Here is a 576,716-nt window from a genome sequence, read left to right on the forward strand (position 1 = left end):
AGTGGAGCATAAGAGGAGAAAAAGTGGAGAAAAAAGTGGAGAAAAAGTGGAGAAAAAGTGGAGCATAAGAGGAGAAAAAGTGGAGAAAAAGTGGAGAAAAAGTGGAGCATAAGAGGAGAAAAAGTGGAGAAAAAGTGGAGAAAAAGTGGAGCATAAGAGGAGAAAAAGTGGAGAAAAAGTGGAGAAAAAAGTGGAGAAAAAGTGGAGAAAAAGTGGAGAAAAAGTGGAGAAAAAGTGGAGATTAAGAGGAGAAAAAGTGGAGAAAAAGTGGAGAAAAAGTGGAGCATAAGAGGAGAAAAAGTGGAGAAAAAAGTGGAGAAAACGTGGAGAAAACGTGGAGAAAAAGTGGAGAAAAAGTGGAGAAAAAGTGGAGAAAAAGTGGAGCATAAGAGGAGAAAAAGTGGAGAAAAAAGTGGAGAAAACGTGGAGAAAAAGTGGAGAAAAAGTGGAGAAAAAGTGGAGCATAAGAGGAGAAAAAGTGGAGATTAAGAGGAGAAAAAGTGGAGAAAAAGTGGAGAAAAAGTGGAGAAAAAGTGGAGAAAAAGTGGAGCATAAGAGGAGAAAAAGTGGAGAAAAAAGTGGAGAAAAAGTGGAGAAAAAGTGGAGAAAAAGTGGAGATTAAGAGGAGAAAAAGTGGAGCATAAGAGGAGAAAAAGTGGAGAAAAAAGTGGAGAAAAAGTGGAGAAAGTGGAGAAAAAAATGGAGAAAAAGTGGAGAAAAAGTGGAGAAAAAGTGGAGAATAAGAGGAGAAAAAGTGGAGAAAAAGTGGAGAAAAAGTGGAGAATAAGAGGAGAAAAAGTGGAGAATAAGTGGAGAAAAAAATGGAGAAAAAGTGGAGAAAAAGTGGAGAGAAAGTGGAGAAAAAGTGGAGAGAAAGTGGAGAAAAAAATGGAGAAAAAGTGGAGAAAAAGTGGAGAGAAAGTGGAGAAAAAAATGGAGAAAAAGTGGAACACCCTTTGGTACCTTTCATGTGGCACTAAGGGGTGCTTAGCTTTGTATTTAGCCAAAAAAATGAAAAAAAAATGACATAGGGTTCCCCCTAGTTTTGTAGCCAGCTAGGGTAAAGCAGACGGCTGCAGCCTGCAGACCACAGCTGGCAACCTCACCTTGGCTGGTAATCCAAAACTGAGGGCACCCCACGCTGTTATTTTAAATTAAATAAATAATTAAAAAAAAAAAACACGTAGGGGTCCCCCAAAATTGGATCACCAGCCAAGGTAAAGCAGACAGCTGGGGCCTGATATTCTCAGACTAGGGAGGTCCATGGTTATTGGAATCTCCCCAGCCTAAAAATAGCAGGCCGCAGCCGCCCCAGAAGTGGCGCATCCATTAGATGCGCCAATCCTGGTGCTTCGCCCCAGCTCATCCCGCGCCCTGGTGCGGTGGCAAACGGGGTAATATATGGGGTTAATACCAGATGTGTAATGTCACCTGGCATCAAGCCCTGGGGTTGGTGAGGTCAGGCGTCTATCAGATACCCGACATCACCAACCCAGTCAGTAATAAAAAAAAAATACACGACAAACACATTTTTATTTGAAAAAACACTCCCCAAAACATTCCCTCTTTAACCAATTTATTAGATTGAAAAACAAATCCAGGTCTGGTGTAATCCAAGGGGTTGCCATGACGATGCACACTGTCCCAGTCAATGAAGAGCAGGATGTTCCCCATTGGCTGGGAGAGCAGTGCAGTGACCTGAGCTAACATCAATGGGTCAGCCCAGGTCACTGCAGGGGGGTGACAAGTGCTGCTGTCAGTGAGGTACATTACCTGCGCTGATCTCCAGCACACTGACAGCCCCTGTCACTGAGGTCAATGACCGGCGCCTTCACATCAAGTATCGCGAGAGGTCCGTGACGTCACCGCCAGTGTCAGTCTCGGGTCGGAAGCGATAGGTGATGTGACAAGCGGCGGCCATGGAGGACAGTGACAGCGCTGAGGTCGGGATGGCGGGACTTCATCACCGCAGGTAAGCCGAGCGAGCGAGCGGGCGGGTGGGCGGGCGGGGGGGGGGGGGGGGTGTGTGGATGTGTGTGTGTGTGTGTGTTTGTGTATGTGTATGTATGTGTACATGCCGCGGGCAGGAGGGGGTGGAGCGAGCTGAGCGGGAAAGTGTGGGCTTCCTGCACGTAACTAAGATAAACATCGGGTTACTAACCAAAGCGCTTTGCTTGGATACCCGATGTTTATCTTGGTTACCAGCTTGTGGCAGGCTGCCAGCGATGGCTCCTGCTCACTGTAGCTGTAAAAAGCCCTGCTTTTTGCTGCTAGAACCGTTCTCGAACGTTTCTAGAACTATCGAGCTTTTAGCAAAAAGCTCGAGTTCTAGTTCGATCTCGAACAGCCCAAAAATCACTCGAGCCCCGAACTGGAGAACCACGAACCACGAACCGCGCTCAACTCTACACTCAACGTAATTATCAGGAAGTGACAGCTGCAATCATGAGAAGGGGTTGACCATTGGAATGAATAGAAGAAACTTTACAATTTGTTTTTTATTTATTTTGTTTTTAAATCATAATGAGAAAATGAGAAAATCGCTGATGAAATGGTGATAAAAACAGACAAACTGACCAAACACTGATAAAAATCTGATTAAAATTAGTACATCTAAATGAGGCCTATACTGATCACCAGAAATAGATACCTGCTTAGATGAATGGTGATATTCTTACATTTTCAGGGGAATAAATAAGTAAGATTCTTACCAAATCAGAAATAATTGAAGAACATGATCTGCTGATGATACGTAACTAGAATATTTTCAATAGCTCTCTCCGCAGTGTAGTATTGGCCAGGAAATGGCTGGGAAGCTCCCATTGGAGTGTGCTAGGGCTCCGACTTTTTTTTTTCTTCAGTCATTATGTTTGAAAGAGAGCCATCCTACTCCACATGGCTTATTCTGTGCTGAGCCGAGGATCCCACTAGACTGGATACAGCCCCAGGATAGCTAGCAGCTCGCGCACCTCCTCTCCAAACTTACAAGGTTTTTGACAGCAGAAAGCTGAATTGGACACATCCTCATAGCCATTTTTTTGGTGAGTATTATTTAATGTACTTCAGCCTTAAACAAATACATTTATTTTCTCCATGTGACATTTTAGTTTCATGACAGTTTCATCTAAACTTTTACCTTTTTGGCAGTTATTATAATGAGAAAATGAAACATTTCTTACCAATTTGTTCATTTTTCAAAGCTTTACTCTAATAAAGAGGCTTTAGGAGCTGATGACTGGCATTGAGTGTGATGGAGGAAATATTTTAATTTAGCCAATGTAATGCCAGAAGAATTGGTGTATCAGTAAAAAGTTCATGTTTTAAATGAATTATCAGATTGTGTAAAAAAAAATATATTATTATTATTATTATTCAGATATTCAAATTATGAATTTTTGTTGTGTGTTAAACAGTTTCATTATATAGTGCTTGTATAGGAAATTACTGTTAGGAGGATAGCTGATGGCTCATTGTAATATTTCTATATCTATCTATATACAGCACTGTTCTATCTATCCATCTATATCTATCTATCTATCTATCTATCTATCATTCTGTCTATCCATTATCTATCCATTATCTGTTTGTCTGTTTATCTGTCTATCATTTTATCTTTCTATCTAACTATCTATAAATATATCCATAATCTATCTATCTGTCTGTCTATTTATCTATCATTCTATAGCTATCCATCATTCTATAGCGATCTATCTATCTATCCATCCATTATCTATCTATCATGTATCTGTCTATCCATTATCTATCTATCTATCTATCTATCTATCTATCCATCCATTATTTATCTATCATGTATCTGTCTATCCATATATCTATCCATTATCTATCTATCTATCTATCTATCTATCTATCTATCGGTCTGTCTCTGTCTGTCTCTGTCTGTCTCTGTCTGTCTCTGTCTGTCTTTATCTATTTATCTATATATCTATCATTCTATATCTATCTATTATTCTATCTATGTATCTATGTTTCTATCTATCTATCTTTCTTTCTTCTATGTTTCCTATTCAATCTTCTCAATCCAGAAAACTATATATAATAGTATAATGAGATTTTTCATTCTTTTTTTTTCTCAGCACTTGCAGCACATACATAAAATGAGTCTCAAAAAAAGCTTCTCAAGACATGTCCATTATTGTGCCACATCTTCAATAGCTATTTTGCAATATTTTCCAAATATTATTTATACATATGTCACATTGCTGAAATTGCATTAGGAAACCATTTTCTTACTCTTGACCCCCCATATGTCTTTATTCCATACTGTATATTATACGTACCCCATATGGACTTTTGTTATAGTGGCGCTTACAATTTAATCACAAAGCATCAGTAATAGTAAGATCAGTTCTCTTTGTAAAAAATGATTACCAACATTTTTTTGAATTGGGTAAATGCATAATTTGGGTAAAACTGGTGCAGATGTGGTGAGAATGGGCACCGTCAGGGCACATTTTGTCTGAATTGGGGATTTGTGGCAGCAGATGTCTATGGTCATCATGTACTTTTGTACTTTTCCTGATTTTAGGCTTCCTATGGATAAATATCTCCCAGTTGTTTCTTTTTAGTCTATAACGTATTGTATCTTTAGTATTTCTGGTAGATTTATTATTTATTGTAAGATGCATCGGAAAATCTGTTTCAGAAAGTATTTTGGGGAATTTGATGATAATGGACGTACCACAGAAGGTGATGGACGATACGCGGTGAATCTTCTGTCCTCATAGGGAAAGAGTTAATTGATGAAATAAAGAGTTCAGTCATCTGTCAGATAAATCCGGCTCATCTCTCCCCGGGTGAGGGTCAAGTTTAGTTTGTTTAAGTGACTTCTTTTTTGTACACCCACTTTGCCTTCTTGATAACAGTGGTAAATTTTTAACCGGATTGACAGCTTTTCAGCTCTCGTGGTTCCATGTGACAGTAGTGACACAGGCGGTCGTCTCGTTTTATCTGGTTCTTGTTACAATAATATGTTAAGGACATCTCAGCTCGGTTGTAGAGGATTTCAGTATACAGTTAGGTCCAGAAATATTTGGACAGTGACACAATTTTCGCGAGTTGGGCTCTGCATGCCACCACATTGGATTTGAAATGAAACCTCTACAACAGAATTCAAGTGCAGATTGTAACGTTTAATTTGAAAGTTTGAACAAAAATATCTGATAGAAATTGTAGGAATTGTACACATTTCTTTACAAACACTCCACATTTTAGGAGGTCAAAAGTAATTGGACAAATAAACCAAACCCAAACAAAATATTTTTATTTTCAATATTTTGTTGCGAATCCTTTGGAGGCAATCACTGCCTTAAGTCTGGAACCCATGGACATCACCAAACGCTGGGTTTCCTCCTTCTTAATGCTTTGCCAGGCCTTTACAGCCGCAGCCTTCAGGTCTTGCTTGTTTGTGGGTCTTTCCGTCTTAAGTCTGGATTTGAGCAAGTGAAATGCATGCTCAATTGGGTTAAGATCTGGTGATTGACTTGGCCATTGCAGAATGTTCCACTTTTTTGCACTCATGAACTCCTGGGTAGCTTTGGCTGTATGCTTGGGGTCATTGTCCATCTGTACTATGAAGCGCCGTCCGATCAACTTTGCAGCATTTGGCTGAATCTGGGCTGAAAGTATATCCCGGTACACTTCAGAATTCATCCGGCTACTCTTGTCTGCTGTTATGTCATCAATAAACACAAGTGACCCAGTGCCATTGAAAGCCATGCATGCCAATGCCATCACGTTGCCTCCACCATGTTTTACAGAGGATGTGGTGTGCCTTGGATCATGTGCCATTCCCTTTCTTCTCCAAACTTTTTTCTTCCTATCATTCTGGTACAGGTTGATCTTTGTCTCATCTGTCCATAGAATACTTTTCCAGAACTGAGCTGGCTTCATGTGGTGTTTTTCAGCAAATTTAACTCTGGCCTGTCTATTTTTGGAATTGATGAATGGTTTGCATCTAGATGTGAACCCTTTGTATTTACTTTCATGGAGTCTTCTCTTTACGGTTGACTTAGAGACAGATACACCTACTTCACTGAGAGTGTTCTGGACTTCAGTTGATGTTGTGAACGGGTTCTTCTTCACCAAAGAAAGTATGCGGCGATCATCCACCACTGTTGTCATCCGTGGACGCCCAGGCCTTTTTGAGTTCCCAAGCTCACCAGTCAATTCCTTTTTTCTCAGAATGTACCCGACTGTTGATTTTGCTACTCCAAGCATGTCTGCTATCTCTCTGATGGATTTTTTCTTTTTTTTCAGCCTCAGGATGTTCTGCTTCACCTCAATTGAGAGTTCCTTAGACCGCATGTTGTCTGGTCACAGCAACAGCTTCCAAATGCAAACCACACACCTGTAATCAACCCCAGACCTTTTAACTACTTCATTGATTACAGGTTAACGAGGGAGACTCCTTCAGAGTTAATTGCAGCCCTTAGAGTCCCTTGTCCAATTACTTTTGGTCCCTTGAAAAAGAGGAGGCTATGCATTACAGAGCTATGATTCCTAAACCCTTTCTCCGATTTGGATGTGAAAACTCTCATATTGCAGCTGGGAGTGTGCACTTTCAGCCCATATTATATATATAATTGTATTTCTGAACATGTTTTTGTAAACAGCTAAAATAACAAAACTTGTGTCACTGTCCAAATATTTCTGGATCTAACTGTATGTTTCATTGAGATCTCCACGAGCTTTACACGTGTTCTGTAGTAATAAACAGCTAAAAGGCAAATTCATATTGGCTAATCATGGTAATGGCTGGGATTATCTGCTATGATTAGCCCCTGACTCTTCACATGTAGGATTTATAAACCTTTTGCTATATTGATGTATTATTACCTTTACCGTTGTCAAGCACCAACTTTATGGAGGCTTCATGCCTTTAATATGTGTTATATAACAAAGATTTTAGATTTAAAGGGGTATTCCCATCTCCAAGGTCCTATCCCAATATGTAGTAGGTGTAATAATAATAATAATAATAATATTATCAAATACCGACAATTAGAAATATAGTATAGTCCTCTTGATTCACTATGTCGCCTACCTCATATTCAGGGCATTGCAGGACCTTAGGTATCCATGGTTACGACCACTAGCAGCTAACTAACACACTAACTGTGACTATATGGTGGCTGTAACCATGGATATCTAAGGTCCCGCTATGCCCTAAAGATGAGGAAAGGAACATAATGAATCAGAAAAACTATACTACATTTATAATTGGAGGTATGTGTTGATGATATTATTATTATTATTATTATTACACCTACTACATATTGGGATATGATCTTGGAGATGGGAATACCCCTTTAATGCTGTTTTAACAACTCACTTATGATGCACTTAAAGGGAATCTGTCACCAGGTATTTACTACTCCATTTGAGAGCAGCATGATGCAGAGGCAGAGAACCTAATTCCAGTGATGTATCACTTACTTAGCTGCTTGCTGTAGATTTTAGCAAATCACAGTTTTATTTGCTGCAGATTTACCACTTCTTTGAATACTGAGTTCCGTATAACCCCACCCACACCAATGACAGGAATCTTTGTGTGTACACTGTGCATAGGCAGCAAAGCTCACAATCAGTGGTGTGAGCGGAGTTATACAGAGCTCATGAACATATAGGACTACCTGGGAGTAGGTTTATTAGTCCTCTAGTGAGAACCTCCTGCTGATAAAACAGTGATTTTATAAAATCTACAGCAGAAGCCCAGTAAGGGACACATGGCTAGAATCAGGGTCTCTGTCTCTACATTATGTTGCTTTCAGATTAGTTGGCAAAAACCTGGTAAAAGATTCCCTCTAAATGTACAATGAAGAGTAAAATGTTTTCCAAATGTAATTATTAGGGAACCAGACCTCTAAAAATAATTACTGAGCATACAGTTTTTGCAAAGAGTTTAGGAACCTGCCTAGCACCAGTCTTTTTGGCAGAGGTATCTGACTCGCCCACGGGGTCGGAGGGTTCCGTGACTCTGTCAGTGTTAATAAAGCCTGGGGATGGGGATGATGAGGGTAATTGTTTGTGACACCACCTGTGGTGTGTTGCCAATATGAGCCACCGCTGTGGGTGCTTCTCTCTTCTGGGGCGGATGGTGACGCAGGTTGGGTGTTTCAGATCTCCACAGGTAGAGCTAGAGCTCAGGGAGGATGATGGTGGTAGTAGTACTTGCCTATGGTGGAGGGGCGCGATGGTGAGGGCGCCAGCAATGATGGGACGACACAGAAGGTGCAGTTCAAGTTCTCTTTACTCACTGAAGTCACTCTGCCCTTGGTGTGCCGTGTTCTGTCGTAATGGGCTCTAGCCAATCCCGGATACTTCAAGGGTCGAGGCCAGTGTTTTCTTCTGCGTGTCTCCTTTCCATGGTTTCAGTCCACCCCAGCTCCTGGGCCGTGGAACGGGTCACGGGTGCCTTCTGCACTCCCCGAGAATCCTGGGATCCCCCTACCTTCCTAAGAACCCGGGTCGAGCTCACAGCTTCAGCCCACGGGCTTGTATGTGTGTGATGGCTCCTAACGTCCTCTGTTGGTGCCCCGCCTCCCGGATTCCTGAACTAGTGGGCAAGAGGTCCCATACCTCATGATGGCCACCCCAGCACCTAAACTAGCCCGGTCAGGTGCAATATGCACCCAGAACCAAGAGCATTTCTTCTTGTATATTGCTAATCCCTGCCTAACATAAAGAGATCTTTAGAAAAAGTATTTCTAAAGATCCTTTATTATATGATAATAAGGCCAGCGACTAGTCGCAATGGAGTTAGTTCCTGCTCTCATTCCGCCCACTTAGCATGGCAGCACGCCCACAGGGGTGTATTAACATGCTATTCAAAACCCATTACGAGCGTCATCACCAGTGGTGACATGCGTACTTGTCCGTTGCTGCATCCTCAGACGCCGGTCAAGGCGCATGATCAGAAGTCCCGGTGTAGTGCCCCACAGGACCTGCAGGGCTACTCGTCACTGGGCCAGTGGTATTTGGTGTTGCTGTGACTGGCCTGACCCGACTCAGTGGCCCTTTCAGCTACATAAAGAGAGGGTACAAGGGAGATGGGTGTTTGCTTTGCAGCACCACCCGTGGTTTGCAGCCAGGGATTAGCTGCCACTGCGAGGTGTCGCTCTCCTTTGGGGATGATGTTACCGCAGCTCAGATAGTCTAGATCCCCACAGGTGGAGCAAGTCCCAGGGAGGACAGTGGTGTCGAGGGAAGGGCCGTTGGTGCCGAAGCGTGGGGTGGCGGTGCCGGCAAATCAGTCTCACACAGAGGCTGCGGTTCCAGGTGTTTTACTCACAGTTCGTGTGCTGCACCCTCAGAGTGCCGATCGTCGCCGTGATGGGCCCCAGCCGATCCCGGATAAATCAGAGGTCACCACCAGTGTTGTGAAGCGTGTGAGACCTTCCTCCTTGCGTCTTGTAGTGTGGATCCCCGTGGCGTGAAGCTACTTGGGGACCCCAGTGTCTTTTGGCTTTAGTTGCCATCCCGTACGCAGGCAGCGCGACACTTGTTATGGACTGGACCGTGGCCATGGCTCCTGTCTCTATATGCTGCTGGGCCCCCGGACTTTTAGTGGTGAGCGATGGGACGTGAAATCCCCCTTCCCTGCATATTCTGGTAGTCCAACGTGTAGTATGTTCTACCCTAGGGCTTCTGCACCCTGTGTGGCGCCAATCACGAAGGGGCTGTTAGGGCTCACCCTCCAACTACCGTGTGCTCCTCTGTGTCACAGATCCTCTCGGTCGTCTCCTGCTTCTCTTTCAGTCTGGCCTGTACTCAGCTGGCCCCTCTAGCCGTTTGACATCCCCCCAGGGGCCATGCTCTTCTATGTCTAAAGCTGTTCTCTCTTCTGTGTCACAGACTGAATTCCAGTCTTCTGAAGTTCTGTAGTGTTCTGAAGTGAAACTGTGTGTGCTCGCTCACTTCCCCAGGCAGCCCCCACCTTCCTGATGACTCACCAGTGCTGGGGAAAACCCGTTGCTATGGTGCCCACCTGTGTTGTGTAACTGCTGTCTCATTGTGTTGTGTAAGCTAGAAAACACCAGTGGTTAACCTCTTCTTACCAAGATGAGCATTGCAACTTAAATCAGATGCAATACCCTGTGGCGACTGAGCCTCAGGGGTGCCACACTGGCACTTCCGGTTATGCGCACTAGAACTCTCTGAGGTCGGGACATGTACACCTGGCTTCATAGTGCGCATGACCGGAAGTGCGGTGACCTGATCATGGCCATTGAAAGGCATGTTAGCACACACCTGTGGGTGTACTACCATGCTAAGAGGGCTGAATGAGCGCAGGAACTAACGCCCTTGCGACTAGTCCCTGAACTCATTAGCATATCATAAAGGATCTTTAGAAATACTTTTTCTAAAAATCTCTTTATCTATGCTACTAGATACAGGGACGGTTAGGCAGGGATTAGCAATATGTACCAAGAACTGCTCTTGGTTCAGGGTGCATATTGCACCTGACAGGTTCCCTTTAAACAATTTGCATATACTATTGTTATTTCTAGGCCAGGTTCACACTTTTTTGTGCATGTGTTAGAAAGGTGCAGCAAATTACGCAATAGCAATATTCTATGATTTTTGTGTTTTTTGTTGCATATTTTTTATTTATCCTTGGTGCAAGTATAGTTTTTTTAATGCTTTTTTCAGTGCAAAATGACGGGTTTTCACACTTAAAAAGGCACATTTTTTTGTGCATTTACGCCAGATCCCTTTATAAGGAAAAAATGCTGCATTTACATTTAATGGAAACATAACCATATAATAATACTCAGTATATAACATGCATGAGCTGTCATAATATTCATATGGGTCTGGACATTGTCCTCCATGTATATTATAGCACGTGTTTACTTTGTTTTTAATCAAATGCTTTGGCCACATATAAATGATTGTGCTGAGTATCTGAAATGTGGCTTTCTCTTGGGAGTTGTCCAGGAGCTGCTATAGGTTTCATGTTGGCAGATTTCCTATTTCGCACTTGTCCTGGAGTCACCCATTGCGTTTCAGCAACGCGTTCAGGAATCAAACAGAACATAGCGCTCTCTTTTTTTCCTGGGCACATGTCTGCTCTTGTGTACATATTGTAAAGGTGACAGGGTCTAAAGAGAGGTAACGTGATGTTATGGAGGATAAAGTAAGGGCATATCTGTATGTCGGATACGGAAGGTCAGGATTGTGACATGGAATACACAGTTAGGCTATGTGCGCACGTTGCGTAAATACATGCAGTTACGCTGCGCTTTGTAGCGCAGCGTAACTGCATGCGTCCTGCGTCCCCTGCACAGTCTATGGAGATTGTGCAGGGGCCGTGCGCACGTGGCGTTTTAGAGCGCAGCGCTTCGGCTACTGCCGAAGCGCTGCGTTGTAAGAAGTGACATGTCACTTCTTCCGTGCGCTTTGCCGGCAGCTCCTGCTCTGTCTATGGCAGGAGCTGCAGGCAGAGCGCATGGAATCGGCGCTCACTAGGGACATTTCTGCAGCGATTTAAAGCGCACATGTGCTCTTCAGATTGCTGCAGAAATTTCTGCAGTGACTGTACGCAACGTGCGCACATAGCCTTATATTGACTTTAGTCCATGGCTGTGACGGAGAAACACATGGAATCTTCAGTTTTTCTTGGAAAATGCAGCAGTACAGTGTCTAAAGGGAACCTGTCATTAGGACCACGGGCAGCATGAATCAGAGCCTGGCTGCACGATTACAACTATGTTTTGTTTTCTGAAATGCTTCGTTTTAGAGAAGACATAGTTTGAAGACCCAGCCAGGTACTATAGGGAGTGGACTGATTAGTCTGGCGAGGCTCCGGATGGCTTTTCTCCTCTCAACGCCTGGTAGTTGTCTCTACCATGTGTACATACAGAGAGGCCTGGTAATAATCTGGAGCAGTACAAGTAGAAGTCAGCCGTTGGCCAGGCCGGACTAGACAGGTTGCTAGCTATAGTCCACATCCGGCTTTTCATGCTGTGTCTTCACTGAAAAATGTCAGCGTTTCAGAAACAGACAGTTAGTTGCAATTGTGAAGCCAGGTTCAGATTCAGGCTTTCCATGGTTTGGGCAGAATGAATGTAATTACAGGTTTGCTTTAGGCCGAAAACACACTTCTGCAAAAAAAACATACGTGTGACACGGTCCGTTTTTCAGGTCCGTGTTCCGTTTTTTTTGGGCGTTTCTCGTATGGCATCCATGTGATGGCGTATGCTATCCGTGTGTGTGTGTAAAATGTCCGTGTGTGCGTGTAAAATGTACGTGTATGTGTACGTGGAATGTCCGTGTGGAATGTCCATGTGTGTGATGTAAAATTTCATTGATACATGTCGGCAGACAGCAGACAGAGTTGCGCGATGAGAATGAACTCGGGTGAACTTCACCCGATTTCATTGTCATACCGCGGCTCTGTCCGGGTGTCGCATACTGATTAGCGGTCACCCGTGAAGGACTCACCGGTGACCGCTAATCCCCTGAGTGACTGAATTCAGCAGCGCGATTAGTGCTGCTGTCACTCAGGTTACCCGCGGCTAGCTGGATCCTCCACCCGAGACCGCATCTCACCTGTGACTTCATCGCTGTAACTCAGGCGACTTGCTGTCACAGGTGGAGGATCCAGCGGTGGCCGCGAGTAACCTCAGTGACAGCACGGCTGATCGCGCTACTCACCTTAGTTGCTGTGTGGAGCTGTCAGGAGCGGCGGTGTTCTTCTGCAGCTCCTGCCACCTTCATGTAGCTGAGCTGGAAGCTACGCAGGACCTCCATGGATTACGCCTGACATGGATGGGTATTTGGGACATAATTATTTGGTGAACGAGGGTATTTGTTATTGTTTATTATTTCAAATAAAGGATTTTTTCACTGTGTGTATTTATTAACTTTAACTTGCCGGTTAATCATTGGGGGTGTCTCATAGACGCCTGCAATGATTAATCTTGGACTTATTGGCAGCTATGGGCTGCCATTAACTCCTTATTACCCCGATTGCCAACGTACCAGGGCAAATCGGGAAGAGCCGGGTAGAGTCCCAGAACTGTCGCATCTATTGTATGCGGCAATTCTGGGCGGCTGCTGGCTGATAATGTTAGGCTGTGGAGCTCTCCATAACGTGGGGCTCCCCATCCTGAGAATACCAGCCTTCAGAAGTATGGCTTTATCTTAGCTGGAATAAAAATTAGGGGGGAGCGCACGCCGTTTTTTTTTAATTAATTAATTATTTTTTTCACTGCACAGTATAGACCCGCTCACCGGCTGCTGTGATTGGTTGCATTGAGACAGCTGTCACTCAGCGTGTGGGCGTGTCTCACTGCAACCAATCATAGACGCTGGTGGGCGGGGGAAGCAGGGAATAGTAGATTGATTAATGAGCGGCCGGCATTTTCAAATGAATTGAAGCCGCGTATTCTTTGCACAGCTGTTCCTCGCCGCGCTGGTGATCGGTGATTGGTAAGTATGAGCCGGGGGCAGAAAAAGACCGAGCGCCAATGTTAGTATAACTGAGAACAGCAGAAAAAAAGGCACGGTAAGTTGACTGACTTTATTAAAAAAGGAAAAAAACAAATAGATCGCTGGTTTAAAAACGCACATGGACGAAACGTGCTGAACACGGACATACTCCGTGTGCGGTCCATGCAGGTACGGCCCCATAGACTATAGTGGGTCCATGCCTGCGTGCTGCCGGCCAAAAACGGACATGTCGTCCGTGTAGAAAACCGCACACACGTACTTACGACACGGACACACGTTCCGTGTGATTTTACGTGTGTGTGCCATCACCGATTGAATAACATGGGTCTCCGTGTCTCCGGTACGTGCAAAAACGTACCAAGCACGTACCGGAAACACGGATGTGTGTTGCAGGCCTTAAAGAGTTTGTTCACTACTTTTTCCATTTATGGCCTATCCTTTGGATAGGTCATCAATGTTTGATTGGCCTGAGTCCAACACCTCGTATTCCCACCAATCAGCTGCTCTCAGCTCTGGCCGTAGGCTCAATTGTGGGGCTTCCCCATCTATTGATAGCAGCCATGGCCGGGTAATGCACATCTGTCTCCCATTCAAACCAATAGGAGGAGGATGTGCAGTGCCCAGCCACGGCCACTATTAGAAGATGGGACAGCTCCAGAACTAAGGATTTCTGGCCACCTACTGCCACTGCCAGCACCAGGTGTGCTCGGACGATCAGACATTCATGATATATCCTTAGGATAGGTTATCAATGTAAGGTAGTGGATAATTAAAGGGAGTGTGTCATCAGAATGTGATATATTGTTTAAATCAATTCTTAATGTTAAATGTATTTTTTTTAATTATGGATTTGTTTAAAATTTTCCTTGAATTTTCACACGTCACTAGGCCTTATACTAGACAAACACTTACTTCCTTTTCCGGACTAAGGGGTGCTTCACACACAGCGAGCTCGCTGCCGAGATCGCTGCTGAGTCACGCTTTTTGTGACGCAGCAGTGACCTCATTAGCGATCTCGCTGTGTGTGACAGCGAGAGAGCGACAAATGAAGCGAGCAGGGAGCAGGAGCCGGCGTCTGACAGCTGAGGTAAGCTTGTAACCAAGATAAACATCGGGTAACCAAGGTGGTTACCCGATATTTACCTTAGTTACCAGCCTCTGCAGATCTCACGCTGCCTGTGCTGCCGGCTCTGGCTCTCTGCACATGTAGCTGCTGTACACATCGGGTTAATTAACCCGATGTGTACAGCAGCTAGGAGAGCAAGGAGCCAGCGCTAAGCAGTGTGCGCGGCTCCCTGCTCTCTGCACATGTAGCTGCATTACACATCGGGTTAATTAACCCGATGTGTACTGTAGCTAGGAGAGCAAGGAGCCAGCGCTCAGTGTGCGCGGCTCCCTGCTCCCTGCACACACAGCTAAGCGGTGTGCGCTGGTAACTAATGTAAACATCGGGTAACCATACCCGATGTTTACCTTAGTTACCAGTCTCCGCAGCTTCCAGACGGCGGCTCCGTGCAAGCGCAGCGTCGCTTGCACGTCGCTGCTGGCTGGGGGCTGTTCACTGGTCGCTGGTGAGATCTGCCTGTTTGACAGCTCACCAGCGACCATGTAGCGATGCAGCAGCGATCCTGACCAGGTCAGATCGCTGGTCGGATCGCTGCTGCTTTGCTAAAGACTTTTGAGCAGTCTCATTATCGTCACAGACAGGATTACAATGAATAATAACACCTCTATATATTGGAGATATCACAGGATCCACCATTCAGATTAGATAATGTCACAGTGTACCTCCTCCCACTCCCTGCACAATGACCTTTCCCAGATAACATGTTCAAAAAATACTGTTACAGAAGGCAGTGGATCAGAGCCAGTATATTGCTGCCAAAGTGCATGTTGTTGAGAAGAACAGTAAATATGACTCTAAAATTAAAGTTTGTGAGCAGAGAATCGTTTTTCCAGAGATTGGTGACTCTTGCTTTTATGAAATTCTATGCTTGTTCATTAGTTGGTAATGGCGTTGGGGCATTAAGTGCGGGGATGGATTAACAGGCTTTGTCATGGAGCCCAATTTTGCTATTGTCATTTCTGAGTTCTATATATTTTCTGCCGGCTACATCTATGGCCAGTATACAATTATGGGAAAGTTAGGTCGACAACAAACCTGCTAGGCTCGGAGACTGCTCTGGACCGACATATTATATAATACAAATACTGTCTATAAGGGTATAAGTGGTTTCTTCCCAACCAATGTCCCTAACATTTGTTTAACAACCCCAAGAATAGAAATGCCTCAGACTCTATGTAATATATGCTGTGAGAATGGATGCAGATGTGTCTGTGCAGAAACATATTATCTAAGCTGTATATGGAATAATGACACAAAGGCTGACTGTATTCGCGTGACTAATGGACACATCCTTAGAGATTATATCCTTTTCCTAGGCCAAAAACTAATTACCCACAATTCTGGATAGATATTTTTGTACTTGAATAATAATAATAATAATAATAATAATAATAATAATAATAATGTTATAGTATCAAGATTTACAAATAGCATAATGAAAATAAAAAGAATAAATAAGGAAAAAAAATAAAATCATTGCTTTCTGATATACAGTACTTTATAACACTATTGAGTTGGATATTCCTCGTACCATTATACTGTATATACCAAATACTTTGTGTTAATCTTGTGAACTTTTTTATGAGGACTGATCATTGACGCTTAGGCGGGCTTTGCACGCTGCGACATCGGTAACAATGTGTTACCGATGCTGCAGCGATAGTCCCGCCCCGTCGCACATGCAATATCTAGTGAAAGCTGCCGTAGCGATTATTATCGCTACGGCAGTTTCACAAGCACATACCTGCCGTGCGACGTCCCTCTGGCCGGCGACCCGCCTCCTTCCTAAGGGGGCGGGTCGTGCGGCGTCACAGCGACGTCACACGGCAGGCGGCCAATTGAAGTGGAGGGGCGGAGATGAGCGGGATGTAAACATCCCGCCCACCTCCGTCCTTCTCATTGCAGCCGGCGACAGGTAAGGTGAAGTTCCTCGCTCCTGCGGCTTCACACACAGGGATGTGTGCTGCCGCAGGAGCGAGGAACAACATCGCACCTGTCGCTGCACCGGCATTATGGAAATGTCGGAGGCTGCAGCGATGATACGATAACGACGCTTTTGCGCTCGTTCATCGTATCATCTAGAATTTACACACTACGACATCGCAAGTGACGCCGGATGTGCGTCACTTTCGATTTGACCCCACCGACATCGCACCTGCGATGTCGTAGTGTGCAAAGCCGCCCTTAGTGTGAGGAATAGCTGTAAACTGGCTGCAGAATAGCACAACAGACATGAAGGTTAGAGGTTGAGTGACTATCGTAAGACGTTCCTCAAGGGTGTACAGAAATGCAGCCTATGAAAGTGGGGACCCAGCTATGGATGTTCTTACCATATCTATGCTCGGTGTGTACAAAGCTCTTCTTTCCTCAATGACAGCAACATTAGCAAACAAGTGGGGGTAAAGTTGCCAAAAGGTCATTCTGCCCTTCTCTTCCCAAGCAATGGGAATGGGTTGGGGTTAAAAGAAACTTGCCAGTCTCCAAATTTGTGGGGTATGAAACAACACCAAAATAATTTTCCAGGTTGAAGAACCCCTTTAAGACATGAAGCATCCTACTTTTTTAGTGCAGACATCTGAAAAAGGTTTTTAAAGAGTTAAATCAGAGGGAATAAAGTAATGTCCTCTTACTCCCACTCTTCTAAACAGCAAATATGTGGCTACACCCTGTTTCCAAAAACTCCAGCAGTCTGGCAGGGGGGTGATCCAGTGTGAAGGACAACCATTCCTATAACCCTATTTGTCACAGAGTTAACAATGTGAGGCGTGTTGTTATCTAATAGAGTGCTTTATAGAGTGCCCAAGGGTGAGGGTGCGCTTACACCTGCCAACCGTGAGCGTAAACGATCTTCTATCTGTTCTATACAAGAAATATCCGGATCCAATCACCTCAGAAATGAGGGCTTTACTTGTTCTTGGGGTGAATCAGCGAATGACCACTCTAACACTCATTCCCAATTATCAGCCGGTCTATATGGGTGTGTAGTAGATGTGCAGCTCTTCTCCCGCACTACGCCACATCTGAAGATGTGATATGAGGGGCGTATTTACCAATGTCTATCATACATCTATGATGGCATTCCAGATCTACTTTATATTACTGCCCCAAATATTTACCAGTCATGGACTAGTACAGTACACATGACCGAAATCCTATAAAAGAGATGTCCTACACCAACAACGGCTTACTCCAGCCCTACCCTGAGCCCTAAATGCAATATCACACAGGGGCCCCCTCAGGCACAGGCCTCATGTTCTTAGTAGAAAACCATTTTCATCCTAAGAAAAGCAGAAGTTTTTGTATATATCACGAGATGGCTGATATCTATATAGTACTGTACAGAGGTGTAACATGAAGCTATTGGATCCCAATACAAAACTGGTAACATCGCCCCTACCTACCATGTGCCATATAAAATACTGGTGTCTTTATGCCCTCTCAGATATCAGGGCTTAGACGCCTCTGTTACCTGTGTACTCCCTAGAACTCCACACCTGGTGATATAGGGGTTTTAAGCAGAATAATGATTGACATAGGTATGTACTGTTATGTCCTAAATTGGGTGCATGGAGGAAGCTCAGGAGCTGAGCCTGCACTATACACGACAGTGGCATTTAAGGGGTCCAGTCAAGGATGTGGGTGGGTTTCAATGCCCATCGGCACTCTGCAGATGGCAAATTCCTGAGGGGTTGCCATGGTAGCCATAGACCTACTTGAAGCCCCTCATTGAACCCATATTTCTACGCCTATGAAGTCTATGGATGGATTTTATAGGAGATTTTTAATTTCCATTACATAATGCAATACTGATGTATTACTGTATAAGACGAGTGACATTGATGGAAAAGCAAAATCTTTTTTTAAATAGTGTTCTGATTTTTTGTTTAACACTTAAAGAAGCGCTCCTACTAACTTTTTTTTATCGAATAAATGTATGTGTGTAAGTAATGCAGAGTGAGTGTATTAATATACTCACCTGCCGCCGCTCTCTGTGTCCAGCGCTGGTCTTCTGCTCTTCTCAGTGATGTCACCACAAATAAGACCTGCCGCCTCACTCTATGGTCTATGTGTGAGCAGGACGTCTCATTTTAGGTGAAATCCAACGGTGCCTTGTTCTGATACTCCATAAACTTGCATTGTAAAAGTAACTTCCAGGTCACTCAGAAAGCAGCGTGACCCAGATAGTCTGCAGAGGGGGTGACGTCACTGACAGTAGGAGCAGACCGGCGCTGGAAACCGGAGAGCAGAGCTAGGGGAGTATATTAAAGGGATGGTTCACAACTTATTTTTCCAAGCCACATTGATATAATGTTAAGAAACAAGGCTTCTCTCAAATATCTTGTGTTGCCAATAGTGCCGGTGAGCGGCGCTATTGTGGTCCGCTCATCCCTTTCATGTGACCCCTAGGCTCCGTGACATCTGGGATCCAGTGATGTCACATCAACCTCCAGTTGAGCTGACATCACAATGGCCGGCCCCAGCCTTCATGAGTGACTGGGCTGTGGGCGGAGTTTCACCGCTCATCACAGCCTAGCACCTTCCTGCTCTCCTTCACTGTAGACCACCACAAGCAGGAGCGATGTTGAGCTGTGATGAGCAGTGAAACTCCAACCACAGTCCAGTCACTCACGGAGACTGGGGCCGACAGTGGTGATGTCAGGTGAACTGGAAGTTGACATGACAATCACTGGATACCAGAGCTCACAGAGCCCGGGGATCACGAGAAGGGGATGAGCGGACCACAATAGCGTCACTCACAGGCTCTATTGGCAACACAAGGTATTTGAGAATAACCTTGTTTCTCAACATTATATCAATGTGACTTGGAAAAATAAGTAGTGAACCACCCCTTTAATTCGCTTACACTGCATTATTTGCACATACACACACATTTAATCAATAAAAAAAATTATTGGGAATGCTTCTTTAAATGAATAAATATCCAACCTTAATATTGCCATAATCATATTTTACTGTATGATGACAGGTCATTTTTACCATGCAATGAACACTGTAAATAAACCTCCTAAAAATAAGGATTTGTAGGATTTCACGCCACTTGGATTATTTCCCCCGTTTTTCTATTCATTTCATATTAAAAGAAAGTTGTCATGGAAAACCACAACTCAGCGTGCAAACAACATAAGTTCCCAAACAGGCCTTAAGGGGGCTTTACACGCAACAACATCGCTAACAAGATGTCGTTGGGGTCACGGAATTCGTGACGCACATCCGGCCTCGTTAGCGACGTCGTTGCGTGTGAAACGCAGGAACGACCGTTAATGATCAAAATTACTCACCATATCGTTGATCGTTGACACGTCGTTCTAATCTCAAATATCGTTGCTGCTGCAGGTACGATGTTGTTCGTCATTCCTGCGGCAGCACACATCGCTATGTGTAACACCGCAGGAACAAGGAACAACATCGTACCTACGGCCGCTGCCAATGAGGAAGGAAGGAGGTGGGCGGGATGTTACGGCCGCTCATCTCTGCCCCTCCGCTTCTATTGGGCAGCCGCTTAATGATGCCGCTGTGACGCCGCACGAACCGCCCCCTTAGAAAGGAGGCGGTTTGCCGGCCACAGCGACGTCGCTAGGCAGGTAAGTCCATGTGACGGGTCCGAGCTATGTTGTGCGCCACGTGCAGCGATTTGCCCATGACGCAGAACTGACGGGGGCGGGTGCTTTCACCAGCGACATCGCTAGCAATGTCGCTCCGTGTAAAGCAGCCTTTAGAAGAAAGGGAGTAAAGAACTGATGTGCAATCACAAAAGTGTGCCTGATCGTGAAAGCGTTAAAACCCTTCCTAAACGTAATTAATTTAGGAGAGAACTGTTCCTTTTTCATGGACACTGCAGAAGTTGATGTAGAATATTAGTGTGATTTTTTCAGTAAAATGTTCTCATATTTCAGAATAGTAACAGCACCAGGGATCTCCATATTTCTCTTTTCCATATTTCCGAGTGCGTTTGTCTTGATTCCCTCTACATACGTGATTTATAGATCCTGTAGTCACAGCTATTTACTCCACGTCAGTGACTACCCAATCACCGCTCGCTTTTTCCCTCCACCCCCATAAGTGAACAAGCAAACACATTCGTGAAAGAGCTTTTCTAACCCTTACAGTATACGGCTCTTGCAAACTGTGCACAGTCAGACGTCCGCTGAAGAACCAAATAGTGACTGATCTCAAAATAACTATTTATATAGGAAAACCTTGAACACAAACATTCCAAGTTTTTATCTTATTGTTTCAGTGTCCTTTTACATCTTGCAGTACACCTACTAGTACTCCACATATTGTACTGTTGTTTTTAGGTAGCTTTTATGTTTGATATGTATTGCTGTTTTCTCTATTCTTGAAATATATAATTTTCTGTATTCCCATCACTGCAATACTAATTATAGATCATTAAAGTAAAAAAAGACACATTTTATATGGCTTTCCACTGATCCAGGCCAGGATTAAGGTTGATGAATGCTCCTGATATCGCAGACACATATAGGAGAAGTGGACTTTCATGAATTTACAGTAGTTCTCCCCAATGGCATTATGAAGACTACTTAGCCAGGTCCTAACTTAGACTTCAGTGGAGAAAGCCACATGAATGCGAGGCCAACTTTCTACCTAGGATCACTGAACAGTTACCAGGTCAAGCATGTACTGTATGGAAAAAGTGTGCAAGGTAGGCTGCTGGCTAATATTAAAGAAGCACTCCCATCCAAGTTTTTACCCTCCTAATATATTGCAGTCATCATATTATATAGCACGGTGTACTTACAATTGCTCATTTTGCCCTTCTACCCAGTTAATTCTTCTGTTTTCCATTAGGTCTATGACATCCCATGATTAGTGATAAATGAGCATGCTCGGCACTGTTTGATACTCGATTGAGCTTCAGGATGCTCAAGAGCTTGCAGGTGCTTGACAAGCTCGACTTCCCGCTCAGGGAGGAGGAGGAGAGAGATAAATGTTCTGGAAGAATTCAGGAGTTTCCCATTGACTTCCATTATGCTCAGTACTCGAGTTAAGCCTCTCTGAGCGTTCAACCTGCTCGATTCTGGTATGAGCACTTGAGCATTTTAGTGCTCGTTCATGCCTCGACCTCAAACTATCTCCTTCCCTATCACCCTGTAGAATGTAAGCCCATAAGCGCGGGGTCCTCTTCCCTCTGTACCAGTCTGTCATTGTTAATGTGTTTACTATAAAATATTTGTGTTGTATGTAACTCCTTCTCTTGTACAGCACCATGGAATCAATGGTGGTATATAAATAAAAAATAATAAATAATAATAATAATCACTCCAAGTGATTAAATAGTGACTAACTAAATCCTGCTAAGCTCAATGTAAAAACAGGAACTCACTTTTTCTTGCATGAGTTATCATTAAAACTACAAAGTTTTTTTCAGTGACCTAGATTTGTAGTTCTGATGATGACTCATGCAAGGAAAATTATGTTTCTAAATAAAACTTAGCAGGATTCAGCTAATCAGTTTTTAATCATGTGATGTCATACACCTAATGAAAAACAATTAAAGAATTAACTGGGTAGAAGGACAAAATGAGCAATTGTAAATACACAGCGTGATATAATTTGATGATTGCAATATCTTAAGGGGATAAAAACTTTGATGGGAGTGCTTCTTTAAATTGCACGCACAATATAACTGGGGATGAAACATTTTAAAAATCAGAAGGAAACATGTGTATCCTGTGTATTCAGTCACCAACAGGTCCAAATTGGCAATTTGCCAAACTGGGCAATTGCCCGATGGGTGTCCTAATCAAAGTACAAAGTGGGCCTCCAGCCCTTTAAGCCTCCTCCGGGGATCCACAACATAAAACCAGTGGGCGTATGATGTTGCGGTCCGCAGAACTGTCCGGGAGATGCCACTCCCTTCTTCCTATATTCAAATGTATTTGCATCTTTCAGACGAGAATACATTTGAACACTTGAGTGCCGGGACTGGAGCAGCCCCGTTGCCAATGTGCTGGGATGTGATGACATCAGAATGTTGCTGACGTCATCATGCTGCTCCCAGCAATTCAGAGACAGCGGACAAGTCGGGCTCCATTGAGGAGCTGAAGATTAAATGTGTAATCATTTTAGATGAGGGGGGCCGTGGGGAAAGGAGGCTTGTATTACTATGAGGGTGCATAATGGGGTACTTTGGGACAGAATGGATGATTGTGAAAGGAGGCACAGTATAGCTATAGGCAATGGGGTGGGTTAGACTTTATGCAGATAGGCAGTGTAGAGGAAATATAGATAGAAGGGGGGCGGTTTGGGGGAATATTTTGGAGAGGTGTACAGTGTGAGTGAATGGGGGGAATATTATGGAGAGGAGCAGTATGGGGGTAATATTATTGAGAAGGGCAGTGTGGGGGTATATTTTGGAGAGGTGTAGTGTGTTTGTGTAATGGGGAAGAATATTGTGGAGAGGGGCAGTGTGTGGGGATATTTTGTGTAGGAAGCACTCTGAGGAGCAGTTATTTATTCAGGGACGCAAGGAAGATTTATGTACTTATGGGGCAGTATAACACTTTTATTGTTAGGGACAGAATGTCGGGATGTGCTGCTGAAGACGCAGGAGATGGAAGTTTGGTGCATGAAATCTCATGGTGTCTGTGCTACATGGAGACAAAATAGATGGAAATGACTCCAATCAGAGAAAATGTCATGTTTGTGTGATATTGCCTGTGTCTCATTAGTACTGTGATTCTTGTATGTGGTCTACAGTCTGATGATGGCTAATAACAACTCTTAGGGGCACTTTGCACACTACGACATCCCAATCCGATGCTGCGATGCCGAGCGCGATAGTCCCCGCCCCCGTCGCAACTGTGATATCCTTGTGATAACTGCCGTAGCGAACATTATCGCTACGGCAGCTTCACATGGACTCACCTGTCCTGCGACCGTCTCTCTGGCCGGCGACCCGCCTCCTTATTAAGGGGGCAGGTCGTACGGCGTCACTACGATGTCACACGGCAGGCAGCCAATAGGAGCGGAGGGGCGGAGATGAGCGGGACGTAAACATCCCGCCCACCTCCTTCCTTCTGCATATCCTACGGAAGCCGCAGTGACGCCGGTAGGAGATGTTCCTCACTCCTGCAGCTTCACACACAGCAATGTGTGCTGCCGCAGGAAAGAGGAACAACATCGGACCGTCGCGTCAGCGTAATCATGGATTACGCCGAAGCTGCACCGATGATACGATTACGACGCTTTTGCGCTCGTTAATCGTATCATCGAGCCTTTACACACTACGATGTCGCATGCGATGCCGGAAGTACGTCATTTTCAATTTGACCCCACCGACATCGCACCTGCGATGTCGTAGTGTGCAAAGCCCGCCTTAGTATCTCTTTACCATTGGTAATACTGGGATTTATGAGGTTATACAATAGAATTCTGTATGGGGCTGACCGGACATTATGATTGATTACTAAGCTTGGTGCTGAATACTAGCACAGATTGTCGTCCTGGTGCTACATTCATGTACCTACAGTGTTTCTGGCACTGCACTCATGTACCAACATTGTTTCTAGTGCAACACTCTTATGCCTGCTTTACACGAGTCGACCGATCGTACCTGACCCCGTCGTTTGTGCGTCACGGGTAAATCGCTGCCCGTGTCGCACAAAGTCGTGAAACCCCCATCACACGTACTTACCTGCTGGGTGACGTCGCTGTGGGCGGCGAACATCCACTTCCTGAAGGGGGAGGGACGTTCGGCGCCACAGCGACGTCAAACAGCTGCCGGCCAATAGAAGCGGAGGGGCGGAGATGAGCGGGACGTAAACATCCCGCCCACCTCCTTCCTTCTGCATAGCCGTCGGGAGCCGCGGGACGCAGGTAAGCTGTGTTCATCGTTCCCGGGGTGTTACACGGAGCAATGTGTGCTACCCCGGGTACGATGAACAACCGGCGCCATTTTAATGAAACAATTTTTTAAAACTGAGCGACGAGTACACGACTCACGATTTGTGAGCGATATTGCGTCGCTCGGAGGTGTCACACGAGACGACGTCGTGAACGATGCCGGATGTGCGTCACGAAAAACGTGACCCCGACTATGCATCGCACGATAGCTCGTCTTGTGTAAAGCCCGCATTACACCCACAGTTTTTCTAGCCCTGCACTCCTGTAGTCATGGTGTTTCTGGTTCTGCATTCATGTAGTAATGGTGGTTCTGGTGCTACACTTGTGCTAACAGTAGGTCTGATCTTGTACATATATAGCAATCAATAATGTGCTTAATGGCTATGTTAAAAGTTAAAAATCCTCAAAACAGAAAGAATTGAGATTGAGAAGGATTTGGCCAGTTTCTGCTACAAAATCAGTTTAAGTTAGCCTGCTTTTACACCATTTATTTTTTGTGGAGCAGAAACTGAGCAGAAACTCTGTAAATCCTTCAAATACTCAAAACTTGGTTCTGGTGATGTATTTATGTAAGTATCCCTTTAAAAAGTTTTGACCCCTTGGGATTGCGTCATTATGGCAATGTAGCCATTGGACTAAAATGTTGGGTGTAAATCTAATTTCAATGTATATACACTGCATAGTAGCACTTCTCCTGTTCTGCATATGTGTTGCCCAGGGCTATGGGGTACTCGGTCCCGGGCCGTATGTTTACGGGGATGCTGTGCCACGGGTGAATGCTGGCCGTTGCCCGGTTCCGTGACCTTGCGGACGCTTTTTAATGGGGAGTATTTACAGGGGAGATTAAAGTCTTTGGTATGATGCCACCTGCGGGTTGCGGTTAAGATGGTGGAACCTGCCCTGCTGAGTTTGTTATCCCTAGGGCTGGTGGTAATAGCAGCTGTGGTGGTAGGCCCTCCGAAGGTAGGGCTGAGCCCAGGGGGATGTATAGTGGATACTTTCGCCGAAAAAAGGAGGCCACACCGGGGTTTACAGTTTTTTACTCACAGTTGGGCCCTTGGACGGCTGGTTCAGTTCCCTGTATTTCCAGTGCCAGTTTGATGACTCGGTTGCTCTGTCCCTGGCACCCTCAGTGTGGTTGGGCCCCAAATCAGCTCCAAGCTATGGGGACCCAACTGTCCTTTTGGCAGTCTCCTTGTCCGTACAGCGAGCAGTGTGGTCCCTGAACGGTCGGTCCGTGTCCTGAACCCTGATCCTCTCTTTACTGCTGGTGCCCCTGGATCTGTGGGTCAGTGAGGTCCGTGAAGGTCCCCTCACTGGGTAGGTAATTGCCAGGCCGCGTGAAGCTGATGCCTGACCTAGGGCCCTGTGCCCCGTCGGTGCTCTGGTCCCAGTGGTACTCGGGTGTACCTGCCCTGGCGACCACTCTCCTGTGCCCCCGGGTCACCGTTACACTACCCAGCTCTAGGAACGTCTCTCTCCTTCACTCTCTACTCTAGACTGCTCCCAGTCCCCCTCCACCAGGCTGTCTAGTCCCCTAGACTGGCTCCGCCCTCTAGGTGGCCATCCCTTTGGTATCTGACTAGCCAATTACCCCTGGTGTGTAGTGGAAACTGGGATTTTGGTGTGTGCAGATGTCACTGGCACTGGTGTTCCAGGTACCGGGGGTAGGCCCTGCATCCTGGTGAGGATGCAGTACCTAGTAGTGCCCAGAGTGGTTCAGGGGTGCTACACATACAGGATATATTTCTCAGTGTCTGTATTATTTTGTATATATACACTGCATAGTACCACTCCTGCCCTGTATACTGGGTGTAATTTTTAGTATCTGTATTATTTTGTATATATACACTGAACAATACCACTTCTCTTGTCTTGTATACTGGGTGTATTCTCAGGACCTGTATTATTCTGTATATATACACTGCACAGTACTGCTTCCCCTATCCTGTATACAGAGTGTAATTTTCAATACCTGTGTTAAGGCCCCGTCACACTAAGCAACATCGCTAGCAACATCGCTGCTAACGAACAACTTTTGTGACGTTGCTAGCAATGTTGCTGTGTGTGACATCCAGCAACAACCTGGCCCCTGCTGTGAGGTCGTTGGTTGTTGCTGAATGTCCTGGGCCATTTTTTAGTTGTTGCTGTCCTGCTGTGAAGCACAGATCGCTGTGTGTGACAGCGAGACAGCAACAACTAAATGTGCAGGCAGCAGGAGCCAGCTTCTGCGGAGGCTGGTAACCAATGTAAACATCGGGTAACCAAGAAGCCCTGTCCTTGGTTACCCGATATTTACCTTTGATACCAGCCTCCGCCGCTCTCACTGTCAGTGCCGGCTCCTGCTCTGTGCACATGTAGCTGCAGCACACATCGGGTTAATTAACCCGATGTGTGCTGTAACTAGGAGAGCAAGGAGCCAGCGCTAAGCATTGTGCGCTGCTCCCTGCTCTGTGCACATTTAGCTGCAGCACACATCGGGTAATTAACCCGATGTGTGCTGTAACTAGGAGAGCAGGGAGCCAGCGCTCAGTGTGCGCTGCTCCCTGCTCTCTGCACGTGTAGCTCCGTGCGGTGGTAACCAAGGTAAATATCGGGTTGGTTACCCGATATTTACCTTAGTTACCAAGCGCAGAATCTTCCACGCGGCGCTGGGGGCTGGTCACTGGTTGCTGGTGAGCTCACCAGCAACTTGTGTAGCGACGCTCCAGCGATCCCTGCCAGGTCAGGTTGCTGGTGGGATCGCTGGAGCGTCGCAGTGTGACATCTCACCAGCAACCTCCTAGCAACTTACCAGCGATCCCTATCGTTGTTGGGATCGCTGATAAGTTGCTTAGGGGTGCTTCACACACAGCGAGCTCACTGCCGAGATCGCTGCTGAGTCACGCTTTTTGTGACGCAGCAGTGACCTCATTAGCGATCTCGCTGTGTGTGACAATGAGCAGCGATCTGGCCCCTGCTGTGAGATCGCTGCTCGTTACACACAGCCCTGGTTCGTTTTCTTCAAAGGCGCTCTCCCACTGTGACACACAGATCGCTGTGTGTGACAGCGAGAGAGCGACAAATGAAGCGAGCAGGGAGCAGGAGCCGGCGTCTGACAGCTGAGGTAAGCTTGTAACCAAGATAAACATCGGGTAACCAAGGTGGTTACCCGATATTTACCTTAGTTACCAGCCTCTGCAGCTCTCACGCTGCCTGTGCTGCCGGCTCCGGCTCTCTGCACATGTAGCTGCTGTACACATCGGATTAATTAACCCGATGTGTACAGCAGCTAGGAGAGCAAGGAGCCATCGCTAAGCAGTGTGCGCGGCTCCCTGCTCTCTGCACATGTAGCTGCATTACACATCGGGTTAATTAACCCGATGTGTACTGTAGCTAGGAGAGCAAGGAGCCAGCGCTCAGTGTGCGCGGCTCCCTGCTCCCTGCACACACAGCTAAGCGGTGTGCGCTGGTAACTAATGTAAATATCGGGTAACCATACCCGATGTTTACCTTAGTTACCAGTCTCCGCAGCTTCCAGACGGCGGCTCCGTGCAAGCGCAGCGTCGCTTGCACGTCGCTGCTGGCTGGGGGCTGTTCACTGGTCGCTGGTGAGATCTGCCTGTTTGACAGCTCACCAGCGACCATGTAGCGATGCAGCAGCGATCCTGACCAGGTCAGATCGCTGGTCGGATCGCTGCTGCATCGCTAAGTGTGAAGGTACCCTTAGTGTGACTGGACCTTTATTCTGTATATATACACTGCACAATTTCAATTGTTCTGTTGTCAGAGAGACAATATTGTACTTTGGGATTGTCAGTATTTAAATGTTGATTAAATTGTTTATCCCAAGTTTGGGGGTTTGTCTCGTATCTTCTGGATAGGGGATGACTTTGTGTTCACAGTGATTCTGACAGTTGCGACCACCACAATCCTGAGAGCCACAGCTCTGAAGAGCACCATGTAAATGTAGCTGTGGTTGATCATACGCACTGCTGCCCCATTCACATGTGGCTCTTCAAACATCTCCTTTAAAGAGTGGTGAGGGACATGAGAACATAAAAGAAAAAGATCGGTGCTGAGGGTTGGTATAGTATGTGGTCTGGTGGGGTTTGTGTGCCAGGGCTGCTTTTTGTCCCAGTCTGACCCTGGTCACCAAACACAGTGCAGTGAAGGCGGCTGTAAACTTAGAAGATTGATTACTAGCGTGCTCTACACACACACTGCCAAGCACAATGCCATTCAAAGTGCCAGGACGAGATTACTGCCATGCTTATTGTGTAGGAAGAGATCCTGATGACTGAAAGCAGTCGTCTGCTTTCTAGCTTAATTTTCTCTTTGTTGCCGCTGCTCCAGTCAGCTGGTAAAGCAGGATTTAAATGCTATTTACCTGTAGATTAACCACATATCTGGAAATAAATAGCGTTTCAGGATCCCGTTAATATATTGGGCCCTCCGTTGAAATAAACTTTAGGAGTTGACATCACTAACTTGGAAGGATCTGTAATTTCTCCCTGCATCACCCTGACGACTGGAAGAGAGCAGTTGCAGGGAGAATAAAAGTTCATTTTTTCCCTGAAGCTGCTGCTCCAAAAAGTCAGCTGCACAGTATTTATTAACCTATTCAATTCTAAGATCAGCTGATCTTCATGGTGCATTTATACTGCACAATTATTGTGAATAAGCATTCCTAGGGGAAAAAAATATCTTGTGCTTGAAAAAAATTATTTATTTTGGCAGCACATCGTACTGTGAAAATAGTACATGTGCTGCCAAGAACAATGTCAGCCTATGTGCGCAGAAAAATCTATTACTGATTGTAAAGTGCACAGTCTGCCGGTGTAACCCGACTACTAAGCAAAAGTAGAGCAAATGTAGAGAAAACAAGTGTAATGCAAATGTAGCAAACATACTGTAGAGAAACAAATAATACACTTTTCTCCTTGCAGGCGCACAACTTGTGACTTTATCCGGCTTAACTAAAAAAATAGCTTTATTTGCGATGACTGTTCAATGTTTAATATTGGTGAACACAGCCTTTTATTAACTGTTTCTTATTTTTCCCATGTTTAGACACAAGACGCCATCATGGTTCCCTGTGGACCAGCTTTATCAGTTGCTCGACGTCTACTAAGAAGGAAGATTGTAACGTTAGACAGTCTTGAAGATTCCAAACTATGTCGCTGCCTGTCGACCGTGGACCTCATCGCTCTGGGTGTTGGAAGCACTCTTGGAGCTGGAGTCTATGTTCTTGCCGGAGAAGTGGCAAAGTCAAACTCTGGACCCAGCATTGTCATTTCCTTCCTTATTGCAGCATTGGCATCTGTAATGGCAGGCCTATGCTACGCTGAATTTGGAGCCCGGGTGCCAAAAACTGGATCTGCTTACTTATACACATATGTCACGGTTGGAGAACTCTGGGCATTTATTACAGGCTGGAATCTTATCCTATCTTATGTCATAGGTAAGGTCAATGTTAAGTGTCTTTGTCTTATGGTCTTGCTTATATGGACGATTGCTTATCTATAGATACCTGAAGTTTACACCTCCGTTTTTTGCTATGCGGTACAATCTGGCACTTTGCAGGAAAAACGCAACCGTTTTTTTTTTGCTGCCGGTTGCGTTTTTCCTGCATAGAGTTTAATTAGTGCCGCATTGTGCCGCATGGCCTTGCGTTCGGTCCAGTTTTTGCCGCATGCGGCAGATTTAGCCGATGCGGCGGCTGGATGGAACGTTGCCTGGCACGTTTTTTTGTGCGGCAAAAAAAAACGCATCGCGCCGCATCCTACCGATGCGGCGCTTTTCCCAATGCATCACTATGGATGCCGCATGCGGTTTTTGCCACTGCGCATGCTCAGTAGCATGCCGCAAGTGGCAAAAAACATATGGGCTGCATGTAAAAAACGTATGCAAAGGATGCGGTGTTTTTACCGCATCTGTTGCATAGGTTTCACAGCCGGACTGAGACGCACGGCTCAAACCGGATGTGTGAAAGCAGCCTAAATCTGATGGAGCATGGTGAATGTTGATGTACTTTTTCAATATTTTGGATTCACTTTTACTTATTGAATTCTATTGCAATATGATAAACTTAGAGGGCTTAGCAGCGTAGACTATATAGAGTACATGTCGGTATTTTGCTGACATAATATCCAAGCTGGATCTGACGGGTGGTGTTTAAAAGCAGGAGAGGTAATGCTAAAATGCTGAACTAAACAATTCAATGGAAATAAATAGATGGAAAGATTCTGTATATTTTGCCCAAATTTACAACCATTTACCTATATATATCTCTGTAAACTACTGTTGTCCCACAGTTTAGAAATATTGACAGATAATCATTTTATTGACCATTGATATTAAGGCAACAAATTCTTGTTTTTGAAAAGGTATATACCGTAATCTGTTGAATTCTTGTGAGATCTGTAAATCAGACTTGGAAGAAAAGCTGTCCTGTGGGTTATGTTCTTTTCCTTCCCCATTATGGTAAGATTTTTGGCACTGAAGAAGATTAGCTGCGTAAGGCTTCCTTCACACGTCCGTGAAAAACCACGCACATTTTTCACGGACGTGTCAGAGGTGCGTTTTGCCCTCCCTGAGCCGTGTTTATGGCCTACATGTGTTCTACGTGTGTTATCCGTGATAACACATGGAGAACAGGAACTTTCTGCTCACCTGTCCTTGGCGTCGCTGTCTGTGGTGCTGATCTTCGGTCTCCGGTCCTGCCGACTCCCCGCTGCTGCTGCTTCCGGCCACAGTGAAGTGAATATTCAATGAGCATAATGAGCCGCGATCGGAAGCAAGTGACAGCAGCAGCAGAGACAGGAGGGCAGGAGATTGTGAGTAAAGATTTGGGTTTTTTTTCTCAAACATGTGTGTTTTCTCCAGCGCCTGTCACACGGAACACCTCCATGTGGACCGTTTGCGTTCCGTGTGACAGCAGTGATGCCGGAGAAAAACGGACATGTTGACGTGTGGAGCACACGGACACACGTATGCTCCACACATACACATGGTCCATGGCAGAACACGCACATGTGCGCAGACCCATTGATTTTAATGGGTCTACGTGTGCCCGTGTCTCCGGTACGTGAGGAAACGGACCTAACACGTACCGAAGGCACGTGCGTATGAAGGGGGCCTAAAGCAGTAAGCAAAATTTGATCAGATATGGTCAGAGACAGTGAGACAGAAGTTCACTTCAGACACAGATTCTCCTATTCTTTATTGTTGGTGTACAAAATAAATGTAAAGCCTTTACTTCCAGGCACACAATACAAATTTATACCTGCTTAGCCCAGCAATGACTGGATGTTAGCTACCCTGACCATACACTTGGTCTTCTACTAACCACCCGAAAAAGAAGCCAAAAGGTTATGTTCCCAAGTCACACCACTTGCTCCAAATGGAGACCAGCAGGCCTCAGTAACAGTTTCTAGAACAAAAACCTTCTTCTTCCCCCAACTAAAGTGCACACACTGCACTCATTTCTAATCCCAGTAATGAATTAGCCCAACATCTGTACTTTCTAAGGTCTACAGAGACAGTCAGACCTGGAAGAGAAGGACAAGCCCCACTACCAAACCTACCTATTATTCCAGAAAAATCCAGGCTCAAAAACAGGATTTACTAGAGCCCCTAGCAAACTATACTTGGCAAGTTATATCCAGTTTTCCTGGATTCCATATACCTCACCTTCTACAATCCAGTTTCCGCCCTTTACAATCGACTACCACTCCTTAAACTCTACTGAAACTGTCCTTACTAAAGTCTATGACAATCTACTAACAGATAAATCTATGATGGTCACTATTCGGACACCACTCTCTCTTGGTATTCCTGCTACCTCTCTGACCGCTCCTTCACTGTACACTGTATCTTTTGCCATCTACTTTTCCTCTCCTTTTTCCCTTACTGTTGATGTTCCTCAAGGTTCAGTTCAAGGCCCCCTCCTCTTCTCCGAATATAGTTCACCTATTAGACAAACTATCAGATTTGGTTTTCAGTACCATCTCTATGCTGATGACATCCAATTATACACATCGTCTCCTGACATCACCCCTGCATTATTACAAAATACCAGTGATTATCTGGATGCTGTCTCCATCATCATGTCCTCCATCTATCTGAAACTAAATCTGTCAAAAATTGAACTCATTGTGTTTCCGCCCTCTACTAACCTACATAAACCCAATATTGTCATTTCCATGTGTAGTTCTACCATTACTCCCCAGCAGAACGGTTGCTGTCTTGAGGTTATATTTGACTGAGATCTTTCCTTCTCTCCCTACATCTAATCACTTGCTCACTCATGTCTACAAATCAAAATCATTTCTAAAATTTGACATTTTCTTTCTTTTGACTCTACAGAAACTCTTACTATTGCGATTACTATTTTCACCTTGACAATTTCAACTCTCTACTGATTGGTCTCCCTCTTACTAAACCATCTTCCCTCCAAACCATCCTGAATATACGGTAGCACCCAGGATCATATTCCTCTCCAACCACTACACCGATGCTTCTACCCTGTGCCAATCATTGCATGGGTTGCCCGCAGCCACAGCTTTCCACACTTTTGCACCACCCTACATCTCTTTCATCATCTTTGTCTATCACCCTGCCTGTGCCCTTCGTTCATCTAATGAATTAAGACTAACATTATCAATAATCGGAACCTTCCACTACCATCTCCAAGACTTCTTGCGAATGGTGCCGTTTCTCTGGAATGCACTACCCAAGACAATTTGATTAATTCCCAATGCCCACAGTTTAAGACGTACACTAAAAAAAATACCCTTAGACTAAAGGCCCCTTTACACACTGAGACTTTCTAGCGATCCCACCAGCGATCCCAACCTGGCCGGGATCGCTACAAAGTCTCTGGTGAGTCGCTGGTGAGCTGTCAAACAGGCAGACCTGGCCAACGACGTAACAGCGATCCGGACCTGCAGAATGACCTAGCTAGTCATTGGGGACGTTGTAAAGCAGTTTTTTGAAAGGGAAGTCTCTAACGAAGTCGCTGTAAAGTCCCCTTTACACACTGAGACTTTCTAGCGATCATGCTGAACAGCGGGAAACAAAAGACCAAAGAATGGTCCTGAACGATTTGTAGCGATCAGCAACTTCACAGCAGGGGCCAGGTCGCTGATGTGTTTCACACACTGCAATATCGCTGGGGAGGTCGCTATTACGTCACAAAACTGGTGACGTTACAGCGATGTCGTTTGCGATGTTGCAGTGTGTAAAGCCACCTTAACCTATCGCCTCACCTCACTTATCTAACTATTTAAGTTTTGTCCTTACAAAATGTTCTTCTGGTTCTATGTAACATCTGATTACACACCCTCCATGCACTTAATAGCACTCTGTACCTGTACTTGTACACAGGGCTGCCACTAGGAATTTCAGGGCCCCATACTGGCAAAAGTTCGGGGCCCCCTTGAGGCTCCAGCCCAGCTCCGCTTCCAGCCCACGAAGCTTCCATAGTCTCACCGCCATGCTTGGAAAAACTTCACTTCTGCACTACAGCTGCACCAATCACACATTAACCCTTCACATTGAACACCGTATCACACACGCAGCCATGAGATTTAGTTTTGGCCAAAAGATTTTTATAAGCCTGTCACCACAACAAGGTGGACTCTTTTGGCAGGGCCTTACTCTAACTTTTTTTTTTTTTTAAATCTAACTTCTATATATTTATTTTTGGTATATCTATTTTTTTTCTTTAAGGGAATGTGTCACATAGAGTTTTTAAAGTGATTGAAAAACCAAATTGTGATAATGCTGACTTGTGGATTTAGACCTAACAACCCCTTCAAACGGAATCTGTCACCAGGTTTTTAACACCTAATCTGAGCGCAGCATAACATAGGGGAAGAGATCCTGATTCCAGCAATTGTCACTTATTGGGCTGCTTAGTATAGTTTTGATAACATCACTGGTTAATCAGCAGGAGATTATCATTACAGTGCTACTCGTCATGCTGCAGGTAGTCCAGCATATTTATGAGCTCTGTATAATTGCTAGATCTGCAGGAGAGAAAACATTGATTTTATCACAATGAAAGCAAACAGCCCAGTAAGTGACACATCGCTGGAATCAGGGTATCTGTCTCTACATTATGCTGCACTCGGATGGGGGAGCAAAAACCTGCTGACAGATTCACTTTAAGGCTCTTTCAGCAGATAGATAGATAGAATCATAGATAGATGGCTAGGTAGATAGATAGAATCATAGATAGATGGCTATAGATAGAATCATAGATAGATAGATGGATATGTGGCGCCCCTCAGGCTTCAGTCACCACAGGGTACTGCATCTCACTTAAGGTGCAGTACTCATCCTGGATCCAGAGGAGGTCGGTACCAGTTCCACAACACAAACTCATATACACAACCAGGTTGCCCTCCCAATTGGGGACCAGGCTAGGATCGGGTCTTAAGGTAGTCACCAAACATGGGGGGCAGCCACCCACTAGTGACAGGGAACCGGGGGAGGAGTAGCCACCATGGGGAGTTAGGAGCTTACACAACAGTTAGAGTGTTCTCCAGCGGGATTGAACAGGAGCGGGACCGGTGCGGTTCAGGGTGCAGGGCCCTAGGGTGGAACAGACTTCACGTTGTATCACCAGAATCTGTAGGATAGGGGGATTGAATGTCCCTCTGACCACCACGAGATCCCGGAGCACAGTTCCACATAGGGTCCGGAGTCCTGATTACAGTCAAGCCCCACAGCGGCCCCGCATCACCTACACACGGGACAGGAGCTAACACTACACAAACCAGCGTTCCTAAGCAGCTTCAGGCCACGGGGATCCATCTTTAAAGGCGCAAGAAGGAAGGGCCCATCGACCACCGTACCGGTTCTAACCTCCAACGGATCCGGGATTGGCTGGGGCCCATCACGGCTGGAACCACAGCAGCTGATTCAGCCTTTTGATTGCCGTCGCCCCGCGCTTCAGCGCCAACGGCCAATACACTCCTCATCATCCTCCCCGGGGACCCGCTCCACCTGTAGGGAGCAGAACCATCCTTGCTGCAACACCATCCGCCCCGAACGACAGCGACAGCAGCGGCGGCTAATCCCTGGCCACGTACCACAGGTGGCGTCACATCATCCTCATCATTCCACCACCATCATCCAAAACCCCTTTTATTGTACACCTCGGGGCAACGAAGTCGGGCAGGGCCACCTGTGACATCCCCAGACCCGACATCACCGGCCTGGCGACGAGTAACATTTATAGATGAGAGACGGATGGACAGAGGGACGGATGGACAGAGGGACGGATAGCCAGAGAGACGGATAGCCAGAGAGACGGATAGATAGTGGGGGGGGATCACAGCAGGTGGGGGGGTCACAGCAGGTGGGGGTGGGGGTCACAGCAGGTGGGGGGGGTCACAGCAGGTGGGAGGTCACAGCAGGTGAGGGGTCACAGCAGGTGGGGGGGTCACAGCAGGTGGGGGGGGTCACAGCAGATGGAGGAAGGTGAGAAGTGGGAGAGGGGGCAGCAGATGAGGAAGGCGGGCAGCGGCTGATGGGGGAGGCAGTGGCAGATGGAGGGGACGCACCAGATGGGTTCAGTGACGCTGGATCAGGGGCAGTGACTGCTGGGGCAATGGCGGCGGCTGAAAGGAGACAGTGTCTGTAACTTACTGATCGCTCTCCTCAGCTTCCACTGGAGTGAAGCTGAGGGGTCGGTCTCCGGCCCCAGATCCACAGTGATTGGACAGATCGGTCACAAGGCCGGTCTCTCCAATCAGAGCTGGGGGCGGGTGAAACTGAGGTCACCCAGCTCCAGCCAATGATCGGTGCTACAGCTGCACTGAACATGTCTGGATTTTAATGTTTTAGCCATTTTCAATGGCTGAACATTACAGTGGCTGTGATTGGCTGAGCGGCGTTCGTCAGCCAATCACAGCCTCCTTAGGTCCGGGGAGGAGACATCACCCCTCCTGAGGTCAGGCAGAGGGCCCCTCCTCCCCGAATCTAAGATATTTGCAAAGCGATTGTGTGGCGCCCCTGACCTGGTCAGGCACCACTGAGTACTGCACCCATGCTGGGGACAGTACAATACAGGTAATCCAGAAGGCTGACCGAGGTGTGACTACACAGGCGCATAGTGATCAGGTCTCACACATGTACCTTTGAGAGGACCCCTGGGGATCCCAGGAGGGGGAAAAGCCTTCACCTCCACTGGAATAGTGGAGGGGGCCAAAAGCCTCCATCTCCACTCAAGGGGTGTGGTAAGAGAGCTTGGTTGCTAGGTGGCGTAGGCAAGAACAGGAGAGGAGAAGCAGTGAGCCGGTTCAGTGCAGAGTCCAGGGAGCTCAGAGAGGAGCAGACCCCTAGGGCTGTTGCAGTCTGACAGCGTCCGCGCAGTGGCTACCGACGGGGGAGAACGGTCACCTAGGAGTGCTACCCGAAACCCATCTCCAGCTAGAGAGAGAGCACAGAGTGGGAAGTAAGGAGACTGCTAGGGAGAACCAGGCCCAAACGGGCGGCAGATCCCGGAGCGGGGATAGATCCACCTTTCCCTGCTAAACCTGCCGGTGTGGGGCCCTCAAAGCCCACACCACAACACCTAAAAGCCGCAGCCACGTAGCCACAGTTAGGGCCCATAGTTCACAGGAGGCAAGCAGCTGGAGTGATCTGGCCCAGGCAACAAGCAAACGGCAATCGAAGGGGAGAGAGGCTTCAGCAACTTCCCTGGGTGACCCCCATAGGGACTAAAAGTCGGGGTTACCCCAAACCACCAAGGGCTAAGGAAGGCGAGTTGGTAGTCACCATCAGAAGTCAGCCTGAAGGATACCTGGTTCCACCCTGGTTCATCCCAGCTACGCCCGGGTTACTCACCCTGCCATCTGAAGTGAGTAAAACCCCTGAAAGACAATCTGCTTGTGTGGAGTTATTCTGCGCCTTGTGGTTCTACACACCTACACCGGGCCCTGGGGCTTGCCTCACTCTCAGGAGGCTATCCCAACTGACTGCACACACCATCAGCCCCAGGCGACCCTCAACCTGCAGTGGCGGTCCCCACTGACCGCAATACTGAGAGTGGCGTCACGACAAATAGAAGATCTCCTACCTGTGACCAGATCCAGCTGAGTGGAGTCCCTGAAGGTAATGCACCGACGCTGCACTCGCGGGGCTCCACATCTGGCGTCACGAACAGGATAAGGACTAGACCTGTTCAGACAGGTGACCATGTGCCTGGGCGGTCCGCTTGGAAAATTGGAAGCGCCGCCATATTGCCACCATGAAAAGCGCGCTGAAAAACAACAGCAGCCCGCGCAGGGAGAAGTTACCGCCCACGAAGAGGCGTGGCTACCCAGAGATCCCCTGCAGAGTTCTGACCTCGCTTGTGAAGAGAGCGGAAGCGTCCAGAGACGGCGGAACGGAAAAGAAGCCAGCAGCTTGTTGTTAGAGAAAATGGCGTCTGAATGCAGAGACCCAGAGCCAGGCTCCGCTGCCTGGTGGTGTCGGGAGCTTGCCGAGTTCTGCGATCAACTGGAGGCCAGGGTCGGAAGGCTGATCAGAGAGGGACGTGCGGAGTTCCTGGGAATGACCGCGGCGGTTCAGGCCTATGAAGAGAGAGCCGCGCGCCGAGTGCCAGACCGGGCGGTGACGACTCAGACCCCGATGCTGCCACCGATGGGTGAGTCCAGTGATGCCCCTGCCAGCGCGAGTGCCCCGACCCCTGCTGCCACGTCCGCGGTCCCTGAAGAGGCGTCCGGCGCGGCGACGCTGAAGCCGGCCGCAGCCACGCCAGGTGCAGCCCGCCAAGCTCAGGCCGCCGCAGCGATGCCCTGCTCGGCCCACCAAGACCCGGTCCCTGCAGCGACGCCCAGTCCGGCCCGCAGAGAACCGGCTGCCACCGCGACCCTCATTCGCGCCGCAGGTGTGACGCTGACCCAGGCCGCCGCCATGCTAGGCCCGGCCCGCCGAGACCCTACCGCAGCCGCAACGCTCGTCCGCGCCGCAAGTGAGGTGCTGAACCAGGCCGCAGCCCCGCCAGGTGCGGCCCACCAAGCTCCGATCGCTGCAGCGACGCCCAGCCCAGCCTGCACCGATCCCATCGCGACAGCGACGCCGATCCAGGCCGCCGCCATGCAGGGCGCGGCCCGCCAAGACCAGGCCGCCGCCATGCCGGGCGCGGCCCGCCAAGATAAGATTGCATCACCATTTTCCCCGGCCTGCAAGGCCAGAGCAGACACCGCTCCCCAGCCCAAGGAGGTCCCTGCCAGGAAGTCCCTGGTAGGTGAGGACCCCGCATACTGGCAGCTGAAGGCTGACATGGAGGCCAAGTTCCCACAGGAGATGGTGGATCAGTACATGCTCCCTCCGCACACCCCCAAGAGGATTCCGGCGATCCCTGCAGCAACCACGCCAAAGAGTCCCCCGCCTGGGCCTGCTGATGAAAGTCCATCCCCAGCACTGCCACGACCGGAGTGCTCAGAAGAACTAAGGGGGAGGGGAGGCCAGGAAGCTGAGGAGCTGACTCAGGAGCCACCGGCAGTGGATCCATACCCCGAGCCAGAGATGCTGCCGTATTCCCGCTGGGATGAAGAAGACCTGACACCGTCTGCTGAAGAAGATTTGCCTAAAAGCCTTACCTGGGAGCTTGTAAGCTGTACCTCGCAGAATCCAGTCCGCAAGACACGGCGCCGTAGCAGAACCCAGTCTTTCCCTGCACCGCAGTCCCCAGAACAGAGAGATGAAATAACGGCCAGAGACCTACAGGAGAAACGGTTCCTGAGAAGAGCCAAAGCCCAGGTCAGAGGACCCCTTTGTAGAGGAATTGTGGAAGATTTCAGCCTAAAATCAGGATACGGCTTCATAGTAGCACCTGGTATGAAAGAAGGCATTTTTGTCAACAGAAGAGACGTTAGAGCCCATTTGCCCAGAGGACATCCTGGCAGAAACTTACGAACAGGAGATTCAGTGGAATTCACCATGCACCAAGGAGAAAGAGGATGGTATGCATTGGATGTTACGCCATGTCCCAGACATCCCTACAGTGAACCTGCTGTCTCAACAGAAAAAGAAACAGACACAGAAAAAGAAACAGATACAGAAGAAGAAGGAAAAGACAGAGATGGAGAAAGCAACAGGTGCCGCAGCCCTACAGGCCCAAGCCCTGGTGAGGAGGAATCTGCATAAAGTAAGAAGTACAACAAGTTACTGTTTTGACCAGTTTGAAAGTTTGCAACGTTACTGTTTAAGAGATGTGCCCACATAAACTAATGTGAGAAATGAACCTTAAGGCTATGAACTGGCTATAGCCACAAACTCTCGCAGTGTAAATAGTTACACCAGAGGGCACCACCGCCACCAGAGTCAGCCTGTTTAGGGGCTTGGCTCGTCTGCAACCAGGGAGCACGTCCGTATATAGGGCCTTGGCTCACCTGCAACCAGAGAGCATGCCTGTTTATGGGGCCTGGCTCTCCACCACAAAGAGGGTACCTGGTCAGCACCAACTGTGAAGGCCGCCTCTGGATCCTGCCAGAAGTGGCTGAAGGCGCGGCTTCACCAGGCCAGGTATACCCTGAAACCACCAGCCCATGTAAGCCGCCTCTACATCCTGCCAGAAGTGGCTGAAGGCGCGGCCAACGTGAAAGGGTTTTGGGTGGGTTAACGGACTTGTGGGTGGAGGGTGGTGATGTATGGTACCTGGTGGTTTTAAAAATGTTTTACTGTTTTATGCATTTTAAAATGTTGTCTTGCAGCCCGAGGACGTGCTGGTGATAACTAAGGGGGAATGTGGCGCCCCTGACCTGGTCAGGCACCACTGAGTACTGCACCCATGCTGGGGACAGTACAATACAGGTAATCCAGAAGGCTGACCGAGGTGTGACTACACAGGCGCATAGTGATCAGGTCTCACACATGTACCTTTGAGAGGACCCCTGGGGATCCCAGGAGGGGGAAAAGCCTTCACCTCCACTGGAATAGTGGAGGGGGCCAAAAGCCTCCATCTCCACTCAAGGGGTGTGGTAAGAGAGCTTGGTTGCTAGGTGGCGTAGGCAAGAACAGGAGAGGAGAAGCAGTGAGCCGGTTCAGTGCAGAGTCCAGGGAGCTCAGAGAGGAGCAGACCCCTAGGGCTGTTGCAGTCTGACAGCGTCCGCGCAGTGGCTACCGACGGGGGAGAACGGTCACCTAGGAGTGCTACCCGAAACCCATCTCCAGCTAGAGAGAGAGCACAGAGTGGGAAGTAAGGAGACTGCTAGGGAGAACCAGGCCCAAACGGGCGGCAGATCCCGGAGCGGGGATAGATCCACCTTTCCCTGCTAAACCTGCCGGTGTGGGGCCCTCAAAGCCCACACCACAACACCTAAAAGCCGCAGCCACGTAGCCACAGTTAGGGCCCATAGTTCACAGGAGGCAAGCAGCTGGAGTGATCTGGCCCAGGCAACAAGAAAACGGCAATCGAAGGGGAGAGAGGCTTCAGCAACTTCCCTGGGTGACCCCCATAGGGACTAAAAGTCGGGGTTACCCCAAACCACCAAGGGCTAAGGAAGGCGAGTTGGTAGTCACCATCAGAAGTCAGCCTGAAGGATACCTGGTTCCACCCTGGTTCATCCCAGCTACGCCCGGGTTACTCACCCTGCCATCTGAAGTGAGTAAAACCCCTGAAAGACAATCTGCTTGTGTGGAGTTATTCTGCGCCTTGTGGTTCTACACACCTACACCGGGCCCTGGGGCTTGCCTCACTCTCAGGAGGCTATCCCAACTGACTGCACACACCATCAGCCCCAGGCGACCCTCAACCTGCAGTGGCGGTCCCCACTGACCGCAATACTGAGAGTGGCGTCACGACAAATAGAAGATCTCCTACCTGTGACCAGATCCAGCTGAGTGGAGTCCCTGAAGGTAATGCACCGACGCTGCACTCGCGGGGCTCCACAATTGCAACTACCAGTGCCGCGATCTCGCCATGACATACTAGGTCCGTTATGGGTCCTTAAGTGCAAGGGAGCTATGTCGTACCCAGTACGTCATAGGTCGCTAAGGGGTTAACACGTTTTCTGGTTCTAGGGACCCGCTCCCGCTTGGGGCCCCTGTGCGACTGCAGGTGCTGTAAGTGCAATGTCCCTGCCCCCTGCCCCATGGGGCCCGGTGAGCAGAGAAATGAAAGGGGAGGGGCCCGGGCTGTCAGCGTGTCCGGGCCCCCCCTCCTGCCTCCTGCTAACTGCACAGCCAGCCCTGCGAAATGTACTGTCAACGCCCCCCGCCCCTGGGGCCCGGTGAGCAGAGGAATGAAAGGGGAGGGGCCCGGGCTGTCAGCGTGTCCGGGCCCCCCCTCCTGCCTGCTGCTCACCGGGCCCAGTACAGGAGTCCCAGTAGTAATGCCCTGATGGCGGCCCTGCTTGTACAGATACTGGCTGGTGACCGGCCTATTTGAATCTCGTATTTATTGTATTGATGACTGGACCATACACAACAAGCACTTTTTACCATTCACCTTTTGTGTATCCCCTATTTTTTAGAGATTGTGAGCTTTGTAGGAAACGATGAGACGGGAGTATTTTTTTTATTTTTTTATTATACTACATAGAAGACAATGTGGAGCACATTATTCTACCGTATATGAAGGACTATGTGGGGACCATAATACTATATGAAAGGCAATCTGGGGACAGTTATAGTATATTATATGGAAGGCAACATGGGGTCCATTATACTGTATGGAAGGCAATCTATATTATACCATATTGATGGCAATTTGGAGTCATTATATTACATGGAAGGCAATGTAGGGCTCAATATACTAGCATGGAATGCAATGTGCCCATTATACTATATGCAATGCAATGTGGGGACCATTATATTATATTGAAGGAAATGTGGTGCCCATTATACTATATGGAAGGCAATCTGGGGTCCATTATACTATATGGAAGGCAATGTGGGGCTCAGTATGCTAAATGGAAGGCAATGTGCCCATTATACTATATGAAAGGCAATATGGGGCAGATTATTCTACATGGAGAACTATGTGGGGTCCATTATACTATATGGAACACTATGTGGGGCACATTATACTGTTTGGAGGACTATATGGGCCCATTATGCTGTTTGAAGGACTGACTATGCAGGACATATTATACTATATGGAAGGCTATGGGAGTACATTATACTATATGGAGGGTAAGGCAATGTGGGGACTATTATACTTCTTGGTGGGCTTGAAGGGAAAAACCAAAAAGAAGAAAAAACTCCTAAAAAAATGACTTTATTAGAATTAAATGTTAAAATCTATAAGTATAAAAACAAAATTGCTTTTACATAGTCGTTATATAAACTAATTTTTAAGTGGGTGTAGAAGGGTGATAGATCCGATTTGTGAGGATAGTGCTAGTTGTTTACTATTCTCAAGGTAGGGACAACTATAATAGTTGCACTTCTTACTCCAGTAGTTTTTGTAAGGAGATTGGGGATGAAAATATCTATCCCTCCTTTACCTACCTACCAGCGGAGGTGCACCATATGTTGTTGGGTACCCCCCGCTCCACGTCGTCTCTCCCTATTTTCTCCCTGCAGCTCGTCAGCTTCTACACCCACTTAAAAATTAGTTTATATAACGACTATGTAAAAGCAATTTTGTTTTTATACTTATAGATTTTAACATTTAATTCTAATAAAGTCATTTTTTTAGGAGTTTTTTCTTCTTTTTGGTTTTTCACAATATTACTCCTACTATATATCAGTTTTGGTGTAAATAATTGATATGGTGGGCTAGAAGGGGTCATTATACAGTGTGGGGTATTGGGGCCATCATACTGTGTTAAAGTGTGGAGAGGTATGGGGGCCATTATACTGTATGGAGGACTGCGTGGGGGTCAAAATTTGAGGATTATATTGTGTTGGGGTTCACTATGTCTTGCTGGGGAAGTTGAGGGGGGTACAGTAGGGTCATCATACTGTGCGTGTGGAGTGTACTGTGTAGGAATTCACCGTGAGAGTATTATACTGTGTTTTGGAGAGAGGGGGCAAGTTTTTTCACATCATACCTTATGGGGGCATTGAAAGGGGACTGTAGGGACTTCAGTAGAAGGAAAATTACTCTGTAACTACCCATGCGCCGCCCACACTAATGATGGCGGCGTCGTGAAATGTCAAATTGAATATTCAGTGACCTGTCATAGAAAACAGGAGGCAAGCTGTGGTCGGAGGAGCAAAAGAAGACCTCACACCTAGTCCATCCCCAATGCACAGAAATTATTATCATTAGAAGAAAACTTCATATGCTGATTTAACAAAAATCACGGATCGGATTCCTTCAACAAAGGTGTCACTTTAATCAGTATACTGGAGCCATTATGGCCATACCTTTTATTTTTATTGCTAATTTTTACTGACAGGTTTTCTTTCACTTCTTTTTGTTTCATGAAATAAGACATGTGCATGCATGACCACAATGTCCAACACTTCCTTTTGCATTAAAGTGTCTAATAAGCGTGTGCAAACGACATTGCAAAGGGAGAACAGTGAACACAGGAGCTTTGAAATCTCCTATTGTGATTGGTGGATCCTGTGCTATCAGCTCTGTATAGGGGTATTACCTGTCATTATAATTCTACCTCTACTTATAGGAAAACTCAAAATGCTTCCTGAGAGGACAGGAAGTAAGAGTCTAAAACAGCCGTAGTGTACAAATTGCAAGATTAGTCATTTCATCTTATTAATAGCTCGTGATATGAAAAAAAAAAACATTGCCAACAATTTTTTTAACCCCCTTCAGCCCCAGGCGATTTTCCATATTCGTTTTATCCTCCCTTTCTTCCGAGAGCCATAACCTTTTTATTTTTTCATCAATTTTTCCCATATGAAGGATTATTGTTTGCGGGACGAGTTGTACTTTTGAATGAAATCATTAGTTTTACCAAATAGTGTACTGGAAAATGGGAAAAAATTCCAAGTGTGCTGAGATTGCAAAAAAAAGTGTAATTGCATGATTGTTTTGGGATATTTTATTCACCGTGTTCACTATATGGTAAAACTGATGTGTCGGTGTGATGGCTCACGTCGGTACAAGTTTGTAGGTACCGAACATGTATACTTTTAAGTTTATCTAACGGGTTTAAAAAAATAAATCAGATGTTTGTCCAAAAAAAAAAGTGGCTCTTGGCGCCATTTTCCGAGACCCTTAGCGTTCTCATTTTTTGGGATCTGGATTTCAGTGATGGCTTATATTTTGTTTCTGAGCTGACTTTTTAATGATACCATTTTTGTGCAGATGCTACTTTTTGATCACCTGTTATTACATTTTTAAAAAAAGTTGCTGCGACCAAAAAAATTTAATTTTGCTGTTTTGTATTTTTTCTCGTTATGCCGTTTACCGGTCACATTAATTGATTTGATATATTTTGATATATTATGAATTTCTGAATGCGGCGATGCCAAATATGTGTATATATTTTATTTTATTAACTGCTTTATTTTCAGTGAGGCGAATGGGGGTGATTTGAACTTTTTAATTTTTTTTTTATTTTTTCATATTCTTAAAAACATATTATTAATTTTTTTCTTTATTTTACTAATCCCCCTAGGAAACTTTATCACTGCACAATCTGACCGCCTGCGCATTTCTGTTGATCAGAGCTACAGAGCACTGATCAGCAGAAATGCTGCGTTTCTGTGAGAGCCAGTGCTCTGTTGGCTCTCACAGGAAATACATCATGATAGCAACACGGGTCATCACATGACCCATCGCTGTCATGGCAACCATTATCTCCTAACTGCGGCCATTTAAACAGCACGATCTGAAGGCTTAACAGGCACGGGTGGATTGCGGATCCACCTGCGCCTGTAAGCCACACATCTTTGTTGAACAGATCAGCCGATAGGAAGGAATTACAGTGGGCTTGCCGCCGGAGCCAACTGTGACTGGAGGGAGGAACCAAGGATGTACCGTTATGTCCTTGGTCATAATACAAGCAATACAAAACATAGGATACACTCCTTTTTAATGTTCATTCACAAATTACTATTTTTCAATAGCTATAATTGGTGGCTTCAAAAATTGTGGCCCAGAACCTAATGCACCATCTACACAATGTAGCAATCTTTTGTGTAAATGTGGGTGATGGGGCAATAACATATTGTGCCTCCATTAACAATCATTCACAATCAATAATCATATTTAATTTTCTTCATAGATTTTGGATCAATTATCTTAGAAATAGCTTGGAAGCAGCCGTGTTTATAAGTGGCCATAGTGAATTGACCATTATGTTTATAGTCAGTTGTCAAGTTTAAATATAAAGAATTCCTCAACCTTTCCAAGGTGTACAGAAAAATAACCATAAAAACTAAAAATACCCATAAAAACTAAATACACGTTTTAGGGGTTACTAGACTATTAATTGGGAAATACAATAAAGCTCTTCCATTGCCAGGATGGTATATCTTACTTAAGATTCACATGAAGGTATACAAATATATTGTGTTTTATACCATATGTCACAGTCAGATGTTTCAAAATGTCAGGTTATGTATTTGTTATACAATAAGTTACATGTTATAGGATAGAAAAAGACAAATATCAAAACTGTATCAAGGTCACGTGTGCTAGAAGATCGTGGACTTATGACATGGTGACAACTCCTTTACAACATTGGTACTTTGACAAGTCCAAAGGATTCCCAATAATTAATAAATATGAGAAATTCTAATTTGCCCCATAATTATTTCTTAAAAAATATTTAAAAGATTGGAATTTTTGAGGTTAGTGTCTACAAGAGAATGCAAAACTGGCTAATGTGGCTAATCTTCATGCTTTGCAGGTACCTCCAGTGTGGCACGGGCATGGAGCGGCACATTTGATGAACTTCTAGGAAAGCAGATTGGTCAATTTTTTAGAACATATTTCAGGATGAATTCGCCTGGCCTGGCTGAATACCCTGACTTTTTTGCAGTCTGTCTTATATTGCTTTTATCAGGTAAGACTCTAAAGTTATTGTGTGCTGTAACTGTATGGGGCGAGTGTACAGTATATTCTGAAAAGGCACATCCAGGGGAGGACATATCATTGGTGCAGCCTGTGTAGCTGCACGGGGGCCCAAGAGGTTTGGGGGCCCATTTGTACCTCCAAAGCAGTTGGAATTGGGCATTTTGATGACGTCTTGGGCTACAAAGGGCCTAAATATTGTTCTTGCACAGGGAACCTTTTCTGTCTGTGTCCGCCAGTGGGCACTACATTGTATACATTGCTGCTGCCAGTAATACTGGTATATATAGATATGTATATAGTTAAAAAAAACAAAACAATTTTTAGTTTTTGGATACTACATGGTTTTTACAAGGACCTGCAGATTAGTGGGTGACTGTGTCCTTAGACTCCTATGACTGAAGAAGAGCCAGGAGATAGAAGCAGTCAGTTCCGGTACGGGTGCGTGTGCAGAGCAGTTTGTGTCCGGACACTGTGCCTAGGCAGCAGCCCAGCACGTCTGCCTCTTGAGCTCAGTGCTTCTTCTACTGAGCAATATGGTCCTCGTTAAGCTTAGTGAAGGGTTTTCTAAAACGTGATAATTGGCTTGTGCTTTACACTGTCTGTGTTAAATGCATTTGAGAATACTACAGGAGAAGCTTTAGTGAATGGAAACTAATATTCAGAAAATTACTTATTGTTTTTTTTTTCTGTTAGATCTATTTCTTATTAATTTTTTGTATTTTGTTTTTTTTTTGTTTTTGCTTTTTTTTTAAATATCACAATCTATAATAAAAACAAAAAATAGAAACCTTTCAATTTTCACATTGGCAACTGGGCGTTTTTAGGCTTTAATTTCCTTTTGTTACAAGAAACAACACATGTATATAGCCACAGCGAACAAGCGCTGACCTTTTATTTTATATTGGAGCGTCTAGTTATCATGTGCACAGGTCATTATGGAGGGAAGGGGTCAGCTGTGACATCATCTGTTGTGATTTGTAGATCCTGTGTTACCACCTGTGAATGGAGGTGTTACCTATCATTGTAATTCGGCCTCTGATGATAAGGAGCCCACTGACAACTCTTCATGAAAGGACAATAAGTAAAAAAGGCTCAGTGGCCAGGGTGAAAACTGAAAGATTACTCATTTATTGTTTCTATAATAAAGATTATCATAAAAAAGACAGATTTTTCTTTTAATACATTTAATACAAAAAAACCTGACTTAAATGGTATATCCAGGACTTAAAAAAATATGCCCAAGCTGTACACTAACAGGCAGGTAGTTTCTGCCTACTGACTTGTTGTGCCCAGCGTTGTTCTTCGCAGGCACAGAGTGGTCACAGATTGCTGCTCCTGCCGGTTGATATAGCAGCTTCTATTGACGTGGCGCCACCAGAGCGGCTGCTCATCTGCTCTGCTCTGTAGTTGGGATGGGGCAGCCAACATCAAGGTGATTGACAGCCAGCTCCCTCGGTTAGGCAGCGAAGAGCCAGTTATCAATCAGCATGATGTCAGATGTCCCGCCTTGTGTACAGAGCAGAGTGGAAAAGAAGCCTCTGTTCTGTTGATGAAGCCATTGTTTCATCTGTGACCGCTGTTTGCTGGTGAAGAACACCAGGCACAACAGGCAGGCGGCAAATACCTGCCAGGTGGTGTTTGGGCACATTTTATTTGTTAATTTTTTTTTTTAAAGTCTAGGATATATCTTTTAAACAGTAAGTTATTTTCTGATGATAGCTTATGACAGCTTCCCTTTAAGGACAAGTTTATTTTAACAACCTATGTTGTAGCATGTAAAACCTACGACTAAAGTCCTTGTGGTAGAATATAGGTTGTTTTTATGTTGTACTTTGCTCTTATTTTTCGTGCCTTGATTCACAACTGATTGAATCTTAAGCAGGCTTTACACGCTACGATATCGTTAACGTATTATCGTCGGGGTCACGGTGTTTGTGACGCACATCCGGCGGCGTTAACGACATCGGAGCATGTGACACGCACGAGCGACCTTAGTCGATCGCAAAAGTGGCCAAAATCGTTCGCCACAGAGAGGTCGTCCTGAATCAAAAAATCGTTACTTGCATATTAGCGATGTTGTTCGTCGTTCCTGCGGCAGCCCACATCGCTGTGTGTGACACCTCGGAAGCGACGAACATCTGCTTACCTGCCTCCACCGGCAATGCGGAAGGAAGGAGGTGGGCAGGATGTTACGTCCCGCTCATCTCTGCTCCTCCGCTTCTATTGGCTGGCCGCTTAGTGACGTTGCAGTGACGTCGCTATGATGCTGAACACACCTCCCCCTTGAGGGAGGGATTGTTGGGCGGTCATAGCGACGTCGCTGCACAGGTATGTGCGTGTGACGCTGCCGTAGCGATAATGTTCGCTACGGCAGCGATCACACAATATCGCATGTACGACGGGGGCGGGTGCTATCGCGCTCGGCATCACTAGCTGATGCTAGCGATGTCGCAGCGTGTAAACCCCACTTTAGCCCACCCATGGATTAGCTATAGATGCAAATAGCGAAATAATATATATACATTAAAGGACATTGTCCAGGCTAATGATAAGTCATTAATATAAAATATAAGTGGGGGTCCAACACTTGGCACTCCCACCAATCACTTGAAAATAGAGAAGTTTGCTGTCCTCATCTGAAATAAAAATAAAAGATTTATTTGCGAGCCACTCTCCCCCTACATACATACTGCACTTCAGCTGTTTTCATTCCTGGTGTCTGTTTATTGAACACAACTCCATCCATTGTGAAGCGGCAGCTGCCGGGAGCTGGAGAACGGCTCTTATCCAAAAGAATAGCCACTTTACTGCAGTAACTGTCTATGGATTCTAATATGGGATCCAAAATTAAATTTTATTTTTTGATGAAGTCATCTTTTTCTAGTGCTGGATTATTTTTCTATGGTGTCTGAAGTAACTGGCAGCGGTCGCTATTATTGTTGAGCGAGCACTACCATGCTCTGGTGCTCGGTACTCATTAATAGCAGTTAGATTCTCGAATGGAAGCAACGTGAGCAACTGAGTATAATGGAAGTCAATGGAAAACTCAAGCAGTTTTCCGGCAAATCTTCTGTACCGCCCCGGTGTTGGTCAGGCTGCTCGATTCTGGGATCGTGGTGGCTCGAGGGGCCCGGACCCGGGTTGGCGGACACTTTGATCCATGAAAGGGGGTATTTACAGGGGATAAGTTTGTGACGCCACCTGTGGGTTGCGGTAATGGGAGTGCCGCCGCTGCTGTAAGGAGTACCAGGGCAGATGGAGTTAAGCAGCCTGATGTTAGTCCCTCCACAAGTAGGGATGGCCCCGGGCTCAGGGGTGTTGGTGATTATTTGGGAGAGCAAGGTGCAGGGGACCAGGGTACTCACTGTGGGTAGTCGTGGTGCTGGATGAGGATTATAAAGGAGACACACACGCTGCAAGTAAACCAAATTCACTGTGTGCTGCTGCGGGAAGCCCGTCAGAGTACCTGGTCCCACCGGTGTCACATAGTAATCCGGAGCCTGCCTCCGTGCACAGTTTCGTGTCTGTGGGGGTCCCTCTAGCCTGAAACTATGAGGTCCCGTTCTTCAGTTTTTAAGTGAAGATGTGCTCCCAAGGGCTGGTACTTGGGACTTTAATGGGTTGCTTTCTCTGGAAAACCCTGTCCCCCACGGTGTGCTGATGCCCTCATCTCTGAGCTCTCTGGGAATGTCCCTGATGGTCCCCTTCCTCTGCTGGTTAATTGCCAGGATGTTGAATCGGCTCCTGACCTAGGGTCCTGTACCCCGTCGTGCTCGGTACCAGTCAGTTCTTTTGGGCTTTCTGGTGCCGACAGTCCTACTAGACTATGTCTGTCACACCCTTTTCCAATGTCACTACCACCGGTCCCCGACTCCTCTGGTCCTGGACTACTGTCTGCGACCCAACCACGGTCGTTCTAGCTCCCCGGGAGCTCCCACTCCCCAGCTCTTCTCTCTTTGAGGGCTCTTACTCTACTCCTTTCTTCCCTCCCACCATTCTGCCTGACCCCTAGGTGGGTGGCCCTTTTCCAGCTAGACGAACCCACTGGTGTGTCTGACAGGTCATGATGTGAGGTGTTGATTGGGATTTGTGGTGCTGATGGAGGTGACACAGGTTTCTGGGAACTTGGAACCGGGGGTTAGGTCCTGCATCCTGAGGTAACAGGATGCAGTTCCCTGTAGCACCCTGATGTATTCAGGGGCGCTACACTTTCATAAAAATGCTTGAGTCCCCTATTGACTTCCACTATACTTGAGTATTTGAGTCGCACCCATCCGAGCTTTCCACTGCTCTTAAGGCTAGGGACCCACTTTGCGTTCACCTACTTGCAGTTTAGAACGCACGTTTTGGGCTTAATTGATTTGCCAAAGTTGCCTTTTTCAGAAATTTAGCGCTGAAAACGCATGCGTATTTGCCGCGTATTTGATGCGTTTTCAGTGCTTTTTACCTGCGTTTTCACCTGCGTTCTGACAGTTGCGTTTTGAACATAAAGACACTGCTTAATAAAGTTTAAATAGTCAAATTATTTGAAAAAATGGGAAGAAAAGAATCAAATCTATATTCATAGAAAAAAGCATTAAATTCAATTTCGTTCATTAAATTATTGCGTTAATATGATATTTTATGTAAAAATAGCAATAAAGTAATAATTTCCTTTATTTAAATTGTCGGACTATGTGTGTGTGTAAAGGGACATATGAAATCATGGAAGTTCAAAACGCATGTTTTCTGCGCTGAAAAAGCAGGTAAAACGCAGAAATTTGAATGATTCTTGGTTTTTGCCATTTCTCATTGACTCCAATGTGAGCAAAACGCACCAAAAATGGCAAAAACAACTGACATGTTGCTTCTTTGTACGCATGTTTTTTGCCACAAAATATGCAAATTAAACGCAGCGTTTAGAAACGCAAAGTGGGGTCGGAAAATCCACTTTTTCCATAGACTTTGCTGGGAAATCAAAACGCATGCCTTTTGCCATGAAAAAGGTGCTTCTCAAAACGGACCTAAAAAGCACCCAAAACACAGGTAAAAACACAAAGTGGGTCCCTACCCTAACAAGTACCAAGCACCCGAGTATATAGTGCTTACTCATCGCTACTCACTGCACATTGAATGGAGAAGCACTTTGCAACTCAGTTCCATGTATTTAAATCCAGAAGTCACCTGTAATGGCTGTCTCTCTGCATTATGAGACTAGTGACAGATTCAGGACTTGAGAAACATTTCCATGCAAGACTCTCAATATTAAACATCTTTTCCTTTCCTTTGCCAGTCATAGGGTTAATGTCCTATTCCTTTCCAGCAAGTAGTCTCATTACCATGTCAGGTGTTTCTGATTTGGAGCCACTCCCTGTCCCTTTATATACCATTTTCTACCAGCAGAGGGTGCTGGTTATTCTCTTTGCTATATGGATGCTGCGCCAGGAGGTGGAAGGAGCTGCTGAAACCCTCTGTTGAAGTTGCTGTGGTGGCTGCAGCCTTGGTGCTGACTGCAGCAGTCTGTTGTAGTGTTTTCCCCCTGTCTGTCTTCCTTTCTTGGTGTGTTGTTCTAATGCAGCGGTGGGGCTAGTATCCCTTACCTGCCCACTCCCTAGCCAGGGACTATTGTAGAGTCTCTCAGGGCTTCAGGTTCCTGCTTGGTGACAGGTGAGGAACCTGTATAGGGACTGGGTAGGAATGCAGGGTACAGTGGCAGGTAAGTGGAGGAGGTGTCCATCTTCCCTCTCACTAGTCCTAGGGCCCTCTGTTGTTAAAGTGTCCCTGGTGTATCTCTTGTTTGTCGTGGTGTAACCCCTGCTGTTGTGTGTTTTGGCTCATGCCGGACCTTCCATGTCCATGTCGTGATACCATCTGTGGAAATAACAACTGATCAGTGGGGTTGTCAGGGGTCAGATCCCAACAGATCCAATAATGATGGCCTATATTTTGGATAGGTCATCAATTTCTTTATGGCAGGACAATCCCTTTAACTTAATAGATGGTGGTCCTTCATTTCAAACCTCCATCATTGGAGAAAAGAGTGTCTACAAGAAGCATCTCTCACTGTTAAGTCTTCACCTTGTATTGACAGCAAATTGATTGAAAAAAAAAATAAATCCATATTGTAATACTCCATTTCCCTGTGTGGGCACTGCAGGCAAAGTAACCCTTGTTTTCATCTACAATAAACTAACAAAACATGCAAACAAAAAGTTATCATATGCATCTTCACATAAAAAATGAATCAGTCACATTCAATTTGTCAAGGGAAGATGGAGTTAAGCGGGCTTTACACGCTACGAGATCGCTACAGCGACCTCGTTGGGGTCACGGACGCACATCTGGCCGCTGTAGCGATCTCGTTGTGTGTGACTCCTAGGAGCGATTTTGGATCATTGCAAAAATGTCCAAAATGGCTCCTCGTTGACATGGGGGTCCTCTCCCAACTATCGCTGCTGTCGCTTGGGCGAAGTTAATCCTCGTCCCTGAGGCAGCACACATCGCTACGTGTGACGCTGCAGGAACGATGAATCTCTCCTTACCTGCCACACGCCAGCAATGAGGAAGGAAGAAGGTGGGTGGGATGTTCGTCCCGCTCATCCCGCTCATCTCCGCCCCTCCGTTTTGATTGGGCGGTCGCTTAGTGACGTCGCTGTGACGCCAAGCGAACCGCCCCCTTAGAAAGGAGGCAGTTTGCCAGTCACAGCGACATCGACAAGCAGGTAAGTAGTGTGACGCTGCCGTAGCGATAATGATCGCTACGGCAGCGATCTTCACATATCGGCATAACGATAGTGGCGGGTGCTATCATGCTCGCCATCACTAGCATCGGCTAGCGATCTCGTAGCGTGTAAAGCCACCCTTACTCAAAGTTGGATGCTGTTTTAAACTATTTGCTGTAATAATGTGTGTACTCTCAGCATTTAAGCTGTATATACAGAATATATGAAGTTACTGTATTTTGCTTTTGTAACCTATCTTTCTAAAGTGTAAGTGAACGCCTTATAACTCTTTCCCCATAATAATTTGTTTTGCATGATGTATAAATTCAAGAGATCTGCAGCACATGATCTTATGAAGTTCGTTCACATGGTCATAAAACGCTGACTCCTTAATCTCCTCGTAATGAGGAGTACATAGATTATGTTTAAGTTTTCATTTCACACAGATTGCGGTGTCATTGTCAGTATACTCAAGAAAGTGAGATAACTCAGCAGAGGTGATTTTCTGGGGAGATACAGAAGCTTGTAGGCTAAAAGAGCATTTCCCCAACAGCTATGTAATGTGCATACCTGGGATTACTCACCCGAGATCACACACAGCACTACATCTTCTAACTGTATGTTTGAGGATTTTGTAACTTTGTGAATACTAATTACACTGTCCACACATTCAAGAACACTATATAAAGCCCGCTTTACACGCTGCAATGTATCTTACAATGTGTCGGCGGGGTCACGTCGTAAGTGACGCACATCCGGCATCGTAAGGGTAGCACACATCACAGTGTGTGACACCCTGGGAACGATGAACAAGATCTTACCTGCGGCTCCCGGCCGGTGTTGCAGAGGGAAGGTGGTGGGCGGGATGTTTACGTCCCACTCAGCTCCGTCCCTCCGCTTCTACTGGCCGGCTGCCGCGTGATGTCGATGTGACGCCGAACGTCCCTCCCACTCCAGGAAGTGGACGTTCGCCGCCCACATCGAGGTCGTATGGAAGGTAAGTATGTATGACGGGGGGGTTACTCGTATGTGCGGCACATTCAACAAATTGAACGTGCCGCACATATGATGGGGGTGGTTACGATCGCATACGATATCGTATGCTGGATCGTAAGGTGTAAAGCAGGCTTAAGATACACAATCTTATCTCTATCCTACTGTAATTATTTAATGGTCACATAATCTTTCTTGACAGCAGTTATTATTAGTAAACGCTGTCCTAGCACTAGCTGTTAAAATCCTAAATGTAAATCTTCCCCAACATGTTTCACCTATACAGGCTTCATCAAGGGGACATTTTTTTTTGAGCCTCACATGTCCCCTTGATGAAGCCTTTATAGGTGAAACATATTGAGGAGGCTTTACCTGTAGAATTAAAACAGCTAGTGTTAGGACAGCATTTACTAATAATGACTGCTGACAAGAAAGACTATTCGACCATTAAATAATCACAGTAGGAAAGATAAGATTGTGTATCTCCATAAAGGGATTAGATGAGCTGTTCCTGCACTAAATGTTTTTTAAATGTGTGTACAGTGCAATTTATTTAATCATTTAACAATTGAATGAATAAGTTAAGTTTTATTTATAGGTCTTTAGGGGTGCTTCACACACAGCGAGCTCACTGCCGAGATCGCTGCTGAGTCGCGCTTTTTGTGACGCAGCAGTGACCTCATTAGCGATCTCGCTGTGTGTGACAATGAGCAGCGATCTGGCCCCTGCTGCGAGATCGCTGCTCGTTACACACAGCCCTGGTTCGTTTTCTTCAAAGGCGCTCTCCCGCTGTGACACACACATCGCTGTGTGTGACAGCGAGAGAGCGACAAATGAAGCGAGCAGGGAGCAGGAGCCGGCGTCTGACAGCTGAGGTAAGCTTGTAACCAAGATAAACATCGGGTAACCAAGGTGGTTACCCGATATTTACCTTAGTTACCAGCCTCTGCAGCTCTCACACAGCCTGTGCTGCCGGCTCCGGCTCTCTGCACATGTAGCTGCAGTACACATGGGGTTAATTAACCCGATGTGTACAGCAGCTAGGAGAGCAAGGAGCCAGCGCTAAGCAGTGTGCGCGGCTCCGGCTCTCTGCACATGTAGCTGCATTACACATCGGGTTAATTAACCCGATGTGTACTGTAGCCAGGAGAGCAAGGAGCCAGCGCTCAGTGTGCGCGGCTCCCTGCTCCCTGCACACACAGCTAAGCGGTGTGCGCTGGTAACTAATGTAAACATCTTGTAACCATACCCGATGTTTACCTTAGTTACCAGTGTCCGCAGCTACCAGACGGCGGCTCCGTGCAAGCGCAGCGTCGCTTGCACGTCGCTGCTGGCTGGGGGCTGTTCACTGGTCGCTGGTGAGATCTGCCTGTTTGACAGCTCACCAGCGACCATGTAGCGATGCAGCAGCGATCCTGACCAGGTCAGATCGCTGGTCGGATCGCTGCTGCATCGCTTAGTGTGAAGGTACCCTTAGTTTAGGGTTTAGTTGCATTTGGCAAATAGTAATCTAGATTACCCCTATGACTTATAAACTATTTAATAACTCTATATTGATTTACTCATTTCTGTCCATTCTTCTTTCATTAGGATTATTATCATTTGGAGTAAAAGAATCTGCCTGGGTGAATAAGGTGTTCACGGCAGTCAATGTTTTGGTCCTCTTGTTTGTCATGATTGCCGGATTTGTGAAAGGAGATGTACAAAATTGGAAAATATCAGAGTCCTTTCTACAGAATATCTCTGCTCCACCTGGGTAAGACATTTCAATATGGATGGGAAAACTGATTCATGGATCTGTGATGCTGACAACTACTCTTAGGCGGGCTTTACACGTTGCGACATCGCTACCGCTATATCGTCGGGGTCACGGTTGTTGTGACGCACATCCGGCACCGGTAGCGACATTGCAATGTGTAAATCCTAGGAGCGACGATAAACGAGCACAAAACAGTCAAAAATCGCTGATCTGTGTCACGTTGCTGCTTTCCATAATATCGCTCCTGCTGCAGGTATGATGTTATTTGTCGCTTCAGCGGCGTCACACATCGCTGTGTGTGAAGCCGCAGGAACGACAAAACATCTCCTTACCTGAGTCCACCGGCAATGCGGAAGGGAGAAGGTGGGTGGGATATTATGTCCCGCTCATCTCCGCGCCTCCGCTTCTATTGGCCGGCCACTTAGTGACAATGCGGTGACGCCAAACACACCTCCCCCTTGAAGGAGGGATTGTTAGGCGGTCACCGCGACGTCGCCAACAAGGTATGTGCGTGTGACGCTGTCGTAGCGATAATGTTCGCTACGGCAGCAATCACAACATATCGTGCCACCGACGGGGGCAGGTGCTATCGCGCTAGCGATGTCGCAACGTGTAAAGCCCGCCTAACTCTTTGTAAGGACGGATTTACACCATCATCCGAGAAAAACAGTCCAATTATACTAATCCAACTCTGATCACAATTTAATCAGCCCAAGATCCGTTTTTCTCGGATGTGAAGAAGAATAAAAAAATAAGTTTCTTCATCTTCTTTTTATCACTGACCCATAGGCTTCAATGGCTGAGCGGCATACTATTCTCACAAGCAAATCATACATGCTGTCACTGGTCAAAAGAAAAAATCAGACATGTACACTGCCTCTTTGAATAACCTTGGTCCTAGTGTGATGCGATTTTTTTCACTCACCCATAGACTTGTATGGGAGAGGCACATCCGATACGTGTAGACAAAGCATGCCTCCTGCCAATGGTCCGAGGAAACATTGAATAACATTGGTCCAAGTACGATACGATTTTTTCACACCTGGGCCACTGACTGTTTGCCTTCCACACAACTGCTCCGGGACCACCTCTACGACCACCACAGTCAGAGCGCTGGGCAGTAGTGGGGTCCTTAAGCATTTGTAGGAAAAGCAGACAGGTAGTCTGGGGCCCTGTTAATAAGCATGACTGTATTGCTTTCCCTTCTACACAAGGGTGTATGGAGGAACACACTGCAGTCACAGTGAGAGCGCTGTGCAGACCCGTCATTGTGGCTGTTATATACATAGGGGGGTTGCACATGAGGAGACTCCCCCGCCACTCATGGTCAGCCGTACATAAGATATAGTGCACCTATTTGGTACAGCACATTTCTGTATCTATTTTCTGCACAAAGGTAATTAATCCTACTACAATATTTTTCCTATTTACATTTCTTGTTTCGAAGTGAAAAAAAAAAAAATCTTACTCTTTAAAGACATAAATTGGCTGATAAATACTTTGTTATTCTGTCTTCTCTCAGCAACTATGTGTCATATGAAAATGTGACGAGTAAATATGGAGCTGGAGGCTTTATGCCATATGGCATGACTGGGATGTTGGCCGGCGCAGCGACTTGCTTCTATGCCTTCGTTGGATTTGACTGCATTGCAACAACCGGTAAGAACTAGTGAGCTACAACCTTTAAATAGACGTCAGAGCACTTGATAGCCCTACTGACCAAGGCTGGCTGTAATACCAACACAGGCTAGAAAGGACGGACAATGTATACAAGAGCCGCAGTGTATGTGCGGTATATACAGTGTCGCCACTGCTGGGCCCCTGTTATATTACCATTATGCACAGCACATGATTGCTTTTTATGATACTGCTTGTTCATGGTATCAGAATTTATATGTTATTATTTATGTTTTACATTTTATTATTATGTTAAAGATGTTTCTATTCTATTTTTAGATAAAATTGACACTAGAATGTGTTTAGCATTATGTCCTCCCTGTTTAGAAAGAACATGGTTGCGGTGTTATTTATTATACTGTCTGTACGAGGACCGTATATCTGTCAAACAGTGTTTCTAATATGATGGAAAATCTCTTTGTAACCAGCTAACTCCTACAGATGAAAGCAAAATCACATAATGATTAAAAATGGGTAAATTTCTGCTTTAGGGCAGCAAAGGGGTTAATATTTATATCCAAGGTCCAGTGGGTTACTCTTCTCTCCAGCATTGTCCTGGTTGTAATGTCTTACATCCACTAATTGTAGAGAAGGGTGCAGGCAGGGGGCAGTGTATAGAGCAGGGCTGGCGTCAGCACCCGGCACACTCGGGCAAGTGTTTGGGCCCTGGACCGCTGGGGAAGCCAATTCGCCGTCGGCAGGGGCGGTGATGTATCCTGCGACCCCCCGGGCCGAGTTCCGGGGACCGCAGTGCTCGGTCGGCAGCCACCCTTTCCTGCACACAGTGTGTCACTGCTGAGCAATGTGAGCAGGGGCATTGAGATTCCACTCCACATCTCTCCCTGGCCATAAGTAATAGTGACCGTGCCTTTATGATCAGCTCTGTAGCAGGAATGAAGGATCAGGCATCCCATTATAAGGATTAGAGCTGTCAGCTCTTTGTGGCATCAATCATCAATGTACTGGAAAGAAGACAAACAAAAAACATTTCAGTAGCCAATTGCCATGCTTCAAGTAAGGAAAGGTATGGAAAAAAAGAAATGAGGGTATGACGGTCACGTAGCTTTCACTCCACAATCTTTCTTCATCGGTTTGCACATTAATGTAAAATGTATAGATGCATCTCCTAACCGGAGGTCCAGTTACATAGTTACATAGTTACTTAGGTTGAAAAAAGACCTAGGTCCATCTAGTTCAACCTTCCTCCACCAGTTCTACATTTAGTCACTAAGTCATTTATAACCAACAATGTTTTGTGTACTGAGGAAATCATCCAGCCCTTTTTTAAAAGCTGTTATAGTATCTACCATTACTACCTCTTGTGGTAGTGTATTCCACAGTCTGACTGCTCTAACTGTAAAGAACCCTTTCCTATTTAGGTGTCGGAATCGCTTTTCTTCCACTCGCAGTGAGTGCCCCCTGGTCCTTAGTATTGTTTTTGGAAGAAATAAGTCATGTGCCAGTCCTTTATATTGACCACACATGTATTTATACATATAAATGAGATCTCCTCTGAGACGTCTTTTTTCTAAGCTAAACATATCTAACTTTTTCAACCTGTCATCATATAGGAGGCCTTCCATTCCTTGTAGTAGTCTAGTTGCCCGCCTTTGAACTGACTCTAACTTCTGAATGTCCTTTTTAAAATGTGGAGCCCAAAACTGGATCCCGTATTCCAGATGTGGTCGTACAAGTGATTTATAGAGGGGTAACAATACGTTGGGATCACGGGATCTAATCTCTCTTTTTATACACCCTAAAATCTTGTTTGCTTTAGCAGCTGCTGCTTGACATTGAGTGCTGCTGCTCAGCTTATTTGTAATGAGAATACCCAAGTCCTTCTCCTGTTCTGTAGTCCCGAGTTTACTTCCATTTAATGTATACGCAGCTATAGGATTACTCCGTCCTAGGTGCATTACTTTACATTTATCAACATTAAATCTCATTTGCCAAGTATCTGCCCATTCTGACATCTTATCCAGATCTTTTTGTAATTTTGTACTATCCAGGTCAGTTTTTAATATCCTACATAGTTTGGTGTCATCGGCAAAGACTGACACTGTACTATCAATCCCATCCACAAGGTCATTAATAAAGAGAGTAAAAAGAATCGGTCCAAGCACAGATCCCTGCGGCACCCCACTGCTGACTATAGCCCATTTAGAGAATGTACCATTTATGACTACTCTTTGTTTCCTATCTCTTAGCCAATTCCTTACCCAGTTGCATATTGTGTCCCCTAGTCCTTGCTTCTGGAGCTTTAGTATAAGGCTATTATGTGGTACAGTATCAAATGCCTTTGCAAAGTCCAAATAAATCACATCAGCTGCATTACCAATATCCAGGTTTGAACTTACCCCCTCATAGAACCCCAACAGGTTGGTTAGACACGACTTATCTTTCATGAATCCATGCTGTTTGTCAGTTATCATATTATTTTCTGCAATATATTTTTGCATGTCATCCCTTAAAATGCCCTCAAAAACTTTGCATACTACTGATGTCAGGCTTACTGGACGGTAGTTGCCTGGATCTACCCTCTTACCTTTCTTAAATATCGGTACCACATCAGCAATCCTCCAATCCTGAGGCACCAACCCCGTTACAAGTGAGTCTAAAAAGATGAGATACAGCGGTCTGTCGATTACGGAGCTCAATTCCCTCAATATTCGTGGATGAATGCCATCTGGCCCTGAGGATTTGTCAATGTTTAATTTACTCAGATGTAGGCGTACTTCATCTTGTGTTAAATTAATTATATCGGGTGGTGGACTTTGATTTTTCACTTGTTGAATGATCCCTGGTACAGTCAGTTCCTTGGTGAATACAGATGAGAAATGCCTATTTAATATCTCAGTCTTTTGTTTGTCCTCTATAACTAACTTGTTATTATATTTTAAGGGTCCGATACTATCCTTTGTTTTCCTTTTGGCATTAATGTATTTATAAAAGATTTTGGGATTTATTTTAATGTCATTGGAGATTTTTGTTTCAGTAGCTAGTTTTGCTTGTTTGATTTCTTTTTTGCATTGCCTATTGATATCTTTATACTCCTGCAATGCTATTTCTGTATTCTCAGCCTTTAAGATTTTAAACGCCCTTTGTTTTTGTTTTATTATACTTTGTACAGTCTTATTTATCCATAGTGGTTTCTTTTTATTCCTGGACATTTTATTACCAGAGGGTATACGTTTTTTACAGGACTCTAGTAGTATATCCTTAAACTTTCCCCATTTATGTTCAGTATCCCCAGTTACCATGACTTTGTCCCAATCTACACATTTAAGCTCTTCCCTTAATTTGTTGAAATCAGCTTTCCTAAAATTCCAGGTTTTAGCATTCCCCCTTTGAAATGTTCTATTGAATATTACGTTGAAGCTTACCATATTATGATCGCTGGTGCCCAAGTGCTCCCGGACCTGTAGATCTGAAATTGTATCCGGTCTATTTGACAGGACCAGATCTAGCAAATTATCTCCCCTGGTCGGTTCACCTACCATCTGAGAGAGGAAATGGTCTTGAATGGTAGATAAGAATTTACAGCTTTTAGCAGAACCAGAAGATTCTATGTCCCACTGTATGTCTGGATAGTTGAAATCCCCCATAATAAGAACCCGATTATTATTATTAGCTGCCTTTTCAATTTGTTCCAGCATTTCACCCTCTATTTGTTCAGGTATGTTAGGAGGCTTATAGCAAACGCCAATTAGCATTTTTCCATTATTCCCCTCCCCATATACATTTACCCATACTGACTCTACATTGTTGCTGTTCCCCTCAATGTCATCATACAACACAGGTTTTAGGTTAGATTTGATAAATATACACACCCCACCACCTTTTTGGCCTTTCCTGTCCTTCCTAAATGTACTATAACCCTGTATGTTTGTCACCCAGTCATGGCTTTCATTACAGGAAGCCAATATACAATATCTGAATAATATGTATACTGAGTCATGAAGATAACACATGTATAGATCATGTGGGGTCAGTGATCACGCCATCTTTCTCACCTGTACTTTGACCTGTTTGTTTGCAGGAGAGGAAGTTCGAAATCCACAAAGAGCAATACCCATTGGAATCGTGACCTCCTTGCTGGTGTGCTTTATGGCGTATTTTGGTGTGTCTGCGGCCCTTACCCTAATGATGCCCTACTATTTATTAGATGAGAAAAGTCCTCTTCCTGTTGCCTTTCACTATGTTGGCTGGGGCCCTGCTAAATACGTGGTGGCCATAGGGTCTCTCTGTGCGCTGTCAACCAGGTAAACACCTAATCAATAACTCCAAAGGGACTTGTACTACTAATCAGCCTCACCGGCAGATAAAGTATATGTTTCTTCCAATATGCATACAGTACGTAAAGTAATTATACTCTTACAGTTTTGATCCTCAAGATCATTGATTGAGGAACTTATGATATCAGAATCTTTACAGTTCTTTACTAAAAATATGAAATTTATTTTTAAAGCGAGGGTCCAGTAAACCCCGTTCACTGATTCACGGTTGCCTTGAAATGGCGCAGTGGAGACTGGACTGCGCTTGGACTCTGTTACAGAAGGTCTGCACGACCTGAATATCCATTTTACGTCCATGAACACTGCACCTGCAATGAATTGGTGAACAAGGATTGCGGGACCTCCATTCTTACATTTATGAACATTTATGCCATTAATGCTTAAGATGGAAAATATCAACTCCTATAACCTAATTATATGGCTGCATCTGTCTATTAAGACTGATTAGAGGTGGCCCTATAATGTGGGGAAAGTTTATAGCATACTGTATATAGTGATGCTCACCTTTTCAAAAAGGCATGCCCTACAGGCGGACCAGGTCTGCTCTACCAGTAGCATGCCCTCTGAATCATGATGGGGATCTATGATCCAACCTCACTCTCTGCTCCCCCTGTGACTGCTTGGGAACACTGCAACTTTGTGCATGCGCCATACTTCCTCAAGCCTCAGGCATGACCGAAGATGCAGTGTTCACAAGCTGATATAGTATTGATTATGGTTTTTACCCAACTTTATTAAAAACAGATCTTTAATCGTGTATTTCCACATTAAAAAGTGATGGCTTATAGCTAGGATGTGTCGTCACCTAATGATTGTTGACTTTTTAAATTATAGGACCTATTCTGAGAATGAAGGCTCTGCAGTGCGGCTACAGCGGGGCATCCTCTTCACAGTTTTCCCCTGCACTGCGCTGCTCATTGTGCAGGGATCTGTAGATGACCCATTCACTTAAAGGTAGCCCCTCTGTTGCAGGTGGTTGGCATGCTCCTGTGCAGATGGAAACCTGTAATGGAGGTACACCACTGGAGCGTCTTCATTTTTAGGATTGGTGCAGGTTTCACAGGTTGGGCCTTAGGGATTCTAGCTATGTTTCTGGAATGAGAATACTTTTTTAAAAATCCGTGTTGTAATTCTTATTTCTTTAGAACTAAGCAGAAGAGGCCAACATTATTATACTTTTGTTTCTTAATTAATGGTCAATGTTTTGGGTTTTTTTTACATGTCATTGATTTAAATCTCTGCTCTCTTGTGGGTTTTAGGAGTCTAGTGGGTGATCTTACTGAATGACTAAAAGGGGTTGTCCCTTTTAAAATATTATTGTACCATACGGATGTATAAGTCTATAATAAATGTAGCTGTTACTCACCCTCCCCATGTCCAGCGCTGCCTGTACGCTGCCCCTCTAGTCTTTGTTGATTGGCTGCAAAGGGAACATCACATCTACAGTGTTTGCAACTTCTGCTGCCAATCACGGAGCTCTGCCCCTTTGCCACTGTAGATGGCATGAGCTACTGTGATTGGCTGCACCAGTTACGAGCACTGATGATGTCATATCACTGCTTCTACGAGTCAACAAAGACCAGAGTAGTGGTGGAGAGACAGAGCTGGACATCTGCAAACATATTGAACAATATCATTTTAAAATGGACAAGCCCTTTAAATACTATCTCTGCATCTATGCTACCACAGGGAAGGCTGCTAATAACTCCACCCACTATATTCAATTAAAATTTATTGATTAATTAATTAATTAATTATGAAATAATTATTCTTTATCAAAACTTAATATCTATCTGGTCGGCTTCTTCTGCTCATGCAGCAGTATGTTCACTGTGACAGATTTACTTTAAAGGGGTTGTCCCACTAACAAAGTACATTTTAATCTTAGAATAATAAGTTCCACAATTGGATGTGTTGAAAAAAATGTTCCTGTGCTGAGATAATCATATATGTGTCCCTGCTGTGTACTGTGTAATGACCGTGTCTGACCGTACAGGGACATAGTCTGATCATACCACATCTCCTGGGTAGGGGAGAGAGCAAAAGAATATACAGGAAAGCACAAGATTACAACTTATTCTTTTGTGAGGTAAAACATTTCCCAGTCTGTTTTATCACAGGAATGAGTGTTTCTCCACTTCTCAAGTACTCTGAGCTTATCATAAATCAAGTCAGTGACTTATGGGCTCAGTGGTAGACAGAGCTCCTACCTCACTGACCTGATTTATGATGAACTCAGAGTGCTTAGGAAGTGGCAGAAACACTCACTCCTGTGATAAAACAGGCTGTGGAATGTTTTACCTCACAGAAAGCAGCAGCTGAAAGCCACTGCTATGTTGTATATATAATCACATATTCTCTGTCCCCTGTGAGGAGGTGTGTTATGATCAGACTATGTTCCTGCACAGTCAGACACAGCCATTACCCAGTACATAGCAGGGGTATATTTATAAGATTATTTCAGTAGAGGAGATAAGTGCACACTTCTCACTGAATGTTCTTCTGCCATAACAATAGCAATAAATGGTAAAATAATTTGCTTTCAGTGCAGTATATTAAAGAATGTCTATAATAAATATGCTTTGACCACATGGTAAAATGCTCTTACCATGTGTGCCCTAAAGCATGTATTTTACATTTTTTCCTCTGATTCCCAACTTTTCATATTTGAAGGACTTTTTAATCACAAACCTATTATTAGATTTTACAAAAAAAATCTTGGTCACTGTAAGACCAGTGTTACTGGTAGATACTTTAATTTAGTAGTATGCTACTGTGTGGCCTTGAAATAAGTGTCAGAGACAATCCCTAAAACCCCTGAATCACTTGAGACTTTAAATTGTGACCTGTTGGGGATACTGAGAGAGGTTCTCCACTTAATGCACTCTTACGGAAATATAACTGCAAAAGCAGGTTTAGGTTCCAGCCTGCTATGCTTCACCTATGCTATGCCTGGATTTAAAGAATATCTGTCAACAATTCTAACTCTGAATAGCTGCTATCAGTGCTACATAGGAGAGGCATAAATGTTTGAATGGAACATGTTAGCAGCATTTTAGAGGGACAACCAGGGATAATGATATATAGGTCAGTGTTTAACAATTAAAACAATATATATGTCATACCGATCCATTACAAATTAGACTGCAAGTACGCTGGGTGTTGCAAGTGCACTTATGGTCCACATCATCTCTTCAGTTCACCTTTCCCTGCTGTTAATTATTGGCAGCTGAGATAGAAGACACCGTGTGTGAAATTATCTAAAGATAAATGCCTCTTTCTCAATAAAACAGTTGGAGGTGGTGTCAGGTGGGTTAAAAATTAAGATCCATGGACTGAAGTGCACTTGCAATGTCCTGCACACTTGCAGTCTAATTAACATATGGTTAATAGTATGGATTTCTCTGCAATGAAGAAATTTGTCAGTATGTTATCAGCATTGTTTTAATGATACATTGATGACCTTTACTACATTGCCTCCGGTTGCACATCTAAAATGCTGCTGACAGGTTAACTTTACAGGAGTATTCTCATTTTTAGCATAAAATAAGCAAGTTTGCAGTGGACTTGCTTTATTATCTTCTTTCACTCTCCTGCTGTGTCTCCAAGGAGCTTTGCCATCAGAGCCTGGTTGAGTGTGTTCAGGAAAGATGTCAACCCCTAATATCCCAGTCATCTCTCTCCAGCCCATTGATCTATACAGCAGTTAGTTGCTCATCTCCTTCTGACTCCTGAAAGGGCTCTTATTAGTCCTGCACAATCACAATCCCCCAGCATCAGCAGAACAGTTTCCATTGCAGTTCTCCTAATCAGGTCTCTCACTTCCCTGAACCCTGTGCTTGTTCAACTGCCCTGTTATCTCTTTGTGTAAAAATAATGATAACAGTGAAGACTTCAGAACAAACACTGACCTGTGTTGTAGCAATAAGGAGCTTCTGACCAGAACTGTCACTCAAGATGTCCCTTCCCTAGCCATCAGGAAACAGCAGGCTGCAGAATATCCTGTGAATATCTGTTTAAGTATATATTTGAGGCTATAGTAATTATAGTGTTCTAAACTTTCTACAGTAAGCTCTCCGCACCTCTCCATTCTGCTCTTAAGTGATCGCTATAGCATCACTATATATACACTGTATAGACCAAAAGTTTGGACACACTCACACCAAAAACAACTATTAAGAGGAGACTTTGTGCAGCAGGTCTTCATGGTAAAATAGCTGCTAAGAAACCACTGCTAAGGACAGATAACAAGCAGAAGAGACTTGTTTGGGCTAAAGAACACAAGGAATAGACATTAGACCAGTGGAAATCTGTGTGCTTTGTTCTGATGAGTCCAAATTTGAGATCTTTGGATCCAACCACTGTGTCTTTGTAGAAAAGGTGAACGGATGGACTCTACATGCCTGGTTCCCACCGTGAAGTATGGAGGAGGAGGTGTGATGGTGTGGAGGTGCTTTGCTGGTGACACTGTTGGGGATTTATTCAAAATTGAAGGCATACTGAACCAGCATGGCTACCACAGCATCTTGCAGCAGCGTGCTATTCCATCCGGTTTGCGTTTAGTTGGACCATCATTTATTTTTCAACAGGATAATGACCCAAAACACACCTCCAGGCTGTGTAAGGGCTATTTGACTAAGAAGGAGAGTGATGGTGTGCTACGCCAGATGACCTGGCCTCCACAGTCACTAGACCTGAACCCCATCGAGATGGTTTGGGGTGAGCAGAGTGAAGGCAAAAGGGCCAACAAGTGCTAAGCATCTCTGGAAACTCCTTCAAGACTGTTAGAAGACCATTTCCGGTGACTACCTCTTGAAGCTCATCAAGAGAATGCCAAGAGTGTGCAAAGCAGTAATCAAAGCAAAAAGTGGCTACTTTGAAGAACCTAGAATATAAGACATATTTTCAGGTTTTTCACACTTTTTTAAGTATTTCATTCCACATGTGTTAATTCATAGTTTTGATGCCTTCAATGTGAAACTACAATTTTTAGAGTCATGAAAATAAAGAAAACTCTTTGAATGAGGGGGCATGTCCAAACTTTTGGTCTGTACTGTACATATATATATATATATATATATATATATAGCATTAGGATCGCCCAGAAAGCCCTTTTTGCTACTGGATATTTAAATTTATGTTTGTCCATTGACACACGGACAAAAGCCATACAGATAGATATGTGTACACACCTCTCCTATGTAGCACTGTCAGCATTTCTGCAGGGTGAACACTTTACCCTGTAAAGAGAATTAATTTGTGATGGCAAAAGTAACTTGTCAGCAGGCACCTCAAATCAATCCCCAATTCAACCTGCTGTATTAAGATTTTTCCTAAAAAAAAAAAATGTACGTGGAGAACATTTTTAAAGCAGATCTGTCACCAGATTTTATAAAACGAACTGCATACATTATTAAAAGTAAGTACAACAGTCTCATCAGGTATATGAGATCAATTTAAGGGAGATGGCCAATATATTAGTGCTGCTTTTCTCACAAACTGACTTTAAGAATACTTGAGAGTACTTTGCTTTATAACTTTAAGAATCATATAGTCATGTGTTTTTGAGAAGAATATAGAAAGTGTATATACTAACAATGCTTTTCTGTTTGCTAACCAGTTTAACTTGTAAAAATAGGATGACGTACAGATGACATCTGTGTGACCCCTAGGATTTTTCCAAGTTAGGTCTATATAAATGCGGGGATAATATCTCTAGACGTCTGTATTTGTTTTCACCTATAAATTCTGCGGTCTATACAATGCCAGACAACGCCTAAGGGCTCGTGCGCACGTTGCGTATTTGCATGCATTTATGCTGCGTATAGCACTGCAGCGTAAATGCATGCTTCCTGCGCCCCCTGCACAATCTATGAAGATTGCGCATTATACGTGTGTACATTGCTTTTATGAACGCAGTGATTTGGGTGCTAAAACTTTGACCCAAATCCGTGCGTTCATAAAATGAGCATCTCAATTATTCCGTGCGCTATGGATGCAGCTCCCACTCTGTCTATGGTGGGGGCAGCAGCCATAGCGCATGAAATCGACTTTTTTCTACAAAAACACTGCATCCATTATGCAGTGTTTCTGCAGCGATTTGAAGCGCACATGTGCTGTCAAATCGCTGCAGAATATTCAGCAGGTACGTGCGCATGAGTCCTTATTGTGTCCTTGGAAGTATTGAAAGAAGGCCTTCTCAGAGGGCACCGTATCACTAAGAGTTAATTCTTTTAACACTGACCAAGGCTTTTGTCCATAAAATGGCCGCTAATAAAGGGGCTTGAAAACCGGCCCAGTCCATCAACCACAATGGAAAACACCTGACATGGGAAATCGGATTTCCTATTAGAGGAGGATGAGGGTCTGGTCTTGTCCCATGATCCTCCATCAACGGCCATAGTACAGATGTGCTGGTCTGCTTGTCCGGAAACATGCACCACAAGAGAAAGGGGCCGACCCTATTAAGCAGGTCTCATATACCAGACTGTCATACTTAATTTTGAAAAACGATGTCAGAATGGATGTAGAATTGTAATAATAGTAAAATAAACATTTTTTGAGTCCAGCTAGAAAGTGAGAAAGCTCATTAGTCTAAGGGGCACTTTGCACACTACGACATCGCAAGCCGATGCTTGCGATGCCGAGCGCGATAGTCCCCGCCCCCGTCGCAGCTGCGATATCTTTGTGATAGTTGGCGTAGCGAACATTATCGCTACGGCAGCTTCACATGCACTCACCTGCCCTGCGACGTCGCTCTGGCCGGTGACCCGCCTCCTTATTAAGGGGGCGGGTCGTGCGGCGTCATAGCGACGTCACACGGCAGGCAGCCAATAGAAGCGGAGGGGCGAAGCTGAGTGGGATGTAAACATTCCGCCCACCTCCGTCCTTCCGCATAGCTGGCGTGAGCCGCAGGACGCAGATAGGAGATGTTCCTCGCTCCTGTGGCTTCACACACAGCGATGTGTGCTGCCTCAGGAACGAGGAACAACATCGTAACATCGGTCATTTCGAAATGATGGAAATGACCGACCCTACACCGATGATACAATTACGACGATTTTGCGCTCGTTAATCGTATCAAAAAGGCTTTAGACACTACGATATCGACTGCAACGCCGGATGTGCGTCACTTTCGATTTGACCCCACCGACATCGCACCTGCGATATTGTAGTGTGCAAAGTGCCCCTAAGTGTATTCAGCCTTTGCTCATCCAACCTAACAGCTGCAGCTTATACTGAGCAGGGTGAGATTTCAGAAGCAGCAGGGATGAGTGACACTGAGGATCAGTCAAGAAACCTAGGTGGATAGAAGTTTAGGCTTTAAAAAATGATTATATAGTCATTCTGGCATCAATATTCAAAGTAAGTACTGCAGCCTCATCAGTCCTTCATTATCTATTCAATAATGTATGCAGTTGGTATTGAAATATCTAATGGCAGGTTTCCTTTAGGAACCAAAAGTAACATTTTGGTCTAAAGGGTCATACGATTCAGAGTGCCCCTTGCATGCTTTAAAATGTATTTAACTTTTTGAATATGCAGAAAGCTCACAGCTTTAATGTTTTATTGCAAAATGTTACCATATAATATAATTTTGGGTGCAGGCCTAGGGCTAACACTCAAGACTACTAGCCCTAATAATTCTTTGCATAAGGCTTTATATACTATGGTGGTGGCTTTTTGACTGTAATTGCCAATTAATTTCTCTCTTATAATCTTGCATGACCGGTGTTTTGCTGTGTTGCATGTGTTTGATCTCTATTCAGTCTGCTCGGATCCATTTTCCCAATGCCTCGTGTAATCTATGCTATGGCGGAGGATGGGTTGCTTTTCAAATCTCTAGCTCAGATCAGTCCCAGGACGAAGACCCCTGTAATTGCCACCCTCTCGTCTGGTGCAGTGGCAGGTGAGATCGCTCAGGAATAAATGGTGCAAACCAATGGGAGCATGTTACAGCATTAATGGTGCCATCACAGTTTCGTTGTTATGTTTCTTGATATTCTTTAATCCATTTCATGTCCTAATTCCACTCTTGAAAGTTTACTTTATTCTTTTGTCATGAAGAGAAATGAACCTTGTACCACTGAAAACCACATGTTGATGGTGATCCTGATCATGTGGTAGTCAATGGTACATTTTTTCATAGTTTCATTAAACCATCTCACTTTGGGCTTGCTGACTTTACACCCGTGTAGATCTTTAGCGCTACAAGCAGCTTCTCAACATCCACCATTTTTCTATTCTAGCCTGCTGGGCTCTATGTTTCCTCTCCCCCGAATTCTGTTTGCCATGGCAAGAGACGGTTTACTATTTAGATTTCTTTCCAACGTGAGTGCACGGCAGTCGCCAGTTGCTGCCACACTGACAGCTGGTGTGATCTCTGGTAAGATGTGAAAAAGCAGATCTGTGGAAAATGGCTCATGGTGGTGTGCATGCAAATTTATCAGTGGGATCTTCTTTGTGTCTTTCTCTGCATGTAAGTCATTAGTGAGATACTGGCTTAACTGTAAAGGGAAAACTATAATTCTGAAAGACCTGAAATATTGAATCATTTCTTTATATTTCCTATGTATTATGTATGCATGTATTACATGGGCCTAGACCTACTCTAAAGAGGCAAGCATGATGTGGATTGAACCAATAACCATTAAATTTATCACATCGAACATGGCATCACACGTTTTTTGGTCCTTGGTTCTGCCCACATATTGATTGTCCTATTTGACCTCAGTCATAAAAGTCAAAAATACGCATCCACAGCACATACAGTATATGCGTTCTCATTATGGGAATCCTAGAAATGTTTTGTCTCATCAAAAGTATAAGGAGCCACAGTATATAATACTCATGTGATGATGTGACATTGAAGAATTTCTTCCATGCCGTCAACCCATCATTTTGTCTTTCATTACTGACGGTCCAGTGTGTGGAGAGGTCAGGCATATTTACTTTATTCACAAACTTGTAGAATGTAACACATTTGGTGTCATCATTTCGATCTCTCCTTGAGTCACTGTGTGGATTTTCATCTTTCTGCCAGCTGAAAAGTCCTATATAACTGAATTTTCCATGCAATAGTTTATGCTACCAACCCAACACATGTAGCTAGGATGGTACGTAGTGTTAAAGCTTCTCGTGCCATTCCATACTTCACATGGGGAATTTTCAGTTTTCTAATATTTGGCATAAGGGTTCAGTTCCACTTGCGTTTTGCATGGATGAGTACAATCCGATAAAACATCGGATTTCACTAGCACCAGTACAAAACTATGGGGCAGTGTCCATCTGCGATTGATTTCCCATGCCATAGCGGCATGCAGAATGAATCGCAGCATGCTGTGTTTGGCAGTGAGTCTCGGCTCACGCACCCCCACACAAGCCTATGGGAGCGTGTGAAACATCGTACTGCATTCGCATGTAATCTGAGTGCAGTGCGATATACGAGGAGACAGGTAGCGGAAGAAATGGGGAGAAACAGGGACAAAGTCCTACATCTGGGTAAAAGAAATATAAAAAGCATATATAGTATGGGAGGAATAGAACTAGGTGATAGCACCACGTAAAAGGACTTGGGCATAATAATAGATTGCAGATTCAACATGAGCCAACAATGTGGTGATTCAGCTAAAAAGGCCAACAAAATTCTGACATGTATCAAGACAAGCATTGAATCTAGATCAAGAGAAGTCATCATTCCCCTATACTCTGCCCTGGTGAGACCCCACCTGGAATACTGTGTACAGTTCTGGGTGCCCCAATTCAAGAAAGATATCAATATATTGGAGCAAGTCCAGAGAAAAGCAACCAAGATGGTAGAAGGTCTGCAAACTATGTCCTATGAAGTCCGGCTAAAAGAACTAGGAATGTTTACTTTGAAAAAGAGAAGGCTAAGAGGAGACTTAACAGCGGTCTACAAATATCTGAAAGGTAGTCACAATGCGGAGAGAACTACACTATTCTCATTAGCTCAAGGAAGTACAAGAAGCAATGGGATGAAACTAAAAGGAAAGAGATACAGATTAGACATTAGGAAAACTTTCTGACAGAGAGGGCAGTCAGAGAGTGGAACAGGCGACCATGGGAGGTAGTGAGCTCTTCATCAATGGAAATCTTCAAAAGGATTTGAATAAGTATTGCTACATTGATAAATTGGAATGGGGACTCGTTAATATTTCATCATTGCTCATTTTCCCTCTAGTGCAGTGTTTCTCCAATGGTATTGAGGTTTCCCTGTTGTAATGCCCCCAGCTGGTAATCAGGTGCAGCTAGGATGGTGGCAGCTTTGACAGAAGTGATCATGTGTTGCACAGATCTTTTCTATAGCTGCATCTTTAATTTAGGCATGGATCTCAACTAATAATGAGGTATTTAATAGATATCACTGTTATCCTTGATTAAAACCCAATGTAATAAACTTGAGAAGCCCTGTTCTTGATAAGCTTGACTTTTTCTTCCCATGTAAAGTCAGCTACACACATGCACTGCCATGTACTGTCTCTGGACAGTCGGTACAGTTGAGCAATCACAGTTTGCCATCAGTCGCTTTAAATGTTTCATTATATTATTTACACTGTATTTCACTGGTAATAAGTGAAAGCCCATGCATTTTTTGACATTTAGGAGAGTTCCATGAAATGGTGGATTCTGCAAGTTTGTATTTGTGATAATCATTGTCATATTCATATGCACATCATGCTATGTTTGCCTTTCTTATTTTTAACTTGAAGAACACAAAGATTAATCACAAAAGGTGCAAAAAAAAAAGGAACCTGATATAGATATACTGTATATACGCTGATCAGCTACAACAGTGAACTAGTTTACCAATAGCACCTGTCACAAGGCTACACCACTGGGTCCGTGGAGCATGCAGCAATGGAAGATGATGGCTACGTCTGATGAATTATATTTCAAGTGTACGGCCAGATTGGGTACATAGCTTACTAGCAAAGAGATGACAACAGTATGAACATGAGTGGACTCTTTCAGCAGGACAATGCTCCGATTGGTTTGAGGAACATGACTTAAGGCCGCAATATCGCTAGCGTGCGTACCCGCCCCCATCGTTTGTGCAAATCACTGCCCGTGGCACACAAAATCGCGCGGACCCGTCACACATACTTACCTGCATAGCGACGTCGCTGTGACCGGCGAACCGCCTCCTTTCTAAGGGGGTGGTTCGTTCAGCGTCACAGCGACGTCACTAAGCGGCCGCCCAATCAAAGCGGAGGGGCGGAGATGAGCGGGATATAACATCCCGCCCACCCTCTTCCTTCCTCATTGCCGACGGCCGCAGGTATGGTGAGGTTCCTCGTTAATGCAGTGTCACACATAGCGATGTGTGCTGCCGCAGGAGCGACGAACAACATCGGACCTGCAGCAGCAACGATAATTGAGAATAGGGGGGAATGTCACCGATGAGCGATTTTGAACATTTTTGCGACGATTCAAAATCGCTCATAGGTGTCACACACAACAACATCGCTAAAGCGACCGCATGTGCGTCACAAATTCCGTGACCCCAATGAGATCGCTTTAGCGATGTCGTAGTGTGTAAAGCGGCCTTAAGGCCTTAAAGCGGCCTTAAAGCGTCACACGAGACGATCTATCATGTGATCGCACGAGCGATCGTACCCGCCCCCGTCGTTTGTGCGTCACGGGCAATTAGTTGCCCGTGACGCACAAAGTTGTTAACCCCCGTCACACGTACTTACCTCCCGGACGACCTCGCTGTGGGCGGCGAACATCCTCTTCCTGAAGGGGTAGGGACGTTCGGCGTCACAGCAACGTCACACAGCGGCCGGCCAATAGAAGTGGAGGGGCGGAGATGAGTGGGATGTAACATCCCGCCCACCTCCTTCCTTACGCATTGCCGGCGGGACGCAGGTAAGCTGTGTTTGTCATTCCCGAAATGTCACACGGAGTGACGTGTGCTGCCTTGGGAACGATGAACAACCGGAGCACAGAAGGAGGACTGACTTTTTGAAAATGAACGACGTGTCAACGAGCAAAGATAAGGTGAGTATTTTTGCTCATTCACAGTCGTTCGGAGGTGTCACACGGTACGATATCTTTGACGATGCCGGATGTGCGTCACGGAATCCGTGACCTCGATGACATATCGCCCGATATATCGTACCGTGTGACGTCGGCATAAGGGTCCCGTCACACGTAGCGTTGTTCCAGCGATCCCACCTGGCAGGGATCGCTGGAGCGTCGCTACATGGTCGCTGGTGAGCTGTCAATCAGGCAGATCTCCACAGCGATCAGAGACCAGCCACCAGTCACCAGCGATCTGTGTAACGACACTGTGCTTGGTAGCCAGGGTACACATCGGGTAACTATGCAAAGCGCTTTGCATAGTTACCCGATGTGTACCCTGGCTACGTGTGCAGGGAGCCCGCATCTGGCAGCCTGTAACTAGCATACGCTGGTAACCATGGTACACATCGGGTAACTAAGCAAAACGCTTTGCATAGTTACCCGATGTGTACCATGGTTAACAGCGTACAGCCGCTTACAGGCTGCCAGACGCCGCCTCCCTGCACATTCAAATCGTTGGTCTCCCTCCGTCAAACAGGCCGATGCGTGATGTACAGCGGGAGACCAACAAGCAAAAAATGGTTCTGATCGTTTTGTCACGATCAGCGACCTCGCAGCAGGGGCCCACTCACTGCTGCTTGTCACACACAGTGATATCGCTGGCGAGGTCGCTGATACGTCACAAAACCTGTGACGTTTCAGCGATCTCGCTGTGTGTGACGGGGGCTTAAAAGTTGAAGCCGTTGACTTACTCTTCAATTCTCCAGATTTCAATGGAAACATCTTTGGAATGTGCTGGAAAGTAAAAATTGTGAATCTTGGAGACCCCATCTTGTTAATTACAGTTCTCTAAAGATTTGCTGCTAATGTCTTGGTGATATATGCCACACAAGATCTATTTAGAGGTGTTGTGTCGTCCATACCCCAATGGTCAGCAGTTGTTTTTTTGGCTGTGACTGTTGTGACTGGGACAAGAATATGCTGCTATCTCCCCAATAATATTCTTGCCAGAGGCATATGTGACCTGCAGTTGGTAGGACAGCTGCCGGTAGTGGTAGTGCTGCTGTTGCTGCCTTTGGCTCATAGCGTTCATTTGCATTGCCACTTTTTCTATTACAATACACAGTCTGACCAAAAAGGACTTATTAAGAAATGCTACAAGTAAAATATATCTTTGTACCGTGTTAGCCAGTAGAGATAAAAAAATTGTTTAAAAGAACTGAGAGCCCTCAGTGGTTGATACCTTTTAATGGCTAACTGAAAAGATGGTAATAATTGCAAGCTTTCGAGACTACTCAGGTCTCTTCATCAGGCATGGTATAACACAAAATCTGAAGAGTCACATATTTATACACAACAGGACTTAGAATAGTGCAGTAAAAAAAAACAAAAAAAAACTATTCTAAGTCCTGTTGTGTATAAGGCTATGTGCGCACGTTGCGTACAGTCACTGCAGAAATTTCTGCAGCGATCTGAAGAGCACACGTGCGCTTTAAATCGCTGCAGAAATGTCCGTAGTGAAAAAAAAAAAAGCCGATTCCATGCGCTCTGCCTGCAGCTCCTGCCATAGACAGAGCAGGGGCTGCCGGCAAAGCGCACGGAAGAAGTGACATGTCACTTCTTAGAACGCAGCGCTTCAGCAGTAGCCGAAGCGCTGCGCTCTAAAACGCCACGTGCGCACGGCCCCTGCACAATCTCCATAGACTGTGCAGGGGACGCAGGACGCATGCAGTTACGGTGCGCTACAAAGCGCAGCGTAACTGCATGAATTATGCACACGTGCGCACATAGCCTAAATATGTGACTCTTCAGATTTTGTGTTATACCATGCCTGATGAAGAGACCTGAGTAGTCTCGAAAGCTGCTATTATTACTATCTTTTCAGTTAGCCATTAAAAGGTATCAACCACTGAGGACTCTCAGTTCTTTTAAACAATTTTTTTAAGAAATGCTAGACAGTGAAATACACTTACAGAAAGCACAGGCAGGCAGCAGGCCGCAGTGTAGGTGTAGTGTGTATAGATGTCACATCCGGCGTCGTAGTCGATATCGTAGTGTGTAAATACTTTTTGATACGATTAACAAGCGCAAAAGTGTCGTTATCGTATCATCGGTGTAGGGTCCGACATTTCCATAATTTGGCCACAGCGACAGGTACGATGTAGTTCCTCGTTCCTGTGGCAGCACACATCGCTGTGTGAGAAGCCGCAGAAGCGAGGAACATCTCCTACCTGCGTCACCGTGTCTCACGCCGGCTCTGCGGAAGGACGGAGGTGGGCGGGATGTTTACGTCCTGCTCATCTTTGCCCCTTCGCTTCTAATGGCCGCCTGCAGTGTGACGTCGTTGTGACGCCGCACGACCCACCCCCTTAGTAAGGAGGCAGTTCGCCGGCCAGAGCGACGTCGCAAGGCAGTTGAGTGCATGTGAAGCTGCCGTAGCGATAATGTTCGCTACTGCAGCAATCACAAGATATCGCTGCTGCGACAGGGGCGGGGACTATCGCACTCGGCATCGCAGCATCGGCTTCCGATGTCGTAGTGTGCAAAGCCCACCTTAGGCCATAGTCACACTTGCAAGTGACTTGCACGTAATTTGCATGAGTCTCGCATCAAATCACCCGGCACAGCCTGCCACTCTCTTGACAGGAACGGGTCGGCTGCATAGAAATGCGTGCAGCTGACCCGCTACTGTCCGGAGAGCTGCATGCTGTGGCGGGTGATGCTATGCGACTCACTCACAATTGTGAATCTGGCCTTATCTTAACAACAGAATCTCTGTATTATTTTCACACTCTGACACTCATCTTCTTCAGTGCTGCATTTAGTCAACACATTGTGAATGGTCTTGGGCATTTATCCAATGTTTTAGGGTTCTTTTCCAAACATTATTGCTGAGCTGTGAGCTCTGTTGTCCTCTATTTGTTCTAAATCACCCTAAAATTGCTGCTGCTTTACCTGCCTCAGCTTTTAGACAGGCTAAGATAGTCCCTCCTGATTGGCTATGTTATAACATTTGATATGATAGCTGCAAGGCATTATGTGGAAGACTGTGCCTTGGAGCTTGATGTCATATCATCCTTTTATGGGTGATGCAATCTTCTGCAAAGTGTAAAATGCAGGTGGGCATTTTTTTTGCCGAATTTGCGCAGATTAAATTGCAAGTTTTGACGGGACCTGCAAGTTTCAGAAAATTTGCATCAAATCGATTCACTCATCTCTAGTTTTAATGCTAAAACGATCAGCGTATATGCAGTGTATAAACTATATAATGTAGATGTATATTTATATATCTGTTAATTAACAAGAAGCATTTTCTTGTTGTACATGTATCAGCATTGCATGATGATATCTGCATAAACGTTGCTTGACGTAATTGACTAATTTTTGGTTTGCAGACGAAGAGGAGTAATTTGCACATGTTTTGTTCTTTTGATATTTGTTAAGATAGGAATTTTTCAGTTATAGGACAGTATTGTCATGCAAAAAGAGTGAAAGGACAAAACGCAGGATTGGCATTGTCTTACCTATAACTAATTACATAATAGGAACATGGCACATCCAGGCACTACGTACATAGACATCTGGCTCTGTGGTCCTATAGTGAGTGGACTGAAGCTTATAGTAGCTTTCAAGACATTTTGGGATGAAAGCGCTGTCCATTCATGTTATATGCCAATCTTTGCATTGTTTTGTTTGCTTTTTCAGGGCAATATCAGAATTTGCCTTCTATCTATGCACACGATTATACTTGTCATGTAACTAGACCTAAAATACATCTTTATTGTTTCTTACAGCTATAATGGCATTTCTCTTTGACCTGAAAGCTCTGGTTGATATGATGTCCATTGGAACGCTCCTGGCCTATTCCCTTGTGGCAGCCTGTGTCCTCATCCTCCGGTATAGTTAATGCCATCTTTATCACTTACGTAATTTACAATAGAAAAAGGGCTATGTTTTGGCATAGATTGTATGAATCAATAGGTTTAAAAACAAAAACACATTCATAATAAATCATGTCTTATTTATCTAATAATGGATAAAAATAAATCATATTTTCAACAATCCTGCTGTAAAAATAGAAGTGTGAAGTAAGGGAGGGATGTGTTACCTTATACTCAGTGTCACGTAATATGCATACATTTAGTGACAGGAATAAATGCTTGGAAGCTGATAGGAACAGTTCAATAATAATCCCACAGCTACATTTAAAATATAACCTGTACTAGACATTGTGTCTTTTCTTATGTATAGGTACTGTTAGTGTTACGCCACGTGCACACATTGAGTATTTGGTGAGTTTTTACCTCAGTATTTGTAAGGCCACGTGCACACACTGAGTATTTACTGAGCTTTTACCTCAGTATTTGTAAGGCTGGATTCACATTTGTGAGAGACTCGCGCGAGTCTCACATCGTATCACCCGGCATGGCCACATACTCTCCTGACAGGAGCGGGTCAGCTGCATGTATTTCTATGCAGCTGAGATGCTCCTGTCCAGAGAGCTGCAGGCCATGTCGGGTGATGTGATGCAAGATTTGCACGAGTCTCTCACAAGTGTGACTCTGGCCTAAGAGAAAACCAGGCGTGGGTGATAAATACAGAAGTGGTGCCTGTTTTTCTATCAGGCCTCGTGCCACATTGAGTATTTAATGAACTTTTTACCTCAGTAGAGTGGAACAATCAGAGGGAAAGTATAATAGAGACACGGGCACCGCTGCTGTATTTATCACCCACTCCTGGTTTTGGCTACAAATACTGAGGTAAAAACTCACCAAGTACCGAATGTGAACGTAGCCTTAGAATTCCTGCTGAAATTTCAGACAGAATAGCAGGTAAATTTATCTTGTTCGATTTTATATTACTTTGTTACTAACCAAATCATTCTCACTGTTAGGGTATGCTCACACAAGCGTATGACGCATATGAGTGTAATGCGAGAAAATCTCGTATTGCACTCGCATCAATGAGGATCAATGAGGGAGAGCAGATGCTTAGCTTGTTTCGCATCCAGATTCTGGATGAGCAAAAAGTTGCAGCATGCTGCGATTGTCAGCGAGAGACGTGTCACTTGCACCCACACAAGTCTATGGGTGTGAGTGAACCATCGGACTGCACTCAGATAACATCCAAGTGCAGTGCGATATACGCACAGGCTGACAATGGAGGAAATGGGGATTTTACTCCCTCCCTCTCCTCAGAAGCTCCTCCCTCTCCTCCGCAGCTGTGACCTGAATACAGTTGCATGACACTCGGCTCACACTGGCAGCAGAGCGGGAGTCAAAGGTCATTAGCATATCGCATCCAATATGTCAGGCCACCACCAGGGGAAGCTGGAGCCCTGTAGGAAAAGACACTACACAGAGCTAAATCAGCATGGAGGTGGACATACAGTGTGTGCTGGAGCACTGCCCTGCATAGTCAGCCAGAATACGGAGGGGTGTACGGGGATGGTCAGGCAGGCCAGGTCATACACAGTACGGTGAGAAAGAAGACTAGAGGAATGAGAAAAAGCGGATTCGAGGTCAGGCTGAGGTCAGTACCAGAGGAAGCAACCGAGTGAGGAGGTAGGAGAAGGGGAAACGACTGGGGCTATTGTGGGAAGGAAGGAGGTGGGACAGAACACAGACAGAGCACAGGGGAAGGACGGATCAGGAAACACTTACAGGGACCAGCAATCACAGGCAAAGCAGTGCTTAGCTTATAGCCGACGCTGGTTCACCAGAGATGACAGAATGTAAAGCTCTGGAAGTGAGGCCCGAGAAAAGGCTCCACCCCGTAGCCATGTGGACGGGGAGGTGAAACCATGACATTATGCACTCGCATTGGATGCCATACAATCGTGTGAATCCAGCCTTAAAAGGTTATTCCTACAATATCAGTCATTGTTCAGTGTCTTTAAGAGGACCTGTTACAAGTGTAAAAGTGGTGAGTTTCCACTATTATTGTATTCTCCCCTGAGTATTATTTATTTTATTTTTTTGCTTTTTATTTCAACCACCATATGGTTCCAGATATAAACAGAGATATGAGCCTTTTTATTTAAGTCTAAAGCTGGTGTCACACTAAGCGACAGCGACAACGACGTCGCTGTTACGTCACCATTTTCGGTGACGTAACAGCGACCTTGTAAGTCGCTGTTATTATCGCTGCTTAGCTGTCAAACACAGCAGAAGCAGCGATCATAACATCGCTGTGCTACATGTGCAGAGAGCAGGGAGCCGCGCTTAGCGCTGGCTCCTTGCTCTCCTACAGTACACATCGGGTTAATTAACCCGATGTGTGCTGCAGCTACATGTCACAGTGCAGAGAGCAGGGAGCCGCGCGCACTGCTTAGCGCTGGCTCCTTGCTCTCCTTGCTACAGTATGCATCGGGTTAATTACCCGATGCATACTGCAGCCACATGTCACAGTGCAGGAGCCGGCGCTGGCAGCAAGAGCGGAGGCTGGTAACCAGCGTAAACATCGGGTAACTAGGGAAAGGTCTTCCCTTGGTTACCCGATGTTTACGCTGGTTACAGCTTACCGCAGCTGCCAGTGCCGGCTCCTGCTCGCTTCATTTCGTCGCTCTCTCGCTGTCACACACAGCGATGTGTGTGTCACAGCGGGAGAGTGACGACCAAAAAATGAAGCTGGACATTCAGCAACGACCGGCGACCTCACAGCAGGGGCCAGGTCGTTGCTGGATGTCACACACAGCGACAGCGACGGGACGTCGCTGCAACGTCACAGAAAATGGTGACGTAGCAGCGACGTCGTTGTCGTCGTCGTTATGTGTGACACCAGCTTTATTCTTCTTTACCAAGGGGGTGTAAAGATCATAAAAATCAGCATATGGCTAAATAAAAAAAAAACAAAACATGAGACAAAATACTCAGGGGAGACACAAGAATAAAATTAGAGCAAACACTGGCCAGTTTTGATCTCGTAACAAGTTCTGAGTAAGGAGCCACTTTTTTTCTTCGATATTTTACCCTTGGAGTGAAGCTTTTAAGCCCTTCACAGCCTCAGATTTTCTGTTTTTACACTTTAGTTTTTTCCTCATGTTCTTTCAAGAGCCACATCTGTTTAAGGCTATGTGCCCACGCTGCGGATTTTGCGCGGATTTTGCGCGGATTTTGCCGCGGATTTGCCGCGGATTTCCCGAAAATCTGCAGCAGCAGCACTTCCAAGCCATTTCAATGGCATTTTGGAAATGCTGTGTCCATGCTGCGGATTTTTCCGCTGCGGATTTGCCGCGGATTTTGATCCGGAAAAATCTGCAGCATGTCAATTGTTTGGTGCAGATTTGGTCCGGATTTTTGGTTTTGAATGGGGGAAAAAAAAAAAAATGAAATCCGCATCAAAATCCGCGGCAAATCCGCGGTAAATCCACGGTAAATTCGCGGTAAATCCGCGGGTGCGGATTTGCCGCGAAAGTCGCGGATTTTCAGGCAGAAAAATCCGCAGGGACATTCTAGCGTGGACACATAGCCTTATAGTTCCATTCCAATAGCCATATGAGGGCTTGCTTTTTCTGGGACGAGTTGTACTTTTGAAAGACATCATTTATTTTATCATGAGATACACTGGAAAACAAATCCAAGTGTGTGGAAATTGAAAAAAAAAATGCAATTCCACAATTGTTTTTTGGATTTTTTATTTACCATGTTCACTATATTGTAAAACTGACTGGGCACTATGATTATCCAGGTCAGTCCAGGTAGGCAGATACCAAACATATATAGTTATAATAAGCTATATAATTTAAGCATGCGTTTTTGGCATTATAGTGAGGTCAAGAGGTTTCCTTTTGCCCTCACATGCAGGCCGACTTTAAAAAAAGAGTCAAACAATAAGATAAATTTATTTTTAACATAAATATTAAATCTCAATAATCTTTTTATGAAAATTATCATTATAGTGTATGATTTAAAGCATGATTTTTTTTTTCCTTTTTTTCGTAGTGTTTGAATGTTCAAACTTTATTTAGAAGTGTCTTTGTATTGAAAACGCATCCCATTTTAAGCACTGAAAAAGCATGTAAAACGAGGTCAAACGCGGCAAAAACTCAAGAAAAACGCATGCATTTTTCCTGCGTTTTTGTGGTCACAACGAAATTTGACATTGACAAATTCTGCCAGAGGATGCGTTTTTTTCTGCAAGGTACAGGACGCAACGTGCACACATAACCTTACTGGGAGGTGGATAATGGGCGCTGTGCTGGCTGCTGGGGCTGTGCTGGCTGTAGGGGCTGTGCTGGCTGTGGGCGCTATACTGGCTGTGGGCGCTGTGCTTGCTGTGTGGAGTAGAGCATTGCGATGCGGTAAGTGTTCGAGATGCTCTGTCGGCGGTGCATGCTTCAATGGTGCCCAGACTCGGTACATGCGCCGATGGAGCTCTCTGCTCAAGATCTCATCTGCGCATGCATCGCATCCAGCCCATTGATCTTTTTGCCGAGGACTTATGGAAAATTGTGCCCGGAGATGGTGCGTGCGCAGATGAGATCTTGACTTGTCATTGAGCTCAATCTGTGCATGCGCCAACTCCAAGCTCCATTTCTTTGAAGCCGCACCACTGACAGAGCATCTGGGACACCCACCGCACTGCCTGCAGCATGGCCCTACTCCAGCATTGCCTCTGCCTCCTGTGACCCCACTTCACCACTGCTGCCGCCCTCCTCCCAGTAAGACACCACCAGATTGTAAGACTGACCCCCTTTTTTTTGCCTATTGTATTCTCTCTAAATTTGCGGTGCGTCTTATAATCCGGTGCGTCTTATAAAACAAAAAATATGGTACCTTACAAAGGAAAACAATACAATTCACATATCACAATCATTACAAAAGACGCAGGACATTATTCATATTACATTACACTGAACACTATGATGATGCGATTGGTGTCATCAAGGGCAGGAACACGTCAGCCATAGTCCACCACTCTTTGACTTGATTGACAGTTTTGGCTTTATAGCAGCAGAGGAGGGCAGAGATAGGTGGAAAACAAGTAGATGAGAATTTGCTCATAACTAGAGTTGAGCGGACTGCAAATAATCCGGGTCCGGCGGATCAGCGGCGGGTTGACAAAGAAGTCCGAATCCGGAATCTGGAATATGAGAGAGAGAGAGAGAGAGAAAAAAAAAAAATGCCGAATACGGATCGTGCACCCGCAATCCCGCATCCAGGTCGGACTCGGATCTGCCGCTCAAACCGCGCAGATCCGGATTTTGCCGGTCCGGGTCTGCGCCCCGACTCCCCGTGCTTGGTTTGAACTGACATTTTATGTTGAAAAACTCTCTTTTGCCTAATGTGTACAGTATAAGACAATTAAGCATATATTGTAGTCACATTCGCTATGTTATATTGTGGAAAGTTCAGCAAGTCTCATCACCATTGAGATGAATGGATCTGATTTTCAATTTAAATAATTTCTGCAACAAAATCTGCAGTATGAGAAAAACTTCAGGCTGAGCGTGATGGGGGTGAATATAATAAAATATATGACAATACAGCTGGGCATGTATGGAGTAAATGATTCAGTGATTCCAGTGCTCTATACAAGAAAATGAGACACATCAGTTATTTTAAGTTTTATAGATTCTGATACTTGTATTACATTAGGACAGACTTATTACAGCTGCATTAGACATCACTGGAAGAAGCCCAAAACCTCCATATGCTGTAGCTGGGATGTTCTTCCAAATTGGCCGCATTTTCCAAAGAAATTAACCACTTTAATATGCAAAGAAAATTTAGATTTTTCCCTTTTCTAATTGTATGTGTTTTGTCAATGTCCCAAAGTACATGAGAGACTCTGATAATGTATTTTATTTCATTAATGGGTTATTCCCCCCCAAAACACTACTATTATCCATAGGATAATACCCCAGTGATCCCATAGCAGTGGGGCTCTGCATCCCTATATTGAATTGAGTGGAGGTGCACTTGCTTGTCCTGCGTTCTATGCATTGTCTATGGAACTAGCAGTAATATCTGAGGATGCAGTCCTATAGACAATGAATGGAGTGGAGGTGCACATGCTCGGTCTACAGTATATGCATTACCTATGGAGCCACCAGTAATAGCTGAGGATGCAGTCCTATAGACAGTGATTGGTGAGGAGGTGCGCATTCTCGACCTACGTTCATTGTATTGCCTATGGCACTGCCAAGTAATAGCTAAGAATGCAGTCCTACAGACAATGAATGGAATGAAGGTCAAGCAAGCACACCTCAACTCCATTTAGAATTGAGGTTCCAGAGCCACAATTTTGGGATCACTGGTATCCCAGCAGTGAGACCCCCAGCATTCAACAAGTCATGTATTTTTAGGGAGTAACCCTTTAATGAAAGTGCAGGAAGGTTTTAAAAATCCTTCATTCATTAGCTGTCCCAGGAAAATACATAGAACCAGGTCAAGTGGTCTTTCGTTCAGTACAGTCTGATCCCATTATAATTCGCTGGAGATTACTGGAATTTATATTTTGCATTCATTTTTTTGCATTGGGTGGTCTAAATCTGCAAACTATCAGTGAGAATGTCAGCAGAAAAACTGAAATTGGCTTTTCCAGGGCAGTCATGTGTCAGATCTTAGCTATTATTTTTTTTATTATATCAAATCTCTCACTTTCTTCCCATGGGGAATTTGCCTGAACTGACCTTACAGCTGTCCAGAGCTCGAGGAGATACCAACTTTATAGTAGAACCATTAACCACTAAATTAGTATATTACAACTGAGAAAATAGAAAAAAATAAGGTTACATACCTATTAATTATATTTGTAGTAATACTGTAGTATTACACTTTTAATAAAATGTTGTTGTACCGTAGGGATGAAGAGGTCTAAAATAACAAACGGATATGTTACTCACCTCCCTGTGGTCTTTGTTGACTGACTGCAGAGAAGATGTCACATCTACAGTGGTCCCAACCACTGCAGCCAATCACTGGGCTCAGTGGCTCATGCTAACTAAAGTGATTGTCTGAAGCGGTTAAAAGTGCTGTAGATGCAACACTTTTTTCAGCCAATCAACATTGTGATTGCTGCCCTATTGAAACTTACTTGGTACACCAGAACACTGCTCCCCGGCAGCCAGTGCCAAAGTTTGGACACACCTTCTCATTCAAAGAGTTTTCTTTATTTTCATGACTGAAAATTGTAGATTCACATTGAAGGCATCAATACTATGAATTAACACATGTGGAATGAAATACTTAACAAAAAAGTGTGAAACAACTGAAAATTTGTCTTATATTCTAGGTTCTTCAAAGTAGCCACCTTTTGCTTTGATTACTGCTTTGCACACTCTTGGCATTCTCTTGATGAGCTTCAAGAGGTAGTCACCGGAAATGGTTTTCCAACAGTCTTGAAGGAGTTCCCAGAGATGCGTAGCACTCGTTGGCCCTTTTGCCTTCACTCTGTGGTCCAGCTCACCCCAAACCATCTCGATTGGGTTCAGGTCTTGTGACTGTGGAGGACAGGTCATCTGGCGTAGTTCCCCATCACTCTCCTTAGTCAAATAGCCCTTACACAGCCTGTAGGTGTGTTTGGGGTCATTGTCCAGTTCAAAAATAAATGATGGTCCAACTAAACGCAAACCGGATGGAATAGCATGCCGCTGCAAGATGCTGTGGTAGGCATGCTGGTTCAGTATGCCTTCAATTTTGAATAAATCCCCTAACAGTGTCACCAGCAAAGCACCCCCACACCATCACACCTCCTCCTCCATGCTTCACGGTGGGAACCAGGCATGTAGAGTCCATCCATTCACCTTTTCTGCGTCGCACAAAGACACGGTGGTTGGATCCAAAGATCTCAAATTTGGACTCATCAGACCAAAGCACAGATTTCCACTGGTCTAATGTTCATTCCTTGTGTTCTTTAGCCCAAACAAGTCTCTTCTGCTTGTTGCCTGTCCTTAGCAGGGGTTTCCTAGCAGCTGTTTTACCATGAAGACCTGCTGCACAAAGTCTTTATAGTTTTTATAGTTGTTCTAGAGATAAGAAGGTGTGTCCAAACTTTTGGTCTGTACTGTGTATATATATATATATATATATATATATATATATATATATATATATACCGCTCAAAAAAATGAAGGGAGCACTTAAACAACACGATAGAATATTAGTGTTCCCTTTATTTTTTTATATTTTTTAAGTCTCCTCTGCTTGTTTACTGTCCTTAGCAGTGGTTTACTAGCAGCTATTTTACCATGAAGGCCTGTTGCACAAAGTCTCCTCTTAACAGTTGTCTTAAAGAGGTGTCTGTTGCTAGAACTCTGTGTGGCATTGACCTGGTCTCTAATTTGAGCTGCTGTTAACCTGCGATTTCTGAGGCTGGTGACTCAGATAAACTAATCCTCCGCAGCAGAGGTGACTCTTGATCTTCCTTTCCTGGGGCGGTCCTCATGTGAGCCAGTTTCTTTGTAGCGTTTGATGGTTTTTAGCACTGCTCTTGGGGACACTTTCAAAGTTTTCCCAATTTTTCGGACTGACTGACCTTCATTACTTAAAGTAATGATGGCCACTCGTTTTGTTTTACTTGGCTGCTTTTTTTCTTGCCATAATACAATTTCTAACAGTCTATTCAGTAGGACTAAATCAATCAAGAAATAATGTCTGGAACTCCATTCAGAGTCTGAACTGGGTGCAAAAACCTAAAAAATCTACACTATATGGAGAGAAGGTATGCACACCATTGACTATGGAAGGGGAATATATGAAAAGCAGAAACTGCTGTGTGAATACTGACATGAAAAATCCAATAGCTATATGTAAGAGTGAAAGTATGAAAAATGGAACCTGCATTACTGCCATGAACATATGAATAAAGAGAAATTTAGCTACTGAATTGATCAATGCAACAGAGCCCCAACACTACGCCAAAGTATTTCTCTACGTTGGGGTCCCTAGCTAGTGTGTGTCCTCTCATGCAGTTAAAAAACTTACCGTGTATGGGAAGCTGAGACCCAGACTATATATGCGTATAATGTGGACTGGTAATAGGTGCGGGTGGGGCCGGGTTCACAACGCAGCTTCCCATACACGGTGACACACACTAGCTAGGGACCCCAACGTAGAGAAATACTTTGGCGTAGTGTTGGGGCTCTGTTGCATTCATCAATTCAATAGCTAAATTTCTCTTTATTCATATGTTCATGGCAGTAATGCAAATTCCATTTTTCATATTTTCATTCTTACATATAGCTATTGGATTTTTCATGTCAGTATTCACACAGCAGTTTGTGCTTTTCATATATTCCCCTTACTGGTGTGCATACCTTATCTCCATATATTCAGTAGGACTATCAGCTGTGTATCCACCAGACTTCTGCACAACACAACTGATGGTCTCAACCCCATTTATAAGGCAGAAATCCCACTTATTAAACCTGACAGGGGACACCTGTGAAGTGAGAACCATTTCCGGTGACTACCTCTTGAAGCTCATCAAGAGAATGCCAAGAGTGTGCAAAGCGGTAATCAAAGAAAAAGGTGGCTACTTTGAAGAACCTAGAATATAAGACATATTTTCAGTTGTTTCACACTTTTTTGTTAAGTATTTCATTCCACATGTGTGAATTTATAGTTTTGATGCCTTCAATGTGAATCTACAATTTTTAGAGTCATGAAAATAAAGAAAACTCTTTGAATGAGAAGCTGTGTCCAAACTGTTGGTCTGTACAGTATATAATGTGTTGTCTGATCCTCTACATTATCTTGACCCTTTCACAACATTGACTTCATATATATGGTGTATGTCGGAAGCGGGTATGTGGAGCGGCTTACGGTGTGAGCTCACCCCATACTTGGTGGATGATGTCTGTGTATAACAGCCAGGACCTGCCGCTAGCAATCACTCCACCCTCGATTGTTAGGAACCTGTCATCAGGTTTTTGCTACCTCATCTGAGAGCAGCATGGTGTAGGCAAAGAGACTCTGAATCCACTTAGATACTGGGTGCAGCCATTCTGACAAAATGAGAATTTTTAGATTTAGCAAAGCAGCATAGCTGAGAGCTGACCCACCCACACCAGGAGATTGTACATTGACAGTGAGGTGTCAATCTGAGGAGAGGGTATGCCAGACTGCCATGCCAGTGCCAGCAAGTCCTAGCAATGATAATCACCAAGTGATAAAGCCTTTAGTTTCAGTAAACAAGAGCACACAGCCTAATACGACAGGCATAGTTGTTTTTATTTGTTTTTAGGCTTTTTTAACCCCCTACAGCATGCTGTCCTCAGATTACATAGCAAAAAGCTGCTGACAGATTCCCTTTAACCTGTTAAATCCCGTTGTCAAACTCTGACAGCAGAATTTAACATGCAGTGGGTCTGCTGAAGACCACCGTATTTGTTATAGCAGCACTCCTTAGAAACCTACCATTGGTCGACCTTCAAAAGGAGACTGTGATTTTCACTATACAGTATATAGCAATGCTGTGGCATTGCTGTATAGCACAGGTGATCGGACGATCGCATGTTATAGTCCCTAAAGGTGACTATTAGGCTATGTGCGCACGCTGCGTATTTACTGCGGATTTGCCACAGATTTGCTGGAGAAAATGTGTCTAACATTTCTGCAGTCAATCCCCAGCAAAACCCTTGGGTATAAAAAAATTCTGTGCGCACGCTGCGTTTTTTTATACCTGCGGATTTACCCGCGGATTTTACGCTTCGGAATTAATGTGCATGTCACTTCTTTTCCGCAGGTACCTGCTTTTTTTTGCCATAGATAATGGTAAAAATCCGCAGGGACCAACCTGCGGAAAAATCGCAGCAAATCCGCACCAAACCGCGGAAAAACTGCATTTTGGTTCCGGATTTTCCTTGAGAAAAAGTCACTTTCTAGTGCGCACATGGCCTTAAAAACAGTGAAAAGTAAAAAAAAAATGTTTTTAAAAATATGAATATATATGCCCATTAAAAATAAAGATAATAAAAAAATACACATGTAGTATTGCAGCATTCAGAAACGTCCAATCTGTCAAAATATAAAAATATTTACCACAAGCGGTAAATACTGTAAACAAAAGAAATTCAAGAACGCCAAAATTAAATTTTTGGGGTCATTACAATACCACAAAAAAATGCTGTAACAAGCGATCAAAATATCAAATCTATCTCAAAATGGTATCAATGAAAATGTTGTCTCGCCCCTCAAAAAATAAGCCATTTCACTGCTCCATCGACCAAAAAATTAAAATGTTACGGTTCTTGGATCCTGGCGACACAACCCGCAAATTTTTTTTTACGAACTTCTGATTTTTTTTCTTCACTAAAATAATAAAAAAACTGGACACGTTTGGTATCTCCATAATCGTACTCCAAGTCCCCAAAAACATGTCAGAATTTAGGTGGTTTTTTTTCACAATTTCTCCAGATTTGGATGTTTTTCCGTTTCATAGTATGCTACGGTATGTGATAAAATTAATGATGTCATTAAAAAAGCCCATCTGATCCCGCAAAAAAACATATCAATGTGCACAGAGGGATGAAGAAAAGTTATGGCTCTCGGAAGAAGGGGAGGAAAAAAGGAAAAGGCATAAACGTAAATTGGCACCATCGTGAAGGGGCTAAAGAGGCTTGGGAACTCAAAGAGGTCACTTGGAAGTCAGAGAGGGGTAGCCTGGCATTTGGGACCCTTCTACTATCCAGAGTTGAGCGCCACTAACATGGAGTGGAACTCGCTCTTTTAGAGCCAGACAATCCATATAATTACATGAATACTACATCTTCCCTCGAGCAGCATTACATGTATCACTGATTGCTGCTGATTGGTTCGGATGTTGGCACTCTTGCAGCGATTACAGCATAAACGTCAGTCGAGACCGCTGCAGCTAATCATTGGCTTTAGCTGTGATAATTTAATGTACCACATATCACTGTTGAAGCCAGTTTTATGACTAATAATCAAGCAAACAATGGACATGATGGACATAAGCCTTGCAGGTTCACTGTGGATCAACATAGAGGCGACACTGGGCACTTTGGAAAAATTTATAGGGTTAGCCAGGATTTTTTACAATCACCAGAATACCCACTTTATACTATGTCATGGTGTTGTATTTATGCACTTAGCTTTCAGAGTAAAAAGTCTATATTTTATACTTGTAGCATATAGCATTGATCTTTTCTTGCACTTAAATAAGTAAATCTTAAAAAGATTTCCTGTATACATGACCTTGTGCTTACTATCACAATAATACTAGATGGAGAAGGTCGGAAAAAGCAATTCATTATATTGTTTAGAAGATGTCAATTAAAAAGTCTGTCTAGAGTCTTTATACAGCATATACAGTTAGGTCCAGAAATATTTGGACAGTGACACAATTTTCGCGAGTTGGGCTCTGCATGCCACCACATTGGATTTGAAATGAAACCTCTACAACAGAATTCAAGTGCAGATTGTAACGTTTAATTTGAAGGTTTGAACAAAAATATCTGATAGAAATTGTAGGAATTGTACACATTTCTTTACAAACACTCCACATTTTAGGAGGTCAAAAGTGATTGGATAAATAAACCAAACCCAAACAAAATAATTTTATTTTCAATATTTTGTTGCGAATCCTTTGGAGGCAATCACTGCCTTAAGTCTGGAACCCATGGACATCACCAAACGCTGGGTTTCCTCCTTCTTAATGCTTTGCCAGGCCTTTACAGCTGCAGCCTTCAGGTCTTGCTTGTTTGTGGGTCTTTCCGTCTTAAGTCTGGATTTGAGCAAGTGAAATGCATGCTCAATTGGGTTAAGATCTGGTGATTGACTTGGCCATTGCAGAATGTTCCACTTTTTTGCACTCATGAACTCCTGGGTAGCTTTGGCTGTATGCTTGGGGTCATTGTCCATCTGTACTATGAAGCGCCGTCCGATCAACTTTGCGGCATTTGGCTGAATCTGGGCTGAAAGTATATCCCTGTACACTTCAGAATTCATCCGGCTACTCTTGTCTGCTGTTATGTCATCAATAAACACAAGTGACCCAGTGCCATTGAAAGCCATGCATGCCCATGCCATCACGTTGCCTCCACCATGTTTTACAGAGGATGTGGTGTGCCTTGGATCATGTGCCGTTCCCTTTCTTCTCAAAACTTTTTTCTTCCCATCATTCTGGTACAGGTTGATCTTTGTCTCATCTGTCCATAGAATACTTTTCCAGAACTGAGCTGGCTTCATGAGGTGTTTTTCAGCAAATTTAACTTTGGCCTGTCTATTTTTGGAATTGATGAATGGTTTGCATCTAGATGTGAACCCTTTGTATTTACTTTCATGGAGTCTTCTCTTTACTGTTGACTTAGAGACAGATACACCTACTTCACTGAGAGTGTTCTGGACTTCAGTTGATGTTGTGAATGGGTTCTTCTTCACCAAAGAAAGTATGCGGCGATCATCCACCACTGTTGTCATCCGTGGACGCCCAGGCCTTTTTGAGTTCCCAAGCTCACCAGTCAATTCCTTTTTTCTCAGAATGTACCCGACTGTTGATTTTGCTACTGCAAGCATGTCTGCTATCTCTCTGATGGATTTTTTCTTTTTTTTCAGCCTCAGGATGTTCTGCTTCACCTCAATTGAGAGTTCCTTAGACCGCATGTTGTCTGGTCACAGCAACAGCTTCCAAATGCAAAACCACACACCTGTAATCAACCCCAGACCTTTTAACTACTTCATTGATCACAGGTTAACGAGGGAGACGCCTTCAGAGTTAATTGCAGCCCTTAGAGTCCCTTGTCCAATTACTTTTGGTCCCTTGAAAAGGAGGAGGCTCTGCATTACAGAGCTATGATTCCTAAACCCTTTCTCCGATTTGGATGTGAAAACTCTCATATTGCAGCTGGGAGTGTGCACTTTCAGCCCATATTATATATATATAATTGTATTTCTGAACATGTTTTTGTAAACAGCTAAAATAACAAAACTTGTGTCACTGTCCAAATATTTGTGGACCTAACTGTATATATATATATATATATATATATATATATATATATATGAAGGGAACCCTAATATTCTATCGTGTTGTTTAAGTGTTCCCTTCATTTTTTTGAGCAGTATATATATATATATATATATATATATACACAGTACAGACCAAAAGTTTGGACACACCTTCTTATCTCTAGAACAACTATAAAGGGGAGACTTTGTGCAGCAGGCCTTCATGGTAAAATAGCTGCTAGGAAACCACTGCTAAGGACAGGCAATAAGCAGAAAAGACTTGTTTGGGCTAAAGAACACAAGGAATGGACATTAGACCAGTGGAAATCTGTGCTTTGGTCTGATGAGTCCAAATTTGAGATCTTTGGATCCCAGCACTGTGTCTTTGTAGAAAAGGTGAACGGATGGACTCTACATGCCTGGTTCCCACCATGAAGCATGGAGGAGGAGGTGTGATGGTGTGGGGGTGCTTTGCTGGTGACACTGTTGGAGATTTATTCAAAATTGAGGGCATACAGAACCAGCATGGCTACCACAGCATCTTGTAGCGGCGTGCTATTCCATCCGGTTTGCGTTTCGTTGGACCATCATTTATTTTTCAACTGGACAATGACCCAAAACATACCTTCCAGGCTGTGTAAGGGCTATTTGACTAAGAATGAGAGTGATGGGATGCTACGCCGATGACCTGGTCTCTATGGTCACCGGACCTGAACCCAATCGAGATGGTTTGGGGTGAGCTGGACCGCAGAGTGAAGGCAAAAGGGCCAACAAGTGCTAAGCATCTCTGGGAACTCCTTCAAGACTGTTGGAAAACCATTTCCGGTGACTACCTCTTGAAGCTCATCAAGAGAATGGCAAGAGTGTGCAAAGCAGTAATCAAAGCAAAAGGTGGCTACTTTGAAGAACCTAGAATATAAGACATATTTTCAGTCGTTTCACACTTTTTTAAGTATTTCATTCCACATGTGTTAATTCATAGTATTGATGCCTTCAATGTGAATCTACAATTTTTAGAGTCATGAAAATAAAGAAAACTCTTTGAATGAGAAGGTGTGTCCAAACTTTTGGTCTGTACTGTACATTAGTTCATAAAAGAGGATAATTCAGAGGCGAATTAGGTTAATATTAGGGACACAGTAAATATGTATAATGCAGTAGATGCATATTCTTCTGAGTATTACTGTAGAGTAACTAAGTAATATAAGAAGTCTGACTGTAATTCTTATTAAGCACAATATTTTTGCATTGTTCTCTATACAGGTACCAGCCCGGCCTTGGTTACGAAAAGCCTAAATGTGTCCCAGATAAAGAAATGCTGTCGGCGTCAGAGAGAGAATCAATGATGAACGAATCCCAGATTATCATCCTGCAAGAACAAGGATTTAGTTTTCATTCCCTTCTCTATCCCCCGAGCCTACCCACAGAACAGTCCGCCTCAGTGGTCAGCTTACTTGTCGGACTTCTGGGTAAGACTGAGCCTATAGTATAACTATACCCCCCATTCATTAACACTGGCTTTGGTATGCAAGTCCTAATAAGGGGCGTGCAAGAATAAGATACGCTAAATTCATTAAGAGGTGTACACCACTTAATGAATTCGGCATTTTATTAGGGGCATGGCGTAAGATCTATGGTGTAAGAAACGCCGGACCTATTGATGAATTTGATAGGTGGACATAGCTGTGTGCCGTGCTGGCCTGCTTCCGACCCAGCTACCCTACACCAAAAGGCACAACATTTTTGCACAACTCCACATGGTGCAAACATTTTCAGTCTTTTACGACAATTTTCTGGTGAAATACTTTGATTAATTGCCCCTAAATGTGTTTCTAGGAAGCTTGTATCATGAAGTCGTTATCTAATTACTTTGGACTATTCAATGAATAGAGAATGCCATATTATAGTATTTTTTGGTCCCACTTTTTGGTAGGCCAGCATTCAAGCCCACATTTCCCTAATCATGATTACTGATTTCTGGGCCGCCGGTAGCAGGACCCCTAACTTCAGCGACTCGAGATTTTTATATCTTTCACCTTGTCCACCATGCACGTCAGATGTGAAGTTCTTAAATAGAATTTTCACCAGGTTTTTGCCACCTAATCAGAGAGCAGCATAATGTAAAGACAGAGATTCTGATTCCAACAATGTGATTAAATCCTTGTCTTATCAGCAGGAGATTATCATTAGAGGACTAGTGTTGTGATGTAGTCCTCCATATTCATGAGCTCTGTATAACCCTGCCCCATCACTGATTAGCAGCTTCCTGCCTAATTGTGCATAGTGAACACAGAAAGCTGCCAATCAGTGTTGTTGGTGGGAATATACAGAGCTCGGTATTCAGAGGACTGCTACATCTGCAAAAGATAAAACAGTGATTTTATCAAAACTGCAGCAAGCAGGTCAGTAAATGACACCGCTGGAATCAGGCTCTCTGCACCTACACTATGCGGCTCTCACATGGGGTATCAAAAACCTGGTGACAGATTTTCTTTATACCCTAATGTAAAATCCGGACAATGTCTAATTTTCATGTTTACCTATATGGTTAATGGTACAACTGGCCTATCAAAAACCAGAGTTGTTCCTCAGATCCCTCTTGATGATGCCAAAGTGTATGTTAACATCACAATGGACGTACATTGACATTAGTTGTATCTATTCATGCTTTGTGGAAAAATCTGAGCTTAAATAGTAGTACTTATATATAAACTATAATCACAGAGGCACTTGTAATGAGAAGCTTCGGTCGCAGGATCAACCGATCAGAAATGGGGTTCCCCAGGCCTGTAACAGGAGATTAGGAAAGAAAGGAATGGGCCCAGCACCAATTCAATAAAATATAAAAAAAATTTCTTTTATTGGTATCCAGTTAAAATAATGTCGGGGAACTCACTGTACAAAAATATGTATAGCAGGTGAAACTTTACGCGTTTCGGACGAAAAAATTATCTAAAATCAGAAGAGTCCTTAATCATAAGTTCTCTTCTGATTTTAGATAATTTTTTCGTCCGAAACGCGTAAAGTTTCACCTGCTATACATATTTTTGTACAGTGAGTTCCCCGACATTATTTTAACTGGATACCAATAAAAGAAAAAATTTTTTTTTATATTTTATTGAATTGGTGCTGGGCCCATTCCTTTCTTTCCTAATCTCCTGTTACACGCACCGGTATGGACTGACCGGCAGGCCTCGTGCACCTTGGAGGGGAATATGGACTCTAATAACAGGGGAGCTGGATACACTTTCTGCCTTCCCCAGGCTTGACAGCTCCTCTAATATGGAAAGTTAATACACAGTAATCTTATTTTTCCTCTCTAGCACAATACATTTGCCATAAACTGATGTAGAAGCTTCTCAAATTTTGCTTTTGTGATATATTTGTGTGAGAATAACAAATAAAATAAAGCCTGATTTAACTTTTTTTTTTCCATTTTGCAGCACTTGTAATTTGTGCACTGAGCGTCCTTACAACATATGCAGTGGAAGCCATAGGAAATTTGGAGATATGGAGCATTGCACTTCTTACTATATTCATCATAATTATCTCATTGATTGTCTTGATCATCTGGAGACAACCTCAGAACCGGCACAAAGTCGCCTTTATGGTAACCACTAAGCTAAGAAGTATATATGGGGATGAGTGTGCTATAGTCTGTTGTCGAATTGAAAAAATACAGCCTCAGTACTGCCTTTGTTGCTCAGGTTTTATTTTTATGGCATTCACTTTCAGGTACAAATGACCTGGTCACTTGATTCTGCTAGCTAGTAAGGTTCTGGAAATTTTATATAAAATATATTTGGGTAAGAAGTAGTGATCAGGGGACCCGAACTGTAAAGCGGGCTTTACACGCTACAATATATCTAACGCTGTGTCGGCGGGGTCACGTCGTAAGTGACGCACATCCGGCATCGTTAGTTACATTGTAGCGTGTGATACCTCCGTGCGATTGCGATTGAACGAATAAACGTTGATCGCACGCACATCGTTCAAAACCTAAAAATTGAACAACGGGTTGTTCAATGTTCCCGAGGCAGCACACATCGCAGTGTGACACCCCGGGAACGATGAACACAGCTTACCGGCGTCCCGCGACTCCCGCCGGCTATGCAGAAGGAAGGAGGTGGGCGGGATGTTTACGTCCCGCTCATCTCCGCCCCTCCGCTTCTATTGACCGGCTGCTGTGTGACGTCGATGTGCCGCCGAACGTCCCTCCCACTCCAGGAAGTGGATGTTCGCTGCCCACATCGAGGTCGTATGGTAGGTAAGTACGTGTGACGGCAATTAATCATTTGTGCGACACGGTCAACAAGTTGAACATGCCGCACATACGATGGGGCGGGTACGATCGCATACGATATCGTATGCTTAAGTGTAAGGTGTAAAGCAGGCTTTGAAGTCCTGATTTGTGCTGTTTCAAAAGTATCCGGGTGCCGGACCCGGGCCCAGAGTTCTCAGGGAACTCTGTGTAATGATCCGGGTCTGGCAACTCGGGAAATAAAAAAATAAAGGAAAAATAAAGAACATGAGAATAAAGCAAGTGCGTTATACTTATCAAGTCTCTTTCGTGGCTGTAACTGCTTCCAGGCCGCTCATTCTTCTTCCGGGGACCCTCATTATCACTCATCCTTATGCACTGCTTTCCCTGCCCACTGTCAGTTTCCGCATTTGTGATTGGCTGCAGTCAGGTGCACCCCCAGCCTGTGTGACAGCATGTCTGACTGCAACCAATCACAGACCCTGTCTGTGGGTCACTGTAGAATGGAGTAAAAATAAGTAAATAAAATAAATAAAAAACTTGGTGTGCCCCCCCCAATTTTGATACCCAACCATGACAAAGCCCAACAGTTGGGGGCAGGTATTCTGAGGCTGGGGACACCCATCCTTATTGGGACCCCCAGCCTAAAAATAGCAGCCAGCAGTCACCTAGGATTGTCACATCCATTAGATGTGACAGTCCCGGAACTTTACCTGGCTCTTCCCGATTGCCCTGGTACGGTGGCAATTGGCGTATTAAGGGGTTATACTAAGCTCTATATTAGTAATGATAGGGTCTTATTCCTTCTACTACCATTTTTAAGCGCCGGATTCTGGTCCCCATAGACTTATATTGGGACCACCGTCCGGCCAGATATCTGGGATCAAATCAAGTCCCGTCGATCCCAGTTATCTGTGAGTCCGCCCATCACTAGTAGGAAGCTACAGGATAAAAAAAACTGCAGATTTTTTTTACTTATTATTTTATGGCATTCAATGTATGTAATTAATTATTTAATATTTTGAAAGATCAGAATTTTACAGATGTGATGATGCCAAGGCTTCATGGGCCTAATTTTGGCTGCCATGATGAGAATACTATTAGCATCCTACGACTGTGTGGTGAGGGATAATATTATTGTCAATATCATCAATACTCACAAGATATAACCATTTAATTGCCACTATACAGCAACTAGGAGGTTAAACCGCAGCAAACAGAGCTAGCTCTGCTCATTGCTGCTAGAGGAAGCTGCTGGGTATATAACTCAGTTGGCACAGGATGGCGCAGGCTCAGTCCTGACAGGAAGGGTGCCCGCACCTAAAGCTAGCATTTGGTTTTAGCTCCATTTTATTATTACTCTAGGCTTCTATCCCTCTTTTTCTTATAGCAACCCCTTAGTGAAATAAGTCACATATGAACATTATGGTGACTCGGTGGTTAGCACTCTAGCTTTGCAGCACTGAGGCCCTGGGTTCAAATCCTACCAAGAACAACATCTGCAAGGAGTTTATATATTCTCCCTGTGTTCGTCTGCATTTCGTGTGGATTCCTTCTACATTCCAAAAATATACTGATAGGTCATACAGACTGTGAGCCCCAATAGGGACAGTGATGATGATGTCTGTAAAGCAATGGGGAATTAATGGTGCTATATAAGTTAGCAAAATAATTATACATTCACTTTATCCTTTGTTTTCCTACAGGTTCCACTACTACCATTACTACCTGTGTTTAGTGTCCTTGTAAATGTGTACTTGATGGTACAGCTGAGTGGTGACACTTGGATAAGATTTAGTGTTTGGATGGCTCTCGGTAAGTGATATCAAAATTTTACTGTCTGAAATCATTGGGAAAAAATGTTAACAATTCATATTTACATCAAAAATTGATCATTGTCAACTAAAACTCAAAACTTGAGTTTTCAGACATCACTAATATTAAAGGGTTTGTTCACTTAAAAAATATATCATTAGATGTATTTAAGATAGAAAAAATGCAACATCTAAGAATTACAAATGATGCCTTGATCTCAATATATTAACAAAGGAGAGAGCCTTCTGTTTTTCGCATGTTACCATTGACTTACCAGCTTTTCAATAGCTCAGCTAACTTTGTTCTCTGTCCCAGATGATGCATAGACAGAGAAGGGGGCTGACTTAGCTACAGTCATATGAAAAGGTTTGGGCACCCCTATTAATGATAACCTTTTTTCTTTATAACAATTTGGGTTTTTGCAACAGCTATTTCAGTTTCATATATCTAATAACTGATGGACTGAGTAATATTTCTGGATTGAAATGAGGTTTATTGTACTAACAGAAAATGTGCAATCCGTATTTAAACAAAATTTGACCGGTGCAAAAGTATGGGCACCTCAACATAAAAGTGACATTCATATTTTGTAGATCCTCCTTTAGCAAAAATCACAGCCTCTAGTCGCTTCCTGTAGCTTTTAATGAGTTCCTGGATCCTGGATGAAGGTATATTTGACCATTCCTGTTTACAAAACAATTCTAGTTCAGTTAAGTTCGATGGTCGCCGAGCATGGACAGCACGCTTCAAATCATCCCACAGATGTTCAATGATATTCAGGTCTGGGGACTGGGATGGCCATTCCAGAACATTGTAATTGTTCCTCTGCATGAATGCCTGAGTAGATAGATTTGGAGCGGTGCTTTGGATCATTGTCTTGCTGAAATATCCATCCCCTGCGTAACTTCAACTCCGTCACTGATTCTTGCACATTATTGTCAAGAATCTGCTGATACTGAGTTGAATCCATGCAACCCTCAACTTTAACAAGATTCCAGGTGCTGGCATTGGCCACACAGCCCCAAAGCATGATGGAACCTCCACCAAATTTTACTGTGGGTAGCAAGTGCTTTTCTTGGAATGTTGTGTTTTTTTGCCTACATGCATAACGCCTTTTTGTATGACCAAACAACTCAATCTTTGTTTCATCAGTCCACAGGACCTTCTTCCAAAATGTAACTGGCTTGTCCAAATGTGCTTTTGCATATCTCAGGCGACTCTGTTTGTGGCGTGCTTGCAGAAACGGCTTTTTTCGCATCACTCTCCCATACAGCTTCTCCTTGTGCAACGTGCGTTGTATTGTTGACCGATGCACATTGACACCATCTGCAGCAAGATGATACTGCAGGTCTTTGGAGGTGGTCTGTGGTTTGTCCTTGACTGTTCTCACCATTCTTTTCTGCCTTTCTGATATTTTTCTTGGCCTGCCACTTCTGGGCTTAACAAGAACTGTACCTGTGTTCTTCCATTTCCTTACTATGTTCCTCACAGTGGAAATTGACAGTTTAAATCTCTGAGACAACTTTTTGTATCCTTCCCCTGAACAACTATGTTGAATAATCTTTATTTTCAGATCATTTGAGAGTTGTTTTGAGGAGTCCATGATGTCACTCTTCATAGGAGATTCAAATAGGAGAACAACTTGCAAGTGGCCACCTTAAATACCTTTTCTCATGATTGGATACACCTGCCAATGAAGTTCAAAGCTCAATGAGGTTACAAAACCAATTTAGTGCTTCAGTAAGTCGGTAAAAAGTAGTTAGGAGGGTTCAAATCAAGAAATTGATAAGGGTGCCCATACTTTTGCACCAGTCAAATTTTGTTTAAATGCGGATCGCGCATTTTCTGTTAGTACAATAAACCTCATTTAAATCCAGAAATATTACTGAGTCCATCAGGTATTTAGATATATGAAACTGAAATAGCTGTTGCAAAAACCCAAATTGTTATAAAGAAAAAAGGTTAACATTAATAGGGGTGCCCAAACGTTTTCATATGACTGTATTACGTGAGTCATCACCAGCCACTTTTACACATAGCACTAATGACATACTGATACAGGCAGTCACATAACACAAATAAACACATATCCGGTGTTGATCCCAAGGCATGGAACTACCAGGAACTGGACCGTTACTGATATCTTAAGTTCTATACTTCTTTGTTAATAGAAACACATTAGCAAGTTGATGATATTTATATTTCACCCATATTGTACACATATCTGAGGAGATATTTTTCTCAGGTGGTCAACCCCTTTAACTTTGTTTCCTAGCTGTTTAGTGTCATCTTTCCTTTTGTCATTCTTCCTATGTCTGTCCTGTGAAGTGGCAATGGATGGCTTGGGTTAGTTATGAGACTTCAGCTCTGGCACCAATGTAGAGTTTGCCATAATTTAGCCACGTAGGGATGATTTTGAACAAAATAACTACAATTGTAATTTGCAATCCCACTTAGAAGGTCATAAAGTTACTGTAATAAGTAAATTCTAGAAGTACTACTGTTCAGACAAGCTCCGTGACTAATAAGGTTGTTATAAACCTATAGAGGTTTTCCAGTTTTGGAAAACCCTTGTCCCTTACCCTTCCCGGATCCAGTACGGTCTCTGCCGCCGCTACTGGTGTCTTTATCTGCATCACATTGCTAGCCAAGGAGCCAATAACTGAGCTCAGCTGCTCTCATGCGCTCATGCTGTCACCATGGACGGAGCCACTGAGCTCACTGATTGGCCTCAGTTATGTCGATGTGACATCAGCGCTGCAGAAAATAACAGAAACCATGAGCAGCGGTGGAGATTCAGGGCTGGCCCTGGGGACGGTGAACAGAGCCAGTAATTTTTTTGGGAAACAAACTGCAACTGTGGGACTGATGTTCTCTAAAACTGAAAAGCCCCTTTAATTAATCTCTAAATCCTAGGGAGCAAATGGTATAAAATGCTATCTACTCCCACTTCTGTCTGTCTCCATGTGCCAGAATTTACATCTATGACCTAGCACCAGTATAGCACTGACTTTACTTTATATATGAAAATCCTGCTGGTTGGCTCCCTTTAAGGTAGCTCTAAGCATGAGATAGTCATTGGCAAGAACATAGGATTTCAAGATTATTACCATCAATTAGTGACCTTCTCTTGAATAACTGTTGAGTTTTTAACAATGTCAGAAAAGTGATTTTGTGTTTTGATATTTTGGATCTGGTCATTTATCATTTAATGTTTGTGTAATAAAAAGGCTTATATCTAACGTATGGCTTTCTAATGATTTACATCCAATGATCTTGGTCTTTGTTCAATCATGTTTGTCAGTACGCTGTTATTACAATGGATAGATTCTCTGCTATGGTCAGTGGCCGCTCCTAGTGCTTTGTACTCTTACCCACCCATCTTTACCAGACAGGCTAAGCCTAAATTAGAGCCCAACTAGAGCTAAGCCAGAGCCTAAAGGTACCGTTACACTAAGCGACGATCCAGCGATCCCACCAGCAACCTGACCTGGCAGGGATCGCTGGAGCGTCGCTACACGGGCTGCTGGTGAGCTGTCACACAGGCAGATCTCACCAGCAACCAGTGACCAGCCCCCAGCCAGCAGCGACGCGTGGAAGCGATGCTGCGCTTGGTAACTAAGGTAAATATCTGGTAACCAACCCGATATTTACCTTGGTTACCAGTGCACACCGCTTAGCGCTGGCTCCCTGCACTCCTAGCCAGAGTACACATCGGGTTAATTGCCCGATGTGTACTCCGGCTATGTGTGCAGAGAGCAGGGAGTCGGCACTGACAGCGTGAGAGCGGCGGACGCTGGCAACGAAGGTAAATATCGGGTAACCAAGGAAAGGGCTTGTTGGTTACCCGATATTTACATTGGTTACCAGCGTCCGCAGAAGCCGGCTCCCTGCTCACTGCACATTCAAGGAGAACAAGGAGTTTTAAAGGTGCAAAAATTTAAAAGGTAATTTTTATTAAGACAAATATATTAAAAAATGGAATTTTGCATTTTCCATATGACACAGCAATAATACAATAGAAAATAGAGCCAGTACAAAAGAGGTGGTACAGTGGGTACACAGACAAGAGTGAACCTGGTAAGCGCCCTATAACAGGTGACCTAAAAATAAAGGCCGAAAAAACAGCTAACATTGGAGGTCAGGAGTAAACCCTTGGGCGCCCGGTGCACAAAGCCTGTGATTGGAAGCAAAGGACTGACCCATGAATAAGCGACCATAATCCATTGCGAAACGTACGTCGGGTCCTCCACGCGGAGTGCTTCCATCTGCAGGCTTTGTGCACCGGCGCCCCAGGTATTACCGCTGATTCTCTGCTAGCCGCTTACCCGGCGATTACTTCAGGCTTAGGTATATGGCGTACACCCGGTCATCATTGCTTGCTTGTCCTTCGCTTCCAATCACAGGCTTTGTGCACCGGGCGCCCAAGGGTTTACTCCTGACCTCCAATGTTAGCCGTTTTTTCGGCCTTTATTTTTAGGTCACCTGATATAGGGCGCTTACCAGGTTCACTCTTGTCTGTGTACCCACTGTACCACCTCTTTTGTACTGGCTCTATTTTCTATTGTATTATTGCTGTGTCATATGGAAAATGCAAAATTCCATTTTTTAATATATTTGTCTTAATAAAAATTACCTTTTAAATTTTTGCACCTTTAAAACTCCTTGTTCTCCTTGTCTTCATGATTATTGGAGTGGTATGGGTTCAACACCCTTCATTGTATTGTGGTTGACCCTGTTTTGCTATGTAATGTGCCGCAGGTTTTTTTGTTTATCACTGCACATTCAGTTGTTGCTCTGTCGCGGTCACACACAGCGATGTGCGCTTCACAGCGGGAGAGCAACAACTAAAAAATGGTCCAGGACATTCAGCAACAACCAGCGACCTCACAGCAGGGGCCAGGTTGTTGCTGGATGTCACACACAGCAACATCGCTAGCAACATCGCTGTTACGTCACAAAAGTCGTGCCTCAGCAGCGATGTTGCTTAGTGTGACGTGGCCTTAAATCTTCCCCAGTTTATTTAAGGCCTCCGACACACATCCGTGCCGCCGGTACGTGTTTGCCATTTTTTGCACGTACCAGCGGCACGGAGACACATTCAGCAATGCTACCCGATTGTAGCAGGCACACACACGTAAAACCACACGGAACGTGTGTCCGTGTGCGTTTGTGCGTTTTTCTACACGCTGACATGTCCACGTTTTCTCCTGCAGCATGGGTGTCACATGGCCCGCACCCATACCAAACGGATGTAGTGTGGATGCCGTCTCGTGTGACACGCACCGGAGAAAACACACGTGTCAGTGAAAAAAAAAAAAAACATTTACTCACCTTCTCCAGCCCTCCTGTCTCTGCCGCTGCTGCCACTTGCTGCCGATCGCCGCTCATTTAATATTCACTTCACTGCAGCCGGCAGCAGCAGCGGGGAGACGGCAAGACCGGAGACCGAAGATCAGCACCACGGACAGCAGCGCGGACCACGTGAGTATGCAAATTACCGGTTCTACGTGTGCTATCACGGATAGCACACGTAGAACACACGTGGACCGCACGTACCCGAGACACGTACTTACCACACGCAACACGCAGGGTAAATACGTGTCTCGCGGCACGTGCGTGTTTTTAACGGAAGTGTGTTTCAGGCCTAAAGCAAGGTTACTATATAGAGAGGTAGGTTAAAAGATGTAGAGTGCATCTACCTCACGTTTTTACAGTTAGGTCCAGAAATATTTGGACAGTGACACAATTTTTGCGAGTTGGGCTCTGCATGCCACCACATTGGATTTGAAATGAAACCTCTACAACAGAATTCAAGTGCAGATTGTAACATTTAATTTGAAGGTTTGAACAAAAATATCTGATAGAAATTGTAGGAATTGTACACATTTCTTTACAAACACTCCACATTTTAGGAGGTCAAAAGTAATTGGACAAATAAACCAAACCCAAACAAAATATTTTTATTTTCAATATTTTGTTGCGAATCCTTTGGAGGCAATCACTGCCTTAAGTCTGGAACCCATGGACATCACCAAACGCTGGGTTTCCTCCTTCTTAATGCTTTGCCAGGCCTTTACAGCCGCAGCCTTCAGGTCTTGCTTGTTTGTGGGTCTTTCAGTCTTAAGTCTGGATTTGAGCAAGTGAAATGCATGCTCAATTGGGTTAAGATCTCGTGATTGACTTGGCCATTGCAGAATGTTCCACTTTTTTGCACTCATGAACTCCTGGGTAGCTTTGGCTGTATGCTTGAGGTCATTGTCCATCTGTACTATGAAGCGCCGTCCGATCAACTTTGCGGCATTTGGCTGAATCTGGGCTGAAAGTATATCCCGGTACACTTCAGAATTCATCCGGCTACTCTTGTCTGCTGTTATGTCATCAATAAACACAAGTGACCCAGTGCCATTGAAAGCCATGCATGCCCATGCCATCACGTTGCCTCCACCATGTTTTACAGAGGATGTGGTGTTCCTTGGATCATGTGCCATTCCCTTTCTTCTCCAAACTTTTTTCTTCCCATCATTCTGGTACAGGTTGATCTTTGTCTCATCTGTCCATAGAATACTTTTCCAGAACTGAGCTGGCTTCATGAGGTGTTTTTCAGCAAATTTAACTCTGGCCTGTTTATTTTTGGAATTGATGAATGGTTTGCATCTAGATGTGAACCCTTTGTATTTACTTTCATGGAGTCTTCTCTTTACTGTTGACTTAGAGACAGATACACCTACTTCACTGAGAGTGTTCTGGACTTCAGTTGATGTTGTGAACGGGTTCTTCTTCACCAAAGAAAGTATGCGGCGATCATCCACCACTGTTGTCATCTGTGGACGCCCAGGCCTTTTTGAGTTCCCAAGCTCACCAGTCAATTCCTTTTTTCTCAGAATGTACCCGACTGTTGATTTTGCTACTCCAAGCATGTCTGCTATCTCTCTGATGGATTTTTTCTTTTTTTTCAGCCTCAGGATGTTCTGCTTCACCTCAATTGAGAGTTCCTTAGACCGCATGTTGTCTGGTCACAGCAACAGCTTCCAAATGCAAAACCACACACCTGTAATCAACCCCAGACCTTTTAACTACTTCATTGATTACAGGTTAACGAGGGAGACGCCTTCAGAGTTAATTGCAGCCCTTAGAGTCCCTTGTCCAATTACTTTTGGTCCCTTGAAAAAGAGGAGGCTATGCATTACAGAGCTATGATTCCTAAACCCTTTCTCCGATTTGGATGTGAAAACTCTCATATTGCAGCTGGGAGTGTGCACTTTCAGCCCATATTATATATATAATTGTATTTCTGAACATGTTTTTGTAAACAGCTAAAATAACAAAACTTGTGTCACTGTCCAAATATTTCTGGACCTAACTGTATGTGTGCAGCAATAGTGGAATTTATTTACTCATTAATTGCAGAGTGCTTTTGCATAGTGTACTGTATACACAGTATGTCAGTATAATGTCCATCTTGTGTATGCAGCAGTACATTAGTCTATAGAAGTGCCTTTTTCTATATTAATTTAATCAGAGACAGGATTACAATGAAAGATGACACCCCTAAATACAGTAAATAACCCAGGATCCAGCATACATGATAGGTGATATCACAGCTCACCTCCTCCCACTCCCTTCACAGTGACCTTTACCCTGATTACAGCCTGCTCACAAAGCTGTGCTGTAGAAGTCAATAAGTCAGATCCAGTCTATGGCTGCTAATGTTCATGTAACAAGTAGGAAGCAGAAGTCTACGGTAATATTAGACCTGGTAGCCAGTTTGAAAATTGTAAGTGTCGCGGGCGGGGAGGGGCCGCTGCTCTCACCATGCTCGAATCCGGTGCTGCTGCTGCTGCTCGGTGGCTCGAACGGTGGGCCGGATCTGGGGACTCGAGCGGCGCTCCTCGCCCGTGAGTGAAAGGGGAATAGTTTTTGGGGTTTGGGAAGTCGGTCCGTGACGCCACCCACGGTTGTGGTGAGGTTGGGACACCACCGCTGCTCTGGACGGGGATCCCGGGAGAGATGACAGGGAGCAGCCGAGATGTTTCTCTCCCCTCCGTGGGTAGGGGGTTTTGGTGGTCCCGGGGCCCAGTGAGGGTGACTGGATGGTGAATGGCGGGGTTTGGTGAGGTGCAGGGTCGCGGGGGCAGCGCAGTGACAGACGGCACGGTGGTACTCACTCAGCCAATAACGTAGACGGAGTCTCTGGTAAAACAAATGGCTGGATGGACGGGTCCCACAGCCGGCTGCGGTGGTCACTCCCGGTAGGTTGGCGGTGACTGCCTCTCCATGCACCTGTGATGTGTTTTCGGCTCCGATGGTTTCCCACCGGTAACCCGCTCCCCAGCGGTGTATTTGCCAGAGGAGCCCCTTTTGCCCGCAGGCTCTGGCCCTGGAAACTCTAGCTGTGGCGGTAGCTGTATTTCCCTTCACGGTTGAGCGGTTGCCTTCAGTCGGGTCTTTGCTGCTGGGAAACCCCGGAGGTTCCCGTCGCTGACGGATTTGACCGGTTTTACGGCGACTCCAAGCCTGGTCGGGGTCCGTAGGCCCTGCCGAATGGTGCTGGCTTCTCTTCGCTCCCCACCGCCCGTCCCCGGTCCTTACGGTTATGCGTCAATCGGCCTCTCCTGCAGACGGTCACCACCGTCTGCCAACCTTGCTCTCAGGTGCCCGGGCCACGTACCCGGACATGGTCAGACCGCTCTTACTCCTCAACCACCACTCCTCACTCTTGCTCCTCCAAACTCTATCTGACCTCCTTTTCCCGCCTCCAGGACTGTGAACTCCTCATTGGGTGGGGCCAACCGCCTGGCTGCACCCCACCTGGTGTGGACATCAGCCCCTGGAGGGAGGCAACAAGGATTTGTGTGTGTGACTGATGTGCCTAACCGGGGTGTGGGGTGTGTTGTTGCAGTACCTGTGACGTCCTGGCTTGTCCAGGGTGCCACATAAGCATTTTTAAAATATTAATAGCGAAATTAAAAAATAAAAACGTTATCAAAATAGTTAAAGGGAACCAATCACCAGGATTTTCATATATATAAGCTAAAGCCAGTGCTATACTGGCACTATCAGGCTGATTCTATACATACCTGTAGTGGTCAGCTCGGATGTATAGGTTTTGAAATCCACGAAAGTGAAGTTTGTAAAATGAGCAGCTTCTTGAGTGACAGCTGCACTGGAGCAGATAATATATTCATAGTTATCCCCTCCCCCTGTTAGAATTAGCATAAGTATTATATAAACGACTCACTTTATCTAGCAGGACCTGTGTGAGGTCATACCCATGTGACCAGAAGGGGCGAGGCCTCAGCCACCAAAGCTGGATACCAGGTCACATGGGTATGACCTCAACAAGCAGCTAATTTTACAAACTTCACTTTCTTGGATTTCAAAACCTATACATCCGAGCTGACCACTACAGGTATGTATAGAATCAGCCTGATAGCCCCAGTATAGCACTGGCTTTAGCTTATATACGAAAATAAATAATATATATATATATATGTATATATACGAAAATCCTGGTGATTGGTTCCCTTTAAATAAAACATATTTAATACGTAAATCTGATTTATACAATTGGTCATTTTCTGCAATGGAATATTCTAGAACTAGCATGGATCTTGGAATGTAAGAGATTACAATTTTTAGTCGACATACTGTAAGTCTGGTGTGTACTCTTAGAATTTGTTTTATTGCAATTTATTATTACACAGTTCTTCATTTACAGCCTGCAACACCTAGAAGGAAAAGTCATACAATTATTGAAATCACAGCTTTGATACATCTGTTAATGATATAAAAATGCTAAAAAAAAATGGAAACAAAGTTTTAAAAACATCTCAATTTATTCAGTATCAAGTATGAGTGTCACACAAAGAAATACGTGCATTCACACGTCTTGGACGCTTAATTTGCGTTCCTAACCAATGATGTTCCAGAGGTGCTCGATGGCAGACATGTCCAGTGATTTCCCAGGCCATAGTAGCATGTTTACGCCACACAGTCTGCTCACAGTAGCAGGAGCCAGATGTGGTCTCGTATTATTATGTTGAAAACTGTGGATACTTTGTAGAAATGATCATACTGTAACGTAACCAGGGGCGGTATTCGTGGGCGAGGGCTGCAGTACTCAACCTTCCTCCGGCACACTACAGACACAGGGAATTGAGTGGAAGATGGAGTGGGTGTGGAGGTGGTACTGGATTGCAGCTGGACGTCCCGGTCATCAGCTGTCCTTCCTGGATCTTGGCCACACTGTGCGCTGCAACATTCAGCGTTATTGGAGATGAATCCACATTAAAAACTTCAAATCCTTTACTGAACACTTGGTTAAAATATTGCTTCTTTTTGCTGAGAACCGGCTTCATACTGCATTTTCCAACAGGTATTAAATTTGCAATACAACCCGGTTCTTCCGTTATGGCTACCTATAAGGGTGCGGGTGTGCGCTTCATCTCTCCCCTAGCTTTCCAACCATCTGATTTCATGGCTAGACTAACTGCCAGTCCTGTAGAAACGAGAAGACTGATAAAGCCTTGGTGTCACCGTGCCAATGGCGCTGTCAGTTAACACCGAGTCCGCTATCTGTCCACACTATGAAAAGCAACCATCTTAGCAAGGGGGCACCATCGAGCACCTCAGGGACGTCATTGGTTAGCAATGCAAAGTAAGCTTCCAAGACGTGTGAATGCACGTATTTCTTTGTGTGACACATACTTGATACTGAAAAAATTGGGATGTTTCGAAAATTTAGTTTCCATTTTTTCAGCATTTTTTTTTATCATTAACAGATCTATCAAACCTCTGATTTCCATAATTGTATGACTTTTCCTTCTAGGTGTTGCAGGGTGTAAATGAAGAACTGTGTAATAATAAATTGCAGTAAAACAATTTCTAAGAGTTTGCACCAGGACCTATGTCGACTAAATATTGAAAACTCTTAAGCCTGCTTTACACGGTACGACCGATTGTGCGATTTCACAATCGATCGTACCCGCCCCCGTCCTTTTTGCGTCACGGGCAAATCGCTGCCCGTGTCGCACAAAGTTAGTAACCCCCGTCACACATACTTACCTCTCGTGCGACCTCGCTGTGGGCGGAGAACGTCCACTTCCTGGAGTGGGAGGGACGTTCGGCGTCACAGCGACGTCACACGGCCGCCGGCCAATAGAAGCGGAGGGGCGGAGATGAGCGAGACGTAAACATCCCGCCCACCTCCTTCCTTCCACATAGAGCCGGCGGCGGCCGCGGGAGGCAGGTGAGCTGCTCATCGTTCCCGTGGTGTCACACGGAGCGGCGTGTGCTACCACGGAAACGATGGTCAACTAAATTAAACGATATTATGGAACCTAGCGAGCAGTACCCGACTCACGATTTGTGAGCGATACTGCGTCGCTAGGAGGTGTCACACAGGCCGGCATCGCCAGCGATGCCGGATGTGAGTCACAAAAAACGTGACCCCGACGATCTATCGCACGATAGATTGTCTGGTGTAAAGCAGCCTTTACATTCCAGGATCCATGCTAGTTCTAGAATATTCCATCGCTCTCTGGTCGCTCTCTATTCACCTCACTGAAGCTGTGGAACTGTAGTCTGTTCTGGTCACCTTGACTTCCTCCTGCACACTCTTGCCCTGTTCTCCTCAACACCACACTTTCCCACTCTGCTAGATATATTCCTTGCACTTCTCTCTGTTACTCTTCTTTACTGACTAAACCAAGAACAACTTCTACCTATAGTCCTGTCACAGGGGGCTGCCTTCTTCATTAAACCTGTCAACTCTGCCCCTTCCTCAGACCTAAGCTTTTTCCCCTCCAGCTAAGGAGCTCAGGACTGGTGACCCTTAGTGGCAGCTGGCAGCATGGCACCCAATTATACACATATCTAAAATCTACATATCTTATCACTACTATACAGATAAATACATAACAACGTCTTCAGGGGGTGACGAGTCACGACCCACTCTCCTACAATACCACTGATTCCACCAACAAATCAATGAAACACTGAGCTGTTATTATACCTCTAATGAAGACAATAGGAGTCTGGCTACTGTATATTATGCCACCCCACACTTTAATCACAGGAATAGTACATGTGTGATGTTCCATCTAAAGGCCTCTTCATTCACCTCGCACCACCACTCTCAAAGGCTATCATGGTGCAGCACAAGATGGCAGGTCTATCCTTTTCAGTGTTGAGTCCCGCTTTTGTCTTAAAAACAATACTAGCTAGAGATTGGTCTGGAGAGCACATGGGCAATGCCATGAAAAGGACTTCAATAGGGAACATCTCACAGGTCTTACTCTGAGGTTTATGCTGGGGGAGTGGCATAATGTATGGTAGCTGGAAACTCTCTAGTATTAATTTCAGATCCCCACACGGTTCAGCATTACATTAATTTGGTTGTAGAACTGGTAGTATGGCCGTTTTTCCAAAGTGTCGCAGGAGTCATTTTTCAACACGACAATGCCAGGCTACATGTTACTCATGCACTGTGAGCAGTCTGTGTGATCTAAAGCTGCTACCATGGTCTGCAGCGAGCGTCTACTGACTTGTCTCTCATCCAGCACACCTGAAAAGACATCATTGGTTGGCAATCGCAAAAGGAGCTGCCAGCAGTGAATCTTGATAATTTGTGAAGTGCTTTCAAAATGTGGCAGATCATTACCCAGTACGCCAAAATGTGTAAGTGGGTGTGTCCCAGCACATGGCGCTTATACTTGATATTGACAAGTGTATCTTTATATACATATGTAATTACAGATTTTTGTTTTACAATGTATTTTACACAAACTGACATTTTCCCTTGCTTTGAAGGTTTCCTGATTTATTTTGCTTATGGCATAAGAAATAGTGTGGAAGGCCAAACCAAAAAACATAAAAAAGAAGAGGAAGATGAAGATGGTGACTCAGACAACAGTGGAATTGATGAGAAAATGCCTGGAAAGGAAAATGAAGAAGAAAATGCTAAAGAGAGCGATCATTTTATTTTGCATGAAAGGACAAGTGAATGCTAGTGTTACCCTCACTGGAGAGGCTGAAAGATGCGTCATTCATTCAAGCCGCACATTGTACCTGTATTAGGTTGTTATACAATATGTGATATTACAGCAAATGTGCTGTGCGCAATGAGATGCCAGAAGATCAGAGTAAGATAAGCTCTGCTGTATGGATCCATGTGTCCTCCTAAAAAGTGTCCATATTTTCCTTGTCTTTTAAAACAATGAGAGGTGTTTGAGGCCTTGCTGCTAAATTGCTGTACTTTGTATCTAAATGTCTTAATATGTATATACTTCTAAGTGGTCACACCTAGTGAAATATCCAACCAAAACCTCAACAAGAAACTCTGTTTTGTCACTTGGTCAATAGGCCACATTCCTGAATTACTTTTTAATTTCACTGAAACACAATATATAGTTAATTAATTTCATTTTCTGGATAACCATAGACAGTTGTAAGATCAGCAGATACTTAATGGCAGAGCTTCTTGAAGGATACAGTGTCTTAATATAACAGGGGTAAAGATGTATCACCATCATTGCATTGATTCTTGGAGCTCAATGTTAAGACATTGCCACCTGGATATAGCAAAGTTCTACTGTAAATTAAAATGATCAGCATCAGAATTATTAATACATCTAATATAATCCCTGTGGGAAGAGCCATAAATGATTGTCAGAATGTCCCGTGAGGATCAACCTCCGGAACGCAATGCTTAAGAATGTATATAGATGTTATTAGTCTTTTACACATGATGGGTAATGAGGCATCTGTAAAAGGATCAGAGATGGGTCAGAGATGAAAAAACTACTTTACGTGGAACTAAAAACTGGGCAAGAGATGATCTTCTGAAATATATGGTCTTCTGAAAAGGTTTCACTGTACATATCTGTGTATCTATGTCAGCCGCTGCTTAGCCTAGCCTCATTCCTCCACCTACTTGGCACCAATTTAATAAATATATTAGAATAGAAATTATAACAAAACCATAAAAGCTCAGGGCTATTCACTGTTGGGATAAGCATTGCGGCCATACAGTATATAAGTCTAGAAGATTTAATTGAACTCAGAAGAGTGCGAGACATACATGCTTGTATTTCAGTATTCCCTTACGTAAGGGATCCTAATGTATTATTGTGGGACATCATTAATATTGTATTTAGGATTGTTTTCTGTTTCCTTGCTTTGCAAAGTAATTGTTGATAAGGTAATACTTAAAATGTTATTCCCATCTTCAAGACCCTATCCTGATATATGTAATAGGTGTAATAATAGTATTATTAGGAAATACCTCCAATTAGAAATGCAGTATAGTTCTCTTGATATAGCCATCTCTTACCTAATGTGCAGGGCATTGCAGACCTCAGGTATCCATGGTTAAAACCAATCATATAGTGACAGTTCATTAGTTGCTTGCGGTCATAACCATGGCTATCTAAGCTGCAATGCCCTGCACATGAGGCAAGAGACATGGCTATATCAGAACTATACTACATTTCTAATTGGGGGTATTTACTAATATTATTATTATACCTACTACATATTGGGATAGGATCTTGGAGATGGGAATACTCCTTTAACAAAAAACTACATTTATTTTATGTGGTAAATATTTTTGTCTTCATTTCATAGGTTCTATCAAAAAAACACATGAAACTGCTGCAATTACTTGTACAGAAATCAGGCAGCCATATTGAACCTGGCCCTTACTGCACACCTAGAGTTTATAACTCACGCTATTGCTTGTTATGCTATTTGTTATGCTATTTCTTGTTCCTGCACATTTTCCATTTTGTCCTGATTGTTTTGCATCCAGAAACTGCATTACTTCACCTGAAAGTCCTGCAATCCTTCCGGTCGTCTGAAAGAGAGAAAGTTACAAGTTTTTGTAATGTGGGAGGGCAGTTTATTAATTTATAGAAAGAAGATCACTTCTTGCACTATGAATGTGCAAGCTGATCCTGCAGATGTAGAGATTAATATTTTTGTGTTTTCGGTTGCTGAGAAAGGGCTAGGCTTATATCGCTTTGTCAGTAATTTTTTCTTTTAGCAATGTAAGTTGTAGATACTGTTTAAAGGCCCCACACACATTAAACTAAAGTCCTCCGAACATGCAGATATCGCCAACTTCAGCTGAAAGTCTGTTGTATGGGGACATCCTGACTCTGCCCCAACTGATGAGGTCAGGGAAGGTCCGAAGGATCCGGCATGCCCGATTTCAGACTTACATACCTTTTTGTTTTTGGCTTGATGAACTACAACCCGTGGAGTCTGGCCTTCAGCTCTTTCATTGAGAAAACAGGAGAACTCAGCATATTGAGAACAAGATTGCAATAAGGAGTCAGAAGAGAAAGCCACCGGCCGAACGCACGATTGGCCAAACCATCAATCAGTTAACAGCTATCTGTTGTGTATGGGTCTTCAAAGAGTTACGATCCTATGCCCTTACTTATTCAGTGGTCAAAGGCTACCTAAAAATAGCAAGTGTTTCTTAAAGTTGTTCACCTTGTCCTAGTGTATTGTGTAATTTTAGATTTTTTTATTATCTTGTACAGTAGATAGTATTATTTACAAAGTATGTGCAGGCTACAAATAAAATAGTCCAGCATAAGCACCATAAAATCAACACTGTGTTGGTAAACACCAGTTTGCAGGTATGAAGAGTTTGCTGATAGTTAACTTGTGGTCTATATATCTAAATTTATATGTATGTCTATATGTTTTTTCATAGTTTAACACTGTTACACTAATGGCCCTAAGCACTAATGATCATATTTCAAAAATGTCCATAGCTCAATATATTTTTTATTTTATACAGTTTGCTGTAAGAGCTGTGCTTTTCTACAATAAAACCAGGGTTTATCTTTTTATATAAATTTGTACAGTTGTTCTATTTCTTACGTTGAAAGTATTACTTTTACTTTTTCCTTTTGTTGATACATATAGTATTGGAAATGAAAGTATAGAGAACAGTCTTAGTATTAATTCAGAAATAAATATATGAAATATACAAGTAGTTTTGTTATTGACCTTCATGCTTATCTTATACTGTAGAATGTAAATAATGATGAAAAAGCAAAAATTGTTAAAAGATTTCTAGCTACAATTTAAAATTAATATTCACCTTCAAGGTTGTCAAGGTTTAAAGGGAACCTGTCACCAGATTTGGCAACTATAAGCTGCGGCCACCACCAGTGGGCTCTTATATACAGCAGTCTAACATACTGTATATAAGAGCCCAGGCTGCTGTGTAGAATGTAAAAATCACTTTATAATACTCACCTAAGGGGCGGTGCGGTGCAGACTGGTCGGATGGGTGTCTCCATTCTCCGGTGTCGGCACCTCCTCTTTTGGCCATCTTTGTCCTCCTTCTTCTGAAGCCTGGGTGCAACGTCATCCACACTAGCCGGCATTGAGGTCCCACACAGGCGCACTACAATACTTTGATCTGCTCTGCCTAGGGCAGATCAAAGTGCGCCTGTGCAGGACCCCAGTGTCGGCTTGCAGCAGAGACTGAGCCGAGGGTCATTAGCATATCACATCCATGATTCTCGCATGAGAAGCGATACGCAATTGTGACCCCAGCCTAAGAGGTATTATAGGACTCAGCGATGTGTCCAAGATTAGGAACACCCTCAACAGTCCTCCTGAAATTTACCCCTGATCTAAGTCTGTTAATGTAATCTGAAGTGATCCAGCTTCACAAATTAAAATTCCTTTATTGCAGATAAATATAAAAGTCCAAGAAGGATGACAAAGATTAAAATCAATGTCTATAACACTCTTACTTTTGAGGGTGCCATGGACATTGATTTCAATCTTTGCTATCCTTCTTGGACTTTTACATTTATCAACAAAAAGGAATTTTTACTCGTGAAGCTGGATCACTTTTTCCTTTGATTTTTCACATATGAGCAAAGTCAACTCCGTGCTCCGAGTATCCTGGATAAAGATTTCAGTGAGCTGGATTTTCCTCTAAGAATGTAATCCAAAGGATAGATTTGTATCCAATATAGCAAAGGGGTTGTCAGCTCACCACTCTGGTACCACTACTCTCGTGTTGCAAGTTCAGAGACAGGGCATCAACATGTAGACACATAAAATTCCATTATTCAAGGAGTTGGTGATAATAATAATAAATCTTTATTACAAAATGATTAAAATCCACATAAAGAGCTGATCAATTGATGTGATGTCTATTGAACCTTTACGTCAGTCCCTAGTCTGGTATGTAAGGGGCACTGTGCACGCTGCGACATCACAAGCCGATGCTACGATGTCGAGCGCGATAGTCCCCGCCCCCGTCGCAGCAGTGATATCTTGTGATTGCTGGGGTAGCGAACATTATCGCTACGCCAGCTTCATATGCACTCACCTGTCCTGCGTCGTCGCTGTGGCCGGCGACCCGCCTCCTTCCTAAGGGGGCGGGTCGTGCGGCGTCACAGCGACGTCACATGGCAGGCGGCCAATAGCAGTGGAGGGGCGGAGATGAGCAGGACGTAAACATCCCGCCCACCTCCTTTCTTCCGCATTGCAGCCGGGACGCAGGTAGGAGATGTTCCTCGCTCCTGCGGCTTCACACACAGCGATGTGTGCTGCCGTAGGAACGAGGAACAACATCGTACCTGTCGCTGCAGCGGCATTATGGAAATGTCGGACCCTACACTGATGATACGATTAACAAGTGCAAAAGTGTCGTTATTGTATCAAAAAGGATTTGCACACTACAATATCGACTGCGACGCCGGATGTGCGTCACTTTCGATTTGACCTGCAATGTCGTAGTGTGCAAAGCCCGCCTAAGTCTCAAAAGAGTCAAACTGCTTATAAAACAACCACACATATTGTGCTCACTACAAAACAGAAAAAATAAATAAAACAATGAATAAGATTTATGACAACTCGTGATGAGCGAACCCGAACTGTAAAGTTCGGCGTCTGTACCGAACAGCAGGTGTTCAGGTACTGGACCCGGACACAGACCTCTCTGGGAAGTCCATGTTACAGTTCTGGTTCGGCCACCCGGATAATAAAAAAAACAAAGGGTTAAAGCAGGAGTAATATACTTACCGAGCTTCCCCGTGGCGGTAACGCTACTTCTGGGTCCACTCATCACTGCTAATACATATTCACTGCTTTTCCCGACCACCAGCAGGTCTGATTGGCTGCCGGTAGACTACACCCCCACTTTCTCTAACAGCGCATGTGATCTGATCTGATAGATGTACAGTTGAAACCAAAAGTTTACATACACTATCTAAAAAGACACATGTGCATGTTTTTCTCACTGACATGAAATCAGAATAAACCTTTAATGTTTTAGGCCAATTAGGCTTACCAAAAATTATTTATATTTGCCAAATGCCAGAATAATGAGAGAGAGAATGTTTTAAGGCCTACCTGACCCTAACTGATCTCCAGTGGGGGTAACATAGTTTTTAAAGATGTTAAGACAGCTGACAATTGTGCTAATGCAGGAGAGAGTTGAGTGTGTGGAAGGTTGTACTTACCACATCTGTAGACCGATCATCTTGGATGGACTCCTGCCTGAAGACCTGACCATCATCCGACCCTCTAGCTGTCATACGATCACCCCAGGCCCATCAATGGCATACTAAAGCTGGTGGCCGACCAAATCTGGTATGGTATGTGAAGTGGCAGGCTGTCCGTTGCGCTGTGCGTCCCCAGCCCCTTCCTGGAGTCCTGGATCCATGGACTGGCGAAAGGGAATAGGCAATGCTTCTTTTCTTTATCTGTGCTCCACTGTGCATGCTTGCACCTCCTGATGACGATCTCCCAACCCTTGGCTCACTTCTGATGACATCACTGCAAGTACAAGCGTAGTGCCATAGTTAGCTTTTGCTGTATAAACACCATCTGCCCCTGTAAATCTGTTACCTACTAAAGAGAGACTACAACTGTCAAGACAGACGCCTCCCAGTGAGTAAAATTGAGTTGGATTGTTGCTGGTGTCCATCTGCATTCCTATTGCCATTAGAAAGCAAGATGGAACACATGGAAGCCCCTTACACATGTTTGAATTACATACGGTTGCTCCCTGAAAGAGCAATATGAAAATCAGAGAAAAAAGGGAAAAGCAAGCAAGGTAATATGTTTGAAAAATAAATCTCAAACCAGATCATCTCGTGAAAAATTTACAAATCTTTGTCCTATACAGACAAACAGCCACCGCACCCCAATGCGTTTCGTGGTCTTCCTCAGGGGACTGTTTGTCTGTATAGGATTACCATGGGTAAGCATTAATATATTGTACCATGATGCATGTGCATATGTCACTATGATGCAATTGGCACATGTCTATGTAATTCTGTTATCTTCCCAATGGTGATCCACCAGACTTAATTTTTGCTCTGGATGTTTTATCTGACACCTGTATGTGACTTATTCTGAATTTTTAGATCACTCTGTGTATAATACATGATAATTATATCTTTTGTACTTAATAAAGATTTGTAAATTTTTCATGAGATGATCTGGTTTGAGATTTATTTTTCAAACATATTACCTTGCTTGCTTTGCCATTTATGGGGTACTTTGCATGCTGCGACATCGCTAGCCGATGCTAGCGATGCCGAGCGCGATAGTACCTGCCCCCCGTCGCACATGCGATATCTTGTGGCAGCTTCACACGCACTTACCTGCCCTGCGACGTCGCTCTGGCCGGCGACCCGCCTCCTTCCTAAGGGGGCGGGTCGTGCGGCGTCACAGCGACGTAACACGGCAGGCGGCCAATAGAAGCGGAGGGGCGGAGATGAGCGGGACGTAAACATCCCGCCCACCTCCTTCCTTCCGCATAGCCTGTGGAGGCAGGTAAGGAGATATTCCTCGCTCCTGCGGCTTCATACACAGCGATGTGTGCTGCCGCAGGAATGAGTAACAACATCGTATCTGCTATTGGTGCGACATTATGGAAATCTTCGACGCTTCACAGATCACCGATTTACGACGCTTTTGCGATCGTTTATCGGCGCATCTAGGCTTTACACGTTGCAACGTTGTTACCGGCGCCGGATGTGCGTCACTTTCGATTTGACCCCGACGATATTGCAGTAGCGATGTCGCAACGTGCAAAGTACCCCTATGAGTTGAGAAACTACTTTATGTAACAAGGCCAGTAAATCCATGTCAATAAACCATCCAGCATCTCCCCTTACATACTGACACACAGATTATTGTTTTTACAATTCTGATCCTTAAATTCCGTCTCGTATGATGACATTCTGTCCATATACATGTGACCACTGCAGCCAATCACTGATGCCGGCAAATTTGGTGTGTGACGGCTAAGGGCAGTATTTGGCTCCATTGGTCATATGTGAATGACTGGAATATTATCATTGCAGGAGGTAAGTAGAGACATTAGGGTACTACCAGAACGGCTATGCTGGAGCCAGCAGAGGATTACATGGATTAGTAGAGGTCACTTCTTTCATTTATACCATACCCCAAGGGAAAGTTTCTTAAAATTCATCTAGATCGCGGTTGTCATAATGCATATATGTCACTATGGCTCCATCTATTTTGACACAACTATTTTACCTCTGGGTACATATAACATTACATGTTCAGTTATCCAAGGACATGTTGTACTGACATAGATACCTGTGTGTGTACGCTACATCCATGCAAACATATTACTAAAAATACTCCCCCTTGCAGCTGCACTATACATATGTATACCACAAACTTGAAAGAGAATATAAAAGCACATCTGGCATCGAAGCTTTTCTGTAATCCTTGTTAACCCCTTTTAAAATTGGTTCCATGTTAGGCTGACATTCTTACAAGACCATGAAAAAAATATTTTTTCAAATGCAATGTCAAAGTAATATAACAAGGCCCACTCAGCGAGGAGAAAATGGAGACATCACATCCTCATGTCAATAAGGCCGTATTTTCTCTCTTTTAAAGGGAGAGCATCACCCCCAAAATGCATTTTATATGGGTTATACACTATTGTAGGGAACTTAGCCCCGATAACAACCATACTAGCACTTTTCCTGTAACTGGTACAGTGCCTTAGAAAATAACTTTAAAATCATATGCAAATTAGGAGTCTTCTGCGGACATATGGCTTGGCCAAGAGTTTGATGCACTGTTACACTTCATCATTTGCATATTGGGGTTCTTCCACCAATTTTGATTGATAGTACCGGCTCCCAGAGTGAGCACTGGCTGAATGTCTGAATGCTGCTGGCGCATGTGCAGTCATTCTCCTTTCTGCCTTCTTTCTTCAGACACTACTCTTTTCACTAATCACCGAGACGTACAGCGAGAGATGTCAGAAGAAAGGGGATAGAGAGGAGAACGACTGCACATGCGCCAGCAGCATTCACACAGTGCTCACTCTGGGAACTGTCAATCAGAAGCGCGGTGGTAAGACTCCAATATGCAAGGAAGTGGAAGAGGCATAGGGGTTATAGGGGATAAGTCCCATATAACACTGTATAGCCTATTTAAAATGCATTTTGATGGTGACGGACTCCCTTTAAAAGTAACCTGTCAGCAGGTTTTCCCCATGTAAAGTACGGCCAGCACCTGTAAGCCCTGTTACATCATTCTAGAATGCTGCACATGCAGTATGTCCCCAATCCGATCTGCAAGGCACAAAAAATAGCTTTTATTATACTTATATATGATACAGGTCCCATCTGATGGGGATCGCTGATCTTGATCCAGCGCCTCCTCTCTTCTTACAATTGTTGTCCTCCTTCCTGGCTTTATGTGGGTGACAAGTCCTACATCATCCACAGTGTCCACGATCACGCTCTTGCACAGCCGCACTTTTCTCTGCACTGTTGAGGGCAGCGCAAAGTATTGTAGGGCACATGCGCTGGTGCTCATTGGCCTTTTCCCACATGTGCATTACTGTACTTTGCTCTGCCTTCAGCAGGGCAGAGAGAAGCGCGTCTGTATAGGAGCACAATAGAGGACATTGTGTGGATGACGTAGGATCCGTCATCCACACACGAAGCAGGGAAGGAGTACGGCAATTGTAAGAAGAGAAGAGGCATGAGATCAAGACTAGAGATGCCCATCAGACCAGACCACACCATCAGTAAGTATAATAAAAGCCAATTGTTGCATTGAAGAGCGGATTGGGGACATATATACAGCATTTTAGTATGCCGTAACATAAGGCTTACAGGTGCTGGCTGTACTTTATTTGGGGAAAATCTGGTGACAGGTTCCCTTTAAGGCTAGGTTCCAATGCCATATCAAAACTTATCCCACCATAGATTCATTTGTACCTACAATCAGCCCATCTGAAAGGTTGCAGTTTCACAAGATTCAATTAGCTATGTCTTCTCCTAAAGGCCACTTTACACACAGCGACATCGCTAGCGATGTCGCTGGTGAAAGCACCCGCCCCTGTCGGTTGTGCGTTACGGGCAAATCGCTGCCCGTACCGCACAATATCGCTAGGACCCGTTACACGTACTTACCTGCCTAGCAATGTCGCTGTGGCCGGTGAACTGCCTCCTTTCTAAGGGGGAGGTTCGTTCGGCGTCACAGTGGCGTCACTAAGCGGCCGACCAATAGAAGTGGAGGGGCGGAGATGAGCGGCCGGACTATCCCACCCACCTTCTTCCTTCCTCATTGCCGGTGGCCGCAGGTACGATGTTGTTCCTTGTTCCTGCGGTGTCACACATAGCGATGTGTGCTGCCGCAGAAACGACGAACAACCTGCGTCCTGCAACAGCAACGATATTTGAGATTAGAACGACGTGTCAACGATCAACGATATGGTGAGTATTTTTGATCGTTAGCGGTCATTCGTACGTTTCACACGCAACAACGTCGCTAACGAGGCCGGATGTGCGACACGAATTCCATGACCCCAACGACATCTCGTTGGCGATGTCGTTGCATGTAAAGTGGCCCAATAAATTGCTGATTACAATATACATGGAATATATTCCTTGACTGCACATTTAGCTACATTCTGTCCAGTAACCAGCAGAGAGCAGGCAAGTTTAAGAAAGTTTGGATTTTTTTTTTCTTTTTCAGTATTTCTTGAAACTTGATCCTTCAGAAGGTTCTCTTCATGCTTTGGAAAATACAAATCAGCAGTCACATTCCTAGCAGACTTTTTTACATCATCTTTTTACTGACAGCAATCTGGGACTTTACTCTAATATACACCGTCTTGGGGGTAAGACTCCTTAGGAGGACCCCAAACTCCTTCAGAAAATGAAGTTCTGGGTCATTTTTACCCTGATTCTTGTCCATGAAGCTCTACAAAATGGTGAGTTACTTTACTGACTCTCCCTGGAGCACCTTGTAGCCAAGCTGTTCAGTCTTGAGGAGCTCCCAGCCCCTGGGACTCAGGGAACTGCAATACTGGCAGAATATAAAGAATTAGAAATATTAGAAATAATTACTAGGAATTTCTTATTTTCAGAAATTTCCTCTGCTGATTTGTCTGTGTGTTACTGGATACTGATCACTTATTGACAGAGTTTAACTTATGGCTGTGACACAATTATATGATGTATGTTTTGGCAGAATTTAAGCTTTTCTATTTTATCTATTGTATATAAATTAGATTTTTTTTCTGATCAGATAATTTAAATATATTGCTGTGTCCTTTTAGATAGAAGACAATCCATTTCAGTACACCTGCCACTCTCTGTATTTTATGTATGATCTTTTCTATTAGGCTATCTTTACCATTATAAGTAGTGATGCAGTTAGAACTATATACTACTACATCAGAAAACCTTAGCGGAAATGGTTTTAACTTTTTTTTCGAAAATTGTACAATAGGTGCGGGAAATCACCCTAGACAAGTGACTATTGTAATCTTCTTTAACAGTGATAGGACTCATTCACACATACGATTTTGTCATACATATTCTGTCTTTGCTTCTTTAATAGACAGAAGACAGACACAGTTATTTTGATGGGTATAGTCACGTTTTTTTTTGTTTTTTGTTTTTCACTGAAAAACTTTGCAAAAAAACAGACACGGAAGTATGTCATATTTTGATCTGATCTGAATATCAAAGTCATCCTTTCAAGGAAATGGGCTGATGAAAAAATTAAGATAGCACTTGGAGGCTGTCTGTGTGAGTGTTTGATAGGAGAAGCTTTGGAATTTTTACTTTTCATATCATATAAAGGGATGACAAACAGATTGTAAAACTGACAAACTAAAAATGGATCGAGAACACTCTCCATTTTCAAGTGAGAAAAAATGAAAGTGTGAATGAGGACTTATCCTCCATTAAAGGGAACCTGTCAGGTGCAATATGCACCCAAAACCATGAGCAGTTCTGGGGACATATTGCTAATCCCTGCCTAACCGTCCCTGTATCTAGTAGAATAAATAGAGATCTTTAGAAAAAGTATTTCTAAAAATTGTTTATGATATGCTAATTAGCAAAGGGATGAGTCGCAAGGGCGTTAGTTCCCCCGACTAGTCCGCCTTCTTAGCAGGTTAGCACACCCACAGGGGTGTGCTAATATGTCATTCAATAACCAGCGTCATCAGCATAGACGCACATATCTGATTCTGTTGTCACCGCCTCCGATGCCGGGTTTAGGCTCAGTGCACATGATCAGAAGTCCCGGCGTGTCTAGTCCTGGTCATGTGGACTAGATCTCTCTGAAGCCGGGATGCGTACATCCGGCTTCATGGTGTGCATGACCAGAAGTGAGGTGACTTCTGATCATGCACACTGACCCTAAACCCAGCGTCTTTAGTGGTGATTACAAACACAGGTATGCGTGTCACCATCGATGATGCTGGGCAATGGACATTGAATAGCATCTTAGCATGTCCCCATTCTAAGAGGTCAGACTAGTTGGGGGAACTAACGCCCTTGCAACCAGTCCCTGAGCTTATTATCATATCATAAACTATCTTTAGGAATACTTTTTCTAAAGATCTCTTTATGTATGTGTCGCGGGCGGGGAGGAGGGTGTCAGCACACCGCGCTCACCCCTTCTGCTCGGGTCCGGCAGCCGCTCCTGGTGGCTCGAGCTGTGGGCCGGATCCCGGGGTGTCTCGAGCGACACTCCTCACCCGTGAGTGAAAGGGGGTGTTTGTTGGGTGTGGGGATTGTTATAGTTCGTGACGCCACCCACGGTTGTGGTGATTGCACCACCGCTGCTCAGTATGGGGGTCCCGGGGATGGTGATGCGGAGCAGCCAGGTGTTGTGTTGCCCTTCCGTGGGTAGGGGTTGGTGATCCCGGGGCCCAGTGAAGAGATGTAAAGTGTAGGGCCCGGTGGGCGCAGGGACGCGGGGGCAGCGCTGTGCCTTGCGGCACTGTGGTACTCACTCAGCCTGAGACACGGACACAGTTTGTACGGTAAACCAACGGCTGGTAGGACGGTCCCACAGACGGCTGCACCTGCACTCCCGGTAGGTGACGTCTCTCTTCCTTGCACCTGTGTTGTCTGATGGTATCGGTGGATTCCCTCCGGTTACCCGCTCCCCGACTGCAATCTGGGCCGGAGGAGCTCTACACTTTGCCCGCAGGCGCTGGCCCTGGGGAAACTGGTGCCCTGGCGGTGGCGGTGTCTCCCCGGTAATGGTCGGGCTGTTGCCGTCAATCGGGACTTGGTTGCTGGGGGATCTACGTCCTCTTCACTGACGGATTTGGCAAATCTGGCGACTCCTAGCCTTGCCGGGGTCCGAGAGGCCCCTGCCCTGGTGCTGACTGTCCTTCGGAACACTGCTCCAGACCACCGGGCACACAGCCAACGGGGTCCTTCCAGGAACTTCCAAACTGTCCCCCTCCGGACAGTCACCGCCGTCGCTGACCTTGCTGTTCTGGCCCTACACAAAGCTGGGCTCTCAGGCTTTCTTTCCGTCTGTCACTTTACTTGCTTCTCCTTTACACTTCTCTGTTTACCTTTGCCCTGTCTAGACTACTCCTCCACTCCTTCCACTTCCTCCTCCCTGACTAGACTGCCTGGTTTCTTCCTGCCTCCAGAGCTGTGAGCTCCTCGATGGGCGGAGCCAACCGCCTGGCCCACCCCCTGGTGTGCATCAACAGACTCCTGGAGGAAGGCAACAAGGATTTCTGGTTAGCAGATGTGCCTACCTGGAGTGTGGGGTGTGGTGGTGTTGTGACCTGTGTCCCCTGGCTTGCCCAGGGCGACACATTCCCCCTTAGCAAAATGCAGACCGTCCGCGGGCTGCCGTCCTACACCGGTTTTATTTTTCTGTAAAAAGGGGATAACAGGGTTAAGCAAACATAAATACATTTTTAATCAAAACTCTTCCCAAGACGGGAGGCACATTTTCTTAAACGTTGCAACGGTTTACGGCTACGGTTTCCGCTCTCTCCCACCCAAGCAACCTGGCCCTGATGCTGCCCCTAAAGCCCAGGCAGCACCCCTTGACCCACAGTCCAGCACAAGTTACCCGAGCGGGATCTGTCCTTCCCCTCCAGAGGGTAGCCACCGGTTCCTTTGGTGGCTGGGCCCTAGCCTGCTCTGCTCAGGGCCCTCCCTCCAACCTGCCTCTCCGGAGGCGGCATTGCGGAAACGGTAACGGTAACCAACATATTTACAAGCCACTTAACGTTTGTGGTGCCCTGCAAGTTCACGGGCTTGTCCATGGATAGTTCCCATGCATTTTAAACGGTCCCCACGGGGACAACGGTGCCAGCTCCTGCCGGTTCAAATCACAAAAGCAAATCAGGTAACTTCTTCGGTATAATCATTTTCTTATCATTTTTCAAACTTTTCAAACAAACAACAACCAGTGGTGGTCCCAACGGGGACTGGACAACGGTGCTCCGCTGCCCTGGAAGCGGCTCAACAGTCCATTCTCACTCGTGGGGCTCTAGTGCCACCTTCACATGGTGCACCGCTCCGGACCCCAATGGTAGCTCGCTGCAGGCAATCTTCTTCCATATACATGCGGGCATGCACATCCGCTCTATACCCCTCTCGGGCTTCGATCTCTCTGCGCAGCTGCTGTTGCCGTCGCTCCCAGCCGGGAGCACTTTCTGTTTGCTCGGGTTCAGCGTGTGCGGGGGACGGGCCCAGCCAGAGTCCCTCCGTGTCGGCTACGACCGGCACCTTCAGTAATGAGGGACCCCGCTGTGACATGGCCTGCTCTGCCTCCTGGCAGCTGCATCCCCACCGTGCCTCCGGTGCATCTTTGCTGACGGCTTCAGCCTTCGGCTTCTTCCATAGAAGCAGTTCAGGGTGGTCATGAGCTTCTGCTGCAGGTCGGTCCGCCGGGGCGGATTGGCAGGGTACCGCTACCGGTGGTGGTGGTAGCGGGCCTAGTGGCGGGGCAGCAGCAGCTAACGCGGGTAGCGGGAGAGGCAGCAGGGTGAACGGGTGTAGGCCGGGCCCCTCAGCCGCAGCGGCCGATCCCTCGGGAATACAGGGACGTGGGTCTCTTACCCGTTCCTCCAAATCTTCCTCCACCTCGCATCTCCACATAGCAGCCACCACTTCCACCATGTCGGCCTCCCACTCCTCCAGGAGGAGCTGCATGCAGACCTGCAGACGGCTGCTTAGCTGGGCGGTCCGGACTTCCACCCACGCCGCCATGCCAGGCGCGGGGACCACGGTGTTGTTGGTCGGACTCAGCATCTTTAGCAGCGGCCTCTTCCAGGAACCAATGAATGGCCGCAGGGTCCTGGCGTCCCTGCTTCCACAGCCGCGCTCACATGCGGCCAGCCGCCATTTCATCCCCCTTAGCTCTTTCCGGCCCCTCCTCTCTCGGGGCGGGGTTTTGGCCTTCGCGCCTCTACTGCTCGAGAAGACGCTCGAGCGGGAACTTTTCGCGCCAAAGATGGCGGCTTCTGAAATTTTTCTGCCGGATACCTCCGGCGGTAACAAGGCGCACCTCTACCAGACGGCAGAGCGGTAAGATCCTGTTCGTGACGCCAAGTTGTCGCGGGCGGGGAGGAGGGTGTCAGCACACCGCGCTCACCCCTTCTGCTCGGGTCCGGCAGCCGCTCCTGGTGGCTCGAGCTGTGGGCCGGATCCCGGGGTGTCTCGAGCGACACTCCTCGCCCGTGAGTGAAAGGGGGTGTTTGTTGGGTGTGGGGATTGTCATAGTTCGTGACGCCACCCACGGTTGTGGTGATTGCACCACCGCTGCTCAGTATGGGGGTCCCGGGGATGGTGATGCGGAGCAGCCAGGTGTTGTGTTGCCCCTCCGTGGGTAGGGGTTGGTGATCCCGGGGCCCAGTGAAGAGATGTAAAGTGTAGGGCCCGGTGGGCGCAGGGACGCGGGGGCAGCGCTGTGCCTTGCGGCACTGTGGTACTCACTCAGCCTGAGACACGGACACAGTTTGTACGGTAAACCAACGGCTGGTAGGACGGTCCCACAGACGGCTGCACCTGCACTCCCGGTAGGTGACGGTGACGTCTCTCTTCCTTGCACCTGTGTTGTCTGATGGTATCGGTGGATTCCCTCCGGTTACCCGCTCCCCGACTGCAATCTGGGCCGGAGGAGCTCTACACTTTGCCCGCAGGCGCTGGCCCTGGGGAAACTGGTGCCCTGGCGGTGGCGGTGTCTCCCCGGTAATGGTCGGGCTGTTGCCGTCAATCGGGACTTGGTTGCTGGGGGATCTACGTCCCCTTCACTGACGGATTTGGCAAATCTGGCGACTCCTAGCCTTGCCGGGGTCCGAGAGGCCCCTGCCCTGGTGCTGACTGTCCTTCGGAACACTGCTCCAGACCACCGGGCACACAGCCAATGGGGTCCTTCCAGGAACTTCCAAACTGTCCCCCTCCGGACAGTCACCGCCGTCGCTGACCTTGCTGTTCTCGCCCTACACAAAGCTGGGCTCTCAGGCTTTCTTTCCGTCTGTCACTTTACTTGCTTCTCCTTTACACTTCTCTGTTTACCTTTGCCCTGTCTAGACTACTCCTCCACTCCTTCCACTTCCTCCTCCCTGACTAGACTGCCTGGTTTCTTCCTGCCTCCAGAGCTGTGAGCTCCTCGATGGGCGGAGCCAACCGCCTGGCCCACCCCCTGGTGTGCATCAACAGACTCCTGGAGGAAGGCAACAAGGATTTCTGGTTAGCAGATGTGCCTACCTGGAGTGTGGGGTGTGGTGGTGTTGTGACCTGTCTCCCCTGGCTTGCCCAGGGCGACACATATGCTTCTATATGCAGGGACAGTTAGGCAGGGATTAGACATATGCACCGAGAACTGCTCATGGTTCTGAGTGCATATTGCACCTGACAGGTTTCCTTTAAAGTCAGAAGTGAAAGACTAATATCAGTAATACCGTGTTTTTCCAAAAATAAGACACTGTCTTGTATTTTTTTTTTTTGCCCCCCAAAAGAGCACTAGGGCTCGTTTTTGGAGGAGGTCTTATTCTTGGAGAATCTTGGTTGGGGTAAGTTTACCCCCCCAAAAAAGCTGACTCCCCCCCCACTTCCCAGGAGACTCATACTTACCAGACTCCTGTGTTCTCCGGTGGGTGCTGGACGCCGTACTCCCCTGCTTCTGGCTGACACGCTAACACACACACACACACACACACCAGATCGCAGATCGCGCATGCACACACACACACGCGCACACACACACACACATCACATCACATCCAGCACTTCCGGCCTCAGGGAATAATGGGAGGATGTCACGTGTGTCTGCAGGTCCTGCTGCGGCAGGTCCTTGCACAGCCTCTCAGGATTCTGCCGGCGAGAAGAAATCTGTGTCACTGGATGTGGTGAGTATGTGTGCGATCCGATTTGTTTGTGATGCGATGTTTGTGTGTGTGATTTGATGTATGTGTGTGTGAACCGATGTTTGTGTGTGCGATCTGATTATGTGGGCGATCTGATTATGGGTGTGATCTGATTGTGTGCGCGATCTGATGTTTGTGTGTGAGATCGGATGTGTGTGTGTAAGAGATCTGATTGTGTGTGAGAGCTGATGTGTGCGGGGGTGCGATTACTGCAGGTCCTCTGCTCAGCGTCTGGTGAGTGTGATTGCGGAGTGCCTGCTGTGTATAATGAAGTGTCCTGCAGTATCTGTATTTTTTTAGCTGCATGGACACTTCATTATTGATCCGCGACTAGGGCTTATTTTCGGGGGAGGCCTTATATTTAAGCCTTGCTCCGAAAATGCTGAAAATCCCTGCTAGGTCTTATTTTGGGGAAGGGCTTATTTTTGGAAAAACACGATAGTTATCTTTAGAGCAGAGAAGGAGGAGACAAATTTGAAATTTGGACCTGCTACATCAACGACATTTTCTTTGTGTGACATGATCAACCCACTGAGCTGTCTGTCTTTGTTGCAGGTCTTGATAATAACTGGGTCTGAGATTTACCTATGTGTTTGATGAAAAAATGTTACCCTTACAATCGACAAAAATCTTAATGGGGAACTCCAGATTTCGACATATAGAAAATTGACAGCCACAAATTCCCTTTTCAGGTGGGAATTGAGTCATCCGGTTACCTGAAGAAGGGCATCCTAAAAGGACAGTTTTTAAGACTGAAAAAAAATTGTTCAGATAACAATATCTTTGAGAGCCAGGTAAAAGAGCTGTGTGACCGATTCCAACAAAGGGGGTACCCTAGAAGTATCCTGACAAAAGCATATCATGAGGCAAAACAGAGCTCTAGGTCTGACCTTTTTGCGCCAAAATCTAGACAAGGAGACAATGACGGTGTGACTAGATTCAGTACCACATATGATAATGGTGCACAAGAAGTACGAAGGATCTTTGGGAATCATTGGCTGATCCTCCTTATAGACATGGATGATAGCCCCAGTCTATAGAGGTATCCACAAATTACAGAGGGGGGAGATCAATAAATGATAGACTCGTCCACAGAATCTTTAAAAGACCTGTGAATCAGACCTGACTAACGAGGGATCTCAAAGGATGTTACAATTGCGGTAAATCCGTGGCTTGTCCATATTTTGACATAGGAGGTAGTTTTAATGGTAATGTGATTGTGCAAAATTACCCTATTCATTATTTCATTAATTGTCGTACCCAGCTCATTGTCTATAAAGCTACAAGTGTTTGTGGGTTAGAATAAGTTGGTAAAACAATTTGCGAGTTTAGATGCAGGATTGGCGATCATTTAGGGGATATAGAACATCAGAGAGACACACCTTTGGCGAGGCATGTCAATAAACATCGTGGGCATGGGCCCTGAAATTTATGGGGATAGACTGTAATCTCAGACCTCACAGATGAGGTAACTGGGATCAATTGGTTCTCCAGAGGGAGACTAAATGGATTTTGCATCTCAATACTGTATCGCTACTAGGTCTCAATGAACAACTGAACTATGCTAGCTTTATTTCGAGTTTCTTCCCTAAATTTTGGCAATGTTTTTAGTAGTTTTTCTTACTTAAAGTACTCCTGTCCAATTGCAAGCCTTTACTAATATTTTATCTTTATGCAAGATTTTTATGTTGTTTCCATCAGTTCCAACAACATCAGTATGGCTCCCCATTGGGAGTGCTAGACTGCCAAATAAATAGGTTATGTGTTGGGTCCTTAGTAACTTGTCCATCATAATTGGTTCCCTCTGTTCTATGCTTCTATATACTGTATATTGTGTTTTAATCTGACGAAGAGTTAATTTGAGAGGGCATGCACTATAGGATGTTGACCGCATGCTCCCTTCAGCTCCATTGAGGTTATTATTATCACTGTAGGAGGGTAATCCTGCCTGGTAGATGAATAACCTCACCTTTAACATAGGCTGCGAATGTGGAACGCATGCGTCCCAGTCTCTATGGTGACAATGATGCTACAAGGGGGCATATATCTGAATGCATAATGATAAGCTCTACATGGAGCCGGCTGGGCGCTCTCTGAGACGCACTCCACATGGTCTCCTTGGTGACGTCTACATCACCAGACATCATCACATAAGACTGGTAGTGTGATGCTGCGCATCAGCCGATTTGGGTTGGCCACCCTTTGAAATGCATGCTATTGATACATCCGTGTTGCTATAACTTCACCTTGTCATGTGATTACCTCACATGACTACAATAGGAAGTGGAGCGCACACCACTGATCCGTTTCCATCTCTAAGTCTACATTTAGTCATGTGATCACTCCATAAGACCGCAACAGGAAGTAGCACAAAGGGGCATCTCAGGGTATCACATGTAGACCCTCCCTGTATGATGGAGTATTACTTAATACATGTGGTGACTATCTGGAGGTTGCTATGGGATAGCCTTTATGCTGAAAACATGTGAATCATATATGGCTCCTATTAATTGCATTTTTACTAATTGACTGGATTATTTAATCCCGACCTACATATTCCTCTTGTTTTTGGCAGTTTCGTTAGACATCATCTAATCTTTAGGTAACCTGATTCCCCATGTATGTTGTCCCCTAAATCATTTATGAAGAAACGCATCGGGACGCGTTTTAGGGGCAGAGCAGGTTATCCTTTATGGTCAGTTGTGGACTGCCTTTGCAAGGGCGGGAGAAAATGGGGCAATAGGGATATTAACGTTGCAGATAGGTGACAGCATGGAGAAATAGAAGACTGCATCTTGCAATCACCAGGACTGGAGATATTTACATCCTGATCGATCAATCTTCAGTAGGGTGAGATTGTTCCTTGCTCCCTGTGTTTATTATCCACAACATGACTATGTGTGGGGATTGGTTTATCTACGTAGACACTTATGACCACTGTCATGCTGTACTAAAAACTTTTTCCTCTGCATTTAATTAAGGGTGATATGCACAGAGATATTTTTGTATGTTTGTCTGATGTCTGGAATATTTATGAGAACATCAGCTCCAGGACCACTGTCAGGAGACTTTATTTTGTAGAGATAGTCATCTCATCTGATTTGCACGCATTATTTTGCACCTTTTATGTTTCCCAGACTTCTTAAAGGGAACCTGTCAGGTGCTCAGAACGAGCAGTTCTGGGTGCATATTGCTAATCCCTACCTAACTGTCCCTGTATCTAGTAGCATACATAAAGTGATCTTTAGAAAGAGTATTTCTAAAGAACCTTCATTATATGCTGTAATGAGGCCAGGGACTTGTTGCAAGGGCATTACTTCCCTTGGCCAGTCGGCCCCCTTAGCATGCAAGTACGCCCCTGTGGGCGTGTTAACATGCTAATGAATGCGCAGCATCATAGGCATGGTCAATCTCACCGCTAACTGTTGCCACCGTGCCCGATGATGGATTTCAGGCTCAGTGCGCATGATACCCAGACTTTCGGTCATGCACACTACGAAGCCAGGTGTACACGTCCCGGCTTCAAACCGGTGTAGTGCCGGGGACTTCTTATCATGTGCACTGACCCCATGCTCAGCGTTCTGAGGCGGTGCAACGGACACAGGTACGTACGTCACTGCCGATGATGATGCTGGGCTGGAGGAATTGACTAGCATGTTAGCACGGCCCTGTGGACGTGCTAGCATGCTAAGAGGGCGTAATGAACGCAGGAACTAACTCCCTTGTGACTAGTACCTGTACTCATTAGCATATCATAAAGGATCTTTAGAAATACATTTTCTAAAGATCTCTTTACCTATACTAGTGTATACAGGAACGGTTAGGCAGGGATTAGAAATATGCACCCAGAACTGCTCGTGGATCTCGATGCATATTGTGTGTCGCCCAGGGATAGGGGGTACTCAGACCCGGGCCAATGCGGTCGCTTCTAGAGGTATCACAGTGGCGTGACCCGTTCTGTGATCCCAGGCTCCACAACAAAAGGGGAATATGTAAAGGGAGATTGTCTGTGACGCCACCCGTGGGTTGCGGTGATGAGATGGTGGCACCGCCGCTGCCTCTGGGGACCGAGCACGGGACTGTTGGTGTGGGGGCAGCAAGGTGGGATCCCCTCCACGGGTAGGGGAGTTGTAGTTCCGGGGCCCAATTGGGAGTTGTGGTGGTGGCAGGGCTCGCAGGGATCAGCACCCTTACAATTTGGTTGTCCTGGTGTTGGATGAGGCTGCTTTCATGTGTAGGGTCAGGAAATACAGAGTCTGTTTTTTCAACCAACTTGCCATATGGCCGGTCACTTTTGACGGGTGTCTTCGGGTCCCACACCCAGATGTACAGCCAGGGCCCTTCTTTCCACACTCTCTGTTTGTCTCTTTCTTGTCTGGACTAGTCCGTTTAAACGGCCTCCGGATCGGGTCTCTCTCCCAGCACCAGCGGGCTACAACCCTGTCCCGGTAGCCTCAGGATCCCCGCGACCGGATCTCCGTCGCCTGTGGCCCTCACAGCCACCTAGTCCGGTAGTCCAGGGCTCCAACCCCGGCTACCACCTTCTCCCATAGGAACTCCAAGCTTTCCCTGTCAGCGCTTCACTGACTACTGCACAACTGAAAACTCTCTCCACTTCCTTAGCTCCTCTCGCCCCCCTCCCTTTTTCCTGGGGAGGGGGTGAGTAGGGCCTGATTGGCTAGTGTACATCTGTGTGGGGATTGTGTAGCTGCCAAGGAGGATTAACTCTTTCTGTGACTACCTGGTTTTTCCAGGGCATCCCAACTGCACCTGACAGGGTCCCTTTAAATAGAGCAGGGGAATACTGTGTTGATTTTTGCTTTACTCTAGTGGTTAGATGTATCCATCTAATTGGCTGACTGGAGTTGAATATTGTTGTCTTTAAGTAAGACATGGTTCAAAATGACTCAAAAGCTTGAACAGATGCCCTTTTATTTTTAATTACCACTTGCACGTTTTTTTATAGTAGATTATTTAAAGTTACATTTTAATCTACTTTCTTCTGTTTTCACCATGCTGTGTATACTGAATTTATAACATGAATAATAAGGGATATATGGTATTTTTAAAAATACTTCCAACTGCTGCTTACTAATGTCAGCATACACAATATACCTATTTAAAGCCAATTAACTATCATATAACATCTGCCTACTGCATTAAATTCTGCATGGGTATGTATGTATAGGATGAACTTAATTATTTTAGCAGAAAGATCTTTGTGAATCTTGAGGCGCTCAAATGCATTTGACTAAAACTAATGAAAACCAACATTTTCAACCAGAACAAATATTCATCAGGTGAAATTTAAAGAAGCCTAAGCTTTTTATTCATTAAATGTGTGTATCTGCATGTAGTGTAGTGTGAATGTATTAATATACAGTACTCACCTACCTACCACTGCGCTCTCAGTGTGTAACACCGATCTTCTCTGCTTCTCAGTGACGCCACTGCAATTGCAACAATCCGGCTCACTTAATGCTCTATGCTTGAAATGGGAAGTCTCTTTGACAGTTTAAGTCTATGGAGCCTCGTTTTGACACTACATAGACTTACATTGGAAAAGCCACTTCTGGGGTGACCCTGACAGTCCGCAGAGCGATGATGTCAATGAGTAAAAGAGAAGACTTACGCTGGACACAGAGAGAGCAGCGATAGGTGAGTATATTAATACACTCACACTACATGACTAGGGTATTGCAAAGTCTCCTCGACCTTCACAAATAACGACATAGCGCTGAGTCACATGAAAATATATGGCCACTTTAGTCTTTATTGATTACAACATATTAATATCCAAAATGTCAAACACACTTTTCTCTGAGGAGATCCTGGATTGCCTACCAACATGGAACAGCATCCGAATATACACTCTCCAGTCACACCGCTCCGACTCGGGGTTGACAACTGTCACAACGCTGTTCCTTCTCCAATTTCTCCTGTTCCCCGAGAACCATCCAGAGGGAACTAAACCATAACTCAGTAACAAAGGGGCAACATACTCTAATGTTACCCTACCCAATTAACCAATGACATCCCTGACCTCCTCACCTCCAGCTGCTATGACATAGCTATAATTATTCCATAAGACTCCCCACCCTTGACAGATAAGTTTTGTTGAACCAACCAGATAAGTCATATACTCTGTGAGTTTGTCAGACAAAAGATCCTTAGTTTGAAGGAAAAATCTTGTCTTCAAAGCACATTTCAATAAACAGTGTTTGCTCGGTATACCATGTTATTGAACATACATGCCCATTTAGAACCACTAATATGGACTGAAATGTATGTGGCTGTGTTGGTGTAACTAGATATATTATTTGTTCATTGGCTGTTCAACCATCAGCTTGTTTCCTTCTCATAAGTATGACCACTTTTACAATGAGCGTCATAACTTCCATTTACAGTATGAAAATTGTATCTGTCCGCAGGAACAACCCTCCTAAGCCAACTATATGGGCATAGCATAAAATGATATCTTGATATCTTTAATCAGATCTCCTATTCCAGAGAAATTCACGTTTTTCTTATTGTAAATGAGCTCTTCCAGGCTATGGGGTGGATGCTGCCTGGGACATAACTCTGCCTCCAGAACTTATTTTAAATAGCAGGTGGGCATTATAATGTGAGGCAAGTAACTGACAGAACAGGAGAAATGACCTTGGTCTTGCACGTTTTGCAGCTCATTGTACTCTGCTTCATTGCAACAATATTGGATCCCTGTCTGCCTGTGAGATGGAAGATGAAGCTGAGAAGAACCTGCAGATGTGTCAGTTATAATCACACACAGCTCTGCAGTGAGATCAGGAGAGCAGAGAGCGGCCAAAACACATCACACTGGTGACGCCCCTTCTATTTAAAATAAGCTGTGGAGGCGGAGTTATCATCCGGGCAGCATCCACCCCATAGCCTGGAAGAGCTGATTTACATAAAGTGATAAATGATGATTTATCCACAAGGCATCTGATATGAGACAGACAGGTATGGCTTTTTTCAGCACTCTATAACCTGTATGTTCGTATTAATAGTTTACATAGGTAAAATGTGGTGACAGATTCCCTTTAAGTCTTCTTGCTCAAGCAGTAATTGTCATGTTAGTAAGGTAGACATGTACCGTATTTTTCGCTTTATAAGACGCACGGGATTATAAGACGCACCCCAAATTTAGAGATACAAAAAGGTAAAAAAAAAAAATAAAAATGGGGTCCGTCTTATACTCCGGTGTTGTCTGCAGGCCCTGTCACACATAGAGATAAATCTGTGGCAGATCTGTGGCAGATCTGTGGCAGATCTGTGGCAGATCTGTGGCAGATTTGTGGTTGATCTGTGGTTGCAGTGAAATTGTGGACAATCAGTGCCAGGTTTGTGGCTGTGTACAAATGGAACAATATGTCCATGATTTTACTGCAACCACAGATCTGCCAAAGAATTATCTCTCTGTGTGATGGGGCCTTTAGTGTTGTCTTACCGGAGAGGGGCAGCAGTGGTGGTGAAGCGGGTCACAGGAGGCAGAGGTTCTGCTAGCACACGCGGCGAGTCACTGGCTGCAGGTGCGGCGGCGTCCGTGGAGGCAGGTGCGGTGGTGTCCGTGGAAGCAGACATGGTGGGTCAGTGGCGGCAGGCACGGCGGGTCCGTGACGGCAGGTGCGGCGGGCCAGTAGTGGCAGCGGCGGCGGGTGAGTGGTGCAGCAGATCAGCGCGGTGAGTGTCCCAGTGTGTCCGCAGTCCCTGTTCGAATGATGGTGCTTGGAGCAGCGCATGTGCAGATGGAGCTCTCATCCAAGGGCTCTATCTGCGCTTGCACTGACTCCAGAAGCGGCGCGTACGCAGATGGAGCTCTCATCCAGGAGCTCCGTCTGCGCACGCGCTGTCTCCCGACGCCATCATTTGAAACTGGGACCGCAGACGCACTGGGAAACCTGCCACGCAGCCGCCCACCCACACAGAGAGGCAGCCGGCACCGACAGGCACCCGGCTGCCGCCCACACACAGGTACAGGCACCTGGCTGCCGCCCGCACGCAGGTACAGGCACCCAGCTGCCACCCGCACGAAGGTACAGGCACCCGGCTGCCGCCCACACGCAGGTACAGGTGTGGCGCCCTGGACTAGCCAGGTCGCCACAGGTAACACACGCACCCCCCCGCCCCCACTAGTCAGTTACATTAGCCAAACACAAAATCCTTGTTGCCTCCCTCCAGGGTCTGATGTCCACACCGGGTAGGGCGGAGCCAAGCGGTTGGCCCCACCCACCGAGGAGTTCACAGGCCTGGAGGCGGGAAAATCTGACAGTTTTAGTCCAGGAGGTGGAAGTGAGAGGAGTAAAGTGGAGAGTGTCTGGGTTTGTGGCCCAGGCACTGACAACAAGGTTGGCAGACGAAGGTGGCCATCTGCAGGAGTGGTGAATCAACGCGGAACCGTAGGAACGGGGACGAGCGGTGGACCGCTGGTACTGACCGGGGAGCGAAATGAAGCCAGCACACACAGGCAGGGCCATCGGACCCCGACTAGGCTTGGAGTCGCCGTCAACAGTCAAATCCGAGTGTGACAGGAACCCCAGGGGTTTCCTAACAGCCAAAGACCCGTTAGAAGGCAAATGTCCACACCGTGAGGGTATACAGCTACCGCCTAAGGCTAGAGACCCAAGGGCCAGCGCCTGCGGGCAAACGGGCTCCTCCGGCATTCATACACCGGGGAGCGGACTACCGTTGGGGACCCATCGTAGTCAAACAGTACACAAAGGTGCAGGGAAAGACAGCCGCCATCACCTGTCTGGGGAGAGACACTGCAGCCGGATGCGAGACCCTCCATCCAGCCGTTTGGATTACCGAGGACTTTGTGCATCTCTTACTGAGTGAGTACACCCGTGCCATCCGGCACCGCGCCGCGCTGTCCCTACAACCCTGCACCTCACCAACCCTGCCTCCCCGTCACACCACCGGGCTCCGGGACCACCGACCCCTACCCACGGAGGGGGAAAACAACATCCCAGCTGCTCCCTACCATCGCTCCCGGGATCCCCGTCACCAGCAGCAGTGGTGCCCATCTTCACCACAACCCGTGGGTGGCGTCACGGACTAAATCCCCCAGACCAACCACCCTTTTCACTCACGGGCGAGGAGCGCCGCTCGAGTCCCCGGATCCGGCCCACCGCTCGAGCCACCGAGCAGCAGCCGCAGCAGCGCCGGACCCGAGTGTTAGCGAGTAGAGTTGAGCGCGGTTCGCGGTTCGAGGTTCTCCAGTTCTAGGCTCGAGTGATTTTGGGGGCTGTTCGAGATCGAACTAGAACTCGAGCTTTTTGCAAAAGCTCGATAGTTCTAGATATGTTCGAGAACGGTTCTAGCAGCAAAAAGCAGGGCTTTTTACAGCTACAGTGTGCAGGAGCCATCGCTGGCAGCCTGCCAGAAGCTGGTAACCAAGATAAACATCGGGTATCCAAGCAAAGCGCTTTGGTTAGTAACCCGATGTTTATCCTAGTTACGTGCAGGAAGCCCACACTTCCCCGCTCAGCTCGCTCCGCCCCCTCCTGCCCGCGGCATGTACACATACATACACACACACACACACACAGACACACACACACACACACACGCACACACACACACACACACACACACACCCCCGCTCGGCTTACCTGCGGTGATGAAGTCCCACCATCCCGACCTCAGCGCTGTCACTGTCCTCCATGGCCGCCGCTTGTCACATCACCTTCTCTCGCTTCCGACCCGAGACTGACTAGCGGTGACGTCACGGGCCTCTCGCGATACTTGGTGTGAAGGCGCCGGTCATTGAACTCAGTGACAGGGGCTGTCAGTGTGCTGGAGATCAGCGCAGGTAATGTACCTCGCTGACAGCAGCACTTGTCATCCCCTGCAGTGACCTGGGCTGACCCATTGATGTTAGCTCAGGTCACTGCATTGCTCTCCCAGCCAATGGTGAACATTCTGCTCTTCATTGACTGGGACAGTGTGGATCGTCATGGCAACCCCTTGGATTACAGCAGACCTGGATTTGTTTTTCATTCTAATAAATTGGTTAAAGAGGGAATGTTTTGGGGAGTGTTTTTTCAAATAAAAATGTGTTTGTCGTCTATTTTTTTTTTATTACTGACTGGGTTGGTGATGTCGGGTATCTGATAGACGCCTGACCTCACCAACCCCAGGGCTTGATGCCAGGTGACATTACACATCTGGTATTAACCCCATATATTACCCCGTTTGCCACCGCACCAGGGCGCGGGATGAGCTAGGGCGAAGCACCAGGATTGGCGCATCTAATGTATGCGCCACTTCTGGGGCGGCTGCGTCCTGCTATTTTTAGGCTGGGGAGAGTCCAATAACCATGGACCTCCCTAGTCTGAGAATATCAGGCCCCAGCTGTCTGCTTTACCTTGGCTGGTGATCCAATTTTGGGGGACCCCTACGTGTTTTTTTTTTAATTATTTATTTAATTTAAAATAACAGCGTGGGGTGCCCTCAGTTTTGGATTACCAGCCAAGGTGAGGTTGCCAGCTGTGGTCTGCAGGCTGCAGCCGTCTGCTTTACCCTAGCTGGCTACAAAACTAGGGGGAACCCTACGTCATTTTTTTTTTCATTTTTTTGGCTAAATACAAAGCTAAGCACCCCTTAGTGCCACATGAAAGGCACCAAAGGGTGCTCCACTTTTTCTCCACTTTTTCTCCATTTTTTCTCCACTTTTTCTACATTTTTTCTCCACTTTTTCTACATTTTTTTCTCCATTTTTTCTCCACTTTTTCTCCACTTTTTCTCCACTTTTTCTCCACTTTTTCTCCATTTTTTTCTCCACTTTTTCTCCACTTTTTCTCCATTTTTTTCTCCACTTTTTCTCCACTTTTTCTCCATTTTTTCTCCACTTTTTCTCCACTTTTTCTCCATTTTTTCTCCACTTTTTCTCCACTTTTTCTCCACTTTTTCTCCGTTCTTTTTCTATGGTCAGTCTACCCATTAGCTCTGCCATGCATACTGTAGCTCTACACCTATTGCACATGTTACTTTATGATTGACATCTCTTTCGTACCAGAGCTGTCTAATCCTACTCTGACCCCATATTTGTCATTACTATATTGTCCTTGTACTGTATTATGACATTTGTATCATGTGTTTCATTTCTTGCTGTGTTGCAATTTTTTTGCTGCATCCTAATTGTACCTCTACATTGTTCGAGTTTATGTTATTGTTCTCTCACTCTTATGTGATACTGATTATTGTCATTTTTCATGATTACATGCAGATAAGTCCAATCTGACGAAGGCTGAGGCCGAAACGTCATTTGTAACTTGTTTTGGACAAAAACATATATGCTTATGAAAAAAAATTTTTCTTAATACGGACCAATAAAGAGTGATTTTGCATTACTATCCGTTGTGACTTACTGACTTAAGCCCACTTTACACGTTGCAATTAGTTGTACAATCGCATTTGCGATGTGACACGCCCAGGTTGCATACGGGATCTATGAGATTTCACGTTGGTCGTTCATTTGCTGTCACACGAGCGTTAGTAGTCTATGTTAAATTGGTCAATTTTGTGTGCGATCCTTTAGATCATGTGTTCTGTGACGTATGCATTGGGCACCTTTTTTTTTTTTTTTTTTTTATTTATTGACTTGCCAAGCGTGTGTAATGCGTGTGTAATGTGGGATGCGTTTTTACTATGTCATCTGCCATTCAGCTCTGCTACATGGCCGCTAACAGCAGACACAGACAGCCATGTAGCAGAGCTGAATGGCAGATGACAGCAGACACAGACAGAGCCGCACTGTCAGAATGAACTCGGGTGAACTTCACCCGACTTCATTGTCATGCTGCGGCTCTGTCTGTGTCGCGTCCTGATTAGCGGTCACCAGTGAAGACTCACCGGTGACCGCTAATCTCCTGAGTAACTGAAGTTAGCTGCCCTCTCTCATACTCACCAATCCCCGATCCCCGGCGCTGCACGGCTTTCTCACTGCTGAGGCGGCTTTTACTGTTTTGAAAAAGCCGGCCGCCCATTAAACAATTTCGTATTCCCTGCTTTCCCCGCTCACCAGCGCCTATGATTGGTTACAGTGAGACACGCCCCCACGCTGAGTGACAGGTGTCACACTGCACCCAATCACAGCAGCCGGTGGGCGTGTCTATACTGTGTAGTGAAATAAATAATTAAATAATTAAAAAAAACGGCGTGCGGTTCCCCCCATTTTTAAAACCAGCCAGATAAAGCCATACGGCTGAAGGCTGGTATTCTCAGGATGGGGAGCTCCACGTTATGGGGAGCCCCCCACCCTAACAATATCAGCCAACAGCCGCCCAGAATTGCCGCATACATTATATGCGACAGTTCTGGGACTGTACCCGGCTCTTCCCGATTTACCCTGGTGCGTTGGCAAATCGGGGTAATAAGGAGTTATTGGCAGCCCATAGCTGCCAATAAGTCCTAGATTAATCATGTCAGGCGTCTATGAGACACCCTCCATGATTAATCTGTAAGTTACAGTAAATAAACACACACACCCGAAAAAATCCTTTATTAGAAATAAAAACACACACATATACCCTGGTTCACCACTTTAATCATCCCCGAAAAAGCCCTCCTTGTCCGGCGTAATCCAGGATGATCCTGCGTCGCATCCACCGCAGCTGCATGGAGGTGACCGGAGCCGCAGCACACACAGCCGCTCCGGTCACCTCCACACAGCAAATGAACACAGCCGCGCGATCAGATGAGCTGTCACTGAGGTTACCCGCGGCCACCGCTGCATCCACCGCTGCATCCAGTGACAGCGGGTAACCTCAGTGACAGCTCATCTGATCGCGCGGCTGTGTTCATTTGCTGTGTGGAGGTGACCGGAGCGGCTGTGTGTGCTGCGGCTCCGGTCACCTCCATGCAGCTGCGGTGGATGCGACGCAGGATCATCCTGGATTACGCCGGACAAGGAGGGCTTTTTCGGGGATGATTAAAGTGGTGAACCAGGGTATATGTGTGTGTTTTTATTTCTAATAAAGGATTTTTTCGGGTGTGTGTGTTTATTTACTGTAACTTACAGATTAATCATGGAGGGTGTCTCATAGACGCCTGACATGATTAATCTAGGACTTATTGGCAGCTATGGGCTGCCAATAACTCCTTATTACCCCGATTTGCCAACGCACCAGGGTAAATCGGGAAGAGCCGGGTACAGCCCCAGAACTGTCGCATATAATGTATGCGGCAATTCTGGGCGGCTGTTGGCTGATATTGTTAGGGTGGGGGGCTCCCCATAACGTGGAGCTCCCCATCCTGAGAATACCAGCCTTCAGCCGTATGGCTTTATCTGGCTGGTTTTAAAAATGGGGGGAACCGCACGCCGTTTTTTTTAATTATTTAATTATTTATTTCACTACACAGTATAGACACGCCCACCGGCTGCTGTGATTGGGTGCAGTGTGACACCTGTCACTCAGAGTGGGGGCGTGTCTCACTGTAACCAATCATAGGCGCTGGTGGGCGGGGAAAGCAGGGAATACGAAATTGTTTAATGGGCGGCCGGCTTTTTCAAAACAGTAAAAGCCGCCGGAGCAGTGTGAATGCCGTGCAGCGCCGGGGATCGGGGATCGGTGAGTATATGAGAGAGGGGGATAGACTGACATGGACTGAGAGTGAGGGACAGAGATAGTGACGGACTGACAGAGATTAGTGCATGACAGACATTGTGAGGCGCTTCAGAACGCAGCTTTTCAGCTGCGCTCTGAAGCAGACCTTTTTTAAGCTGCGGTGCAGAGCGCACACCTGCGCACATAGCATCAGACAACAAAATCGTATGAGGGATGTCACACGTTACAATTGACTAGGTTCTTGCAACAAAACGCTCAATTCTAGAGAATGATACGATGTGTTTGCGATCAACGGTTTTGCGTTCAATCCTGATCGCATGTAGCTGTCACACGCAGATACGTCACAAACGATGCCGGATGTGCGTCACTTACAACTTGACCCCAACGACGGATTGTGAGATATATTGAAGCGTGTGTAGCGGGCTTTAGTCTGGGAGATTTAGAGTGCCGAGGTTACTCACTAATTTTATCTATTATTACCTCTGAGCACCTATATACCAGTGAGCAGAGCTTCCTCTACAGTAGTTCTCCTGATTAGGCATGCCCTTACCTCATGAGCAGGGCATTGCAGCTTTGGTAGCAACCATTACGACATGGACTCTGCTGCTGTGGACCCGGGGAGAGTGAGTGCAGATTCATTGCACCCACACTCCTCACATGAAGGGTCCGCACTCCTAGAAAATGGGGGATACGTTCCCTGAGTGTCTCCCCCCCATATTCTAGACGGTCCAGAGTCGCCGTGGGACCCCTTTATTTTTTTTCTTACAATAAATTGGTGAAAGAGGAAATGTTTTGGGGACTGTTTTTTCAAATAAATTTCTTTTGTCGATTTTTTTTTTTTTTGTTAGTACTGACAGTTTATGATGTTGGGTATCTAATAGACGCCATGACATCACAAACTGCTAGGCTTGATCTCAGGTGACTTTACAGCTAGTATCAACCCGATTTATTACCCCGTTTGCCACTGCACCAGGGCACGGGATGAGCTGGGGTGAAGCGCCAGGATTGGCGCATCTAGTGGATGCGCCACGTCTGGGGTGCCTGCGGCCTGCTATTTTTAGGCTGTGAAGGCCCAATAACTATGGACCTTCCCACCCTGAGAATACCAGACCACAGCTGTCCGCTTTACCTTGGCTGGTGATCCAATTTGGGGGGGACCCTACTTTTATTGTGTAATTATTAATATTTATAAAATAATTATAAAAAAGAGCCTGAGGGGACCTCCACATTGGATCCCCAACCACGGTAAAGCTGCCAGCTGTGGTTTTCAGGCTACAGCCGTCTGCTTTACCCTAGCTGGCTATCAAAAATGGGGGGACCCAACATCATTTTTTTTTTTAACTATTTTTTAAATAGAAAAAATTAATGGGCTTCCCTGTATTTTGATTGCCAACCAAGGTAACGGCAGGCAGATGGGGGTGGCAACCCATAGCTGTCTGCTTTATCTGCTGAGAATCAAAAATACCGCGGAGCGCTACGTCATTTTTTTAAAGATTTATTTTTACAGCACTGTGATGTCCAGCAATCAAAATACAGGGAAGCCCATTTTATTTTTAGTTATTTAAATAAATAATTAAAAAAAATATATATGGGCTCCCGCTGCATTTTTTGTATTGCTAGCTAAGGGTAATCCAAGCAGCTACTGGCTGCTAACCCCCACTGCTTGGTGTTACCTTTACTGACAATGGAAAATCCAGGGAAGCATTTTTTATTTTTTTTGCCAAAAAACTACAAAAAAAAGGACGTGAGCTTCGCCATATTTTTGTATGCTAGCCAGGTATAGCAGGCAAGTGCTGGAAGAGTTGGATACAGCGCCAGAAGATGGCGCTTCTATGAAAGTGCCATTTTCTGAGGCGGCTGCAGACTGCAATTCGCAGCAGTGGGGCCCAGAAAGCTCAGGCCAACCTGTGCTGCGGATTCCAATCCCCAGCTGCCTAGTTGTACCTGGCTGAACACAAAAATGGGGCGAAGCCTACGTCATTTGTTTTCTAATTATTTCATGAAATTCATGAAATAATAAAAATAGGGCTTCCCTTTATTTTTGGTTCCCAGCCGGGTACAAATAGGCAACTGGGGGTTGGGGGCAGCCGTACCTGCCTGCTGTACCTGGCTAGCATACAAAAATATGGCGAAGCCCACATAATTTTTTCAGGGGGCAAAAAACTTCTGCATACAGTCCTGGATGGAGTATGCTGAGCCTTGTAGTTCTGCAGATGCTGTCTGTCTGTATGGAGAAGAGCAGACAGCAGCTGCAGAACTACAAGGCTCAGCATACTCCATCCAGGACTGTATGCAGAAGTTTTTTGCCCACCAAAAAAATGACGTGGGCTTCGCCATATTTTTGTATGCTAGCCAGGTACAGCAGGCAGCCACGGGCTGCCTCCAACCCCCAGTTGCCTATTTGTACCCGGCTGGGAACCAAAAATATAGGGAAGCCCATTTTTTTTTTAATTATTTCACTTATTTCATGAAATAATTAAAAAACAAATGACGTGGGCTTCGCCCCATTTTTGTGTCCAGCCGGGTACAACTAGGCAGCTGGGGATTGGAATCCGCAGCACAGGTTAGCCCGAGGTTTCTGGGCGCCTCTGCTGCGGATTTCAGTCCGCAGCCGTCCCAGAAAATGGCGCTCTCATAGAAGCGCCATCATCTGGCGCTGTATCCAACTCTTCCAACAGCCCTGGAGCCGGGTGGCTTGTTGGGTAATCATGAGTTAATACTGGCTTTGTTTTACTAGCCAGTATTAAGCCAGAGATTCTTAATGTCAGGCACGTTTGACCCGGCGGTTAAGAATCTCCAATAAAGGGTTAAAAAAAAGACACCACACAGAGAAAAAATACTTTAATAGAAATAAATACACAGACACATTAGAGACTCCATCTTTATTACCCCCTGTCACCCCTCCACGATCCTGCTCTTCTGTCTTCTTTCTTTCTAGTGTAGTAGTAGTGACGATTGTAGTGAGGATAAGGTTCACCAGCTCATCACTTGGGGCTGGGGAACCTCATCCTCACTACAATCCTCACTAGTGTAGTAGTAGTGACGATTGTAGTGAGGATGAGGTTCACCAGCTCATCACTTGGGGCTGGGGAACCTCATCCTCAGTACAATCCTCACTACAATCGGGAAGCAGCGTGCAGCCTTCACTCCGTGAGTGATCAGTGATGGCTGTCAGCGGTAATAGCGGTAACGCTGACAGACGCGTTACCATAGCAACGGTGCTCTCGGAGCTGCGGTTAGCGGTGACGTCACCGCTAACTGCGTTGCTATGGCAACGGTGATCTCCGTTAATGACCGGCTGTGTCAGCCGGTCCCTAACGGAACGGGGAGTCGACCGTGTGCTAGAGCATGTCGCCGGTACACGGCGATACACATATGTGCACCGTGTACCGGAGAGATGCACTCGCAGGTCCTACATGACGCGTCATAGTCATGTGACCAGTCTGTAGCCAATGAGATAATAGCCACGTGACTGGTCACATGGCTATTTTGACATCACGATAGGTCCTGCTTCTCTGCTGGCAGTGCCGTCACCAGGAGGGTTCAGCGATCATCGGATGGAATAGCGGCAGGAGAGAGAGTGCAGAAGGGATCGCGAGGACCGGTAAGTGTTATGGGAATGTTTATTAACTGTTTGTGTACATTTATAATGCATTTTTATGTGTTTGTGATTGCCTCCCATTATAGCCTATTGGCTCGAGTTCGGTTCGTCGAACGTTCGACGAACCGAACTCGAACGGGACCCCCGTTCGGCGAACCGACCTCGAGCCGAACCGCGACCGGTTCGCTCATCTCTATTAGCGAGCGCAGCGGCGGCGGCCTCCCCGCCCGAACGCAGGTACAGGCACCTGGCTGCCACCCGCACGCAGGTACAGGCACTCGGCCGCCCAAATGCACCAGATCGCCGCACAGACAGGCCCCCCAGGTAAAGCTATATTCGGATTTTAAGACGCACCCCTCATTTTCCTCCCAAATTTTTGGGAGGAAAAGTGCGTCTTATAATCCGAAAAATAAGGTAATTTTTCTAGCCACAAATTTAATTCACTGAATAATATACATCAACATCATGAAAAAAAAAGTATTTACAGGTTGTGTACTTTTTTCGACAAGGGTTTGATCACAAATTTATTACAACTGCAGATTCACTATGACGTAATCAATAGCACCAAAAATGTCACATGTAAATCGTCTCATTGTAATTTATAAATCAATAAATTGTAAGCTATATTGTGAATAGCTTGTTAAAACCATCTCCATCTTCAGATTAATAATGCTATAAATTTCATCCGTAGCATGTCAATTTAAGCTGTGGATATCACTGCAGTTTTTAAGACATTGCAATGCAGAGATTGATATTTGTGACATATTTGCAGCAGGTCCACCAGAAAACAGTAACAAAATCAACACAATTGGTGTCAGTCCTATGCGGACGTACTCTAAGGCTATGTGCCCACGCTGCGGAAAATGCGCGGATTTTGCCGCGGATTTCTCGCGGAAAAGCCGCGGATTTCCCGAAAATCTGCAGCTCAGGCACTTCCCAGCTATTTCAATGGCATTTTGGAAATGCTGTGCCCACGCTGCGGATTTTTCCGCAGCGGATTTCGTGCGGATTTTGATCCGGAAAAATCTGCAACATGTCAATTATTATTGCGGATTTTCATCCGGATTTTGGCTTTAAAATTGGGAAAAAAAAAATCCGCACCAAAATCCGCATCAAATCCGCGGCAATTCCGCGGTAAATCCGCTGCAAATCCGCACCTTTGAAGGTGCGGATTTTGCGGGAAAGCTGCGGATTTTGATGCAGAAAAATCCGCAGCTACATTCTCCCGTGGACACATAGCCTAAATGTTCTAACAGGATGAAAACCAGTGGCCAAAGAAAACCAAAGGAATCCATATTCATAGTGAAATACTGTGCACTTTTATATATATATATATATATATATATATATATATATGTATATATATATATATATATATTTATTTATATTTATATATACAATGCAATAAAACCACCTATAGCGCCACCTGCTGGAAAACAACGGTGTTAGCATTTTTATCTCGAAAACGGACCGAGATAGAGAAAAAAAGTGAATTACAAAGTTGTAGGGCATCATCAATTCAATACGAATCGACACCTTGCATACAGAAATGCTATGATTAGAACGTGTAAAACTCACAAGGCTGCAGACGTGAAGCGATACCTCATGGAGACCTTCCCACAAGTCATTGGGTATGGTGGCTGCGTGGAGTGGCCTCCACGCTCACCTGACCTAACCCCATTGGACTTCTTTCTGTGAGGTCACATCAAACAGCAGGTGTATGCGACTCCTCCACCAACATTGCAGAACCTACAACGACGTATCACAGATGCTTGTGCAAACGTGTCACATACCATATTGCACAACGTGCAGCAAGATATACAGTATGCTGTCCAGAGTCCAGATGTACATTGCAGCTGATGGTGTCCACTTTGAGCATGAAAGTTAAATGAGCGCCATGCTCAATGCTATGCGTGACCAGCATTCAATGTTTTGTGGGGGTCATGGGTTTCATATCATAGCATTTCTGTATGCAAGGTGTCGATTCGTATTGAATTGATGATGCCCTGCAAGTTTGTAATTCACTTTTTTTCTCTATCTTGTTTCATTTTCGAGATAAAATTGCCAACGCCGTTTTTTTCCACCAGGTGGCGGTATAGGTGGTTTCATTGCGTAGCGCATGGCTACTTTGCTATACCTAGACTCCACTTCTATGCCTATAGCTGCCGTCGTTCTCAAGTTAATGGCGGTGGACACACTGTATTATACAGAGAGAGAAAGTTATATATTATACTCGAGAACACACATAGGAGAGAATCATCTACTGCTTTTTAAAGCACCACTCTAGTGGGTTTTTTTTAATTTGAGTGCTGGAGTGGTGCTGTAAATGTAAGTCCCCTGCCCCTTGGGCTCTACTCACCTCCCACCATCTTCATTTGTTTCCAGTGTCGTTCCAGTCGACCTCTGATAATTTGTAACCTGCCAGCTGCTCCAGTGTTTTATGAAGGCAGAGGTCACGACAACTCAATGTCAATGTATGAAAAAAGATGAAAAGGCAGGAGGGTAAGTATAAGATCTGGAAAAAAGGACTTAGATTTAAAGGGAACCTGTCTGGTGCAATATACACCCAGAACCACGAGCTGTTCTGGCTGCATATTTCTAATCCCTGCCTAACTGTCCCTGTATCTAGTAGCATAGATAGAGATCTTTAGAAAAAGTATTTCTAAAGATCTTTTATCTTATGCTAATGAGCAAGGGGACAAGTCCCAAGGGAGTTATATTCCCCGACTAGTCCATCCTCTTAGCATGTTAGCACATCCACAGGGGTGTACTAACCTGCTATTTAATGCAGCGTCACCAGCGGTGATGCGCGTACCTGTGTTCGCTGTGACCGATCTTCTGAATGCCCGGCACTTCGTCATGCGCAGTAGACCTCTTTAAAGCATGACTGGAAGTGCCCGGCATTCAGAAGATTGGTCACAGCAAAAGCACGTATGCACGGCATCGCTGGTGATGCTGAATTTTACAGCATGTTAGTACACCCCTGTGGGCGTGCTACTATGCTAAGAGGGTGGCTAGTCAGGGGATATAACACCCTTGGGACTAGTCCTCACGCTCATTAGCATAAGATAAAGGATCTTTAGAAATACTTTTTCTAAAGATCCCTTTATCTATGCTAATATATACAGGGACAGTTAGGCAAGGATTAGCAATATGCACCCAGAACTGCTCGTGGTTCTGGGTGCATATTGGACCTATTGGACCTGACAGGTTCCCTTTAAAGCACCATTCCAGCTCTGGAAAAAAAATAATGCTAGAGTGGTGCTTTAACAAAAAGTGAAAAGAAAAATTAAACTGAGTGTGAAGATCTGAGGTTGTGTGTTGTATCAATCAGCTAGGCTTGTGCACCACAAGTCCATCCAAGCTTTGAAAGCTTGTATTCTTTAAAAAAAAAAAAAAAAAAATCACTAAAACTTTTTACAACACTTAATTGAAATGGCAAGCAATTGGCAGCATTGGTTATGTACTTAAGTGAGAAGTGAGGATAAATATGATTTTTTTTGATATTTTATCTCACAACGGTTTCCTTGTTGCACTGAATCTTGGGCTTAAAGACAGAAGCGTACAAAAAAATTAATGGTATCCCTTTTAATTACCCCCTCAGCTTCTTGAAAAATAAAATTGAGTGGAGTAAGCGCGGTCATATCTACCAACTTTTATAAACAAGGGGAGAGACATGTATTGCAGCATATACAGAGTAATTATGCCCCTATTGAAACCCACTAGTGTGTTCACCAATTAAGCCACTTTCAAATCCATTATAGAGTATGAAGCTCGCAAAAATGCCCCACCCACTTACACCTGTCAGAATGATGTCCATACAGCCATCACTCAGTATAATGGCCCCCACTCAGTATGATGCCATCCATCACTAAGTATAATATTCCCATCCAGATTTTTCTACCATATGGAGGTCTCTGCTTAAGTTTTTTTTTTTGTGGCAAAATGCTTGTGAGAATACTGAAGAGTATGTCCGTAACTGCAGAATGTGTGATAGGGCTAAGACCTCACTTTGAGTCCCAGAGGGTTTACTCTTGCCTAGTGAGGTTTTGATGCTACAAGATATTCACTTGACCAGTGACCAGGCCAAAAGAGGTGCAAACTGCAGAAACAAGAAGTCCCCTGTCTTTAGGAGGGGAGTTTGTTTGGTTGTCCTCAAATTGTTTACTTCTTAAAGTGGCATCTAAGAAATTTGCTCCAAAATGTGAAGGTCCTTACAAGATTATTGAAGTTTTTAATCCTGTGACAGTTAAACTCCAACTCCCTTTAAATTGGGAAAATAAAAATATCCTTTCATTTTTTTCCTTTAAAAAAAATTGGAAGGGCCACGTGAACCTCAAGACTTAATTAAGGTGGATTTGAGGGAGAATTGGGAGTAGGAGTTTAAATGAGTTCTGGGTTTCAGCTGTGTCAGCCGGTTGCAGTATCTCATCAAATGAATGAATTAAGGTCCGGAAGATAACTCTTGGGTTAATGTGGAGGATCTTCATGTGCATCGCTTGGTGAGAGAGTTCTGTCAGAGGATGGGGTCTCTGAGGGTCCAGTAGCCCCTCGTAGAGGAGAGGTACTGTCAGGTCTCGGGGTCTGGACTTGATCTGGTGACCTTGTGCTGTATGGTCAGTTTCCATCCCTGATGAGCCACAGCCTGGTCAATCCCTGCCCAAATGCCAATTGTCTTTTACTTTTGCTTATTTCCTCTTGGTGTGCTGTTATCAGGTGTTCTCACTTGCTCATTTTCTCTTTCCTATCACATCCCAGGTGGAGCTATTATACTCTACTGATAATTAATGCCAAAAGGAAAACAAAGGATAGTATCGGACCCTTAAAATATAATAACAAGTTAGTTATAGAGGACAAACAAAAAACTGAGATATTAAATAGGCATTTCTCATCTGTATTCACCAAGGAACTGACTGTACCAGGGATCATTCAACAAGTGAAAAATCAAAGTCCACCACCCGATATAATTAATTTAACACAAGATGAAGCACGCCTACGTCTGAGTAAATTAAACATTGACAAATCCCCAGGGCCAGATGGCATTCATCCACGAATATTGAGGGAATTGAGCTCCGTAATCGACAGACCGCTGTATCTCATCTTTTTAGACTCACTTGTAACAGGGTTGGTGCCTCAGGATTGGAGGATTGCTGATGTGGTACCGATATTTAAGAAAGGTAAGAGGGTAGATCCAGGCAACTACCGTCCAGTAAGCCTGACATCAGTAGTATGCAAAGTTTTTGAGGGCATTTTAAGGGATGACATGCAAAAATATATTGCAGAAAATAATATGATAACTGACAAACAGCATGGATTCATGAAAGATAAGTCGTGTCTAACCAACCTGTTGGGGTTCTATGAGGGGGTAAGTGCAAACCTGGATATTGGTAATGCAGCTGATGTGATTTATTTGGACTTTGCAAAGGCATTTGATACTGTACCACATAATAGCCTTATACTAAAGCTCCAGAAGCAAGGACTAGGGGACACAATATGCAACTGGGTAAGGAATTGGCTAAAAGATAGGAAACAAAGAGTAGTCATAAATGCTACATTCTCTAAATGGGCTATAGTCAGCAGTGGGGTGCCGCAGGGATCTGTGCTAGGACCAATTCTTTTTACTCTCTATATTAATGACCTTGTGGATGGGATTGATAGTACAGTGTCAGTCTTTGCCGATGACACCAAACTATGTAGGATATTAAAAACTGACCTGGATAGTACAATATTACAAAAAGATCTGGATAAGATGTCAGAATGGGCAGATACTTGGCAAATGAGATTTAATGTTGATAAATGTAAAGTAATGCACCTAGGACGGAGTAATCCTATAGCTGCGTATACATTAAATGGAAGTAAACTCGGGACTACAGAACAGGAGAAGGACTTGGGTATTCTCATTACAAATAAGCTGAGCAGCAGCACTCAATGTCAGGCAGCAGCTGCTAAAGCAAACAAGATTCTAGGGTGTATAAAAAGAGAGATTAGATCCCGTGATCCCAACGTATTGTTACCCATCTATAAATCACTTGTAAGGCCACATCTGGAATACGGGATCCAGTTTTGGGCTCCACATTTTAAAAAGGACATTCAGAAGTTAGAGTCAGTTCAAAGGCGGGCAACTAGACTATTACAAGGAATGGAAGGCCTCCCATATGATGGCAGATTGAAAAAGTTAGATATGTTTAGCTTAGAAAAAAGACGTCTCAGAGGAGATCTCATTTATATGTATAAATACATGTGTGGTCAATATAAAGGACTGGCACATAACTTATTTCTTCCGAAAACAATACTGAGGACCAGGGGGCACTCACTGCGAGTGGAAGAAAAGCGATTCCGACAGCTAAATAGGAAAGGGTTCTTTACAGTTAGAGCGGTCAGACTGTGGAATGCCCTACCACAAGAGGTAGTAATGGCAGATACTATAACAGCTTTTAAAAAAGGGCTGGATGATTTCCTCAGTACACAAAACATTGTTGGTTATAAATGACTTAGTGACTAAATGTACAACTGGTGGAGGAAGGTTGAACTAGATGGACCTAGGTCTTTTTTCAACCTAAGTAAATATGTATAATATATAATAGCCTTCTCTGCTGGCTATATTTCTATGTGGATTATTGCTAAGGAGTTCCAGCCTTGTAGCCAATGAAGTTAAGCAGACACCAGTGTGGTTTCCTCTGTGTTTTTTCATTTGCCTTTCCTACACCTATCTTTTGTTTTCTGTTAGGTTGTTAGGAGTTTTCCCTTGCTTGCATTTATTATTTCCTCTTTATCCACTTGTCCAAGTGTTTTATGTTCCCACACACTGGGTCCTTGTCTATCTCTGCACGCTTACCCTATATTAATTTGTAGTGTTCGTAACCTTATCCTCTGGCTGGTTCCTCAGAAGGTTCGAGAAACAACTTGATTGCCTTTCAGGCAGATAGGTTCTAGTTGTAGGTTCCTAGTTGTGCGGCTAGGCATATACCAGTCTGTGCAAGAACCATCAGGGTGTTGTGTAGCAAGGTATACAAGTTTTTACAGGAACTAGTAGGGTACAGCAGTGAGATAGGCTATATTACCTTTTTACCTGTGTTGGAGTACTTATGTGGATAACAGCATCACTTAAAGAACACCAAATCCACAGTAAAGCATGATTATGACTGCAGGAAATACAGTAAGCGATTCATTGCTAGAATCTTGATCTCTGCCCATACATCATGTTGCTCTCAGATGGTATAGCAAAAACTTGGTGACAGATATGCAATATGAATAGGGGTAAAATTCTCATGGTCATCGGACTCTTTATTTCTGCTTGTTTCTGAACTGAGATTTGTTCATACCACAGGACTAGAACTTTTGAAAGGAGCATTTTAAGATTTTACATTATGGCTCCTAGATGTACAATGCCACTGCATTGGGTCTAGGCACAGATAATAAAATCTACTACATATAAGGTTTAGACTCCAAAGATGAGTGTCACTTCGAAAAATTGTCAGTAGAAGACTATACCCTGTCTAGATGTAGAAAGTAGGGGAAGATTACGGCATCCACACAAGATGTTTCATGGCACCCTTTTATGGTTTTTATTTGAATCATATTTTTCTTAGTGTATATTTTTGTGTTTTCCATTGTTTCCATAGTTAAATATTCCTGTGTGTTAATAACTTGCATATTATAATGCTAAGTTTCAGAATTTCAGGATTTGGCTTTGGATGGATTATGACAAAAAACAAATGTTAAAAATGATGCATTCACTTTTTTGGTGTTTGGAGTTGAACTAATAACACATGGTTTTCATGAACACAAAAGAGACGCATACTTGTGTTGGCATACAAGCGTACTTTTTCTTTGCATACTGTATATGTTATATCCTTATCTAGTGACAAAATAAGTTTCTGAATTTTTTTTATTCATTTTGGATAGAGAAAAAAATATTTTATAATTGATCTGATTATAATAACATTGTTTCTCATAGGTTAAACAATTTCATTTGCATGTAAATTTATCATTCTGTTATTATAGTGAAAGAGAAGGTTCAAAATATAAAATGTGATCAGACCTTAAAGAGGTTATTCCCTTTCAGGAAATCTTTGTCACCATGTGTGATTTAGTATAAATAAAACAAACCACGCTCTCACACTGTCCTCTCTACTTGGTCTACATATGTGTATCAGCATTGATGTTAACATCAATTGCACTGCAGCCGATCAGTGAGCTCAGCAGCTATGTTGGATGACAGCATATGGAATAGGCTTAGGAGTTCAGCCCTCACCATACCTACGGTAGCAGATGACAGCTGTGTTACACAGCCGGTATATGCCTGTAACAGCAGTCATCTGAGCTCAGCTCATAGAGCCTTATCCATGGAAAAAAATTCAAGGAAAGTTACGGCCATGGCTGCAGGGGAAAAAATTAGATGTTCTCTCAAGCCTATGCATTTTTTGGCCAAGAAAGTACACAGAAATTATAACTAGTATGCCACCACTGAGTTTACGCCTCTGATGAAAATATTACCATTATCCACCATCATTTTATAATAGGAATTCTACCATATACAGCAGGCCAGCACAATACACACACCACGGGCCGCATGCAGCCCACCGAATGTTGTGTGGCTTGCAGAGAACCAGAAGACACCGGCTACCAACTTTCTATATTCAACTGTATTTGTGTCTTTCAGACGCAAATACAATTAAAAATTTGAACAATGGGACTGGGGCAGAGCAGAACATCGCCTGTCTGCCCCGCGCCCAGAGGTGTAGCAGCATGATGAGGTCATCATGTCATGCTGGAACCTCATAACACTACTGCTGTCGCCACATTGTAGAGGAGGCAAGTATGCACCGGAAGAGTAAGCGTTCCAGGAGGAGATGAAGATTAAATATTCCATTGTAAAAAGGAGAAGGAGGAGCAGGAGGAGAAGGGCTGCTGTTACTGTGAGGCCACATTATGTAGCAATGGGGAGAGGATTGTGATGTAGGCACAGTATGCAGAGGGGCAGGGTGTGTGGGGATAATATAATGGAGAAGAGCTGTGTGTGTATGAGGGGGGATTATAGAAAGGAGCTGTGTGTCAGAGTAAATTAGAGAGAGGAGCTGTTATATGGGGGGATTATTATGAAGAGGAGTTTGTGGGAGGGATATTATGTAGGGGAGCTCTCTGGGTGAGAATTATGGAGAGGAGCTGTGTCTGGTGGGGGGAATATTGTAGAGAGGAGTTATGAGGGGGGATTATGGAGAGGAGCTGAGTGGGAGGGAATATTATGAAGAGGAGCTGTGTGTGGAGACATTATGGAGAGAAGCTGTGTGGAGGGATATTACGGAGAGTCACTGTGTGGAGGGACACTATCTAGAGGAGCTCTGGGGGGATATTATGAGAGGAGCTGTGTGGGGGGTAATATTACAGAGAGGAGCTGTGAGAGCAGGAATTATGGAGAGAAGGTGTGTAGGGGGATATTACGGAGAGGAGCTGTGTGGGAGGTAATATTAGAGAGGGATCCTGTGTGGGGTATTATGGAGAGGATCTGTGTGGGGCGATATTATCAAGAGGGCTGTGTGTGGAGACATTATGGGCAGGAGCTGTGTAAGGGGATATTATGGAGAGAAGCTGTTTGGGGAGGATATTACAGAGAGAAGCTGTGTGTGGGGACATTATAGAAAAGAGCTGTGGAGGGGGGATTTACAGAGAAGGGCTGTGTGAGTGATAATATTACTGAGAAGTCCTATGTAGGTGGAATATTGCAGTGGGGCTGCATGTGGGGACATTATGAAGAGGAGCTGTGTAGGAGAGATATTACGGATAGGAGATGTGTGGGGATAATATTATGGCGAGGCGTTGTGTGTGGGGGGGAATATTATGGAGAGGAACTGTGTTATGGGACATTATGGAGAGGAGCTGTCTGAAGGTGATATTATGGAGAGGAGCTGTCTGAGGGTGATATTATGGAGAGGAGCTGTGTGGTGGTTATTATTATGGAGAGGACTGGTGTGAGGGGAAAATATTATAGAGCGAAGCTGCTTGGGGGGATATTATGGAGAAAAGCTGTGTCGGGCAATGTTATGGAGAGGAACTGTGTGGAGGACATTATAGAGATGAGCTATGTGGGGGGGATATTACAGAGAGGAGTTGTGTGGGGTGGGCATTATGGAGACAGGCAGTGTGGGGGGGGACAATACGGAGAGGAACATAATGGAGAGGGACAGTGTCGGGAGAATATTATGGAAAGAGGGAGTGTGAGAGGATATATTGTGCAGGAATCACAGTAAGGGTCAATTATTTATTCAGGGTTGCGGCAAGGGATATCTTTTTTCATGGGGCAGAATAATGATATTTTTATTTTCAAGGGCATGGTGTTGGGATGTGCTGCTGAGGGTGGAGAAGAGGGAAATCTTCAGAGACGAGCTCTGGGCATGAAATTTCATGAAATTTCATCAAGGCATCTGTACTACGTGGCGACAAAAGGGTTGCTAATGATCAAAGAAGATGTCTCCTATAAGGTACCTGAATGTAAATGTTTATTTGCAATCCTTCCTGCATCTTATCAGTAATGTTGTTCCTGTATGGTCCACAGTCTGATGATGGCTGGTAACAACAAATCCTAGTATCTCTACCATTGTTAAGGACGTATTGGGAGTTGCAGGTTCATGTGATATAAGTTTATCATGGGGCTAACCTAGAACTGCAGTCGATCACTGTACAAAGCTTGGTGAAGTGTTCATGTACTGATGGTGGGTCTGATCATGTATCAATCCATAACCTGCATGTTAAAACTGAAATAAACTTAAAATTTAGTTTTGAGATTGTGAGGAGGATTTAATAGAGTTTCTGCTCCAAAAGCTCAGTTTAATTTTGGGTAGGTTCCCATTGATTTTTTTGGAGCAGAAACTCTCAAAATCCTTTTCAAATACTCAAAACTTGGTTCTGCAGATGTATTCATGTAAATACCCCTTAACATTTTTTACAGCCGTTCGGATTGGCTCCCCTGGACCAAAAAATGTTGTGTACCCCTGATATACTGTATGTAGAGTTATATATTAAAATTCTTTCTGCTTGTAGACACCACTAGACGGAGCTAGACGAGTGTAAGTGTATACTGATCCATACACCTGCTAATGAAAATATCAACTCAATGAGCGCCTCCTAGTGGCAATTGAACAGAATAGGCTCCCAAGCACATAGATGCATAGACCTTGTTTTTACACTCACTAGATGTATCTCCTAAAAGCACGGCATCCTTTGCATATCATGAAGTGTTTAGTCCTTTAGCATGAATCCAATCTCAAGCACTGAATCATACAGGTTATATTTTTCTATATAGGGCACATACTATATTATAACGTCAATATCTTTGTACAACTTGTGAGAGCAAATGGTTGATTAATCATACTCATGTCTGGGCAGATACTTTATATGTTATGTATCTAATATATAAAGCTCAGTGTATGTATGTATGTATGTGTGTGTGTGTATGTGTGTGTGTGTGTGTGTGTGTGTGTGTGTGTGTGTGTGTGTGTATGTCCGCTAAGGGAATTTGCACCGTCGCATTTACAATCATGAAATTTTGCACAGACGCCCCATGTGACCCAGGGAACGTCATAGACTATGTTTTGAGGGGAAAAATTAACCCATTACAGTTACTCTCAAAAATCCTGCCTCCATTAAACTGAATAGGTGGGAGCTGCAGGCTATTAATAGAACCTGTCAGTGGTTGCTATAGGAACAAAATAAACTGTTAGTATAAGAAGCTTATGTGTGAAGTCATGTCGGTGGTGAGACAGATACAGAGAGACAGAAAGAGACAGACAGAGACAGACGTGGAAAGAGACAGACAGAGACAGACCTGGAAAGAGACAGACAGAGACAGACCTGGAAAGAGACAGACCTGAAAAGAGACAGACGGGCAAAGAGACAGACCTGTAAAGAGACAGACCTGGAAAGAGACAGCCGGGCAAAGATACAGCAAGGCAAAGAGACAGCCGGGCAAAGAGACAGCAAGGCAAAGAGACAGACAGGCAAAGAGAGAGATCTGGAAAGAGACAGACCTGGAAAGAGACAGACCTGGAAAGAGACAGACGAGGAAAGAGACAGACGGAGAAAGAAACAGATGGGGAAAGAGACAGCCCTGGAAAGAAACAGACCAGGAAAGAGACAGCCCTGGAAAGAGACAGCCAGGTAAAAAGACAGCCAGACAAAGACAGACGGGTAAAGAGACAGACGAGCAAAGAGACAGACGGGCAAAGAGACAGACTGGCAAAGAGACAGACTGGCAAAGAGACAGACCTGGAAAGAGACAGCCGGGCAAAGAGACAGCCGGGCAAAGAGACAGACGGGCAAAGAGATAGACCTGGAAAGAGACAGACCTGGAAAGAGACAGACCTGGAAAGAGACAGATGGGGAAAGAGACAGACGGGGAAAGAGACAGCCCTGGAAAGAGACAGCCAGGTAAAAAGACAGCCAGACAAAGACAGACGGGTAAAGAGACAGACGGGCAAAGAGACAGACGGGCAGAGAGACAGACGGGCAAAGAAACAGACGCGCAAAGAGACAGACGGGCAAAGAGACAGACCTGGAAAGAGACAGACCTTGAAAGAGACAAACCTGGAAAGAGACAGAAGGGAAAAGAGACAGAAGGGGAAAGAGACAGACAAACACAGATGGGGAAAGAGACAGACGTGGAAAGAGAGAGACAGCCAGACACACACATAGAGACAGACAGACAGATAGAGAGAGACAGACACAGAGATGTCAACAGATAGACAGATACAAATAGAGACAGAGAGATAGAAACAGACAGACAGAGAAAAGACACAGACAGACAAAAAAAGGTACAGACAGAGAGACATTCAGACAGCGACATACAGACAGAGACTGGGAGAGAGACAGAGAGACAGTTACTATCACGGGCAACACCCAGGTACTACAGCTAGTATACCAATATAAATGAAAAGAAATGATGTATATTGTAGCTGTTCTGTATTTCTAAAACTGCGGGATACCATGCTTGAATGTAGACATAAGATGTGTTCCATATTTCTTGGCCGGTCAATAGTACTGGCTAAGACTTGTGGAAATAAGATTTCTGGGGAGTGAACAAAGTGTTTTCTATGTCTCAGTCTGCTAAAGGTCTAAAGGCTGCTGAAGGAATAAGAGGGCATAAACCATGTATGGGGTGAAGCTGATGCATAAACTGTGAGGAAATAGCAAGTACTCCTATAGCGCACAGCCTCTGGATTCTTGTACAACCAAATCTAATGTAACCCTTCTGGGACACAGTGTAACTGCACTATGAATGGGTGGATGCATACATACAGTATAAAGACTAGATCCTACAGCTGTCTTTGTAATTGACCTCAATTCTGTCAAGACATTTATATGGGCCTGTAAATGTCTGTTTCAATCTTAGTTGTTTTATTCTTTGGAACACGATGGTCATATGAAATTAAGTTTTGTGGGAACTTTGGTAAGGCTATGAATATCCTTTTATACATGCTATAAATATTCTCTAATGAAAAATACATGAACCAGATCCGTTTCACTTGTGTGGTTTGGTTAGGATTGTGGATAATTGAAGAATTTTGTACATATTATTACAGGAGACGTAGGAAGGTCAAATGGCCGACTGTGATAAAATCCAGGAGCCCAATGCAATACACCATTGCTTTATGTGAAGTGATTTTGTGACATACCGACAAGTGGTTCTGCTGGCGTGTGTCTGCTGCGATCATTTTCACCTGGATATTCTTGGTCCTCTCATAATCCTCTCCTAAATGTGGTTTTCTATTGTTTTCCATCAGCCATGGATCCTATATTATACCACCTCGGCCCCACACCATATATACTTCTTTTGGCTTCTGGAATGGGATCCATTCAGAGACTTGCAAGAGAAATAGTCATGCGTTTCTGTTAATGAGCCTCTGTACACATTGGATGATTGATCATGGCATGTGAGACACACACACAATAATAAGGCCCAACATAAAGTTAATACTGGACTGGCAGGATATGATGGGACTCATTCCTAAAAGGTCTTATATATATTAGACTAATGTCAGGTGATATTGACGGATTTGACTGATGGTCTAATGTGTTGCCCGAATGATGGTCAAGAGAGATGTCGATCGGACATGTCCAATTTTGGACTGCCAATTCCATTACTTTCAGTCAGTCAGTGGCTTTCTCATAGAGTACATGTCGCGGGCGGGGAGGAGGGTGTCAGCACACTACGCTCGCCCCCTTCTGCTCGGGTCCGGCGGCCGCTGCTCAGTGGTGGCTTGAGCCGTAGGCCGGATCCCGGGGGTTTTCTCGAGCGACACTCCTCGCCCGTGAGTGAAAGGGGTTTGTTGGGTGCGGGGATTGTTATAGTTCGTGACGCCACCCACGGTTGTGGTGATTTCACCACCGCTGCTCAATGCGGGGATCCCGGGGATGGTGATGCGGAGCAGCCAGGTGTTGTGTTGCCCCTCCGTGGGCAGGGGTTGGTGATCCCGGGGCCCGGTGATGGTTTGTGAGGTGCGGGGCCTGGTGGGCGCAGGGACGCGGGGGCAGCGCTGTGCCTTGCGGCACTGTGGTACTCACTCAGCCTGAGACACGGACACAGTTTGTACGGTAAACCAAACGGCTGGTAGGACGGTCCCACAGACGGCTGTGTGGCGCCCCTGAGGCTTCCGTCGCCACAGGTCATTGCACCCCATCCAGCGGTGTGATGCCCCATTCTGGGAGAGGAAGAGAGTGAACTCCGGTCCCCTGGTAAATCCACACTACACCCATTTTTAGGTACATACTGGGACCAGGGAAAGTGGCAGGCAACCCTCCCATGCTGCATGCTGAGAGGGGCTGTAAGACCCATCCCTGCTCCCATAGGGTGGTAGCTTAGCAACTGGGGAGGTGGGAGGAGCCACCAGAGAGCAGATAGAGAAAGGAAGGTCAAGTTAGTTTCAGTTTACCTCAGGGAGTGAGGGAGTGAGGAGCCAGCATGTAGTTGGAGAAGAAGAACGAGAGAAAGGAGGGAGGAGGGGGCCTGCTGGAGGCAGGCAAGGAGGAGAAAAGAAAGAAAGAAAGAAAGAAGGAAAGAAAGCTCCAAGTCAGACAGGAGCAGAGAACCAGAAGGAGACGCTTCCTGGTGAAGACCCTGGGACCCAGAGGTCCAGGTGACACCACGTAGGAGACAGAAGGAGTCGCAGGGCCACGGGCAGTCCTAGAGGTACCACGGAGAGGGCCTAGAGGCGCCACGGGTAGTTGTAGGCTACGGTGGCCTGTTCCACAGTAACATCGGTGGAGGGATCAAGCTGCGACAGGGGACGGTCCCTAGAGACTGGAGGAGTGCAAAGATCATCTCCAAACAGTAAAAACCGAGGCCCAGGGACGTTGTAAGCTCCCAGGGCCAGAACCCATAGCAGACTTCCAGAAAAGGGGTAATCAGCCGACAGGTGACCCCCCAGCCTGGAGGCTGTAGTGGAGGCCAAGCCAGGTTTATCCTAACAAAGGCAAGGCTAAGGAAGACAGCAGAAGAAAGAGACACTAAGAGAAGGGCACCGGCTTTTACTCTCTGAATCACCCAGAAACGGCGGAGGTCCCTGACAGTGGTCCCAGCAGTCCAAGGGGTCCTACAGAGCTCTGACAAGAACTGTGAGTAAAAGAACTTGAACTGCACCCTTGGAGTGGTCTCTGTTATTACAGCTGCATAGACATTCACAAGCACCAACTGTGCCCCGGGCATTGCTCCACCTGTGGGGAGCAGTACCACCATTGCTGCCATAACATCATCCCGGTGGCCTCACACAGCAGCGGCGGCTTAATAGCCGCATACCACAGGTGGCGTCACGAACACAAACTTCATTCACTTAGCCACATATTCTACTGACACCCACCAGGGCCACGGAGCCGGGCCCAGCCACCACTGACTACCACTGGACTAGTCCGGCCCGGCACCGGGTGTCCCATAGCCCTGGGGTGGGCGAGTCAGCTGCACCTGCTCTCCCGGTAGGTGACGGTGATGTCCCTCTTCCTTGCACCTATGGTTGACTTGTGGTAGCGGTGGATTCCCTCCGGTTACCCGCTCCCCGACTACAATCTGGGCCGGAGGAGCTCTACTCTTTGCCCGCAGGCGCTGGCCCTGAGAAACTGGTGCCTTGGCGGTGGCGGTGTCTCTCTGCTTCAGGTTGGACTGTTGCCTTCAATCGGGACTTGGTTGCTGGGGGATCTACGTCCCCTTCACTGACGGATTCGGCAAATTTGGCGACTCCTAGCCTTGCCGGGGTCCGAGAGGCCCCTGCCCTGGTGCTGACTGTCCTTCGGAACACTGCTCCAGACCACCGGGCACACAGCCAACGGGGTCCTTCCAGGAACTTCCAAACGGTCCCCCTCCAGACAGTCACCGCCGTCGCTGACCTTGCTGATCTGGCCCTACACAAAGCTGGACCCTTCAGGCTTTCCTTCCTTTACCACTTTTCTACTTTCACTACTGGTTTACTCCTTCACTTAGCTCCTCACTCCAGCTCCCCCTGAGCTAATCTGCCTGGTTTCTCCCGCCTCCAGAACTGTGACCTCCTCGGTGGGCGGAGCCAACCGCCTGGCCCACCCCCTGGTGTGGATCATCAGCTTCTGGAAGAAGGCAACAAGGATTTGTAGTTTAGCTGTGATGTGCCTACCTGGAGTGTGGGGTGTGGTGGTGTTGTGACCTGTGACCCCTGGCTTGCCCAGGGCGTCACATACACAGGAGCACTCGCTTGGCTGAATGTGTGCTCCTGTGTATAAAAGAGTCAGCTGAGATGGCTGTCGGCTGAACGACCTGCCGAACCATTGTTGGACTGATAGCCATTTAACATGTATGGCCAGCTTTACACTGCTCTGCAAAAATGAACGATGACCTCTGATTAGATGTTATGGGCAACTACAACAGTGTTATTGTAGAACATGTGTGATGAATGAGGACAGAAAATTATATTGTATAAATCACACAAGGGAAACAAGAGGCTGATTTTCTTGGTCCACGCTATAGAATAGAAATACCATTCTGTTACCATTATAGCTTCAACATGGGCTGTCACCTAGCTTTCTTAAATGTTTGGACAGTAACACATTTATATATGTGCAGAACTTAAGATGAAGGCATTGTGTCCTCTGTAGTGATGGGTTGATGCTCAGATAAACGAGGCCGGTAGGTCCCGGTTATCTGGTTTTTAAAATCCGGTTCTGATCTGGATTCTGGTCCCCTTATAAGTCCAGGGGGACCAGAATCCAGCGACTAAAAATGTTGGTAGAAGGGATAGGGGGATTGGAGTGCGCGCGCTTTACTTACCAAGCATCCGTCATGACGGTACACTGCATCCAGGCCGCTCATTCACTTCTGGGGCTGATAATTATCCCTCATTGAATATTCACTGCTTTCCCTGCCCACCAGCGCCTGTGATTGGTTGCAGTCAGATGTGCCCCTACCCTGAGTGGCGGCGTGTCAGGTGACTGCTTCCAATCACAGGTGCTGTGTGTGTCTATATCGTACAGTAAAAATAAATTAAAAAATTGGCATATGGTCCCCCCATATTATGATACCCAGTACAGATAAAGCCCATGGCTATAGGCTGCAGCCCCAAACTGTGTGCTCATCTTGGCTGTGTATCAAAATAAAAGGAACCGCATAAATAATTTAAAAAAATGATGTGTGGTCCCCCCCAATTTTGATACCCAGCCAAGATAAAGCCCGACAGCTGGGGGCTGGTATTCTCATACTGGGGAGGCCTATGGTTATTAGGCCACCCCCAGTCTAAAAATAGCAGCTTGCAGCTGTCTGGGATTGTTGCTTCTATTAGATGTGACAAACCTGGCACTTTACCAGGCTCTTCCCGATTGCCCTGGTGCAGTGGCAATTGGGGTAATAGCAGGGGTTAATAACAGCCCACAGCTGCCACTAAACCCTAGATTAGTAATATGGAGAGTCTATGAGACACCCCCATCACTAATCTGTAAGGCTGCTTTCACACATCCGTTTTTTCCTGTGCGGCACAATCCGGCGCTTTGCAGAAAAAATGCAACCGTTTCTTTTTGCCGTCGGTTGTGGGTTTTTTGCATAGACTTTCATTAGTGCCGGATTGTGCCGCATGGGCTTGCGTTCGGTCCGGTTTTTGCCGCATGCGGCAGATTTAGCCGATGCGGCGGCCGGATGGAACGTTGCGTGGCACTTTTTTTGTCCGGCAAAAAAAACCGCATTGCGCCGCATCGAGCCGATGCGACACGATTTGGAATGCATGCCTATGGACGCCGCATGCGGTTTTTTCCACTACACATGCTCAGTAGCGTGCCGCAAGCGTCATAAACCGGGCGGGCCGCATGTCAAAAACGTATGCAGAGGATGTGGTTTTGTCGCCGCATCCGTTGCATAGGTTTTAGAGCCACAAACACTGGAAAAAATCCTTAATTTGTAATAAATTTAAAAAAAACACGTTCTTTCACCACTCTATTAACCCCCAAAACACCTCTGCAGGTCCAACATAATCCACACGAGGTCCCATGATGATTCAGCTCTGGTACATCACAGCACGCGATCATGGAACATGACTAAACGCTTTGAGCTCCCAGCAGAGGATGAGCTGCAATCTGCGGTGACATCACTCAGGTTAGCCGTGGTCACAGCAGAAAGGTTCCCACGGTCCTCCTTCTGCTATGACCGTAACTAACCTGAATGATGTCACTGCTGATTACGGCTATTCTCTGCCTGCTGTTACAGTATGTGGCCATGTTCCATGATTGCGCTCTGTGACTCAAATGTAGCAGAGCTGAATCGTTGTGGGACCTCTTGTGGATTACGTCAGACATGCAGGGGTGTTTTGGGGGTTAATAAAGTGGTGAAAGAGGGTTTATTTGTATTTTATTTCAAATAAAGGTTTTTTTTCGGTGTTTGTGTTTATTTACTTTCACTTACAAAATAGTAATTGTGGTGTCTCATAGACCCCCCCATTACTAATCTAGGACTTAGTGGCAGCTTAGAGGCCATCTTTGTCCTCCTTCTTGTGAAGCCTGGGTGCATGATGCGTCCTACATCATTCACACAGGCTGGTATTGAGGTCCTGCGCAGGCGCACTTTGATCTGCCCTGAGCAGAGCAGATCAAAGTATTGTAGTGCGCCTGCGCAGGATCTCAATGCTGGCGTGTGTACATGACGTAGGATGCGTCATGAACCCAGGCTTCAGAAAAAGGAGGACAAAGATGGCCGAAAGAGGAGGCCCACACACAAAGAATGGAGACACCCATCTGACCATTCTACATCTAACTGACCGTTTAGGTGAGTATTATAAAGTCATTTTTATGTTCTACACAGCGGCCTGGGCTCTTATATACAGCATGTTAGACTGCTGTGTATATAAAAGCCCACTGGTGGTGGCCGCAGCTTATAGTCACCAAAACTGGTGACAGGATCCCTTTAAGAGATGTGCCATTGGGGTAACTCTTTACTAACATATTAATTTCAGATATAGCTGGTAGAAATCTGTAACCATGACTTATTGCAAATTACCTGGACAAGTACAAGGTGTTTTTATTCCAATGCATGAAGTAAAGTCTACTTTCTGTGTTGATATTAGACTGCGGCCAATGATCGGGAGGACATCCAGGCTAGAACTGACTGGTAATGTTATTAGAGGATCTTGTTCCTCGTTGTATATGTGATAACATAGGTGACTGTGCAGTAGAAGCAGACCACTTCAAAGCTAAATGTTTTTTTTTACCTCCTGAGCAAATAATGAATGAAAATCCCTTTTTTTCAGCAGAATTATAGAGGAGCTATACATATAATAGTTCAATATGTATTATTATTTTTTTATCTGGTGTAAATGCAGTAGTTCTGAGTTTGGAGTTGTTTTTTTTATTCCTGAATGAGTTTTCCCCTCTTCCCTGTATATAAATTTAGTATTGTTAGGTAAGTGGCTGTGGTCCTCACTTCTTGTATGTGGGAGTCTTCTTCATGATCAATAGTGATGGATGAGTGTAGCACCCCACGGGGCAGGTGTTTTAACCTACTCGTTGCTGGGCCGGGGGTGCAGATCCTCTGCGTCGTCACGGGGTGGCTTTGCCTGGTTCCGTTGCCCTGAGGCGTACACGAAGGGAAAGATGGCGGTGGACAATTAGGAAAGCCTATATGAATGATCGTTACGCCACCTGTGATATGTGGCCAGGTATGCGGCCGCCACTGCAGGGTCTCTCACTGGGGCAGATGTTGGGTGCAGCCAGGATGGTGTTGCTCCCCACAGGCGGAGCGGGATTACCATGGGGAGGATGATGGAGGACGTGGGTAAAGGTAGTTCCTGCTGGCGCTGCAAAGCTGGGCGATGACAATGGCAATGGAGAGGAAGATACATGGGCTGCGGTTCCAGGTCTTTTTACTCACAAGTCTTTCAGACGCTGCCATGGGTAATGTTCTCTGCCACGATGGGCTCCAGCCGATCCCGGATCCATGAAAGGTCAAGTCCAGTGTGTGTGTCAGCCTATGAGCCCTTTCCTCCTTTGATGCGCTAAGTATCGGACCCCCGTGGCATGAAGCACTTGGTGTCAGTAAAGTGTCCCGTTCTGTATGCTGATGTGCCGCCCCCGTGCCAGCAGCCAGTGCTGCTCGGATCCGGATCTACGGTACAGCTCGAGGGGTTCTCCGGACCCGGGGATCGCGCGGACACTCCGAATGAAAAGGAACGTATTTATACGGGATTGGTTGTAAAATGGCTGTGACGCCACCCATGGTGTGTGGTGAGATGCAGCACCACCGCAGTTGTCGCGGGCGGGGAGGAGGGTGTCGGCACACTACGCTCACCCCTTCTGCTCGGGTCCGGCAGCTGCTCAGTGGTGGCTCGAGCTGTGGGCCGGATCCTGGGATTCCTCGAGCGACACTCCTCGCCCGTGAGTGAAAGGGGGGTTTTGGGATGTTGGGATAATGTCCGTGACGCCACCCACGGTTGTGGTGATGTGTAGCACCACCGCTGCTCAATGCGGGGATCCCGGGGATGGTGATGGGGAGCAGCCAGGTGTTGTGTTGCCCCTCCGTGGGTAGGGGTTGGTGATCCCGGGGCCCGGTGATGGCTTGGGAGGTGCAGGGCTTGGTGGGCGCAGGGACGCGGGGGCAGCGCTGTGCCTTGCGGCACTGTGGTACTCACTCAGCCTGAGACTTGGACACAGTTTGTACGGTAAACCAAACGGCTGGTAGGACGGTCCCACAGACGGCTGCTTTGCTTTCCCGGTAGGTGACGGTGATGTCCCTCTTCCTTGCACCTGTATGTACGGATGGTTGCGATGGGTCCCCACCGGTAACCCGCTCCCCGGCTTCAAGCTGGGCCGGAGGAGCACTACACTTTGCCCGCAGGCGCTGGCCCTCAGAGACTGGTGCCCTGGCGGTGGCGGTGCCTCTGTTGTACGGGTTGGGCTGTTGCCTTCAATCGGGACTTGGTTGTTGGGGGAATCTACGTCCCCTTCACTGACGGATTCGGCAAATTTGGCGACTCCTAGCCTTGCCGGGGTCCGAGAGGCCCCTGCCCTGGTGCCGACTGTCTTTCGGAACACTGCTCCAGACCACCGGGCACACAGCCAACGGGGTCCTTCCAGGAACTTCCAAACGGTCCCCCTCCAGACAGTCACCGCCGTCGCTGACCTTGCTGTTCTGGCCCTACACAAAGCTGGGCTCTCAGGCTTGCACACTCTCTGCTCTGTCACCACTTCTTGCTTTCCTCCTTTTCCACTTTTCTTTCCTTCACTTTCACTTCTCTGCTGTTTACTCTAGCCCTACCCGGGCTACTCTGCTGTTGACACAGGCTCACCCTGGGCTCATCTGCCTGACACTTCCTGCCTCCAGAGCTGTGAGCTCCTTGGTGGGCGGAGCCAACCGCCTGGCCCACCCCCTGGTGTGCATCATCAGACTCCTGGAGGAAGGCAACAAGGATTTTTGGTTCAGCTTAGGTGTGCCTACCTGGGATGTGGGGTGTGGTGGTGTTGTGACCTGTGTCCCCTGGCTTGCCCAGGGCGACACATTCCCCCTTAGCAAAACGCAGACCGTCCGCGGGCTGCCGTCCTACACCGGTTTTATTTTTCTGTAAAAGGGATAACAGGGTTAAACAAACATGAATAACATTTTTAATAACTTCTTCCCAAGACGGGAGGCACATTTACTTTTAACGTTTCAACGGTATACGGTCACGGTTTCCGCTCTCTCCCACCCAAGTAACCTGGCCCTGATGCTGCCCCTAAAACCCAGGCAGCACCCCTTGACCCACAGTCCAGCACACGGTACCCGAGCGGGATCTGTCCTTCCCTCCAGAGGGTAGCCACCGGTTCCTTTGGTGGCTGGGCCCTGGCCTGCTCTGCTCAGGGCCCTCCCTCCAACCTGCCTCTCCGGAGGCGGCCTGCGGAAACGGTAACGGTACCCAACATATTTACAAGCCACTAACGTTTGTGGTTGCCCTGCAAAGTTCACGGGCTTGTCCATGGATATTTCCCATGCATAACTTTTTTTTTAAACGGTCCCCACGGGGACAACGGTGCCGGCTCCTGCCGGTTGCAAATCACAGCAGACAATCAGGTGAAAACTCGGATAATCATCTTTCTTATCATTGCAGAACTTTCAAAACTTTTCAACCAAACAAACAAGCAACTCACTCTACACATTTGCGGACCCCTTTTACTCATAGAAAGGTCTCCCTGTACCTAAGTGGGGGTCTACCTAGGTTGGAACGGGTGGACCTTCGGGGCCCGGTGTCAGTGTTGCTAGACAGTGGGGTAGAGGGAACAATCGGTTCCTCCTCCCTGCTATAGTGTGGAGCAGGCGGAGGTGTAGGGGGGTTGGGTACAGGTTCATCCCTGGGCACTGGCACTGGTTCTGGCTCACGGTTAACCGCTTCCACTACTTCTTCATCCACGGGTTGTGGGAACAGTATCACTGGAAGTATCACCGCGCCGTTCTGTGTAGGCCAGTTTGCTGGGAAGTCACCCATCACAGTGTGGATTACCTCTGCCGCCTTTTCCACTGGTGGAGGAACCGGTACTTCAGCCTCTGCCTTCAACGCTGGGGGGCATTTTTTTAGATGGTCCCGAGAAACGGTGGCCAGGGTACCCCCTTGGTCGCGACTGATCTGGTAGGTCTTCCCATCGTCCCACTCTGTGGGTTGTACGACGTAAGGGACTTGCTCCCACTGATCATCCAGTTTGTGGGCTTTTCTCTTCCGTTTCAGCACCACATCTCCTGGCTGGAAAGGACCTGCGGGCGCCTTCTGATTGAACCGGTGCTCTTGCTGTTCTCGACTTCGACTGAGATTTTTCTCCACATACTCCTGGATTTGCCGGTACTGGGCCCTCCTCCGACTTTCCCACTCTGCCGTTGAAGGGAGTGCTTCCGGGGCCTCCAACCCCATCTCCAGATCCACCGGCAGGCGACCAGGCCGAGCCCTCATCAGATACGCTGGGGTGCACTTCGTCGAGCTGGACGGGATATTATTGTACATGTCGACCAAGTCGGGCAACTTTTCCGGCCACATGTTCCGTTCTTCCAGCGGTAGCGTCTTGAGGAGCCCCAGGACCAAGTGGTTCATTTTCTCGCACATGCCGTTGGTTTGGGCGTGGTACGGAGTGGTCCGGATCTTCTTGCAGCCGTACAACTGACAGAATTCGTGAAACACTTCTGCTTCAAAAGCCGGGCCTTGGTCAGTCAGCACCTTCTCGGGGTACCCATGGGGTCGGCAAAAATAAGCCTGGAACGCTCGAGCAGCGGTTCGACCAGTCAGGTCCTTAACGGGGACTACCACCATAAATCTTGAGTAGTGGTCTACCATGGTCAATGCATAGGTGTACCCACTTCGGCTAGGGGTGAGCTTGACATGGTCTAGGGCAACCAGCTCCAGCGGCTGATGGGTGACTATGGGATGTAACGGTGCCCTCTGGCTAGTTTCGTCCTTTCTCCTCAGCGTACAAGGACCGCACTCTCGGCACCAGGCTTCCACCGACTCACGCATCCCACTCCAATAGAACCGCTCCCTCAACAGCATCTCCAGCTTCTTCCACCCGAAGTGGCAAGCACCATCATGGTATGCCTGTAGGACAGTGGCGACATCAGCTTGAGGAACGATTAACTGGCATATTTTCTCGTGGGTCTTCGGGTTGATCAGCTCACGGTACAGCCTCCCTTGGTGTAGGTAAAGCCGTTTCTGTTCTTTCCACAAGCGTTGGGCTTCGGCTGGAGCGGCAGGGTCTATTCCCATAGCACCTTGTTCCACCAGAGTCTTGACAAGGCGGACAGCCGGTGCTTGGTCCTGGGCGTCCTGCCACTCTTGACTGGGCCGCGGGTCCAGATCCACCCTTTGCTGACATACTTGTACCCTCTCAGTAAGCGGCTGGTGAAACGCAGGCAACTCGATCTCCTCGAGGTCGTCATCCTCGCACCCCTCTTCTGACAAATGGGGCATCCGGGAGAGTGCATCAGCATTTATGTTGACACGACCAGCTCGGTACTTTATGGTGAAATCATAGTTGGCTAGCCGGGCTACCCACCGCTGCTCCAGCGCGCCCAACTTGGCCGTGTTCAGGCGAGTCAGCGGATTGTTGTCCGTAAACGCGGTGAATTTTGCCGCCGCCAAGTAGTGGCGGAACCGCTCTGTGATAGCCCACACCAACGCCAATAGCTCGAGCTTGAAGGAGCTATAGTTCTCAGGGTTCCGTTCAGTCGGCCGGAGTTTTCGGCTGGCGTAGGCAATCACCTTCTCCTTTCCATCCTGGACCTGGGATAGGACCGCTCCTAACCCCACGTTACTGGCGTCCGTGTGGAGGATGAACGGGCGCCCATAGTCAGGGTACGCCAGGACCTCTTCTCCGGTCAAGGCCGCCTTCAACTGGCAAAAGGACTCCTCATGCTTGTCCTCCCACGACAGTGGGGCTCCGATGGATCTACCACCTTTGGTCTGTCCCACGAGGAGATCTTGCATGGGGGCAGCCATCTTTGTGTACCCCTTTATAAAGCGCCGATAGTACCCCACCAGACCCAGAAACTGCCTTACTTCCCTCACTGTAGCTGGTCTCGGCCAGCTCTGGATGGCAGTGATCTTCTCAGGGTCGGGGGCGACACCATCCGCACTCACCACATGCCCTAGATACTGCACCCTGGGTTTCAGCAGGTGGCATTTTGAGGGCTTCAACTTCATCCCGTACTTGGCAAGGGACGCGAACACCTCGGCCAGGTGCTCCAGATGGGCTTCATACGTCTGGGAATAAACAATCACATCATCCAAATACAGCAGGACGGTCTCGAAGTTTAAATGTCCCAGACAGCACTCCATCAACCGTTGAAAGGTCCCGGGGGCATTGCACAGCCCAAACGGCATGCTATTGAATTCGCAAAGCCCCATCGGGGTGGTGAAGTCGGTCTTCTCCCGGTCTTCTGGGGCCACGGCTACTTGCCAGTATCCGCTGGTGAGGTCAAGGGTCGAGAAGTAGTTTGCAGTTCTCAGTGCAGCCAAAGACTCTTCAATACGAGGTAATGGATAGGCATCTTTATGGGTTATCTGGTTGATCTTCCGGTAGTCCACACACATCCGCATGGTACCATCCTTCTTCTTAACCAGTACCAACGGAGCGGCCCAGGGACTACAGCTGTCCCGAATAACCCCTGCCTCCTTCATATTCCTCAACATATCTTTGGCACACTGGTAATGTGCAGGGGGGATAGGTCTATACCTCTCTTTGATAGGGGGATGTTCACCTGTGGGAATGTGGTGTTGGACCCCCTTGATCTGCCCAAAGTCTAGGGGGTGCTTACTGAAAACCTGTTCGTACTGCTGCACCACCCTGTGTACCCCTGCCCTGTGATGTGTAGGGGTATCATCAGTGCCTACATGTAGCTGTTGATGCCACTCCTTTGTCTCCCCCTGGGGTGGGGAAGTGCTGGTGGTAGGTGAAAGTGTGGATGGACTGGCTTCATGGATAGTGTGAGGGTCCAGGGTGAGCAGCTTGGCAATGGTGGCATACCGGGGAAGCCTGACTTCTTCCTCTCCACAGTTCAGCACGCTCACAGGCACTCTCCCTTTCTTCACATCCACCACCCCTCGGGTGGCCATCACAGTGGGCCAGTGCTCAGAAGGCATGGGCTCCATCATCGCAGGGTAGTCACGCCCCTGAGGCCCTACCGCTGCCCTACACCAGATCATCATCTCACTCCTAGGGGGCACAGTCAATGGAGCAACATCCATCACTCTCACTCCACCAATCTCCCCTCCTGTTGAGCTTACATGCTGGCGGTACATCAGGGCACGGATTTCACGCTGCACAGCCCTCTGCCGGCTCCCTGCCGCTGTGGCGGCCAGCTGTTGCAATAGGGTCAACACATCAGCCATGCAGTGTTCCATCACATTGGTTCCCAGCACTATCTTCGGGTTATGATCACTGGGTTCATTCATGATCACAATCATACCCTGGTGTTGCAGTTCAGCTTGCCCCACTGTCATAGCCACTTGTTTATACCCCACCTGGGTCAATGGAAGTCCATTAGCGGCTATCAACGTTATGCTATTGTCTGGGGGCGCCAGCTCGTCTACGGCCCAATACCGCTGGTACAACGTGTACGGTATGGTAGTTACCTGTGATCCAGTGTCCAAGAGAGCCATCACTGGTATGCCGTCCACAGCCACGGGGATGATAGGGCGGGCCCCGATATATCGGTCTCGCCAGTCCGGGGGGCCACGATGTTCTACTCCTGAGGATTGGCCCGGGGCCCCAGGGGTTGCTCGTTTAACGGGCACTGTCGGTAGTAATGGCCCGGCTTACGGCACTTGTAGCAAATTGGAGGTCTGCTCCACGGGTTGTTAGCACTTCTCCGCTGCATCCAGGGAACATCCTCGGGACTGTCAGCAAGCTGTATCTGCGCTGGAGGCTGAGATCTGGTCAAAGGTTGCAGTGCAGCAAGGATTTTGGCAAGGTCTCCGTCCATGCGACGGACCTGGGCTGCCAACTCTTCGACTGTGCTGCTTGGGGCTGCAGACATTACAGAGGTTGGTTTGGCTGAGGCCGCCACAACAGGAGCCGTCTCGACGGGCCACGGGACGGGTTCCAGAACTTCAGCAACTGGGGGCTGGAGTGCTTTGATAGCCCGCTCTTTTAACACAGCAAAGTCCACATCAGGGTGTTCCAGAGCCCACAGCCGGAGTTGTTTACGATCCTCAGGGGACCTCATCCCCTGCGCAAATTGCTCCACCAGCATCTTGTTGCTATCCGCCTCATTAATAGAGCTCACCCGCTTCAGCGTGCGGAGGGCGGTCTGCAGACGTAGAGCATAGTCCCGAATGCTATCCCCGGCTCGTTGCCGGCACTGGTAAAACTGCATCCTCAGCTCAGCTTCAGTCCGGGTCTCGAAGGCAGTCTGTAGCTTCTCAAAGATGGTGGCTACAGAGAGCCGGTCCCCCTCGGCCCAGGTCTCCGCTTCCTGCTCCGCCGCACCGGTTAGCTGGCCTAGCACTATCGCTGCACGTTGCTTATCAGTCAGAGGGTACAGCTCTAGCAACGGGTTAAGCTTTTTCCGGAAGGACTGTAGGGCATCCGGTTTCCCATCATACTGCGGTAGCCAGGCAGCTCCGGGCGCATAGGGCAAGGAAAACGGCATGACCTGAGCGAGTGCGGGGGCCGCGGCACCTCCCGCTGGTACAACCGGGGCTTGGGCAGGCCCATTCCCATCTGCGGGTGCCGCTGCGGCTGCGACCACCGCTCCTCCAGCGGCTCCGTCGGGCGCAGACATCTTGTTTTCGTCCCCCGTAGCTCTTTCCGGCCCCTCCTCTCTCGGGGCGGGGTTTTGGCCTTCGCGCCTCTACTGCTCGAGAAGACGCTCGAGCGGGAACTTTTCGCGCCAAAGATGGCGGCTTCTGAAATTTTCTTGCCGGATACCTCCGGCGGTAACAAGGCGCACCTCTACCAGACGGCAGAGCGGTAAGATCCTGTTCGTGACGCCAAGTTGTCGCGGGCGGGGAGGAGGGTGTCGGCACACTACGCTCACCCCTTCTGCTCGGGTCCGGCAGCTGCTCAGTGGTGGCTCGAGCTGTGGGCCGGATCCCGGGGTTTCTCGAGCGACACTCCTCGCCCGTGAGTGAAAAGGGGGGTTTTGTGGTTGGGTGTGGGGGTTGTTATAGTTCGTGACGCCACCCACGGTTGTGGTGATTTCACCACCGCTGCTCTGTACGGGGCTCCCGGGGATGGTGATGCGGAGCAGCCAGGTGTTGTGTTGCCCCTCCGTGGGTAGGGGTTGGTGATCCCGGGGCCCGGTGATGGTGAAGTAGGTGCGGGGCCTGGTGGGCGCAGGGACGCGGGGGCAGCGCTGTGCCTTGCGGCACTGTGGTACTCACTCAGCCTGAGACACGGACACAGTTCGTACGGTAAACCAAACGGCTGGTAGGACGGTCCCACAGACGGCTGCACCTGCACTCCCGGTAGGTGACGGTGATGTCCCTCTTCCTTGCACCTATGTTTGACTTGTGGTAGCGGTGGATTCCCTCCGGTTACCCGCTCCCCGACTGCAATCTGGGCCGGAGGAGCTCTACACTTTGCCCGCAGGCGCTGGCCCTGAGAAACTGGTGCCGTGGCGGTGTCTCTCTGCTTCGGGTTGGGCTGTTGCCTTCAATCGGGACTTGGTTGTTGGGGGATCTGCGTCCCCGTCACTGACGGATTCGGCAAATTTGGCGACTCCTAGCCTTGCCGGGGTCCGAAAGGCCCCTGCCCTGGTGCTGACTGTCCTTCGGAACACTGCTCCAGACCACCGGGCACACAGCCAACGGGGTCCTTCCAGGAACTTCCAAACGGTCCCCCTCCAGACAGTCACCGCCGTCGCTGACCTTGCTGATCTGGCCCTCCACAAAGCTGGACCCTTCAGGCTGTCTTTCTCTTCTGTCACTTCACTTGCTTTCCTCCTTTTCCACTTTTCTACTTTGACTTTCACTCTCACTTTTCTGTTTACTTTCGCCCTGTCTAGACTACTCCTCCACTCCTTCCTCTTCCTCCTCCCTGACTAGACTGCACTCAAGCCCTACCTGGGCTAATCTGCCTGTTTTTCCCGCCTCCAGAGTTGTGAGCTCCTTGGTGGGCGGAGCCAACCGCCTGGCCCACCCCCTGGTGTGCATCATCAAACTCCTGGAGGAAGGCAACAAGGATTTCTGGTTAGCTGTGATGTGCCTACCTGGAGTGTGGGGTGTGGTGGTGTTGTGACCCGTGTCCCCTGGCTTGCCCAGGGCGACACATTCCCCCTTAGCAAAATGCAGACCGTCCGCGGGCTGCCGTCCTACACCGGTTTTATTTTTCTGTAAAAGGGGGTAACAGGGTTAAGAAAACATGAATAACATTTTTAATCAAAACTCTTCCCAAGACGGGAGGCACATTTACTTAAACGTTGCAACGGTATACGGTCACGGTTTCCGCACTCTCCCACCCAAGCAACCTGGCCCTGATGCTGCCCCTAAAACCCAGGCAGCACCCCTTGACCCACAGTCCAGCACAAGTTACCCGAGCGGGATCTGTCCTTCCCCTCCAGAGAGTGGCCACCGGTTCCTTTGGTGGCTGGGCCCTGGCCTGCTCCGCTCAGGGCCCTCCCTCCAACCTGCCTCTCCGGAGACGGCATGGCGGAAACGGTAACGGTAACCAACATATTTACAAGCCACTTAACGTTTGTGGTGCCCTGCAAGTTCACGGGCTTGTCCATGGATAGTTCCCATGCATTTTAAACGGTCCCCACGGGGACAACGGTGCCGGCTCCGGCCGGTTCAATCACAAGCAAATCAGGTAAATCTTCGGTTATCATCATTTTCTTATCATTTTCAACTTTTCAAACAAACAACAACACTCTTTCACATTTGCGGACCCCTTTTACTCATAGAACGGTCTCCCTGTACCTAAGTGGGGGTCTACCTAGGTTGGAACGGGTGGACCTTCGGGGCCCGGTGTCAGTGGTGCTAGACAGTGGGGTAGAGGGAACAATCGGTTCCTCCTCCCTGCTACAGTGTGGGGCAGGCGGAGGTGTAGGGGGGCTGGGTACAGGTTCATCCCTGGGCACTGGCACTGGTTCTGGCTCACGGTTAACCGCTTCCACTACTTCTTCCTCCACGGGTTGTGGGAACAGTATCACTGGAAGAATCACCGCGCCGTTCTGTGTAGGCCAGTTTGCTGGGAAGTCACCCATCACAGTGTGGATTACCTCTGCCGCCTTTTCCACTGGTGGAGGAACCGGTACTTCAGCCTCTGTCTTTAACGCTGGGGGGCATTTTTTTAGATGGTCCCGAGAAACTGTGGCTAGGGTGCCCCCTTGGTCACGACTGATCTGGTAGGTCTTCCCATCTCCCCATTCTGTGGGTTGTATGACGTAAGGGACTTGCTCCCACTGATCATCCAGCTTGTGGGCTTTTCTCTTCCGTTTCAGCACCACATCTCCTGGCTGGAAAGGACCTGCGGGCGCCTTCTGATTGAACCGGTGCTCCTGCTGCTCTCGACTTCGATTGAGGTTTTTCTCCACATACTCCTGGATTTGCCGGTACTGTGCCCTCCTCCGACTTTCCCACTCCGCCGTTGAAGGAAGTGCTTCCGGGGCTTCCAACCCCATTTCCAGATCCACCGGCAGGCGGCCAGGCCGAGCCCTCATCAGATACGCTGGGGTGCACTTCGTCGAGCTAGACGGGATATTATTGTACATGTCGACCAAGTCAGGTAGCTTTTCCGGCCACATGTTCCGTTCTACCAGCGGTAGCGTCTTGAGGAGCCCCAGGACCAAGTGGTTCATTTTCTCGCACATGCCGTTGGTTTGGGCGTGGTACGGAGTGGTCCGGATCTTTTTGCAGCCGTACAACTGGCAGAATTCGTGAAACACCTCTGCCTCAAAAGCCGGGCCTTGGTCAGTCAGCACCTTCTCGGGGTACCCATGGGGTCGGCAGAAATAAGCCTGGAACGCTCGAGCAGCGGTTCGACCAGTTAGGTCCTTAACGGGGACTACCACCATAAATCTTGAGTAGTGGTCTACCATGGTCAATGCGTAGGTGTACCCACTTCGGCTAGGGGTGAGCTTGACATGGTCCAGGGCGACCAGCTCCAGCGGCTGATGGGTGACTATGGGATGTAATGGTGCCCTCTGGCTAGTCTCGTCCTTTCTCCTCAGTGTACAAGGACCACACTCTCGACACCAGGCTTCCACCGATTCACGCATCCCACTCCAATAGAACCGCTCCCTCAACAGCATCTCCAGCTTCTTCCACCCGAAGTGGCCAGCACCATCATGGTATGCCCGCAGGACAGTAGCGACCTCAGCTTGAGGAACGATCAACTGGCATATTTTCTCATGGGTCTTCGGGTTGATCAGCTCACGGTACAGCCTCCCTTGGTGTAGGTAAAGCCGTTTTCGTTCTTTCCACAAGCGTTGGGCTTCGGCTGGAGCGGCAGGGTCTATTCCCATAGCACCTTGTTCCACCAGAGTCTTGACAAGGCGGACAGCCGGCGCTTGGTCCTGGGCGTCCTGCCACTCTTGACTGGGCCGCGGGTCCAGATCTACCCTCTGCTGGCATACTTGTACCCTCTCAGTAGGTGGCTGGTGAAACGCAGGCAACTAGATCTCCTCGAGGTCGTCATCCTCGCACCCCTCTTCTGACAAATGGGGCATCCGGGAGTGTGCATCAGCATTTATGTTGACACGACCAGCTCGGTACTTTATGGTGAAATCATAGTTGGCTAGCCGGGCTACCCACCGCTGCTCCAGCGCGCCCAACTTGGCCGTGTTTAGATGGGTCAGCGGATTGTTGTCCGTAAACGCGGTGAAGGTTGCTGCCGCCAAGTAGTGGCGGAACCGCTCCGTGATAGCCCATACCAACGCCAATAGCTCGAGCTTGAAGGAGCTATAATTCTCGGGATTCCTTTCGGTCGGCCGGAGTTTTCGGCTAGCGTAGGCAATCACCTTCTCCTTTCCATCCTGGACCTGGGATAGGACCGCTCCTAGCCCCACGTTACTGGCGTCCGTGTGGAGGATGAACGGGCGCCCATAGTCAGGGTACGCCAGGACCTCTTCTCCGGTCAAGGCCGCCTTCAACTGGCAAAAGGACTCCTCATGCTTGTCCTCCCACGACAGTGGGGTTCCAATGGGTCTACCACCTTTGGTCTGTCCCACGAGGAGATCTTGCATGGGGGCAGCCATCTTCGTGTACCCCTTTATAAAGCGCCGATAGTACCCCACCAGACCCAAAAACTGCCCTACTTCCCTCACTGTAGTTGGTCTCGGCCAGCTCTGGATGGCAGTAATCTTCTCAGGGTCGGGGGCAACACCATCCGCACTCACCACATGCCCTAGATACTGCACTCTGGGTTTCAGCAGGTGGCATTTTGAGGGCTTCAACTTCATCCCGTACTTGGCAAGGGACGCGAACACCTCGGCCAGGTGCTCCAGATGGGCTTCATACGTCTGGGAATAAACAATCACATCATCCAAATACAGCAGGACGGTCTCGAAGTTTAAATGTCCCAGACCGCACTCCATCAACCGTTGGAAGGTCCCGGGGGCATTGCACAGCCCAAACGGCATGCTATTGAATTCGCAGAGCCCCATCGGGGTGGTGAAGGCGGTCTTCTCCCGGTCCTCTGGGGCCACGGCCACTTGCCAGTATCCGCTGGTGAGGTCAAGGGTCGAGAAGTAGTTTGCAGTTCTCAGTGCAGCCAAAGACTCTTCAATACGAGGTAAGGGATAGGCATCTTTATGGGTTATCTGGTTGATCTTCCGGTAGTCCACACACATCCACATGGTACCATCCTTCTTCTTGACCAGTACCAATGGAGTGGCCCAGGGACTACAGCTGTCCCGAATAACCCCTGCCTCCTTCATATTCCTCAACATATCCTTGGCACACTGGTAATGTGCAGGGGGAATAGGTCTATACCTCTCTTTGATAGGGGGATGTTCACCCGTGGGAATGTGGTGTTGGACCCCCTTGATCTGCCCAAAGTCTAGGGGGTGCTTACTGAAAACCTGTTCGTACTCCTGCACCACCCTGTGTACCCCGGCCCTGTGATGTGTAGGGGTATCATCAGTGCCTACATGTAGCTGTTGGTGCCACTCCTTTGTGTCCCCCTGGGGTGGGGAAGTGCTGGTGGTAGGTGAGAGTGTGGGTGGACTGGCTTCATGGATAGTGTGAGGGTCCAGGGTGAGCAGCTTGGCAATGGTGGCATACCGGGGGAGCCTGACTTCTTCCTCCCCACAGTTCAACACTCTCACAGGCACTCTCCCTTTCTTCACATCGACCACCCCTCGGGCGGCCACTACAGTGGGCCAGTGCTCGGAAGGCATGGGCTCCATCATCGCAGGGTAGTCACGCCCCTGAGGCCCTACTGCTGCTCTACACCAAATCATCATCTCACTCCTAGGGGGCACAGTCAATGGAGCAACATCCATCACTCTCACTCCACCAATCTCCCCTCCGGTTGAGCTTACATGCTGGCGGTACATCAGGGCGCGGATCTCACGCTGCACAGCCCTCTGCCGGCTCCCTGCCGCTGTGGCGGCTAGCTGTTGCAATAGGTTCAACACATCAGCCATGCAGTGTTCCATCACATTGGTTCCCAGCACTATTTTCGGGTTATGATCGCTGGGTTCATTCAGGATCACAATCATACCCTGGTGCTGCAGTTCAGCTTGCCCCACTGTCATAGCCACTTGTTTATACCCCACCTGGGTCAATGGAAGTCCATTAGCGGCAATCAAATTTATACTATTGTCTGGGGGCGCCAGCTCGTCTGTGGCCCAATACTGCTGATACAACGTGTACGGTATGGTAGTTACCTGTGATCCAGTGTCCAAGAGAGCCATCACTGGTATGCCGTCCACAGCCACGGGGATGATAGGGCGGGCCCCGATATATCGGTCTCGCCAGTCCGGGGGGCCACGGTGTTCTACTCCTGAGGATTGGCCCGGGGCCCCAGGGGTTGCTCGTTTAACGGGCACTGTCGGTAATAATGGCCTGGCTTACGGCACTTGTAGCAGATTGGGGGTCTGCTCCGCGGGTTGTTAGCGCTTCTCCGCTGCATCCAGGGAACATCTTCAGGACTGTCAGCAAGCTGTATCTGTGCTGGAGGCTGAGATCTGGTCAGAGGTTGTAGCGCAGCAAGGATCTTGGCAAGGTCTCCGTCCATGCGACGGACCTGGGCCGCCAGTTCTTCCACTGTGCTGCTCGGGGCTGCAGGTATTAAGGAGGTTGGTTTGGCTGGGGCCGCCACAACGGGAGCTGTCTCGACGGGCCACGGGACGGATTCCAGAACTTCAGCAGCTGGGGGCTGTAGTGCCTTGATAGCCCGCTCCTTTAACACAGCAAAGCCCACATCAGGGTGTTCCAGGGCCCACAGCCGGAGTTGTTTACGATCCTCAGGGGACCTCATCCCCTGCGCAAATTGCTCCACTAACATCTTGTTACTATCCGCCTCATTAATAGAGTTCACCCGCTTCAGCGTGCGGAGGGCGGTCTGCAGACGTAGAGCATAGTCCCGAATGCTATCCCCAGCTCGTTGCCGGCACTGGTAAAACTGCATCCTCAGCTCAGCTTCAGTCCGGGTCTCGAAGGCAGTCTGTAGCTTCTCGAAGATGGCGGCTACAGAGAGCCGGTCCCCCTCGGCCCAGGTCTCCGCTTCCTGCTCCGCCGCAGCGGTTAACTGGCCTAGCACTATCGCTGCACGTTGCTTATCAGTCAGAGGGTACAGCTCTAGCAACGGGTTAAGCTTTTTCCGGAAGGCCTGTAGGGCATCCGGTTTCCCGTCATACCGCGGTAGCCAGGCAGCTCCAGGCGCATAGGGCAAGGAAAACGGCATGACCTGAGCAAGCGCGGGGGCCGCGGCACCTCCCGCCGGTACGGCCGGGACCTGGGCAGGCCCATTCCCATCCGCGGGTGCCGCTGCGGCTGCGACCACCGCTCCTCCAGCGGCTCCGTCGGGCGCAGACATCTTGTTTCCGTCCCCCTTAGCTCTTTCCGGCCCCTCCTCTCTCGGGGCGGAGTTTTGGCCTTCGCGCCTCTACTGCTCGAGAAGACGCTCGAGCGGGAACTTTTCGCGCCAAAGATGGCGGCTTCTGAAATTTTTCTGCCGGATACCTCCGGCGGTAACAAGGCGCACCTCTACCAGACGGCAGAGCGGTAAGATCCTGTTCGTGACGCCAAGTTGTCGCGGGCGGGGAGGAGGGTGTCAGCACACCGCGCTCACCCCTTCTGCTCGGGTCCGGCAGCTGCTCAGTGGTGGCTCGAGCTGTGGGCCGGATCCCGGGGTTTCTCGAGCGACACTCCTCACCCGTGAGTGAAAAGGGGGGTTTTGTGGTTGGGTGTGGGGGTTGTTATAGTTCGTGACGCCACCCACGGTTGTGGTGATTTCACCACCGCTGCTCTGTACGGGGCTCCCGGGGATGGTGATGCGGAGCAGCCAGGTGTTGTGTTGCCCCTCCGTGGGTAGGGGTTGGTGATCCCGGGGCCCGGTGATGGTGAAGTAGGTGCGGGGCCTGGTGGGCGCAGGGACGCGGGGGCAGCGCTGTGCCTTGCGGCACTGTGGTACTCACTCAGCCTGAGACACGGACACAGTTCGTACGGTAAACCAAACGGCTGGTAGGACGGTCCCACAGACGGCTGCACCTGCACTCCCGGTAGGTGACGGTGATGTCCCTCTTCCTTGCACCTATGTTTGACTTGTGGTAGCAGTGGATTCCCTCCGGTTACCCGCTCCCCGACTGCAATCTGGGCCGGAGGAGCTCTACACTTTGCCCGCAGGCGCTGGCCCTGAGAAACTGGTGCCGTGGCGGTGGCGGTGTCTCTCTGCTTCGGGTTGGGCTGTTGCCTTCAATCGGGACTTGGTTGCTGGGGGATCTGCGTCCCCGTCACTGACGGATTCGGCAAATTTGGCGACTCCTAGCCTTGCCGGGGTCCGAGAGGCCCCTGCCCTGGTGCTGACTGTCCTTCGGAACACTGCTCCAGACCACCGGGCACACAGCCAACGGGGTCCTTCCAGGAACTTCCAAACGGTCCCCCTCCAGACAGTCACCGCCGTCGCTGACCTTGCTGATCTGGCCCTCCACAAAGCTGGACCCTTCAGGCTGTCTTTCTCTTCTGTCACTTCACTTGCTTTCCTCCTTTTCCACTTTTCTACTTTGACTTTCACTCTCACTTTTCTGTTTACTTTCGCCCTGTCTAGACTACTCCTCCACTCCTTCCTCTTCCTCCTCCCTGACTAGACTGCACTCAAGCCCTACCTGGGCTAATCTGCCTGTTTTTCCCGCCTCCAGAGTTGTGAGCTCCTTGGTGGGCGGAGCCAACCGCCTGGCCCACCCCCTGGTGTGCATCATCAAACTCCTGGAGGAAGGCAACAAGGATTTCTGGTTAGCTGTGATGTGCCTACCTGGAGTGTGGGGTGTGGTGGTGTTGTGACCCGTGTCCCCTGGCTTGCCCAGGGCGACACACTAATGTGTTGCCCGAATGATGGTCAAGAGAGATGTCGATCGGACATGTCCAATTTTGGACTGCCAATTGCATTATTCTCAGTCAGTCAGTGGCTTTCTCATAGAGTACACAGGAGCACTCGCTTGGCTGAATGTGTGCTCCTGTGTATGAAAGAGTCAGCTGAGATGGCTGTCGGCTGAACGACCTGCCGAACCATTATTGGACTGATAGCCATTTAACATGTATGGCCAGCTTTACACTGCTCTGCAAAAATGAACGATGACCTCTGATTAGATGTTATGGGCAACTACAACAGTGTTATTGTAGAACATGTGTGATGAATGAGGACAGAAAATTATATTGTATAAATCACACAAGGGAAATAAGAGGCTGATTTTCTTGGTCCACGCTATAGAATAGAAATACAATTCTGTTACCATTATAGCTTCAACATGGGCTGTCACCTAGCTTTCTTAAATGTTTGGACAGTAACACATTTATATATGCGCAGAACTGAAGATAAAAGCATTGTGTCCTCTGTAGTGATGGGTTGATGCTCAGATAAACGAGGCCGGTAGGTCCCGGTTATCTGGTTTTTAAAATCCGGTTCTGATCTGGATTCTGGTCCCCTTACAAGTCCAGGGGGACCAGAATCCAGTGACTAAAAATGTTAGTAGAAGGGATAGGGGGATTGGAGTGCGCGCGCTTTACTTACCAAGCATCCGTCATGACGGTACACTGCATCCAGGCCGTTCATTCACTTCTGGGGCTGATAATAAACCCTCATTGAATATTCACTTCTTTCCCTGCCCACCAGCCTCTGTGATTGGTTGCAGTCAGATGTGCCCCTACCCTGAGTGGCGGCGTGTCAGGTGACTGCTTCCAATCACAGGTGCTGTGTGTGTCTATATCGTACAGTAAAAATAAATTAAAAAATTGGCATATGGTCCCCCCATATTATGATACCCAGTACAGATAAAGCCCACGGCTATAGGCTGCAGCCCCAAACTGTGTGCTCATCTTGGCTGTGTATCAAAATAAAAGGAACCGCATAAATAATTTAAAAAAATGATGTGTGGTCGCCCCCCAATTTTGATATCCAGCCAAGATAAATCCCGACAGCTGGGGGCTGGTATTCTCATACTGGGGAGGCCTATGGTTATTAGGCCACCCCCAGCCTAAAAATAGCAGCTTGCAGCTGTCTGGGATTGTTGCTTCTATTAGATGTGACAAACCTGGCACTTTACCAGGCTCTTCCCGATTGCCCTGGTGCAGTGGCAATTGGGGTAATAGCAGGGGTTAATAACAGCCCACAGCTGCCACTAAACCCTAGATTAGTAATATGGAGAGTCTATGAGACACCCCCATCACTAATCTGTAAGGCTGCTTTCACACATCCGGTTTTTCCTGTGCGGCACAATCTGGCGCTTTGCAGAAAAAATGCAACCGTTTCTTTTTGCCGTCGGTTGTGGGTTTTTTGCATAGACTTTCATTAGTGCCGGATTGTGCCGCATGGGCTTGCGTTCGGTCCGGTTTTTGCCGCATGCGGCAGATTTAGCCGATGCGGCGGCCGGATGGAACGTTGCGTGGCACTTTTTTTTGTCCGGCAAAAAAAACCACATTGCGCCGCATCCGGCCGATGCGGCGCGATTTGGAATGCATACCTATGGACGCCACATGCGTTTTTTTCCACTACACATGCTCAGTAGCGTGCCGCAAGCGTCAAAAACCGGACAGGCCGCATGTCAAAAACGTATGCAGAGGATGCAGTTTTGTCGCCGCATCCGTTGCATAGGTTTTAGAGCCGGATTGGCCGGATCTGCTAAAACCGGAGGTGTGAAAGCAGCCTAAGTGAAGTAAATAAACACAAACACTGGAAAAAATCCTTTATTTGTAATAAATTTAAAAAAAACACGTTCTTTCACCACTCTATTAACCCCCAAAACACCTCTGCAGGTCCGACATAATCCACACAAGGTTCCATGATGATTCAGCTCTGCTACATCACAGCACGCGATCATGGAACATGACTAAACGCTTTGAGCTCCCAGCAGAGGATGAGCTGCAATCTGCGGTGACATCACTCAGGTTAGCCGTGGTCACAGCAGAAAGGTTCCCACGGTCCTCCTTCTGCTATGACCGTAACTAACCTGAATGATGTCACTGCTGATTACGGCTATTCTCTGCCTGCTGTTACAGTATGTGGCCATGTTCCATGATTGCGCTCTGTGACTCAAATGTAGCAGAGCTGAATCGTTGTGGGACCTCGTGTGGATTACGTCAGACATGCAGGGGTGTTTTGGCGGTTAATAAAGTGGTGAAAGAGGGTTTATTTGTATTTTATTTTCAAATAAAGGGTTTTTTCGGTGTTTGTGTTTATTTACTTTCACTTACAAAATAGTAATTGTGGTGTCTCATAGACCCTCCCATTACTAATCTAGGACTTAGTGGCAGCTTAGAGGCCATCTTTGTCCTCCTTCTTGTGAAGCCTGGGTGCATGATGCGTCCTACATCATTCACACAGGCTGGTATTGAGGTCCTGCGCAGGCGCACTTTGATCTGCCCTGAGCAGAGCAGATCAAAGTATTGTAGTGCGCCTGCGCAGGACCTCAATGCTGGCGTGTGTACATGACGTAGGATGCGTCATGAACCCAGGCTTCAGAAAAAGGAGGACAAAGATGGCCGAAAGAGGAGGCGCCACACACAAAGAACGGAGACACCCATCTGACCATTCTACATCTAACTGACCGTTTAGGTGAGTATTATAAAGTCATTTTTATGTTCTACACAGCGGCCTGGGCTCTTATATACAGCATGTTAGACTGCTGTGTATATAAAAGCCCACTGGTGGTGGCCGCAGCTTATAGTCACCAAAACTGGTGACAGGATCCCTTTAAGAGATGTGCCATTGGGGTAACTCTTTACTAACATATTAATTTCAGATATAGCTGGTAGAAATCTGTAACCATGACTTATTGCAAATTACCTGGACAAGTACAAGGTGTTTTTATTCCAATGCATGAAGTAAAGTCTACTTTCTGTGTTGATATTAGACTGCGGCCAATGATCGGGAGGACATCCAGGCTAGAACTGACTGGTAATGTTATTAGAGGATCTTGTTCCTCGTTGTATATGTGATAACATAGGTGACTGTGCAGTAGAAGCAGACCACTTCAAAGCTAAATGTTTTTTTTACCTCCTGAGCAAATAATGAATGAAAATCCCTTTTTTTCAGCTGAATTATAGAGGAGCTATACATATAATAGTTTAATATGTATTATTATTTTTTTATCTGGTGTAAATGCAGTAGTTCTCAGTAGTTCTGAGTTTGGAGTTTTTTTAATTCCTGAATGAGTTTTTCCCCTCTTCCCTGTATATAAATTTAGTATTGTTAGGTAAGTGGCTGTGGTCCTCACTTCTTGTATGTGGGAGTCTTCTTCATGATCAATAGTGATGGGTGAGTGTAGCACCCCACGGGGCAGGTGTTTTAACTTACTCGTTGCCAGGCCGGGGGTGCAGATCCTCTGCGTCGTCACGTGGTGGCTTGGCCTGGTTCCGTTGCCCTGAGGCGTACACGAAGGGAAAGATGGCGGTGGACAATTAGGAAAGCCTATATGAATGATCGTTATGCCACCTGTGATACGTGGCCAGGTATGCGGCCGCCACTGAAGGGTGTCTCACTGGGGCAGATGTTGGGTGCAGCCAGGATGGTGTCGCTCCCCACAGGCGGAGCGGGATTACCATGGGGAGGATGATGGAGGACGGGGGTAAAGGTAGTTCCTGCTGGCGCTGCAAAGCTGGGCGATGACAATGGCAATGGAGAGGAAGATACATGGGCTGCAGTTCCAGGTCTTTTTACTCACAAGTCTTTCAGACGCTGCCCAGGGTAATGTTCTCTGCCACGATGGGCTCCAGCCGATCCCGGATCCGTGAAAGGTCAAGTCCGGTGTGTGTGTCAGCCTATGAGCCCTTTCCTCCTTTGATGCGCTAAGTATCGGACCCCCGTGGCGTGAAGCACTTGAGGGTCCTGGTGTCAGTAAAGTGTCCCGTTCTGTATGCTGATGTGCCGCCCCCGTGCCAGCAGCCAGTGCTGCTCGGATCCGGATCTATGGTACAGCTCGAGGGGTTCTCCGGACCCGGGGATCGCACGGACACTCCGAATGAAAAGGGACGTATTTATACGGGATTGGTTGTAAAATGGCTGTGACGCCACCCATGGTGTGTGGTGAGATGCAGCACCACCGCTGCCATTGTGGGGCTCCCGGTGACGTTGGGCTGGTAGCTGGATGTTAACCCCTCCGTGGGTAGGGATGGATGTCCAGGGGCCTAGTGTCTCTATGCTGAGGATGGTGATTGCAGGGGCCGGTGCACCCGGTCAGGCCGGGGATGTTACTCACGGTCGAATAAAGCACACAAGTCCTGTGGTAAACCAAGGTGATGGTGGCCGGCTGCCACAGACGGGTGTATCAGGTCCCACACCCGGATTAGTAGTCAATGCCTTTCTCCTCTGCACTTCGTGTTGCTCTAAGATAGACATCCCGGTGTGTAACACGGGGAGTCCGCTCCCGGTCCTTTGGTTGGGAGCCGTGCCCATCTGCCGCTGACCCTTGGGATCTACGGGCCCTGGCAGTTGCCCTATCCCTCTCGGTGGGTGCTTGTCTACTTGTCGGGGACTTAGGTTGGGACAGGACCTAGAATCCTGCCCTCAATTAGTTAATTAGCTAGGCCGTTGGTGCCGGTCCTGGCTTCAGGGTCCAAGTACCCCCTCTGTGCATGGTTTCCGGGTCGGTTCTCCGGTGTCGGCACCGGCGGGCTACAACCCTCTCCCAGTCCACCTCGGATCTCCGCCAGCCATCTTCCCATCTCCTGCTGGCACTGGCTACTGTCTGCCACCTAGCCAAGGTGTCAGGGCTCCGACCCTGGCACCTGTCAGCTTGCAGTTCAGGCCTTGACTGCCTGAGCTCGCCTCCTCCACTCAACTCTGAACTTAACTCTAGACTTATCTAGACTTATCTGACTGTTTTCCCTCCCCGGGTTCTCCAGACCCCTAGGTGGGCGTTCCCTAACCGCCTGGTCCCGACCACTGGTGTGCCTGTCCTACCCTGAGGGGAGTGACTAGGGTTTCAGGTCGGCTGGTTTAACCCTTTGTGGGCTAGGTGTTGTGCGGGGGCCTATGTGTACATCTACCTGGTTTTCCAGGGAGTTACACTAATAGCGCGGTTCCGTTATAAGACCGGTCCTCAACCCCGGATCCTATGTGCTAATTGCTGTAGACTCGTGGGTCCGTTGACTGTTCTAGCCGTTCCCCGCTACCCTTGCAGAGTTGGTAGACATCATGAAGTATATCTACCCTAGGATTCTGTATCCTGACAGCGCCAGTCCTGTGGAAACAGCTGCCCTGTTCCTTCCCAACGACTGGGTTGAACACCCTGGCTCGCAGAGCCACTCGCGGCACGTTCTGAGCTGTTGCACCCAATCGCTGCCACCGGCTGGTTCACTGCTCTCACCAGGTCAACCTGTTCCTCCCACTGTGTGCTCCTGAACCCCCCTTGTGGTTGCTTCTCCCTGACCCTGAGTCCCCAGTCCAGAGGATCTGGGGAACCCCTGCTGCGGTTGCGTCCTGAAAACCCACTGCTGTAGTGACCCCCTGCTGTGATCCCACCCTAGCCTGGTCCCCATTGGGGAGGGCAACCCTGTGTTACTGTATGCTGTGTGAGTGGAAACCGGCACTGACCTTCCCAGAACCCGGGATAAGTACGACACCCTAATTAGAGTGGAGTCACCTCTGGCACCTGAAGCCTCAGGGGCACCACATAAACAGATCCTGCCTAGACTCCTACACCTCTTTCAGACCCTAACCATAAAAATACCCCAACATTTTTGGCAGAGTATAAACAGTTGTTTTTGTAGGTTTGTATGGTCATCCAATCGTCCACACATTCGTAGTGATGTCCTGATAAGACGAACGTGATTAGGGTGTTTGGGCCTTCCGGACTGCAGAAAAATACTATACACCGAGGGCACACGCCAGGTGTTGGATTTTTTCCATCATCAATAAAAAAAAGGGAAACTATGGGTAACTCTGGCACAGTCAATAAGTCCAAATTCTCTTACCACTCTTCCTTGGTGTTCACACCCTCCTGCCTCTTCCATTACCCACCTATCATTCAGCACATATTCAACAATCTTAACGCTGAACAGCAGTGTCAAGAAAAACTCTGATTGACTCTACAGGGCCAATGTCCCCAATCTCAGACAACCTAGCATTTTTACTGGGATCTTCCTCTAACTGATTTTTGGGAAGAACTAAATTCCATCCTCTTTATTTTATCTACGTCCTAACGAAAACATCCCTAAAACCATTAAGCGAATTGTTTCAAGATACCCGATTCCTCCAAGAGCCAATTACGATTATGTACAACTGCAACACTTTTATTCCATAATAAAGAAGAATTTCCAGCTCCACTGAGAGCTTACAGGATTCGAAAAATTGTGTCTGGCACCGTCGCTGATCATTCTGTCTCATTGGTCTATGGTTACTAAGTGGCTGGAGCATCTGAAGTTAAACCACCATTCTGCTCTGTGTTGGAAAAGAGTTTGGAAAAACATTTAATGACCAACAATGGACTAAATGGTTCCAACTGGCTCATAAGAGTCCTATAGTAGCCAAGGCTCAAGAAATCTCTTTTAAGATTATTTCCAGATGGTACCATGTTCCAGAGCTACTGCACAAGTGGTACACCATGGTGTCAGATAGATGTTGGAGCTTTGGGGTTGGAGAGGGGACGATGACACATATATGGTACATTAATAAAAACCTTCTGCTCTCGGGTGGTTCTACTCACTAAAAAGATAATAGGCTTAAGTATCCCAAATACTCCTGAAGCTCTTTTGCTCTTTATTCTGCCTGCAAGTGTCAACTATTATAAAGGATCGCTAATAAGCTATCTTATACAGACAGCTAAAAATGTCATTCTGTGACATTGGAAAAGTAAGTCCCCCCCACCTTGGAGGAATGGTTTTCCAAAATTTCCCTCTCGAATAGGATGGAATACTTAATCGCGATATCCCCCGCCAAAGTAGATAAATATTGCGCCACATGGAGAGACTGGATTGAGTTTCATTAAACAGATGTCTATTGCTCCACCACAAACTGATATACATTGCCCTCTTCTCTGGAATGAACCCTAGATTTATTAATTCTGTTCCATAGTGGTCCGTTCATCCTGTAGTGACAAAATATTCTAAAAATGGTTAAATGTTATATACCATCATAATATTGTCGATGGAACACGCTGTCTGACATTTCTCCTTATTCCCTAGTGTTTTGTTATCCCACAATATTCTCCAGTGGTTAACACTATATCCCATATCCCCTTACTCCCTTGCTCTGCATTGTTTTATTTGATGCATTGCAAAAATCCTTTAATAAGAATTGAATTGGAAAATATATATATATATATATATATATATATATATATATATATATATATATATATATATATACAGTGCCTACAAGTAGTATTCAACCCCCTGCAGATTTAGCAGGTTTACACATTCGGAATTAACGTGGAATTATGACATTTGGACTGTAGATCAGCCTGGAAGTGTGAAATGCACTGCAGCAAAAAATAATGTTATTTCTTTTTTTATTTTTTTTTTTTTAAATTGTGAAAAGTTTATTCAGAGGGTCATTTATTATTCAACCCCTCAAACCACCAGAATTCTGTTTGGTTCCCCTAAAGTTTTAAGAAGTATTTCAGGCACAAAGAACAATGAGCTTCACATGTTTGGATTAATTATCTCTTTTTCCAGCCTTTTCTGACTAATTAAGACCCTTCCCAAACTTGTGAACAGCACTCAAACTTGGTCAACATGGGAAAGACAAAGGAGCATTCCAAGGCCATCAGAGACAAGATCGTGGAGGGTCACAAGGCTGGCAAAGGGTACAAAACCCTTTCCAAGGAGTTGGGCCTACCTGTCTCCACTGTTGGGAGCATCATCCGGAAGTGGAAGGCTTATGGAACTACTGTTAGCCTTCCACGGCCTGGACAGCCTTTGAAAGTTTCCACCCGTGCCGAGGCCAGGCTTGTCCGAAGAGTCAAGGCTAACCCAAGGACAACAAGGAAGGAGCTCCGGGAAGATCTCATGGCAGTGGGGACATTGGTTTCAGTCAATACCATAAGTAACGTACTCCACCGCAATGGTCTCCGTTCCAGACGAGCCCATAAGGTACCTTTACTTTCAAAGCGTCATGTCAAGGCTCGTCTACAGTTTGCTCATGATCACTTGGAGGACTCTGAGACAGACTGGTTCAAGGTTCTCTGGTCTGATGAGACCAAGATCGAGATCTTTGGTGCCAACCACACACGTGACGTTTGGAGACTGGATGGCACTGCATACGACCCCAAGAATACCATCCCTACAGTCAAGCATGGTGGTGGCAGCATCATGCTGTGGGGCTGTTTCTCAGCCAAGGGGCCTGGCCATCTGGTCCGCATCCATGGGAAGATGGATAGCACGGCCTACCTGGAGATTTTGGCCAAGAACCTGCGCTCCTCCATCAAGGATCTTAAGATGGGTCGTCATTTCATCTTCCAACAAGACAACGACCCAAAGTACACAGCCAAGAAAACCAAGGCCTGGTTCAAGAGGGAAAAAATCAAGGTGTTGCAGTGGCCTAGTCAGTCTCCTGATCTTAACCCAATTGAAAACATGTGGAAGGAGCTCAAGATTAAAGTCCACATGAGACACCCAAAGAACCTAGATAACTTGGAGAAGATCTGCATGGAGGAGTGGGCCAAAATAACTCCAGAGACCTGTGCCAGCCTTATCATGTCTTATAAAAGACGATTATTAGCTGTAATTGCAAACAAGGGTTATTCCACAAAATATTAAACCTAGGGGTTGAATAATAATTGACCCACACTTTTATGTTGAAAATTTATTAAAATTTAACTGAGCAACATAACTTGTTGGTTTGTAAGATTTATGCATCTGTTAATAAATTCTGCTCTTGTTTGAAGTTTGCAGGCTCTAACTTATTTGCATCTTATCAAACCTGCTAAATCTGCAGGGGGTTGAATACTACTTGTAGGCACTGTATATATATATATATATATATATATATATATATATATATATATATATATAGTTTTTTATGTCGGGATGCAGACCAGAAGGATTTGGATTCCGGGAAGCACTGGGCTGACTTTTCATTGGGGATCTGTAGTCTGCATTGAAGGGGGTCTTCTATGCTGTGGGAGAGAATTCTAGCAGGGTTGGCGAAGTACGGTATGTAAACCTGTGACGAGGGGGTAGGAAAAGACAGAAAACAAAAAGTAGTTAGATTAGAATGGGACCAGATTTTATTAGAGGCTGGATAATTGGACAGTTGGGGGAACGATTAGTGCGAATAGTGAAGAAAATTGCTCACACAATGGAAGGAAACCTAAAATGTATTTTCACAAATGGCAGGGGTTTACTGGAGGAACACATTGATGTAGTTGGTGCTCCTGAGACTTGGTTGAACTCTTCACATGATTGTGCTGTAAATCTTGGTTTTATGCGCTTTCAGAAAGACAAAGCAAACAGGAAAGGAGTTGGAGTATGTCTTCATGTTAGGAGTGGTATGAAAGTGAGTGTGACAGAGGCAATCCGAGAGGAAGATTATGGGGGAAATTGAAACCTTGTGAGTGGAATTACATAGAAAGGAAAACAAACACTAAAAAATGTAGACATTGGTGTAATCTATACTGTAATCACCGAATAACTGGAAGGTCACTTGTATATTAGGATAGGACAGGCTGTGTAGACTGGTGCTGTAGTGAAGATTTTAACTACCCAGATATTGACTGGGTAAATGGTTATGCTTCAACTGCAATGGTTGAAAAAAATCCTTACCTTGTTGTAGGAGAATTTTATGAACTAGTTCGTGGAAGACAAGTGAAGAGGCAATGTGCAGTCAGATCTGATCATTTCTAGCAATGCAATCCTTGATGGAAATGTCACTGTTTACAAAAACCTTGACAGCAGTGTCCACAATATGATTTCATTTTGAATACATTGTAAAAAAATATACTCAAGCGTGGCGGGTAAACTCTTAGGGCCTGTTACTTCAAAGGTTGGTGAGGACAAGGCCATGCAATTATTCATTACTAGAAGGTGGCCCGATTCTACGCATCGGGTATTCTAGAATTTACGTATTGTGTAGTTCATGTATGATTTTTGTTATATATATATAGATGTTGTTGTGTGTAGTTACTAAGTGTTTGTGTAGGGCACTGTACATGTTCTGGGTGTTGTCTGGGTCTGACGGGGGGTGAGAGCGGTGTTGTATGTGTGTTGCGTGTGTTGCGTTGTTTGTGGAGCGCTGTGTGTCTGTCGCGTTGTGTGTGTGTGTGTTGCACGGTTTGTGTGTGTGTGGTGTGTTTTGGGGGGAGGTATGTTTTGTGCAATGTGTGTGTTGTGCGGTGTGTGCGTATATTTGTGTGTGCCGCGGTGTTTGTGTGTTGAGTGTTGTGTGTGTGCAGCGTTGTCTGTGTGTGTGGGTGTCTGTGTAGGGCAGTTGTTTGTGGTTCCCAGTGTGTGTGTGTGGTGTGTTGTGCAGTGCGCACGCGTGTGTGTGTGTGTGTGTGTTGGGGGAGGTGTGCACTTCCCATCGTGCCCCATCCCCCATGCAGCGCACTCCCCATCGTGCTCCATCCCCCATGCAGCGCACTCCCCATCGTGCTCCATCCCCTATGCTGCGCACCCCCATCGTGCTCCATCTCCCATGCTGCGCACTCCCAAACGTGCTCCATCCGCCATGCTGCGCACTCCCAACCGTGCTCCATCCACCATGCTGTGCACTCCCAAACGTGCTCTATCCGCCATGCTGCGCACTCCCAAACGTGCTCCATCTGCCATACTCCGCACTCCCCATCGTGCTCCATCCCCCATGCAGCGCACCCCCCCCAGCTCCATCTCCCATGCTGCGCAAACGTGGTCCATCCGCCATGCTGCGCACTCCCAAACGTGCTCCATCCGCCATACTCCGCACTCCCCATCGTGCTGCATCCCCCATGCTGCGGACTGCCAAACGTGCTCCATCCGCCATGCTGCGCACTCCCAAACGTGCTCCATCCGCCATGCTGCGCACTCCCAAACGTGATCCATCCGCCATGCTGCGCACTCCCAAACGTGGTCCATCCACCATGCTGCGCACTCCCAAACGTGCTCCATCCGCCATGCTGCGCACTCCCAAACGTGATTCATCCGCCATGCTGCGCACTCCCAAACGTGCTCCATCCGCCATGCTGCGCACTCCCAAACGTGCTCCATCCCCCATGCTGCGCACCCCCCATCGTGCTCCATCCCCCATGCTGCACCAGCATCAGCCTCTCTACCCGCAGCATCAGCCTCTCTGCCCGCAGCATCAGCCTCTCTCCTCCCAGCATCAGCCTCTCTACCCGCAGCATCAGCCTCTCTCCTCCCAGCATCAGCCTCTCTGTCCCCAGCATCAGCCTCTCTCATCCCAGCATCAGCCTCTCTCCTCCCAGCATCAGCCTTTTCTGTCCCCAGTATCAGCCTCTCTCCTCCCAGCATCAGCCTTTTCTGTCCCTAGCATCAGCCTCTCTCCTCCCAGCATCAGCCTCTCTCCTCCCAGCATCAGCCTCTCTCCTCCTAGCATCACCCTCTCTCCTCCCAGCCTACCCCAGCCTCAGCCTCCCCCAGCATCAGCCTCTCTCCTCCCAGCATCAGCCTCTCTCCTCCCAGCCTACCCCAGCCTCAGCCTCCCCCAGCATCAGCCTCTCTTCTCTCAGCCTCCCCATCCCAGCCTTCCCCAGCATCAGCCTCTCTCCTCCCAGCCTACCCCAGCCTCAGCCTCCCCCAGCATCAGCCTCTCTTCTCTCAGCCTCCCCATCCCAGCCTTCCCCAGGATCAGCCTCTCTCCTCCCAGCCTCCTCCAGCACGCCGTGCTCCTCTGCCGACACTCACAGATCCGATCGCATACACTCACACACACCCCCGATCGCATACACTCATACACACCCGATCGCATATACTCACGCACACACACATTGACGATATCGCACATACGCGCTCACACTCACAACATCCGGAGATACCACATGCTTCTGGCCATGTGATCCTCCGGCAGGTCCTGGAAGCTCACAGCACAGTATCGCCGCCGAGAAGCAAGCGATATCCCAGGATGTTGTGAGTGTGTGGATGCGATGTGATGTGTGTGTGAGGTGTGTGTGAGAGTGAGTGTGATCTGATGTGTGCGTGTGTGTATGTTCCGCCGCTGCAGGACCTTGATGCGCTGGTAACTATGCTACCATGGTTGCCAGCGTATCTCGTCCCCCGCCCACACCCGCATACGCCGGCCAGCCCCAGCAATGCGAGGGTATGTGTCGGCTGGTTTGGCGGCGTACGCTGATGTGGGCTCCCGGGGGTACAGTACTCACCTGGGAGTCGTGACCGTGTCGGTTCGGGGAATGCGTGGGGGGGGGGCGGGGCCAGAGCTAGCGTGCATTGCGTGAGGGGGCGGGGCGTGGACGAGTTGCCAATGCCTGCAGGGTGCCGGGGCGAGAGGCCAATCTGTGGGGGGGCGGAGCCTGGGCGAGCGGCCGGCCAATCCGTGTGGGGGCGCAGCCTGGGCGAGCGGCCAATCCGAGCGGGGAGGCGGGGCCATGGCGAGCCCAGCGGCCAATCAGCTTTGTGTCAACGTAAGGACACAATTTTGGAGCAAGACAGACAGACAGACAGACAGACAGACAGATAGACAGACAGACAGACAGACAGACAGAATAAGGCAATTATATATATAGACTAGAAGGGGGCCTGATTCTAACGCATCGGGTATTCTAGAATTTATGTATTGTGTGTGTAGTTAATGTATGATTTTTGTTATATATATATATATATATATATATAGATGTTGTTGTGTGTAGTTACCAAGTGTTTGTGTAGGGCGCTGTAAATGTTCTGGGTGTTGTCTGGGTGTGGGGGTGTGTGACAGCGGTGTTGTATGTGTGTTGTGTTGTGTGTGTTGCGTTGTTTGTGGAGCGCTGTGTGTCTGCAGCGTTCTGTGTGTGTGGTGCTGTGTGTGTTGTGCGGTTTGTGTGGGTGTGGAGTGCGTGTGTGTTTTGGGGGGAGGTATGTTTTGTGCAGTGTGTGTGTTGCGCGGTATGTGCGTATATTTATGTATGCAGCGGTGTTTGTGTGTTGGGTGTTGTGTATGTGTGCGGCGTTGTCTGTGTGTGTGGGTGTCTGTGTAGGGCGGTGTTTGTGGTTCCCAGTGTGTGTGTGGTGTGTTGTGCGGTGCGCGTGTGGCGGTGTGTGTGTGTTTTGGGGGGAGGTGTGCATCCCCATCGTGCTCCATCCCCCATGCTGCGCACCCCTCATCGTGCTTCTTCCCCCATGCTGCGCATCCCCATGTGCTCCATCCCCCATGCTGCGAACCCCCCATTGTGCTCCATCCCCCATGCTGCGCACCCCCCATTGTGCTCCATCCCTCATGCTGCTCACCCCCCATCGTGCTCCATCCCCCATGCTGCGCACCCCCCATCGTGCTTCATCCCCCATGCTGCGCATCCCTCATCGTGCTCCATCCCCCATGCTGCGCACCCCCCCATCGTGCTTCATCCCCCATGCTGCGCACCCCCCATCGTGCTCCATCCCCCATGCTGCGCACCCCCCCATCGTGCTTCATCCCCCATGCTGCGCACCCCCATCGTGCTCCATCCGACATGCTGCGCACCCCCATCGTGCTCCATCCCCCATGCTGCGCACCCCCCATCGTGCTCCATCCCCCATGCTGCACACCCCCCATCGTGCTCCATCCTCCATGCTGCACACCCCCCATTGTGCTCCATCCTCCATGCTGCGCACCCCCCATCATGCTCCATCCCCCATGCTGTGCACCCCTCATCGTGCTCCATCCCCCATGCTGCGTACCCCTCATCGTGCTCCATCCCCCATGCTGCGCACCTCCCATTGTGCTCCATCCCCCATGCTGCGCACCCCCCATCGTGCTCCATCCAACATGCTGCGCACCCCCCATCGTGCTCCAGCCCCCATGCTGCACACCCCCCATCGTGCTCCATCCTCCATGCTGCATACCCCCTATTGTGCTCCATCCTCCATGCTGCGCACCCCCCATCGTGCTCCATCCCCCATGCTGCGCACCCCCCATCGTGCTCCATCTCCCATGCTGCACACCCCCCATCGTGCTCCATCCTCCATGCTGCGCACCCCCCATCGTGCTACATCTCCCATGCTGTGCACCCCCCATCGTGCTCCATCCTCCATGCTGCACACCCCCCATCGTGCTCCATCCTCCATGCTGCACACCCCCCATCGTGCTCCATCCCCATGCTGGGGCCGCCGGGGGCGGTCCAAGCATGGCAACGTGTGCCGGGGGCGGGGCTGAGCGGGCGAGGCGTCAGCGTATGCCGGCTCCCTGCACATGTGTACCGGGAGCCGGTGTACGCTGGTAACCATGATACACATCGGGTAACTAAGGTAAGCGCTTCCTATAGTTACGCGATGTGTACCGTCACGATCCCAGCATCGCAAGGTTATGTCCACCGGGGGCGGGGCCGAGTGTGCCAACATGTGGTGGGGGCGAGCGGGCGAGGCGTCAGCGTATGCCGGCTCCCTGCATATGTGTACCGGGAGCCGGTGTACGCTGGAGCGGGCGATGCGTGCAGAGGGCCGGGGCGAGCGGCTAATCCATGCGGGGGGCGGGGCCAGGCCGAGGCGAGCGGCCAATCCGTGGGGGTGCGGGGCCAGGCCGAGCCCAGCGGCCAATCCGACAGTTGTCACTGTAACGACACTGTCACGGTGACACAATGTCACGGTGACACAATTTTGGAGCAAGACAGACAGACAGACAGAATAAGGCAATTATATATATAGATTTCTTAAAGGGGATTTCCCTGCTTGGACAACCACGGCTCATTCCCCTTATTCGCACCTGTAAAATTAAAAAAGTTTATACTCAACTCCACTGCGGCCGCGGATCCAGTGATGTCTGAAGTCGTATTCACAGGGCCCACATGACATTGTTATGAACCGCAAGCACCGCGACCAATTAGTGCCCGTCGTCTCCCCACCTTTGGACATTTGAGCTGGACATGAGCACTGTGCTGAATTCCTGTTCAAATTGCTGAAGGCAGGGTGAAGGAAGCTGGCACTGATTGGTCATGGGGCCTGCGTATGCCACGTGGTCCCTGGGAACGCGACTTCAGACATAGTTGGATTACGTTAGCCCAGCATGGGAACTTTGCTTAAAAATAAACTGGTGAATGAGGGACAGTCATTTCTGTGCATTTCTCTCATTTTATGTTTTTCAGGTTTCCGTTTGTGGACTATGTTGAATTTCCTGCACTACATCGGATCTGCCAGTTTTTTTTTTACAAATATATTGGTGAACTAGGGAAAGAGTCTGGGAGTGGTTTTTTAGAATAAAGTATTTGTGGGTTTTTATTTCTTTTTACTTACTAGGTTAGTAATGGGGGTTTCTGATTGACAAGTCTTCATTAAAAAACTCTATGGCTTCATGGCAGCTGTATTTTTGGACAATTTACAGTTGACATCATCTTCAAATACCATTAGACCAATTTCCAACGCACCAGGGTAATTGTGAAGAGCCAAGGTGAAGCGCCAGAATTGGAGCATCTAATGTGAATTGCCACTTCTGGGGTAGCTGGGGGCTGGTAATTTTGGGCTTGGTAGGGCCCAATAACAATGGACTTTCCCAGCCTGATAATATAAGCCTGCAGCTATCTGCTTTACCTTTGCTGATTTCATAAAATTGGGGACGACTCCATGTAGGTTTTTTATTTATTTATGCAAATAATCAAGCCTAAATAACTGTGGAATAAAGTAAACATGAAAGGCACTAAAGGGTGCAAGACTATAAAATGTAGGGGTTGTGACATTATAGGATACCTATCTTTTCTATCTTATATCCATATCTCTATATTAGCTTTATTATTCCTTTGTGATGTGTGCGTACAAATCGTACAACATACGGATGGTTCGTGTGTCGTCCATTTTTTTTCTCGCAGCCATTGATGACTTGCCTTGGCGAGTCTTGTCCGATATACAGCATGCTGTGATTTTTTTTCTTGGCCCGATTATAGCTAAGTAAAAATTTGCAGATAATCACTGCCTCATTGAATAACATTGGTGCGAGTACAATGCAATTTATACGCAGATGTGAGCGAACCCTTTTACAATGTAGGATTTCTCTATTACTATACATTGTCCAATCACATACTGTGTACTGCGTTGCCAACAGTCCAGAAATTACAGGACAGTCCGTAAAAATAGAGCACTTTTTTTTTTTACCTTGTCTGTGAAATAAAATGTAAGGGTATGTGCGCACGTTACTTTTTACCTGCTTTTTACCTGCTTTTTTGCTGCTTTTTCTTCTGCGCTGTTTAATGCCAAAATGGATGTGTTCTTCTATTCAAGCAAAGTCTATGGGAATTTGGGTTTCTTGTTCACACTATGTTGTTCAAAATGCTGCCTTTTTGTGGCAGAACTTTGGTCAAAAACTCAGCTTTTCAAAGAAGCAACATGTCAATTGTTTTTGCCATTTGGGTTTTGCACTGCAAAGCTGAGTTTTTGACCAAAGTTCTGCCACAAAAAGGCAGCATTTTGAACAACATAGTGTGAACAAGAAACCCAAATTCCCATAGACTTTGCTTGAATAGAAGAACACATCCATTTTGGCATTAAACAGCGCAGAAGAAAAAGCAGCAAAAAAGCAGGTAAAAAGCAGGTAAAAAGCAATGTGCGCACATACCCTAAGGCGTCCATGTTTTTTTTTAAAGCTGAAAACACATGGATTATTTTAACTGTAATTATCATCATTTTACAGTTTACAGTGAATGCAGCTGATGTCTTCATATTAAAATTATGGACTGTGGAGTGTGGACATGTATCAATTATCATAATGATTTATTATGGTTTTCCAAGATGTTCATAAAAAATATTGTCTGTCCCTGATTTTTTTGGATAAGCTGTCCAGAAAAAAATAAAACGTCAAGTTGAAATTTCTTACTGTATATGGTCGGGGCATTCAGCTACAGAAGTATTGCCCATAGCTCAGCTGTGAGATTATTGACACTACTCTACAGTAAATGTGTTTTCTATTTCCCCCCGTCTCTGGCATTTGAGTTGCCAAACATTACTTATAACTCGGGCCCGGAATAGTGAATTCATCATACACAGAGTACTGCATCCAGAAAGTAAATTGCACATTTCTTTCCTAAGGTTGAATTTTCAAGTGTTTTCTCACTTACTGTGTGTGTTCACTTTAAGTATAGTAAGCACCCACATGTTGCGTGAAAAATGCCTAAAATCTGCCCTAGCAATTGCCTTACATATTGTCACAAGGAGATTTTTGCAGGCATTGCCAACTGGCATGGCGGCATCAGGATCTGTGTAAACTACAGATTCTGACACTCTGACTGCTAAATTCTCTGATGTCTGTGATCAGTAAAGGGAGATTTGGGTGTCAGCTCATAGACTTGTGGTTCATAGGCAGGCTAGCAAGAGTTAATCTCTGTGGAGCTGCTTGTTAATCTGCTTTGATCACATGCTGTGAGGGAGTCACATTTGCTCCCCTCCTTTATATTCTGGCTGGACTATTCCATTAATGCCAGCTATAGTTTACCTATACTGGTCTGGTAAATTGTGATCCAGATCTACTGGTGGTTCTTAAGCATTATTGCTGTGTGCCTTCCTGCTCCTGTTTTTCTCCTTAGTATTTTACTGTTTGTTCATGTGATGTGTGTCTGAGTATCAGTTTTCCCCTGTCTGTATTATTCTGTGTTGCCATCACACTCCTGCCCCTTCCATTCAAACAGGGCATTTTAGAGCAGAGCAGCTATCAGCAAATTATCATTTGTCCTATGGATACTTAATTAATTTTAAACTTGATAAAAGCCCATTAATTACTTTTTTTTGGTCACAACTTACATGATCGGTGAAGGTCCAGTCCAAGACCAAAGACTCTTGCCTGATCTTTGCCTTAGGCGCCCTTCACACGTCTGTGAAAATCACTCATGTGTTTCACGAACGTGTCAAAGGTGCGTTTTCCCTTCCATGTGCCAAGTTTATGGCACTACGTGTGTTCTCGTGTACGTAATAACACACGGAAAACGCAAAACCCCGCCTTACCTGATTCTTCCGGAGCTGTCTGTGATGCTGAATGACAGTGTCCTGCACAGGCCACACTCCGCTGACGCTGCTTCCGGCCCCCAGTAAAGAAGATGCGTTGTTCAAATTCACTGGGTTTTGCATGCAGGTGACAGCCGCGGCAGAGACTGCAGGACTCGTGGAGGTATGTGTTTTTTTTATTTTTTAAATGACACGTGTGTTTCTCCGGCGCGTGTCACGTGGACCCGCATCCACACTATATCCGTGTGGTACGTGTGCGGGCCCGTGCTGCTGGAGAAACACAGACATGCATCCGTGTGGAGCACACGGGCTCACGTGTGCTCCACACGGAGGCACGGGCCAATGGTTGCACACGTGCGTGCACATAAACCCATTGATTTTAATGGGTTTACATGTGCCCGTGTCTCCGGTACATGCGGGCACGGACCTAGCACGTACTGGAGGCACGTGCGTGTGAAGGGGGCCTTAGAGACACCCTCAGCACTACTAAGGTATATAGTAGGGGGTTGTAAGTAGGGATGAGAGTACCAAGGATGTTCGAATTCGCTAGGTTAAGCTGGACTTTAGTTAAAAGTTCAGTTCAGTAACCGGACTTCCCACGGACTTGACTCCGAATCCCATATAAGTCAATGGGAACCCGAAGTTTGGTGCTGTAAAATTGTTGCAAAATTGTTGTAAAGTCTAGGGGGCTACAAAAGGTAGTAAAATGGAGGTAAGAGCAAGACAATTACCCTGCACATAAATTAAAAAAAAAATGAAGTGGGGTCCCCCTATTTTTGATAACCAGCCAAGGTAAAGCAGACAGCTGCGGGTCTGCTACCCTTAGCTGTCTGCTTCACCTTAACAGGTTGACAAAAATAGGGGGGACCCCAAGCTGTTTTTTTCCAAATTATTATTTATTCTGCAAGTTTGGTGTAATCCAATGGTGTAATGTCCCATGGCGTCCATTGAATCCTAAGGAGCCTCCTTCTGAGAATGCTCTTAGAACAAAGCTCCATAGGTCACTCGTGATTAGAGTCAGGTACAGAATTTTGTGCCAGTGACTAAAAGGACAGGATTCAAAGGACGTTGTGGGACATTACACCATTGAATTACATTGGAACTTCGACGATTTCTTGTAATTAATAAATTGGTGAGCAAGGTGAGCAAGGTAGGGTGGGGGAGACTTTATTCATTATTACTAACCCCTGGGCTTGATGCCAGCTGTCAATTCACAGCTGGCATCAACTCGAAAAATATTATCCTGATTTCCAACACACCCGAGCAATCCGGAATAATGAACAAAGTGCCAGAATTAGGCTATGTGCGCACGTTGCGTCGGAATACCTGCAGTTTATTCTGCACGTTTTCCTTCCCTTGGTTTTTGACCAAATGGCTTTTGACCATTTTTTAGCGCTAAAAACGCATGCGTTTTTACCGCGTTTTTAGTGCGTTTTTAGCGCCTTTTACCTGCGTTTTCACCTGCGTTTCTGCAGATGCGTTTTTGAGATCAAGACACTGAGAAATAAAGTTGAATTAGTCAAAAAGAATGAAAAAAGAGAAAAAAAGTATAAAATTAACTTTTAATAAAACTATATGGGAAATTATCATTTTTAATGAGAAAATAGTGGTTATGCACATTTTATCAGAAAAATAGGTGAATTTTCTAATTTTTTAACATTTAAATTTTCGGTTATTGTGTGTGTGTAAAGGAACATTAGAACCCATTAAATTTTGTCCAGAAAAGCATGCGTTTTTGGAGCCAAAAACGCAGTGGAAAAGCAGGTAAAAAGCATGAAAAACGCAGGAATTGTGATTTTGGTTGCGTTTTGCCATTTCTCATTGACTCCAATGTTAAGGAAACGCTGCAGAAATGGCAAAAACAACTGACATGCTGCTTCTTTTTAAGCATGGTTTTTGACCACAAATATGCAAATTAAACGCTGCAGAAAAAAAAGCAAAGTGCAGACAGGATTTCTGCTTTTCCCATAGACTTTGCTGGAAAACAAAAACGCATGCGTTTTAGCGCAAAAACGCTGCTGCTAAAAACGCTGCAGAAACGCGGAAAAAAACGCAATGTGCGAACATAGCCTTAGCGCATCTAATGGATGTGTCACTTCTGGGGTGGCTGTGCTCTGCTATTTTTAGGCTGGGAGGGGACAAATAACCATGGCCCTTCCCACCCTGATAATACCAGCCCACAGCTGTCTGCTTACCTTAACTAATTATTAAAAATAGGGGAAACCCCACCTATTTTTTTTATTATTATTTATTTTGTCCCCAGCATCTTCCCCATGCCGAAAGCTTGTTGTTTGGCTGTGCCTCAGCATTTCAACAAGCTTTAGGATATGTTCACACAGGCATTTTTGGTAAGTTTTTGCTGCGTTTTTTAGCTGCAGATTTGCCTTGGTTTTATGCAAATCCATACTAATAAAAAGCTGCTTTTACAGTACCAGCAAAGACAATGAGATTTCCGAAATCCCATGCAGCACACACACACACACACACACACAAACAAATGCAGATTTTTTTCCTGACTGTTTTGTCAAATACCTGAGTTTTTGCTGCAGATTTCACAGAATGAGCATGTCAATTTTTTGCAGCGTTTTTGCAACATTTTTTGATTGACACAACCCATTATGTAGAAAAAACGCACCAAAAACGCACATGACTCAAATGAGATTTCCTGCGACAAGATCAGGTTTTGGTCAGGAAAAAAACTTACCAAAAAAGCCTTGTGTGAACATAGCATTATTCAGCATCCAAACAGCATCTGAACTTGGACACAGACTTCCGGAAGATTTCTGTGTTCGAGTTTGAGCCCTGGACACCAGGTGTCCGGTACAAACTCTAACCATTCCGATCGGGTTTGCTCAGCCTAAGCGGTAAGTGTGAGACATTCCATTTAAAGACTTCCTTACCTAACTTATTTTCCACAAATTAAATTACTACGGTGGTAAAAGATGAAACAGCATTTAATAAATCATGGCAGCCTGTCTTTTCTTTGCCCCCCAGCCCATGGCTCATTTGACCTCAAAAAGACTGTCAAGTCTTATCATTTAACATCTCAACTTGCATAAAATATCAGTTTTTGAAGATAAGCTTAGGTGCAAAACCTAAGGTTTAATTTACATGTAGATCAGGGGTGGGGAACCTTTTTCTGTCGGGGCCATTTGGAAATTTCTACCATCATTCCGGGGCCGCACAAAATTATTAACTTGAAAATGACCCTGCTATGTTTGGTCAAACAATTAATTAACTCACTCCTACTGTGGTGGCTGCTGTGATATTAGGCAAAATTGATTATGTTGCTTCTCACAACTGCTTTTCCAAGTTTGTGTTGGCTGGGACTGCTGTATATACATCACATAGGAGATCCTGAGGGCATATACAGTGTGTTGCGAAAGTAATCGGCCCCCTTGAAATTTTTAACCTTTTCCCACATTTCAGGCTTCAAACATAAAGATAAAAATTTAAATTTTATGGTGAAGAATCAACAAGTGGGACACAATTGTGAAGTTGAACGAAATGTAGTGCTTATTTTAAACTTTTATAAAAAATAATAAACTGAACATTGGGTGTGCAATATTATTCAGCCCCTTTATGTTAATACTTTGTAGCACCACCTTTTGCTGTGATTACAGCTGCAAGTCGCTTGGGGTATGTCTCTATCAGTTTTGCACATCGAGAGACTGAAATTCTTGTCCATTCTTCCTTTGCAAATAGCTCGAGCTGAGTGAGGTTGGATGAAGAGCGTTTGTGAACAGCAGTTTTCAGCTCTTTCCACAGATTCTCGACTGGATTCAGATCTGGACTGTGACTTGGGAATTCTAACATTTGGATACGTTTATTTTGAACAATTCCATTGTAGATATTGCTTTATATTTGGGATCATTGTCTTGTTGAAAGACAAATCTCTGTCCCAGTCTCAGGTCTTTTGCAGACTCCAACAGGTTTTCTTCAAGAATGGTCCTGTATTTGGCTCCATCCATCTTCCCATCAATTTTAACCATCTTCCCTGTCCCTGCTGAAGAAAAGCAGGCCCAAACCATGATGCTGCCACCACCATGTTTATCAGTGGGGATGGTGTGCTCACGGTGATGAGCAGTGGCGTAACTAGAGTTTGATGGGCCCCGGTGCAAAGTTCAGACCTGGGCCCCCCCTCCACATACACCGACACTTGGGGATAGGATAATGATGCTGACACTTGGCTCTTACCCACAGCACCCAGATTTCCCATGATCCCTCTATCAGCACCCAGCTTTCCTATGTTCTGATATCCATCTTGTCCTCGGCACCCAGCTTCCCCATGCTCTGCTATACATCTTTCCCTCAGCACCCAGCTTTCCCATATCAGAGCATGGGAAAGCTGGGTGCTGAGAGAAGATGTAAAGCAAAGCATGGGAAAGCTGGTGCTGAGGGAAAGAGACTTTTTCCCTCAGCACAAAACGTTCCCATCCCCTGATTGTATCTTTGTCCCTCCTTGTACATAGTTCTCCAAATTCAATAATGGCCCCCACATAGCCTTCCAAATAGTATAAAGGGTCCCACATAACCCTTCATATATTAGAATACACTTCCATAGTCCTCCATGTATTATAATGCACCCCCATAATCCTCCATGTATAAAGTAGCCCTTCAATTATTATCATGATTTTCTCATAGTTCTCCATGTATTATAATTCACCCCATAGTTCTCCATATATTGTAATTCACCCCATAGTTCTCCATATATTATAATTCACCCCATAGTTCTCCATATATTATAATTCACCCCATAGTTCTCCATATATATAATTCACCCTATAGCTCTCCATGTATTATAATTCACCCCATAGTTCTCCATATATTATAATTCACCCCATAGTACTCCATATATTATAATTCACCCCATAGTTCTCCATATATTATAATTCACCCCATAGTTCTCCATATATTATAATTCACCCCATAGTTCTCCATATATTATAATGCAGCCCTATAGTCCTTCATGTATAAAGTAGCCCTCATAGCCCTCCAATTATTATAATGAATTGCTCATAGTTCTCCATATATTATAATTCACCCCATAGTTCTCCATATATATAATTCACCCTATAGTTCTCCATGTATTATAATTCACCCCATAGTTCTCATATATTATAATTCACCCCATAGTTCTCCATATATTATAATTCACCCCATAGTTCTCCATATATTATAATTCACCCCATAGTTCTCCATATATTATAATGCAGCCCTATAGTCCTCCATGTATAAAGTAGCCCTCATAGCCCTCCAATTATTATAATGAATTGCTCATAGTTCTCCATATATTATAATTCACCCCATAGTACTCCATATATTATACTGCACCATAGTCCCCAATGTTTTATAATGCACCCCCATAGTACATGTATAAGGTAGGCTCCATAGTCCTCCATATATTATAATGTAGCCCCCATAGTCCTATATGTATTATAACGCCACCCCATAAAACTTCATATTGTATTATGAAGCCCGATACTCCTCCATGCATAATGCACCCCTATATTCCATGTATAAGGTGTCCTTAATTTTGTATTATGCAGCCCCCCCAGACCTCCATATATAATAATGCAGCCAGCCTCCCAAGTCCTCCATCTATAATAATACAGCCAGCCTCCCCAGTCCTCCCTGTATAATAATGCAGCTAGCCTCTCCAGGCCTCCATGTATAATGTATCAGCCAGCCTCTCCAGGCCTCTATAGATAACAATGCACCCAGCCTCCCCAGGCCTCCATGAATTTATAATATAGCAGCCAGCCTCTCCAGACCTTCATCTATAATAATGCAGCCAGCCTCCCCAGTCCTCCATGTATAATAATGCAGCTAGCCTCCCCAGGCCTCCATGTATAATAATGCAGCTAGCCTCCCCAGGCCTCCATGTATAATAATGCAGCCAGTCCTCCATGTATAATAATGCAGCCAGCCTCCCCAGACCTCCATGTATAAAAATGTAGCCAGCCTCCCCAGACCTCCATCTATAGTAATGCAGCCAGCCTCGCCAGTTCTCCATGTATAATAATGCATCCAGCTTCCCCAGGCCTCCATGTATAGTAATACAGCCAGCCTCCCCAGGCCTCCATGTATAGTAATTCAGCCAGCCTCCCCAGGCCTCCATGTATGATATAGCAGCCAGCCTCTCCAGGCCCCCATGTATAATGTAGCAGCCAGCCTCTCCAGGCCGCCTCCAGGTATAATATAGCAGCCAGCCTCTCCAGGCCTCCATGTTTAATATAGCAGCCAGCCTCTCCAGGTCTTCATGTATAATGCAGCCTCCCCAGGCCTCCATGTATAATGCAGCCTCTCCAGGCCTCCATGTAAAATAATGCAGCCTCCCCAGACCTCCATGTATAATGCAGCCTCTCCAGGCCTCCATGTATAATAATGCAGCCTCCCCAGACCTCCATGTATAATGCAGCCTCTCCAGGCCTCCATGTATAATAATGCAGCCTCCCCAGACCTCCATGTATAATGCAGTCTCTCCAGGCCTCCATGTATAATAATGCAGCCTCCCCAGACCTCCATGTATAATGCAGCCTCTCCAGGCCTCCATGTATAATGCAGCCTCTCCAGGCCTCCATGTATAATGCAGCCTCTCCAGGCCTCCATGTATAATAATGCAGCCTCCCCAGACCTGCATGTACAATGCAACCTTCCCAAGCCTCTGGCCACCGTGTACTCACTAATTTATGATAAAAAAAAAACAAGTACTCACCCTCGCTCTTCCTTCCACTGCTGCTCAGTCTTCACGTCTCCTCGTTCCACTGCTGCTGCCCTCACCTCTCTCCTCGTTCCCCAGCCACTGCTCTGTCCTCACCGCTTTCCTCTTCCACCGCTGCTCGTCCTCCCCTCTTCTCGTTCTCCCGGTGCTGCGGTCGGCGTCCTCCTGTCCTGGGCTCTGTGCACTCAGCACAGCAGTCGCACGAAAGTGACGTCACCGCGCAGGCACAGGGGGAGAATGATGCATAGCGCGGCATCATTACTGTGCGCGGGGAGCCGCCGCAGCCACTGACACCAGGCAGGGGGCCCCGGTGCTGCCGCTGACACCAGGCAGGGGGGCCCGGTGTCGGTGGCGGCACCGGGTCATATAGCGGCCGCGTGGTGTGTGACAGATCAGCGCAGCTCCTCTCTCACTGACAGGAGCTGGCTGCTAATCTGCCTGGCGGCCGCCGGGCCACTGACCTCCTGGGCCCAGTCGCAATGGCGACCGCTGCGACCGCGGTAGTTACGCCCCTGGTGATGAGCTGTGTTGCTTTTACGCCAAACATATCGTTTGGCATTATGCCCAAAAGGTTTGATTTTGGTTTCATCTGACCAGAGCACCTTCTTCCACATGTTTGGTGTGTCTCCCAGGTGGCTTGTGGCAAACTTTAAGCAACACTTTTTATTGATATCTTTGAGAAATGGCTTTCTTCTTGCCACTCTTCCATAAAGGCCAGATTTGTGCAGTGTACGACTGATTGTTGTCCTATGGACACACTCTCCCACCTCAGCTGTAGATCTCTGTAGTTCATCCAGAGTGATCATGGGCCTCTTGGCTGCATTTCTGATCAGTCTTCTCCTTGTTTGAGATGAAATTTTTGAGGGTCGGCCGGGTCTTGGTAGATTTTAAGTGGTATGATACTCCTTCCATTTCAATATGATCGCTTGCACAGTGCTTCTTGGGATTTTTAAAGTTGTGGAAATCTTATATTAACCAAATCCGGCTTTAATCTTCTCCACAACAATATCATGGGCCTGCCTATTGTGTTCCTTGGTCTTTATGATGCTCTCTGTGCTTTAAACAGAACACTGAGACTATCACAGAGCAGGTGCATTTATACGGAGACTAGATTACACACAGGTGGATTATATTTATCTTCATAAATCATTTAGGACAACATTGGATCATTCAGAGATCCTCAATGAACTTCTGGAGTGAGCTTGCTGCACTGAAAGTAAAGGGGCTGAATAATATTGCACGCCCCAATTTTCAGTTTATTATTTTTTATAAAAGTTTAAAATAAGCAATAAATTTCATTCAACTTCACAATTGTGCCCCACTTGTTGTTGATTCATCACCATAACATTAAAATATTTATCTTTATGTTTGAAGCCTGAAATGTGGGAAAAGGTTGAAAAATTCAAGGGGGCCGAATACTTTTGCAAGGCACTCTACATAACAGGAGATGCTAGGGGCATATACATCATAGGAGAGGAAGGACTATATACATCACAGGAGGGGCTGGGGCATATAAATCATAGGAGAGGATGGGGGCATATAGATCATAGGAAAGGCTGGGGGCATATACATCACAGGAGAGGCTGGCAGCATATTCATCACAGGAGATGAATATGCATTTCACACTGTCCCACATAAAAGACTGCTAAGTAAAATGAGAAAGCTTGGGCTCGGGGAAAAAGTGTGTAGATGGATAGGTAGCTGGCTTAGTGGTAGAAAACAAAGAGTGGTTATTAATGGCGCATGCTCAGATTGGGCCAGGGTTACTAGTGGGGTGCCACAGGGGTCTGTATTGGGCCCCCTACTATTTAATATATTTATTAATGATCTGGTGGATGGTTTACAGAGTAAAATATCAGTATTTGGAGATGATACAAAACTATGTAAGGCCTCCGCCACACATCCATGAAAACCACGTCCGTGTAAAACGGGTTGTTTTTCGGGTCCGTTTTCCGTTTTTTAGGTCCGTTTTTATGGTATGTGTGGCCTGCGTGTGTATCCCGTATGCTAGCCGTATGTGCGTGTGGAATGTCCGTGTGTGCGTGAGTGAAATAACTGACGTGTGTGTGTTGTCCGTGTGAAATGTACGTGTGTGATGCAAAATGTCGTTACTACATGTCGGAAGACAGAGTAGCGGGATGAGAATGAACTCGGGTGAACTTCACCCGACTTCATTGTCATGCTGCGGCTCTGTCTTTGTGCCGTGTACTGATTAGCGGTCACCTGTGAAGGATTCACCGGTGACCGCTAATCCCCCGAGTGACTGAAGTGTCCCCCCCTCTCTCATACTCACCGTTCCCCGATCACCGGCGCTGCACGGCGTTCACACTGCTCCGGCGGCTTTTTCTAATTTGAAAAAGCCGGCCGCTCATTAAACAATCTCGTATTCCCTGCTTTCTCTCCCCACCGGCGCCTGTGATTGGTTGCAGTCACACACGCCCACCACGCTGAGTGACAGCTGTCTCACTGCACCCAATCACAGCAGCCGGTGGGCGTGTCTATACTGTGCAGTGAAATAAATAAATAAATAATTAAAAAAAAACGGCGTGCGGTCCCCCCATTTTAATACCAGCCAGATAAAGCCATACGGCTGAAGGCTGGTATTCTCAGGATGGGGAGCTCCACGTTATGGGGAGCCCCCCACCCTAACAATATCAGTCAGCAGCCGCCCAGAATTGCCGCATACATTATATGCGACAGTTCTGGGGCTGTACCCGGCTCTTCCCGATTTACCCTGGTGCGTTGGCAAATCGGGGTAATAAGGAGTTATTGGCAGCCCATAGCTGCCAATAAGTCCTAGATTAATCATGTCAGGCGTCTCCACGAGATACCTTCCATGATTAATCTGTAAGTGACAGTAAAAAAACACACACACACCCGAAAAATCCTTTATTATAAATAAAAAACACAAACAAATTCCCTCATTACCAATTTATTAACCCCGACAAACCCTCCATGTCCGACGTAATCCACGGACCTCCAGCGTCGCATCCAGCTCTGCTGCATGCAGGTGACAGGAGCAGCAGAAGACACCGCCGCTCCGGTTACCTCCACGCAGCTAATGAGATGAGTAGCGCGATCAGCTGCTGTCACTGAGGTTACCCGCGGCCACCGCTGGATCCAGCGGTGGCCGTGAGTTACCTGACTGACTCTAGAAAAGAGAAGACTTAGGGGAGACCTAATAAATATGTACAAATATATCAGAGGGCCATATAGAGATCTCTCCCATGATCTGTTTGTACCAAGGACTATGACAAGAACAAGGGGGCATTCTCTTCGATTGGAGGAAAGAAAATTCCTACATCAGCATAGAAGAGGGTTCTTCACGGTAAGAGCAGTGAGGCTCTGGAACTCTCTTCCTGAGGAAGTGGTGATGGCCAACTCACTGAATGAATTTAAGAGAGGAATGGATGCTTTTCTTGATAGCAAAAGTATAGAAGGTTATAAATAGCATAATCTTACAGGTAGATAGAAGAGCAACCAAGATTATTAGAGGAATGGGTGGGCTGCAATACCAAGACAGGTTATTAAACTTGGGGTTATTTAGTTTGGAAAAACAAAGGCTTAGGGGGGATCTAATCACAATGTATAAACATATGAGGGGACAGTACAGAGACCTTTCCAAAGATCTCTTTACACCTAGGCCTGCGACTGGAACACAGGAGCATCCGCTACGTCTCGAGGAAAGAAGGTTTAATCATAACCACAGACGAGGATTCTTTACTGTACGAGCAGTGAGACTATGGAACTCTCTGCCGCATGGTGTTGTAATGAGTGATTCACTACTAACATTTAAGCAGAGCCTGGACGCCTTTCTTGAAAAATGTAATATTAGCAGTTATGTATATTAGATTTTATGACAGGGTGTTGATCCAGGGAACTAGTCTGATTGCTGTATGTGGAGTCAGGAAGGAATTTTTTTCCGCATTGGAGCTTATTTGACACATTGGGGTTTTTTTGCCTTCCTCTGGATCAACATGTTAGGCTACGGGTTGAACTAGATGGACTAAGGGCGGCTTTGCACGTTGCGATATTGCACGTGCGATGTCGATGGGGTCAAATCGAAAGTGACGCACATCCGGCGTCGCAGTCGATATCGCAACGTGTAAAACCTTTTTGATACGATGAACGAGCGCAAAAGCGTCGTTATCGTATCATCGCTGCAGCCTCCGACATTTCCATAATGCCGGTGCAGCGACAGGTACAATGTTGTTCCTCGCTCCTGCGGCAGCACTCATCGCTGTGTGTGAAGCCGCAGGAGCGAGGAACTTCACCTTACCTGCTGCCGGCAGCAATGAGAAGGACGGAGGTGGGCGGGATGTTTACATCCTGCTCATCTCCGCCCCTCCGCTTCAATTGGCCGCCTGCCGTGTGACGTCACTGTGACGCCGCACGACCCGCCCCCTAAGGAAGGAGGCAGGTCGCCGGCCAGAGGGACGTCGCACGGCAGGTATGTGCGTGTAAAGCTGCCGTAGCGATAATAATCGATACGGCAGCTTTCACTAGATATCACACGTGCGACGGGGGCGGGACTATCGCTGCAGCATCGGTAACACATTGTTACCGATGTCGCAACGTGCAAAGCCCGCCTTAGAGTCTCCCTTCAACCTTAAAACTATGAAACTATGATATGCTGAGGCATGTACATCACAGGGAAGGGCTTGCCGGAAAATACATCAGTGAGGAGGCTGGAGGCATAGACATCACAGGAGAGGTTGAAAGCATATACATCACTGGGGAGGGCTGGGAGGAGTAGACATCACTAGGGAAATGGGGGCATAGACATGGCTGTAGGGCACATACATCAATAGGGTGCACAGACATAACTAGGGAGACAGGAATCACTGGGGAGGACATACATCACTGCTTTAATAATAAATAGGAGCTGGAAAGAGAAATTGCACAAAATAGGGTCTTATCCAATTAAAATTAAAGGAGAAACAACTCAGAGAGGCTCAGCTTGTGCAGTTGTGCAAGTCACAACCACCATAAAATGTCTGAAAGCTGCTGCAGAACCCATGTGGAGATACAAACAATGGATGGAAGAAAAGGGTTAATCTCCTGGGCTGCCAAATCAGTCCAGATGATGTAGATAAAATATGAGAATTATTAACAAATTTGTATTTTTTTTCTGCAACATGTTATTTGATCTTTGTTATCCCTTTTTTTCTCATTCAATTGTAAACACCCTCCCCCTCGTTTATTAGACTATATATATCTATCTATATATATATATATATATATATATATATATATATATATATATACACATATATACACACATATATACTTCCCATATGTACATTTGTACTATGTAGATAAAATTTGATTTAATGGTCAACACGTTTCAAAGCCCTCAGAGGCTTCCTCATCAGGACAATCATACAGGTAAGCAGTATAAAGGTATATATATATATATATATATATATACCTTTATACTGCTTATCTGTATGATTGTCCTGATGAGGAAGCCTCTGAGGGCTTTGAAACGCGTTGACCATTAAATCATATTTTATCTACATAATCTGCACTGGTTTGACGGCACAGGAGATTAACCCTTTTCTTCCTTCCATGGTTTGTACATCTCTGCTTGGCACAGACATCACTTGGGACACAGAAATCACTGGGGGGTATATGCATCACTGGAGGCAAAGACATCACTGGTGTATATGTATCACTGGGAGCACAGACATCACTGTGAAGCACATACATCACTGTGGAGAACATACATTACTGTGGGGCACATACATCACTGTGGGGTACATACATCACTGTGGGGCACATGCATCACTGTGGGGCTCATAGATCACTGTGGGGCTCATACATCACTGGAGGGAACATACATCACTGGGAGGCACATACATCACTGGGAGGCACATATCAATGGGGGCACAGACATAGCTGGGGAGTATATAAATTGCTGGAGGGCCTGGGTCGCATAATATGAGGGGACCCTACGTCAATTTTTTTGAATTTCTTTATTTTAGTGTACGATAAAGACCCGCCCACCAGATTCTGTGATTGGAAGCATCACACACGCTGTCACTCAGCGTGGGGGCGTGTCTGACTGCAACCAATCACAGACACCGGTGGGCAGGGGAAGCAGTGCATATGCAATGAAAGTAATCAGCAGCCCTAAAAGGGAATGAGCCACCATGGGAGCATACAGCCACGCCAGTGACTCGAGTATGAAACGCTTGCTCATACCCCTTTGCACCGGCTTTGCACCGGCTTCTGGTCCCTATAGACTTATATGGGGACTGGCGTCAGGCCATATACCAGGGATCAATTGCCCCGTTGACCCCGGGTATTTGTGAGTTTTCCCATCACTAGTGAAAAACGCAAAAAGAATTGACATACTGCAGTTTTGTGGTTACCACAAAACTGCAGCACAAAAAAAAAGCAATGTATGCAGCTCAACTAAAATCTCATAGACTTTGCTGGGGAAGAAATGCATGTAGTGTTGTATTAATTAACAGTTTCTGTGTTAATGAGAAACCTCTTTAATGTTTCTGGGTTTCTTTCCTAGTTTTTGGCCAACCAGCTGGTAAAGGGAAACGTCCAAAAGAGCCTGCAGAAAATAAAATTAAACCTGCAATAAAGAAGCTAAAACCAAAAATTACAAAGCTGAAGGAATCCACAGAGCCCATCTCAAAGGCGCAGTCTATTATGACACAAGTAATGGACAAGGGTCGGTATCAGAAGCCCCCGGCTATGCTCACCCTATCAGCAAGTCACAGCATGGAGCTGAGATGTAAAGGGGAGAAGATAACCTGGAACTACCCAAAATACTTGGACACCTTCAAGGACTCTAGACTCAGGTACATGCCCATAGTGGTATAAAAACATGTTTGTATTCTCTTAAATTTTTTTGGCAAATTGATCTTAAGACAAGAAAAATTCTTCTACGGAATTAATCCCTTATACACTCCTTGACAGAAGTTCTGTAGCTTATCGATGTTATGTAAATAAAAGCTTATAACCTGACTTTAAATTCATCCTTTGGTTTCATAAATTACTTTTTTGAAAGCTGAAACCCTCCCAAATTTGGTTTAGGTTATGAAAATAAAGTTGCTGCAAAGCTGAAATATTGATCATATAATGAACACAAAAAGGTCAGATTTTGGCAAGACAAAAGTTGTCGCCTTGTCATATAATGCAACCAAGCCTAGTTTACATCCTCACCTGTGCTCACTAAATGATTGGTAAATTAGTGGGTGTGTTTAAAAAGAAACCCAGCACCCCAGATCTTCAGTTGAACTGCAACTTGACCTCTGACAACATGCAAAAATTCACCCTGAGACCAAAACGTTGATTATCAAGAGGCTGAAGACCAGATCCACTGCAGAGGTGGCTGGCACCTTTAATGTGTCTCGGCGTCAAGTACAAAGAATTAAAAAAAGATTTGAAGAGACTGGAGATATTTTTGACAAGCCCAGGTCCAGCAGACCCCGCAAAGACAATTGCTCAGGAGGAATGTTTGTTGGTTAGAAAAGGCAAAGCCAGCCCCTCTTCCACTGCAGCAGAGCTCCAAAAGGCCTGGTCACCTCAAGTCCCTGTGTCAACTAGAACAGTTTGTAGGATTATGTCTCGAAATGGCCTCCATGGTCGAATCAGTGCCTAGAAGCCAGCACTAAACAAAAGGCAATTAAAAAAAGTGTGGCATTTGCCAAGTCCCACAGCCTGCTAAACAGATGGACGCTGGAAAAGTGGCAGAAGGTGGATTTCTCTGATGAATCTTCAGTTGAATTACACCACAGCCGCCACAAATACTTCAGGAGACCTACTGGAGCCCGTATGGATCCAGAACACAGTTAAGTTTGGTGGTGGAAAGATCATGATCTGGGGTTACATTCAGTATGGGGGTGTGCGAAACATTTGCAAGGTGGAAGGCAATAGCAATAGCCTAAAATATCAAGAAGTATTAGCTACCTTTTACATTCCCAATCATAAAAGGGGTCAAATTCTGCAGCAGGTTGGTGCTCCATCTCATATATCCTTCTCTACAACAAATACAACAAAGTTCCTCCTGGCAAAGAAGATCAAGGTGCTCAAGGACTGTCCAGTCCAGTCACCAGACATGAACATCATTGAGCATGTTTGGGGTAGGCTGAAAGAGGAAGCTTATGGAGAATAGATGAAGCCGGTCTTTTTAAGCGCTAGTAATAGATCTATTAACTCAGGTTATCTTTGTGAATAAATTATGCTTTATTTGTGACAGTCTAAGTCAGATAAAATAAAGCTCTTGTTAACACTATGCGTTTCAGCAGGATTATACTGCTGAGGAAAGCAGTATAATCCTGCTGAAACGCATAGTGTTAACAAGAGCTTTATTTTATCTGACTTAGACTGTCACAAATAAAGCATAATTTATTCACAAAGATAACCTGAGTTAATAGATCTATTACTAGCGCTTAAAAAGACCGGCTTCATCTATTCTCCATATACTTTCACTCCCTTATGGGATTCCGGTTCTAAAGCTGCTGATAGTAAAAGATCTAATCATTCCAAATACCTTGAGGGAAGACAAACGGCCGCAATCAGTTCCAGGATCTCATGAGTCTGTGAACCTAGGAACCAGGAGCAATCATCTCCCCAGGATACTCAGCCTAACATCGGATAACACCAGCCGAGACAACCCCTTATCCTCTAGAGGATTTACATGATCATCACCGAGGTTGTGCGAGGGCGCACAACCTAATCAGGTGAGAAGTTTTCATTATACTATAATTAAATTGTGCCACGGGTGCTTCTCATAGCGCTATCTTTATTTCTAGTGACTGAAAGAGGAAGCTTGGAAGACAAATCCAAAGAAACTAGATGAACTCTGGGAGGCATGTAAGACTGCATTATTTGCTATTCCTGATTAAATTCTATGAATCATTGTTGAACTGCATGGATGCAGTCCTTCAAGCTCATGGAAGTCGCACAAAATATTAAATATGGCTCTAACAGCACCACAACTTCATTCACCAATGTTATGCAACATATCTTTGTATTAGAAGTTAATTACTTGTTTGAATTTCACATTATTTTTTGTGGGCGACAAAACTTTTGTCTTGCCAAACTCTGACCTTTCTGTGTTCATTAAATCAATATTTCAGCTTTGCAACAACTTTATTTTCATAACCTAAACCAAATTTGGGAGGGTTTCAGCTTTCCAAAGAGTAATTTATGAAACCAATGGATGAATTTAAAGTCAGGTTATAAGCTTTTATTTACATAACATGGATAAGCGACAGAACTTCTGTCAGGGACTGTATGTGCCAAAAAATACAAAATACGGCAAGGTTTAAAATATGGCTTGCAATGGATAAATATACAGGTAAATATTGGTATTCTCATGAGCCCCTGTCCAGTCTTATTCTTCTAACCTTAGGTTTTTTGTTTACACTCTGTTTGCACCATGTGTTCAGTTTATGCCACTGTAAGCCATACAATCACGTAAATCACCAAAGATGGGGTAAACCATTAGGTGTTGCTTTAATACATACTGGCCTGATGTATGCCGGAATGTACACTATTTTTGGCAAATGCAATCATGAAACTCTTCAGCAACAGTATAAACATAAACTCAGCTTAAAGTGAACCTGTCAGGTGCAATATGCACCCAGTACCACGAGCAGTTCTGGGTGTATATTGCTAATCCCTGCCTAACCGTCCCTGTATACACTAATATAGATAAAGAGATCTTTAGAAAAAGTATTTCTAAAGATATTTTATCCTATGCTAATGAGCACGGGGACTAGTCACAAGGGCGTTATATCCCCCGACTAGCCATCCTCTTAGCATGTTAGCAAGCCTACAGGGGTGTACTAACATGCTATTTAATGCAGCCTCACTGGCGGCTATGATCCAACCTGTGTCTGCGGTGACCGCTGTTCTGAATTCCGGACACTTCCAGTCATGCGCAGTAGACCTGTCTGAAGCCGGGACGCGTACACCTGGCTTCATACTACGCATGACCGGAAGTGCCCGGCATTCAGAAGCGTGGTCACGGCGAACACAGGTGCGTCATCGCTGGTGATGCTGAATTGAATAGCATGATGGTACGCCCCTGTGGGTATGTTACCATGCTAAGAGGGTGGACTGGTCGGGGATATAACACTCTTGGAACTAGTCCCTGAGCTCATTAGCATAAGATAAAAGATCTTTATGCTAAATATACTTTTTCTAAAGATCCCTTTATGTATGCTACTAGATACAGGGACTGCTAGGCAGGGATTAGCAATATGCAGCCAGAACTGCTCGTGGTTCTGGGTGCATATTGCACCTGACAGGTTCCCTGTATTTCCAGTACCATATTTTTTGTTTTTTAAGATGCATCAGATTATTAGACGCACTCCAAATTTAGAGGAGGAAAATATAATTTTTAATGTTGAAATGAGGGTCCGTTTTATAATAATAGTGCGTCTTAATCCTAATGCTCAACAGGATGCAGGGTCAGCAGTACTGCAAGCTCAAAGGAGTGGGTGTTACGACTCAGGAGGGTTGTCGATACTGTGGGCTCGGGCGTATCGCGGCGGCAGACGCCTTTGATTTGCCGGCGGGCTGTGGGGATATAACTGCAGTGGAGTGTCTCAGGAGGGTTACAGGATGGGGTGTCTCGGCGGTGGGTGCCATTGATCTAACTGCGGGCTACATTGAATCATCCGCGGTTGACAAGATGGACTTCAAGATAATAGCCGCGGAAGCAGTGTGTGCACAAATAGGACTCTGTGGTAATTTTCTTGAAGTCCATCGCGTCAAGCGGGGGCGATTCAGTGGAGCCCGCAGTCAGATTAATTCACCCACTGCCGAGACACCCTATCCTGTGACCTTCCTGAGCCCCTCCATTGCTCCTCCGAGCCCTCAGTGTTGCTGAACCTGCCTCCTATGACCCCGCTCCACCACTGCCACTCTGGCAAGCCGTATCCAGATTATAAGATGGATTCCCATTTTATCCCCCAGTTTTTGGGGGAAAAAGTGTGTCTTATAATCTGGAAAATATGGTAAGGCACAACTAGGCCAATACGTCCTTTGGGTTCTTAAGGCATCGGCATTAGAAATTAAAGGACCTATCACTTTCGATAAATATGTAATGTCTTACCAGGTGTAAATGCCGCTGATCTCCCGAATATATGCTTCTTCTCTGTATGTAAATCTAGTCCAGTACACATGGTCCTCAGCTCTTGATTATGGGAGTTTTTGTGAAAACCACACCCAGTTGGCTAGAAAATACTAAAATGATATACAGGAAAGAGGGGGCCATATCTCAAGAATTGAGAGACACAGGGACAAATAATTAATAAACAATGCCTGATTCAGAAGAGCAACATTTAATTTAGATAAAGAAAACCCGTTATAATATGTAATTTATTTACGTGAATTAGTCGCCGCTGCGGTCGCTGTCCTCTGGGGCGGATGGTGTCGCAGCTAGGGTAGTTCAGTTTCCCACAGGTGAAGCTAGGCCCCTGGGAGGATGATGGAGGTGGTAGTGGCCGTTGTCGCCGGAGCACAGGGCGACGGCGCTGACAATGAAGGAGTGACACGGCAATTGCGGTTCCATGTCTTTTACTCACAGTTCGTGGGCTGCCCGGAGGCACCGGTCTCCACTGTTATTGGGCTCCATCCGATCCCGGGTAAGTCAAAGGTCAGAACCGGTGCACTTTTTAGTGTGGATCCCCGTGAACTGAAGGGCTTGGGGACCCCGGTGTAGTGTTAAAGTTCCTGTCCCATGTGCAGGTGGAGCAGATCCGCTGTGGGGCCTGACTGCAATCACAACTCCGGACCATATGTGCCACTGTGCTCCGGGACCTTGTGGTGGCCAGAGGGACGTGGAATCCCCCTGTCCGGCAGATTCTGGAAGTCCAACGTAGAGTATTTTCCACCCTAGACCTCTGCACCCTGAACAGCGCCGGTTCCAAGGGAGCAATGAAGCTCTTCCCTCGGCAACCGTGTTTGTCCTTCGTTCCAGAGGAGCTACCAGTCATCCAGCTCCTCCACTGTTGTCTCCTGCTCCTTCCAGTCTGCCCGGTCCTAACTATAGAAGCTCTTAAGCACTCTCTACAGCAACCATGTTGTTCTGAGTCTCAGACTATTTTGAGGTGAATGTGTGTGTGTTCTCTCACTTCCCCTTTGCTGCACCCACCTTCCTGATGGCTGGGAAAACCAGTGGTTAACCTCTTCCTTACCTGGGATGAGTATTGCACCTTAAGTCAAATGCAATACCCTGTAGCGACTGAGCCTCAGGGCCGCCACACCCTCCTAAAGAGATGTGTTTTTAGGGCATGCATAAAACTGTGAACACTGGGAAATAGCCGCATTGTCCATGGAAACGCATTCCAAAGAACTGGTGCAGCATGAGAAAAGTTTTGGAGATGCCAGTTAAGGATTAGATTACGTAGAATGTTAGTCTTAAATCAGTAGCAAAACGAACAGTACAAGTATTGTGGTAAACAGTTTCAGAGAAAATATATGTTTATACAGCATGTCAGAGAAAATGTACTTTGCAAAGCTGGCTAAGGACCATAATCAGAGATGAGACTAATTCAGCTCCATCCCTGGTCAGAACTTCTCAGCACTGCTGCTGGTGAAGGGCAGGTCTCTTCTTTGTGTGCAGTACATAGGGAGGAAACTTTAAATCACCTAACGTGGTGCTGGAAAGAGCTGGCCAGGTGCAGGATTGGACTAGTCTGGTTTTTGGCTACGTTCCCGGGCCGGATCTTCAAATTATGTTTTCTCTGAAACACTGAAGCGTTTCAGAGAATAGTATGTGTCACGATTCTCTGTGCAGAGCATCTCACAGACCTGGAGATGCTCTGCAGCACTTAGAGATCTGACAGTTTGCCCATTCCTTTGTGCAGAATCCCTTGCCCTTGATGATGCTCTGCGGTGCCATCCTTGATAATGAACTAGCAGGTTGGTCACTATACTGGAGTCCAGGTTCGTTCTGGGAGGTGCTGGTTACTCATCTTATTCCATTTTCCAGGAAATTGCTCAGGCTTCTTTACTGAGCATGCTCCCCCAGAACTCTGCCAGTTGTATTCTCTAGTTCTGCTGTGTTGCCATAGTTTGTGTATCTGCTAGTATTCTGATCTTGGTATTCTGACCCCGGACTGTTTTTGGAATTTTCTCTGCCCGCTCCCTATTCCTGTCGTGCATTCCTGTCTTGGACCCTGGACTGTTATCTGACTACGTCTTTGCTTGCTCCCTTTTACTACTATATGCTCTTCTGGTATTGTGACCCTCGGATTGTGTCCTGACTACGTCTCAGTTGACCCCTTATGATTATACGTGACCTCCTGTTACCAGACCCTGGCTCTCCTGATTACCCTTCCATTCAAGAGAGGACGGAGCATTGCCCCCCCCTCCCCCCCAGGGGCATTTGCGGAGGCCTGCATGACCCCTGATTGGTGGGGAGGTCAGGGTGTCATGGGTGGGGGGAGGGGGAGCGAGCCCGTTTTGAAAGGATTGGATGGGCAAAGGGGAGGAGCGGCACTTTCCCGCTCCCCTGGCTGAAGGAAGAGTCGCAGGCACCTTACCTGCGGCAATGGAGTCCGTGGAAAACATCCTGGAGCGGCTGCGAGCGGCGGCTGGCGTCCATCCTCCAGGCTGGCTGGAGGCGTCTGTGCAGGGACTCATCGGAGGGAGTCGGGAGGCGGTGGGGGCTCCCCCCCCACGTGAGCGGCGCCTCCGGAGATCCAGACCGCCGGAGCGGTTATCACCTGAGGTGACTCCCCGGGCCCAGCGACGCATTAGAAGCCCCTCCGGGGACCCTCCAGGCTGGGCGCCATGTGCTAAAAAGTCCAGCAGGCCCCGGTCTGGGAGGAATTCAAGAGTGCGGCCGGGTCCAGCGGTGGTGAGCAGGCCTTTCCTGGAGTTGGGGGCGGGGCCTGCTCCCACTGTGTCAACGGTGGATGTCGGAGCTGCGGCGGGGCGCTCTGGTGATGTGCCGGCCGAGCGCCCTGAGCCCTGTCTGCGGTGGAGGTCGGATGAGGGGGCGGGCCCTAGCGGAGGGGGCGGATCGCGACGGCTGGAATCTGTAGTGCACCGGGCCTGGCGTGCAGGGCCCTCATCAGCAGAGGCCCCGAATGCCGGGGGGGCCCCGTGGAGTGGGAGGTGGGAGCTGCGTCGGCAGGATCCAGAGGACCGCAGACAGCCCCCCGTGGCAGCCGGCTGGGGGGGCGGACATCAGCCACAGGATCAGCTCCTGGAGGGATCTTCCGGCCCTGCAGCAGCAGGGGCCAACGGCGGCGAAGCGGAGGTGCGGAGCCAGGAGTCTACTGAGCAGCCGGAGGGACGTCAGGAGTCTGGTAGTCCGGCTGACGGGGCCGCTACCCTCGTGCAGCCCGGTGAGTATGGTTCTATGTCTTGTTTGTCTGCCCAGTATTGTCAGGTACAGAACGCGAGGGGGGATGTAGGTCTCCCAGGGTTTAGGCAGGGGATACCCACGGGGGGTGGAGGATATGTGTCAGGAAGGGGGGAGGTGGTAGAGCTTATAGGTTGTGTGCGTACGTTGCTGGAGCGGATTGGGGGGGCACGGGAACACTCAGGGCCAGTGGGGGCTTGGATTAATCCGCCTCCCTTGGGCATTAGTGAAACGCCGGTGGCGGGTATTGCTTCCCCGGTGTCGGTGTCGGTTCAGACGGAAAAGAATAAGGAGGACAGGCTTCATTTGGATGATCGGGCGCGGGGTGAGGTTTTCGTCTGTTTTGAGGGTCCCTTGGGTTCCCATCTTAAGACAGAGGTGAAGGAGAAGATATGGAAGGATGAATACGTAGAGATCTTCTCCCTGCTGCCGTTGGCAAAATTTAATTTGGACAAAGGTAAAAAGGATGAGAGCAAGAAAGAGGAGGAGAAGAAGCGGCGATGGCGCTTGATCCCTCAGACGTTCACTAATTGGTTGCAGGCTTTTGCTATTTTGGCGAGTGTGATAGGCGAGAAGGCGCCGGAGAACTGTTCACATTTGTTTTGCTATATGGACTCTATTGGTGAGGCGTACAGGGTATATGGGGGACAGACATGGCTTAGGTATGACGAACAGTTTCGTCAGCGGAAGGCCGTTCGACCTTCTATTAGATGGGACCAAAAGGACATCGGGTTGTGGTTACGGGTTATGGCGCCGTCGAGATATGGCCAGCCCTTTCAGGGCGGGGCCGGGTCTGCCGGCCAGTCCGGAACGCAGGGTGCCGGTAGTCAGCAAGGTCAGGGGGGTTCGCAAAAGCCCGGCGTGTGTTGGCAATTCAATGAGGGGCAATGCAAGTTCGGGGCCACCTGCCGTTTTAAGCACCTCTGTACCCATTGTAATGGGACCTCACATGGAGCGGCAAAGTGCTTTAAGAAAGGCAAATCCAAGCCCGGCACCACTCATACCCAAGGGTCTGACGCCGGTGAGCTTAGCCGCGATGCTTCCGTACCTAAATAGGTACCCTGATAGGGAGAAAGCTGAAGTTTTGCGGTTGGGATTTGGGGAGGGTTTCAGAATTCCGGCTCCCACTTTTAATGTGCCGGCGGCGACGAAGAACCTTTTGTCAGCTTATCAGCATTCGGGGGTTGTGGCCGAAAAATTAGGCAAGGAAGTGGCTTTGGGGAGGATGGCGGGGCCGTTCCAGGCCCCTCCTTTTCCTGATCTAGTGGTCTCGCCGTTGGGGGTGGTGCCAAAAAAGGAGCCGGGAAAATTCCGGCTGATTCACCATCTGTCTTACCCAAGAGGTAGGTCGGTAAATGACGGGATACCGGCTGAACTGTGTTCGGTGGTTTATACGTCATTTGATGAGGCCACAAGCTGGGTAAAAAAATGTGGAAAGGGAGCACTTATGGCTAAGACGGATATTGAATCAGCTTTTCGGCTTTTGCCAGTGCATGCAGATTGTGTCCGCTTGTTGGGTTGCTTTTGGGAGGGGGGCGTATTTTGTAGATCGCTGTTTGCCCATGGGGTGCTCAATCTCATGCGCATTTTTCGAAACGTTTAGTTGCTTTTTGGAGTGGGTTGTTCGGGACGTTTCAGGCTTGTCAGCATTGGTACATTACCTCGATGATTTTTTGTGTGTAGGTCCTGCCGATTCGGCTCAGTGTGCCGGGATTTTGGCAACTATGGCGTGGGTTGCGGACCGATTTGGGGTCCCCCTGGCGCCTAAAAAAACGGTGGGACCAACTACTAGTTTAAGTTTTCTGGGCATTGTAATCGATTCAGTGGCCTGGGAAGTCCGGCTTCCTGAGGACAAGGTTGCGGCCATGAGGGACGAGGTGGCAAGGGCACGGCGGGTGAAGAAACTGCAATTAAGGGAAGTGCAGTCCCTACTGGGGAAACTTAACTTTGCTTGTAGGGTGATGCCAATGGGCCGGATTTTTTCGCGACAACTGGCCAGGGCAACGGCGGGGGTGCTTGCTCCGCACCATTACGTTCGGTTATCAGCAGACCACAAAGCGGACTTAGCAGTGTGGGGACAGTTTTTGGAACACTACAACGGTCGTTCCTTGATAATGGAGGATGCAGTGGACAATTTTGACTTGGAGTTGTTTACGGATGCGGCGGGCAGTTCAGGTTTCGGAGCTTTCTTCCAGGGTCAGTGGTGTGTGGGTCGGTGGCCGGACAACTGGACGGCTGAAGGCCTGACAAAGAATGTGGCGCTGTTGGAAATTTTTCCAATAATGGTGGCACTTCATCTTTGGAGAGGCCAGTTGGCAAACAAGAAGATTCGTTTTAACTGTGACAACATGGGGGTGGTGCTGGCGATTAATCAGTTTTCGGCGTCCTCTCCTCCGGTCGTTCGGGTGTTACGGGAATTGGTGTTGGTTTGTCTGCAAATTAACACATGTATTACGGCGACTCATGTGCCAGGTGTTCAGAACCTAATAGCTGATCCCCTCTCTCGTTTTCAGTGGGATCGGTTCCGGGTTTGCGCACCAGAGGCAGAGTCCAGCGGGTTGGAGTGCCCAGCACACCTTTGGAACGTGGTCTTCGGGCAGCGGGACCACTAATTCGGGCGTCCTTGTCGGGTAACACGTGGACAGCATATCAGGCAGCATGGGGGCTGTGGGAGCAATGGTTGCAGGGTGGGGATTTTTCTGAAGAGGATCAGTTGGGTATATTGTTGGAAAAGTTGGGGGAAGCGGCAGTAGCAGGGTGGTCGGTTGCGAAGGCAAATCGTTTCATGGCAGGGTTAGCATTTGGTTTTCGGTTACGAGGGTTACGAGATTTAACTAAGTGTTTTTTGGTTGTCCAGGCGTTGAAGGGTTTTCGAAGAGGACGAAAGCTATTGGATGGTAGACGACCAGTGTCATTCGGATTATTGGAACGGCTGGGTGGGGTGTTGGGGGAGGTCTGTACATCCCCGTTTGAGGAACATTTGTTTAGGTTAGCGTTTTCCTTGGCGTTTTTTGGAGCCCTGCGGGTTGGGGAATTGGTATCTCCCAGTAAGGTGTCCCCCGGGGGTTTGAGTCATGGTGACATTATGGCAGTGGACAGGGGAATTGAATTTTGGATAAGTAAATCTAAAACTGATCAACGGGGGGCAGGGAAGCGAGTGTGTTTGGGAGCGGTTAGGGGATCGGATATGTGCCCGTTGAGGTGTTTCAAGAATTTTGAACAGATTCGAAAAAAGGTGGACGGCCCGCTGTTATGTCATGACGACGGGTCTTTCTTATCACGATATCAGTTTGTGAGTGTTTTCAGGGCGTGTTTGAAGTCGTTGGGGTTAGATCCTAAGTCTTTCGGATCGCATTCTTTTCGCATAGGGGCGGCAACGGAAGCATCCAGGTGCGGTTTGTCTGAAGACGCGGTTAAACATTGGTAGGTGGAAGTCGGGGCGTTTTAAGTTATACGTCCGCCCCCAGGCGGTGGTCGGAAACTGAGTGGGGACTCTTACGGTGAATGGGGGGGGGGGGCGGCCGGGGTGTGGGTGTTTCGTTTGTGGGTATCAGGCACTAAAATGGTTGTTTGTTTGTGCTTTTGTATTGCAGAAACACCCCTTCCCTCCCCCCCGCTGGTCTGGATCTTGGGCCATTCTTACGTGTATTGGGGAGCCCGGCGAGCGGATGCGAGAAGGAACGGGAGACAGTTAGGCTTCGCCAGGGACGTGGCTCTCGTACGATGGCTCGGGGTTCGGGGGTTAGGGTGGAGCAGGGTGTTACAAGAGGTGAATAAATATGCCCGATTAGACAGGCCTCCTGACGTGTTGGTCTTACACGTTGGGGGAAACGATCTAGGGGAAAGGCCTTTCAGAATCCTAATAAAAGACATCAAGCACGACTTGTTGCGGCTATGGGTGTCTTTTCCAGGGATTACGGTAGTTTGGTCAGAGATGGTGGCGAGAAGGAGTTGGCGGAAAGCGCGGTCTGTTGAGAGGCTGAACAAGGCGCGGGCGAAGGTTAATAGGGCGATTTCAAAGTTTGTTAGTCGGAATGGGGGTGTTTGTATCCGGCATGTGGAGTTGGAAAGGACGGAAGAGGAATTTTGGTTGGCGGACGGGGTACACTTAAATGCGGTAGGGATCGATTTGTGGACCCTCGGCTTGCAGGGAGGTATTGAAAGGGCCCTGAGGTTGAGGGGGGTCTCAGGCACTTGAAGGTTATCAAGGTGCCTTCGTTGTGGCGTGTTATTGGTGGGTCCTTGAAGTTGGTTAAAATTGTTCGGGGAATCCATACGGGTGTGGATCCCCTCATTGGCATAATTGCTGGTCACCTGGTGATTTGGAGGGGAATCCCGACGGGGATGTCGGGGCCCCTGTGGGTGTGTTGGGGTTAATGAAGGATTAACCCTTACAGTTTGGTGCGCCTGAGCCAGTGTGGGTAACGGCTGGGAGCAAGTTGGTTTTATGGTTCGGTTTATGGGGATCACCAGGGTTGTAGCTTCAAGGACCTTACCATATTGCAATTTTATTGGTTATGTATTTATGTTAATAAAATGGCTGCTATGGCCAGAATTATCCAAAGATATTCGGTGTCTGCGTAGTCATTTTAGATAAGAATGGGAATGGTGGAAGGAGACGGGAGGAAGACCGGAGTCAGCAATTCCAGGGTCAAGAGAGGACGGAGCATTGCCCCCCCCTCCCCCCCCCGGGGCATTTGCGGAGGCCTGCATGACCCCTGATTGGTGGGGAGGTCAGGGTGGCATGGGTGGGGGGAGGGGGAGCGAGCCCGTTTTGAAAGGATTGGATGGGCAAAGGGGAGGAGCGGCACTTTCCCGCTCCCCTGGCTGAAGGAAGAGTCCCGCCCGCCCTCCCTGATATTTATGGTATGTCTGGGTGTGCATCATATGATAGACGGGGGGGGGGGGGGGTTTATCGGGTCGTAGTGGCTGATTGGCGTGTTATTGGTGGGTCCTTGAAGTTGGTTAAAATTGTTCGGGGAATCCATACGGGTGTGGATCCCCTCATTGGCATAATTGCTGGTCACCTGGTGATTTGGAGGGGAATCCCGACGGGGATGTCGGGGCCCCTGTGGGTGTGTTGGGGTTAATGAAGGATTAACCCTTACAGTTTGGTGCGCCTGAGCCAGTGTGGGTAACGGCTGGGAGCAAGTTGGTTTTATGGTTCGGTTTATGGGGATCACCAGGGTTGTAGCTTCAAGGACCTTACCATATTGCAATTTTATTGGTTATGTATTTATGTTAATAAAATGGCTGCTATGGCCAGAATTATCCAAAGATATTCGGTGTCTGCGTAGTCATTTTAGATAAGAATGGGAATGGTGGAAGGAGACGGGAGGAAGACCGGAGTCAGCAATTCCAGGGTCATGTGACCCCGTAAGGTAGTGACAAGCATTACAATAAGTGGCTGTAATCATACAGCCAGTCTGCGATTCATTCTGCCCACAGTTAGGGCACCATGATTCTCCTGACAGGTTCTCTTTGAAGCAGCAATATGACCCCCTTACAGAAAGTGATCTGCACCTGTGCTAGCAGAGCTTCAAATACTCCATAATAAAGTTTTGTGTGAAAGCTTTTCAGAGACTGCGTTTGTATGCCTCTATTTCTGATTTATGCCAGAGCGTGTATTTCTAACACATTTTCTAAGCTTTTCTTTATATGCTGAGTAGGCAGGTTCGCCACATGTCATTTTAAGATCTTTGCATAGCTGGAATTCCACATTTTCACCCTTTCCCTCTGGTTCATTTTTCTTCATCTAGCAGTAATTTAATTTGCAGGCTGTTTTGTTATCGTCCATTTTAACATTCGATTGGTATGTTAATTCAGAAAAAATATGATTATATGTTATTATAGTATAACTGACTGAATGCACAATATTTTTCTTTACATTCCTAAAGACATTTTTACAGAATGTTGAGAGATACTTAGTAGGGAATAATTACACGCTGAGCACAAATTGCTCTAGCAGTAAAACCTCTGACAGGTGACGTGAATGGCAGCAATTATTGTGACAATGGCACCTGTCAAGGGGTGGGATATACTAAGTAACAAGTGAATAATTAATTCTTGATATTGATGTGTCGGAATCAGAAGAAACAGAAAAATGTAAGTGTGCCGCCCGGGCTGCTCGGATCCGGATCCGCAGTGTGGCTCGAGGGATTCACCGGACCCGGGGGTCGCGCGGACACTTCAAATAAAAGGTATTTGTACGGGAATTGCCGTAGACACTCGGTGACGCCACCCACGGTGTGTGGTGAGGTGTGGCACCACCGCTGCTGTTGTGAGGCACCCGGGGGCGATGGGATGGCAGCTGGATGTTAACCCCTCCGTGGGTAGGGATGGATGCCCCGGGGCCTGGTGTCTCTGTGCTGAGGATGGTGATGGCAGGGGCCGGCGCGCCCGGTCAGACCGGGGAATCTTAATTTACTCACGATTAAATGAATCACACGAGTCCAATGGTAAACCAAGGTGCTGGTGGCCGGCTGCCATGGCCGGGTGTATTCTGGTCCCTCACCCAGGGTGATGGTCTGTGTCACTTTCCTCTGCACTGTGTTTTTGGTGTTGTGGGCTTTGCGGTGTGGAACACGGGAGTCTGCTCCCGGTACTTTTGTTGGAAGCCTTGCCCGCTGACGCTGACCCTTGGGATCTACCGGGCCCTGGCGGATGCCCTATCCCCCGCGGTGGGTGGTTATCTGCTTTTTGGGACTTTGGTTGGGACAGGACCTATAATCCTGCCCTCAATTGGTTAATTAGCGAAGCCGTTGGTTCCGGTCCTGGCTTCAGGGTCCAAGTACCCCCTCTGTGTACGCTTTCCGGGTCAGTTCTCCGGTGTCGGTACCGGCGGGCTCAAACCCTGTCCCGGACCACCATCTGCCACCTAGCCAACACGCCGAGACTCCAACCCCGACGCCTCTGCTCTCTGACTTTGCACTTGAGCTTCACTTTCTCCTCTCCTCCTGCTCCACTCCACTCCACACTCAAAACTCAACTAAGCCAAACTAAACTGACTCTTTTCCCGCCCCGGGTTCTCTAGACCCGTAGGTGGGCGTTCTCCATCCGCCTGGTCCTGCCCACTGGTGTGCCTTTCCTACCCTGGGGGGGGTGACTAGGATTTTGTTGGCCAGATGTAACCCTGTGAGGGATGGTGTTATGCGGGGGCCTATTCTGTGTGACCACCTGGCGGTGCCAGGACGTCACATAAGAATCCGTGCAACTTTGACAGGGTCAGAGCATCTCCAAAACAGTGGGTCTCGTGAGGGGTTCCTATTTTGCAGTTTTTAGTACCTACTAAAAGTGGTACAAGAGGCTAGAACCAGAGAATAGGGACATGGATGCCCATCACTTATTAACTCATGTTTGGAGCCAAGGCTAGCTTGTCTGGTGCAATCCTACTGAAAAACTAATGTAGCATAAGTTGTCGGATATGACAGAGCGGTGCGAAAACACACGCAATGCATCACAGCTAGTTGTAGTAGGAGCTTGAAATTGGGCAGTAAGTGGTCATCTGTGTGTACATCGCTTAGCTGGAAAAGAAGTGGCACCAGGATTCACGATGGGAATAAAGTAAGTGAGAGGTGGCAGCAGATGGTACTCACCCTCCCTGGGAGTTTCCACTTATAGACATCTGTCCTCTGTAGAGTCAAGTGCTTTAAGATAGATGATAGTGTACCTCCCTCACGCCAGCAGCCGGGACTGCTCGGATCCGGACCCGCGGTGGCTCGAGGGGTGTCCGGACCCGGGGGTTCGTGCGGCCACTCGAATTATAAGGGGGGGGAGTATTTACAGGGGACAGTGTGTTGAATAGTTCGTGACACCACCTGTGGTGTGTGGTAAGGTGGAGTACCACCGCTGCGGCTGGGAGTACCTGGTGGCGATAGAGTGGGCAGCCAGGTGTTTAACCCCTCCACGGGTAGGGGGAGGATGCCCCGTCACTCGGTGATGGTGACAGGGAGGTGTAATTGGGGAGGTAAGGGTCACTTGCGTACTCAGTCCAATAACGCTGACGACGACAACTTAGTAAACCAAAGTTCTGGGCACCGCTGCCACTGAGAGAGAGCACATTTGGGTATCGTTTCTATTGGTGTTGCCGGTTGATCTGTGACCTTTCCCTTGGCACTTTGTTTCCTTCTTGTTGGACCCTGTAGCTTGAAACTAGTCGGGTCCCGCTCCCCAGTATGGCTAACTGAGGGAGCTTGCTCTCAGGGTTGACGCTTGGGATTTTCTGGACCATATGTTTGGAAAGTCCTATCCCCCTCGTTGCGCTAGTACCCCGATATTGGAGCGGGTGGAGAACGGATCTTGAAGGCTCTGTTCTCGTGGGTAAATTGTCAGGTTGCCTAAAGCTACTCCCTGACCTAGGGTCCACGTACCACGTCGTGCCCTGGCCCCAGCCCGGTGATGGTACAAGGCCACTGGCTGTCCTCCACGACAATACTGTGCCCCTTGTCACGATCCCCTGTGACCGGGGGTCCAGCTCCTACCAGGCCCAGACCAACGTCTGCTACCTATTAGTTCCAAGGAGCCCAGCTCCTGACCTCCTCTCACTTTCACTTCCAACACTACACTGGCCTACTCCTGATACACCTGACCTCCCCTTAACCAACCCCCTATTCCACTCAGGCCGTCCACTGGTGTGTCTGTTGGATGTGGTGAAGAGTGTTCCTAGGATTTTGATTAGCTGGTTTTGGCAACACTAATGGTTAGGGACCCGTAACCAAGGAGGAGGTGGATATTGCACAGGAGGGCAAATTGCACAATACCCTGTGATGACCCAATAGGCCAGGGCGTCACATTCCCCCTTGGTTAAACGTAGCTCGTCCCCGAGCTACAGGATATGAGAGGTTTATTATTTTATTTTTTTTAAACTGTGCAAAATAGAAAAGAAAACATTTTTATTTACAAATACATCCCTCATAAGGGAGGTTGGTTACTTAAACATTACTTAAACTTTAAAGTTCATCTCTCCAACGGTGGGACGCTACCGATTTCAGTAGTAGCGAAGGCTCAACCTGCTCCGTTGCAGCCTCTTCCCACAACAGTCCAGTCCCAATGTCCCAGACCCCATTAACCCGCCACCCAAACAACCTGACCCCCTGCAAACCTATTGTGGGTCCGTAACCAGGTTAAGGTCCCGGGCGTTGTGATAGACGACTCTGTAGAAGTCCTGAGCAACCTGGTAGCAGTTGCCCCTTGCACCAACCCCCACCGGGGCCTCCTGTGCCGTCTAACGGCACTGCACCGTCCAAGGCCCTGATGGCCTTTTCCCTGTAACAAAAGGGTGGAAAAAGGTTCAACAAGGAGGGCACAGTGTAAAAATAGCAGAACATTTGTGTCGCTCAGGGATAATGGGTACTCAGATCCGGGCCAAGGGGTCACTTCTGAGGGTATCACGGTGGCGTGACCCGGTCTGTTATCCCAGGCACCACAACAAAAGGGTGATTATATACAGGGGAGATTTTGGTAGTCTATGTTCCGTGACGCCACCAACGGGATGTGGTGAAGATGGACACCACCGCTGCGGTTATGGGGGTACCCGGGGGCCGATGGTGATGCAGCGAGATGTTAACCCCTCCGTGGGTAGGGATGGTGGCCCCGAGACCCGTTGGGCTTTGTAGTGCAGGGAGATGGGCGGCCGTCTGAGAGCTGCGTGCCCGGTTGGACCGGGGGATGTTGTTACTCACAGTTCACTTTGCAAGAAAACTCACACAGAGTCAGGAATTAACCAGAAATTGCCGGTGTCCATAGCCTTTGGTACAGAGGGTGTTCGGATCCCACACCCGGTACAGCAGGGCCCTTTCTCTCTCTGTCCACTACTATATGAAGCCTCCTCAACTCCTCGGCTTGGAACGGGAAGTCCACTCCCCAGCGACAATCCGGAGCCTGATTACTATGCCGGCGGGCCACTACCCTGCCCCGGCCACCTTGGCTCCTTCCCACCACTCTACTCCTTCCAGCAAACCTGGAGCTCGCTTCACACTCCACAGCAGCCGGGAGCTTTCACACCCCGGTCTGCCCTGCTCCCTCTCCTCTCACACTCTGCACCAGACCCTCCCCTGCTGCTCAGTTTAGCTCTTACACTGGGGGGAGGGGGTGTGTCTGTAGAACTGTACCAGTGTGGGATCAAATTACCAAGGAGGATTAGATGTATCTGTGAGTCCCTGGTTTTGCCAGGGCGTCACACTTTCCCGGTCACCTTCCATCAGGAACCATTCAGCCGGTCACTGACAGCTCCTCCATTTGAACACTGGGGAACATTCAACAAAGGTGACCGTCCATATAAAACTGTAAAACATGCAGGTTCCAGTCCCTTTAGCGTTGGGCACCCCCTGGACAAACTCTTGCAAAGTGCCCTGGTAAACCACAACGACAGCAGATAGGCACCACTTTCATCGCATCATCTGGGATTTCCTCATCCGAAGTGGACTTTGCTTCCATCTCCATTATCTCCAATGCCATCTGTGCCCGTGACGACAGTATCATCCTACGGCCGTTTCTTCCATAACGTGGCACCCATGCAGCTTCCGGGGTACTGGAACCTGAATTGCCTTCTTCCATCTCCTTCGGTTCTGAGTCTACGGTAACTGGGTCAATCTGCTCAGACGACGCGGACGGGTCATCTCCATCAGGGTTTGAGGGACACACTGCCGGTGTTGCGGGCAATGTCTCGGGGTCAGCCTTAGCAGGGGGCGGAGGTGACAGCGGACGAGTACCTGCCGTGAGCGGGGGTGGCCAGATCCCACAGCCGCATCGACCGGATTAGTGGAATCAACTGGGACTGGGTTACCGCTTACCTGCTCCTCTTGTGGGACTCCAATCTCACGGGTTTACACCGCCGCGGCCATCCTCCGCGTCTCCATCCGTGAAGCCGCTCCAGGAGCTGCATCCTCCGCTGAGCAGCCACGCCTTTCTGCCATCTTGACTCTACGCTGTCCAGGAACGTTTTGGCAGAGTCCTGGAGTCCCTGCTTCTCTTCCGCTGTAGTCACAATCCAACACGCCCCCTCGGTTTTCACTCAGCACCTCTCTCGATGCTGTGGCCTTCTGGGAACTTCCGGTTCCAGCCTCACACTCAGGACGAAGGGCGGGGCTTCTCTTCGCGCGCTTTCACGGGAAAGATGCCATTTTGGCGTGAAAAGATGGCAGAAGATGGCGTAATTGGCGGGAAACGAGATTTTGGCTCGCGGTTTTAGTCTTCAAGGCGCACGTCACCCAGGTAAGTGGGTCCTGCTCGTGACGCCAGGTTTTTCAAGGGCGTACCGCCGCCACGCCAGCGGCCAGGGCTGCTCGGATCCGGACCCGCTGTGGCTCGAGGGGTGTCCAGACCTGGGGGTTCATGCGGCCTCTCGAATTATAAGGGGGGAGTATTTACAGGGGATGGTGTGTTGAATAGTTTGTGACGCTACCCATGGCATGTGGTAAGGTGGAGTACCACCACTGCGGCTGGGAGTACCCGGTAGCGATAGAGTGGGCAGCCAGGTGTTTAAACCCTCCATGGTTAGGGGCAGAATGTCCCGGGACTCGGTGATGGTGACAGGGAGGTGTCGTTGGGGATGTAAGGGTCACTTGCGTACTCACTGAGTCCAATAACGCTGACACCGACAACTTTAGTAAACCAAAGTTCTGGACACCGCTGCTGCTGAGAAGGAGCACGTTTGGGTCCCGTTTCTGTTGGTGTTGCCTGTTGATCTGTGACCTTTCTCTTGGCACCTTGTTTCCTTCTGGTTGGTCCCTGTAGCTTAAAACTAGTTGGGTCCCGCTCCTCAGTATGGCTAACTGAGGGAGCTTGCTCTCAGGGTTCACACTTGGGATTTTCTGGACCCTATGTTTGGAAAGTCCTATCCCCCTCGTTGCGCTAGTATCCCGATTTTGGAGCGGGTGGAGAGCGGATCTTGAAGGTTCCGTTCTCGTCAGTTAAATTGTCAGGTTGCCTGAAGCTACTCCCTGACCTAGGGTCCACGTACCTCGTCATGCCTTGGCCCCAGCCCACTGATGGTACAAGACCGCCGGCTGTCCTCCACGACAATACCGTGCCCCTTGTCACGATCCCCTGCAACCGGGAGTCCAGCTTCTACCAGGCCCAGACCAACGTCTGCTACCTAGTAGCAGCCCAGCTCCTAACCTCCTCTCACTTTCACCTCCAACACTACACTGGCCTACTCCTGACACTCCTGACCTCCCCTTAACCAACCCAAGTGGGCGACCCTATTCCACTCAAGCCGTCCACTGGTGTGTCTGGTGGGTGTGGTGCAGAGTGTTCCTAAGATTTTTATTAGCTGGTTTTGGCAACACCAATGGTTAGGAGCCCGTAACCAAGGAGGAGGTGGATATTGCACAGGAGGGCAGATTGCACAATACCCTGTGATGACCCGATAGGCCAGAGCGTCACAATTGGTCCAGCTCCTCACCACTGCTACAGTGTCTGTGTACTGGCTGCAGTGATGATGTCATGACTACAGCAAACAATCCCTGAGCTTAGCAGCTCTGCTGTCAACATTGACAGATAACTTCCCAATCGCTGGGGGTCTGAACGCTGGGACCCCAACAATCCCGAGTGTGAATGGATTGGATGTGCACATGATCGACCACTGCTCCAGTCACATGTCCAAGATCCTCATGATCGTTGGGTGTCCCAGTGATCATGAAGTTATTCACTATCTAAGATAACTTTCAAACTTGAGATAACCTATTTAAACAAATTGTCTACAATTAATATTTATTTGCCAATAGACTTGCAAACATAAATAATAATAAACACACCAATACTGAGATTTTTGTACAATACACTGAGCCATATTGCACATCATATAGGAGACACACAGACTGCTGTATATACATCACAGAGGAGATACCGAGACTGCTGTATTTACATCATATAGCACTGACTTTCAGGTTCCATATCTCACCATCCACTACATGTTTGAGTGTTAAATTACCTTAATTTTATAGATGATCATCTTGGTTATCTCCTACATACATTTGACTGCAACCATTTAGCATATGATTAGTTATGCAGCTTCTTATCATGTTACTGCACTGTTACTGTTTTGCTCTTGGTGTTTGAAAAAATAGTTCTTCCTGTTTACTGCAAACTACAACCTGTTTTCATAGCTAAGTGTTTTATTAGGTTGATTCCCAAGCGAAGGGTCACTGGTTCGAATTTAGGAGCAGCCATGAAAAAGATTTCCCAAGAAAAGAGAAAAAGCATCATCCAGCTCATTGATAGTGGTCTCTCGACCAAGAAAATTGCCAAACTGCATTATATGAGTGTAGCGCCCCTGAAGCCATCAGGGAGCTACAAGGTACTGCATCCCTCACCAGGATGCAGGGCCTACCCCCCTAGGGACCCAGAAGACCAGTGCCGGTAACACCCAAACACTCCAGAAAATCCCAGATTTCCCCAACATTCCTCCACAGAATGGTACCAGGCTAGGGTTGGACCAATGGATGGCCGCCTAGAGGTGGAGCCAGTCCACTAGTTGACCAGGTGGTAGGGGCAGACTGTGGACAGTCAGACAGTGGAGAGTGAGGAGTTGAGCAGTGACTGTGAAAGTGAGCAGACGTGCTGACAGGAGTGAATAGTGACCTGAGGGCCCAGGCGGTTAGTTGCTGGTGGAGTACTTCTGGAACTACGCACCAACAGGATCCTAGGTCAGGCAGAAGCTCCAGGCAGACCTGATAACACCTGCACAGTGAGGGGACCATCAAGGACCTCACTGACCTTGAAGTTCAGGACTCATTAGCTAAGGGACAACTGGGGACAGGACCAGAGACTCCAACCCCACAGGGTTCACGCTACAGTCACAAGTACTGCAGTGGAAAGCCACCAGGAGGGGACCTCCAGCTGCTCTACGCCATGGGGACCCACCAACCAAAAGATAGGTGCAGGGGAAGAAGCTGTTCTGTCCCCACTTAAAGGCGATTGAAGGCGCGTAGTTGTGAGATGTTGTGAGAATCTTACCTTCGTTTTTCCTATAGGTGAGGCAGACAGGACCAGAGCGCTCCAAAGTTAAACATGCACATGCTGAGATGAAACAATGGTGGTTTATTTTCTCCAAAGGTTAAGACATGCAGAGTACAGTAGTCCAAGTACCTGGCATTGTGGTTCTCTTGTGATGCTTGTTTCTGGAGTCTCTAAGGTCAGAAGACTTTGCTTCTAGCAGCTCCAATAAGGGATGTGATTCTCACAAAAACTCTGGCTGGAACTGAATATGTCAGGAAGTGAAGTAAGAGGATCAGCAGACACTCCCATGGGCTGGACAAAAGAAACAGAGGAGCCGAAAGGTCTGACCAGTAGATGGCAGCAGAGATAAGCATGAAAACATTAAATAACAGTTTTAATTAAAACAATTAGGAACAGCAAAGAAGCCACCAGGTTGCTAAACCGGCACTGGGACAAAGGGGACCTGAAGGTGAAACCAGCCGGCCTCTGGTGTCCAGTTACCACCAGAAAGTGAGTAAAGAACCAGTTGCACTGAAACCCTTCTGTGGCCTACCTTCTTCCGACACCCGTCACATCACCTACTCTCTGGGGCCTGGCCCTGCTTATGGAGGGCCTAATATCAAGGCTGCCATTAACACCAGCCCCAGTAGTGAACATTGTGCAACGGCGGCTCCATATACATAGCCGCAACACCGCAAGTGGCGTCACGTGTGAACATTATTCTAATCCCTTGTAAATATTCCCCTTTTCAAAAAGCACCGAGGGTACGGGACCAGGCAACAGCCACCATAGTGACATTCCCCGGTTATACACCGCCCGGGACCGAGTACCCCATAACCCTGGGCGACACATGAGGGCCTTGACAGTTGATACAATTGGAAATGAAGTTTGTCCATCCAAAATATCGGAGTCAACAACTTGGCTCATCACATGGTCTATCAGTTCAAACACGGCAGTGGAGGTGGCTCAGATACTTCGTAATAGTGAAATCATAGAAATCCATGCAAACACCACACAACACAGGTTACACATGTCGACTTCAAAATCATCATAAGAAGCATTGGCTCAAGTTTGAAAAGAAATACGAAAAGTGGAGAGTAGAAGATTAGACATGTGTGATTAATAGCGAAGAGACAAAAGTCAATAGACTAAGTTCTGATAGGTACAAATAAGTCTGGAAGAAACAAGGGTGAAAAGGAGCTAACAGATTGAAAAATTGAAGGAAGAAGCCTAAGAATATGGGGTTGTTTTTCAGCAATGTGTTGTTTACTTCACCAGGATGGATGGTGGTCTCAATGCTGAGCTATATAAGAGTATCCTAAAAGATAAGTTACATCGTACACTCGAGTACTGTGGAAATGAAAAGGACGACACAGTGTTCCAGCAGGACAGCGACCCAAAGCATATGTCGAGATTGGCAAAGAAATGGTTCAATGATATGAATTAGAGGTGCTGGATTGGCCCCCACAGTCCTCTGACCTCAACCCAATTGAACCCTTGTGGGTAGAATTGAGGAAAAAGCTGTATACACACCCAAGTAAGTTGACCAGTATTTACCAACATTGGGATCATATAAAAGAGACCTGGTATCAGCTAGAATCTTTCGTAATCCAAAGGTAGATTTACAAAATAGTAACAAAATATTAAATTTAGGCTTTTAGGAGCAAAACAGTAACATGCCAGTGTCATGACAAGAGTCTGCATAACTAATCTTATGCTAAATAGTTGTAAGTCAAATATGGAATTATAGAACCTGAAATTCAAAAGTTCAAAACTCTGTTACACTTTTGCTTGTCAGTGTACATCACATAGGAGACATCGAGACTACTAAATATATAACATAGATTTGAGAGTGCTGTATATACATCACATAGGAGACACTGAGACTGCTATGTACATCATAGGAAACACTGAGACTGTGTTATATGTGTATATATATATATATATATATATATATATATATATATATATATATATATATATATATATATATATATATATATATGTGTCCAGACTCTGGACATGAAATGCTTCAGATCTACGCAGCTGTGATGGTTGGAGTGGATAGGAGGACAGTGCATGCTAACTCGTGCCAAAAAGAAAATCCTGATGCTGGCACTGGTCAGTGTTGGACTTAACCCAGTCTTCTATGTATGACTGCATTCAGTACAGAATTCTGCGTGAGTGCGTTCAATTGTCACAAAAATTAAAGAGTCAGCGACCCATTGTGCCTGGAAATCTGTCTTTGGAGGCATTAACAGCCATCCTGGGCCGACTCCTGTTCTACTGTATACATAGTCCACTGTGTGCATTCCTGAGCTGCACACTTCCAAGAGGTCTTTTCAACAATTGGAAGGGGTCTAAAGACCTGGACCCCCACTAATCTGTGTAGAATTAAAGGACCTAAACCATAGATAAAAATCTCCAAAATGTTTAATACTTTTTAAGATGCTTTTACACTGCATCCAATAATCACATACCAATTATCCTAACAGGCTATCAATCACCCGTTGTACAAGTATTCAGTATATCTCGTGAAATGATTGCTGTACTACAACTGGCGGCAACTCACCAGCGTTCCCCTATTCTGTTATCCAACCTATGCAAATCCGCTGAAGAGTCATGTATGGTGACGAAACGCGTTGGGAGGCATAAGGGGAGTTTTAGGATGGCAGCTAGGTGATAGTTGTGGACCATCCTTGTAAGGGTGGGAGCTGTGGGGGGTTTTAGGGCGAGCTAGCCGGAAAATATAAAGAGCCCTCTGCTCCGCTCCGCCTATGTGACAGGAAGGCTGTGACAGACAGTGGATCATCTGACTGGGTGAGATCCTTCCTTTCTTTTGCTAATTATGCATTTGTTTATGGGGGTTACACATATGATGATATGAATTTTTATGCTGTCATTGTGATTAATTGAGGTCTTCCTTTTCCCCCGCTCTTTTATACATGTGCAATAGTTCAGGACCACAGTCCTTGATCTATGTATGTGGATCGGCACGGTGGCTCAGTGGTTAGCACAGTAGTCTTGCAGCGCTGGGGTCCTGGGTTCAAATGCCACCAAGGACACTATCTGCAAGGAGTTTGTATGTTCTCCCCGTGTTTGCGTGGATTTCCTCCAGGTACTCCGGTTTCCTCCCACACTCCAAAGGCATACAGATAGGGACTCTAGATTGTGAGCCCCAATGGGGACAGTGTTGCTAATGTATGTAAAGCGCTATGGAATTAATAGCGTTATATAAATGAATAAAATTATTATTATTATCATATATTTGATGATGAGCCTCATTATTTGAGGTTAGCAATTGCTTTATTGTCTGAGCGCCCTTGTCTATAGGGTCCAACCACTGTGTGTGTTTGTTAGGTCAAATTTGTTTTGGGCGACACTAGGTTTCCACTAGGTCAATCCGGTAGTAATCCTTTGTTTTTTGTTGAGGTACCTTTTCTAGGTTTTAATCAAGAGTATTTATTAAAAGTTATATTTTAACTATACTTTCACATTTTTGCTTTTGTCCTCCTACCCTGTGAATATTGTGTCCAGGAATTTGCTTCCCCTGCTTTTTCTCCACTATATACTGCCCCCCATACTTTATCTTCACAATATATACTGCCACCCATATTGTGCCCTCATAATGTCTCTCACTCTCTATACTGAAACCCCCCTGGTCTATAGTAAATGTTCCTTGAATCTTTGGCTCTACAGAGTGCATATTTTCTTCCAGGTGCCACCCTTGCATCCTCTCCACCTCTGCAGCACTGTAGCAACGTCTGGAGCATTTTGAGGTGACCTCATTAATCTGCAACACCGTCAACACCACATCACTGCACATTGAGGAGGAGAGCTGGATGGTGCTCTTCACCATAGAAGTGCCAGCGCTCACATTTTAATTTGTCATATAGACAAAAATGCTAATAAATATACCCCCTTACTTTTGCAAACATGAAAGTTTTGCTATTTGGTCTGCATAAGGAAAGGGGGATAAAAAAGATATACAGTTAGGTCAAGAAATATTTGGACAGTGACACAAGTTATGGCATTTTAGCCTTTTAACAAAAGATATTCAAGATATAGTTATATAATCGTTACGGGCTTAAAGTGCAGACTTTCAGCTTGGAGTAAAGCGGGCTTTACACGCTACGATATTTCTAGCAATTGCTAGCGATATCGTACGCAAAAGCACCCGCCCCCCGTCATGCATGCGATATCGTGTGATCGCTGCCGCAGCGTCACACGCACTTACCTGGTCGGCGGCGTCGCTGTGACTGCCGAACAATCCCTCACTCAAGGGGGAGGTGCGTTCGGCGTCACCGCGACGTCACTAAGCGGCCAGCCAATCAAAGCGGAGGGGCGGAGATGAGCGGGACGAACATCCCACCCACCTGCTTCCTTCCTCATTGCGGGCAGGACGCAGGTAAGGTGAGGCTCCTCGCTCCTGCGGTGTCAGACACAACGATGTGTGCTGCCGCAGGAACAAGGAACAACATCTATAAACAACCATTAACAATTTTTGGTTTTAGGACGACCTCTCCATGGTGAATGATTTTCACGACTTTGGATGACGTTTAACCCCTTCACGATCGCGGGCAGTAAAATTACGTCCTATTTTAACGTGACTTAACGACCAGGGACGTAATTTTACTGCCTAAAGTTCATTTGATTGCCGTGGCCATAGCAACGGCTTTCAAATGATGTCCCCTGCTGTTTCTTACAGCAGGGGACCTTTGCTTGACCCCAGGGGGGGTGGCATCGCCACCCCCTATCAACGATCGATGTGATTGGCTGTTCAAATCTGAACCGCCAACCACATCGTTCGCACTAATATCGGCAAAAATAATGCCAGAATTACTGCGATACTATGAGATCCGGCTATGATCTGCTCTAGCAGCTTCAACAAATCATAGCCGGAGCTCTAAAATGTCGCCCTTAGCCCCTGCAGCACTGATTGGAGCGATCGTGCTATGACGCGCAATCGCTCCAATCAGTGTGCAGTGGGGCGGTCTGATCTGCCGGTGGCCGCCCTCCCCAGGCCTGTGCTGGCCTGCGAGCCCTCCCCCAACATGTCTGCAGCGTGCAGTGGCTGGTACTTGTGGTACCACGCCACCGCTGCTGCTGCCGCCGCCGTAGCTGAGGTCACCGCTCCTGCTGCACGAGAGTACTGTGCTCACCTTGCAGCCCGTGCGCGCTCCCGTGGTGCCCCCTACTGTGCTCACCTTGCAGCCCGTGCGCGCTCCCGTGGTGCCCCCTGCGCGCTCCCGTGATGGCCCCTGCCCGTGCCCCCTGCGATCTGCCCCCCCACGCCCCGATCTGCCCCCCCGACAAATGTTAAATGTTCTGTATCTACAATGTTCCAGTGTTGTATCCACAGTAACTATGTGAAAGAAATACTGTGCATAACTATTAGTTACAATGCATCTGTGTCCATTAATCCGGGTTCAAAATAGAGACTGAACAGAGGTATGGCTTGCACACACAAAGCCCACACAGCCCACCAGGAACCCCGCCAACCATCCCTTCACCCTTACTTTGTGGAGGTGACCAAAGGAGAGAGAGTGGCCGAGTCGAAGCAGAGGGAGCTTCTTGCCTGCAGCTACATAGGGGTCCAACCTGCACCCCCAACCTCTCCTCTTCATTGTTACGCTCTTGCCCCCGTTTTTCCGCTCTGCTTTGGGGCTTCTGTGAACTCTGGAGTCCTGTCTACAACCTGCCCTGTAACTTGGACCTTCTCTTCTGAGGTTGTCTGACTTCTGTTGTACTCCTCTAAGTCTTCTGCCTGTTACCTGTCTGCGAGCGGTCTCCAGCCATCATGAGTTGACCTGTCAGTAACTCTGCTGCCTGTCAGCCTGGGGTCATCAGCCATCCTGTGTCCGCCTGTCAGTAACTCCGCTGCCCGTGAGCCTGTGGGTTCCATTCATCTTGCTACCTGACAAGCAGCAGAGTTATTGACAGGTGAAATAAGGATAGCTGGAGACAGCTGGCAGACAAGTAACATTCAGAAGACTCACTGGAGTCACATGGAAGTCAGACAACCTCGGAACAGAAGGTGCAAGACTCCAGGAAGGTTGCAGGCTGGACTCCAGAGTTCAAAGAAGCCACAAAAGAGAGCGGCAAAGTCCAGTTCAGTCCCAAAAGCAAGGTCAGTCTCTGTCAATCAATACCAAAGCCTAGGTGTGAGTCCTCCAAGCCCTTAAATAGGCCAAGGTAGTTCATGAAATAGGAGCATGCCAGGCTACTTGCAAAGCCTGATATGGAGCAGAGTACTAATAATGTAATACTGTAATAATGACCCTCATCCTGGCCCCTTTATTTAATAATGTTTCCCATCCTGACTCCTTTATTTAATAACGTCCTCATCCTGGGCCTCTTTATTTAATAATGTACCCATCCTTGGACCCTTCATTTAATAATATCCCCCATCCTAGCCTTTTTATTTAGTAATGTTCCCTATCCTGGACCCTTTATGTAATAATGTCCCCCATCTTGGGCCTCTTTGTTTAATAATGTCCTGCTTCCTCAGCCCCTTAATTTAATAAAGTCCCCCATTATGCCCCCTTTATTTATTAATGTCCTCTATCCTGGTCCCTTTATTTAACAATGTCCACTGTCCTTGGGCCCCTTTATTTAATAATGTCCCCCATCCTGGGTACCTTTATTTGATTATGTCATCCATCCTGGGCCCCTTTATTTAATAATGTCCTTTAACCTGGTCCCTTTATTTAATAATGTCCCACATCCTGGGTCACTTTATTTAATCACCCCCCCCCTGTCACCCATTTGGGCCCCCTATATCTCTTATTCTTGGCACTTATGTACCCCATCCGTTGCGGTGAATGGGAGCCCAGGCAGGTAAGAAGAATGCCGCACCACATTCGGTGCAGTTGTGTGGCACATGGCAGTGACATCATGCACCGTCCACGATAAGTGAGCTGATGTTAGCTGCAGGCCTCTGATAGGCCAGTGGCAATTTTAATTGTTGTGGTGCAGGAAGCTGGTGCCTCTCTGCACCACAATACATTTCAACTGAATTTGTGTCTGAGGATGCACATGTGACGCCCTGGGCAAGCCAGGGGTGACAGGTCATGACACCACCCCACCCTACACCCCGGATAGGTACATCAAAGCTACACAAAAATCCTTGTTGCCTTCCTCCAGGGGCTGATGTCCACACCAGGGGGTGGGCCAGGCGGTTGGCTCCGCCCACCGAGGAGTTCACAGCCCTGGAGGCAGGAAAACCAGGCAGTTAAGCTAGGGCAGTGAAGGAGTGAAGAGATCAGTTTAGTGAGAGCTGAAGTGAAGTGAAGTGGTAGAGGAGCAAAAGAGAGTGACAGTTGAGAAAGCCTGAAGTTGGTCCGGGTGTGTGCCCCGGACTGAGAACAGCAAGGTCAGCAGACGGCGGTGACTGTCTGCAGGAGAGGCTGCTTGGAGGTTGCCGAAAGGACCGTGGACGGGTGGTGGCCCGGCGGTACCGGAGCGGTATACGAAGAGCAGTCAGCACCATTGGCAGGGGCCTTTCGGATCCCGGCAAGGCTAGGAGTCGCCGTGAATTTGCCAAATCCGTCAGTGAAGGGGACCTCTGGGTCTCCCAACAACCAAGTCCCGATTGAAGGCAACAGTCCAACCGTTAGAGAGAGACACCGCCACCGCCAAGGCACCAGTTTCTCAGGGCCAGCGCCTGCGGGCAAAGAGGGGCTCCTCCGGCCCATATCCAAGCCGGGGAGCGGGTTACCGGTGGGAACCCATCGCTACCAACATCATCTTAGGTGCAGGAAAAGGGACCGTCACCGTCAACTACTGGGGAAAAGCAACAGCACCCGTCCGTGGGAGCCGTCTTTCCAGCCGTGTGTTTTACCGAGAACTGTGTCCCCGTCTCAGGCTGAGTGAGTACCACAGTGCCGTGAGGCACAGCGCTGCCCCCACGTCCCTGCACCCCACCAAGCCCTGCACCGGCCCCGCCATCCCTCATCACCCACCTCATCACTGGGCGCCGGGACAACTACCCCCTACCCACGGAGGGGAGAACCAACAACTTGGCTGCTCCCTGTCACCACTCCCGGGATCCCCATACAGAGCAGCGGTGGTGTCCACACAATCACCACAACCGTGGGTGGCGTCACGGACAATAAACAATCCCAAAAACCAATCCCTTTTCACTCACGGGTGAGGAGCGCCGCTCGAGTCCCCGGGATCCGGCCCATCGCTCGAGCCACCGAGCAGCAGCAGGCCGCAGCAGCAGCGGCAGCCGGACCCGAGCAGTGGGAGAGCGCGGCGTCCCCTCCTCCGCCCGCGACAACTTGGCGTCACGAACAGGATCTTACCGCTCTGCCGTCTGGTAGAGGTGCGCCTTGTTACCGCCGGAGGTGTCCGGCCGAAAAATTTCGGAAGTCGCCATCTTTGGCGCGAAAAGTTCCCGCTCGAGCGTCTTCTCGAGTAGCGGAGGCGCGAAGGCCAAAACCCCGCCCCGAAAGAGGAGGGGCCGGAAAGAGGCTAAGGGGGACGAAATGGCGACTGGTCGCATGTAGCCGCGGCTATAAAAGCAGGGACGCCAGGACTCTGCAGACATCTTGTTCCTGGGAGAAGCTGCCAGCAACATGTGGATGCCGTCCCGCAGCACCGTAGCCCCCGCGCCTGGAACCGCGGCGTGGGTGAAGATCCGGACCGCGCAGCTCTACCAGAGGCTGCAGATCAAAATGCAGCTCCTCATGGAGGAGTGGGAGACCGACATGGCGGATGTCATAGCGACCATGCGGAGACGCGAGGAGGAAGCGGAGGAAGGGAGGGTGAGTGACCCACGCCCCGATGCCCTTGAAGGGCCGGTCATCGCGGCTGCGGGACCCGGTCTAAACCCTCTCGCCCTGCTGCCTCCCTCGCCACCCGTCTCGGAAGCCGTGACCCCGCCACTAGGCCCGCTACCACCGCAACCGGTAGCGATACCCAGCATGCCCGCCCCGGCGAGCCGACCTGTAGCCGGAGCCCGTAGTCGACCGGAGGTGCTGCCATGGAAAGCCCTGAAAACCGAACCGGAGGCGTCCCCCGAGAAAGTCCCCGAGCCGGAGCCGACAGCCCGCTCCATGCCAAAGGCCCAGCCGCGGAAAGCCCCTGTGCCCGTCCCCCACACTTCGGCTGAGGTTGCGCCGGGTTGCCGATGCTAGGCAACGTCTAAGGCCAAGTCACCGCGGGACCTGTCGCCCAGAGTACCAGCAGTGGGCAATGTCCAACAGGTCTCGCGGGGCCCGACCCGTGCGCCGGAGCTCGCAGCAGCGCCATACTGGGACAGGGAGCCGATACCGCTGGGCCTGGAAATCGGTGAAAGAGAGAAAGAAGGCGGAGATGGTGGCCCGTACGATCCGGGAGAAGGAGAGCCTGAGACAAGCTACCTTCCGGGTCCGGGGCCCGCTGTATGAAGGGCAGGTGAGGCGGTTTGATGTCCGCCGAGGCTATGGATTTATTTATGAACCGGGCCTGGAGGCCGAAGTGTTTATAGCCCGGCGGGATGTGAATGCTCACCTACCAGAGGAGCACCCCGGTCGTAACCGGATGCCGGGCGACATAGTCCAATACACCCGGCACTGTGGGGAGAGGGAGTGGTTCGCGCTGGATGCTAAGTTGAGGGGCAGCCAGGAGTCCCGTGTGAGCGCTGCGCCCCCTCCCTCAGGTGATGTCGAGGACTCAGAGTGATGGCAGCGGAGCACCATTGCACCGTCCCGGTAGGGACCACCAGTGTGTTTAAAAGTTTGAAAAGTTGTGAAAATGAGAATAATAACCGAAGATTGACCTGATTAGCCATGTGATTGAAACCGGTCGTTGCCGGCACCGTTGTCCCCGTGGGGACCATCTAGCTGCATAGAAACTTCTATAGACAAGACCGAGAACTTGCAGGGCAACCACAAACGTTAGTGGCTTGTAAATAAAATATGTTTGTTGCAGCTACCGTTACCGCCTCCGGAGAGGCAGGTTGGAGGGAGGGCCCGCAGTGGAGCAGGCTGGGGCCCAGCCACCACAGGAACCAGTGGCTACCCTCTGGAGGGAAAGGACAGATCCCGCTCGGGTAACTGGTTCAGGACTGGGGTCAAGGGGTGCTGCCTGTTTCTTAGAGGCAGCATCAGGGCCAGGTTACTTGGGTGGGAGAGAGCGGCAGCCGCAACCGTTTAAACCCGTTTGTAACGTTTAAGCAAAGCACCTCCCGATGTGGGATGAAGTTATTTTACTTGTATGTCATGTTTTTATATCTTTTCAGAAAAATAAAACCGGTGTTGGACGGGCAGCCCGCGGACGGTCTGCATTTTGCTAAAGGGGAATGTGACGCCCTGGGCAAGCCAGGGGTCACAGGTCATGACACCACCACACCCTACACCCCGGATAGGTACATCAAAGCTACACAAAAATCCTTGTTGCCTTCCTCCAGGGGCTGATGTCCACACCAGGGGGTGGGCCATGCGGTTGGCTCCACCCACCGAGGAGTTCACAGCCCTGGAGGCGGGAAAACCAGGCAGTTAAGCTAGGGAAGTGAAGGAGTGAAGAGATCAGTTTAGTGAGAGCTGAAGTGAAGTGAAGTGGTAGAGGAGCAAAAGAGAGTGACAGTTGAGAAAGCCTGAAGTTGGTCCGGGTGTGTGCCCCGGACTGAGAACAGCAAGGTCAGCAGACGGCGGTGACTGTCTGCAGGAGAGGCTGCTTGGAGGTTGCCGAAAGGACCGTGGACGGGTGGTGGCCCGGCGGTACCGGAGCGGTATACGAAGAGCAGTCAGCACCATTGGCAGGGGCCTTTCAGATCCCGGCAGGGCTAGGAGTCGCCGTGAATTTGCCAAATCCGTTAGTGAAGGGGACCTCTGGGTCTCCCAACAACCAAGTCCCGATTGAAGGCAACAGTCCAACCGTTAGAGAGAGACACCGCCACCGCCAAGGCACCAGTTTCTCAGGGCCAGCGCCTGCAGGCAAAGAGGGGCTCCTCCGACCCATATCCAAGCCGGGGAGCGGGTTACCGGTGGGAACCCATCGCTACCAACATCATCTTAGGTGCAGGAAAAGGGACCGTCACCGTCAACTACTGGGGAAAAGCAACAGCAGCCATCCGTGGGAGCAGTCTTTCCAGCCGTGTGTTTTACCGAGAACTGTGTCCCAGTCTCAGGCTGAGTGAGTACCACAGTGCCGTGAGGCACAGCGCTGCCCCCGCGTCCCTGCACCCCACCAAGCCCTGCACCGGCCCCGCCATCCCTCATCACCCACCTCATCACTGGGCCCCGGGACAACTACCCCCTACCCACGGAGGGGAGAACCAACAACTTTGCTGCTCCCTGTCACCGCTCCCGGGATCCCCATACAGAGCAGCGGTGGTGTCCACACAATCACCACAACCGTGGGTGGCGTCACGGACAATAAACAATCCCAAAAACTAATCCCTTTTTACTCACGGGCGAGGAGCGCCACTCGAGTCCCCGGGATCCGGCCCATCGCTCGAGCCACCGAGCAGCAGCAGGCCGCAGCAGCGGCGGCAGCCGGACCCGAGCAGTGGGAGAGCGCGGCGTCCCCTCCTCCGCCCGCGACACACACTCAGTTGAAACTAGTGCTGTTACCGGCGGGCCTCCTCTATGTCCTGCTCATGAGCCCACCAAGGAACTAGAGCCTGCCGAAGGATTCTGATGGAAATATAGATGGTGGAGTGAAATCAGCAGCAGGAGGGCTGGAGTCTACAGTTATGCCTTGAAGGTAAGTTGTGATGATTGCTGTGCAGCCAGCCTGCTAATTGGATCCTTCCTTTATCAGAGAGAAAGAAGCTACTGTGCAGTAGCTACTGGCCTCAATGGGCCCTGTTCTCCTGTCCAGAATAGATTTCAAATAAGAAGGAATGGCGGCAACTCAATGGTGAAGATTATTGGCATGTTTATTGCATAATCTGCGGCAAGATTACAGCATACACGGGGAGGGGGGAGTGCAGGGGCGCCGGACGACGGCCGTTTCGCACTGTACCAGGTGCTTCTGTCGCGGGCGGAGGAGGGGACGCTGCGCTCTCCCACTGCTCAGGTTCGGCTGCCTCGGCTGCTGCGGCCTGCTGCTGCTCGGTGGCTCGAGCGATGGGCCGGATCCCGGGGACTCGAGCGGCGCTCCTCGCCCGTGAGTGAAAGGGGGTTGGTTTTTGGGATAGTTTATTGTCCGTGACGCCACCCACAGTTGTGGTGATTGTATGGACACCACCGCTGCTCTGTGTGGGGATCCCGGGAGCGGTGACAGGGAGCAGCAGAGTTGTTAGTTCTCCCCTCCGTGGGTAGGGGGTGGTTGTCCCGGGGCCCAGTGATGAGGTGGGGGATGCTGGATGGCGGGGCCGGTGCAGGGCTTGGTGGGGTACAGGGACGCGGGGGCAGCGCTGTGCCTTGCGGCACTGTGGTACTCACTCAGCCTGAGACAGGGACACAGTTCTCGGTAAAACACACGGCTGGAAAGACGGTTCCCACGGACGGCTGCAGTTGCTTTTCCCCAGTAGTTGACGGTGACAGTCCCTTTTCCTGCACCTAAGATGATGATAGTAGCGATGGGTTCCCACCGGTAACCCGCTCCCCGACTTGGATATGGGCCGGAGGAGCCCTACTTTGCCCGCAGGCGCTGGCCCTGAGAAACTGGTGCCTTGGCGGTGGCGGTATCTCTCTCTAACGGTTGGACTGTTGCCTTCAATCGGGACTTGGTTGTTGGGAGACCCAGAGGTCCCCTTCACTGACGGATTTGGCAAATTCACGGCGACTCCTAGCCTTGCCGGGATCCGAAAGGCCCCTGCCAATGGTGCTGACTGCTCTTTGTATACCGCTCCGGTACCGCCGGGCCACCACCCGTCCACGGTCCTTTCGGCAACCTCCAAGCAGCCTCTCCTGCAGACAGTCACCGCCGTCTGCTGACCTTGCTGTTCTCAGTCCGGGGCACACACCCGGACCAACTTCAGGCTTTCTTAACGGTTACTTTTTCTGTCACTACTCTCACTTAGTCTTCCACCTTAACTCCTCTCTCAAGCTCCTCTACCACTTCCTTCTCCAAACTCTCCCTAAACTCATCTGCCTGGTTCTCCCGCCTCCAGGGCTGTGAACTCCTCGGTGGGCGGAGCCAACCGCCTGGCCCACCCCCTGGTGTGGACATCAGCCCCTGGAGGGAGGCAACAAGGATTTTTGTGTAGCTTTGGTGTTCCTAGCTGGGGTGCAGGGTGTGGTGGTGTCGTGACCTGTGACCCCTGGCTTGCCCAGGGCGTCACACTTCCACAGGTCCGAGTACTGTCCAGAATGTGTATCACAGAGGCACTGAACTGGTGAAGGGCCCTAGCTTCTGCTTACTGTAGGAGACCTCTGGCACGGTCAAGATGCCCCCATTACCGTTACACTAGCTGTGGGTGTCTGTATGATGCTGTAGTCAAAGTTCTGCTAGGAAACCCTAGATCCTAGCACTTATGTGGATTACTGTGACACAAACAGTATCACCTACCTGCATACCAAGTACATCCCTTTATGGCAACAGTATTCCCTATTCAATGTGAACAGCTGTGAGATGTACTGAAAAACAAGTCTTACAGAACATACAGGAATTATAGGCTTCACTGCTAACGTCTGGGTGCCAGATACCACAGGACTACTTCAGAGGTTTTGTGGAGTCTATGCCTTAAGAACTATTTTAATAGCACAACGAGTGTCTATGCACTATTAAAGGGAATCTGTCACCTGGTTTTCTCACCTAGTCTAAAGGCTGCTTTACACGCTGCGACATCGCTAGCGATCGCACCCGCCCCCGTCGTTTGTGCGCCACGGGCAAATCGCTGCCCGTGGCGAACAATATCGCCGGTACGCGTCACACCAACTTACCTTCCAGTTGTGGGTATACAACCCCAACATTGAGCGGCTACCATGTCTATCACCTATTTACCTTCGTCTATCGCAGGGGTCGGGAACCTTTTTGGCTGGAGAGAGCCATGAACACCACATATTTTAAAATGTAATTCCGTGAGAGCCATGCTCACCAGGGGGAGCGGCGGTGGTGAAGCGGCTCAGAAGGTTCCAGGAGGCAGGGATGCTACGGGCACGGAGGAGGGGGTGTCACGGCTCAAGAGGGTCAGTGTGCTGAGGGTTGGCAAAACTGCTGCGGGCTCATGGGGTGTCACGACGGCAGGCATCATTGATCTGCCAGCGGACTGCTTTGAGTCTCCCGCAGTTGACGAGATCGACTTCAAGAAAATGGCCATGTCGCGTGCGCAGATCGATGCGATGAACTTCAAAAAAATGGTTGCGGAGTCCTATCTGCGCACACGCTACCTCTACAGCCATTTTCTTGAAGTCGATTTCATCAGCTGTGGGAGGTTCAAAGTAGCACACAGTCCGCTGGCTTCTGCGGGCTCGCCGCCGCGACACCCCATGAGCCCGCAGTATAGCCGACTCTGCACCACCAATGCCGCCCTGGTAGGTCATATGTGGTTTGTAAGACAAACCCCCATTTTTCCCCCAGTTTTGGGGGAAAAAAAGTGAATCTTACAAACAGAAAAATACGGTACTTTTTTTTATTAAAGATTTGTCTGCGAGCCAGATGCATAGGATCCCGACCCCTGGTCTATCAGATAACATCCTATTGACACCTTTGGTATCTCCCAGTGACTTTCTAGATTTTATATTTAAACGGGTTGTCGCACCCTGGAATATGGGGTACTCGGTCCCAGGCAGTGTATAACTGGGGAAAGTCATGGTGGTGGGCGTTGCCCGGTTCCGTGCCCTGGGCCCTTTTTGTAAGGGATTATTTTAATGTTCACATGTGACGCCACTTGCAGTGTTGCGGCTATATGGATGGAGCCGCACAATGTCACCACTGGGGCTGGTGTTAATTGCAGCCTTGATGGTAGGCCCTCCGGAAGCAGGGCCGAGCCCCAGAGGATAGGTGATGTGACGGGTGTCGGAAGAAGGTAGTCCACACAGGCGTTCAGTGCAACTGGTCTTTACTCACTTTTACTGGTGGTAACTGGCTAGCCGAGGCCGGCTGATTTCACCTCCAGGTCCCCTTTGTCCCAGTGCCAGTGTAGTAATCTGGTACCTTCGTCCCCTGCACCTGTCTCTGGTTAATGGGTCCCCGTGGCGTAGAGCAACTGGGGGTCCCCGTCCAGTGGTTTGTCCAGTTCTGTCCGCATGACGGTAGCGTGAACCCTGTGGGGTTGGAGTCTCTGGTCCTGTTCTCCCTTTGCTACGGAGTCTTCGGATTCTTAGGGTCAGCAAGGTCCTTGATGGTCCCCTCGCTGTGCAGGTGTTAACAGGTCGGCTTCGAGCTTCTGCTTGTCCTAGGGTCCTGTACCCCGTCGGTGCATAGTTTCGGGAGTACTCCACCGACAATTACCCTCCTGGGTACCAGGTTACTGTAAACCCCGCATCAGTGCGTATCCTCCTGTCCACCTTCACTCCTCGACTTTGTCCGACTAACTCTGACTTACTGTCCTCAGTCCGCCCCTCCCACCTGGTCAACTAGTGGATTAGACTGGCTCCACCTCTAGGCGGCCATCCATTGGCCCAACCCTAGCCTTGTACCATTGTATGGGGGATTGTTGGGGAAAACTGGGATTATCTGGAGTTTTTGTGTGTTACCGGCACTAGTCGTCCGAGGCCCTAGGGTAGGCCCTGCATCCTTGTAGGGATGGAGAACCTTGTAGCACCCTGATGGGTTCAGGGGCGCTACACAATCACACTAGAAAAAAAAGCGCAATAGGGTGTTACCCTGGTAAACCAGGAGAGAGAAATGCAATAAGGCTCACCTTATTAGGTTGTGAGAAGCCACAACCACTGAACCGCACATGTAAAAATGGCTGCCGCAGCTCTCGTGGAGAAGCAAACAAACTTCAGGGAAAGAAGGGGTTAATGCCGTGCTGTCAAAGATATTCCAGATGGCAATGTAGGAACGTGATGTTTTATTAAGTCAATGCGTTTCAGAGATCTATGTCTCCTTCATCAGGACAAGAAATCACATTACCAAATATGATGTGATTTCTTGTTCTGATGAAAGAGATACAGATCTCTGAAACGCGTTGACTTAATAAAACATCACGTCCCTACATTGTCACCTGGAATTTCTTCGGCAGGGCGGCATTAACCCCTTCTTTCCTTGAAGTTTGATAGATTTTATGTTTATAATGGCAACTTTCCCTTAACAAGCTCGTGGCTAGAAATCAGCATCTAATGACAGATACATGTAATATACTACTAGGGGTAAATCCTGCTGTCAGGATCCCTTTTAAAAAGGTTTCTGGATCCATAGTATCTAGATCTAGACCCATAGTTCCATGTCTACAACACTTTCTCATCATTCTGATAAACCTCTGTATTTTGTGAGGAAAGCGTAAGAACTGAACATTTAGGCCTCGTGCACATGTTGAGTTTTTGGTGAGTTTTTTACCTCAGTTATTTGTAGCTAAAACCAGGCATGGGTGATAAATGCAGCAGTGGAGCCCGTGTCTCTATTATACATTTCCTCTGATTGTTCCACTCCCGGTAAAAAGTTCCCCAAATACTTACTGTGTGCACGTGGCGTTAAAAGGTGGTTCACCCATATTTTTTATTGTCTAGTTCGATATTATATTGAGAAACAATGTTTCTCTCAAATACCTTGTGTTGGCAATAGTGCTATGAGAGGCGCTATTGCAGACCGCTGTTCCCGCTCCAGTGACGTCACATCAAGTGCCGCACACGTCACATCCGTGCGGTCGGCTGCAGTCTTCCTGAGTCACTGGGCTGTGGGCGGTGTTTCACTGCTGTCACAGCACAGCGCGTCTCCTGCGTGCAGCGTTCTGCTGTGAGGGAGGAGGGAGCAGGGAGCAGATGGGCTGTGACGAGCGGTGAAACACCGCTCACAGCTCAGTGAGTTAGTAAGATTGCAGCCGGCCGCAGGGATGTGACGTGTGCATCACTTGACGTGACATCACCAGAGCGGGGAACAGCGGTCTGCAATAGAGCCTCTCACAGGCACTATTGCCAACACAAGGTATTTGAGAGAAACATTGTTTATCAATATAGACTAGACCAGACCTGGGCAAGGGGCGGCCCGCGGGCCACATCCGGCCTGTCTACTCTCTGTGAGCGGCCCGCCTGGTTCAGGGCGTCCTTGCTGGCCGCTCAGTGATGAGGGCGATCTAACCTGTTGACGGAGCTCCAGGCTCCGGGACGCCCGTGTTCAGATTGCCCTCATCACACGCTGCGTGCCGGTGTGCAGGGAACAGAGGACAGATCCTGCAGTGCCGCACAGTGCAGGCAGCGTAACGCAGGAATCTCTCCTCTGTTCCCTGCCCAGCAGATGCTCTGTGTGACACACACGCGCCCTGATGTCATCAATACGGCGCGCGTGTGTCATTTGAAAAGTTCCCGCCCGGCAGAAGAAGCTGCAGCAGCCGGGGCCGCACAGAGAGAAGCAGCGGCGGGGGCTCCTAGGAAAACAGCATCGGCGCAGCCTGGGCATGCAAAAGAGAAGCAGCTCAGCGGGGGGCACATACGGAGGGGCCTGGGGAGGGACAGTAAGGTGAGTGGTTACTAGTAACCTGCGGGGACAATGGGGGGAGGGGGGCCGCCCGACTATCTGTCTCATTGGTGTGTGCGGCAGCTCCGGCCCTGAAGCTCCCTGTCTGCAGTGACAGGAGGCCGGCAGCTGCACACAGTGCTCTACGGAGGCTGCATTCAGCCTCTGACACGGAGCAGACCTGGGGGCGGGGCCGGAGCTTCTCTTCAAAGAAGCTGATTACTGACTTCTGGTTTCTGCTCTCCGCTGAGGCCGGTCCACTGCATGTACAGACACTTTTTTTTGAAGGTAAATATGCATATGTGTGTGTATGTGTGTGTGTGTGTATGTATAGGTATGCATGTGTATAGGAGCCTCTGGCTGTGTGTATGTATGTAGGAGGCCTGGCCCTGTGTGTGTGTGTGTGTGTGTGTGTGTGTGTGTGTGTGTATGTATGCATGTGTATAGGAGGCCTGTGTGTGTGTGTGTGTGTGTGTGTGTGTGTGCGCGCATGTAGGAGGCCTGGCTGTGTGTGTGTGTGTGCGCGTGTGTACGTGTATAGACACACACACACACACATATACACATACATACACACATATATATATACATACACACACACACACATATATATACATATATACACACACACACATACATACAGACACACAGCCAGGCCTCCTACATACACACATACACACACACACACACACACATATATATACATACATACAAACATACACACACACAGATACATACACACATATACATACACACATACACATACACACACACACACATACACACGTATACATATATATATATATATATATATATATATATATATATATATATATATATAATGCCGGACTACTCTATAACTAACTCGGTTCTACATCTTTTATATATATATATATATATATAATGATGTAGAACCGAGGTAATTATATTAGTCCGGCCCTCTAAAACCATCAATTTCTTATGCGGCCCCATGGAAGGAAAAATTTATTGCCCACCCCTGGACTAGACAATAAAAAATATGGGTGAACCACCCCTTTAAGGTCGATTCACACACGCTGTCTGTGTTCTGTATTTGGCTCCTAGCTTGTTCTTGCAGAGCATATACTGGTACAGGGACTTGATAATGTGCCATATAGCCTGTATTTTACATTTTTACAGAGTTACTAATAATTTTTATATACTTTCCATCTGTAGTGCTGAATTTTCTAGACTAATCCTGTCTTTAATGAGTATACGTTTCTTGTTCATTTCATTTGATATGTTCAACCATTACTGCTATTGTTATATTACACATCTAAAATCTGATGACTGCTATTTGATATTACACTGTCTCACAGTCAAAATACCTTATAATAAGGCCAGACATTGATTATTACCATACAGTGACGGAATACAATTGCCACACATTGACTAAATAATACCAATATGCAGCTGTAGAAACAAAATTGCAATATGCTGTATGGCTGAATAATACCACACCCCGTTACTGAATGACAATACCATTCTGAAAATTAATACCACCAAAAAGTGTCAGTCATAAATACAGTAATAACAGAATATAGCTAGGTAATAAAACCACACACAAAAACTAAAAGGGGTATTCCCATCTCCAAGATCCAATCCTAATATGTAGATTATAATAATAATATTAGAAATACCTTGAATTTGAAATGTAGTATAGTTCTCCTGATATAGCCATATCTCTTACCTCATGTGCAGGGCATTGCTGCTTAGGTATCCATGGTTACAAACACGAGCAACTAACTGACTCTCACTATATGAGTGGATGTAACTATGGATAACTAAGCTGCAATGCCCTGCTCATGAGGTAATGTAGCGCCCTTGAGACACTCGGGCACTACAAGGAACTGCATCCTCTTGGGGATGCAGGACCTACCCCCTGGGACCTGGAGTACCAGTGCCGATACCACCAAAGCACAACCAAAATCCTAGTTCTCCACTCCACACCGGGCATAGAGGGTTAACCATGTAAGGGAATGGTCGCCATGGAAAGAAATGAGTCCCTGGGACTAGCCAGGCTAGTGGGAGGGGTCAGCAGTCAGTAGAGAGAAGTATGGCATACAGGAGAGGTGTTCGGACGTGCCTGAGCTGGTTCTGTGTAGCGGTGCCCCGAGGGCACAGGAGAGATGTCACCAGGTCTGGTACCGGAGATACTGCTGGGACCGGAGCACGCACGGGGCACAGGGCCCTAGATCAGGTGCCAGTTCTACACGGCTTGATAAATACCTGCCGGTGAGGACATATTCACGGACTTCACCGAACCAAATAATCCGGGGGCATCAGCAGTAAACTAGGATCGGGGTTCGGACACGTACCTCCCCACAGGGTCCGCACTGCCCGCCGTACGGAGTCTGAGACTGTACCCCAAAAGGGACAGTCGGGCCCCAAACTCTCCACGCTACGGGGACCAAACCAACAGAGAGTGTCGGGGACAGAGCAACCTGGGTTACTACATTGGCACTGATACTCCAAGGGACCTGAACCAGCAACTGCTGGGTCCAAGTGAGTAGAGACCGTTAAAGACAACCTGGTGTGGTCTCCGTTATTATCCCTCATCATCTCCCAGGCACAGCCCTACCTGCGGAGGGTCTTACACCATTGCTACAATCACCACCAGCTCTGGGAGTACCCACATTTAGTAGCGGCAGTTCTCTATCCTTAACCACAACCCGCAGGTGGCATCACATGACATTAACTCTATTCACCCCTGTAAATACCCCCTTTACAAAAGAAGCCCCAGGGCACGGGACCGGGCAACGGCCACCAGAGTGACATCCCTGTTTGCAACCGCCCAGGACAGAGTACCCCCTACACATCAAAAACCCATGTAATTCGCAAATAAGAATGTCACTAAGGTTTTGTCAAGGCCAAATACTATGAAATTTCAAAGCAGCTTTATTTAAAGTATGACATCCCAAACAAAGACAAAAAAAACACATTAAAAATGCAATAAAAATGCAACTTAAAAAAATGCACACAAAGAAAGAACGCAAGTAACCTAATTTATATAATAGGTGCAGAAATTGTGCAACTTCAAAATTCACCAAAGGCCGGAGTCACACTTGTGAGTGACTCATGTGTGACTCGCACAAGTCTCGCATTGCATCACCCAACACGGCCTGAAGCTCTCCGGACAGGAGCGGATTGGCTGCATGTATTTCTATGCAGCTGACACGCTCGCATCCGGAGAGCATCAGGCCGTGTTGGGTGATGCGATGAAGACTCGCGCAAGTCTCTTGCAAATGTGACTCCAGCCAAAAACTCATTGTAGGAGCGTAGCCTAATAAGGACCAATAAAGAGACACAGCACTGGTCAGGCACAAGAGAAATTGACATGTTGGGGATCTGAAAAACGCTCCTCAAGGTACACAGTGTAAAAAGGAAGCACAGAGGACAGGAGATTTCTATAAATCCCATCCACATTGCTGGAACTGTAAGAGACTGCATTTTTGATGCTGTAAAAAAACGTAGCAACAAAAACTCACCAAAAGCTCATTGTAGGAAAGTAGCCTAACACATTACATCAAAAAGTAGAAAAAATAAGTGGCACTCACCACTGATGTATTGGATGATTTATTTATCCAAAGTTGTACAGGGATATATAGTAAATACCACATTACAATACCTAAATAAAACTTTCCATATGGTGGCTGAGAAATACAACCGATAATATAACCAGTATGCATACATACGTGATTTCCACTTTTCATAACACATGCTTAATGCTTGTAACAGTCACAAGTTTAAGAACCTTTAAAAGCAGGTATAGAATGTTTTATTTTCTATATACTAGACCCTGTGTCAGAGTCTGAAAGTCTTAGGTTGTGAGAAAGGGCCATTAAGGGTGCATTATGTTTATAGACCAATATATTATATAACAATAGTCCATAATTTTATATATATATATATATATATATATATATATATATATATACTGCTCAAAAAAATAAAGGGAACACTTAAACAACACAATAGGATTTTAGTGTTCCCCTTTTTTTGAGCAGTAGATATACACTGTGTGCAGAGTTATTAGGCAAATGAGTATTTTGATCACATGATAATTTTTATACATGTTGTCCTACTCCAAGCTGTATAGGCTTGAGAGCCAACTACCAATTAAGTAAATCAGGTGATATGCATCCCTGTAATGAGGAGGGGTGTGGTGTAATGACAACACCCTATATAAGGTGTGCTTAATTATTAGTCAACTTCCTTTCCTTTGACAAAATGGGTCAGAAGAGAGATTTGACGGGCTCTGAAAAGTGCAAAATTGTGAGATGTCTTGCAGAGTGATGCAGCAGTCTTGCAATTGCAAAACCTTTGAAGCGTGATCACTGAACAATCAAGCGTTTCATGGACAATAGCCAATAGGGTCACAAGAAGCGTGTTGAGCAGAAAAGGCGCAAAATAACTGCCCATGAATTGAGGAAAATCAAGCGTGAAGCTGCCAAGATGCCATTTGTCACCAGTTTGGCCATATTTCAGAGCGGCAACGTTACTGGAGTATAAAAAAGCACAAGGTGTGCTATACTCAGGGAAATGGCCAAGGTAATGAAGGCTGAAAAACTACCACCTTTGAACAAGAAACATTAGATAAAACGTCAAGACTGGCCCAAGAAATATCTTAAGACTGATTTTTCAAAGGTTTTTTGGACTGATGAAAAGAGAGTGACTCTTGATGGGCCAGATGGATGGGCCAGAGGCTGGATCAGTAAAGGGCAGAGAGCTCCACTCTGACTCAGACGCCAGCAAGGTTGAGGCGGGGTACTGGTATGGGCTGGTACCATCAAAGATGAACTTGTGGGACCTTTTCGGGTTGAGGATGGAGTGAAGCTCAACTTCCAGATCTATTGCCAGTTTCTGGAAGACAACTTTTTCAAGCAGTGGTACAGGAAGAAGTCAGCATCATTCAAGAAAAACATGATTTTTATGCAGGACAATGCTCCATCACATGCATCCAATTACTCCACAGTGTGACTGGCCAGTAAAGGTCTAAAAGATGATAAAATAATGACATGGCCCCCTTGTTCACCTGATCTGAACCCCATAGAGAACCTGTGGTCCTCATAAAATGTGAGATCTACAGGGAGGGAAAACAGTACACCTCTCGGAACAGTGTCTGGGAGGCTGTGGTGGCTGTTGCACACAATGTTGATCGTAAACAGATCAAGCAACTGACAGGATCTATGGATGGTAGGCTGTTGAGTGTCATCAGAAAGAATGGTGGCTATATTGGTCACAAATTTTTGGGGGTTTTTGTTTTTGCATGTCAGAAATGTTTATTTCTAAATTTTGTGCAGTTATATTGGTTTACCTGGGGAAAATAAAAAAGTGAGATGGGAATATATTTGTTTTTTATTAAGTTGCCTAATAATTCTGCACAGTAATAGTTACCTGCACAGATATCCTCCTAAGATAGCCAAATCTAAAAAAAAAAACACCCCAACTTCCAAAAATATTAAGCTTTGATATTTTTGAGTCTTTTGGGTTGATTGAGAACATAGTTGTTGATCAATAATAAAAAAAAATCCTCTAAAATACAACTTACCGTACCTAATAATTCTGCACACGGTGTATATTTGGACAATGGCTCAACAAACAAGTGTTTCAGACTAAAAATATAAGAGAAAAATGTATCAAAGATTTTTTTCAAACTCTGAAAATCATGAAATTATGTTCATTAAGCAATTAAGATTTAGGCTTCTTGGTTTAATACTCTATTTTACAACAAAAATCAGGTGCGTATAATGTTCCTTCCAAGAGCATTTCAGGTTATTACAAATATTCGTTATAAATCATTGAATAGAGGAGATACTGTAGGTTTTAGCGGAATGTGTTTTTATGCTGCCAAAAACTTTCTAAAACCCGTGAAGCTGGAGCAATAAATCTGGTAAGGATTTATTTGATTAAAATAATGTTCTCTTGGTATAATCTCCCCACTTATCCTGCTTTTCTGTGGTGTGAGCAGAAAGCTTGTGATGTTGTTTTAGCGCTGTAAGCCATCTGTATCACTTGAGGCTTTAGTGGTTCGGAGAGCAGCATAGAAACGTGCGGTCTCATGAATAATGGGGTTGGAAGTCATCTTTAACATGGAACATGTTCTTGGACACACACTTTAAAAATAAAGAATCTTGTATATTTTGCGTTGTATTTTATTTAGTTTATTAAGTTAAAGTATAAAAATGGTTAAAAGTCAGATGTATTTGTAATTAGCAAAGACATCAAAATCCAATCAAATCCTATGAAATATATTTGGCTTATACAGTATATCACAAAAGATACCTATATGATGTGAAAAAAATATATGTCACCCTACAAAGAACAATCCACAACTGGGAGACAGACCGAAGGTAATATATAACAAAGCATGTGCGTAAAAGCTTATGTGCCGCCCTCGTGCCAGCAGCCGAGCTGCTTGGATCCGGATCCGCAGTGGCTCGAGGGGTGTCCGGACCCGGGGGTCGTGCAGCCACTCAAATGAAGGGGGTATTTACAGGGGATTGTGTTTAGAGTTCATAACGCCACCCGTGGTGTGTGGTAATGTGGAGTACCACCGCTGCAGTTGGGAGTACCCAGGGGCGATGGAGTGGGCAGCCAGGTGTTAGAACCCTCCACGGGTAGGCGGAATGCCCCGGGACTCGGTGATGGTGTCTGGCGAGTGCCGTTGCGTCACATTCCCCCTTGGATAAACGTAGCTCGTCCTCGAGCTACAGGACATCAGAGGTTTATTTATTTATTTTTATTTTTTAACTGGAAAAAGTGGAAAATTAAAGGAACATTTTTATTTACAAGATACTTCCCTCATTAGGGAGGCTGGGTACTTAAACGTTTCATAACTTAGAGTTCATTGCTCCAACGATGGAACGCTACCGGTTTAGTTAGTAGTGGAGGCTCAACCTGCTCCATTGCAGCCTCTTCCTGCAATAGTCCAGTCCCAATGTCCCGGATCCCATTAACCCGCCACCCAAACAACCTGACCCGCTGCACACCTATTGTGGGTCCGTGACCAGGTTAAGGTCCCGGGTGTTGTAATAGACGACTCTGGTGACAGTTCTGAGCAACCTGGTAGCTGTTGCCCATTGCGCCGACTCCCACCGGGGCCTCCTGGTGCTGTCTACCAGCACTGCACCGTCCAAGGCCCTGATGGCCTTTTCCCTGTAACAAAGGGAGGAAAAAGGTTCAACAAGGAGGGCGCAGTCTATAGCAGAACTTTCCTGTCACCTTCCATCAGGAACCCTTCAGCCGGTCCCCGACAGCCTCCTCCATTTGAACACTGGAGAACATTCAACAAAGGTGACAGTCCACACAAAACTTTAAAACTTGCAGTTTCTGGTCCCTTTAACGTTGGGCACCTCCTGGACACACACTTGCAAAGTGCCCTGGCAAAGCCCAGCGATGGCAGATAGGCACTACTTCCATAGTATCAACTGAGATCTCTTCATCCGAAGTGGACTCCGCTTCCACCTCCATTATCTCCAACGCCACCAGTGCCTGTGATGATAGAGTCATCCGACAGCCGTTTCCTCCAAACCGTGGCACCCATGCAGCTTCTGGGGTACTGGAATCTGAATCGCCTTCCTCCATCTCCTCCGGTTCCGAGTCCACGGTAACCGGGTCAATCTGGTCAGAAGCCGCGGACTGGTCATCTCCATCAGGGGTCGAGGGATCCACTGCTGGTGTTGCGGGCAGCACCTCGGGGTCAGCGTGGTGGAGGGTGGAGGTGATGGCGGCTGAGTGCTTGCCATGAGCGGGGGCGGCTCGGATCCCACAGCCGCATCGGCCGGATTAGTGAAATCAACTGGGACTGGGTGACCGCTTATCCGCTCCTCTCGTAGGACTCCAATCTCATGGGTTTCAACCACCACTGCTGTCCTCCGCATCTCGATCCATGGAGCTGCTCCGGGAACTGTATCCTCTGCTGAACAGCCGCGCTTTTCTGCCATCTTGACTCTGCGATGTCAAGGAACATTACTGTAGAGTCCTGGAGTCCCTGCTTCTCTTCCGCTGCTGCTACATGCCGTCACGCCCCCTCGGTTTTCACTCAGCACTCTCCTTGCTGCTGTGGCCCTCCGGGAACTTCCGGTTCCGAGCTCACTCTCAGGACGAAGGGTGGGGCTTCTGCTTCACGTGCTTTTGTGGAGAAGACAGCGTTTTGACGCCAAAAGATGGCGGAAGATGGCGGAAATGGCGGGAAACGGGGATTTTGACTCGGGGTTTCGACTTCTAAGGCGCACGTCACCCAGGTAAGTGGGTCCTGCTCGTATCCTGTTTGTGACGCCAGGAATTTGAGATGTGCCTCCCCCGTACCAGCAGCCGGGCTGTTCGGATCCGGATCTGCGGTGGCTCGAGGGGTGTCCGGACCCGGGGGTCGTGCAGCCACTCAAATGAAGGGGGTATTTACAGGGGATTGTATTTAGAGGTTGTGACGCCACCCATGGTGTGTGGTAATGTGGAGTACCACCGCTGCAGTTGGGAGTACCTGGGGGCGATGGAGTGGGGCAGCCAGGTGTTAGAACCCTCCAAGGGTAGGGGGAATGTCTCGGGACTCAGTGATGGTGTCTGGGGAGTGCCGTTGGGTGCGAAGGGGGTCACTTTTGTACTCACTCAGTCCAGTAAACTGACACCGACAACTGGATAAACCAAAGTTCTGGATACCGCTGCCGCTGAGGGGAGCTAGTTCGGGTCCCGTCCCCAATGGTGTTGCCTGGTGATCTGTGACCTTCCTCCAGGCACTAAGTTTACTTCTCTGTTGGTCCTGGTAGTATGGAACTAGTCGGGTCCCACTCCCCAGTATGGCTAACTGTAGGAGCTTGCTCTCAGGGTTCACGCTTGGGATTTTCTGGACCGTTTTTGTGGAAAGTCCTATCCCCCTTGTTGCGCTAGTACTTCGATTTTGGAGCGGGTGGAGAGCGGATCTTGAAATCTCTGTTCTCACCGGGTAAATTGTCAGCCTAAAGCTACTCGCTGACCTAGGGCCACGTACCCAGTTGTGCCCTGGTCTCAGCCCGGTGATGGTACAAGGCCGCCGGCTGTCGTCCTCAACAGTTCCGTGCCCCTTATCACAATCCCCTGCGACCGGGGGTCCAGCTCCTACCAGTTCCAGACCACCGTCTGCTACCTAGGTGTCTCCAAGGAGCCCAGCTCCTGACCCTCCTCTCTTCTTCACTTCCCACACTCAACTCTCCACTCCTGACACTTCTGACCTCCCCTTAACCAACCCCCCAAGTGGGCGACCCTATTCCACTCAGGCCGTCCTCTGGTGTGTCTGGTGGTTGTGATGCAGAGTGTACCTTAGGATTTTAATCAGCTGATGTAGGCTACACCATTTAGTTGGGAATCCACAACCGAGGAGGCGGATATTGCACGGGAGGGCAGATTGTGCAATACCCTGTGACGACCCAATAGTCCAGGGTTGTCACACTTACAACCTGAATGTGCCCCAAACTGAATACCAGAAGAAGGGGATCAAACCATAGATATATATATAAACAATATGTTGGAACACAGAAAGTTCCTAAATGAGAACTGTGGAAATAGAAAAATAGGCCAGAAAAAACAGTAAGGTCTCCGGTGAACATAGAGAGAGTGAACCTGCCCCACACGTATCGCTGTATAAGTTAAAGCTTCATCAGGGGAATGCTGGACATGTTGCATTTGGTTTAAATTTTTGAGACATTGTGTGGTTTTAATGATGTGGTCTCATGTTCATTTCCGTGTCTTTAGGCATTTCCACTGAAGTTGGATCCGCCTGTAATTTGATTTTCCACTTTGATTTTAATTATCATTCCAAATTCAGACCTCCATGGGATATTAATTTTGATTTATATTAATCATTTTTATGTTTTATGGTTCTCAACACATTCCACTATGTAATGAATAAAGATCAGCAACTGGAATATTTCATTAATTGAGATCTAGGATGTGGTATTTTACTGTTCCTTTTATTTTTTTGAGCAGTACATTTACAAAAATGTGAGGGGTGTACTCTCATTTGTGGTATACTGTAGTTGTGTCCTTATACACCTAAACTCAAATTAACCATAAGTAACATGTGCAAACCAAATCTCAAAATAGTAACAAGTATATATTTAATTCATATACAATTAAAATAACATCTATTAAAACTCACAGAAGCACAACACAGAGAAGAGCCCAGATTAGTAAGAAATGTACATAACATAATCCCCCTCAATACATCTTATTCAGATGCAAATCATTAGCTTCCTAGAGGACACTTGTAATCAGAACTTGGACAAGAATCACAAGAGTAGAAGGACAGATAACCCTGCCCCCACCACTGACTGGCAGACTGCATGGACAGAAAGCTGCTAATCAGTGGTATGGGTGGGGTTATACAGAGTTCAACATTCAGAGAACTAATACATCTGCAGCAGATAAAACAGATATTTTATCAAAATGACAACAAGCCAAGTATTGACACATCGCGGGAGTCAGGGTCTCTGACTCTACAACATGCTGCTCTCAGATAATTTAGCAAAAATCTGGTGACAGATTCCCTTTGAAGAGGTTAGCCATTACTTGTATAATTTTTGCATATGAGGCTAAAAACTAACAGGTATGTATAGGTAAAAAAAATGCTGCAATTATGTGACGCAGTTACTGGCGTTAGAACAGGAATAATCTAGGGAGGACTGACTCCGCACCATAAACAATGGCAGTGTTATATCCTTCTTGCTCCAGTGATATCTGCCTGTGTCTCCAGGCGTTGCTGTACTCACCCTAAGGCTATGTGCACACGTTGCTTTTTTTTCAGCGCGGAAAAAAACGCACCCTCTGGCAGAGGGGAGAATTGTAAACAATGCTTTTTGAGAAAAAGGCATCGAAAACGCATGCGTTTTTCATGCGTTTTTCATGCTTTTTTTTAGGTGCGTTTTTTAAGACTTGTCAGTGTTAATAAAGTTGGTTGAACACAGACCTTTGGAAAAAAAAACCTGTGATGTCATTTCCTTCTCCACATTCTGTTTGGATAAATGGGAGGGCTTGGAATGGAAGGAGCACCATTTGAATTTTGGAAAAGTTGAAATAAACTTCGCGCACCATGTCACATTAGCAGAGCCCCTTGGGTACCTATACGTCAGAAAACCCCCACAAGTGACCCCATTTTGGAATCTGCACCCCTCAAGGATTTTCTTCAGGAGTATATTAAGCATTTTGAATCCACAGCTACTTCACCCAAAATGTTGCTGTAGCAACAATATTCTCACTTTTAGGCCCGTTTCGCACGTCAGTGAAAAACACTGACGTTTTTCACTGGCGTGTAAAACATGCACATGTCCCTCCGTGTGCCGTGAATCACGGCACACATGGGTTGTCTAAGTGCAATCCGGGCTCCGTTCTCCGTGGCCCGTGATTGCACTTAGAGATTAACTCACCTGTGCCCGCTCCCGCTCTCCATGGTGCTGATCGCTCCCGCGGTGCAGCATCCGGTTGGTGCTGACCCCCGCAGCAGCTGCTTCCGGGTCGGCTGTGTCGCACATCATGAATATGCGCGACAATAATGAGCCGGCTCAGAAGCAGCAGGGAGAACGGGCTGCAGAGGACATCGCTGGACGCCGGGTGAGTTAAAATGATTTTTATTTTAAAAGCACGTTTTTTTCTGGCACGTGTTTCACGGACCACACCACTGCGTGGTCCGTGGAACATCAGTGATGCCAGAAAAAAATGGACATGTCTCCGTGCGGCAATCACGCACACGCGGGTACGCCGCACGGAGACACGTGCAGTGAAAAATCACTGACGTGTGAGCAGACCCATTCATTATAATGGGTCTGCGTATGTCAGTGATTCTGGTATGTTTAAAAAAAAGCACAAACGTACCAGAATCACTGATGTGTGAAAGGGGCCTAAGGCTATGTGGCCATGATCCAGCGACACGGCGTCTAGTACACAGTGTCAGCCTTCCTGCAGAGATGTGAGTGTTGTCCACGGGAGAACGCAGCTGGCCATGCCCACGATTTGGGTTCAGGCTGCTGTGGACTTTAGCTCTATTCTACCTGCAGAGAACACTCTCGTCTCCGCAGCATAAATTGACATGCTGAGGCTCGGGAAGCCACGCCACCGGTCAGTTTATGCTGCGGAGAAAAGAAGCACAGTGGGCATGGGATCTCCAAAAATCCTTCCACTGTGCTTCTACTGCACAACGCAGCGTTATGGACGCAGGGAAAATACTCAGCGCCCATAACGCTGCAAACCCTGATTGTGGGCACACAACCTAAAAAGCGTCAATGGATGAATGGATGTCAAATATATATAACGTCCCACCCCCGCCTGCATATTCTAAGCTGGCACCTTTAGTACTTTTCATGTGGCACTAAAGGGTGCCTAGCTTAGTATTTAACCAATAAAAAAAAAAAAACAATGAAAAAAATGGCGTGGGGTCCCCCCTATTTTTGATAGCCAGTCAGGGTAAAGCAGACAGCTGTAGCCTGCAAACCACAGCTGGCAGCTTCATCTTGGCTGGTGATCAATTTGGAGGGCTCCCCAGGCTTTTTTTTTTTATTTATAAATAAAGAATTAAAAAAAAAAATAACGTGGGGTCCCCCCAAATTAGATCACCAGCCAAGGTGAAGCTGACAGCTGGGGTCTGGTATTCTCAGGGTGGGAAGAGCCATGGTTATTGGACTCTTCCCAGCCTAAAAATAGCAGGCCGCAGCCGCCCCAGAAGTGGCGCATCTATTAGATGCGCCAATCCTGGCGCTTCGCCCCAACTCATCCCGCGCCCTGGTGCGTTGGCAAACGGGGTAATAAATGGGGTTGATACCAGATGTGTAATGTCACCTGGCATCAAGCCCAGCAATTAGTGATGTCACGGCGTCTATTAGATACCCGACATAACTAATTGACAGTAAACAAAAGCAAAGAAAATGACAAAAAAAATTTTATTGGAAAAAACACTCCCCAAATCATTCCCTTGTTCTCCAATTTAATCAAAAAAATTTGAAAAAAATGGGTCCGCAGAAATCCATATGGACGTCCCACGTCGCCTCTGGACCTTCTAGAATATGGGGGCACGTTCAGGGAACGTATCCCCCATTTTCTAGGAGGGCAGACCCTCCATTTGAGGAGAGTGGGTGCCAAAAATCTGCACCCACTCTCCCCGGGTCACAGCTGCAGAGTGCCGAGCAGCCAGCACAGCTCACACTGAACACAGTGCTGGCTGTCAGCTGCTCTGCTCATGTGACCAGCCAGCGTGCACTGTGAAGGAGGAGGGGGCCGCGGGGGATCAGTGCTGCGACCGGGCAGGTAAGGGGGAATACCGGGGGAATAGGGGGTGACCGGGCAGGGCCTGGGGGGCAATAACACATGCGACAGAAATCATAGGAGCAGGGCGGCCGGTGCGCTACTGTGCGTGCGGCCATGTTGGATTTTCGGGAGGGGGGTCGGGGGTCGGGGCGGGCACTTTGACACCGGGGGCTTTCCTGAACTTTGCCAGGAAGTGAGGTCAACAGGAAACCTCTTGACCTCACTTCCAGGTAAATGCCTGCGTTCTGGCGTGCCGACAAAGGCCGCGGACCGCAACAAAAAAGCAGCTCACTGCGGTGTAGCTGCGTTCTGACCCCACATCATTGATTCAATGGGGGAGAGAACGCAGCCACACCGCACAAAAGAAGTGACATGCTGCTTTTCTTTCCGCACCGATTTTTGGCATCCAAAACGCTGCGTTTAGAAACGCAGCATGTGCACTGATTTTTCGGCTTTCTCATACACTTTGCTGGGAAAGCTGAAAGCATGCAATTTGCCACTGAAACGCTGCGGTTCTAAACGCAGTGTTTCCGCGGTAAAAAACGCAACGTGTGCACACAGCCTAAAAGGCAGCACTGATGGTGGAGATGTCATGGCCAACATCACTTGGCATCACAGGTACTGTTAGGCCAGGCATATTGATATGGATGGGACCTTTGTTGTCAAGTCAGACAGCATGGGTGTGTACAGTCTATCAACCCTTCAGAAGTAATCAGCTCCCTGCTGTGGCCTATGGGGCAGAGCACCACACCCTACTTAAAGGGAATCTGTCCACAAGTTTTTGCTACCTCATCTGAGAGCAGCATGATGTAGGCAAAGTGACCCTGAATTCAATTATATATAACTTAGATTATTGGGTGCAGCCACTCTGACACAATCCAAGATTTTAGATTTTGCACATAGCAGAGCCCATACAGCTGCCCACCCACCAGGCTTTCAGTGTACATTTGCAGAAGCTGCTAATCACAGAAGGGGTGGAGTCGGACTACAGCTCAAAGGCTCCTCAGACCCACTAATTATAGAGCTAAGAGGCTTAAACTAACATTGCAAGTAAACAAAAACAGACTTTGTGATAAGAGACACAGGGCTGAATTCTCTGTTTTAACTCTTACAGCATGCTGTCTTCAGATTACATAGCAGAAACCTGCTGACAGAGTCCCTTTAAACCATCCAGTTGTTGCTTGAATTTCTCCTGGTTCATCTGAGCTACTCTTAACCTGACCACATTTGTTCTGTGATCCCTCCTGCCTCAAACCAACTAGTTTGGCTTTGTTTTGAGTGACCACCAGACCTGGTATCTGACCCTGGCTGACAGTGGGCTCCATATAGTGTGTAAATTTTGAAAACAGGACCTTCTCTAGGATCTGATAAATGGACTGGCTAGCGCCAAGTCCCTCCAAGGTGGCTTTTTTCTCAACTCAAGGCCTCAGAAAGACTAATGCATGCTTTACACGAGTAGATCTATCGTGCGATAGCACGAGCGATCGTACCCGCCCCCGTCGGTTTTGCGTCATGGGCAAATCGCTGCCCGTGGTGCACAAACCCGTTTAACCCCGTCACACGCACTTAAGCGGGCTTTACACGCTATGATATTTCTAGCAATTGCTAGCGATATCGTACGCAAAAGCACCCGCCCCCGTTGTGCATGTGATATCGTGTGATCGCTGCCGCAGCGAACATTATCGCTACGGCAGCGTCACACGCACTTACCTGGTCGTCGTCGTCGCTGTGACTGCCAAACAATCCCTCCCTGAAGGGGGAGGTGCGTTCGGCGTCACGGCGACGTCACCGCAACGTCACTAAGCGGCCGGCCAATCAAAAGCGGAGGGGCGGAGATGAGTGGGATGAATATACCGCCCACCTTCCTCCTTCCTCATTGCGGGCGGGACGCAGGTAAGGTGAGGTTCCTCGCTCCTGCGGTGTCACACACAGTGATATGTGCTGCCGCAGGAATGAGGAACAACATCTATAAACAACCATTAACAATTTTTGGTTTCAGAACGACCTCTCCATGGTGAACGATTTTCACCACTTTGGAGGACGTTTAAGGTCGCTGGTAAGTGTTACACGCTGCGATATCGTTAATGACGCCGGATGTGCGTCACTAACAACGTGACCCCGACGATAAAACATTAGCGTGTAAAGCCCCCCTTAACTAGCTAGATAGAGTCAGATACCTACTAGAGCCAGTGCACAGGATACTGTGGAGTACAGAAGCTGCTAAAATGAGTCAGAAATTTTAATAGTGATTAATTGCAAATATTATTTTTTTTAAACAATTTCTAACACATTACAGCAATTGTATCCCCTGGAACACCTCATTTACAATAATTTGTAAAGGTAAAGTGCTACAAAGTTTCACAGCACAACTTTTTTTATTTTGTTCCTGGTTAGTAAGTTGCTATTAATAATTGCTTTGTAAACCATGAGACAGTAATATTTTGATTTTATATAACCATTTTTTTATGAAAATATGCAAGAAGTTGAGAGCTTTCACCAAAATAAACTCCGTTACCAAAAACTGTGTAATGGGAACATAATGGAAGGCGACATGTGGAATCTAATATGAGAACGTTTATTTACTTTATGTTCCTAGTACATCCTGAATATACAATTATTTAGATATTTTTTGTATACCTTTAGTATAAATAATTGCCATCATTGTTTTGGAAATACAGTAGTTTTTGGTTAATTGTATGTAAACAAACAGATGTAAATTCACTTGCTTTCTCATTTCTTATTTCAAAATGTCACTGTCCAAAAGCAAAGTTTGTAGGTGTCAGTGGGGTTATCCAGGCTTAAGGAGCAAGAGCGACTGTAGACATAGAGTAACTGCAGACCTGTGAATACCCACAGTGCGAAGTGTGTGCACTGTCAGGATTCTCCTGTGCTGGCGCTGGGAGTTAACAGGTATGTGACAGCAAATATGCCATTCGTACGCTTCCGATCACATTTTGCGTAGACGTGTCCAGCTTTGCTCAAATTACTTGTATTGAGTGAGGCTGCACACGTCTGGTGGCACATATGAAATGGCATACTTTTTGTCAGCTCCAGCACTTGAGAATCTTGACAGCATACACTGTGCACACTGTGATGATTCACTAGTCTACTGAGACATAGAGTGTCTGCAGTCTTGTGCTCCTGGGCAACCCATTTAAGGCATAAGCAACTAGAAAATATCACTTACTAGCCAGGAACAAAAATAATGTTACACTATTGTTTTATTGGTTGAAATACTTATATGTTCAATTATAAGCTTTGGATATTATAAGCAGAGCGCTACAGTAATTACTTGAACTGTTCCCTATTGAAAATCTCCCATGATACAGAAACATTGTCTCCTTCCTCTTGAACAGTAGCATGATTGAATTGACCATTTGAGCTTAAAGGGAACCTGTCAGGTCCAATATGCCCCGAAAACCACGAGCAGTTCTGGGTGCATATTTCTTGTCCCTTCCTAATTGTCCCTCTATACACTAGCATAGCTAAAGAGAAAAAGTATTTCTAAAGACCTTTTACCGTATGCTAATGAGCAAGGGGCCCAGTCCCCTGGGTGTTAGTTCCCCTGGCCAGTTGGCTCCATTAACATGTTAGTACACCCCTATGTGCGTGCTAACATGCTAATTAATGGGTAGCGTCAGAGGATGATCTCACTCACCTCTCCCCCGCCATCGCTTCTGACGCTAGATTTCGGCTCAGGTGTACACGCCCTGGCTTTAAACTGAAGTAGTGCGCATGACCCCTGAGGCTGAGCTGAAATCCAGCGTTGGACGCGATGGTGGCGGTGGAGAGGTGAGTGAGATCATCCTCTGACGCTGCACATTCATTAAATGTGGCGCCCCTGACCTGGTCAGGCACCACTGAGTACTGCACCCATGCTGGGGACAGTACAACACAGGTAATCCAGAAGGCTGACCGGGGTGTGGAACACAGGCGCATAGTGATCAGGTCTCACACATGTACCCATGAGAGGACCCCTGGGGATCCCAGGAGGGGGAAAAGCCTTCACCTTCACTGGAATAGTGGAGGGGGCCAAAAGCCTCCATCTCCTCTCAAGGGGTGTGGTAAGAGAATCTGGTTGCTAGGTGGCGTAGGCAGGCACAAAAAGGGAAAAGAGAAGGAGGAGTAAACAGTCTAGAGTCTGCAGCAGAGTGTGGAGGAGTGAGGAGCAGAAAAGTGAAGCTCTGACAGGAGCAGCAGTGAAGGTCCCAGATGTGAGCCGGTTCAGAGCAGAGTCCAGGGAGCTCCGAGGAGAGCTGACCCCTTCCCCTGGGCTGCTGGAGTCTGACAGCGTCCGCGCAGTGGCTACCGACGGGGGAGAACGGTCACCTAGGAGTGCTACCCGAAACCCATCTCCAGCTAGAGAGAGAGCACAGAGTGGGAAGTAAGGAGACTGCTAGGGAGAACCAGGCCCAAATGGGCGGCAGATCCCGGAGTGGGGATAGATCCACCTTTCCCTGCTAAACCTGCCGGTGTGGGGCCCTCAAAGCCCACACCACAACACCACAAAAGCCGCAGCCACGTAGCCACAGTTAGGGCCCATAGCTCACAGGAGGCAAGCAGCTGGAGTGAGCTGGTCCAGGCCACAAGCAAACGGCAACCGAAGGGGAGTGAGGCTTCAGCAACTTCCCTGGGTGACCCCCATAGGGACTAAAAGTCGGGGTTACCCCAAACCACCAAGGGCTAAGGAAGGCGAGTTGGTAGTCACCATCAGAAGTCAGCCTGAAGGACACCTGGTTCCCACTTGGTTCATCCCAGCTACGCCCGGGTCACTCACCCTGCCATCAATTGTGAGTAAAAACCCTGAAAGACATCCTGCCTGTGTTGAGTCATTCTGCGCCTTGTGGTACTACGCGACTACACCGGGCCCTGGGGCTTGCCTCACTCTCAGGAGGCTATTCCAACTAACTGCACACACCATCAGCCCCAGGCGACCCTCAACCTGCAGTGGCGGTCCCTACTGGCCGCAATACTAAGAGTGGCGTCACGACAAGAAGAAGATCTCCTACCTGTGACAAGATCCAGCTGAGTGGAGTCCCTGAAGGTAATGCACCGACACAACACCTGTGGGGCTTCACATCTGGCGTCACGAACAGGATAAGGACTAGACCTGTTCAGACAGGTGACCATGTGCCTGGGCGGTCCGCTTGGAAAATTGGAAGCGCCGCCATATTGCCACCATGAAAAGCGCGCTGAAAAACAACAGCAGCCCGCGCTGGGAGAAGTTACCGCCCACGAAGAGGTGTGGCTACCCAGAGATCCCCTGCAGAGTTCTGACCTCGCTTGTGAAGAGAGCGGAAGCGTCCAGAGACGTCGGGACAGAAAGGGAGCCAGAAGCCTGCTGCTGGGAGAGGAGCTGCTGAAAGAGGCAGAGCGGAAACTGAACAGCTTGCTACTAGAGGCAACGGCGAGTCCACTGCTGGGAAATCGTGCAGAAGAGGGCGCAGAAGAAATGGCGTCTGACCGCAGAAACCCAGAACCGGGCTCCGCTGCCTGGTGGTATCGGGAGCTGGCCCAGTTCTGCGACCGACTGGAGACCCGGGTCGTGGAGCAGATCAGAGAAGAACGCATGGAACTTCTGGAGATGGCTGCCGCGGTTCAGGCCTATGAGAGGGGAACCGCACGACGAGTGCCAGACCGGACGGCGACGACTCAGACCCCGATGCTGCCACCGATGGGTGAGTCCAGTATTACCCCTGCCGGCCCGGATGCCCCGACCCCTGCTGCCACGCCCGCGGTCCCTGAAGAGGCGCCCGGCGCGGCGACGCTGAGCCAGGCCGCAGCCACGCCAGGTGCGGCCCGCCAAGCCCAGGCCGCCGCAGCGATGCCCTGCTCGGCCCGCCAAGACCAGGCCGCCGCAGCGATGCCCTGCTCGGCCCGCCAAGCCCCGGCCGCCGCAGCGATGCCCTGCTCGGCCCACCAAGACCCGGTCCCTGCAGCGACGCCCAGCCCAGCCTGCACAGATCCCATCGCAGCTGCGACGCCGATCCAGGCCGCCGCCATACAGGGCGCGGCCCGCCAAGACCAGGCCGCCGCCATACAGGGCGCGGCCCGCCAAGACCAGGCCGCCGCCATACAGGGCGCGGCCCGCCAAGACCAGGCCGCCGCCATACAGGGCGCGGCCCGCCAAGACCAGGCCGCCACCATGCCAGGCGCGGCCCGCCAAGAGATTGCATCACCATTTACCCCGGCCTGCAAGGCCAGAGCAGACACCGCTCCCCAGTCCAAAGAGGTCCCTGCTGGAAAGCCCACGCTGGGGGAGGACCCCGCATACTGGCAGCTAAAGGCTGACATGGAGGCCAAGTTTCCACAATGGTTGGTGGACCAGTACATGCTCCCTCCGCATACCCCCAAGAGGATTCCAGCAACCCCTGCAGCAACCACGCCAAAGAGTCCCCCGCCTGGGCCTGCTGAAGAAAGCCCATCCCCAGCACTGCCACCAAAGGAGTGCCAAGAAGAACTAAGGGGGAGAGGAGGCCAGGAAACTGAGGAGCTGACTCAGGAGCCACCAGCAGTGGATCCATGCCCCGAGCCAGAGATGCTGCCGTATTCCCGCTGGGACGAGGAAGACCTGACACCTTCTGCTGAGGAAGATCTGCCCCAAAGCCTCACCTGGGAGCTTGTAAGCTGCACCTCGCAGAATCCAACCCGCAAGATACAGCGCCGCAGTAGAACCCAGTCTTTCCCTGCACCGCCATCCCCAGAGCAGAGAGAAGTCACGGCCAGAGACCTACAAGAAAAACGGTTCCTGAGAAGGTCCAAAGCCCAGGTCAGAGGACCCCTTTGTAAAGGAGTAGTGGAGGACTTCAGCCTAAAGTCAGGATACGGGTTCATTGTTGCACCTGGTATCAAAGAAGGTATCTTCGTCAATAGAAGAGATGTGAGAGCTCATCTGCCCAGAGGACACCCTGGCAGAAACTTAAAAATGGGAGACTCCGTACAGTTTACCCTGCATCGAGGCGAAAGAGGCTGGTATGCCCTAGATGTAGTACCATGTCCCAAAGAAGAAAGGAAAGACAGTAATAAAGAAAGAAAAGACCAAAGACCTAATGATGAGACCACTACGGATGAGGAAAAAGGTCAAGAAAGCAACAGGTGCCGCAGCCCTACAGGCCCAAGCCCTGGTGAAGAGGAGTCTGCATAAAGTTCATGTAAAGTAAAGCAAGTTACCAGTTTGGAAAAAGTTTGTTTTGCAACGTTTTACAAGTTTAAGAATGTGCCCACATAAACTTGTGTGAGAAAACCATAAACCTTAAGGCTATGAACTGGCTATAGCCACAAACTCTCGCAGTGTAAATAGTTACACCAGAGGGCACCACCACCACCAGAGTCAGCCTGTTTAGGGGCTTGGCTCGTCTGCAACCAGGGAGCCCGTCCGTATATAGGGCCTTGGCTTACCTGCAACCAGAGAGCATGCCTGTTTATGGGGCCTGGCTCTCCACCACAAAGAGGGTACCTGGTCAGCACCAACTGTGGAGGCCGCCTCTACATCCTGCCAGAAGAGGCTGAAGGCGCGGATCCACCAGGCCAGGTATACCCTGAAGACCACCAGACCATGAAAGCCGCCTCTACATCCTGCCAGAAGTGGCTGAAGTCGCGGCCAACGTGAAAGGGTTTTGGGTGGGTTAACGGACTTGTGGGTGGAGGGTGGTGATGTATGGTACCTGGTGCTTTTAAATGTTTTACATGTTTTAATGTTTTATGCATTTTAAAATGTTGTCTTGCAGCCCGAGGACGTGCTGGTGATAACTAAGGGGGAATGTGGCGCCCCTGACCTGGTCAGGCACCACTGAGTACTGCACCCATGCTGGGGACAGTACAACACAGGTAATCCAGAAGGCTGACCGGGGTGTGGAACACAGGCGCATAGTGATCAGGTCTCACACATGTACCCATGAGAGGACCCCTGGGGATCCCAGGAGGGGGAAAAGCCTTCACCTTCACTGGAATAGTGGAGGGGGCCAAAAGCCTCCATCTCCTCTCAAGGGGTGTGGTAAGAGAATCTGGTTGCTAGGTGGCGTAGGCAGGCACAAAAAGGGAAAAGAGAAGGAGGAGTAAACAGTCTAGAGTCTGCAGCAGAGTGTGGAGGAGTGAGGAGCAGAAAAGTGAAGCTCTGACAGGAGCAGCAGTGAAGGTCCCAGATGTGAGCCGGTTCAGAGCAGAGTCCAGGGAGCTCCGAGGAGAGCTGACCCCTTCCCCTGGGCTGCTGGAGTCTGACAGCGTCCGCGCAGTGGCTACCGACGGGGGAGAACGGTCACCTAGGAGTGCTACCCGAAACCCATCTCCAGCTAGAGAGAGAGCACAGAGTGGGAAGTAAGGAGACTGCTAGGGAGAACCAGGCCCAAACGGGCGGCAGATCCCGGAGTGGGGATAGATCCACCTTTCCCTGCTAAACCTGCCGGTGTGGGGCCCTCAAAGCCCACACCACAACACCACAAAAGCCGCAGCCACGTAGCCACAGTTAGGGCCCATAGCTCACAGGAGGCAAGCAGCTGGAGTGAGCTGGTCCAGGCCACAAGCAAACGGCAACCGAAGGGGAGTGAGGCTTCAGCAACTTCCCTGGGTGACCCCCATAGGGACTAAAAGTCGGGGTTACCCCAAACCACCAAGGGCTAAGGAAGGCGAGTTGGTAGTCACCATCAGAAGTCAGCCTGAAGGACACCTGGTTCCCACTTGGTTCATCCCAGCTACGCCCGGGTCACTCACCCTGCCATCAATTGTGAGTAAAAACCCTGAAAGACATCCTGCCTGTGTTGAGTCATTCTGCGCCTTGTGGTACTACGCGACTACACCGGGCCCTGGGGCTTGCCTCACTCTCAGGAGGCTATTCCAACTAACTGCACACACCATCAGCCCCAGGCGACCCTCAACCTGCAGTGGCGGTCCCTACTGACCGCAATTCTGAGAGTGGCGTCACGACAAGAAGAAGATCTCCTACCTGTGACAAGATCCAGCTGAGTGGAGTCCCTGAAGGTAATGCACCGACACAACACCTGTGGGGCTTCACATTAGCACACCCACAGGGGCATAGCAATATGCACCAGGAACTGCTTGTGGTTCTGGGTGCATATTGAACCTGACAGGTTCCCTTTAAGGATAGTGGCAAAAATATAAAGAGACTGGAAGCAGCTCACCTGCTCCATCCATGTGCTCCAAAGTAAACAGCCGAAAGTAAAGATCATCACTCCAAAGTCCAAAAAAAATTCAGAAAGCTTTATTTATCCATGAAAACAAGGTAGGCAGGCTAAAAAGGCCTTTTGCTCTCTTTGCCTCTGTACCTATTTAGCCTGCCTACTTTTTTTCATGGATAAATAAAGCTTTTTGAATTTTCTGTAGACTTTGGAGTGCTGATCTTTCCTTTTGGACATAGTTCCGAAAAACCAACAATCAAAAGAGTCACACAAAACCCGAGTCAGATGAATCCAAGTTTACACTAATGGCTGGAAAAAAATCCCTCTAAAAACATAACGCAAAAGATAATAAATAAATGCTGCTCAAACGCATCGTATTAACCATGTTCAGTGGTATTTTTTCTATGCTGGTTGCCCATTAGAAGTAATTTGCGCAACCTTTTATATAGAATTGCCACCGAAAAGGAAAATAATGTTTAGCCCAATTTATAGGTATCTCACGAGCCACTGGTTCTGGACACGCCAGCATGTGTCCATCTTTACACTGTAGGAATGTAGCAAATGTCTGTATTAACAGGTCAATTTTTAAAACGAAATATAAGAAACATGGTAAATTAACAGTTATGTCGGTCAATAAATCAGATGGTTCTGCGTTTAGGACATCCAGAGCTTGTTTCCTGAAAAATGAGATGTTCTCTCTACCCACAGATGACAAAATAGAGAAATACAAGACAACATTCATGAGTAATGTGAAATTGTTGGCGTCCAGTCAGGGCAGCCTAGTGTATGCCTTCTAAAAAGTAGACAGCAGCTATAAATCTGTACATAGGAGATCACACAGTTCTCAGTGAATGGGCAGAGTTTAAATGCAGACATAATTATAACAAACACAGAGTCCCATTAACAAGGTGGCTCATGGAGCTCGTAGAGCACAAACTCCAGGGTGCTACTTACTCTTTACTTGACCTCTGCATAGCAGTGTACAGTGAGCGAGAAGCCACATCCAGAGACATTATTCTGTACTTTATTGTCTCTTCCAAGCACGGCTAGAAGTGAAGAATCATTGGCTTAAGGTTAAAACACAAGTACACAAGACTTTTTCATTATATCATAGTAATGTATTTAGGTATTTAGTCACTGGTTATGTATAAGCATGTTAGGCTCGGGCCACACGAGCATATACCATCCGATGTGAGTGCCTCTAATGTCCCCCAGCTCCCGCTCTGCTGTGAGCGTGAGCCGAGTGTCATGCCACTTTGATCCGAACCTGCGATCGGATCATAGCTGCGGAGGAGAGGGCGGTCGCTGTGGAGAAGAGGGAGAGAATAATCTCCCTATCTCATCCATTTTCAGCTGATGCAATTATCGCCTTTCACTCCGATGTCATCCGAGTGCAGTGTATAGGTGCGAGTGGAAACGAATCGGATTCCACCTGCAGCATGCTGCAACTGTTTTCTCGGTCCGAATAAGGCCCCTTTCACACGTCAGTGATTCTGGGACATTTGTGCTTTTTTTAAAACGTACCAGAATCACTGATATACGCAGACCCATATAATGAATGGGTCTGCTCACACGTCAGTGATTTTTCACTGCACGTGTCTCCGTGCAGCGTACCCGCGTGTGCGTGATTGCCGCACGGAGACATGTCCATTTTTTTCTGGCATCACTGATGTCCCACGGACCACGCAGTGGTGTGGTCCATGAAACACGTGCCAGAAAAAAATGTGCTTTTAAAATAAAAATCATTTTTACTCACCCGGCGTCTAGCGATGTCCTCTGCAGCCCGTTCTCCCTGCTGCTTCTGAGCCGGCTCATTATTGTCGCGCATATTCATTATGCGCGACACAGCCGACCCGGAAGCAGCTGCTGCGGGGGTCACCGCCGGCCAGATGCTGCACCGCGGGAGCGATCAGCACCATGGACAGCGGGAGCGCGCACAGGTGAGTTGTTTTCTAAGTGCAATCACGGGCCACGGAGAACGGAGCCCGGATTGCACCTAGACAACCCACGTGTGCCGTGAATCACGGCACACGCAGGGACATGTGCGTGTTTTACACACCAGTGAAAAACGTCACTGTTTTTCACTGACATGTGAAACGGGCCTAAGGCCCGTTTCACACGTCAGTGAAAAACACAGACGTTTTTCACTGGCGTGTAAAACACGCACATGTCCCTGCGTGTGCCGAAAATCACGGCACACGTGGGTTGTCTAAGTGCAATCCGGGCTCCGTTCTCCGTGGCCCGTGATTGCACTTAGAGATTCACTCACCTGCGCCCGCTCCCGCTGTCCATGGTGCTGATCGCTCCCGCGACGCAGCATCCGGCCGGCGGTGACCCCTGCAGGAGCTACTTCCGGGTCGGCTGTGTCGCGCATCATGAATATGCGCGACAGTAATCAGCCGGCTTAGAAGGAGCAAGCTGCACGGGCTGCAGAGGACATCGCTGGAGCCGGGTGAGTTAAAATGTTTATTATTTTAAATGCACATTTTTTTCTGGCACGTGTTTCACGGACCACACCACTGCGTGGTCCGTGGAACATCAGTGATGCCAGAAAAAAATGGACATGTCTCCGTGCAGCAATCACGCACACGCGGGTACGCTGCACGGAGACACGTGCAGTGACAAATCACTGACGTGTGAGCAGACCCATTCATTATAATGGGTCTGCGTATGTCAGTGATTCTGGTACGTTAAAAAAAAAGCACAAACGTACCAGAATCACTGACGTGTGAAACGGGCCTTAGGCTGAGAAAATAATCGCAAATGGGAACGGGCCCATAGAGCAACATGGGCCAGAGTGGAATGCAATTATTTTTATTGCATTCCACTCTGGCCGTTTTACTCGCTGTGTGTCCTAGGTCTGAATGTCAGAAAAGATACATAGCAATAACATTGGTATGGAAACCTTATCACTTATCTAACACCGAGAGGTCACACTGTACAATTTATGTTATATATATATATATATATATATATCAGTTGAAAATAGAAGTTTACATACACTACCTACCAAGACATATATACTGTACATGTTTTTCTCACTGTCTGACATGGAATCAGAATAAACCTTTCTTTTTTTTAGGTCAATTAGGAACCAAAATTCTTTATATTTGCCAAATGCATGAATAATCAGAGAGCGAGAATGTTTTAAGGCATTTTTATTACTTTCTACAAAGTCAAAGGTTTACATACATGTTATTAGTATTTGGTACCATTGGCCTTAAACTGTATGACTTGGGTCAAACGATTTGCATCTCCTTCCACAAGCGTCTCACAATAAAATTTGGGCCCATTACTCCTGACAGAACTGGTGTCACTGAGCCATGTTTGTAGGTCATCTTGCTCGCACCTGCCTTTTCAGGTTTGCCCATAAATTTACAATAGGGTTGATATCAGGGTTTTGTGATGGCCATTTCAAAACATTTGCTTTGTTATCCTTAAGCCACTTTGTAACCAGTTTGGCAGTATGCTTCTGGTCATTGTTCATTTGGAAGACCCATTTCCGCCCAAGCTTTAAGTTTCTGGCTGATGTCTTGAGATGTTGCTTCAGTATTGCCACATAATCTTCTTTCCTCATGATGCCATCTATTTTGTGAAGTGCACCAGTCCCTCCTGCAGCAAAACAACCTCACATGATGCTGCCACCCCCATGTTTCACAGTTGGGATTGTGTTCTTAGGCTATGTGTGCACGCTGCGTTTTTTTGACGCTGCGTTTTTGTGTGTTTTTGGCAAAAACGCAGCGAAAAACGCACTGTGCGCACATAGCCTTAGGCTTCAAAGCTTCTGCCTTTTTCCTCCAAACATAACGATGGTCATTATGGTCAAACAGTTCAATTTTAGTTTCATCAGACCACAGGACATTTCTTAAAAAAATTAAGGTCTTTGTTCCTATGTGCATTTGCAAACATTAATCTGGCTTTGTTTCTTTTGGAGCAATGGCTTCTTCCTGGCAGAGTGGCCTTTCAGCCCATGTTTATACAGTAGTCATTTCAGTGTGGATAATAATACAATCTTACCGACTTCTGCTAGCATCTTCATAAGGCTTTTGCTTTTGTTCTTGGTTTGATATGCACATGTCGGACCAAAGCACATGCATCTCTGGTACACAGAACCGTCTCCCTCTTGAGTGGTATGATGGTTCCCATCTTGTTTGTACTTGTGTATAATTGTACAGATGAACGAGGCACCTTCAGGTATCTGGAAATTGCACCCAAGGATGAACTAGACTTGTGTAAATCCATAGTTCTCTTCCTGAGATCTTGGCTGATTTATTTTGACTTTCCCATGATGCTACACAAAGAAGCAGTGTGTTTCAGGTGTGCACTTGACCACTGAGGAAGGATTTTCCGGTCGTGATGGTTACTATCCCCCTAAAACTTAACCTAAAAATAACACACCGACTGCATGCGACTAGGTTAAACAAATTGGCCACAGCAGCCTTTATTACCTATTATTAACATACTACCACAAAGGGGGGCGCCGTCCAACGGGCAACCCCAAACACACAATAATAGGTAACACATAATAATAAACTGTACATGAAACCCTATGTAGGCCCGGTCCAGAAACCCTTTCCTACACCAATATCCCTGGCCGCAACACTCCGACCCAGAGATGAGGTATTAATCACCCCACGGATTAATACCCCCCAAACTTTGCAGAACCCCGTGCCTGCAATTTCCCGGAACCCAGAGACACCATACCAAGACAGTGCCTCTCGGTCCAGCTACCAATCCCTTCCAACCGCTTCTGGACCAGACCTACCCCCGCTGCTGCGACAAAACAGACATCCCTTTTATAATAATTCCTTGTTGTTTTTTTTTTTTTTTTTTTTACTTTCCCTTTTTTTTTTTTTTTCTTGAACATAGTTAAACAAACTCACAAACACAAAAAGGGAGGGTGGGCGGGAATCTGTCGCCGTCCGGAGTCCAAAAGGGGAGGTAAGACCCTCCCTCATCACTTTTATACTTCCCCCCCTCCCCTACAGGGATCCTTTTCTCCGCCAATCCCCTATACCTTCCCATAATGCCCCTCATTATAACTTTATTAACCCCTCACTCCCTCCCTTCCCTCTGGTCATGTCGCCCCTCCCCCCTATGGGGTCCATGGCTTTCTTGACCACTGAGGAAGGATTTTCCGGTCGTGATGGTTACTATCCCCCTAAAACTTAACCTAAAAATAACACACCGACTGCATGCGACTTGGTTAAACAAATTGGCCACAGCAGCCTTTATTACCTATTATTAACATACTACCACAAAGGGGGGCGCCGTCCAACGGGCGACCCCAAACACACAATAATAGGTAACACATAATAATAAACTGTACATGAAACCCTATGTAGGCCCGGTCCAGAAACCCTTTCCTACACCAATATCCCTGGTCGCAACACTCCGACCCAGAGATGAGGTATTAATCACCCCACTGATTAATACCCCCCAAACTTTGCAGAACCCCGTGCCTGCAATTTCCCGGAACCCAGAGACACCATACCAAGACAGTGCCTCTCGGTCCAGCTACCAATCCCTTCCAACCGCTTCTGGACCAGACCTACCCCCGCCACAGGACAGGACACGTGACACCTTACGTGGCCTGGACCCGCCACACGCCCAAGGCTTGCTCCACACCATCCCGCAAACCCAGGGCCCATAAATCAGACCCAATATCATTAAGATGAACCCCATCACCTCTCCGAAACTGCCACTTTGCCGATTCCAGGTCCACATGCCTCACCACCACGCCGCCGTTTCTCCGCACGAAACGCGCAACCACCCTGTTCACTTGCGCCCGGGCGCGATTAATCTTCTCAACTGACCGAACCCCCCTCCACCATAATCTGGCCACAATATCCGACCACACCACTATCAGGCCCGGATACCTTGCCCATAACCGCAGTAGGTCGATCTTAATGTCCCGAATCAGATCGCGGGATGCCCGCGAACCCAGGTCATTCCCCCCCACGTGCAAAACCAACACGTTCGGGGGTCTGTCCATCCTGCAATAGTATTCAAATTCCGGCACGACCCTGCTCCATTCCATGCCCCGCACTCCAATCCACTTGACCGATGCCAGCGATCTGTCCACACCCAACTGCCGACCATTCGGGCGAGCGTCGGCCCGACGGGCCCCCCAAAAAACGAACGAGTGCCCCAGGATCCAGATCAGACACACTCCTACAATAAAGGAAACAATTTTAACAACAACACCAGCATTCCAGATTGCCACAAAGAACAACAAAACCTAATGGCAGAACAAACAAACTCCCCACCAGAGCCCTCAACGAGATAATAACTGCGGGCGCACATAACCACGAAAACGAGAGGACTCCCACCGACCAATCCGTCTCACCATGTCATCTCTAAGACCCCAACGAGAAGCCTCGGTAGCCGCCCCAATCCTGAACGAATGGGACCCGTAATCCTCTGGGCGCTCAGGCAAGTCCTCAGCACTGCCACAAACTGATAACGAGACAACCAAGCCCCGTCCTCGTGACGTAGCAGCGGGCCCGGAAGACCGCCCCGCAGACCACAAAACTTACTCACCACCTGCACCGGGCACAAGCCATCCCCTGGCAACACATACAACACTACCAACCTGCCCCGACCCATCTGGTCCATCTTGGACCGCCGAAGCCGACACTCCACTCTCTGTCCCACTACCGACACATCCTCGAATAGCAAACCACCCCCACTCACCCTTGACGGGCTCACCAATTCTCCTATCCGAAAAACCCCGAAAAAAGCTAACACAAAAGCAGTTTTAAACAACACCGTCTCATACGCTGAGACACAAATGCCCTGCAAACCCTCCACCAAACGCCGTAACAAGTCCAACGAAATGGGCCGCCTAGTGTCCCGCACCTTCACCCCTTTACGAAAAACTTTCAATGCTTGCCGTACCCGGAAGTCTCGTGAAACATCCTGCTCACCCCTAACCTTTAACCAAAAGGCCACGGCCGCCACCCTAATCGCCACTGCCGACGCTGACCTCCCAGCCCTAAAATCCTCACTCACCAATGCCAAGAGCGCCAATAAATAATCCACTCGCCCGTTACCAAACATCTCACCCAGCACTGCCTGCCACTCAACCCACACCTTAGCATAACGGCACCAAGTCACCTCAGTCACCGAATTCCTAATCAAACCCACAATCACTGCCTCACCAGGCTCCACAATTCCTCTGGGCACACCGCTCCGACCTCGTCCGCCCCCGGCAGTAACTCCCGAAACCTGTGGAACTGAAAACGAGATAAAGCGTCAGCCACCCCGTTATCCACCCCCGGCACATGTTTTGCAACCACATGAATATTCCACAGCAAACACTTGAGCACCAAATGCCGCAAATATGCCACTACAGGTCCAGATTTCGCTGACAAGCTGTTTATTGCATGTACAACTGCCTGATTATCGCAATGGAAGCACACCTTACGTCCCGAAAATTGCGACCCCCACAACTCCACCGCCACCACGATTGGAAACAACTCGAGCAGGGCCAGATTTTTTACAAGGCCACCCTGTCGCCAATCCTCGGGCCACCTTCCCACACACCAATGACCCTGAAAAATGGCGCCGAAACCCGCCGACCCGGCCGCATCCGTATACAGTTCCAGAGCATCATTGGGCACCACCTTCTTCAACTACAAAGTGCGGCCGTTAAAATGTCGCAAGAAGACGTCCCAAACCAACAAGTCTGCCTTGATCTCCCGCGTGACCCGCACGAAATGCGCCGATGACCGTACGCCTGCCGTAGCTGTTGCCAACCTCCTGGCGAAAACACGCCCCATCGGCATAATCCTGCATGCAAAATTCAGCTTTCCAAGCAAAGACTGTACCACCTTAAGCCGCACTTTTTTTTTTCTGCCAGCATTGCAGCAACCGCACTCCGCAAATCCACAATCTTGTCCTCTGGCAACCTACATTCCATGGCCAGCGAGTCGATTTCAATCCCCAGGAACCGCATAACCGGCGCCGGCCCCTCCGTTTTTTCCTGCGCCAAAGGGATCCCGAAACGATCCGCCACTCTCTGCAAGGCGAATAACAAACCAGCACAAACCACGGAACCCCCAGACCAACACACAGAAAATCATCCAAATAATGAATAATGGATGACAAACCGGACACGTCCCGCACCACCCACTCCACAAAGGAGCTAAAAGCCTCAAAATATGAACAAGAAATCGAACAGCCCATAGGCAAACACCGATCAACATAAAACTTCCCGTTCCACCAGCAACCCAGAAGGTGCTGACTCTCCGGATGCACCGGCAACAAACGAAACGCCGATTCTACATCCGCCTTTGCCATCAATGCACCGCGTCCTGCCGCCCGTACCAAGTCCAGCGCTTTGTCGAAGGAGACGTAGTACACCGCCGACAATTCCGGAGCAATGCCGTCATTCACAGACGACCCCTCCGGAAATGAAAGATGATGAATGAGCCGGAATTTATTCGGCTCCTTCTTTGGCACCACCCCCAGCGGGGACACCACCAAATTACTGCACGGAGGGCTCTCAAATGGGCCCCCCATCCTGCCCAGCTCAACCTCTTTACCCAACGTCTCACCCACAACCATAGGGTGGTCCCTTGCCGACCGCAAGTTACGACAAACCGGAGGCAATGCCTCAACCGCCGACGGAATCCGAAAACCGTACAAAAAACCAAACCGCAAGAGCGACGCCGCTGCCCCGTCCGGATACCTACTTAAAAACGGCGCCATCGCATCTATTTTCACCGGCGTCCTCCCTTTTTCCAGACCCGTCCCCAGCCTTGCCTCTCCCTTTCTTAAAGCATTTGGACAAACTATGTCCCCCCCGCAGCCGGAGCACTCATGCTTGAACCTACACGCTGCGCCAAATTTGCACTGGCCCTCGTTAAATTGCCAGCACAATCCCTTTTTCTGAATCCCCGAGGGCCCGGATCCCGTTCCCCCGGCACCGCCACGAAAGGGCTGGCTCGGGGCCACCATTAAGCGCATCCATAAGGAAATGTCCTTATGATCCCACCGCATGCCGGGCCGCAACGCCTTCCGCTGCCTAAACTGCTCATCATACCGCAGCTATGCCAAACCCCCGTACGTGCGATATGCCTCCCCGATTGCATCCAGATAGCCGAATAGAGCCGAGCAGTGCTCCGGCTCCTTTTCCCCTACCACGCTAGCCAAAATTGCGAACGCCTGCAACCAATTGGAAAAGGAACGAGGAATGAGCCTATAACGGCGTTTTTCTTCCTCCTCTTTTTCCTTCTTGGAATCGCTCGGCTTCACCTTGTCTAGATTAAATTTTTCCAGGGGTAGTAAGGAAAATATCTCCACATTCTCCCCTTTCCAAATTTTTTCCCTCACCTCCTTTTTGAGGTGCGCCCCCAGCGGTCCCTCAAAGCACACATACACCTCGCTCTTAGCTCTGTCATCCAGCCGCACCACCTCATCCTCCTTTTCCTTCTCCTTTTCTCCCGCTTTATCGCCTGCAGGCTCCACTACTCCACTACCTACACCCGCCCCCACCGGCACCGTCTCGCCGCTAGCCGCCGCTGGCCATCCGCCGCCGACCCCGTCCAGGCCGTCGCCGCCGCCGGCGCTCGCGCTAAACCCTGCAAAAACCCCAGCAACTGGCTAAGCAAAGCTGACCCCTCTGGCGCTGCCGTGCCCGCAGCCACCTCCCCAGCACCAGCACCCCGCGCCGCAAGCAATGCCGAATCCCCGGCTAGCTCACCTGACCGCGACGCAGCGATGGAATTCGATTCAACGATGTCGTCCGCCATCGGCTCCTCAAATTCATCCCCCGACCTGAGGGCTCCTTCTTCCTCTTCACTGTAGCCGTCCTCCACCGTCCCAGCTCCAGAGGACGCAGCCGATGCATCCCCTCCACCACAGCCACCCTCCTGGGCAGCCGCGTGGGCGCTGGCGGTGGGCGTCCGTTGCTTTCTGTGCGGCGACAGCCCACCAAACCGTCCTGTCCCCTGGGCCGCCGCCGACCGAGTCCTCTTCCTGGAGGAGCCTCTCCCCGAGCTCAGGGGGCTCCCCACCGCCGGTTCCCGCCCTCCCGGGCCTCCAACCGAGACCTCCCGCTGGGTCTACCCCCCCCCCCGAGGGAGACCGCGGCCGCCGGGCGCAGAGCTGATGACCTGAGGGACCTGGCGCGCCCTGCGGTGGTCCCACCGTCCCTCCTCTCCTCCGCAGCCGTGCAGGTATCCGGGTGGCGCCTGCCCACACCGGTCCCCCTGCTGGCTGCCTGCGCCCGGCCCCCCCCCAACGTCCACGGGGGGTAGTGCTGGCCTCCATCACAAGCCGGGCCCGCTCCTGGTCAGAAGCAGCCGCCGGGACGTGCCCCTCCGCCGGGGGCCCGGCGTCCAGAGCAGGCCCCAGGCTGGACACGCCCCCTCTCCGTGCCTCCGGTTCATGATGGGCACGGCCCGGTCCCCGGGCTGCCGCCGGCCTGTTCAATCGAGCCCGAGGCCTGGGACCGGAAGTAGGCCCCAGGCCGGGCCCGCCTCCATCCAGGCCACCGCTGGCCTCATTCCATCGCCGGGCTCGCTCCCGGCCGGGAGACGCCGCTGGGCTCTGCACTCCAGCCCGAGGCCTGAGACCGGAAGAAGGCCCCGGGCTAGCCACGCCCCCTTCTCGGCCGTCGCGGCCGCGTCGGAGATTCCTCCCGGCGGCCGGAGCGGACGCAGGGAGCTGCCGCTGCCCGCCCCGCCGCGGAGGGTCCCGAGGGGGGCTCTCACTTGGCCTCCTTGCTCCCCCCGCGCCCGGAGAGTACCTGACAGGGGGCCTGGAACGCCGCCCACGGCGAGGGGGGGAACAAGGGGCAGGTGCTGACGGGGAAACCCAGGCAGCCCTGAAGTGAGACTGCACTGCCTGGGCCCCGTGCACCGCCATCGCCGCTCGGATCATCCGATCCAGTTCCTGGAGATCCGCCATCAGTCCTGGTCGTGGTCCAATCTGTCGCCGTCCGGAGTCCAAAAGGGGAGGTAAGACCCTCCCTCATCACTTTTATACTCCCCCCGCCCCTCCCCTACAGGGATCCTTTTCTCCGCCAATCCCCTATACCTTCCCATAATGCCCCTCATTATAACTTTATTAACCCCTCACTCCCTCCCTTCCCTCTGGTCATGTCGCCCCTCCCCCCTATGGGGTCCATGGCTTTCTAAAATACATCCACAGGTGTGTATCTAAGTAACTCAGATGTTGCCAATGAACTAGCAGAAGTTTTCAAAGACATGACAACATTATATGAGCTGTCCCATATTGTTTAAAGGCATAGTACTCTTAGGCGGGCTTTGCACGCTGCAACATCGGTAACAATGTGTTACCGATGCTGCAGCGATAGTCCCGCCCCCGTCGCACGTGCAATATCTAGTGAAAGCTGCCGTAGCGATTATTATCGCTACGGCAGTTTCACACGCACATACCTGCCGTGCGACGTCCCTCTGGCCGGCGACCCGCCTCCTTCCTAAGGGGGCGGGTCGTGCGGCGTCACAGCGACGTCACACGGCAGGCTGCCAATTGAAGTTGAGGGGCGGAGATGAGCAGGATGTAAACATCCCGCCCACCTCCGTCCTTCTCATTGCAGCCGGCGGCAAGTAAGGTGAAGTTCCTCGCTCCTGCGGCTTCATACACAGCGATGTGTGCTGCCGCAGGAGCGAGGAACAACATCGCACCTGTCGCTGCACCGGCATTATGGAAATGTCGGAGGCTGCAGCGATGATACGATAACGACGCTTTTGCGCTCGTTCATCGTATCATCTAGGATTTATACACTACGACATCGCAAGTGACGCCGGATGTGCGTCACTTTCGATTTGACCCCACCAACATCGCACCTGCGATGTCGTAGTGTGCAAAGCCGCCCTTAGTGAATGTCAACTTTTGACTTTGCAGAAAGTAATAAAAATGCCTTAAAACATTCTTTCTCATAAGCCCACTTTACACGTTGCAATTAGTTGTACAATCGCATTTGCGATGTGACACGCCCAGGTTGCATACGGGATCTATGAGATTTCACGTTGGTCGTTCATTTGCTGTCACACGTGCGTTAGTAGTCTATGTTAAATTGGTCAATTTTGTGTGCGATCCTTTAGATCATGTGTTCTGTGACGTATGCATTGAGCACCTTTTTTTTTTTTTTATTTATTGACTTGCCAAGCGTGTGTAATGTGTAGGGATGCGTTTTTACTATGTCATCTGCCATTCAGCTCTGCTACATGGCCGCTGACAGCAGACACAGACAGCCATGTAGCAGAGCTGAATGGCAGACGACAGCAGACACAGACAGAGCCGCACTGTCAGAATGAACTCGGGTGAACTTCACCCGACTTCATTGTCATGCTGCGGCTCTGTCTGTGTCGCGCCCTGATTAGCGGTCACCTGTGAAGGACTCACCGGTGACCGCTAATCTCCTGAGTAACTGAAGTTAGCAGCCCTCTCTCATACTCACCAATCCCCGATCCCCGGCGCTGCACGGCGTTCACACTGCTCCGGCGGCTTTTACTGTTTTGAAAAAGCCGGCCGCCCATTAAACAATTTCGTATTCCCTGCTTTCCCCGCCCACCAGCGCCTATGATTGGTTACAATGAGACACGCCCCCACTCTGAGTGACAGGTGTCACACTGCACCCAATCACAGCAGCCGGTGGGCGTGTCTATACTGTGTAGAGAAATAAATAATTAAATAATTAAAAAAAACGGCGTGCGGTTCCCCCCATTTTTAAAACCAGCCAGATAAAGCCATACGGCTGAAGGCTGGTATTCTCAGGATGGGGAGCTCCACGTTATGGGGAGCCCCCCACCCTAACAATATCAGCCAACAGCCGCCCAGAATTGCCGCATACATTATATGCGACAGTTCTGGGACTGTACCCGGCTCTTCCCGATTTGCCCTGGTGCGTTGGCAAATCGGGGTAATAAGGAGTTATTGGCAGCCCATAGCTGCCAATAAGTCCTAGATTAATCATGTCAGGCGTCTATGAGACACCCTCCATGATTAATCTGTAAATTACAGTAAATAAACACACACACCAGAAAAAATCCTTTATTAGAAATAAAAACACACACATATACCCTGGTTCACCACTTTAATCAGCCCCAAAAAGCCCTCCTTGTCCGGCGTAATCCAGGATGATCCAGCGTCGCTTCCACCGCAGCTGCATGGAGGTGACCGGAGCCGCAGCAGACACAGCCGCTCCGGTCACCTCCACACAGCAAATGAACACAGCCGCGCGATCAGCTGATCTGTCAGTGAGGTTACCCGCTGTCACTGGATCCACCGGTGGCCGCGGGTAACCTCAGTGACAGCAGCTGATCGCGCGGCTGTCTTCATTTGCTGTGTGGAGGTGACCGGAGCGGCTGTGTCTGCTGCGGCTCCGGTCACCTCCATGCAGCTGCGCTGGAAGCGACGCTGGATCATCCTGGATTACGCCGGACAAGGAGGGCTTTTTGGGGCTGATTAAAGTGGTGAACCAGGGTATATGTGTGTGTTTTTATTTCTAATAAAGGATTTTTTCTGGTGTGTGTGTTTATTTACTGTAATTTACAGATTACTCATGGAGGGTGTCTCATAGACGCCTGACATGATTAATCTAGGACTTATTGGCAGCTATGGGCTGCCAATAACTCCTTATTACCCCGATTTGCCAACGCACCAGGGCAAATCGGGAAGAGCCGGGTACAGTCCCAGAACTGTCGCATATAATGTATGCGGCAATTCTGGGCGGCTGTTGGCTGATATTGTTAGGGTGGGGGGCTCCCCATAACGTGGAGCTCCCCATCCTGAGAATACCAGCCTTCAGCCGTATGGCTTTATCTGGCTGGTTTTAAAAATGGGGGGAACCGCACGCCGTTTTTTTTAATTATTTAATTATTTATTTCTCTACACAGTATAGACACGCCCACCGGCTGCTGTGATTGGGTGCAGTGTGACACCTGTCACTCAGAGTGGGGGCGTGTCTCACTGTAACCAATCATAGGCGCTGGTGGGCGGGGAAAGCAGGGAATACGAAATTGTTTAATGGGCGGCCGGCTTTTTCAAAACAGTTAAAGCCGCCGGAGCAGTGTGAACGCCGTGCAGCGCCGGGGATCGGGGATCGGTGAGTATATGAGAGAGGGGGATAGACTGACATGGACAGAGAGTGAGGGACAGAGATAGTGACGGACTGACAGAGATTAGTGCATGACAGACATTGTGAGGCGCTTCAAAACGCAGCTTTTCAGCTGCGCTCTGAAGCAGACCTTTTTTAAGCTGCGGTGCAGAGCGCACACCTGCGCACATAGCATCAGACAACAAAATCGTATGAGGGATGTCACACGTTACAATTTACTAGGTTCGTGCAACAAAACGCTCAATTCTAGAGAATGATACGATGTGTTTGCGATCAACGGTTTTGCGTTCAATCCTGATCGCATGTAGCTGTCACACGCAGATACCTCACAAACGATGCCGGATGTGCGTCACTTACAACTTGACCCCAACGACGGATTGTGAGATATATTGAAGCGTGTGTAGCGAGCTTTAATCTTGGCATTTGGCAAATCTAAACAATTTTTGAAATCCTAATTGACCTAAAACGGGTTTATTCTGATTTCATGCCAGATAGTGAGAAACTGTCACGCTCCCCGGGTCCCCTGCTCTGCTCCCCGGCTCACCTGCCACGCTCCCCGGCTCCTCGGTCAGGCGTCCCCCGCTCCACGGCTAACCAGCCTCCATCATCTGCGGTCCCCGCTCCCGGCGCCCGTCGGCAGCCCTGCTCCAGGCCGGCTCCCCTGCTTCCTATACACCGCTCCCTGCCCTGGCTTCTGGCACCCGGGCCTCGCGCATGCGCATTAGGGCGCGCGCGCGGTCATTGACTCTCTCTTAAAGGGCCAGCGTCCACTGACAGGAAATTGAACACACAGGTACAGGGTATAAAGGGGTTTAATGTCCAAGTGGGCGGGGCCTGTTCTTCGTGTTTCCTAAGCTAGGAGTCAGGTCTCCTTGTGTCTCTGTGATATACTTACCTATCTGTCTTCTAGAGCCGATCCTGCCTCGCCATCCGGTCCTGCCGATTCCCGAACCCCGAACGCTGACTATCTGCCATCCCGTCAGTCCGTACCATCTCTGATCCCTGTGGTGACCCGTCCTCTCTCTCCATCGGTTCCGCACTCTGCCTGACAACATCTCGGCCTCCGAACCTGAGCTCCGTCACCCGGACTACCATCAGTGACTCCGTGGTCCCAGGGACTTCTCCATTCCACTCTTTTGCACGGACTGTCCTGCTACCCGTAGTGCTCCGGCTACCGGACCCCTTGCCTTCATTAAGGTGTCCGGCCCAGTGGATCCACCTCCTGGGTCTGCCCGTCCACCTGGCCCTAACAGTAAGAACAGGCCATGGATCCCGCCCAAGCACTAGCGGCCTTGCAGGAGGAACTCACACGCCAGTGTGAGACCCAGACCCGCATGCTGAACTTCATGTCTTCTGTGGACGCCCGCCTGAACACGCTGCAAGCGTCGGTCACATCTTCGGCATCTCGAGCTTCCACTGTACAATCCACGGCCACAGCTCCCGTGGCAGCCTCCTCTGATGCTTCCAGACTTCGTTTGGCCTCACCACCCCGGTACGCTGGAGATCCCAAGACCTGCAGGGGTTTCATCAATCAATGCTCTCTCCATTTCAAGCAGCTGCCGCACTTGTTTGCCTCCGACCAAGCCAAGGTCGCGTTCATGATGTCCCATCTAGAGGGTGAGGCGCTGGCCTGGATGAACCCCTTGTGGGAGAAGGAGGATCCGGTGACCACCAACATCCAGGAGTTCCTGCAGGCATTTCGTGGCACCTTTGACGAGCCCGGACGCGCCTCCGCGTCTGCCTCATCTCTCCTCCGGCTACGTCAGGGGACTCTGACGGTGGGTCAATATGCCATTCGTTTTCGCACCTTGGCTTCGGAACTCGGGTGGAACAATGAGGCTCTAACCGCCGCCTTCTGGGAAGGCCCCTCGGGTCATATCAAAGATGAGCTGGCTAATCGTGACGTGCCGTCCACCCTGGATGCCCTGATTGCCCTAGCGACTTGAGTGGATCTTCGTTTTCAGGAGCGATCCAAAGAGGTGTCCCGTGAGAGACGTCCGATACGGCATTCCTCTCCTCCGCAGAAGCCCGCCGCACTTCAGTCAACGTCATCTGGTGTCTCCATCCACGAGCCCATGCAGATCGACCGTTTGCGGCAGTCTGAACAACGCCGAGCAGAACGGCTCGCCAAGGGCCTCTGCTTCTACTGCGGAGAGGGCACACACCTTCTACGCTCCTGTCCAGAGAGGCCGGGAAACTCCAAAGCCTAGGGTTGGTAGGAGAGGCCACCCTAGGTGCTGGGATTCTCTCAGACCCGGTTACGTGGACTGTTCAAGTGACAACGGGAGAGACGCGGTTCACGGCAGAGGCGTACCTCGATTCCGGGGCAGCAGGCAATTTCATCCAGCAGGCCACGGTGGACAAGTACCAGGTGCCTGTTACTCCACTCGACAAACCCCTAGTAATTGCCTCTGTGGATGGGAGACCCCTCTCTGACACCATCTCGTGGATCACCAAGCCGGTGGAACTGCGTATCGGTGCCCTGCACACCGAGAACATCGCTCTCTATGTCCTCCCACACATGTCCCATCAAATCCTGCTGGGACTCCCCTGGTTACGGACACACGAACCCTCAGTCAGCTGGGGTACTGGTGAAATCACCCGATGGGGCTCCTCTTGCCACGAGAACTGTCTGAAGACTATTCAACCCATCCGACGACCTCCGGTTCCAGAGTCCCTACCGGGACTGCCCTCGGCCTATTGGTCCTTCGCGGACGTCTTTGATAAAAAGGAGTCAGAGGTACTGCCGCCACATCGTCCTTACGATTGTGCCATCGACCTGCTCCCGGGAACTACACCACCTCGAGGACGGATATATCCGCTGTCTCCTGCCGAAACAAGGGCCATGTCTATCTACATCACAGAGAACCTGGCAAGGGGATTCATTCGGAGATCCTCCTGTCCTGCTGGAGCAGGCTTCTTCTTCGTTAAGAAGAAAGAGGGCGACCTACGCCCATGCATAGACTACCGGGGATTGAACCAAATCACCGTGAAAAATAAATACCCCCTGCCGCTCATCCCCGAATTGTTTGATCGGCTTAGAGGAGCTCGTGTGTTTACCAAGTTGGATCTTCGGGGTGCCTACAACCTGGTCCGCATCCGCTCTGGGGACGAATGGAAGACCGCGTTCAATACTCGCGATGGGCACTATGAATACTGTGTGATGCCCTTCGGCCTGTGTAACGCACCAGCAGTCTTTCAGGAATTGGTGAACGACGTGTTCCGGGACCTTCTCTACATCTGTGTGGTGGTGTATCTTGATGACATCCTGGTCTTTTCTACGGACCTCCAGACCCACAGAGAGAACGTGCAGCTGGTATTACAAAGATTGAGGGAAAATCGTCTGTACGCCAAGTACGAGAAGTGTGTCTTCGAGCAGTCTTCTCTTCCCTTCCTGGGTTACGTAATCTCCGATACCGGACTGCAGATGGATCCGGAGAAGGTCTCTTCCATTCTCAACTGGCCCCCTCCTTCTGGACTGAAGGCAATCCAACGCTTTCTGGGTTTCGTAAATTATTACCGTCAGTTCATCCCTCACTTCTCGGCTCTGACTGTACCTCTCTCCGCCTTGACCAAGAAGGGGGCTAATCCAAAGGACTGGTCACCTGCGGCCGACGCCGCGTTTGGCTCTCTGAAGCGGGCATTTGCTTCCTCCCCTGTGCTCCACCGTCCGGAGTTAAACCGACAGTTCACCTTGGAGGTGGATGCCTCCTCCTCGGGAGCCGGAGCATTGCTCATGCAGAAGTCCTCCTCCGGGAAGATGGTGACTTGCGGTTTCTTCTCCAAGAGCTTCTCAGCGCCTGAACGCAACTACACCATTAGTGACCGAGAGCTATTGGCAGTCAAACTGGCTCTGGAGGAATGGCGCTACCTCCTGGAGGGAGCAGTGTACCCCGTGATCATTTACACGGACCACAAGAACCTGGAATACCTGCGGTCCGCTCAGCGACTGAACCCACGGCAAGCCAGGTGGTCCTTGTTCTTTGTCAGGTTCGATTTCCAGCTCCATTTCCGACCTGCGGACAAGAATGTAAGCGCAGATGCCTTGTCCAGGTCTTTCATGCCCATGGAGCAGGAGGAGGAGACATCCCAGCCCATCATCTGCCCTAGTAAAATCATTCCGGTGGCCCCTGTCACCCTGGCCCAGATACCGCCCGGGAAGACCTATGTCTCTGAGACTGACAGGCAAAAAGTGTTGCACTGGGGCCATGCCTCGAAAACAGCCGGCCATGCTGGTCAGAAGAGAACATGGAGTACGATTGTACGTCATTACTGGTGGCCATCCCTTCGTACGGACGTCACTTCTTTTGTCTCAGCCTGCTCCTCTTGTGCCAGGAACAAGACGCCCAAACATCTGCCATATGGCCGTCTTCTGCCTCTGCCTATACCCTCAGTTCCGTGGCAACACATTGCAATGGACTTCATTACGGACTTGCCCCTGTCCTCCGGACACACAGTCATATGGGTCGTGGTGGATCGGTTCTCCAAAATGGCTCATTTCGTCCCTATGGCTGGACTGCCCTCTGCCCAGGAACTCGCTGACGCTTACATACAGCACATCTTCCGGTTGCATGGCTTTCCATCACACATTGTGTCCGACAAAGGAACTCAGTTCACCTCCCGCTTCTGGAGGGCTCTCTGCAAACATCTGGGAGTGACTCTGGACTTTTCTTCAGCCTACCATCCTCAGTCGAATGGTCAAGTGGAACGAGTCAATCAGATCTTGACCTCCTTCTTACGTCACTACGTCAACGCCCATCATGACAACTGGTCCACGCTTCTTCCTTGGGCTGAATTCTCCCATAACCACCACGTCAGTGAGTCCTCCTCCAGCTCTCCCTTCCATGTCGACTTTGCAACAATTTGGGACTCTGTCAAGGCGTCCCTTAGACGTGCTTCCCTGCGGATGAAGAGACACGCAGACAAGAGGCGTTTGGATCCTCCGTGTTTCTCTCCAGGAGATCTCGTCTGGCTTGCTTCCAAGTACGTCCGATTGAAGCTACCATCATACAAGCTGGGTCCTCGCTACATCGGGCCGTTTAAAGTCCTCTGCAGAATAAATGAGGTCTCCTACAAGCTGCAGCTCCCGGCCACGATGAGGATACCCAACTCCTTCCACGTCTCCCTGCTCAAGCCGGTTGTCCTTGGTCCCTTCTCCGCTGCTGCCAGTTCGGCTCCTCCTCCTATTGCTGATGATGACATCTATGCGGTAAGGGATATTGTGGCCATGAAAACTGTACGGGGCCGACAGTTCTTCCTGGTGGACTGGGCAGGGTATGGTCCTGAGGATAGGTCCTGGGAACCCCGGGAGAATGTGGGTACTCCCCTGATACGTGCCTTCCTGTCCCGGTCGCGGGGAGGGGGGCGTGGGGGGGGGTACTGTCACGCTCCCCGGGTCCCCTGCTCTGCTCCCCGGCTCACCTGCCACGCTCCCCGGCTCCTCGGTCAGGCGTCCCCAGCTCCACGGCCTCCAGCCTCCATCATCTGCGGTCCCCAGGCGGCCCGGTCCCCGCTCCCGGCGCCCGTCGGCAGCCCTGCTCCAGGCCGGCTCCCCTGCTTCCTATACACCGCTCCCTGCCCTGGCTTCTGGCACCCGGGCCTCGCGCATGCGCATTAGGGCGCGCGCGCGGTCATTGACCCTCTCTTAAAGGGCCAGCGTCCACTGACAGGAAATTGAACACACAGGTACAGGGTATAAAGGGGTTTAATGTCCAAGTGGGCGGGGCCTGTTCTTCGTGTTTCCTAAGCTAGGAGTCAGGTCTCCTTGTGTCTCTGTGATATACTTACCTATCTCTCTTCTAGAGCCGCTCCTGCCTCGCCATCTGGTCCTGCCGATTCCCGAACCCCGAACGCTGACTATCTGCCATCCCGTCAGTCCGTACCATCTCTGATCCCTGTGGTGACCCGTCCTCTCGCTCCATCGGTTCCGGACTCTGCCTGACAACATCTCGGCCTCCGAACCTGAGCTCCGTCACCCGGACTACCATCAGTGACTCCGTGGTCCCAGGGACTTCTCCATTCCACTCTTTTGCACGGACTGTCCTGCTACCCATAGTGCTCCGGCTACCAGACCCCTTGCCTTCATTAAGGTGTCCGGCCCAGTGGATCCACCTCCTGGGTCTGCCCGTCCACCTGGCCCTAACAGAAACACATACATATGTGTCTTTTTAGATAGTGTATGTAAACATCTGCCTTCAACTTTATCTTGTTACACCGCTTTATGGTCTTAGCCAAGATGCTGCAGCTAACTTTCAGGGTATTGGCAATCTGTCCTTCACCTCTCCAAACAAGCTTACTTCAACACCCTCATCACCTCACTATCCAACAATCCTAAAGGACTCTTTGATACTTTCCACTCCCTCCTCGGACCAAGAGTTCCGGCCCCAACCACCTACCTCAGCGCAGACAACTTGGCTAATTATTTTAAAGCAAAAATTGACCATATATGCCAGGAAATTTTGCCATAGCCTCATAACACTTCATCTATCTCACTTTTACGCTTTGATACGGTCATAGAAGAAGAACTAGTTACCAGGTTCCTTGCATCTTCTCGCCCTACTACCTGCACCAGTGACCCTATTCCTTCACATCTCCTTAAATCTGTCACCCAGCTGTCACCACTCACCTAACTAAAATATTCAATTTCTCTCTCTCCTCTGGTCTCTTTCCCTCCTCCTTCAAACATGCCAGCATATACCCCTTACATAAAAAAACATCCCTGGACCAAAACTGCGCCGCTAACTACAGACCAGTCTCCAATCTCCCCTTCATCTCCAAACTTCTGGAACAGTTGATCCACTCCCGCCTTATCCGTAATCTGCCAGATAATTCTCCCCTTGACCCTCTACAATCTGATTTCTGCTCCTTGCACTCTACTGAAACTGTTCTTACTAAACTCTCTAATGATCTAACAACTAAACCTAATGGTCACTACTCCCTGCTGATTCTCCAGGATCTCTCTGCTGCATTTGATACTGTGGATCACCAGCTCCTCCTCACTATGCTCCGTTCTATCGGGCTCAAGGACACCGCTCTCTCTTGGTTCTCCTCTTACCTCTCTGACCACTTCTTCACTGTATCTTTTGCCTGCTCCTCCTCCTGTCTTCTTACTCTTATGGTCGGGGTTCCTCAGGGTTCAGTCCTAGGCCCCCTTCTCTTCTCCCTATGTACTGCCTCTATTAGACAAGCCATCAGCAGATTTTGTTTCTAGTACCATTTCTATGCTGATTACACCCAACTGTATACATCATCTCCTGACATCACCTCTGCATTGTTTCAAAATTCTACTGATTGTCTGTCCGCTGTCTCCAACATCATGTCCTCCCTCTATCTGAATCTGTCAAAAACTAAACTTCTCATGTTTCCTCCTTCTCCCAAGCTTCCCAAACCCAATATTACCATTTCTGTGTGTGGTTCTGCCATTACCCCCCAGCAGCACACCCACCATCTTGGGGTTATATTTGACTCCGATCGCTCCTTCACTCCCCACATTCATTTACTCGCTCATGTCACCTCCACCTCAAAAATATCTCTAGAATTCGTCCTTTTCTTACTGTTGACTTTGCAAAAACTCTTACTGTCTCTCTTAGGCTGGTTTCACACTACGTCTTTTTAACATCCGTTGAAAACGTTATTTTAGCGGAAGTACGGATCCAGTGCAAATGCGTTTTCATTTCAATGCATTTGCAATGGACTCGCGTTAACATGCGTTCACCTGCGTTTGCGTGCGTTATAGTGCGGATCCGGTGACTTGCAGTTTTTTAACATGTTTCAAAAACGCTACTTGTAGCGTTTTTGAGCTGCGTCAAAATACTGCAAGTCACCGGATCCTGACTAAACAGCACGCGAACGCAGGTGAACGCTGGCGTGCTGATAGACAGGATCCTGCTTTTGTACTGAGCATGCCCAGAAAGTACTGAGCATGCCCAGAACCAGTTTCGCGTGATCTGTCTCTCTCCTCCTCCCTCCCTCACCCTCTCTCTCTCTATCTATGTCTTTCCCCCTTCCTCTCTCTCCCACCTGAGAGCTGCGGACACTCGTAACCAAGGTAAATATCGCGTAACCACTTCTCTTAGTTACCCGATGTTTACGTTGGTTACGTGTGCAGGCAGCCCTGCTCCTAGCAGCTGCAGACACTCGTAACCAAGATAAATATCGGGTATCCAAGCCCGATGTTTACCTTGGTTACCAGTGTCTGCAGCTGTCAGAAGCCGGCTCCCAGTCTAGTTTCCCTCACTCCCGATCACATGACTCCAATGCCCGCCCCTAAACATCCAGTGCAGGATCCTGCAAAATAACAGATGCGTTTGCATACGTTATTTGCTGTAAAAGCAGGATCCGTATTTCCGCTAAAATAACGTTAAGGACGGATGTTAAATAAACGTAGTGTGAAACCAGCCTTATTCATTCTTGCCTGGACTACTGAAATACTGAAATACTCTACTAATTGGTCTCCCTGTTATAAGACCCTCCCCTCTCCAATCCATCCCACCAAAAAGGCATCACCAATTAACCAACTTCTAAACCAGGCCTATTCCCCCGCCGCTGTGAAAAAACATTTTTTTGTTATCACACATACAAACAAAAAACAGAGGGGTGGGTGTGTGGGCAGCTGTGTCCCAGGAAGCAAGAGGAGGGGACAGTATTCCTCTATGGCCATTTATCATCCTAATAACTCCTTCCATCAGATTCCCTGTATGTATACCCTACAGTCTTTCAAATTTTTCAATCCCATTAGCTCCCACCCTCTAAATTGTCATGAGGCCTGTATGCCCTATAGGGCCTTCTGGCCTTTCTTACCAGGCAGAAAATGAAAGAGAGGGCCATATCCCAGGACCGAAGGGGTACTATGACCAAAAAAAAACCTGCAGGTATAGAACAGCTGCATGTAGACCAGTCTACTTCTCATTTCTGCAAATAATTTCGCTTGGTTGGATAACCTCATTAATATCCACCACCTGACTACACATCCACAATACACTTCACTGCACAATTTTAATACCAGTACAAATTACATGTCTTAGCCTCTAAGTAACACAATGGAAGTGATAATTTGTGCAATAGGCATATTTTGGTCTCTTAGCAAATAAAAGTGTGGTCACTCAGCCAAAAATGCACTTTACGTATCACACTGACGTATGTAAAGTAAAAAAAAAATTAGATAACGGAATTAAAGTCAAGCTTTATCAATTCTCAAAAAGTGTCATCAAAGTACCTATCATCATTTTTGTGATAAATATATTAAAGGTAACATGTCATCATGATATAACATGTTTAAAGATATGGCCATAATGGGTCTCTTATACTGATATAATAGATACCTGTAGTGCAGAAATTGACAGACTGGTGCTTGTTTAATTCATTATAGAAGTTTTAGTGCAGGACTGTGCGGCGGGACTGTGGGTGGGAGCTTCGCATCTGCGATGGCCTCTTCCCGTTTGGACAAGCCACTTTTTTAAATTTCAAGTTAGGCAGAACAGTGTGGAGTGGCACTGGGCAGCAATGGTGGGCGAGGGATTGACCTCAGACGCTCCAACACACTACATAAAAGACATGGTCCTTGCTGGGTGTGTGGACTTGTGTCATGTGAACGGTACGCCTGACTAGGCCGCATGTTACTGTTTTCATAGGCTGGACAGGAACAAATGACAACTCGTTTCAACAAGGAGACCACCAGTTCAGTTCCAACAATAATTCTTTACTTAATGGTTGATCTTCATTAACTTTATATGTCGCACCCAGGGATATGGAGTACTTGGTTCCGGGCAATGTCTCTCTGGGGAATGTCATGTGTCATGTCCATGCCCTGGGCCTTTTTGTAATTGGGTGTATTTACAGGGGATTTAGGTTAGTGTTCATACATGACGCCACCTGTGGTGTGCGGCCAGGTAAAGGGGGGGCCTGCCACTGCAGGGTTCTTCTCACCGGGGGTGGATGTTGATTGCAGCCAAAATGGAGTCACTCCCCACAGGCGGAGTGGGTGCCCCGGGAGGGTGGCCATCTGGCTGACAGTGGGTCGTAGGCGCCGGAGCGCGAGACGGCGTCGCCGGTAAATAAGGGAGACGAGGCAAGAGCTCTGGTTCAGGTGTTTACTCATTGGTTAGGTGATTGCCCGAGAGTGTCCTGGTTCACTGGTGGTAAGTCTCTGGTTATCCGGTGCAAGTTCCAGTTGTTTACCGGTGTCAGTGTAAATGCCCTGTTTGTCCTCGCTATCAAGCGACTGGCAGAAGGAACCTGGGCTGAGCTCCTGCTCACAAGCCCCAGGCTCCGCAGCAGAAAGGTGAGCTTTGTCTCGTCCCTCCAGCACTGGTGCTTTCCTGCACCCCGTCTGGTCTCAGGGGACATCCCTATAGAAAAGTTTTCTATGTTTAATGGCTACCTAATGGCTACCTCCTCTTATACCCCAAGTGGCACCCACTCCCCTGTGGTTGTTCTGGTGACCAGTAAGTCCCATGCTACTGGATTGCTGACTCTCCCTGCCCACCCCAGTCCACTCCCCCCTGTGGGGAAGGCACCTAACTACATGTGAAATGTATGCAAATGAGAAAGCCGCGGAGACACCATCACGTGTTTCTCAACGCTGCCAGAAAACTAGCCAGGTCTTTCACCGGGAAGGAACAACCACGGGAAGGGCAGTCTCCAGTCAAGGAGGCCACCTATACCAAACATGGTATCCATCCACAGACAGCCGTTTCGGGGTATTTGCCCCTCATCAGTGTGGAGTAGGAATCTGGCTAGTGGGGGCAATGCCTAGTAAAAGACTACTTAAGCAAGCATTGTTGACCTTAGGGAAATCAACATATCCACTGCGGAGACACCATCATGTGTTTCTCAACACAGTGATTCTAGAACAACGCCCCCTGGGAAGTATGCAAATAAGAAAGCCGCGGAGACACCATCACGTGTTTCTCAACGCTGCCAGGAAACTAGCCAGGTCTTTCACCGGGAAGGAACAACCACGGGAAGGGCAATCTCCAGTCAAGGAGACCACCTATACCAAACATGGCATCCATCCACAGACAGCCGTTTCGGGGTGTTTGCCCCTCATCAGTGTGGAGTAGGAATCTGGCTAGTGGGGGCAATGCCTAGTAAAAGACTACTTAAGCAAGCATTGTTGACCTTAGGGAGATCAACATATCCACTGCGAAGACACCATCACATGTTTCTCAACGCAGTGATTCTAGAGCAACGCCCCCTGGGAAGTATGCAAATAAGAAATCCGCGGAGACACCATCACGTGTTTCTCAATGCTGCCAGGAAACTAGCCAGGTCTTTCACCGGGAAGGAACAACCACGGGCAAGTCAGTCTCCAGTCAAGGAGACCACCTATACTAAACATGGTATCCATCCACAGACAGCCGTTTCGGGGTATTTGCCCCTCATCAGTGTAGAGTAGGAATCTGGCTAATGGGGGCAATGCCTAGTAAAAGACTACTTAAGCAAGCATTGTTGACCTTAGGGAGATCAACATATCCACTGCGGAGACACCATCACGTGTTTCTCAACGCAGTGATTCTAGAGCAACGCTGCCTATGAAATGTATGTCTGTGGTGTAAGCACCAGCAAACCTCCTGTCACTTACCTAAGATAGATACTGCTCCTTAATTCAGTTGCAGTACCCTGTAGCAACAAGAGCTTCAGGGGCGATACATTCCCCGACAGCGAAAAGCAGCACTCCTGGGCTGGAAATACAAAAACTCAGCACAGCGGAAAATTTTTATATGCTTAATAACTGTGAAAACTCTTCCCTTTCGGGAGGCAATATCAACATTTCAACGTTTCAATATTCTGGTACAGTGGTACCTCGCTTAACGAGTAACCCACTTAACGAGAATTTTGCTTAACAAGCAAAGCTTTCTGTAAATTTGGATCCCGGTTTACGAGAAAGCTTTGCTGTACGAGCAAAATCCTCACCGCACACACTTCCGGTTCCGTACATCCACCGCGCTCTGACCCGCACTTGCAGTCCACACAAACACACACATGTACGCACAAACACACACGCACGCACACACATACAGTATTATGCTCACCTTACCTTCCGTTCCACCGCCGGTCTCATGGTTCTTGTAGTTCCCAGGTACATCGCGACGTACTCGCGGCGAACTAGAAGTACCATGAGGCCGGCGGTGGAACGGAAGGTAAGGTGAGCATATAATATGTGTACCTTCCGTTTCATCACCGGCCCCCTGGGTCCTGTAGTTCGCCGCTCCGCTCCACTCCAGGCTGTGCATCTGCATCCATAGCGACGAAGCAGGAACTTCCTGTCACCGCTACTCAAAGGCAGCGCTCTGGCCAATCAGAGGCAAGCGGCTCTGCCTTTGACGTCAGTGCACTGGGAGCGGAAGTTCCTCCCTCGTCGTTATGGTAACCTGATACACAGCCCGTACCAGAGAACAGCAAGTCCCAGCAGGCCGGCGATGGAACGGAAGGTAAGGTGAGCATATATGTGCGTGTGCATGCGTGCTTGTGTGTTTGTGTGAGTTTGTGTGAGTGTGTGTGTTTGTGTGTGTTTGTACGTGTTTGTGTGCGTTTGTGCATGTGTGGAATGATAGAATAGGGGACCAGGATGGGACATTTAACAATTTGTGGAACGAATCGTCTGCATTGCAATGATTTCCTATGGGAAATCTTGCTTTGCTGAACGAGTAACTTGGTTAACAAGCACAGTCCCAGAACGGATTGCTCTCGTTAAGCAAGGTTCCACTGTATTCAAGTCCAATTGCAACCTGCATAACAAAGACACTTATGCAGCATGCATGACTTTAATTTTTCTTGTCAACTGGAGGTGCTGAAGGTGATACAGCCTGGTCTTTCACCGCTGGGTCAGAAGGCGATGCAACTTGATCCCTCTCCACACGGGCCCCCAGGTGACAATCGCTTATTTCCCGCTACCTGGTTCAGGGTAGCTCGCTGCCGGGTCCCCGACAGTGACTGGGCACAGTACCTGGTGAAGACCGTCAACGCTGGTGGCGGCCTCCTCCGTGGCTTCTGATGACGTCATAGCCTGGGCAGTCATCACTGGATCGGGTGCTGAAGCTTGCTCCTTCTCCAGTGGAGAAGGTGATGCGACCACTTCTGCTCTGGTCAGGGAAACTGGTGCCACTTTGCCCTACTTCAGGGTAGAAGGTGATGCGATCGCTTCTGGTCTCTCTGGCTCTGGCGGTGACACAGCCCGGTCGAGGACGGATCCCGGTGTCTGGGTCGGTGCAGCCTGGTCAAGCGGCGCTCCACTTTCTTGAGCCCGCATGGCTGCCAGCATCTTTGCCTTCCACTCCCCAACTCGCTGCAGGTGTTCCACTGAGCTTTGTCTCGTCCCTCCAGCAATGGTGCTTTCCTGCACCCAGTCTGGTCTCAGGGGACGTCCCTCTAGAAAAGCTTTCTATGTGTAATGGATACCTCTTCTTATACCCCAAGTGGCACCCGCCCCCCTGTGGTTGTCCTGGTGACTGGGAAGTCCCATGCTACTAGATGGCTGACTCTCCCTGCCCACCCCAGTCCACTCCCCCCCTGTGGGGAAGGCACCTAACTGCATGTGAAATGTGTGTCTGTGGTGTGAGCACCAGCAAACCTCCTGTCACTTACCCCAGGTAGATACTGCTCCTTAATTCAGTTGCAGTACCCTATAGCGACCAGAGCTTCAGGGGCGCTACATATACACAAAATAGTAGGCAACTATCATCCAGCACATTTCAGTACAAAGCATATTCAGACGCATTTGCAGTTCCCACTGGGTTGTGTCTATTGTTACTTGTTTTGTGAGTCCCAACACAACCCAGGCTAATGCTATAGTCCTATTCATGACAGTCACTTTCCCTTTCTGCAGCTCCCCATCTCTTCTCCTCGTAGAGGAGAGGGTAAGGGGTTTTGCCATTATGGCCAGGGTAAAGCCTTATATTCCCAGATGCTTCATAATCCACATCTGTGCTCCTGGTAGAGGAGAGGGAAGAGGAGTGGCCAGCAGTGCCATAGTAGAGCCTTGTGCTCTCAGATGCTTGGGTAAATTCCGCCCAGTAAAGCAAACTTTGCTCACATACCAGTCCGTCCTGACCCTTTACCTTTTAGGCTTGGACCTTGTCTCTAAAGTACCATCCTCCAGACCCCCCCTCTCTGGGGCCACGCCGTTTGAAAGCCCAGTCTCTAGCCCCAGCATTGTCTCGCATTCTGTGTCTCAGTCTAAATTTTAGGATCGTGCTATCTCAACTCCGGTCTACTCTCTCCTTCTTCCGCCACACACCACCCACTGCATGTGACCTTGACGACCTACAGACTATCAATCTGTATCTCCCTCACAATGGGTCATTATTAACTTTCTAGAGAAGGAACCATTTCTTTTCCTAAAAAATAACCCCTCCCATTGTGGGCTAGTCACAATCCTTAACTATCTCTTACCCTATAGTCTGGCAACCATATATAAAAGGGCTAGACATTATACATGAGAAAATTACTACATATAGCCTTGTTGCACATTATACAGTACATGGCAATTACATTACATGGCAATACGCACACGATTGGTATCTTCAGGGAAAGGAACACAACAACAACCAGTCCACCTCGTGTGTGAATTAGGTGCTAGCCTAAAAATACATGACTATAATACAGATAATCAGCAGCACACTAACCACTATAAAAATATAAACATGAAAAATGGCAAACATTACTGCTATCGGGATACTATGAACAATGAAAAATACATTTAGCTATCTGGAAAAAAATTAATATATGAAAATGGTATTGCCAAAACTGCTATGAATATTTGAAAGTAGTAGAGATATTTAGCAAATGTATTGATCAATGCAAATGAGCCCGAAAACCAACGACAAGGTAATCTCTAATTTTTCGGGAACCTAACCTTAGTGCCTCCATGTGTATTAACACTAGAAGTCCCAGAGACGGGTCATTTAACACTTTTACCTTTGGAACCCAGAGATGGGTCGAATGACATTCTTTTGTTTACACTCTCTTACAAGACCTTTGTTGAGGTGGATCAACACAATTGCTCCCTGCAGATTCCTCAGCCAATGGCCATATTTACAAATGAAAGGATGCTAATTGGAGCCATCAGAGTTGTCAGTTTGGACTAAGGGTCATTTGACTCTCTTTCGGGACTTCAGGGGGGAGCTTGAAATTTCTGGGACTTCTAGTGTTTAAAAATATGTAGGTATGGGCAGACAGGTTCCTGGCTATATAGGATCATGAATAGAGTCTGGTAATAGGGCAGGGTTCTGGGTTCTCAGTCAGAAGAAACTACATGCTAATCAGAAAAAAGACTGACTGGAACATCTATGTCCTTTAAATAAATACAGCGAAATATGGTGAGAAATGGTTCAGCTATTAAGGCTATTAGAGCTATGTTCACATGTATTTTTGCTGTGGGTTTTTTGCAGTGTTTTTTCATGAGTTTTATGCAATTTAAAACCTGATTTTTACTGTACCAGGAAAAGATCGTTGATTCCATAAATCTAATTGTTTTTTTTTTCTTGACTGAAATAGAAAACTACTGAGTTTTTGAAAGAAGCAGCACGTCAATTCCTTCAGTGTTTTTTCAAAATGCATCAAAAATGAATCCAGTGAACATAGCCTAAAGGGTACTTTACATGCTGCGACATCGCTAGCGATCTCGTTAGCGATGTGAAATTCTAGATCGCACATAAGTCATTTAACGCATGTGCGACCTCAAAAGATCGCGCTTGTGATCTAGAATTTAACATCGCTAACGAGATCGTTAGCGATGTTGCAGCATGTAAAGTACCCTTTAGGGTTGGAGGAAGCTGGGTATTATTTCACTTTTTAATTTGCCTTATATTTGTGTCCTTATACAGGAAACAGTTTTTCCTAACATTTTTTCCAGTAAAATCCATTTTTTCTATCGTTTTACACGTTTTCTTGTCAGTCTGTAGAAGTGGTGTAAAGGCTACTTTACACGCTGCGACATCGCTAGCGATCTCGTTAGCGATGTGAAATTCTAGATCGCAAGTGCGATCTTTTGAGGGCGCACATAGGTCATTTTACTCATGTGCGATCTCAAAAGATCACACTTGCGATCTAGAATTTCACATCGCTAGCAATGTCGCAGCGTGTAAAGTACCCTTAATACTCTGACAACATTGCTCCCAGCTGCGACCAGGGAGTCAGAGACGTGTGCAGGCGTTTTCTCCATGCTGTTTCCATTCCATTTCAGCTGTTTCCCTCCATTTCAGTGATTTCCAGGCACCCTCAGATTTCCCAGGGTTGTGCCTGAAAAATGCTTCAGTTTCCCATTGACTACCATTATACTCGTAAACTCGAATTGAGCCCATCCAAGCGTCAGACCTACTCGAGTCGAGCACTGAGCACTCAAGCATTTTAGTGCTCGCTCATCACTAATCTGTAATTAAAGATTGTGTCCAATAAACAGGCAGCTGGACTGAAGCACCCTCTGCTGGCCAGGTGTCATCACAGCAATTATGATGCCTCAGGATCACCGACATTATGCTCTGATTACAGATTTCCTAAAGCTTAGGATTTTTTTTTAAATATTTTTTCTGTTGATGACCCATCTATAAAATCCATTTTTTTAGTATTGATTTTGGGTGTCCTGATACTGACAGTTTATTAACAAGCCCTTCAGATTTCTTCTTCGGTGCCCTGTAGAAGTGACGTCACTGCTGCATCCTGTACAAAATCATGGAAACAGCAGCAGAGAGATAGCGCTGTACATGAACAACAGCTCTTTTTATTATTTTAACCCAGTGCTGGCCAGTGGGTTGAAAAAATGCTATTGCATAAATACTCCTGTAAGCATATGAGGAATAGCAGTACCTGAGCACCCCAATGCTCAATCAAGTGGTTATTATAGGTACTGCACCCAAACTCCAAACTCTTTTTATTATTTTAACCAAGTGCTGGCCAATGGGTTAAAAAATACTATTTCATGAATAAGCCTTTAACTGGAAATCTGGGATCATGCGCACTGAGCTGAAGTCCAGGAGTCAGACGCGATGGCAGCGGAGAGGTGAGTGAGATCATCCTGTGACGCTGCACATTCATTAGCTTGTTAGCACACCCACAGGGGCGTACTATCATGCTAATGGAGCCGCCTAGCCAGGGGAACTAACGCCCAGGGAACTAGTCCCCGTGCTCATTAGCGTACGATAAAAGATTTTTAGAAATACTTTTTCTAAAGATCTCTTTATCTATGCTACTAGATACAGGGACAGTTAGGCAGGGATTAGCAATATGCACCCAGAACTGCTCATGGTTCTGGCTGCATATTGGACCTGACAGGTTCCCTTTAAGCATATGTGACGCCCTGACACCTCAGGTAGTGACACATAGGCCCCCGCATAACACCTTCCCTCACAGGGTTACATACAGCTGACCTGAAACCCTAGTCACCCCCCCCCCAGGGAAGGACAGGCACACCAGTGGGCGGGACCAGGCGGATGGAGAATGCCCACCTAGGGGTCTGGAGAACCCGGGGCGGGAAAAACAGGAGTTGAGCTTTGGAGGTCAAGTGGAGTAGTAGTGGAGGAGTAGTGTGAAGGTGAAGCTAAAGTACAGATAGCAGAGGCGCGGGGGTTGGAGCCCCGATGCATTGGATAGGTGGCAGACGGTGGTCCGTGTCTAACAGGAGACGGGAAGATGGCAGCCGGAGATCTGAGCTGGACCAGAGCAGGGTTGGAGCCCGCCGGTACCGACACCGGAGAACCGACCCGGAAACCGTGCACAGAGGGGGTACTTGGACCCTGAAGCCAGGACTGGAACCAACGGCCTAGCTAATTAACCAATTGAGGGCAGGATTATAGGTCCTGTCCCAACCAAAGTCCCAAAAGCAGACAACCACCCACAGAGAGGGATAGGGCATTCGCCAGGGCCCGGTAGATCCCACGGGTCAGCGTCAGCGGGCACGGCTCCCAACAGATGTACCGGGAGCAGACTCCCGCGTTCCACACCGGGAAGTCCAACACAACAAAACACAGTGCAGAGGAAAGTGACACAGACCATCAGCCCGGGTGGGGGACCAGAGTACACCCGGCCACGGCGGCCGGCCACCAGCACCTTGGTTAGCCACTGGACTTGTCTGATTTATTTAACCCTGAGTAAGCTGAGACTCCCTGGTCTGACCAGGCGCGCCGGCCCCTGCCAGCACCGTCCCCTGCATCGAGTCACCGGGTCCCGGGGCAAACATCCCAACCCATGGAGGGGTTAACAACCAACTGCCATCCCATCGCCCCCGGGTGCCCCACAGCAGCAGTGGTGGTGCCACACTTCACCACACACCGTGGGTGGCGTCACAGACTGATTACGGCAAATCCCGTACAAATACGTCCCCTTTCATTTGGAGTGTCCACGTGACCCCCGGGTCCGGAGAACCCCTCAAGCCACACTGCGGATCCGGATCCGAGCAGCCCGGCTGCTACTGACGTGGGGGCGGCATGCATATGAGGAATAGCAGTACTACTTACCGATTCTTGTCATATGCTTAAAGGGGTTTTCATCTCATTTTATTAAATAGAAATAGACAATAAATAAAATGATCGGCGCTTGTTTACTGGCCCAGTCACATGACAGACAAAAACTATATTGAAGACAACACTTGTTCACATAATCATTTTACGGGGGGTACAAGGGTAAGTTGGTGACAAAAATGCTTTCTGTGCTGGTGTTGTGGGGGGTGGCAGGGGGCCGTAGTTGGGGGCAGAGGCGACCCCCTGCTTCCAGGCAGTATCTCTCTTCGGTGCTGTACTCCTGCCACCTCCACATTGCAGCCAGGGACACCGCAGCTTCTTCTTCTCAGGACAAATTCAGACACGAAGTCCAGGATAACATTAAACACATCTTTACTGAATAACTCGCCTTTTCTGTGGAGCACATGCACTGCGGGCACATTGCTTGCATGTTACAGGCATGTTATGGTTTGGTTTCTTTACACTTTTTGCTGAAGACTGCTCCCTCCTGTACTACTTTCCAGCTACTATAAAACGGTCTGTTTCCCCCGGCAACACCACAGTGGCAACTGATAAATTCATGGAGTCAAACATGGCTATAGCCGCGTCCCCTCCCATAGGGATTTGTTTCACCACCGGAAGGAGTTCCTTCACCACTGTCTCTGTGCCGACCCATTCAGCCAGGTCTATGTTACCTCACACCTGCACCGGTCCTATGGGAGTCAGTTGCTACCCAGAAGGTCCACTAAATCAAGGCCCACAATTTCAGGGTTGGTCCGTGCCTATTTGTGCACCCGGCTCCAGAACAGTTTCCTTTGTCCACTTGATAGGGTTTCCTGGGGTGATTCTGAGGGTCTGGCGAAATTACTCTTGACTTCTCTTGCTATACCTCCTCAGGTACAGCTTCTTCTATCTACTCAATGGTGTCCCTATCTGACTAGAATCAGGAAGTGTTCTGCCTTAACCCCTACCATGGGCCGTTCTCCTTCCCCTTTAACTCTTTCAGCCCTTTTACACCATCCCAACCCTAAGTTTGCCCCTAAGCTAAAGGACCAGGGAGCAGTGACCCCTAGTGGTGGCTGAACAACAGTGTACCCGAAAAGTACACACATATAAACAACATTGCACACATATAAATATACACAAATCAATCATGACGTCTTCAGGGTGGTTGCAGGGCACGGGTCACCCTTCTACACTGGCATAAGTGATCCAATACCCCGACACAGTAATTTTTGTATACGTGAACGTTTGTGTAGACTTTTTCCAGTACCAGTAATGGCTGATGAGTTTACATTTGAGTCAGGATGGAGTTCTGCTTTATGGTTCTGTCATAGGGGCAAAAAGACAGAATTTAATGCTGTGGTGGATCTATCGCAGAGCAGAAAACAATGACCCCCTGAATGACCCCGTACAAATAACCTAGTTTTCCAGCTATTTATATATATTTTCGAAGAACTCTCATTTCCTCATCAGTTGTATCCTGAGGAAGAAGAGAGAGTACTTTGTAACGCGTTGATTAAAAACTTCAACTTCCATGTGCATTGGCTCAGCTCTTTAATCATCACAGCAGCGCCAAGATTCTGCTAAAAATCGATTTTATAGGCCAATCAAGGCTCCTTGGCAAATGTATGCAATAAACTATCCTGCAGGAGGAAAAAAGCCACCTAACTAGTGCTGCCAATTGTAGGTAGTTACCTTGTAAGTCACTCGGACATTAACTTGCATTGTAGCTATCTCCAATAGAAATGGTTGTTTGTTTTTTTTACCTTGTGGAACAGGGCTGATTTCCATATAATTCCATCTTAAGGGTACGCTCACACGAGCGTGAAAAACGGATGAATGCAATGTGAGAAAATCTCACATTGCACTCTGACCAATGTTAGTGAATGAGGGACAGCAGTTGGTCAGCTTTTCTCGCATCCAGATTCTGGATTCGACAAAAGTTGCAACATGCTGCGATTTTCTGCGAGAGTCGTATCACTCGCACCCATTCAAGTGAATGGGTGCGAGAGAAATATTGGACTGCACTCAGATGTTATCTCAGTGAAGTACGATATACGCAGTTGTCGCGGGCGGGGAGGGGATGCTGCGCTCACCACACTCGGGTCCGGCGCTGCTGCTGCTTCGCTTGCTGCTCGGTGGCTCGAGCGGTGGGCCGGATCCGGGGACTCGAGCGGCGCTCCTCGCCCGTGAGTGAAAAGGGGAATGGTTTTTTTTGGGGATGTTGTCCGTGACGCCACCCACGGTTGTGGTGAAGTTGTGACACCACCGCTGCTCTGGACGGGGATCCCGGGAGCGATGACAGGGAGCAGCTTGGATGTTGTTTTTCCCCTCCGTGGGCAGGGGGGTTTGGTTGTCCCGGGGCCCAGTGAGGGAGGGATAGCAGGCGGGTTACGGGGCCTGGTGAGGTGCAGGGTCGCGGGGGCAGCGCGGTGCCGCACGGCACAGTGGTACTCACTCAGCCAATGATGAATGCAAAGTCTCCGGTAAAACAAACGGCTGGATGGACGGGTCCCACAGACGGCTGCGGTTGTTCTTCTCCCGGTAGGTTGGTGGTGACTGCCTTTCCCTGCACCTGTGTTATGTTCTCGGTTCTGGTGGCTTCCCACCGGTAACCCGCTCCCCAGCTTGGATGGATGCTGAGGGAGCCCCTTTTGCCCGCAGCCTGTGGCCCTGGGAACTGTAGCCTTGGCGGTGACTGTATTTCCCCTCACGGTTTGAGCTGTTGCCTTCAATCGGGTCTTGACTGCTGGGAAACCCCGGAGGTTCCCTTCGCTAACGGATTTGACCGGTTTTACGGCGACTCCTAGCCTGGTCGGGGTCCGTAAGCCCTGCCGAATGGTGCTGGCCTCTCTTCGCTCCCTGATCCGGTACCAGCGGGCCACCACCCGTCCCCAGTCCTTACGGTTCACGTCAATCAGCCTCTCCTGCAGACGGTCACCGCCATCTGCCAACCTTGCTGTATGTGCCCGGGCCACGCACCCGGACACGGTCAGTCTCCTCTACTGCCACTTCACTCCTCCACTTCACTCCTCTCCAAAACTGATCTGCTTTCCTTTTCCCACCTCCAGGACTGTGAACTCCTCGGTGGGTGGGGCCAACCGCCTGGCTCCACCCCCTGGTGTGGACATCAGCCCCTGGAGGGAGGCAACAAGGATTTTTGTTTGACCTCGATGTGACTAGCCGGGGTGTGGGGTGTGTTGTTGCAGTACCTGTGACGTCCTGGCTTGTCCAGGGCGCCACATTCCCCCTTAGAAAAATGCAGACCGTCCGCGGGCTGCGCGTCCATCACCGGTTTTATTTTTGTTTCTAACGGCAAAGATAGAAAAACGGTAAAACATGTAAAAACATCACAAACATTTTATAACGGTACGGCTTCCGCTCTTTTCCCACCCAAACAACCTGGCCCTGATGCTGCCCCTAAGAAATGGGCAGCACCCCTTGACCCCAGTCCAGAACCAAGTTGCCCGAGCGGGTACGGTCTCTTTCAGGGGACCCGCGTCCATGGGGACCCCTGAACCCCCGGAGGATCGCCACCGGTTACGGTAGTGGCGGGCCTGGGCCATCCCTTTCCTCCAGGAACATCCTCCCAAATAAGCCTCTCCGGAGGCGGTAACGGTTTCAAGCCAATAATTATTTACATCCCACTAGTTTGTGGTTGTCCTGCCAGTTCTCGGGTTTGTCCGTAAGAAGTCCCTTACGCAACGGTTGCAGAAAGCCCCTACGGGGACTAGTTGCCGGCAATGGCCGGTTCAATCAAAGTTCTAATCAGGTGACATCTTCTGTTAATTCACTTATCATTCTTTTCTAACAACAACGGTGCTGATGGTCCCAACGGGGATAACTTTCGGGCGGAGGGCCGCCGGCTTCACTTTAGGTCCACCTCGCCGACCGGGGTAGGGGGCTGAGCGGGTGCTTGAGGCGCCTGGCCTCCTCTCAGCCGGACACCCGGGGCGTACCAGCCCCTCTCCCCACAATGTCGGGTGTAGTCGACGAGGTCACCAGGGAGCAGATTGCGGCTTGGATGGTCTTCTGGCAGGTGGTCATTCACATATCTTCGGGCCACGAAGACTTCGGCCTCCAGGCCCGGTTCGTAAATTAAGCCATACCCCCTTCGGGTATCAAATCTTCGCACCTGTCCTTCATATCTCGGGCCCCACACCCGGAAGGTGGCTCTTCGGAGACGCTCCTTCTCTTCAATAGTGCGGGCCACCAACTCCGCCTTTCTCCTCTCCCTTTCGTCAATCTCCCGGCCCAGCGGTGTCGGCTCCCTGTCCCAATACGGGGCTGCTGCAGGCCCCTGCGCACGGGTCGGGCCCCGCGAGACCTCCTTGACACTGCCCACCACTGGCAATCTGGGTGGAAGGTCCCGCGGTGACTTGGCCTGGGGTGCTGCCTCACAGCGGCGACCCGGCGCAACCTCAGCTGAGGTGTGGGGAACGGTCACAGGGATCCTCTTCCGCTGAGCCTCCGCCTCCTCCGGCATGAGACCGGCTGCCGGGGTCGGTACGGGGTCAGGCATGGTCACCGGTGCCCCCGGTGCAGCTTCACCGACGGGTTCGGCCTTTGGTGTCTTCCGGCTGGTCACGGACTTCTGCTGCAGACCGGTCCGCCGGGGCGGATGGGCAGGGTACCGCTACCGATCGTGGTGGTAGCGGACCTAGTGACGGGGCAGCAGCAGCCAATACGGGTAGCGGGGGAGGTAGCAGGGCAAGCAAGTGTAGACCGGGCCCCTCGGCCGCGATGACCGACCCACTAGGGGTACAGGGGCGTGGGTCACTTACCCGCTCCTCCAGAACTCTCTCCACCTCGCGTCTCCGTATAGCCGCCACCATATCCGCCATGTCGGCCTCCCACTCCTCCAAGAGGAGCTGCACCCGTATCTGCAGCCGTTGCTGTAGCTGGGCGGCCCGGACCTCCACCCACGCCGCAGTCCAGGGCGTGGGGGCTACGGTGCTGCGGGACGGTTGTTACATCGCTGCGGCGGCCTCTTCCAGGAACCGAAAGATGGCCGCAGGGTCCTGGCGTCCCTGCTTTTATAGCGGCGGGCTACATGCAGCAAAAAAACGCACAAAAGCGCAGCATTTTTGTGGTCACACAGAAACGCAGCGTGCGCACTTAGCCTTATAAGGATTTGATTTGTTTTATCTTTTTTGAACTAGATGGACCTAGGTCTTTTTTCAACCTATATAACCATGTAACATTTTTATGATATAAGCACCTTTTTAAATGGTAGCTGCTTTGGCAATCAACTGAATTGGGAACGGGTATATACTGTTTATGTACAGTGCCTACAAGTAGTATTCAACCCCCTGCAGATTTAGCAGGTTTGATAAGATGCAAATAAGTTAGAGCCTGCAAACTTCAAACAAGAGCAGGATTTATTAACAGATGCATAAATCTTACAAACCAACAAGTTATGTTGCTCAGTTAAATTTTAATAAATTTTCAACATAAAAGTGTGGGTCAATTATTATTCAACCCCTAGGTTTAATATTTTGTAGAATAACCCTTGTTTGCAATTACAGCTAATAATCGTCTTTTATAAGACCTGATCAGGCCGGCACAGGTCTCTGGAGTTATCTTGGCCCACTCCTCCATGCAGATCTTCTCCAAGTTATCTAGGTTCTTTGGGTGTCTCATGTGGACTTTAATCTTGAGCTCCTTCCACAAGTTTTCAATTGGGTTAAGGTCAGGAGACTGACTAGGCCACTGCAACACCTTGATTTTTTCCCTCTTGAACCAGGCCTTGGTTTTCTTGGCTGTGTGCTTTGGGTCGTTGTCTTGTTGGAAGATGAAATGATGACCCATCTTAAGATCCTTGATGGAGGAGCGGAGGTTCTTGGCCAAAATCTCCAGGTAGGCCGTGCTATCCATCTTCCCATGGATGCGGACCAGATGGCCAGGCCCCTTGGCTGAGAAACAGCCCCACAGCATGATGCTGCCACCACCATGCTTGACTGTAGGGATGGTATTCTTGGGGTCGTATGCAGTGCCATCCAGTCTCCAAACGTCACGTGTGTGGTTGGCACCAAAGATCTCGATCTTGGTCTCATCAGACCAGAGAACCTTGAACCAGTCTGTCTCAGAGTCCTCCAAGTGATCATGAGCAAACTGTAGATGAGCCTTGACATGACGCTTTGAAAGTAAAGGTACCTTACGGGCTCGTCTGGAACGGAGACCATTGCGGTGGAGTATGTTACTTATGGTATTGACTGAAACCAATGTCCCCACTGCCATGAGATCTTCCAGGAGCTCCTTCCTTGTTGTCCTTGGGTTAGCCTTGACTCTTCGGACAAGCCTGGGCTCGGCACGGGTGGAAACTTTCAAAGGCTGTCCAGGCCGTGGAAGGCTAACAGTAGTTCCATAAGCCTTCCACTTCCGGATGATGCTCCCAACAGTGGAGACAGGTAGGCCCAACTCCTTGGAAAGGGTTTTGTACCCCTTGCCAGCCTTGTGACCCTCCACGATCTTGTCTCTGATGGCCTTGGAATGCTCCTTTGTCTTTCCCATGTTGACCAAGTATGAGTGCTGTTCACAAGTTTGGTGAGGGTCTTAATTAGTCAGAAAAGGCTGGAAAAAGAGATAATTAATCCAAACATGTGAAGCTCATTGTTCTTTGTGCCTGAAATACTTCTTAATACTTTAGGGGAACCAAACAGCAAACAGAGTTCTTGTGGTTTGAGGGGTTGAATAATAAATGACCCTCTGAATAAACTTTTCACAATTTAAAAAAAAAAATAAAAAAAAGAAATAACATTCTTTTTTGCTGCAGTGCATTTCACACTTCCAGGCTGATCTACAGTCCAAATGTCACAATGCCAAGTTAATTCCGAATGTGTAAACCTGCTAAATCTGCAGGGGGTTGAATACTACTTGTAGGCACTGTATATATATATATATATATATATATATATATATATATATATATACAGAAACAGACCAAAAGTTTGGACACATCTTCTCATTCAAAGAGTTTTCTTTATTTTCATGACTCTGAAAATTGTAGATTCCCATTGACGGCATCAAAACTATGAATTAACACATGTGGAATGAAATACTTAACAAAGTGTGAAACAACTGAAAATATGTCTTATATTTTAGGTTCTTCAAAGTAGCCACCTTTTACTTTGATTACCGCTTTGCACACTCTTGGCAATCTCTTGATGAGCTTCAAGAGGTAGTCACCGAAAATGGTTTTCACTTCACAGGTGTGCCCTGTCAGGTTTAATAAGTGGGATTTCTTGCCTTATAAATGGGGTTGGGACCATCAGTTGTGTTGTGCAGAAGTCTGGTGGATACACAGCTGATAGTCATACTGAATTGACTGTTGTAATTTGCATTATGGCAAGAAAAAAGCAGCTAAGTAAAGAAAAATAAGTGGCCATCATTACTTTAAGAAATGAAAGTCAGTCAGTCCGAAATATTGGGAAAACTTTGAACGTGTCCCCAAGTGCAGTGGCAAAAACCATCAAATGCTACAAAGAAACTGGCTCACGTGGGGACCGCCCCAGAAGAGGAAGACCAAGAGTCACCTCTGCTACAGATGATAAGTTTATCCGAGTCACCAGCCTCAGAAGTCGCAGGTTAATAGCAGCTCAGATTAGAGAATGCCACACAGAGTTCTAGCAGCAGACACATCTCTAGAACAACTGTTAAGTGGATACTTTGTGCAGCAGGCCTTCATGGTAAAAATAGCTGCTAGGAAACCACTGCTAAGGACAGGCAACAAGCAGAAGAGACTTGTTTGGGCCAATGAACACAAGGAATGGACATTAGACCAGTGCAAATCTCTGCTTTGGTCTGATGAGTCCAAATTTGAGATCTTTGGATCCAACCACCGTGTTTTTGTGCGACTCAGAAAAGGTGAACGGATAGACTCTGATCCCTGGTTCCCACCGTGAAGCATGGAGGAGGAGCTGTGATGGTGTGGGGGTGCTTTGCTGGTCTGTTGGGGATTTATTCAAAATTGAAAGCATACTGAACCAGCATGGCTACCACAGCATCTTGCAGCGGCATGCTATTCCATCCGGTTTGCATTTAGTTGGACCACCATTTATTTTTCAACATGACAATGACCCCCAAACACACCTCCAGGCTGTGTAAGGGCTATTTGACTAAGAAGGAGAGTGATAGCATGCTACACCAGATGACCTGGCCTTCACAGACACCAGACCTGAACCCAATCGAGATGGTTTTAGTCTGTACTGTATATATATATATTGCTAAATCAAGTTTGGAAGCCAGAAGCGCAGAAGCCATGTGTTCATAACAGCTCTTAGGGCACAGTGACATTGTCGCATGACTAAAGGGGGCTTTACACACAGCGATATCGCTAGCGAGCGTACCCACCCCCGTCATTTGTGCGTCACGAGCAAAATCGCTGCCCGTGGCGCACAATATCGTCAGGAGCCGTGACACGGACTTACCTGCCTAGCGACGTCGCTGTTGTCGGCTAACCACCTCCTTTCTAAGGGGGCGGTTCGTGTGGCGTCACAGCGGCGTCACTAACAGCCGCCCAATAGAAGCGGAGGGACGGAGATGAGCGGCCATAACATCCCACTCACCTCCTTCCTTCCTCATTGCCGGCGGCCGCAGGTAAGCTGTAGTTTGTCGTTCCCGAGGTGTCACACATAGCGATGTGTGCTGCCTCGGGAACGATGAACAACCTGCGTCCTCAACAATCAACGATTTTTTGAAAATGAACGACGTGTCAATGATGGAAGATTTGGTGAGTATTTTCCATCGTTAACGGCTGCTCGTTGGTGTCACACGCAATGACGTCGCTAACCATGTCGGATGTGCATCACGGAATCCGTGACCCTGGCGATATATCGTTAGATACATCAATGCGTGTAACGGGGCCTTTACACGATTGGTATGCAAAAAACTCTCACATTGCACTCAGCCCCATTTAAGACAATGGTGCAGCTCAGATCTGCAAGTTTTTCCTCAGCCCTAATCGGACTATGAGTGTGAGTGAAATATCACACTGCACTCGGATGACATCCAACTGCAGTGTGACACATGCCCAGGCTGACAAAAAAAGGAGATGGGGAGATGAAGGGATTAATCTCTCTCTCTCCTCTGCAGCTGTCATCTGATCGCAGGATCAGATTACAGTTGCATGACACTAAGCTTACACTTTGGAAGCGTAGCACCCACTCCTACATAGGAAGTGCTAGTATATTGTGAATTTAATGTATATAAAAACTGTAACGTATATGTATATATAAATGCAGGATGTAGCATAGCTGTACAGGTGCAGCGTTCGGTTCCACCTAGCAGCCGCAGGTATTACATGGGTAAGAAAGGTATTTGATTGTAATGTATGTTGTAGAGAACTGTAAATACTGTGTAATGTAGAGTACTGGCCCCTCATGCTGTGTCAGGCAGGAGACGTAGTGTGAGGTGTCAGGATTGCTGTAGCTTAACGGTTAAGGATAGATATAGTAATAATATGATAGAACTGCAGTTAGTTATCATTATGGTAGATAGGCTGTTTATTGTAGGCATCTAGGGAAAAAAGCAGAGCAGGAGGTGGATGATGGGAGTAGTAGCAAGCTGCCTAGATTAGTGTAGGCCAGGTGCAGACAGTTCAGTGGTTGCCAGGGAGACGGAGCTAAGGTGGGTGGAGCAAGGAGTTTAGCAAGAAGAGACAGGAAGACGTGAGTCAGTGAAGCTACAGATGTCCTACTGAGAGGACGGGAGGTAACCTCCCTAGTGTGAAGACCTCTCCCTACAGGCGGCTAGAGGAACTCCGGAGGTCGGTGGGATGTCGGGGTATGGAGACTCCTGATGGTGCCTTGAACCGGCCTGGAGCTAGAAGTTCAAAGCAAGAAGGCCTGCGAGGACACCATCACATGTCTCAACGCTGGCAGGAAACTAGCCAGGTCTTTCACCGGGAAGGAACAACCACGGGAAGAGCAGTCTCCAGTCAAGGAGACCACCTATGCCAAACATGGTATCCATGTGGATGAATACCATGTTTGGCATAGGTGGTCTCCTTGACTGGAGACTGCTCTTCCCGTGAGTGTGGATGGATACCATGTTTGGCATAGGTGGTCTCCTTGACTGGAGACTGCTCTTCCCGTGAGTGTGGATGGATACCATGTTTGGCATAGGTGGTCTCCTTGACTGGAGACTGCTCTTCCCGTGATTGTGGATGGATACCATGTTTGGCATAGGTGGTCTCCTTGACTGGAGACTGCTCTTCCCGTGGTTGTTCCTTCCTGGTGAAAGACCTGGCTAGTTTCCTGCCAGCGTTGAGACATGTGATGGTGTCTCCGCAGGCCTTCTTGCTTTGAATATTACCCAGGGGGCATTGCTCTAGAATCACTGCGTTGAGAAACACGTGATGGTGTCTCCGCAGTGGTGGATGTTGATCTCCCTAAGGTCAACCATCCTTGCTCACATGGAGCTAAAAGATCATCCGAGGGTCTGAGTGAGGCATGGTAGCCGCCAGGAGAAGAAAACGGGGAGGAAGCCAGTATTAGGAACAAGCACCAGAAGCAGAAACCCAGAGCAAGGGTAGGAAGTCAGATACTCGAGAGAGAGCGGCGTAGCACAGGAAGGCCTGTCTGTCCGAAGTAAGAAAGACCTGGTGTACCACAATAAAGTCGGTTACTGAATTGTTCATATAAAGGACTTGTGTGTAATTGTGTCATCCTCCATGTTGGCAGCGAGGATCGGAATCCAAGATGAAGAACACTGTGGACATTGTTGTAAGTGTCGCACATCCCATCGGGTGCACAACACGGACATTGCAAGAGCAGGGGAGTCGGTGACCCTCAGCCGGGATAGGGCTTCCGGCTTTACACTTGCAGCACAGCGGGAGCCGAGGGTCATTAAAATATCGCATCTAATGCTCTCGCATCGGATGCCATACGCTAGAGTGACTCTGGCCTTACTGATAGAGAGTGGAGCCATTCCTATGATATCTGTGTCCCCCACCTGTAGCGGTTGCCTCAGGGACGTCACTCCACCTTCTGGGATGCCACAGGGGCTCCACTTGATTACCACTGGCAACAGGTATGTCAGTGTTATCTAAATAGGAGTTGTGACGCCACTCACGGTTTGCGGTCAGAGTATGGGTGACCGCCACTGCAGGTTTAACGAGCGTCTGGGGCTGATGGAGTCTGCAGTCGGGTGGTGTGGCCTCCCGTAAGTGAGGCTGGCCCCAGGGGCTCGGGTGTGTAGAATAACTCAGTCTCAGTTTAGAGGGTCTTTCAACTTGTTTACTCACTTTTGGATGTTTTGTTGTGAGGAGCTCGGGGCGATGCTGAGATTCAACCAGGTGGAACCAGGAATCCTTTAAGCCGGTCTAAGGGTAACCGTTAACTCACCTTCCTAGCACTTCTTGTTTCGGACAACCCCTGACTTGAAGTACCGTGGGGTTCATCCAGGGAAGTCGCTACTGCCTTTTCTCCCCTTTCTGCCCCGTTTGCCGGCAGCGTGGACCAAGGAAGATGGCTCCAGGCTCGATCCTCCTTATGGGCCCCCTCGTTGCTGCTGAGGCTCGGACTCTGTGTGGCTGGGAGGGAACCTCTAGTCCCCTCACCGTCAGGTTTAGCAGACCACTAAATTGATGGCTACTCTAGGGACCTGTGCCCCGTGCGTGTCTACTCACCAGGAGTCCCTGTACTCGACCAACTGACTCCCTCAGCGTCTTTCTGTCTGACTTGATGGTGACCGTACTCCCCCGCCAACGACTACTACATGAGCAGGGTCTGACTAGCGTGTCCGTGCGACTGTGTCTCTCAGCAACCACACACACTCCAACAGACTGGCTCTCTCCTCTTCTTCACCTGACTGCCACTGCCACTTTAGCTTCCAGCTCCTCCCCCTACACCCCTTGCTGAGATGTGGAGGCACGCCCCCTCTTGGGTCTGCCCAAGGGTCACCTCTAAAGGTGTCGGACACCTGGTTTCTATGTGTCTGTGCGTACACACCGTATTCCAGCCTTCAAGAATTACCTGAAAGTACTGCTCCAGCATGGGTGTAGTACTCAGTGGTGCCTGACCAGGTCAGGGGCGCCACATATCCATTTGCCCTCCGGGATCAGTTATACGTCTTTTTTTAATACGAGTGCTATCAGTGTTTTTCATGGATAGTACTTGTACCTGTAATAGTGAATGCAGCAATTTGCATGTTCATGAAAAATTGAGCAGACGGAGACATGTCTGATATTCAGTGTGTTTAAGGCACCCCTCACATGTCCATTGCAAAAATGCACATATTGCATAGTCCGTTTTGTCAATCCATGTGTACATGTGTGTAGCGCCCCTGAGCCACTCAGGGCACTACAGGGAACTGCATCCTCTCAGGGATGCAGGGCCTACCCCCAGGGACCTGGAACACCAGTGCCAGCAACACACACTAAAATCCTAGTTACCACTCCCCACCAGGGGGAACTGCCTAATCAGACAAGGGGCTGGCCACCTAGAGGGCGGAGCCAGACCAGGGATCTAGACAGCCTGGTGGGAGGGGACAGCAGTCAGTCTACAGTCAGTTGAGAAGTGGAGCGTGAAATGTAAAGACGTGCCTAGAATTGGGTCGTGTAACGGTGTCGGGGGCACAGGAGAGTGGTCGCCAGGGTGGGTACATCCGAATCCTGCTGGGACCAGAGCACGCACAGAGCCCTAGGTCAGGCGACAGTTTCAGACAGTCTGTCAAATACCTGCACAGTGAGGGGACCTTTACGGACCTCATTGACCCACAAATCCGGGGTCATCAGCAGTAAAGCAAGGATCAGGGTTCGGGACACAGACCAGCCCTACAGGGTCCACACTGCCCGCCGTATGGAGGAGACTGCCATCGCAAAGGGACAGTCGGGCTCCAAACGCTCCACGCTACGGGGACCCAAACACACTGAGAGTGCCGGGGACAGAACAACCGAGTCATCAACTGGCACTGGAAATACAGTGACCCGAATCAGCCGTCCAAGGGTCCAGAGTGAGTAGAGACTGTTCAATACAACTCATGGTGTGGCCTCCATTAATACTCCATCATACACCTCCCAAGCTCAGCCCTACCTGCGGAGGGTCTACCACCACAGCTGCCATTACCACCAGCCCTGGGAGTAACCACTTCAGCAGCGGCGGTTCCACAATCTTAACCGCAACCCGCAGGTGGCATCACACAAATGACTTTAATCTCCTTTGTAAATACTCCCCATTAAAAAGCACTCAGGGCACAGGACTGGGCAACGGCCACCAAAGTGACATTCCCCAGTTATACACTGCCTGGGACCGAGTACCCTATTCCCTGGACGACACATGTGTGTCATGCGTGTCTCATGCATGTGCCATCTGTGTGCCATCCATGTGATGTCTGTGTGACACGTACCGGAAAAAAACGCATGACACTGAAAGGAATGGCTTGGATGTGTAAAAGGTGTGCAAAGATAAATAAATGTATAGGTAGATAGATAGCGTGTACAGGTATTTAGATAAATAAATAAATAATTAAATTAAAAAAACTACATGGACGTCCTACCAATTTTGGTAAACAGCGCAGATAAAGCAGACAGCAGTGGGCTGCAATCCTCAGCTGTCAGCTTTATCTTGGCTTGTTATAAAAAATAGAGGGGTCCCCCTTTTTTTGATAACCGGACAAGGTAAAGCAGTCATCTAGGGGCTTGCATTATCAGGGTGGGAAGGCCCATAGTTTTTGGCCCTTCCCAGCTTAAAAATAGCAGCCCACAGTTAGGCGGGCTTTGCACACTACGACATCGCAGGTGCGATGTCGGTGGGGTCAAATTGAAAATGACGCACTTCCGGCATCGCATGCGACATCGTAGTGTGTAAAGGCTCGATGATACGATTAACGAGCGCAAAAGCATCGTAATCGTATCATCGGTGCAGCGTCGGCGTAATCCATAATTACGCTGACGCGACAGTCCGATGTTGTTCCTCGCTCCTGTGGCAGCACACATCGCTGTGTGTGAAGCCGCAGGAGCGAGGAACATCTCCTACCGGCGTCACTGCGGCTTCCGTAGGATATGCGGAAGGAAGGAGGTGGGCGGGATGTTTACATCCTGCTCATCTCCGCCCCTCCGCTCCTATTGGCCGCCTGCCGTGTGACGTCGCAGTGACGCCGCACGACCCGCCCCCTTAACAAGGAGGCGGGTCGCCGACCAGAGCGACGGTCGCAGGACAGGTGAGTCCATGTGAAGCTGCCGTAACGATAATGTTCGCTACGGCAGCTATTGTGGCGCCCTGGACAAGCCAGGGGCCACAGGTAACAACACACACACACCCCCACCCCCAGCAGTTTCACAGCAGACATCCCCAGTGAAACTTGATTCCTTTCCTCGGGCTCAGACTGACACACCAGGTGGGCGGAGTCAGGAGATGGAGACGCCCACCCAGGAGTTAGCTGGCCTGAGGCAGGAAACAAGCCCAGTCAAGTCCTAGGAGAGGAAGAGAGAGGAGGTCTGCAGAGAGGCAGACGCAGACTGGGGCCTAGGATTGGAGCCTAGGGCCCTCGTGCAGCAGAGAGTCAGGCAGACGGTAGTGGCCGTCTGCAGGGATCCGGGGAGACAGTTGGTGGAACCGTAGGTAGCCGGGGCTGGGCTGTGGCCCACCGGTACCGAACCAGGGAGCCAGCTGGAAGCCGGAGTGCAGGAGGAGCGTGCACGGAGGTGGAAGAAAGGACTTACACCACCAAACTGGGTCAGGGGAGAAACAACAACCGCAGCCGTCTGTGGGTACCCGTCCATCCAGCCGAGTGTTTTACTAAGAACTGTGTCCTGATTTCTGGCTGAGTGAGTACCACCGTGCCGTGCGGCACCGCACTGCCCCTGCGACCCTGCACCTCACCAGGCCCCGCAACCCGCCTGCCATCATCCCCAGCTTCCCCATCACCGGGCCCCGGGACAACCAACCCCCTACCCACGGAGGGGAGGACTAACATCTAGCTGCTCCCTGTCACCGCTCCCGGGATCCCCATACAGAGCAGCGGTGGTGTCCACACAATCACCACAATCGTGGGTGGCATCACGGACAATATAAATCTCCCTTACCAAATCCCCTTTTACTGTGGAGCCTGGGATCACAGACCGGGTCACGCCACCGTGATACCCACAGAAATGACCTCGTGGCCCGGATCTGAGTACCCCCTGGTCCCCGGGTGACACATTTGGCATCACGAACAGGATCCTACCGCTCTGCCGTTTGCAAGAGGTGCGCCTTGTTACCGCCGGAGGTGTCCGGCCGAAAGTTTTGAAAAGCCGCCATCTTGGGCGCGAAAATTTCCCGCTCGAGCGTCTTCCCCGAGCAGGAAAGGCGCGAAAGTGGAGCCCCGCACCCTGAAGAAGGAAGTGCTAAAAAGAGGCTAAGGGGGACGGGATGGCGTCCGGCCGCATGTGAACCGCGGCTGTGGAAGCAGGGACGCCAGGATTCTGCAAGTGTTTTGTTCCTGGAACACTGCTGCGTGAGATGTCCTGTCCGTCCAGCACCGCTGATGACAACGGCCCCGGCAGTCCGCCCGGCCGTGACGGAGATAACGACGGCTCCGGCAGTCCGCCCGGCCGCAACGGCAGCGAAGCACCCATCCCGTTAACTATCTGGGCAGCCTGGTTCTGGACTGGGGTCAAGGGGTGCTGCCCATTTGCTTAGGGGCAGCATCAGGGCCAGGTTGTTTGGGTGGGTGACTAAAAAGGACCCATTCCGTTGCCATTATTAAAAGTGTTTATTTTTGTTGCAACGTTGAAGTAATGTGCATCCCGTTGTGGGAAGATTGAAAATGCTTGTGTTTAATGTTTTAGCCTTTTGCAGTTTAAAAAAGAAAAATAAAACCGGTGATGGACGGGCAGCCCGAGGACGGTCTGCATTTTGCTAAGGGGGAATGTGGCGCCCTGGACAAGCCAGGGGCCACAGGTAACAACACACACACACCCCCACCCCCAGCAGTTTCACAGCAGACATCCCCAGTGAAACTTGATTCCTTTCCTCGGGCTCAGACTGACACACCAGGTGGGCGGAGTCAGGAGATGGAGACGCCCACCCAGGAGTTAGCTGGCCTGAGGCAGGAAACAAGCCCAGTCAAGTCCTAGGAGAGGAAGAGAGAGGAGGTCTGCAGAGAGGCAGACGCAGACTGGGGCCTAGGATTGGAGCCTAGGGCCCTCGTGCAGCAGAGAGTCAGGCAGACGGTAGTGGCCGTCTGCAGGGATCCGGGGAGACAGTTGGTGGAACCGTAGGTAGCCGGGGCTGGGCTGTGGCCCACCGGTACCGAACCGGGGAGCCAGCTGGAAGCCGGAGTGCAGGAGGAGCGTGCACGGAGGTGGAAGAAAGGACTTACACCACCAAACTGGGTCAGGGGAGAAACAACAACCGCAGCCGTCTGTGGGTACCCGTCCATCCAGCCGAGTGTTTTACTAAGAACTGTGTCCTGATTTCTGGCTGAGTGAGTACCACCGTGCCGTGCGGCACCGCGCTGCCCCTGCGACCCTGCACCTCACCAGGCCCCGCAACCCGCCTGCCATCATCCCCAGCTTCCCCATCACCGGGCCCCGGGACAACCAACCCCCTACCCACGGAGGGGAGGACTAACATCTAGCTGCTCCCTGTCACCGCTCCCGGGATCCCCATACAGAGCAGCGGTGGTGTCCACACAATCACCACAATCGTGGGTGGCATCACGGACAATATAAATCTCCCTTACCAAATCCCCTTTTACTGTGGAGCCTGGGATCACAGACCGGGTCACGCCACCGTGATACCCACAGAAATGACCTCGTGGCCCGGATCTGAGTACCCCCTGGTCCCCGGGTGACACACTATTACAAGGATATCGCTGCTGCGACGGGGGCGGGGACTATCGCGCTCGGCATCGCAGCATCGGCCTGCGATGTCGCAGCGTGCAAAGTACCCCTTACCCCAAAGATGGCGCATTGATTAGATGAGTTTCTGAAAAGTACAGAGATACAAAACCAAGTACAACGATAAAGATGAATTTTAAAGATAAAATATCATATTTATTGCAAAAGTTTAATTCATTGTTCTTATGGCAATATGACAAAGGTGAAAAATACAGTGATGGAAAAAAATCGATGCGTTTCTCCTACGCCTTAATCACGGTTCCAGAAAGTATTCATGTGAACATGTCTCAAGTACGTGACAAAATGGACATCACACATACTGAAAACATGGATGTGTGAAGGGGGCGCCTAACCAAAATTGTCAATGCAAGTCTATGAGTTAGCTATATGGGAAAAAATAGAGAAACCTTTTATTTGTTTGTTTCTAATCCGAAAAAAAACGGATGAAACTCAGACCAAACACTGATGGTGAAAACTGACACTGACAAAATTGTGATAAAAAAATGATGATGAAACTCAACCTCTTTTCTCATGCAAGAAAATCACTGATGTCTAAATGAGCCCCAACACTGATTATGGCCAGGAACTGTCTTGTTGAAAACTTCTTTAGGGACTTGTTCACACGAACATTACATCAGACGAGTGCTATCTGATGTGTTGTCGTATAGCACTTGGTCCAATTTTAGTCTATTGGGCAGGGCTGACCAGTGTTTTTTTTCTCATATCAATTCGGCATGAGAAAAAAGCACAGCATGCTAAGCAAATCAGATGGTGCACCCATTCAAGTCTATAGGCTGCTTTACACACTGCGATATCGGTACCGATATCGCCATCGTGCGTACCCGCCCCCATCGGTTGAGTGACACGGGAAAATCTCTGCCCGTGTCGCACAACATCGCCCGGACCTGTCACACTACTTACCTTCTCTGCGACGTCGCTGTGACCGGCGAACCGCCTCCTTTCTAACGGGGCGGTTCGTTCAGCGTCACAGTGACATCACAGCAGCGTCACTGAACCACCGCCCAATAGAAGCGGAGGGGTGGAGATGAGCGGGACGTAACATCCCGCACACCTCCTTCCTTCCGCATTGTGGCCGGGAGGCAGGTAAGGAGAGGTTCCTTGTTCCTGCGGTGTCACACGGAGCGATGTGTGCTGCCGCAGGAACGAGGAACAACTTCGTTACTGCTGCAGTAACGATATTTGAGAATGGACCCCCATGTCGCCGATGAGCGATTTTGCACGTTTTTGCGACGATGCAAAATCGCTCATCGGTGTCACACGCAACGGCATCGCTAATGCGGCCGGATGTGCGTCACAAAATTCGTGACCCAACGAGATCGCTGTAGCGATCTCGTAGCGTGTAAAGCCCGCTTTAGGGTGTATTAACATCATCGGATTGCACTCGAATAACATCCAATTTCTGCTGATTCACAGAATTAAAAGATGGAGAAATTTTGTTCTCCATCTTCTCCTAACCTGTGCTACTATTCTCTCATCCAAGAGAATCTGATCACACAAAGCTGACACGCTGATCAATCTCAGATCTGAGTTTGATCGGAGTGTCATTAACACAATCGGTCTGATTCTCTTGCAGAGAGAACGTACACTTGTGTTACACTGGCCTTAATGTGGTTCACTTACAGTAATAGTCACTAGGTGGCAGACGTTCTCTGATTTAGGTCTTTATTTGCTGCAGATATTTTATTTGATGTGAAAATCTAGTGATCAAGTATTTTTTCAGCAATAAAAAGAAAAAAGATTTAATGAGCACCTATAGAGATGAATTAAAAAGGCTGTAGAAACCATTGATCTCATGATGTGATGAATTTTATGTGTTTGTGCAAACATTTTTGGGGGGTGAAATTCAGTTTTTCTTTAGATGTAGTTTCTTCAGTGTTTTCAATCCCTATATAAAGGCCATATAAAAGAAAAAAAATGCCATAACTTAAACTATGATGTGATAAATAAAAATCCCAATGACTCAAAAAGATCTATCATTGTTAATATTTTACAATTAACTTATAATTATTATCATCTGGCATAGGAACGCTTGTTTCCAATTATTACACTGTCTAAACAGGCCGGCAAACAATTACAAACCAAAATATTTTTTTGTTGGATTAAATGATTTTTAAGCAAATTTAGAAAAAAAAATGTTCTCGGCAGAACATTGTTTTGTGTAAACCCAGTATATAGAAGAAATACTATAAAACTTGCTGACTGCTTGCCCTTTAAATCCTGTACAGAGTGTTCAATGCTGAACGCTGCGATGCATTTGTAAGGGGTAGTCGGACCCCTGGTTGTGAAGGAGCGGTTTTTCCCCCCCTGAAGACGCCACAGTAGTATGGTGGCAAATTGTAAATGTTGATGGTAAAATGTTACCTGCATAAACTGTTTCCCCACTAGGTGCCAGTGTAGAGCAGTGGTTGCCCTGGTAACAGTGGCAGGGAAGGAAGGGCCAGGGCAGCCTAGGTGGGGAAGGAAGGGTTCTGAATGCAGAGTCCAGTGTGCAGTGAGATGTGAGAGGCGAGCAAGCTCGGTCTGAGGTGACGGGGCAGAGTGTGGGAGTGAGACGAGGCAGTCTGCCTGAGTGTGTACTCTTGGCTAGAAAGCAGAGGAAACCCATGAGAAATGGTGGAAGATTTGGGACTAGTCCGGAGCCGGTGGTGTGTACTAGAGTGGAGTGCAGCTATCAGGGGATAACAAGTGGCCCCTGCAGGCGAAGGTTAGTGCCCTGACAAAGAAGTGGAGAGGTGAGAACTTATCCAGAGCCGGTAGTGTGTGCTGGATCTGCCCTACAGTAAATCCGGGTTAGAGCGCAGCTACTAGGGGGTTAACGTATGTCCCCTGCAGGCAAAGGAAAGTGCCCGTAGAGAAAAAGGAAACCGTTTTTGTAGAAAAGGACCTGTAACTTGTAACGTACTAAAGTAAACCTGCTGCAAAGAAAACGATGGAAGCTCTATACAATAAATTGGTGTTTAGTTTACCTGCTGTCTGTAACTGCCTCTTTCCTGTGTGTGAAAAGGGAGCTGAAGAGCACAGAAAGAACGCTGACATGTATGTGCCCCTGCCATCCACACTCTGCCCCAACAACACACCTGTCTTACTAGTGACGGCCGGGCCGGGGGTCAGCCTGCGGCCCACAAGGCGAGGGGACCCGACTACACCCCCTGAGGCGCCCCCTGCCCCCGTTACACAATGAGCCTAGAACAGGGGTGGGGAACCTCCGGCCCACGTGCCGTATGCGGCCCACGACGACTTTTTCAGCGGCCCCCGGGCTGATTCCTGGGGACTGCAGTGCTGGGGCAGAGGCAGCATCTTGCTGGCGGCTGGCCCTTTAAAACCCCACACAGCGCGTTCAATGCTGAACGCTGCATTTCCTATACCTGAAAGACTAAGTCCCCACGCTGGCACTGCCTACGTGAGGACGTACTTTGTAGGTGGAGTCGGCGTGAGGTGCCCTACAATCAAACAAGAGGATTGACTGCCAAATGCCAATCATCCCCCAGGTCTTACTGTGCCGGGCAGCGCTCTGTGCTCGGCGGCGGCTCTTACTGTGCCGGGCAGCGCTCTGTGCTCGGCGGCGGCTCTCCCTGTTCCCGGCAGCTCTCCCTGTGCCCGGTGGTGGATGCTCTCCCGGCTGCGGCGGCGGCGGCGGCTCCCTATACCCGGCGGCGGCTTTCTGTACCTGGCGGCGGCTTCCTGTACCCGGCGGCAGCTCCGTGTACCCGGCGGCTGCTCCTCTCTGTGCGCGCCGGCAGCGCTCTCCGTGCCCACGGCCATCTCCAGCGCTCAGTGATCCAAGCCTCACCCAGTTCTCTAACTGTCTCCAAGCTCCCCCGGGTCTGCCTGTGCCCCCCAACGCTCTGTGCCCCTCTTTCTCCCCAGTGTTCTGTGACCCCCCAGTCTCCCCAGTGATCTGTGCCCTCCCAGTGATCTGTGCCCCCCAGTCTCCCCAGTGATCTGTGACTCCCCAGTGATCTCTGTGCCCCCCCAGTCTCCCCAGTGATCTGTGCCCCCCCAGTCTCCCCAGTGATCTGTGCCCTCCCAGTCTCCCCAGTGATCTCTGTGTCCCCCCAGTCTCCCCAGTGATCTCTGTGCCCCCCCAGTCTCCCCAGTGATCTCTGTGCCCCCCAGTCTCCCCAGTGATCTCTGTGCCCTCCAGTCTCCCCAGTGATCTGTGCCCTCCCCATTGATCTCTGTGCCCCCCCAGTCTCCCCAGTGATCTCTGTGCCCCCCCAGTCTCCCCAGTGATCTCTGTGCCCCCCCAGTCTCCCCATGGATCTCTGTGCCCCCCCAGTCTCCCCAGTGATCTGTGCCCTCCACCATTGATCTCTGTGTCCCCCCAGTCTCCCCAGTGATCTCTGTGCCCCTCCCCAGTCTCCCCAGTGATCTGTGCCCCCCCCCAGTATCCCCAGTGATATCTGTGCCCCGAGCCTCTCCCAGGTCTGTCTGTGCCTTCAGCCTCTTCCATCCGTCTCTGTGCCATCTGTGCCCCCAGCGTCCCCCAGGTTTGTCTGAGCCTCCAGCCTCTCCCATCATTCTCTGTGCCCCCAGCGCTGTCTGTGTCCCTCCGGCATCCCCAAGGGCTGTCTGCCCTTGACTATGTATATAACCCCAGCAATGTTTGTGCCCCCCAGCTATATCTGTGCAACCCAGTGGTGTGTATATACCCCCAGTGAAGTCTGTGCCACCCAGAGATGTATGTACCCCCAGTGACGTCTATGCCCTGCTGCTTCCCTAGTGATGTATATTCCTCCCAGCCCTCCCCAGAAATGTTTATGCTCCCCAGCTATGTCTGTGCTCCCCATCAATGATGTAGATATCCCCCAGTGATGTATGTACCCCCCAGTGATGTATATGCCCTCAGCCTCCCCAGTGATCTATATTCCTCCCAACCCTCCCCTGTGATGTATATACAGCAGTCTCAGCCAACTCAAACCTGGAAATGCAGTTGTGAAAAGCAACAAGATCAACATCGCCTAATATTACAGCTGCACCAAAGAGTAGAAGCTCCAGCCACCACAGTGAGTAAATTGTTTGACCAAATATATTAGGGTAATTTTCAAGTTGATAGTTTTGTGCGGCCCCCGAAGGTTGGTAGAAATTTCAAAATGGCCCCCGGCAGAAAAAAGGTTCCCCACCCCTGGCCTAGAATGTGTGGGTTCCTTCCAGGATTACATCCTCACGCTGGCCAATGCCATTATGGGTGGGGCAAGCGCGCAATATGCTCTTGTCCCACAGAGAGAAGCAGCTGCCCTAGCATCATTAGGTTTGTTTGTACCCCTGGGTGCCCCTCCAGTGTCCCCAGCCCAGGGCTGTCTGTGCCCCTCCAGCCTCCCCAGGCCTGCCTGTGCTCCTCCAGCATCCCCAGGCCTGCCTGTGCCCCTCCAGCCTCCTCAGGCCTGCTTGTTCCCATGCAGACTCCCCAGGCCTGTCTCTGCGCCTCTATCCTCTCCAGGGCTCTCTGTGTCCCTCAAGCCTCCCCAGGCCAGGTTGAAAAAGTTAGATATGTTTAGCTTAGAAAAAAGACGTCTCAGAGGAGATCTCATTTATATGTATAAATTCTTTTGTGGTCAATATAAAGGACTGGCCCATGACTTATTTCTTCCAAAGACAATACTAAGGACCAGGGGGCATACACTGCAAGTGGAAGAAAAGCGATTCCGGCAGCTAAATAGGAAAGGGTTCTTTACAGTTAGAGCAGTCAGACTGTGGAATGCTGAATGCCCTACCATAAGAGGTAGTAATGGCAGATACTATAACAGCTTTTAAAAAAGGGCTGGATGATTTCCTCAGTACACACAACATTGTTGGTTATATGTGACTGAGGGACAAAATGTAGAATTGGTGGAGGAAGGTTGAACTAGATGGACCTAGGTCTTTTATCAACCTAAGTAACTATGTAACTATGTAAGGCCTGTCTGTGCCCCTCCAGTGTCACCAGGCCTGTCTGTGCCCCTCCAGCCTTCCCAGGGCTGCCTGTTTTCCTCCAGCCTTCTCAGGGCTCCCTGTTCTCTTCCAGCCTTCCCAGGCATTCCTGTGCCCCTCCAGCCTATCTAGGGCTGCTTGTGCCACTACAACTTTCCCAGGGCTGCCTGTGTCTCTCCAGTGTCCCCAGGGCTGCCTGTGCCCCTGCAGCATTCCCAGGGCTGCCTGTGATCTTCCAGCCTCCCCAGGCATGCCTGTGCCCCTTGAGCCTCCCCAGGGCTGCCAGTGCCCCTCCAGCCTTCCTAGGGCTGCCTGTGTCCCTCCAGCCTCCCTATGGCTGTCTGTTGCCCTCCAGCTTCCCCATGGTTGCCTGTGCCCCACTGAAATGTATACACCCCAGTGATGTATGTACCACTAGCGATGTGTGTGCCCCCCTACTATGTCTGTGACCTCCAGTGATGCATATACCCCAGTGATGTCTGTTCTCCCCGTGATTTTTATTCCCCCCAGTTTCCCTAGTGATGTATATGCCCTCAATGTCTCCTGTGCTGTCTATACCCCCAGCCTACCCAGTCATGTCTATGCTTCCCAGTCATGTCTATGCTCCCCAGCGATGTATATTCCTCCCAAACGTCCCCTATGATGTATGTCCCCAGCCTTTCCTGTGATATGGATGCCACTAGCATCTCCTGCAATGTGTATGCCCCCAGCATCTCCTGTGGTGTTTATGCCTCCAGCATCTCCTGTGATATATTTGCCCCAGCCCTTCCTGTGATATATATGCCCTTATCCCAGCCTATAATGTTTATGCCCCAGCCCCTCCTGTGATGTATATGCCCCCATACCTTCCTGTGATGTATATGCCCCAAGCGCCTCCTGTGATGTCTATCTCTCAAGCCCAGCCTGTGGCATATATATGCCCCCAGTGTCTCCTGGGATGTATATGTCCTCTGCATTTCCTTTGTGATGCATATACAGCAGTCCCAGCCAACAAACCTGGAAAAGCAGTTGTGAGAAGCAACAAGATCAATATTGCCTAATATCATGGTTGTACCAAAAACAAGAAGCTGCCACAGTGAGTTAATTGTTTGACCAAATATAGTAGGGTAATTTTCAAGTTGATAATTTTGTGTGGCCCCCGAATGATGGTTGAAAGTTCCAAATGGCCCCCGGCAGTAAAAAGGTTCCCCACCCCTGTTTTACCGTTATTCTATCCCTGCAAAACATATGATATTCTATGCACACAGAACTATTATATTAAAGTTCTCTCCAGTTGTCTCTTGAGCAGCTCAGAGCTATGCAATCTCCTTACAGTTTCTTTACTTCCTGGCCTGGTGGATTTTTGAGTGACCGCTCTTGTGAATAGCAGAACTGTAATATTAGTAGAACTATAAGAACTCAGCACAAGTTCTCCTGTAACACGTTCAGCCATCAATGTTCTGAGTCAACACTTTTATTACTGTATTTTAGTCATGAGCGAACACTACCATGTTCGGTATTCATAATGAGAAGTCAGAAGTTCGAATGGGGCTTGACTCATGAACCGAGTATAAAATAGAAAAATGCTTGAGTTCCCCATTGACTTCCATTATACCCGATACATGAGTTGAGTCCCATATGAGCGTCCATCTGCTCATTATGAGTACTGAGCATCCGAGCACGGTAGAGCTCACTCATCCCTAGTGTATTTACATCCAAAGATAACAGGGCATTTGAACAAGCACACTGATGGGACAACAGAGCAGAAGGCCATGATTAGACCTGCTGTGAAACCTGCCAGGCTGGTGATTTATAGTGGTATCTCTCTGCAGAAGATGAGAGAGTGGAAACGGGTGAGCAGCTATCTGCTGTATAGAAATCAATGGGCTGAAGAGAGCTCACTAAGATGTTGGCTGTTGATGTAAGGCTGGCCTGGGGCAGCAGTCACAGGTGGGGTATCCCTCCTGTAGTCAGAGCTTATCCCCACAGAGTAGGGGGGTTATTGTGTTTGCCGATTCTGGGGACCTGGCTGGGTGTGAGGGGTGGTTATAGATATGAAGCTGCTGTCTCAGGCGACTCAGGTCTCTCTGGCGGTGAAAGCAAACGCGCAGGCAAACAGTTCTTTTTCTGGTTAGCTGGTTCAACAGTTTCGACTTTACAGTTGAGACAGCAGGCATATTCTCTTAGTTCAATTTTAACACACTTTAGGCTCACAGCAACAAAACATCTTATGCTGGGCACATCATCTTCTACACTTGTTTTGTTACAAAGCACATCATTGACCTTAGGTTTAACTCTTATTGGACTACCTTCTCATACCTTGATTGTGGGGTCTCACCAAGAGATGCAGTGACTATGGCGGTGGACATCATCCACTCACTCCTATCGAAGCCCCGCAAACTCTTGCCAATACTGACAGGAGGGGTTGTGGGGGTTGCCAACAGTCATAGCGAAGGGCCTTAAACTAGCTCAAAGCTTTGAGGGTTCCGAGTAGGATGATGTACTACTGGGTTGGGCCATTATGTTAACATGACACACGCACTAGTCGTCTGTTCCCTCTGCCCACAGCCTTTCAGATAATATAGGTCCATACTCCTTCACCCAGACTGGTATCATGATGTTAAGGTGAACTCTTAACCAGAGATCACTTGTTGCCTACTACCTGGCCTAATTGGTGTGGACCAAGTGCATGCGTAAAGAATTCACGCCAGACACAGTCGGATGTGAAATCTCTTCTTGATCACAGTAAAAATGGCAGCCGAGAGAGAGAGCAGGGGAAATCATGCGGCCTCTTGATATAGGCTAGGGGCATACACAAGTTCAGATATGCCCATTTAGTGGGACAGTTCATGGACTAGCCAATGGGGAGATCTGTGTTGCTGTTTATGGGCGGGTCTTACTTCAGTGGATGAATCCATGGTGATGGTGATGGGAGGGACGTCATCTGGTGGATCCATGCTGATGGTAGGGTCTGTGATGTCATCAGGGGCCATCTTGGGTTCCTCTGAAGACTGACTGGCTTATGTATAGAGAATTGATTTAATTGAACTCACTTCTCACAGTGCTCTATGTCCAGAGGTTAATTAAGTATTTCATCTTATGGCTCTCCTCAACAATGGTCCTGAACATGAGAGTCATTAAATCCCCATCGGCTCAGGTCGGCATCCCATCCACGGAGTTTCGTGTACAACCTCCGATCGGATTTACCGTGGAGGCCTGTTCGCCCATGCCTATGCTAAGCCTCCTCCAGCAGACCTTTCTGTGATACGGATCACCCGTTCCTGCCATGAATCGGCTTCAGGCACTACCTGTACTTGTCTAGCTGCTCATCTAGGGTTCATGATGTCTCACTGACTGTAGAGTACTTCTTTGCGATCACTCCCACCCAATAACTGCAGTCCAAGGTATTGAGCAACTTGCACGTCCTATCTAATCTCTAATCAGTCCCTATCTAACTATCTAAGATGGAGTCAGCCTGCTCCCTGCGACTTGCTCAGTGGCTGATCCTACACTTAACTACTGCTTATCCTTAGGGGTACTTTGCACGTTGCGACATCGCTACTGCGATATCATCAGGGTCAAATCGAAAGTGACGCACATCCAGCGCCGGTAACGACGTCGCAACGTGTAAAGCCTAGGAGAGAAGATGAACGAGCATGAAACAGTCAGAAATCGCTGATCTGTGTCACGTCGTTCATTTTCATAATGTCGGTGCACCCACAGGTACGATGTTATTTGTCGTTCCTGCAGCTCCACACATTGCTGTGTGTGAAGCCGCAGGAGCGACAAACATCTCCTTACCTGCGCCCGCCGTCCACTGGCAATGCGGAAGGGAGAAGAGTGGGCGGGATGTTTACGTCCCGCTCATCTCCGCCCCTCCGCTTCTATTGGCCGCCTGCCGTGTGACGTCGCTGTGACACCTCACGACCCGCCCCCTTAGGAAGGAGGCGGGTCGTCGGCTAGAGCGACGTCGCAGGGCAGGTAAATGCGTGTGAAGCTGCCGTAGCGATAATGTTCTCTACGTCAGCTATCACAAGATATTGCATGTGCAATGGGGGCGAGTACTATCGCGCTCGGCATCGCTATCATCGGCTAGCGATGTCGCAGCATGCAAAGTACCTCTTAGTGTTGCTACAGACTCTAGCACTAGATGGTGAGATTTTCTGCAACATCCTACATAGCAATTATGCACTTTACATTTACATTTCTATACAGTGATATGTGTCTTCAGGGGTAGGAATCCAACGTCCTCCCTACATTAGCAGTTAACCGCTCTGCTTGAATGTTGCTATTGTGCACTCTCATCCAGGAAGTAGATGCCGGGCTCCATGAAAACCAACTATACACTATAAAAGATAAAATCTGTAATTGAAGGAGAATGGCTGCAGATAGAAAAAGCAAGTCAATTGCAAACTTGCTTATTTTAATGCTGTCTAACTAAAACAATTTAAGAATTTGAGAACACCCTTTTAACAATTATTCTGGGTGCATGGAAGTGCGGGTAGCTTTCCAAAGCAGACCGTTTAATAAGCACCGATCGGCTGTATGTAGCTGATCTACAGTTATTTAATGGCTGCAGTTGGCTAGTCTAAATGGGTTCTTGGGTTGCTTGTTTCCAGATACCAGTCCATGGGCGGACATATACAGTGGAGAAAAAAGTATTTAGTCAGCCACCAAGTGGGCAAGTTCTCCCACTTAAAAAGATGAGAGAGGCCTGTAATTGACATCATAGGTAGACCGCAACTATGAGAGACAAAATGAGAAAACAAATCCAGAAAATCACCATGTCTGATTTGGCAAGATTATTTTTTGCAAATTATGGTGGAAAATAAGTATTTGGTCAATATCAAAAATATCTGTAAGTCTTCATGAGGTTAGCACACACTGTTGGTGGTATGTTGGGCCATTCCTCCATGCAGATCTCCTCTAGTGCAGTGATGTTTTGGGCTTGTCGCTGGGCAACACAGGTTTTCAACTCCCTCCAAAGGTTGTCAATGGGGTTGAGATCTGGAGACTGGTTAGGCCACTCCAGGTCTTTCATATGCTTCTTACGAAGCCACTCCCTCATTGCCCTGGTGGTGTGCTTCAGATCATTATCATGCTGAAAGACCTAGCCACGTTTCATCTTCAATGACCTTACTGATGGAAGGAGGTTTGCACTCAAAATCTCACGATACATGACCCCATTCATTCTTTCATGTACACGGATCAGTCGTCCTGGTCCCTTTGCAGAGAAACAGGCCCAAAGCATGATGTTGCCACCCCCATGCTTCTTTCGATGTGCTCAGTATTCTATCTCCTCCAAACACGACGAGTTGTGTTTCTACCAAACAGTTCTAATTTGGTTTCATTAGACCATATGACATTCTTCCAATACTCTTCTGGATAATCCAAATGCTCCCTAGCAAACTTCAGACAGACCCGAACATGTACTAGCTTAAGCAGGGGAACACGTTTGGCACTGCAGGATCTGAGTCCCTGGCAGCGTAGTGTGTTACTGATGGTAGCCTTTGTTACGGTGGTCTCAACTCTATGCAGGTCATTCACTCGGTCCCCCTTGTGGTTCTGGGATTTTTGCTCACCGTTCTTGTGATCATTTTGACCCCACAGGGTGAGATCTTGTGTGGAGCCCAGATTGAGGGAGATTATCAGTCTGCTATGTCTTCCGTTTTCTTAGTATTGCTCCCACAGTTGATTTCATCACACCAAGCTGCTTCCTTATTGCAAATTCAGTCTTCCCAGCCTGGTGCAGGGCTACAATTTTGTTTCTGGTGTCCTTCGACAGCTCTTTGGTCTGCACCATAGTAGAGTTTGGAGTGTGACTGTTTGAGGTTGTGGATGGGTGTCTTTTATACTGATAACAAGTTCAAACAGGTGCCATTATTACAGGTAATGAGAGGAGGACAGAGGAGCCTCTTATAGAAGTTACAGGCCTGTGAGAGACAGAAATCTTGCATGTTTTTAGATGACTACTTTAAAATACTTCTTTTCCACCATAATTTGCAAAAAAAAATCTTGCCAAATCAGATAAGGTGATTTTCTGGATTTGTTTTCTCATTTTGTCTCTCATAGTTGTTGTCTCCTATGATGCCAATTACAGGTCTCTGAGTGGGAGAATTTACACAATTAGTGGCTGACTAAATACTTTTTTTTCCCCCCACTAATTGGTGCAGCTTGCGCAGCCGTACAGGGGCCCAAGAAGTTAGGGGTCCCATTGTTACCTCCAAAGCAGGTGGAATCGTGCATTTTGATGAGCTCTTGGGCTGCAGAGGGCCCATGTACTGTTCTTGCACAGGGGTCCTCTTCTGTCTGTGTTCACCATTGTACTAGCCGTACAGCAAATAGCTCAGGGAACATAGCTTCAAGTAGAACAATTAAAAAGAATAAAAAGTACCATACTCCCTAAAAACTATATTTTCCAAGACAATAGTGAAATAAATGCTTACTTGCATTTACCACAAATTACCGATAAAATGTTAAAACAAGTACCAGTATGTGAATTTCACAACACATTGTTCCAGTACAGAGACATAAAGATTATTGTTAACACTAATCTAAACTGGAGCTGGTAATGTATGAGGAGAAATACGACATAGTAGGAATAACTGAGACATGGTTAGATGATAGTTATGACTGGGCGGCTAACCTGCAAGGATATGAATTGTTTAGGAGGGATCGTAAAAAAAGGAAAGGGGGTGGAGTCTGTCTATATATAAAGTCCAGTTTAAAGCCCAGACTATATTCAAGAGGGAAATGAAGAGGTGGAGTCTCTATGGGTGGAGATACAAGGAGGGAAAACTAATAAAATCCTCATAGGGGTTTGTTATAAGCCACCAAATATAACAGAAACTACTGAAAATATATTATTGAAACAAATAGACAAAGCAGCAAATCACAATGAGGTGATTATTATGGGGGACTTCAATTACCCCGATATAGACTGGGAAACTGAAACCTGCGTATCTCAGAAAGGAAACCGGTTTCTGTCAGTAACTAAGGATAATTATCTGTCCCAACTTGTGCCGGGCCCAACTAGAGGGGCAGCCCTTCTGGACTTAATTTTAAGCAACAGGCCAGATAGAATAACAGACGTACGAGTGGATGGGCACCTAGGGAATAGTGACCACAATATAATACAATTCCACTTGTCCTTTAGTAAGGTGCAATGGAGGGGGGTTACAAAAACGCTGAATTTCAAGAAAGCAAAGTTTGATCAGCTTAGAGAAGACCTTCGCCAAATTGATTGGGACAATGTCCTCAAAAATGGGAGCACAGAAAATAAGTGGGACATTTTTAAATCGGTATTAAACACCCACTGCAAGCTAGCCATACCATACAGAAATAAAAGGGCTAGGAACAGGAGAAAACCAATGTGGCTAAATAAGGATGTAAAAGGGGCAATGAATAATAAGAAAAAGGCATTTAAAAAGCTAAAACAAGAAGGCAGCGAGGAAGCATTAAAAATATATAGAGAAAAAAATAAAATGTGTAAAAAACAAATATATTTAGCAAAAGTAGAAACTGAGAGACTCATTGCTAAGGAAAGCAAAGCAAATCCCAAACTATTCTTTAATTATATAAACAGAAAAAAGATTAAAATTGATGGTGTTGGCCCTTTAAAGAATAATGAGGGTAAAATCATAGAAAGCGATGTGGGAAAAGCAAATGTTTTAAATACTTTCTTCTCAACTGTGTTCACACAGGAAAAGCATATGCCAGGGGAAATGCAGAGTGATCATGTAAATGCCCCATTAAGTATGACCTGCCTAACCCAGGAAGAAGTGCAGAACCGACTTAGTAACATTAAAATTGACAAATCACCAGGCCCTGATGGCATTCACCCTCGGGTATTAAGGGAGTTAAGTAATGTGATAGACAGGCCTCTATTCCTTTTATTTAAAGACTCTATAGAAACTGGGTCTGTTCCACTGGATTGGCGGCTAGCAAATGTGGTACGAATATTCAAAAAAGGGTGCAAAAGGGAACCTGGAAACTATAGGCCGGTAAGCTTAACATCTGTTGTGGGTAAAATGTTTGAAGGGTTTTTAAGGGATACTATTATGGAATGTCTCAATGTTAATAACTGTTTAACTCCATATCAACATGGATTTATGAAGGATCGCTCCTGTCAAACTAACCTGATCAGCTTCTATGAGGATGTAAGCTCTCACATGGACCGAGGAGAATCATTGGATGTCATTTATCTCAACTTCGGTAAAGCATTTGACACTGTCCCACATAAAAGACTGCTAAGTAAAATGAGAAAGCTTGGGCTCGGGGAAAATGTGTGTAGATGGGTAGGTAGCTGGCTTAGTGGTAGAAAACAAAGAGTGGTTATTAATGGTGCATACTCAGATTGGGCCAGGGTTACTAGTGGGGTGCCACAGGGGTCTGTATTGGGCCTCCTACTATTTAATATATTTATTAATGATCTGGTGGATGGTTTACAGAGTAAAATATCAGTATTTGCAGATGATACAAAACTATGTAAGGTAGTTAACACAAAGGAGGACAGTTTGCAACTACAGATGGATTTGAGTAAATTGGAGAATTGGGCTGAAAAATGGCAAATGAGGTTTAACACAGATAAGTGTAAGGTTATGCACATGGGAAGGAGAAACAGATGCTACGATTACTTACTAAATGGGAAACTGCTGGGGAAATCAGACATGGAAAAAGACTTAGGCATCTTAGTGAATAAGAATCTAAATTGGAGTGCCCAGTGTCAGGCAGCAGCCACCAAAGCAAATAGGGTGATGGGATGCATTAGAAGAGGTCTGGGGGCACGAGATGAAAACATCATTCTCCCTCTGTACAAATCACTAGTCAGACCACACTTGGAGTATTGTGTGCAATTTTGGGCGCCGGTGCTGAAGAAAGACATTACTGAACTTGAAAGGGTTCAGAGGCGGGCTACTAAAATAATAAATGGAATGGGTGCATTACAATACACGGAAAGGTTATCAAAATTAGGTCTATTTACTCTAGAAAAGAGAAGACTTAGGGGAGACCTAATAAATATGTACAAATATATCAGAGGGCCATATAGAGATCTCTCCCATGATCTGTTTGTACCAAGGACTATGACAAGAACAAGGGGGCATTCTTTTCGATTGGAGGAAAGAAAATTCCTACATCAGCATAGAAGAGGGTTCTTCACGGTAAGAGCAGTGAGGCTCTGGAACTCTCTTCCTGAGGAAGTGGTGATGGCCAACTCACTGAATGAATTTAAGAGAGGAATGGATGCTTTTCTTGTTAGCAAAAGTATAGAAGGTTATAAATAGCATAATCTTACAGGTAGATAGAAGAGCGACCTAGATTATTAGAGGAATGGGGGGGGCTGCAATACCAAGACAGGTTATTAAACTTGGGGTTAGTTAGTTAGGAAAAACAAAGGCTTAGGGGGATCTAATCACAATGTATAAATATATGAGGGGACAGTACAGAGACCTTTCCAAAGATCTCTTTACACCTAGGCCTGCGACTGGAACAGGGGGCATCCGCTAAGTCTTGAGGAAAGAATGTTTAATCATAATCACAGATGAGGATTCTCTACTGTACGAGCAGTGAGACTATGGAACTCTCTGCCGCATGATGTTGTAATGAGGGATTCACTAGTAAAATTTAAGCAGAGCCTGAACGCATTTCTTGAAAAATATAATATTACCAGTTATGTATATTAGATTTTATGACAGGGTGTTGATCCAGGGAACTAGTCTGATTGCCGTATGTGGAGTCAGGAAGGAATTTTTTTCCGCATTGGAGCTTATTTGACACATTGGGGTTTTTTTGCCTTCCTCTGGATCAACATGTTAGGCTACAGGTTGAACTAGATAGACTTAGAGTCTCCCTTCAACCTTAAAAACTATGAAACTATAATCAAGTCAATCAGATTATCATAATCTTTATGTCTCTGGCTGGAATTATTGACTGTCAATATGTGTATAATCATGACGGCAGGTTATATCATAAAAGCTCATTTATATTCCTCCTAACCATATCATAGGTTAAGTCCCATAAAGCAAACATTGAAAATAATCTGGCAGAATAAATGATCTGCTTTGCCAGGTGACATAAGATTGTATAAATAAAGGACAATGTGTACTGTGTCTTACAGGTGTGGCTGCAATTACAATGTGACGGAAGCTTCTGTACTTCTCTGTTAGGGTACATATAGCTGAATGCTCGTTCTATGTGAGAACTAAATTACTAGGAAGAATTTGGTGCTTGTGATAGCCTGCACCCCTCCAAGGCTTTTAGGTGGACCCTGACAACTATATCACATAGCATTAAATTGCATAACAAGTATTCATCTTGTATTAAAGAATCCTGAGTGAAGAGTCACTAGCGTAATTTTGGGTAACTAGTAAATTGAATAAGACTGAATAGATGGAAAATCTTAGGCATATTTATCCTTTACGCAGATCAGCTGTCATTGAAACATTCTTTACAGACATTAAAAGTATTCAGCAATAATTCACATGACTTGGGGCTCATCCGGAGAAGTATATTATACAGATATGGTGTCCGAGTAAACATCGCATAGAATACTGATCAATGTGAATAGGGCTGTTCAGATGACATGTTTTTCACAGACTGAGGGGCTCTTTGCACACTACGACATCGCAAGCCGATGCTGCGATGCCGTGCGCGATAGTCCCCGCCCCCGTCGCAGCTGCGATATCATGGTGATAGCTGCCGTAGCGAACATTATCGCTACGGCAGCTTCACATGCACTCACCTGCCCTGCGACATCGCTCTGGCCGGTGAACCGCCTCCTTATTAAGGGGGCGGGTCATGCGGCATCATAGCGACGTCACACGGCAGGCAGCCAATAGAAGTGGAGGGGCGGAGATGAGCGGGACGTAAACATCCCGCCCACCTCCTTCCTTCCGCATAGCCGGCGTGAGTCGCAGGACGCAGGTAGGAGATGTTCCTCGCTCCTGCGGCTTCACACACAGCGATGTATGCTGCCGCAGGAACGAGGAACAACATCGTAACATCGGTATTTCCCAATTCTTGAAAATGTCGGACCCTACACCGATGATACAATAACGACGCTTTTGCGCTCATTAATCGTATCAAAAAGGATTTACACACTACGATATCGACTGCGACGCCGGATGTGCGTCACTTTCGATTTGACCCCACCGACATCGCAGCTGCGATGTCGTAGTGTGCAAAGTGCCCCTAAAAGTCCATGTGGAAAAAGTTGCAGCATGCACTATTCTCCTGCGTATTTCTGAGACTCACCTATACAAGTCGATGGATGCGCAAAAAAATTGGATCCCATACAGATCACCTATATAGCATCCAATAGATAGATAGATTTCAAATATTAGCCTAGGAAACTGTAGTTATCATGTACATTAAATACAGATGCAACAAGAATTCCACTCTGTCATAAGAAGTGGCACATAGATACATACATACAGGCATGCAGATGACAATACAGATGAAAATTGTCAGTTTTCTGAATGATTTTAAATTTCCTCATGATTTTAAGAGCGTGTAATAGGCTTTAGTTACGCAGACATAGGTGGATTATAATGAGGTTCATCTGGGCTACCGCCCAGGGCTCGAGGCTCTGGGGGGGCCCATGGCCATATTGCCCTCATTATAATGTTTTGTGTGCTGCCAATGTCAGCACACATCTCTGGGCAGAGTGAAATGACAACGTCTTTGTGGCGCCCTGGACAAGCCAGGGGCCACAGAGAACAACACCCACACACCCCACACTCCCAGCAGGCACATCAAAGTCAGACACAAACCCTTGTTGCCTTCCTCCAGGAGCTGATGTTCACACCAGGGGGTGGGCCAGGCGGTTGGTCCCGCCCACCGAGGAGTACACAGTCCTGGAGGCGGGAAAAGAGTTCAGTTTAGAGTTAGAAGTGAAAGTGAGAGGAAGTGAAAGTGAGCGGAGTAAAGTGGCAGTTAAGCAGCCTGAAGTTGGTCCGGGTGTGTGGCCCGGACGGATCAGCAAGGTTAGCAGACGGTGGTGACCGTCTGCAGGATTGGCCTATCGGAGTCTACCGTAAGGACCGTGGATGGGCGGTGGCCCGGCGGTACCGGACCGGTACACAAAGAGAAGTCAGCACCATCTGGCAGGGGCTTACGGACCCCGGCAAGGCTAGGAGTCGCCGTGAATTTGCCAAATCCGTCAGCGAAGGGAACCTCCTGGGTTTCCCAGCAGCCAAGTCCCGACAGAAGGCAACAGTCCAACCGTGAGAGGGAAACACAGCCACTGCCAAGGCTACCGTTCCCAGGGCCAGAGCCTGCGGGCAAAAGGGGCTCCTCCGGCCCATATCCAAGCTGGGGAGCGGGTTACCGGTGGGAACCCATTGGAACCGTTTACAGTACATAGGTGCAGGGAAAGGTAGTCACCATCAACCTGCCGGGAGAAACAACACCGCAGCCGTCTGTGGGACCCGTCCATTCAGCCGTGTGTTTTACCGAGAACTGTGTCCTCATCATTGGCTGAGTAAGTACCACCGTGCCGTGCGGCACAGCGCTGCCCCTGCGACCCTGCACCTCACCAGGCCCTGTAACCCGCCTGCCATTCATCCCTACCCCATCACCGGGCCCCAGGACAACCAACCCCCTACCCACGGAGGGGAGAACTAACATCAAAGCTGCTCCCTGTCACCGCTCCCGGGATCCCCGTCCAGAGCAGCGGTGGTGTCACCAACTTCACCAGAACCGTGGGTGGCGTCACGGACAATCACCAAATCCCCACAATCCAATCAAATCCCCACCCTTTTCACTCACGGGCGAGGAGTGCCGCTCGAGTCCCCGGGATCCGGCCCACCGCTCGAGCCACCACCGAGCAGCAGCAGCCGCAGCAGCAGCGGCCGGACCCGAGCAGTGGGAGAGCGCAGCGTCCCCTCCTCCGCCCGCGACATCTTCACACCAGCATCTATGCGCGCCACAAAAAGTGGAGCTCTGAGAACTGGAGCAGAGCTTTGAGGAAATAGGAGCATATGTTGTTTTGTTTTTATTTATTTTTTATATGTGTATGGGATGTGGGCCTGTATATAGTGGGCATAGGAGGCTATGTGGGGGGCTCATACTGTGTTTAGGGGGCTATGTGGGGGACTCATCCTGTATCTAGGGAGCTATGTTGGGGCTCCTTCTGTATATAGGGGGCTATGTGGGGCCTCATATGGTATATAGGGGTACTATTTGAGGGCTCATACTGAATATAGGAGGGATGTGTGTAGCCTCATACTGTATCTAGTGGGCTATGTGGGGGACCCATACTGTATATAAGGGGTATGTGGGGGCTCATACTAAATATTGAGGGGTTGTGTGTGACTATTTTTTATGTGTATGGGATGTGGGCCTATATATAGGGGGCTATGTGGGGGCTCATACTGTATATAGGGGCTATGTGGGGGGCTTATATTGTATCTATGGGGTTATGTGAGGGCTCATACTATATAGGGGGCTATGTGGGGGCTCAAATTGTATATAGAGGACTGTGTGAGGGCTCATACTATATATAGGGACTATGGGAGGGCTCATACTTTATACAGGGGGCTATGTGGCGGCTCATACTCTATGTAGGGAATATGTGAGTGCTCATCCTGTATATATTTAGCTATGGGGGGATTATACTGTATATAGGTGGGTGTATAGGTGGGCTGTGTGGGACCTCATACTGTAAATAGGGAGATATGTGGGGGATAATATTCTATCTATGGGTTTATGTGGGGCTCATACTGAATATATGGGGCTGTGTGTGGGCTCATATTGTATATAGAGACTCGTACTGTATATAGGGAGCTATGTGGGGGCTCATACTGTATATATGGAACTATGTGGCGGTTCATACTGTACATCGGGGTAGCTGTGTGTGGGCTCATACTGTATCTAGAGGGCTATATGAGGGCTCATATTGTATAAAGGGGGTTAGGTTAGGGTTCTTCCTGTATATAAGGCACTATGTGAGGGCTCACACTGAATATAATGGGCTATATGAGGGTTCATACTGTATATCAGGGCTATGTGGGGGATCATGGCTCATACTGTATCTAGGTGGGCTAGATGAGTGCTTATAGTGTATATAGTGTATATACGGTGCTATGTGAGAGCTCATACTATTCACCCTGGATATAGGGGGCTATTTGAGGGCTCATACTGTATATAGGGGCTATGTGAGGACTCATGTTGTATATAGGGGGCTGTGTGTGGGCCCATACTATATATTTGGCCTCCACAACAGTTATGGTCTCTAATGTGGCCCCTAAGTTGCCATGTGACCCAATATTAATTCCATTAGATATGATGTTATAATACAACACCACAATCTCAATGTCGCATGACACGTGTGTAGACCTAGCCTTTAAAGCAAAAAAAGTCTGCCTCCTTACCATGATGGTGATGTGTAGAAACAGCGCTGAGTGCCTGGCTCATTTCAGTAGCTGATCTTTTCTTGATCAGAAAAGGGGCTGACTAACCTATAAATTGGTGAATGGTAGCCAGCCTCCTTCATCACTTAGGAAAAGTGTCAAAACATACCAATAATAAGAATGGCCATCTGGACTGATGCTATTATTGTGAAAACAGTTTAATATGTTTCTATTTCAAACAGATTAAAACAACTTTTTTTTTTTAGAAACTTGACTATTCCTTTAAAAGATGGAGTAGCTTACCATATGTGTGTGGCACCCCTGAGGCTTCAGTCGCCACAGAGTATTGCAGCTCATTTAAGCTGCAGTATTCTCCTCGGGTAAGGAGGGGGTCAATCACTGGTGTTCCACTCTCACACTTATTACCCCCATCATCTACCCTCCTTATTGGTATACACCTCGAATTATAGTCTTAGAAATTATGGTAAAATGGCAGCCATAATATATAATAAAATAAAAACCAATGACATAAATTCCCCACCAGTCCAGGACAGATGAGGACTTGCTCCCCTGCCGGCTTGTTACGGGGAACACACAGAAGTGGTCAGTAGAGAATTACTGTCATTACAGTCAATAAGATGCACAGCTACGCTTATTTTATAATACGCTATGATAACATGTTGTCATTCTGGGCGTTAATGTGATAATATGAGTTATCAGGGAGATACTTAGATATGAACCATTTGTACTATGTACCTCATATACCACTGATCTTCTTCACATTAATGATAACAGGAGAGCATCTCTCAACAAGTCCAACTATGAGTAATCTATATAGTATGGCTGGTATTTTTGTACACTGCCTGGGAGGTATACGGTGAGACATAATACACTCCTGTGTAATTGCTTATTTTCTTCCACAGTTTAGTTCATTGTTTTTACTTACTGTGAAAAAAATAACAGGACTTGGAATAACATGATTTGTAGGAGGGGCACCATATGCATCTCATAATAGCCCAGTAATGCAGAATGTTCCCTGTGTCCAGTGTTACAGTGACCTACAATTATTCTGCTACAGTGAGATGGTGAATTTCTATGAATATATTACAGAATTTTATTAACAGTTATAGACCAGAATAACAGAGGGTGCAACTGGGACTGGACCCTTGGAATCAGTCGGCCCCCTGATGCTACAGCCATTTTCAGCTGAATGTATATCCTCAGACTCACATTCAGCTGAAATGTATCGTGACGCAGAGAGCCCTCGGCTCCAAGCACTGCAATCGCTATGCAGGCCGCCAGCCAATCAGAGACTGGCAGCTGAGATCAGCGTGCCCATCGCAGATGCTGCATGACATCACTGATATGCGTTGCCCACCCTGGACTGTACGCTGGAACCAGGACAGGTGAGATGGATAATTTCTTTTATTTTCTTTAAACGGAACCAACCAGCAGAATTTTGTTATATAAATTGAAGCCGGTGACACGCTGGCGCTAGGAAGCTGAATGCAATGATTCTTTAAATTGACAGCTCGGATGCTTGATTGCTGAAACAACTTTAATCTAAATTCCAGAAATGCACTGCTCGTTTGATTGAAGTGTACATCGGTGCAGGACTATGCGAGTCGAGTCTTGCGTTCTTCATCTGCCCCTGTATCCGCCCCTGTGTCCTGGCCTGGTCTTTAGTCCCCCATCGCCGCGGCTTCATGTATGTCTGGCACGTGCGCAGTAGCATTGGGAAGTATTTCATCAACTTTTCACTGAGATGACGTTGAAGTCAGCCCCTGCGCATAGCCCTATCTCCGGCGCCATCTTATTGAAGACAGTCTACTTCTGCTGTCTACCTGTCCAATGCTGCTGCCGAGGGCGGCTTGATTCCAAGAGTCGCGTCTGCTTCGCGTGCGATGAGCTGCTGCTGCTATGCAGGCTCTTCTTCTATTGTGACTGTGGGCGCTCCCATGGCCTTGAAGAGGGAAAAAGATGCAAGGTTGCATGCGGCACCCACGGCAACAGCATAGGAAGCAGGAGGAGACAGCCTTCAATAAGATGGCGCCGGAGATAGGGCTATGTGTCATTTTAGTAAAGAGTTGACTCAATACTTCCCAATGTTACTGTGCACGTGCCAAACATAAAGAAAAAGGCAGCGAAGGAGGGATAAAGGCCGGGCAAATCATGCCAGGGTGGCTGAAGAACGCAAGACTCAACCCACATAGTCCCACCCCGATGCACACACCAGTCAAATGAGCTGTGCATTTATGAATGTGGATTAAAGATTTTTCAGCAATCAAGCATGAAATCTGTGAATTACAATATAATTGCATTCAGCTTCCTAGCGCCAGTGTGGCACTGGCTTTATTTTTGTAGCAAAATTCTGCTAGTGGTTCCCTTTAAATGTATTGGAGAAATGAATGATGCACACTATTGCAGAATAAGGAACATTAATATAGGATGGGAGCCAGGATCAAGGACATTATTACAAGATGTGTATATTCTTACAGGATGGGGCCAGGATGAGGGACATTAGTACAGGATAGGGGACATTATGACAGAATCATGGACATTATGACAGGATGGGCCCCAGGGCTGAGGACATTATTACAGGATGGGGAACATTATTACAGATTGGGAACCAGGACGGAAAACATTATTACAGGTTGCTATGCATCTGACCAACTGGCTAGTGGTGGCCCAGGACAAAATTTTGCATCAGTGCCCATAGGAGTCTAGTTACACCACTGACAGTCAGACCTATTAGAGGTCTAGGCATGGCATAAATAGGGCACTTTCTCTAATCTGGGAATTTGATAGCAACTTTTTGGGACACACTACCTTTCCCTGCAGGATATCTCTAAACACTGATCTCATATAAACCCTTTTTCTATTAACTGTAAAATAAAGGTGCTTAAAATTACAATGACCAAATCAAGATTCTTTGGATTGAAAACAAAATACAGACTCTATTGGTGAGTGGCAGCATGACAATCTGGACTTTTCTGTAAACATTTTTTTAATAGGATTTAGGACATAGATTTTAGCAGATTTAAGTCCCCCTTACACATTAGATAGAAAGTTGGTCCAGCTCACCAATTTCAGGCGCAACAGGCAACCATCTGATGTATAGGGAGTCTCCCAACTCTTCTCCAACACTCTCAGGAGTGGAAAATCGGCAGTTGGAAAATCCACTCCCAAACCTTTTGTTTCAAGACAAGAAAAGCTACTGCCAGAGCGCCTCTCTTCCCATTGAAAACACGTAGCTAAGCTGGGCACTCATGTGTTTGGGGGTGGCTGAGAGAGACAGTTTTTCAACCCACATCTATCTCATGTATTAGTTTAGGATAGGTCATTAATGTTAAGTCAGTGAAGGTCACACTTCTGGGTGTCTGCTCATCAGCATATAAAATGGTCTGGCTTTTGAATGTCCCAAGTCCCTAAGAATAAATGCCTAGGGAAAGCTCATCCCATCTGGATTATCCTTCAGGCAAAAATCAGCAAACCCAATAGGGACTGTACTTGACTCAACATCACCTCTTTTGCTGTAACAAACTGATCAATAGGTGACACCAGCCATGCTAACTTCGTTTTTGGTAGACAAAATACCATGTTAACCATATCCAACTCAATACCGAAGAACAATAAAGCCATCGCCAGGCCTTCCGTTTTGTTACTGTATCTGCTATGGGAACTTTGATATGTTACATCAAACACCAGAATGAATGCAAAAGATATGCACAAGTTTATCTAGAGGCGGATCTAGATTTTCCAGCACTCGGGGCAAGAATTCAGTTTAGCGCCCCTCCCTCAAGCGGTTTGAGTAGTCATCATGTGACCGCTCTTCATATGCAATTTTCACAATTACTGTCACCTGCCGATGAACTGCTCTTCCTAATTCTTTCAAAGTTCAGTGGAAAAACTACTGCTATGTTTCACTGAGCGAAGCAGGAAGAACAGCTAGAGGTCAGTTACGTGGCCAAGTATGTCTTTGTTTGGTATTGTCGCGGGCGGCGGGGCGCTGCGCTCGCTAACGCTCGGGTCCGGCGCTGCTGCTGCTGCTCGGTGGCTCAAGCGGTGAGCCGGATCCGGGGACTTGAGCGGCGCTCCTCGCCCGTGAGTGAAAGGGAATTTAGTCCGTGACGCCACCCACGGGTTGTGGTGAAGATGGGTACCACCGCTGCTGGTGACGGAGATCCCGGGAGCGATGGTAGGAAGCAGCTGGGATGTTGTTTTCCCCCTCCGTGGGTAGGGGTTGGTGGTCCCGGGGCCCGGTGGTGTGACGGGGAGGCTGGATGGCTGGGGTACAGGGTTGCAGGGACAGCGCAGCGCGGTGCCGGATGGCACGGGTGTACTAACTCAGCAAGAGATGCACAAAGTCTCCGATAAACCAAACTGCTGAATGGACGGGTCCCGCAGCCGGCTGCAGTGTCTCTCTCCGGACAGGTGATGGCGGCTGTCTTTCCTTGCACCCTTGTGTATTGTCTTGACTACGATGGGTCCGCAACGGTAGTCTGCTCCCCGGTGTATGGATGCCGGAGGAGCCCGTTTGCCCGCAGGCCCTGGCCCTGGTCTTTAGCCTTTGGTGGTAGCTGTATACCCTGACGGTGCGGACGGTTGCCTTCTAACGGGTCTTTGGTTGTTAGGAAACCCCTGGGGTTCCTGTCACACTCGGATTTGACTGTTGACGGCGACTCCAAGCCTAGTCGGGGTCCGATGGCCCTGCCTGTGTGTGCTGGCTTCACTTCGCTCCCCGGTCGGTACCGGCGGGCCACCGCCCGACCCCGGTCCTACGGTTCCGCAACGATCCACCACTCCTGCAGACAGCCACCATCATCTGCCAACCTTGTTGTCAGTGCCTGGGCCACAAACCCAGACACTCTCCACTTTACTCCTCTCACTTCAATCTCCTGAACTTCACTGTCTGCTTTTTCCCGCCTCCAGGACTGTGAACTCCTCCGTGGGTGGGGCCAACCACTTGGCTCCGCCCCACCTGGTGTGGACATCAGACCCTGGAGGGAGGCAACAAGGATTTTATGTTTTGGCTAATGTTACTATCTAGTGGGGGTGGGTGTGTGTGTGTGTTACCTGTGACGACCTGGCTAGTCCAGGGCGCCACAGTATCATTCTCTTTCTTTTCTTCATTTTGTCTCTGATGACTTTTGACATTCACAGCTTGTTTTTGCAGACTTCCATCTTCTCTGGTCTTCGGCATCACATCCCGACACGATGCCTTTAAAAATATTAGAATGATTATAATCATTTTGAATAAAAGTATCTGCCCTACGCTGTCTGCCTGAAAAAATAATTGCCCCTCACTGTGTTCCCTGCACAAAATAGGACCCACACACTGTGCCAAGAACTCGTCCGCCCACGTGACTTCAATGATCAATCACATTTGTTTGTGAACCTCGAGGATGATGATGATGGGAAGGAGCAAGTGTGAAAATCCAGTATTTTCCCAAGTTTCATATGGCAACATAACTAGCAGCTCATGTGACTGCTGCACTTTCGATGAAGTTGGTGGCATCGCCTATGCTGGCCATCTACGTGTCTGCCAGTCGAAGAAAAATAGGAGCGAAAGGCTGATCCTGTAACAGGAACATAGATGTAGCGGCACAGAGGACATGGGCTTAGTCGTAGAACAACAGTGTGATGCTAGTCACTACTTACGGGTAGTACAAATGGTAGAGTAGTCAGGAAAGCCGGGGTCTGGTAACAGGAGGACACGTATGGACACAGGGAGTATACAGAGTAGTCAGGTTACGGTCCGAGGGTCAGAAATGCGAGAAGGCATGTAATGGATTCAGGGAGTAAACTTAGACGTCATCAGGTAACGGTCCGAGGTCAAAAGCCAGGTTGTCACGACAGGAACAAGGAGCAGACAGGGAGGAGTCAAACAACAATCCGGGGTCAAGACACAAAGATCAGAACACTTGCAGGAACACAGGCCAACAGCACAACTACAGAACCAGATACTACGACTGGCAAGGTTTTGGGAGAGCATGCTCAGTAAAGAAGCAGAGCAATACCCAAAAGATGAAACACCTGAGCAATCAGCATCTCCCAGAACCAGCATGGAAGCCTGCACTGTCAATCAACCTGCCAGCCCAGGAAAACAAAGCAGAGCATCTCCTATTTGTGCGAGATTCTCTGCACAGAGGAATCGTGACAAATAGATTATTTAACTATTTACACAATTAGTGAGGCAAGTCAAAATACAAGGCAACTTTGTGAGAATAAGGCTGCTTTCACACCTCCGGTTTCTGCAATGCGGCACAATCCGGCACTTTGGAGGAAAATCGCAACCGTTTTTTTTTTTGCTGCCGGTTGCGTTTTTCCTGCATAGACTTTAATTAGTGCCGCATTGTGCCGCATGGGCTTGCGTTCCATCCGGTTTTTGCCGCATGCGGCAGATTTAGCCGATGCGGCGGCCGGATGGAACGTTGCCTGGCACGTTTTTTCGTGCGGCAAAATAAACCGCATCGCGCCGCACCCGGCCGATGCGGCGCATTTTTCAATGCATGCCTATGGCGGCTGGATGCGGCGCGATGCGGCAAAAAACGCATCCGGCTGCCGCATGCGTTTTTTGCCACTGCGCATGCTCAGTAACATGCCGCAAGCGGCAAAAACCGGACGGGCCGCATGGGAAAAACTTATGCAAAGGATGCGGTGTTTTCACCGCATCCGTTGCATAGCTTGCACAGCCGGATTGAGCCGCACAGCTCAAGCCGGATGTGTGAAAGCAGCCTAACAGTACAGATAATATAGCAGTAGACAATATAGCATTATCACTGCGCTGTCTCAGTTTTGTGGCTACCACTCTGGCCCTAGCCGTGGATCCCTGACTGCTGCCCTAGAAAACAACAAACCCGGTGATACCACACTGCAAAGAATGACACCGATAAACAGGGCCGGATTATAGGCGGGGCAGACGGGGCTTCAGCCCAGGGGCCCCCACCACAAGAGCCTCTGAGGGGGCCCCCACCACCATCTGTGTGTCCGCCATTTTATTAATGTCACAGTTGTTCAAGACCGCACTGTACCTTTAAGGTATTTCAATCCCGGCCATCACTGTACTGCAGACACGCCTACTGCACGCTGTGTGGGCTGCGTCTGCCAGGATGACGTCACCGCGCTGCTGTTTCTTCCTGCCGTAGAGGAGCTTGTGGGAGGACCGGAGGTCTCAGTTTATCCCGGTAAGTATGAGGTCATTAATCATGGTGCCGGCCGGGCAGGAGACTGCAGTGAGGAGGGAGCAGACGCCGCTGATAACTCCAGACCGGTTCCATAGTGTCAGCGGCCACTCTGCTATCAGTGTGAGTTATTGCAGGAGTGTGCTCTGCTGCAGATCAGGTCGGGCTGTCAGTGCCGGGTCATCGGCCTCATCCCTCCCCTGCAATAACTCACACTGATCTTCAGCAGAGACATCACTACACATTTCCTGCACTGATCACATCTGAGCCTGCAGCACACATTACACTATATGGCCCATATTACATATAGAATATGTGACGTCCTGTCCTGTAGGCCCAGGTGTGATCAGTGCAGGGGATTGTATATCTGTGCACATGGTATACCACATCCAGTGTACAGAGCAGTGGGATATACTGTGTACACACATCAGATGGTATATAATAATGTGTATATTGTATAACATCTGGTGCCTGTATCACAGTATATTGTGTACCAGTCATGTATTCTCCTGTACACTGTACAGGGGCGTACCTTTGGGGGGCATGCGGCATATGTTCCCCTGCACAGCAATCAGGGGGGCACCATTAAAAAGTGTGAGGCAGCAGTATGGTGGGAGAAAATTGTAAGTGGAGAGTATCGGTGGAAAAAAGTGTGAGGGGCATAGAATAGAGACTGGGTAGTGGGGAACATAAGCAGTATAGAGAAGGGGCAGCATGGTGGCCAGTGTGAGGATACAGTATGCTGAGGAGGGGGAATGTGAGACTGAGGTGCAGTATAGTGACTGTATAGTGAAGGAGGTAGGCAGTATAGAGAAGGGGCGGCATGGTGGCCAGTGTGAGGGCACAGTATGGAGGGCACAGTATGCTGAGGAGGGGGAATGTGAGACTGAGGTGCAGTATAGTGACTGTATAGTGAAGGAGGTAGGCAGTATAGAGAAGGGGCGGCATGGTGGCCAGTGTGAGGGCACAGTATGGAGGGCACAGTATGCTGAGGAGGGGGAATGTGAGACTGAGGTGCAGTATAGTGACTGTATAGTGAAGGAGGTAGGCAGTATAGAGAAGGGGCGGCATGGTGGCCAGTGTGAGGGCACAGTATGGAGGGCACAGTATGCTGAGGAGGGGGAATGTGAGACTGAGGTGCAGTATAGTGACTGTATAGTGAAGGAGGTAGGCAGTATAGAGAAGGGGCAGCATGGTGGCCAGTGTGAGGGCACAGTATGGAGGGCACAGTATGCTGAGGAGGGGGAATGTGAGACTGAGGTGCGGTATAGTGACTGTATAGTGAAGGAGGTAGGCAGTATAGAGAAGGGGCTGCATGGTGGCCAGTGTGAGGGCACAGTATGGAGGGCACAGTATGCTGAGGAGGGGGAATGTGAGACTGAGGTGCGGTATAGTGACTGTATAGTGAAGGAGGTAGGCAGTATAGAGAAGGGTCAGCATGGTGGCCAGTGTGAGGGCACAGTATGGAGACACAGTATGCTGAGGAGAGGGAATGTGAGACTGAGGTGCGGTATAGTGACTGTATAGTGAAGGAGGTAGGCAGTATAGAGAAGGGGCTGCATGGTGGCCAGTGTGAGGGCACAGTATGGAGGGCACAGTATGCTGAGGAGGGGGAATGTGAGATTGAGTTGCACTTTCAGTGATTTTGGTACTGAGGGTGAGGGGAGTATAGAGAGGGGATAGCATGGGGGACATTGTGAGGGCACAGCTCAGGAGGGGGAGTGTGAGGAGGAGGCACAGTATAGACATTTGGAAGTATAGTGGGTACACAATGTAGAGGACGGTGTGAAGAGGGGGCCCAGTACTGAAATAAGAGGCCATGTACCATAAGAATGACATTGTGTGGGTCATTTTGTGCAGGGAGCACAGTGAGGGGCAATTATTTATTCAGGCGCACAGCGTAGGTCATATATTTATATTTCGGAGCATTATAATCATTCTGCTATTTATTTTAAGGGCATAATGTCGAGATGTGCTGCAGAAGGCCCGGGAGGTCTGCAGAGAGGAGCTGTAGAAGACCAGGGAGGTCTGCAGAGAGGAGCTGTAGAAGACCCGGGAGGTCTGCAGAGAGGAGCTGTGGATGTGAATAGTCATCATGACGTCTGGACAAGATGGAGAAGAAAGAATAAGATGACTCCGATCAGGGAAGATGTCACCTACAAGGTACCTGGATGTGACTGTATGTGTGTGATACTCAATGCTTCTCATCAGGACTGTGGTTCCTGTATGGTCCAAAGTCTGATAAATACTGATAACTCCCAGCATTTTCTTACAATTGTTGAGGACATACTGGGAGTTGTTAATTCATGTGATACAAATGTATATGGGGATGTAACATTACAATATATTGTTGTAGTAAATTTGGTACTGTAGTCATGTATTGGTGGTTCTGGTGATATATTCGTTTACTGATGAGGGTGCTAGTGATGTATTTTGGTATTGCTTTTGGTTCTGGTGCTGTACACCGTGTGCAGAATTATTAGGCATTTTGTATTTTAGAGGATTTTTTTTATTATTGATCAACAACTATGTTCTTAATTAGCCCAAAAGACTCATAAATATCAAATCTTAATATTTTTGGAAGTTGGAGTGGTTTTTTTTTAGATTTGGCTATCTTAGGAGGATATCTGTCTGTGCAGGTAACTATTACTGTGCAGAATTATTAGGCAACTTAATAAAAAGCAAATATATTCCCATCTCACTTGTTTATTTTCACCAGGTAAACCAATATAGCTGCACAAAATTTAAAAATAAACATTTCTGACATGCAAAAACAAAACCCCAAAAAATGAGTGCCCAATATCGCCCCCTTTCTTTCTGATGACACTCAGCAGCCGACCATCCATAGATTCTGTCAGTGCTTGATCTGTTTACGATCAACATTGCGTGCAGCAGCCACCACAGCCTCAGGACACTGCTCCGAGAGGTGGACTGTTTTCCCTCCCTGTAGATCTCACATTTTATGAGGGACCACAGGTTCTCTATGGGGTTCAGATCAGGTGAACAAGGGGGCCATGTCATTATTTTTTCATCTTTTAGACCTTTACTGGCCAGCCACGCTGTGGAGTAGTTGGATTAATGTGATGGAGCATTGTCCTGCATGAAAATCATGTTTTTCTTGAACGATACCGACTTCTTCCTGTACCACTGCTTGAAGAAGTTGTCTTCCAGAAACTGGCAGTAGGTCTGGGAGTTGAGCTTCACTCCATCCTCAACCCGAAAAGGTCACACAAGTTGATCTTTGCTGATCCCAGCCCATACCAGTACCCCACCTCCACCTTGCTGGCGTCTGAGTCGGAGTGGAGCTCTCGGCCCTTTACTGATCCAGCCTCTGGCCCATCCATCTGGCCCATCAAGAGTCACTCTCATCTCATCAGTCCATAAAACCTGTGAAAAATCAGTCTTCAGATATTTCTTGGCCCAGTCTTGAGGTTTTATCTCATGTTTCTTGGTCAGAGGTGGTGGTTTTCAGCCTTCCTTACCTTGGCCATGTCCCTATGTATGGCACACCTTGTGCTTTTTGATACTCTAGTAATGTTGCAGCTCTGAAATATGGCCAAACTGGTGGCAAATGGCATCTTGGCAGCTTCACGCTTGATTTTTCTCAGTTTATGGGCAGTTATTTTGCGCCTTTTTTGCCCAACACACTTCTTGCGACCCTGTTGGCTATTTGCCATGAAACGCTTGATTGTTCGGTGATCACGCTTCAAAAGTTTGGCAATTTCAAGACTGCTGCATCCCTCTGCAAGACATCGCACAATTTTGGACTTTTCAGAGCCCGTCACATCTCTCTTTTGACCCATTCTGCCAAAGGAAAAAAGTTGCCTAATAATTAAGCACCCCTTAATGTACATTTTACTGATTCTGATCCTGTACACATGTAGCAAGCCATGATTTGTAAAATTACATGACCGCAAGGGTTTCTACATTATGTTAGTAGCATTAAAGGGGTTGTCCAGGTTTGTGATGAAAGTTTCTATGTGACTGCAGACTTCTGAATCCTCAGTGTGCACACTGCACACTGTCAGGACTCTCCGATGCCAGCAGTGAGAGCTTGAGGGCATGTAACTATTGAGTGAGGCTGCAGACGTCTTATTTGAATGTGGCCGGAAGTAAGCAAATCGCATACTTGCAGTCCCATGACTACTTGCTCATGGCACGGGAAAATCATGACAGTGTGCAGTCCGCAAGCTGTGAGAATTCAGAAGTCTGCAGTCATATAACTACAAATTTTCCTTGTCAAGCTGGACAACCCCTTTAATAATAAAAGTAAGCCCCGTAGCATGCCCAATCCAACAACCTGTAATATACTCAATGTAAGGATTCAGCTCTGCTTGCTAATTTTAGAAGTGGTCACATGACCACTTGCAGGTCATTTTAATACTTTGAGTCACAATTAGCTTCTCTTCCTGCTTCTCTCTATGGGCTGTAGTATTTCACTGAACATCGAGAGAATTAGGAAGAGCAGCTCATCGGCACGTGTGAAAATGGCGTATGAGCGGTCACATGACAACTACTCAAACCGCATAAGCAGTGTATAGAAGGGGGCGCCAAACTGAACTCCTACTCCATGGACAGGAAAACCTAGATCCACCTCTGATACAGTGTATGGCATACCGTGTACAGACATCAGCTGCTATGTACTACTCCGGAGACAATACAATAGAGAGCACATTGTGATTTTCAGCAACCATTGCTGCCAGTGAGAACTTTCCCTTTCTTTATTTTTACTATTACTTGGCTGTCTTAACATTGGGATCAATAAAAAAAATGTGAGTAACTTTATTTTCTGTGTATGAGTGTGAATGTGGCAGAACAGGATAAGATCCATGCTCAGTGGATTTATATCTAAATGCTACAGTTCGTGCTCTACTGTTACGGCTAAAAATGTTAACGTTATGGGGCCCCCACCAGATTTTCTGCCCAGGGGCCCCCACCAACCTTAATCTGGCCCTGCCGATAAACTATTAGTAGACTTAACTGTTGCTATCTGTCGCTAGAACACATAACCACTGCCTCTTACACTACTAAACTTTGTGCTACTCATCCATCTGCTGACCTGTTCTCTATGAGGTATGTAGTTAAATTCAATTGTATCTGAAGCAACAATATAACATCAGGCATATACAATACACATGGGTCTACAAATATCTGTATAAATGCACATTAATGCAAGAATACAGTGACCTGTCAGCCTACAGTGTACATATTGAATACATGAGCCCCTGTCATCCTACTCCAACTTTTAGCAGAGATTGTCACACCAAACCCTAGCAGGAGTCAGACAACTACACACTTCTGCATACCTCCCAACTTTTAAAGATGGAAACGCGCCGCGGCAAATTTTTAGGCCACGCCTCCTAGCCACACCCATTTCACAGTCACGCCCATATCCACTCCCCATCCACACCCATTCAGCATGGACACGCAGGCAGCCGGCGGGCCTCCAGCATGGACAGGCAGGCAGCCGGCGGGCCTCCAGCATAGACACGCAGGCAGCCGGCGGGCCTCCAGCATGGACACGCAGGCAGCCGGCGGGCCTCCAGCATGGACACGCAGGCAGCCGGCGGGCCTCCAGCATGGACACGCAGGCAGCCGGCGGGCCTCCAGCATGGACACGCAGGCAGCCGGCGGGCCTCCAGCATGGACACGCAGGCAGCCGGCGGGCCTCCAGCATGGACACGCAGGCAGCCGGCAGGCAGCCGGCAGGCCCCAAGCACGGAGACGCAGGCAGCCGGCGGGCCTCCAGCACGGAGACGCAGCCCGCACAGTGAGGCGGCCGGTCGCCTTCACAGACAGGCGGCCGGTCGCCTTCACAGACAGGCGGCCGGCCGCCCGCCTTCACAGACAGGCGGCGGGCCGCCCGCACAGACAGGCGGCGGGCCGCCGCACAGAGAGGCGGCCAGCCGCCCGCACAGAGAGGCGGCGGGCCGCCCGCACAGAGTGGGGGCAGTCCACCGCAAAGACAGGCGGCCATCCGCCCGCACAGAGAGGCGGCCGGCCGCCCGCACAGAGTGGCGGCCGTCCACCGCAGAGACCGGTCGCCTTCACAGACTGGCGGCCAGCCGCCCGCCTTCACAGACAGGCGGCGGGCCGCCCGCACAGACAGGCGGCGGGCCGCCGCACAGAGAGGCGGCCAGCCGCCCGCACAGAGAGGCGGTGGGCCGCCCGCACAGAGAGGCGGCCGTCCACCGCAGAGACAGGCGGCCGTCCGCCCGCACAGAGAGGCGGCCGGCCGCCCGCACAATGAGGCGGCGGGCCGCCCGCACAGACAGGCGGCGGGGGGGCGCCCGCACAGACAGGCGGCCAGCCGCCCGCCTTCACAGACAGGCGGCCGTCCGCCCGCAGAGAGAGGCGGCCGGCCGACCGCACAGAGAGGCGGCCGGCCGACCGCACAGAGAGGCGGCCGGCCGCCCGCACAGAGAGGTGCCCGGCCGCCCGCACAATGAGGCGGCGGGCCGCCCGCACAGACAGGCGGCGAGGGGTGCCCGCACAGACAGGCGGCGGGGGGTGCCCGCACAGACAGGCGGCCGGCCGCCCGCCTTCACAGACAGGCGGCCGTCCGCCCGCCTTCACAGACAGGCGGCCGTCCCGCCCGCAGAGAGAGGCGGCCGGCCGACCGCACATAGAGGCGGCCGGCCGACCGCACAGAGAGGCGGGGAGAGAGTGGGTGGGCGGAGCCCGGGAGACGGCCGTCCCGCCCGTGGCAACGGGACAAACAATGCAAAGCGTGATAGTCCCGCTGTATCCGGGACGGTTGGGAGGTATGCTTCTGCTAGGCCACAGACCAAACCTGTATAGGCTTCCTTCAGTCCATTCCAACTTCTAGTGGCGATCGTCACCCCAGGCCAATAGTAGGAGTTCCAACAACTACACAGTGCCGCTAGGCCGCAAGCGTTGGCCCAGTCTCACAGACAGTTCTGTTCATTACAGACCTACTCTCGTCACCTACAGTCTCAGCAGAGATGAACACATGTTCCCCACTGCTCACTTGATCAATCCCTGTGTTTATGCCATCGATTTCTCTGCTCACACAATCGATCCACTGCAGATTTCTATTGTCACTCCAGTAAATCGGACGTCCTATCTTCTAGGAAGACTCTTCATGAATTGATTAGACCACAAACAATGCTGATCCTACGTCCTTAAATATATCCTCATAGGGATGGCTGTAAGCCAGTGGAGGTTTCCTCTCTACAGGCAATGACTTGGCACAAGTCCAGGCGACAACTGACCGTCTCTCCTTATCCCTGTGGCTTTTCGGTATTTTTCCCCTGCATCATAGCAGATCATATGTATCTTGTGCACCCAGTCTCTCTTTCCCCATGCAGTCTGTGTTTATGTTACAGCATTTTTTAAGTGTCTACACCGGCTGTCTTTGTCCACTACATGGCAGCATCTGCCCACAAATGATCCATAGCACATTTCTATTGCTTAACTCATTGTAGTTCCCTTACAGCTGTATAAAACTATTCCCCCTTTGTTGCCTCTAGATCTCATACAAGAGAATTGAGGGGGTCCTGTGACCTCTAACCCATTCTCTGCCACCTGGACTGCACAGATGAATCTGCCTTGCCTTCCTATCTGGGCAGAGGACTACAGGCACTGCAAGGAATAAGGGATATCAGAGCTTCTTCTTCCTCAGCCTCCCCCACCCACATGCTTTCCCACATGTGGTCCTCACTACTGGCAGCTCCTGCAACTTGCTTACCAGCAAAGAGCCCAAGAGATCCTATCGTTATTCAACCAATAACTATAAAATTTATTAACTTTTGTAATAACTGCCATGCTTCCACCATTTAGCTTAACCCCTGCAGTATCTTCTTCTTCATATTGTACGGTGCCTACAATACTGACCATAGGGTGCTCCAGAATAATGGACATGAATACCCTCTGCTTGTGTCACACTCTAAAGAAAGTGGTAAAGTCACACGACGTCTTCACAGTGGGATCATTATTTTGGCTGTCAAGTAGCAAGAGGAAAGAAAGTGCCAAAAAACAGGGATCACCAAAATTGAATTTTATTGTAACAAATAAGAACTGGACTGGTACAAAAAGAGATTAAAAACATTTGAAATCCAAAAGTGCAAAATGAGACCGCCCATAATCCTCATTGAATGAATAAGAACCAACAAAAAATAGCAATAAGAAACAGTGAGAAGCAATACCAAATAGTTATGTAACATGCACAGTACACTATAATGAAGTCTCAAATCCGTAATCCTAAATACACAGCTTGCTAATGAAGATCAAAAACGTGGTATGATAATATGATGAGACCACGTAACAAATCAAAATATACATATTAGAGCTAATAGATTTATAAGCAAAAACAAGACAACTGGTCCTGAATGTATATGGACACCAGAAATAGCAGCATTTAGACTGGGTAACAAGTGTACTGTGAATATTGCTCAATACCGAACCGACCAAAAAGGAATCTGGTAATCCTATGGATAAGAACCTCCAAAAGCATGTATACCCACAATGAATACAAATGGAGAAACTGGGGGAAAAAAGGTCCTCCACCTGTGACTGCAGGCAATTTGACCTCAGGTGACTTCATTGACCTCACCTGAGTTCATTGAGGTCTCCTGAGGTTAGGTTACCTGCAGTCACAGGCGGAGGACCGTGGGAACCAGCAGCTGTGGCCGCGGCTAACCTAAGTAATGTCACTGCTGTTCACTGCTCAGTCTCATGTACCATGATCGCACGCTGTGATTCAGATGTAACAAGCCTGGAATTGTTGTGGGACCTACTTCGTGTGGATTACGTCAGACCTGCAGGTGTGTTTTGGGGGTTAATAAAGTGGTGAAAAAGGGTGTTTTTTGGATTTCATTTCAAATAAAGGGTGTTTTTGGGTGTTTGCGTTTAATTTCATTTACAGTTAAGTGATGGGGGTCTCATAGACACCTGCCATCACTAAGCTAGTCGGTGCAGGATTGACTTGCAAGTCCTCCCATCACTAGTGAGAAAAGCATGGATAAAATGCAAAAAGAATGAACATGCTGCAGTTTGTCAGACGTTTGTGACAAATAAACTGCAGACACAAGAACTGCAATGTGCGCACAGCAAATCTGAATTCTCACAGACTTTGCTGGGAAGTCAGAAGTGAGAACTTTCTGCAACAAAAATGCACCAAAAAACACAGCAAAAAACGCAGCGTGCACATGTAGCCTATGGGTGCTATGGATGAAGTGTGAAAACAGTATAAATTCTAGTCTGGGCTCTGAATTAAGTTCGGGTTGTTGTTCTTTAAATTTGATATCAGCCAAGTTCTTCAAAAAACAACTCCTGTTTGATTGTTTCTTATATCACCCTCTGAAGAACTCTCCCGATTGACATCTTGGCCCACCATCATCAATCATTTTGTCATCACTTCAAAGAAGCTTCATTTTTATTTTAAATGTATTGGAGCAATTCAAAATTAGTTTAAAAAGTGTAATTTACCCTTAACGCCAATTGATTTCTTGTGTTGTATTGCTCATAGCATAGATAACGTGTATTTAATAAAACATAAGTACATCACAGCAGCCTTGAGTCCTGAATTAATGTATGTTTAAACTGTTAATGCCGATATTCCCAGGAGCCCTCCAACATGTTCACTTACAAATCTTATTTCTATTTTAGATTTTAGTCAGTTTTATTTAAAACTAACTGTAGTACCCGGGCGTTGCCAGGGATAGTAACTATCTCTTTTCGAGTTTCTGTCTGTCTCTGTGTGTCTGTCTCTGTCTATATCAGTTTCTCTGTCTGTCTCTGTATCAGTCTCTCTGTCTATCTCTGTCTCTCTTTCTCTGTGTCTGTCTGTCTCTCTCTATCTGTCTGTCTCATTCCCTGTCTATCTCCTTCCAGGGCTGTCTCCTTCCGGGGCTGTCTCTTTCCCCTTCTGTCTCTTTCCTAGTCTCTCTCTTTCCCCGTCTGTCTCTTTCCCCGTCTGTCTCTTTCCAGGTCAGTCTCTTTCCAGGTCTGTCTCTTTGCAGGTCTGTCTCTTTACAGGTCTGTCTCTTTCCAGGTCTCTTTGCCTGTCTGTCTCTTTCTCCTTCTGTCTCTTTCTCCAGCTCTCTCTTTGCCTGGCTGTCTCTTTGCCCGGCTGTCTCTTTCCAGGGCTGTCTCTTTCCAGGGCAGTCTCTTTCCAGGTCTCTTTGCCTGTCTGTCTCTTTCCCCTTCTGTCTCTTTCTCCAGCTGTCTCTTTCCCCGGCTGTCTCTTTGCCCAGCTGTCTCTTTGCCCGGCTGTCTCTTTGCTTGGCTGTCCCTTCCAGGGCTGTCTCTTTCACCATCTGTCTCTTTCCAGGGCTGTCTCTTTCACCGTCTGTCTCTTTGCCCGGCTGTCTCTTCCAGGTCTGTCTCTTTGCCCGGCTGTCTCTTTGCCCGGCTGTCTCTTTGCCCAGCTGTCTCTTTGCTCGGATGTCTCTTTCCAGGGCTGTCAATTTCACCGTCTGTCTCTTTCCAGGGCTGTCTCTTTTGCCCGGCTGTCTCTTCCAGGTCTGTCTCTTTGCCCGGCTGTCTCTTTGCCCGGCTGTCTCTTCCAGGTCTGTCTATTTCAAGGGCTGTCTCTTTAACCGTCTGTCTCTTTTCCCGGCTGTCTCCTTGCACATCTGTCTTTTTCCACGTCTGTCTCTTTCTCCTTCTGTTTCTTTGCCGGGCTGTTTCTTTGCCGGGCTGTCTCTTTGCCGGGCTGTCTCTTTGCCCGTCTGTCTCTTTCCCCGGCTGTCTCTTTCCAGGCCAATCTCTTTGCCCAACTGTCTCTTTGCCCGTCTGTCTCTGTCTCTATCTCTCTGTCTCTTTCCCTGTCTATCTGTATCTTTATCTTTCTGTCTTTTTCTGTCTCTGTGTCTCTCTATCCGTCTCCCCATCTTATTACCTCACACATTGACTTTTATACTAACAGTTTATTTTGTTCCTATAGCAACCACTGACAGTTGCTATTAATAGGCGGTATCTCCCAGCTCCATTCAGATTAATGGAGGCAGGATTTTAGAGACTAACTGTAAAGCGCGGGGTTAAATTTTCCTGTTCAAACATAGTCTATGACGTTCCCTGAGTCACATAGGGCATCTGTGCAAAATTTCGTGAGTGCAAATGCGACGGTGTGGATTCCTTTAGCGTACACACACATACATATACATACACACATACACTCAGCTTTATATATTAGATATCTTTTTAATTAGAGGACGGTGCGCTAGTGTACTCATCGGGCTCATTTCTTCATATTACAGGCAATGTTGATACTCTGATAGTGTGCATCATTACCAGCTCCTTCACTTTTTAAGAACTTCCCATTTGGATTTTGAAATTCATTACATTAAAGAGGTGGTTCACCCACCTTCATTACTGTCCACATCGATATTATGTTGAGAAAACAGGTTGTGTTGCCAATAGTGCCTGTGAGTGGCACTATTGTAGACCGCTCTCCCCCTTCGCGTGACCCCCGGGCTCCGTGACCTCTGATGTCCGGTGATGTCATGTCAACGGAGGCAGGCCGCAGGCCTCCTGAGTGACTGGGCTGTAAGCAGCATTTCACCGCTCATCACAGTCCGCGTCATAGCCCTTCATCTTCCTGCTCCCTCCTGCCTCACTGCAGAGCACGCAAGCAGGAGAGACGCTGGGCTGTGACAAGTGGTGAAATGTCGCTCACAGCCCAGTGACTCATGGAGACATTTGCCGGCCACGGTGATGTTAGGTCAACAGGAAGTTGATGTTTGACGTGACCTCACCGGACATCATAGGTCATGGAGCCCAGGGGTCACATGATGGGGATGAGCGGATCACAATAGTGGTGCTCACAGGAACTATTGGCAACACAAGGCACTGGAGAGAAACCTTGTTTCTCAGCACAATATCAATGTGGCCAGTAATGAAAGGGGGTGAACCACTTCTTTAACTATAAAAAATGTAAACCTTATTCGTGTGCCGCCCCTGCAGTAGTCGAACTGTTGGGTCCGGGATTCCTGTGGCTCGAGGGTCTCCGTACCCGGGGGCTCGCGACCACTCAAATGTGAAGGGGGTATTTACAGGGGATAAATGTTCGTGATGCCACTTGCGGGTTGCGGTAGGGGGAGTTCCGCCACTGCCAAAGGAAATACCAGGCAGATGGTGTGGGGGCAGCAAGGTGTCAGTCCTTCCGCAGGTAGTGAAGGCCCCGGATGGTGGGGGGAAAGCAGGATTGGTGGTCGGATGGCACGGCCTTGGGAAAGCAGGGTGCAAGGGTCAGGTTACTCACTGCGGTAGTCTTGGTGCTGGATCAGGTGGAATAAGCAGACACTCACACAGATGGTAAACCACAGTCTCTAGGCACCACAGTCTCTGCGGGGAAGCTTATCCAGGTCCCGTTCCTACCGGTGTCACTTGGTAAGTCCGGAGCCCTGCCTCCGTGCACAAATTAGCTGTTTTGGCTCGGTTTGAAGCTTTTGGGATCCCGCTACCCGTGTGTATGGCATCTGTGCTCTTGATGGCTGGCACTTGGGATTTTAGTGGGTTGTGTGCTTTGAAGAACCGTATCCCCCGCGTTGTGCTGATGCCTTCAATCTCTGAGCGCTTGGGGAAAGTTCATAAAGAGACTATCCTCCACAAGTTAATTATCAAGGCGCCTGAAGCTCTTCCCTGATCTAGAGTCCTGTACCCCACCATGCTCAGTACCAGTAAGGTAATTGGGTTTTCTGGTGCCAGCAGTTCTCCTAAACTGCATCCATCACAGCCCTGTCCAGTGTTCCAGATACCGGTCCCCGACTCCTGTGGTCACAGACCACCGTCTGCGACTCAACCTGTCGCCTCCCTGTGAGCTACAACCCCCTAGCTCCTCTCTCTTTGAGGGCTAACTCTCAACTCTCTTCTCTCTCCTCCCACCAGTCTGCCTGACCCCTAGGTGGGTGGCCGTGCACCATCTTGACCAACCCACTGGTGTGTCTATACAGGTCATGGTGTGAGGTGTGCTTGGGATTTGTAGTGCGGATGTTAGTGACACCGTTGTTGGGAACCTGGAACCATGGGGGGTAGGCCCTGCACCCTGGTTGACAGGATGCAGTTCCCTGTAGCACCCTGATGTATTCAGGGGCGCTACATTTGCCTACTCTCATAGAAAGTCCAGGTAAGCTTCTGGAGAAAGGGGACATCTGAGCCAAGCGGCTATGTGTCCAAGGCATCACACCTTGATTTTTGTGCTTCATAGTGCACAGTCTTTTACACTCCCGCTTACTACTCTTGTCTGATCTGAGGTCAGTCTGGTCAGTGTTTGGTCAACAATAGGGATGAGCAAGCAGTAAATTGCTTGGGTGCTCAATGCTCGGGTCGAGCATATTGAAATGCTTGGGTGTTCGACCCGAGCACCGAGCCCAATGTTAATCTATGAGAAACTCAAGCATTTTTCCGACTGCACCCCCGGTGGTCTGCAGAAAGCTTAAAAATGTCACAAATGTATAAGAGCAGTGCTCAATTGACATGGGAACAGCATGGGGAAGACCCCTGTAAGCATTTCTGACTCCCAGATCACTGCTGTGAGCAATGTTGTCTGAGTATTAGGGGGGAGGAAGAATCCAGTGTTCCTCCTCCCGTGTGCATGCACTTTCGCTAGCAGAGTATTTGCAGCAGCCTCTTTCTGTCTGTAACTTCCCTGCTAAGTTAAATCAAAAGTGTACAGTAGGAAAAAAAAATAGTATGCTCACCTCTCTGCAGACTCCCGGGACACGTCCAATCGGCTCCAGGACCCTCTGGTAATCAGTTGATGCGGTCACCTGACAGCATTGTCTGTTCGTTTAAGTCCAGCGGTGAAAAGCCGTCAGTCTTTTTACCGCCCGGCTTTTAAACATGAATCAGCCGATCGTTCATAAAAGCCGGACGGCTTTTTACCACCCAGCTGGTTTAAACGATCACATGATGCTGTCAATTGACAGCATCAGCTGCTTACCGGCGGGTCCAGGAGCTGATCGGACGTGTTAAAACTTTTCATAAAACATTATATACATTACTCGACGGAGTCCATGGTGCCAAGACTGGTGCACCGCTCCCATTAAGTGTAAAATAGACCTCCAACAGCAACTGAGGGACCTGCTACCCCCAACATAGGCTCTGGGCATGCGGTTGAGCATTCCTGCCAACGCTTCATTGCTTGGACATGCGTGACAGGTTTTGGGACCTGTGGTCAACAGGTGCTAATTATTTACAAAGGCAGTTCTAGTTATTTACAAAGGCAGTCCTGGCCACACATAGCCTAGTGGCCCAGATGTCCATTTTGTTAAACCGGGAAAAAAAAACAAGCAGTTCTTTCAATAAATGCTATTCCTACAAGTCCTTAAAAATAGAATTATCACATTCAAACAGGTGAACTATATACATCTTCTCAAATACTTTTATATTTACATGCCTCTCTGTGACGCTCCAGGGCTCTCCAGACATCCAGGGTTGGGAACAACAACGGCAGCCGGTCTCAGTGTGCACTGCGTCGCCGGAGTTGCTTTTGGACAGCCAGGGGAGCACATTGCTTCTACCCCATGTCTCAGGTTCCTCCGGTCATTGCTCGCCATGGCTCGCATGCCACTGTCCCATCTTTTCCTGCTTCCTGGGGAGGTGGGGCTCCTGGCTCTTTTGCGTGTCGTCTCACTTTAGTCATTGTAGGGGGTGGGCACATCTTTTCGCGCCACGCTGAAATCCCACCCACGAAGGGCAGGCACCCCCAGTCCTTCAGGGTACACATTGCGCCTGTCCTTTGCAATGGACACCAGTGTACAGTCAGTCCGCTAGGTGCATAGTACTCGCGGCCGCAGGCACAAGAGTCTGTCCTCCATAAACATTTTGCACAGTCCTGTAAGGCGCACAGTACCCGTTGTTGTGGGCACGTTATCCTGTTCATGACACCAAAATGTAGCACCCACGGGGCAGGGGTTAAATACTTGTCGCCGGGCCGGTGTTGTCGGGTCTGGGATGTCCTGCGCGGCTTCGTGGCTCTGAGGTGTACATCAAACAAGGGAATAGAGATGGGATGAGAATAGGTGATGGGAGTTGTCTCGTGACGCCACCTGCGGTATGCGGCTAGGGATTAGCCGCCGCTGTGGTCACAGCCCTCTGGGGCGGATGGTGTCGCAGCTAGGATAGTTCAGCTTCCCGCAGTTGAAGCTAGGCTCCAGGGAGGATGATGAGGGGAGTAGTATTGGCGGTGGCCGTCGGCGCCGAAGCGCGGGGCGCCCGCACCGGTAATAGGAGTCAGAGTCGGCTGCTGCGGTTGCAGGTGTCTTTACTCACTGTTCCAGTGCAGTCCCAGAGTACCGGTCACCCGCTGTGATGGGCCCCGTCGACCTCGGATAAGTTGGAAGAAGCCACCAGTGTTTGGAAAGTATCCTATCCAAGGGGTGTCCCTTCAGGAGAGGGGGAACCCGGGCTGAGCTTCCCTCTCCAAGCCGCAAGCCCTGTGAAAGAAAATGGAGAAGAAGTGGTGTTGTGTCGCCAGAACTAAAGTTCCGACTTCACTGCCATGTGTGTGTGAGTTGCTCCTACCTCTACCCCAAGTGGAATCCACCCCTAAGGTGATTGTCCTAGTGACCGGAAAGTCCCAGCTTTGTGATGGCCAACCCCCTGCCTACCCTAGTCCAGTTCCCCAGTGAGAAGGCTCCTAAGCTGTATGTAAAGTGTATATGGAACACTGGTGATTAACCCCCTCCTTACCCGAGGTGAATACTGCACCTTAAAGGAGGTGCAGTACTCTGTGGCGACTGGAGCCGCAGGACCGCCACAGTAATGCTGCTGTTGGTAAAGCCTCTTTCACACATCCATTCCTGCGGTACGTGTGACATCCTTTTTCACACGTACCAGAGACACAGACACACGCAGACCCATTAAAATCAATGAGTCTCAGCACACGTTCGTGTTTTCACAACATCTGTGTGTCCGTGTGGAGCACATGTGTGTCCATGTGCTCCACACAGAGACATGTCCGTTTTTTTCCGGCAGCATGGGTGTCACACGGACCGCACATTGATGTGATCACTGTGACATCAGTGTGACACATACCATAAAAATAAAGAATTTTGATACTTATTTTATTTTAATAAAAATAAAGAATTTTGATACTTACCTGTCTCCGGCCATGCTGTGTCTGCCTCTGCTGTTGCTTCCAGGGCCCGCTCATTATGCTCCTTGAATATTCACTGCATTCACCGCGGACCCGGAAGTAACAGCAGCGGTAGAGACAGCAGCACTGGAGACAGCTCATGCTATCTGTGGCTATTTGGATGTCATGTGGATAGCACAGGGACAGCATACGTAGAATACACACACGCACAAACAATTCGCACCTTCACAATGGACTATGAAACGTGTGTTTTTTACGCGGATGTGTGAAAGAACCCTAAGAACTGGCACAGAAGTTACACTCAGGGTGCTTTTCCACTTGCGTACCGTTTCCGATGCGGGAGCATCGGAAGCAATATGCTAATGACCCTCTGCTGCGGTGTCAGCCGAGGGTCATGCGACTGTGATGCAATCTTGCGATCACATCACAGGAACGGAGAAGATGGAGAGAACAGTTTCTCCCCATCTCCTCTGTTGTCTGTCTCTGCGTGCACCGCACTGCAGTAGCATAACATGCGAGTGCAGTGCGATTTTACACACACGTGAGCCGAGACTCGGTGCAAATTGCAGCATGCTGCGATTGTACCGAGAGCCTGATTCGTGTGGAGAAAAAACGGAACAGATGAAACTGTCTCATTAACACTGGTAAAAAATCGGATTGCACTCGCACTAGGAAATCGCAGATGGAAAAGTGCCGTCATACTCATAAAATGCTGACTGTATTGAAACCACAAAACACAGCCCAGTAAGTGACACATCACTGTAATCAGGGTCTATACCCCAACATCATGCTGCAGTCAGATTACATAGTGTAAACCTGCTTACAGATTTCCTTTTATTGCAATGTACGTAACGCAATGATAGTTTCAGTGTGTATGAGAATTTAAGACAATAAAAGTCAAGTGGTTTGAGGAAAAGAAAACATTAAAATTATGTTATGGCACTGATCATTTTTTCACAAGAAAAAAAATGAAAAATCAGTTTGTATGAGCAGGAGATTTAGCAGCGCTAAATTTGTCACTGGATCTCCTTTTGTGGATATATAAATCAGTCCTGTTACGTCTAATAGGATGTTGTCTCCAGTGTTGGTCTTAAAGGATTGAAATATGAGTATTATTTGATTTCTGTGTTTTTTGTATTTGCTGAGATCTGGATAATTAGGGCACATGAATTGTGGATTATTGGCAGTTAATTACTTCATCTACAATCATTTATTAGTATTGTAGTATGTGCAGTGCACACAATTCTTTTATCATTTAAATTTAGTTTACCAAAAAGAAATCTCAGTGATGATGATTATGTAGCGGACACATGAGGCAGCAGATGGAGGAATTTGATTTTAAGACTGAACAATGTCCTTTGTTTCCTCTCCAGCATAAAGCAGCTTGATAGATACGGGCAGCTGATCCTGATGAACTCCTCTGCCGCGGACACTGGGGAGTTTACATGCTGGGCCCAGCACTGTGACAGCCGCGGATGCAAAAAGGACGAATCCAAGACAGGCTCCACGTATATTTTTTTCACAGGTAACAAAAACCTCAGGTCAGTTTTATTACAAGGGAAGCAATGATAGTTGTCATACAGAAGAGCGATTATTGATAGTCAAAAAGGAAAATTTTCTGTATGTGGAAATAATCATTGGCATACAGCATGGAAGATTTCACAAACTTTCATTAAATCATCATGCTATGTAGTAACAGATTTCTGAGGTGCTAAATGTGTTTTACAATATATGAAAAAATCATCTGCTGGTCATTCCTATAGAGGTACACTACTTAAGGCCCATTTACACACAGCGACATCGCTAGCTATGTCGCTGCCGATCGCACCCGCCCTCGTCGTTTGTGTGTCACGGGCAAATCGCTGCCCGTGGCGCACAATATCGTTAGTCCCCGTCACACATACTTACCTGCCTAGCGACGTCGCTGTGGCCGGCGAACTGCCTTTTTTCTCAGGGGGCGGTTCGTGCGACGTCACAGCGACGTCACACGGCAGGCAGCCAATAGAAGCGGAGGGGCGGAGAGCAGCCGAAGGAAAGACACACTCACCTCATTGCTGGAAGACGCAGGTACGGTGTTGTTCGTTGTTCCTGGGGTGTCACACGTAGCGATGTGTGCTGCCTCAGGAACGACGAACAACCTGCGTCCACAACGAGCAACGATATTATGAAAATGAACGACGTGTCAACGATCAACGATTAGGTGAGTATTTTTGATCGTGAACACTCGCTCGTAGGTGTCACACGCAACGACGTTGCTAACGAGGCCGGATGTGCGTCATGAATTCCGTGACCCCAACGACATCTCGTTAGCGATGTCTTTCCGTGTAAATGGGCCTTTAGTCTAAGGCCCCCTTCACACGTCAATGATTCCTCCCCGTATGATGTCCGCTTTCATACGTACTGCAAACACAGAAATATGCAGAAATGGATCTACTCACACATCAGTGTTTTCATAAGGACCATGTGTCAGTGAGGAGCACACGCATGTCCGTTTTCCGCACGGAGACAAGTCTATTTTTCTCCAGCAGCACTTATGTAAAACGCACCACAAACTGATGTGATCCGTGTGACATCAGTGTGACACGTACCGGAGAAAACACATCTATGAAAGAAAATTATTTTCTATACTCACCTGTCTCCAACGCTGCTCTCACTTGCATCCAGGCACGCTCATTATGCTCATGAATATTCACTGCACCACGGACCCGAAGCAGCAGCGCCAAAGACATCAGCACCGAAGACAGCAGCACCTGGGAGAGGTGAGTAAAAAGTTCCTGCTCTCCGTGTGCTATCACGGATAGCACACGGTACACACTAGTGTGCCAAAATCACGGCACATGGATTGGCCATACCCACCTTCAACACGGCCATGCAAAACACAAATGTTTTTCACGGACGTGTGAAGGGGGCCTAAAAGGCAGGGAGAAAGAAGTTAGCGGTGTTTGCGTGCAGGTGTCGTGTGGCACCCCTGCGGCTTCAGGCACCACAGGGTACTGCACCTCACCCAAGGTGCCGTATTCATCTCGGATACGGAGGAGGTCGTCACCGGTAACCACAAACAACACACTCATGCAACACATAACACATAACACAGGAGCTCTTCCACTGGGACAGGGCTAGGGTAGGTACAAGGGTGGCCATCATGAGGTATGGGATCTCTTGTCTACTAGTTCAGCAACCCGGGAGGCGGGGCACCAACAGGGGAAGTTAGGAGCCATCTCACACAGAGCAGGTAGTTAGCACCAGACAGCGTCCGAGTCAGGTCGGACTCAGGAACAGACAAGCGAGTAAAGACACGGATAGTTCGGTGCCCGCTGTCTTGAGCTGGAGGCTTGACCTGGGTTCTTAGGAAGAAGGGGGATCCCAGGGTTCGCGGGGAGTGCAGAAGGCACCCGTGACCCATTCCACGGCCCAGGAGCTGGGGTGGAGGGAAACCGTCGAAAAGAGACTCACAGAAGGAAACACCGGCCTCGACCTCCGAAGTATCCGGGATCGGCTGGAGCCCATCACCGCATAGCCCAGCACTCCAATGACGGTGTGTTTTCAGTGAGTAAAGAACTTGAACTGCACCCTCTGTGTCGTCCCATCACTGCTGGTGCTTGCAACATCACGGCCCTCCGCCATAGGCGACTACTACCACCATTATCCTCCCTGGGGCCTGAGCTCTGCCTGTGGAGAGCTGTACCATCTGAGCTGCGTTGTCATCCACCCCAGAGAAGAAGTCCCATAGCGGCGGCTACTACGAGCCGCACACCACAGGTGGCGCCACAAACAACTACTCCCATCATTCCCATCTTTATTGACACCCCCGGGGTCAAGGAGCCGGGCAAGGCCACCGCGGGAGAAGAACCGCGGCCCAGTAACGAGTAGCCCCAGACCCCATGGGTGCATCAGTTGCTTGACGTCCCAACCTCATGGGAGCCCCAGGAACGTGCGCGCCAACACTGCTGGAATGGGAAGTTACCATAAGCTATTTTAATAGGCCCAAACATGAGGAATGAGAAGGGGTTGTCTGAGTAGTGGATAATCCCTTTAATATTTATATCATATTTCTGGCGATACTCTTGAGAGTGGAGCAGAAGACTACAGCCTATGAAAAAAATGATCCACTTGTTTAAGTTATATTTCCTATTAAGTGAGGTTCATTCATTTAGCTTAGGGGTACCTACATACTGTAAGTCCTATGTAGTGACCCATGGGCATCGAGTAAGTGAATTTTGGGCCTTTTACTAAGTACCAACTCTATTAGTATTATATCCTGTCTGTTTGTGTGGTTTGCAGAGGACTAGCTAGGCAATGCAGGCAAAACATCTGAGTAAGGCTGGAAACACATCTATGCGAGTAAAATCGGTCCGACTGGGCTGAAAAAAACTCGGCTGATTTTAGTTCACGTTAGGTGCGAGTGCAACGCAAGTGTGTCGCCCTGGGCAAGCCAGGGGACACAGGTCATCACACCACCACACCCTACATCCCAGTTAGGAACACCAAAGCTAACCAAAAATCCTTGTTGCCTTCCTCCAGAGGCTGATGATTCACACAAGGGGGTGGGCCAGGCGGTTGGCTCCGCCCACCGAGGAGTTCACAGCTCTGGAGGCGGGAGAAACCAGGAAGATAGCTCAGGGGGGGGCTTGAGTAAACAGCTAAGTGAAAGAAGTAAAGTGGTAAAGGAGGAAAGCAAGAGTGGTGACAGAAAGAAAGCCTGAAGTAGTCCAGCTGTGTGCAGGACAGGTCAGCAAGGTCAGCAACGGCGGTGACTGTCTGGAGGGGGACCGTTTGGAAGTTCCTGGAAGGACCGCGGATGGGTAGTGGCCCGGCGGTCTGGAGCAGTGTACCGAAAGACAGTCAGCACCAGGGCAGGGGCCTCTCGGACCCTGGCAAGGCTAGGAGTCGCCATAATTTGCCAAATCCGTCAGTGAAGGGGACGTAGACCCCCCAACAACCAAGTCCCGATTGAAGGCAACAGCCCAACCAGAGTAGGAGGGACACCGCCACCGCCAAGGCACCAGTCTCTCAGGGCCAGCGCCTGCGGGCAAAGAGTAGAGCTCCTCCGGTCCAGCTTGAAGCCGGGGAGCGGGTTACCGGTGGGAATCCATCGCTACCAACACAGAAACAAAGGTGCAAGGAAAAGGGACATCACCGTCACCTACTGGGAGAGCAAGTGCAGCCGTCCGTGGGAACCGTCTTTCCAGCCGTGTGGTTTACCGTAAAACTGTGTCAACGTCTCAGGCTGAGTGAGTACCACAGTGCCGCAAGGCACAGCGCTGCCCCCGCGTCCCTGCTCCCACTGGGCCCTGCACCTCCCTCACCATCACCGGGCCCCGGGATCACCAACCCCTACCCACGGAGGGGCAACACAACACCTGGCTGCTCCGCATCACCATCCCCGGGATCCCCATATTGAGCAGCGGTGGTGAAATCACCACAACCGTGGGTGGCATCACGGACAATAAACTATTCCCACACCCAACAACCCCCTTTCACTCACGGGCGAGGAGTGCCGCTCGAGAACCCCCGGGATCCGGCCCACAGCTCGAGCCACCACTGAGCAGCAACCGCCGGACCCGAGCAGAAGGGGTGAGCGTAGTGTGCTGACACCCTCCTCCACGCCCGCGACAACTTGGCGTCACGAACAGGATCTTACCGCTCTGCCATTTGGTAGAGCTGCGCCTTGTTACCGCCGGAGATATCCGGCAGGAAAATTTCAGAAGCCGCCATCTTTGGCGCGAAAAGTTCCCGCTCGAGCGTCTTCTCGAGTAGCAGAGGCGCGAAGGCCGAAACCCCGCCCCGAGAGAGGAGGGGCCGGAAAGAGCTAAGGGGGACGCGATGGCGGCTGGACGCATGTAGCCGCAGCTATAAAAGCAGGGACGCCAGGACTCTGCAGACATACCGTTCCTGGAAGAAGAAGCCATCATGTGGATGCCGTCCCGCGACACCGTAGCCCCCGCGCCTGGAACCGCGGCGTGGGTGGAAATCCGGACCGCGCAGCTCTACCAACGGCTGCAGGTCAGGATGCAGCTCCTCATGGAGGAGTGGGAGACCAACATGGCGGACGTTATAGCCACCGTGCGGAGACGCGAGGAGGAAGCGGAGAAAGGGAGGGTGAGTGACCCCCGTCCCGATGCCCTGGAAGGGCCGGTCATCGCGGCTGCGGGGCCCGGTCCAAGCCCTCTCCCCCCGTTGCCTCCCTCGCCACCCGTCTCGGAGGCCGTGACCCCGCCACTAGGCCTGCTACCACCGCAACTGGTAGCAATACCCAGCGTCCCCGCCCAGGCGGACCGACCTGTAGCCGGAGCCCGCAGTAAACCGGAGGTGTTACCGTGGGAGATTCCTAAGGTTGAACCGGAGGCATCCCCTGAAAAATCCCCCGAGCCGGAGCCGATGACCCGCTCCGAGCCGAAGGCCCAGCAGCGGAAAGCCCCTATGCCCATCCCCCACACCTCGGCTGAGGTAGCGCCGGGTTGTTGCTGCAAGGCAGCGCCCAAGGCCAAGACACCGCGGGACATGCCGCCCAGATTCCTGACAGTGGGCAACGTCCAGGATGTCCCGCGGGGCCCGACCCGTGCGCCGGCGCTGGCAGCAGCGCCGTATTGGGATAGGGAGCCGGTACCGCTGGGCCTGGAGATCGCTGAGAGGGAATGGAAGAAGGCCGAGCTGGTGGCCAGAGCGATAAGGGAGAAGGAGAATCTCCGCCAGGCCACGTTCCGTGTCCGGGGACCGCTGTACGAGGGGCAGGTGAGGCGGTTTGATGTCCGCCGGGGCTACGGGTTCATCTACGAGCCGGGCCTGGAGGCCGAAGTGTTTGTAGCCCGGCGGGATGTGAATGCCCACCTGCCTGAGGAGCATCCCGGCCGCAACCTCATGCCGGGAGACCTCGTTCAGTATACCCGACACTGCGGAGAGAGGGGGTGGTTTGCCCTGGATGTGAAGTTACGGGGCAGCCAGGAAAGCCGAGTGGGTCCGGCACCCCCTCCCTCGGATGAAGTTGAAGGCCTGGAGTAGGGCAGCGGAGCGCCGTTGTCCAGTCCCCGTTGGGACCACCTTTGTTTGTTTAAAAGTTTGAAAAAGTTCTGCTAATGATGAAAATGATGATTACCGAGTACCTAACCTGATTGTCAAAAGTGATTTGCAACCGGCTGGAGCCGGCACCGTTGTCCCCGTAAGACCGTTTAAAAAGTTGTTTTTGCATGGAGGACTATCCATGGACAAGTCCGTGAACTTGCAGGGCAACCACAAACGTTAAGTGGCTTGTAAATAAGTTGTTTGCCGTTACCGTTTTCCGCAATGCCGCCTCCGGAGAGGCAGGTTGGAGGGAGGGCCCTCAGCAGAGCAGGCTGGGGCCCAGCCACCAAAGGAACCGGTGGCTACCCTCTGGAGGGGAAGGACAGATCCCACTCGGGTAACTTGTGCTGGACTGTGGGTCAAAGGGTGCTGCCTGGGTTTTAGGGGCAGCATCAGGGCCAGGTTGCTTGGGTGGGAGAGAGCGGAAACCGTAACCGTAAACCGTTTGCAACGTTTAAGAAATGTGCCTCCCGTTATGGGAAGATTCATTAAAAATGTAAATATGTTATTTTACCATGTTATCTTTTACAGAAAAATAAAACCGGTGTTGGACGGCAGCCCGCGGACGGTCTGCATTTTGCTAAGGGGGAATGTGTCGCCCTGGGCAAGCCAGGGGACACAGGTCATCACACCACCACACCCTACATCCCAGTTAGGAACACCAAAGCTAACCAAAAATCCTTGTTGCCTTCCTCCAGAGGCTGATGATTCACACCAGGGGGTGGGCCAGGCGGTTGGCTCCGCCCACCGAGGAGTTCACAGCTCTGGAGGCGGGAGAAACAAGGCAGATAGCTCAGGGGGGGCTTGAGTAAACAGCTAAGTGAAAGAAGTAAAGTGGTAAAGGAGGAAAACAAGAGTGGTGACAGAAAGAAAGCCTGAAGTAGTCCAGCTGTGTGCAGGACAGGTCAGCAAGGTCAGCAACGGCGGTGACTGTCTGGAGGGGGACCGTTTGGAAGTTCCTGGAAGGACCGCGGACGGGTAGTGGCCCGGCGGTCTGGAGCAGTGTACCGAAGGACAGTCAGCACCAGGGCAGGGGCCTCTCGGACCCTGGCAAGGCTAGGAGTCGCCATAATTTGCCAAATCCGTCAGTGAAGGGGACGTAGACCCCCCAACAACCAAGTCCCGATTGAAGGCAACAGCCCAACCAGAGTAGGAGGGACACCGCCACCGCCAAGGCACCAGTCTCTCAGGGCCAGCGCCTGCGGGCAAAGAGTAGAGCTCCTCCGGTCCAGCTTGAAGCCGGGGAGCGGGTTACCGGTGGGAATCCATCGCTACCAACACAGAAACAAAGGTGCAAGGAAAAGGGACATCACCATCACCTACTGGGAGAGCAAGTGCAGCCGTCCATGGGAACCGTCTTTCCAGCCGTGTGGTTTACCGTAAAACTGTGTCAACGTCTCAGGCTGAGTGAGTACCACAGTGCCGCAAGGCACAGCGCTGCCCCCGCGTCCCTGCTCCCACGGGGCCCTGCACCTCCCTCACCATCACCGGGCCCCGGGATCACCAACCCCTACCCACGGAGGGGCAACACAACACCTGGCTGCTCCGCATCACCATCCCCGGGATCCCCATATTGAGCAGCGGTGGTGAAATCACCACAACCGTGGGTGGCGTCACGGACAATAAACTATTCCCACACCCAACAACCCCCTTTCACTCACGGGCGAGGAGTGCCGCTCGAGAACCCCCGGGATCCGGCCCACAGCTCGAGCCACCACTGAGCAGCAACTGCCGGACCCGAGCAGAAGGGGTGAGCGTAGTGTGCTGACACCCTCCTCCCCGCCCGCGACACAAGTGCGATGCTTTTTGCTCGCGTGTGTGTCGCGTTTCCGATGCTAGTTTCATGCAACATCTTAATTAGATAAAAGCTATTACACATGTGTCAGTTAATTTACCTTTGGGAATGTGATGTCACATTCATCTGTTGAATATTTAATGAGCGAAGTTACTGCCACACTCGCAAATGTGAACGGTGGTGCGCGTGTGTGATGCTACTTTTAATCCCCTTCCATAGGAAATCATTGGGACAAATGGTGCGAGAAACTCGCAAAAAAGCAGCATGCTGCGATTTTTTTCTCGGTCCGATTTGGACTGAGAAAAAAATCGCAGATGCGAGCTGAATCATTCACTAACATGTGTCCGATTCCAATGCGAGTTTTTCTCGCATTGCTCTACTGCGAGAAACTCGCAAGTGAGAAGCAGCCCTAAGCCCTAACAGACAGCTGTTTCGGGGTATTTGCCCCTCATCAGTGTGGAGTAGGAAACTGGCTAGTGGGAGCAATGCCTAGTAGAAGACTATATAGGTAAGGATGGTTGACCTTAGGGAGATCAACATCCAGCACCACTGATGAGGGGCAAATACCCTGAAACAGCTGTCTGTGCATGGATACCATGTTTTGGCATAGGTGGTTTCCTTGACTGGAGACTGCCCTTCCCGTGGTTTTTCTTTCCTGGTGAAAGACCTGGCTAGTTACCTGCCAACATTGAGAAACATGTGATGGTGTCTCCGCGGCTTCCTTGTTTTGCATATTTCCCAGGGGGCATTGCTCTAGAATCACTGTGTTGAGAAAACACGTGATGGTGCTCCGCGGTGCTGGATGTTGATCTCCCTAAGGTCAACTATCCTTAACTTTTCTGGTATGAGACTCAGGCATCTCCACCATTAGGGGTAACCCTGAAGTTAGGGATAACCTAGGGACCCCTAGCGTGAGCGAAGAGGCCCCTGTTCCTTGCTATCCACAGTCACATTGTGACACCTTATTTAATACATCTCTTATTGTACCCTTGTCCTCAAGTCTGGATTTCAGATCTTTAGCTTGTATTTCAAATTTCAAATTGGATGACCAGATCCGCCTCATCCTCAGGAACTGATCAACTCGGACAGACTTTACAGTAGAAAAAATATAGACAAATATAGAATGGAACAATTAACCGATGTTTTTCAGTACATATCAATTTGCAAAAAATGATCATCTACTTCTGTACTGATATCCAAACATTCCATCCTCCTCATATCACAATTGTATGTCAATTTCACATTGAAGAGGTCATTATTGAGTTGGCTCATGAACTGCTTTAATTGTGACATTGTCTTCTGCCAAAGTATTACAAGATCATCAAAGTACCTGAGCCAACAATGGGCATGATCCGCAGCCTGTCCACCCCCGCAACCAAAAACTCCCATCCCAGTATCCCAAGAAGAGGTTTGCACATGAAGCTGTAAAGGTCACGCCCACTGCAGTGCCTCATTCCTGTAAATAAAAATATTGTGTTTAAGGACATCACATATATACGGTAGTTTATATCTGATCAGGCGACATCTGCAAGGAAAGATGCGGGCTCAAAGCGCAATCCCTCATCAAAAAGGAGTACACGACCTATGATGGACCAGTGCATCAAAGTTTGTGAGGCGGTTGATTGCCACCATATTTTACTGCAGGTTTTTAGCAGTCACTCATGGGTTTTTGACCACCTGCCTCCTCAGGAATATAGTGGCTGCCATTGATAGCTTAATCTTTCTACCACTTCCAGATACTGCAGCCAGAGTTCATGTATCTTCGAAATTGGGAAGTCTGTTTTTAGCTGTATCTGTATGAACAGTCAACGTTCCTGCAATATTTTTGTATTTTTTCCTTGTTTGTTTAAGGCAATGATCTCTTAACTTATTGTATTGACCGCTGTCTTAATAGTCCAAGAATATTATTGAGCTTGAAATCATTGCCCTTGAGGAATGGGCTACGGGGAGTCTTCAGGAATAGTGCCAGAAGCTGGTGTCTGGATATGGATCACATTTGGGGCAGGTCATAAGCTTATTATATAATGGTTATCATGAAGGGGTGAATAATTCTGTGGTTGGAGAAATCAGTAAAAGTCGCCTCTTGTGCTACATTTGGAGAAATAGCTTGTTATCTTAGTTGTTTTGAGCCATTTAAATTCTTTTTTTTATTATTATTGCAAACAGCAGTAAATTAGTAAATTGTGTTAATACAGTAAATCTAATTTGTAAATGGAGTTGAACAATTTTAATTACAACCACTGTACATATTCAGGGTGATTCAGAAAGGATGGTGCAAAATTAAAGCCTTTGTATTCATAATAGAGAGCACATGATACGATAACACTCTTTATCCGAGTGTTATCTATAAACCAGTCTGTGCAAAATGTAAACCACAATCCACATCCAGCCCTCTGGCTGCTCAAGTCTGGCCCATGGACCAAGACAGCCGAAGTGCTGAAAGCAGTGGACCTCGGGCTTCATCATGCCCTCTGCCGCCACTTGCTTCCTGATGTCACAGCTATTTGAATCTGTGGCGCCCCTGAGGCTCAGTCGCCAAAGGGTATTGCATCTGACTTAAGGTGCAATACTCATCCCGGGTAAGGAAGAGGTTAACCACTGGTTTTCACTTACACAACACACACAGCTCAGGTGCTTTCCCGCTGGAACTGGGCTAAAGGTGGTCACCATAAGAACGGGTTTTTACCAGCCACTAGTGAGTCATCAGGAAGATGGGGGCAGCATGAGAAAGGTGAGGAATACTCAGACTTTTACTTCAGAATAGTCTGGGTCACAGAACAACACGGTCGCAGGGGAGAGTGCTTTAGAGCTCCCCTGTTAGGACCGGCCCTACTGGAAGAAGTAGGAGTTTACCGGGTGAGCTGGAGAGACAGAGGAACAACACGGTAGCTGGAGGTAAAGCTCAATAGCTCCCTCAGGAGCGGCGCAGTTCAGGGTGCAGAGCTTGAGGGTGGAACAGACTTCACGTTTTATCACCAGAATCTGCAGGACAGGGGGATTATATGTCCTTCTGGCCACCACAAAATCCCGGAGCACAGCGGCACTTAGGGTCCGGAGTCGTGATTAAGGTCAGGCCCCACCAAGGACCTGCGTCGCCTGCACACAGGATGGGAGCTAACACTACAAGAACACCGGGGTCCCCAAGTAACTTCAAGTCACGGGGATTCATATGAAAGCACACAGAAAGGAAGGTCTCACAGCTTCACAACACTGGTGGTGGCTTCTGAGGTACCCGAGATCGGCTGGGGCCCATCACGGCAGAAACCGGCACTTCAAAGGTGACAACTGAACTGTGAGTAAAAGACCTTGAACTGCAACCACTGTGTCAGCCCATCATTACAGTCGCCGTCGCCCCGCGTTCCGGCACCAATGGCCACTACTACCACTATCATCCTCCTTGGGGCCAAGCTTAACCTGCGCGAAGCTGAACTATACTAGCTGCGACACCATCCGCCCCAGAGGACAGCGAGCGCAGCGGCAGCTAATCCCTGGCTGCGTACCGCAGGTGGCGTCACGAGACAACTCCCAACCTCCACCATCCCACCATTCCCATCCTCCATCCATCCCTATCATCCCGTCCATGGACATCTCAGGGTCACGAAATCGGGCAGGCCACCCGTAACATCCCCTGACCCTTCACCGGCCCGGTGACGTATTCCTCCAGACCCCGTGGGGTGCTCCACATCCTCCTGCTGTCAGTCAGTGCAGGGGGCATGGTTACAGCCATTGATCTCCATGCACAGAGCGGTCACTGAACCCACGCCAGCACCGCCCCTGTAGCTGATATCTGAACACTGCCGGGTGGATTAAAGTTCTTTTCTTTCCAGCAGCAGGGTTCAATGTTCAGGCGTTGGACAAGTTCAGAATGCTATTAACCTGCAGATTAACCCCATATCTGCAGGTTAATAGCGTTTGTACATGTCACAAGCTCACTTTAATTCAGCAAGCGTTCCCCACAGACATTATCCTTTCTTTCACTCTGCATTCTTTTCACATATAGCAACATTTTTGTGGATTTTTAGGTGGAAAATCTGCAATAGAATTTACAGTAGCATTGTAACAAATCTCATCCACAGGAAAAATTTCTTCACGTAAATTGTCTTTTGTTACAGACTTTGCCGGGTGAGCACAAAGCAGGAAAAGCATTAAAGTATTAAAATAACATATCTGTACCTTCTCCCTCTACTCCTGTGCTGCTGTGTGTGTCACTGGTTATTGGGAATTGTCCGGATTGTTCAGACCATGCTCACGTGACTGCTGCAGCCATGGTCACATGTCAGAGGTTGAACTCCCTTTAATAAACATTGATGGCCTAATATTTTTATTGTCTCATTTTTTATTGCACACTGCACCGCATATAATGGTTTATTGAGTTTACACAATGTCCCTGCACATACTTATATTAAACTGGTTGGAATAGGAAGCAGATATTTTGCTAGATTTATGACCATCTGGAGGTAGAACTATCAGCTCTACAATCAGCAATGCACAAAAATGGGGAGAATGTCACTAGACTAGAAATGGTAATATTCTCCTGTCCTTGATGAGGTTTAGATATTATTCTGCATTATCATTCAAAATCAGAAATGTGACCCGAGCACTGAACCTGAAACCAAGCAGTCGAAACTCCTGAACCAGAAATCTCCCTGAGGCTACACGGAAGGACCTCAAGCATCTGCTTTTTTAAGAGATTGCTCTTTATAGTGGCAGTTATGGTAAAGTAGCACAAATGAAGAATCTGATCATATATTCATTAAAAATCCTCCTATAGATTGAAAGCAAATGGACTAGCAATGTGTCTAAAAGGCAAATGCAGTTAACAGACATGATTTTTGTTGGGACAAGTTTCATTTCACTCCTCAAGCTCATGGCTTAAATCCTCAAATCCTGGCCTATATCTGGTATGTAGTGGGTGGGCCTACCCCCTACTAGTTTAGCATAGTTTACCCGGCATTGTGATTATTAAAAGTGTTGATTTTATTATTATATGTGTTGTGTTAGGGCACCCCCTAGTGGCCGGGTGGGACGGCTGTTGCCACCGGGGAAGGAGGAGTCGGCCGGATATCTAGGGAAGGTCTGAGTGTGTGTGAGGGAGAAGGATCCGGGACAGCAGGCAGTGAACATCTGCAGCGGCAAGTGTGAGTGTGTGAGCGGAACACCGGGGGACACCGGAGTAAAGGAGGTGGACGCAACCTCAGGGTCTATTCCGCTGGTGTGGGTCCAGTGTGTGCTTGACCGGAGAGTGGGAGCCCGGAGAAGAGGAGTATCTAGGGCATATCCCCACCAGAGGGCGCGTTTGGGCAGGTTGTCCCCAGCTCCACCATTATTGCCGGAATCTGCTGACCGGAGTGTTATTTTCTGTGTGAATAAATGTCAGTTTTTATGCATCTCAACTTTTGCCTGAAGACTCTTTATGCATCGGCCGGAGAGAGAGACGTCACACCCTGCACATTCAAGTCAGTCCCAGAAGTTGAAGAAGTGGTGGAACCAGGGGGCTGCCTCAGTACCAGTGCCACGACTACACAGCCGGAGGTACCCCTGGGCCATCACTTCATGTGGCGTAGTCGGCAGGATGCGAGTTCCCTGCCGGGGACCCAGGAAGCTGAAGATCAGGTAGTGCCTGAGGCACAGGATCCTGACCATGGAAGAAAATCCCCAGCCCCCTGGTGGGAAGAGAACACAGTGCCCGTAGCGTTGGACCGGGCCCAAGAAGAAAAGGCGCGAAAAATTGGCGCCGAAAGAAGAGCCTGGGGCTGGCCGGTGCCGAGGAAGAGGTACAGAGTACTCCGCCCAAAGAGGGGAGGCGCCAGCCCCAGGGCATTGAAGACATACAGAGTGGGCGGTATTAAGAAGAAAAAGAAGTACCTCCGCGGAGGAGTCAAGATACTGCGCGAAGCTGGGGGAGGATACTGTTTAAGAGCGGGAAGCAGAGGCCCGCCTTCTTCTCCCTCAGTCTGCACTTTGACATCACCGCTAGTTTCAGCACAGCGATCCGTGATGGCAGCTTTTGGGCAACCGGAAGAACTGGCTACTACCATGGCCCTGATCACCTTAGGCCGGGGCCGTCCCAGGTTTGCCCCTGCCAGTGAGGCAGCTATGGTGGATCTCCCAGTGGGACCGGGAGGTTCTACGCGCCCTGACAAAGTGTCGTGGAAGACCACCTGGGACGCTCAGTCCGGAAGAACCATCACCGAAGTGAAGGCGACGTATGCTACGCCGCCAGGAGGCCGTCCGGAGGTTACACCCTTCCCGTGGGAGACCCCACAGCTTGGCGCCGCCGCACCATCTGTTGCCTTGACGGAGCCGGCTGAGGAGTTCACCGAGCGTCTGGAGAAGGACCACCGGGGCTTCATCTGGGACCCGGTAATCGTCCCGTCCGCCGAACCGCGCCCCAGAGCTCCGTCCCCGAAGCCTGACCCTGTTCAGGAACGTCTTCTGGCCGAAACCCTTGTCCGGGAGATGCTGTCCGGGCGGAGAGGAGCTGGCCCTGCAGTTTACCACCGGCGTGGTGGTAAAATTTAACCAGAAGGAAGGGTACGGCTTCATCCGCGAGTGCAGCACAGGGGACGACTACTTTTATAACAGAGTCCACCTGGACGTGGAGGGGTTGCCCACCCGGCTTCGCACACTCTGGCCGGGTGAGAAGGTTCAGTTTCTGCCGGACGCAGGTAGTCGCGGTCTATTTGCCGTTGCCGTGAACCGGATGCCGACCGACCGGGAAGCGGCTCAGTGGCAAGAGGAGCTGGAGTGGGAGGAGCAACAAGAGCGGCGCCGGAGTCATACAAGACCGGTCCCGTCCGAGCCCTCTCATCCCCGGCACACCGTGACTGCTGCCCCGGAAGCAACGTCTGTGTCGCCCGTTGACCCGGAGAAGATTTCTCCAGTAGTGACCGTGAGTCAGCATGTGACCAATCAACCGGTTATTGTGTTGGACGCACCACCACCACCCCGGGGAGCGACACCTTCACCGCCGCCAGGAGCCGAGGCAGCCACGCCAGCAGAGCCACCTTTCGCCCCGCTGTCCTTCCGACGGGTCCGCCGTCAGCCGGGACAATCTCTGGGGGCCTACATCCAGGCACAAGCGGAGGAGTGGAAGCGGTCCTGGCCCCCAGAGTAAGTCTCCACTGTCATCTGTTGTTTAAGTCCGGTGCTGTTTAACCGGCAGCAGTTATGTTAAAGTTCTGTGGGTCTGTTGCCCGCCAACTAAGACCGGGAGCGCTATTGAGCCTCCGGGCGCCCATCTAAGACCGGGAGCGCTGTTGCGTCTCCGGGCACCATCGTAAGACCGGGAGCGCTATTGAGCCTCCGGGCGCTACCTAAAGACAGGGAGCGCTGCTGCGCCTCTGAGCGCCCCAAGGACCGGGAGCGCCGCTGAACTGGTGCCGCTGTGGTCGTGGACTGACCCAAAAGGTTTTGCTGTTTTAATGTGTTTACAGTTAAGAGCCTTGCCGGGAGGCTCGGATTTTAAGAGGGGAGGCATGTAGTGGGTGGGCCTACCCCCTACTAGTTTAGCATAGTTTACCCGGCATTGTGATTATTAAAAGTGTTGATTTTATTATTATATGTGTTGTGTTAGGGCACCCCCTAGTGGCCGGGTGGGACGGCTGTTGCCACCGGGGAAGGAGGAGTCGGCCGGATATCTAGGGAAGGTCTGAGTGTGTGTGGGGGAGAAGGATCCGGGACAGCAGGCAGTGAACATCTGCAGCGGCAAGTGTGAGTGTGTGAGCGGAACACCGGGGGACACCGGAGTAAAGGAGGTGGACGCAACCTCAGGGTCTATTCCGCTGGTGTGGGTCCAGTGTGTGCTTGACCGGAGAGTGGGAGCCCGGAGAAGAGGAGTATCTAGGGCATATCCCCACCAGAGGGCGCGTTTGGGCAGGTTGTCCCCAGCTCCACCATTATTGCCGGAATCTGCTGACCGGAGTGTTATTTTCTGTGTGAATAAATGTCAGTTTTTATGCATCTCAACTTTTGCCTGAAGACTCTTTATGCATCGGCCGGAGAGAGAGACGTCACACCCTGCACATTCAAGTCAGTCCCAGAAGGTGAAGAAGTGGTGGAACCAGGGGGCTGCCTCAGTACCAGTGCCACGACTACACAGCCGGAGGTACCCCTGGGCCATCACTTCAGGTATACACCAGATATAGGCCAGGATTTGAGCCATGAGCTTGAGGACTGAAATTGGACTTGTCCCAATGGAACTCATTAAATCACCCTTATTTAATTGTTCTGAAGAAACAAAACAAAACCATCATCGTTAAAAAAAAATTCTAACTTGGTGTGCAAACAGATCTTGTGATCAAAATGTTCTATCTGAAATCCTTCGTACACTATTCTACCTAGTTGTGACCTTGTGGATACAGCCATTACTTTACTAACGTAATCTCGAATCCTCATAGCTACATTCTTTTCTATACTAAACTTGAATAGTATTTGTAAGATGCATCCATTTCCCGTAGCCCAAAGCCTGAAACTCAAAGCCTATCCAACTTGTCTCCCCTGAAATCATAGTTGTTTAATTACTGTGAAGACCACAGTGACCTTTTGCACATATAATCTAAAAGTTTGCATCTATATATCATGGATGTCTTCCTTGTAGCTGTAACGCCCCTGGACTAGTCAGGTCGTCACAGGGTACTGCACGCTCTTTATCTCCCAGTGCAGGACTCAACCATATTGGTTCTGGGTTCCCATCTTGCAGTACTGCCTCCACCAGCATCTACAAATCCTAGTCACACCTCACACCACACCCTGTCAGGCACACCAGTGGGCTGCTAAGCTGGAATAGGGCCGCCCACCTAGGAGTCAGGCAGGGAGGTGGGAGGTGACAAGTCAGAACAGTGGTAGCCCTCGAGCTGTGAGGAGCTCGGAGGAAGCTGGGAGTTGGAGCTCCCAGGGGAAGCAGATTAGGTCGCAGACGGTGGTCTGGGCCCAGAGGAGTCGGAGACCCAGTCGCGGGAGATTGGGACTGGCTAGTCTTGGAGGCTAGCCGGCAGCCGCAGTTCAATAGCCGGGCTGGGACCGAAGGCACGTCAGGGTACATGGACCCTAGGTCGGGGAGAAGCTTCAAGCAACCCTGCAATTAACCTGCAGAGGACAGGGCCTATATGGACTGTTCACACGAAGCTCAGAGATTGGGGCACTAGCGCAACAAGGGGGATAGGGCTTTCCAAGCAAAGCAGCCCACTGAAATCCCAAGCGTGAGCTCCTAAGAGCAAGCTCCTCTGCTACTTTTAGTTGGGAGCGGGGCCCGGAAAGCTTCAAGCTGACGAACCACCTGGACACTCTAAAATACTGTGCCCGGAGGCAGGCCACAGACCACCAGGCAGTGCTGCAGGGAACGGGACCCGGACAAGCTCCCCAAGAGAGCAGCGGCACACACAGACTTTGTTTACCACGTTGTCAGCATCTGCTTTCCTTCTGAGTGAGTACCTGATTAACCCCTGCAACCAGCAAGCCTGCGCTCCCCTGCACCCCAAACCACCATCCAGAGTCCCTAGGACTTCCCCTACCCGTGGATGCTAACGTCAAGCCAACATCAGCGGCGGTACTCCCTACTACTGCACACTACGGGTGGCATCACAAACTACCTAACTCCCTTGTAAATAACCCCCCATCACTTTTCGGCGCGACTCTGAGACCCCGGGTCCGGAGACCCTCAAGCCACGAGTAGCGACACCCGGATCTGAGCGGTCAGACCACTTCTGGGGCGGGACTCGTCCGAGAAATAGCTAATTTAGTATGTGAGGTGTTTTGAAAAGGAAATTATGTCATCATGGCTCTCTATACATTCTTGATACCACCAGTGCCCAGTAATGGTTTCAAGAGTATCCAAAAAGCATTCTGCTCTACCAATGTTAGAGCCAAATGCTCAATAGCTTGATGATCAATCCAAGACCTCATATGGCTTGATAAATTGTCATAAGTTGAAGTTTTTATGCACTGTAGTGGCATCTTTAATGGGAAGGGCTAACTTTTATGCTTGTAAAGCCTCAAAAGGTTGTCCAATAATAGATCATTTAGTGTGTACTAAGGAGAGGTTTCTGAAACCATGCCAAAGCAGATGAGGAGCAATTACTTTTAGGGAACATCTAGTGAAATAATCTGCCACTGTTGTGAAACTTTTTGCAAAGAAAGCAAGCCGCTCCACAGCATTCAAGAACTCAGGAGTTCTCCTGACTATCCTATCAGCATTCGACTTGCTCAGACCCATCATCCAAAGTGGCAGGGAATTCATACTCTACCCTTGTTGATCTCACATGCTGATTGGGAGACAGTGTAGCCCCTAAAGTAGCAACCTGTATCTCGCCGTAATGTGCACCTCAATGATGTCTTCTCCAAGATGACTGATCTGTACAGTTGTGCTCAAAGGTTTACATACCGCGGCAGATTTTTTTTGCTTCCTTGGCCTTTTTTCAGAGAATATTTCACATTCATGGTTAGTGGTTGGTTGAAGCCATTTATTGTCAAAATACTGTGTTTTCTCTTTTTAAATCATAATGACAACCAAAAACATCCAAATGACCCTGATCAAAAGTTCCCCATAGATTTCAATATACCCTTTGAGCCCTCTGTCAACTGTGCGGCGGGTAGGTCCATAAAACACGTACAGGAAGAGTCTAATAGATTATGGGATATAAAAATATAGTCTAGGCGACTGTGACACAGGAGTGATGGGTAACTGAAGCAGGGTCACCTAGGCTAGCCTTCAGACTGGGGACCCTGCACTGTCCCTTATCCCAGAAGTACGCTCAATGGTAGTGAGGTCTGGACCGCCAGCGTGACCCTTGCTCCTGTCCATACCCTGGTCTAACACCCCTGGGGAGGGCCGAGACAAAAGAAACAAACCCCACAAATAACACATACAGGGGAGAACCAAAAAACATACACACTGCAGTCAGACCCAGGGGGGAGACGAAACGTGCACAGAAAGAAATAACAAACAGGGAGGAAATAAACTGACAACAGGGATATTTCCAAACCACACAAGCTTATACAACACATCACCAGTAACTGGAGCACACGCTAAGACTGGAATGGTTGGAACAAGGCTGGAGCCATTATCGGCGATGAGGACTAGGATCCAGCACCTTATAAAGGGTGGAGTCCACCAAAACCGGAAGTGAAGGGGAGGGAAGAGAGGTTCCTGAACTCGCAAATCTCTGGCGGTTGTTAATAGCTAAGTCTGCCAGAAAAAGGAATGCCAATCATGCCTCTTGATTGTCAGACATAAAACAACGCAAATATTGTTCCAGGTTTTGATTCATGCGCTCAGCTTGACTATTAGACTGGGGTGGAAAGCCGATGAGTGGGACAGCTTGATCCCCAAGCAAGAGCAAAAATACTTTAAAAAAATTTGCAATGAACTAAGTACTTCTATCAGCGACAATGTCAGACAGGACAATATAATACCTCAAAAGGTGCAAGATGAAGGTGTTACAATGGCCCTCACAGACCCCTGATCTGAACATCAGTTAAAATCTGTGGCTAAACCTCAAAAAAGCTGTGCATGCAAGACGACCCAGGAATCCCACAGAAGTGGAACACGTCTCCAAGGAAAAATGGATCCCTCATACAAGAATTGAAAGACTCTTGGCTGGCTGCAAATAGCGTTTACAAGCTGTGATACTTGCCAAAGGGAGTGCTACTTGGTACTAACCATGCAGGGTGCACAAACTTTTTCATCAATTCATGTTCGCATTTTGTTAATTTAAAAATGTAAAAGATGAAAAAAAAATTTTGCTTAATATACAAAGGAAATGTGAAATCTTCAAATTTATCCCTTATAGAGATCATTTCATCTTCAACTTCCTTATCCGTTCACAGTAATTTTGACCAGGGGTGCCCAAACGTTTGTGTCGCAGGCGGGGGGTGCGCTGCTCGACCGCGCTCGCGGCTTGGGTCCGGCTGCTGCTGCTGCTCGGTGGCTCGAGCAGTGGGCCGGATCCGGGGACTCGAGCGCCGCTCCTCGCCGGTGAGTGAAAGGGGAATAATTTTTGGGGTTTGGGAAGTCAGTCCGTGACGCCACCCACGGTTGTGGTGAGGTTGGGACACCACCGCTGCTCTGGACGGGGATCCCGGGAGCGATGACAGGGAGCAGCCGAGATGTTTCTCTCCCCTCCGTGGGTAGGGGGGTTTTTGGTGGTCCCAGGGCCCGGTGATGGTGACTGGAAAGTGGATAACGGGGTTTGGCGAAGTGCAGGGTCGCGGGGGCAGTGCAGTGCCAGACGGCACGGTAGTACTCACTCAGCCAATAACGTACACGGAGTCTCTGGTAAAACAAACGGCTGGATGGACTGGTCCCGCAGGCGGCTGCGGTGGTCACTCCTGGTAGGTTGGCGGTGACTTTCTCTCCCTGCACCTTTGATGGTTTTCGGCCCCGATGGCTTCCCACCGGTAGCCCGCTCCCCAGCGGTGTATCTGCCAGAGGAGCCCATTTTTGCCCGCAGGCTCTGGCCCTGGGAACTCTAGCTGTGGCGGTAGCTGTATTTCCCTTCACGGTTGAGCAGTTGCCTTCAGTCGGGTCTTTGCTGCTGGGAAACCCCGGAGGTTCCTGTCGCTGACGGATTTGACCGGCTTAACGGCGACTCCTAGCCTGGTCGGGGTCCGTAGGCCCTGCCGAATGGTGCTGGCTTCTCTTCGCTCCCCGGTTCGGTACCGGCGGGCCACCGCCCGTCCCCGGTCCTTACGGTTATGCATCAATCGGCCTCTCCTGCAGACGGTCACCACCGTCTGCCAACCTTGCTGTATGTGCCTGGGCCACGTACCCGGACACGGTCAGTCTGCTCCTCAACTACCACTTCACTCCTTCCACTTCACTCTCCCTAACTCAACTACGTCCTTTCTCGCATCCAGGACTGTGAACTCCTCGGTGGGTGGAGCCAACCGCCTGGCTCCACCCCACCTGGTGTGGACATCAGCCCCTGGAGGGAGGCAACAAGGATTTGTGTGTGTGACTGATGTGCCTAACCGGGGTGTGGGGTGTGTTGTTGCAGTACCTGTGATGTCCTGGCTTGTCCAGGGCACCACATTCCCCCTTGGTTAAACGCAGACCGTCCGTGGGCTGCCCGTCCATCACCGGTTTTATTTATTTTATTTTTTTTAAACTGTAAAAGATAGAAAAAGCATATAAAACATTAAACAATTGCATTTTCATGAATCTTCCCTTAACGGGAGGCACTTTCTTAAACATTACTAACGGTACATTTTTATCAACGGTACACGGCTTCCGCTCTCCCCCCGCCCAAACAACCTGGCCCTGATGCTGCCCCTAAGAAGTGGGCAGCACCCCTTGCCCCAGCCCATCACCAGGCTTCCCGAGCGGGTACGGTCCCTTTCAGGGAACCCACGTCCATGGGGGACCCCTGACCCCCGGAAGATGGCCACCGGTCCAGGTGGTGACCGGGCCCCAGCCTACTCTGCTGCGGGCCCTTCCTCCAATCTGCCTCTCCGGAGGCGGTCACGGAATAAACAAATATATTTACATGCCACAAGTTTGTGGTTGCCCTGCAAGTTCTCGGGCGTGTCCGTAAGCAGTGTCTTACGCAAATGGTGCAGAAAGTCCCTACGGGGACTAGTTGCCGGCAACGGCCAGTTCAATCAAGGTTGCAAATCAGGTGAACTTCAGTCGATTACTTTTCTTATCATTCATTTACTTATTCATACATTCAACAGATAACGGTACTGGTGGTCCCAACGGGGACAACTTGCAGCGAGGACCGCTGCCCCTGGGGCGACTACCCCCGCGGAGGGTCGGCCCAGTCCGGGACCGGAGGGTGCATCGGGTTCTCCTTCCATAGGCAGTGCAGTCCGGAACCGCTGATCGCCGTTGGAAACGGTGGTGGGGGCAGTGTGCTCGGGATTTCCTCTTCCATCAACTGTACTCTCTCTGGACCCCTTGCGGCAGGGCCGGTCCCCGGCTGCAACTCAATCAGGGCTGGTTCGGGAATCTGGATGGCCTGCTCACGACGCGCCACGGCCACCGCGGCCCCTTGCTCACGGGCCTCCACTACGGCGACCATTCTGCGCATCTCCGCCCTCCAATCCAACTGCTGCTGCAGGCTCTGCGCCCTGACCTTCATGCAGAACCGGCCCAGCTCTCATTCCAGCCACGCAGCGGTCCCGGCAGGGAGCTCATTCGTGCCGCTGTCTTCGAAGGCTACTCCCCCTCTGCTCCTCCAGAGCTTAGACGCTCCGGTGGCGGGTGCTCCCGCGCTCCAGCCCCATTACGCCGTCATCTCTCCATCCGCGTCCCCCTTGGTTTCTTTCCGGCACCTCCTCTTCAGGGGTGGAGCTTCGGCTTTCGCGCCTCCACTGCTCGGGAAGACGCTCGAGCGGGGAACTTTTTGCGCCCAAGATGGTGGCTTCTGAAAATTTTCGGCCAGACAGCTCCGGCGGGACACAAGGCGCACTTCTACCAGGCGGTAGAACGGTAAGATCCTGTTCGTGACGCCAAGTTGTCGCGGGCGGGGGGTGCGCTGCTCGACCGCGCTCGCGGCTCGGGTCCGGCTGCTGCTGCTGCTCGGTGGCTCGAGCGGTGGGCCGGATCCGGGAACTTGAGCAGCGCTCCTCGCCCGTGAGTGAAAGGGGAATAGTTTTTGGGGTTTGGGAAGTCAGTCCGTGACGCCACCCACGGTTGTGGTGAGATTGGGACACCACCGCTGCTCTGGACGGGGATCCCGGGAGCGATGACAGGGAGCAGCCGAGATGTTTCTCTCCCCTCCGTGGGTAGGGGGTTTTTGGTGGTCCCGGGGCCCGGTGATGGTGACTGGAAAATGGATGACGGGGTTTGGCGAGGTGCAGGGTCGCGGGGGCAGTGCAGTGCCAGACGGCACGGTAGTACTCACTCAGCCAATAACGTACACAGAGTCTCAGGTAAAACAAACGGCTGGATGGACGGGTCCCGCAGGCGGCTGCGGTGGTCACTCCCGGTAGGTTGGCGGTGACTGTCTCTCCCTGCACCTGTGATGGTTTTCGGCCCCGATGGCTTCCCAACGGTAGCCCGCTCCCCAGCGGTGTATCTGCCAGAGGAGCCCCTTTTTGCACGCAGGCTCTGGCCCTGGGAACTCTAGCTGTGGCGGTAGCTGTATTTCCCTTCACGGTTGAGCGGTTGCCTTCAGTTGGGTCTTTGCTGCTGGGAAACCCCGGAGGTTCCCGTCGCTGACGGACTTGACCGGTTTAGCGGCGACTCCTAGCCTGGTCGGGGTCCGTAGGCCCTGCCGAATGGTGCTGGCTTCTCTTCGCTCCGCCACCGCCCGTCCCCGGTCCTTACGGTTATGCGTCAATCGGCCTCTCCTGCAGACGGTCACCACCGTCTGCCAACCTTGCTGTATGTGCCCGGGCCACGTACCCGGACACGGTCAGTCTGCTCCTCAACTACCACTTCACTCCTTCCACTTCACTCTCCCTAACTCAACTACGTCCTTTCCCGCCTCCAGGACTGTGAACTCCTCGGTGGGTGGAGCCAACCGCTTGGCTCCACCCCACCTGGTGTGGACATCAGCCCCTGGAGAGAGGCAACAAGGATTTGTGTGTGTGACTGATGTGCCTAAGGCCGGTTTCACACATCCGGCTTTTTGCCGTTTTGCCGGATGCGGCGCTCTCCCGTACAGTTAATACAGTACAATGACAGCGCTGTAACTTCCGGGTCACTTGCGCCGGTCACATGACAGCATGTGACCGGCGCTTGTTGCGCTGTCATTGTACTGTATTAACTGTATGGGAGAGCGCCGCATCCGGCAAAATGGCAAAAAGCCGGATGTGTGAAACCGGCCTAACCGGGGTGTGGGGTGTGTTTTTGCAGTACCTGTGACATCCTGGCTTGTCCAGGGTGCCACATTTGCATGCCACTGTACTTGAGCTGGTACCTTTCTTTTCCTACTGTCTTCCCTATTGTGTCCCTTCTTTATGTTTTATGTTATATGTTCTTCTTCCCTACCCCCTAACCTCTTTAATCTCTTTGATATAGAATGTAAGCTCGCGAGGGCAGGGTCCTCTTCCCTCTGTACCAGTCTGTCTATTGTAACTTGTATATGAATTCTGTATGTAACCCCTTCTCATGTACAGCACTATGGAATTAATGGTGCTCTATAAATAAATATTATTAATAATAATAATAATTTGCCATTGTTCAGACTATAGTTTTCTATTTGTTATATCATTTTATATCATATAGTACTGAATAATGAACAGTGTTACTCTAGCCTTCAGGGAGCTACAAGGTACTGCATCCCCACCAGGATGTAGGGCCTACCCCCTAGGGACCCAGAAAACCCATGCCGGTAACACACAAACACTCCAGGAACTCCCTATTTTTCCCCAATTATCCCCCATAGAATGGTACAAGGCTAGGGTTGGACCAATCGATGGTCGCCTAGAGGTGGAGCCACTCCAGTCCACTAGACAACCAGGTGGGAGGGGCAGACAGTTGAGAGTAAGACAGTGAGAGGAGACACAGTAATGGTGGTAGTGGAGGAGAGTGTGTCGTAGGAAATGAAAGTGAGCAGATGGACTGACTGAAGTGAATAGTGACCTGAGGGCCCAGAGGGTTAGTTGCCGGTTGAGTACTCCCGGAACTATGCACCAACGGGGTACAGAATCCTAGGTCAGGCAAAAGCTCCATGCAGACCTGATAAAATCTGCACATTGAGGGGACCATCAAGGACCTCACTGACCTTCGGGACTCAGTAGCAAAAGGAGAACCGGGGACAGGACCAGAGACTCCAAGCCCACAGGATTCACGCTACCGTCATACGGACTGCTGAAGAAGACAACCAGGAGAGGACCCCCAGCCGCTGTATGCCGTGGGGACCTACCAACCAAAGACAGGTGCAGGGGATAGAAGCCACTAGGTCACTAAACCGGCACAGGGACTAAGGGGACCTGCGGTTAAGACCAGCCAGCCTCGGGTGACCAGTTACCAGCTTGCAGTGAGTAAAAAGAACCAGTTACACCGAACTCCTGTTGTGGCCTACCTTCTTTCAACACACACCTGCAACACCTATCCTCTGGGGCTTGGCCCTGCTTGCGGAGGGCCTTACATCAAGGATGCCACTAACACCAGCCCCAATAGTGAACATTGTGCAGCGGTAGCTCCATCTCTATAGCCGCAAAACCGCAAGTGGCGTCACGTATAAACTTTATTCAACAATCCCCTGTAAATATTCCTTTTCAAAAAGCACCCAGGGTACGGAACCGGGCAACGGCCACCAAAGTAACATTCTCCAGTTATACACCGCCCGGGGCCGAGTGCCTCATAACCCTGGGAGACACATTACTAGTAGAATTGGAAATCTCTATTCCTGTACTGCAACTCTTCATGTAATTTTTCTCCATGTTTTCTATACAATGGTAAGAGATATTTGTTAATAACTAAACAAAAACTCATTGAACTACAAATGTCAATTCTTTTTGAGGATTTTCAATACAGAGGCTGAAATCCACAACAGAATCTGAAAGTAATACTTACGGATTTTGTTGTGGATCGGCAAGAAAATATGGTGTAGAATCAGCAGTGACATTTTTTTGGTATTAAAGCTATTGTCTAGATAAATAAAAATATGTTTTTCAAATGAAAATGGATCAAACATAGTAATTAAAGGAGGTTGCCAGCCGGCTTGTAACTAACAGAGGGGAAAGAGAAACCTCTACTATCTTCAAGCCTATGAGAAAGAGGAGCTTTTTAGATACAATTGGTACTAACAATACTTCAATCTATTTACTTGGTAAAAAATATTCTTAGGTTTTTTTCTTTGTTTTTTTGTTTGTTTTTTGTTCTTTTTGCAGAGGCCACAATAAAAAAAAGAAATGACAATTACTTACAAAGTCCATGTTCATCTGGAGGCTATAGATTATCATTTATATATTTGATCTTACAATACAGGATATAACATCAAAGAACATTGGAGCCAGACTTTCCAGATAAAATAACATTAAAATGAAATTCCCTTCTGTTGCAGATAAAGGTGAACTCTTCGTACCATCTCCAAGTTATTTTGAGATTGTCTACATGAATCCAGATAAACCAGCTGTTATACCATGTCGTGTGACCACTGCGTCTGCTAAAGTCACCCTACACAGAGAGTTTCCGGCTGAAGAAATAAAAACTGATGGCAGAGACCTAATCTACGATGTAAAGAAAGGGTTTGTCTACCAGCATCCCAGTTCCAACCAAAGTGGAGTGGTGTACTGCCGGGCAGAGGCCAGAGGAGCCCCACAGATATCCATTAAATACCAGCTCCTCTATGTGGAAGGTATAAGTAAAGATAATACTTTAGTCAATAATTAAAATCGCATTATAACTTAGATGTTGTTATGCTGTTCTGCTGTATGATTTGCTGTGATAAGAAGGACAGGACAAATTTACTAAGAGGCTTTGACTGCCCCATCGGTTTGAGCCCGGCAGATCAGAAGATTATTACCTATCTTGTGAAAAATGTCTGTCTTGGGCAAATCCTTTTATGCAGAATAGATAAAAATGGCACAAACTGAATTAGTCTTCCTTAACAAAAAAAAACCAAAAACCCACTATTGACGACAATGTGCTAAAATATTGCATCAAGTAAGGAACAAGTTTTTGTATGTATATATGTACAAGTGCATCTAAATAAATTAGAATATCAAAAAGTTAATTTATTTCTGTAATTCAATACAAGAAGGAAGCGCATATATTATATAGTCATTACAAACAGAGTGATCTATTTCAAGTGTTTATTTCTGTTAATGTTGATGATTATAGCTTACAGCCAATGAAAAGCCATAAGTCATTTTCTCAGAAAATTAGAATAATTACCACAAAATACCTGCAAAGGCTTCCTAAGCTTTTAATATGGTCCCTTAGTCTGGTTCAGTAGGCTACACAATCATGGGGAAGACTGCTGTCTTGACAGATGTCCAGAAGGCAGTCATTGATATACTCCACAAGCAGGGTAAGCCACAAAAGGTCATTGCTAAAGATGTTGGTTGTTCACAAAGTGCTGTATCCAAGCATATTAATGGAAAGTTGAGTGGAAGGAAAAAGTGTGGTAGAAAAGGTGAACAAGCAACTGGGATAATTGCAGCTTTGATAGGATTGTTAAGAACAAGCCATTCAAAAATTTGGGGAAGATTCACAAGGAGTGGGCTGCTGCTGGAGTCAGTGCATCAAGAGCTACCACACACAGATGTATCCAGGACATGGGCTAAAACTATCGCATTCCTTGTGTCAAACCACTCATGACCAATAGACAACGCCAGAAGCGTCTTACGCGGGTCAAGGAGAAAAACAACTGGACTGTTTGTTGCTTAGTGGTCCAAGGTGTTGATTTCAGATGAAAGTAAATTTTGCATTTCATTTGGAAATCAAGGTCCTAGAGTCTGGAGGAAGAGTGGAGAGGCCACAATCCAAGCTGCTTGAGGTCTAGTGTGAAGTTTCCACAATCAGTGATGGTTTGGGGAGCCATGTCATCTGCTGGTATAGGTCCACTGTGTTTTATCAAGAACAAAGTCAATGCAGCCATCTACCAGGAATTTTAGAGCACTTGATGCTTCCCTCTGCCGACAAACATTTTGGAAATTTCATTTTCCAGCAGGACTTGGCACCTGTCCTCACTGCCAAAAGTACCCATACCTGGTTTAATAACCACAGTATCACTGTGCTTGATTGGTCAGCAAACTCACCTGAACTATAGCACTATAGCCCATTGAGAATATATGGTGTATTGTCAAGATGAAGATGAGAGACCCCAGACCCAACAATGCAGACGAGCTGAAGGCTGCTATCAAAGCAACCTGGGCTTCCATAACACCTCAGCAGTGCCACAGGCTGATCGCCTCCATGCCACGCTGCATTGATGCAGTAATTCATGTAAAAGGAGCCCCGACCAAGTATTGAGGCATTTACTGTACAGACTTTTCAGTAGGCGCCAACATTTCTGAGTTTAAAATAATTTTTTTCAGTTGGTCTTATATAATATTCTGAGATAATGACTTTTGGGTTTTCATTGGCTAAGCCATAATCATCAACATTAATAGGAATAAACACTTGGAATAGATCCCTCTGTGTGTAATTACTATATAATATATAGAATATATAGAAATAGATCACTTTGTGTGTAATGACTCTCTGTAATTTATGTGTTTCACTTTTTGTATTGAAGTACTGAAATAAATTAACTTTTTGATGATATTCTAATTTATTGAGATGCACTTGTACCTGTCCATACGGCTATGTGCCCTTTCTTTATAAGCAGTAACTTGATTTAGCCTCTTAAACTACAAAATGGCATAAATAATTTTCTAGTTTCTGGCAAAAAAAAAAAGCTAGAGACTGAAAATACAATACATTTAACATAGGCTCTGGCAAATGGATTGTTTGTTAAAATTAACAATTAAGTTATATTTTTGAGCCCTAATATATATTACGTGATTTTTTTTATGCTTCCTTAAGTTCCCAGTGGCCCACCCTCTGCAACTATTACAGCCTCAGCCAACAAGGTTCAAAGTGGAGGTGACTTCAGTATCTTCTGCACAGTCCTGGGTGAACCACACGTAGAAGTAGAATTTACATGGATCTACCCAGGTCAACAAGTAAGATGATAACTATAAATATGGATTGAAAAAGTTCAATTAAGGGTCTTAGCATGTTGAGTGCTACAGAGGAACTATAAGCTCAAGGAAAATATCACGATGCATTAAAAGGTCAAAATATAAAATTTTTCTCCAAAATATGTGTTTAGTAAAACTAACAATGTATTTCAAATTTAGTGATAACAGTACTGCCCCCTTAAAAAAGAGAGGCTAAATTCGGCATAAGTGAGGACTCTTTTGTGTCACTATTTGACAGCTTTGTGAGACTTCTTGTTTCTCTGCTGGGAGATGCCACTATTGTGTGCTGGGATATTCGTAATGTGCAGCATGTAAACACAATGGGGTAAAGTGATATCATCATACTGGATGTAATTGGTTAAAAAGAGATGTAGGATGGATTGTTGTGTGCTCTGCAGCAACTGCAATCCTGCTACAGCTTATTCTTTGCGTGCCGAGGACTCACTATCTGCCTGTACATTATATATTGTGAGAGAGTCAGATATAGGCACACTTGTGAGTGACTCGTGCAAGAGTCGAATTGTATCACCTGGCTCGACCTGCCGCTCTCCAGATGGGAGCATACAGCTGCATGTATTTCTATGCAGCTACACGCTCTTGCCCGGAGACCGAGACGGAGTTATGCGACTTGATTCTCCCTCGTGTCACGCACAAGTCATTCGCAAGTGTGACACCATCCTAAGAGTACACTTACACTAGTGTATAGAATGTCAACCAGAAATGTAGGACAATTTTTTTTCTCTCTTGGCATGCGTGTGTTGTCCGTGTGCTGTCCATTTTTTTTCTTAGCAGCTGTTATTCATTTACAATCATTTCCAGAACCATTTACAATGTACTATGCTACAGAATGGTAAAGTATGCCTAAAAAATAGACAATATATACATGACCTGTGTGGCATTCAATTCTTTTCGCACCCATAGACTTGAATAGGTGAGTATCCCCCATTTACTCGTTCACTAGCAGCATGCTGCAATTGTTTTCCTCAGACCAAATACAGCTGAGAAACAAATCGCAGATCTGCACTGCCTCATTGAATGACGTGGATCTGGTGCAATCCTTTATTCTTAAGGCTGCTTTACATGCAGCGATGTCGCTAGCGATCGCCCCCGCCCCCGTTGTGCGTGCATCATGTGCAAATTGCTGCCCGTGGCAAACAATATCACTAGGACGCGTCAAACAGACTTACCTTCCTAACGACGTCGCAGTGGCCGGCGAACAACCTCTTTTTGAAGGGGGAGGTTCGTGCAGCGTCACAGCGACGTCACGCAGCGGGCCACCAATAGAAGCGGAGGGGCGGAGAGCAGCCGCATTAACTTCACTCCCACCTCGTTGCCGGAGGACACAGGAACGCTGTTGTTCGTTGTTCCCGGGATGTCACACATAGCGATGTGTGTTGCCTCAGGAACGACGAACAACCTGCGTCCAGAATGAGCAACGATATTTTGAAAATGAACGACGTGTCAGCAATCAACAATGTGGTGAGTATTTCTGATCGTTAGCGATCGCTCGTAGGTGTCACATGCAACGACATTGCTAACAACGCCGGATGTGCGTCACGAATTTCGTGACCCTGACGACATATCGTTAAATACGTCATTGCGTGTAACGGGGCCTTTACATTGCACTCGCCCGAGTTATATGCTAGTGTGAGTGAAACTAAACGGTAACTGCACTTTCAATAATCTTTGCATAAATCAAGAGCACAAGTAAATATAAGAAACTCTGTAATATATCATCTCAAAATCTGGTTCTTTCTCCACTTATCACCTTCCACCTAAACGCCAATCAGAAGAAAGTAGCTCAAGTTTGTCTTGCTCAAGAAAAGTCAGTGAGGTGTCAGGTTACACAGCCTATTGAAGTCTATGAAGAGAGAGAAGAGAGGGAGAAGGAGAGAGATCAGAGCTACATACAAGCACAGAAACCTGTGGTGCTGTAGTTTTCTAGCCATTAGCTTATGACTGACATTGCTCAGCACAGCGGAATAATGTCCTCCATGCCTTTTCTTCTTCATTAGCTGCCCTTCATCGGTGAAAACTGGCAAATGCCAGTTGAATCGGACCTTGAGTGGGCTGCTTGGTTTCACAATCCTTATAAAGATGTCCGCATCTCCAGGATGTGGATGACATTACAATCAATCAAAATCCACTACTCAGTCTGACTGACTGCAGGCTGCTCCAGGCTATACACCCCATCAAAGGTTAACCTCATAAAGAGCACAACAGCACGCCGCCTGCATTAGGATACAGACCGCAAATGAGATAGGGTACAGCACTGTTCACCAGGGGAATGGGGTAAAGTGAGTCTAAGCTTTTTTATATTATTTACAACCTGACATCCATAGATGGGGGTTGTGGTCACTGCCCAACACTGTGCAGGACGCTTAGCATTTGCCACAAAACACCAGGATTGGCAAATTCGCCACTGGTGCCCTGTGCTCTTCACAGATGAAAGCAGGTTCACACTCAGCACATGTGACAGACGTGACAGAGTCTGGAGACGCGGTAGAGAGCGATCTGCTGCCTGCAACATCCTTTAGCATGACTTTGGCAGTGGGTCAGTAATGGTGTGGGGTGGTATTTCTTTGGAGAGTCGCACAGCCTTCCATGTGCTTGCCAGAGATAGCATGATTGCTATTAGGTACCGAGATGAGATCCTCAGACCCTTTGTGAGACCATGTGCTGGTGCGGTTGGCCCTCAGTTCCTCCTAATGCAGGACAATGCCAGACCTCATGTGGCTGTAGTGTGTTAGCAGTTCCTGCAAGATGAAGGCATTGAAGCTATGGACTGGCCCACCCGTTCCCCAGACCTGAATCCGATTGAGCACATCTGGGACATCATGTCTCACTCCATCCACCAACGTCATGTTGCACCACAGACTGTCAAAGAGTTGGCAGATACTTTAGTCCAGGTCTGGGAGGAGATCCCTCAGGAGACCATCCGCAACCTCATCAAGAGCATGCCCAGGTGTTGTAGGGAGGTCATACAGGCACATGGAGGCCACACACAATACTGAGCCTCATTTTAACTTGTTTCCTCTTGAATTTTGTTTTTGTTTTGTCTTGTTTTGATTTTCATTTTGACTTGTTTCCACTTTCATTTTTTGTGTGTCTTCAAATCCAGGCGTCCATTGGTTAAAATAGTTGATTTTAATTGATTATTTTTGTGTGATTTTGTTGTCAGCACATTCAACTTTGTACAGAACAAAGTATTCAATGAGAATATTTCATTCATTCAGATCTAGGATGTGTTATTTGAGTGTTCCCTTTAATTTTTTGAGCAGCGTAGTTCTCCAAATACAATAATGGCCTCCACATAGCCTCTCATATAGTATAAAGGGTCCCACATAACCCTTAATATATTAGAATGCACCCCCAAAGTCCTGCAGGTATTATAATGTATTTCCCATTGTATTCCATGTATAAAGTAGCCCTCATAGCCCTCCAATTATTATAATGCACACACATAGTCCTCCATGTTTTATAATGCACCCCCATAGTCCATGGATAAGATAGCCCCCATAGACCTCCATATATTATAATGCAGCCCCATAGACCTTCATATTGTATTATACAGCCCCATAGTCCTCCATGTATAATGCACCCCTATAGTCCATATATAAGGTGTCCTTCATATTGCATTATGCAGCCCCATACTCCTCTCCATGTATAATGGATACCTATAGTCATGTATAAGATGACATCGGCCCCGCTGACTCAAAGGCCCAATAGCGGCTGCGTGGTCTGCCACAGAACAGCACAGCTCCTCTCTCACAGAGAGGAGACGGCTGCTTCTCTGCACGGTGGGCACCGGGCCCCTAACCCTGCCGGACCTGGTTGCGATGGCGACCTCTGCGACCGTGGTCTTTGCGCCCCTGTCGATAACTGATTTTGCTGCATTCAGACCATGCAGAATAAGCAAATTTAGGTATTCAAAAGTTGAGCCTAACTTCAGTAATATTAGCCTATGATTAAAGGGGGCTTTACATGCTACGATATCGTTAATGTTTTATCATCGGGGTCACGTTGTTAGTGACACACATCCGGCGTAATTAACGATATCGCAGCGTGTGACACGTACCAGCGACCCTAAGCGACCTCAAAAATGGTGAAAATCGTTCACCATGGAGAGGTCGTCCAAAAACCAATAATCAGTGATGATTGATTATCGATGTTGTTCGTCGCTTCTGCGGCAGCACACATTGCTGTGTGTGACACCGCAGGAGCGAGGAACGTCTCCTTACCTGCCTCCGCCCCTCCGCTTTGATTGGCCGGCTGCTTAGTGATGTCGGGGTGACGTCGCTGTGATGCCGAACGTCCTTCCCCCTTGAGGGAGGGATTGTTCAGCAGTCACAGCGACGCCGTCGACCAGGTAAGTGCGTGTGACGCTGCCATAGCAATAATGTTCGCTACAGCAGCGATCATACGAAATCGCATGCACGACGGGAGCGGGTGCTTTTGCGTACGATATCGCTACGATATCGCAATTGCTAGCAATATCGTAGCGTGTAAAGCCCGCTTTAGAGTTAGGCTATGTGCGCACGTTGCGTACAGTTCACTGCAGAAATTTCTGCAGCGATCTGAAGAGCACATGTGCGCTCTAAATCGCTGCAGAAATGTCCGTAGTGAAGCCGATTCCATGCGCTCTGCCTGCAGCTCCTGCCATAGACAGAGCAGGAGCTGCCGGCAAAGCGCACGGAAGAAGTGACATGTCACTTCTTTTTACGCAGCGCTTCGGCAGTAGCCGAAGCGCTGCGCTCTAAAATGCCACGTGCGCACGGCCCCTGCACAATCTCCATAGACTGTGCAGGGGACGCAGGACGCATGCAGTTACGCTGCGCTACAAAGCGCAGCGTAACTGCATGTATTTACGCAACGTGCGCACATAGCCTTATTTCTGATTTCACAATTTATTTAAAGGAGTGGTCAGATACCTAAAATGTCCTTTAAAAATATCTATTTTTACACCATAAGCATTTTTGTCATGTGCTTTAATATATAATACCCTACAATTCTCTGTATCGAGCTAATCCCTAAGGCTATGTGCGCACTTTCCGTTTCCACCTGCTTTTTAGGTCCGTTTTGAACTGCAGCGTTTTCATGCCAAAAGGCATGCGTTTTGAATTTCCTCTAAAGTCTATGGAGAAAGAAAAGCCCGGACGCCTGCCCTGAAAGGGCTCAAGGGAGGGCAACATGACTGAGGAGGGATGCTAGGCCTGAGGGTTAGCAAGGGGTTAAGGTACAGGGTATTTTGTGCGGGAAAAGTGGGAGGTGGAGTTATAGGGCTATGGGGCCATGTAATTGGTCAGGGGGTTGCTAGTGTAGGGGAGTATATACAGGGCTAGATTGGGAGGTGGGAGGTCATTCACTACCTGGAAGACGTCTTGAATTGTTGCTGATTCGCTTGGATCCTGAAAATTGAGGGCTTCGGGGTACAGATGAAGAGGAGGTGGAGCAGCTGCAGCGATGGCCCGGCGAAGTCGGCGGCTCTGCAGATGGGGACCCCCCTGCCTCCGAAGCGGCAGTGAAGACCGCGGTTTCCTTAGCGCCTCAGCCCGGAGACGCCGCCGAGGACCCGACGGCGGAGAAGGAGCCCCAGCAGAAGACCCACGGCAGCGGCGGCAGATTAAAGAAGCGGGACAAAGGGGGGCCTGGGCCGGAAGTCGGGCCACGGGCATCAAGGCAGCGGGGCGGTGAGTGACATGGCCGGCCTCCCCTCCACTTCCGGTTCGCGGGGCGCAGTGTGATGCGCGCGTCGCGGCTGCGTGGCCCGCCGCGCTCACTTGCTCGCCGAGCTCGCCTGACCCGCCGCGCTCGCCTGACCCGCCGCGCTCGCCTGACCCGCCGCGGTCACGTGGGTCGGCGGTGTCACGTGGGTCGGCAGTGTCACGTGGGTCGGCGGTGACACGTGGGCAGGCGGCGCGGTTACGTGGGCCGGCGGCGCGGTCACTTGCGGTCCCAGTGGAAGACGTCGCAGTGACCTGCATCAGATGTCGGCAGCGGGGCGGTGTGACGTGACCGGCCTCTCCTCCACTTCCGGGTTGCGGCGCGCACTGGTGACGCGTGCGTCGCGGCCACGTGACCCGACGCGGTCACGTGGTCTGGCGATGCGGTCACGTGCTTCGGCGCTGGTGTCAGCTGACCCGGAAGTGTCGGCGATGAATCCTGCAGCGATCGGCGGCGGCTGCAGAGCAGGATGCGGGTAGGATTTCGCAGACCCAGACGACCGTCCAGCAGCGGTGCGGGCAGTGGTAGGTGACATCACTGGCCCTGACAGCCTCAGATCAGTACGGTGCGGGGGTCAGCGTGATACCTGGGCGGCGCGGCCACGTGACCCATGGCGCGGTGCGGGGTCTGGCGGCGCAGTCACATGCCCCTGGCATCTCGGTCGGCTACTACTGCCAGGGATCTAGGTGGAACAGCCTGATATGCCAGGAGTGCGGCCTGCGCGGCCGCGTAGGGTCTGGTCAGCGGCTGGGTGGCAGCACGGGTTCCAGCTGGCGGATGTGCGGCTGGAGCGCACCACCCCCCCCTAAGTTGTGGCTCCGAGCCGGTGACTACTTGACAAGCGTCCCCGGCTGGCCGGCCAGTCCGGCCGGTTGCGTTGCGGCCCTGGAGGGCTGCAACCTGCGTTTACCCGTGGAGAAGATGGCGGTGCTCGACGCGGAGGACATGTGACGGCTGTTCCGTGGGATCCCATGGAGTCAGCCTAGTAAGTTACGGCTCACTTAAAACCTTGTATTAATGCTTGAATTATGGTGGGTGGTAAGGGTGTCGATAGGTATGATTTTGGGTGCATTAGGGCGGTAGTTGGTTTGTCAGCAAGTTTCGGCAGGAGGTTGGGGACCCTGAGTACGGCGTTGAATTTTGTGTGTGAGTGGTGGCTACGTGGTCCCGGGTGCCTTGCTATGCTAGGGTGTCTATTAATAGGTGACGACTTTGTTATTCTAGATGGCGTAATGGCGCTTGCATTCTCTGGGTGATTGAGGCAGGGATACGAATACTTACAAATGGGTTGTGGATAGCCATGGTCACGGCAATTCCATGGTTTCTGGAATGGTCATGGGGGTCTTTTAGCTAGAGGAATATCTCGGTTCATAATATGTGATAAGAGTTTGATGGTAGTCCACTGACATGGTGGCCCGGCATGCGGGGGCGCATTTACATTCGGCGTCTTACTCTGGAGCGTTGCATGGGGTGTGTGCTATTTGAGAGGTGAAGGGGGAGGTGGTTGTGTTTTAAGAGGGGTGCTTTAAATTTTATGGGCATCGGGCTAGCCCGGTTCTCCAACTGGTGTTGTGTGAGTACTGGGGGTATTTTGGCTGGTCCACTGGGGCGCGGCATGTTTTGTTGCGGCCAGATGTTAAGGCCGAGATGATGGGGATAGCAGTTTTTGGATATCTGTTCTTCCTTGCGGCGGTGGACGACACCTTTCTGGGGGTCTTGAAGTTGACCAGTCACCTGTATGCGGTGCCCAGGCTAGCCGTCTATTGCCAGGAGTAAGAGGCGATAAATAAAAAAAAAAAAAAAAAAAAAAAAAAAAAAATCATGATTTTGTTGCCTTTGCCTGTAATCGGTTTTCAGTGTTTGTTTCCGATATCTTTCGTACATGTATTGTGTGGAGCTGGATGTTTTATGGTTGCGCAATGCCGGTTATTGGGGTCTATGGTTCGGGTTCGTTCCCATAGTTGGGTATTATTCCAATATTCGGGATGGTTGAGTGCTTATTTTCTGTTTCTGGGACAACCTGGGCTTGCTAAGCTGTTTCTTCATGCCCAGAGTGTATTTGCAGAGTTAGAATGTGTGGGATAAATCGATGTGTGTGGTTTGTATAGGTGGGGCCCTATGTTTGAGGTACAGTTACGGGCCATTATCAGGTTCCCGTGTATATCATGCTACTGTTTTGTGGTCCAGTTTGGCTTCTTGAATTCGTGGGTTCACGTGCCGTTTGGGGGTTCAGGGGGAGATTACGGGAGTCTGCCGGCAGTGCCTGCACGGGGGCAGTTTTAACAAGTTTTATACACGCGGATTGGTATGCGGTTCTTAGTAGGGTTGCCGGCTTAACGTTGGCAGTCCGTATTGGGCGGCATTCGTTATGGCGGTTGATAGTAGCTCCACAGGAGTTTATAATAAGAGTAGGTGGTTCTCGTTTACGATGGGTTTGGGGTGTTTCTTTTGGGTACAGCTGACTTGGCTTTGCCTTATGGGTATATGGTTCGTCTTGGTGTGTTTCTTCCTGGTGCCCCCCGGGTAGGGGGCTCGGGTAATGTGTCGGTGCAAGGAATAAGTGACATTTGCGTTGGGTGATCCAGTGTGTGGCTTATTGGTGTCGGGGGGGGCCTCCTATTGGCGACTTGCGGGAGTTTCCAGCCAGGTAGTGCGGCTGGCGGGTGTTGCTTCATTTGTTGATTATGTGGACAGACTGTGGGGCCTGTTGTGGGTTTCGCGGGCTGTCACGCGGTGGTGCAGCCCCTCCCGGCAGTACATTGCCGGGCGGTTCCTTTGGTCTTACATATTGGTCGGGACCGGCAGGTATCACGGGTGCACAGTGGTGCGGCGCAGCTGCGGGTGAGGTATTTGAAGTAGTGTGTGAGTAGGTCGCAACTATGCCATTACCTCCCGCAATGTTGGGCTGGATGGGTGGGGTAGCCAGTGCGGTATGCACTGGCTCTCATGGTTTAAGGACGTGGTAATTGTCTGGGGCGGTGCCCCGTTTGGGGGTTGTTTTGCGGCGCTTTGGGGCTGAATGGCGAGGAGGCACCAGACACTCGTGGGTGCAACGTTGACGGTTGGCCCTGGATTATGGGGTCTGCAATTTCGGAGAAATATGGTGTTTGAGTTTCCCTGGATTACGGGTCGAGGGGGAGTTTCTGTTCTCTCATTTTGTGAGTTGTATTGAGTCTGCAGTTTAGCGGGGATGGGGTGTGGTGTGCAGTTGGCTTTTGGTGAGAGGGTGGCAACGGTAGGGTTGTGTTTCCAGGTTCAAAGCACACGGAGATACCAATGATTAACTGTGCTTATGTGCCCCCCCCCCCCTTTTACGGGGCTTTGAGCATGATGCGGTGGTCAGAAGGGTGTATGCTGACTTAATTAGGGAAATCATCTGGTGGTGGGAGTATGGTTACACAGTGGGATATAGTTAAGGTCTTTTCGTCAGGCCGGTGGTCGGCTTGACTGTCTTTGGTCCCGTGTTGTTGTGTCTTTGGGGTGGAATGGTTTTGGCTATTGGACTGGGTGGTAATTCCTAGGATCGGTGTGATAATACACAGTTTACGGGAACAGCAGCGTTTTGGTACCGCACGTGGGTGGAGGAGACGTGGTCGCTGGGGGGGCATCCGGGGTGCTTGATCCGTGACATCGGGCTTGATTGCCCTGGGCCATTTCTTCCTGCCTGGGTGGCGTGCTCGTGTTGTTGTTCGCAGGGGCATGACTGTCTAGCGGTTCATTATCTGGTATGTCTTAGGATCTGCCAGATGTTGGGGAACAGGAGAGGTTGTTTTGTTTCCAACTATAAAGGTTGGCTTTGCTTAATTACCAGCTGATATGTATTTGGAGGCGCCTGCAGTGTAGCTGTCTCAACGAGGCCAATCTTGCCCCCTTATTCCTTGGAGATGGGGGCGGCGGCTCAGGTGGCTCGTTGGGGACTGGTCGCGCAGGCGGTGCATAGGATCGGACAGCGGGGTTGGCTAGTTTCTGGTCTTGGGGCGGCTGCCCTTGTTGTACTGGTACACCAATAATGGTTGGCTTTGTTTAATTATCAGTGGATGTGTAAATTTCAGCGGCGCCTGCAGTGCAGCTGTCTCAACGAGGCCAAGCTTGCCCCCCTATTCCGTAGAGATGGGGGCGGCGGCTCTGGTGGCTCGTTGGGGACTGGTCGCGCAGGCGGTGCATAGGATCGGACAGCGTGGTTGGCTAGTTGCTGGTCTTGGGGCGGCTGCCCTTGTTGTACTGGTACACCAATAATGGTTGGCTTTGTTTGATTATCAGTGGATGTGTAAATTTCAGCGGCGCCTGCAGGGTAGCTGTCTCAACGAGGCCAAGCTTGCCCCCTATTCCGGGGAGATGGGGGCGGCGGCTCTGGTGGCTCGTTGGGGACTGGTCGCGCAGGCGGTACATAGGATCGGACGATGTGGTCGGCTAGTTGCAGGTCTTGGGTCGGCTGACCTTGTTGTATTGGTGTTTTGGTGCAGGTTGACATCGTAAAGTCTATTGGGGGGTCATTTTGCTGGATTGACATTGGTCCCGCAGTATTGGTTGCTCGACCCGAGGAGTCGGCTCGGGTCGGGTTTTGGTGGTGGGGCTCGCACGTACAAGGTGTCATACGTGCTCGCTGTGGCGGAAAGGAGGGGGGTATTTGAAGTCGGTGGATTGCACAAAGAGCGGGGGGGAACCCAGTGCAGGAGCGGGTTACCCCTGGTGTGCAATGGTATGGTTGGTGGGTCCCTGCTGTGCTCGGTCACAGCGGGACATGTTAACGTGGGACCCTGCTGTGCTGGGTCACAGCAGGGCATGTTAATGTGCTGGGTGTCCTCGAGCCGGTGTGGTGCGGCTGAGGGCACATGGTGGAGCAACACTCGGCTGGGTGTCCTCGAGTCGGTGTGGTGCGGCTGAGGGCACATGGTGGAGCTGGTGTTGCAATCCTGGACAAAGGGACTCTTCACTTACCCCCCCTCCTTTGCTGGTGGTTATGCTTATGGAGTTATTTACTATATTTATGAATAAAATGTTATTGATTATTTTGGTGTTAATAAACGAGGCTGCTGTGGCCTTTACATCCAATGTCACGCAGTCTGTGTCTTATTTTAGTGGAAAAGTGGTGAAAGGTGGATAACTGGTTTGGGTCAGAACGGCAAGTTAGGGCCGTCAGTCAGACGTTCCTAAGTCAAGAAAAGCCCGGACGCCTGCCCTGAAAGGGCTCAAGGGAGGGCAACATGACTGAGGAGGGATGCTAGGCCTGAGGGTTAGCAAGGGGTTAAGGTACAGGGTATTTTGTGCGGGAAAAGTGGGAGGTGGAGTTATAGGGCTATGGGGCCATGTAATTGGTCAGGGGGTTGCTAGTGTAGGGGAGTATATACAGGGCTAGATTGGGAGGTGGGAGGTCATTCACTACCTGGAAGACGTCTTGAATTGTCCCGCCCACCCGCCCTATTTTTGGATTCCTGGCGATCGTCATGGAGAGACGAGGAGGATCGACCTTGTCGCAGCAGTCGGCGGAAAGGAGGGGGGTATTTGAAGTCGGTGGATTGCACAAAGAGCGGGGGGGAACCCAGTGCAGGAGCGGGTTACCCCTGGTGTGCAATGGTATGGTTGGTGGGTCCCTGCTGTGCTCGGTCACAGCGGGACATGTTAACGTGGGACCCTGCTGTGCTGGGTCACAGCAGGGCATGTTAATGTGCTGGGTGTCCTCGAGCCGGTGTGGTGCGGCTGAGGGCACATGGTGGAGCAACACTCGGCTGGGTGTCCTCGAGTCGGTGTGGTGCGGCTGAGGGCACATGGTGGAGCTGGTGTTGCAATCATGGACAAAGGGACTCTTCACTTACCCCCCCTCCTTTGCTGGTGGTTATGCTTATGGAGTTATTTACTATATTTATGAATAAAATGTTATTGATTATTTTGGTGTTAATAAACGAGGCTGCTGTGGCCTTTACATCCAATGTCACGCAGTCTGTGTCTTATTTTAGTGGAAAAGTGGTGAAAGGTGGATAACTGGTTTGGGTCAGAACGGCAAGTTAGGGCCGTCAGTCAGACGTTCCTAAGTCATGTGAATTTCTTGTCCGCACTTTGCGTTTCCAAACGCTGCGTTTAATTTGCATAATTTTGGGCAAAAAACATGCGTTCAAAGAAGCAGCATGTCAGTTGTTTTTGCCATTTTGGCTGCGTTCTACACCCATTGAAATCAATGAGTTGTAGAAAATCGCTGCCAAAATGTTGAGCAGTGCGCTTCCATTGCATTATTATTGCGATCCACATGTTTTTATTTAACATAACAAAGGCAGGTCTTTCGTCTTTCTCTCTCGGTCGGTCGGTCGGTCTCTCTCTCTATCTCTATCTCTCTTTCTGTCCATGTCGGTCTCTCCCTCCCACCCCCTCTCTCATACTCACCGATCCACGATCACGGGCGCGGCGCTGCATGGCTGTCACACTGTGGCGACTTCTCTTTTTAAAATGCCGGCCGCTCATTAATCCATCACGTATTCCCTGCTTCCCTCGCCCACCGGCGCCTATAATTGGTTGCAGTCAGACACGCCCCCACGCTGAGTGACAGCTGTCTCACTGCAACCAATCACAGCCGTCTATATCGAGCAGTAAAAAAAAGAAATAAATAAATAAAGGGAAAAAAAACGACGTGCGGTCCCCCCATTTGGATACCAGCCAGGGTAAAGCCACACGGCTGAAGGCTGGTATTCTCAGGATGGGGAGCTCCACGCTATGGGGAGCCCCCCCAGCTCATCCCGAATTGCCCTGGTGCGCTGGCAAACAGGGTAATAAGGAGTTAATGGCAGCAGCCCCTAGCTGCCACTAAGTCCTAGGTTAATCATGGCAGGCGTCTCCCCGAGATACCTTCCATGATGAACCTGAAAGTTAAAGTAAATAAACACACATCCAAAAAATCATTTATTTGAAATGAAAGACAAACAAACACCCTCTTTCACCACTTTATTAAACCCTCAAAAACACCTCCAGGTCCGACGTAATCCACGCAAGGTCCCACAACGCTTCCAGCTCTGCTACATCGGAATCTGACAGGAGCGGCAGTAGAACACCACCGCTCCTGTGAGCTCCATGCAGCAACTGAAGTGAGTCGCGCGATCATCTGTGCTGTCACTGAGATTACTCGCGGCCACCACTCTCAGGTGGAGGACTGCAGCTGTGGCCGCGAGTAACCTGAGTGAAAGCACAGCTGATCGCGTGGCTCACTGCAGTCACTCAGGGGATTTGCGATCACAGGTGAGTCCTTCACGTGTGACCGCAAATCAAGCCGCGGCACACGCACAGAGCCGGGCAAACACAATGAAGTCGGGTGAAGTTCATCCGAGTTCATTCTGATCGCGTGGCACTGTCCCGCAGCCAGCCATGACAGTGACAGTGCGATCCCACTCGGCTCTGCTGCAAGTCTATGGGGATGCTGCAGAGCCAAGTGGGACCGCACTGTGAAAAATATGCGTTCTGGATGCTTTTCCCACTCTGTCTATGGCAGAGAAAGCATCCAGAATGCATGAATTCTCTCCAGGAATGTCCGCACTTTGCATTCTGCTAAATGCGTCTCAGAACGCAGCTTTCTCGGCTGCGTTCTGAGACGCACACGCAGTGACTTACACGCTGCAGAATTGAACTGCAAAGTACGCACATAGCCTTAATGTGTTTTTTTTATTCACTTCCTATGATGTTTAGCTTGAGAGGATTTTTAAATGAGGCCTCATCCAGGGTCGACAACTTGATTTTATATTTTTCTGGACAGTTTATAAAAAAAATCCTGAAAAGCCAACATTTGTTATGGACACTTTGGATCCCTATTAAATCAATAAGATTACAAGTGATTCATGCCTACAGCCTAATATTCTGATATGAAACATTAACTGCATTCACTAGAAACTTTAAAATGACGATAATCAGTCATAATAATCTGAACAAGTTACTGCAGCTTGAAAAAATTCATGGATGCATCAAATTTGATTTTAAGGACCGTGTAAAAAAGTATCTTATTTTTATATCTAGATGGCTGGCATCATCAGGAGGCTGGGCTGCACTCACGTCCTGCCAGTGTGAGGGTGGTGACAGATACTGTGGGGCGGCGGTGCTGTCATTCACCTGGCTTCTATTACTGCCCCCCGTGTCGTCTGTTTTCACTCCATCAACGACATGAATTCAGGGCAACTTCAGGAGATGGCAATGAAAGAAACCGAGATAAGTGACTGCAGCACTGCCCCCTGATAATGTCCCGTTCCAGGTGGAGTGATAAATGCTGCAGGGAAGTCAGTGAGATCAGCGATTTAGCAATTAGCTGGATAATGAGAATTAAGAGTATTTTAGAATAATACAAATTACAAAAGATATACAAATAGATATTTGTAAAGGACCTGTTAGGTCTTAGTATGGGGCATGGGAAGCAGATATGTAATGGGATACCTGTATCTCAGGAGGGAATGTGCCATCCAGAGGCAGACCACACCCACCAGCCAAAATCTCAGTATGGCAATGCTACATCATAACACAGAGTATGGCTATGTGCCCACGTTGCGTTCTGTCCCTGCAGACATTTCTGCAGCGATTTGAACAGCACACGTGCGATTCAAATCGCTGCAGAAACAGTCCGTACTGAAAAGCCGATTCCATGCTCTCTGGATGCAGCCTCTCCCATAGACAGAGCGGGGGCTGCATGCAAAGCGCACGAAAGAAGTGACACGTCGAAGCGCTGCGTTCTAATACGCCACGTGGGCATGGATTAGGCACAATCTTCGTAGATTGTGCTGGGGACGCAGGACGCATGCAGTTACGCTGTGGTGCAGATCGCAGCGTAACTGCATGAAAATACGACACGTGGGCACATAGCCTATCAACTGAGCAAGATGGAGACTCTCATGTTACTTATATACAAGTAGCAAGAAGAATTTCAGGTTTAGATTTCTTGTTGTGTAAGTGTGGCGCCCCTCAGGCTTCAGTCGCCACAGGGTGCTGCATCTCCCTTAACCCTAGAACGCACAACCATAGAAATTTACAATAGAAAACAAGTAACCTAGCAGGCCTGCGAGGCCCCAAGTATGCGTTCTAGGGTTATAATGTAGTACTCATCCCAGGTAAGGAGAGGTTAATCGCTTAGGTTTCTCACATTCACACATCAAACACAGTTAGGTGCTTTCCCACTGAGGGGATGGCCTGGGGTAGACAGGGGAGTGGCCATCATGAAGCATGGGACTTTCCCGGTCACTAGGACAATCACTTGGGGGTAGGGCACCACATGGGGAAAAGGAAGGAGCATCTTCACACAAAGTTAGTTAGTCCCAGGCACAGCTTGGGGTGAGGAGCACAGTCAGGACTTCGGTCCAGGCACATTTTCTCTCTATGTTCACACTTTTGGGAGCACTGCGAGACGCGTGGCTTGGAGCAAGCTACTCGGCCCGGGTTCACACAACTACACGGGATTCCAGGGTCTGCGGAGAGTGCAGGAAACACCCGAAGCTCGTTCCATATTCCACCTACATCGGGATTGGAGGGATCCCGACCAGAAAAGACTCACAGTGGGAAAACCTGTGGTGACGTCGAATTGCTCGGGATTGACAGGGGCCATCACGGCGGTGACCGGCATCTCCCAGGTAAACCAGGACTGTGAGTGAAAAAAACTTGAATCCGCAGACACTGTGTCTGCCTGTCCTTGCTGACGCTGGCGCCCCGCGCTTCGGCGCTCGCCATTACTACTTCCCTCATCATCCACCCTGGAGCCCGCTACACCTGTGGGGATCAGAAACATTTTAACTGCTACGACCATCAGCCCCGGAGGACAGCGACAGCAGTAGCAGCTATTCCCTGGCCGCGTACCGCAGGTGGCATCACAAAATCAACCTCCATCATCACCCCCCCCTTTTTTATTGTACACCTCAGGGCCACGAAGCTGGGTAAGGCCACCCGTGACATCCCCAGACCCCAGTGACGAGTAAGTGGTTAACCCCTTGCCCCATTGGTGCTACATAAGGCTAAGTGCACACATTGAAGATTTGGTGGTAGACATTCTGCAATCAGATCTGCATCTTCTGGCAGAAAAAACGATGTTGAGAAACAAAAGAGGAGGCGATCAAACAGTCCATTAAATGTGCAAAATGTTATTGATCAAGTGAAGGTAAAAACACCATAAAAGATCATAAGTATCCGGACACACTCTTGATCATAATCAGTCATACTTATGGCATATTAATAAAAGAAGAAGGGCTGCCACGTACAGCGACCGTGTAGCCTTGTCAACATGGTTTGATCGCCTCCTCTTTTGTTTCTCTACTTGGTATTGCGATTGTCTTTGATGGTTCAGATAACCCACATATTATACATTATCCCATTGGATATGGGATCGATTATAAAATAATATATGGTAATTAATTATGTGGGTATTCGATATGGTCTCAATGTATGTATAGAAAAAACGATGTTGCAAACACCTGCAATTTGCCACGTTTTTTATGATTTTTTTTAATGCGTTTAATTGCTTTCAATTGCAAAAACGCACTAAGAAATAACATGGTTCAGATTTTTTCTGCAACCAAATCTGCAAAGACAAAATCCTGAATGTATGCACAGCAAGTCAGGATTCTTGTAGAATGTGCTGGCATAAGGAAGGATTTCCCTACAGATATCTAAAAATCTGCATGCAAAAGGTCGGCAAACACACAACGTGTGCACACAGCCTAAGGATATGGTTCCACTAGCGTATAGCTAATGACCCTATACTGTGAGTGCCATGCGACTGATGCGATCGCATCACAGGTGCGGAAAATAGGGAGGGAGCATTTTCTCCCCATCTCCGCTGCCTCTTTGTATATTGCACTGTACTCGGATTACATGCAAGTGCAGTGCGATGTTTCACATGCTCCATAGACTTGTATGAGGGTGTGTGAGCCAAGACACATCTGTGCAAAACACAAGTGGAACCGTACCCTTATGTCACAAAAGCACCAATTCATGGGGTGTAATAAGGCCACATACACTTTTATTATATTGGGATGTAGCATTGCCATACTGCAATCTTCAGGTGTGCAATGCCTGGCAATCCATGGTTGCTGTGCTGCCCTGGCCTAAATCTGACTTCTTGGTTTATCAGCTGTTCATTTATTATATTTTTTTTACTTAGAAAAATGTAGAAAAAACTATATAAATTGGGCATCACCATAATCATGCTGATACACAGAATAAACCACGATTATTAGGATGCACCTCTGCATATGTAAACATGTATTATATCTAATATATAAATCTGAGTGTATGTATGTGTGTGTATGTGTGTATGTCCGCTAAAGGAATCCGCACCGTCACATTTACAATCACAAAATTTTGCACAGACACCCCATGTGACTCAATGAACATCATAGGCTATAGGGTGCATTACACTATGCGACATCACTAGCGATCTCGTTAGCGATGTGACATGCCAGATCACAGATAAGATTAGCCGAGATCGCACATAGGTCGCTAGCGATGTCGCAGCGTGTAAAGCACCCTTTAGCCATCCAGAAGTATGGGACTTCCCAGTCACCAGGACAACCACTAGGGGGCAGATGCAACATGGGGTATAAGAGGAAGTAGCCATGACACATAGAGGTTTTTTCCTGGAGGGACATCCCATGAGAACAGACTGGGTGCAGGAGAGCACCAGTGCTGGAGGGACGAGACACAGCTCATCTTTCTGCTGCGGAGTCGGGGGCTTGTGAGCAGGAGCTCAGCCCAGGTTCCTTCTGCCAGTCGCTGGACAGCGAGGACAAACAGGACATTTACACTGACACTGGTAACCGCCTGGAACTTGAACCGGATAATCAGAGACTTACAAGCATTGAACCAGGACACTTTTGGGCAATCTCCTACCAGTGAGTAAAACACCTGAACCGGAGGTCTTGCCTCGTCTCCCTTATTTACCGGCGACGCCATCCCGTGCTCCTGCGCCCACGGCCCACTACCAGCCAGCCAGCCATCCTCCCGGGGCACCCACTCTGCCTGTGGGGAGTGACTCCATTTTGGCTGCAATCAACATCGACCCCCGGTGAGAAGAACCCGGCAGCGGCGGCCCCCTACCTTGCCGCGCACAACAGGTGGCGTCACGACAAAAACTTTATTATCATTCCCATGTATATAGCCCCTTTCAAGCGACCTCCAGGGTCACGGAACCGGGCAATGGCCACCCAGTGAACTGTTCCATGTAGATATACGGCCCAGGACCGAGTGCGCCATAGCCCTGGGGCGAGTCACAAGAATCACTATCACTGGTCAAAAATGAGGACATTTCACATTTTGTAATGCACTACTGTGTTCTCTCTGACCATGAAACATTTGTATAAAAAAAGTTTAGGAAAATCCGTTTCCTGATACAGTACATTAATTATTTTACTATAATTTTATATTGATGTAACGTAATGTCTTAAAAAAGCCTCCCGCTAAGTTTTTTTTTATTAAATGTGTGCACGAATATGTAGTGTAGTGTGAGTATGATAATATATTCAACTACCTCCTCTTATCTGTGGCGTCACCACAGTTGAAACTAGCCGGCTGACTATCCTCTGTGTGTGAGCCGTAAGTCTCTTTTACAATAGAAGTCTATGGAGCCTTGTTCTGACGCTACATAGGTCTACAGAGGCCAGCATGACCCGACTAGTCTGCAGAGCAGTGATCTCACTTAGAAGAGGGGAAAAACAGCCCTTGAAACAGCCCTGTGTGGACAGGTGTCTTTTATATAAGTAACGAGTTCAAACAGGTGCAGTTAATACAGGTAAAGAGTGCAGAGTAGGATGGTTTCTTGAAGAAAAAAATTACAGGTCTTTGAGAGTCAGAATTCTCGCTGGTTGGTAGGCAGTCAAATATGTATTTCATGCAATAAAATGCAAATTAATTATATAAAAATGATATAATGTGATTTCCTGGATTTGGGGGGGGGATTCTGTCTGTCACAGTTGAAGTGTAGTGAGTATATTAATACACATGCACATACGCACATTTAATAAATAAAATACTTCGTGAGAGGCTTCTTTAACATAATGTGACATATTTAGTCACATTTGATGTGACATTTTATTATTGGCATAAGGGTTACACCATTCTAAGACCAAAAACTGACTTTTAAGCCAGAAATACATAATAAAAGTAAGCAACAGATGAATTTTCCCCCAGTGTTTGTGACTATGCAGGAATGTTTGTATACTCACACAGATTATGTTTTCCTACTATTCCATTTATTTATTATTAGGGAACAAGCAATATGGTGGTGCTTAACATTTACATTTTTTTTGCGGTGGGGCTTAGGGGGGAAACTCCTGCTGCAGCCAGTTACTGACAATCACAGAACAATGAGAAAGAGGGGGGACATGGCTGATCTGAGACACTTATAGGTGATGTCTTTATAGAAATCAGTATTAATTTAGGAAAAAGAGGACACAAAAGGAAAACAATCCTTTTTTGTTAGAAGGTTCCCCGGTGGTGAGCTATTCACACTGTTCTAGGACCTTTACCTACTCAGATATCTGCCATAAGCACTGGGAAATTATATTTCAGGATGATCAGTGACTTGTTGAGCCCCATTTATGGGGACAATCATTATTACAATCATTCAGTCCTTTATTTATTCGGGACGATATGGTACAAATAACACTGATTATTAGACCCAGTTATATGATCCAATGCAATTCACAAATCAACAAAGTGTTTTACTCATTCATCAGCTAATCAATTCTCTTTTTACACAGGTCAATGACTGGGAATAATCACTTTCAATAACACTCATTTGGTGGATTATCGGTTTTTGTAACAAGGACATTAGTATCTATGAGGGAACAATCAATTTCAGCACAGTCTTATATTAGAAGAAAAGACACTTTACACAGTTCCTACTATTTATCTATCTTGGTGAGGGTCCTTACAAGTACCAGGCAGGAGATTCATTCTGCCCAGATCACAAGGAGCATGAATCAGACATTGACTGCATCATGTTTCACATTCTTTTAAAAGGGACTATGCAACTTGAATTACTAGTCCAAGGGGCAGGTCTCCAGCGAGATTTTCCTGCCTCCTTTTCTAGACTAACAGGAATATAAGTATTTCATACACAGCTGTCTTTGCAAGTTTTCCCACCTACAAAGAATGGAGAGGTCTGTCATTTTTAATGTAGGTACACTTCAACTGTGACAGACCAGAAAATATCATTGCTTGATTTTTAAATAATTAATTTGCATTGTATTGCATGAAATAAGTATTTGATACAATAGAAAAACAGAACTTAATATTTGATACAGAAACCTATTTACAGAAGTCAGGCTTTTCCTGTAGTTCTTGACCAGGTTTGCACACACTGCAGTAGACATTTTGGCCCAATCCTCCATATAGATCTTCTCCAGAGCTTTCAGGTTTCAGCTCCCTACAAAGATTTTCTATTGGGTTCAGGTCTGGAGACTGGTTAGGCCACTCCAGGATCTTTGAAATGGTTCTTATGGAGCCACTCCTTAGTTGCCCTGGCTGTGTGTTTCAGGTCATTATCATGCTGGAAGAGCCAGCCATGACCCATCTTCATGCTCTTACTAATGCAAAGAAGTTGTTGGCCAATATCTCGTGACACATTAGCCCATCCCTCCTCCCTTCAATACAGTGCAGTCATCCTGTTCCCTTTGCAGTAAAGCACCCCCAAAGTATGATGTTTCCACCCCCATACTTCATGGTGGGGACGGTATCCTTGGGGTTGTACTTATTCTTCTTTTTCCTTCAAACACGGCAAATGGAGTTCATAATGAAAAGTTCTATTATGGCCTCAGCTGACCATATGACCTTTTCCCTTGTCTCCCCTGGATCATCCAGATGTTTATTGGTGGACTTCAAATGAGCCTGGACATGTGCTCGCATGAGCAGGGGGACCTTGCATTTCCTACAAGATTGTAATCCATGATGGCGTAATGTGTTATTAATGGTAATCTTGAGACTTTGGTCCCAGCTCTCTTCAGGTCATTGACCAGTTCTTCCTGTGTAGTTCTGTGCTCATTCCTGACCTTTCTCAGAGTCATCCTTACCCCATTAGGCGAGATCATGCATAGAGCCCCTCACCGAGTAAGATCGACAGTCATCTTGTGTTTTTTCCATTTTCTAATAATTGCACCAACAGTTGTTGCCTTGTCACAAAGCTGCTTGCCTAATGTCCTGTAGCCCATCCCAGCCTTGTGCAGGTCTACAATTTTGTCTCTGATGTCATTAGACAGCTCTTTAGTCTTGGCCATGGTGGAGAGGTTGGAGTGTGATTGATTGAGTGTGTGGACAGGTGTCTTTTATATAAGTAACGAGTTCAACCAGGTGCAGTTAATACAGGTAAAGAGTGCAGCGTAGGATGGTTTCTTGAAGAAAAAAATAACAGGTCTGTGAGAGTCAGAATTCTTGCTGGTTGGTAGGCAGTCAAATATGTATTTCATGCAATAAAATGCAAATTAATTATATAAAAATGATATAATGTGATTTTCTGGATTTTGGGGGGGGGATTCTGTCTGTCATAGTTGAAGTGTACATACGATAAAAATTACAGACTTCTCCGTTCTTTCTAAGTGTGAAAACTTAGGAGTATCAAAAACTTATTTTTCCCACTGTATACACATACATAATAATATTAATAATTTTTATTTATATAGCGCCAACATATTCCGCAGCACCTTACAATTCAAAGTATGAGACAATACAAAATAACAAAATTCAGATACCAAGAGGAGTGAGGGCCCTGCTCGTAAGCTTACAGTCTATGAGGAAATAGGGGGGCACAAAAGGTGAATGGGGGGGCTTGTCATATATAGTCCAGCCATCAATTTAGTAGAGGATTCAAAATAGCTGCGTGGACCGGTCACCAGCCAGAATTTACACAAGTACAGAGTATAAAAAAGTACATGAAGAGGAATGCATTCAGAAGATACAGGGAACAGGAATTGGAAGAAAATTTTATGAAGGGCAGAATGGGACTAGATTAGATGAGGGAGGTGAGGTGATAGGCTAGTCTAAAGAAATGCGTTTTTAGGGCCCGCTTAAAGGTGTGGATGTTGGGAATTAATTGAATTGTTCTTGGTAATGTGTTCCAGAGCATCGGTGCAGCTCGTGAGAAATCTTGAAGACGGGAGTGGGAGGTTCGAATTATTGAGGATGTCAGTGTGACGCCCTGGACTAGCCAGGTAGTCACAGGTAGGCCCTTGCATAACACCAGTCCCCCTAAAAAGGTAACAGCAGCCAACCACATTAAACCCTAGTCACCTCCCTCAGGGCTTGATGGTCACACCAGGGGGCGGAGCCAGGCGGTTGGCCACGCCCACCGAGGAGTCCAGAAGGCCTGAGGCAGGAGAAAGTAGTTCAGTTCAGTTGGGTTGTAGAGAGTTGACAGTGAAGTGAAGAGGAGTAGAGTGCAGCAGGCCTGTGGTGACAGGTCTGCAGCGGAAACTGACAGGTGCCAGGGTCGTAGCCCTGGTACCTTGGCTAGGAGGAAGACGGTGGCCTGGCCTGCAGGAGCCGTGAAGATGGCCAGGTGGAACCGTAAGGGACCGGGACAGGATAGTGGCCCGCCGGTACCGAACCGGGGAACTGACTGGAAACCGGAGCACAAGGGGGGTACTCAGACCCAGAATGAGGCCCAGAAGCCACTGGACCACGTTGAATTCACTGATTGAGGTCTGGACCTTCGGTCCTTTCCCATCCCAAGACCCGAAAGAAGGCAACAGCCCACCGAGGGGGATAGAAAGCCACCGCACAGGCAGAGAGATCCCACGGGCCAGCGCCTGCGGGCAAACGGACTCCACCGGTACATACATGGCCGGGGAGCGGACTCCCACTGCTAAGGCACAGGCAGTCTACACGAACATAACAAGGTGCAGGAAGAAGGCCAGGACCACCAACCCGGGTGGGGGACAAGACGCAGCCGGCTGCGGGCACCGACCACCATCAACTTTGTTCATCAGAGACTTGTGTGTGTCAGTAATCGTGAGTACAACAGTGCCATCCGGCCACGCACCGCTCTGCACCGCCCAATTGCCAATCTCCCCAAGCGGCCCCGGGGCCACCATCTCTGCCCACGGAGGGGTTAACATCTTGCTGCACTACCATCTCCCCTGGGTGCCCCCATAACTGCAGCGGTGGTGTTTACACCTTCACCACGTCCCGTGGGTGGCGTCACGAACTCAAACACGGCTCTGGCCGTACACCTACCTAACCACCCCCATCAAGATCGCCAGCACCCCCTTGCTTAGCGACGTGACCCCCGGGTCCAGAGGCGCTCGAGCCACCCACCAAACAAGCCTGGACCCGAGCGGCTCGGCTGCAGCCGAGCGCGGTGCGGTACATCAGTCTTAAGTCATTAGCAGAATGAAGGGCATGGGTTAGTTGATAGACAGAGATGAGAGAGGAACTGTGGAGCACTTTGTGGGTAAGAGTGATAGCTTTATATATTGGACTTCATAGCGGATAGGCAACCAGTGCAATGACTGGAACAGAGCAGTGGCATCAGTGAAGCGGTTGGAGAGGAAAATTATCCCGGCTGCAGCATTCAGAATGGATTGGAGAGGGGAGAGTTTAGTAACAGGGAGACCAATTAGTAAAGAATTACAGTAATCCAGGTGAGAATGAATAAGAGCGACAGTAAGAGTTTTTGCAGAGTCAACGGTAAGAAAAGGTAGAATTCTATAGATGTTTTTGAAGTGGAGGTGACATGAGCGAGCGAGTGAACAAATGTGGGGAGCGAAGGAGAGTTCGGAGTCAAATGTAACCCCAAGACAGCGGGCGTGCTGCTGGGGCGTGATGGTAGAACCACAAACAAGAATGGTAATATTGGGTTTGGAAAAGTTAGGAAAGGAAAGAAACAGGAGAAGTTCAGTTTTTGACAGATTCAGTTTTAGATAGACGGAGGACATGATGTTGGAGACAGCGTACAGACAATCGCTAGTATTTTGTCATAGAGAAACACCTATTATTGGGTCGAGGAGAAGCCTCCTTGGGATCAACCTCTTGGACTAGTTATCATAGACGCATAGTCCCTATAGAAGTATAGTATTTTATTCTGAAATGCTGCAACATTTCAGGTTAAAGTATGCATGACTGCAGAGCCGCATCCAGACTGATTTATGCTGCATGAATTTACTCAGGCTCACTTTAGTGTCTTAGGCATTTCATGTATAGGAACTGGTATACTAAGGGGAATCAATAAGCTTCTATGACAGGTTGAAGGCAGTTTAGGTATCTGATTCTTCTGACTCTTGCGTGCTGAATGTTTTATGTTGATTGCTATGGGAGCTAATATGCATCTTTCACAGTCCCTTCTGAAAGTGACGAAATCTCCTGGGAGTATTAAGGACTGGGAAATTGAACACGCTGATTCTTTTTTTACCCTTACAGCAGAACAGGATGAAATGTGACTACACCATTAGACATTAGGCTTCAAAAAAACAACAACAGGGAAAAGGAAATTCACTAATGAGATCATCTAAGACCACCAACTTTTAATGAGAATGATGTTGATAAGAAACATATATTACGATATGGCCTCTTACTCTATTAGTGTTGGGTCATCATAGGTTTAGCCCTTTTTAGCTCACCGCTCCCTACAGAAGCTGCGTCTGGATAATATTATTTATTGTAATCGATATAGACTGTGTGCACATAGCGAGCCATATTTGTTCTTCTATATGAATGGTAGATAATAACAATTTATAAAGCACTAGACTAGATATGTAATGTGCTACAATGTGTTACAATGGCAGTCGGACAAGAGTGGATAGCACAATATGTCTGTTTCATAATCGCACACACCCATGGGATTCTTCCTGTCATCATTGGCAGTGCTTTCCATATATTGTCTTTTGACCCACTGTGACCCATCTTTCTGTTAGACACAGAGACAGTTACGTTCCTGCGGAACATGAATCTGGGGTGGGAATGTGTCAGATCCGATTCACATGTTGGTATTGGCAGCAGGAGAATTTCATCAGGATTCCTCGCTCAGTCCATATTGTGTAGTCAATATTCTACAAATTAATCTCAATCACAAAACACTTAGGCGGGCTTTACACGTTGCGACATCGCTACCTATATATCATCGGGGTCACGTCGTTATTGACGCACATCCGGCGCCGGTAGCGACATCGCAATGTGTAAATCCTTTGTGCGACGATGAACGAGCGCAAGAAATCGCTGATCTGTGTCACGTCGCTCATTTCCATAATGTCGTTACTGCTGCAGATACGATGTTGTCTGTCGTTCCTGCAGCACCACACATCGCTTTGTGTGAAACCGCAGGAACGACAAACATCTCCTTACCTGCGTCCACCGGCAATACGGAAGGGAGAAGGTGGGCGGGATGTCCTGCCCCGCTCATCTCTGCCCCTCCGCTTCTATTGGTCGGCCGCTTAGTGACGTTGCGGTGACACCAAACACACTTCCCCCTTGAAGGAGGGATTGTTCGGTGGTCACAGCGACGTCGCCAACCAGGTATGTGTGTGTGACGCTGCCGTAGCGATAATGTTCGCTACGGCAGCAAGCACCAGATATCGCATGTACGACGGGGGCGGGTGCCTTCGCGCTTGACATCGCTAGCAATTGCTAGCGATGTCGCAGCAAGTAAAGCCCGCCTAAGAATATCAACGACCACCAATACAAAAAAAGTAATATAAAATTACAAGCTTTATTAATGCAAAAAAATGCTAACAAAAATATATTAAGAACTTATAACATGGTCAGATAAAGAGTCTAAACATCACATGGCATAATAACTGTACACAATAAATCCATAAAAATATCAGCAGGTGCAAAATATTCCAGACTACACAAAAAGATTTCCCAGTCATGATAGTAACACTTCGAAATGCAGGATTTTACTGACAAAATATGAACTACAAACTATAGACTAAGTAAAAAAACTGGTAGCACTTCCTAACATGCAAGTGTGAACAGGTGTATACTGAACATGAAGGGTATTATAACAAATAAAGAGACAGTTGAACTCTGTAATTCTAAGATATGTTAACAATGACTATAGGAATATGAACATGCATTACTGCTAAGAAAATATACAAATTTAGATACTTAGCATATAAAAAGGCCAGTTTTAAATGAGCCCAACGTCAAGGCATAGTTCTTATGTTGGGTGAGTCCTGCTCTAATGCCTCTCTGTTGGTTAAAAAAAAACCCTCCAATTTATAGAATAGAAACCTGCTAATAAATAATTAAAATCGTCTAAGGCTGAAGAGCAAGAGTGCTCAATCAGAAGGCATGACCCTGTCATCTAAGTAAAATGACTGATGGCACTTCCCTTCTTAACATGCAAATGAGAAACCAAAGTGAGTCATTAGAGTAGATAGGGACCCAACATTAAAAGGTACGCCTTGATGTTGGTTGTTGGGCTCACATAACACTGGCCATTTTTGTGTGCTAAGTATTTCAATTTTTAGGCTATGTGCCCACGCTGCGGATTTACCGCGGATTTTGCCGCGGATTTGCTGCGGATTTACCGCGGATTTGCCGAAAATCTGCAGCAGCGGCACTTCCAAGCCATTTCAATGGCATTTTGGAAATGCTGTGTCCATGCTGCGGATTTTGATCCGGAAAAATCTGCAGCATGTCAATTGTTTGTTGCGGATTTGGGTATAGAATGGGGAAAAAAAAAAAATAAATAAATAAAATCCGCATCAAAATCCGTGGCAAATGCGCGGTAAATCCGCGGGTGCGGATTTGCCGCGAAAGTCGCGGATTTTCAGGCAGAAAAGTCCGCAGGTACATTCTACCGTGGACACATAGCCTTATATATTTTTCATAGCAATAATGCATGTCTATATTCCCATATTCATTGTTCCACATATTTTAGCACTGCAGTGTGCAATTGTCTCTTTATTTGTTATACTACAATCTATTATGAGTCTAGTGATCCAATTTTGGTTACATATTGAGTAATCACACAAGCATACAAAAAAATTGTCCGACCTTCATCCAGGAAAAAAACAGATGATTTTTTTTTTATAATAATTATAATATATTATTAGAAACAAATATTGGATACTATATGGTTGACTTGTATGGAATTTGAGTTTTTTGTGCACCCATAAGGTCACTTTACACGCTGCGACATCGCTACCGATATATCATCGGGTCATGTCGTTAGTGACGCACATCCGGCGCCGGTAGCGACATCGCAGCGTGTGACACCAAGGAGCGACGATCAACGATTGCAAAATCGTCCAAAAACTGTGATCGTTGACACGTCGCTCCTTTCCTTAATATCGTTGCTGCTGCAGGTACGATGTTGTTTGTCATTCCTGCGGCAGCACACATCGATATGTGTGACACCGCAAAAACGACAAACATCTCCTTACCTGCGTCCACCGGCAATGCGGAAGGAAGGAGGTGGGCGGGATGTTACGTCCCGCACATCTCCGCCCCTCCACTTCTATTGGACGGCTGCTTAGTGACGTCGCTGTGATGCCGAACGCACCTCTCCCTTGAAGGAGGGATTGTTCGGCGGTCACAGCGACGTCGCTGACAAGGTATGTGCGTGTGACACTGCCGTAGCGATAATGTTCGCTACGGCAGCAAGCACCAAATGTCGCACATACAACGGGGGCGGGTGCTATCACGCTCATCATCGCTAGCAATCGCTAGCGATGTCGCAGCGTGTAAAGTACCCTATAGAGTTGAAATTGGCGACTTTCATCCAAAATATGAAAGAGAACTTACCTGCTGCAATTTTTTTTTCACTTGGACATTTAGCCTTTGCAAGAAAAGGTCATCTGAAAATCTCAATTGAATAACATGGGTCCCAGTGCTTTTTGTGTGAGTACAGTTTTTTCATTGGACAACACTTGGGGTAAGTTCACACACTGCGTTTTTCGCGGTGTTTTTGCGCAGTTTTCGGGTGCGTTTTTGCTCAGAAAACTGCATGACTTTGCTTCCCCAGCAAAGTCTATGAGTTTTCATTTTTGCTGTCTGCACACAGCGGTTTTTTTCAGCTGCGTTTTTGTGGTGCCACAAAAACGCAGCATGTCAATTATTCCCGCATTTTTCACTGCGCTTTTCATCCATTGAGTGCAATGGGATGTTGAAAGACGCAATGAGAAACGCAAATAGGTGCGTTTTGGTGCGTTTTAGTGCGTTTCTAAGACCAAAAAGGTGGGTAGTAAAGTGACATGTACAGGAAGAGGATTCCTTCTGTCAGTAAACACAGAAGCGTGAATCCTCCCGGTACCGTCACCGCTGCCTCCACCTCCCATCCTGTGCATGTATGCTGCCGTGCGGCGCCATGTCTGGGCGGGAGGTGGCAGCGGCTGCGAAATCAAAAGTGAACAGTAGAAAAAAAAAAAGTCATACTCACCTGTCTGCATACTCCCGGTGCTATGCCCGCTCCCAGATCCTCCTCTCGGTACCGCCGCTCTGGGTGTGTGCAGTCTCCCCGGGTACGTATGCCTGCAGGATGCAGGACCTGGCGATGGATCACCTGATGCAGTCACCTGACGCATCAGCTGATCGTAAGTCTCGGGGTGACGCCAGCAGCCGGCCGGTTTAACCTATCAGCGGATTCCAGCAAACCGATCAGATGATATTGGATCCGGATTGGACGGCGCGGGACCCTTGACCCAGGATTACTGCGGAGGGGGGTGCTTTATTTCAATAAAGATGGAGTCACTAATTGTGTTGTGTTTTATTTCTAATAAAAATATTTTTCTGTGTATTGTGGTTTTTTTATCTTTACTAAAAATTCATGGTGGCCATGTCTAATATTGGCGTGACACCATGAATTTTGGGCTTAGGGCCAGCTGATAATATACAGCTAGCCCTAACCCCATTATTACTCAGTGAGCCACCCCGGCATCAGGGCAGCTGGAAGAGTTGGATACAGCGCCAGAAGATGGCGCTTCTATGAAATCACCATTTTCTGGGGTGGCTGCGGACTGCAGCGGGGGTGCCCAGAAAGCATGGGCACCCTGCACTGTGGATTCCAATCTCCAGCTGCCTAGTTGTACCCGGCTGGACATAAAAATTAGGCAAAGCTCACATCATTTTTTTTATTATTATTTCATGAAATTCATGAAATAATTAAAAAATAAAGGGCTTCTCTATATTTTTGGTTCCCAGCTGGGTACAAATAGGCAGCTGGGGGTTGGGGGCAGCCTGTTCCTGCCTGCTGTACCCAGCTAGCATACAAAAATATGGCGAAACCCACGTCATTTTTTTTTGTTTGGGGGGGCAAAGAAATCCTGCATACAGTCCTGGAAGGAGGATGCTGAGCCTTGTAGTTCGACAGCTGCTGTCTGCTCTCCTGCATACACTATTGGATGGAGGATGCTGAGCCTTGTAGGTTTGCTCCCCCTGACTCTCCCTCCAGCATACAGTCCTGGATGGAGCATGCTGATCCTTGTAGTTCTGCAGCTGCTGTCTGCTCTCCTGCATACACTATTGATTGGAGTATGCTGAGCCTTGTAGTTCTGCAGGTGTCTGCTCTCCTTCATACACTAGTGGAGAATGAAGAACATATTGAAAAAGGAAATGACATCAGACCTTTTTTTTTTTTGTTCACTGATAAAAACGCATAAAGACGCAGTGAGCAACAACGCAGCTAAAAACGCACCAAATCGCAGCAAAAACGCGTGCGTTTTTTTGACGAGGGTGCTTTTTTGTGCGTTTTTTGTTGCAAAAAACGCACAAAAAAGCAGCATAAAAAAAACGCAGTGTGTGAACCTAGCCTTAGACTGAAAATGCATTTGTGTGAACATAGCCTTATAGTGCTATATGATACCACTGTTCAGCTGCTCACTTCACAATCAAGATGATAAATTACAGATACTCACCTATATCAAGGGCTTAGGAATAACAACTCCATATTTAACTATGTACATCTGCAAGAATTATAGATTTGGCAATGGTTAAACTAAAATTATCATTAGAAAATGAGATATCATATAAACCAGCTTTTTGAGTTAAATTTATATAATTTGTTTTAATTTTTGTCAATATTTACAATATTTATTAAAAATAAAAAATGGAATGTATATTCATACTTCCTATTGTTTCAGGAAATAACACATGTACATAACCTCAATAATCAGCCCCCAACCTATCGTGTATTGAAAGCAATTCAAACTTTTTCATCCAGTTTTATATGTTCCAATGCATCTTTGGAAATGACAATAAGTAAAGTTAAAAAGTTCCTACAGCTGTGTGTCTATAGTCCCTATACCAACCCAGGGGTCCACATAATAAAAGATACAAGCATTTTTCAATTTTGTCATATTTCCGACCATTGGCTCAGCTAAGTGTTCATATGTTTTCCACAGGAAGAAAGGAGAAATCCGCTGCCGTAAATGTCTGGCAGCTACTTATCTTCCCGGAAAACAAAATGATTGAACATTGAAAATCTCAACTGCCCGCTCTTTGTCTTAACCCAGTAATCTATTAGGGAAGGGTTGGGAGTCCCCATGTACAACAGATGGATAGCAGGGACAATTGACTTTTATCTCAAGTATGTAGGTGCCATAGGCAATAACTGAAATGATAAGGGTTGACAAAGCCATGCACTGAAAGGAAGCATTAGCCGGAGTCCATGATCAGAGGAAAATGAGTCACTTGTCATTTGGAAGTAAGACAGATAGCATTACAGCTGCAGAGGATGTTCTGTGCGAGAAGAGTTTTATATTTACTCTTTTTCCACAATGCTTAGCCAGTACGGCATGTATAACCTGAGAAACAGACCGTTTCATTTTCTGCAAAGTACGAACCGTGTAATCGCTTATTCTCCCAGAAAAGAATATACGCTGCAATCGTCATGAAGAAATGTCTGTAACAAATCTGCAGAGTGTGAATTTATCTTTATTCAGATGAAGGTCACTAGTACACAGTTGAACAGACAATGAATTTCCTAGAAAAATTACATCTACGGTATCCTGTGCAACATAAATGTACGGCAGGGGTGGACATATCATTGGTACAACTTGTGCAGCCGCACAAAGGCCCATGAGGTAAGGGTGCCCATTTTCACTTGCGCAGGGGCCTCTTCTGTCTGTGTCCACCAGTGCTGTCATGTTTATGACTGGTGCCAAAAAGACCTTAGGAGGACCGACTTGTACCAAAAGAGTACTGTGAGGAGGGTGGGGGGAGGGGGGGTGACTTTCATGACTATGATTTATCAGGGCAAAATGACATTGACCTTTTAAAAATACACAACTGTAATATTGTGTCAATGATGTTGAGATCAGCGCTCTGCGGGGCCATACCATCATTTCCAGGATTCCTTGTTCTTTTTTATCTGAAGATAGTTCTTATTGACATTGGCTGTAAGTTTGGGGTTGTTCTCCTGCTACAGATTAAATTAGGAGCCAATCAGACGCCTCCCTGATGATACTGCATGATAGATAATCCTAGAAAAAAAAACATCCAGCAAAACGTCAAAATGGGGCTAAGTAAAATTAATTCTTTATTTTTCATATTAAAATATCAAGATGATAAAAACATCATGTCTAAGGATCATGGATAGCTTACGAATTTCGGACTTAAGGAAAGTCCTTAAGGATAGGATTTTTCTTAAGTCCAAAACGTGTAAGGTTTTTTTTCTTGGGTTACCCATGCTTTTTTGGGCTGGAAGCTCACATTTGTGCACCGTCATCCACAAGGAATCCCGCTTGGATCAGTAGGCACCAACTGAGTGAGCTAAAAATACAAACTTATACTTTACTTTGCATGATGGATAAGTATATGCCTGTATTTCTCAGTATTGAGGACAGGTCTGCCACCAGGAATTTCAGGGCCCTATACTGGCAAAATTTACAGGTCCCCTTGAGACTCCGAGAAAAATATACCTCATGACCATAACTATGCAATTTAAGTTCACGGATGCCCCCTGCGGGGGCTAACCGTGACTAGCACTTACTCCATGACATGTATCAAAAACAAGAGAATCAATGTAATCAAATGTGCAAAATATAACAATGTTTATTAATATACAAATACACAAGACACAAAAAGGAAGGAATGGCCATAAAAATAAAAGCATTAAAAACACCATGGAAAGGGGAAGAGTGACCTTCAAGCAAGGACAGCTACGTAGCTGTAAAGTGCTTATAACCTGAGCCAATAATAATTGTCTCATGTGGAATATGTCATACATTGATACATCATGTGTAACACTTTGCAAAAATAGAGGAGACAAATTATTGCATCTTGCCAAAAGTTGGAGTATACAAAGGCCTGGAAGACTATAATGTACATATACCAGCAATATTAAATATAGCTTGTAGGGTACAGATATGGCAATCAGTGGCCTTCCATCCCTGATGAAGCTGTAACCACAAGGGTATTTATATAACGACGAAACGTGCGTTGGATGGTTTGGGGGCTTATCAGTAAGGGGATCCCCTTTTCTGGGACATGTAGCACTTTTTGCACACAGCACCTTTTTGTTTTGCTTCCAGTAACCTGTTTACCACTGATTGCCATATCTGTACCCTGTGACATATGGAGGGACTGCAGACTTGTGGATTTACACAGGGGAACCCTTTTAAAGCTCATTCAGCCGTCAGTAAAAATTGGTCTGCACTCAGACTGCAGTGCATGGACTAGCTGCGGGGCTCCTGACCTGAACTCAGCATATATAAGGTTGTGAGTCAGGAGATCGATGCCCAGTCCTTCCACTGCGGTTTGAGCGAGTGTAGACCAATTTTCACTGAAGGTTGAATGAGCCCTTATAACAGGGGTGGGGAACCATTTTTCTGCCAATGGCCATTTGGAAATTTCTGCCAACCTTCAGGGGTTGAAAATCACATTGCTATATTTGGTTAAACAATTAACTCGCTTCTACTGTGGTGGCTGGAGCAGCTTCTTTTTAGGGCAGCTGTGATGTTCCGTGATATTGCTTCTCAACTGCATTTCCAAGTATGTCTCTGTCTGGATCACAAACTGATTGTGATAATAAGATTTGTAAATCATATACATCACAGGGGACGCTGGGGGCACACACAGCACAGGAGATGTCGAGGGCACACACAGCATAGGAGACACTGGGGGCACACATCACAGGAGATACTAGGAACACACACAGCAAAGTAAACGCTGGGGGCACACACAGCATAGAAGATGCTGGGTGCACACACAGCACAGGCTGAGGGGAGAACACAACACACTAGAGGAGGGAGCACATACTGCTCTGGGGAGACACACACAGCACTGGGAGAGGGGTGCACATACAGCACTGGGGAAGGAGGCCACACAGCAATGGGGACCAGGGCACACAGCACTAGGGGAGGGGCCTGGGCGCATAGCACTGGGTGGGCATGTTGCTGTGATCGAGGGACCAATGTTGTGTTGAGTTCAATTACGATACACAAGACGAGGTGGCTCAAACAAGGTTATAGCTTTATTTATAGGCAGGAGATAAGGATTTATGCAAGTGAATGGGGATAGGTATTCTTGTAACAGTCATGTTTAACATACTGCAGATCCTATTGCCCCAACTATACACCGCTCTAGCTATTACAAAGATCAATTCAACAGTACAAACAGGCAAGCACAAAATATACATAACTGCACTGCGCTAACAAACTAGCTGTTCTCTGCTAATCGAGTCGTGCAGTTACCGCTCTCTGGCTACTGAGGCCTACGCTACGCCCTGTTATGTGCTCACACCGGTAAAGGTAAAATTCAGGGAGATCAAGTCCACTCTTGAAAGCTTGGTGTTCTGATGCTTGTCAATGTGCACTTCTCCTTGCAGGGCAGAGGGAAACTGTTCTTCTCTCATGCGGCAGATCTGTGGTTGCAGTGAAATTGTGGACAATCAGTGCCAGGTTTGTGGCTGTGTACAAATGGAACAATATGTCCCTGATTTCACTGCAACCACAGATCTGCCAAAGATTGATCTCTGTGTGTGACGGGGCCTTTAGTCCAAGTCTGCAATTGAGAGAGGGAGCGCCGGATGGATCAACCAGTCCATACATAATACACAGAAAAACAGGGAAGCACCACCTCTTAAAGTCATAGTACTCAACCTTTTTGCAGGGTCAATATCCCTACAGATACACAGCACTTTATAACAGTTCTGTTCCTCCAGGCTCCAGTCGGGAACCCGAGCACTTCTGCTTCAGAATCATAACAGCTCTATGACAGTAGACGTAGGGAAATTGTGGACTTACTGTGGGAGTCTCACAAACACTGTCGTGCACAGCCCGCCACACAGAATAGCCACCCGCGTGCCTGACGTCTCTCATGGCGCCCATCTGTCTCCACGTGGAGGGTTAGATATGGTGGGCATGGTGTCATAACGAGCATGCACTGAGGCTTGTGTGCTACATCAGCATGCCTCTCAGGCTCCTGATTTACCATGGCTGTTGCTAAGTGACCAGGCCCTGCTCCCTGCCCCTGGGACCCGGTGAGCAGAAGAATAAAAGAAGAGGGGCCGGGGCTGCCAACTTGTCCGGGCCCCCCTCTTTGCTTCTGCTCACCAAGCTCCATACAGGAGTAAGGGCAGCAATTCCCTGATGGTGACCCTGATTGAGGATACCATTAATCCTAACTATATCATAATTTTCATTTCTTGAAATGTATCCCCACACTTGTAAAGATCCTCTGCCATGTTTCACTGTTGCCTGCAGACTCATTATTGTGCCGCTCTCCAGCCCTTCTGAAAAAAAAACAAACAACTTTGTGTTACAGCCAAATATTTCACATTTTCACTCATCAGTCCATAACATTTGCTCCATAGAGCTGCACCGCAGTTGTACATAGTTGAGTCACTTGGCCTTGTTTCTTTGTAGAGCATATTGCTTTTTGGTCGCAACTCTTCTATGAAGCTCACTTATAACCAGATGTCTCCAGTCAATAGATGGGTGTAACTGGGCCCAACTGGTTGCTAGCTGATCCACAACCTCACTTCTATAGCACAGTTTAGCAGCTAAACTTTAGCTGTTCCCTACCCAGTTTTAAGCCTGCATGTTAGCAGCGGGTTAATCAGCGTGATGTCCACAGCGAGCAACAGAGAATATTCATTTATTGAGAATTAAGAACATCCAGCTTACAACATGAGAATAGGATCAGTCTGGTTTCTGGGAGAGGGAGAGAGAAAATCTGATGTGACCTTCAGCTTCCAGCTCCACACTAGAATACACACTGGGAGAAGGAGGAGGAACATCCTGTCTGTGAATGAGGACCTTTTTTTTTTTTTAACTTTGTTAACATCTGAACAATATGCATGCAGACATAAAATCACATCATATTAAACAAACAATAGTTGTTGCAATACATACAGATCAATATGCATTAGGCCAACACTCCAACACTGCTGTTTCTGTTTCAGTTAATAACTGTTTCAACCTATATATGAAAATGATGATCATCATTATCACCTGTTTGGTGTAATTGGTTACACATGAATATAAATATACAAAAGCCTTAACTATACAAGTGTACCTAGAAGAATTCATGCTGCTTTAATGGCACAAATGGTGATCACACCAAATAATAAAATACACTTAACATTTGTAATTTTGGAAGATTCTTACTTTGCAGCATATGTTCCACAGCTGTCTAATACGTTTGCACAGTACTGTAAATTATTATATAGCACAGATAGACTGATTCATGTTGCTATTGTTTCTATTATCTGTTCCCTTTAATAACGCCCAGGTCTTAATGCGTAACTGTCCTTTTATGTTTTAGTTCATACATCAATAGTGCACATGAAAATAATCAACTTTGTGATGTATCTTAGCAGAGAAATCTGCTTCTTTCTCTGCCAAAATTGATCAGTCATCAAAATTCTCAATTCTGAGGTAAAATCTGTATTCAGTGCAGATGAGAGGAGATGGCAGTGGGTGCTGATGAGATTCTATGTAGATAGAATAGTTGAGAATTTGATGTTTGTTGGGGGTCTGATTTTTGGGACCTAAGCCCAGGCTGGAGTACACAGGCACTGGGTGCGTATTATATACTTGGTTATTTTCACAGTGGAAAAATTTTGTGCCAAGTAGTGGGCCGTGTAACTGGGACACATGGGGATGTGAGTATTGAGCAACTCCTGGCACTAGGTTTTCTTGAGCTGGAAGAGTTTGTGCCAACCAGGCTGTGTTATTTACATAGGTAATGAATATAAAATGCATTTGAGTGTGAAGAGCCTTTTGCAAATAGTTATATCTCAAATATTAACATTTTCTGATGTTGTTAGTGAACAACCAGTTTGCATTACATGTAGTCTAAAAATATTTTGAACATTAAAGAGTAAACCATTGTTTTAACCCCTTCATGATCTGCCGATTTTGCGCTGTTTTTTTTCGCCACCCTTCTTTCGAGAGCGATAACTTTTTTATTTTTCCGTCCATATAGCTATGTGAGTGCTTGTTTTTCGCGGAACGAGTTGTACTTTTAAATGAAATCATGAATTTTACCATGTAATTTCAAATGCGGAAAAATTGCAAAAAAAAAAGTGCGATTGCACTATTCTTTTTGAGATATTTTATTCACTGTGTTCACTATATGGTAATACTGATGTATTGGTGTAATGCCTCAGGTCGGTGCAATTTCGTAGACACCAAACATGTATAAGTTTACTTCTTTCTAAGGGGTTAAAAAAAAAATCAGAGGTTTGTGTAAAAAAAGTGGCACACATTTTGCGCCATTTTCCGTGACCCAGAGCGTGCTCATTTTTTGGGATGTATAGCTCAGTGATTGCTTATTTTTTGCATCTCGAGCTCGTACCATTTTTGTGCAGATGTTACGTTTTGATCGCCTGTTATTGCATTTTGCTCAAAATTTGCAGCGACCAAAAAACGTAATTTTGATGTTTGGAATATTTTGCCGCTACACAGTGTATCGATCAGATTAATTTATTTTATATTTTGATAGAGCGGGTATTTTTGAATGCGGCAATACCAAATGTATGTATATTTTTTATTTTTTTAATCCTTTAATTTTCAATGAGTCGAAAGGGGGGTGATTTGAACTTTTAGGTTTTTTATTTTTTAAAACACTTTTTTATACTTTTTTTTATTTTACTAGTCCCCCATGGGGGCTATAAGGATCAGCAATCTGATCACTCATTCTTTTCTCCCGATCAGAGCTGCACCACTCAGATCGGGAGAAATGTTCATCTCCTGTAATCTGCAGTACTCGGCTGCTGGTTGCAGGACCCGAGTCATGTGAGCTAGAGAAGTCATCACATGACCCTGTGCTAGCATGACAACCATCGGATCCACAGGATCATGTGCCGCCCCCGTGCCAGCAGCCGGTGCTGCTTGGATCCGGGCCTTCAAGGGTGGTGGCTTGAGGGTCTCCGGACCCGGGGTTCTCATGGACACGCCGAATAAATGGGGGGACGTAGATGTACGGGCTAGGCTGTAGTAAGTTTGTGATGCCACCCACAGTGTGTGGTGAGGTGGGACACCACCGCTGCTGTTATGGGGCACCCAGGGGAGATGTTGTGCAGCAAGTTGTTAACCCCTCCGTGGGTAGGGATGGTGGCCCCGGAACCTGGTGGCTCAGTGCAGGGGATGGCGACCGCAGGGGGTGCTGCTGTACCCACTGTTAGTAAAACACACAAGTCTCTGTTAAACCAAGGTGATGGTGGCCGGTGCCGCGGCCAGTTGCGTTCGGGTCCCTCACCCGGCTGGTGGTCTCTATCCTTTTCCTGCACTGCTTTGTGTAAGGTGGACATTCCTAGTGTGAAACTAAGGAGTCTGCTCCCGGCTGGATGTGGCCTAAGGAGCCGTGTCCGCAGACGCTAGCCCGTGGGATCTATTGGCCCTGGCGGTGACCTCTTATCCCTAATCAGTTGGGCTGTTGTCTTCTTTGAGGGACTTTGGGTGGGACAGGACCTCTAGTCCTGGCCTCAATCGGTTAATTAACCAGTTCCACTTGGTTCCGGTCCTGGCTTCAGGGTCCGAGTACCCCCCTTTTGTGCTCCGGTTTCCGGGGTCGGTTCCCCGTGTCGGTACGGCGGGCTGCAACCCTGTCCCGGTCCACCTCGGTTCCACCAAGCTGTCACCCGGCTCCTGCTGACGGAGATCACCGTCTGCCTCCTAGCTAGTGGCACCAGAGCTCCTACCTTGGTACCGTTCAACTTGAACTCTCCTGCTGGAGCTACACTTAGCTCCAGCCCACACTCCTCTCCAAACTGAACTTCCGACTTTTTCTGACTGTTTTCCCGCCCTGAGCTGTCTGGACCCCTGGGTGGGCGTGTCCCAACCGCCTGGTCACGCTCACTGGTGTGTCTATCTTTCCCTAAGGGGGGTGACTAGGATTTCTGGTTGGCTGTGTGTTTCCTAGTGAGGGAACGGTTTAGTGCGGGGGCCTAACTCTGACTACCTGGTTTTGCTAGGGCGTCACAATCACATCACATGACTTCTGGTGTTGCTTCTGGTGTTGCGTGTTGCTTCGTTGGGGGAACGCGAAACACGTGTTGGGACTGGTGCCCCCACCTGTCTACACGTCCTATTCTGGTAAGCAGTCTGCATGGTATATGCTTAGTGTACCTGTGTGCCACATTGTGTTTTTGCCCTATAATGCAGTGACTCTCTGGTTGTGCTGTGCAGCACTGTACTAACGCAGCAACAGAGAGCTCTCTAGTTTCTTTATTAGTGAATCTGTCTATCTGCTTTGTGGCAATCACATGGTCCTAAGAAACTATGCCTAGATATGTGATGTGTAGACCTGTGAGGGTTTTCTTTCACCCTCTTGTATCTGTTTGTACTTGGTTTTACTATATTACCTTGTAATTACTCTGTTCTCCTTGAATGGCTCTATATGACTTTTGTACCAATAAAAATGTTTTTTATATGCATTTTTTGTTATATTTTATTGAGCTATTGCAAGATATATAGGGGGCCTCTACTAGGCAGTTTTAAAAGACTTCTCTTGTTTGTTGGTCTTTAATTATCCTGTATGAAGCCTTTGCCATATTAACCATATCATGAGATCCAGTATTGTCTCTCTACTCTGTTTAACACTGAGATGAGATGGCAGTTGTCAATGAGGAGATTCCATGATGACTGGAGGGAGGAGCTAGAATCAGGGGGAGGAGCTAGAGTCAGAAAGAGGATCTAGAGTCAGAAAGAGGAGCTAGAAGCAGAAGGAGGAGCTAGAGGTAGCGCTCCGCCCAATGCTCCCTCTTCTGTAGCTAAATTATAACTTCTAAAAGTAGGAAAATCCTCTTAACTACTGTGTCGTCACTATACTACAGGATGAAGGGCAGAAAGTTATACTGGCCAATCTCTCTCCAGAGAGAGATGGCCTGTATAACTGACCACTGCAGAGTATTATATTACATGACTAATGTTCCACTCAAATTTGATATATTAGAAGTTTATAATATGTTATTCACCAGAAATATACGGCTATAATTCAACAAGACCATCAATTTTGAAGATCGGTCTTGAGGAAGTGGCGCTCTGGAGTCAGATGCTCCTGATTTATTAATCTGTCGAAGTGTCTGACAAGTGGCATGCGCCTCCTTGTCCCTCTCCATAAATCTTACCTGAATAAGAGAAAGGCATGACACAGCTCGTCAGTAATAACACAGGCTGTGGTGTCTTACCCCCGCTGCTCCAGTGTTCCACCTTTTTAGCATTTTAGTGGAGCTGTGCAACACCAGCGTGAAAACTCAAAACACTGCAAAATGTTTGCGCAATTTCATGTTGCACAAAAATGTTGTGACTTTTCAAAGATTTTTAAGCCAGAATTATGGTGTCAAAATCATTGATAACTTGAGGCCAATGTGTATTTACATGTTACATAAAATTGTCAAGCTAAGTGAGGCCAAGATAGCCTGTAGTTGATCATTCTAGTACATTCTACCCAGAAATGCAAAAAGTCTAGCATCAGTCTTTCCCGAATATATAGATATATATATTTGGCAGTGTCACAGAAGAGCATTGTTACACTAAATGGCTAGCCTTAAGGCTGTGTATGTAAGAGGTCTTTTAAAAGGGTCAAATACCAGGCAGGCGCGTAATAACCAAAAGTTTAAGACAAAGGCAAAGTCAGGTCATGGTCCGAGGTCAAAATTTCAGGAAGGTAGCGGATCAAGACAAAGGGGCTAGGTAAACGGGTAGTCAGAGGCGAGGCCTGAGGTCGGGCAACCACAGAATGAGCACAGGAACAAGGCACACGGACACCACGTCACACTAAGCAACATCGCTAGCAACATCGCTGCTAAGGAACAACTTTTGTGACGTAGCAGCGATGTTGCTGTGTGTGACATCCAGCAATAACCTGGCCCCTGCTGTGAGGTCCCTGGTTGTTGCTGAATGTCCTGGGCCATTTTTTAGTTGTTGCTCTCCCGCTGTGAAGCACACATCGCTGTGTGTGACAGCGACAGAGCAACAACTGAATGTGCAGGCAGCAGGAGCCGGCTTCTGCGGACGCTGGTAACCACGGTAAACATCGGGTAACCAAGAAGCCCTTACCTTGGTTACCCGTTATTTACCTTCGTTACCAGCGTCCGCCGCTCTCACACTGCCTGTGCCGGCTCCCTGCTCTCTGCACACGTAACCACAGTACACATCGGGTAATTAACCCGATGTGTACTGTGGCTAGGTGTGCAGGAAGCCAGCGCTAAGCGGTGTGCGCTGTAACCAAGGTAAATATCGGGTTGGTTACCCGATATTTACTTTAGTTACCAAGCGCAGCATCGCTTCCACGCGGCGCTGGGGGCTGGTCACTGGTTGCTGGTGAGATCTGCCTGTGTGACAACTTACCAACAATCCGTGTAGCGACGCTCCAGCGATCCCTGCCAGGTCAGGTTGCTGGTGGGATCGCTGGAGCATCACTTAGTGTGACATCTCACCAGCGACCTCCTAGCAACTTACCAGCGATTCCTATCAGGTTGTATCGTTGTTGGGATAGCTGGTAAGTTGTTTAGTGTGACTGGGCCTTTAAAGATACAATTGGCAGTGAACTGACCACTGCCAGCCAGCTAAATGGCCAGGTAATCACCATAAAGGATGGAGGAAGCCCAGCCCGTGATAAGGCTGTAATGCAATCCTCTATTTGCATTGGAACTGTTCAGTCTGCTCCATTCCCAGATTGAGCGGCTTTAAGGTACCGTCACACATAACGAGATCACTAGTGAGATTGCAGCTGAGTCAAGGTTTCCGTGACGCAGTAGCGATCCCGTTAGCGCTCTCGTTATGTGTGACACCTACCAGCGATCAGGCCCTTGCTGTGAGATCTCTAGTCGTTGCAGAATGGTCCAGGCCATTTTTTTCAAAGGCGATGTCCTTCTGGGCAGGACACATCGCTGTGTTTGACACTGTGTGACAGGGTCACAGTGACTGCTGAGATCGTTATACAGGTCGCTACTGCGACGCTGGTAAAATCTGACTGTGTGACATCTCCCCTGCGACCTCCCAGCGACTTACCTGCGATCCCTATCAGGTTTCATCGTTTTCGGGATCGCTGGTAAGTCGTTGTGTGTGACTGGGCTTTTATACTCTCACTCAAAATCTTGACAGCCCAGCACGCCCCTGCCATCTATTGGGTGGTTGAGCTGTTACTCACTGCATCTTTATGACATAGTGAGTGGCTGATTCGTAAGAAGCATATCTCACAACTTTGCAGCCCTTACATAGTAGCCTTTCTCCTATTAAAGCTCCGTAGTGTTCCCAAGAATTAAGATATCCTTTTCATGGAACATAAGGTATGATGCCAACAACAGTGCCCACCAAAGACTCATGATACCCTGCTAGTAAATCCCTCCACAGTACACCCCCCTGCAAAGTATGCTAGCCCAACAGTAGCCCCAACACAGTATGATGCCCCCACAATCACCCCAACACACAATATGATGGCCCCACACAGCCCCATACTTGTCTCATATCTTTGGGATGGTTTTGAAAAGTGTACAGTGACTATACCTTGGAATTTCAGCAATATCTAATTACTTGTGTTAATTTATTTTTTTTTTTGTTAAAACACAATTTTTTACTTTTGATTTACAGTAGTATATTCAGATTTCTGGAACATCAATGGGGGCCAAATTCTCACCTTCAATTGCAAATATTTATATATCCTGGTGGGAAAGGAGGTATTTACATGATGATGGTGTGGCGCCCTGGCCTAGCCAGGTCATCACAGATAACACACAAACACACCCCACCCCATTAGACAGTTACACCAGCCAAACAAAAATCCTTGTTGCCTCCCTCCAGGGTCTGATGTCCACACCAGGTGGGGCGGAGCTAAGCGGTTGGCTCCACCCACTGAGGAGTTCACAGGCCTGGAGGCGGGAAAAGTGACAGAGAACAGTGTAGGAGTTTGAAGAGTGAGGAGTAAGCACTTGGGTGTCTGGGTTTGTGGCCCAGGCACTGACAGCAAGGCTGGCAGACGGTGGTGGCTGTCTGCAGGAGTGGTGGAGCAACGCGGAACTGTAGGACCGGGGACGGGCGACGGCTCGCCGGTACCGACCGGGGAGCGAAGTGAAGCCAGCACACACAGGTAGGGCCATCGGACCCCGACCAGGCTTGGAGCCGCCGACAATAGTCAGATCCTAGTGTGACTGGAACCCCAGGGGTTTCACAACAGCAAAAGTCCCGATTGAAGGCAACAGCCCACGCCGTGAGGGTATATAGCTACCGCCTAAGGCTAGAGACCCAAGGGCCAGCGTCTGCGGGCAAACGGGCTCCTCCGGTGCCAAGCGCCAGGGAGCGGACTACCTTTGGGAATCCATGGGAGTCAGAAAGAGAACATCAAGGTGCAGGGAAAGACAGCCGCCATCACCTGTCCGGGGAGAAGCACTGCAGCCGGCTGCGGGACCCGTCCATCCAGCCGTTTGGTTTACCGAGGACTTTGTACCTTTCTTGCTGAGTGAGTACACCCGTGCCATCCGGCACCGCGCCGGGCTGTCCCTGCAACCATGCACCTCACTGAGCCTGCCTCCTCGTCAAAACAACACCGGGCCCCGGGACCACCGACCCCTACCCACGGAGGGGGAAATCAACATCCCAGCTGCTCCCTACCATCAATCCCGGGATCCCCGTCACCAGCAGCGGTGGTGCCCATCTTCACCACGACCCGTGGGTGGCGTCATGGACTAAATCCCCCAAACCAACCACCCCTTTCACTCACGGGCGAGAAGCGCCGCTCGAGTCCCCAGATCCGGCCCACCGCTCGAACCATCGAGCAGCCGCAGCAGCGCCGAACCCGAGCGTTAGCGAGAGTGCAGCAGCGACGGCGTCCTCCCCGCCCGCGACAATGGCAGTCCAATATTAGACAACAGGATGTGAATAAAGGGGGGCTAGACCAATTTATCCTGATGAAGGGGCAACCCAAAATGCGTAGATATGTTTTTACATGTGTAATAGTTGAATACATTTTTAGCACTCACCGTGAGTCATCTCTCAAACATTGGGATTCAGAAGGTACATGCACCCACCACACATTATCAACAACAACATACCAGTTGGAGAATTTCTACTCGTCAATCATAATTGTACTGAAGCTAATGAGAATGTAAATGAAGGTAATAATTTAGCTGCCAGACTCAAGGCTATGTGAATTGGTCTCCATTGTGAGCTACAAAGAGCTGATAAAAAGGAACAGGCAGAACTTGTTGAAGAACAGGTTCAAAACATCTAACATCAAAGACAAAAACATACATACTTTTTCTACTACTTCAGCTACATTTTTTTGGAGAGATATGCAAGTTTAGTAAAAAAAAAAATATTCCTTTACTGTACCAAGACTTTACTCCTAAAGAGCTGATAAAAAAGGAACAGGCAGGACTTGCTGAAGAACAAGTAACATCAAAGACAAATACATAGATACTTTTTTTACTACTTCAGCTACAATTGTTTGGAAAGATATGCAAGTTTATTAAAAAAAATATTCCTAAACTGTGCCAAGGCTTTACTCCTATACTGTGCCAAGGCTTTACTCCTAGACTGTACCAAGGCTTTACTCCTAGACTGTACCAAGGCTTTACTCCTAGACTGTACCAAGGCTTTACTCCTAGACAGTACCAAGGCTTTACTCCTAGACTGTACCAAGGCTTTACTCCTAGACTGTACTAAGACTTTACTCCTAAAGAACTGATAAAAAAGGAACAGGCAGGACTTGTTGAAGAACAAGTTCAAAACATCTAACATCAAAGACAAATACATAGATACTTTTTCTACTACTTCAGCTACAATTTTTTTGAAAGATATGCAAGTTTATTAAAAAAAAATTCCTAAACTGTGCCAAGGCTTTACTCCTAGACTGTACCAAGGCTTTACTCCTAGACTGTACCAAGGCTTTACTCCTAGACTGTACCAAGGTTTTACTCCTAGACTGTACCAAGGCTTTACTCCTAGACTGTACCAAGGCTTTACTCCTAGACTGTACCAAGGCTTTACTCCTAGACTGTACCAAGGCTTTACTCCTAGACTGTACCAAGGCTTTACTCCTAGACTGTACCAAGGCTTTACTCCTAGACTGTACCAAGGCTTTACTCCTAGACTGTACCAAGGCTTTACTCCTAGACTGTACCAAGGTTTTACTCCTAGACTGTACCAAGGCTTTACTCCTAGACTGTACCAAGGCTTTACTCCTAGACTGTACCAAGGTTTTACTCCTAGACTGTACCAAGGCTTTACTCCTAGACTGTACCAAGGCTTTACTCCTAGACTGTACCAAGGCTTTACTCCTAGACTGTACCAAGGTTTTACTCCTAGACTGTACCAAGGCTTTACTCCTAGACTGTACCAAGGCTTTACTCCTAGACTGTACCAAGGTTTTACTCCTAGACTGTACCAAGGCTTTACTCCTAGACTGTACCAAGGCTTTACTCCTAGACTGTACCAAGGCTTTACTCCTAGACTGTACCAAGGCTTTACTCCTAGACTGTACCAAGGTTTTACTCCTAGACTGTACCAAGGCTTTACTCCTAGACTGTACCAAGGCTTTACTCCTAGACTGTACCAAGGCTTTACTCCTAGACTGTACCAAGGCTTTACTCCTAGACTATACCAAGGCTTTGTAACATTCTAAAATGGGTTTTAAGGTATATCTCTCAGAGAGCTTGTACGCTAGGTAATATATTGTCCCCTAGTCTATTATTTAGAAATGAGTCCCCTAAAACTTCAAATTGGTTACAACTAAAGGGATCATAACAAATGTGATCATAAAATTTCCACATGTTGCTTTGTGATGATAAATTCAACCTCCTTTCATTCATTTTCTAATGTCACAGCATTTTCAATTCAAGACTATATTAACTTCAACACATCTTTTGTGGTCTATTTAATCTTGTATTTACTTTGCCAATTACAATATGTGGGATATATGACAGGCCCCCTTAAAATTAGGATTAGATGCCATTTATCAGATATAGGGAGCAAAAACCGCAATATTTAAATTTTATCACAATTTTACATAAAGAAAAATGAATGGTTTCTCTGTAATAGATATTGAAAAGGATTAATGCGCCTTTTAGAGGAGTCGACCATAAATATTAACTTATTGGATTTTGAGGTGTGATTCACACAAAGACATATCCGTTTTTTACCCTCAGCAGGGATGAAAAAGGTCAATACAAGTCTATGAGTCGGTGAAAGACATGTACGGCACAAGGATGACATCTGTGTGACATCCATGACATCCATGAGACATGTATCAGAATTAAATGCATTGAAGAAATTCATGGTTTTTAATGTGTTAAAGATGTTCAAAGATGATATATACACAGATTATATACCTATTAACCAAATAAATAAAGAAAAAAATGATGTAGGGACCACCCCTGCATTTTTGATAACCAGCAAAGGTAAAGCAGACAGCTGTGAGCTGATATTAACAGGTTGGGAATGACCATGGTTATTGGGCCTTTTACAGCCTAAAAATAGCAGTCCGGAGCCACCCTAGAAGTGGTACATCACATTAGATGCGCCAATTGTGGTGCTTCATGTTGGCTCTTCCCGACTGCCCTGGTGCGGTGGCAATCAGGTTAATGGTTTTTGGGGTTAATGTCAGCTGTGTAGTGCCAGCTGGCATCAACCCCTGGTGTTAGTAATATAGTGGTGTCTAGCAGACACCCTCATAACTAATACAGTAATTAAAAAGAAAAAAAAAACACATAAAAATAGTTTATTTGAATAAACACACCCCAACCTGGTTCACCATTTTACTAACACAAAAACCCAGGCAGGTCTGCCATTGTCCAGGGATTCTGATATAGTCCTGGGAATCTGACATAGTCCACAATTTGGAAACCCAAAAGACCTAAAAAGACAGAAATAGAAACAAAAGATTCCCTTGCTCACCAATTATTAGAAAACTAATTTCCTAGGTCCAACATAGTCCAGCGATTCCCATGACATTCCTCTATTATGTAGATCAAAAGCTATGGAGCCTCAAAACGAGGCTCCATAGACTTCGAGCAGCAGTCACTCCTGGCTCACACTATGCTCCACGAGACCCGGTGACTGAAGAATGGTAACATTAGGAATGTCACCGCTCATCAGAGTGATGAGTGATGACATTCCTGAGGCGGCTACTGCTCAAAGTCTATGGAGCCTCGTTCTGAGGCTTGACAGCCTTCGATCTACATAATCGAGGAACATTGAGAGAACCCCTGGACTCTGGACTACATTAGACCTGCTTATATACTATACAGTATATATTGGTGAACTAGAGAAAACTTTGGGGAGTGTTTTTTCAAATAAACTATTTTTGTGAGTTGTTTTTTTTTTCTTACTTACTGGGTTAGTAATGGAGAGGTGTCTGATAGATAGACACCTCTCCATTACTAACAGAGCTTGATGCAAGCTGACAAGCAGCCCGAAAACCATTACCCCAATTGCCACTGCACCAGGGCAATCGGGAAGAGTAAAGGTGAAGCGCCAGAATTGCACAATCTAATGTGATGCTCCACTTCTGGGGTGGCTGCAGGCTGGTATTTTTGTGACTGGGAAGGGCCCAATAACCATGGACCTTCCCAGCCAGGTAATATCAGCTCACAGTTTTCTGCTTTACATTTGCTAGTTATCAAAAATGGGGGGACCGCAAGTATTTTTTTTCCCTTTAAATATTTATGTATTTGGTTAATAGCTATAAAATCTATATAGCAATCTATTAGCTATCAGCTCTCTATTAATCTATTAACTATTTATCTATTAATCTATCTTTGCACATCTTTAACACGTAAAAAACATTAATGCCAATGTGATGCATTTTTCTCCGGTACCTGTCACAGATAACGCATGGATGACACACGTACATATGGATGGCCACACAGATAGACATAACCGAACGTACCACACATGCGTTTTTATGTGCATGTGTGAAGGGGGCCTTACACAGTTTCTTCACAAGGGAACTCACCAAAGAACTGTTACTAGGACTTTTACTAGGTAGCATGGAGCAGGCCATGCACTCTGATGTGTGATGCAACATCCCAGAGGGGAGGGGGAAATTCACACATCAGTGCTTTTGATCAGTATTTCATCAATATTTCTATACCAAAACTAGGAGTGTCACCAAAACACAGAACAGGGGTCCGTCTTTCAATTAAATTTTTTCTCTGTAAGTTCCACTCCTGGCTTTGGCATACAAACACTGATGAAAAATACTGACGTGAATGAGGCCTTACAGGTACTGTGAGGATATAAAACAGCACTATGCATCTCATCTTTATAGTTTGTGAGGGCAGGGACAGCAGAAGAGTTTTCAATCTTCCTAGCGTACCCCTTTAAAGGTAATCTGTCAGCAGGTTTTTGCTACCTCATCTGAGAGCACTCAGGTAGCTACTGGACAAGATTCACAAGTCAAATAGACAAATAGCAAAGTGAATGTAAATTAGAAAAAACGCCTAAAATATACCTTTTAATAGTATTTATAATAAAACTGTCATAGAAAATGACCCTGATATTAAAACACACAAGACATGAACATAGAAGTTATCATATAGCCAATGGCCCCATAAGCAGAATATTCCATCAGAAACTGCCAATTCCTTAATACATACAAATGGCCCTAAGCATATATGTCAATGATAAATTCAAACATGGTGCCCAAAAATCTGCTCCAATTATCCATAGATAGGGAAGAAAAAGGAACGGTCTTACCCAATCTGCCGTGCTATCCCTTTCTTGCAAAAATGTACACCACTGCCAGATGAAATGGTTAATAATGACCAGATAACCTAGTCGTTATCCTTGTGACTCAGGATCCTCAAAAGCTGTAAACCAACTCTTAGCAGAGTGTGCGGTCTCCCAACGCGTTTCCACAATCATCAGGGAAAAACATAATCAATGATTCCGGTCAATAAAGACCCCTATACTGGCAAACATTTCATGGACCACAGGCATATCCTGGGCAGAGCGCTCCCTTTTCTTCCCTATTATGGATAATTGGAGCAGATTTTTGGGCACCATGTTTGAATTTATCATTGACATATATGCCTAGGGCCATTTGTATGTATTAAGGAATTGGCAGTTTCTGATGGAATATTCTGCTTATGGGGCCATTGGCAATATGATAACTTCTATGTTCATGTCTTGTCTGTTTTAATATCAGGGTCATTTTCTATGACCTTTTTATTATAAATACTATTAAAAGGTATATTTTAGGCGTTTTTTCTAATTTACATTCTCTCATCTGAGAGCAGCATGATGTAGGAAAAAGATCCTGAATTCAACTATGTATCACTTAGATTACTGGGTGCAGCTGTTCTGGCACAATCTGAATTTTTAGCTTTAGTGATGTAGCAGAGCTGAGAGAGCTGCTCCCACCCACACCAGGCTCTCTAAAAGAGATTGTACATTGACGTGAGATGTCACTCAGAGGAGAGGACATGCACAGTGCCAGCTAGACCTAGCAATGATAATCACCAAGTGATAAAGCCTTTAGTTTAAGTAAATAAAAGCAAGGAGCTTAATAAGAGAGTCATAGTTCATTCGGGGAAGGGGGGGGGGGAGTGTTAACCCCTACAGCATGCTGGCTTCAACTTAGCAAAAACCTGCTGGCAGATTGTCTTTAAATCCTGCTGAACCCTAATGATACGGTGTCCCCATCATAAAATTAGTTGTACTTCTATTATCTATGATTAATATTTTTAATTATATCATTAACACTTATTTTATGTATATTGTTAAACAGTATGAACGGCCTGTGACCATTCAAGACTCCTGGAGACTTGTCAACCGCGGCATTGGACACACCACCAGAATCTCAAAAAGCATCATCACTGTAGAAGACTTTGAAACAATTGATGCTGGCTACTATATTTGCAGAGCACAGAATCTCCGAGGACAGACAACACTTGCTACCAGAGTGGACAGATATTAAATGGACCCTCCATTCCTGACAAGAATGCCTTGAAGGCAAAGCTTACAAGATTCCTTAAAACCTCAAACAGATTTCACCAGAGCATATTACCAGCATAACAAATTGTACTTCTTTCCAGTTGCCCATGTGTACTGAAGATGTCATCCAGCCAGATGTGGAATATGTTGGTCTGAGAAGATACCACTTTAGGTATTAATTCCTAAACCTGGGTTATTTTTACAATAATCAAAATGATAGAAATTTATTTGTATCCAGCCAAATGCATTATGTATAGTATTCCATTTAACTGTGTATCATATTAAAAAAGCAAATAAATACTTATTATTTTTCATTATATTTAGCTTTGAATAAATCATCAGCTAACAGATAGTCAGAAAATCATTTCAGCCCAAACTGCAGTGTCCGTCGGTATGTGATGCGGTAACATGGTGAAGTCATGCTTAGGTTTTTCAACTATATTGGCCAGGTAGAAGGCCACAAGTTACCACGCTACTTTATAAAGCAATGTGTCACTTGGCCTGAGTCAAGACGATATTCTCAAACGTTTCACTTGTTCAGAGCTCAGCTGCCAAGTGCGGAGATGAGAAAAGGCAGGTCGTCGTTACGACGGTTCATGATTAGAAGAACACAGCTACTTAGTTACAAAAACAGCACCAAATCAGCCTTCAGGTTGTCTATGATATGTTCAGTCCATACACTATATTGGACTTGAGCTGCAACACTTGACACATCCCTTGGACAGTTTGGGTATTGTTTTTAGTAGAAAGCAGCCATGTTTTCTCACTTTTGCCAATCTCTTTAATGGTAATGTGAACTAAAGCTAACAATACCCACCTAATATGGGAGCAGCCCCTCAATATCTTCAATCTGCGGAAGTAAAGCCCGCTTTACACGCTACAATAAATCTTACGATGTGTCGGCGGGGTCACGTCGTAAGTGACGCACATCCGGCATCGTAAGTATGATTGTAGCGTGTAAAACCTCCGTGCAATTGCGATTGAACGAAAATCCGTTCATCGCGTGCACGTCGTTCATTCCTCAAAAAATGAACGTGAGGTTGTGCAATGTTCCCGAGGCAGCACATATCGCAGTGTGTGACACCCCGGAAACATTGAACGACAGCTTACCTCCGTCCGCGACTGCCGCCGACAATGCGGAAGGAAAGAGGTGGGCGGTATGTTTACGTCCCGCTCATCTCCGCCCCTCCGCTTCTATTGGCCGGCTGCCGCGTGACGTCGATGTGACGCCGAACGTCCCTCCCACTCCAGGAAGTGGACGTTCTCCGCCCACATCGAGGTCGTATGGTAGGTAAGTACGTGTGACAGGGGTTAGTCGTTTGTGCGGCACGTTCAACAAATTGAACGTGCCGCACATACGATGGGAGCGTTGCAAATCGCATACGATATTGTATGCGAAATTGCAACGTGTAAAGCAGGCTTAAGGATTGAACAGCTCTTAGATCATATCTTATCCTTTGTTTCTTGGGCATAGCTATCGTTGTAATAGCTGTCATAGTGCCCACCACATATGAGAAACCAATCTGGTGCAAGATACAGATGATCAAAAATATTCCAGCGTCCTCAGAGGTATCCTTCTACCAGCTGGACCAGGATCCCGTAAACATCCTTGGCCGGCACTCGAATGCTAATGTCATGGGCATCTCTGGAGCATAAAAGGCCTGTGCATGTAGGCCTCATGCAACTTCTTGGGGTCCTTAAAAAGACAGGTGTGCCAGCAACAGCACAATGTCTTTTTTCATTAGAGGTGCCCATGAGGCAAAAAGCAACAGTAGAAACCTTTAATTCGGCTGGTTAGTATACTAAAAGTCTCCAACAGCCAACAAAAAATGGTCAGATATATCTAGTCAGAGATATTTGGTTGTCAAGCACATGGCCAACTCTTTGGCAAAGGAAACTGATAATCCATCTGAAAGACCATTATACATATCACAAAAATATAGAACTGATAAAGAATTTGGACATGTCACTTTAGTGATGGGTGAATAGTAACTATTCCTGTTTAGATTATTTGTAATGAATCCCAAAGTACTATTTTGGTATTCGTGAGTCCGAAATCAGACACATCGGATCTACATCAACCCAAGTTGTCTGGGGGCCATACATATTACTCTGTCAGCCAAATATGTCAATATCGGTGGGTTCGGTTGACAATAGTCTAATGTGAATGGGGTCTTTATTGTACTCCTTATACAAGGATGTAACCCCAGTAGACAGTCTTCTCATGTAAGCATTTATAAGATGAGGAGACATGGGGAATGAGCACATGTTAAGTATTTGCCGCAGACATTTCTACTTCAAAAACAGATTTTTTAATAGGAAGAATGCGGCATAAAAACGTATGTTTTTGCCATGTTTTTTTCCCATTCATTAGAATGGATAAAAAGCGCAGCAAAAAGACTTCGCAATTTGACATATAGCAGATGATTTTAAAGTGCTTCAAATCAGAACAGTCTGACCGCCGTCTTTCCAAAAGGTATTCATCTTACAAGGATAAACTAAATGGAAAGTTCTTTACTCACTGATTCCTATACTCACCAGAATTAGAGCCGGCTAGCCCGTTCTCTGATTCCAACTAGGAGCATTAACTGGGCTTTGGATGGTCTCTCCAAATTGTGTTCCAATTCACCTATCTAGACTAAGAGGCATTGAATGTACTTAACCGGCTTTGTCAGACATCAGCTCATTCTTTCACAGTCACTTGCTGGGGCTCTCATGAGTGTCTGATTGCACAATATCAGGTTACTGCTATCCTTCTGGATTTTCTAGCTAAATCCGCAGGTTTTAGCAAGTACAGACACTCCCCATGTTATCCTATGGGACATGGGGAGTACTGTGTCCATGCTGCGGTATGTGCGGCTGCGGAATATGCTGCGGATGTCCTGCAGCCGCACGTAACTGCATGTCAATTATTCCTGCTGAAATATCTGCGGAATTCACGGACCTCCACTTTGGAGATACCTGCAGAAGTCCTGCTCTAAGTCGCACGAATGTCCACAGGTTTACCGCAGATATTTCTCTGGAATCCTTGGAATCCTGCAGCAATGGATAGCTGCGGTAAACCTGCGGATGTACCTGCGGATATATCAGGCCAAGATATCAGCCATTAGGCATTAGCCCAGAGGCATGAAGTTTAGCTGTGAGGCATGAAGAAGCAAACCAAGCAAAGCTATGAGGTATGAAGCAACAAACCAAGAAAAGCCATAAGGAGTGAAGCAATATGAGGAGTGAAGCAGCAGGTCAAGCAAGCCAAGGAGGTAGCAGGCCAAGTCAAGGCATGAGGTGTGAGACATCAGGCCAAGCACAGAGGTGTGAGAACAGTCTAAGCTAAGTCATGAGGCAGTCATAAGACATGAAGCATCAAGTCAAGTCACACATTAAACCCAGGGTAGCAGGCCAAGTGAGAGGAAGGATACCGAGACTGCTGGACTATTCCCAATGAAAAGTTACATCCCAACCCGACTGTCATATTTACAGCTGTTTTTGCCTGAGGCCACTTTATCTACCAAAATACTCTATTTTCATGACTCTCAAGCCACATGCTCCAAGCTCCTGTGTCCAAAGGACAGAAATCACTGAAAGAGGGAGTGATGTCTTTTTATTTGGGCTAGGTTTCCTGTCCAGGGGCGGCACTCTTCCTCACTGATGCTGTCATGTATGAAGAGGAAAAGTGGTGTAACACAAATGATTTTCACTTTTCTGTTGCCTTCACACAGAGCCAAGCAATGTTTGAGATGAGCATTCTAAACCACCAAGGTTATGTTCATGTCGCGGGCGGAGGAGGGGACGCTGCGCTCACCACGCTCGGGTCCGGCACTGCTGCCGCTGCTTCGCTTGCTGCTCGGTGGTGGCTCGAGCGGTAGGCCGGATCCCGGGGACTCGAGCGGCGCTCCTCGCCCGTGAGTGAAAAGGGGAATGGTTGTGGGGATTTATTGTCCGTGACGCCACCCACGGTTGTGGTGAGGTTGTGACACCACCGCTGCTCTGGACGGGGATCCCGGGAGCGATGACAGGGAGCAGCTTGGATGTTGTTTTTCCCCTCCGTGGGTAGGGGAATTGGTTGTCCCGGGGCCCGGTGAGGGGAGGATGGCAGGTGGGTTACGGGACTTGGTGAGGTGCAGGGTCGCGGGGGCAGCGCGGTGCGGCACCGCACAGTGGTACTCACTCAGCCAATGATGAATACAAAGTCTCCGGTAAAACAAACGGCTGGATGGACGGGTACCACAGACAGCCGCGGTGGTTCTTCTCCCGGTAGGTTGGCGGTGACTGCCTTTCCCTGCACCTGTGTTGTGTTCTCGGTTCTGGTGGCTTCCCACCGGTAACCCGCTCTCCAGCTTGGATGGAGGCTGAGGGAGCCCCTTTTGCCCGCAGGCTCTGGCCCTGGGAACTGTAGCTTTGACGGTGACACTATTTCCCTTCACGGTTTGAGCTGTTGCCTTCAATCGGGTCTGGACTGCTGGGAAACCCCGGAGGTTCCCTTCGCTAACGGATTTGACCGGTTTTACAGCGACTCCAAGCCTGGTCGGGGTCCGTAGGCCCTGCCGAATGGTGCTGGCTTGTCCTCGCTCCCTGATCCGGTACCGGCAGGCCACCGCCCGTCCCCGGTCCTTACGGTTCACGTCAATCAGCCCCTCCTGCAGATGGTCACCACCGTCTGCCAACCTTGCTGTATGTGCCCGGGCCACGCACCCGGACATGGTCAGTCTCCTCTACTCCCACTTCACTCTTCAACTTCCTAACTGCACTGACTCCTCTCACTACACACTGACTTCCTTTTTCCGCCTCCAGGACCGTGAACTCCTCGGTGGGTGGGGCCAACCACCTGGCTCCACCCCCTGGTGTGGACATCAGCCCCTGGAGGGAGGCAACAAGGATTTTTGTCTGACTTCAGTGTGCCTAGCCAGGGTGTGGGGTGTGTTGTTGCAGTACCTGTGACGACCTGGCTTGTCCAGGGCGCCACATTCACATGTCCAGAGGCCATTTGTCCATATTCTGGACATTTGCAATGCTGAAAAACATACTAACAAAAAAATGGAAATGTCTGTTTCTTCTCCAGTTCAGTACAGTTTTGGTTATTTGTATCCAGTTCAGGTTTGTAGACTACTTCTTTTATCATTCGAAAAATGAACATCAGACGGAGTGGATGTATACTAAAGGCATGAAGAATAAAACATGGGTCTTGTAACTAAATATTTTATTTAAAACTTGCTCCCCAAACAGATCGTAATAACAGCAATACAAACGGATATGTGAACATAGCGCAAGAGTATTTAACATAAAGTAGATCTGTCACCAGATTTCACAGTACATGCTGCAAACATTATTACATAGAGATGAACATATTGATTCGCACAACCCTGGTCCACAATTCACATCAGTGATCTCTGGCTGCCGAAGAAGCTGCGTGAATAGCTTCTGTGTTCCCCGAGGCAGCGTTTGATTCTGAAGTCATCTGTGGAGAACATAGGTGTCGCAGCCTGTCAGATCATAAGCCGAGCGTTTAATTCTGAGTAGAGAGTAAAGGAATTTGTGGGGCTCATATCCATGGTCAGCGAGCACTGATCTGCAGGGCCGTATTTACCATTAGGCACCCGTGGTCCCGTGCCTGGGGCGGCAGGATGCGGGCGGGGCGACACCTTCTAGCAGTAAAAAAAAATAAAAAAAAAAAATATTTTTTTTTACATATCCATTAAATACGCTGTATTTTCGGAGGGGGGAGGGGGGAGAGGCGCACCTCCATTTATTTGTATCCGCATCAATTAAGACGCAAATGCAGACAAACTGCGGCGGCCGGGCATAGAGAGCTGATTGACCCCAGAACTGCCGGCGCCTGCACTTCCGGGGTCACAGGCGCGCCAATCAGCTCCTTCCTCTGTGCTGCGTCCAATGCTGTGTGGATTTCACATGCAGAGCTCACAGCAGGACGCCGCAGAGGACGCCGCGATGGAAGCCGGTGTCAGAAGAGGATACTCATGTGAGCCAGGAAGATGACAGCGGGCCATGGAGCAGGTAAGTGCTCGCAGAGCTGAAGATTCATAAGGAGCGTGGGGGTGTTTCTAATGCAGACTGGAGATCTGCGCATGTGGTGGGGGGGAGAGAGGCTGATATTGGGGGAGACTTGGGGGAAGAGAAGCTGATACTGGGGGAGGCTGGGAGGAGAGAGTCTGATGCTGGGGGAGGCTGATGTTGGGGGAGGCTAGGAGGGGGGAGGCTGATGCTGTGGGAGGCTGGGAGGGGGAGGCTGATGCTGGGGGAGGCTGGGAGAAGAGAGGCTGATGCTGGGGGAGGCTGGGAGGAGAGAGGCTGATGCTGGGGGAGGCTAGGAGGGGGGAGGTTGATGCTGGGGGAGGCTGGGAGGAGGGAGGCTGATGCTGAGGGAGGCTGATGCTGGGGGAGGCTGTGAGGAGAGAGGCTGATGCTGGGGGAGGCTGATGCTGGGGGAGGCTGGGAGGGGGAAGCTGATGCTGAGGGAGACTGGGAGAAGAGAGGCTGATGCTGGGGGAGGCTGGGAGAAGAGAGGCTGATGCTGGAGGAGGCTGAGAGGACAGAGGCTGATGCTGGGGGAGGCTGATGCTGGGAGAGGCTGGGAGGGGGGAGGCTGATGCTGGGAGAGGCTGGGAGGAGAGAGGCTGATGCTGGGGGAGGCTGGGAGAAGAGAGGCTGATGCTGGGGGCAGAGAGGCTGATGCTGGGGGAAGCTGGGGGAGCGAGGCTGATGCTGGGGAAAGCTGGGGGAGAGAGGCTGAAACTGGGGGAGGCTGGAGGGAGAAAGGCTGATGCTGGGGGATGCTGGGGGGAGAGAGGTTGATGCTGGGGGGGCTGGGGAAGAGAGGCTGATGCTGGGGGAGAGGCTGCTGCTGAAGGCGGGGGAGAGAGGCTGCTGCTGGGGGAATGGGAGAGAGGGGCTAATGCTAGAGACAGAAGACAAGGGTTGAGGGATAGTGCAATGTCAAAATCAATGGGGGGGAGTGTAAGGACTCAGAATGAGAGGGGGCAGCATTGGGAGCTCATTATGGAGATGGGGCAGCATGTGTGGGCTCAGTATGGAGTTGAGCAATGTAGGGGAGTCAATATCAAGAGTGGGGTAGTGTGTGTGTGTGGGGGGGGGGGTGTCTCAGCATAAGCGTTAGTGTGGTGGTCAGTATGATGAATGGGGCAGCATGGAGGTGTCATTATGGAAAAGAGGAAGGCAGCATTAGGAGCTCATGGAGAGGGGCAGCATGCATGGGACATTGTGAGGAGGGGGCAGCATGCATGGGACATTGTGAGGAGGGGACAGCATGCATGGGATACTGTGAGGAGGGGGCAGCATGCATGGGACATTGTGAGGAGGGGGAAGCATGCATGGGACATTGTGAGGGGAGGTCAGCATGCATGGGACATTGTGAGGAGGGGGCAGCATGCATGGGACACTGTGAGGAGGGGGCAGCATGCATGGGACACTGTGAGGAGGGGGAAGCATGCATGGGACATTGTGAGGAGGGGGCAGCATGCATGGGACATTGTGAGGAGGGAGCAGCATGCATGGGACATTGTGAGAAGGGAGCAGCATGCATGGGACATTGTGAGGAGGGAGCAGCATGCATGGGACATTGTGAGGAGGGGGCAGCATGCATGGGAAACTGTGAGGAGGGGGCAGCATGCATGGGACATTGTGAGGAGGGAGCAGCATGCATGGGACACTGAGGAGGGGGAAGCATGCATAGGACATTGGGAGGAGGGGGCAGCATGCATGGGACACTGTGAGGAGGGGGCAGCATGCATGGGACATTGTGAGGAGGGGGCAGTATGCATGGGACATTGTGAGGAGGGTGCAGCATTCATGGGACATTGTGAGGAGGGGGCATCATGCATGGGACATTGTGAGGAGGGGGCAGCATGCATGGGACATTGTGAGGAGGGGGCAACATGATGTGAGGTCAATGTGCAGATCATATTTCATAATTGAGGAAGGTGTGGTGGGTATAATTTATAACGGAGGGCAGTGTGTAGTTTATTAGGGACAGTGTGACAGTCACAGTATATAAGTGGGGACAGTGTGGTGGGAATATTTTATACTCATGCTATGTTTTGATTTGCCTGTGGTGATCCCCATTGGGGGGGGGGTTCGTGTCCTTCGTTTCTCATTGATACTTTTTCAAGTGTTTTACAGAGTAGATCTGCCTTAAACAGATGTCGTGTGCGAAAACTCATAGTGTTACATTGTCACTAAGGGGCGCGACCACTTAAAGTGCCTAGGGCAGCACGAAGGCAAAATACAGCCCTGCTGATCTGGACCTAAGACTAGTGTTGTGTGAAGTGTTCTGTTATTAACTAGACATTTTAGACCTGATGTACTTAATCTAAAAATCTATGTCAAAATGACCGTATGATCCCAGGGTCCAGTTTGAGCTCATAATCCCTAGTACAGTGATGGTGAACCTATGGCACGCATGCCAGACTGGACACGCAGAGCCCTCTCTGTTGGCACGCGCACTGTCGCCTCATCCTGCCACTTTGCACTGCTCGCACGGTCGTGCCAGCAGTTCAAAGTTGTGTTGGAGCAAAGGAGACATTTCTCCTTGCCCTGATACTCCTCCTCTCCTAGGCTGCAGGCCTGTTGCCTAGGAGATGGCAGAAGCGTCAGTAAGCGGCGCAGGTGTAATGAAGTCTTGTGGCCACGCAGGAAATGAGGACCCAGCGGCGCGGAGCGGGTGTTGGAAGGTGAGGTTTTTTGTTTTAAACTTTTTAACTTTGTGTGGCTGTGCCAAGGTGGGGGAACCATGGCAGTATGGGGGAAACATAACAGCCTTGGGGAAACATGACAGCATGGGGAAAACATGCAAGGATAAGTGAAACATGGCAGCAACGGGGGAAACATGGCAGCAACGGGGGAAACATAGCAGCAACGGGGGAAACATGGCAGGATGTGGGTACATGAACATGCCAGGATGGGGAGACATGCCAAGATGGGGGAAACATGCCAGGATGGGAGTACATAAACAGGCAGGATGGTGAAACATGGCAGAATGAGGAGACATGGCAGTGTGTCACCCAGGGCTATGGGGTACTCAGTCCCGGGCAGTGTACTATTGGGATGTGTCACTGGGTGGCCGTTGCCCGGTTCCGTGACCCTAGGGTCACTTTTAAAAGGGGTTTATGTACAAGGGAATGTTCAATAAAGTCTGTCGTGACGCCACTTGCGGGTTGCGGTTATGGTGATTGAACCGCCACTGCACAGTCGTTCCACTGTCGCTGATGTGATGTCAGCTTGTTGCGTGTTGGGCCCTCCAGAAGTAGGGCCGGGGCCCCAGGGGGTTAGGTGTGTTAAGGGCACGACTCAACCGGTCACTTTTGGATCTGACCGCTGTTTCAAATCATAATGTCATGTGTGCACACGAGAATGAACGATAACAGACACTATATCGGTGGACCTTCTCCATGACAGACCCTGAGGCAACTGTTCTTTATTGTTTAAAACTTTCCACAACTCTTGAGAAGTGAAGGGTGTGGACAAAATATAGTCCAATCAAGTATCGTAGGTCGGGGCTTCAAGACATATAGAAATCTGCATATCCTCTTTGGATTGGTCTGTCTAGGCTCCCGGAATTTCTTTTGTTTATCACCTCGGGTGTAGACAGGAAATGGCAGCCATCTTTAAAATTACATGTGCTGGTATACTGTATTAAGGAAAAAAATCACTGAATATGCAATATACATATATACATATTAGTAAGGAACAAAAGCATTCACAAATATATGTGTTAGTTTACATCTATTGAACTATATACCTGAGTCTATGAAATGGCTGACTTAAGTATTTTTGTATACTCAATTCTTATTCTCAACAGGTGTAGGAGTTGGGCGCAGAAAGACAGAAAGAAGAGTAGTCCACACAGGGGTTGCTGTTAACTGGTTCTCTTTACTCACTGTAGTTGGTAACTGGTAGGCTGATGTTCACCTCTGGTTCCCTTAGTCCCAGTGCCGGTTTATGACCTGGTGGCTTCTTTCCCCTGCACCTTTCTCAAGTTGGTGTGTCCCCGTGGCTTGGAGCAACTTGGGGTCCCCTCCTGTTTGTCTTTCAGTCTCTGGTCCGTACGACGGCAGTGTGAACCCTGTAGGGACGGTGTTCGGTTCCGATCCCTGGCTCTCCCGTTACTGCTGGTGGCCCCGGACTTCTAAGGTCGGTGAGGTCCTGGATGGTCTCCTCACTGTGCATATGTTTGCCAGGTCTGCCTGGAGCATTTGCCTGACCTAGGGCTCTGTGCCCAGTTGGTGCTATGGTTCCGGGAGTACTTTACCGTTCTCCTCCGGCAACCATACGCCTGGGCCTTCAGGTCCCCGTTACACTCCCCGTGTCAGAGCAGTTGCTACTCCTCTCTCACTGTTTGAATCAAATTCAAGACACAGGATGGCACTTGTTAAGGTGAACTCTTAACCAGAGATCACTAGTTGCCTACTGCCTGGCCGAATTGATATGGGCCAAGTGCATGCATAAAAGAATCCACACCAGACACAGTCGGATGTGTAATCTCTTCTTGGTCACAGTAGAAAATGGCACCAAAACAGACAGAGGAGACTCATGCATCCTCTTGATATAGGCTAGGGGCGTACACAAGTTCAGATATGCCCATTTAGTGGGAAAGTTCATGGGCTAGCGAATGGGGAGATCCGTGTTGCTGTTGATGGGCAGGTCTGACTCCAGTGGATGAAACCATGACGATGGGAGGGACGTCATCTGGTGCATCCATGATGATGGTTTGGTCTGGGATGTCTTCCAGCTTTACCAGGGATCTTCCCTTATATGGTGGTCTTCTTTCATCTGGACATACCTTGCATTCCAAGCAAGGTGTGGATAACAGGAAATGGTGGCCATCTTTATATCTGTGTCACGTATATGATCTGAAACCTGAATTATGTAAGGCAAATCGATATATTTCCCACAATCCCTTGTCAAGAAGTTAATTAAGTATTTCATCTTATGGCTCTCCTCAACAGTCCCCCCTAAATACTTTATTAACCTTCTGACCCTACCATGGTCCTCTAACACATCAGCTCTAATGCTTTAACTGCAACCCTTTTTCATTTTTCTATCCGCTATACAAGCAATACTAAGCCTTTGCCCCCGCTGATACAGACTGCTGATCAGAGAGTTGATCACATCCCGCACACACAGTTCACAGAGGTACAGGTAACTAGAACAGATTTATTTAATGCTGAAGAGCTTACTCAGAATTTGAGATTAATCGATTAGAAAGAGTAAGGCAATTGTAAGAATAAGCTTCTTACTGTTATGCTGCAGCTTTTAGCATTACTATTTCTGAAAGGCTGATTCTCAGTCAATATCCGAGTGCTGTCCGCGTTTTCGAGACTTTTCTACCCGAATACACCTGATTGTATCACAACTCTAATGGATCTCTTCTTGTCTCGGGTCTATAATCTACCACCAGGAGGCCTTTAACAAGATTTCCCTTACACATGGATCCGATTACCTTCAGTAACACAGAGTAGCACTTTTACGGCTTCAAATACCAACAAATAAAACAATACCAGTTACCTATAAGTGTATGTTATCCTTAAGTCACTTAAACCCTTAAAATAATTGATTGGTTCAGGTCAGATAATGTTTTTCCCACCATGAGCCCTTATTTGCGTAATGTTCCTGTACCCATTGTTCCCTTATGGTTATTTCCCATGTATCATCCCCAATCTAGAAATTCTCCATAAGGTTCTATGTGAGATAATCCAGCACTATGTGTGTTGTGACCCTAATTCTGCTGGTACGATGGACTCTTTACAGCGGCTGTTGTCTCCAGATGGGTTTTTCCTCAAGCTTCATGGAAGTTGCTGTGGTTGGGAAAAGCTGGATCAGCCCATCTGATTCTGACTCATGGCTCATTCTGACTTGTCTTTTTAGGATCACCCAGTCTCCTGGCTGGAGACCACGAGCTACTGACACTGATTTAGGATCTGGAATTGGAGGATACACATATTTAACACACTATACAGGCAGTTGTATACGGCTCGTACATCACTGGTCAGGATATCACACTGTATCTGCAGTATGTGTGAGAAATATAATCACGCTCTAGGTGCTAAACCAAAAATATCTTATATAAAGATCTAATTATTAAGAAAAAGGAAAATTTGTTACATGATTTGCAGCGTCCACCATTATCTTGTGGATCGTTACATGTTTATGTTATAATCATTAAAATTCCAAACAACATACACCCATGTGACTATAGACACAATAAGATATTCCAATACAGGAGGGGGCAGGGATTGGGGCAATAGCCCTAAACTCTCCCTACCTCGCAGCGGAGGTCGGCACCCTATAAGCAGAATTGGTGCCTCCGCTCACCGATGGCTCACCCTTCCTATCCCTACACTGCTAAGCTAATACGTGCTGCTAATGTCAGTGAGGGAATATAGAAACCGTGAAATACCGGGATAAAGAGGCGTCAATATGCAAGTATATATATCCAATTCATTCCCAAAGATTAAATATTCACACTCTGTATTTACATAGCTGTTTGGTAACTTAAATCAATATGATACAGCAAATTCAAGGACCAAACCCTAAAATAAATTAAATATCTCACATGTATAACATGTAGCCACTGTATCAATATAATAATAAGGCCAGGTAAAGTCATGAGGAGATCTCGTCCAATCACAGACCCTCCCTGTACAATTCACACTCAGGCTAATAAAATAAACGCATATTTATCAGACACTTAGCATGAAAGAAGCGCAACGCGTTTCTCCCTTCTTCACAATGGCAGACAGGGTTCATCAGGGGCATCCCCAGGTACTGTAAGATCTTTATAATGACCTGTGCTATAGAATATGTACTTTTTACCACTTTTTTTAGGAACTCCAGCTTTACATACCACCAGCACCATGAGTTTTTCAGCAGTAACGTTTTCCACACTGGATATGTTTCAGAGCAGGCCTGAAAAGAAATTCACTCAACACGCACAAAACTCATATAAACCTACTCATGGTAGATGTATATGACTAATCTGCAATCACCGGAGCAGTAGAGCGGATGAGGGGGGTGTTTCTACGAGGTCTTTACAGTTTTTCTACCTTAATAGGCACACGTCTTACAAGACTGGATGTGTCTGGGCACCTGGGTACTGAGCAGTGGTGTCGCCCATATCTTGTCCATCCCAACACCTTTGTCACATGGGTTACCTGGGCCATTATTGAGTAGAACGCTCACGGCAGAGAAAGCTTACCGCCCTTTATCCACAGACCTTCCTCAGTCACTGGCTCCCTGCGTCTCACACTCCGTTCCTTGCTGAATCGCTTGTTCCTGTAAGGATTTAAGAACACAAGGAGTGACCAATGTCACGGACGACGTGACAGGAGCCACCGAGGTACTGGTCTGCTTTGTATAAGGACTCTCAACTCTAGGCCCATTCACTGCTTCTTTGTTGTGCACCTGTGCGAGCATCTCCTCCGGCTGCTGCCTATATCCACATTTTGACTATCTTACCCCTTTCCGCTCTACAAACCACAGTGATCGCAAATCTTCATCTCATTCTCCTATTCCGATGAGAGAGGAGTGGTTTGATTTTTATTACCTCATGTTGCGTAACCTCAGCATATCCAGTGCAGAATCAACCAGCATCTTGGTATCTGGATCCATCTACGGAAAAACTCAAAATCTGCATTAGCAATGGCCTCATCTGAGACATGCTCAAAACCTGACGATTCTTGTTACATCAGAGCAATCATGAGATATATGTCTGTCTGCTGTATCCTCCTTACAGATAAAAATATAAAGAAAACTTAATAGAAAAACTCAATCGATGAACAAATTAAAACCTTAAATAATATGTGTGATTTTCCACATCATCTTTCCCCCCCTTTATGAATCTATTATCCAAAACATAATTAGATCCAAAAAGTGTGTGGCCCCGGATCTCTACATTTAGGCATAAAAGTCACATTGTATAGATTGTACCTAATCGGGAACACCAGAAATATTGTTTTTATCTGTAACGTAATAATGGAAAACCCTTTCAATGGCTTTTATAACCTTTGCTTGGACCACAGAAATCTGCATTGCAATCATTCTTTCTATATAAAGAAAGCAGATTATTCAATACATTAAATATAAAACACAGAATTCCATAAATCATCCACATTCCTTAAAACAAATTATTGTAATTATTAATAAATATATTAATAAATTATTATTATATTATTATCATTATTATTATTATTATTAACTATAATAACGTAGCACACCTTTGGATATTGGATGTAGGGGCGTTTATTTTTGAATCATTGAGGAGATTATCAGCATCTCTGTGATACTGTCCTATAACTTGAAGGGATAAAAGAATCTAGAACAAATAAACTGGCCATGTGGGAAAACAAAATGTTGATTTGCCATAGAAAAATTATGTAACAGACTTCTATGCTTGAAAAGCTATCAATGAATGTAAACATGTCCACAGTTGACTTTTATTTCTTTGGGATAAAATTAGTAAAATAAAACTATTGTCAATGACCTTTTTCCAATATAATTTGCAATGAATTAAATGCAGGAAGCCCCTATTTTTTTTTTCTTTTGGGCTGCTCTCACAATAGATTCCAAAGGGAGACAAAAAAAACCCTGTTCCACAAGTTTTTAAGATTGCTCCTCCCCCCAAAACCAGATGGAAAGAGGCTTCTTCAGCTGCAGGAGAGTCAAATTTCCCTTCTTCTGTTGATTTATTTGTTTATTTTTATTTTTTAAAACATGCAACTCTCAGGATAAATCTATCAGATCCATAACGGAAATATTTATTATTTACTTCTTTATCTTTACCTCTACTGCAAAGGTATGTTATTTAAAGTTTTTTTTTCTAATTTTATTGCATATTATTTAATAAGATATTGCTCCTTGTGACTGTCCTGACTCAATCCAACCTGCACACTGGATCTATATTAAGTGTCTTCCACAACTCCCCAATCATACAATCTTCCATCTTTTAGTGCTATAAACATTTACTAACACTTGATGTAATTCAGTGGCTGCAGTTTTGTCAGCTGCACTGAAGGGCTCCATACAGATTTACTAACAAAATGGCCACTGCCAGAATAGCACATGGCTTCTTTGTGTAAGGGCGGTTGAACCACATGAGAGGGGGAAGGGAGAAACTTATTTTACTTCTGCTAAACTTACAAGTTTAACCAATTATCCTTCCTGCCTATATTCCATACTCTATACATATACACACAGATTTACATATCCACAGTCCTGGTCCAACTACAGTTAAAAACACTAATTTTTCTGTCTAAGTATGTACTACTCCATTCAGCCATGTGCTTCATCCACCATTTTAAAATCTGTAGGAACATGTGGCAGAGAAAAGGGAAAACTGACCTCACATCTGTTCAAACTCTGTCTCCCCATTTTCTATAGTCTGTACTTATACATATATATATTTATACACACACATATGTCCTAGATCTAAGTCTAATTATAGATAAAAACACTTATTTTTCGGTCTAAGTATATAGTACTCCATCCAATCCATTGCTCAAACATTTACAGAGCACATGGTCTTCTTCACACAAACCCCTGACTCCCTTTTTTTCTTTGTCTCAATCATGCTGTAGCCATGTGCTTCATCCACCATTTTAAAATCTTACCTAAAATGTCTGCCTCCATGACTAGCACATGGTTTATCACAGGATTGCGGCCTAGAGTCCCCACATCCCAACAAAGTCCACTTTCATCCGGATCTTTCCGGCACAACTAGACACAACTTCTCAATTTCTCCATCTTTCTCTCAAGATAAACAACACCAAACAAGCAATCTTTCTCTATGGATACCAGATAAAAACAGACAAACAAAAAGACGGGTGAGATGACAAATAACTGAAACACTAAAGAAAACCTGCAGTTTGCAGCACACACTTCCAAATCCTTCCTTATACTGCCACGTGGTTCCTGTCTGATTTCTGCATTCCGTAATATACAAAAAATACCTAGTATCACCCCTGACTACAAGGTGTCTATACCGGCCAATTCGCCTCTCTTGCACTCTGCACTCAATCTGAGCTTGGCACTACAAAAACCACAAACCGTATCACAGGCAACCACAAACCATATACTTTACACGTTTTACAGACACTACTCACAAACCCACATGCTCTCTTCACAAATACACAACAGGCAGCAGGCAACTGAATATGTGACGGTTCTTCCGAGATTAATATGGCCAATAGCTGTGAGACCCGTCTGCCCGTCAACAGATACCCCAACAAACCGGACACAGTCAGGCAATCAGTGCCACACACCCCACCGAGACCACGGGAAGACTACAGATTATGAAAAATCAGCAGACTTACCATACTCTCGTTAGGAAGTGATCAGTTTCCTGGGGTGTCCAGCACGTCATGCCATTCCAGTTGCCGGTTCATCAGGATTTCAGGTGTCTCCGTCTATTGGCCCCACGTTGGGCACCAATAATGTTAAGGTGAACTCTTAACCAGAGATCACTAGTTGCCTACTGCCTGGCCGAATTGATATGGGCCAAGTGCATGCATAAAAGAATCCACACCAGACACAGTTGGATGTGTAATCTCTTCTTGGTCACAGTAGAAAATGGCACCAAAACAGACAGAGGAGACTCATGCATCCTCTTGATATAGGCTAGGGGCGTACACAAGTTCAGATATGCCCATTTAGTGGGACAGTTCATGGGCTAGCGAATGGGGAGATTCATGTTGCTGTTGATGGGCAGGTCTGACTCCAGTGGATGAAACCATGACGATGGGAGGGACGTCATCTGGTGCATCCATGATGATGGTTTGGTCTGGGATGTCTTCCAGCTTGACCAGGGATCTTCCCTTATTTGGTCGTCTTCTTTCATCTGGACATACCTTGCATTCCAAGCAAGGTGTGGATAACAGGAAATGGTGGCCATCTTTATATCTGTGTCACATATATGATCTGAAACCTGAATTATGTAAGGCAAATCGATATATTTCCCACAATCCCTTGTCAAGAAGTTAATTAAGTATTTCATCTTATGGCTTTCCTCAACAGCACTCAACAGAATCCAGCAAAATTCTTTATTATGGTGCAATAAAACAGCAGGAGCAGAGCTGACAGTGGGCCCCCCTCACGGACGAAAGCCGTTTCGCGTATGGATACACTTCCTCGGGTCCATGTGGACAGGCATAGATCATCGTCTTATGAGAGGGCTGTGTCAGGTCTACGTCACTGCCAATTAAAAACAGGTGAGGAGTGCAACAAGTAACAAAATTTCTCTGTTTCATCAAATATTACCTGAGATACGTAGATGTTCAGACTTTGAAATGTAGATGTGGATTACAGGGTGAAATCTGATTGCATTCCATGCTAAAATCTTTCTAATATGCTGCAATTTTTTCCAGAAAGATCAATCCAACTGCTGTGTCTGGAAAGGGCAGTGGCAGTGGCTGAGCTTCAGTGTGTGGTAATCATGCATGAGCGGGAAGCCCCCTGCTGAAGAGAAGAGAAGACTGCAAAGGTAAGGTTAAAATCAATTATTTACATAATAGGATTGGTTGGCACTTCGGGAAAAAAATTGGGTTTAGGGCTACAGTTTGGGCACTCAGCCTGTGAAAGGTTCGCCTAGTATATTTATAAGGTACGCTCAGTCTCTGCCCAGCCTCAGTGACATCTGCAGCTTGTACTGATCAGTGTGAGACTTCAGCAGTAGCAGGAAGGAGGTACACTTAAGTTCTGTCAATTGGGCTAGGTGGTTGGGAACTGATATAACGGTTAAAATTCGACTCTCACTCTTCAATTGTATTCATAAAAGGCTAATTTTAGTAAGGCAAATTTAGAAAAAAAAGATCAAACGGACATTTAAAAGTAAATGCATCAGTCTTATCTTTAATAATATATGCAGCTTATTGTTAAATCAGGTGACTGATCTGCATTGAAGTAAATAAATGAATTCCTCTATTACCACACATGAGAAAAAACGCGTAAGGTATCAGGAACCTATCTCTTTTCTCAGTTCATATTGAAGCCTTGTTGAGCTGATGGAAAGGGGAGTCATTAGGGTCATATGCCTATGATTAAGAACCTTGTTTGAAACACGGCAGGAGTATAGGGGCTGCGTCCCCACATGAATTTTTTATTCTTGACATGCAACTAAAATATTGAAGATTTCATGAAGAGACGCCTGGTGCCGGAATGTTCAACTGTTTTTCATTGATACCCTTAGAAAGGTTGTCCACTTTTGGAGACCTTATTTTTTTACCTATATCCATGTAACTTGGGCTAAAACTATTTTTATTTTTGCCTTCTTTAGCCTCCGTTTTGCACTGTCTTTTGCTGGCTTCAGACTTAAGCCTGCTTTACACCATACGATCCAGCATACGATATCGTACCTGCCCCCATCGTATGTGCAGCACGTTCAATTTGTTGAACGTGTCGCACAAACGACTAACCCCCCCCGTCACACGTACTTACCCGTCCACACGACCTTGATGTGGGCGGTGAACATCCACTTCCTGGAGTGGGAGGGACGTTCGGCGTCACATCGACGTCACGTGGCAGCTGGCCAATAAAATAGAAGCGGAGGGGCGGAGATGAGCAGGACGTAAACATCCCGCCCACCTCCTTCCTTCCGCATAGCCGGCCGGGAGCCGCGGGACGCAGGTAAGATCTGTTCATCATTCCCGGGGTGTCACACACTGCGATGTGTGCTACGATGAACAACCTGACATTCAATTTTTAGGAAATGAACGACGTGGGTGCGATGAACGTTTTACCGTTCAATCGCAATCGCACGTAGCTGTTACATGCTACAAAATAACTTACGATGCCGGATGTGCGTCACTTACGACGTGACCCCACCGACACATTGTAAGATACATTGTACCATGTAAAGCGCCCTTTAGTCAACTGAGAATCCATCAGTCATCATGCTGTAAAGGTCTGACATGGAGTTTTTTCTGAGCTCCCCTCAGCTGATTTATGACATTGAATGTGCAGAGGAAAAAGAAGAAAACTGTGCAAAATCTTTAACAAAACCCAAAATTTATTTTTAAGGTTGGCATGATGGCTCAGTGGTTAGCACTGCAGTTTGTATGTTCTCCCTGTGTTTGAATGTGTTTCCTCTGGGTTCCTCCCACACTCCAGAGACATACTGATAGGGAATTTAAATTGTGAACCCCAACGGGAATATGTTGGCGCTATATAAAAATAAGGATTATTCTTTAGCTCAAATATATTTTCAAATACGTAGTTACGTAGTTCAGCAAAAAAAAAAATTATATATATATATATATATATATATATATATATATGTGTGTTCGCCTGCTCACATGATGGGGGGCCCTCACTTGGTTGCATTTCTGAGGTAGCACAGGAACACAAATCTCCTTAAAAGTCCAACAGTTTTAACCTCACGGCATACACTGCACTGGTGATACATATCACACACGGATTTCTGGTCCGTAACCGTCGCGGTACGCCCGCACAGGTTTTGGACACGCTTCTCCACAGAAGTGTCCCACAACTAACAGTCCATTACAGATAACCCGGATACCTGTCCGTATAGATCGCGGCCTCTACTTACTCAGGTCCAGATGGTTGAAGCCAACCCACGTTCCCTTAGGAGAGTTCCTTCCAGAGACTCCAACCCCTATGAGGATAGCAACCTCCTTACCTGCCAGAGGCTGCTCCTCATGCAGTGCTGTTCCACACACTGCTCCACACATACTGATCTGCCATGTTCCAAACAAGCTATTTAAACATTTCAGACACACCCATAGGCAGAGGTATGTGGATGGCCAGTTCCACCCATCTCTTAGGCCGGTTTCACATTTGCGTCATTTTGATGGAAACGGGATCCAGCACAGATTCAGTACAGTTCATTTATTTACAGTGGACTCATGCAGTTCTGTATGAAGGACACAACCGCATGGTGTCGCGCTTCCACTGTAAATAAATGAACTGTACTGCATCTGTGCTGGATTCCGTTTCCGTCAAAATGACGCAATGTGAAACCGGCCTTAGCCATCCGTAATCCTGGCCCATTCAAACTATAGGCACATGTCTGTGGCACTGCAAGTGCCAGCAAAAGATCCCAGGATCACACCAGTTTCGTGGTACATACCTGCCATTTACAATAAGGCCGGTCGCCTGGTCACAACATTATATATATATATAGATATATATATATATATATATATATATATATATATATATATATATATACATATATATATATATATATATATATATATATATATATATATATATATATATGTGGCACCCTGGACAAGCCAGGGGCCACAGATAACAACACACACACACACCCACCCCCAGCAGGTCACAGCAGACATCCCCAAAGTGACCTGCTTTCTTCCTCGGGCACAGACAGACACTCCATGTGGGCGGAGTCAGGAGATGGAGACGCCCACCCAGGAGTTTGGCTGGTCTGAGGCAGGAAACGAGCCCAGTCAAGTCCTAGGAGAGGAAGAGAGAGGAGGTCTGCAGAGAGGCAGACATAGCCAGGGGCCTAGGTTGGAGCCTAGGGCCCTCGTACAGAAAGTCAGGCAGACGGTGGTGGCCGTCTGCAGGGAGCCGGGGAGACAGTTGGTGGAACCGTAGGTAGCCGGGGCTGGGCGGTGGCCCACCGGTACTGAACCGGGGAGCCAGCTGGAAGCCGGAACGCAGAAAGAGCGTGTACGGAGGCGAAAGAAAGGACTTACACCATCAAACTGGGTCAGGGGAGAAACAACAACCGCAGCCGTCTGTGGGACCCGTCCATCCAGCCGTGTGTTTTACTGAGAACTGTGTCATCATCATTACCGGCTGAGTGAGTACCACCGTGCCGTGCGGAACCGCGCTGCCCCCGCGACCCTGCACCTCACCAGGCCCCGTAACCCGCCTGCTACCCATCCACCTACCTCACCGGGCCCCGGGACAACCAACCCCCTACCCACGGAGGGGGGGAACTAACATCTAGCTGCTCCATACCATTACTCCCGGGATCCCCATCCAGAGCAGCGGTGGTGTTCCAATCACCACAACCGTGGGTGGCGTCACGGACAATCTCCCTTACCAAATCCCCGTTTACTGTGGAGCCTGGAATCACAGACCGGGTCACGCCACCGTGATGCCCACAGAAGTGACCTCGTGGCCCGGATCTGAGTACTCCCTGATCCACGGGCGACACATTTGGCGTCACGAACAGGATCCTACCGCTCTGCCGTTTGGTAGAGGTGCGCCTTGTTACCGCCGGAGGTGTCCAGCCGAAAATTTTGCAAAGCCGCCATCTTGGGCGCGAAAATTTCCCGCTCGAGCGTCTTCCCCGAGCAGGAAAGGCGCGAAAATGGAGCCCCACCCCCTGAAGAAGGAAGTGCTAAAAAGAGGCTATGGGGGACGGGATGGCGTCCGGCCGCATGTGAACCGCGGCTGTGGAAGCAGGGACGCCAGGACTCTGCAAGTGTTTTGTTCCTGGAACACCGCTGCCCGAGATGTCCCGTCCGTCCAGCACCGCTGATGACCACGGCCCCGGCAGTCCGCCCGGCCGCAACGGAGATGACGACGGCTCCGGCAGTCCGCCCAGCCGCAACGGCAGCGAAGCACCCATCCCGTTAACTATCTGGGAAGCCTGGTTCTGGACTGGGGTCAAGGGGTGCTGCCCATTTGCTTAGGGGCAGCATCAGGGCCAGGTTGTTTGGGTGGGTGACTGAAGGACACGTTCCATTGTTATTATTAAAAGTGTTTATTTTTGTTGCAACTTTGAAGTAATGTGCATCCCGTTGTGGGAGGTTTGCAAGGGAATGCTTGTGTTTTGATGTTTTATTCTTTTTGCAGTTAAAAGGAAAATAAAACCGGTGATGGACGGGCAGCCCGCGGACGGTCTGCATTTTGCTAAGGGGGAATGTGGCGCCGTGGACAAGCCAGGGGCCACAGATAACAACACACACACACACCCACCCCCAGCAGTTCACAGAAGACATCCCCAAAGTGACCTGCTTTCTTCCTCGGGCTCAGACAGACACTCCAGGTGGGCGGAGTCAGAAGATGGAGACGCCCACCCAAGAGTTTGGCTGGCCTGAGGCAGGAAACGAGCCCAGTCAAGTCCTAGGAGAGGAAGAGAGAGGAGGTCTGCAGAGAGGCAGACATAGCCAGGGGCCTAGGTTGGAGCCTAGGGCCCTCGTACAGAAAGTCAGGCAGACGGTGGTGGCCGTCTGCAGGGAGCCGGGGAGACAGTTGGTGGAACCGTAGGTAGCCGGGGCTGGGCGGTGGCCCACCGGTACTGAACCGGGGAGCCAGCTGGAAGCCGGAATGCAGGAGGAGTGTGTACGGAGGCGAAAGAAAGGACTTACACCATCAAACTGGGTCAGGGGAGAAACAACAACCGCAGCCGTCTGTGGGACCCGTCCATCCAGCCGTGTGTTTTACTGAGAACTGTGTCATCATCATTACCGGCTGAGTGAGTACCACCGTGCCGTGCGGCACCGCACTGCCCCCGCGACCCTGCACCTCACCAGGCCCCGTAATCCGCCTGCTACCCATCCACCTACCTCACCGGGCCCCGGGACAACCAACCCCCTACCCACGGAGGGGGGGGAACTAACATCTAGCTGCTCCATACCATTACTCCCGGGATCCCCGTCCAGAGCAGCGGTGGTGTTCCACTCACCACAACCGTGGGTGGCGTCATGGACAATCTCCCTTACCAAATCCCCTTTTACTGTGGAGCCTGGGATCACAGACCGGGTCACGCCACCGTGATACCCACAGAAGTGACCTCGTGGCCCGGATCTGAGTACCCCCTGATCCACGGGCGACACATATATATATACAGTATATGTGTGTGTGTGTGTGTATATATATATATATATATATATATATATTTATATATATATATATATATAAAGTAAATAAATATATAAATGTGTATATATATATATATATATATATATATATATATATATATATATATAAAATCTATGAACAACCAATTTAATTTTACATTTTCTTTTTTTTTTCTTCAAGTAAAAAAGCTAAAAAACTTTATTTCAACAATGATTTCCGCCCCCAGCTTGCACTTAATTAATAACAATATGTCGGATAATATATACGGTAACTGTGTGAGATGAAAGCAGCGTCTCTGTGGACGGGGACCTGCTCCTCTGAATCACATTAGCTCCGAGCTGCTGTAAATCACACAAAAGTCCTTTTGATCTGAGATGAAGATTGGATAAAAGCTTTTATTGAACACTTGTGTCTCCGTTTATCGGCTGCTGCAGATCTACTCCCCTTTTTAAAATGTTTTCCATGTCCAAAATCTCCGCCAAGCCAGTGAACCAGTATTAGACGGCTGCCATTTATAAAGTTTCCAATGTAATTACCCTGAGCAATAAACATGCTGTGTAATTTACAATAAGAACACCGGTATAATGTATGGAGACGCTTTGGGTTTTAGTAGGGTTTGTGGACATTTGGCTTCTTGTACATACATTATAAAGCACATTTGGAAATTAAAGACTTTTTCAACTTTAGTCAAGGTCCTTATGTGAACTTGACGTAGTAAGTGTAGCTCAGCATGTCTCAGCAATTGAAAAAAAAGCTAGTTAGCTGTAGATTACATAAAGCAGCATAAAGTTAACAATACTTGATACCAAAATGTTTTTCAGATCCTACAAATTGGCATGTTTTTGTGAACCTTTGCAACTATTGTCATCTGCTCCAAATAGTCAAGTTTGCTAATAGTCTTGCCTTATGATCAGAGGCATAGCTAGTAGTAGTTTAGCTCAAGGGGGACTGAGTAGGGAAGAATCATCTGAGTGGACCCCTAACCACGTAACTGTATGTACAACTAGGGTGGTGAAGATCTAATCATAGGTACAGGAGAACCACGGCAGATGACTGGGCTGTTACAGAAAACTACTATAAAATGATTAACGCCGCTGTTACCGCCATACAGTGACCGTATTGTGGTAGATAATAGTACTGGAGAACATATAAGAGAGTACAGTACAGTTATTGATGGTGACTTACAGCTGACGTTCTTTCTGAAGGCGTTTTCCGTCTTTTCCATCTGGCTCTAACGGACATGACAACTTTGTTTCAGTCACGACTCGTCTTCTCACATTTCTGGCACCGTCCCGATCTATTCCTATTCCCAACCTACACAAACTCCCCATCCTACTGTCACCCCAATGCCGAGCCGCTGCTGCCGTATGTGTTCCTGTTACTGATCCTCTTAGTGCCCAATATAATGCCCACCACTGTGCCTCTTACAAAGTAAAATGTCTCTATTTGGGGTCCTCTAGATGGTAAACTTGCCCCCTAGAAATGATTAAAACCCTGTGCAAATGGCCTAGAAACTGCCTACATTTTGCTTTTTAGAAAGTAATAATGCCCCTAGTGTGCGAATTTCACAATCACAATACATTATAACAATAATGCTTATTAAGTGCCCACTTAACATTTAATAATGTTTCCTGAGTCCCCCCATATAGAGTTCCTGCCTATAAAGCATGATGCACCCAAAGCTCCCTATACAGCGCATCATAAATACACAGCTCCCGATGCACAGCATGAAGGGTCCCACAGTATGCCACTCCCACTGTATGATGGCCCATAGTAGCACCCCCAATGTATGATGGCTCCCAGTAGCCTCCCACTGTATGACGGCCTTCAGAAGCCTGACTCAATGATGGCCCTCAGTAGTCCCCCTACCCCAGAGGTTTCAAACAGGTGGCCCGTAGGTAGCACGCGGCCCCTGAGGCTGCTTCTTGATGCCCATGACCCCCTTAATGATCCCGGCCAGTGCAGAGACCGCAGCAGTCAGCGATTTATTTCAGATGATTTGCCGTCACTGCGCAGAGTCAAGCTCTGTGCACAGCTATTGCGGCCACCGGTGAATCAGAGGCCAATAGCTGAAGCGTATGACGTCACATCGTCAAATGATTGCTTCTCATCGGCCGGCGGCTACATGTGGAATAGTTGTGCACAGAGCTTGACTCTGTGCAGTGTGTCTGAACTAAAGTTCTAAATGCGGTGCCAGGGGCACAATCACTAAGGCGGCTGCAGGCCGCAAGAAGAGGACAAAAGGGAACGGAGGATAGACAGGTGAGAAGGGCAGTGATGTATATGTGGCACCCCTGAGGCTTCAGTCACCACAGAGTATTGCACCCAACATTGGGTGTAATGCTAAACCCGGTTCCTGAGGAGGTCAGTCCCGGTTTCACCACATTACACACTGAAATACACACCAGGTTGCCCTGTTCCCATTGGGGACTGTGCTAGAGTAGAGTAATAAAGGGGTCGCCGACAGAGAGGCATTTTCAGGATGCCCTCAACAGGGGCCCCAGTCCCACTAGCTTAGAACCCGGGAGGGGGGAGGTGCTGCCAGCAGGGGGAGTCAGGAGCCAACACAACAGATAGAGAGTTCTCCAGCAGGAGAGCAGCGGAGCAGACGTGCCTTACAGGTGCTCCGGTGGGAAGGAGGAGAAGTTCACCACGGTTGCCGCGGGGAGAGGGATCTCTGCTCCCTAGGACCCTAGAGAAGATCATACTTCACGTTGGTTTTCCAGAATCTGCCTGGACGGGAACGGTTTCAAGCCTCCCTGACCACACAGCGCCCGACAGCACAGTGCCATATAGGATCTGGGGTCTTGCATCAAGCAGGACCCCACATCGGAACCGCGGCCCCTACATATAGGGACAAGAGTACATCTCGTGAAAACCAGGGTCCCCTCATAACTTTAAGGCAGGGGATCCACAGACAGGCGTTACAAGGAGAAAACCACCAAACTGGACTTATCTCTAAAGGGATTCAGGTTCGACGGAGCCCATCATAGCAAGTGACCGGTATTACCTGGGTGAGCGGCATTGTACAAAAGTGAGTAAACAATCTGGAACTGCAACTATAGACGGCCCCCCCAAACCCCAGCACTACCTGTATAATACCCCCCAGAACTGTCTGTCCCCCCCACCCCAGCGCTGCCTGTATACCCCAAAGAACTGTCATTCCCCCCAACCCAAGTGCTGCCTGTATACCTCCCCAGAACTGTCTGCCCCCAACCCCAGCACTGCCTGTATACCCTCAGAACTGTGTCCCCTGACCCCAGTGTTGTATACACCCCCAGAACTGTCTGTCCCCCAACCTCAGTGCTGTATACCCTCCCAGAATTCTGTTCCCTGACCCCAGTGCTGTATACCCACCACAACACTCAGTTGTCCCCCATCCCAGTGCTGTATACCCCCAGAGCTGTATGAATGGTGTGTGTGTGTGTGTGTGTGACGCCCTGGGCAAGCCAGGGGTCACAGGTCACAACACACACGCACCCCACATTCCCTGCAGGAACACCAAAGTCAAAACTTAAATCCTTGTTGCCTTCCTCCAGGGGCTGATGTCCACACCAGGGGGTGGGCCAGGCGGTTGGCTCCGCCCACCGAGGAGTTCACAGCCCTGGAGGCGGGAAAACCAGGCAGTTAGCTCAGGCAGAGCTCGAGTGTGGAGCAGAGATAAGCTAGGGAAGTGAAGGAGTAAACAGCTAAGACAGAGTGTGGAAGTAGTAGGAGAAAAGTGACAGCAAGAAGCCTGAAGTTAGTCCGGGTGTGTGCCCCGGACTGAGACAGCAAGGTTGACAGACGGCGGTGACCATCTGCAGGAGAGATTGCTCGGAGGTTGCCGAAAGGACCGTGGACGGGTGGTGACCCGGCAGTACCGGAGCGGTATACAAAGAACAGTCAGCACCAGGGCAGGGGCCTTTCGGATCCCGGCAAGGCTAGGAGTCGCCATAATTTGCCAAATCCGTCAGTGAAGGGGACCACCAGGTCTCCCAACAACCAAGTCCCGATTGAAGGCAACCGTCCAACCGTAAAGGGGAGACATCGCCACCGCCAAGGCACCAGTTTCCCAGGGCCAGCGCAAGCCACACATCACAGGTCCGCGAGTCACATGTGGCTCCTGAGCTACAGGTTGTGGATCCCTGCTCTACAATAAAGATGGCGTAGGCTATACGAAGATTGCCAACACCCTGAAACTGAACGCCAGCATGGTGGGCTAGACCAGAGGTCCCCAACTCCAGTCCTCAAGGCCCACCAACAGTGCAGGTTTTTGGGATTTCCTTAGTATTGCACAGGTGTTAATGTAATTACCTGCCCAGGTGCTGGTTCCAACAGCAGTGCAATGCTAAGGAAATCCTGAAAACATGCACTTGTGGTGGGCCTTGAGGACTGGAGTTGGGGAACCCTGGGCTAGACCATACAGTGGTTATAAAGGCCCCAATTCAGCCCTATTTGTAAAGTCACTTTCCTTTTTTATCTTGTGGTATTAGTTACCATTATTGGCATCAAAGTAATCAAATTTCTTTAATTAATTATTTGGTGCAAACAAAAAAAAATGCTTTCTTCCTTTAACTATTTTTGCAGCATTTTGCCAAAATCGGGACTTTGTGCAAAAATTACGAAAAAAAATTGGCAAACTCAAAAAATACCTGGGAGTAACTGGAGTAAAACTGGGTCAAATTTGGCGACTGTTTAAACAAGTTGCATTTGACGAATCAGGTTAAAACATCTGGAAATATTAGACTCTACCCACAAAGCAAAAAACAAAAAAAAGACAGGCAAGGAAATATAAAATCAACTTCCAAAATGGCACAAATAGAATAATGAATTGGATGCAAAGAAAAAAAAGCCCACAGGCACAAAGAATGGCAAAATGGGGCCAAAGAGCCCAAAGCACTAAAGCTGGGGTCACACTAAACGACAGCGACAACGACGTCGCTGTTACGTCACCATTTTCTGTGACGTAGCAGCGACCTTGTAAGTCGCTGTTATGATCGCTGCTAAGCTGTCAAACACAGCAGCCGAAGCAGCGATCATAACGTCGCTACATGTGCAGAGAGCAGGGAGTCGCGCACACTGAGCGCTGGCTCCATGCTCTCCTAGCTTAGCTACAGTACACATCGGGTTAATTAACCCGATGTGTACTGCAGCTACATGTCACAGTGCAGAGAGCAGGGAGCCGCGCACACTGCTTAGCGCTGGCTCCGTGCTCTCCTAGATACAATACACATCGGGTTAATTAACCCGATGTGTACTGCAGCTACATGTCACAGTGCAGAGAGCAGGGAGCCGCGCACACTGCTTAGCGCTGGCTCCTTGCTCTCCTAGCTACAGTACACATCGGGTTAATTAAACGATGTGTACTGCAGCTACATGTGCAGAGAGCAGGAGCCGGCAGCACAGGCAGCGTGAGAGCGGCGGAGGCTGGTAACGAAGGTAAATATCGGGTAACCACCTTGGTTACCCGATGTTTACCTTGGTTACAGCTTACCGCAGCTGCCAGACGCCGGCTCCTGCTCGCTTCATTTCGTCGCTCTCTCGCTGCCACACACAGCGATCTGTGCGTCACAGCGGGAGAGCGACGACCAAAAAATAAAGCTGGACATTCAGCAAGGAGTGGCGACCTCACAGCAGGGGCCAGCTCGTTGCTGGATGTCACACACAGCGACTGCGACAGGACGTCGCTGCAACGTCACAGAAAATGGTGACGTAGCAGCGACGTCGTTGTCGTTGTCGCTGTGTGTGACACCACCTTAAGAGAAGGGAAGAGAAAATGAACATGCTTCAGAGGAAAGGCACACTGAGCTCTAAATCTGCAGCTTCACATACAAAGCATTGTAGAAAAAGCAAAATATCTAGAAATATCTTTTTTTTTTTTTTCCCATTCACTGAAGTGTACCTTAGGTCAAGAGTGCAATTTTCTCATAACTATTAGTTGTGGTAAAATAACTCCATATTATCAGCGGTACCACGTATTAATATGGGAATTATGACCAGTCCATATTAATAAGTCAGAAGCAGCACACTAGCTAAACCAACACGATGACTCTGCCTGAGTTTCTTCAGTGCATTGTTTGCTGCTGGTGATGTGGAATATACAGCTATATACAAGTTTTAATTAAACATTTCCTTAATGTAATAAGCAGGTAAGGCAGACACTATAATAACTGTACGACTGCAAATACCTCCAGCAGCTGTCTACACACTATACCACGCAAATTCAATGACTCCACTGAAAGACATAGAATTAAGGCTGGAAACAATGAAACCATGTCGTCTATATACTCGTATACCAAAAGAAATAAGTTAGTTGTGTTAAAACTGCTCTCATTGATCATATGTACATAACACAAGGTCAACAAAGTAGATGTATCAAAAGAATCACTGAGTACTCAATATTTTCCTACAGATGCCACAATCCCAGTACAGAGTTGTGCTGTATAGTATATAGTCAGGGGCTGGCTGGCACATTTTAGCCTGGGGGGCAATTATAAGGCAGTGGCCCTCAAGTTACGGCGGCCACCGTTAGTCTGTTTATTTCTGGCTGCTGCATTAAAGCAGCATTGGTAACAGGTTTTATGAACAGACTGGTACATATATATGGGAACAGAACCACGTTTACTGCTTACATAGATACTGCAACAGAACCAAGATGACTACATAGATATGGGAACTGCAAGGAGCTTACTACAAAGATATGGGAACAGAACCGAGCTTACTGCAGAGATATGGGAACAGAACCAAACTTACTGCAGAGATAAGGGAGCAGAACCGAGCTTACTACAGAAATATGGGAGCAGAACCGAGCTACAGAGATATGGGAGCAGAACTGAGTTTACTATAGAGATACGGGAGCAGAACCGAGCTTACTACAGAAATAAGGGTGCAGAACTGAGCTTACTAGAGATATGGGAGCAGAACCGAGCTTACTACAGCGATACGAGATCAGAACAGTGCTTACTACAGAGGTATGGGAGCAGAACCGAGCTTACTGCAGAGATATGGTAGCAGAACCGAGCTTGCTGCATAGATAAAGGAGCTGAACCGAGCTTACTACAGATATATGGGAGCAGAACCGACCTTACTACATAGATAAGGGAGCAGAACCGAGCTTACTACAGAAATATGGGAGCAGAACCGAGCTTACTGCAGAGATAAGGGTGCAGAACAGAGCTTACTACAGAGATATGGGAGGAGAACCGAGCTTACTACAGAGATATGGGAGCAGAACTGAGTTTACTATAGAGATACGGGAGCAGAACCGAGCTTACTACAGAAATAAGGGTGCAGAACTGAGCTTACTACAGAGATATGGGAGCAGAACCGAGCTTACTACAGCGATACAAGATCAGAACAGTGCTTACTACAGAGATATGGGAGCAGAACCGAGCTTACTGCAGAGATATGGTAGCAGAACCGAGCTTGCTGCATAGATAAAGGAGCTGAACCGAGCTTACTACAGATATATGGGAGCAGAACCGACCTTACTACATAGATAAGGGAGCAGAACCGAGCTTACTACAGAGATATGGGAGCAGAACCGACCTTACTACAGAGATAAAAGAGCAGAACCGAGCTTACTACAGAGATATCCATACTGGGCATCATAATCCAATATTTTTTGTTTATTTAGTTTTAGACCACGACCGTGATCTGCAGACAGGTCTGTGCTTGGTTGCAGTCGGACACTGTCACAAAGGCTGGAGGCACGTCTGACTACTTCCAATCACAGATGCCAGAACTGCCAGTGGGCGGAGGAAGCAGTGCATATGCATGAGTGATAATGCCTGGCTCCGGAAGTAGAAATAGCGGCTGGGAAGCAGTTACAGAAGTGCCAGAGACTCGGTAAGTATAGCGTGCTCACTCAAATCCCCCTATCCCTTCTACCATCATTTTTAAGTGCTGGATTCTGGTCCCCATAGACTTATATGGGGACCGGTGTACGGTCAGACATCCGACAATTTCGACCAGACCCTTTTTTTTTTTTTTTTTAAATCTGTTTAGTCCCGTTGATTTGGTAATTTGAGAGTCCTCCCATCAGTACTGTTTAATAAATAAAGTGGTCTAAAAAGTAGGCATTTTCTGAATGGTCTAAAATATGTAACAAATTAGGCGTGTGGCATGTACACATTTTGTCACAATATCTGCCAAAGCACGGCCAAACTGGGATAATTGCAAGCCTGGTATATAAAAGCACAGAGTCGAATTCTGCGGGTCCCGATGGTCTTAAGGGTGCTTTACACGCTGCGACATTGCTAGCGATCTCGTTAGCGATGTAACACGCCAGATCACACATACGATTTGCAGAGATAGCACATGTGACCAGCGCTACAAAAAAAAAAAATTACCTATGTGCGATCTCGGCAAATCTTATCTGCTATCTGGTGTGTCACATCGCTAACGAGATCGCTAGCGATGTCGCAGCGTGTAAAGCACCCTTTACACTCCCCTATTACAGACTATTTCTGAAGTCCCTGTCTCCACACCTTATCAGGTGCCTGAACTCTATCCCTGGGGGGTCGAGACTGCCAGTAGACTCTTTGAGAGCCCACATTTCGGTCACACATAAAATAGGGAAAGACCCTTCCCTCTGTTCCAATTACAGGCTGATATCACTTCTCAGCGTAGATATCAAACTATTTGCGAAAATAATAGCATTTAGATTGGCTCTTTCTTTACCATCACTCATTCACCCTATTCAGGCAGGCTTTGTGGGTGGTAGAGAAGCTAGAGATAACACAACTAAAGGCCCAGTCACACACAACGACTTATCAGTGATCCTGACAACGATATGTCCTGATAAGGATTGCTGGTAAGTCGCTGGTGAGATATCACACAGTAAGACTTTACCAACGACGCAGTAACGATCAGCGACCTGTATAACGATCTCGGCAGGTGTTGGGACCGTGTTAGGAGGTCATTGGTAGGCGTCAAACACAGCGATGCATCCTGCCCACCAGGACATCGCCTTTGAAGAAAATGGTCCAGACCATTTGGCAACGAGTAGTAATCTCATACCAGGGGCCTGACCGCTGGTAGGTGTCTTACATAACGAGATCGGTAGCGAGATCGTTGCTGCGTCACAGAAACTGTGACTCAGCAACGATCTCGTTAGCGATCTCGTTGTGTGTGACTGGGTCTTAAGGCTCTAAACCTTATTTACAGAGCAAAGCTGAAATCTCTACCCCTGATGCTGCTTGTTACTGATGTAGAGAAGGCATTTGACAGTGTGAATTGGACATTTATGTTTTAGACACTCTGTCGAATTGGCCTCAGACCTAACATGCTCGCCTGGATCTCAGCTTTATATTCAAAACCGTCGGCCAAGGTGAAAGTGAATGGATTCCTTGTCATGATGTATGTGCTTTTCTCCATCCCATATTTTTTGTAAAAGATGCCATGTGATGTATTTTACCTTCTCACTGTATTTGCTGTAATACTATGTCAGGATGTGATGTAACTTTCCTTTGGTTGTACTTACTGAACACTTTGAAATGTCTTGGGATGTAAGTAACCATACCTTCCCCCCATCTCCTGTGTCTCTGGGCCCATAATGCAATTATCTCTTCTCCACACAGCCAGGGGAACTTCCTATTGTTTCGTAAGCAGTGGATAACGCCAACTACACAAACCTGTAGACATCTCGGAGCCAACCTTCTAGAATCTTCTAGTGGGCCCAACCATTGCATAGACCCCTACCCTTGAGGGGCGGGCCCACGAGCTCAGACAATACACTCCTGTTTCTAAGTGCAGTTGGGAGCTGAGTTTTGAAGAGGAAGGGAGCGAGATCTGATTCTGCGGACAGATCTCGCCATCCAGTGGATTGTGTGGGATTTCTGGGACTCTGAAAAGGACTATTACGTCGTGATCTGGCACTTTGGATTATCAGGAGGTGCCCCTGAATCTGTTTTATTTGGACTTGTCGTGTGCTGTTCCTGTATTCCTGTTACTAAACCTGTTGGATCATCCTCGGCCTGTTGTCTCTCCTTGCTCTGCTGTACACCCCGTCACATTCCTCTCCTCTGATTTTTCTATATTTAACGGAACAAGGCAGGGGTGATCACACTCCCCCTTGATTTTCATACTATCGATAGTGTTATTCCTGATCTTCCGGAGGAATTGTTCTAACACTAACATACAAGGCCCCATGATTAAAGGTGCACCATACAAAATTGCAGCTTATGCAGACGATTTTTTGTTTTTTATCAGTAACCCCTTATCTACTCTACCAGCTCTCATGACTGAATTTGAAATGTACGGGAAGCTATCCAATTTTAAAATTAACCTAGCGTAATCGGAGGCATTAAACATTAATTCAGCTCACACTGCCTTGGCACTATTGAAGAGGTCTTACAAATTTCACTGGGCGAACTCTTCGATCAAATAACTAGGCGCTGTGCTCCAAAGGGACACCCGCCAGACCTTCTCCCTAAATTTTCCTAAGATATTACAGGAAGTCCAAAATGATTGCTCTAGGTGGAGGAAGAACACTTTCACATGGTTTCGGAGGATTGCAATTTGTAAAATGAACATGAGCGTGCGAGGTTCTGAAGCAAAGTGTGCAGGATTTGAAGATAAGTGTGGCATAGTTTCAACACAATTACATAGTGGTGATAACTGTAATTGTTTAATTTCATTAGGAAATTGTTTGTCTGTTTGTCTGTGATACTGTTAAAAAGCAAAAAAAAAAAGTTTGTCTTGGGATTTAATCAGTAGCATTAGTCACACCTGTTTCTAGAAGCTTCTGGCAGCTTCTGGAAGTCCTGTAGAACTATATAAACCAGCCAGAGCAAGCGAGGTGCTGAAGCAAAGTGTGCAGGATTTGAAGATAAGTGTGGCACAGTTTCAACACAATTACATAGTTTGACACAAGAGCATAGTTTGAATTTATCTTTATACGTTTCCCATTTTTTTTTTCCCTCTTGTTTTTCTACTTTAACGTTTATCCCCATTTAATAGGTGCTCCATGCACTATGCTACCAGGTGTGTATCTTGTCAGATGTATGCATGCCTTGAGCAGCCGTTCGAGGGTGAATATGTCTGCACTCGTTGCAAGCATGTTGCGTATTTGGAAGCCAAGGTAACTGATCTAAATAAGCAGCTTGCAACACTCAGGGGCATTGCAAACCTGGAGAGGAGTTAAGAGCTCACTGAGCTTTCTCTGGCTGGGGCCAGTGATATGGAGGAGGGTGGAGGTAGAGAAGATCAGGACCCAGAGGTAGGTAGTTGGGTAACAGAAGAAGAGGTAGGGGGAAAAGTGTCAGGGAGCCTAGTCCTGACCTTGCACAACCTAGTAAATATGCCTGTTTGGCTGATATTAGGAATGAAGGGCCAGGACTAGGGTCACTACAGCAGGACGTTGCTCCTAGCAACCAGGAAAACAACTGCTGTAGGAAGGAGGGAAATAGGAGTGCAGCAAAGCCCAGACAGATGTTAGTGGTAGGGGACTCTATAATTAGGCGGACAGACAGGGTCATCTGTCGCAGAGACCGTGAATGCCAAACAGTGTGTTGTCTGTCGGGTGCTCGGGTTCGGCATATTGCGGATCGGATAGACAGATTGCTGGGTGGGGCTGGGGAAAACCCAGCAGTCATGGTGCACATTGGTACTAATGACAAAGTTAGAGGCAGGTGGAAGGTCCTTAAAAATGATTACAGGGAACTAGGAGAGAAGCTGAAGTCCAGGACCTCCAAGGTGGTGTTTTCAGAAATACTACCGGTGCCACGAGCGTCACTAGAAAGACAGCGGGAGCTTAGGGAGATAAATACGTGGCTTAGAAATTGGTGCAGGAAGGAAGGGTTCGGGCTCATGGAGAACTGGGCTGACTTCTCAGTCGGCTACAGGCTCTACGGTAGGGACGGGCTGCACCTCAATGGGGAAGGTGCAGCTGTGCTGGGGGAGAAAAGGGTCAGACGGATGGAGGAGCTTTTAAACTAGGATCTGGGGGGAGGGAGGGTAGTGGAGCAAAAAAGGGGATAGATAGAGCAGATAGAGACAGTGAGATGGTAGGGGTCAATGAAGGATTAGGGGGGGATGGGACATGCAAGGAACGTAGGGAGGCTAGGAGTAATAAAGGTGTTAATAGGATTAAATGTCTACTGGCAAATGCAAGAAGTCTTGCAAACAAAATGAATGAATTGGAGACTCTTATGTCAACCATGGATTATGATGTGGTCGGCATTATGGAAACCTGGCTGGATGAAAGCCATGACTGGGTGACAAACATACAGGGTTATAGTACATTTAGGAGGGACAGGAAAGACAAAAAAGGTGGTGGGGTGTGTATATTTATCAAATCTAACCTAAAACCTGTGTTGAATGATGACATTGGGGGGAACTGCAACAATGTAGAGTCAGTATGGGTAAATGTACATGGGGAGGGGAATAATGGAAAAATGCTAATTGGAGTTTGCTATAAGCCTCCTAACATACCTGAACAAATAGAGGGTGAAATGCTGGAACAAATTGAAAAGGCAGCTAATAATAATAATCGGGTTCTTATTATGGGGGATTTCAACTATCCAGACATACAGTGGGACATAGAAACTTCTGGTTGTGCTAAAAGCTGTAAACTCTTATCTACCATTCAAGACAATTACCTCTCTCAGATGGTAGATGAACCGACGAGGGGAGATAATTTGCTAGATTTGGTCCTGTCAAATAGACCGGATACAATTTCAGATCTACAGGTCCGGGAGCACTTGGGCACCAGCGATCATAATATGGTAAGCTTCAACGTAATATTCAATAAAACATTTCAAAGGGGAAATGCTAAAACCTGGAATTTTAGGAAAGCTGATTTCAACAAATTAAGGGAAGAGCTTAAATGTGTAGATTGGGACAAAGTCATGGTAACTGGGGATACTGAACATAAATGGGGAAAGTTTAAGGATATACTGCTAGAGTCCTGTAAAAAACTTATACCCTCTGGTAATAAAACGTCCCGGACTAAAAAGAAACCACTATGGATAAATAAGACTGTACAAAGTATAATAAAACAAAAACAAAGGGCATTTAAAATCTTGAAGGCTGAGAATACAGAAATAGCATTTCAGGAGTATAAAGATATCAATAGGCAATGCAAAAAAGAAATCAAACAAGCAAAACTAGCTACTGAAACAAAAATCGCCAATGACATTAAAATAAATCCCAAAATCTTTTATAAATACATTAATGCCAAAAGGAAAACAAAGGATAGTATTGGCCCCTTAAAATATAATAACAAGTTAGTTATAGAGGACAAACAAAAGACTGAGATATTAAATAGGCATTTCTCTTCTGTGTTCACCAAGGAACTGACTGTACCAGGCATCATTCAACAAGTGAAAAATCAAAGTTCACCACCCGATATAATTAAACACAAGAAGAAGTACGCCTACGTCTGAGTAAATTAAACATTGACAAATCCCCAGGGCCAGATGGCATTCATCCACGAATATTGAGGGAATTGAGCTCCGTAATTGACAGACCGCTGTATCTTATCTTTTTAGACTCGCTTGTAACAGGGTTGGTGCCTCAGGATTGGAGGATTGCTGATGTGGTACCGATATTTAAGAAAGGTAAGAGGGTAGATCCAGGCAACTACCGTTCAGTAAGCCTGACATCAGTAGTATGCAAAGTTTTTGAGGGCATTTTAAGGGATGACATGCAAAAATATGTTGCAGAAAATAATATAATAACTGACAGACAGCATGGATTCATGAAAGATAAATCGTGTCTAACCCACCTGTTGGGGTTCTATGAGGGGGTAAGTGCAAACCTGGATATTGGTAATGCAGCTGATGAGATTTATTTGGACTTTGCAAAGGCATTTGATACTGTACCACATAATAGCCTTATACTAAAGCTCCAGAAGCAAGGACTAGGGGAAACTATATGCAACTGGGTAAGGAATTGGCTAAAAGATAGGAAACAAAGAGTAGTCATAAATGGAACATTCTCTAAATGGGCCATAGTCAGCAGTGGGGTGCCGCAGGGATCTGTGCTAGGACCAATTCTTTTTAATCTCTTTATTAATGACCTTGTGGATGGGATTGATAGTAAAGTGTCAGTCTTTGCTGATGACACCAAACTATGTAGGATATTAAAAACGGACCTTGATAGTATAATATTACAAAAAGATCTGGATAAGATGTCAGAATGGGCAGATACTTGGCAAATGAGATTTAATGTTGATAAATGTAAAGTAATGCACCTAGGACGTTGTAATCCTATAACTGCGTATACATTAAATGGAAGTAAACTCGGGACTACAGAACAGGAGAAGGACTTGGGTATTCTTATTACAAATAAGCTGAGCAGCAGCACTCAATGACAAGCAGCAGCTGCAAAAGCAAACAAGATTCTAGGGTGTATAAAAAGAGAGATTAGATCCCGTGATCCCAACGTATTGTTACCCCTCTATAAATCATTTGTAAGGCCACATCTGGAATATGGGATTCAGTTTTGGGCTTCACATTTTAAAAAGGACACTCAGAAGTTAGAGTCAGTTCAAAGGCAGGCAATTAGACTACTACAAGGAATGGAATGCCTCCCATATGACGACAGGTTGAAAAAGTTAGATATGTTTAGCTTAGAAAAAAGACGTCTCAGAGGAGATCTCATTTATATGTATAAATACATGTGTGGTCAATATAAAGGACTCGCACATGACTTATTTCTTCCGAAGACAATACTAAGGACCAGGGGGCATTCACTGCGAGTGGAAGAAAAGCGATTCCGACAGCTAAATAGGAAAGGGTTCTTTACAGTTAGAGCAGTGGCCAACAAAGGAGCTCCCAAACTCCCTGTGCCCTCGATGTATGGAGAGCCAACCAATTAACACATTTCTTGAAATCCCTTCCTCCTACATCCGATTTTTCTAACTCTATGACACCTTTTGAAAAGGAATGTATAAGCACGGGTCCCATTGGACATACCCTCTCTATGGCTTATAATCTTATTAACACACCCACTGGGAACACTAAGGGGTACTTTGCACGTTGCGACATCGCTACTGCAATATCGTCGGGGTCAAATCGAAAGTGACGCACATCCGGCGCCGGTAACGACGTCGCAACGTGTAAAGCCTAGATGCGCCGATAAACGATCGCAAAAGCGTCGAAAATCTAAGGTTAGAATCTGTGTAGCGTCGGTTATTTTCATAATGTCGCACCAATAGGAGATACGATGTTGTTCCTCGTTCCTGCGGCAGCACACATCGCTGTGTATGAAGCCGCAGGAGCGAGGAACATCTCCTTACCTGCCTCCACTGGCTATGCGGAAGGAAGGAGGTGGGCAGGATGTTTACGTCCCAGTCATCTCCGCTTCTCCGCTTCTATTGGCTGCCTGCCGTGTGACGTCACTGTGACGCCGCACGACCCGCCCCCTTAGGAAGGAGGCGGATCGCCAGCCAGAGCAACGTCGCAGGGCAGGTATGTGCGTGTGAAACTGCCGTAGCGATAATGTTCGCTACGGTAGCTATCACAAGATATCGCATGTGCGACGGGGGTGGGTACTATCGCGCTCGGCATCGCTAGCTGATGCTAGCGATGTCGCAACATGCAAAGTACCCCTAAAACCAAATTTCAATCACAATGGGAGGACGATCTTCAAATCCAGTTTTCTGAGGCCCAATGGGAAAAGATATGTCCTCTATCTCGTCCTGTGATCAGGAAGCGAGTTTTAAGTTGCTTACCAGATGGTACAGAGTTCCTACTAGACTGCACTCAATCTTCCCAGAAGTGAGCCCACTCTGTCTGATGCATATTTTCTAGTCATGTAGGTGCCTTGTCCTGTTTTGGGAATGTACAAACAGTTATACATAAAGTTACTAGCTTGACCACTGCTCTGGATCAAGCCCTTGTCCTTTTACATCATTGTGACATTTCAACGAAAAAGTACAAGAATTCCTTACTACGACACTTGATCATGGCAGCCAGAGCTTGCATACCTCGCTTGTGGAAAAAAGGTAACCCTTCTATGATGGCTATGTGGTTCGCCAGGATAAACGAGACGATGTTAAGACCTCACTTCCATAATTCAAAACTCTCAAGACCGGTTCGTTAGAACTTGGTATAACTGGACAGAGTTTAAGGGATCTGATGATTACATTTCACTGTTGGAGACAGGTTGACTTGGAGACGGGTTGAATTTGCACTGTCAGTGTCTGGAACCTCCCCCCCCCCACCTCCCACTCCATCCTGACAGATTTATCTACCCTTTTTGACCCCAACCCTCCCACCTTTTTCTTCTCTGACTTTCTTTTCTCTCTTTTTCTTTCTTGTTCATGTTTTACACAGTATCTTATATTCTGCCAACTCACACTTGAGTTACGGCCCCGGTTTTGTTCACTCTTCTAAGGTGGCCTCGTTATAGAGTATAAAAAGGTATTATGTTGATCCTCCGACAGTTGTCGGTTACAGCTCTCATCGTTGTTTATACAGTCTTGAGTTTTGTATCTCCCCATATTTTAGCATTTCATCTGCTAACAATTCCTCGATACAATGCTTGTGTTCTGACATTGTGCTTTATTCTGTACAATACGGTGTTTCCTGTGTTATTAATAATGTTAATAAAAGTTAAATAATAAAAAAAAAAAATAAAAAAAAATAATGTTCCTGTGCGGAGATAATCTTATATATGTGTCCCTGCTCTGTACTGTGTAATGGAGGTGTCTGACCATACAGGGACATGGTCTGATCATACCACAGCTCCTGTGCAGGGGAGGAAGTAAAAAAAAAGAGTATGTGTGAGATTACGGTATCTCAGCACAGTAACAATCCCTTTAAATAGTACCATTACATCTTGACTACATAATACAGCCACATAGTGACAGAATAATGTCATTATAATGATCATTTAAAGTATTGTAAATTTTCATCAAGTAGTAGTAGTGTCACTAAGGCCTGTTTCAGACGTCAGTGATTCTGGTATGTTTGTGCTTTTTTTTCTACGTACCAGAATCACTGACATACGCAGACCCATTATAATCAATGGGTCTGCTCACATATCAGTGATTTTTCACTGACCTTGTCTCCGTGCGGCGTACCTGTGTGTCCGTGATTGCCGCATGGAGACATGTCAATTTTTTTTCTGGCATCACTGATGTCCCACGGACCACGCAGTGGTGTGATCCGTGAAACACGTGCCAGAAAAAAACGTGCATATAAAATAAAAATCAGTTTTACTCACCCGGCTTCAGCGGCGCTCTGTGCAGCCTGTTCTGCCTGCTGCTTCTGAGCCGGCTCATTACTGTCGTGCATATTTATGAATGCACGACACAGCCGACCCGGAAGCAGCTGCTGCGGGGGTCATCGCCGGCCGGATGCTGCACCGCGGGAGCGTCCATGGAGAGCGGGAGTGGGCATAGGTGAGTTAATCTCTATGTGCAATCACGGACCACGGAGAACGGAGCCCGGATTGCACTTAGACAACCCACGTGTGTCGTGAATCACAGCACACGGAGGGACATGTGCGTGTTTTACATGTCAGTTAAGAACGTCTGTGTTTTTCACTGACGTGTGAAACGGGCCTTACTGCAAGTAGGCTATCGCTAACTTACGATCACGTGACAACTACTGGACTGGTAAGCGGAGCTGAATCCTAACAGTATGCATATTAAACAGCAATAGTATTTGTGAAGCTTTAGTGCTTGCTGACAATTTATTCAGGGGTGTACAACACTTAATAAACATGACTGTACCAATAATATCGTAAATATTGCAATAGAATAGACAAATTATAGCGCCAGGCCATAATCCCATATTACCAGCATATACCACTATATTGATCACTAACTAAAATCACCAGGACTGATATACCCACAATGCATTGACCATATATTGGTAATATCAGTTGTACAGCAGTGCTCTGCAGACCATACAGTGTGTGTACGGTGCAGTTACACAATATGATGGCCAGTAGCCCCTCTTACACAAAATGATTCCCTATAGCCTTCCTATACACAGTATGATGGCCCATATGCACAGTATGATTCCCTATAACTTCCCTATATACAGTATGATGACCCACAGTATATTCACCCATTCAAGCTATACTGCCACCACAACCCCTGCAACTCCTAAGCCATGTAATAATGATTTAAAAAAACAAGTATGCTCACCCCCCAATCCTGGTGGCAGGTCTAGAGATCCTTTGTATCTCGCTTTAATTTGCTCTCCCATGAAAGGGCTTTCCACGATATTGATTTTCTTTGAAACAATAGTACCTGTTTCCAGGTCTTTTTGTAGCTCTCCGCAGGTAGTTCTTGGTCTTGGATAACTTTATGATAATTCTTTTAAATCCCCTGTCAGAAATCTTGCAGAGAGCACCTGATCAGATCATGCTTTACGATGAAATAATGTTCTCTCCACTTCCAGATTATGGCCCCAACATTATTCACTGGAACCTTCAGTAATTACATAATTCTTCTGCAACCAATGCCATCAGTATGTTTTGAAACAATAAGGTTACTAAGGTCTGGAGACAGCTTACTGGTTTTACCCATCATGAGATGTTTCTTGTGTGGCACCTTGGTAATGGGACACCTTTTTATAGGCCATCAGTTGAACCAGCTGATATTTTTCACTAAGTGGCAGGACTTAATTACTGATAGATTTCAGCTGGTGTCAAGACTTTCCATGGCTTTTTGCACATCTCTTTTTTTATGTGCTCAACACTTTTTTCTGTATCATTTCTCATTATTACACATAATTTATGGACATTTATGGTTTGATTTATTTTCCTCTGTGGATTGGAAGGGTTCTTACCATCATTTGATAAGAAATTTATGTCAATAGCACTGTATATACACTATGGCTATAGCAGAGTGGTGTGTCTGTGCCCCAGGGATGTAGTAGAACACGGTGTGTGTATAGTACAGCTATAACAAAGATGTATTTATAAAATATGGATGTATCAGGTAAGCATGGCAAGCAAGCATTCTGAACATATTACAGTCCCATGTAAGAGTCCTTTGCCATATACCGGACTGGAATACTTTCCTTTGTTCCTGTATTGGCAGTGACGTATCTCCAATGGTGGCGTCCTCATAACTGCTTTGCCCCTTGCCTGGCATCCACAAACTTCTGCAAACCTGGTCCTGATTACGATGCCTGGCCAATAAACAAATGAATCTACTGGCTGTTGTGGCCAACCACTTCTCGCTGATTTTTTTTTTTTTTTTTTGGAGAGGAAGTAGTATTGGACTGCTATTGGACCCCATGATGTCGATGTACAGCGCTGAATATTTTCATCATTGCTGTCATAAAGGATAGGAGATTTTAAATAGTATGGAAGTAAATCGCAGTCTCTGCTGTAGAATTGGTTTATAAAGGAGTCTGAAGTCATAATAAATATTGTATGGAACAATAGCATTAACATGCCATTAATGTAACTGACTCCAGAAACAATTTCACATGAGACCGGTAATTATTGTCAAACAACTGGATTTTACAGACACATAATTTATACATCTCAACATAAGTAATTGTTATTTGAAGATCACACACTTCCTGCTTCATTACAAAACATTAGAGAACTATAATTTAGGATATTAGGAAAGAGATGTAGAAGGAACGGTCGAAAAAAAATACAAATATTACAATATGTAACTGAGGAGAAATTAATATTTACTGTTGTATCAGAGCCTAAAGCTGGGGTCACACATAACGACGACGACAACGACGTTGCTGCAACGTCACCATATTCTGTGACGTAGCAGCGACCATAGATGATCGTTCGTAAGCTGTCAAACATGTTAGAAAAAGCAGCGACGGAGCAGCGATCATAGCGACGTCGACGGTCGTTGTGTGGTTTCAGACGTAGCGTAGCGTCGCTGCTGCGGTGTCAAACACAAGGATTATCAGCTTATCAGCATGGCGCAGCGGGCTAGCAGCGATCAAAAAATGACTTCGAGCATTCAGGAGCGAGCAACGATTTCGCAGCAGGGGTCTGATCGTTGTTATGTGTCACACACAGCGACGTCGCTGTTGAGGTCGCTGCAACGTCACAGAATATGGTGACGTTGCAGCGACGTCGTTGTCGTCGTCGTTATGTGTGACACCAGCTTAATTGCTTAGGATCAGATAACGATCACTGATGAAACCTTCATCTAAATGTCTTTGTATGCTTGGTTAAAAGTGAATTTAGAAGGTTTAGTCCCAAAATCACAATATGGTTTTATAATAATGAATACCATGCTTGCACAACATGCGGCTCGTGGTCCATGTGGCCCGCAGATTGGTGTTGTGCGATCCGGGATGAATGGGGATTCTCCGATTCTCATCTTCCGTAAATCAACTTTATTTGCGTCTTTCAGACTCAAATACAGTTGAACACTGTGGTGCAGGGATGTGTAGAGCAGTGCACATGTCATCATGCCCTGCTCCAACGTGCAGCGGTGTGATGAGGTGACCAGGCTGTGACCTTATCACACTTATGCTGTCACTGGTGCTTCAGTGCAGAGGAGGCAAGCCGGAAACAGTTAGCACTCCTAAAATTTAATAACCTATTGTAGGAAAAGGGGTTGATGTTACTATAAAGGCATCAAATGGGGCAACGAGGGGGGAAATTGAGACGTTGGCAAAGTATGCAAAGGGGAAGGGTTTGAGTGGGACATTATTGAAAGAGCAAGGTGTGTGGATGACATTATGCAGATGGCCAATATGTGTGGAGGACATAATGGAGAGGGGCAGGGTATGTGGGTGAGATTATTGAGAGCGGCAGGTTATGTGGGGGACATTACAGGGAGGGGCAGTGTGTGGGGGAATATTATAGAGGAGCTGTGTGTGAAAAATTATGGAGAAGGGCAGTGCGTGGGGGACATTATGTATGAGCTGTGTGTGAGAAATTATGGAGAATATAGTGTGTGGGGGACATTATGGAGAGGATGAGGGTGTGTGGGAACATTACAGAGAGGTGCAGTGTGGGAGAGACATTACAGAGAGGGGCAGTGTTTGGGATATTATGGAGAGGTGCAGGTTGTTTGGGAGATATAGAAAAGAGTTGTGGAGGCTTATATTATGGAGGTGAGTGCAGGAGGGCATTACGGATAAGGGCAGTGTGTGGGGATATTGCGGAAAGGGGCAATCTGAGCAGAATATTATAGAGTGTAGCTGTGTGGGGAGAATATTATGGGAAGGGGCAGCTTGGGGGAAATATTCTGGAGAGAGGTGGTTTCTTGTGGAACTATGGAGAGGTGCGTGTGAGGGACATTACGGAAAAGGACAGCATGGAGGAATGTTATGGTGAAGGGCAGCAAGGGGGAGACATGGAGAGACGCAGTATGGGGGATATTATGGATAGATTTAGTGTGGAGTATATTATAGAGAGGAACAGTGTTGAGGGGATATTTTGCACAGGTAGCACAGTGAGAGGCAATTATTTATAAATGGGCACACCATGGGAGATATTCTTATTCATGGGACAGCATGCTTTTATTTTTAAGGGCACTGTGTCAGGAAGTGCTGCAGAAGAGGAAAAAAATCTGCTCTGGGGGTGACATCTCATCATGGCATCTGTACTATGGCAAAAGTGTTGGGAGCAAAAGAGATGGGAATGACTTCATAGACTGTCATCTTTAACCCCATCACACCCTGGTGATTTTCCATAACTTTTTTATTTTTCCATCAATCTTGCCAAATGAGAGTTTATTTTTTGTGGGACAAGTTGTACTTTTGAATGAAACCATTAATTTCACCATATGGTGTACTGGAAACCGGGAAAAATTCCAAGTGCAGTGAAATTTCAAAAAAAAACTGTAATTGCACAATTGTATTTGGGGTTTTTATTTGCTATATTCACTATAAGGTAAAACTAATCAGGCATTATGATTCCCCAGGTCAGTACGCATATGTAGATACCAAACATGCATAGTTTTAAGTTTATCCAAGTGGTGAAAAAAAATCCAGAAGTTTATTATAAAAAAAAAAAAGAATTGCGCTTTTGTCGCCTTTTTCCAAGACCCTTAGCGTTCTCATTCTTCGGGAGCTGCAGGTCAGTGACTGGTTATTTTTTGCGTCTTGAGCTGGCATTTTTAATCATAGTATCTTTGCGTAGATGGAATGTTTTGATCGCCCGTTACTGCACTTTAATGCAATGTTGTGGCGACCAAAAAAACCTTAATTTTGTTGTTGGGAATTTTTCTCTTGCTACACAGTTTACCGATTAGATTAACTGATTTTTATATTTTGATAGGTTGGGCATTTCTGAATGCAGAAATACCAATTTTTTTTCTTATTATTATTGTTTAATTCTCAATAGGGCAAAAGGAAAGTGATTTGAATTTTTTTTTTTACACTGAATTTATGACTGCACAGTCAGATCGCTTCTGCTGATCACAGCGATGCTTCAGTATCGCTCTGAACAGGAGAAATGTTGCCCTCCTGTGAACAGCGGCGCTTTGCCAGCTTTCACAGGAAATGTGTCATGGCAGCAACAGGGGTCACTGCATCTGACCTAACCAATTGGCACCCTGTGATCCCAACCAATGGCTGCGGGAAATAACGCAATCCCTGCTGGAGTGCTTTAGATCACACTATTAGAGTCTGACAATGGGTTAACAGCTGCGGGTGGATTAGGGATCCACCTGGGCCTGTTAGCCGCATGTCTGCTGATCAGATCAGCAGACATGTGCAGCGATGACTGCGGGCTCGCTGCGAGCCCACAGTAAGACGAACGGGTTAAGGTACCTGGATGTAAACTTTTTTTTTTTTATACTGCCAGCATCTCATGAGTACTGCTTCCTGTATGGTCTACAATCTGATGGTGTCTGTTAACACCAATTCCCCATATCTACTTACCATTGTTAAGGACCTACTGGTTGCAGGTTCACGTTGTACAAGTGTTCATGAGGCTGACCTGAAACTAAAATTCATCACTGGTGATGTATTCATGTAGTGACGGTGGTCCTGGCAAGGTATTCAAGTACTGATGGTGGTTCTGGTGCTGCATTCATGTACTTAGGATGGTTCTAATCATGTACCAATCCACAACTTGCTTCACGTTAAAACTGAGAAGTCCTCAAAACTGTGATTTGAGATTATGAAGAGGATTTAGTGGAGTTTGTGCTTCAAAAACTCAGTAAATTTAAGCATGTTCACACTTTTCTTCTTGGAGGAGAAACTCTCCAAATTCTTCTCCATTACTCAAAACTTTGTTTTGATTATGTATTAATCTACTGCCGGTGTTCTACTGATGTATTCATGTAAGTACCCTATTAAATATTTTTGCAGTACTTCAGATTTGTTCAGTATGATAATATGGTCTTTGGATCAAATTTATATCAATTCGTTGTGCACCCCTTATGTACACATTTATTAATTTGTGCCAATATAACCCATTTATTATTGTTACATTTTGCACATTTCACTTCACAAAAGATACTACTCCCTGTCTCTATATACTATCTAGTAGCCACTGGAAGCGTATAATACAAAAAAAAAGTAAAAAAAAAAAAAGGTTCAAATATACACCAACACTTATCAATTCACAAAAAGAAAAAAAAAGATCTAACAACTTGGTGCGGTTTGGATTATTGTCATGTTGGAAATATGCAGATGTGTTGCATTTATGAAGAACAGGGTAAAAGTGATTCAATGGCCGGGTCAAAATACCTACGGGGAATTCTGAAGAGAAGTTGTCATCATTCTTCATCTAGTATCCAGGATTAAAAAAAAAAAAAAAAAAAAAAAAAAGACATTCTTGAAAATGTTGCAATACACCACCCACTGGTTCATTGCATGCCTAAAAGACTTGATGTGGAAAAAGGAAAAGGAATTCAGCTCACCTGCCCGCCGAACTGCTCAGATCTTCAGGGTGCACGGATCCGCTGGTAGGTCCAGACCAGCCTGAGGTAAGCGGCAACAAGAAGAAAAAAGAAGGATCCAGCACAAATTCCTTTTTGGTTTAAAAATTAATAATTTCTTCCTTTTATTGATGTATTTAAAAACATATAGAGACCGAAGGTGAAGACATACTTTAACGCATAGGTGCTCTTTACACATTTCGGACTTAAGAATTAAAAACAACAAAGTCTTATGACTAAGGACTTCGTTGTTTTTAATTCTTAAGTCCGAATTGCGTAAAGAGCACCTATAAGTTAAAGTGTGTCTTCACCTTCGGTCTCGATATGTTTTTAAATACATCAATAAAAGGAAGAAATTATTAATTTTTAAACCAAAAAGGAATTTGTGCTGGATCCTTCTTTTTTCTTCTTGTTGCCTAAAAGACTTGACGCTGCCCTAAATCCATGAAGGTCACACAAAACACTGGATGTAGTAGTTTTTGATATACAGTATATACATTTTTGCATTAAATAATTTGAGTAAAACTGAAGATTTTGGAATGAAAGCTATATTATTAAGCTTTCAGGTTATGAATTAATATTTCTGACCAGATGAGTAAAAACTCCTCCAATCCACAAATCAAGTCATAGATGTCCATAAACTTAGTGATGTTTACAGGGAAAAAGTATTGAAAATGCTTACGGAAATGTAATACTGCATAAAAAAAAAAAAAAAGACTGACTGTGATGACAGCTTTAAAACACAACCTGTATGGAGAAGCTAGTGGCATGTATTGTTCAGGTGTGATTTTGGTCCATATTTCCACACAAACGCTTAAAATCGTGAAGGTTCCTTGGGCTGCATTACACACACTGTGCTTTAATTCCTTCCATACATTTTCTATTGGATTTAGGTCAGGTGATTTACTGGACTATTCTTGCAACTTTTTTCCTTTCTCTGAAGCCAAGAGTTTCTTTGGCTATGTATTTGGGATCATTGTCTTGCTAAAAATGTCTACCCTCATTTATATATTCCTCATCCTGGTAGATGGCAGCAGATTTTTATCAAGAATTTCTCTGTACATTTCATTTTTCCATTCATACTTCCTTCAATCATATGAAGGTTGCCAGTGCCCTATACTTAAAAACAGCCACACACCATAATATTCCCACCTCCAAACTTCACTGTTACGTATAGTGTGTAGGATGAGTTAAATTTTGGTCTCATCTGACCAGACTAAATTCTCCCAGTGTTTAAAATGCTTGTCTATAGGTTGTTGAGCAAACTGTAAAAGCACTTGAACATGCTTTTTGTTCAATAATGAAGTCTTGAGTGTGCACACAGGCCATGGAGGTTGAAAATTATTTTTTTTAACACCATTGTACTTCCTGTTTCCAGGTCTTAATGTAACTTCACTTGAACCTTTAGAAATTATTCTGTAATCAATGTAACCTAATTGTTGTAAAACAATCTGATGGCAAAGGTCTTGAGTCAGCTCACTGGCTTTACCCATCATGAGATATTTCTTGTGTGGCACCTTGGTAATAAAACTTTTTTAAAGGCCATCAGTTGAACCAGCTGATATTTTTCACTAAGTGCCAAGATTGTTTTCTAATTACTGATGGATTTCAGTTGGTGTCATAACTTTCCATTGCTTTTTGCAGCTCTCTTGCTAGGTGTTCAATACTTTTTTCCTGTCATTTCATTATTACACATCACTAAATTTATGGACATCTATGGGTTGATTTTTTATTTTTTTTTATGCCGGTGTGGATTGGATAGATTTTTACAGAGATCTGGTGAGAAATGCATGTCCTTAGCACCTTTAGAAATATATTTACTTGGAAAATTGGTGTGTTCAATACTTATTTCACCCGCTGCTTACACACAAACTCACAGTGAAACAAATTAAATGTAGACTTTCAATTTTAAAGAGCTTCAACAAAAATATCCTGTTTAAAGTTTAGGAATTTCAACTATTTTTTACCAAAGCCACTTCATTTCAGGGGCTCAAAAGTAATTGGACAAAATAAATTTACTATAAATAAAATGTTCATTTTTTTATACTTTGTCTGCAAAGGTTTCTCTACAATGACTGCCTGAAATCTGGAAGCCATGGATATCACCAAACACTGGGTTTCCTTCTTTGTGATGCTTTTCTGGGCCTTTTCTGCACTGGACTTTAGTTGTTGCTTTTTTGAGGATCTGCCATAACTTTTGTCTTAAAGTGACTCAGTTTGAACATTCCTTCTGTGCTGACAAAGTACAGGTGCTTGATGCATCTTGACGGGGCTAATAATTCAAATACACCTTCCCACCTGCTTCTTTCCTATCTCCACCATTCTGTCACTCTATGAAACCATTGTGGTCAAAAGAAGAGGGACAAGTGGAGATACTAGGAAAAACAGATGGGCAGGTGTTTTTAACAATTTGTTTCGCCATGATGCACGCCGCCTGTGGTTGGTTTGAACAGTCAGTCTGGGCTGACAGAGTCCTTTAAGCATGTGTAATGCAGCTCAAAGAGCTTGAGAACTGGTGATTAACTCGGTCATTGCAGAATATTCCACTTTACATTAAACTCCTGGGTTGCTATCACAGTATGCTTTGGTCATTGTCCATCTGTACTGTGAAGCGCCGTCCAAACAACCTTTCTGCATTTGGTGGAATCTGAACAAAAAAGGATAGCCCTGTACACTTCAGAATTCATCCAGATTCTCCTGCCTTTAGTCACATCGTCAAATACCAGTGACCCAGTGCCATTGGAAGCCATGCATCTCTATACCATCACACTGCCTCCAGCATGTGTTACTGAGCATGTGCTGGGCTTTGGCTCATGAGCTGATCCAAGAAACCTTCATACTTTTTTTTTTCTTCTGTTTATTCTGGCACAGGTTGATCTTTGTTTCATTCAGGGCGGCACGGTGGCTCAGTGGTTAGCACTGCAGTGTTGCAGCGCTGGGGTCCTAGGTTCTAGTCCCACTAAGGACAACATCTGCAAGGAGTTTGTATGTTCTCCCCGTGTTTGCGTGGGTTTCCTCCGGGTACTCCGGTTTCCTCCCACACTCCAAAAAAACATACTGATAGGGAATTTAGATTGTGAGCCCCAATGGGGACAGTGTTGCCAATGTATGTAAAGCGCTATAGAATTAATAACGCTATATAAAGGAATAAATATTATTATTATTATTATTAATAGTAGTTGTAGTATTTGTCCTCTGCTGCTTTTCCAGAATTGGGCTGACTTTAGATTTTTTTGGGGCAAAGTCTAATCCAGCCTATTTTTTAAGATTGATTTAATACAGATGTTTCACCACAAGGTGCAAAACATTAGTCTCATGAAGATTTCTCTTTATGGTGCATTTAGATATTGAAACATCTACTTGGAGTTTGTTCTTCACATAGGTAAATGTTAAGGCGTTTTTTTCACGTCCAGCACTTTAAGTTCTTAAGCTAACAGTACGTTTCCCCCCCCCCCCCAGAATGTACCAAAGTGTTGATTTGGCCACCTATCAATTCTGTTCTCTCTCTGATGGATGTAGTCTTTATTTTCTTTCAGTCTAGTGATGGCCTGTTTCTCTTCCATTGAGAGCTCCTTTGGCCACATGTTGTGGGTTTATAGCAACAGCTTCAAATACAAATTCCACATCTGTAATCAGCTCCAGGAATTTTACCGGCCTAATTGATAATGGTTTAATGAGTAAGTATTCCATGTAGGTCATAATAGAGATTTTGAGATAACTATCAAGGAGTCAAAAAGGTAATTGGACAGAGGCAGCTACATATGAAAAAACTCACTCCTAAACACCATTGCTCTGTATTCACTGCTCCCCGCGCATCATCAGCAGCACGGGGGGCAGTGAATAAGAACAGTATACTCACCCATCACTGTTCCCCTGCAGAACCGCAATCTCCTCCTGTCTGCCGGCCAGCTGATCTGTGTAGCGAGTGGTGAGCACAGCGATTACATCATCGCTGTGCGCCCCGCTAGTCACGCAGGTCAGCTGACCGGCAGATAGGAGGACGAGCGATGCTGCAGGGAACAGTGACGGCTCCACACAGGTCAGCGGTGCTGCTGACGCCACAGACAGGGGGAGTAGCGATGCTGCATGGAGCGAGGCAAGGGGAGTATAAAAGTTGATTTTTTTGTGTGATACAGGATACATGCCATATAGCAGGATGGGGGTATATAGCAGGATGGGGGTATATAGCAGGATGGATGGGGGTATATAGCAGGATAAGGGCATATACCAGGATGGGGGGCATATAGCAGGATGGCAGTATATAGCAGGATGGGGGTATATAGGAGGATAAGGGCATATACCAGGATGGCAGTATCAATCAGGATGGGGGGCATATAGCAGGATGGCAGTATATAGCAGCGATGCTGCATGGAGCAAGGAAAGGAGAGTATAAACGTTTATTTTTTTTTGAGCGATACAGGATACATGCCATATAGCAGGATGCCAGTATATAGCAGGATAAGGGTATATACCAGGATGGGGTACATATACAAGGCAGGAGGATTATTACCAAGATGGGATACCTTAGCAGAGAATTTGGGGACATTACCCCCATAACAGTGTAGGCAGCAGATCCTCGCCCCATAACAGTGTGTCATGACCACATTTTTTGCTTAAAATTTTTTTTTCCTCCTCTAAAACCAGGGTGCGTCTTATGGTCCGGTGCGTCTTATGGTCCGAAAAATATGGTATATTATAGAGTTACAGTATATATTATATAGAGTCATTACACAGAGGGATCTATTTCAAGTGTTTATTTCTGTTAATGTTGATGATTATGGCTTACAGCCAATGAAAACCCAGAAGTCATTCTCTCAGAAAATGTGAATATATAAGACCAACTGAAAAAATGATTTTAAACTCAGAAATCTTGGCGCCTACTGAAAAGTCTGTACAGTAAATGCAGTCAATACTTGGTCGGGGCTCCTTTGGCATAAATTACTGTATCAATGCGGCGTGGCATGGGGGCGATCAGCCTGTGGCACTGCTGAGGTGTTATGGAAGCCCAGGTTGCTTTGATAGCAGCCGACAGCTCATCTGCATTACTGGGTCTGGGGTCTCATTTTCTGCTTGACAATACGCCATAGATTCTCTATGGAGTTTAGGTCAGGTGAGTTTGCTGGCCAAGCACAGTGATACTGTGGTTATTAAACCAGGTATTGGTACTTTTGGCAGTGTGGACAGGTGCCAAGTCCTGCTGGAAAATAAAATTTCAATCTCCAAAACGCTTGTCGACAGAGGGAAGCATGAACTGCTCTAAAATTTCCTGATAGACGGCTGCACTGACTTTGGTCTTGATAAAACACAGTGGACCTACACCGGCAGTTGACATGGCTCCCCAAACCATCACTGATTGTGGAAACTTCACATTATACCTCAAGCAGCTTGGATTGTGGCCTCTCCACTCTTCCTCCAGACTCTGGGACCTTGATTTCCAAATGAAACGTAACATTTACCTTCAACTGAAATCAATACCTTGAGCAACAGTCCAGTTAGTTTTCTCCTTGGCCCAGGTAAGATGCTTCTGGCATGGTCTATTGGTCATGAGTGGCTTGACAAGGAAAGTGACAGTTGTAGCCCATGTCCTGGATACGTCTGTGTGGTGGCTCTTGAAGCACTGACTCCAGCAGCAGTCCTCTCCTTGTGAATCTCCCCCAAATTTTTGAATGACCATTTCTTAACAATCCTATCAAGGCTCCAGTTATGGTTGCTTGTGCACCTTCTTCAACCACAATTTCTTTCCACTCAACTTTCCATTGGTATGCTTGCAATGACCTTTTGTGGCTTAGGCTAGTTGCACACATCAGTGTTTTCGCCGGATTGGCGGATCCGATGCACTCCACTACAGTATATACAGTAAAATGGCAGCGCGACAAGCTCCGGTCACATGCTGTCATGTGACCGGAGCATGTGACCCAGAAGTTGCTGCGCTGCCATTGTACTGTATATACTGTACTGGAGTGCGCCGAACCCGTGAATCCGGCGAAAAGACGGATGTGTGAAACTAGCCTTACCCTCCTTTTTGAGTGTGTCAATCATTGCCTTCTGGACATCTTTCAAGTCAGCAGTCTTCCCCATGGTTGTGCTGCCTACTGAACCATACTAGGGGGCCATTTAAAACACTTAGGAAGCCTTTGCAGATGTTTTGTGGTAATTATTCTAATTTTCTGAGCTAATGACTTTTGGGTTTTCATTAGATTTAAGCCATAATCATCAACATTAAACAGAAATAAACACTTGAAATAAATCACTGCTTGTAATGACTATATAGATTTCCCTTTTTTTTATTGAAGTACTAAAATAAATGTACTTTTTGATGATATTCTAATTTATTGACATGCACATATATATATACATATAAATAGTAATATTGTATTTGATGTATGTCTGCGGATGGAGATTAGATTAGGAGATTAGATTAGGAGATATATATATATATATATATATATATATATATATATTTTCCATTAACAAAATGAGATTAGTAATATGCATGTATTCAGATATGTATAGATCACTGCCTTCTGCAGTTTGCAGCATCATTTGTGATCTGCCAGCTCACTTAATGTCTTCTTTGTGAACCAGAGGTCACTTTCTCCATGTAATTTTATAAGCCTCCTAATGAAGTTAGGAGAGCCTGGTAAATGTAGGAGGATTCCCGGAAACCACCTGATTTATTCATCTATATTAGCCTTTAATACAAGATCTAAAAAAATGTAAAATGACCCAATTCCCTTAAGATGATTGTATCAATTTACCATTTTGTGACTTCGATTGGACCAGCAGTGTTACATTTACCAATATCAATATAAGTGAGTCACAGTACACCAAGATCCCCCATAATGTAATATTATACATCAGTTTTGTAAGATCAGTGGAACAAATACAATACCAATGACCTAGAAAATCGTGCTTCAAGGTGTTTGAATGAAGATCTATTGTCCAACCATGCAGCACATTAACCTATCGTATTGGAAAATAAAAGACTTAAAAATAACCATTGAGACAAGTGAAGTGAAGTAAATTATTGCACCAATAAATTTATTCTCTTAAACATCAGAATATATTTCCATCATTACAAACCAAGCAACTACAGCTTTATTATTTCTTTTTACATCCAAGTATGCTAGAAGCTACACACAATTGCATGATACAGATGAAATACGACCCCCCCCAAAAAAGCTGAAAAATCCAAAAACAGACAAAAAAAATAAATTTCCTTTTTCGTGCCCAAATTTGACATCCTGGAGTTCAAAATTAAAACCTCAATAAGATTAATCAGGGGTACGACCCAATATACGTTGGGTCACAGGCTTCAACTATCTTACCAAGGAAAAATGAAAAAAAAAAAAAAGAAAAAACTGGCAACAGATTGAATTGTACAGATAAAAATTCAGTTACAAAACATTAAGGAAAAAAAAAAATACAGAAAAAAGGCTGTAAATATTATAAAACTCTTTGGAAACTTTTATTTTTGGAAATGCTAGAAAAAAAACAAAGAAAAAAAAACAAAGAAAAAAAAATAAGTTCAATTTCACAATTTCAACTCAAACTAGCTGTAAACAGTGAAGAAAATAAAAATAAAGTCTCAGTTCCGGGTCAGAGGTCTTCTCTGGTGGGTTTTTCAAGGAAAGTACAAAAACTATAGCCACATTTTTTTGTTCCTCACCCCCATTTTGGTTTGAGTCTAAGCAAATAATGGCTCGCAGATGAGGCATGCATTGACAGTTTTCTTACGACATGGCTCGCTTCTCATTAGGATACGTTTTTTGTTTTTTTTTGCACTGGAAAATGAGATATAGCTTCAAATAAGTAATTTAATGCAGATCAATGGTATAACACCAATGTGGTGCTTTTTTTTTTTTGCATAGTCCAAAAAAGTACATATAAGTATGTAGGAGATGGATAATCACTGTACTTACAGATGAGAAGCAGCAGACATTTTATTTCACAAAGGCATATAAAAGTCAACAGGTCGACATTTGAGGGATTGAGAAGATCACAAAGACAAGCCGGAGAACCTCAATATTAATGGATGGCATTCTGACGTTCTACAAGGCAGATACACGTTGTGCAGATTTCTCAAGTTATCCTCGAAACAGTAAAGTTTTCATAAGCTTTCTGTACAGATAACAGAACGAAAGATGGTGGCAAAAAGAAAATAGGCAAAAAAACACAAAAAGGCAGCATAAGGCAGACAAGCCGTGTGTGTAACATCCATCTCATTCATTTCACAAGCACCCTATCCAATGGGAAGAACAATTAACAGGTGAATAAAGAAACTTTAGAAAGTTTGTGATTTATCTACAGGCCCTGAGCTTTTTTCCCTATATACTTTCTGTAGGTGAAAAAAGGCAAAAAAATGCAAGAATAGTTTTATCTTGCTAGGTAAGTGCTTTGTGCAACAACGTCCATATATATTTACCATAAAGTCTTCTCTTTAGCTGAAAGAACAACATTATCCAGTTGTTCCTCCAAATTCCAGCGGGTTACAGAATCATTAACCCAAATCCCAAATTCCAGTCATCTTGTAATGGTTAGGTAGCTAATATAGCCTTAGTTTCCATTGTATCTGTCCAAAGCAATCTCACCACAGTGTCCCGAAATGTTTGAGAAGTTTTTCTGATCTTCATTAATAATAAAGTGGTGTCATCTGGGTGACACTGTCGGACTGGAAAAGGTTCCAGAGTTCCGAGGGTGGAAAGGAATACCAGGGGAAGATGGCGACAGCTTTTTAGGGCTACATAGGTCACCATTGTGTAGCTTCCAGAGGAGTTCTTCATTCTCCATCGAGAGACGTTTGTTCGCTTTGGATTCTTTCTCTAGAGACCTCTGCAAAACTTCTTGCTCTGTGGACAGCTGCCTGCAAGAGTAATTAAGGCATATTAAAATAATGCCCGTAACAGGAGGCCACTCGTTAACCATTCATTAGTACCATGACACTGTTTCTATGTGAACAAAATATAACACTTGGAAAGTCTATATACTTTATGGCATTGTGCAGAAGCGTTAGTTGGTTTAAAGCTTTTTTTGCAGACCACCTTGGTGATCCCATTATAGTAAATCAACAGATGTGGAGTGCCAAATAGAGATGGTGTGAACTGATTTGCATGTCTCATTTCAACAACCCAAAAGTGGTCTGTGGCCTCTGGACTGAGAGGAGTACCGCCTTTTACCTGCTTATCCATGGCTCATCTTTTTATTAGCCTTCCTGGCATAAACCATAACTATGACAATATTGCGCCAGGCCAGCTAACCAAGAGTGGTGGCTGCCGGCAAGTGAGAGGTGGCACTACTTCTCACATTCGGGTGGGCATAAACTACTGACGCGGTCATTGGAATGGGATGTATGAATAGATTCCCGACAACTCTAGTGCTGACCCATCTGGAGGAGGTGTAAAGAAGTTGGCCACGCATCATCCAATTTTTCATGGATTAGATATCATTAGATGAATACATAAAAACAGAAGTTCTCTATATAATTTGTGTTTTATCACTTCCTCCCTGATCAAAAGGAAAGAATTGACTTGAGAGGATTGAAGATTGTGCAGAACTGAGGGTAAGGGCTAGCTCACACTAGAACAGGGGCCCTCCAACCCATGGTCCAGGAGCCACTTGTGGCTCATGGGCCGATTAGGTGTGGCTTGTGGCTGCCTGCCAGCGTTGTGCATTAGCACCAGATAAAGCAAACAGCTATGAAGAGCAGGTCACCAGATGGTGACAATTGTGAGTAGCCTTACATAGAAGAGCTAATCCGAATGGGGATAGGTTAGGAACAGCTAGATATTGGTATACTGCTTCGGTGTGATCTCTGTGGAAAAAAAAGCTTTGGCTGTCATTATACCAGTAATGGGGGCTTTTAGTGTCTATTGTAAGGGGGGCAGGAGCTGGATGTGGCTTGCAACCCTCTCTCAGACCTGAATGTGGCACTCTGAGTCAGAAAGGTTGGGGACCTATGCACTAGAGTATAACCCTGACGAGTGCTATCCGATGTTTTATTGGATAGAACTCGCTCCAACATTATATTACACTAGTGCAGACTAGCCTTTTTTTCCCTCACGCAGAGTCAGGAAAAAAACAAAAAAAAAAGCAGGGATTGGCAGCGTATATCAGACGGCGCTCACCCATTCAAGGCTAGGGGTACATGAGAAACCTCAAACTAACATCAGATATACGCAGACACATACAATGGAGAAGATGGAAAAATTAAGTTCTCCATCTTCTCCCCACTTGAGCGCCGATTCTCAAATGAGAGAGAATCTCATCACAGTAGATGACACTCCAATCACGAGCAGCGGAGTTTGAGCCCAGGGTCATTAGCATCTCGCATCCGAATCTCTTGCATAATAGAATGATCAGATTTTATACGCCAGTGTGAGCGTACCCAAAGGTGTGTACCCAAAAACCTCTTCAATTGATCTCCAGGGTCTTTGTGCCATTGTTTAACTAAAAAAAAAATATCATCAAATAAAGCAAACCTATCACTTGAAGATCAATATCCCAAGTCTTACCTTGAGAGGGCTACATGATTTGCCATACGAGCTCTCAGATCTTCATTTTCCTGCTGGCATTTGTTTAATTTTTCCACCAGGATTGTGTTTGTCTCAACCTAAGAGGAAAAAATAAAATAAAATAAAAATATCACTAAGGAGCCTTAGATATAATTTACAATTACTAGGACTACATTATATATACTCTTATTTATATATATGAATATTGTGTCCATTTTCATACTTGAGTCTTCAACATTGGCCTTTGATTTTACTGTCTTTTGTAATGCAGTGTCATCTTTGTTGGTTAGACTAACAAGTCTGCTGTAAGTGGTGGATCTACGATTCCGTACTTCTTAGGATTCATATAGTTTTTTTTTTTGAGTTTTGCACCTATACAGTAATTATGTGGTTTTCAAGTTCGGCTGATTTTGATAGACCCTGGACTGGGCATTGTTTAATCGTGAAATGAGAAGGTAATGCAGATCCGGGTTTGGATACTCTAAAAACCTCATTACACAGAATCAATATTCATTCAGTGACATTTGTTTGCACAGTTTCCAGAATTATGTGAGCAAAAACAAACGGCACAAGTTGTACAATATGTCTGTGCTCAGCTGAAGTAGAATTGCATGTAATCCTGAGACATGTTCAACGTCTACTATACAAAAGCACAACGCTTCATAGCAACAGAGCTTCATCATTGCTTGTTTTTATACTGAGAAAAGTCACATGCAGTAAAATATGCCCTGGTATTAATATATATATTTTTTTAAATGAGATGTACATACAAACATATAATCTCTATCTACACACATACATACATAATTACTGCCAGTGGCAGTATCGCGGGACTGAGCACAGTTCAAATTCCGAGCGCCGGTGATCGTATTGCGCAGGCGCGAGATTATGGGCGTGTACTTGGTTATCACTAGCGTCATCCAAAAATGACTGGAGAAGAAAGGGAGATAAGGCAACAACCATGTGTGAAAAATTCCATATTTATTCATAACAAATCAGATGTGAAAATATTTACAAAATACATCAATAAGAAAAGGTCAGACAATGCAGCAGGAATAAATAGGGGAGGTGAAAATTGTGGGGGCATACCCTTGCCGTACAGAACCATCCATGGTGAAATTGTATAAGGAACTGCAATCTCACCAAGTTCAAGGGGGGTTACCCCTGGGAAAATAACATTCAAAAAATGGCGGGGTGAGAAACCAATGGGGAAACCACGGACGTTTATGTCGAATGTGGTATATAAATGTAAACACACAGCGGGCGGACACACATGCATGCAAACCCCCCCCAGTAATACCTCAAAAACCGCAGTATGAATGAGACTAATAGGCAGTGCAGAGCCACAGGTGAGGACCAGGCTCCGTGCCAAGGTTAGTGTAAATACAATAAGTCAAAACCTGGTGCACCACACAGCCCAGAAGGTCTAGAGGTAATTACTAACCAAAAACTGCGGTGGGAGGTGAAAGAAGGAGGAGCTAAAGGGGCATACATGCAGGAATGTCCACCAACCGAATAAGCCACATATATGGTTCCCCATTAAAGGTTACCAGCTCCGGCGGCACCACATTAACCCCTTTTTAGGCTCTGGTAACCTTTAATGGGGAACCATCTGACCTTTTCCTATTGATGTATTTTGTAAATATTTTCACATGTGATTGTTATGAATAAATATGGAATTTTTCACACATGGTTGTTGCCTTATCTCCCTTTCTTCTCCAGTCATTTATGGTTTTTGGAGTAGGCAAATCCTTATGGGGCACCACTGAGTGGTACTATAAGTTGGTACTCTATTATGGCCAAATTCCTGCTATTTACTAGCGTCATCCAAGTAGCCAAACATAATCTCGCGCATGCGCAATAGCACCGGCGCTCGGAATTTGAACTGTGCTCAGTCCCGCGATACTGCTACTGGGCATGCGAGAGACTTCAGGAGCACTGAGTAGCATGAGAGCAGCGGCGTCATCTGTCAATCAACACTGGGGGACTGCGAACAGCGGCAGGAGGGGGAATAACGGACACCAAACCGCCCGCCCTTGTGGCCAGAAAACCCCATTAGCATAGCAGAAGGTAAGATTTTATAGTGTTTATTTAGGTCTGAAAGGGGGGCCAGTAGCAAGATGAATCTTTCTAGAATGCAGCCCAGGAGATGCAGAAGGGGATTCTTTTAGTTTAATAGCAAAATATCAGGTGACAGGTTCCCTTTAAGCAAAATAGGATGAAGTTGTAGGGAAGAAAATGTATGGTAACTAGTGATGGGTGAGCATACTCACACTGCTCATTACTTTATCGAGCATCGGGGTTTTCAAGCTCAACTCAAGTACAGAGTATAATGGAAGTCAAAGGGAAACTCGAGCATTTTGAAACTTGCATGCTCGAGGCTTGATTGAGTAACGAGCTTTGGTGAGCTAACTGGATAGAACAAACCATTTACAACACTGGGGTTGTTACAGGCAAGAGAGGACAAAAAAAAAAGGTTGAAATCTTGAACAAACCCTTTAATTGGTGCCTTTGAAGAAGGGCCCAGAATATGTCCAAAAACATGTCTATTGTGCATGATTAATCAATATACTGTGAATCCATTCTAGAGTCTGTATTATTTCTCCTGTAGAGCCTACATAGTCCACATTGCTAGAACAGGACTGTATCCAGAATAATGTACAAACTGTGCTCGCCAGACCAATGCACTAACGACATGGAATTTCAGAGGTAAAGAAACACACAAGAACATACCAGCTTCTCGATCTGCATGAGCTTTTTGTCTTGCTGATGTAATTTTTCATTCTTAATCTCTAATACTGCCTTTAGGCTCTCCAGCTCCTGCTCAAGATACATCACCTGAGGGTTCTTCTGTAAAAAATGGAAGGGGTAACAGGTTACTATGATCTGTGGCCAACTGGGTTAATCAAAATAGCACACGCAGTTCATTAGTTTGGCACAAAGTAAAAATAAAGGGGGGCTTCTTTCCGGTCATTAACCATTTTTTCGGCTGAGCAACAAGTTACATCTTTTCAAAAATGTGCACGAGATGTGACCTTTTGGGGAACATGCATAAAACTACACCATGGGGCAAATGGAGTAAAGCGGAGCCAAATTTTGCAACTTTAAAAAGTCGCAATTGGTGAATCAGTTGAACACAACTGGTATCATTAAGCTTCACCCACAAAGCGGAACACAAATCCGCAGGCAAGCACATGTAAAATAGGCTTAAAAACAGTCAAAATACAATAATGATTTGGGTGCAAATAAAAAAAAAGGTACAAAACACACAAAATTAGACAAAAACACATGTAAGCACAATGATGGATGGGGGCCTAGGACTTTATAAGAACAGATATTGAATACACTGAATTGTCCTATAGCAGAAATTCATCATCTTGTGTCGTACTGCCCCCATCGCAGCTCTACAAAGACATGATCTCATGAAGACGCCAAATAGAGATATTACGACGACAATGTGTCCAGAATTTCAGCTCTGCAGTCTGCACATATTCCATTTAAATCAATCTGGCAGTAAACTTACATTGAAGGATACCAGAGGGAGACCGTTAATACAATCTAGATAGAATTAGTTTCCTTAAAATTAAAGGTATTGTATGCCAGTCACTAAGGAGAGAAGAATCTGTTCTTGTTTGGTTCCTCCCACACATGGATGCTATTGTATTAGGGCTTTTTACCAATAACGGTCTCCTGTACAAGGAGGGGCCTCTCTTAAGGGAAGAGGATCATGATTCTCCTTAACTTCTCTGTAGATAAAGGTCAAACAGCAGTCCGCAAAAATAGAGGAAAGCTACTTAGTAATTGCTTTTGTAACTACTTATATAAGAGGCTAAAATGTAACACTTATTCCTAATTTTCCTAAAAACCTACATTAGGTATGTGAGTAACCCAAAGCTCCTTGGGTTAACCGAGATATTTCGTACAGTAACCAGATATTCGTTATGGTAGCTGAGCAAGCCTATAAAGATAACACAATTATCAAAGAAAACACAACAAAACAAAAATATTGAGTATGACTATTTTACCCAGAAATGGGTCCAGTATTCCAGTATGTGAGCGCACAGTGTTTTTCTGGGAGCTTGGGCACAGGACCTCTTACCTCTATTGAAACACCGGAGTCCCCTGATGATTCAAGGATTATGAAACGCGTCGGGACGAGGCTAGGAATGTCATAGGGGTTCTAAGACAGGGTTAGATGTGGTCTGCCCTTGTCAGGGCAGAAGCTATCGGGGTGATAGATGAAGTTAGTTCTCCTAGGGATTTATAGGGTCAGTGATAGGTTGAAAACTGACAGACCCATACAAAGTAGACTGATGTACCACAAGCTTCAAAGAATGGGTGAGATAGTTCTTGTTTTCTCATCTACATTACCTGTGAAAACTAGAAAAAAAAAAAAAAAAAAAAAAAAAAAACCAAAAGGAGAAAATTGTAGAAAAAATACCCTGACTATAAATAAATAAATTGCAAGTGCTTAATAAACAGGGTACTTAGTATATACATTTTTGCAAAAAGGTAAGAAGCTGTCTCACCTCGTCACGGTGTACCCATCTGAGACAGTCCCTAACCTACTAAAGTTAAAAACATATTCTGTACCTGACTAGTGTCATGTCAAAACTTCAATATGGATGGTAAAGTGGTTAGCTGGGTCCCAGATTAAATACACAGCAAAAAGTGAGAAGCAGGTAATTGTTCAGCCTCAGTATCAGGAGGGCTGCACCCCCAACTTGCATTAAAGCAAGATAACAGACAAAAAAAAACCCAAAAAACTGAGCTGTGACAAATGTTCAATAAACATGCAACATTACAAGCATGTGAATTGCAGCCTCAAGACTAGAAAAAAAAAAAAGAAAAAAAAAAAAACCAAGGAGAAAATTGTAGAAAAAATACCCTGACTATAAATAAATAAATTGCAAGTGCTTAATAAACAGGGTACTTAGTATATACATTTTTGCAAAAAGGTAAGAAGCTGTCTCACCTCGTCACGGTGTACCCATCTGAGACAGTCCCTAACCTACTAAAGTTAAAAACATATTCTGTACCTGACTAGTGTCATGTCAAAACTTCAATATGGATGGTAAAGTGGTTAGCTGGGTCCCACATTACCTGTGAAAACTGTGGGTCCTTTTGTATAGGACCATGATAAAGTATTTTGGTTGTTTATATTGAGTTTATTTTGCTTTTTTTATTTGTGCGCGCTCACATACTGGACCACTGTCCATTTCTTGTTTAAATAGTCATACTCAATATTTTTGTTTGTTTTGTTGTGTTTTTTTGATAATTTTGTTGTTATAAATCTTTATAGGCTTGCTTGGCCACCATAAATAATATCATATGGGGACTGTCCGAACTATCTCGGCGAACCAAGGAGCTTTGGGTTACTCACATACCTAATCTAGGTTTTTATGAAAATTAGGAATAAAAGTTACATTTTAGCCTCTTAGTAATGCTTTTGTATCTCTGTAGATAAAGAAGAAATGGCAGTGCCATAAAGTGGTACCGATATCTGCCCATCAATTGTCCAGGTAGTGGTGGGCGTTGTATGATCTGAGCCAGCATGGTTATTGAAAACAAATACAAACATGAAAGGAAAACGCATAGTAAGGACCATGACAAAAGAAACCTATTGGCCAAGCCACTACAAGACGTAATGATCACACGGACCAGTGCGGTTTTCTCTTTGGATAATTTTCTTTGTTCTTCCTCGGCTTTCAGCTTCTCCTTCAGTGATTCATTCTCTTGTCTCAGCTCTTCGATTTTTTTCTTAGAAATGGGAAAACAAAAACTACTATGTAAGTAGCTGGTGCAATTAAAAAAAAAAAAAAAAACAAAACTAGTAGATAAACTATAGAAAACCAACCTCTAGTTCAGCCTGTTTTTCTTTAAAGGATTCTTCCAATGCCTTATTTTCTCGCTCTTGACAATCTTTTAGTTCTAGAGACAGAGGGGAAGAACATAATGGTTTTATTAAAAATCCAGAATGCCAATGGTCATACTTCAAATCATAAAAGCACTATTGTATTGGTCCAGTCCAGTGTATACTTATGAACTTATGAAAGATATACTAGACACACACAACATACAAACACATAGGGCCGGATTCATCAACACTAGTGTTGTCATGCCAGTCTCCATGAAGAGGTGCATCTGACAAGTGTTTTGAGTCTCCATGTGCTGGAAATCTTATTCCAGTCAAGATCTGGAGTGAGATTTCTAATGTGTGGGACACCAAAGCTTGTCATGAATTTGAAAAAAAAAAACCCCAATAACTGATGGACTGAGTAATATTTCTGGATTGAAATGAGGTTTATTGTACTAACAGAAAATGTGCAATCCGCATTTAAACAAAATTTGACCGGTGCAAAAGTATGGGCACCTCAACATAAAAGTGATATTAATATTTTGTGGATGCTCCTTTTGCAAAAATAACAGCCTCTAGTTGCTTCCTGTAGCTTTTAATGAGTTCCTGGATGAAGGTATATTTGACCATTCCTGTTTACAAAACACTTCCAGTTCAGTTAAGTTTGATGGTCGCAGAGCATGGACAGCACGCTTCAAATCATTCAACAGATTTTCAATGATTTTCAGGTCTGGGGACTGGGATGGTCATTCCAGAACATTGTAATTGTTCCTCTGCATGAATGCCTGAGTAGATTTGGAGCGGTGTTTTCGATCATTGTCTTGCTGAAATATCCATCCCCTGCGTAACTTCAACTTCGTCACTGATTCTTGCACATAATTGTCAAGAATCTGCTGATACTGAGTTGAATCCATGCGACCCTCAACTTTAACAAGATTCCCGGTGCCGGCATTGGCCACAGAGCCCCAAAGCATGATGGAACCAAATTTTACTGTGGGTAGCAAGTGCTTTTCTTGGAATGCCGTGTTTTTTGGCCTCCATGCAGAACGCCTTTTTGTATGACCAAACAACTCAATCTTTGTTTCATCAGTCCACAGGACCTTCTTCCAAAATGTAACTGGCTTGTCCAAATGTGCTTTTGCATACCTCAGGCGACACTGTTTGTGGCGTGCTTGCAGAAAGTGCTTCCTTCGCATCACTCTCCCATACAGCTTCTCCTTGTGCAAAGTGCGCTGTATTGTTGACCGATGCACATTGACACCATCTGCAGCAAGATGATGCTGCAGGTCTTTGGAGGTGGTCTGTGGATTGTCCTTGAATGTTCTCACCATTCTTCTCTGCCTTTCTGATATTTTTCTTGGCCTGCCACTTCTGGGCTTAACAATAACTGTACCTGTGTTCTTCCATTTCCTTACTATGTTCCTCACAGTGGAAACTGACAGTTTAAATCTCTGAGACAACTTTTTGTATCCTTCCCCTGAACAACTATGTTGAATAATCTTTGTTTTCAGATCATTTGAGAGTTGTTTTGAGGAGCCCATGATGCCACTCTTCATAGGAGATTCAAATAGGAGAACAACTTGCAAGTGGCCACCTTAAATACCTTTTCTCATGATTAGATACACCTGCCTATGAAGTTCAAAGCTCAATGAGGTTACAAAAGCAATTTAGTGCTTTAGTAAGTCAGTAAAAAGTAGTTAGGAGTGTTCAAATCAAGAAATTGATAAGGGTGCCCATACTTTTGCACCGGTCAAATTTTGTTTAACCCCTTCAGACTCGGGGGCACTTTCAGTTTTTGCTTTTTGGTCCCCTTCTTCCGAGAGCCGTAATTTTTTTATTTTTCCGTCAATCTTGTCATATGAGGGCTTGTTTTTTGCGGGACAAGTTGTACTTTTAAATGAAACCATAAGTTTTACCATATGGTATACCAAACATTTATAGGTTTACTTGTATCTAAGGGGTTAAAAACAATTCACACGCTTGTCCATTAAAGTGGCGCACGTTTTGTGCCATTTTCCGAAAACCGTAGAGTTCTCATTTCTTGGGATCTATGGCTCAGTGACTGCTTATTTTTTGCGTCTCGAGCGGTCGTTTCTAAATGGTACCATTTTTGCGCAGCTGTTATGTTTTGATCGCCTGTTATTTCATTGTGCGTAAAACTTGCGGCAACCAAAAAACGTAATTTTGGCGTTTGGTAAATGGCGTAGTGGCAAAAAAATTCCAGATTAATTGATTTTATATTTTGATAGATCGGGCATTTCTCAACGCGGCGATACCAAATATGTGTATTTATTTTATTTATTTTTTAACCCTTTAATTTTCAATGGGGGGAAAGGGGGGTGATTTGAACTTTTAGGGTTTTTTTTATTTTTTAAAACTTTTTTTTAATTTTTTTTTATTTTACTAGTCCCCCTAGGGGGCTATAGCGATCAGCAATCCGATCGCTCTTATCTATCTGCTGATCACAGCTATACAGCTGTAAACAGAAGATTCAGTCACTTTTTGTTTCTCTCTGCTCCCAGCCGAGGGAAAACGAAAATGAAACTTCATAGCTGCGGGCGTCATCACATGACCCTGTGCTACGATGGCAACCACCGAAAGTCACGTGATCACGCACGTGACTTCCGGTGGGGGTGGCGGTAAGTAAAAATCATGGCCGCGCGCATATAGATCTCGCTGCCAGACTTTAGCAGCGAGATTTAAGGGGTTAAATGTTGCGAGTGGAAGAGATTCCACTCATAACATGCAGGCACACATGTCAGCTGTTGAAAACAGCTGATGTGTGCCGACCGCCGCCGCCTGCCCGCGGCAGGGGGCGGGGCTTAACGGGACACGCTCTATGACGGATATATCTGTCCATGGTCGTGAAGGGGTTAAATGCGGAATGCACATTTTCTGTTAGTACAATAAACCTCATTTCAATCCAGAAATATTACTGAGTACATCTGTTATTTAGATATATGAAACAAAAATAGCTGTTGCAAAAACCCAAATTGTTATAAAGAAAAAAAGGTTAACATTAATAGGGGTGCCCAAACTTTTTCATATGACTGTATATAATAAAGGACGTATTGACTATTGCACCCACCCAGTCGATTGTGGCTGAAGTGTTGGTGCTAAAATCCAATTAAACATTACAAAAGGAACCCTAATTTTTTGGGCTTTAAAAACCATATAGTCCATCTTTTTTCTAAATTAACCACAGCAGCCAAAAAAGATTATACTTTGCTAGATTACAGCGGTCATTTTACATGGTTATTGTATGTTGACTTGAAACATTGGTTTCATGGGCGTTTCAAATGTTAAAAATTTTGAGTATCTTAAATATGCTGACACTTGAGTTGTGGCTTCATGGAGAATTCCTCAAGCTTTAAACACATCACTGCTGGATGGAGCATCAAGACTACTTCTAGTTTGGAGTTTCCCAACAGTCTACTAATCGAGGAGGTCAGTTTTATGTGGAGTTGTCATGACCCAGTCCTTGAACTGGAATGGAACATCCCTTGTCTGGTTATGGCACATTGTACAAACCTCACTATTTGCATCTGTAGACAAGACAGAAATCAGTTTTTGGGGCCAATCAGCTGATGAACCCAGGTTAAAGTATACTTGACTTCTAAAGATACCCAGTATGAAATGTAAAAAGTCTTTCCAATTGGATACACTATGATAGATTGGGCACTTCTTACCAGACGTTAGACACTTTGCCAAACCTTATGTAACTGTCCAATATTTCTGGACCCAACTGTATACACAACATGCTGTAATATTTTTAAAGCACCATAGATTCCATGTGTTGTACATGTGAAAAGGGGTTACACACAAAATACAAATAAAATTACACTAAAACTAACCATGAGAGTGGAACAGAGGGGAAGAGGACTCTGCCCTCATAGACTTACACTCTGTAGTCTACTACCGTATATACACTATACTCGCTTTTGTTTCCTTCCCTGGCCAGGAGATGTGGGATATACCAACCAGATTCCTGGATTGTTAGCCAGCCATTATCTATCGGTTAAAAATGTACTTTAATCGGGGGGGTTTAGTGTTTTGTTTGGTGAGGTAAGGAGAGTATGAACGTTTATTTTTTTTATGTGCCACAGGATGAGGGTATATAGCAGCATGGGGAGTATATCATGAGCCGCATGGGGAGTATATCATGAGCCGCATGGGGAGTATATCATGAGCCGCATGGGGAGTATATCATGAGCCGCATGGGGAGTATATCATGAGCCGCATGGGGAGTATATCATGAGCCGCATGGGGAGTATATCATGAGCCGCATGGGGAGTATATTATGAGCCGCATGGGGAGTATATTATGAGCCGCATGGGGAGTATATTATGAGCCGCATGGGGAGTATATTATGAGCCGCATGGGGAGTATATTATGAGCCGCATGGGGAGTATATTATGAGCCGCATGGGGAGTATATTATGAGCCGCATGGGGAGTATATTATGAGCCGCATGGGGAGTATATTATGAGCCGCATGGGGAGTATATTATGAGCCGCATGGGGAGTATATGAGCAGCATGGGGAGTATATGAGCAGCATGGGGAGTATATGAGCAGCATGGGGAGTATATGAGCAGCATGGGGAGTATATAGCAGGATTAGGGTATATTATGAGCAGCATGGAGAGTATATGAGCAGGATGAGGGTATATAGCCGGATGGGGGTATATGAGCAGGCTGGGTAGTATATGAGCAGGCTGGGGAGTATATGAACAGGTCATTACCCCATAACAGTGTCAGCAGCAGATCCTCGCCCCATAAGTGTGTCATGACCACATTTTTTGCTTAATATTTTATTTTCCCATTTTCCTCCTCTAAAACCAGGGTGCGTCTTATCGTCCGGTGCGGCTTTTAGTCCGAAAAATACGGTAATTGACGATTTGGAGTAGTAAATCTAATCCAATATTTTTGGCCTTTGGAAAAGTTACCTGTCAAAGATTTTTCATATTCTTCCTTTATGTTTTTGATATCCTCAGCGTGACTAGTCTCGGCTGCGTGCCTATAGGCTTCATGAGTGGAGTTCAGGTCATCAACCTAAATGAAAAGAATAGCTTTAAACTGATAATCAAAACATTAAATTGTTACAGCCACTAATGCAAGGTTCACAATGAAAACGTGGGGTTAGTGGAATTCCTGCATTAATTTACAAGGTTTTTGTTATAAGATTCTTGTAATCTCTGTTTCACAAACAAAAAAACCCACAAAAAAAATTTGGTATCGCTGAGTTCAGAAATGTATGATCTATGAAAATATAAAATAAATTAGTTGGAACTACAATTGTTTTGGCTTTTGCAAATACAATAAGAGGAGATCAAAACATTGCATCTATCCACAAATGCTATCTGTAAAAACATTAGCTCAGGGAGCAAAAAAATAAACCATCACTTAGCGCCAGATCCTCAAAAATAAAAATGTTACAGTTCCTAAAAAGAAAAAAAAATTAACAAATTTTATGTGGCCATTTTTTTTTTAAGAAATTAGATTTTTTTTTCAGACCATACTTGTTTGGTATCTACATACTTGTACTGACCTGGAAAATGACACTGCCTGGAAAGTTTTACCGTGAAAATGGTAAATAAAAACCTAAATAACTGTGGAATTGCACTGTTTTGCAATTTCACTGCGCTAGGATTTTTTTTCCGTTTTCTAGTACACAATATGGTAAAAACAAAACTATAACTCGTCCCGCAAACAAGCAAACTGCTATACTGATGGAAAAATGAAAAAGTTATGGCTCTACTAAGAAGGTGAGGAAACCAGGAAAAAAAAATCTAAAATGGCAAATGGCCATGGCATGAATGAGTTAAGGTTCTGAAAAAAATATATGTTTTTATAGAAGTTGATGTAGTCAATTTGGAGAAATGTTAAAGACCATAATGTCCAGAGAATAATTAATAAGCCACGAACAAGCCATAAAATGTCTTCTCTACCATTCTACTGTCAAAGCAACATTTACCTTTTCCTGAAGCTCAAACTTGTATTTCTCGGCTTCCTCAATGAAGATTGTCTGAAGTTTCTCACATTCGCCAGTGTAGAACTGCTTGAGTTTCTCCTCCAGATCAGTCAACTCAGCGAAGTGTTCATCCTTCACCTTCTGCAGAATGCCTTCGTAAGCTACGAGCAAGTCATTCTTCTCCTTCTCTAACTTCTCACAGGTGCCGGACGCAGACACTGCAAAAGAAAATATATACATATAAGATTAGTCTGTGTCATACTTAAAATTTTGGCTTTATGGACAGTTCAGATCTTTGTACATTTGAAACTACTTAGGCCAAATTGAAGGGTTGGAAGACAAATTTTGATTTGAAGGACACAATCATAAAACGCTAAAAACAAACTAAGGTGCTATTCTTCCCTACTATTAAGAAGGACTATCTATAGATAGTCCTGTTCAAATACTTATGCTTGAGCCGTGTAGGGAATTGTGGCAGATGACTGATATGTTTTATTTCACCTTACAAAAGCCTGTTCAGATCAATTGATGACACAGATCTAAAGATGGACGATGCTTTGTCTCCACACCCTGCACCGGTATGCAAGGAATATCCATATAGATGACCTCATGGACCCACCCACTGATGACCTCATGGACCCACCCACTGATGACCTCATGGACCCACCCACTGATGACCTCATGGACCCACCCACTGATGACCTCATGGACCCACCCACTGATGACCTCATGGACCCACCCACTGACCACAAATGGACACATCTGAGCATGCCCACTGTAGAGCAGACCATGTCCCTTTTTCTTATTTACATAAGTTGATGATCTGTTGAAATAAAGTCTCTTGGAGCCAAGCCATACACTGATGAAGGAGAGGCTTACATCTGACTCTGGTGTGGAACAAGTGCATGCACAGAAAAATGACATCAGACAATTGGGTCAGGAGCAGGAAAATCGTTAACATTTCACCAGTGTTCACCCCAACAGTATCATTATGGCACATCAGCTATATTGGAAACATTATAACATGAAGATTGGCTGGAGGCCTGCCTGTGACTTCTGCCAATCATGAAGACTTGAACACTTATTCTATGCATAATTCGGGCCTATGTTTCCTTGCACAGAGGATATCTGCACCTTTTTGCTGCATAAAAGCTACCAAAGGAGCAACAGCTTTTAGAAAAAAGGAGAGATCACGATGAGCGAGTGTTGGTGGATGCCCCTATACCTGAGAGCAATGGCACCAATACATATTGGGTGGTGGGGTGGACTCACACAAGAGGGACAATAGAAAAACATTGTGCAGATAATCAGGGATAACAAGCGTTTATGGTTTATATCAGGTTTACATCTCCCTCCTCTGTTTACAGAAAATCCAGTGATGAGCTCTAAAAACTATTTCCGCCATAAGAATACGTTTGCTGTAGTATGAATCCCTAATGGGAGGATTACACCACATGTGTTTTTATAGTAGAAGTCATCCCATAACAGGAGGAATTTGGAATATGTGAGGTTACACAAGCCTCAAGACTTCTTACACAGACCAACCACAAGTGAAACAATATAGCTCACGCAAGCAAAAGATCAGAGCTAGAGACAAGCCGTGCACCATATCGGACAGATCGGAAGGTTGGCACGAGGACAGGTACCTCCACAACAGACCCAAATATTATTCTGCATTTTATTTTTGGGAATGTGAAGAAAAAAAGTAAACTTTTTTAAAACCATCAGATTTTTTAGGAGCATGGTTCTGCCTGCGTGGGCCAATCTGGCATTTTACTAGTAAGGACTTGTCTGACAGTCAGAATAAATAGATTGGATGGAATGTGCTGAGGCGATAGAGTGAAGAGGTTACATGTGATTCCACAGATTAATGGTACAAGTGCACAGCGCAAAACTCAGTGGCGTGTCTGATCACCACTAGTGTTCGTGGCACAGGGCTTCCAAATCTGATCCATTAACACATAAATCAACCATCCTTAATTAATCATTTTCTCAAACATCAATGATTTTTTTTTTTACACTGTAGAATATGGGAAACTGGTATTGGATGATCATCTGTAGATCCTGTTATCAAATTTTGGGGTTTTTAAGAAGAAAAAAACACAAAAACGTTGTGCAGGCTAAGCTTTTGATATACAGCTAAAAAATGGATTGCAGTTAAACAAGATATTTTAGGACATTTCCACACCAATCAAATGAATGGATCCTGTACTGGATTAATATTTTCATCAGCCAAACAATCATTCAGCTAACAGCCATTTCTCATGACTCCACCACACACAGGAACATATGGGCTCGGCTAAGCACTCGTGTTTTCCCATGAAAAAGTCGAGGCCAGTGAAATCTGGCCGTGGATCATCTCCAGGAAGACAAATGGGGAAAAAAAAGCAGGGAAAAAAAAGCAGGGAAAAAAAAGAAAGAATGGGCATGCTGCATTATTGTGGGCATCGCAAAATGCACCAAAAAAGCATGCAAAACTGCAGCGTGCGCATGGGGCCAAACAGTAGCATCTTCATGCAGAATTGTATATAAAGAGTATGAAGGGCAGGACAATGAAGTGTTGGGAAAGGCTTATTAAAAAACAGCCCATGAAAAGCGCGATGGTACATTAGCACAAAGGTCAATATGACAAAGTAGGGAGTAATTTACATGCTACTGAATTTGAAGGGTGTAAAAATCAAAAGATTTTACAAACGATAATTTTCAAGAATGCACATATTGTTGATTGCACGTAATTGTCTATTTCAGTACCATTAAATTTTCTCACACACACGCACGCACGCACGCACACAATAGGTGACAATCTATTTCACCCCTCCCTGCACAGTAACCTCTGCACAGATCACAGAGCATGCCTACAAAACTCTCAGTGGTATACATCTCTAGTCTACAGATTCCTCTGGTTGAGCCCCTGAGACAAGTGATTGGCTGCATCCTTTTATTGCTGTAGTTAGGATATCAATACTTCCGCCAGTCCAAGATGGAGTCAGCGGCAGAGGCGCAGCACCGGAGCTGGGAATGGAAAGAATTGAGATCATTTTCAATCTCGGTAAGCTTGTACTGCAGTAAAGCTTATTCCCTGACAACCCCTTTAACAGCAGTTCAGACAAGATTTATGGACAGAAAACCGTGGAAAGTTATACAGCCTAGATGTAAAATTTGTAATAAATCTCATATTTCCAGCCATAGTGGATTTTATCATCTCATACTGCTTTTACAGAGAAGGTTGAAGCTGGTTCACATAAGGAAGCAAATTCAATTACAATTCTCATTATGTGCCGTCTCAGGAAGGGAATATTTTATTCATAATTGCTAAATGTTTTCCAAGTTTTTAATGCAAGTGTTTTCCCTAGAAGCCTGGCAAAGAAACAATCTCCGGGTAAGGAAGATCCATGTTGGCAAAAAGACTGAGCCCTTGCCTGCTTGGTAACACACTGCATTTTTAACTTTAACCTGAGAATATAAGCGAAAGTAGGAGGCTTAAAGAGGACCTTTCACTAGTTTCCGCATGTCAAACTGGTCATATCGCGCAATAATAAATACAGAGCGGAGTAAAACAGTTTTATTTTTTTTATTCCTCTGCTCCGTTGTGGAGGTATTAGTTTGTAAAGTTTAGCTTATCATTTAGGTTATAGTTCTATTGGGCGTTACCAAGGATTTGTCTCTGGGGGAGTGCACTTCTTCCACTGCACAAGTCTCTGGGGGAGTGCACTTCTTCCACTGCACAAGTCTCTGGGGGAGTGCACTTCTTCCACTGCACAAGTCTCTGGGGGAGTGCACTTCTTCCACTGCACAAGTCTCTGGGGGAGTGCACTTCTTCCACTGCACAAGTCTCTGGGGGAGTGCACCTCTTCAACTGCACAAGTCTCTGGGGGAGTGCACCTCTTCCACTGCACAAGTCTCTGGGGGAGTGCACCTCTTCCACTGCACAAGTCTCTGGGGGAGTGCACCTCTTCCACTGCACAAGTCTCTGGGGGAGTGCACCTCTTCCACTGCACAAGTCTCTGGGGGAGTGCACCTCTTCCACTGCACAAGTCTCTGGGGGAGTGCACTTCTTCCACTGCACAAGTCTCTGGGGGAGTGCACTTCTTCCACTGCACAAGTCTCTGGGGGAGTGCACTTCTTCCACTGCACAAGTCTCTGGGGGAGTGCACTTCTTCCACTGCACAAGTCTCTGGGGGAGTGCACTTCTTCCACTGCACAAGTCTCTGGGGGAGTGCACTTCTTCCACTGCACAAGTCTCTGGGGGAGTGTACTTCTTCCACTGCATAAGTCTCTGGGGGAGTGCACTTCTTCCACTGCATAAGTCTCTGGGGGAGTGTACTTCTTCCACTGCATAAGGCTGACAAATCATAATTAGGCAGCATCATGCAGGGGAAAAAAAACCAAAACAAACCCTGCCCACCTCCCCTCACTGATGTCTGCAGCCACTCTGTACAGATACAGCAGTGCGGAGGTTTGTATAATTAAAATCAGTCCCAGACCTCATCTCTCAGCAGCCAATGGGCGAGAACTGACAGCATTGAAATAAAATCTCACAATCTTTAAATTTAAAATATAAAAAAAAAAACAAAAAACCAAACATTTAAAATCACCCTCCTTTTTTCAGTGATCAAAAAAATTAAACAATGTAAAAACAAAATATATATTTGGTATCACGAGGTGTAGAAAAGTCCGAACTATCAAAATATCAAATCGTGACTCTTAAGGTAAATGTCAAAAAGAGGCGAAAAAAAGAAAAAGAAAAAAGAAAATCAAAACTAGAGTCGCTGCATATTATATATTATATTACATATTTATCTATATCTTTTTTTATTATGTTTACAGGTTATAGATTGCTGGAAATAGTCATAACTATGCCTCAGATGATTTTTCAACATGACGCCATCTGATACTTTATTCCTTTATGTTACTGAGCTCTTCCAGGCTATGGGGCAGGTACTGCCCAGAAGATAATGCTGTACCTGCACTTAGCCTGATCTTCTACCATCAGCATCACCGGGTTTCAGTAACGTCTGTTTCTTGTCCAGAAATCCTGCTCCTACGCCCTGCAATTTCCGATGTTACACTGTATTATTCTGCCTTCCTATGGGCAGAAGCTTCAAGTTCCTTATGGTCCCAGTAGCAGTGATCTCTGACTCGCGCAGAAGGAACATGAAGCCTATTCCCAAAGGAGGTTGAAAAAGTATAACATTGGAAATAGCAGAACGCAGGAGCGGGACTTCAGCCCAAGAAGTAGATATCACTGGGACACACAGACACTGATGGGAGGAGATAGCTAGGCTAATGAAGTGAAGGGGCAGAGCTCTCTTCTGGGCAACATCCACCCTATAGCCCGGAAAATCTAATTAACACAAAGGAATAAAAGATGATTTTTCAACAAGAACCTGAGACATACAGGGATGACTTTTCAGCACTCTAAGCTGTATGCCCATATTAATAGGTTAGATAGCTCAAATATGGTGACAGATTTCCTTTAGGTGTACAATTTTTTTTGTTGCATCACTAAACTAGTAAAAAAAGAAAAAAGTTGGGGAGGAGGAGTGAGCTGCCAGGAAGAGTGACCGTTAGTGATGTCATCCTATGGTTCACAAGGAGTTACCGTACATACCGAGCAAATACCGACACAGAAGACCACGAAAAGGTTCAAAATGTGCAGCTGTAAAGGTACAGTCACACTTAGCGACGCTCCAGGGATCGCTGGAGCATCGCTACATGGTCGCTGGTGAGCTGTCAAACAGGCAGATCTCCACAGCGATCAGAGATCAGCCACCAGCGACTAGTGTAACGATGCTGTGCTTGGTAACCATAGTACGCATCAGGTTACTAAGCAAAGCGCTTTGCTTATAATTACCCGATGTGTACCTTGGCTACGTGTGCAGGGAGCCGGCTTCTAGAAGCTGCAGACGCTGGTAACCAAGGTAAATATCTGTTACCCAAGCAAAGCGCTTTGCTTGGTTACCCGATATGTACCTTGGTTACCAGCGTCCACAGAAGCCGGCTCCCTGCACATTCAGATCGTTGCTCTCTCACTATGAAGCACACATTGCTGTGTTTGACAGCGAGAGAGCAACGACCAAAAAATGGTCCAGGACATCTAGCAACGACCGGCGACCTCACAGCAGGGGCCAGGTTGTTGCTGGATGTCACACACACGCACAGCGACATCGCTAGCAACATTGCTGCTACATCACAAAACCCGTGACTCAGCAGCGATGTCGCTTAGTGAGACGTGGCCTTTACTGCGAGAAGACAAATTATACACCTAGAATTTTGCTGGTGAAAAATCTTGTAGATCACTACTATAATAGGTTAGAGAAACTGATAAATCTGATTGCCGTTTACAAGCACAGATGCCATTATAAATCTGCCGGCGATGCAGTCTTTGGCTAGGCCCCATATACAAATAGTCATTGCTTTACGGTCTCATCCGCTGAGTGTGTTTTAATGTAATTAAGCTCATTAGTCCGGGCTGCCTGGATTTTGTCACGGAGAGGTCTGCTAATATAAATGCAGTTTAACAAGATAAATCGGCCAGACATTAGGGAATTATCCATTAGCCAGAGTGATCATGTCAAAGCAGCACTTCCCAACACAGTCAAGTGAGGATACAGAACACACGCGACATAAAAGCTTCTCCGGTATAACCCACCATCACAAGTCATATGTAGAGCACAGACGTATCAGGACTTTCCTTTCATTATGGCAAAATGGTCAATGCCCTCAGCTTGGCTCTTCATTCCCTGACCAGTAAAGGTGGCTTGCTGGCACTCCCATTGAAATGCCCCACTTGCTCGCTGCCCCACATACAACAACTTTGGTAAAGAGGATCTGTCTCTTACACACAAAAAAAAACAAAACACAAAAAAAAACAAATATATTCTTAAAATTCCCAATTTCCTCTGATTCTACTGCGCTTTTCCTTTTTGCGCTGCATTACTTTATTGCAGAGATGATCACGTTTGTTGGCTTTGGAACCTAGTATGTGATATCTCCACTGGTAATACAACTAGGCTCCCTCCCTCCCAGACACTGCTATGCACAGCTTGGTAACAAGTGTGGAAGCAAGACTGATCGATTAGCTCCAGGCTGTGACTGGCAGTGCCTAGGAGGAAGAGGTGACAGTGCACACCCCCAGGGAAGACAAAGAAAAACACAATTGGTCTGTAAGCAGAGATTTCACATGGTGAACTCCAGAAGAAACAAATGTAAATATCCATGCATTATAGCAACATAGGACAAAACAAAGAAAGAGCAGCAGAAGCAGGGAAACTCAGGGATTTTTTTACAAGGTATTTAAATGGAATCACCAAGTTTTTGCACCACCATCTGACAGCAGCATAATGTAGAGCCAGAGACCCTGATTCCAGTGATGTCACTTACTGAGCTGTTTCCTGTTATTTTGATAAAATCAATGTTTTCTCTGCTGCAGATCTAGCAGTTATACAGAGCTCATGAATATGTTGGACTACCTGGCAGCACGCCAAGTAGTCCTCTAATGATAATCTACTGCTGATTAAACCGTGATTTTATTGAAACTACACTAAGAAGCCCAGTAAGTGACATTGATGGAATCAGGATCTCTGCCCTTATGTTATACTGCTGTCAGATTAGGTGGCAAAAACCTCAATTTAACTCAAGAGATGTCCTGAATGAAGAAGCATTTTGCATGTACAGACAACGTCCTGGGAGTAAACACAAAAATCGACTTCTGCTCGATATGCTGGTGGGGTCAGTATCGACACAATAAATCAGAGTAAGAATTGGCACTCAGCGCCTGCATAACACAGCAGTGGACACCACAATCTACTTCTAGCGCTCGCTCTCTGGGGCCGGTCTTAAATTTACTAATTGCACACTAATTAAGGTTCAGTGCGGACCGAAACACCTCTGCTATTTCTGTTTGGATTACCCCAAACATTACCAGTGTTATTCTCCTCTTGTCTGAGTGCTAAGTCAAAAGAAGGAAAAGGGTCGGTCTATCGCCGATATTACTGGTAAAACTAATCCCGCTAAATTAGGGAAAGTGACATTTCGTGATATACACTGCTACATAGGAATTCTCCAGATAGAGGGCATGCACTTCACATTATTCATGGATTTACTGACACTGTGTGATTCAGATAAAACTGTATAGCCCTTCACAACCTAAAATAGCTCCCAAAAAAAAACTATTGTATATCGGAGAAACACCGTATGAAATACAAGAGAAATGTTGCTAATAGTGGTGAAATGTACATCACATATGGCTCTGAGAATACTAAAGAATTAGGAATACTAATAAAAGGTATAAATGTTATGTCTGCAGAAACAACAGTATTTTTTTTTAAAAAAAAATGCAGATTAGCACAAGTCCAGTTTTCTATTCTGTACAATGCATATTGCAGTCCCATGTAAAACCAGACTGTTGCCCTTCGAGCCGACACTTCAAGGCACTGACATAAAAGAGATGAAGATTTCAGGCTTCCAGGTAAATATAATTAGGGAGTCCAGAGAACCCAATTACATACACTAATACCAGGGGGGATCTGGGACAGTAGAGGAGGTCCGGCAGGATAGTCCATCTCTCCGTACTCCCCTCACGGTCTGAATCACGACCTTGTGTGTCAGCTGTCATTACATGTGCGTGTAAGCAGCTCTGTGCTGTATATTACTAATGGGGCGAATAAAAACCCCCTAGCATTATATTCGAAAAGCAGCAGAGAACAAATCCACAATCTATGTAAATAAGACATTTTCTAAAGCCGATCCCTCAAGTAGCTAAAATCCTCCCCCTCCTTTCTTACATACAGATGCATTTCAAGCCAATGAGGCCAAGTCATGCATTGAAATCACTAATATAATGTGAAACGCATGACCTTCCCCTGCTAGAAGCCGGGACTCAGCAGAGCGCTCGACTTTACTGTACAGCCCATGGCACGTCCGGCAAGGAATGCCAACACTGACCGCTCGGAAAGGGAGAACGCAAAACCCAGATTCCTAGAAAACTAAATCGTCCCATGACTTAAAAGTGGGATTATAAGAATGTGGTGAGGAAAAAAGAAGCCAAGTGTCCATAAATTCACTGACACGAAGGGCAGAAAAATAAAGAAAGGGAGACTGCCTTTACAAGAACGCCTGTCGGCCTCTTTAGCCCCCACTATCCCACTCCACAGTCCTAGTAGCAGGTCTATATATTTCTACACATACGTATATATTGTATTCAATATTCAGCTTCTAAGATCTATATTCATGCAGGAATAGAACTAGTCTGACAGGTGACTGATTAAATATTGATATAAAAAATATGAACATAAAATAGAGCACTACACAACAAAGGGACTCTCGGCCATAAATCAATTTTTAATTAGGCACCCACGTAAGAGACTGCTTTTAGTAAAACGAACCTGTCAAAACAGAATTGCTGCCACAGTGTTACATTGAATAAAGGCAGATTAATAAACACATCACCCTCTAAAAATGTTATGTTTAGCAAAAAAAAAAAACAAAAAAAGAAGAAAATAGAAGAAAAGTATTGGGATGCCATCTGTGACTAGTCATCAGGGCGGCCCCGGTCTCCGTAGTCATGTAGCCCTAGTTGGCGGAGCATTTAAAGCAATGATACACTCCCGAAACCACTAATCTGATTACACTCTATGTTAATATGCTCACTAGTCTGTTATTATTTTGTGTAACACTAAGGGGTACTTCTCACATAGTGAGATCGCTGCTGAGTCACGGTTTTGGTGACGCAGCAGTGACCTCATTAGCAATCTCGCTGCGTGTGACACTGAGCAGCGATCTGGCCCCTGCTGTGAGATCGCTGCTTGTTACACACAGTGCTGGTTCATTTTTTGGACATTGCTCTCCCGCTGTGAAGCACACATCGTTGTGTGCGACAGCGAGAGCAACGATCTGAATGTGCAGGGAGCAGGGAGCCAGCGTCTGGCAGCCTGCTGTAAGCTGTAACCATGAACCAAGCCGCTCTCACGCTGTCAGTACCGGCTCCCTGCTCCCTGCACAAGTAGCCAGAGTACACATTGGGTAAATAAGCAAAGCAGCTTATTAACCCGATTGTGTACTCTGGCTAGGAGTGCAGGGAGCCAGCGCTAAGCGGTGTGCACTGGTAACCAAGGTAAATATCGGGTAACCAAGCGCTTGGTTACCCGATATTTACCTTAGTTACCAAGCGCAGCATCGCTTCCACGCGTCGCTGCTGGCTGGGGGCTGGTAACTGGTTGCTGGTGAGATCTGCTTAATTGACAGCTCACCAGCGATGCACCAGCGATCCTGACCAGGTCAGATTGCTGGTGGGATCGCTGGAGCGTCGCTTAAGTGTGACGGTACCCTAAGGGCCAGGGGCTTCAGATGTGAGGACAGGCCCCTTCCATAAATTTAAACTGTGCTGCCTTGATCCTTGGCTGGTATCTGCTTCATTTTCCAGACAAAATAGTAATGTGACCACTGCAGCCAATCACTAGGGACATAAGCAAAAACCCATTTAATAGAACATAATAAAACATGCATACACTGGAGATCAAAATTAGAGAACAATGTATGATCACTTGCTTTTTTGAGAAATAACGTAATCTGCAGTGATCAACAATTGAAGGTTTTTTGTAAGGGGTGCACCATGCCAATAGAATAGTGTTTTACAAAAGATCCAAGTTTATCACCATAAAACCTTTATTTTGCATAAAGCATGATGATCTTAGAGAACAGCAATGACTGTAGCACAGAGAAATAAGTACATTTTCTGAAGGTAACAACAGTCACCAATCAGTAGGAAGTGTACCGGCCTTTGCTTTGAATGACTTCAGCACATCTGCAGCCACAGGACATCACTAGTCTCTCACACTGCTCTGGTGGGATTTTGGCCCACTCTTCTTCCACAGTTCTTTTACTGTTGTGAGTTTCTTGGCCAAAACTTTATCACCAAGATTTTTCCAGAGTTTTTTTTATTGGGATTTGATTAGGACTCTGGGTTGGCAATGCATTGTTTCAATGATTTCTGTTTAAAGGAACTGCTTTACCCATTTTACTGTGTAACAGGGAGCAATGTCCCGCATGAAAATTGATGGCTGATTGTGTGAGGAGAGCAAGTAAGGAACCACGTGTTATTGGAGAAGCTTCTGATCCACACTTGCATTCACTCTGCCATGTATCTGTATGAGAGGTCCAACTCCTGCTGCAGAAAACATTCCCCAAACCATGACATTTCCTCCACCACCTTTCACTGACTTCTTAAAACACTTTGGGTTCAGTCTTTTCCCAGTTTGTCAAAGAACATAATGTTTCCCATCAGAACAAATAAATTAAACTTGTCTTCATCACTTAAATGAACTGTGGACCACTTCTCTGTCCACACACCAAGTTCATCACCAAAAGGGGAGTCTAGCCTTTTGATTCTTTCTGATGAGAGGTTTGGTCACTGCAGAGTGGGCTTTCAGTGGAAATACTCTTAAACGTAGTGACACTGAATGACAACAGATCCTTCCCCTGTTTAGTGCTGAACTGAAGAGCATTTCCAGCTGCAGCGTTTAATCAATTACCCATGGAGATATTCCGCATTATCCTGTCTTCTTGAAGGCGACCAGCCTTTTTGGGGGACTTGAAAGAGTTTGTGATGTTGTAACGATGCAATATTCTCTAAAATCAAACTTGGAACAACCAACTTCTCTTGCTATGGCTGATAGGGTCACCCCTGTGGCCTTCATCTGGACAACCTGCTGCTAGAGGGTTTCAGTCACTTTGAAACTGCACACCATTTTTGCAAAGTCAATGCAAATTGGAAAGTAAGACTGCCCGTTTCATAGGGTTTGTCAGATAATTAAGGAAATTAGCAATGGGGGCCATATTAACACAAATAACTTGCAGGAATCTGAGTGTTCTCTAATTTTGATCAGTGTTCTTTTACATTTTTATTATGTGCGTTACAATAAATTCAATTTATGAAATAAGCATAAAATACTGCTAGTTTACTCATGTTAGGATATAATCACATAGGACTACACACTGACCTTAACATTTAGGAAATGGAATGTTATCTACTTTTGATCTACAGTGTATTTGACTGGCTAAGGAGCCCCTCACGCAACAGATCAGTCAGCACAACGATGATCACGTGACAGCCATCTCTCTCAACTCACCCATACACACTCGCTCGGCCAAGCACTCATGTGGTCTCTACAAGTGAGCCACTGGTAACCTCCAGTGTCTGAAATTGAACTGCCAGACCATTATCCCCCCCTAGCCCCTCCAAACATCTTCCGAGGGAGACCAAGGAGTCTTCCATATACAAGATACAAGCGGGCTCGGTAAAAAAACAAAAAAGAAAATTAAATAAAAAAAAAAAAAAAAATGCATGCTTTGCTCTGCTGAGGGAGCATACTTTAGTCGGCATTACGGAACAGAAGGCTGCCCGACTCATCCAATACTGCCCATATCTTGAGCCATGTGTCATTCTGTCCTTTTGTATCAACACAAAGTTAGTATAGAATTTAGTATATTTAAATCAAATTTCACCAATATACAGCGGGAATAAAATGAATGACGCCTGTAAACACTGCAGCAGTATAGGGCAATGTTCAGACTACTTTTTGGGCACCAGCATATTCTAACCACAGATGTACTCACACTGTACTTTGGAAAAATTCAGCGTCATTAAAAGAATCATCCAGACACTTATCAATTTAGCACTTGCTTTGGGAATATGAGAAGGTAGATTACTGCTGAAAAATTGGCAGTGGGGAATACTACTGGCACTGTTATATTGCTGAGCCTCTCAAAATGCCAACATGACAAGGAGTGCTCTATTTATGGCACTTTATTTTTTTATACATCGCCTTAGCTGGCATAGGATAAGAGTACCAGTAACTGAATGATGATTGTAATACAATATTACACAGATACATCTAAGCAAATTATTTCTATCGTACATACACACTAAACAGAACAGATATGAGGACAGCTTGGGGAAGGCCCTCTTCTGTTCCAGGTTATAGACCTTGGTTTGTGCACAAACAGGTTTGAACTCCTGACCTCAACCACATCCAACACATTGGGATGAACTAGACTGGAGACAGACCGGCCTTCTCATCCACGGTGTATACATGATTCACAATTTCTGTTCCAGTACATCCCAAAGAGGTCTAAATGGTGTAGAAGGATGTGACTGACCGCACAAACTTCAATCAACTATGCCTATGTGGACCTTCATTTGAGCCAGGGGGCACAGTCATTCTGGAACAGAAAATTTTTTTTTAAAAATCTGGATCCACAAAGTTTGAACCATATAACTGTCCAATTTGTCTTGTTATGCTGAAATGTAGCGCCCCTGAAGCCATCAGGAGCTACAGGGAACTGCATCCTGTCAGATGCAGGGCCTACCCTTAGGGAACCAGAAGACCAGTGCCGGTAACACCAAAACACTCACTCATACAACCCCTGTTTCCCTCCCCCCTCCCCAAAACTGTTGACTGGCTAGGGTTAGATCCAATGGGTTGGATCCAGTCCACTAGACAACCAGGAAGGAGGAGCCAGACAGTCAGTTATTGAAAGGAGACAGACGTAACGGTACTGACGGGAGACTGTGAGAGTGATCTGTCAGGCTCAGGCGTGTGGTTGCCGGGGGAGTACGGCGGAACCATAGCACCGGCGGGCTGCAGAGCCCTAGGTTCCTAGGTTAGGAAAACGCTCCAAGCAGACTTGATAAAATCTGCACGGTGAGGGACCATCCAAGACTTCACCGACTGTAGAGTCCGGGGCACAGCAGTGACTGGAGAACCTGAGACCGGGAATAGACAACCGACCCAACAGGGTGTAAACTGCCCGCCGTACGGACTAGAACAGAGAGACAACCAGGAGGGGACCGACGCTCCAAGCCACGAGGACCCACCAACCAGAAGCGGGTGCAGAGGAAGTAAACCACCAGGTCACCACACCGGCACTGGAAGTAAGGGGACCAGTGGTGAGGACCAGCCTCCATTGGGTTGCAAGCATCACCATCATGAGTAAAGAACCAATTACACTGAAATCCCTTGAGTGGCCTACCTTTTTTCTGCGCTCCGGTATCAAACACGGACATAAACAACACCCCCATTTATCAGCTGGGGCATAGCCTTACTTGCAGAGGGCCACAACATCCAGGCTGCCATTAACATCAGCCCCAGTCGTGAAAGACTGTGCAGCGGCGGCTCCATCCATACAGCCGCAACCTGCAAGTGGCATCATGTCAAAAACTTTATTATAATCACTGTAAATATACCCCTTTAAAGAGCGACCCCCAGGGTTATGGAACAGGGCATCGGCCATTACACTCGTGACACTATCCCCATGAAACCATGCCCGGGACAGAGTACCACAAAGCCCTGGGGCGCGTCAGAAACACTAAATTCCTTCACTGGAACTAAAAGGAAGGGCCTAGGCCAGGCCCCGAAAAGCAACCCCACAGCATTATCTCTCCTGTAAAATTTACAGGTGGCACAATGTAGCCAGGCAGGCAATGGTCTCCTTGAATTCACCCACCCCAGACTTGTCCACCAGACTGCCGGATAGAGAAGTGATCAGTCATGCCACAAAACGCATACCACTGCTCCAGAGTCCAGAGATGGTGGGTTTTATACTGCTGCACCTGCAATACATGGCATTGTGCTTGGTAATATAAGGTTTGCATGCAGCCAAGGCTATGGAGCGCCCAGCACACCGCTTTGTGCTGACGTTTGTGCCAGACGAGGCAGTTATTGAGTGAGCAGAGCATTAGCGACTTCTGCTCCTCAGCCTCCATCTTTACATGGTCTCCACTTCATGGTTGATTTGCGGCAGTTCCTAAACGCTTCAACTTTTCAATATTACCAAGTAAATAGGAGGAAAGACAGATCATGGACTGATTTGTTTACACTGATGTTTTATTACAAAACAATGATGAAATTCGGAGAGCTCTTTACAAGCCATTACGTAAGAACGTCTTGTCCTGAAGGAGACGGCACGGCGAGGGGCTGGCTTCCATACACTCCTGGAAATGGGACAAAGACACCTGAATTTCAAGATTAAAATAAAGGGCCAGATTCTTGTGTCATAGCATGTGGGGTTTTTTCAGATAATATACACATACACTATGCAAGATAAGGAAAGACCGCACTCCATCCGCTGTGCTAGAAGACGTTTATTTCAAAAAGTGCATGGGTAAAAGGCTGGAGGCAACCTGTAAGCCGGCTCCTGAAGGGGGACGACGGCCGTTTCGCCTACTGATTAGGCTTCCACGGGTCCACATGTGGAATGGAAACGTCACCCCTTAAGTAGGAGTGCCAAACAGGTTGCGTCACAAACCACATTAAAACAATCAAAATGGAGACTGTACATAAAAAATAAAAATAGCCTATTACAAAAAGACAAAAAATATAATCACATACATGGAATATACAGGAAAAAAGACACCAAAAAGTGTACCACAATGGAAATTTAGAGAATGATCGTTCACTCTATAAAATTACCGTGAGATCAACCCGATCATTCATACCCAGGTTGCCCTGTGCCCCATAATTAATTATTAGTTTTGCTTCCGCCTGTAGTAATAGTTTATGTAGATCACCCCCTTTAGGGGGGAGGGTGACACTCTTCAGGCCAGCAAAACGTAGGACATTAGGGTTACCCCCATGTTGTTCAAGAACATGAGTGATCAACCTGGGAGAACCTTTTCCAGAAGCAATGGAATTAAAGTGTTCTCTAAATCTTACATACAAACACCTAATGGTTTTGCCTATGTAGAACCTCCCACAAACGCAGAGGACCACATGGACAACAAATTTGGTTTTACATGAAATGAATTGGCAAACCCTATGGACATGAGAAACCACCTGCACAGAACCGCCAGTGATATGTAGGTTACAGAACTTACAGTTGCCACACCGGTAATTACCCGATGGGCAACATCTATCCAGCCATGTAGAGGTGCTGGTAAGCCTGTTCCTAACCAACTTATCACGTAAATTATTACAGCGTCTGAAAGTGACCAGGGGGTTAGACCCGGTCATTTCAGTCAAGTCAGAATCCTTCTCCAGGATATGCCAGTTCTTATGCAAAACTCCCCTTATCACGTCATCCAAGGGTCTAAATTTGAAACTGAAAATTAATCTTTTTGGACTATTCCTATTATCATTGGTGTGGTTACGCTGGACAGGGACCGTGTGACCAGACCCCACTCTCTCAACCGTGGTGTCAATCAACCTATCGGGATAACCCCTCTGTTGTAACCTACATTTTAAGTCGGCTGATATATTTTGAAATAAAAGTCTTCCAGCCCAGCGGATGGAGTGCGGTCTTTCCTTATCTTACCTGCTCCCCTCGGATTTTTCATGCCGACTGGCACCCCCGCTCTGGATTTATTGCATCGGCACCTTCTCTCTGGACGCATGCGGCACCGCAGGTAACACGAGGTTGGTGCAGGACCACTGTTCGTGTATGTGTATGGGCAGTACAAGAAACAATTGATCCTGCCAGTAGCATATGCTCGACATAAGGATTACGCAATGAATGCAAGTAAAAATGTACAGTACAGTGAAACTGCTGCAAAGGGCTCAGTAATTTATGGTCGCCGTATGTACGTATACACACTACAAAAGAAAAAAAAAAAAAAAAGACATACAGATATAGGGAATTTCGATAAGCCCCAGAGGGACAGTGATGATGATGCTAAAGCGTGGAATATGTTGGCGTTATACAAAAATAAAGATTATTATTCCTACACACACTATATACGTAATCTATTTATAAAGTAGGAAGGAGTAGACAATTACATCAAATAGAGTAACTAACAATATTTATTTTAAAGAGAACCGGTCACATGGAAAAATGTTATATGGGGTTAATCTGCAGGTTAATAGAATTCTGAACCTGCCAGGCACCTGTACATTGAATCCCGCTGCTGGGAGGAAATTAACTTTAGCCCTCCCAGAAGTCTCCAGCTTCTAGTCACAGGGACGGCACCAGTGTGGGTTCAGGCACTGATCTGTGTATGGAGAGAGGAGACTAAACGCGCTTCCAGCAATGACCGACAACTGGGTCTAATGCGGAGGTTCTCAGTCAGTGCGGGGGCTCAGTTACTGCCTCCACTTTCCATACACAGAGTGGTGAATCTGCACCGGCACCACCCCCGTGACTGAAACCGAACGCTGTTGTGAGGAATAAAGTTAATTTCCAGGTGCCGGGCAGATTCAAATTGCTATTAACCTGCAGATTAACCCCATATCTGCAGGTTAATACCTTTTTTGCCACCTGACAGGCTCCCTTTAAAGTTCTCACACACACAGCATTTATGATCAGAGCAGTTTAAAAAATGAGCCACAATATAAATATCAACCAGCGAAGCATTTTTAAGCACAGATGCGTACAGCACAAAGTCCCCATGACCACATACTTGTGAATTATGTATTTCTCTAACATACAACCTCTGGTTCTTCAGAATACAAGGCTGCCCTAGGCACATGGAGGGCTTATGGCTCTAACATGGAACTGTAGAGACCCAGTATCCCACTATACTATCCAGTCAGTGTGTGCGGCCAAATCTGTTTGCAAATGTGAGTATGCACAATGTTCTACCTCCTCCTTATTTGCCGTGACATGCGAAATGAAATATTCAATACAAGTGTGAAACCAATAATTATTTTAACTATACACCTACTTAAAGGGAACCTGTCAGGTGCAACCACAAGCAGTTCTGGGGTATATTGCTAATCCCTGCCTAGCAGTCCCAGCCTATAGTAGCATAGATAAAGGGATCTTTACAAAAAGTATTTCTGATCTTTTATCATATGCGAATGACGTTATTTTCCTTGGCTAGTCGGCCCCCTTAGGATGTAACCACGCCCCTGTGGGCTTGCTAACATGCTAATTAATGGCATGGTCACAATCTCTGCTGCCATCGTGGCTGATGTTGGTTTTCGGCTGTGTACATGAGCAGAAAATAAGTGGTGGCAGCAGAGAAGGGAGAGCGACCATGCCTTCGATGCTGCGCATTCATTGGCATGTTAGCAAGCCCACAGGGGGCCAACTAGCCAAGGGAAATAACGTCCTTGCAACTAGTTGCTGGCTTCATTAGCATATGATAAAAGATCAGAAATACATATCTTTAAAAAAAGTATCTATACTACTATAGGCTGGGACGGTTAGGCAGGGATTAGCAATTTGTACCCAGAACTGCTCGTGGTCCCGTGTGCATATTGCCCCTGACAGATTCCCTTTAATAAACCAATACATTATTTTCTGTTACAATTTGATTAGTATGCAGTCTCCAAGAGCAAAACCTGGAGATTTCCATTCAGTATGTGCCATTAGTTGGACTATCTACATATTAAGTTTACTGTTTCAAGAGTTTGAGGTGGGGCCTTGATGATGATGATGTGTAATTACAGCCGCGGGTAATTACATGGCAGTAAACAGGCGATATAAAACCAGATTAATTAAGCATTGCGCTTCCAGAAACCTCCTTAATGAGTAACTAGGATTATTGATGGTTTTATTTAAATCCTGTCGTATAACACAAGCGAACACAGAAGACATTCTGGACAGACACATAGCATAGATACATTTTATATAGAAATTACGGCTATATTTTAGCTAAGTGATTAGGTCTCAGCTCACGGGTGTAACAAAATAAAATAAAGTCAAAGTAATTGGAAATGCTAGAGCAAAACAAATCCGACAGCCCTAATGATAGCCGCAATATTCAAATATCTGCCATCTATGGGATCAATCACTACTTTTTAGAATAGTTAACCTGTTTTTACCTCCTACAAAATGGGAGGAGCCAAGTGTAGGGACGGGGACATGGTGACTGCAAGTCCTCAAAGTCATGACGAGCGGCAGCATTTGCTACACCACAAATCTTACTCCAGCAGAAACGGTTGAAGGATTTGTGGCCAGATGCACACGAGGTGAACGCCAACAGTACGGCTCTTCATTAATCAGGAGCGTCTGACTCTAGCACATCTCCTTATCAAGACCAAAGAAGAGACATTGGTACTCATTAATAGAGGCCACAGTGTCCAACTAGTTTCAAATAGAAGTGGATATTTATTTTTAAAAGTTTTTTTTAGGTCACCCTCAGGTTAAAATTAACAAAAGTAATCTCCCAAACTCAAACCCTGCAGAAAAGTAGGACTTTGGCTACTTTCACACATCCGGTTTGAGCAGTGCGGCTCAATCCGGCTGTGAAACCTATGCAACGGATGCGGCGAAAATACCGAATCCTTTGCATAAGTTTTTACATGCGGCCCGTCCGTTTTTTCCGATTGCGGCATGCTACTGTGCATGCGCAGTGAAAGAAACCGCATGCGGCGGCCGGATGCGTTTTTTTCCACATTGCGCCGCATCAGACGTCCATAGGCATGCATTGAAAAATGTGCCGCAGCGGCCGGATGTGGCGCGATGCGTTTTTTTTTGCCGGAGCAAAAATCGTTGCAGGCAACGTTCCATCCGGCCGCGGCATTGGCTAAATCTGCCGCATGCGGCAAAAACCGGACCGAACGCAAGCCCATGCGGCACAATACGGCACTAATGTAAGTCTGTGCAAAAAAACCCGCAACCGGCGGCAAAAAAAACGGTTGATATTAAGAGCGCCATATTGTGCCGCAGAGCAAAAACCGGATGTGTGAAAATAGCCTTAATATCTCCATCCCATATAACTATACAACACAGATTTTGGTCTAGTACCAGTGTAATACATTCATAGCTTTCCGGATTGTTCTTTTTCAGCAGATTGACCCTCATGAGTATTCTACCAGCTTTACAGGTGATGAAGCTCCCCTTCCATAATTCCCCAGCATGCATTGCGCTAGCCATTGTCAAAGGGATGTCCACTTCCACATAAAATAAACTCCTCCCGTTCTGTCTCCCTGGGCCCAGCATTGGCTCCCGAAGCTATAGCGGTCCCAGTGATGTGACGTCACGTCAACAGCCCACGTCACCGCCTTACCAGTCACTGAGCTCAGTGCTTGTGTATAGGCTGTAGGCACACGATGCAGAGCATAGTGACTGGATAGAGCGGTGATGTACACTGGTGACATTTTGTCATCGCTGCACACAGTTGACATTACCTCATCGAGCTCGTCACAACAATTCTACAACAGCAACAGACGGGGATGGACCCAAGGAGGGAAAATACAGGAGTTAAATACATGAAATAAAACTTTGGTGATCACTATACTGAAAGTGGACATCCCCTTTAAGTCTCCGCCCTCTGTTATACCAATATACAGTTTGATAAACAAGGCGGCAGAGCCCCTACTTAAAGTCTCTCAGCATCTCTACTGCTAGAGAGGGATTACTCTTGAGAAGCCGGTGGAGAGCAAATTAGGGAGATATTTTGTGGTCGGTACCTTATGCAACACTCTATATAACAATTATGTGGTCTAATGTCTTGCAAATTATGTATGAAATCAATCATGTAATCAAGCGGTCTGAAAGCGCAATGCAGTGGTAAGAAAACAACACGATTGTGGATCACACCTCCAGTGTGGGCAAGATTACTTACCAAGAGAACAAATGCAATTATCCTTTTTCAGAGGGCGAAGGAGGAACAACAAAAACCTCTGAGTAATGTGCAAGCACTGGACTACTTGAGCCATTAGGCACTTCAGTGTTCAGTTGCATCTTATCTAAACATTTGCAACATTTAGTAGATAAAAGCGCTAAAACATTTCCCCATTTCTGCTAAACCACTGCACACAATCAGGGGAGTGTAGAAATGAAGGGACAAAGAACCCTGCTGCCCCATATCCAAACAGCGCTGCAACTCCTGTACTGGTTATTAAAGGAAGCCTGGCAGCCTGAAGTGACTGTGCAAAGTAAAAGGCGCAGCTGTGTAGTGCATACAGCACTTATAAACATATGGTACTTTTAATTTTATAATCGCTGCCTCCGGTCTGCAGGGTATGAAGTACAATTCCATATACTATACTGCTCGGTGCGCCGCCCCCACCTCCCGGGGGGCCCATGTGCCTCCGCCCCCACCTCCCAGGGGGGGCCCTTGTGCCGCCGCCCCCACCTCCCAGGGGAGGCCCTTGTGCCGCCGCCCCCACCTCCCAGGGGGGGCCCTTGTGCCGCCGCCCCCACCTCCCAGGGGGCCCTTGCGCCGCCGCCCCCACCTCCCGGGGGGCCCTTGCGCCGCCGCCCCCACCTCCCGGGGGGCCCTTGCGCCGCCGCCCCCACCTCCCGGGGGGCCCTTGCGCCGCCGCCCCCACCTCCCGGGGGCCCATGCGCCGCCCTCCCCCACCTCCCGGGGGCCCGTGCGCCGCCCTCCCCCACCTCCCGGGGGCTCGTGCGCCGCCCCCCCCACCTCCCGGGGGCTCGTGCGCCGCCCCCCCCACCTCCCGGGGGCTCGTGCGCCGCCCCCCCCACCTCCTGGGGGCCTTTGCGCCTTCACTGATTTGCAGCAACGATTTGCTGCAGCGAGAGATGTTCAGGCAAGCGATGCTGTCAATTATTAGTGAGGAAAATTAGGACAAGCAAAATCAGTGGGGAGATCAGTGGCCTGAGCTTCTTAGCCGCACAGCACCCCAATACGCACTGCTCGAAAATTATCATTTTCATAACTATTCAGCAAATTACTAACCCCATTTAGTCTTTATGAAATCTCCCTATTTGCCGGGGCACCTTTACATACACTGATTATTGTAGTTAGCTTTTTGCTAGTCATAATTAACCGTGTTTACAAAAAAAGTGGCTAGTTTGCAAACTGAAAAAAAAAATTAATATTCTAGGTATGTGTTCATGTTTAATGTAATTGTGGTTTGCATGGCAGCGCATAGCCTCCTATACTTACACTAGGCAGTCACATGATCTGCAGTATACAGAGCACCATATGGCGGCACGCAGGGATACGCTCACAGGGAAGTAATGCTCTTCGTAAAGGATGGCTCCCTACAATTGCATCAGTGGGCAGAAGGCCAAAAAAATAGGATAGACATAGGAGGCACAATACGGCCCGTGGCTGCCCTGGTATGGCTGCAGCCTTATAACATGCGCTCGTCTCGTTAGATGACCAATATGAACTTTAGCAAGAATGAAGCTTTTTACTGATGGTACAAATTCCATAAGATGTCTATTTTCACAATCCACCGGCCACTGTATTGATTTCTCTACACATCGCACAGCTTTATGGCGCAGAACAGCTTTTCCTCACTTTAATAAACAGCATTCTTACTAAACCAAAACATAGAAAAGGATTTCAGATTCCTTCAAAATGTAGATTATGGAAGGAAAGTATTTGCCTGGGTTTATATCTTCTAACACCCCGGATTAATGCGCACGGAAAACACGTGTTCATCCATCTCCCACTTATCACGGAGTTAACCCTTGCAGTCTTCCCACTCCAGATAGGAAGGTTTTACCGTGGTATCAGCCCAGTCTGGAGATGAAGCAATTCAGTGTCGCAGGAAAGTTTCACAACATGTTACACAGTACGAAGGAAAAAAATAAAAAATAATAAAAAAAAAAAGAACAACAAGCAACTTGTCCAAGTACAATTGAGGGATATGAAAGAGTAAAGGAGATATGATTTAGTTACTTCCATAATGCATGGTCCAGTTTGCTGCAAAAGAGCACGATGACCCCGAGTGTTTATTGTCCTGACACGTTTAAGTGGGTTTTTTTTTTGCTTTTAAAAGGGATCTGACACCTGGTTTTTGCTCCCTCATCTGAGAGCAATGTAATGTAGGGGCAGAGACCCCGACTCCAGCGATGTGTCACTTACTGAGCTGTTTGCTGTCATTTTGATAAAAATAATTTTTTTCTCTGCTGCAGTTCTACTAGTTATTTGAATGTGGAGCTCTATAATCCCGCCCACACCACTGATTGGCAGCCTTTGGCAGCTTTCTGTGTACAAAGTATATAGGGGGAAAAGGCTGCCAATCAGTGGTGGGGGGGCAGGGGTTATACAGAGCTCATGAATATGCTGGACTACCTGGTAGCACACCAAGTAGTCCGCTAATGATAAAATCACTGATTAATCAGCAGTAGATTATCAAAACTACATTAAGCAGCCCAGTAAGTGACATAGCTGGAATCAGGATCTGTCTACATTATGCTGCTCTCAGATTAGGTGGCAAAAATCTGGTGACAGATTCCCTTTAATTAAATAAAAGCACCCAAAACCTTCTTAAAACAATAGACATCTTCCACTGTGACCAGCAACCCAAATTAATTACTAGCTGTAATAGTAATTTATGCATTTGTACAAGTTAACTGTTTTTAGACAACTCAAAAGGAATCTGTCACCAGGTTTTTGCTACTCCATATAAGATCAGCATAATGTAGAAAAGACCCTGATTCCAGCAATGTGTCACTTAATTCACTGGATGCAGAAGTTGTGATACAAATCAGTTTTCTGTGGTAAATGTAGCAGACGTCAGAAAGCCCACACCACTGATTAGCAGCTTGCTGTCAATTCACAATTTACATAGAAATCTGCTAATCAGTGCTGGGGAAATGGTTGGACCAGGAGACAAGGCAGCAGCTAGTAAAGCAATGATAATCTCCTGCTGATAAACCACTGATTGTATTGCAACAGAGTAATAAAGCTGGTGTCACACACAGCGATAACGACAACGACGTCGCTGCTACGTCACCATTTTCTGTGACGTTGCAGCGACGTCCCGTCGCTGTCGCTGTGTGTGACATCCAGCAACGACCTGGCCCCTGCTGTGAGGTCGCCGGTCGTTGCTGAATGTCCAGCTTCATTTTTTGGTCGTCACTCTCCCGCTGTGAAGCACACATCGCTGTGTGTGACAGCGAGAGAGCGACGAAATGAAGCGAGCAGGAGCAGGAGCCGACATCTGGCAGCTGCGGTAAGCTGTAACCAGCGTAAACATCGGATAACCAAGGGAAGACCTTTCCCTGGTTACCCGATATTTACCTTCGTTACCAGCCTCCGCTCTCGCTGCCAGTGCCGGCTCCTGCTCTGTGCACATGTAGCTGCAGTACACCTCGGGTAATTAACCCGATGTGTACTGTACCTAGGAGAGCAAGGAGACAGCGCTAAGCGCGGCTCCCTGCTCTCTGCACATGTAGCACAGCGACGTTATGATCGCTGCTTCTGCTGTGTTTGACAGCTAAGCAGCGATCATAACAGCGACTTACAAGGTCGCTGTTACGTCACCGAAAATGGTGACGTAACAGAGACGTCGTTGTCGCTGTCGCTTAGTGTGAACCCAGCTTAAGTGACATAACTGATTGCAGGGTCTCAGCCCCTACCTGCCCTTAGATTACATAGCAAAAACCTTGTGACAGATTCCCTTTAGGAATAATAAATTTAATCTTTCATCATAGCGAATATCATCCATGTCCCTTATCAGTTGTGTGGCCAGTGAGACTTTTCTGACTCCAGGGCATTTTTTTTTTTTTTTATGAACTGGTACCCTAAATCTGAACTATATATTTTAGAGGAGATCACAATAAGAGACCTGAAATGGACAATTTTCCATTAAAGGGGTTATTCCCATTGTCTGCCTGTATAGATCATTCACAAAATATTAAATATATGATAGATTTTAGCTTCAAGGCCATGTTTGCGCAGCAATTTTTGCAGCTCCCATAGAAATGAATGGTTAGACCTGCACATGCACACACCACCTAAAAACTACACACTGGTCACAGCATCCACAGGATGTGCCATAAATGTCAAATATGGGAATACGCTTATATTTAGAACTATCCATGCAGATCGCTATCAGCAACGTAAAAATTATCCATGCAGATTTTCAAAGCCAAAGCCAGGAGGGATCTCTCACTTTTTTTTCCTACAGGATTCAATTCTGGCTTTGGCTTGGAAAAACTGCATCAAGAACAGCAGGTGCATTTCCAGCCTAAGGCTAGGTTCACACACTGCGTTTTTTTGACGCTGAGTTTTTGTGCATTTTTTGCGTCAAAAACCGCACAAAAACGCACCCACGTCAAAAAAACGCGGCCAAAAACGCACGCGTTTTTGCCGCGATTTGGTGCGTTTTTTGCTGCGTTTTAACTCACTGCGTCTTTATGCGTTTTTTATCAGTGAACAAAAAAAAAGGTCTGATGTCATTTCCTTCTTCAATATGTTCTTCATTCTCCACTAGTGTATGCAGGAGAGCAGACAGCTGCAGAACTACAAGGCTCAGCATACTCCATCCAATAGTGTATGCAGGAGAGCAGACAGCAGCTGCAGAACTACAAGGCTCAGCATGCTCCATCCAGGACTGTATGCTGGAGGGAGAGTCAGGGGGAGCAGACCTACAAGGCTCAGCATCCTCCATCCAATAGTGTATGCAGGAGAGCAGACAGCAGCTGTCGAACTACAAGGCTCAGCATCCTCCTTCCAGGACTGTATGCAGGATTTCTTTGCCCCCCCCCCCCCAACCAAAAAAAATGACGTGGGCTTCGCCATATTTTTGTATGCTAGTCGGGTACAGCAGGCAGGTACGGGCTGCCCCCAACCCCCAGCTGCCTATTTGTACCCGGCTGGTAACCAAAAATATAGAGAGGCCCTTTTTTTTTTTTTAATTATTTCATGACGTTCATGAAATAATTAAAAAAAAAAAAAAAACGTGAGCTTCGCCTAATTTGTGTGTCCAGCCGGGTACAACTAGGCAGCTGGGGATTGGAATCCACAGTGCAGGGTGCCCATGCTTTCTGGGCACCCCTGCTGCGAATTGCAGTCCGCAGCCACCCCAGAAAATGGCGCTTTCATAGAAGCGCCATCTTCTGGTGCTGTATCCAACTCTTCCAGCTGCCCTGATGCCGGGTGGCTAACTGGGTAATAATAGGGTTAGGGCTAGCTGTATATTATCAGCTGGCCCTAAGCCCGAAATTCATGGTGTCATGCCAATATTAGACATGGCCACCATGAATTTCTAGTAAAGATAAAAAAAACCACAACACACAAAAATATTTTTATTAGAAATAAAACACAACACAATTAGTGACTCCATCTTTATTGAAGTAAAGCACCCCCCTCCGCAGTAATCCTGGGTCAAGGGTCCCGCGCCGTCCAATCCGGATCCAAGATCATCTGATCGGTTTGCTGGAAGGCAAAGCGATCAGATGATGTATCAGGTTCAAGTGCCTGAATCACATCACACATCAGCTGATTGTATAAAAGCCGTTTATACAATCAGCAGATGCATTGGTGCAAAAAAAAAAATACTTATGTGCTGATTACCGGCAGCTCCTAGAGAGAGTCTGATCCCATCCGATCGCTGCAGGAGCTGCCGGTAATCAGGGATGAAGTCTCCCGACGCATCCGCTGATAGGTTAAACCGGCCGGCCGCTGGTGTCACCCCGAGACTTACGATCAGCTGATGCGTCAGGTGACTGCGTCGCCAGTTCCTGCATCCTGCAGGCATACGTACCCGGGGAGACTGCACACAGCCGGAGCGGCGGTACCGGGAGGAGATGGGAGCGGGCATGGCACCGGGAGTCTGCAGACAGGTGAGTATGACCTTTTTTTTTCTACTGTTCACTTTTGATTTCACAGCTGCCTCCACCTCCCGAGCAGACATGCACAGGATGGGAGGTGGAAGCGGCGGTGACGGTACCGGGAGGATTCACGCTTCTGTGTTTACTGACAGATGGAATCCTCTTCCTGTACATGTCACTTTAGTACCCACCTCCTGCGTTTATAGCTGCGTTTTTGGTCTTAGAAATGCACCAAAACGCACCTATTTGCGTTTTTCATTGCGTCTTTCAACATCCCATTGCAGTCAATGGATGAAAACCGCAGTGAAAAACGCAGGAATAATTGACATGCTGCGTTTTTGTGGCACCACAAAAACGCAGCTGAAAAAAAACGCTGTGTGCAGACAGCAAAAATGAAAACTCAGACTTTGCTGGGGAAGCAAAGTCATGCAGTTTTTTGAGCAAAAACACACCCGAAAACTGCGCAAAAACGCCGCGAAAAACGCACTGTGTGAACTTACCCTAAAAGAGTCCAAAAGCGATCCAAACAAGATACAAGGTCATTACAAGACCAGTGGCTCCAGACCAGAATAACCAAGCATGATAAGAGGTGTTAGTGGCTTGCTTTCTTCAAAGAGCACTCAATATAGCTGGGATACAAAGTAAAGAGATAAGAATTTCCACTTCTGGTAACTATTTATCCCCTCAAGTCCAGCCCCCCCCCCCCTTCCTCAAAAAAAAAAAAAAAAAATACTCCTAGGGAGTAGTGAAACGTTTTTCAGATGCAACTCTGGCTCCAACACAGTTAAAAGTCACTAAAACCAGCCAATTTTGTCTGACCATGTAAAGTGTGTGGGGGTCTCCAGATTCTCCCACACTTGAATTTTAAGATCAGATCCTTTTATTTGGCAGAAAGAGGAGTTGGCCCTTTCTTCACGCGAAAACAGATCGATGTTGGCCAAATAATTGTTCAGCCTCAATCTATCTAACGTGTGGGGGACTTTACTGGTTTGAGGTTAAAGGATAAGACATATTTCCAACATCTTTGTGTTCCTCAATATGCAAAAATGATTATAGTCAAGCTCTGAGGGAGGGTCGCGAGCCCCATGCAGCTCCGAGGGAGGGTCGCGAGCCCCATGCAGCTCCGAGGGAGGGTCGCGAGCCCCATGCAGCTCCGAGGGAGGGTCGCGAGCCCCATGCAGCTCCGAGGGAGGGTCGCGAGCCCCATGCAGCTCCGAGGGAGGGTCGCGAGCCCCATGCAGCTCCGAGGGAGGGTCGCGAGCCCCATGCAGCTCCGAGGGAGGGTCGCGAGCCCCATGCAGCTCCGAGGGAGGGTCGCGAGCCCCATGCAGCTCCGAGGGAGGGTCGCGAGCCCCATGCAGCTCCGAGGGAGGGTCGCGAGCCCCATGCAGCTCCGAGGGAGGGTCGCGAGCCCCATGCAGCTCCGAGGGAGGGTCGCGAGCCCCATGCAGCTCCGAGGGAGGGTCGCGAGCCCCATGCAGCTCCGAGGGAGGGTCGCGAGCCCCATGCAGCTCCGAGGGAGGGTCGCGAGCCCCATGCAGCTCCGAGGGAGGGTCGCGAGCCCCATGCAGCTCCGAGGGAGGGTCGCGAGCCCCATGCAGCTCCGAGGGAGGGTCGCGAGCCCCATGCAGCTCCGAGGGAGGGTCGCGAGCCCCATGCAGCTCCGAGGGAGGGTCGCGAGCCCCATGCAGCTCCGAGGGAGGGTCGCGAGCCCCATGCAGCTCCGAGGGAGGGTCGCGAGCCCCATGCAGCTCCGAGGGAGGGTCGCGAGCCCCATGCAGCTCCGAGGGAGGGTCGCGAGCCCCATGCAGCTCCGAGGGAGGGTCGCGAGCCCCATGCAGCTCCGAGGGAGGGTCGCGAGCCCCATGCAGCTCCGAGGGAGGGTCGCGAGCCCCATGCAGCTCCGAGGGAGGGTCGCGAGCCCCATGCAGCTCCGAGGGAGGGTCGCGAGCCCCATGCAGCTCCGAGGGAGGGTCGCGAGCCCCATGCAGCTCCGAGGGAGGGTCGCGAGCCCCATGCAGCTCCGAGGGAGGGTCGCGAGCCCCATGCAGCTCCGAGGGAGGGTCGCGATCCCCATGCAGCTCCGAGGGAGGGTCGCGATCCCCATGCAGCTCCGAGGGAGGGTCGCGATCCCCATGCAGCTCCGAGGGAGGGTCGCGATCCCCATGCAGCTCCGAGGGAGGGTCGCGATCCCCATGCAGCTCTTGACCCCTCACAGTAGTGACACCCAAAGCCTTCATTACCGGTATAATGACAGACAAAGCTTGCCCACAGAAATCACTCCGAGGCAGTGTACCAAGATCCAAGGGTTCCTATCTTACCCACATTCAAATCTGCTCTTCATTGTGGGGTCACTCACAAAAAGGCACCAACATCTGGGGACCTCTGCTTTAGAGAGCCACATTCAGCTGTGAAAGAGGGTCAAGACTCACATCCAGGTCTAAGGGATGGTCAAGAGCTGAAAAAAAACCCCACAGAAATATATATAAAAAAAAAAAAAAAAAAATCAGACCATAGGAGCCAATTCAGATGATTTAGGCACACACAGAATGTGGCAAACCCTCTACAGTGTCTGAATTGTGGCCTATAACTGACGCACAACACTAGGTCAGGCGGGTTAGTTAGCACTATATGAGTGCATATCACGTGACGGACTCACCATTTAACCACCTGAATTCAGAACACACATCCTGCAAAAAAAAGATAAAAGAAAAAACGTGCCATACCTCAAACAGTGAGATATTAGTTGATATTTTGGCCCAAAATATGTAACCTCGCAATCCACGTCACAGATTCTCACACTTGGGAGAATTCAGGTGGTTAAATGGTGAGTCCGTCATGTGATATGCACTTTCATAGTGCTAACTAACCCGCCTGACCTAGTGTTGTGTCATTTATAGGCCACAATTCAGACACTGCATCTCGTGTATCCGTGTGAGATGCACTTATAGTGCTCTTTAGCCCAACTGACCAAGGTTTCTGGAGTCATTTATAGGTTGCAGTTCAGACACTGCATCTCACTCATCTATATGATGGGCTCCCAATGCAAGCCTCATTAGTGTGCATGTCCTATGCTAAGCCGCCTCCCCTCCCCCTTAGTATGGAGGTTTAAGTAGATGTATCATCAGCATCGTGCACCTGGGCTGCGGCCATCTTTATTAGGAAGGTTTGCCACATTCTGTGTGTTCCTACATCATCTGAATTGGCACCTATGGATGGTCAAGAGCCACATCCAGCTTCCACCCCTCACCATTGTGATACTCAGAGCCACCATTTACCAGTATAACAGAAAGCTTGTCCCCAGATATCACAACGAGGAAGCTTACCAAGATCCAGGGGTTCCTACCGGACCCCCATTCAGATCTGCTCTTCTATGTATGGCTACTCACAAAAGTCACTATCTGGAGACCTGCTCTTCATAGTGGTTTGCCAGACCTTGTGCCTATGCACCAAGCTGGAAGACCGAAGAGGGCCGCACTTGTCTGCAGATTCATAGGTTGGGGTCCCCTGGTCTAGAGACTGTTTGGTATCTTTTCATTCCATCACTCAAAGTTACACAGCAATAATTGCTCACTTTTCTTACTCGTGTTGACACCAAGCCTTTAACAACTTATGTAAGACTAACGCCTATTGAGGGACAACAAACCGCAGGCATTGAACTTCCAGTGCTGGGTGTATGGAGCTGCATACCACACTCTGAACAAGGCAAGACAGCAGGGGTTAAAACCACCTCAGGGTAGGAAAACCTGAGGCCAGCAGAGTGGACTGAACCGGTGTAACAAGGTCAAACTCTATGTGAGCCATGGGATAAAAAAAATAAAAGGTCTTGAAAGTGAATAAATAAATGTAATCAAATGGGTCAGGTTGACAATTACAGCTCCTGGCATGATCTTAAAAAAAAAATTCTACACAGAGTAACCAACATTTCTTTCATAAATCAATAGTGAGCATAAAAATGAGCATCTTTCTATTCCATTTTATCAGATTATTCCGCCTCCTGGACTGATCATTCTGAATTCACGGTACAATCTGTATTCAGTGGAGACACATTTCTCCATTATGGAGAAACCAGATGACAGTTGGTGCTTGTGAAATTCTATGTACAAGGGAAGAGCTGGATTCTGCTGCAAGATCTAGTAAAACAAGTGACAGTTCTCCATAGAATGTGATCAGCACAGTCATCTCCTATCTCAGTAATGGGAAAGCGTACATTCATAAAAATTTCTGAGAATGATTGAACAGTCCAGGAGGAGAAAGGAGCAAAGTGGATAGCACGGAGTCTCATTGGTTAGCACTGTACGGTGGCTCAGTGGTTAGCACAGCAGTCTTGCAGCACTGGGGCCCTGGGTTCAAATCCCACAAAGGACACAATCTGAAAGGAGTTTGTATGTTCTCTTTGAGTTTGAGTGGGTTTCCTCCGGGTACTCCGGTTTCTTCCTACACTGCAAAGACAGACTGAGAGGGAATTTTTAGATTGTGAGCCCCAATGGGGACAGTGATGATCACGTCTGTAAACAGCTATGGAATTTATTGTGCTACATAAGTGAATGAAATAAATCTATATTACACAGGTTTTTATTTTCATGTGTACGGTTCATATGTACTTATTTATATGTTGCAAATCTGATCGGTGCAGTCCGACTCCAGAATACAGAGCTCATCACAGCATTTTACAGGGTTTTGGTAACATTTTAAGCAATCAATCACATCAGAGTGTGTGGGATTTGTTCACTGAGGATTCAGATTTAGAAAATAAAACAAAACGACTGATCAATTGGGAATAAGAGCCCAAGGTCATTGTCATGCAGGCTTTCCCTGACAGCAACAACCACATCTCCAACCAGAAGATGTCAGACAAGAAAAACCTATTAGAAAAACTAATATATATTTTTAAAAAACATTTGCAATTAAATCAATTTGATCCAGTCGGATATCAATTTCATTCAGACTTTGTGACAATACGCAGCAGTAATGGCCGGGCAGTCTAGGTGGTGTGGAAACCTGCGGTGGTCTGAGGAGACCTCCCCAATATGATCATTTTAGATGTATGAGGAGCATTACACATAGTGAAGAGGCTTTGACAGTTACAAAACTGGTTTTGCCGTGTAAGAGGTAGCAGAAAGCAGCCTGTGTGCCTCAGCGAGATAACTGCCAGGAATCCGATGAACCCGGGGTCAACTAACAGGCTCTAGAGAAATGTAGACCTCCAGAGTTTCCATGGGAATCTGCCTTAGGGGAAAAGACATTTTACACAACTTTAACACTTAACTCTTTGCAACTCAAAAAAACACCAAGGACAAATTAATGAAGTGCATGACAATCTACAGAAGACACCAAGATCCATTGATCATGTACTGCTGAGAGTTGAGGAACTTACCCAAGTCTCCCCGCAAGTTCTGAAGCTCCTGAGAAAGCTCTTTACGTTTCTTCAGAGTCTCTTCTCGCTGCAAAGACAAGCAAAGTTTCAGAACACACGCATGTTTCTGGGTTTCAGAAACCCCCCATAAATGATATCAGCAGAGTGGTGGGTCAAAAAAAAAATGAGGCGATGCACCTGCAGAATGGAGGTCACCAACATTTATAGACGTTGAGGCCAAAAGAATGCCACTCGACATGGCATCAACACCTAGAGATGCCGGAACCAAACCGGACGACTTTGTTAGTTTGATTTTACTTCTCGACTGCCCTAACCGCTTTGATTTCACCTGTAAAAATGAACATATGTTAAACTACAGCCGGTGACTTCATGCCAAGGACGCCGGCACACTCCTCATGACAATTGGCGAGCGTCTCTGCACTAAAACACAGCCATCTGCAAGATTTATCTGCCTTTCTTAATGAAAACAGTGTCCTTTGCCTGCTCCCCCTGCTCAGGGCTCCGTCTCCTAGTGAGGAGGAATCTGTATTAGTATAATTGAATGGACACAATCCAATCCCCGGAGAGAATAATTCCATTAAGTGTGCACAGATATGGACACTGCATAATATAAGGCGTAAAATGTATTTACAGTCAAGCATAAAAGGATACAGGAATAAAGAACTACTGCATGCATGAAAACAAGCGAAAAAGTGGAAACCATCTATTATGAAGAACAAAGCAATCCCAGGATGACGGAGGAGTATGAGCAGCCTCACCGCTTAGATTTAATATCCGGACGGAGACGCTCCTAGATGTAAACAGTACTGAAAAAGCAGATCAAGTAACTGCGTCTTCTGGTGCTATAGGTCCTATGCTGGCACTGCTCCCTCTGCTGCAGCAGCTGGAAGACCTCCATGAGAAAAAGCAAAAACGTATATACATATAATGTATAGAAAAAGAAAAAAATGCGTTAGTTACCCGGGGTGCAGTACATGGGGCGTAGACGCACAGTTTGCTGCTTGAGCAGCCCATATTACAGCTTCTGTATTCCCAAGGTGTTCTCTCCTGGAGGACACACTGCAGCCAAAACTGGTCCGGCCACATTTATACAGCAGCTGATAGAAGTTCCATAGGACTCGGCCGGGCTGACACTCATGCTCTGCAGGTTCCCTGCTCCTTGTACTGATCCCTCCCAGCTCCAGCACATACTGCAGTCCCTTCTCCTGGCACCAGCAGACACTCATTACTTCTAGCCACAACCCCTTTCCAATATGAAAAACGAGAGGCAGACATTAGCCTGATCGATTGCACTTACTCAAATATCAGCCTGGACTGTGAAGGAGGGCTGACCTCACAGCCAAGCCGGGCTTAAATATAGCATACAGTATCTGGGACTATCTAGTAAATATGGGGCTCCGAAAGGCACAATAGCCTCTCGCAAGCCTTAAAAGCTGCTGAAAGCATAATCACATGGATAGTTTCATTTTTACTGTACTGTAATACCCCAATTGCACCTACCACTGGTACTGCACGTGCTGGGAAAAGGTACAGATAGGGTACCCAATAACCAACGTATGTAAGGGCATTGTGGCACATTCATTCTCACAATTCTGGTTTAAAATAAAATAAATGCAACACACACACACACACACACACACTACAGACCAAAAGTTTGGACACACCTCATTCAAAGAGTTTTCTTTATTTTAATGACTCTGAAAATTGTAGATTCAAATTGAAGGCATTAAAACTATGAATTAACACATGTGGAATGAAATACTTAAAAAAGTGTGAAACAACTAAAAATGTGTGTTCTATTCTAGGTTCTTCAAAGTAGCCACCTTTTGCTTTGATTTCTGCTTTGCACACTCTTGGCATTCTCTTGATGAGCTTCAAGAGGTAGTTACCGGAAATGGTCTTCCTACAGTCTTGAAGGAGTTCCCAGAGATGCTTAGGACTTGTTGGCCCTTTTGCCTTCACTCTGCGGTCAAGCTTGCACCAACCATCTCGATTGGGTTCAGGTCTGGTGACTGTGGAGACCAGGTCATCTGGCGTAGCACCCCATCACTCCTTAGTCAAAATAGCCCTTACACAACCTGGAGGTGTGTTTGGGGTAATTGTCCTGTTGAAAAATGAATGATGGTCCAACTAAAAACACAAACCAGATGGAATAGCACGCCGCTGCAAGATGCTGTGGTAGCCATGCTGGTTCAGTATGCCTTCAATTTTGAATAAATCCCCAACAGTGTCACCAGCAAAGCACTCCCACACCGTCACACCTCCTTCCTCCATGCTTCACGGTGGGAAACTGGCATGTAGAGTCCATCCATTCACCTTTTCTACAAAGACACGGTGGTTGGATCCAAAGATCTCAAATTTGGACTCATCAGACCAAAGCACAGATTTCCACTGGTCTAATGTCCATTCCTTGTGTTCTTTAGCCCAAACAAGTCTCTTGTGCTTGTTGCCTGTCCTTAGCAGTGGTTTCCTAACAGCTATTATACCATGAAGACCTGCTGCACATAGTCTCCTCTTAACAGTTCTAGAGATGTGTCTGCTGCTAGAACTTGTTTGGCATTGACCTGGTCTCTAATCTGAGATGCTGTTAACCTGCGATTTCTGAGGCTGGTGACTCAGATAAACTTATCCTCCGCAGCAGAGGTTACTCTTGGTCTTCCTTTCCTGGGGCGGTCCTCATGTGAGCCAGTTTCTTTGTAGCATTTGATGGTTTTTGCCACTGCACTTGGGGACACGTTCAAAGTTTTCCAAATTTTTCGGACTGACTGACCATTTCTTAAAGTAATGATGGCCATTCGTTTTTCTTTAGTTAGAATTTGTATTATGGCAAGAAAAAAGCAGCTAACCGTTTATTCAGTAGGACTATCAGCTATCCACCAGACTTCTGCACAACACAACTGATGGTCCCAACCCCATTTATAAGGCAAGAAATCCCACTTATTAAACCTGACAGGGCACACCTGTGAAGTGAAAACCATTTCCGGTGACTACCTCTTGAAGCTCATCAAGAGAATGCCAAGAGTGTGCAAAGCTGTAAAAGCAAAAGGTGGCTACTTTGAAGAACCTAGAATATAAGACATTTTCAGTTGTGTCACACTTTTTGTGAAGTATTTCACTCCACATGTGTGAATTTATAGTTTTGATGCCTTCAATGTGAATCTACAATGTGAGTCCTGCAAATAAAGAATAAAAACTCTTTGAATGAGTGAGAAGGAGTGTCCAAACTTTTGGTCCGGTGTGGGTGGGTGGGTGTGTGTGTGTGTGTGTGTGTGTGTGTGTGTGTGTGTGTGTGTGTGTGTGTGTGTGTGTGTCTCCCCGGGTTTAAGGTTCACACCAGGGGGCGGAGCCAGGTGGTTGGCCACGCCCACCGAGGAGTACACAGTCCCGGAGGCAGGAAAAACAGTGATAGATGAGTTTTGACAGTGACGTGGAGTGGAGTTCAAGTGCAGACCTGTGTCCAGGTCTGCCACAGTCTAACACCAGGTGTCTGGGTTGGAGCCCAGTCACCTCTGGCAAGGAGGCAGACGGTGGTTGCCACGAAGACTGCTGGTGGAACCGTAAGGGACCGGGACAGGGTAGGGGCCTGCCAGAACCGAACCAGGGAGCCAACTGGAAACCGGAGCACCAGGAGGGGTACTCAGACCCAGAATGAGGTCCAAAAGCCACTGGACCACGTCGAATTCACTGATTGAGGTCTGGACCTTAGGTCCTTTACCGTCCCAAGACCCGAAAGACGGCAACAGCCCACCGAGGGGGATAGAAAGCCACCGCACAGGCAGAGAGATCCCATGGGCCAGCACCTGCGGGCAAACGAGTTACCCGACACACATCAAGCTACGGAGTGGACTACCATTGCTAAAGCATAGGCAGTCAGTCTACTAAAGAGGTGCAGAAGAAAGGCGGGAACCACCAACCTGAGAAAGGGGCACAGCGCAGCCGGCTGGGGGCACCGACCACCATCCTTTTTGGTTTACCAGAGACTCCGGTGTATCTGTCCTAGTGATTACAACAGTGCCCTCGGCCGCGCACCACACCATCATGCCCGCACCTCACAAACCATCGGGCCCCGGGACCATAACCCCCTGCCCACGGAGGGGTCTACACCAGGCTGCATAACACCGTCCCTGGGAGCCTAGTTAATGGCAGCGGTGGTATCTATATTCACTACAACCCGTGGGTGGCGTCACGAACTTTAATCCCTTAAAACACCACGGCTCCAGCCGTGAACCTCCCCACCGAAGTCCCTACACGTAGCGCCAAACCCCTTTCAGAGCGACGCGACCCCCGGGTCCGGAGGCGCTCGAGCCACCCACCGAACGAGCCCGGATCAGAGCGGCTCGGCTGCGGCCGAGCACGAGGCGGTACTCATTTATATACAGACACCCCCCCTATATACATTCATGTATGTGTATGTTTGCATGTCTCATACTGTATATGCACACTAATCTATATAAAACACGCATGTATTACTTACACACATGTACGAATGTCTCGTATATACACAAACACACGATATAAAAAAATGTGAGTACACCTTTCATTTTTGTAAATATTGTGTTATATCTTATCATGGGAAACCACTGAGGCTATAACACGTCGATAGTGTACAGCTTGTATAAGTGTAAATTTGGTGTCCTCTAAATACCTCAGAGCCATTAATGTGAAAACTGCTGGCAACAAAAGGGAGTACAATACTAATCTATATCCATTTATATATCCATCTTACACTGTAAATTAATAAGATATATATATATATAAAATTTGCTTTAAGTATAGTTCAGTAAGGTTTAATTATTAATGAAGATTGCCGTTTTTTTCGCTGAAGGACTTTGTTCAACTCTGAAACGCGTAGCCTTAATAAAACTGCTCTTTTTGATCATCATCCGCACTGGATATCCTCTTGACCAGCAGCGCAGCAGTTTAACGCTGTGTGCGCACGTGTGCTTTATTCATGATTTTACGCTGTGTTCTGCTCCGCAAAAAGTATGCGTCATGCGTCCCCAGCACAATCTATGAAGATTGTTTAAATTTCATTAGCACGTTGCTTTTTAGAACGCAGCGATTCGGCTGCTGAAATATTTTGCCAAAACGCTGCGTTCTAAAAAGAAACGTCACTTTTGTGCGTTCCGGATGCTTTTTCCACTCTGTCTATACCCCCTTCACACGTCCGTGAAACACGTGCGTGATTTTCATGGACGTGTCAAACGTGCATTTTCCCCTCAGTTTTTATGGCACTACGTGTGTTCTCAGTGTGTTATACGTAATAACACACGGAGAACGGAAAGCCCCGCCTTACCTGTTTCTTCCGGACACAGTCAGTCAGCACCACAGACAGCTCCGGCACAGGCCATGCCCCTCTGACGCTGCTTCCGGTCCCCAGTGAAGAAGATGCGTTGTTCAAATTCACTGGGGGATGGATGCAGGTGACAGCCGTGGCAGAGACTGCAGGGCTCGTGGAGGTATGTGTTTTTTTTTTATTTCTTAAATGACACGTGTGTTTCTCCAACACGTGTGTTTCTCCGGCGCGCGTCACGTGGACCCGCATCCACACTACTAGTGATGGGCAGTCCGCCTCTTTTTGGTGATCCGGTTCCCATGGCTCCGCTCACCAAAAAGAGTCGGATCTTTCAGATCGTTCTCGGCACCTTATTAAATGTGTTCACCCCAAGGGAACACATATTTAAGATTATAGTGACGCCGCTGAAACCACGCCCACCCACAGCTAAACCCCGCCCACTTACAAGGGACCAATTAGATCGCGGAGTGGGCAGGGTTTTAGCGGTGAAAAGAGCAGTTTAGCGATTTTAGTGGCTCACTTTGGTGATCCAGCTCCTGTCAGTCACTGCAGGGAGCCGGATCTTTGTGTTGGATCGTTCGCGACCGACGCATCACTACACACTACATCCGTGTGCGGGCCGCGTGACACCCGTGCTGCCGGAGAAACACGGACATGCATCAGTGTGGAGCACACGGGCTCACGTCTGCTCCACACGGAGGCACGGGCCAATGGCTAAACACGTGCGTGCACATAAACCCATTGTTTTTAATGGGTTTACGTGTGCCCGTGTCTCCGGTACATGCGGGAACGGACCTAGGGCCTATGGCACAGCAAGCATCCGGAACGCATGAATTCCGCATGCACAGTGCTTTCAAAACGCAGTGACTTAAACGCTGCAGAATAGAACGCAGAGACGTGAGCACATAGCCTTATCCGTATATCCCCTTCTTCTATTGCATTATATACATTAGCTTTCTAGAACACACTGAGCTGTGATATACATTCTTAGAATATCATTATTTATTCATACGTGTCCAGATATTAATGCCGGCTCCTAACCTCTGCACTCCGCTATAGTCAGACACGCACAAAGCACGTAATAGGATGTCCACTCAATCTAAGTCTGTGGGGATATGACGGCTTGGTCTCTAGTGGATAGGCCATCAGCATCAATCAGTCTACTAGTCAGAATGATGCTGGTAAAGCTCTGGTAACGTTGTCTGAGAAATAGCAGGCTGAATTAGGAGATAACTTTTAGATGTTGTTTTAAAGCTTCCTTCTAATGATTACGGTACATGTTTATAATATTTCCAGCTAATATCCAATAATCCAGTACTTAATCCTGTCCATCTCACACTCATCACTGTAGTCTATTGTAATTGTATAGGCCATCTACAACGTTCCTACAATCTTGAATGTGTGACCTACTGGTCCTTTCTGGTTTGTTGTGGAAGGGCCAGGAAGCAAAGACTAGAGGTGGATGACAAGAGGCCACATACATAGGTCCATATATGACAAGCAGAGTATGTACCACGATGTATGGATTGGTCTCCTGATCAGAACTCAACACCCTCATATTCGTCTATGAGGCTTTCGAATTTGGGTTGGAGACCCACGGCCAATCTGACCATCACAGTTTCTACAAAGACAACGATTTACAGATGTCTGAATTTGACCAAAGTGCTGGTAAATTATTGCCAGGGATCAGTGTAGGAGAGTAGAAGGTCTTTAATTCCGAAAAGTGCCCGGACTAGTTACAATTTTTTAAATTAATCGGCTGGAAAAACTTTTAAAGTGATCCTGTCAGGTTCACGAAGCCTCCGAAACATCCACCGGTGACGGGATTGCTCACTTCCAGTTCAAGAGGTGAGTGGCGGCAGGGACGTCACATCTCCAAATCCCTTAAAATGGAAAGCATAGAGATGCCATTCCAGTGGGTATTGGGGGGGGGGGGGGGGGGGGCGAGACCAATCACGCCTATGATAGTATGTGAAGTTGCTTTATTCTAGGTTTATTTCATTAATCAACAGTACACAAATAAATAAGCAACTCTAATATATCTTAATCAGAGAGATCGGCTCCTTTCTCTGCCAGGACTGATCATTCACTCAAAATTCTCAATTTGCAGGTAGGAAAATTCTCACATTACTGAATCATCAGTAAGCGGATATGTCTGGCTCACAGTTGTGCAATTTAGGTGCCCAGAAAAAATGGTAGTCAATAGTATAGTAATAAATCTGGCACACTGAAGTTATGACACATGAAACGTTTCTTTAGATTGCTGAATATAATTTAATAGTGCAAAAAGTTGACAATAATTTATCCAATTTATCCAACGTTTCGACCGTATCTTATGGTCGTTGTCAAGGACAAAATTATCTAGGATTACAAAAAATATGTACAAAAAAGAAAAAAATGAAATTAGTACAAGAACATAACATCAAGCCAATTTTTTCAAAAGCCTGCATCATAGGTTTTGATCATATACAGCACATAATAAACATAAGAATCGTGAGACAAAAATGAGCAAATCTGTGCATTTATACAGATACCTATCTAGCAGAAGACAAGTATAGTGGTAATAATACATATGCAGCATGCACACCCACCTATAGCAACACTGTGAAGATATGCATTCAATGCTAAATGGACATCACCATTGGGTATAATGGGATCAGAAAAATCGATCCTACGTGTGAAATGAAGAGAGGTATATAATAAGTCACATGGCACACAGTAACATATTTCAGAAATGGCATATTACCAATGAAAATTAATGAATATATATATACCTCACATACTATCAGTTAGATATAAAGAAGATGGCCAAGACCTTTATTGCAGGACTGGGAAAACGCAAGTATATGTTGTTGTTTTCTAAATGTAGATCAAAATATATCATTATTTCAGCGTACTGAACAAAGTTATACCTAATGGAAACATATGTAGGAAAGAGACACTACCTGGTTTACTGGACAGAAACCATAACACAAGACACTAGTGGGAGTAGAGTGATTCCCACACTGAATGTTTCTTAGCTACCTCCAAATGAGAAAATGCTAGAATGAAGGGTACATACGAATTAAAAGTATATCTAAGAGTATAACCTCAGTATAAGACACATATAACAGGGGATATGATGGAAAAATGCTCCATACTACCTTATTACAGTGTTTCTGGACAATGATTGTCTGGTACTGCTACCATGGGAAACAGGGAATACATGTCCCTTTAAGACTCTATAAAAGATCATATGCATAGTGCAAGAGTTAGAGGCAATGAGTCAAAGGTTGTTTAAAGAAGAAAAGCACCAATAGAAGCACATACCTGGAAAGGTAAATGGGAACTCACAAGCAAAGAGTTGCTAGGTAGATTTGTGGAGGAACAAGTCTGGGAGAAAATATAGATAGAGATCAGAGGTAGTCTAACAAGAACCGGACAGCGTGGGTAGATAGATGACGCATACCTTATGATGCTGGTGTTGGATATAGGTCCCTGGATAGTGTGCGCTGTGCCACGCTTGTGATAGTCTTATATATTGTAGGTGAGATGGCGTTCACCGTCCCACTTCCGGGTTGTGGAACGCAGTGTGCTGACCGTGGAGCGCACGCCGCGCATGCGCAATGCCGTCACCAGCATCGCGCATGCGCAGGGAGCGGACCGCCGGGCAGCAAGCAAGGAAGGAGGTGACATGACGTATTGCTGGAAGGGGCGTATATGTAAACAAGCCAAGTGGAGAATGACAGTGAACAGGCCTGTGGATTGCATGCAGCACGAGCGCTGCGCCTGGCTATTTGCGCAACGCACGAGCCGGACACAGAGCACAGGCCAGAGTGAATGGCTGATAACAGTGTTAGATAAACATTTATATTGCCTACATAGTGACAGGTGACGATGAAACCGGGTGAAGGTAGACTGTTGCTGGTGCCAATAGGTGAGGGATCAAGTGGTGGGTGCCTGAAAATGAAAAAAACAAGTTAGACCCATAATCACTATCTAAATCTATATCAATAGCACTCCTTATATTGGTCCCTATACTGAGGTTTTACAAGAAGGATACACAGGAGATAAATAAACAGGACAATTGCATAGCAAAACAACCAATGAGGAAAGCAGAATCACTGAATCCCACAAAACATACATAAAAAGCAGCATAATTGGAAAAACAACAGAGGTTAGATGCATTACAGTTATATGTACATATCGTGCTCTCTATTTAAACCCTTGGGTTCCAATGTATTTAAGGTGAAAATCCAATAGGATTCCCTCTCTTTAAGAACCCGTATGCGGTTGCCGCCTCTTCTGGCGGGTGGGACATGTTCTAATACCTGGTACTTAAGTTGGGCAATAGTGTGACCATGTGTAATAAAGTGATATGGAATCGGTAAGAGAATTTGTTTGCACCGTATAGTAGATTTATGCTTGCTGATGCGGTCTCGGATATGTTGGGTAGTCTCCCCAACATATCCGAGACCGCACGGGCATTTGATCAAATAGACCACAAAACAGGATTCACAGGTGAAGAAGCCCCGCACGGGAAAGATGCGACCAGACAGAGGATGGGTGAAAGTGCTCCCCTTAGTGATATTATTGCACTGCACACAGTGTAGGCAGGGGAAATTTCCTTTTCTAGGAGTGCCAAGGAAGGTTTGTCTCTGCGAGATCGTATTGGAGCCAATATCAGCCCTAACAAAGTTGTCACGAAGATTGCGGGGTCTCTTGTTGCAGAAAAGAGGAGGTGAACCAAATTCACTGATCTCAGGATAAGCTTTACCCAGGAGTGGCCAATGTTTGCATATGATGCCCTTAATTAAAGGAGAAAAAGGATGATATGTGCTAACGCACGTGATCCGAGGGGCCATCTTATTAGTCGTGGTTTTCTGGGAAGACCTCCTATCTGCAATGTTGGCTGGATATCCCCTCTGGAGGAACTTATCACTCATCTCTAGGGACCGCCTCTCCCGTTGTAAAGGGTCCGACACTATACGTTCGACGCGTTTGTGCTGAGAGATAGGGAGTCCCTGTTTAGTATGGCGTGGATGGCAGCTAGTGTAGTGTAGCAAGCTATTACGGTCAGTGGGCTTGACATATAGGTCGGTGCTGAGGGAACCCTCAGATAAAGTCACCAGGGTATCAAGAAAGTTAATTCTGTTCTGATCATGGTGGATGGTAAAAGAAAGTCCTGGTTTGAATGAATTCATGTCAGAATAGAATTGTAATAAGGATGCAAGGTCACCGCGCCAGATCATGAAGATGTCGTCGATGTATCTCTTCCAGCTAACTGAATGTTCTAACCAAAGTGTATGTTGGTAAACAAAGGTTTCCTCAAAATATTCCATGTAAATATTAGCATACGGGGGTGCCAAATTCGAACCCATAGCGGTTCCCCGTTTCTGTAAATAAAATTGGTCCTGGAAAAGAAAGAAATTGTTTTCCAAAACCAATTGTAAAAGATCAAGGCAGAATCTATTTTGCGAGACCGAGTGGGAACTGTGTCTGCCTAAAAACCACTCAACTGACCGGATGCCATCTTGGTGTTGAATACTAGTGTAAAGGCTGTTGACATCAAGAGAAACCAGAATACAGTTAGTAGATAACGATCCAATAGATCGCAAATGTGACAGAAAATCAGTGGTGTCCTTCAAATATGACCTGATCTTAGGTATGAGGGGAGTGAGAATCCTCTCTACGGTGATAGCCAGTGGTGATAAAACAGATTCTGTTGAAGCAACAATCGGGCGTCCTGGGGGTTGATTCATGTTTTTATGCACCTTGGGCAACGTATAAAAGACCGGTACCACAGGATGGGTTTTGATCAGGAAATCGGCAAGTTTCTGATCGATAGTGTTGTTGCCAAGATGAAAATCGATGGTACGTCTGATGAGCCCTTGTATCTGAGATGTGGGGTCTCGTGGAATAGCTGCATAAGTGTCAGTATCCCTAAGCTGGCTAAGGATCTCATCAATGTAATATTTCTTATCGAGTACCACTATGGCACCCCCCTTATCGGCCGGCTTGATGACAATAGTGGAGTTATTTTTAAGATCCTGTATTGCTCGGCTCTCTTCAATGGTGAGATTATTCTTAATTTTAAGATGCCCCTCATCTATGGATTTAAGAGTTTGACTGATTTCTCTGGAAACCATGGTAACAAACGTTTCTATGGGGTGGTAGGTCTTAGGAGGGTTAAAGGTACTGGGGATCCTAAGATCCAATTGTTTCAACCGGAACATATTAGTGGAATCAGGAGAGACCAAGGGAGGATCAGACTGTGTGGGTTAAAGGCTCACTTTAGTCCTGACCGACCCACACAGTCTGATCCTCCCTTGGTCTCTCCTGATTCCACTAATATGTTCCGGTTGAAACAATTGGATCTTAGGATCCCCAGTACCTTTAACCCTCCTAAGACCTACCACCCCATAGAAACGTTTGTTACCATGGTTTCCAGAGAAATCAGTCAAACTCTTAAATCCATAGATGAGGGGCATCTTAAAATTAAGAATAATCTCACCATTGAAGAGAGCCGAGCAATACAGGATCTTAAAAATAACTCCACTATTGTCATCAAGCCGGCCGATAAGGGGGGTGCCATAGTGGTACTCGATAAGAAATATTACATTGATGAGATCCTTAGCCAGCTTAGGGATACTGACACTTATGCAGCTATTCCACGAGACCCCACATCTCAGATACAAGGGCTCATCAGACGTACCATCGATTTTCATCTTGGCAACAACACTATCGATCAGAAACTTGCCGATTTCCTGATCAAAACCCATCCTGTGGTACCGGTCTTTTATACGTTGCCCAAGGTGCATAAAAACATGAATCAACCCCCAGGACGCCCGATTGTTGCTTCAACAGAATCTGTTTTATCACCACTGGCTATCACCGTAGAGAGGATTCTCACTCCCCTCATACCTAAGATCAGGTCATATTTGAAGGACACCACTGATTTTCTGTCACATTTGCGATCTATTGGATCGTTATCTACTAACTGTATTCTGGTTTCTCTTTATGTCAACAGCCTTTACACTAGTATTCAACACCAAGATGGCATCCGGTCAGTTGAGTGGTTTTTAGGCAGACACAGTTCCCACTCGGTCTCGCAAAATAGATTCTGCCTTGATCTTTTACAATTGGTTTTGGAAAACAATTTCTTTCTTTTCCAGGACCAATTTTATTTACAGAAACGGGGAACCGCTATGGGTTCGAATTTGGCACCCCCGTATGCTAATATTTACATGGAATATTTTGAGGAAACCTTTGTTTACCAACATACACTTTGGTTAGAACATTCAGTTAGCTGGAAGAGATACATCGACGACATCTTCATGATCTGGCGCGGTGACCTTGCATCCTTATTACAATTCTATTCTGACATGAATTCATTCAAACCAGGACTTTCTTTTACCATCCACCATGATCAGAACAGAATTAACTTTCTTGATACCCTGGTGACTTTATCTGAGGGTTCCCTCAGCACCGACCTATATGTCAAGCCCACTGACCGTAATAGCTTGCTACACTACACTAGCTGCCATCCACGCCATACTAAACAGGGACTCCCTATCTCTCAGCACAAACGCGTCGAACGTATAGTGTCGGACCCTTTACAACGGGAGAGGCGGTCCCTAGAGATGAGTGATAAGTTCCTCCAGAGGGGATATCCAGCCAACATTGCAGATAGGAGGTCTTCCCAGAAAACCACGACTAATAAGATGGCCCCTCGGATCACGTGCGTTAGCACATATCATCCTTTTTCTCCTTTAATTAAGGGCATCATATGCAAACATTGGCCACTCCTGGGTAAAGCTTATCCTGAGATCAGTGAATTTGGTTCACCTCCTCTTTTCTGCAACAAGAGACCCCGCAATCTTCGTGACAACTTTGTTAGGGCTGATATTGGCTCCAATACGATCTCGCAGAGACAAACCTTCCTTGGCACTCCTAGAAAAGGAAATTTCCCCTGCCTACACTGTGTGCAGTGCAATAATATCACTAAGGGGAGCACTTTCACCCATCCTCTGTCTGGTCGCATCTTTCCCGTGCGGGGCTTCTTCACCTGTGAATCCTCTTTTGTGGTCTATTTGATCAAATGCCCGTGCGGTCTCGGATATGTTGGGGAGACTACCCAACATATCCGAGACCGCATCAGCAAGCATAAATCTACTATACGGTGCAAACAAATTCTCTTACCGATTCCATATCACTTTATTACACATGGTCACACTATTGCCCAACTTAAGTACCAGGTATTAGAACATGTCCCACCCGCCAGAAGAGGCGGCAACCGCATACTGGTTCTTAAAGAGAGGGAATCCTATTGGATTTTCACCTTAAATACATTGGAACCCAAGGGTTTAAATAGAGAGCACGATATGTACATATAACTGTAATGCATCTAACCTCTGTTGTTTTTCCAATTATGCTGCTTTTTATGTATGTTTTGTGGGATTCAGTGATTCTGCTTTCCTCATTGGTTGTTTTGCTATGCAATTGTCCTGTTTATTTATCTCCTGTGTATCCTTCTTGTAAAACCTCAGTATAGGGACCAATATAAGGAGTGCTATTGATATAGATTTAGATAGTGATTATGGGTCTAACTTGTTTTTTTCATTTTCAGGCACCCACCACTTGATCCCTCACCTATTGGCACCAGCAACAGTCTACTTTCACCCGGTTTCATCGTCACCTGTCACTATGTAGGCAATATAAATGTTTATCTAACACTGTTATCAGCCATTCACTCTGGCCTGTGCTCTGTGTCCGGCTCGTGCGTTGCGCAAATAGCCAGGCGCAGCGCTCGTGCTGCATGCAATCCACAGGCCTGTTCACTGTCATTCTCCACTTGGCTTGTTTACATATACGCCCCTTCCAGCAATACGTCATGTCACCTCCTTCCTTGCTTGCTGCCCGGCGGTCCGCTCCCTGCGCATGCGCGATGCTGGTGACGGCATTGCGCATGCGCGGCGTGCGCTCCACGGTCAGCACACTGCGTTCCACAACCCGGAAGTGGGACGGTGAACGCCATCTCACCTACAATATATAAGACTATCACAAGCGTGGCACAGCGCACACTATCCAGGGACCTATATCCAACACCAGCATCATAAGGTATGCGTCATCTATCTACCCACGCTGTCCGGTTCTTGTTAGACTACCTCTGATCTCTATCTATATTTTCTCCCAGACTTGTTCCTCCACAAATCTACCTAGCAACTCTTTGCTTGTGAGTTCCCATTTACCTTTCCAGGTATGTGCTTCTATTGGTGCTTTTCTTCTTTAAACAACCTTTGACTCATTGCCTCTAACTCTTGCACTATGCATATGATCTTTTATAGAGTCTTAAAGGGACATGTATTCCCTGTTTCCCATGGTAGCAGTACCAGACAATCATTGTCCAGAAACACTGTAATAAGGTAGTATGGAGCATTTTTCCATCATATCCCCTGTTATATGTGTCTTATACTGAGGTTATACTCTTAGATATACTTTTAATTCGTATGTACCCTTCATTCTAGCATTTTCTCATTTGGAGGTAACTAAGAAACATTCAGTGTGGGAATCACTCTACTCCCACTAGTGTCTTGTGTTATGGTTTCTGTCCAGTAAACCAGGTAGTGTGTCTCTTTCCTACATAATGTTTCCATTAGGTATAACTTTGTTCAGTACGCTGAAATAATGATATATTTTGATCTACATTTAGAAAACAACAACATATACTTGCGTTTTCCCAGTCCTGCAATAAAGGTCTTGGCCATCTTCTTTATATCTAACTGATAGTATGTGAGGTATATATATATTCATTAATTTTCATTGGTAATATGCCATTTCTGAAATATGTTACTGTGTGCCATGTGACTTATTATATACCTCTCTTCATTTCACACGTAGGATCGATTTTTCTGATCCCATTATACCCAATGGTGATGTCCATTTAGCATTGAATGCATATCTTCACAGTGTTGCTATAGGTGGGTGTGCATGCTGCATATGTATTATTACCACTATACTTGTCTTCTGCTAGATAGGTATCTGTATAAATGCACAGATTTGCTCATTTTTGTCTCACGATTCTTATGTTTATTATGTGCTGTATATGATCAAAACCTATGATGCAGGCTTTTGAAAAAATCGGCTTGATGTTATGTTCTTGTACTAATTTCATTTTTTTCTTTTTTGTACATATTTTTTGTAATCCTAGATAATTTTGTCCTTGACAACGACCATAAGATACGGTCGAAACGGATAAATTGGATAAATTATTCTCAACTTTTTGCACTAATAAATTATATTCAGCAATCTAAAGAAACGTTTCATGTGTCATAACTTCAGTGTGCCAGATTTATTACTATACTATTACTGAATCATCAGTCCAGGAGGAGGCTTTCTCTGATAAGGTGCATTACATTTATTTTCTTGTGTACTATTAATAAAATTTAAATGACAGTTACCCTTTAATGATGGCTGTTTGGAAGTCTTGAGGACCCAACGGTTTCCTTTAACGCAGCCTATGGCTCGTGTGATTGACTGCAAGCCAGACTGGCACCATAAATTCTATGTATTTATAGAAACCGAACAACAGAAAACCAACTTATAGATACTTGTGACTATGGTTTTGCTTTGCCTCATATCAAACTTTGATCCTCAGTTTATGTCACAAAAGTTGTGAAATGGTAACCACAGAACAAGCAAATCATGCACAGCCCATTATTAGGACCATCGATGTCCTTAATGTTGCTATGTGCTTTGATCTATAACCTCAATTCCAAAAAAGTTGGTTAACGCTTTGTAAAACGTACAGAAAACAAGATGATTTGGTCATTTCTTAAATATCTTAGTCACAATAGGAGTTGAAACGTATTTTTTTCACAAGAAAATGGGAAAAAGATCTAATAATTTAGAAATTAAAGGAAGCATCAGGTCTCAAAATAAGTTGTCACCGGTCCGAGTCTATCGTTGTGTAGTATCTCCTCCTTTTTACAAGTCTGTAAACAACTAGAAAGAGGAAAACACTTGCTGGAGTTTTGGGTCCCAAATGTTTTCTATAGGTAAAAACGTCTGGATTGCAGGCGGCCAGTTAATAATCCCCTGAATTCTTCTTCTGTGACTTGCTCCCAGCCAGAGCTCGCGCAGGTGCCGTTATTCCCTGGGGCGAAGCCTGTCCACCATATCCTCACTCCACGACACAGCCAATGTTTTCTACAATGCCATACTCGCATCATGTATTGATTTGAGCTCTCCTTTTGCATACCAGAGGGTGACAAATCAATAGCCAACCCTGGAACATCAACTTCACAAGGGTTGCGGAGCAGAGCTTGAAGAAAACGCCCTCAGAGGAAGACTACCACGTTGAGACAAGCAATTCTCACATTTACGTTAGCACTTACCTATGATAAACAGGACTACTTCATAACCTTCATATATTCTTATCTCATAATCCCAGTTAATCAACACTTTACTGGCCTCCTCCCCTCAACCTCCCTCATTTCTGCAAAAAAAAAAAAAAACCTTCTGATTTAAAAAAAATAAAAACAAATCAAACTCAGACAAGTCTTTACTGTTCAACCACCACAACCCCTTTATAAAACCTACCAATGCACTTGCCCCATAACCTTCCTTTCCACCATCACTGAAGGAAAGCTTAGGCTGCTTTCACACCTCCGGTTTTAGCAGAGCCGGCCAATCCGGCTCTAAAATCTATGCAATGGATGCGGCGACAAAACCGCATCCTTTGCATAAGTTTTTTACATGCGGCCCGTCCGGTTTTTGCCGCTTGCGGCAGGCTACTGAGCATGCGCAGTGGAAAAAACCACATGCGGTTGCGGTTTTTCTGCAAAGCACCAGATTGTGCCGCACAGGAAAAAACGGATGTGTGAAAGCAGCCTTACTCATCTCTACAAATCACACTCCCTTCCAGTGGCGTAACTAGAGTTTGATGGGCCCCGGCGCAAAGTTTGGAACGAGGCCCCCACTACACCGACACTCTAGGTACGGGATAATGGCACCGACACTCTGGGTACAGGATAATGACGCTGACATTTGGCTCTTTCGCTCAGCACCCAGGTTTCCCATGATCTGAAATCCCTCTATAGGCACCCAGCTTTCCTATGTTCTGATATCCATCTTGTCCTCGGCACCCAACTTTCCCATGCTCTGCTATACATCTTTCCCTCAGCACCCAGTTTTCCTATATAAGAGCATGGGAAAGCTGGGTGCTGAGAGAAGATGTACAGCAGAGCATGGGAAAGCTGGGTGCTGAGGGAAGGAGCCTTTTTCCCTCAGCACAAAAAAAAAAAATTACCATCCCATGCTTGTGTCTTTGCCCCCCCCCCCTCGTATATAGTTCTCCAAATACAATAATGGCATCCACATAGCCTTCCATATATTATACTGCACCACATAGGCCTCCATGTGTAGTGTAGCCCCCATAGGCCTCCATGTGCAGTGTAGCCCCCATAGGCCTCCATGTGCAGTGCAGCCCCCATAGGCTGCTGGCTACCGTGTACTCACTGATTTAAAACAAAAAAACAATAAGCCCTCACCTCTCCTCGTTCCCACGTTGCTCCGTCCTCACATCCCTCCTCATTACCCTGCAGCTCCGGTCACTGTCCTCCCGCCCTACGTTCTGCAGTCTGAGCCCGGGCTGCAGTCGCACAGTGGTGACATCACGGCCCTCAGCTGCACTGTGACAGGAGCAGGCACAGGGGGAGAATGGTGAAACATGGAGCAGAGCGCTCCGCTCCATGCTTAACCATTGGTGTGTTCAATGACTGGTTAGGGGGGGGGGCGGTGCCGCCGCTGACACTGGGCCCCCCTGATTCATATAGCGGCCGCATAGTCTGCCACAGAACAGTGCAGCTCCTCTCTCCTCTCAGAGAGGAGCTGGCTTCTGATCTGCAAGCTGGGCCCCCCTAAGCCCGAGAGCCCGGTCGCGATGGCAACCTCTGAGACCGTGGTAGTTACGCCCCTGCACACTTCCCATCTCCTCCCCACCGTCACCATGTTTTTCACAGCTCTACCCCATCTCTTCAACCCTCATCTCTTCAACCCAGCATTAAACTTTGGTGTTTAAACTTAATATTTAAAAAATGCAACAATCACACCTATCCTGAAAAAGCTATCCCTCCTCACAATATATACGTCGAGCCATAGTTCCAAATGACTATTCCCAATTGATTTCACCCACCTCCCCATCAGTATCTTATCCAATGTGCTCTTTGACAACCTACAATCCGTCTTCCACCTCTCCAACCTGGCCCTCTCCTGTATCTCATCATACCTCATTAACTGCACATTTAGACTTGCCCATTCCCATACCACCTCCTCATCCTGCTCTATCCCTGTTTGTGTCCCTCATGGTTCTGTCATGGGACCTCTACATTTCTCCACTCATAACTTTGGCTTGGAACAACTCAAACACCCATGGCTTCCAGTATCATCTACAGTATATGCTGACAACACTCAAAAGGTACGTCTCCGGCTCAGAAGTCACCTCTCTGATGCCAAGAGTTCCTGTCATATCCTCATTTTTTTCAGCATGCTTCCTAAAATTTAATTTGGATAAATCATGTTTCCTCCATCTCACTTAACTTACCTACCAGATACATCACTAAATGACATACTGCTTTCACCTGTACCACACGCCTTGGGGTAACACTTTACTTTGCGCTGTACTTCAAACCACATATAATAAATTTTAGCGCCTAGTCTCATCTTCTGCCTCGACTACTTGAATAGCCTCCTCTGTGGACTCCCTACTAACATGCTTGTACCCCTCCAATCTGGTCTTAAAACTTTTCTGTGTGATTAACCTTTCCCCTGGTTACTCATCCACCTCTCCATCCTGCAAACATCTTCATTGGCTTCCAATCTCCCAAGAAATCAAATTTAACTTACAAGGCTGTCTATGATCCCTTTCCTTCAGATATCTCCAAATTAATCTCCCAATATCTTCCCACACAATTTCCACTCCTAGCAAGACCACCTCCTCTCCCCTATTCTCATATGTTCCTCACCCAATTTCCTCCAAGAGGTTTCCCCAGTATCCCCATCTTGTGGAATTCTGCGTCCCAACACGTTCGAGTATCTCCCACATACGGAAGCTGCCTTTAGATCCAACTTGAAAACCCACCTCTGTAGGAAACATTACAGCCTGTAATGACCCCACTATCTCTTCAATACCATCGGAGCTGGTGCAACCCCCCAACCTACTGGCTCCTTCTCTATTACGCTAGAATTGGTAAGCCAGTTAGGCCAGGGTCCTCTCCTCTCTCTACCAGTCTACATTAGTTTGTTCATTATAATTTTTAGATTTTGTATGTAAACCCTTTACAGATGTACAGGACCATGGACGCAATGGTGCATTAAAAATAAAGAATATTAATATAGTAGATGACAAAAAGGTAAACAGATAAGTAAAATAATCTAAGCCCATTCCACGCAGACTCAACCATACATTTGGATTTCTCGCGCCTTATCCATTTTCTGACTAACCAGGACTTTATCATTAAGGTGGATACAAGGGTGCAGGTGGGGGATTAGGAAGCCAGAATTGTACTATACCTAGATTATGCTTCTAATCAATTATATATCTTTGCATGTTGTTGCTGGAAAGCTCATTAGGGTTTATGCATATATGTAACACATTACAGATCTTCTTAAAGTAAAGGCTGACATGGTCTCTCAGCGAGGACGCCCGTACAAATGCCGGCATGCCATACCAGTAACATGTGCCAAGATGTCTAAACTTGAATGGTTTGCAGCTATTTACATTTTATATTATCTTCAAAATATTTGAAGCAACTAAAGAACATGGCATTATGAAAGGCACGTCACAAGAGCAAACTCTGAAATGTATAGATAAAAGTCACTACAGACCAATACAGAGAGGTAGATCGACCATTACAGGTCCAAACTAGGGATGTGCTAAACTGAAGCTTCATGAGAACGGTTCTCACCAGGTTAATCACACCAAGAACTTACTTTTCTTTTTCGGTATAAAAAAGGGGAAGCGGTCAGCGCATTTTTACATACGGTGGTAGTGGTACGGCCGTATAGGCGCTTATTCAGCAGTAAAAATGCTACCTTTCCTATACACATCTGATGTGCCACCAGAAGTGATGGGGAATGAGGCAGGAAGTGCACTGGGGGAGGGGGGGTGTCACTGCACTTGGCGTGCCACCGATGCGTTTCCAGCCTAATTTACATATCGCTTCTTTGTAGAGACCTGATGTGTCAATCAAAAGGAATCTAGCAAAGATTTTATTGTGGGACAAGCACCTGCACAGCCATACCTCCACCATATGTAAAAACCTGCCAACAGGTTCCCTTCAATGGAAATCTGTCATGATCAAACCCCTCCACCCACTGGTGAACAGAAACAGAGAAGGACCTCTGCACCAACAATAAAGGGGCCCTTTACAGTGCAATAGATCACAGTGCTCAATTCCTCCTGCTATGGATGTAGAATAGGCCCCCTCAACTCTCGGGCCCGTGTGCAGCTGCACAGGTTACATCAATGGTGACGAGTCTGCCCCCGCCTTTCTAACTGCATATATGGGCAGTTCAAATTTGTGAAATGCAAAATCAACCACCTCTTTTACATCTCATTTATTTCTGTATTCCTTGGAAATTAGCATTTTACTGCATATGCAAATGAGGTGTTAAAAGGGGTATTCCCATCTCCAAGATCCTATGCCAATATGTAGTAGGTGTAATGTAATATAGTTCTCCTGATAGCCGTGTCTCTTTTCTCATGTGCAGGGCATTGCAGGACCTTAGGTATCCATGGTTATGACCATGCATATAGTGACAGTTAGTTGCTAGTGGTCGTAAATATGGATACCTAACTGTCACTATATGCATGGTCTTAACCATTGATACCTAAGGTTCTGCAATGCCCTGCACATAAGGTAAGCGACAGTGAATCAGAAGAACTATACTACATTTCTAATTTTAGGTATTTGCTAATTATTATTATACCTACTAAATATTAAGAGAGGATCTTGGAGATGAGAAAACCCTTTTAAAATGCTCTTGATGTAACGGAGCAGTCTGCTAGTCTTTGCCTCCTGTGAGGATTTCCATGCCCAGCACCAGCCTCTCTTTCTGGATAGCTCACGGTCTGAGTTTCTTGCCTGGTGCCTCAGGTCACACAGACAGCGAGCGGTCAATCAAGTTAAAGAGGCCGGTGCTGGGATGGGAATAAGCTAGGGATGCAGAGGCTTCTTAAAAGGGAACCGGTCACCTTTTTTTGGCCTATAAGCTGCGGCCACCACCACGGAGTTCTTATATACAGCATGTTAGAATGTTGTCTAAGAGCCCAGGCCGCTGTGAGAACATAAACACTATATAATACTTACCTAACGGTTGCGCTGCGGTGGATTTCATCAGATGAGAGTCTCCATTGTCTGGTGCCGGCGCCTCCTCTTTTGGCCATCTTCGTCCTTCTGTACCGGGGTGCATGACACGTCTACGTCATCCACACTCGCCGGCATTAAGGTCCTCCACAGGCGCACTTTGATGTTCCCTGAGCAGGGCAGATCAAAGTATTGTAGTGCGCCTGCGTGGAACCGGCGAGTGTGTATGGCGTAGCCGCGTCATGCACCCAGGCTTCAGAAGGAGGACAAAGATGGCCGACACAGGAGGCGCTGGCACCAGACAACGGAGACGCCCGTATGGCCCAACTCCACTGCAGCGAGACCATTAGGTGAGTATTATAAAGTGTTTATGTTCTATACAGCGGCCTGGGCTCTTATATACAGCATAGTAGACTGCTGTATATAAGAGCCCACTGGTCGTGGCCGCAGCTTATACGCTGAAAAAACGGTGACAGGTTCCCTTTAAATGCTTGATCAAACTCTAATCCTCAATGCTGCTACTGTAACAGCAAATGTCTTCTTGGAAAATCTACTGCATTTATGGTTCATACCAACTTTTAATGGTAGCAAATATAGGAGGTCCCTAAAAAAAAGAGGATTCAAAAGACAACACCAACAGGCCCATAATCTAAAATTATATGAATGGAGTTCAAAAGGAACCACTTTCTTGTTCTGAATGTGTATGCTTGCTCAGGCTGGCAGAGACGTGTCTGCTCGGTTTCAGTGCCTGTGTAACAAACCGACATGTTCAGAAACGTAACTATTCGCATCATTTCAATTTATGGCCCTGTGAGTGTCTAAATCCTGTTTTTAAGGGGATTCCGGGGAATCCTTCAAACACTGCAGAAATCACGGTGTGAACACTAACCCAGTACTCTACACTCACTAGAACTAATCAAATAGTAAAAAGGACAAGTGAGGCCATTTGTAAAATTCTCACCCAATGCTAGAAGTAAAGGACCTTCTTCAGGGCACAAAGGGCATAGCCTAAAGCTCAACAAACAGGATAAAGCAGATAACCTATCCCCAGAGATAAACCATAGGAATTTATTTTTATTTTAATGCAATGACATAAGCATGGTGTTAGGTGCCAGAGACGCTGAGAAAACAATGGAATGACAGCAGAGCTTACACAGGGCACCAGCCTGATAAGGGCTATGCAGAAGCTGAGCAAAGCATGGACGCTCCCTGCAGATATTCCCGTCAGATCTACGGGTCGTGGCTGTAATAACCACAGGCTGGGCTCACATGCTGCGACTGTGCGTGCCGCCAATTCATTCCCATGTCAATGGAATCTTTACATTATACTGATATTTACTACCCTCGTAATTGAAATTTACATGCTAAAAATGTCAGTCAGGACCTGCTTGTATTGCCGTACAAAGCAGCACCCGTAATGTTACCGTCAAATCATTGTTATGAAGGAATCGATCACACTTCTTGTATAATTATTCCCAATACATATAAATTTGCAAAAAAAAAAAAAAAAGGTTGCAAAACCATTATCTGTAAATATGGCCTAAATGCAACTTATCGGTTGAACCCAGCAGTCTGTACTCCGTGCACAGCCGCAGTCTCACATTTTATATGAACTACTTTCGATTAAGACATCCCTAAAGGGACGCTGTCACCAGGTTTTTGATACATCATCCAAGAGCAGAATAATGTAGGGGCAGAGATCCTGATTCCAATGATGTGTCAATTACCAGGCTGCTGTCAAAATAAGGGTTTTATCTGCGGCAGATATAGCAGTTCTCTGAATGCCAAGCCCTGTATAGCCCCGGCCACAACGATTAGCAGCTTTTTGTGTACACTGTGCAGAGGCAGAAAATGGACAATCAGTAGTGAAGATGGGTTTATCCAGAGCTCGAGAATAGAGTACTACATGGCATTAGGTTTACTAGTCCCTTAATAATAATATCTGCTGATAAACAGATTTTATTAAAAGCTGAATCTAGAGAAGAAAGGAGGGCGGCACTTCACAGTGGGATTCTGCAGTTTTAATCACTTTTTTGTAAACAAGTTACAACATGAAAGGGGAGAGGGAAGTGCAGGCACGCCGGACAACGACCATTTCGCGAAACGGCCGTTGGGAGTGCAGGCACGCCGGACAACAGCCGTTTCTCGAAATGGTCGTTGTCCGGCGTGCCTGCACTTCCCTCTCCCCTTACATGTTGCAACTTGTTTACAAAAAAGTTATTAAAACTGCAGAATCCCACCTTGAAGTGCCGCCCTCCTTTCTTCTCTGGATTCAGCTGATGATCTACTACAATGCTGGCTGAGCACCACCCGGGACTGATGGAAGTCCATTACTGAGCACGATTTCGGTCTGTGAGTAAATGTTTGGAGCTGCAGTGCCCAGATGTTTCTCCCCTTTTTTTAGATTTTATTTAAACTACACTAAGTAGCCCAGTAAGTGGCATCGCTGGGATCAGGGTCTCTGCCCCTACATTTTGCTGCTCTAAGAAATAGGTGGCAAAAACTTGGTGACGGATTCGCTTCAAAATAATTTTGACTATTTACAGTTAATGCCATTCAACGGTAAGTGTCCTATTATTAAGCTAAGGGAAATATTAAGATGAATATGGGAAGTTTTATTCTTTCTTCCGCCCGATCGTGTGTTCTTAACAGGGAGAGGGGAATAAGCTGCTGCCAGATACCTATGGTTGGCCGACTACTGCGAGATGAGAAGCATCAAATATTCCAGACCATTTCTTTGACCAACATTTGAGGTCGGAGGAGAGTTGGGACACCCCTATACACATAAGATGCCACAATCAGCAGGCTTACCTGAAAATCTAATGTGTATGGCCACCTTGAAAGGAATCAGTCACCAGGGTTTTGCCCCCCATCTGAGAGCAGCATAATGTAGAGCCAGAGACCCTGATTTCAGCGATGTGTCACTTACTGAGCTGTTTGCTGTCATTTTGATAAAATCAATGTTTTCTCTGCTGCAGATCTAGCAGTTATACAGAGCTCATGAATATGCTGGACTACCTGGCAGCACACCAAGTAGTCCTCTAATGATAATCACTGTTCAAATCAGCAGAAGATCAAAATATCTAATTAGCAGCCCAGTAAGTGACATCACTGGAATCAGGATCTCTGCCCCTACATTACACTGCTCTAAGATTAGGTGGCAAAAACCTGGTGACAGGTTCACTTCAAGAGTGCGGACATTGTACAATGCACGGTCTTTTCTTGTTAGACTATTTACACAGTTCTGCTAGTGCTGATTACACAAGTGTTCAATAGTTGCACTGTTCTAAGAAAAAGAAAAAAAAGAACACCCATTAGTAAATATAACCGGATCGCTCCTATGCCAGAAAAGCAGGAGATGGTCAGTAAACATAAGATATGCTAAAGGCCCTGATACACGGATGAAAGTTGGCTAACCGCACATATTTCTGTGGGTTATTAAAATATACGGTACCCTCTAACGTCCCTCGATGTCGGGGAAGAGAAGGATCAGGCTGTTGAATTTCGATGCCAGATCCCTTTATTTCCTATAGCAGCAGCTTTCTCCTCTCTACCTGCTGAAAACATATGAACACTTGGACGAACTGAAGGCTCTATCTATGTTGGAGTCGGAAACGATGGTCGTGGGCTTTAGGAGGACAATGAAATCAGAACATAAAAAGGAGCTCACTATCTACACTGGGGATCTTTAAATGAAGAGTGCACAATCACAGGTTGAGACTATAGTGGAGGATAAAGGCGGCGTTACACGCTACGATTTATCTGACGATCTCAGTAGGGATGTGACACGCCCAGATCGTAGTTACGATTTGCCGAGATCGCACATAGGGAGTTTATTAGCGGTCATACATAACTATCTCATAAGTGAAGCAAAATCGTTCAGCGATATATTGTTTGACCAAGGCGGTCGTGTGGATGTTGTTCGTCGTTGGCAGGGTGCCAAACGTATCAATAAGTCTGCTGCGATACAAACGATGAACAATATTTTGAAAGTGAATGACGTGTCAACGATCTTCAACCTATTTGCGATAGTTCGGAGTCGCACATAGGTGTCACATGCAATGATGTCGCTAACGATGCCGGATGTGCGTCATGGAATCCGTGACCCCGACGACATTGTCAGATAAATCTTAGCGTGTAATGGGGCCTTAAGGCTATATTCACACAATTTTACCCCACTTTCGGCATATCAAACGTATTGGTAAGTCCCCAGTCACCTAGGCCAAGAATATGCCTCCGTATACTACTACTGTGGCCTATGGATGATGCGCTAAGGCTTTTCTATTTGGCACATATGTGATGCCATCTTTTTCTTTTCTGGTAGAGCCCCTTGTTCCTGATGAGGAGCCAAAAGACCCTTCTGCCACAAAAGACAGGTATTATAACTAGAGTTGAGCAGACTGTTAATAATCCGGGTCTGGGTGCGGGTGGTCAAAGAAGTCCGGATCCGATCCGGAGTTCGGACCAATATAAGTCAATGGGGGAGCGGATCCAGGGACGAGAGAGAGTGAGAGAAAAAAAACAAAAAAAAAAAAGTCCCGAATCCGGATCGTGCAGCCAGATACTCTGGTCCGAGTTGGACCCGGATCGGACGCTGAAACCGCGCGGATCCGGATTTTTAAGGTTCGGATCCGCTCAACACTAACAATAACTACTGTAGTGCATTGTAGGCGTCAGATCGGGTTACAGACTTTACCTTTGGGTCCAGGAGCTTCCAGTTATCAGGTCTTGGACAAGCTTACAAAGTCATCACACCACGTGATTGAACAGTAAGAGGGAGTGGTCCAATTTTGCCTATTGACAATTTTAAAGGGAATATCACATCTGGCAAACCTGACCAAGCCTCCACATTTCTATTTGAAAAACCTCAATTCTTCTCTGTAAATTGAGTTTAGCGTGACACGGACGCTCTGTACAGTACTGGCCGCTCTCACGGTACAGTGTCCACATACTACTTAGCGTACTATAATAAGACCCTCGGTTGGCTTCTGTCCAGTGCATCAGTTTTCACCACAGATCAATTTGCTCATGCCCTACCCAGAGCTATCTAAAATTAGATCTATGAAAGCTACCACTCAATCTACTGTAATCTCTGTTCTAAGATTGAGAATAAGAATAAAAAAGAAATCTAAAGAGCCAGTCCATCATAAACTAACAAAAACACAACAGTAACAATTAGTGCTATCCTCACCCACTATAGATACACAAGAGTTAATCAGACACATGAATCTCACGCTATGATATTGGGTTACAAGTCACCGTGCTCACTGAAGCCATTGGACTCCAATGGAATTCCTGGACTGACCAATATAGAAACCCTGGAGAGCCGCAAAGCCTAGAGAAAGGGAGAAAGGGTGCTGGAGGCCGGTAACCCAAGGCGCCAGTCTGAGGACAGGGGTGGAGAACGGCAGAAAAAGGTGGAGTCCGTGCCTATGATTGCTGTTAAAATGTCATTCACAGGAGGACAACTTCTTTGCAATGCTATAGGTCTTATCTACAATAGTACGACCAGGAATAACGTACCAAAAATGTAATTGAAAGTACATGGAATATTTGGAAGATTCAGACCTGTACATTAAGAAGTCAAAGAAAACAAAAATTACCACCTCATTTTGTCCATAGACGTGTAAAGTAGCTCTACAACGCAAAATCGCCTCTGACCACTATCCAAACCGGTCAGTGCTCAAAACAGAACTATTTTTTATTACTAATCCTAGCTACAAAGAAAGAAATCATGTCCAGCTGACAATGACATGGGCGCTGTTTTATATCATCACAATCTGCAGGATATCACATTCATCACTGACCGCCTCTCTGATGAGTGAAGACCACACAATCACATCATCTCCTCAAGGTATCACACGACCTTTGTAATGAAATTGCTCGGACACAGTCCTATTTTATTGAACAGCAAACAGTGGAGGGAAGTTCACGCTCAGTTGTCTAGTTTGGAAACCCGTTTTTCAAAATCAGAGTTGATATTGGGAAGGATGGTGCGAGTGCTCCGCCGCAGTGAAGACCAAACCGGTCCTGTTTAGTTTTACATGAACAACCCCATTATATAGAAAATGGCTATTAAAGATTGATAGAGTTATTCAAATGTACCATGTGACAAAGCAAGGGAGTATTTACTGCACACAAGACATGGCACGAGAGCAGTGTGGCAGGGGCTTTATAGGGAGAGCACCAAAACTTCTCCATACTTATAGGTGATGTTCAGGAAAACGTTACCTGAAGCCCTGATCGTGTATAAAACAAACTCACCAATACTCAGCCAATCACTGAGCCCAGTGCTTTCTGTTGTCTGCAGAGTTCTTCAGTTCAGTGATTACAGCACACATCACCGCTGCAGACCATGACGCCACCGCTGCAGACCATGACGCCACCGCTGCAGACCATGACGCCACCCAGGCAGTCTAAACAAAGGCGAAGAGGCAGCACTAGGCCACGACAGGAGTGTATCTGGATTTATGGTTTTACACACATGCAAGTCTTTAGAATTAAAAAATAAAATGAATAAAAATGCATTCCTGGACAACCCCTGTAGGCAGGTCAATAAGAGGATCACAGATAGTGATGGAGGACGGTGTCCTATAATTTTTACAGGTATTTCTCCGGATTGGGAAGCTCTTCTGAAAACCCAACAGAAAAAAACATTTGGAGGTCCTCTTTGAAGTAAACCAAAAACCGTGCACATCCTGGTCCTCTTCATAGGCAACATTAATGCCAACTTTAAATGGACAGATTGGATAATGCCATTAACCTGCAGATATAGGGTTAATCTAAATGTCAATAGCATTATAAGGCCCTGTGCGCACTAGAAAACGGAATTTTCTTAAGAAAATTCCGCAGGGTCTGAAAGATTACCACACCCGCGGTAAAAAACTGCGGCAAACTGCATCCGAAAACCGCATGCGGTTTGCCGCGGTTTTACCGCGGTATTGCCGCATGCGGGTTGGTACATGAGCTTTAATGCATTCAATGCAATAAAGAACATTGAAAAAAAAAAAATAATTTCCTTCTGAGATAGATACAGATAAATAGATAAATAGACAGATAGAATAGATAGAAGGATAGATAGATAGATAGATAGATAGAGAGTCCCTGTGAGCACACTCTGCATTTCTCCTGAGCGGTAATGCGTGTTTACATTACCGGCCGTGGGAAATGCCCTGTGGTTACCTCTGCTGTCTCGCTGCGAGGCTGCATTCAGCGCCGTGTGTCAGTCGCGGCTGGATGCAAGCATCGAAAGACGTGGATTACGCCGGAGCTGTGTGTTTCGGGGGGGAGGGGGGTTAATAAAGCGGTGAAGCAGGGGCTTTTTTGTGTTTTATTTAAAATAAAGGATTTTTCGGTGTGTGTTTTTTCACTTTACTTATGGGTTGATCATGTCAGCTGTCTCAGACGCTGCCATGATCAAGCCTGAAGGGGGGGAGTGGAAGGGGGGGGGTGGAAGGGGGGAGTGGAAGGGGGGGGAGGGGGAGAGTAAGGGGAGGGAGAGTGGGAGGAGAGAGTGCAGTATAGTCAGGATCCAGTGAAAAATGGTATTTGGACGCAGCTCAAAAACGCTACAAGTAGCTTTTTTGAAAAAAGTTAAAAACTGCAAATCGCTGGACTTTCACTATGATGCACGCAAACACATGTGAACACATGTTGACGCAAGTCCATTGAAATGAAGACGCATTTTCACTGGATCCGTTTTTGCGTTAAAAAAAACAGTCATGACGCATGTTAAAAAAAAAACGTAGTGTAAAAGCAGCCTAAGGGGAGGGACTAACATGGTTCTTTCACTCAAAGGTCTACATGGCGGTCACTTTTTCTCTTATGTACGGGAAGCATGGTAATTCAGTGTTGAGCAACCTTGCTTTGCTCAGACCAGGAGTTTAAGGGGTGCTTCACACACACAGCGAGATCGCTGCTGAGATCGCTGCTGAGTCACGGTTTTTGTGACGCAGCAGTGACGTCATTAGCGATCTCGCTGTGTGTGACACTGAGCAGCGATCTGGCCCCTGCTGTGAGATCGCTGCTCGTTACACACAGCCATGGTTCGTTTTTTTTTATTGTTGCTCTCCCGCTGTGACGCACAGATTGCTGTGTGTGACAGTGAGAGAGCGACGAAATGAAGCAAGCAGGGAGCCGGCGTCTGGCAGTTGTGGTAAGCTGGAACCAGGATAAACCTCGGGTAACCAAGGTGGTTACCCGATATTTACCTTCGTTACCAGCCTCCGCCGCTCTCACGCTGCCTGTGCTGCCGGCTCCTGCTCTCTGCACATGTAGCTGCAGTACACATCGGGTTAATTAACTCGATGTGAACTGTAGCTAGGAGAGCAGGGAGCCAGCGCTAAGCAGTGTGCGCGGCTCCCTGCTCTCTGCACAAGTAGCGACGTTATGATCGCTGCTGCGTCGCTGTGTTTGACAGCTAAGCAGCGATCATAACAGTGACATACAAGGTCGCTGTTAAATCACAGAAAATGGTGACGTAACAGCGACGTCGCTGTCGCTATGTGTGAACCCAGCCTAAATCCCACCAAGGACATGGAGTTTGTATCTTCTCCCTGTGACTTTACACCCACACTCTATAGACCTACTGATCGGGAATTTAGATTGTGAGTATCAGTAGGGACAGTGATGATGAGGTCTGTAAATCCGTGTGAAACTAAGAGCCATACAAGTAACATGTTATAAATCTGTACAAGTCTCCAGCACAGGACTCCACATTTAACATAACACCAACCACAAACTAAGTTACAGTAGTATTTTATTAATCACAGATCTGGAGCGCACAAGT

General features: G+C 47.0%; 3 protein-coding genes across 14 annotated transcripts in view; 2 read left to right on the plus strand and 1 right to left on the minus strand.

Moving 5' to 3' along the window:
- Positions 1–113,770, plus strand: part of SLC7A2 (solute carrier family 7 member 2) — a 201,741-nt gene extending 87,971 nt beyond the window's left edge. For 2 of the 6 annotated variants that reach the window (XM_075347088.1, XM_075347089.1), the window contains exons 2-12: positions 29,546–29,936; positions 46,267–46,422; positions 55,718–55,883; positions 57,409–57,545; positions 61,603–61,825; positions 69,628–69,767; positions 77,698–77,800; positions 93,082–93,287; positions 95,262–95,428; positions 97,786–97,894; positions 110,708–113,770. In XM_075347088.1, coding sequence (XP_075203203.1) covers positions 29,561–29,936; positions 46,267–46,422; positions 55,718–55,883; positions 57,409–57,545; positions 61,603–61,825; positions 69,628–69,767; positions 77,698–77,800; positions 93,082–93,287; positions 95,262–95,428; positions 97,786–97,894; positions 110,708–110,907 — 1,983 coding nt within the window. In that variant the 5' untranslated portion in view covers positions 29,546–29,560 and the 3' untranslated portion in view covers positions 110,908–113,770. Of the gene's footprint in view, positions 1–2,910; positions 3,042–7,226; positions 7,246–29,545; positions 29,937–46,266; positions 46,423–55,717; positions 55,884–57,408; positions 57,546–61,602; positions 61,826–69,627; positions 69,768–70,107; positions 70,245–77,697; positions 77,801–93,081; positions 93,288–95,261; positions 95,429–97,785; positions 97,895–110,707 lie in introns of those variants that run through there. The other 4 variants (XM_075347087.1, XM_075347091.1, XM_075347090.1 and 1 more) reach the window with 4 other exon arrangements.
- Positions 113,771–120,932: 7,162 nt separating this feature from the next.
- PDGFRL (platelet derived growth factor receptor like) lies at positions 120,933–445,873 on the plus strand. The gene is made up of 6 exons (XM_075334434.1): positions 120,933–121,160; positions 212,617–212,908; positions 368,513–368,664; positions 393,951–394,244; positions 396,419–396,558; positions 445,351–445,873. Exons 1-6 carry the CDS (start codon positions 121,106–121,108, stop codon positions 445,537–445,539), a joined length of 1,122 nt encoding a protein of 373 aa, XP_075190549.1. The 5' UTR covers positions 120,933–121,105; the 3' UTR covers positions 445,540–445,873.
- A 53,292-nt stretch (positions 445,874–499,165) lies between these two features.
- The window catches only part of MTUS1 (microtubule associated scaffold protein 1), a 282,742-nt gene continuing 205,191 nt past the window's right edge, over positions 499,166–576,716 (minus strand). For 6 of the 7 annotated variants that reach the window (XM_075347095.1, XM_075347096.1, XM_075347094.1 and 3 more), the window contains 8 exons: positions 546,287–546,353; positions 514,492–514,706; positions 513,464–513,569; positions 508,519–508,592; positions 508,323–508,421; positions 505,395–505,511; positions 502,662–502,759; positions 499,166–501,013 (listed from right to left, as the gene is read on the minus strand). In XM_075347095.1, the coding sequence (XP_075203210.1) occupies positions 500,800–501,013; positions 502,662–502,759; positions 505,395–505,511; positions 508,323–508,421; positions 508,519–508,592; positions 513,464–513,569; positions 514,492–514,706; positions 546,287–546,353 (990 nt within the window). In that variant the 3' untranslated portion in view covers positions 499,166–500,799. The remainder of the gene's footprint in view (positions 501,014–502,661; positions 502,760–505,394; positions 505,512–508,322; positions 508,422–508,518; positions 508,593–513,463; positions 513,570–514,491; positions 514,707–546,286; positions 546,354–576,716) is intronic. The other variant, XM_075347097.1, reaches the window with a different exon arrangement.

The sequence above is a fragment of the Anomaloglossus baeobatrachus genome, chromosome 1, assembly GCF_048569485.1.
Source record: "Anomaloglossus baeobatrachus isolate aAnoBae1 chromosome 1, aAnoBae1.hap1, whole genome shotgun sequence".
Taxonomy (NCBI): domain Eukaryota; kingdom Metazoa; phylum Chordata; class Amphibia; order Anura; family Aromobatidae; genus Anomaloglossus; species Anomaloglossus baeobatrachus.

Bases quoted from the DNA above. Each gene is read 5' to 3' on its own strand.
- PDGFRL (XM_075334434.1), top strand. From the start codon at position 121,106: ATGAAGTTCTGGGTCATTTTTACCCTGATTCTTGTCCATGAAGCTCTA. The intron at 121,161-212,616 runs GTGAGTTACTTT...TTTCTTTCCTAG, and splicing joins CCATGAAGCTCTACAAAATG to TTTTTGGCCAACCAGCTGGT. The intron at 396,559-445,350 runs GTAAGATGATAA...ATTGTTAAACAG, and splicing joins GGATCTACCCAGGTCAACAA to TATGAACGGCCTGTGACCAT.